The following is a 576,716-nucleotide window of genomic DNA, read 5'->3' on the forward strand; positions in this document are numbered from 1 at the left end:
TGACAGAATTGACATTAATGGAGTTATTCTATCAGTATTAATTTTATTTTTAAATCCAAATCATAAGTCAGCACTGCTTTATTTTCTAAGACCTCCGCTTTACGGTGAGGCTGTTATTGAACAGAGAGTTGAACTCTACTGCAAGCTATGTAGTAAACAGGAGCTTCCAGCAGGGGGCAGGGCACTCAAAGACAGAAGTACTGACTCATTGTTTGGGTCTGTAGTTGCCTTTGATGTTACCAGAAGCAAAATCAGCTTGTGAGTAGTTGCAAGTGTACCGCAGACAATAGTGGAAGCTATCATTTATCTGTAGCTTCCGATAAATTTTTGGGTGGTTTAAATTATCGATCGGTTTAGCATTACAAGAGATAACTTTTCAGTTATCGAAGCTAACTTTTTGGTTAGCTGTGCCCACCACTGAGCCAAGGTAACCACGAAATCCCAGCTTCATCCCTTATCCTACTTTCATGCATATGGGACCCTGGTCTGACTTTTTAAAAATTAAGTCAAGGTGACGCTGTCATTCGTGCACACGTCTGAGGGTGGGCAGCAGCACTTCCCGGTTGGTGTCCCAGATGATTTGAGCAACCTCCTTGACCCGCTCTCTGGAATCAGGTTGGCGAGTGTCTGGGTCCGGGAGAGACAGACAGCCGGATGGAAGTCATGACCCAGAAACACTGTCTGATCAAATATTTGACCGTTCGTAATCAGTGGAGACAAAACTCACAGAAACAAACAAGTTAAAGTTCTGAAATTAACTTAATTATTACCATTATTAATAAGGACCTATCCAGATTTTTGAATTAATGTGCAGCTCTCACAATATTATTCTGCCACAGCCAACAATATTTATTTTCTCATTGATAATGAATATTCGGAAGGCATGGTGGCTTAGTGGTTAGCACTGTTGCCTCACAGCAAAAACATCACGGGATCACTTCTCACCCTTTCTGTGTGGAGTTTGCGTGTTCTCCCCGTGTTTGTGGGGGTTTCCTCCCACATCCAAAGACATCCAGGTTAGATGGACTGAAAACTTTAAATTGTCTGTAGGTGTGAATGTGTTTGTTTGTCTGTATGTGACCCTGAGACAGACAGGCGTCCTGTCCAGGGTGAACCCGCCTCACACCCTCTGACTGCTGAGATAGGCTCCGCCCCCGTGTCCCTTAATTGGAGTAATCAGATACAGAAAATGGTTGGATGGATATCAATATTAGTTTTTACTCCAGATTCTGGATCAATATGATCTAGTGTTTCTTGTATACTTATAATCTGACTATTAAACTTACAACACATCAGATCTTTAATGCTTTCTTTAAGGGCTCCTTCACACATACTGCGAATGACGTACAACTCAGGGCGACTCTCGGTGAAACAGCTCAAATGATCAAACCACGAAACATCGCACTGACGGGCAGGCGTGCACAATGCCAGTGCGATGGTTCGTGCACGCGGAAACACACTGCCAGCAGTGGCACGATGTGGTTACCGCTGCTGTGAAGAAAAATTAGGTAATCCCAACCCACCAGGATCTTTTGGAACCTTCTTATTTCTGATTGTAAACCTGTATTACACTTATAAAACACAACTATAGCATATATATTTTGAAAGTACAGGTTGTCCTGAAAAGAGAGACATAAAACTTGATTGTTCGATGCAGGGAGAGCTGTTAACAGCAATAATAAAACCTTTATGCCAGGCGTGTCAACTGTCCCAAAAAATGCCCTCGGACCCCAGAGGGTTAATGTCCCAGTTAGCAACACAATATTAAAGTAGTTATGACTGTAAGTCTCGCTGCACATATGCGCTCATAATTAGTGGTTTCTGATGTTTTTTATTCCTTTTGAAGCGAGGTAACAGGTGCATTTCCAGAAAACGTCTCACTCGGCAAATATCTTTGCCTTTCTGCTTCTGGAGGTGCTCTGTCCCCCCCCCCATCTTTAAGCATTTTTCTTTTGCCTTTCTGCTGACCCCCTAATTACAGCCCTCTTAACCCCCTGCCACTTTAAGCATTTTTTTTTAATGTAGATGTAAATTAATATTCAAAGTTTTCAGCTAGTTGATAGTAGGACTGCACAATATGGCCAAATCAATATGATATACAATATGATAAAGTGAAGCAGTGAAAATTAAACATTCTCAAACAGTAATAATATCACAACATAATGTTAGGATACGGCGCCCTCCAAAAGTATTGGAACACTTGGAATTTCACACATTTTAATTTGTTTATGCCATTTTAAGTACAAGAAATACAAAATTATCTTCCTCAAACTCAAAGCAAATCTCTAAAACTTGATAAAACCTGTAAATAATAATCAGTTTTATTGCCAGTTTTCTTTAGACAAGTCAGGGGATGGAAACACAAACATTTCCAAGTCAATGAATATGACTTGGACTTTATTTACATCAATTCTGAAGAAATACAAAAGTTTCTTTCACCAAAACATCAAATCTAGGCTTTCACCTCAAATGTACTTTTTGGCAAATTGTAGCTGAACTTTCAGGTCTTCTTTTTAAGAAAATCCTCCTCTACACCACTTCATCAGGAAGCTGGATTTTATATTTTTAATTTGTTTATATCAAGTTGTAGAGATTTGCTTTCAGTTTGAGTTAAGGAAGATAATTTTAGAAAAAAATGTATTTGAAATGAAATAAACAAATTAAAGTGTGTGAAATATCAAGTGTTCCAATATTTTTGAGGGTAACTGAGAAACAGTGAGGAGCAGCATCTTACATCTCATATATAGTGCAGCAGATAAGAGAATATTTAGAGTGGAATCCTGCACATGGTAATACAAACATCACATTTAGCACAAATAATCCATAGACAAACTGTTAAAAAAAAAAAACTGATTGGTCACTTGAATTTTCAATAGGCAGCCAGGTATGGGTCAATTGAAGAATTACACAGGGGTCAAAGTTTAAAAATGCTCCAATCATATAGAAAACTACACCACATTATTTGCCTCATCACAAAGATTCCAAAAAAGGTATATTTTGGACAATCTGTGACTGAATGTTATGGATTTAAGAGGTAAAAGCAGTAAGAATGGTGACAAAGTCAGTTTCAGTTTGTACAGGGATCAAAAGTTAAAGCTGCTCCAATTTTGGTAAAAAAAAAAAAATGATGCAAATTACTGGTTGAATAAATCAGGTTTTAAATAGTAACAGTTTGGATCATGTGTCATGCTTAGTTCATGTTACAGGGTAATATGTCACATGTCATAGAATCCAATGGACATTCACCTTATTTAACCTTTACTTTGGAGACCAAGCATTCAGCACTGTAAAAAGTATTCCATTTATTAATCCTATTAACTCAATTATCTGCATCACTTTGTACAAAAATTAGAGCAACTCTTTACCTTTTGACCCCTGTACAAACTGAAATTGACCTTTGTCACCATTCTTGCCGTTTTTACCCCAACACTCCATAACATTTAGTCAGATAGCCCAAAGGATACCTTTTTGGAATCTTTATAAATCAGACAAGCAATGTGATGTAGTTTTCAGTTTGATTGGAGCATTTTTAAATTTTGACCCCTGTGTAATTCTTCAATTGACACCTACCTGGCCGCCTATTGAAAATTCAAGTGGCCAGTTTTTCCAAAAGTGTAATGTCTAAGCTGTATTTGATGCTTGTATCATCATTTGAAGGATTGTTTCAGTTATCTGCTGCACTAATAAGCCAACAGAGGATGAACCAGCTACTGTCTGTTAGCTTAAACATGTGCATATAAGGCAACCTGAATTAAAGGAGAAATGCTGCTTTTAACAACCTGGACCTCATTTCTGGCATAAAATACGGTTGTTTACTCACCACTATAAGTTTGGTGTGATTAGAAGTCCATAGTTCAAATGATGTGTTCAGTTAAAATCTGAGGCAAACATTTTTCTTCTTCTACTAAGGTGGATTAGAACTTTTTGTGGTACACAGCACAAACTACTGGACAGGAGGAACCTAGTAGTCAATGTGACTAATTTCAAAATGCAGCTCTTTCAACCAGATGTGTGGTGCTGTGACATGTCAATCATCTGTGTCCAATCAGATTTCAGGGGAGTCCAGTGAAACCCCGGCCTCCGCTCTAGCTCCACCCATGCCAGGAAGTGTTCAACATTTGACATTTCCTGTTTCACTGTCACTGAAAATTTAATTTTAATTGAGTTCCCACAAGATCCCATGGAATCTTGTCTGTCAATCCAGTAAATGTTTTACTTTTCCTGTTTCACTGGATTAAGAATTTGGCACTTCCTGTTTGGGCCACAGTGTACCATGAGTGAGCTTCACACCGCTCCTATAATTAAAACTTAGCACTTTCGCAGACAGTTTTCATTCTAAGAGTGGGGAATGAATACATTCATTTTTCCAAGTCACTGAATATGCCTTGAACTTGATTTATATCAATCATTAAGAAACACATTTTATTAGCACTGGATGGTAAATCTGTCTGGTGTAGGCAGTTTTCAAAAACTGAATACTCCTGCAAGAAGAAGACAGGTGAGGGAAGCCACCAAACAAATCTGAAGGAGTTATTGGCTTCTGTGGCTGTGAATGAAGAAACTGCACATCACTGAACTTTTTCCTCTGTTAAATAGTAAATGGACAGCATTTATATAGCGCTTTTGCATCTGCATCAGACCCCTAAAGTGCTTTCCACATTAAACGCCTCATTCACCCCAATGTGAGGCTGCTGCCATACAAGGCACCCACTACACAGCGGGACCAACTAGGGGATTAAGGACCTTGCCCAACCTTAGTGATTTTCTGGTAAGGCTAGGAGTAGTAAAGCAGAATTTAAAAAAGTAACACCTAGGACATGTCATCACTTTGCCAGAAGGCACATGGGACAGTCGAAGCTTGAGCTTATCCATTTTCTTATATTAAAATTCTTCTATAAGTCTTCCATTCATCCACTCTCCCAAGGTGTCCACTACACAACAGCAGTCTGGGATCAGACCCCCGACCTGACGCACTGCTTGTTGCAGTTTTTCAGCTCATCTCTTCATGTTTTGTCAAACGTAGAGCCTGATTAAAGCTGAACCTGTGGATCAGGACTTCCTATCAGAACTCTGTGCAGTAGCACACGCGCACCTCACCAGGTTCGGTTCAGAACCGCGGAGCTGTCCGTTCAGCACCACCACACAACCGTTTAAGATGTTTTTTTCCCCCCTTTTTTAAACAAAACACTAACTTTACCGGATTCTGTTCTAAGCAAGCCTCCACTCTCTGAGGCCCTTTAGACTTTTGCTGCCGCCTCTTCAGTTTCTTCCCTCAGCTGAAGTTAATTAAGAGCAGAGACGTTTTATTGGCCTACTTACCATCAATCGCCATGATGTTGTGCTCGGATTCTACCAACGCGCGCACTGAAGAAGGGGGGAAGAAATAATGGTACGGCCCAGTTCCCGCAGTTGGTTGAAGGAGAGGATCGTCTTTAACGTGGGGAGCCAACGAAAGCGCGAAGCTTGTTTCCAGAAGGACCCACGGCACGTGTCTCACTCCTCCTCTTCTCCTGTTGAGAGAGCCGGCTGCCAGCGTGGCTGCGATCGGGAAGCGAACCGGATTTGCAAAGCGTTCCACCGCCACTGACACAAACTGAGCCCCAATATTCATTCGTTCATAAACCCGCTTACTCCAATCAGGTGTCACGGGGGCGTCACCCTTGACAGGCCCAAATATCCACAGCCGAAAAAAAAAAAAAAATTTACGGGATAGCTTTCACAGAGTTATTTGTTTCTTCATATTTTTTATTTCATTCATTTATTTGTTTATTGGTAACCGATTTTTACTAAGTAATTTTCAATGCATTTTCTGGAACAAAACATTAATATAGTTCTTATGAATAATAATTCATAATTTGTGCTCCTCTTATAAACAGTTCTCTCCAAAAAAAAAATGTATCCCTAACCCCCACCCCTTCATTAAAAATGTTCTAAATAATTAAAGATATATATATATATATATACATACATACACACACACACATTTTATTAAACGTATTGGTACGTAATCATGCTAAAACCTGAATGCTTTGTAAGTTTATAGTCCAAAGCATCATTCGACAAAAACAATGGAACAGAACAGAATCCTTTTTATTGTCAGTGCAATAAAATACGATGAAACTGTAGAGCTGCTCCAGAAAGATGCCTCAATGCAAACACATCTGTTCCCTAAAAACGTATCTTGCAACATTTCATTTAAAAGACACACATCTTCATAAACACATCACTTCAGTTGTTGTCTTCTACCAAGCTGCTTGCCTGTTGTCCTGTAGTCCATCCCAGCCTTGTGCAGGTCTCCAGTTTTGTCTCTGGTGTCCTTAGACAGCTCTTTAGTCTTGACTATGGTGGACAGGTTGGAGTGTGATTGATTGAGTGTGTGAACAGGTGTCTTTTATACAGGTAACAAGTTCAAACAGGTGCAATTAATACAGGTAAAGAGTGCAGAATAAGAGGGCTTCTTAAAGAAAAATTAACAGGCCTGTGAGAGACAGAATTCTTGCTGGTTGGTAGGGGATCAAATAGTTATTTTATGCAATAAAATGCAAATTAATTAGTCAAAAATCATACAATGTGATTTTCTGGATTTTCTTTTTTTTAAGATTCTGTCTCACAGTTGAAGTGAACCTACGATAAAAATAACAGACCTCTACATTCTTTGTAGGTGGGAAAACTTTGACAAAAAAAAAAAAAAAATTGACAGCGGATCAAATACTTATTTGCCACACTGTATATATGTACAATGACAGTAAAGGCTGTATTCTATTCTTCAGTGTCAAGTTGTTTTCTGTGCACCATGTGACCAATCTGTGAACCTCTGACATAGACATCCCATACTAGACAGGTATTTTGGTCATGTGACCTGGAGTGCTGAGCTGCCCATCTTGGAAGGTTGAAGCGCTGCAGTGTTAAATGCATGCTCTGCGCTTGTAATCACTGTTGATTCTCTGGCTGACTTTTCTGCCATTATTTACACTTAACACGTGAAAACTTGTACTTAGGTCAATTCAGATACGTAGATTCAGTTTATGAAGATTTATCATAACTGTTGATCCTTTCTCCCTATAAGGCTGCAAATTAGAGTACAAAGTGGGGCTCCTGTCAATAGAAAACTCATGTCATCAGTTAACTCTCTGGCTGATTGCGTTTTTTTCTCTGTGCTTTGACAGCGAAGGATTAGAATTAAATCATGAGCGAAAGAGGCAAAACCGGCGGTAAAGCCAGAGCCAAGGCAAAGACTCTCTGCTCCCATGCTGGATTGCTGTTTCCAGTCAGCTGCGTCTTCCTTTTGTGTGGGGCGTGTGGGTGCCGGTGCCCTCGTTTACCTGGTGGCTGTGCTCAAGTGTCTGGCTGCTGGGATCCTCGAACTGGCCGGCAGCGCTGCTCAGGACAGTGGGAAGACTCGTGTCATTCCCCGTCACCTGCAGCTGGCTGTCCGCAATGACGAGGAGCTCATGAGCGGCATTGCCGGCCATGTTGGGGATCTCGGGCTACCATCCACAGGCCAACGGGCAAACTGAACATCTCAACCAAGAACTGTAAAAAGGTCTCCGTATCCTCGCCTCGCAGCAACCATCCACATGGCCATCACAATTGCCATGGATAGAACTGACACATAATCACCTGTCTTCTGTATCTACTGGTTTCTTTCCATTTCATGTCATTTATGGTCATCAACCCTCTTTGCTTCCACCCACAGATCACAACTCCCCAGGTCCTTCAGCACACAGACTCATTCTCTGCTGCTGATGAACCTGCGAGCGGGCAAAAAGAACTCTACTACGATCCTCACAAGCCTATAAGTCTGCTGCTGACTGGAAGAGGTCCTCTGCACCGCCTTACGTGCCCGGTCAGAAGGTTTGGCTTGTCATCTCCCATTGAAAGGACTGGCCAAGAAAACTGGCTCCCACGTACGTTGACCAATTCCTGGTATCCAAAATTATTAACCCAGTGTCTGTTCGTCTTCATCTCCCAAGGTCTTTGAGCATTCATCCTACCTTCCATAGCAGCCATGTCAAGCTCGGCTTAATCCAGCCCGTTATGCTCTCCAGCCATAAGGTGTGTGGATGGTGGCCCAGTGTTTACTGTGCGTCAGCTCCTGAACTCTCTCCGCTGTGGACGGATCCAGCATTCAGGACTTGACGCACATTAGTGGAAATACCTTGGATTTGGTTCTTGCACATTGTATTGCTGTCATGAATATTGACATCATGCCTCTTGCATCGGTGGTCTCTGATCACTCACTTATTAGGTTTACAGTTTTGCTGCCGTGTTTAGTGGAACAACAACCTTGTCTATTACTGAGGCAACGCAGTAACTCCTCAACTATGACTGAACTTGAGGCTAGACTGCCTGATATTTTAGCTTCAAGTTTGGAGAATGCTCAATCAGTAGACAGTCTTGTGGACAGTTTAAATTCAGAGCTCAAATCTACACTTGACATGATTGCACAACCTATAATAAAACCAGCCACCCCCCACACACACACAAAAAGACAGTCACCTTGGTCCATCGATTACTTGCGTGACCTCAAGAAAAAGGCCCGAGGTTTAGAACGGAAATGGCGTAGTTCCAAATTAGAAGTATTCCACCTTGCGTGGTGTGATGCTATCTTAGACTAGAAGCATGCACTACTGGCTACAAAGTGGACCTATTACTCTGATTTGATCAACAAATACAAGCATAACTCAAAAGTTTTTGTTTGACATGGTAGCAATTTTAAAGAATCTGCTGGCTGAAACTTGCTCATGCTTTGGCTAAAATTAAGTAATTAATTAATTATTTTTTATTTGTATATGACTGAAAATATTGTTTCTTACTAACTCTAGTCTGTTGTATATACTGCAAAAGTGTGTTGTTTGATCCAGTTTTGTGATTTACCTCTGTGTTCTTCCCTATCCACCAGGCCGTTATTGTAAATAAGATTTTTTTTCCTTAAGAACTTACCTGGTTAAATCAAAACTCACTTCTCATTCATGGACAGAGTAACAGATCACTGCTCCTAACGATCACTGCTCCTAACAATCTCTGGCCCTACCATCTGAGACTGCTCTGCCCTACGATTGGATATTGGAAAAGCATGTGACAGTGAACTCATTCCGACTGGACGCTCACATTGCACACGTCATCACACAGCTTCTATGAGGAGTACAAAGATGGTGGATGGCTGAAAGTCCACGGAGTTAAGAAAAACAGCAGCAAAATAAATTTACAACAGAAAACCCTGAATATCCGTAAGCCTTATTTGTACGTCCGTATGACTCTGAAACTCAGAAAAATCCGTATAATTTACGGACAATCCATATAGGTTGACATGTATGCATTTTATGGTTTACCACAGTCCAGCATTAAGGGTCTCCAATTGGTTCAAAATGCTGCTGCCAGACCTTTGACATATAGTAGAAAGTTTGACCACATTCCACCCATTCTGGCGTCTCTTCACTGGCTTCCTGTCTCTCTGAGATCAGATTTTAAGGTTCTGTTACTGGCCTATAAAATTGTTCAGACTAGCGTCTCCCTACCTGGCTGACTTGGTTAAACCCTTCGTACCGTCTCAGGCCTTGCGTTCTAAGGGTGCAGGACTGCTGTGTCTTCCCAGGGTGAATAAAAAGTCTGCGGGTCACAGAGCTTTCTCTTATCGTGCCCCTGTTCTGTGGAATGATCTCCCTGCGCAGATACGGCAGTCAGACTCTGGAGATTTTTAATTCTAGATTGATGACCCATCTTTTTTCCCTGTTTTATTTTTAGTATTTTATGTTATTGTGTTTTTTTTATTCTTTTTACCTTTTTCTGTTTTTATTCTTTTCTTGTGCTTTTTAATCTTTTACTTCATTTTGTTCTGTTTTTCCAAGTTGTGTTGTGTGATGCGCCTTGAGGGTTAGAGTAAATTGGCGCTATATGAATTAATAAATTTGAAATTTGCCTCGACCATGCCGATTGCCTGATGATTTTTGTACTGCTGCTTTTTCTACTCGTGTACCGACCTCTGCTATCCATCCACCCAAGTAAAGCCTTTTTACAAACAGAGCTGTCTGTTCGAGCCGTGTATTTGTGTTCAGCAATTCTTGACCATCCAGACTATGTTTATGTGTTTTGGATCAAAGATGAACACAGTGATAACTGAAAGTTGATACGACAAAAACGTTTGGAGAAATTCAGGATGTTAAGTAACAACAGTGAAGAATGGACGTTGATGTCACCATGAATCAGTCCCTGGTAACCAGACAAACTCTGAACAAAGGAAATATCTCAACCTTACCCATTTTAAAACACGACATCAACTAAATGTGCCAAATAATATATGCAATTATTCACAAAACCTTCTCATTTTAATTTCCTGCACTTTCAGTTAAAATCATTACAGAAACTTTGTACAATTTATTCCCACCCTTGAAAAATGGCAACTGCCTAATTTATAAACACGATCCAATCTGGAGCCCGTGGATCCGTAATGTAATTATTTCATATTACACTTAACGTGCAGACATAAATTTCATACACTGCTCAAGGTCACATCAGGCCGCAGCCTTTGTTCACTACTTTTCTTGATTCGATAAACATTTCTGCACGTCATCAGAAGACCGGCAATGAAAAATCAGGAGGCAATTTTCTGGCACTTATGAACAGGTTATCAGATGAATCACTTTTCTCTGGCTTGTGTAATGCAGCTGTTTCCATAGTAACCACCTACAGTTACATTAAGACACTGATGAAAGTTTAGTGATATAATGAAAATCTAACTATCCATCCATTCATCATGTCTGCAGAAACTGCAGATTCAATCAGAAAGATTGTTTCAACCTCACATCAAACATTTAAAACAAAATGATTTGCAGATTTGCACACTGACAAGCAGCACTTAAAATTAAACTTTAATAACCTCAGCTGGCATTACATTTTCTCCTCATCATATGTGAGGATGTGCAAATATCTCCTGCTTAAAAAAAGGCTTTATAAATGCCCTGACAGCGCCCCCTGCCTTCACACCAGGCACATGTAACACAAAGTGTCTATATGTTGTTCATTTGTTTTTCAGCAGATTTTTGGTAATTTTTGGAGGCGTTGAATCTGAATCTGGTGTTAGTTTTTGCCATCACGTTTTTGAGATATAACAAATACTATTTTGCCAGAAGTAAAAAAAATAAAAAAATAAGCACACCTACACTAAAAAAAAAAAAAAAAAAAAAAAAGACATTGGGTGAACTCAATTCAATTATGTGCAGGATTTCCATCTAATAAATATATGTAGCCCCAACTCAAATAAAGCACATCTATGCAAGATAATTTAATGTAAATTTAGTTGGGACAACATTTATTACATGGAAATCCAATCCAATGAGCCAGTTTTTTTTTTTTTTTTTTAGAGTATATGGAATAATGTTTGCAGTGGAAGGCAGCTACTCCCTTAAGAATACATTTCCAAAATTACTTTTATGTTTGCACCCTTTTTGAGCATTATCGACCACAGTATACAAACACTAAATAAGTGAAATATATTGAATAATACAATCTGGACATTATGCTTATCCAGTGGTAGGCACAGTTCCACTAATCCACTAACTATCAAAGCTAATGTTTTCATTATGGGATTAGCTTTTCAGATAACTTTGAAAACCATCAGCGGACCAATTATCTTCCGATAAATATTGGCCCAATAATTTTTAGACCACTAACATATTATTACAGGCTTAGTGAATAAAGCTTTAACAGTTAATAAACATTTTTGAATTCTGATAAAGATTTTAGAGCCTACCTGTTTTGTAGTAGACGTACAGGTCTATCATCTGCAGATAGAGGAGAGCTGGTTTCAGGAGAAACCGCTCTGTCCTCTGCAATAAGGAGAACTGGTCAGAGAAGAGAAACAAAATGAGAGCGTAAAAAAAGTCATTTCTCTTGACACCCTACTAACTAGCCGGCAATATCACAAAAGGCCTCCAGAGGCATACAGTTTTAACTTATGGTTAAAATTTTAACCAAACAAATTTCGGACAAGTTATTTAAATTAACGTCACATCTGAAGTTTTATAAAGTGAAAATATCAGATATATGTTTTAAAGTACTGCACTAATTTTAAAGGTTTTAGTGTGGACATGGTGTGTCCGCAATGCATTATGGGTACCGTAAAAGTTCACGACAGGAGAAATGCATTTGAGACGCTCTGATCCACACGGACAACAGCATTAAACTCTTTGTATATTGTGTCTAAAACTCTCGTGAATATATTCTCTGGGTTTATAGACATTGTTATTGTGTTTGTTTTATGTAAAAATGACAGAAGAAGCTCAGGTTTCTTCTCCATTATTTTCAATTGGAATCACTGTGAGCTGCAATCACTTCCTGTTTGCTCTTTAACGTCCTGCTTATTGTCCTTTACAACGTTTGTCCTCTTTGTTCCACAGTAATATATATGTCTGAAATTCGGTTTGCACTTATTAAATTCCACGCAGATTAAACATAGCAGACATAGATTATTCATTTGGAATATTTGTTTTAGCAAGTTTTCAAGGTCTCTACTGCCATCTCCTGGCCAGTAGTGTTTATGGCAGTATTTGCCATAAGTATTGAGATATCCCATAGTCCTTTGCATGCCAGAGAGTTACTGCAGCCGCTTGCTGAAGCTGATGAAAAGAAATAAAAATGTACATTTTGGTTGTATAATGTGTTTTCTCTCTGTGCTGTTTAAACTGCAGCAACTCTCTGGTGCACAAAGGATTATGGGTTAGGGTCTGAGCGTCTGGGCGCCAGTAGATGGCAGTGTTCTATGCATTTTGACCCCGGTTACATCAGGCGGTTGTCTAATCACAACTTGACTTTTGCAAATGTTTTTTTTTTAACATATGAAAAAATGGCATGTTTTACAAAAGCACATTTATATGTAAACCAATATACACATCACATTAACGTGTTTGTTTTTACATAGAATGAATGAGTCAAGCAATCAGTGTTAGCGGAGGCTCATTTTACTCATAATCCCTGTATGCATCTGTATGTGTTTGTTACAAAACATCAGTGCATTATTTAAAATTAAAAGATGTGTTATATTTTAACTTTGTACAAATGACAGAATTGTCATTAATGTAATTATTCTTGCCAGATTAATTTGATTTATAAATCAAAACTATAAGTCAAAACTGCTTTATTTTCCAAGACCTCTGCCTCACGGCGGGACTGCTGTCTGCGGTTAAGGAATAAAAGGAAAAGCAAAAGGAGTCTAACTTGGCAGTTAGGCTCCTTTTGCTGTGATAGAGTTGAGCTTAACGCCTCTCAACTGCTTCACTGCTGCAAAATGCGTAGTAAACAGGAGCTACCAGCAGGGGACACAGCGCACAAAGACAGAAGTGATGATTGTTTGGGTTTGTGATTGTTATGTTAAAACAAAATTTTAGAAAGTTATCGGTTAGCTCTACCTTCCGATAAATTTTTGGGTGGTTTGCCGGTTTAGCTTTATAAAAGCTAACTTTTCAGTTAGCTGATTAGCTGTTATCGAAGCTAGGTTTTTGGTTAGCTGTGCACACGACTATGGTTATCACTGAAAAGTTATTTTTTGTTAGTTTTGTGTCTTACAGAATAAAATTAGCAGCTTTAAACCAAAAGCATGCAAAAAATACAGAAGTAGGACTGACTATACAGAGAAAGTCCATCTGCATCACGCACCTAATGTGCTATATCCCCTTCTTCTTCATCATCATAAGTGGACGAAGACGTGGAAGAAGTAAACTGGTCCTCATCGATGTTTGGGAGCTCGGTGAAAATGGGTTTTTTCATTTCCTCGCTGGGGGAATAGGTCATACAGCAGATGGTACGCTGGGGTTCTGTTTGTTCTTATTAAATCCCTCAACGTTTAGAGAAGTAGCCGTCATCTAAGTGGTTTCTCGGTTCTCTCCAAATCATTGGCCCACCAAATTTGAGCTCAGCGTCCTGTCCTTGAGACCAGGATCTCAGTGTTTCAACACAAGTGGTGCAAACTTGGTGAGGCGCCCAGTTTTTGTGCTGGTCACCGAGCGATACTCTGAAATAAGCAAAGTACACTTTGATAAAAGTACTGATGCTACATCTTTGAGGTGGTAAAGTGAAGCAACCACAAACAGAACAAAAAATATCTGGGTCACTGCAACGCTTCCTTGGCTTGGAAGTCGTAGAGATGTTAACTACCTCAGCGTGAAGAAGAATCAGGACAAAGTCTGAACCTGTCACACAGTAACAAGCTAATGCCGTTACAAACGTATGGTTCAAAATGACATTTCTTCACTCTTGTCTGGAAACAGCTATTTTTCTAACTTCGTGGGTACTTCTCATATCAAGCATTTAAGCAAAAGCTGCCATCTCACACACCTTTTCAGCGCCATAAATGATATCACAGCTCTTTGTTAACATCTGATGAACCTGGTTTAAAAACTGTGCTTTTGAAGCTGCTTTAGTGCTTTTGATTAGTGGCGTCAAACTCACAACTGAATGAGTAACATTTGTGTAATCCGTCAATACAAAACATGCAGACAGCAAAAAGACATGATGTGATCGAGGAAATATGAGCTCAGATCCAGATTCAGCACCCCAAAGTGACCCTAAATCAGTTCTCAAAGTCCATGCAAGAAATCTTTTTTCCTGCTGAGATCAAACATATATATGTGTATGCATATACAACCCCTGGCAAAAATTATGGAATCGCCGGCCTCGGAGGATGTTCATTCAGTTGTTTAATTTTGTAGAAAAAAACAGATCACAGACATGACACAAAACTAAAGTAATTTCAAATGGCAACTTTGTGGCTTTAAGAAACACTATAAGAAATCAGTAAAAATAATTGTGGCAGTCAGTAACGGTTACTTTTTTAGACCAAGCAGAGGGGGGAAAAAAATATGGACTCACTCAATTCTGAGGAATAAATTATGGAATCACCCTGTAAATTTTCATCCCCAAAACTAACACCTGCATCAAATCAGATCTGCTCGTTAGTCTGCATCTAAAAAGGAGTGATCACACCTTGGAGAGCTGTTGCACCAAGTGGACTGACATGAATCATGGCTCCAACATGAGAGATGTCAATTGAAACAAAGGAGAGGATTATCAAACTCTTAAAAGAGGATAAATCATCACTCAATGTTGCAAAAGATGTTGGTTGTTCAGTCAGCTGTGTCTAAACTCTGGACCAAATACAAACAACATGGGAAGGTTGTTAAAGGCAAACATACTGGTAGACCAAGGAAGACATCAAAGCGTCAAGACAGAAAACTTAAAGCAATATGTCTCAAAAATCGAAAATGCACAACAAAACAAATGAGGAACGAATGGGAGGAAACTGGAGTCAACGTCTGTGACCGAACTGTAAGAAACCGCCTAAAGGAAATGGGATTTACATACAGAAAAGCTAAACGAAAGGCATCATTAACACCTAAACAGAAAAAAACAAGGTTACAATGGGCTAAGGAAAAGCAATCGTGGACTGTGGATGACTGGATGAAAGTCATATTCAGTGATGAATCTTGAATCTGCATTGAGCAAGGTGATGATGCTGGAACTTTTGTTTGGTGCCGTTCCAATGAGATTTGTAAAGATGACTGCCTGAAGAGAACATGTAAATTTCCACAGTCATTGATGATATGGGGCTGCATGTCAGGTAAAGGCACTGGGGAGATGGCTGTCATTACATCATCAATAAATGCACAAGTTTACGTTGATATTTTGGACACTTTTCTTATCCCATCAATTGAAAGGATGTTTGGGGATGATATCATTTTTCAAGATGATAATGCATCTTGCCATAGAGCAAAAACTATGAAAACATTCCTTGCAAAGACACATAGGGTCAATGTCATGGCCTGCAAATAGTCCGGATCTTAATCCAATTGAAAATCTTTGGTGGAAGTTGAAGAAAATGGTCCATGACAAGACTCCAACCTGCAAAGCTGATCTGGCAACAGCAATCAGAGAAAGTTGGAGCCAGACTGATGACGAGTACTGTTTGTCACTCATTAAGTCCATGCCTCAGAGACTGCAAGCTGTTATAAAAGCCAGAGGTGGTGCAACAAAATACTAGTGATGTGTTGGAGTGTTCTTTTGTTTTTCATGATTCCATAATTTGTTCCTCAGAATTGAGTGATTCCATATTTTTTTCCCTCTGCTTGGTCTAAAAAAGTAACCGTTACTGACTGCCACAATTATTTTTCCTGATTTCTTATAGTGTTTCTTAAAGCCACAAAGTTGCCAACTGAAATGACTTTAGTTTTGTGTCATGTCTGTGATCTGCTTTTTTTCTACAAAATTAAACAACTGAATGAACATCCTCCGAGGCCGGTGATTCCATAATTTTTGCCAGGGGTTATATATATATATATATATATATATATATATATATATATATAAAATAAACTTTATTGATGTCACAGAGGAGAAATTCATGTTACATCAGATGGGTGTAGAGGAAAATGTTCATCAAACAGTGTGTGCAAGGATAAGCAATAATAATAATACTTGTAACAGTACAAGACATAAGAAATGAGGCAGAAATAGAATTATATATATATATATACACACACACATATACATATGCATATATATAAACATGATTGGGATTGAAAGAGATAGGAGCAATATGCATATATATATAAACATGATTGGGATTGAAAGAGATAGGAGCATCTTCTTACAATATGTAGAGTTTAGATGTGATAAGGTGACATTAGTGCAGGGATTTGTAAACGAGTTGTTATTGCACATGATATGTGGACATATTATTGTATGTGGTTATTTCACAGTGTTATTGTACAGTCTGACAGCAGCAGGGAGGAATGACCCGCGGTATCGTTCCTTCTTGCACTGAGGGTGCCTCAGTCTGTCACTGAACGAGCTGGTTAGGTCCACTACAGTCAGGTGCAGAGGGTGAGGCGAGTTGTTCATGATGGATTTGAACTTGGCTAACACTTTCCTCTCAGCCACCTCCTCCAGAGAGTCCAGAGGACAGCCCAGGCCAGAGCTGGACTTCCTGACCAGCTTGTTCAGTCTTTCTCTCCCACTCTGTGCCCTGGGGGGCCCCGGTGCTGCACCTTACCGCCTCAGACTGACAGCCGCGTAGCCACACATACTGCGGGCGGCCGGTGAGGTAGTCGATGGTCCAGGCAGCGAGGTGTCCATCCACACCTGCGTCCTCCAGCTTCCCCCGCAGCAGTACCGGTCTGATAGTGTTAAAAGCGCTGGAGAAATCAAAGAACATGACTCTCACAGCGCTCCCGCCGGTCTCCATGTGGGTGAGCACTCATTGCAGTAGGTAGATGACAGCGTCATCTACCCCGATGTTGGGCTTGTGTGGTGTGGAGGAGCCAAAATGGTTGAAGTAGCTGTTTAGCTCCTCAGCAAACCGAGAATCTCCCTCTGTAGTCCTGCTGGCACCCTGCCCAAATCCGGAGGCGGTCTTAAGGCATCTCCACACGTCTCTGACGTTGTTCCAGGCCAGCTGCTCCTACATCTTCTCTCCATACACCTTCTTGGCTGCACAGATCTTCCACTGGAGCTCCTGTTGGACTCTACACTGCTCCTCTCTGTCTCCCGAGTTGAAGGCCCTCTTTTTCTGGTTCATCAGGACCATCAATAAAGTATATCTAATGTAACTCACCTCTGGTACGTCGCGATCCACAGCGTGGTGCAGCCAGCTGGTCAAGTCCCTTTCACCCGCCGCGCTGTGTGCTGGCATCGATCAGATGACAAATACGTACATAATCCACCTCTGGCATAAATAAATCCCATGTGAAGCACCGAAGCGTAAAATGTGATTGGCCGGTTGACCCAGGGAGCATTGTGGGTACTGTAGTTCAGGTTCACTTTGGACGTTAGTGTTTCCGTCCCTTGTCCCTTGGAAATCTGCTGCAAAACCCATCACACATCACGCAAAAAGAATTATTTAAATATCTAAAGGACACTGGATTACTTCATCACATCTAAACAAATGACTATGGCTGCCAGGAGTTAAGGTTTTGTAAATCTCAGCGATCAGTCACCAGCCCAGTAGGTGGTGGTAAAAGCACCTTAAACTGGTGTCGTCCGCCACTGAATCCAAAAGAAGAATAAGTGTTGTTGTCCGCTCTACACAAAAACAAAACAAACTTATTTTAAGATTATTTTATTTCTTTGTGGCTGACTGCATCGCCAAGACTCGGTGGGAGAGGAGCTCTCATGGTGCAGCTGTGTACAGAGGAATGTTTTTTCACGGTTTAGACCATTTTGGATCAACTCAGGACAATCATTTTTTCACATTAATCCCACTGAAACTAACAGGTAAGAATTTGTATTTACGTGTATTTTACTCTGCCAATCAATGCATTAATGGACGTATTTCAGTTGTTTAAGCCACAGAGTTCAAAGCATGTGAAAAAGCAGCATCTTTTAGTTTGTAAATGATGGTGTATCTAATACTGAGAAACTGTGACTTCTAAAACTGTTTTACTGCTTTTGAAAGATGATGACAGTGTTTGGGATTTTATTTCTTTATTCATTCATTTTTCATGTGTTCTTGTGTGTTTGTGATCCTTGAATTTACCCAGCAGTCCCTGCGGCACTTAAAGTGAAACTGGTTTATCAGAAGCCGGCAGTGTAATCTGATGAGGCCGCGTCCGAATCAGTACTAATAGTTATTGATTATCTGTAATAAAGATTTTTTTTTTTAGCAGTTTATCGTCATAAAAGATAACTTTTCAGTTATCTGATTAATGGTTATCGAAGCTAAGTTTTTGGTTAGCTGTGCCCACCAATATCTGGAACACAGGTGAACTGCAGTCTGACGCACAGATACGCACACCGGCCGGGTTGTACAGGAGCGTATTTTCTGACTGTTTAAAAAAAAATGTGACATCTTGAATGGATGCTGTGAATTGAAAACCCACACTTTAAAGGGACCACATGTGGGAGGGCTGGAGGTTTGGGCCAAAGCTATGCCTAAACGTGCACCAACGTCGCTTCACATGGCGTTACATGCACAATATGTGGCAACACGAGCCATTTGAGGCTGGACGGGGCTGAAATGACAGGTCAGTCGTGGCTCATTAGAGACTGATACCTGGCACATGTGAGGTAATTAGAGGCACATCGAGGCTTCTTCGTAGCGGACACATGATAGATTTATATGTGGATCATTATTCAAATAATCACTGACAAATCCATACGTGTCTCATTATTCATGGCTTTATTATTTGGTGGGACAGAGGCTTTATGCATCACATCTTATTGCATTCTGCATAATAACTAATGATTATTTCTATTACTGAACGTTTCATCCATCCATTATTATTATTTAAATCAATAATTTAAGCAGAATGCCAAAAAATGAGAGGGGGAAATATTTTTGCTGTGAGCCGAGCAATTATTTATTTACAATTAATTATTTATTTATAACCCCAATTCCAATGAAGTTGGGACGTTGTGTAAAATGTAAATACAAACAGAATACAATGATTTGCAAATCCTCTTCAACTTATATTCAGTTGAATACACCACAAAGACGAGATATTTAATGTTCAAACTGATAAACTTTATTGTTTTTGTGCAAATATTTGCTCATTTTGAAATGGATGCCTGCAACACGTTCCAAAAGAGTTGGGACAGGGGCAACAAAAGACTGGGAAAGTTGATGAATGCTCAAAGAACACCTAATTGGAAACAGGTGAGTGTCATGATTGGGTATTAAAGGAGCATCCTCAAAAGGCTCAGCCATTCACAAGCAAAGATGTGGTGAGGATCACCACTTTGTGAACAACTGTGTGAAAAAATATTCCATCAATTTAAGAACAATGTTTCTCAATGTTCAATTGCAAAGAATTTAGGGATTCCATCATCTACAGTCCAAAATATAATCAGAAGATTCAGAGAATCTGGAGAACTTTCTACATGTAAGCGGCAAGGCCGACAAACAACACTGAATGCCCGTGACCTTCGATCCCTCAGGTGGCACTGCATTAAAAACCGACATCATTGTGTAAAGGATCTTACAGCATGGGCTCAGGAACACTTCAGAAAACCATTGTCCGTTAACACAGTTCGTCGCTACTTCTATAAGTGCAAGTTAAAACTCTACCATGCAAAGTGAAAGCCAAACATCAACAACATCCAGAAACACCGCCGCCTTCTCTGGGCCTGAGCTCATTTGAAAAGGACAGATGCAAAGTGGAAACGTGTGCTGTGGTCTGATGAGTCCACATTTCAAATTGCTTTTGGAAATCATGGACGTCGTGTCCTCTGGACAAAAGAGGAAGAAGACCATCCAGATTGTTACCAGAGCAAAGTTCAAAACTCAGCATCTGTGATGGTATGGGGGTGTGTTAGTGCCCATGCCATGGACAACTTACACATGTGATGGCACCATCAATGCTGAAAGGTACATCCAGGTCAGTGGTGGGCACAGATAACCAAAAAATTAACTTCGATAACAGATAATCAGATAACTGAAAAGTTATCTTTGATAAAGATAAACCGATAAACCACACAAAAATGTATCGGAAGTTACAGATAACCGATAAATTCCAGTATTGTCTCTGGTACATTTGCAACTACTAACAAGCTGAATTTGAGTTTTAACACCACGATCACTTTTGGAAGCATCAAAAGCGACAAAAGACCCAAACAATGAGCCAATACTTCTATGTTTGAACATGCTGCCCCCTGCTGGAAGCTACACGGCTACAGCACAGAAGCACCCTGAGAGCAGCCACAAAGCCAGCTCTCTACCAATTACAACGCTCCGGTCAGGCGGAGGTCTTGAAAAATAGTCATACTGACTTATAGTTTGGAGTGAATAATGATAGAATAACTCCATTAATGTCAATTCTGTCATTTGTACATAGTTAAAATATAACATATCTTTTAATGTTGAATAATGCACTAATTCTGAGGTTTTGTAACAAACACAGACAGATCGCAAAGGATTCTGGGTAAAAGTGCCTCTGCTAAACACTGATTGGTTCAGTCATTCATTATGTAAACCAACACGTTAATGTGACGTGCGTCGTGTGTTGTTTACAGATGAATGTGCTTTTGTAAAATATTCCATTTTTTATTTGTAAAAACAGGCATTTTTATGGAGCCCTGGAAGTGTCATTGCAAAATGTTTTGCATGTGCACATTTTGTTAGTGCCGTGCGCACGTTTTATGATGTGCGCACGTTTTACGATGTTATAAAACGTGCACTCAATATTCTCTTGGCACATAAATGTTGGCTTTACACTGCGAGTTTTGGCCCTTTTTCAGATGATTTTTCATTCGTGCGAGAATTTTTTGGACAGAGTTTCAGGTTAATTGCGCGTCCTGCATCGTGTAGTGTACATGAAGTAACAAGCTGCATTCAACATCTCACGACCATCTCCTGATCGCCGATCATATGGTCGAATGAAAATCAAACCTGGTTGATATTATTCTGTATCCTGCTGCTGAAGAGCTACAAGCGTCCAACCGCTCGCACTGTGCCTGTGCAAACACTGCAGAGCTGTCTTGTAATTTTTTTTTGTTATTGTTTTGTTTTTAAACTTAATTTGTAAAAAAAAAAAAAAAAAAAAGTCATTTGCAAAGCCAAAAAGTTGATTTGACAACCATCTGATATAACCGGGGTCAAAATAAATAGAACACTGCCATCTACTGGTGCCCAGACACTTAGTACTTAGGACGAATACTGCCATGAACACTACTGGCCAGTAGATGGCAGTAGAGGCCTTGAAAACTTGCCAAAACAAAATTCCAGATAATCCGTGTCTGCTACATTTAAAATGTGTGGAATTTAACAAACGCAAATACAATAACGTCTGTAAATCCAGAGAATATATTCACGACAGTTTTAGGCACTAGAGTTTAATGCTGTTGTCCGTGGAGCCTGAACAGTGTCTGAAATGCATTTGTCCTGTCGTGAACGTACTGAGATTACCCTATCCTACCCATAATGCACTGCTGGGCACAGCATGTGCTCACAAAACCTTAAAAATTAGCACATTACTTTAAAACTAAAACATATATGTGATATTTTCAATTTATAAAACTTCAGACATAACAGTAATTTTAAATAACTTGTCCAAAATTAGTTTGGTTAAAATTTGAACCATAAGTTAAAAATGCATGCCTCTGGATGACTTGGGTGATATTGCCAGTGTATCAGTATGGTGTTCAAGAAAATATATATATATATTTTTTTGTGACCAGTTCACCTTTGCCTGCAGAGGATAGAGTGGTTTCTTCTGAAAGCAGCTCTCTTCTGTTTGCAAAGGGTGGAACTATACATCTCTTAGGAAACTTTTAACAGGTAGGTCTCAAGTGAAAATTGAAAAAAGTGAAATTTTAAAAATGTTTGCCGCTGTTCAGCTTGGTTTACTACGTTATCGGTCTAAAAGTTATCGGACCACAATTTATTGGAAGATAATTAGTCCGATAACGGTTTTAAAGTTATCTAAAAAGATAATCCAATAATGAAAACATTATCTTCGATAATGATCTGTTATCGGATTATCGGAAGTGTGCCCACCACTGATCCAGGTTTTGGATGAGTGGTGGGCACACAGCTTGGATGGCAGCAACACATGCTGCCATCCAAGCTGTGTGCCCAAAAGCAGCGTCTTTTTCAAGGATGTCCCTGCTTATTTCAGCAAGACAATGCCAAGCCACATTCTGCACGTGTTACAACAGCGTGGCTTCGTAGTAAAAGAGTGCAGGTACTAGACTGGCCTGCCTGCAGTCCAGACCTGTCCAGACCTGTGGCACATTATGAAGCACAAAATACGACAACGGAGACCCCGGACTGTTGAACAACTGAAGTCGTACATCAAGAAAAAATGGGAAAGAATTCCACCTACAAAGCTTCAACAATTAGTGTCCTCAGTTCCCAAACGCTTATTGAGTGTTGTTAGAAGGAAAGGTGATGTAACACAGTGGTAAACATACCACTGTCCCAGCTTTTTTGAAACATGTTGCAGGCATCCATTTCAACATGAGCAAATATTTGCACAAAACAATAAATTTTATCAGTTTGAACATTAAATATCTTGTCTTTGTGGTGTATTCAATTGAATATAGGTTGAAGAGGATTTGAAAATCATTGGATTCTGTTTTTATTTACATTTTACACAACGTCCCAACTTCACTGGAATTGGGGGGTGTAGAAATTGTGTTTACACACACAAATTCCTTACACAGAATTACAAAAAAATAAAAATTTAAATTTTTTTTTAAAGTAGTTTACATTTTAATATCTTCATTTTTTTTGTTTAAGTACATAGTATGGTCCCACTCCAAACAGTGTTCAATCAACTCATAAATCAAGTTGATCGACTGTAGTGTTCAATCAACTCTGTCATAAATGAAGTTGATCGACTGTACATTTATATTATGATAAAGCTGATCTGACGCTCTTTGGAGTGGGACCATATGCACTCAGCAGAGTCAATGTAACTGTGCAAAAATTTATGGTGTTCCATTCCTCTTTTCATCCCTGTATTATTCACCAAATTATTGCCCGCCCCCACCAGACCTATTGTCTTCATGCACACGTGAATGCAGTAGATCAAGTTTGTAGTTTGTGTCTGAGGCAACTCAGCTGCTCCGAGTCGATACTGCTGCCACCACACACAATCACCAGCAGAGAGCGCAAATCTTCTGGGAGACGACCTGCAGAGGAAAGTCTGAGTTAGGGTTAGGGAAAGTCAAAGTTTGAGTCTCTTTAAACTGTGCACCATCAGCATGCACACAAGAGTGTCTCACGCTGGAAAGGACAATCATTTATTGAGTCAGTTGTTCTTCACCCACAGTGTGGACTGTATGTAAAGACCATCCTCAAAAACTGGCGGGCAGAGCAGGAGGAAAAACGGGCAACCACAAAAACATTTGTGCACACTGGCAGCAGGAGGAATGCCGACAGGGAGCTGTATATGAGAACTAGAGAGCGCACTCCCAATGCTGCACACTAAACGAAAACGTCCCTTCATGGACAGCGACATGACGTCTCCTTATTGGGCAAAATATTGATGAAGTACCCGGATGTTAATGCATTTTCAATGGAGATTCGCGACTGAACACACTCAGAAAAATGCTCGCAAAATACATGTTAAAATGTCATTTTGACCTGGATATCGAGCCAGTAAAATTAAATTACATTAAATTATGTCAGGAAAGTATTAAACTTACTCTGACACACACACATTCCTAAATATTAGTGTTGAAAGTTACACAGATCTGCGCTGTTCAAGCTGCTGAGCTGAGGCGTCCTGCAGCAGCTGCTGCTGTGTTCAGTGCAGCGCGGCTCCTAAAACCATTACAATACATTTCCATTTATATATATATATATATAAATATATAAAAAAACATTTTTTTTATTATTTTTTTTTTTTACACAATTATCCTTTATTGACCGAGTTTCATTCATGAAGTCAGTGCTGTGGGTACACATCTCTATGTGAGGGTGTGACTGTGAGTGGCACAGCACGGGTCATTATCTCATTATTTTAAGGTGCAAATTTAAAAAAAATCCCCAGTCTTTTCAAACAATTTTAATCAAATCAATTTTATTTATATAGCGCCAAATCACAACAACAGTTGCCCCAAGGCGCTTTATATTGCAAGGCAAAAGCCATACAATAATTACAGAAAAACCCCAACGGTCAAAACGACCCCCTGTGAGCAAGCACTTGGCGACAGTGGGAAGGAAAAACTCCCTTTTAACAGGAAGAAACTAACTAATAATCACTAACGACAAGTATTTTAACTAGACATTGGTCTAGCAGTGGAAAATATCAACTAGACATAAGTGACCACCTGTTTCTTGAACTTCTATGCATGCAAATCACTAACTTGCCCGGAATTAAAATGGCGATCATGCCTCGTCGGCACATGGCTCAGTGCTACTGTGCTCTCTAGTTCTTATATACAGCTCCATGAACGCCGATCAGTTACCTTCATCTTGTAATCTGCGTACGACTGCACTGTAGATGGCTGCTAAAGAAGCCCCACATGCCAACTCCACCAGCACACGCTCCTCATCTATGACATCACAAACACACACACAGTTTGTTATAATACATTAAAGATCTGATCAATATCTGAAAAAGTTAAGAGACAATTTCCACTTTTATGCCGTTTGTTACCATAAAGTCAGATAACTGGGAACAAGCTGCAGTTTCTCATCAAAATGTTCTGCCATTTTCATTTTATTGTTGTTCTATGGAGTAATTTCTGTTGCCACATGCGGCACATGATGTAAATTTTAGAAGATGTGAGCACAGCCTTAATGAGCGTATACGTCCCCTTCCTGCACCTTCACACTGCGTCTCTCATGAAATTTAACTCACACACATGAAACTGTTTCCGTGCAGGTGTTAAGATGTCCACCTGCACATACTAACCCAGGAATGTTTGGACGGCATGCAAAGCCTGCTGGTCGGTGACCAGTTCAGATATGATGGTCAGCTCTCCGCTCTGGCTGTATTCAAAAGCTTTCTGGCAAACTGTCTTGGCTCCGAGACATGTGGCCGCGCTGTGGAAGGCACACAAAATAAAAAGATGATCAGGACATGACTGTAGAAAACAAAAATATTGTTTATGAGAAGTAGGTTTTAATAAAAAATTCTAATAAACAGTTTATATAAATGTTCTAAAAATGATATCACCATTCACTCATAAATTAAGAGATTTATATGAGTGAAACAACGGCGCCAAAGGCTCACTCATGGTACAGAAAGGTCCAAACCTAAAATGACAAATTCTGAGTACACAGTGAAACAGGAAATGTCAAATGTTGAACACTTCCTGGAGCGACAGCAGGAGATTAACCTTTTTTCCAGTATATTATTTTTCCTGTGGTATGTTTATCCTCTGTAAGATTTTTTTGTCTCAAAAAAAAAAAAAAAAAAAAAAAAGACAACAGAGGAGATCTCGCACAAATTCAGTGGACAGTCAACACTGAAACAAGAAATTAATTGGCATGCTAAATGGTGAGTTGACAGTGAAACTGGGAACACTAAAGTGAGAGGCAGCGTGCACCTTGACAGCTCTTGAGGTCAGTCAATGACTATGTTGCAAATAAATGTAAATTTTTACATTTTTTACATGTAAAAATATTTGGATCTTTGAAAATAAGTAAGCTGAAGGGTTTTAGCCATGCTAATGCTCCCCAGAAACATTTACTGGAAAAAAAAGTCTGAAGGACCTAAATGAGATAGCGAGATGGTGAGGACCTTCCAGGCATGTGAGACGCAAAGAAAGGAAATGCTTAAAATGCTTGGGGGGGGATTTAAGAGGGCCCAAGTTGTATCAAGAGACCTATCTATCTAGACCAGGGGTGGGCAACGAGGGCCGAGACACTGCAGGTTTTCCTTGCAACCAATCACCTCAGCAGGTGGGTTGCTGATGAGCTTCTCCCTTGAACATAACCACCTGGTTGTCAATGAAATCACCTGCTGAAACACCTGAACATTAATGAAATCACCTGCTGAGGTGACTGGTAGCAAGGAAAACCTGCAGTGCTTCGGCCCTTCATGGCACATGATTGCCCACCCCTGATCTAGACCTAGATAGATGTGTGTCTCTCTCTCTCTCTCTCTCTATATATATATATATATTACACACACTGACTTTGTGTACTTCCAAAAAAAAAAAAAAAAAATCCAGCTTTTCATCCTAACAGCTCTTCGTGCCTCCAGATGGCTTACAGCGAAGTGGATTTTTGTTGTTAGAAGAATTAGCACAGTCAATTCGCTCCTTCATAATCATCCTCCGTCAGCAAAACAAACTCTGCTATGTTTAGCTAAATAACGCCCTCCCCCCCACCACCGGGACTGCAGTAGTCAAGGCGTGCAATAGCACATCTCATATAGCACCAAAATTGCACACTAAAACAGAACTATTGCACAGTCACTGAAACACAACAGCAAATGGTATGAATAATCCATGTCACGTGACATACAACCCACCAATCAAATGAAAAGGATCCACCCAGCCATTATATAAAGCAAGAAAGATAGACAGATAGCCACCCAGGCAGACAACTGATCCATTCCCACACCACTAAAAATAAGTTTTTGTTTTATTTTTAATCTGTTCTATGACATTGTGATGGAAAATTTCTGTCATTTGCTGATATTTTGTATACTAAATTTAACAAACTAATTGAAAAATCAGACGACTAAATAATAAAACTATCTGCAGCTCTGCAATTGTGCAATGACTTCATACAGTAGTGTTCAGAATAATAGTAGTGCTTTGTGACTAAAGATTAATCCAGGTTTTGAGTATATTTCTTGTTACATGGGAAACAAGGTACCAGTAGATTCTCACAAATCCAACAAGACCAAGCATTCATGATATGCACACTCTTAAGGCTATGAAATTGGGCTATTAGTAAAAAAAAAAGTAGAAAAGGGGGTATTCACAATAATAGTAGCATCTGCTGTTGACGCTACAAACTCAAAACTATTATGTTCAAACTGCTTTTTTAGCAATCCTGTGAATCACTAAACTAGTATTTAGTTGTATAACCACAGTTTTTCATGATTTCTTCACATCTGCGAAGCATTAATTTTGTTGGTTTGGAACCAAGATTTTGCTCGTTTACTAGTGTGCTTGGGGTCATTGTCATGTTGAAACACCCATTTCAAGGGCATGTCCTCTTCAGCATAAGGCAACATGACCTCTTCAAGTATTTTGACATATCTAAACTGATCCATGATACCTGGTATGCAATATATAGGCCCAACACCATAGCAGGAGAAACATGCCCATATCATGATGCTTGCACCACCATGCTTCACTGTCTTCACTGTGAACTGTGGCTTGAATTCAGAGTTTGGGGGTCATCTCACAAACTGTCTGCGGCCCTTGGACCCAAAAAGAACAATTTTACTCTCATCAGTCCACAAAATATTCCTCCATTTCTCTTTACGCCAGTTGATGTGTTCTTTGGCAAATTGTAACCTCTTCTGCACGTCTTTTATTTAACAGAAGGACTTTGCGGGGGATTCTTGCAAATAAATTAGCTTCACACAGGCGTCTTCTAACTGTCACAGCACTTACAGGTAACTCCAGACTGTCTTTGATCATCCTGTGGCTGATCAATGAATGAGCCTTTGCCATTCTGGTTATTCTTCTATGCATTTTGATGGTTGTTTTCCGTTTTCTTCCACGCGTCTCTGGTTTTTTAGTCCATTTTAAAGCATTGGAGATCATTGTAGATGAACAGCCTGTAATTTTTTGCACCTGCATATAAGTTTTCCCCTCTCCAATCAACTTTTTAATCAAACTACGCTCTTCTTCTGAACAATGTCTTGAACATCCCATTTTCCTCAGGCTTTCAAAGAGAAAAGCATGTTCAACAGGTGCTGGCTTCATCCTTAAATAGGGGACACCTGATTCACACCTGTTTGTTCCACAAAATTGACAAACTCACTGACTAAATGCCACAGTACTATTATTGTGAACACCCCCTTTTGGTGGTGCAAGCATCATGATATGGGCATGTTTCTCCTGCTATGGTGTTGGGCCTATATATTGCATACCAGGTATCATGGATCAGTTTAGATATGTCAAAATACTTGAAGAGGTCATGTTGCCTTATGCTGAAGAGGACATGCCCTTGAAATAGGTGTTTCAACATGACAATGACCCCAAGCACACTAGTAAACGAGCAAAATCTTGGTTCCAAACCAACAAAATTAATGCTTCGCAGATGTGAAGAAATCATGAAAAACTGTGGTTATACAACTAAATACTAGTTTAGTGATTCACAGGATTGCTAAAAAAGCAGTTTGAACATAATAGTTTTGAGTTTGTAGCGTCAACAGCAGATGCTACTATTATTGTGAATACCCCCTTTTCTACTTTTTTTTTTACTAATAGCCCAATTTCATAGCCTTAAGAGTGTGCATATCATGAATGCTTGGTCTTGTTGGATTTGTGAGAATCTACTGGTACCTTGTTTCCCATGTAACAATAAGAAATATACTCAAAACCTGGATTAATCTTTTTAGTCACAAAGCACTACTATTATTCTGAACACTACTGTATTTATTGAGAATTAAAGATCAGGGCTCATTTAGAACAAAAATCTCAGGATCTCTGTTTAATTCTGAAGTGCTAAATTGAATGCACATCTTCATTTGATCATTGAATAGTCAGAAAGACATTTCAGAAAATGTATAAAACATAGAAAACATTTAATGGTGTCTTGAAAAAATAAGATATTACTATGTTTTCTAGTTTTTATACAAGTCTTTGGAAGTTATCTCCAAGGAACAATGTCTGTGCAGGTGTGATGGTGCAGATCTTTCATTTTAAGATATTTCTGTCATTTGTTCAGAGATAATCTGTCTTTCAGATTCGAGTGACTACAGAGATGACGAATGTGCAACATCAAGCTGATGAAACTTTCTTAGTATCACCCACAATCCAAAGTGACCAGAATGCACTGTGTCACAGTCACCCCAAGACCAAGTGTTTTGAGTTGTCTGTATTCTAACCAGGATGTCTGAAAAAATCTTTTCTGCTATATATAAATGCAGTCCATTTACTCATCACAGCTGAATTACTGGCATGTTTATTCTTATTATTATTATCACGGTTATGTTGTTATATCAAATCACCCATTTGGGATTTTTGATGAGTAAAATTATCTCTGAAGACTTTTAGATATTTCATCTGAATGCATTTGTAAATTTTAGAAACTCTAATAAAACATTAAACCCGCTCGTGAGCCTGGAATCTTTAGCTGGTCATTATCTTCTTAGCTATTATGATTTGTGACATCTAATGAGCCATAACTCCAGCTTCTCATGTATCTACTTGTATTTTGACTAATATCTATTTTATGTTTTAAAAAAATCCTAAAATATATTTAAATGTGAGTCATTTTTTTTTTAAATTACAAATCAGAACTAGACAAACCAGAGCTTCAGATTCTCCATAAAACCTAATGCTCTTATTTGCTTGAGGAATTACATTAATTATACTTTTAACTTGTCAAAATGTACACTCTTTAATTTTGTAGTTGTTCATGAATAATGTGAATTGTATCAGTTTGAGGCCATGATATCTGAACCCTGCTGCAAAAACAACGGTATAAAAAAACTCCTTTAACTCCTGACCTGGTGATGTCATCCAAGGTGACCAACCTTCCCGCCTTCACTGCAGCATTGAAACAGTTGGCTCCAACCGTTTCCATGGCGATGATGGGTACATCCGCCCAGCCCACTTCCTTCAGGCCCTGGATGACCCCACACAGGAGACCTCCTCCTCCCACTGAGACCACAACAGCTCCAGGCTTCACAGTGGGACCCAGAGAAGTCGCGACCTCTCTGATCATACTGGCATGACCCTGCCTGGTTGTGTGCAGGGATACAGGAAAGGTCTAAATACAATTCTAGAAATACTGGATTATGTAAGACATGCATGGACAACTGTGTGCCATGAAGGATCAACAGTGTGCTGGTTTTCATTTTGCAGGGGAAAAAAACACATCTGAACGTACTGTTTGTTACAAGTCCAGATTTGGTGAAGGCATGAGATCAAATAAATGCTAATCTCATTAATTCTGCTGTTACAGGAAAATTACTACTGTATTGTTCTGAATATAAGAATATGTACTTTTCTTGGATATATATCTGAAAAGTGTGATTGTCAAATATTCAGGGGCAAGCTTTCTACTTATAGATATTCAAAACAGCAGGTGGTGCCAAATCACTTGAAATGGGTGTGCTTCCCAGAAATTATGTGATCGACCCCTCAAACTAGCTGAATGATGAGGAAATACAGAAATCATCCTGGAAAGAGAGTGCCTCAAACGTTGGGTAAGTTAAGAAAGTGAGGAAAAGTCATGATGCAGTCGTCAAACAACTTTCAAGCAGCCATGAAATACAGTGTGTGGAAGTAAAGCTAAAGGATGGCGAACCTAAGAAAAAGTCAGAAAAAAAAAAATACCATGGCCCTAAAAACATCAGTGTGTCAGTAAGTGGTTGAAGAAGGAAATGAGGGGATGCCCATAAAATGTTTTTTTTTTTTTTTTTTTTATTTGAGCTGTTCTGAAATAAAAACATTTAAAAAAATTTTTAAACCATTTGGGCTTCAGAATGTCTTTTTCCAAAAATATGCCTTGAAATAGGGGGTTGACTGACAATCCGCATCTTATCGGAACAATCAAGTATATCTCCAATATCTCTGGTTCATTAACAGTGTGTGGTTGAGTATATGTGTTGGATCAGCATTCACATTTAGTGCAAGAAGACATGAAGCCTGCTCTAAACAGGATACTTGTGCTTATTAGGACATAAAAGCGTGTGCACAGTATTTGTACCAGAGCAGAGGATGGTCAAAAGGAGGAACGTAGGTGAGGCCTTCGGTTTCTGCAAGTCTGAGAGCTTCTGCATTTGCGTCGTCCCAAACCTACACCAGGACAAGAAAAACAAGGCAACGCTCAAGACTTTTTCTTCGTGCTCAGGAGAAGTGTCAGTCTTAAAGGATACGTTTTGATTTGATTTACTTTATTTACTTTACTTTATTAGAACCCAGGTCTGGATACTAGTAGACCAGCTCCTTAGTCCACTCAGCTACTTGCTCTATGGAGACACTGTACCTCACATAAAAATGAGGAACTGTTTTTGAGTCATCTGAGTCATTTACAATGCTCTATATCCTTCATAATTAAAGAAAAAAAAACTGTAATGGGCCTGTCACACCTTGACGATTTAGCCAGCATACGCCAACAGGACCGTTTCCACCATTAGGGTCGGTATGGCACGGTATGGTACGGGTTGGAAAGGTCAGGTTGGCTTGGTTTGCGTTTCCACCGTCAGAACTGTTTTGTCTGGTAGGCGGAGCACATAGATGTTGACATGCACGTCATCAAAAGTGCGTACGCTTTCACAGGGCCTCCACTGCATACGTAGGCCAAACGGAGCAACATTAACATTTTTGAATTTTATTTCTGTCTTGTCATGGGACTGATTATCATCATGTGCAGAATGCTGACGAGTCGACTGATCAATCAATCATCAATCAACATTTATTTATAAAGCGCTTTACAGCACCGACTGGTGTCCAAAGTGCTTAACATTAAAAACACAAATTTACAAAAATAAAACACATATAAAATAAAATTTTAAAACAACACATAAAAGAACATAAAAATAACAGAACATGTCACCTCCCCACTAAGTGTTAAAAGCCAGTTTAAATAAATAAGTCTTTAACTTAGATTTAAAAAGCGCTAGGTCAGGAATAGTACGTAACTCAAGAGGTAGCTCATTCCACAGTCTGGGGCCAGCTACCACGAAAGCATGATCACTCCAGCGTTTATATCTTGACCTGGGAACATCTAAGTAAAGCTGGCCAGACGCCCTTAATGTCCTACTGTAGGTGCGCAAAGTTAAAATTTCAGACAAGGGAGGTGCAAGGCCATAAATAGCTTTAAAAACAAACATTAAAATTTTAAAATCAATTCTAAAACGAACTGGAAGCCAGTGGAGTGAGTACAGGACGGGTGTAATATGCTCACGTCTAAAAGTGTTTGTTAAAAGACGAGCAGCAGCATTCTGCACCAACTGGAGACGTGCAAGAGACGACTGATTAATGTCCGAATAAAGTGCATTACAATAATCAAGTCTGGAGCTGATGAAAGCATGAATGGCTGTCTCAAGATCACATCTACTGAGAAAGTGCTTTATTTTAGCCAAAAGGCGAAGTTGGAAAAAACTAGCTTTGACAACAGAATTTATCTGTTGATCGAACCTCAAACAGCTGTCAAATATCACTCCCAAATTCTTGACAGCTGGTTTTACAGAGTTAGTCAAAGCACCAAAATTTGGTGTTACCACATTTGGTATGCCAGAGCGCTCAAACACCATGATCTCAGTTTTACGATCATTCAGGTAAAGTAAGTTTTGGGACAGCCACTGCTTTACATCACAAATACAATTAAATAATGATGACACAGCATCACTCCCATTAGTCCTCACTGATGTATCACAGACTAATGTCTGTGATAAACACTGACATGAATGAATGAAGCACTGTGAGTCTTTCAACTTAAGTTAATTGTCTTGTTGTGGGACAAAGTGCCAGTATTCTCTGGTTCAGGCTGAGAAACACACCAGCATCAGACTTCTTTTAAAACGCTATGTTTCTTCAGCCACGACAAGGAACAAAAGTATTTTCAGACATCGCTTTCCAAAATCAGGATGCTTTATGTGGGTAAGTTTTGGTCAGACTGTGACGATGAATCAGACTGAAAAGAAAACATCAGATTAAGACTTTATATTTACTCTGTGTGTGAAAGGTTTTAATATTTGAATGAAGTCTGACTTCTGTCTGACCCTTGTCGAGAAGAAGGGTCAGACAGAAGTCAGACTACCAGAGCAAGAATTTTAGCTGAGGAAACTTCTGCGATTTGAAGCGAAACGTCCTCGCGTCAAGCAACCCAGTCCAGTCGAAGATTCAAGCTTCTCTACTATGGAAACCACCTGGACAACTGAGAGCCTACACAGAAAGATTACCTATAACTTATGGCCCACGTATGAGACATATGCTGGCATGCGTCAAATATTATGCATGTCCAAAATTTTCGACAAACTTGCCGTATTACGCTGTATACCAGCGTGCTTCAACGTGCTCTTAATGCGTGGTGGGCACAGTTCCGCTAATCCGCTAACTGCTAATTATTAAAGATAATGTTTTCATTACAACTCCCCCTCGAACGCCACGTTACCGTGGTGGTGGAGTTTTCGTACCCAGATGATCCTAGGAGCTATGTTGTTGGGGGCTTTGTGCCCCTGGTAGGGTCTCCCAAGGCAAACAGGTCCTAAGTGACGGTCAAACTAAGGGATGTTCAGAAGCTCCCATGACCAGTACAAAATCAAGGACCGAGATATCGCCCGGTATGGCGGAGCCGGGGCCCCACCCTGGAGCCAGGCCTGGGGCTGGGGCTTGAGCGTGAGCACCTGGTGGTCGGGCCTTAGCCTACAGGGTCCGGCCGGGCTCAGCCCAGAAGAGCGACATGGGCCCGCCATCCTGTGGGTTCACCACCTGCAGAGTGGGCCATGGGGATCAGGTGCAGAGAGGATTGGGTGGCAGTCGAGGGCGGGTGGCCCAGCGGCCCGGTCCGTGCTCACAGCCCCTGGCTGTTGGGACGTGAAATGTCACCTCGCTGGGGTAGAAGGAGTCTGAGCTTGTGCGGGAGGTTGAGAGATACCGACTAGAGATAGTCGGGCTCACCTCCATGCACAGCTTGGTCTCTGGTACCCAACCCCTGGAGAGAGGCTGGACGCTCCACTTTTCTGGTGTTACCCACGGGGAGAGGCGGAGAGCTAGGGTAGCATTGCTTATTACTCCCCAGCTCAGTCGCCATGTGTTGGAGTTCACTCCGGTGAACGAGAGTGTGGCGTCCCTACGCCTTCGGGTCGGGGACAGGTCTCTCACTGTTGTCTCGGCCTATGGGCCGAGCAGCAGTGCAGAATACCTGACCTTCTTGGAGTCCCTGGGAGGGGTACTAGATAGTACGACGACTGGGGACTCCATTGTTCTCCTGGGGGATTGCAACGCCCATGTGGGCGACAACAGTGAGACCTGGAGGGGGGTGATCGGGAAGCACGGCCTCCCTGATCTGAACCCGAGTGGTGTTCAGTTGTTGGACTTCTGTGCTAGTCACAGTTTGGCCATCATGAACACCATGTTCAAGCACAAGGGTGTCCATAAGTTCACGTGGCACCAGGACGCCCTGAGCCGGAGGTCAATGATCGGCTTTGTAGTCGTATTATCTGACCTTTGGCCACGTGTCTCGGACACTCGGGTGAAGAGAGGGGCTGAGCTGTCGACGATCACCACCTGGTGGTGAGTTGGATCCACTGGGAGGGGAGGAAGCCGGTCAGACCTGGCAGGCCCAAACGTATTGTGAGGGTCTGCTGGGAACAACTGGTGGAACCCTGTGTCAGTGAGGCCTTCAACTCCCACCTCCAGGAGAGCTTCTCCCAGATCCCGAGGGAGGTTGGAGACATGGAGTCCGAGTGGACCATGTCCTCCACCTCCATTGTTGATGCGGCCGCTCGAAGCTGTGGTCACAAGGTCTCTGGTGCCTGTCGTGGCGGCAATCCCCGAACCCGGTGGTGGACGCCAGAAGTAAGGGATGCCATCAAGCTGAAGGAGTTCTACTTTTCTCTGTTGGTAAGTGGGACCCCGGAGGCAGCTGACAGGTACTGGCAGGCCAAGCATGCTGCAGCCCGTGTGGTCGAAGAGGCAAAAACTTGGGTCTGGGAGGAATTCGGGGAGGCCATGGAGGAGGACTATCGGTCGGCCTCAAAGAAATTCTGGCAAACCGTCCGACGCCTCAGGAAACAGAAGCAGCTCTCCACCGGCACTGTCTACGGTGCGGGTGGAGAGCTGTTGACCCTGACTGGGTCCCTTTGCTAAGAAATATCTGGTCCCTGTACGACCGCAGCGGGAACTTGGTTCACATTGCCGGTAGTAAGTCAAACCTGTTTCCAGTGCACGTTGGCCTCCACCAGGGCTATCCTTTGTCACTGGTTCTGCTCATTATCTTTATGGACAGAATTGCTAGGCGCAGCCAGGGTATAGAGAGGGTCTGGTTTGGGAACCACAGAATCTCATCTCTGCTGTTTGCAGACGATGTGGTTCTTTTGGCTTTGTCAAATCAGGACCTTCATTGTGCACTGGGGCGGTTTGCAGCCGAGTGTGAAGCATCCGGGATGAAAATCAGCACATCCAAATCCGAGGCCATGGTTCTTGACCGGAAAAAGATGCTTTGCCCTCTTCAGGTCGGTGAAGTGTCCTTGCCTCAAGTGGAGGAGTTTTAGTATCTCGAGGTCTTGTTCACGAGAGAAGGAAGGATGGAGCGTGAGATCGACAGATGGATCGGTGCAGCGTCTGCAGTGATGCGGTCGCTGTATCGGACCGTTGTGATGAGCATGCTGAGTAGGGGGGCAAAGCTCTCGATTTACCGACTGATCTACGTTCCGACCCTCACCTATGGTCATGAGATTTGGCTCATGACCGAAAGAACGAGATTGCGAGTACAAGCGGCCAAGATGAGTTTTCCTCCGCAGGGTGGCTGGGCGCTCCCTTGGAGATAGGGTGAGGAGCTTGGTCACTCGGGAGGAGCTCAGAGTCGAGCCGCTGCTCCTCCACGTCAAAAGGAGCCAGCTGAGGTGGCCTGGGCATCTTTTCTGGATGCCCCCTGGACGCCTCACTGGAGAGGTGTTACGGGCATGTCCCATCAGGAGGAGGCCCCGGGAAAGACCCAGGACACGCTGGAGGGACTACGTCTCTCGGCTGGCTCGGGAACGCCTTGGGGTTCCCCCGGAGTAGCTGGGGGAGGTGTGTGTGGATCGGGAGGTCTGGGTGGCTTTGCTTGAGCTGCTGCCCCCGCGACCCGACTCCGGATAAAGCGGAAGAAAATTCATTATCGGATTAGCTTTTCATAACTAACTTTGAAAACCATTATCGGACTAATTATCTTCCGATAAGTTTTGGTCCGATAATTTTTAGACCGCTAATGTATTTTTGCAGACGTGGTAAACAAAGCTGAATAGTTACAAATATTTATGAAATCTAAAATAAGTCGAGTACCTACCTGTTAAATGTTTTGTAGTAGATGCGCAGTTCTATCCTTCATAAACATAAGAGAGCTGGTTCTAAAAGAAACCGCTCTATCCTCTGCAGGCAAAGGAGAACTGGTCCCAGAAAAGAAAAATGCTCATTTCTTTTGACCCCATACTGATATGCTGGCAATATCACCCAAGTAATCCAGAGGAATACAGTTTTAACTTATGGTTAAAATTTTAACCAAACTAAGTTCGTACAAGTCACGTCTGAAGTTTTATAGAGTAAAAATATCAGATATATGTTTTAGTTTTAAAGTAATGCACTAATTTTGAAGGTTTTAGTGTGGACATGCTGTGCCCAGCAGTGCATTATGGGTAATGTCAGTACATTGACGACAGAAGAAATGCATTTGAGACGCTCTGATCAGGCACCACACGGACAACCGCATTAAACTCTTTGTACATTGTGCCTAAAACGCTCGTGAATATATTCTCTGGGTTTATAGATGTTGTTATTGTGTTTGTTTTATGTAAAAATGCCAGAAGAAGCTCAGGCTGCTTCTGCATTATTTTCAGTTGGAATCATTGCAATCGATTCCTGTTTGCTATTTAGTGTCCTGCTAATGTCAAACACTGTCTGTCGTCTTTGTTTCAGAGTAATACATCTAAGATGTCTGAAATTCAGTTTACGTTTAATAAATTCCACTTAAACGTAGCAGACATGGATTATCTGGAATTTTGTTTTGGCAAGTTTCATGGTCTCTACTGCCACACACACACGAACAGATTTCACACACCAACATTCCCAGCTCAGACAAGAAATCTCACAAAATCTCTCGAGATTAAACCTGACTTCAGAGTAAACAAACGGAGATACTTTGGACTATTTAAAACAGAGGGGAAAAAAACAATACAAAAAGAAAAATGCGTTCTTTAAAGGAGTGGAGACAGGGCGACCCCCGGACTTAAGTCAGAACAGCTGTTTTGATTTTTATTTCTGCTCCATGTGCCTGTCACATCACTTTCTGATTGGCTACACATCACATTCAGCAGGCTGTGTGCTCATTTGTGGTCGGAGGACACAACACACGCTGTGATATCGGGCCAAGACAATCCAACATGCTGAATATCCCTGATTTGTGATCGGAGTGCCCCTGACGTCCTTCCAAGCAGATCAGAGTGCTCTTAACACACCACACACGGCAGGAATATCTGATAAGATCATCTTTAGCATCATCATGATTGTCGGGGCGTCCTTAAGATTGTCAGAAGGGGAAGACTGGGTCCAATATCGGCCTAATTATCCTGCCATGTGCAGGCTTTAAGTACTGAACATCTGGGCACCAGTAGATCATGGCAGTGTTCTATTTATTTTGACACAGGTTATATCAGATGGTTATCTCATTGCAACTTGGCTTTTTTTGAAAATGCCTTTTTTTTAACAAATAAAAAAATGGGATATTTTACAAAAGCGATTTATCTGTAAACACCAACATATGACACACCTCACATTAATGTGTTGGTTTACATAGAATGAATCAACCAATCAGTGTTAGCGGAGGCACATTTTACCCATAATCCCTTTGCCGTCTGTCTGTGTTTGTTACAAAACTTCAGAATTAGTGCATTATTCAACATTAAAAGATATATATTTTAACTTTGTACAAAGGACAGAACTGACATTAATGGAGTTATTCTATCAGTATTCATTTTATTTATACACCAAACCATAATTCAACACTGCTTTATTTTCCAAGACCTCCAGCTCATGGCAATGCTGTTATTGAGTAGAGTTGAGCTCTGCTGCTCCTCTCAACTGCGTCTCTGCTGGAAGCTATCTAGTAAACAGGAGCTTCCAGCAGGGGGCAGGGCGCTCAAAGACAGAAGTGCTGACTCATTGTTTGGGTCTGTGGTCACCTTTGATGCTACCAGAAGCGATCATGGTGTTAAAACTCAAAATCCGCTTGTTAGTAGTTGCAAGTGTACTGGAGACAATACTGGAATTTATCGGTTATCGGTAGCTTCCGATAAATTTTTGGTTGGTTTATCAGTTTAGCTTTATAAAAGATAACTTTTCAGTTAGCTCATTATCTGTTAACAAAGGTAATTTTTTTTTGGTTAGCTGTGCCCACCACTGCTCTTAACTTACACAAAACTTACCCATAACTTACTAGATTTAAATACGTCAGCATATGTAAGCTAAATTGTCAAGGTGTGACAGAACCATAAAGTTCTAATCCTACCCTGAATCAGAAAAGGTTAGGCTATGGAAAAAGAAGACAAAAGAAAAAAAAAAAAACAGCAGTGATGCTTACATTTACTCTGACTTCTATTCTCCCAACAATTTGTAATTTGGGGTTGCAGAACAACAGAACCCATGAAAAGGTTTGGTAAAGTTTGTGTAAATGTAGCTTGCACCTTTCCTGTAATCTTCACATTTGCACCTTGATCCCGGAGTTTTTGGAACACCAGCTGGGGGGAAGATGATGGAATTACGATGGTGGCAGGAACACCCATTTTTCTGGCTACATACGCTGTAGCCATACCTGCATTACCACCTACACAAAGCCATATAAAATACCATAATATCATATTGCTTTAACTTCATATATAAAATATAGAATGCAGACAAATTAATAAGTAGCTACATGTAAATTTCACAAGATTGTAGAAACATGGAAAGGTTTTATTCCTGTGTTATACTGTACACTTGAAAGTTGTAGTCCCTTCCTTTTTAACCATTTAAGTCATAAAAAGAGGTTCCTTGGCACCAATATAATTTTGTTCTTTAGCCTTTACGAGGTCTGTCCAAAAAGTATCGTACCTTTTTATTTTTTTCAAAAACTATATGGATTTGAATCACGTGTGATTACATCAGCCAAGCTTGAACCTTCATGCGCATGCGGGAGTTTTTCCATGCCTGTCGGTTGCGTCATTTGCCTGTGGGCAGGCTTTGAGTGAGCACTGGTCCACCCCTCTCGTCGGATTTCTTTTGTCTGAGAACTTGCTGAGAGACTGCCGCTTTGCTCCATGAAATTTTTTTCAGAAACTGTTAGAGACAGGCAGTTGGAAACCATTCGATAGATTCAGTTGGATATCAGTGAAGATTCTGTCGGTGTCACGTGGATTATGGACTGTTAAAACCTTTTTTAAAGACGGCCCACAGCGGCCATTCGACAGGCTGGATCGACCAGATCATTTCTAAACTGAATGCTGTGTTGATCCGGGACATCATGTGACTACCACAGAAATGGCAACAGAGCTGAACATAGCACTTTTGCGGCACATTCCACTGTTACAGGAGATTTTGTAATGAAAGACGTGCGGAGGATTTCGCGTGTCGGCATGAAGCAGCTCAGGATGCGCAGCAAAAAAAACACCTCCGTCTTGGAAGTCTCACAGGACATGTTGGGGCATGTCCAGCTGTTACACACTTTCTCGGATAGTCACTCGACTGAAAGCCATCGAAAGCCGTCTGAATCTTCTGAATGGTTTCCAACACAGAGATTTTTTTTTTTTTTTTTGCTGCGCGTCCTGAGCTGCTTCGTGCCGACGCGCGAAATCCTCCGCACGTGTTTCATTACAAAATCTCCTGTAACAGTGGAATGTGCCGCAAAAGTGTTATGTCCAGCTCTGTTGCCATTTCTGTGGTAGTCACATGATGTCCCGGATCAACACAGCGTTCAGTTTAGAAATGATGTGGTCGATCCAGCCTGTCGAATGGCCGCTCGGCACGCCGCGCGCCCCCCGCCGCTGTGGGCCGTCTTTAAAAAGGTTTTAACAGTCCATAATCCGCGTGACGCCGACAATCTTCACCGAAATCCATCTGAATCTTTCGAATGGTTTCCAACTGCCTGTCTCTAACAGTTTCTGAAAAAAATTTCATGGAGCAAAGCGGCAGTCTCTCAGCAAGTTCTAAGACAAAAGAAATCCGACGGGAGGGGTGGACCAGTGCTCACTCAAAGCCTGCCCACAGGCGAATGATGCAACCGACAGGCGTGGAAAAACTCACGCATGCACACGAAGGTTCAAGCTTGGCTGATGCAATCACGTGATTCAAATCCATATAGTTCTTGAAACAAATAAAAAGGTCCGTTACTTTTTGGACAGACCTCGTAGATAAAGGATTCACAATATTGTATTGCCAATACGATCAAAATTGACCTTTTCTGGTTGCCATAACACACGCTGGGAAACTCAGTTTCCTAGAACGCTATTCAAAGGTCAAGTGGCACTGCTACGCTACATATGCTACTGTTAACACCATGGAGTTGAAGAAATGTGGTAGATCTTCAATTGTGACTCAACGTGACAAAAAGCAACAAAGGACCCCAGCTTGACCGATATATCAGTTGTCTGATATTGGCCAATATGAGCCTGTTTTTTTACTTTGACTACTGGAAATGTAGTTTGTGCAGCAGAGGACATTCTGATGGCACCATTTACAATGCTGTCAAGCATAGCTGGGATTTCATCACTCCTTGGTCACATTAGCAACAACAGACAGGGCAAAGTGAGCAGCTGCCATTCATGTGCAATCAGAGTCGGCGTTTAACAGCAACAAGAGACAAGTGGTCACTATGCTGCCAAATAGGCGGGGCCAAAATAGATGAAAAGTCTGTTTGATGCATAATAAATAATTTCCTTTGGATAAATAAAGTTAATCTTATCTTATGAAGTTTATGTTTACAACTTTATAAACCTCAATTACATTTCTTTGTCATAAGAGTCTAAAAACAACATATTAGGAATCATTGAAAATTTTTAAGTACCGTACACCCAGAAAGTATTCACAGCACTTCACTTTATCCACATTTTGTTATATTACCTTAGCCCTAGCCTTATTCCAAAATTGAGGAAATTCTTTTTTCCCCTCAAAATTCTACTCACAACACTTCATAATGACATGATTTTTGGGGGGAATTTTTGCAAATTTATTCAAAATAAAAAAACTAAGAAATCATATCTGTATAAGTATTTACACCCTTTGTTCAATACTTTGTTGATGCACCTTTGGCTGCAATTCCAACCTCAAGTGTTCTTGAATCTGATGCCACAAGCTTGGTGCACCTATCTTTGGACAGTTTGGTCCAATCCTCTTTCCAGCACCTCTCAAGCTCCATCAGGTTGGATGGGAAGCATCAGTGCACAGACATTTTTAGATCTCTCCAGAGATGTTCAATCGGACTGCCTTAATTTAATTTAATTAGCTTATAATGCGCCAAATCACAGCAAAAGCCGTCTCAAGGCGCCTTACATAAAACAGGTCAACATAAAATTGAATAAATAATTAAAAATGAATAAAAAATTCAAATACATAAATAAAAACAGAAGTAAAAGAATAAAACAAATAAAAATAAAAACTATCCATAAGAAAGAGAATAAAAATAGGCTGTTCAAATTCAGCCAGAAGGCTGAATTTGAACAATATATAATCCGTATGGCTTGTAGACTCCCTCAAATGTCATAAAACTGTCAATCTCTATAAGGAACGTTTTAAAAGAGAATTAATGTTGAATAATCCCTTAAAAAAAAAAAAAAAACAGCTGACATGCGGGTTAAAACGGCTGTTACATTGTGTTAACCTGCATGTCAGCTGTTTATTGCCGCTTAATGGACGTGGAATGTCCCAGTGATGACAGATACATATATTTATTAGATTTTTCAGTTATATACAACACTTAATAGGGTTTTTCACAGGCTGCGTTTCTGACTCGTGGCCGTGCAGGTGCACAAAACCTTCTCACAGCTGCTCCTTTTACCATGACTGCACCAAAATGAACATTTATCACTTAAAAACGAGTTGTCAGAACACATCACACTTGTGTAAACTTCGGAATTAATCTGTGCCTCCGTTCTTAATGTTAGCAGCTACATTCCATTCAAGTGCACGCTGTGATGCTTTAAGTTGCAACGGCACCTGTCGGAAACACCCGAGTACTCAGGAATAATTAATACACAGAGCCCAAATACGCATGCAGTCACAAAGTTCTTCTGAAAAACTGCAGCGATCTGAATTCGGTTGGATGAATATGGGTGTGTGTGTGTGGAGACAATTCACCTCGTTCACAACGTGACAGAACTTAACGATGCGCTGTTACGCGCAATAGCGTGCAACAACACGGAACACTATTCTTGACCGTGCGTAATGGTTCCTGATAATTCTCCAGCAACACGTGCCATTAATCGTAACGTGTGGTAACAGGTTGCAGCAGTTCCTGAGGACACCTGACACCTGAGAATTGTGTTGTTGCGCGCTATTGCGCGTAACAGTGCATCATTAAGTTCTGTCACGTTGTGAACGAGATGAATTGTCTCCACTCACACACCCATATTCATCCAACCGAATTCAGATCGCTCCAGTTTTTCAGAAAAACTTTGTGACTGCATGCGTAGTTGGGCTCTGTGCCACTCCATGGCACAGAGACGAGGAGGAGGACAGCGGCAGATGTGTGGCTTCATGTGGGTCTTGTCTCGCGCATTTTCCCAAACATCAGGCACATGCAGCAGGTGGAACACCTTCAGGAGCGCGCTGAAGAGCACTGAAATTAGACTTTTAGTCGACTTGGTGTCAGCAATCAAATTGAATGTGGTGCAGCAGGGTTTAATTGTGCGAGCGCTTCTTCCTCCTCCGGACTGGAGGAGGTGCAGAGATGTCTGGCTGCACGTGAGTCTCCTCTCGCTCCTCTGGCTCAGACTCATTCTCCTGCTCATCGGTTACAACAGCAGGTGGAACACCTGCAGGAGCGTCCTGAGGAGCTTCAGCAGGAACGGTGGCGCAACACTTGGAGCTGAGTTTAATTGTGCGCACGTGACAGAAAACTGATTTGTTAACAAGTTGTGTCAAAACTTGACAGTTTCCGTGTCACTTCGTAATAAAGCGTGACAGTTTGGGCTCCAAGAACCATCACAGGAACCACTACGAACGTTGTCACGTTCTACTAAGGATCACTACTCATCAAGACAGATCAATATGCTCAGTTGTGACCTCCACGACGTGGAGGTTTCTCGGCGGGGAGGTGGAGTTGCAGTCCGGCCTTTATGGTGACGGTGTGGAGTAGTGGATGAGTGACAGCTGGTACTGATGATGAGTGACAGCTGTCACTCCTGGTCGCTCCGACGCCCTCTCGTGCTTGAAGCCCGCACTTCAAGCAGGGCGCCATCTTGTGGCGGTGGGCCAGCAGTACCTCCTCTTCAGCAGCCCACACAACACATGCTCCACGAATATCAAGAACATCACGCACCAACACGCACTATTAAGAAACCTATTCAGATGGGTTAAGTCACATTAAGAATGTCAGGAATGTGTCACAAATGACAGAAAAATGACATTCGTGACTTGTTGTCATTATGTGTAAACGTAGCATTAACACCCTCCCAAAGTGAGTCATGCTGCATGATCTGCCTTTTGCTTGGTGGACTTGACGAATCCCAGGAACTCCAGCTCTGACACTGCTTGAATAAATCGAGCATGCTTTAGTTCGTCCACCTTGCCATAATTGCTGGACTCGGGATCCTTGCCCTCTGCTGCACTGACAAGCGCAACCCTCAACCTATCAAATCGCTTGAACACAACACGCCATATCCGTTTGTTTTAAAATTAATTACTTTAGTTAATTAATTTGGTTTATTTGTTAAATACGTGATATTATTGAATAACTAATATTTTGCTATATTTTCCAGTATTTCTTTTTCTTTTTTCTTTTTATTTTTGATAACTCTCACATCTGAGGGGGCGGGGTTGATGATGTGAGGGGGGGTCGCCCCCAAACACCCCCTCGTGGCACCGGGTCTGAGTCTAGCTTCAAGTCCAGTCGTAGTTGAGGAGTTAATGTGTCACTGCAATGATAAATAAGGTCCCTCCAAAGATTTTCTGTTGAGTTCAGGTCTGGAGACTGGCCAGGCCACTCCAGGACCTTGAAATGCTTCTTACGGAGCCCCTCCTTAGTTGTCCTGGCTGTGTGTTTTGGGTCATTGTCATGCTGGAAGACCCAGCCATGACCCATCTTTAATGCTCTTACTGAGGGAAGGAGATTGTTTGCCAAAATTTCACCATACATGACCCCATCATCCTCCCTTCAATATGGTGCAGTTGTGCTGTCCCCTTTGCAGAAAAGCACCCCAAAAATGATGTTTCTACCCCCATGCTTCACAGCTGGGATGGTGTTCTTGGGGTTGTTCTCATCCTCCAAACACAGTGAGTGGAGTTGATACCAAAAAACTCTATTTTGGTCTCATCTGACCACATGATCTTCTCCCATGCCTCCTCTGGATCATCCAGATGGTCACTGGTGAACTTCAAACAGGTCTGGACATGCACTGGCTTGAGCAGGGGGACCTTGCTGCCCTGCAGGATTTTAAACCATGACAGCATCATGTGTTACTAATGTAATCTTTGTGACTGTGGTCCCAGCTCTCTTCAGGTCATTGACCAGGTCCTCCTGTGTAGTTCTGAGCTTTCTCAGAATCATCCTTACCCCACAAAGTGAGATCTTGCATGGAATCCTAGACCGAGGGAGATTGAAAGTCATCTTCTGTTCCTTCCACTTTCTAATAAATAATCATAACAGCTGTTGTCTTCTACCAAGCTGCTTGCCTGTTGTCCTGTAGTCCATCCCAGCCTTGTGCAGGTCTACAGTTTTGTCCCTGGTGTCCTTAGACAGCTCTTTGGTCTTGGCTATGGTGGACAGATTGGAGTGTGATTGATTGAGTGTGTGAACAGGTGTCTTTTATACAGGTAACAAGTTCAAACAGGTGCAATTAATACAGGTAAAGAGTGCAGAATAAGAGGGCTTCTTAAAGAAAAATTAACAGGTCTGTGTGAGCCAGAATTCTTGCTGGTTGGTAGGTGTTCAAATACTTATTTTATGCAATAAAATGCAAATTAAAATTTATTTAAAAATCAGACAGTGATTTTCTGATTTTTTTTTTTTTTTTTTTTTTTTTGATTCTGTCTCACAGTTGAAGTGAACCTATGATAAAAATTACAGACCTCTACATTCTTTGTAGGTGGGAAAACCTGCAAAATCAACAGTGGATCAAATCCTTATTTGCCTCACTGTATGTACATGTCATTTCTTAGTTTTTTTTTTTTTTAATAAATCTGCAGAAATTTCAAAATAAAAACCAAACTTTTTTCACATTATTATGGGGTACGGTGCATAGAATTTTCAGAGAAAAAAAATTATTTGATCTATTTTGGGATAAGGCTGTAACATAAAATGTGATACATGTGAAGTGCTAAGACAATACTGGCACAGATATGCTGTGTCAGATGTCTACACTAACATCACAGCAGATAAACTGAACTCAATATATCTGCCATGAAATCCCCCCCAAAATAAAATTATTACTGCCAATTTTATTGTTGATAAAAGAATTTTTCCAATATATCACAGAGATACAGGCACTTTATGATTATATTTCAACACAAAGAAAATGATCAGTTTTGTCAGTAAATTCGAAAGGACCACACCTTTAACATACAGACATCAAAACAGAACAAACAAACAAACAGAAACACTTACCTGAAGCAGAGATGATGCCTTTGGATCCTTTGGCAAGCTGTACAGGAGATCAAAGAAACAGAAAACTGCACATTAATGGCTTGTTGCCAGGTCTGGAATGTACAGTATGAGCGAGTATTTACACACAGTAACGTACTATTTCTGACATAATTGGGGTTTTTTTCCCTGTTGTGTGTGCATTTGTGTGGGTGTGTTTAAGTGTGTGGGTTTGTGTGCTCCCGGTCCTGGTTCCTTGTCTGTGTCTTGTGTTCTGTGTTCGTTCTCCTCGTTTTGGTTCATGTTGGGGTCTGGTTTCTCTTGTTCTCCCTAAGTCTTTGTCTTGGATCTGTCTGTGGTGTCTGTCTCCCTTCCTCTGTCTAGGGTTCATAGTCAGGTTCCCCTGTCCCGGTGCTGCAGACCAAACGCCCCCCCCCCCCCCCCCCACAAAAAAATCGGTCCACCCTACCTTCACTGCGCATGCATCATTTGGAACCACAGCAGTTGTCTGAGTCTGACTCTCTTCACCCAAAGCAGTCAAAGGGAATAATGTGATTATTAACCATCAGATGACAAAGGAAAACCTCTTAAATCATTCTAAAGTCAGTTTGAAGCAGAAACATTTCACTACTGGCGCTCCAAAATGACATGGATGCAGCAGCACATCAGAGTCAGACTCAGACGTGCTGTTGCTGCGGCGCTCTGATTGGTCCACTGTCTTTTATGATGAAATAATGCTGAATTTATATGGAAATGATTATTGTAAAAAGCTTCAGATATCTGTCGCTGAGACAGATGATGACTGGAGGCAGTTTGTTTGCTCTGAAATGACGCATGGGCAGTGAAGGCAGGACGGACTGATTTTTAGGGTGGACCGTTTGGTCGTCAACACCAGTCTGGCAGTTGTGTGTGTGGCCCCAGGTGTGTGTTTGATACATTCGTTCCCGTCTCATTCAGTCAGCTGTGTGCATCTTCCTGGTGTGTGGCTGCTCTCTTCTTTCCTCTGTTTCCTTCTGTCCTCCGTGTCCGTGTGTCCCTGCCCTTGAGTTCCCACATGATGTCCCTCTTGTGATCTTGTTTTTTTTTTTTTTTTTTTGCTTCCATTTTGCTCTTTGTCCACTTATGTTCCATGTGATTATTGTACATGTGTGCCAGTATTAGTTCCCGTTATTGTGGTTTTCTGTTATATTATTTCCTGAGAGTAGTCTGATTTTGCACAGGTTTATTTCCACATTAGTTTCTGTAGATTTGCACTTGCATTATTTGTTACGTCTTATGTTGTATTTTTTTTTTTTTTTCCATTTTACTTTATTTTCTATTTTACTCTTGAGTTTGGTTTTTGTTTTCAGTTACCTCAGTAGTAGTTTTTTGGTACGGGCAAACCGGCAGCCCCCCAGGACAGCATTTATGAGGGGGCAGCAGCCATGGCACCATGGGCACGAGCACTTAAAAAAAAAAAAATCATCTGCACCGCAAAGTGGTTTTCTTGTCACTGTGTGTGGAATTGACAAATTGGCACCCCTGCAGTGTGACACCTTTGCGAGCCTTCTTGCTATGATGCTTGATAACATACTCTCATGCACGCCACAAGCTCAGCCAGTGGACGCTCTCGTTATGGCCGAACAACGATATACAGTTTCTGTATACTCTGTGCGAGTACGCACCTGTGGCCAACGTGCTTTATGAATTCCTGCTGAAAAAGTAGTTCCCAGATAATTGTGATATATTCCTATGAGACAATGAGTATATCTTATCAAAGTCAATTTTAAAAATTATCACTAATGAAATTATAAAGATAACTAAAGTTTTAAGAGTGGCCGTAATAAATATTTAAGAAACTTAAAGTTTTGGAGTAACTTCACCTGTTATCGCTCAAGCACATTGGCTACATTTACATGCCGTTAATATTCGGGATAAGGTCAATATTCTGTCAATATTCATTACTCCTGTATACATGGTCATTGGTATCATTTGGAATATCTCCATCTAAACAGCGACGCACGTCTTCCACCAGTGCTTGATTTGGTCTGGCGTTCATGCAAATCCTGCTTTGCGTATCTTTTCGGCTACCTTCTTGGAAATGTCGCTATCTCAGTACTTTCTACCATCAATAAAAGACACTATATTAATGTCTTTCACGATACCAATGAAGTACTCGGTTTCTTCCTCGCTCCAAAAGTGTGGTGCTGTGCTGCCGCGTCTGGATTTCCCCATGCTTGTTTACATCTGCTTCTGTGGTGTCCGGTGGGTTGCGTGCGCCGCATACAAGTAGGTGCCGTACTCAAAAGACCAAGATTCCTTGTGGATAGGACATGCACAGAACACAAAATAATGTTCCTTTCTATGGGGATATCCCGATGCGCGTTTATATGACCTAATATTCAGGTTAGAAAAGGAGTAACCCAGGGGTCATAATCGGGTATTTAAGAACCGGAATATGAGCATATTCTGGGTTTTGCGGGTGTTTACATGGCCGTGCGCAAATGGGTTATTGCTAATATTCCGGTTATGAAAGGGTTATTGGCTGCATGTAAACGTAGTGATTGTAAACACTGACACGATGAAGTTTGATGCGGAAGAGTTCAGAAATATCCCTCCCTACTATAGAGGGGGTATGGACGGACTGTCTTGGATGAGACATCTCTTCAACATTCACAGAGGTGTCAAGTAACGAAGTACAAATACTTCGTTACTGTACTTAAGTACTTTTTAGGTATCTATACTTTACTCCATTACTTATTTTTCTGCCTACTTCTGACTTCTACTCATTACATTTTCACACAAGTATCTGTACTTTCTATTCCTTACATTTTTAAAACAAACAGCCTTGTTACTTTTGGCTTCAGTTTAATGTTTATATATATATTTCACGTCATGTGCGCCTGTAATCAACTTTTCTGCAGCACGGCTTTGCTGTGAACTGTGAACCAATCGAAGCAGTAGTTCGCAGATTGAAGCAATGCTACGACCATTGCTTCGTTTATTCTTTCTTTCTTTCGCTTAATTTTCCCCCGCTAAAACCCTAAAGAGCATACTTATGTAGTATTATTTACCTTTTCTATGTTAAACTGACCTGTTATGGTCTTCTGAAACAGTTGATGGATGTATTTTATAACTTAAAAACGGGAGCGATGCTAACGCGTTAGCATATCTATGGCATTTTCAATGTTAAAACTTAGCATTATGCAGTTGCAGCTGTCACGTTCGAGTGCATTTGTTTTCAAATTGTAATATTTCTTAAATTTATTTTTGTTTATATATTAATAATCTAATGATTATTATATACAATTCTAGAGAAAGAGGCAAAAAGAACCTGAATAGAAACAACAGAAAATGTAAAAGCAACTAACAATGAACATACGTAAATAAATACATACATAAATAAATGAGTGTTTCTTGTGAACACCTAGTGATTCTTATACCTCCACTTCATCCCTGTCTTATTTAATGAGTTTGTTTCGGTCAAACCATATTTTCATTGTGTTAATTTCTTCAGTGATTTCCTCCAGAACTATCTGCCAAACTAGAAAACTGCTACATCCTAGTAAGAGCAGAATACTACTGGAATGAATTTGAATAAGGAAAGTTGTGTTTTTTTTTGGGGGGGGGGGGGGGGGGGGGGGGGTTCCCCCTTCACTAAATGGATGCTGCACTCACTGCAGTTTATTGTCTGGAATAGTCCCAGATTGCATTTCAGAGCTTCTAGAATTGAAACATTTTTGTGCAGGTGGTGTTGGGGGTAATTTTGGGTTTTGGGTCTTGGGCCACATGTGTTTTTTTTTTTTAAAGGTTACTTTATACTTTTATACTTTAAGTAGGTTTTGGGGCACATACTTTTTCACTTTTACTTGAGTAAAGAGGTCAAGTTGATACTTCAACTTTTACCAGAGTGTTTTTAAACTGCAGTATCTATACTTCTACTTAAGTAACAAATGTGTGTACTTTTGACACCACTGAACATTCAACAGAGAGCGTGTGTCAACTACAGGGGCATCACACTACTCAGCCTCCCTGTTAAAGTCTACTCCAGGGTGCTGGAAAAGAGGGTTCAGCCGATAGTCAAACCTCTGATTGAAGAAGAACAATGCCTGTTCCGTCCTGGTTGTGGAACAACAGACCAGCTCTTCACTCTCACAAGGATCCTGGAGGGCGCCTGGGAGTATGCCCATCCAGTCTACAGGTGTTTTGTGGACTTGGAGAAGGCGTATGATCAGGTACCCAGGGAGATACTGTGGGACGTGCTGTGGGAGTTTGGAGTGAGGGGTCCCTTCTCAGGGCCATCCAAACTCTGTACTCACAAAGCGAGAGCTGTGTTTGGGTGCTCAGCAGTAAGTCGGACTCGTTTCAGGTGGGGGTTGGCCTCCGCCAGGGCTGCGCCTTGTCACCAATCCTGTTTGTGATATTCATGGACAGGATATCGACGTGTAGTCGGGGGAGGAGGGTTTCCAGTTTGGTGGGCTCAGGGTCTCATCACTGCTTTTTGCAGATGATGTGGTCCTGTTGGCTTCATCGGCCTGTGACCTCCAAAACTCACTGGATCGGTTTAGCGCTGAGTGTGAAGTGGCTGGGATGAGGATCAGCACCTCCAAATCTGAGGCCATGGTTCTCAGCAGGAAACCGATGGATTGCCTACTCCGGGTAGGGAATGAGGTCTTGCCCCAAGTGAAGGAGTTCAAGTACCTCGGGGTCTTGTTCACGATTGAGGGGACAGTGGAGCCTGAGATTGGCCAGAGAATCGGTGCAGCAGGGGCAGTGTTGCATTTGCTCTACTGTATTGTTGTGACAAAAAGGGACCTGAGCCAAAAGGTGAAGCTCTCGATCTACTGGTCAATCTTGATTCCTACTCTCACCTGTGGTCATGAGGGTTAGGTCATGACCGAAAGAACTAGACTGTGGGTACAAGTGGCCAAAATGGGCTTCCTCAGGAGGGTGGTTGGTGTCTCCCTTAGAGATAGGGTGAGAAGTTCGGTCAACCATGGGGAGCTTGGAGGACAGCCACTGCTCCTTCACGTTGAAAGGAGCCAGCTGAGGTGGTTCGGGCATCTGGTAAGGATGCCCCCTGGGCGCCTCCCTAGGGAGGTGTTCCAGGCACGCCCAGTTGGGAGGAGACTCCAGGGAACACCCAGGACTAGGTGGAGAGAGTACATCTCCACACTGGCCTGGAAACGCCTCGGGATCCACCAGTCAGAGTTTCAATGTGGCCCGGGAAAGGGAAGTCTGGGGTCCCCTGCTGGAGCTGTTGCCCCCGCGACCCGAACCCGGAAAAGCGGGTGAAGATGAGATGAGTTCAGAAATATACGACTGGAATGTTTTTATTACCATTTACAGTTGGCGATGAAAGACTTGGGTGTTAACTTTGTGTTAAAGTCAGAACAAGAAACTGCACTGAAAGAGATCAATCTGGGAAGAGACACATTCGGCATGTTGCCCACAGGTAGGTATTTGCTTTGATTTAATTTTCACCAGGAAAATCTTAATGATTTCACCACTCATAATCATATACGCTGATCTGAGCAGTGTGGCGAAAGTAGTCCAGTGAGCTATCCAACAATGCCAAAATAGCAGCAATGTCACTCCAATGAGAGTGCCACGCTGAGCAGTGTGGCTTGATAAGTTTGTATGTTTATACAACAATAATTCAGTCTTAACTCAATAAACATGAGATCTAATTTCACCATAAAATTGTACTCAAAATGGTCAGAGAAACTGTTAGGCTTTTTAAAATTATTATTTTACACACGCTAAATGGCATAAACTGGACTTTGTCAGAGGGATGCACTAATACCACAACTACTACTAGTAACAATAATCATAATAATTGTAAATTATTTATGAGACATTGTGAGGTAAACTGGCTGAAGCTGAGTTACAGGTATAACCCCAATTCCAATGAAGTTGGGACGTTGTGTAAAATGTAAATAAAAACAGAATTCAATTATTTTCAAATCCTCTTCAACCTATATTCAACTGAATACACCACAAAGACAAGATATTTAATGTTCAAACTGATAAACTTTATTATTTTTGTGCAAATATTTGATCATTTTGAAATGGATGCCTGCAACACGTTTCAAAAAAGTTGGGACAGTGGTATGTTTACCACTGTGTTACATCACCTTTCCTTCTAACAACACTCAATAAGCATTTGGGAACTGAGGACACTAATTGTTGAAGCTTTGTAGGTGGAATTCTTTCCCATTCTTGCTTTATGTACGACTTCAGTTGTTCAACGGTCCGGGGTCTCCATTGTCGTATTTTGCGCTTCATAATGCGCCAGACATTTTCAATGGGCGACAGGTCTGGACTGCAGGCAGGCCAGTCTAGTACCCGCACTCTTTTACTACGAAGCCACGCTGTTGTAACACATGCAGAATGTGGCTTGGCATTGTCTTGATAAAATAAGCAGGGACGTCCCTGAAAAAGACGTTGCTTGGATGGCATGTGTTGCTCCAAAACCTGGATGTACCTTTCAGCATTGACTCAAATATTGAAGTGTGTAAAATTAACACATGCTTCAATATAAGACTGACTCATACTCGCAACAAAACTGTTACAAGTTCAGTTATTATTTATATCCAGATATCCAGTGGTGGGCACAGTTCCGCTAATCTGCTAACCGCTAATTATCAAAGCTAATGTTTTCATTATCGGATTAGCTTTTCAGATAATTTTGAAAAGCATCATCGGACCAATTATCTTCTGATTAAATTTTGGTCTGATAATTTTAGATCGCTAATATGTCTTTGCAGGTGAAGTGAATAAAGCATGAACAGTTAAAAACTTTTGTGAAGTCTGATATCAAAGATTTTAGCGCTTACCTGTTCAAAGTTTTGTAGCAGAAAAACCGCTCTATCCTCTGTAAACAGAGGAGAGCTGGTTTTAGGAGAAGCCACTCTATCCTCTGCAGTCAGAGGAGATCTGGTCTCAAGATAATGGCTCCTGACACCATACTGACTCACCGGCAATATCATCCAAGTCATCCAGAGGCATACGGTTTTAACTTATGGTTAAAACAGTACAGTAGCAGTACAGTCACAACAGGAGAAATGCATTTGAGACGCTCTGATTAGGCTCCACACGGACAACAGCATTAAACTCTTTATATATTGTGCCTGTAACTCTCATGAATATATTCTCTGGGTTTATAGATATTGTTACTTGTTACTGTTTGTTTTAAATGTCAGAAGAAGCTCAAGTTGCTTCTCCAATATTTTCCTGTTTGCTCTACGGTCTCTACTGCTATCTACTGACCAGTAGTGTTCATGGCAGTATTCACCCTAAGTACTGAGATATCGCATAAATTCTAATTCTTTGCGCGCCTGAGAGTTGTTGGAGCCTCTTGCTGCAGCTAAAGAAATAAAAATATACATTTTGGTTGTATAATGTTAATTTACAATTATCACTGTGGATTCTGTTGTTTAAACCGCAGAACTCTGGCACAAAAAAAAAACTGTACACAAAGGATTATGGGTAAGGGTCTGGGCACCAGTAGATGGCAGCGTTCTATGAATTTTGACCCCAGTTACATCAGACGATTGTCAAATCACAACTTGACTTAGTTTTGGCTTCGGCAAATGTTTTTTTTTTTTTTTTTTTTTTTTTTTGCATATAAATAAAATGGCATATTTTACAAAAGCACATTTAAATACCAACACAAACGTCACATCACATTAACGCGTTGGTTTTTACATAGAATGAATGAGTCAACCAATCAGTGTTAGCAAAGGCACATTTTACCCATAATCCCTTTGGCATCTGTCTGTTTGTTACAAAACTTCAGAATTAGTGCATTATTTAAAATTAAAAGATATGTGTTATATTTTAACTTTGTATAAATGAAAGAATTGACATTAATTATCCATATTAATTTTATTTCGCAATCAAAACCATAAGTCAGCACTGCTTTATTTTCCAAGACCTCCGCCTCACAGCAATACTGCTATTGAGTAGAGAGTTGAGCTTGGGTTCTCGGAGGGCGTCTCGCCTGGGGAGTAATTAAATGTAGAATGTAGAACTGCGACTGAGTCACCTTCAATTTCATTTAATTTTCAATTTATTTTCATTTATATCGCAAAAAAAACTCCTTCTCATGATTTGAGGAAGAAACCTCAAGCAGACCAGACTCAAAGGGGTGACCCTCTGCTAGGGCCATGCGACAGACACAAATTACAAAACAATTTACAAAAACGAATATACAGGAAATTTTGCTGGTGCATAGGACCTTAAGTTACTCACATGCTTTCTTGCTTCCTTGTTTTTCCTGAGTGTTTCGCACCTGTCACTGATTAAGCCCTGGTCCCACCAAATAATGAAGGATAAATAATGAACCACGTAGCATGTTTTTTTTTTGGTACGAGTCCAGTTATTCAACAATCGTGGGAGAATAGTGGCTCTGAGAGGCTTTTAGAGGCAGAATATTCGGCTAATGAGGGTAATCTCTGAGCGTGGCGCTAATTTAAAGAAGTTCAAAATTGAGCAACAACAGCGTGTGTGACAGTTTGTGTGCGAGGCACTACAAGGACAAACTGGGATTTTAGAGGCATGTTTGTAGTGAGGACGAAGCTGTTAAAAGCCCATTATCCGAGCACCTGGCGGCTACGAGGACAGGACAGGCTATTTTGGACAGACTATTTTGGCTCAGCCCTCTTGCACACTACAATCCCACCTGCTTTGTGCGCTGGGCGCTGTATATTAAATAATAATTTTGTAGCAGATTTTGTAGCGGATTAAATATGTTTATGATAGATTTAACATCTTATAATGGATCAGATGAGCTCCTTGCTCCTGTGTGCGCTGACGCAATGACTCGCACTCAAGACAACCATTTACACAGAACACAAGCTTGCAAAAGAGCGATTTGTAAGAGTAAGTTTAATATTTAGTCAGAGTAAGTAATATAAAGTCAGAGTAAGTTTAATATTTTCCTGACATGATTTAATGTTAATTAATTTTACTGGCTGTTAACACCCCCCCCCCCCCCACCCCAAACGTGAATCACAACAAAATCGTGAATTATCCACAAACCCTTAGTTGCAAAACGTGAATACTGAAAAAATATCTCCCAAACGTGAATGTGGGTCTCACAAAATGTGAATATCATTCATTTTATATATATTCAGTTTAAGCAATTTATGCAAAACATTTATTTTAGTGAATGAGTGAACTGTATTGCTCATTTTATGACTTATTTTAATGATAAAAAAAAAAAATCACTAAAATAAAGTTTTTGCACATTTGTCCAAACTGAGTGCTATAGTATAACTAGCAGGAGACCACTGTTCAGTGAATTTGGCAACAGCACACCTGAATTTACTGAATATTTTTCAGGTGTCTTGTGTTTGTACTTTGTAGACGGCCCCTACACTTCCGTTTCTCCACCGCCTGCTCATTCAGATCAATATTATTTTTCTAGCTCAGAGGACGGCTCATATGGATAAAAATAAGGTTGTACTTCGTTGTCTATCTTCCTGGGGTTAGAAACTAGTGTTGCTTGTTTTTGTACAACGTTTCTCTTCAGATTATTGAGTCGTTTACCGGATGGGGAGGTTTCTGTCCTCTGTGAGTTTGACAGGTGGACGGTCTCAGTCAAACTCCTCACCTGAGACTGTCCCCGGAGCAGGACACCCCCAGCGGGACCGGGCATGTCACACTATCAAGAGCTGCTCGGATCACCTCCTCAGGCTGTAGTAACCCTTGCAAAAAAAAAAAAAAAAAATCACTTTTGCGGTGATCGGGTTTGCGATCAAGATTTCCTGTAGTAACTGAGTCTTAAACTGAAATCCATAAACTATTTAAACTGAAAAAAACATATATATTATGAATGAGATTCACGTTTTGTGAGACCCACATTCACATTTTGGTAGATATTTTTTCAGTATTCATGTTTTGCAATTAACGTTTTGCGGATAATTCACGATTTGCAGCCGATTCACGTATTTTACGAGTGTTTTTCTGAGTGTGTTCAGTCGAAAATCCCCATTGAAAATCCATTAACATCCAGGAACTTGGTCAATATTTTGCGCGGTTAGGAGGCGTCATGTTGCTGTCCATGAAGGGATGTTGGCATTTAGTGGGCAGCAATGGGAGTGTGGACTCTAGTAGTCATATATAACCTCTTTGTTGGTGCCTCTGGTGGGGAATCTCAGAACGAGGCTCATCTTCCCCCCAACCAGTGATGTCACCTGCCTGACCTGCATAAGTGGTGGCAGCCGGTCGATGTCAAAGTCTCTCAGACTGCGACTAAAACAAGGTTTTCTGTAGATGTTTTATGGTCTTTAGTGTTTCTTGAACTAACAAAAGAGTGCATTTTTTTGTGTTTATCCATGCTATATATAATCTGTGGGCGTGTCTGTTCCCATTTAAAAGTTGGATGACGGTGTCAAAATGACTGTAAAACCGCAATAAAGCCAGCAAGAAGAAGCACGGAGGCGACTGTCCAGGAACCTGTGGTGCGGTTCTAGCTGGTGTACGGATGTGTTTTGTGTTGCGTTTTTTTTTGGGGGGGGGATCCAGCAACCTTTTTTTTTTCCAGAGAGATAGATGCACACGCAGAACTGCTGCATTTAATGACTCTGGAACACAGGTGAACTGCAGCCTGACGCAGGGATGCACATCCCGGCCGAACTGTACAGGAGCGTCTTTTAAATGTGACACCATCTTGAGTGGATGCTGTGAATTGAAAACCCACACTTTAAAAGGGACCAAGGTGGAGGTTTGGATCAAACTCATGCCTAAACGTGCACCACCGTCACATTACATGGCGCTACATGGATCATATGAGGCGACACGAGCCATTAGAAACTGGACGGGGCTCAAATGACAGGTAGGTCGTGGTTCATTAGAGGCTGATACCTGGCACATGTGAGGTACAGAGAGGCACATAGAGGTGCCTTAGTAGCGGATACGTGATAGATTTATACGTGGTTCATTCTTCGAATAATCGCTGACACACCCATGGATGGCTCATTATTCGGTGGGACTGAGGCTTTAGTTCCTTTGTTATTTAAACTCACTAGTTCATGTTTCTTTGCCGATTTATTCTGTCTAGTCCTTGTGGCTCCTCTGTATGATTCTGGGTCAGCCGTTACCTCCTTCCTGTGTGATTCCTGTCTGTGATTATCTCCGCACATAATTTTGTTTTTGGACTCTGTTCCCTCAACCCTGTGCATTTTTTCACTGTTTGGATTTTGTCCTGGGGAAGCCGTTAATGTAAATAAATCACCTTGGTTTTGGCACATAATCCCTGTCCTGATGTCTGCATCTTGGGTTTCTACTTTGACTAATTGTGACCCAACCATAACATTTTCAGCAGAAACCAGGATGAGGTTTGAGTACCTGCTGACAAAGGTGTCCGATGCCCCGGATCTTGAAAGAACCAGTGGGCTGTGAGTTCTCCATCTTCAGGTAGACGGTGGTTCCGACCCGTTTGGACATGCTGGTACTTTCCAGTAGTGGAGTGCTCAGGTGGAAATGCTCTGCCATGCTGCGTCAAGCTCAATGAACGTCACATGACAAGTTTGACAAGTAAAAAGCCAAATTATCACCAAGTAAACTTGAAACCAAATCATAAATTTCACTGGAAGTAATTAGTAAAATATTCAGTTACAATGAGCCAAATGAAACTGAATATATTAGCACTGCTATTAAAACAAAACATGCATTTTAATATTTTGCATTAACTTCCAGGAAACAAGAATACACTGAACAAAAATATAAATCCAACACTTTTGTTTTTGCTCCCATTTTTCATGAGCTGAACTCAAAGGATATAAAATATTTTCTATATATCTACAACCCCTGGCAAAAATTATGGAATCACCGGCCTCAGAGGATGTTCATTCAGTTGTTTAATTTTGTAGAAAAAAGCAGATCACAGACATGACACAAAACTAAAGTCATTTCAAATGGCAACTTTCTGGCTTTAAGAAACACTATAAGAAATCAAGAAAAAAAGATTGTGGCAGTCAGTAACGGTTACTTTTTTAGACCAAGCAGAGGAAAAAAATATGGAATCACTCAATTCTGAGGAAAAAATTATGGAATCACCCTGTAAATTTTCGTCCCCCAAATTAACACCTGCATCAAATCAGATCTGCTCATTGACACTGACCCTATGCCATGACATTGACCCTATGTCTTTTTGCAAGGAATGTTTTTGCAGTTTTTGCTCTATGGCAAGATGCATTATCATCTTGAAAAATGATTTCATCATCCCCAAACATCCTTTCAAATTGTCCAAAATATCAACATAAACTTGTGCATTTATTGATGATGTAATGACAGCCATCTCCCCAGTGCCTTTACCTGACATGCAGCCCCATATCATCAATGACTGTGGAAATTTACATGTTCTCTTCAGGCAGTCATCTTTATAAATCTCATTGGAAAGGCACCAAACAAAAGTTCCAGCATCATCACCTTGCCCAATGCAGATTCGAGATTCATCACTGAATATGACTTTCATCCAGTCATCCACAGTCCACAATTGCTTTTCCTTAGCCCATTGTAACCTTGTTGTGACTGTCTAGCGTTGGGACCAGGAGGCAGAGCTGTGGTCTTATACACCTCTCTGCAGCTTCTCTCCCCCTGCCATCCCCTCATTACCCCATCCCCGTAGAGACGGTGCCTGCTCCCAGACCACCAATAACCAGCAAAAATCTATTTAAGCATAAAAATTCAAAAAGAAAAAATAATATAGCACCTTCAATTGCACCACAGACTAAAACAGTTAAATGTGGTCTATTAAACATTAGGTCTCTCTCTTCTAAGTCCCTGTTGGTAAATGATATAATAATTGATCAACGTATTGATTTATTCTGCCTAACAGAAACCTGGTTACAGCAGGATGAATATGTTAGTTTAAATGAGTCAACACCCCCGAGTCACACTAACTGTCTGAATGCTCGTAGCACGGGCCGGGGCGGAGGATTAGCAGCAATCTTCCATTCCAGCTTATTAATTAATCAAAACCTAGACAGAGCTTTAATTCATTTGAAAGCTTGTCTCTTAGTCTTGTCCATCCAAATTGGAAGTCCCAAAAAACAGTTTTATTTGTTATTATCTATCGTCCACCTGGTCGTTACTGTGAGTTTCTCTGTGAATTTTCAGACCTTTTGTCTGACTTAGTGCTTAGCTCAGATAAGATAATTATAGTGGGCGATTTTAACATCCACACAGATGCTGAGAATGACAGCCTCAACACTGCATTTAATCTATTATTAGACTCTATCGGCTTTGCTCAAAAAGTAAATGAGTCCACCCACCACTTTAATCATATTTTAGATCTTGTTCTGACTTATGGTATGGAAATAGAAGACTTAACAGTATTCCCTGAAAACTCCCTTCTGTCTGATCATTTTTTAATAACATTTTACATTTACCCTGATGGACTACCCTGCAGTGGGGAATAAGTTTCATTACACTAGAAGTCTTTCAGAAAGCGCTGTAACTAGGTTTAAGGATATGATTCCTTCTTTATGTTCTCTAATGTCATATACCAACACAGAGCAGAGTAGCTACCTAAACTCTGTAAGGGAGTTAGAGTATCTCGTCAATAGTTTTACATCCTCATTGAAGACAACTTTGGATGCTGTAGCTCCTCTGAAAAAGAGAGCTTTAAATCAGAAGTGTCTGACTCCGTGGTATAACTCACAAACTCGTAGCTTAAAGCAGATAACCCGTAAGTTGGAGAGGAAATGGCGTCTCACTAATTTAGAAGATCTTCACTTAGCCTGGAAAAAGAGTTTGTTGCTCTATAAAAAAGCCCTCCGTAAAGCTAGGACATCTTTCTACTCATCACTAATTGAAGAAAATAAGAACAACCCCAGGTTTCTTTTCAGCACTGTAGCCAGGCTGACAAAGAGTCAGAGCTCTATTGAGCTGAGTATTCCATTAACTTTAACTAGTAATGACTTCATGACTTTCTTTGCTAACAAAATTTTGACTATTAGAGAAAAAATTACTCATAACCATCCCAAAGATGTATCGTTATCTTTGGCTGCTTTCAGTGATGCCGGTATTTGGTTAGACTCTTTCTCTCCGATTGTTCTGTCTGAGTTATTTTCATTAGTTACTTCATCCAAACCATCAACATGTTTACTAGACCCCATTCCTGCCAGGCTGCTCAAGGAAGTCCTACCATTATTTAATGCTTCAATCTTAAATATGATCAATCTATCTTTGTTAGTTGGTTATGTACCACAGGCCTTTAAGGTGGCAGTAATTAAACCATTACTTAAAAAGCCATCACTTGACCCAGCTATCTTAGCTAATTATAGGCCAATCTCCAACCTTCCTTTTCTCTCAAAGATTCTTGAGAGGGTAGTTGTAAAACAGCTAACTGATCACCTGCAGAGGAATGGTCTATTTGAAGAGTTTCAGTCAGGTTTTAGAATTCATCATAGTACAGAAACAGCATTAGTGAAGGTTACAAATGATCTTCTTATGGCTTCGGACAGTGGACTTATCTCTGTGCTTGTTCTGTTGGACCTCAGTGCTGCTTTTGATACTGTTGACCATAAAATTTTATTACAGAGATTAGAGCATGTCATAGGTATTAAAGGCACTGCGCTGCGGTGGTTTGAATCATATTTGTCTAATAGATTACAGTTTGTTCATGTAAATGGGGAATCTTCTTCACAGACTAAAGTTAATTATGGAGTTCCACAAGGTTCTGTGCTAGGACCAATTTTATTCACTTTATACATGCTTCCCTTAGGCAGTATTATTAGACGGTATTGCTTAAATTTTCATTGTTACGCAGATGATACCCAGCTTTATCTATCCATGAAGCCAGAGGATACACACCAATTAGCTAAACTGCAGGATTGTCTTACAGACATAAAGACATGGATGACCTCTAATTTCCTGCTTTTAAACTCAGATAAAACTGAAGTTATTGTACTTGGCCCCACAAATCTTAGAAGCATGGTGTCTAACCAGATCGTTACTCTGGATGGCATTTCCCTGATCTCTAGTAATACTGTGAGAAATCTTGGAGTCATTTTTGATCAGGATATGTCATTCAAAGCGCATATTAAACAAATATGTAGGACTGCCTTTTTGCATTTACGCAATATCTCTAAAATCAGAAAGGTCTTGTCTCAGAGTGATGCTGAAAAACTAATTCATGCATTTATTTCCTCTAGGCTGGACTATTGTAATTCATTATTATCAGGTTGTCCTAAAAGTTCCCTAAAAAGCCTTCAGTTGGTTCAGAATGCTGCAGCTAGAGTACTGATGGGGACTAGCAGGAGAGAGCATATCTCACCCGTGTTGGCCTCTCTTCATTGGCTTCCTGTTAATTCTAGAATAGAATTTAAAATTCTTCTTCTTACTTATAAGGTTTTGAATAATCAGGTCCCATCTTATCTTAGGGACCTCGTAGTACCATATTACCCCATTAGAGCGCTTCGCTCTCAGACTGCGGGCTTACTTGTAGTTCCTAGGGTTTGTAAGAGTAGAATGGGAGGCAGAGCCTTCAGCTTTCAGGCTCCTCTCCTGTGGAACCAGCTCCCAATTCAGATCAGGGAGACAGATACCCTCTCTACTTTTAAGATTAGGCTTAAAACTTTCCTTTTCGCTAAGGCTTATAGATAGGGCTGGATCGGGTGACCCTGGACCATCCCTTGGTTATGTTGCTTTAGACGTAGACTGTGGGGGGGTTCCCATGATGCACTGTTTCTTTCTCTTTCTGCTCCGTATGCATCACTCTGCATTTAATCATTAGTGATCGATCTCTGCCCCCCTTCTCGGCATGTCTTTTTCCTGGTTCTTTCCCTCAGCCCCAACCAGTCTCACCAGAAGACTGCCCCTCCCTGAGCCTGGTTCTGCTGGAGGTTTCTTCCTGTTAAAAGGGAGTTTTTCCTTCCCACTGTGGCCAAGTGCTTGCTCATAGGGGGTCGTTTTGACCGTTGGGGTTTTTCATAATTATTGTATGGCCTTGCCTTACAATATGGAGCGCCTTGGGGCAACTGTTTGTTGTGATTTGGCGCTATATAAGAAAAAAGTTGATTGATTGATTGTTTAGGTGTTAATGATGCCTTTCGTTTAGCTTTTCTGTATGTAAATCCCATTTCCTTTAGGCGGTTTCTTACAGTTCTGTCACAGACGTTGACTCCAGTTTCCTCCCATTCGTTCCTCATTTGTTTTGTTGTACATTTTTCGATTTTTGAGACATATTGCTTTAAGTTTTCTGTCTTGATGCTTTGTCTTCCTTGGTCTACCAGTATGTTTGCCTTTAACAACCTTCCCATGTTGTTTGTATTTGGTCCAGAGTTTAGACACAGCTGACTGTGAACAACCAACATCTTTTGCAACATTGCGTGATGATTTACTCTCTTTTAAGAGTTTGATAATCCTCTCCTTTGTTTCAATTGACATCTCTCGTGTTGGAGCCATGATTCATGTCGGTCCACTTGGTGCAACAGCTCTCCAAGGTGTGTTCACTCCTTTTTAGATGCAGACTAACGAGCAGATCTGATTTGATGCAGGTGTTAGTTTTGGGGATGAAAATTTACAGGGTGATTCCATAATTTTTTCCTCAGAATTGAGTGATTCCATATTTTTTTCCTCTGCTTGGTCTAAAAAAGTAACCGTTACTGACTGCCACAATCTTTTTTTCTTGATTTCTTATAGTGTTTCTTAAAGCCAGAAAGTTGCCATTTGAAATGACTTTAGTTTTGTGTCATGTCTGTGATCTGCTTTTTTTCTACAAAATTAAACAACTGAATGAACATCCTCCGAGGCCGGTGATTCCATAATTTTTGCCAGGGGTTGTATATACACAAAAGACTTAATTCTCTCAAATATCCATCCATCCATTTTCTTCCGCTTTATCCAGAGTCGGGTCGCGGGGGCAGCAGCTCAAGCAAAGCCGCCCAGACCTCCCGATCCACACACACCTCCCCCAGCTCCTCCAGGGGAACCCCAAGGCGTTCCCAAGCCAGCCGAGAGATGTAATCCGTCCAGCGTGTCTTCCCCGGGGCCTCCTCCCAATGGGACGTGCCGGGAACACCTCTCCAGCGAGTCGTTCAGGGGGCATCCGAAAAAGATGCCCGAGCCACCTCAACTGACTCCTTTGTGAACAATGTTTGAGAGAAACAGGTCTTTTGTGTTTATAGAAAATGTTTTAGAACTTTGAATTCATGACAAATGGGAGCAAAAATTTGGAAACGCTCCGTTTCCAAATAAAATGAATTTAAAAGGGTAAAAAGCATAGTAACATATTATGTCAGTATGCTAGCCATACGAAAGGGAAAATAAGTGCATCTTAAGTCTGGACTTGAAAGTCTCCACAGAATCTGACCCGTTTTATTGACGCAGGGAGATCATTCCACAGAACAGGGGCACAATAAGAGAAAGCTCTGTAACCCACAGACTTCTTATTCACCCTATCAATCAATCAATCAACATTTATTTATAAAGCGCTTTACAGCACCGACTGGTGTCCAAAGTGCTTAACATTAAAAACACAAATTTACAAAAATAAAACACATATAAAATAAAATTTTAAAACAACACATAAAAATAACAGAACATGTCACTTCCCCACTAAGTGTTAAAAGCCAGTTTAAATAAATAAGTCTTTAACTTAGATTTAAAAAGTGCTAGGTCAGGAATAGTACGTAACTCAAGAGGTAGCTCATTCCACAGTTTGGGGCCAGCTACCACAAAAGCATGATCACCCCAGCGTTTATATCTTGACCTCGGAACATCTAAGTAAAGCTGGCCAGACGCCCTTAATGTCCTACTGTAGGTGCGCAAAGTTAAAATTTCAGACAAGTAGGGAGGTGCAAGGCCATAAATAGCTTTAAAAACAAACATTAAAATTTAAAATCAATTCTAAAACGAACTGGAAGCCAGTGGAGTGAGTACAGGACGGGTGTAATATGCTCACGTCTAAAAGTGTTTGTTAAAAGACGAGCAGCAGCATTCTGCACCAATTGGAGACGTGCAAGAGACGACTGATTAATGCCCGAATAAAGTGCATTACAATAATCAATTCTGGAGCTGATGAAAGCATGAATGGCTGTCTAGGGACACAAAGTAGTCCTGCACCCTGAGAACACAGAGCCCGGGCCGGTACGTAGGGTTTAATTAGGTCAGCTAAGTAGGGAGGTGCCAGTCCATGAACAATTTTATAGGTTAGCAGCAGAACCTTAAAATCTGATCTCACTGGGACAGGAAGCCAGTGAACTGACGCCAAAATGGGTGTAATGTGGTCAAACTTTCTGCTTCGTGTCAAAAGTCTGGCAGCAGCATTTTTGAACCAATTGGAGAGCCCTAATGCTGGACTGTGGTAAACCAGAAAATAGAACATTGCAGTAGTCCAATCTAGAAGAGATAAATGCATGAATCAGGGTCTCAGCATCAGCCCAAGACAGGATGGGACAAATCTTCACTATATTTCGCAAGTGGAAGAAAGCAGTCCTTGTAATATTTCTAATGTGGAGGTCAAAGGACAACGTAGGATCAAAAATGACCCCAAGCATCCTCACTTTGTCACATGAGGCTAGGCTAAACGTTAGCTGGTCAAATTGATGCTGATGTCTCACTGGACCAAGAACCACCATTTCAGTCTTGTCAGAATTTAAAAGCAGGAAGTTGCTCGACATCCAGCTTCTCACTGATGGAAGGCAATCTTCTAAGGATTTTATGTGGATGAGATTACCATCAGTTATCGGCATGTATAACTGAGTATCATCCGCATAGCAATGAAAGGTAATCCCAAAATGCAATATGTGCCCAAGGGGTGCTATATAAAGGGAGAAGAGAAGGGGGCCTAAGATGGATCCCTGTGGAACCCCAAATTTCATGTCACTTAGGTCAGAGGTAGTGTTACTGTACAAAACACAGTGAGAACGATTCGTCAGGTATGACATCAACCATGCAAGGGCACTCCCAGTAATCCTAGAATGATTCTCCAGCCTATCAAATAGAATATGATGATCCACAGTATCAAATGCAGCACTGAGATCTAACAGCACCAGAACCGTACAGACAGTTGCGCAGTTCCGGATCACCTTTTTTTAAAGTCCCGCTATACGGAGCCATAATGCAACTGAATGTCCGTTAATTGTGTATTGTTGTTTTGGGTATTTGGGTGTTATTTAGCTGAAAAAGTCTGTATGGAGTAGCCCTTCTACTTAAAGTGTGAATATGTGTGGTGCAAATATTTGCCGGAAATGGATCACTTTGCCAGTTCTGGATCACGACACTCTGTGTCACTTTGGGGTCATTCCTGGCATCTGGCTGGAGCCCTTCTAATGCAGAATGATACACACTGTGCCTGAGAATGTGTTTTGAACACAAATGATATAAATTATACTTATTAAATGAGAATTTACTTAGTTTCGAAAAGCGCCCTTATACGTTTTTACGAGCAAAAAATGAAGTGTGGAGGTGAGATTTCTCCCGAATTAAAAGTAAAAGCCCCACATTCATGCCCATTCGTGATGTTGAGATGACCCCCAAAGTCCACATGACTCACAAGTACAGACACGAGGCTGCTGCTTCAGTGATCCACAACTAGCAAATTTTCACATCAGAGATAAATGCGTGCAGCAATTAAACAGCAAGACATAACATACTGACATTTTCTACCCAAGTAAGTAAGTATTTTCCCACTCTAGAACCAAAAACACCGAACGGCTAACTCACCTTTGCTACTTAATAGAGATCGTTACTTCAAACTTGCAGGAATGAGTGAGTCAGAAAAAGCGTGCACACCACCGAGACCGGATGTTTTGATTCCTCTGCTGATCACAAGGATGGCTGGATCCAGTCGAGCTTGTGGTCGTTTGTAGACAAAACATCAGTCTTTCCATTGGTACGAAGTATTAGTTTATTCGCGCTGATTACGAGAAACGGCGGCGCAAAAACTACAGCAGTGATCCGGAACTGGGCCACATTAGTGAGAGCCGTCTCTGTGGATTGTTCAAAATTTAATTAAACTTGTGGAATAACTGTATTTAACACAAGGAAAAGCAACAGACTGTATGCAAAATGCGTGTTTTTATAGTATGTGCTGTAAAAATCAAGTTTCCGGACATTTTTGTACATGACAACGTCAACTATGGAAATATGACGGAAGCACACATTTTAACTTACGTTCGGATAAAATGTCCCGTTGAACAAACCCCTCACTATCAAATAAAAAAGTGATACATTTATCAAGAAACAATCGAACATTTACAAATTTCATGAAAGCTAGCTACAGAATATCCTCTAAGCTAGCTGGCTTAGCGGATATGTCAAGTTACGAACACCTTCGACAGCAAGACTTTCAAAATAATTACACGTACTATCAATTAATCGGGTAGATCATGTATATAATATATATAATTTTTGATTACTCACTTGATATAAGCACGAGAAAGCGCTCAGAAATGTAAATGTTTTACCAAAGTATAAGTTACAGTCATAAATATACATATACATATTTTTTCCCTCATAGTGAAACCTCAGTGTAAGAGCTTAAAATAAAATACAGTTAACTAGGTGCATTAAAAAAATATATTAAGACTTTGTAGCATTTCTTTTTGTCAAACATGTTGACCTTGATTATTTTACCTTTTCCCTCTGAAGGTCACGTGGATGAATGGCAAAACACATTTAAGACGAGCTGCTAATAAATTGTAGATAGCTGTTTGATTGGCAACTAATGGATTTATTTTCGTTGCCTTTACATTAAATGGGACTGAGCTGCTGTTTGAGACGTCACTTTACATTTGTGTATTCTTGGAGATCAGCTCGTGTGTAAACTGATACACACCCAGTGAGCCAATTGTGATGTTCTGCACAGATTTCAAATAGAAATAAAAGCCATCAGAGGGATCTGCATGCTGAGATATGTCCATATCTGACAGTTCATATTACCAATCAATCACAAATATTTTGCTGATCAATATAAACTTTAGAATATCTCTGAGCCTACTGGTTGTGGAGCTCGCAGAAAATGCTTTCTTAGTGCTTTTGCCGACCTTGACCTTTGTCTGATCCTCTCGAGTTATCTGCACAAGTAACAGACCCACCACGTTTGGGGAAATCCATTTTTGTTCATTGACTTGTTCACATTAAAACAAACACAAGACCGATTACAATATCCTGTTTCTTCACTTTGCTGGGGCACATCGAAAATACTCAGGAATTGGACCTAGAACAAATCACAATTTTTATACTGTGCATGGGCGTGGTCCATAAGCAGAGGAATTGTCAAAATTTCCAAATTTTCATGTATTTCACAAAAACTAAACCATAATCCTCATACATTTAAGATAAAATAATTTGTTAGTTTGCTAAGTAACTGGGACGTCATATGTCGAACCTCTTCTGACACTGGAAGTGCACAGCGATCCAGAAATGGTCAGTTTAATGGGTTCAGAAAAAATGAAAAATCCCAGCGTAATCCTTTTAAAGGGACCCAATTCAGGCTTACATTTTGCTTATAATGTCATTTTTAGTTAAACATGTGCAACTGTAAGAAAAATACAACAAAATGATTTTACACAATGTAACTGCTTTAAATGTCTGAGCAAATCCTAAAAATGGTCAATTTACAGTCATATGAAGCAGGAAGTAGTCATTTCACATAATTTTTTTAAAACATTGACACATTGGATTGTTGACCCCTCTGGTTTGGGCTGAAATTTTTTTGTGAGATGGGCATGGTACCCAAACTGTTCCATGGTTGACCTCTTATGACCAAAGTTACAGCACCCCCTATTTTTGGGCCCCCTGGGGCAATTACAAAAAAGTTATTCCCCACCCTCTAATTCATAACCTTGAGGGTGTCCCAGTTCTTAGTTTCTTGATATGGAGTCTACAGGGATGGTAGAATACAATATTATTTTACTGGGACACCCTCAAAGCTGGCCAGTAGGGGGCGCTCAAAACGCCCCAAGCTGAAAAAGGCCTAAAGTAGGCCTACCATTACTTTGAAACCTTGATGGTATCCCACAAATTTGATTGCAGATATTGTTCATTTGGGAGGGGTCTGATAGGTTTGTATTGTTATTTCAGTGGGACACCCTCAAAGATGGGAGGAAAAGGGGTCCAAAAGGGTCTCAACTCAAAAAAGGGTAACAAAGGGGTCCTTTAAGGACCCGATTTCTCAAAACTTTGAGGGTGAATTCATAAAGAAGTTACAGTATTTGAAAGGCAAAGACCTAAATGTTAAAACAAAACAAGAAAACAACTGGGATCTACTGTCATTTAATTTCATTTCTTTAGCACAATGAAAATCAGAATTAGAAAGAGAATAAAAAATGTACATACATACATATATATGTGTGTGTGTGTGTGTATATATATATATATATATATGTGTGTGTGTGTGTGTGTGTGTGTATACACGTACATACACACATACATATATAAACATGAAATTATAATGATAAAAAGAAATACAATATGAACATACTGTGCAGGGGAGAGGTAGAAGCCAAAGAGGCTTATCAAAGACCCACTCCCCCCCAAAATAAATAAATAAATAAATATCACAATAAACAAAATAATTGTATCAATTCATGAAGTATAAAACGTTTGAATCAGGTAAAACCAGGTTATAAATACTCATACAGGAGCTCTGCTTTTAATCCACTTTTATATCTGTATAAGGTGATTGGTGGATTTAGAAGATGTACTGTATTATTCCAAGATTTAACACCATGATATCTAATGTGACGCTGATAACGAGTTGTTCTATGCAAAAATAAATGCAAATATGAGGTCTGCCTTGTCGGATAATTTGTTGTGTGCTGCCAGAAGAGGAGGTACTGCTGGCCCACCACCAGAAGGCGCCCTGCCTGAAGTGCGGGCTTCAGGCACGAGAGGGCGCTGCCGCCTCAGGAACAAGCCGTGGTGACCCATGACAGCTGTCACTAATCAACACATCTGGTATAAAAGCAGGAAGACACCTCCACCAAACTGCCGAGATATCATCTTCATCTGGAGGTAATATCCTCAGCCTTTTGTAAATCTGTTTATTGTGAGTGTTTGCAGGAGAACCGGTCGTTTTTGAGGAGGCTGTGCGAGACGGCGCTCCTTTTCAGCTGAGACCGCTGCAACGCGCTGAGTGAGAGGTGGAGGTGGCATTCCCACCATTGTTACTGGGTGTTCACACACCCACCCTTTGACTGTCTTTTGCTTTCTGCCAGCAGTACCAGATCCGACACGCCGGGAAGGTGGCCACCTGGGGACTTCGGGACTTGGCGGCTCCAGTATTCCTCGGGTTCAGGTGGCGGTGGAAATCGTGTGGTTCCGGTTCGTTTCCAGACGGGCGTCTCCTATCGTCGAGCCTGCCCACACGACACCTTTTATTAATTGACTGTTGCACATTCTGATTCTGCTGTGTTTGGTTGTGACATTCACACCAGTAAAGTGTTGTAATTTGACTCCTTCCATTGTCCGTTCATTTACGCCCCCTGTTGTGGGTCCGTGTCACTACACTTTCCCAACAAAATTATGAATTTGATGGTTATGCACAAAATAATATTTAATAAAAAAGGCCAACTAATATCATGAAGAGCTCTGAAGACAAATATACAGGTCAGGAAAATATTTATATAATAGATATTTAAGAGCTGCAATTTAAAAAACAAAGGTGCACTTAGAGCGCTAGGTTTAAAAAAAGTAGGTATTCAAACAAATTTTTTCTGTAAGAGAAAAAATTTGTTTATATAAGTTGCAAAGGTGCTTCCCCATACAATATTGCAATAAGTTAAATAAGGGTAAACTAAACTGTAATATAATGTTAAGACATTTATAATGTACTAAATATCTTATTTTGCTTTTGATTCCTATTGACTTATGTTATTTTTTACAAACATGTTTAATATGTTCTTTCCAACACAATTTGTCATCCACCCATAAACCCCCCCCCAAAACACATGTACATAGAAGAGACCCTTGATAGTTCTGCGTTGTCTATGTAAATTTTAATTTGATCATGATTACATTTTTTATTGCCAGCAAATAACATAAAATTAGACTTTATATTTAACAATAATTCATTAACTTTGAACCACATTGAATAATTCAAGAGATCATTATTTAAACTTTTGACCAAACCATCTATATCTTTGCAGGAAATAAAAAGGTTAGCATCATCAGCAAACAACAATGGGAATGTTGCAGTAGAAACAAGATGCAAAATCATTGATATATTATGAATAAAAGCGGTCCCAAAATCGAACCTTGAGGAACTCCACAGTCTGTAGAATTAATTTCAGATTCCAAATTCAGAAGAACATACTGTTTTCTCTCTAAGAAATAATTACTAAGCCATTAATGGACAGTTGCTTTAAATCCATATTTATTTACTTTAGAAAGCAAAATTTCATGATTTACTGTATCAAACGCTTTAGAAAGGTCTAAAAACACACCAATTCCAAATTCACTGTTGTCTAAAGCTGCATGAATTCTATCCATCAGTTCAATCAGGGCCAGCTATGCTGAATGATTTTTCTGAAATCCATATTGATAGTTATATAAAATTGAATTCTTAAGCAAATGATCATTTAATCTTTTATAAACAAGTTTCTCCAAAATCTTTGAAAAACATGGCAAAACTGAAATAGGACGATAATTTGAAAAAGATGCTGGGTCATCTTTTTCAAACAACGGTATGATTTTAGCAATCTTAAATCAGAAGGTACAATGCCCATTTTCAAGGACAATGAAAAGATATGTCTAAGTGGTTCAGAAATTTCATGTATGACGCATTTTATAATTGATGTAATTATTCCATCATGGCCAGCTGCAGATGGACGTAGTCCAGCGATGATCTCCCAAACCTCATTGGAATTTGTGGGTTCATATTCACTCACAGAAGGAAATGAACCTTTGATGTAATCAAACGGATTTATATTTGTGGAATCAATTTTCTTTGCAAGAGAAACACCAACATTTGAAAAGAAATTATTAAACTTTCAAGCAATGTCAAAGGGATCAGAGAAACATCTAGAGCCATCTGAGAACATTGATGGATATTTTGATGAACATGTTTTCTTTTTAAGTAGTTCATTGATTATTTTCCAGGTCCCTTTAATATTATTTATTGATTTATGGAAATTATCACTGAAGTATTTCCTCTTTGCAGCCCTAAGAAGAGTAGTGTATTTATTTTTATAGGATTTATAGGTATATAAATTTAACAGTGAAGGAGATGATAAATATTTTTATACAACTTGTTTTTTCTGAATAGGGAATTTTGTAGTCCCCTAGAAAACTATGGGTTTCGCTTTTTGGATGTATCACCAGATAATTTAATGATTGGAAATGATTTTTCATAAACTTCATTGAACATTTGCATAAACACTTGATATGCTAAATGGGATCTGTTTCCATATATATATTTTCAAAGGAAATATTTTCCATTAGTCTCTTGAATTTAATTTTATTAGTAATATTAAAATTTCTATAATAAGTAGTTGATTTCTTATTCAGGATATAAGTTTTCCAATTCCACAATTTGAAATATTGGGAAGTGATCTGAAATACCCATAAACAATATTCCAGATTTCATTACATAATTTAAATGATTAAATAAGATATTATCTATTAATGTAGCAGAATGTTCTGTAACTGTTGTCGGTTTGGTAATTGAGGGAAAGAAGTAATTTGCATGAAGATTATTTAAAAAATCATTAGTCGCACAATGTGTTTCCTTATTGAACAAATTTATACTGAAGTCACCAAGAATTTGACAGATCTTATCCTCTCTGTTAATTAGTTCCAGAATATTTGAAAAACACTGGTTGAAGTTCACAACATCTGTATTTGGTGGCCTGTAAATACAACCAATGATAAGATTTTTTGTTCTACTATCAGACAATATTTCTGTGAAAACTGAATCAAAATCTAAATCAGATTCACTTGAGTTCATAAGATCAGATCGCCCATTAAAATCCAGATTTTTATGTACAAATATTGAAACTCCTCCTCCAGATCTTTGTTGTCTAACAAAGTGAATAAAGTTATAAAGTGGTAATTCATACAAGCCAGTGTCTTTGCACTGCTCAGTCAGCCATGTTTCTGTAAGGGCGATTACAGAAAACTCATGATTCAAAGAGGATATAAAAGTGTCAAATTCTCTCGTCATAATAATCACATGAATTAGGGTTATTTACATTAGAGAAAAAGTTCATATCAGGATCGCTTGTAATCTATGAGTTACATCATCTCGATCAAGTTCAAATGGGTTGAATAATAAAGTCTCGTTTACAGCAAAACCATCATAAATATCAAGATGTCTTTCAAACTCCTCGTCATTAAGTGAAGAGAATGGGAACATTAAGCAACAACTTTCACAGAACCATGTACAATCTATTTTCTTAATTCTGTCAGAAAAAAGTGCACATTTAGGATGAAATACGTTTTTACAAAAAGAACAACCAATAAGCTGCAAACCTAATTGCTTCTGACAGTTTGTGCATTTGTTATCACTATTCGTGGAGTTGATGGACAATGAGTCCCAAAATCATGTAGAACTACTAAAATGGAAAAACAAACAAACGAAACAAACAGGAAAAAAGTAAATAAAATAAAAAATACATGCCAAACCTTTGTTGGCTGTGTTGGTCGGTGGGGGACAAGTTTGTCAAATCTTAAATATGCAATATCACCTCGTTGCCTCTTTCATTGCTGGAATCAGCTCCTTGTGTTTTTTTAGTGTTAAAAAAAAAAGTGCAGTTTTATTTGTTACAAAAAGAAAAGGAAAATCGATACTTAATTTGAAAGGTGCAATATTTTTTTCTCAGGCCTGTTGCAACTTGACACATTTAGAGGCTGCTGAACAGTTTATATTAAAGAAAATCTGCATGTCTTCTTATGGAAGAGTAAAATCAGCATTATTGTAAGAAAATGGTTACTGCACAAAATACTATAGACTTATAGAAATATTTTTAAGCTTACGTGTAAACAGGCTGCTGTCAATGCAGACTTCTGGTGACCTTTGAACTTCATTAACTGCTGCAAAGGCTTGGAAAAAAAAAACGAACTTGGTGCTTGTGCAGAAAGTCAGATCCCCTGTGAGGATAACTTCTTTATTCGTATTTTACATTTAATGTATAGTTGCATATACACAAAGTAATGTTTTGCATCTTCATCCTGCTTCAGCACATTAAAAATAACTTCCGTTCAAAGCCCTCCTGAACACTAGGTGGCAGCGGTGAGTTCAGCACTGACAAAAGAAACAAGCGTCTCCTGTTTATTTTAAATGCAAACAAACCAAAACAAGTTATGTCCATATAAAAAAATATATATACTTTTTTTGTGTAGCCCCTTTTCCACATTCAAAAATCCTCAGAAATCTACTTTCACCCTATCAGACATGTTTATTAAAACATGCAAATACAACGGCAAATATTTAAAGCATTTTGAGATGTTAAAAAAAATCATGGTAGCTTTTCTGTAATATAGTTTCATTATTATTATTATTGGTGGTTTGGAGTTTGGTACCAGTATGAAGTGAATTTCATATCAATCCTCTTATAAATTGGCTGTTTCACTTGTTCTCCCCTCATTATTTCAGTTATAAATGACCATGTCAGAGATCTGAAGTTGTTTCTCATGTTGAATCTGGAATCAACTGCTTTTAACAGTTAATTCAAAGTTCTATTATTAGCCACATAGATAGTGAATAATCCCCTCATTATTTTGAAAATCAGAAATAAACCCAACAGAGACTAGAAACACAATAGGCGTGGCCAAATCAACTATTGGTAGGTTCTTTAAAAGAATGAAGACGACAGAACAAGTGTGGTGGTGGATGATTCTTGGTGAAGGGAGGGGAAAAAAAAGGCATGAGCCAGATCAAGAACACCCTTCATAAATTTAACTCTGCCCCTGTGCTCACATTAGCTTCAAGTGACAGAAGCAAAGTGAAGGCTTTCCGTTCTTTTTCAATCAGTGGCCATGTTCTAGCAGCAACAGATGCTCTGCTGGCGGCTACACAGGGACAGACAGGAAGTCCATTTTATGGACATGCTGAGTGACACGTGAATAAGCAGTGTGATGGCAGCTGGGTGTTTGGGCGAACAAAATGATCGAAGATGGCGGAATATGGTCCGAAACAGCTCGAAATCTAAAAATGCTGTTATTGTAACCAGATAACACCTCTGAAGTGATGGACAACACAACTTACAGTGGGGAAAAAAAGTATTTGAACACCCTGTGATTTTGCAAGTTCTCCCACTTAGAAATCATGTAGGGGTCTGAAATTTTCATCTTAGGTGCATGTCCACTGTGAAAGACATAATCTTAAAAAAAATAAAAATCCAGAAATCACAATGTATGATTTTTTTAATAATTTATTTGTATGTTACTGCTGCAAATAAGTATTTGAACACCTACCAATCAGCAAGAATTCTGGCTCACACAAGCCTGTTAATTTTTCTTTAAGAAGCCCTTATTCTGCACTCTTTACCTGTATTAATTGCACCTGTTTGAACTTGTTACCTGTATAAAAGACACCTGTTCACACACTCAATCAATCACACTCCAACCTGTCCACCATAGCCAAGACCAAAGAGCTGTCTAAGGACACCAGGGACAAAACTGTAGACCTGCACAAGGCTGGGATGGACTACAGGACAACAGGCAAGCAGCTTGGTAGAAGACAACAACTGTTATGATTATTTATTAGAAAGTGGAAGAAACACAAGATGACTGTCAATCTCCTTCGGTCTGGGATTCCATGCAAGATCTCACTTTGTGGAGTAAGGATGATTCTGAGAAAGCTCAGAACTACACAGGAGGACCTGGTCAATGACCTGAAGAGAGCTGGGACCACAGTCACAAAGATTACATTAGCAACACATGACGCTGTCATGGTTTAAAATCCTGCAGGGCAGCAAGGTCCCCCTGCTCAAGCCAGCACATGTCCGGGCCTGTTTGAAGTTCACCAGTGACCATCTGGATGATCCAGAGGAGGCATGGGAGAAGGTTGTGTTGTCAGATGAGACCAGAATATTTTTGGAATCAACTCCACTTACCATGTTTAGAGGATGAGAACAACCCCAAGAAAACCATCCCAACCATGAAGCATGGGAGTGGAAACATCATACTCTGGGGGTGCTCTTCTGCAAAGGGGACAGGATGACTGCACTGTATTGAAGGGAGGATGGATGGGGTCATGTATTGCAAGATTTTGGCAAACAACCTCCTTCCCTCAGTAAGAGCACTGAAGATGGGTCATGGCTGGGTCTTCAGCATGACAATGACCCCAAACACACAGCCAGGGCAACTAAGGAGGGGCTCCGTAAGAAGTATTTCAAGGTCCTGGAGTGGCCTGGCCAGTCTCCAGACCTGAACTCAATAGAAAATCTTTGGAGGGAGCTGAAACTCCAAACCTGAAAGAGCTAGAGAAGATCTGTATGGAGGAGTGGACCAAAATCCCTGCTGCAGTGTGTGAAAACCTGGTGAAAAACTACAGGAAACGTTTGACCTCTGTAATTGCAAACAAAGGCTACAGTACCAAATATTAACATTAATTTATTTAAAAAAATCATACATTGTGATTTCCAGATTTTTTTTTTTGATTATGTCTCTCACTGTGGACATGCACCTAAGATGAAAATTTCAGACCCCTCCATGATTTCTAAGTGGGAGAACTTGCAAAATCGCAGGCTGTTCAAATACTTATTTTCCTCACTGTATGGAGATGTGAGCGTGTACGCCCTGAGAACGCCCAACAAGCAACAAAGCCAGCTGCTTGTCACCCTCATTTGTAGCTAATGTGACCATAGGATTACATTGGTTCCTTGAGCAGCTCTCACACCTGACGATTATGTGCCCGAACAGGTGGACTTACAACTCAACAAAGCTCACCTGATTTTGCCAAGCCGCTGTCACCTCGTCACGTTTGGCAGGGAGTGCATTTGCGGACGTGCACGCTGTGACACAGACTAGCACTTCAGAAAAAGTCATGTTTTTCTAGAAATCAGTCAAATTCCCAAATACATCGGTCCAACCGAGACAAAACTCAGGAGAGCCGAGGGTGAGCCTGGCACAACTTGGCATAACACAAGGCCAACCTGAACTCAACTTGTCAAGCTGAGGTAGCTAGGACTTCCAGAAAACCAGTACAAGTTTAACCAACCTTTCTCATTTTGTGCCACCCAAATTCACAAGCTGTCCCATTCCCACACGGGAGGGCTCAGCACCAACCTCGTCCAGGTGTCAGACCTGCCGTAGCATTCTTAAGAGGATTCCTACAACATTTAAACATGTCTAGAGACTGATGTGGCATCATGGAGCCATACTGAGCACAAAGTTGAAACTTAAAAGTTTAAACATGGATAGGACTTCTTAACCATTTCCTCAGCTGTTCTTCACGTGCACATAAACCTTCCAGCATCTCCAAAATCTTTCTTGACCGGTGTCGCAGACCGAACGGTCCCCGCCTAAAAATTGGTCCACCCCGCCTTCACTGTGCATGCAGCATTTCGGACCACAGCAGCTCTGAGCCTGACTCTCTAAGTTTGACTCTCTGAGTGTGACTCTTGATCAAAACGATCAAAGGGAATAATGTGATTATTAATCAACAGATGACAAACGAAAACCTCTTAAATCATTCGAAAGTCAATTTGAATCAGAAAACGAGGCGATAATTGGTGAGTCATTTCTTGGTGCTCTGAAATGATGTAGATGCTGCAGCACGTTGTGCTGCCATGGCGCTCTGATCGCTTCCTCCATATTTTATGATGAAATAATGCTTAATTCATGTGGAAATGATTATTGTACAAAAGCTTCAGATATGTCGCTCAGACAAATGTTGACTGGAGGCAGTTTGAAGCAGAAACGAGGAGACGCTCAAAAGTGACTCATGCGCAGTGAAGGCAGGGCGGATCAATTTTTAGGAAGGACCACTCTGTCTGCGACACCGGTATTCCTAACCACCACGCCCTCTACAGCCACAGTACCCACAAACTCCAACTTGCTTTTCCACTTCCCAACTTCAGCTCTGTGAAGCTGACCCCCCGTCCACGTAAAAAATCCAAGCAAACACACTGAGTGGTTAGTGCTTCGTTTGTGCAGATTTGTGCTGGTAAAATTTTCATTTGTGCTGCTATGGTTTTTGAGATATTAAAGATTATTTTTTAGGTCATTCAAAGGTCACCATCCCCCCAGCTTGCTCCAAAATGAACCAAACTAGTCTACTTGTTTAGTGTTTCGTTTGTGCTGATTTGTGCTATTAAAATTTTTGTTTGTGCTGCTATGGTTTTTGAGATATTAAAGTTTTTTTTTTTTTTAAGGTCAAGAGGTCACCATCCCCCCAGCTTGCTCCAAAATGAACCAGACTGGTCTACTTTTTTAGTGCTTCGTTTGTGCTGGTTTGTGCCATCTTATAGCTGCGCATTAACATGTCTCACATGGGTGACGCAGGGGCGCTATGAGCTCAGTGAAGCTTTTCAAAATTGAACAGGTGATACTTTCACTTGCAAATGTGTAAAAGACTGAAGTAAGTGTGTGTAGCTTGCTGGAGACTGATATGCTTGTGTCTCCAGGAAGATTATATGGGCCAGAATTAATTTTTTGTGTGGATACAATGAATTATTTTACGAAAAATAAAATGAAAATCACGCTCCTTTCAGGAATCACTGCTGAGTTTGAAACAACAAGAGAAGCTGTGTAATTTCCGACGGTACATGAACGCAGCAGCGTACTCGCCTGCTGTGCTTGTCCCCGCCATCTTCACGCAAAAAATAAAACTCTTAATATCTCAGAAACTAAAGCAGCACAAACGAAAATTTTAACGGCACAAACGAGGCACTAAAAAACAGACCAGTCTGGTTCATTTTGGAGCAAGCTGGGGGATGATGACGTCATCACTCAAAAATAAAACTCTTAATATCTCAGAAATTAAAGCAGCACAAACGAAAATTTTAACAGCACAAACCAGCACAAATGAAGTACTAAAAAGTAGACCAGTCTGGTTCATTTTGGAGCAAGCTGGGGGGATGGTGACCTCTTGACCTTAAAAAAAACAAAACTTTATCTCAGAAACTAAAGCAGCACAAACGGAAATTTTAACAGCACAAACAAACACTAAGCAAGTAGACCAGTTTGGTTCATTTTGGAGCAAGCTGGGGGGATGGTGACCTTTGAATGACCTAAAAAATAATCTTTAATATCTCAAAAACCATAGCAGCACAAACAAAAATTTTACCAGCACAAATCTGCACAAACGAAGCACTAACCACTCAGTGTGTTTGCTTGGATTTTTTACGTGGACGGGGGGTCAGGTTCACAGAGCTCCCAACTTCCTCTCTTTAGTTACACGTTCACATTTCCCGTTTTCTCGTCTTCGGCTTCAGTAAAGGGAAAGTCGACACAGGACTCAGTGTGAAATTAGAAAATAAACTGTGCTCAGGGCCACAGCGTCAGCGTGTGGCACTGTTGGCGCACTGTGGGTGATATTTTTACACGTACCAAAATAAAATAACATTCAAAGATGAAGATTAGATTGGCAACTGAAAGTAAATGTTTCACAGCAGCTGTTGTTTGATTGTTCGGAGCTGAAAACATCAAGCTGCATCCAAATGACAGGACATCTCTTTAAAAAAAAAAATCCTAGGAATTTGTTGACTACAACTGCTAAAATATTGTTTCGGGATACTTTACTTCCCTCTGCAAAAAGTCGGTGGATATACATTGTTATTTTTCAGATGGTCGTGTGATTCCAGTGTCAGTTCGTCTCTTCATCTGCTTCACTCAGTCGCTCCTCTCCTCTCCTGGATGCCGACGACATGGTTTGTTCTTTCTCCGCTAACGGTGACACTCTTCAACTCTGTGCATGCACTGTCTGGGATCGTGCACGTGAGTGTGTGGATCTGGGCGTCAAGCCAGCGAGCGTTGTCTGGGTTTGATCCTGCGATACAGCTGCAGAGACACAAACACACTGTGTTCACGTCATTCTCAAGACACATGAACTGGAGAGAGTCCAGACCGGGAAAAAGTAGGCCAGATTATCTCAGCTATCTGGAATAAAATGCTCAGAAGGGACTGTGGCGACTCGAAAGCTGCTAGCAGAGCGCTGACTTTGGCAAACAGCTGTCACTCAAAGCAACCACGCCCCTAATTACTCATAACTTGACAATTTAGAATGGATTAAACAGATGAGTTATTTAAAATAAATCAAATAAAATCACCACCAGGACAGTTTTTATGAAGGGAAAACTAGCTATCAAGACTAAACGCCTTTTTTGTACCAAGCTGTACATGTTTATTTATGCTGTAAAGTTGGACAATTTAACATGGGTCTCTACAGTGTGTCTTACTTTTGGACACAGCCTCAAGCGGCCATTCAAGCAACTGGAAGATGTACCAGTTACGCCCTAATAAAGAATACACTGGTGAAATGGAACTGCTGAGATAGACTCCAACAACCCGCCAGTGGAGTAAGCGGTTGAAGATGACTGAGTGAGTGAGTGAGCAAGCGGTGTGATAAAAGCCACCAGGAGCCGCTGTGCAATAGTAGTCAGCAAAACTCACTCCCCAATAGCTAAAAGGAGCCTGGCCACAGTGGCTGAGCCCAGGTTTGAGCCATCTGCTTAGAGCGTTCCCCTTTCATGCCAAAGGTCGTGAGTTCGTCTCCCGAGGGGAACAAGTGGGAGGAATCAACACAATAAAGACGTCAGTGGTACACTGGCAAGTCTTGCCGAAAGGTCTTTTTGGTCTTCAGGATGATGAGCGGCTCATCATATTCTCATCACTCACTCATATTCAACCCCTTATCCGGGATTGGGTCGCAGGGGCAACAGCTCCAGCAGGGGACCCCAGACTTCCCTTTCCCGCTTAACATTGACCAACTCTCACTGGGGGATCCCAAGGCGTTCCCAGGCCAGTGTGGAGATATAATCTCTCCACCTAGTCCTGGGTCTTCCCCGGGGTCTCCTCCCAGATGGATGTGCCTGGAACACCTCCCTAGGGAGACACATGTAGACTGAATGGGCATACTTCCAGGCCCCCTCCAGGATCCTTGTGAGAGTGAAGAGCTGGTCGGTTGTTTCACAGCCAGGATGGAACCTGCATTGTTCCTCTTCAATCAGAGGTTCGACTACTGGCCAAACCCTCCTTTCCAGCACCCTGGAGTAGACTTTATCAGGGAGGCTGAGTTGTCTGATGCCCCTGTAATTGGCGCACACTCTCTGGTCCTCCTTTTTAAATATGGGGACCACCACCTCAGTTTGCCACTCCTTTGACACTGTCCCAGACCTAAAAACAATGTAGAAGAGACATCTCATCCAAGACAGTCCCTCCACACCCAGAGCCTTCAGCATTTCTAGACGGATCTCATCAACCCCCAGGGCCTTGCCACTGCGGAGTTGTATGACTGCCTCAGGGACTTCGACCAGGGAAATTGATGAAAATCCTCCATTATCCTCCAGCTCTGCCCCTACTATAGAGGGCGCTTCGGTCTGATGCAGGAGTTCCTCAAAGTGTTCCTTCCAGCGCCGGATTACATCTTCAGTTAGGTCAATGGAGTCCCATCCTTACTGTAGACAGCTTGGGTGGTTCCCCGTTTTCCCCTCCTGAGGTGCCTCACACTCCTCCAGAAGCACCTTGGTGCTGACCGAAAGTCCTTCTCCATAGTTACTCCAAACTCCTCCCGCACCCACTACTTTGCCTCCCCCACAGCAGAGGCTGCTGCCCTTCGGGTCTGTCAGTACCTTGCCTTCCGAGATAATATATCCCGGAAGGCCTCCTTCTTCAGTCAGATGGCTTGCCTGGCCACTGGAGTCCACCACAGTGTTCGAGGTTTGTTGCCCCAAGACCTTCAGGCCACAGCTGCCCGCTGCAGCTTCAGGAATGGAAACTTTGAACATTGCCCATTCTAGTTCAATGCCCCCAACCTCCACAGAGATGCTAGAAAAGCTCTGCCAGAGGTGTGAGTTGAAGATCTGTCAGACAGCGGGCTCCTCCAGACGTTCCCAGTTCACCCGCACTATCCGTTTGGGCTTACCAGGTCTGTCCAAAGTCCTCCCCCACCCTCTGATCCAACTCATCACCAGATGGTGATCAGTTGACAGCTCTGCCCCTCTCTTCACCTGAGTGTCCAGAACATGCAGCCTCAGATCAGATGATATGATCACAAAATAGATAACGATCTTCAGCCGAGGGTGCTCTGGTACCATGTACACTTATGAGCATCCTTATGTTCGAACATGGTGTTCGCTATGGACAGTCCATGACTAGCAAAGAAGTCCAATAACAAATGACCATTTGGGTTTAGATTTGGGAGGCCATTCCTCCCAATCATGCCTCTCCAGGTGTCTCTGTCATTATCCATGTATGTGGTGAAGTCTCCCAGTAGAACAAAGGAGAACCCCACCGGAGCTTATAGGAGCATATAGGACTCCATTCAGGGACTCCAAGAAGGCAGAATACACCAAACTGCTGTTCGGTGCACACGCACAAACAACAGTGAGAGTCCGCCCCAATACCACCCGCCACCCGAAGGCGCAGGGAGGCGACCCTCTCATCTTCCGGGGTAAACTCCAAAGTAGCGGCGCTCAGCCGGGGACTCGTTTTACTCTACATTAACCTTGTGTGATGCTGCCAGATAGGGTGGCTCTTTTAAGGCACTTTTCTACTTCACAAAAGTAGCACTACCTCTGCTCTACTCGGCTCAACTCTACTCATTTTTTTTTTGCTTTTCCAGTAGGGTTAGCACCTGGTACCGGGTGCTTTTTTAGTACCTGCTCAGGGTCGGTTCCAAGCGAACCGAGCCGATAATAAAACATGACGTCAACAGGCTGCCGGTCACTGACTAGTCAGAGAACGTCGTCACTGGATGGGTCATGAGCGCGCCGTCCTACACAAGAATCAAACCCGCCATTTTTAAATAGTCACAGCGGTGTTACAGATACAGGGTTTTTCCATTCGTTTCACGGCGAGTTTTTTTTTTTTTTTACTCGCACTGGTCCATGGATGAGTTGCGGACGTTTGTGTTTGGTGGCGGAGGAGAGAATACAGAGAGGTGGATGAAGCGATCCGAAATGAGAAAATTTCACAGCCTTTAGCCGCTCACGGGTACCGGACATTACAGCAATGCAGAGAACAGTTGAAAAAGCTTAAAAGTGATTACAGGACCACAACGACCGGAGTAGGTCGGACCGTAAGGGCTGGAAACGGTTCGACCGAAGGAACGCTGTTTACGGACACCGACTAACAAGCACCCGGAGGCAGGATGGCCGCGACTCGGCCACAACTTTGTTGGAAGCGACGGGTGGTAATTGTTTTTTGTGACTTTGTCTGTAGTCTGCTTGAAAGCACCGTTTAACGTTACTTATCCCATTGGTGGGAAGCACACTTTAACAAGCGAAGATTTTGAATCTAAACTTGTGTTAAAGTAACATTGTTGTCTCTTGTATGCAGACACAGTGAGCTAGCTGATTGGTAACTAGCGAGCTAGCTAACTCTGTACTCCGCTTTAAAGTATTAACTTCTGATAGAAAAACACCTCAAGTCAGCAAGACAACAAACGTTTACATCTAATTTTGTGCCATTACTGTATTTTTTTAACATGTCGTGATTTTGTTTTTGTTGAAGAATCCATTTCCATAAGCGAGGAGGGTTCGACCATCAACGTCCAGCACCACACAGCAACGTGTCATCACTGGTAAGAATAATGTCTCACATCATGTAGCTTTTAGCTCCAAAATGTATTTCCCAAATACGATGTGTGTATATATATATATATATATATATATATATATATATATATATATATATATATATATATATATATACCAAGGTCCAGCAAAATCAAAGTTTCAGTTATCTCAGTTGCTTTGCATAAAAGTCATGTTCTTTCGAATTATGCTCCAAATGGTCTGATTTGTTGGAGCATAATTTTGAAAAAACATAACTTTTATGCAAAGTGACCAAGATAACTGAAACTCTGGAGAATGATCATACAGAAACTGAAAGGGTTTTTTTTTTTTTTTTTTTTTTATTTATTTATTACAATTCTTGCTTTTTTTAGGGGGGGAGGGGGGGGGGGTCACTCTGTATGTACGTGTGTGTATATATAATTTTTTAAAACTTGCTTTTGTTAATCACTTCCCTTTTCTACCTTCATTATTGTCCAGGCCATCCTGAGTGATGTTGAGGTTGAAGCTGAACTGGGTTCAGTGTGATCGACACATCTGACTGATCCTCGTGGAAGCTGCATTTAATCGGGCAATCCTTGACGTGCTGGGTGAGTATATCCATGCAATGCATGACCGGGGCGTGTATCCTGCGCTCCCACCCCAGGACTATAGACACATGGAACTTTTGTATAGTTTGTGTTGCAGATTTAATTTTTTTTTTGGTATTTGCTCTTCTTTTAGTTGCAGTAAACAATTTGACTTATGTGATTGTATCATAATTTCAACAGTAGAGTCAACAGTAAAAAAAAACAACATTTTGTCATTGACGTTTTGGTACGATGATAGTTCATTTCCAAGAATTTTTAATTTGGGATTTGCTACTCCAGAAGACACTGCACATTACACCTGGCTAAATCTTTACAAAGATGCTGGAATAACCATGTCTCAACTGAGATTTTACCAAATGGTATTTAACATAAACTAAAAGGTTTAGTCACTTCAGTGAAGGCACCATTACATCAAGGAATTCTGCCTATACAAGGTTTAGGGTTTGATGTGATGTAACATTTTACCACAAACTATTGTACTGTGGTGTATAATTCTGCTGGATGACTGATACCAAACCAGAAGTAATTTACTCAGATATTTTGAACAACCAGTTTTACTGTCTGTTTACTTCCATTTACATTTATGACCCCATTAAATGTAAAACTTATTTTACTACTGGATTTTGCTTAAACGGCTTTTCAATTTTACATTGCCTCTCATCTCAGGGTGCTGACGCTGCAGAAGGGTAGACAGACAAAGGAACATCACACGAGATACAGCCACACAGTTATTCACATCAGCGCAAGTGACATTAGGTGAAGCACTCTAGGTCACAAAAATGGACATAGAGAGGACTTGTGACCTTGCCAGAAAGATGTCTGCACCAATTAATAGTCTCTGGTCCGCTCCCCTTCCGGGGTAATAATGAGGCATTAAATTGGTGGCTGGTGCAATTTTGTAGACAGCAAGGCTTTAGTTTTATTGATAATTGGCCTTCGTTTTGGGACTGCAGTGGCTTGCTGATGCCGGACAGCCTTCACCCTACTGGGTAGGTGCCGCCATCTTGTCTGTGAACATAGCTAGATGTGGGTGTGGAATCCATTAGTTTATCGAGGAAATTTGTGCAGAAAATCCAGTATGGTGATAGTGCAGTTTATGTGGCAGGAAGTGAAATTTGTCAAATTGAGACTGTGGCCTGTTTCCGCAGATGTGTACATAAAATGCATAGAGGGATATGCCTTGCAAACTTAATACCCATTACTACACTGGATGATGATGGAATTGAGGATGGCCCGCTGGCTGTTCCCGCTATATCAAATATTTTGTGTCTGCTACCGACAACCCACGTGGGACTTCTTAAACCTTGAGCTACTTCCAGGCATCTTGTATGCTACTCTGGAACCACCCCTAAATCCCAACAGTCCAATTGTCAACCCCACTGAGGTCCTTAGTCTGGTTCTCATTAACATAACAAACTCAATATGGCTCACCACTTAGATATGATTGGTTATCTGAAACCTGGCTTAAACCCACTGCTGTCCTCCCTTTAAATGAGGCCTGCCCATCGGCATACACATTTAGTCATGTCCTTTGTGATATGAAGCAAGGCGGGGCTGTTGCTCTAATTTCTAAATCTGGGTTTAGTTTACAAGCCGTTGGGGGTAAAAAATGTAATTCATCTGAATAGCTGATTCTCCGCTCTGCCCAAGATGCTATGTATAGCCAAGGTCACAAGAATAAAAATGAACTGTGCTTTGTCATTGTATATAGGCCCCCTGGCCCATACTCTGAATTCTTAGATGAATTTGGTGAGTTTATCTCGAACTTGGCAACCCGTGCAGATAACATTCTGATTATTAGTGACTTCAACATTCATAAAGATAAGCCTTCTGACCCCCTCTACAAATCATTTATGAACATTATGGATGTATTAGGATTCCAGCAATGCATTTGGGGCTTGACATACATTAGTGGAAATACCCTGGATTTGGTCTTCATGTGCAGTGTTGCTGTCACAAATATCAACATTATGCCTCTTGCGTCACTGGTCTCTGATCACTCGCTTATTAAGTTTACAATTTCGTTGCCGTGTTAACTGGAACAAGAACCTTATTTATCATTGCCGTGACAGATCAACTCTTCAACTGCGGTTGAACTCAGACTGCCTGATATCTTAGCGTCACTTTTGGAAAATGATCATTCAGTTGGCAGTCTTGTGGACAGTTTAAATTCAGCGCTCAAAACTACACTTGACATGATTGCGCCACCTATAATACCACCCCCCCCCCCCCCCCAAAAAAAAAAAAAAACAAGACAGTCACTTTGGTCCAATGATTACTTGCATGGCCTCAAGCGTAACGGTAGAGGTCTAGAACGAAAATGGCGCAGTTCAAAATTAGATGTATTCCACCTTGCGTGGTGTGATGCTATCTTAGACTATAAGCATGCACTGCTGACTACAAAGCGGACCTATTACTCTGATTTGATCAACAAAAACAAGCACAACTCAAAGTTCTGGATCGACACGGTAGCAACACTTATTCATGGACAACCACCTGTAAGTCGCTTTCCTTTCATAGCACAAGATTTCTTGGATTACTTTGAGAAGAAAATAGATGACATCAGGTTAAACTTATCCCAGCATGCCTTAACCCAGCCACCACACCCTACTATTACTGAGGTATTACCTAGATTTACAGAATCTGAGAGTATTTCACCGAGCGTGCTGACAAAATATTTAACATCTGCCAAAAGGACAACCTGCTTATTTGATGCTACACCAACAAAATGGTTTTGTTGTGAAAGTGTAGTGACACGGACCCACAACAGGGGGCGCAAATGAACGGTCAATAGATGAGCCAAAAAGTAACAATTTAATGTTGTGAAGGTGCACAACGAATACACAATCTCAGAATCTGATAACAGTCAATCCACAAAGGTGACGTGTGGGCAGGCTCGAGGATAGAAGACGTCTGTCCTGAGAAGAGCCGGAACCACACGATTTCCGCCGCCACCGAACCTGGTGAATACTGGAGCTGCCAAGTCCCGAATTCCCAGGTGATCACCGTCCCCGACTGTCGGATCTGGTACTGCTGGCGAAGAACAAAGACAGTCAAGTGTGGGTGTGTGTACACCCCGTAACAACAACGGTGGGAATGCCACCTCCACCTCTAACACACACTCGTGCAGCGTCTGTTTAACCACTTATCTGACGGACGTAGGATGAAACAGTCGCGACCCACGCCGGTCCTCTGGTTGACGGCTGCAGAACAATAGCTCTTAGAATCAATTAATACAGGCAGAGACAGTTACCTCCATAGAAGTACGATATCTCGGCAACGAGGTGGAGATGACGTCTGGTCTTTATGGAGTGAGATGCTGTAGAGTAGATGGGTGACAGCTGTCAAGAGATAATGAGTGACAGCTGTCACCCCCGGCTGTGTCCGTGGCAGCAGTGCCCTCTCGTGCCTGAAGCCCGCACTTCAGGCAGGGCGCCCACTGGTGGTGGGCCAGCAGTACCTCCTCATCTGGCGGCCCACACAACAGGAACCCCCCTCAACGGGCGCCTCCTGGCGCCCGACCAGGCTTGTTCAGGTGACGGTGGTAGAAGTCGGCCACGAGGGCCGGATCCAGGATGAAGCTCCTCTTCACCCAGGAGCGTTCTTCGGGTCCATACCCCTCCCAGTCCACAAAATACTGGAACCCCCGGCCCATCCGACGGACGTCCAGGAGCCGGCGCACCGTCCAAGCCGGCTCCCCGTCGATGATCCGAGCAGGAGGCGGCGCCGGTCCGGGAGCACAGAGGGGTGAGGTGTGGTGAGGTTTGATCCTTGAAACATGAAAGACCGGGTGGATCCGCAGTGAAGCCGGGAGTTGGAGCTTCACTGCGGCAGGACTGAGGACTTTGAGGATCTTGTATGGTCCGATATATCTGTCCTTGAGTTTCGGGGAGTCCACCTGGAGGGGGATGTCCTTCGTGGATAGCCACACCTCCTGCCCGGGCTGGTAAGCAGGGGCCGGGGATCGCCGGCGGTCTGCATGGGTCTTCGCCCTCGTCCGGGCCTTCAACAAGGCAGAACGGGCGGAGTGCCACACCCGACGGCACTTCCGCAGGTGGGCCTGGACCGAGGGCACACCGACCTCTCCCTCCACCACGGGAAACAACGGGGGCTGATACCCCAAACACACCTCAAATGGGGAGAGGCCGGTGGCAGAGGACACCTGGCTGTCATGCGCATACTCGATCCAGGCCAGATGTTTACTCCAGGCCGTCGGGTGTGCGGACGTCACACAGCGCAGGGCTTGCTCCAATTCCTGATTGGCCCGTTCTGCCTGTCCATTGGTCTGCGGGTGATACCCGGACGAGAGGCTCACAGTAGCCCCCAGTTCCCGGCAGAAGCTCCTCCAGACGTGTGAGGAGAACTGGGGACCACGATCAGAGACGATGTCGGTGGGTATCCCATGCAGACGGACGACGTGGTGGACCAGGAGGTCTGCTGTCTCCTGGGCTGTTGGGAGCTTCGGGAGGGCCACGAAGTGGGCCGCCTTGGAGAATCGGTCCACTATCGTGAAGATGGTGGTGTTGCCCTGGGACGGCGGGAGGCCCGTGACGAAATCCAGGCCGATGTGGGACCAGGGGCGATGAGGCACAGGTAGCGGCTGGAGAAGTCCTTGGGACCTTTTATGGTCTGCAGGCCTGGATGTACTCCCGGACGTCGGCCTCCATAGACGCCCACCAGAAGCGCTGCCGGACAACTGCCACGGTCCTTCGCACCCCTGGATGACAGGAGAGCTTGGAACCGTAACAGAAGTCCAAGGCTGCAGCTCTGGCCTCTGGTGGGACGTACAAACGGTTCTTCGGACCAGTTCCGGGGTCCGGGCTCCGTGCCAGGGCCTCCCGGACGATCTTCTCCACGTCCCAGGTGAGGGTGGCCACGATAGTGGACTCAGGCAGGATGGGCTTCGGTGGATCCGACAGTGCAGTTTTGACCTCCTCTTCGTGTACCCGGGACAAGGCATCCGACCTCTGGTTCTTGGTCCCGGGGCGATAGGTGATCCGGAAGTCAAAACGCCCAAAAAACAGTGACCAGCGGGCTTGCCTGGGGTTCAGCCGCTTGGCGGTCCTGATATACTCCAGGTTCCAATGGTCAGTGAAAACCGTGAACGGCACAGACGCTCCCTCCAACAGGTGTCTCCACTCCTCAAGAGCCTCTTTCACCGCAAGGAGTTCTCGATTGCCGGGGTCAACCTGCGTGAAAAGTAGGCACACGGGTGAAGAACCTTATCAGTCTCTCCGCTCTGGGATAGCATGGCTCCTATCCCTGAGTCAGAGGCGTCCACTTCAACCACGAACTGGCGGCTAGGGTCGGGCTGCACCAAAACTGGCGCAGTAGAGAACCGTCGTTTCAACTCCTTGAACGCGGCTTCGCACCGATCCGACCAGGTGAAGGGGACTTTTGGAGAGGTCAGGGCTGTCAGGGGGCTAACTACCTGACTGTAGCCCTTAATGAACCTCCTATAGAAATTAGCGAAGATGAGCCAAAAAGTAACAATTTAATGTTGTGAAGGTGCACAACGAATACACAGACAATCTCAGAATCTGATAACAGTCAATCCACAAAGGTGACGTGTGGGCAGGCTCGAGGATAGAAGACGTCTGTCCTGAGAAGAGCCGGAACCACACGATTTCCGCCGCCACCGAACCTGGTGAATACTGGAGCCGCCAAGTCCCGAATTCCCAGGTGATCACCGTCCCCGACTGTCGGATCTGGTACTGCTGGCGAAGAACAAAGACAGTCAAGTGTGGGTGTGTGTACACCCCGTAACAACAACGGTGGGAATGCCACCTCCACCTCTAACACACACTCGTGCAGCGTCTGTTTAACCACTTATCTGACGGACGTAGGACGAAACAGTCGCGACCCACGCCGGTCCTCTGGTTGACAGCTGCAAAACAATAGCTCTTAGAATCAATTAATACAGGCAGAGACAGTTACCTCCATAGAAGTACGATATCTCGGCAACGAGGTGGAGATGACGTCTGGTCTTTATGGAGTGAGATGCTGTAGAGTAGATGGGTGACAGCTGTCAAGAGATAATGAGTGACAGCTGTCACCCCCGGGTGTGTCCGTGGCGGCAGCGCCCTCTCGTGCCTGAAGCCCGCACTTCAGACAGGGCGACCACTGGTGGTGGGCCAGCAGTACCTCCTCTTCTGGCGGCCCACACAACAGGTTTACGACCTATGACCTATCCTTGGGCCGACTGTGCTGTAAATTACTAATATGTCATTAACTTCGGGATCTGTTCCTAAATGTTTCAGTGATTTTTCTGCAGTGATTAAACCATTACTTAAGAAACCTAATCTTGACCCTAGTGTATTGAAAAACTATCGGCCGATATCAAATCTATCATTTTGCTCTAAAATTCTGGAAAAAGTGGTGTCACGGCAGCTTGTAGACTATCTTACTGAGAATAATCTCTTTGAGCCGCTGCAGTCTGCTTTTAGAAAATATCATTACACAGAAACGGCTCTCACAAAAGTAGTGAATGATCTTCTGCTTACAATGGATTCGGACACCACTACGGTTCTGTTGCTGTTAGATCTCAGTGCTGCATTTGATACAGTGGATCATCATATTCTACTTGATAGGCTGGAAAATCATTTTGGGATTACTGGGAGTGCCCTTGCATGGCTGACGTCATACTTGACCAGTTGTTCTCACTGTGTTTTGTACAGTAACACTACCTCTAACCTTAGTGACATGAAATTTGGGGTTCCTCAGGGGTCTGTCTTAGGCCCCCTGCTTTTCTCCCTTTATATAGCACCCCTTGGGCACATATTGCGGCATTTTGGGATTACCTTTCACTGCTATGCAGATGATACTCAGTTATATATGCCGATAACTGCTGGTAATCTCGTTCACATAAAATCCTTAGAAGATTGCCTTGCATCAGTGAGAAGTTGGATGTCTAGTAACTTCCTACTTTTAAACTCTGAAAAGACTGAAATGATGGTTCTTGGTCCAGTGAGACATCGGCATCAATTTGACCAGTTAACACTCAGCCTAGGCTCGTGTGTCATACATCACACTGACAAAGTGAGGAACCCTGGGGTAATTTTTGATCCTTCATTGTCCTTTGGTCTCCATATTAGAAATATTACTAGGACTGCTATCTTCCACCTGCAAAATGTAGCAAAGATTCGTCCCATCCTGTCTATGGCTGATGCTGAGACCCTGATCCATGCGTTCATCTCTTCAAGATTGGACTACTGCAATGTTCTATTTTCTGGTTTACTGCAGTCTGGCATTAGGGGTTTCCAATTGGTTCAGAATGCTGCAGCCAGACTTTTGACACGAAGCAGAAAGTTTGACCACATTACACCCATTATGGCGTCTCTTCACTGGCTTCCTGTCCCAGTGAGATCAGATTTTAAGGTTCTGCTACTAACCTATAAAATTATTCATGGACTGGCACCTCCGTACCTAGCTGACCTAATTAAACCTTACGTACCGGCCCGTGCTTTACATTCTCAGGGTGCAAGACTACTTTGTGTCCCTAAGGTAAATAAGAAGTCTGCGGTTCACAGAGCTTTCTCTTATCGTGCCCCTCTTCTGTGGAATGATCTCCCTGCGTCAATAAAACAATCAGATTCTGTGTAGACTTTCAAGTCCAGACTTAAGACACACTTATTTTCCCTTTCATATGGCTAGCATTCTGGTGCAGTTTTGTTTTACGCTTTTTACTCTTTTAATTCATGTTATTAGTAATTGAAGTGGGCCGCGGCCTCAACTTCACCTAAATTCTGGGTCTTTTAGTGAAGCTTAGGGCTAGCAGCTGGCGATCACCTTAGTATTTCTTCTGTTTTTCTTGTTGATTAATGCTGGCAAATTATATAGTATTTTTTGTCTTTCTGATGCCTGATTCTGTTTTTTCTCTTTAAGGTGCAGCTCCATCCAGAGATGGGAGTTGTGTTTGTGTTGGTGATCCTCCTGTCCTGTGCACCAACAGCAATTCTTGTATATTCGTCCGTGAATTGTTCTGTGAATTATTTCTGTAATTTATGTTTGTAGCATGGCCCAAGCAGAGGGTCACCCCTTTGAGTCTGGTCTGCTTGAGGTTTCTTCCTCAGAGGGAGTTTTTCCTTACCACTGTTGCTCTGGGGGTTGGTAAGGTTAGACCTTATCTGTGTGAAGCGCCTTGAGGCAACTCTGTTGTGATTTGGCGCTATATAAAGGAAATAAATTAAATTAAATTAAATGGTTCTTGGTCCAGTGAGACATTGGCATCAATCTGACCAGTTAATGCTTAGCCTAGGCTCGTGTGTCATACATCACATTGACAACGTTAGGAACCTTGGGGTAATTTTGGATCCTACATTGTCCTTTGACCACCACATTAGAGATATTACGAGGACTGCTTTGTTCCACCTGTGAAATACCGCAAAGATTTGTCCCATCCTGTCTATGGCTGATGCTGAGACACTGATTCATGCATTTGTCTCTTCTAGATTGGACTACTGAAATGTTTTATTTCCTGGTTTACCGTAGTCCAGCATTAGGGGTCTCGGTAACACTTTATATTAACTGCATGCAGCATTTATAAAGTGTAAGTAAATGCTTAAGTAACTACTTGTCAAACAAAGCATTCTTTTTTATTAGCTACTCATTAGTAAGAACATAAATAGATGGATTAATAATTATTCATAACAAAATATGTAATGTCTTTATAAAACATTTATACATATTTTTTTAATTCTCTATAAACCATTTAAGAAAAGTTGATCATTAATTGTTCATCATTTACAAATGTAAAATCAGACTATTTATTAGTGATAAAAATACTTTACAAATATTTTTAGTATTTACATTTTTTCCTCACAAATTAAGCCTTTACTAAGCATTAATAAACCATTACCTGATGCTCAATGTATCAGTTATAACATTGTAAAAGATTGCATTAACTACTTATCCTTAATTCTCAACATATGTATCATTTTTTAATAATGTACAAAGCTCAAGTCTCTTTCCCCATCACTATAAGTATGCAGTTTTAAAGACTTTATGTACGAATTTGTTTTAGAACTCATTTGTATATGCTTATATATTTGAATCACAATCTCAGTTGACCAATTCACTTTTATATGTCCATTTATAAATGACACACTGAGGAAGACCTAGTCGAAACGCGTCTGTGCTCCTGATCCTTTTGCCTTGCTTGAGTCATTAAAACTTTTATTAAGAAGGACACTTGAGTGTTGCTGGCTTTATTTTTATATTGGCATTTATAAATGCTTATCAATGCATGAATAAACTTAAAAATACTATTAGAAAGCCTTTACAAGCTGTTAGTAAAGTATTTGGTGTGAGCTCAAATAAAGTGAAGGTTAAATTTGTTTTATAACTCATTTGTATATGCTTAATATATATTTTAATCACAATCTCAAACAGCTGACCAATTCACTTTTATATGTCCATAAATGCATTAGTAAACTTAAAAATACTATTATAAAGCCTTTATAACCTGTTAGTAAAGTATTTCATGTGAGCTTAACTAAAGTGAAGGTTAAATTTGCATTATAACTCATTTGTAGATGCTATTTCTATGTGTTACACAGAGTCACCAACAGTTGAACAATTCACTTACGAGGTCTGTTAGAAAAGTATTGGACCTTTTTATTTTTTTCAAAATATGAATATCGATTTGAATCACGTGTGATTGCATCAGCCAAGCTTGAACCTTCATGCGCATGCGTGTTTTTTCACGCCTGTCGGTTGCGTCATTCGCCTGTGAGCAGGCTTTGAGTGAGCACTGGTCCACCCCTCTCGTCGTTAAGGAAATGGCGGAATGATTTGGAGCTTTGCTGTATCAATTTTTTCCTGAAACTGTGAGAGACCTCCAGGTGGACACCATTCGGAAAATTAATATGGCTTTCAGGGACGATTTTATGGGGATTACACAGATTAAGGAGTGCTCCAGCCGGTTTAAAGACCGCCCACAGCGTCTGAGAGCGCGGCGCGCTCCGAGTGCCGATCGACAGGCTGACACCCCGCTGAAACAACCAGATCATTTCCAACGTGAAGGCTTTGTTGATCCAGGACATCGTCTGACTTTCACAAAAAGGTAGAAGGCGTGGACATCAGCACTTTTTCGGCACATTCCACTGTTACAGGAGTTTTTTTTCATGGAAAAAGAAGCGGATGAATGCGCTACCGTGCCGCTCATGGCGCGGGACAAAATCACCTCCGTGTTGGTCTCTCAAGACGACTTTCAGGTGGCTTTCAGACGGCTTCCCGTTGCTTTTCAGTCATGTGAATATCCGAGAAATTGATTATGAGCTGGACATGCCCCAACTTGTCCTGTGAGGCTTCATCACGGCGTTGCTTTGCGCCATGCGGCTCTGCCCCAACGCGCAGGATTCCTCCGCACGTCTGTCTCAATGTGCCGAAAAAGTGCTGATGTCCACGTCTTCCGCAATTCCTGTGCTAGTCAGACAACATACCGGATCAAGACAGCGTCCAGTTTAGAAATGAACGGCACATTCCACTGTTACAGGAGTTTTTGTCATGGAAAGAGGAGCGGAGGAATCCCACGCGTCACGGCGGAGCCGCATGGTGCAAAGCAACGCCGTGATGAAGCCTCACAGGACATGTTGGGGCATGTCCAGCTCATGCTCAATTTCTCGGATATTCACCCGGCTGAAAAGCAACCGAAAGCCGTCTGAAAGCCACCTGAAAGCCGTCCTGAGAGACCAACACGGAGGTGGTTTTGTCCCGCGCCATGAGCGGCACGGTGGCGCCTTCATCCGCTTTTTTTTCCATGAAAAAAACTCCTGTAACAGTGGAATGTGCCGAAAAAGTGCTGATGTCCACGCCTTCTGCCTTTCTGTGAAAGTCAGACGAGGTCCCGGATCAACAAAGCCTTCACGTTGGAAATGATCTGGTTGTTTCAGCGGGGTGTCAGCCTGTTGATCGGCGCTCAGAGCGCACCGCGCTCTCAGACACTGTGGGCGGTCTTTAAACCGGCTGGAGCACTCCTTAATCTGTGTAATCCCCATAAAATCGTCCCTGAAAGCCATATTAATTTTCCAAATGGTGTCCACCTGGAGGTCTCTCACAGTTTCAGGAAAAAATTGATGCAGCAAAGCTCCAAATCATTCCGCCATTTCCTTAACGACGAGAGGGGTGGACCAGTGCTCACTCAAAACCTGCTCACAGGCGAATGGCGCAACCGACAGGCGTGAAAAAACTCACGCATGCGCACGAAGGTTCAAGCTTGGCTGATGCAATCACACGTGATTCAAATCCATATGGTTTTTGAAAAAAATAAAAAGGTCTGATACTTTTCTAACAGACCTCGTATATATATCCATTCATAAATATCAACGCATATTTTGTTTTGAGGAATTGGCACAGCGGTATTAGACAAGGAGTGCAGGTTCATTCGTCACGAAATGTTAAAGTGTTCGGTTCGGAGGTGGTGTCGATTTGTGAGTAATTGCGCCACCATTAGTTGCTAACCGATAGCTAAACATGAGTTCAGAACATGTCACCATTAGCCGCTAAGCAATATCAGCTAATCGGCTAACTGGTATTAAAAAACTAACAAGGTTTTACTTCCGACGATATAAATTCATATTGATCAAGTGGATAGCCTCTCAGACAAAAACAAAGTGTACGCTTGATGATTTTCAACCTCAGAATACGTTAAGCAATTAAAGTTTGTACAACAATGGTTAGCCAATGCAGCTTTAGCCTAGCTTTTTCCAACACTTACGCGCATAGCTGATTAACCATAGTTTTTGGTGAAGTGTCCGCTGGAAGTGTGTGTGACAATGCCAGGGATTAAGCAACATTAGTCCATATGATTTGAAAAACGGTTAAAAACAGTCTTTTATTTTAATCTTTCCCCTCGGACGTTCGTCGACAATGAGAACAGAAACACAAAGTGTCGTATGACGTCTCCCTCACCATTTTAATGTGTTCAACAATTGTGTGAGCTACTGCCATCTGTCGGCAATATAGTATCTCCACTTGGTGCTTAAGATGCACTTATTTTCCCTTTTGTATGGCTAGCATACTGGCATAGTGTGTTAATATGCTTTTTACTCTTTTAAATTAATTTTATTAGTAAACGGAGTGTGCTGTGGCTTCAACTTCATCTAAAGTTTGGGTCTTTTGTGAAGCTTGGGGCTAGTGGCCGGCAATCACCTTAGTATTTCTTCTGTTTTTCTTGTTGTTTAATGTTGACAAATTATACTGTATTTGTTGTCTTTCTGATGCCTGATTCTGTTTTTTTCTCTGTTTAAGGTGCAGCTCCATCCAGAGATGGGTGTAGTATTTGTGCTGGAGACCCTCCTGTCCGGTGCACCAACAGCATTTCCTGTATATTGATTTTGTGAATTGTTTTGTAATTTGGGTCTGTATCATGGTCCAAGCAGAGGGTCACCCCTTCAAGTCTGGTCTGCTTGAGGTTTCTTCCTCAGAGGGAGTTTTTAATTACCACTGTCGCCTGTGTTCTTGCTCTGGGGGTTGCTAAGGTTAAACCTTACTTGTGTGAAGCGCCTTGAGGCAACTTTGTTGTGATTTGGCGCTATATAAATGAAAATAAATTGAAATTGAAAATTCTCTCACCCCCAGCAGGTTTCGGGGTACGTAACCCTCACGGTCGTTAAGCCGCACCCACCACCACTCCGTCTCAGTGTCGTCACGGCGGCGCACCACAGCGAGGGCATCGCCCTCGCTGAAAGACATTTCATCAGGCTGCTGGGAAGTGTAGTCCCACAGAGCATAGACCAAGCCTTTGTTCATCACCCCCAACTTTTCCTGCACACCTGGATGCAACAAAAACACTCAGTATTAGAAAATGATTTGAAACAATTTAAGATGTGTAAAAAAATAAAATTGACATAAATGCTATGTGAAAGTCCTGTTTCAGATTTATCTTTTCTTCTCTCAGAGCTCTATTGTGCCGAGTATCCCTTTAACTTTAACTAGTAATGACTTCATGACTTTCTTTGCAAATAAAATTTTAACTATTAGAGAAAAAAATTATTCATAACCATCCCAAAGACATATCTTATGTTCGACTGCTGCAACATTGCGCGGTGATCGGGGACAGTGCCTCTGGATTGGCAGACCGGGGTGGTGGTCCCTCTGTTTAAGAAGGGGGACCGGAGGGTGTGTTCCAACTATACAGGGATCACACTCCTCAGCCTCCCCGGTAAGGTCTATTCCAGAGTACTGGAGAGGAGAATTCAACTGATGGTCGAACCTCGGATTCAGGAGGAGCAGTGTGGTTTTCGTCCTGGTTGCGGCACACTGGACCAGCTCTACACGCTCCATCGGGTGCTCGAGGGTTCATGGGAGTTTGCCCAACCAGTCCACATGTGTTTTGTGGATCTGGAGAAGGCGTTCAACCATGTCCCTCGGGGCACCCTGTGGGGAGTGCTCCGGGAGTACGGGGTCTGGGGTCCTTTGCTAAGGGCTATCCGGTCCATGTACGACCGCAGCAGGAGCTTGGTTGGCATTGCCAGTAGTAAGTGCACGTTGGCCTCCGCCAGGGCTGCCCTTTGTCACCGGTTCTGTTCATTATTTTTATGGACAGAATTTCTAGGCGCAGCCAGGGTGTAGAGGGGGTCTGGTTTGGGAACCACAGAATCTCGTCTCTGCTGTTTGCGGACGATGTGGTTCTCTTGGCTTCGTCAAATCAGGACCTTCAGCGTGCACTGGGGCGGTTTGCAGCCAAGTGTGAAGCGTCCGGGATGAAAATCAGCACCTCCAAATCCGAGGCCATGGTTCTCGACTGGAAAAAGGTGCTTTGCCCTCTTCAGGTTGGTGGAGTGTCCTTGCCTCAAGTGGAGGAGTTTAAGTATCTCGGGGTCTTGTTCACGAGTGAGGGACGGATGGAGCGTGAGATCGATAGACGGATCGGTGCAGCATCTGCAGTGATGCAGTCGCTGTATCAGACTGTCGTGGTGAAGAGAGAGCTGAGTAGGGGGGCAAAGCTCTCAATTTACCGATCGATCTACATTCCGATCCTCACCTATGGTCATGAGATTTGGCTCATGACCGAAAGAACGAGATCGTGAGTACAAGCGGCCGAGATGAGTTTCCTCCGCAGGGTGGCTGGGCGCTCCCTTAGAGATAGGGTGAGGAGCTCGGTCACTTGGGAGGAGCTCGGAGTCGAGCCGCTGCTCCTCCACGTCGAAAAGAGTCAGGTGAAGTGGCTCGGGCATCTTTTCCGGGTGCCCCCTGGGCACCTCGCTGGGGAGGTGTTCCGGGCGCGTCTCGCTGGGAGGAGGCCCCAGGGGGGACCCGGGACACGCTGGAGGGACTGCATCTCTCGGCTGGCTTGGGAATGCCTTGGGGTTGCCCCGGAGGAGCTGGGGGAGGTGTGTGTGGATCGGGAGGTCTGGGCGGCTTTGCTTGAGCTGCTGCCCCCACGACCCAACTCCGGATAAAGCGGAAGAAAATAGATGGATGGATGGATGGATGGATGCTTTCACTAATGCTGGTATTTGGTTAGACTCTTTCTCTCCCATTGTTCTGTCTGAGTTACTTTCATTAGTCACTTCCTCCAAAACATCAACATGTCTATTAGACCCCATTCCTAACAGGCTGCTCAAGGAAGCCCTACCGTTAATTAATGCTTCGATCTTAAATATGATCAATCTATCTTTGTTAGTTGGCTATGTACCACAGGCTTTTAAGGTGGCAGTAATTAAACCATTACTTAAAAAGCCATCACTTGACCCAGCTATCTTAGCTAATTATAGGCCAATCTCCAACCTTCCTTTTCTCTCCAAAATTCTTGAAAGGTTAGTTGTAAAACAGCTAACTGATCATCTTCAGAGGAATGGTCTATTTGACGAGTTCAGTCAGGTTTCAGATTTCATCATAGTACAGAAACAGCATTACTGAAGGTTACAAATGATCTTCTTATGGCCTCAGACAGTGGACTCATCTCTTTGCTCGTCCTGTTAGACCTCAGTGCAGCTTTTGATACTGGTGACCATAAAATTTTATTACAGAGATTAGAGCATGCCATAGGTATTAAAAGCACTGCGCTGCAGTGGTTTGAATCATATTTATCTAATAGATTACAATTTGTTCATGTAAATGGTTAGTCTTCTTCGCGGACTAAGGTTAATTATAGAGTTCCACAAGGTTCTGTGCTAGGACCAATTTTATTCACTTTATACAACCCCTGGCAAAAATTATGGAATCACCGGCCTCGGAGGATGTTCATTCAGTTGTTTAATTTTGTAGAAAAAAAGCAGACCACAGACATGACACAAAACTAAAGTCATTTCAAATGGCAACTTTCTGGCTTTAAGAAACACTATAAGAAATCAAGAAAAAAAATTGTGGCAGTCAGTAACGGTTACTTTTTTAGACCAAGCAGAGGGGAAAAAAAATATGGAATCACTCAATTCTGAGGAAAAAATTATGGAATCATGAAAAACAAAAGACACATCACTAGTATTTTGTTGCACCACCTCTGGCTTTTATAACAGCTTGCAGTCTCTGAGGCATGGACTTAATGAGTGACAAACAGTACTCTTCATCAATCTGGCTCCAACTTTCTCTGATTGCTGTTGCCAGATCAGCTTTGCAGGTTGGAGCCTTGTCATGGACCATTTTCTTCAACTTCCACCAAAGATTTTCAATTGGATTAAGATCCGGACTATTTGCAGGCCATGACATTGACCCTATGTGTCTTTTTGTAAGGAATGTTTTCAGTTTTTGCTCTATGGCAAGATGCATTATCATCTTGAAAAATGATTTCATCATCCCCAAACATCCTTTCAAATGATGGGATAAGAAAAGTGTCCAAAATATCAACGTAAAGTTGTGCATTTATTGATGATGTAATGACAGCCATCTCCCCAGTGCCTTTACCTGACATGCAGCCCCATATCATCAATGACTGTGGAAATTTACATGTTCTCTTCAGGCAGTCATCTTTATAAATCTCATTGGAACGGCACCAAACAAAAGTTCCAGCATCATCACCTTGCCCACTGCAGATTCGAGATTCATCACTGAATATGACTTTCATCCAGTCATCCACAGTCCACGATTGCTTTTCCTTAGCCCATTGTAAGCTTGTTTTTTTCTGTTTAGGTGTTAATGATGGCTTTCGTTTAGCTTTTCTGTATGTAAATCCCATTTCCTTTAGGCGGTTTCTTACAGTTCGGTCACAGACATTGACTCCAGTTTCCACCCATTCGTTCCTCATTTGTTTTGTTGTGCATTTTCGATTTTTGAGACATATTGCTTTAAGTTTTCTGTCTTGACGCTTTGATGTCTTCCTTGATCTACCAGTATGTTTGCCTTTAACAACCTTCCCATGTTGTTTGTATTTGGTCCAGAGTTTAGACACAGTTGACTGTGAACAACCAACATCTTTTGCAACATTGCGTGATGATTTACCCTCTTTTAAGAGTTTGATAATCCTCTCCTTTGTTTCAGTTGACATCTCTCGTGTTGGAGCCATGATTCATGTCAGTCCACTTGGTGCAACAGCTCTCCAAGGTGTGATCACTCCTTTTTAGATGCAGACTAATGAGCAGATCTGATTTGATGCAGGTGTTAGTTTTGGGGATGAAAATTTACAGGGTGATTCCATAATTTTTTCCTCAGAATTGAGTGATTCCATATTTTTTTCCCTCTGCTTGGTCTAAAAAAGTAACCATTACTGACTGCCACAATTTGTTTTCCTGATTTCTTATAGTGTTTCTTAAAGCCAGAAAGTTGCCATTTCAAATGACTTTAGTTTTGTGTCATGTCTGTGATCTGCTTTTTTTCTACAAAATTAAACAACTGAATGAACATCCTCCGAGGCCGGTGATTCCATAATTATTGCCAGGAGTTGTAGAATAGAAAGCCTTTATTGTCATTATACACAGCATACATAGTATACACAGTACAACGAAATTAAAAAGCTTCTCCTTGAAAAGTGCACTCAGCACAATGTGTAAATAAAAGACTAAAAAAAAAAAAAAAATGAGACACAAAGGCAGACAGACAGATGAAAATGGTGTAATATGTCAATTCAGTGTAAATTTGAATTTAACATGGTGATAGCTTTGGGAAAGAAACTGTCCCTAAGTCTGTTTGTTCTGGCCAGTATGGACCTGTAGCACCTGCCAGAAGGCAACAGAGAGGTGGAAGCTGGGGTGAGTATTGTCCTTTATAATGTTCCTAGCCCTGCTAAGACAGCGAGAGTTGTAAATGGTGGATATGGAAGGTAAAGGACAACCACTGATTTTCTGTGCAGTGTTGGTCACCCTCTGAAGCCTCTTCCTGTCAGCCTCTGTGCAGCTGGAGTGCCACACTGACACAGCATAGGTCAGCAGGCTCTCGATGGTGGAACAATAGGTCACCAGCAGGCGTGTGTGTAGTTGCTCCTTCCTGATCACCCTCAGGAAGTGTAGCCGCTGCTGCGTCGTCTTGACCAGTGCTGAGGTGTTGACTGACCAGGAGAGGTCTGCAGAGATGTGAACCCCAAGGAATTTGAAATACTCCACTCGCTCCACACTTTTGCCGTTAATGTACAGGGGGGCAAGGGCGGCACTGTTCCGCCAGAAGTCCAAGATGAGTTCCTTAGTCTTGCCGATATTCAGTGCCAGGTTGTTAGATGCACTCCACTCACAAGGTCTCAGGACCTCATCTCTGTAAGTCGCTTCATTTCCCCCTGTTATCCGCCCCACCACTGTTGTGTCATCAGCAAATTTCACAATGATGTTTTCTGCGTGGGCAGAAATGCAGTCGGACGTGTAGAGTGAGTAGAGAAGTGGGCTCAGCACACAGCCCTGGGGGAAGCTGGTACTGAGAGTACGGACAGAGGAGAAGTAAGGACCCAGTTTCACCTGCTGGGGCCAGTTAACCAGAAAGTCTTTAATTCAGGAGCAGGTGGATAGTGGGAGCCCCAGGTTGACTAGCTTGGGGATCAGAATGTCCGGTATTATTGTACTGAAAGCTGAGCTGTAATCATTGAAAAGCATCCTGACGTAGCTCCCCTGTTTCTCCAAGTGACACAGTGCTGAGAGGAGGGCAGTGGTTATTGCATCTTCTGTGGATCTGTTAGTCCGGTATGCAAACTGATGTGGGTCCAGGGTAGGGGGGAGACAGGCTTTGATGTGTTTCAGAACCAGTTTCTCAAAGCACTTGGTGATGACTTGGGTGAGTGCTACCGGGCGGAAATCACTGAGGCTGGTTGTGGGTGATTTTTTGGGGACTGGGATGATAACGGCAGATTTTAGGCAGGCTGGGATGATGGCTTGTTTAAGTGACAGGTTGAAAATGAAGACCTGTGCTAGCTGGTCAGCACATGCCTTCAGCTCCTTCCCTGGTACTCCATCCGGGCCTGTAGCCTTCCTGGGGTTAACAGCCCGGAGCACCCATCTCGCGTCCTCAGTCGCAAGAGTGAATGGAGGGAAACTGGAGAGGATTGTGATGGGGGTTGAGGTGGTGTGGCTGAGTGCTGTGCCTGGGACTCAAAGTGGGCATAGAAGCTGTTCAGCTCCTCTGCCAGCGCCACATCCGAGTCCCCAGGTGTCGGGGAAATTTGGTTTGCGTTTGTGAAGATCCACGCAAATTAAGTGTGGCAGACACTGATTATTTGGAATATTTGTTTTAGTGAGTTTTTGTCTCTTATTAACGTGATGGAAAGCATAAAAATTTACATTCTGGTTGTATAGTGTCCATTTGCAATGGGCGTCATGGGGATTCTCTATGTTGTTTAGACTATAGCAACTTTCTGGCACGCAAGGGATTATGGGATATCTCAAAGGGGCAAATTAAAAAACAATATCCATTCAGACAGGAAGCTATGGATGGAAAACCCTCCTGTTTTAAAGCCAAAATTCTCAGTGAAAAAGATTTGTCCTGCTGGACAACCCACTGAATGGTGTTTTGTTCAGGACTACTTACAGACGTTAACCGTGGTGACCCTTCTTATCGTTTTCCACTTCTGTCACCCCTGTGGCAGACCTTTCCTCACTTTCATCTTTTGTGACTCCCACTGATGTCTCTCTTTGGTGCAAAGCTGGTACTGAGACGGTAGACAGGATGTGGTACGGTCCACATCGCCCTTCTGAGCCTTCTAAACCGTCCTTACTGCATGCCCTTTTCTGCACATATGCTATTTTGTCACATGGTGGAGACCATGTGACAAAAAGGATGGATGGTGTGTGGTGGATATTTAAAAATTAAAAATGTTCAACACCTCATGATGGATTTCATTGAATTAACTCCAGCTGAGGGGAAGAAACATCGCCTTGTGATCGTGGATATGTTTTCCAAATGGGTCAAAGCATTTCCAACAAAATATGCTTCTGTAAAAACTCATATTGGCAAAAGCTTTACTGACGGACATTGTTTCCAGATGAGGAGTGCCACAAAAATTGCTGTGGAAAGGGAAACTGGCACATTGAAAAATAAAATTCAAAAATTCACAGCCACTAGTTTTTTTTCTGTGTGCAGGTCTCGTCTGAAGGAAGCCCTTCCATTATCAGTGTTGGAACAATCGTCACCGGATAGGCCCCTAACTGTTGTGTGGGCCGCTGAAGAGGAGGTACTGCTGGCCCACCACCACCAGATGGCGCCCTGCTTGGAGTGCGGGCTTCAAGCACGAGAGGGCGCCGGAGCCACTGGGAGTGACAGCTGTCACTTATCTGCACCAGCTGTCACTCATCCAACTCATCACCATCACTATAAAGGCCGGACTGCAACTCCACCTCCTTGCCGAGAAATCAGCTACCACTCAAGGTAATTTTCTCTGCGGTAATTTCCTGTGACTAAACGTTGTTCTGTGTGCAGCCGTTTTCCTGTGGCTACAGTCTGAAGCTGGATTGGCAGAAAGTGTGAGCGCGACGTCTTCGCCTCTCACTCCTTCCAGGGAAGTGACTGACAGGAGCTGCACGGGTTACTCTGTTTCTGGAGGTGGAGGTTCTCCCTCCCGGAGGAACTGAGCAAGGAAGGATTACTGGGTGTGTCTTCACACACCCACCATTAACTGTTTCTGTTTCTGCCAGTAGTACCAGGTCTGACAGCTGGAGACGGTGGCCACCTTGGACTCGGGACTTGGCGGCTCCGGTGTTCTTCAGATCCGCTGGCGGTGGAAGCCGTGTGGGATCCAGCTCTTCTCTGGACAGACGTCTTCTATCCTCGAGCCTGCCCACACTATCACCTCCTGATCACCGATCGTATGGTCAGATGAAAATCAAACCTGTCTGATATTATTCTGGTCGGCCGTCGTGAGGGTATCCTGCTGCTGAAGAGCTACAAGCATCCAACCACTCACACTGTGCATGTGCAAACATCGCAGAGTTGTCTTGTAATGTTTTTTTTTTGTTGTTTGTTTTGTTTTTAAACTTTGATGTCTCCCATTGAGAGTTTTTGTAAATTAAGTTTGAAAAAAGCTGACGTTTTGCTTCTGGAAACACGAGTCGACGTGTGGTTTTTGAACGTACAATGTGTGTGAGAACATAAATCGGGTGCTCTGAACTTTTACACCTTGCGGTTCTGTGGTACAGTTTGAGGTGGAACTGAGTACAGTGATTAAAAATATCATACAGTGTCTGCCCAGCTTCAGGACGAATACTGCCATGAACTGGCATGAACACTACTGGCCAGTAGATGGCAGTACAGACCATGAAAACGTGCCAAAACAAAATTCCAGATAATTCGTGTCTGCTACATTTAAGATGCGCGGAATTTAACAAACGCAAATACAATAACAATGTCTATAAACCCACAGAATATATTCACGAGAGTTTTAGGCACTAGAGTTTAATGCTTTAATGGAGCCTGAACAGAGTGTCTGAAATGCATTTGTCCTGTCGTGAACATACTGAGATTACCCTATCCTACCCATAATGCACTGCTGGGCACAGCATGTGCTCACTAAAACCTTAAAAAATTAGCACATTACTTTAAAACTAAAACATGTATCTGATATTTTCACTTTATAAAACTTCAGACATGACAGTAATTTTAAATAACTTGTCCGAAATTAGTTTGGTTAAAATTTGAACCATAAGTTAAAAATGTATTCCTCTGGATGACTTGGGTGATATTGCCAGCGTATCAGTATGGTGTTAAAGGAAATATTTATTTATTTATTTATTTATTTTTTTGTGACTGGTTCTCCTTTGCCTGCAGAGGATAGAACAGTTTCTCATAGAAGCAACTCTCTTCTGTTTGCAGAGGGTTTTTCATCACATTAATAAGAGGCTGCATACATGAGACCCTGAAAACTTGCAACAACTCTCTAGTGTGCAAAGGATTATGGGATTCTCAATACGGAAAATAATGCCATGAACACTACCATCTCGTGGCCAAACTTGCTAAAACAAATATTCCAAATAATCTGTGTCTGCTACATTTAATCTGCGTGGAATTTAATAAACGCAAACCAAATTTCAGACATCTTATACTGATTTATACTGATCTGTCAGTTTAGTTCCGTGCTGGAGTGAAACTCAGTGGCTCTCGGTGCGTTTTACCATCGAGATACACTGTGTATGTGGGAGTGGTATTTGCTCTTCAGTTCCAGATTTAAGTAATTATTTGTTTGAATTTCATTATATTTCTGTTGTTGGGACCTCAGTGTGGCCTTCAACTATTCAGAGGGTTTGGTGTGTGTTGGTGTTTACAAATAAGTGTGCTTTTGTAAAATATGCCATTTTTTTCAATTGTAAAGAAAAAAAGGCATTTGCAAAACCCAAAAGTTTGTTTTTTAAATTGTGATTAGACAACCATCTGATATAACCGGGGACAAAATGCATAGAACACTGCAATCTACTGGCTCCCAGATGCTCAGTTTACCCATAATCCCTTTGGGCATCTCTGTTAATGTTACTTCAGAATTAGTGCATTCATTAAAATTAAAAGATATGTGTTATATTTTAACTTTGTACAAATGACAGAGTTGACATTAATGGAGTTATTCTATCCGGATTAATTTGATTTATAAATCAAAAGCATAAGTCAAATATGCTTTCCTTTTCAAGACCTCTGCCTCACGGTGGGACTGCTGTATGCTGTTAAGGGTAATGACTTGTTTTATTTTTTTCTTGTGGCAGCCTAGCGACCAGACCCCTTCTGCTGGGGTAGAGTTGAGGTCAGCTCCTCTTGGCTGCTTTACTGCTGCAAAATAAGTAGCAAACAGGAGCCTCCAGCAGTGGGTAGGGCATCATTGTTTATGTTTGTGATCGCCTTTGATTCTATCGGAAGCAATCGCGGTGTTGATACTCAAAAATGGCTTGTTAGTAGCTGGCAATGTACTGGAGACAATACTGAAAGTTATCAGTTATCGTTTAGCTGTAGCTTCCGATAATTTTTTGGGTGGGTTATCAGTTTAGCTTTATAAAATAAAACTTTTCAATTAGCTGATTAGCTGCTATCAAAGCTAACTTTTTGGTTAGCTGTGCCCACCACTGCCTGTTTGCCAGTTATTTCTCCCTTTTGCATAAGCAAAATTCAATTAAAAAAAAATATGGAAAAAAATATGTGAAAATAGGAAGAGCCATATCTGTGTGTGGATGAGGTGATGTGTACAATGGTTTATGTCTACATTATTACAGTACATTAGATTGTGTTTATCCAAAAATGGGTTTCTGATTCAACTCAAAATCTAGTTTAAGTAGAGTTGCATGAAAAAAAGTAATTCATAATTCTGTTTACATTGAACATTTCGGTTGTGTTGAGATTTCAACTGTCTATCAATGTGTGTGTATGTGCGTTCACGCGCACGTGTACCGTAGAGAAACTGGGAACACTGTGTGTAGCCCTCTTCCATTTCTTCACATTTGTCTGCCGCCGTTTCGACATCACTGATCGTTGTGGCAAAAATGGCTGCTCCAGATTCCACCAACATCTTACAGAGGTGGACACTGTTACAAGAAGCTGCACAGTGCAGTGGAGTCCTGCCAACAGAAGGAAATGTAAAGTGCAAGTGTATTATTGTTATTATTAAAGAATGCAGTACTGTTTTCAGTGTGTAGTGTATTACAGTTATTACTAAAGAAACCATTACTCACTCACTCACTCATCTTCACCCGCTTATCCAGGATTGGGTCGCGGGGGCAACAGCTGCAGCAGGGGACCACAGACTTTCCCATGCCACATTGACCACCTCTGACTGGGGGATCCCGAGGCGTTCTCAGGCCAGTGTGGAGCTATAATCTCTCCACCTAGTCCTGGGTCTCCCCCGGAGTCTCCTCCCAGGTGGACGTGCCTGGAACACCACCCAAGGGAAGCACCCAGGGGCATCCTTACCAGATGCGTGAACCACCTCAGCTGGCTTCTTTTAATGTGAAGGAGCAGCGACTCTACTCCAAGCTACCCACGGCTGACCGAGCTTCTCACCTTATCTCTAAGGGAGACACCAGCCACCCTCCTAAGGAAGCCCATTTCGACCGCTTGTACCCGCGATCTAGTTCTTTCAGTCATGACCCAACTCTCATGACCATAGGTGACAGTAGAAACGAAGACTGACCAATAGATCAAGAGCTTTGCCTTTTGGCTCAGTTCCCTTTTCATCACAACGGTATGGTGGAACGAATGTAACACTGCCTCTACTGCACCAATTCTCCAGCCAATCTCACGTTCCATTGTCCCCTCACTCGTGAACAAGACCCCAAGGTACTTGAACTACTTCACTTGGGGCAAGACCTCATTCCCTACCTGGAGTAGGCAATCCATCGGTTTCCTGCTGAGAACCATGGCCTCAGATTTAGAGGTGCTGATCCTCATCCCACCCGCGTCACACTCGGCTGCGAACCAATCCGGTGAGTGTTGGAGGTCACAGGTCGATGAAGCCTACAGGACCACATCATCTGCAAAAAGCAGTGATGAGACCCTGAGCACACCAAACTGAAAACCCTCCTCCCCCGACTACGCCTCAATATCTTGTTCATGAAAATCACAAACAGGATTGGTGACGCAGCCCTGGCGGAGGCAAACCCCCACCGGAAATGAGTCTGACTTACTGCCGAGCAATCAAACACAGCTCTCACTTTGTGACTACAGAGATCGGATGGTCCTGAGAAGGGACCCCTCACTCCATACTCCAACAGCACCTCCCACAATATCTCCTGGGGTACTTCTCCAAGTCCACAAAACACATGTAGACTGGATGGGCATACTCCCAGGCCCCCTCCAGGATCCATGTGAGAGTGAAGAGCTAGTCAGTTGTTGACCAAAAGTCCTTCTCCGTGGTTGCTCCAAACTCCTCCCACACCCACTGCTTTGCCTCCCCCACAGCAGAGGCTACTGCCCTTCAGGCCTGTCAGTATCTTGCAACTGCCTCCGGAGTCCTCTGAGATAACATATCTCGGGACGACTCCTTCTTCAGTCAGACGGCTTCCCTGACCACCAGTGTCCACCACAGTGCTCAGGGGCTCCCGCCCCTTGAAGCACCTAAGACCTTCAGGCCACAGGTCCCCGGTGCAGCTTCAGCAATGGAAGCTTTGAACATTGCCCATTCTGGTTCAATGACCCCAACCTCCACAGGGATGCTAGATAAGCTCCACCAGAGGTGTGAGTTGAAGATCTGTCAGACAGTGGGCTCCTCCAGACATTCCCAGTTCACCCGCACTATCCGTTTGGGCGTACCAGGTCTGTCCAAAGTCCTCCCCACCCTCTGATCCAACTCACCACCAGATGGTGATCAGTTGATAGCTCTGCCCCCCTCTTCACCCGAGTGTCCAGAACATGTGGCCTCAGATCAGACAATACAATCACAAAATCGATTATCGATCTTCGGCCTAGTGTGCTCTGGTACCATGTACACTTATGGGGGGAGGTGATGGTCTTGTGGTTAAAGCGTTGGGCTTGTGACCAGAAGATCCTTGGTTCAAATCCTAGCCTGACCGGAAAATCACTAAGGGCCCTTGGGCAAGGTCCTTAATCCCCTAGTTGCTCCCGGTGTGTCGTGAGTCCCTTATATGGCAGCACCCTCACATCAGGGTGACTGTGAGGCATTACTTGTAAAGATGCAGATGCAAGTGTAAAAGCACTATATAAATGCAGTCCATTTACTTATAAGCAACCTTATGTTCAAACATGGTGTACGTTATGGACAGTCCATGACTAGCACAGAAGTCCAATAACAAATGTCCATTCGGGTTTAGATCAGGGTGTCCAGGTGTCTCAGTCATTGCCCAAGTGTGCGTTGAACATGTGGGCAGAACAATGGAGTCCCTGCCCGGAGCCACATACAGTACTCCATTCAGGGACTCTGAGAAGGCCAAATACTCCAAACTGCTGTTCGGTACATACGCACAAACAACAGTCACAGTTTTCCCCTTGACACCCGAAGGCACAGGGAGGCAACCCTCTCATCTACCGGGGTAAACTTGTAGCGGCACTCGGCCGGGGACTCGTGAGTATCCCCACACCTGCCAAGCGACTCACACCCTGGGCAACTCCAGAGAAAATAAGTGTTAAAGATTTTGTATATATGTTATCACTGTTAAACGTTTGTACATTTGTCTTCTTTCTCATGAGAACGGTGTTGTGCTGTTTTGCACTTCACCCTGAGAACGTACGTGTTATTCAACCTTGTTTTAGCTTTGTCTTCTTCCTCATGAGAACGGAGATGTGCTGTTTTGCACCTGTCTTAATGCAATCCTGAGAATTCAATTTTGTTTTAGCACTCTGGGGTCAATCTGAGCTGGGAATGAAGGACTGGATGTACTTATTGTTATAACATAACTTTGTTTTCGCAGCCTCTAACGACTGGGAGCAAGAGAACGTTTTGACTATTGTGATGTGGTGTTTAGTGTGAAGGAGTGTGGAAGACAGGACACTTCAGGCAGATGCAGAACAGCTGATACCTGCAACAGACGAACGAGATGTGCTGACCTGAAGTGTTCTTCCTTACAGCTGCACTTGACGTATGCGTTTATGTTATGGGAAGAAACTTGTCTTGCGTCATTACCCCCACCCTTAGGACAAGTTTCTTGTTTATGTGATGAGGGCGTCTCTTAATAAAAAGAGCGGAAAAGCAGGCCAGACTTTAGTGTAGCCTTGGTGTACAGCCTGGCCGCACTCCGCGCGTAATATTTGATTTTCTGTCTCACTGGTGTTTCTTGACTCTGTTTGTCTTGTTAAAGGTTTTAAAAAATGTTTGGAGGAGAAAATACCCAACATTGACTGGGGGCTCGTCCGGGATCTCAACAACACCGGAGGTGTCCGGCGGAGGTCGTCAAGTCCAGACGTAAATCCTTGGCCAAGGTCTGATCGATCGATTGATCGTGTCTGCAATTGTCGACCACCGTTGGCATCGTCTGGTTGACGAGATTTTCCCGAAGAAGACAGACAGGAAGTCGAGTCAGTGAGTAAAATTTCTTTGTAAACAGTACTGAGTGAGTGGTGATCAGATCACATAAACAGTTAAATTCCGCAAGCGATGATACAGAATCGTCTGTTAATGCAAAGCAGTTAAACTCTGTAAGGAGGGTGCGGACTCCTCTGTTTATATACGCGTACCGGTAGGGGATAAAAGTGATCACATAAAACAGTTAAACTCCGTAAGCGATGATACAGAATCGTCTGTTAATGAAACGCAGTTAAACTCTGTAAGGAGGGCGGACTCCTCTACGGTTGCGAGGGACGCAAGTAGTTAAATTCCGGAAGGAGGATACGGACTCCTCTGTTTTAATACGTAAAGGAAATCCCGGGTAGAAATATGTGCACTGTAAAAAGGTAGTTAAATTTGGCAGGGACGGCGGAGTCCCCTAAGGCAGGACATTAGTTAAATTTCACGGGAGGGCGAGCTCCCCTGACATAAGAATACGCGTACGATTATTAGGAGTGTTTCTATGTGTAAATAGTGTTTTGCGCAAGTGTAAATAACTGTGTGAAAGTGTAATACTTTGGACAACGTTAGTGACAACCGTGTGTGTGGAAGCAGAGGCAAGTGATTCCGCTTCCTACGGGGAGGTGAAAGGAATCAACCACACGACGGCTAATTAATTGTCACGTCCAAAGAAAGTGTGAAAACTTCAGATTTAGAACACCCTAGGTGTGCCCCCGTCTGAAGTCCAAATTATAACAAGGGATAATAAAAATGGGGGGTAAGACGTCTAAAAATAAGGAAAATTTATCAACTGACGACTGGAAAGTTATGGAGGCAAAAAATCCAAAAGCAACAAAGAAATTGGAGACCTGGATAAATAAACATGACTTTGACGGACGACTGAACCTGATCAGCATACAAAAGCTGAAGAAGGAGTTAGAACGGGAACATAAAGGTGATGAGAAAAAGATGCAGAAAGTAGGGGCAGATTTAGTGGCATTTTGGGAGGAGGAAGCAGAGAACAGACAGAAAGGAGCAGAGAAGCGACGATTAGAGAAAGCAAGAAAAAAGAAAGCTGTAGGTAAGGCAGAAGAAGATGTGATAATTCAGCACAGAGAGCCAGAACAGCCTCAACAATCACCGCCGGCTGGATCGTCGGTGGCAAAGAGACCTTTATCTCCTCTACCAGAGGATGACGATGTACCGCCACCACAGTATGATTGGCAGTAAAACCTAAGGTAAAAAGAGAAAAACCAGAAAAACCACAAACACGCAGTCAAGCAAAAGTGCCTACAGCCCCTCCCATGGTGGAACATAGTGATCAGGGAGGTGCCTATCCTATGATAGAAGTACCAAATCCTCGTGCAGAAACAGCAGGACAGCTACCAACCATGCTCGTTATCGGACATGGAATGCTGATGATATCAAAGCAGCAGTCGACATGATACCATCGCCACATGTCGATATTGAGGGATTTATGCAGGATATAGAAAACATTAGAACATCTTACCACCTTAATGGACCTGAAGTCCAACAGGTGTGGATGAAAGCATGTGGCCCTAAATGGAGTCAGGTACGCGGAGACTGGAATCCTGCAGATCAACAAGGCGTACCACTGACACATGATGATCTAGTCTTGAAAACAAGAGTGGAAGCTATGATTACACGTGCAAAAGGAGTGTTAGGACCAAAGATAAATTATACTGAAATTACCAGGACAACTCAGAAAGAAGGAGAGCCATGGACAGAGTTTAGGTGCAGATTTGAGAATGTGTTTAGGGTCCATAGTGGCATATTGCCAGAAACACCTGTGTATGAACAACAATTGAAAAACGCTCTGATCCAACATTCCAATAAGGATATAAAAGCTTGGATACAGAAACATTGGATTGGATTGCCTACAGGCACATTGGAAGACACACATACACACTGCTGTCATGCAGAAGAAGTCTTAAAGCAGAAAAAGACAAGAAACAGCGACAAAGGAGTGTATGTAGCACATGGAGATGACGAAATATATTACCAGCAGGGTAACTTAAGACAGCAGAAGCAGTGCAAACGCCCCAAAAAGCCATGGCAAAATAGACAAGGTGGACAGCCACAACGTCAAGGACCATGGCAACCACAACAGCAGCCCAGACAGGGAGGGCCACCACGTGGTCCCCTGATTTGTTGGAACTGTGGAAGAGAGGGACATATGTATAGAAATTGTCCGAATCCACCTACTGAGGGAGCAGCAGGAGGAATTCCACAACGGAATAATCCTCCTCAGCCACAGTATCCACAATGACTAGAATCCATAATCCATGATTCCACATCATATAGGCAGTCTGATTGCGATATGGATCTGTGTGCCTTGCTGGGAAATCCGGTACCAAAACCAGAAGTGACTTTGTTGGTAAATGGACGACCAGTGACATTCCTTTGTGATACAGGAGCATGTAGAACCACATGTAATGACAACATACCTGTCCATCAATTAAGCAACGAACTCTTTAGGGTTCGCTCTGCAAATGGACAAACATCAGACGTCCCTATCACCAAACCCATAACGTTGACAGATCCATTTGGCCTGACGTGTACTATGTCAGTGTTAAGCATGCCACAATGTCCAGTTAACCTCCTAGGACGAGACGGATTGACTGCATTGGGCTTGTCCATAATTGTGGAACAAGGGAAATTAGTTGTTGAACGCACAGGAGGCGTTAACATAGTAAGAGAAGAAAGCGCTGACCCCACATTCCACTATTACTATACATTTGACATCTCAGAAGAAGATGCTGCAGGATGGGGTAAAGATGTCGTCTTGCAAGCGACAGCCCTACTAAAAAATCCTGAACAACAGATGTCACCACCTGACCTGCATGTCACAATGTGGCATAAAGATCCTCCAGGTCCGGATGGTGACTATGAAACTAAATTGAAAAATGTTTCACCTGTGAAACTGACAATGACCGATTTGATTCATGATGGCAACTCAATAGCCGTCATAACAGTAACAGGCGCCACTGAAGATGTATCAAAATTGAAATTCACAGGTATGCCATTACATATGTCACTTTGTAAGCCATATTTGACAGAATGGCAAGAATTGGGACTGACAGTCATAACAGCTTTGTCAGCCTCTGATTGGAGCAGAGTTGGACCACGAACGGAGTTCAGTCCATCAACTAAATTGTATAAAGTGCCAGTTAATGTCTCATTGGTGCTGACAGCTGGAACACACATTGATGTGTCCACTTCACAATCCTGAGTGTTTCAGTTGAGTCCTGAAGAAGATGATCTTCTCTCTTCAGTACCGTCAGGATTGTGGACAACAGGTCCTTCAGACGTAGGACTGATTAAAAATGCACAACCTGTAGTTATAAGGCCAAAAACAGAATACAGACCATGTGTAAGACAGTATCCATTGAAACCTGATGCAATTGAAGGAATCAGGCCAGTAATAGAGGATTTATTAACAGCAGGAGTAATAGTGCCATGTCCAGATTCACCATGTAACACACCCATATTTCCTGTGAAAAAGGCTCCGCCCTCAGTGGGGTGGAGAATGATTCAAGATCTGCAGGCAGTAAATGCTGCTGTGATTAAAAGAGCACCATGTGTCCCAGATCCACACACCTTGTTAAATTCGCTGAGACCAAATTCTAATAGTTTCTCAGTAATTGACATAAGTAATGCATTTTTCTCTGTGCCAGTACACCCAGATAGTCAATTCTGGTTTGCTTTTACCTTTAAAGGGCAACGATATACATTCACCAGATTACCGCAGGGTTACGCAGAGAGTCCAACTATTTATTCTCAAGTCATGTCAGCATGTTTAGCCAATTTCGTTCCACCGGCAGATAGCCAACTATTAGTGTATGTTGATGACATTTTGATTGCCTCTGACACACGAGAAAACTGCATAACTGACACAGTAGCATTATTATGTTTCTTATTTGACAATGGCCACAGAGTGAGTAGAAACAAAGTTCAGTTGTGTAGGGATAAAGTAAAATATTTAGGACATGAGTTATCAGCCACAGGGCGCACGATCCTGTCTGATAGGAAGGAAGCAATTTTGCACGCTCCAAAACCACAAACCAAAAAGCAGATGATGTCATTTCTTGGATTAACAAATTACTGCAGGGCATGGATTCCTTGCTATGCAGAGTTGACTAGTCCACTTTCTGATTTGATGTACAAAGATGATATTTCAATGTCAACCGTGTTGGAATGGAACAAAGATGCTGAGGAAGCCTTTGTAAAAGTAAAACAAACATTAGTGTCATCCACAGTTTTGGCACTACCAGATTATAGTAAACCATTTACTCAAACAGTTGATTGTAAGAATAAGTTCATGACTAGTGTTTTGGTTCAAGTGTATGGCTCAAAATTGAGGCCAGTTGCCTACTACTCATCTAAATTGGATGCAGTAGCAAGTGCTTTACCACCATGCGTACAGGCTGTTGTTGCGGCCTCTATGGCTGTTCAAAGTAGCAGTAATGTTGTTCTATTCCATCAGTTGACATTGAAAGTTCCACATGCAGTCTCTGCACTTTTGTTGCAGACAAACATGAGCCTTTTGTCCCCAGCAAGACATCTTTCGTGCATGTCCTTGCTATTATCACAGCCACACCTTACGATAGAGCGCTGTACAACATTGAATCCCTCCACATTGATACCTTTACCTGAGGATGGTGAGCCGCACAATTGTCTTGATGTAGCAACAGTTTGTACAAAAGCACGCCCAGACCTCCGGGACACACCCATCCCAAACAGTACAATCGTGTATGTGGATGGTTCTTCCACCAAAAATGCTTATGGACAAACACAATCTGGATATGCTGTCGTCACAAATTCAGAAGTATTAGATTCTGCTTCATTGCCATCATCATTTTCAGCACAAGCAGCTGAATTAGTTGCTTTAACTGCAGCTTGCTATCTGTTTCAAGGTACGGCCGTATCAATTTATACAGACAGCCAGTACGCTTTCAGCACAGTGCATGTGTTTGCAAAACTGTGGGAAGAGCGTGGAATGGTGACATCATCTGGAAAGCCAGTGACTCATGCCACTCTCCTAACTGCCCTACTGCAAGCTGTGAAGTTGCCTCAACAAATTGCTATATGCAAATGTGCGGCTCACACTAAAGGCTCTGACAGTGTTTCAAAAGGAAATGATTTTGCTGACAGAGTAGCAAAAGAGGCAGCAGCAGCTTCTTCTATTTTTGTTATACAGGAAACAACTCCAGATTTGTATATAGGTCGTACACTGCTTGCTGATATGCAACAGCAGGCAACAGACAGAGAAAAACAAATGTGGATAGCTAAAGGCGCTACGTATGCAAATGACTTGTACGTATGACCACAAAAGAAACCCATATTGCCAAAAAATATGTTTACATGGGCAGCTATTATGAGCCATGGCGTGACGCATGTCTCATCAGGGGGTATGATATCGCAATTGCAATCTATTTTTTGTCTTTATGGGTTCGATGCATATGCAAAACAGCATTGTAGAGCATGCATGATATGTGCAAAACACAACTCACAAGGCAATTTGAGACCCCAAAGAGGTAAATTTCCAACACCACAATATCCCTTTCAAGTGATTCATATGGATTATATACAGCTGAGTAAACATGAAGGGAAGGAATTTTGTTTAGTCATAATTGATGCCTTCTCAAAATGGGTAGAATTGTTCCCTACAAAACATGCAGATTCACTTACAGTGGCTAAAGCATTATGCAAAGACATCATCCCACGATTTGGAATACCAGAAACAGTCTATTCAGATAACGGAGCGCATTTTGTTAATGCAATAGTGCAATACGTAGGAGAAGCACTACAGGTTAATCTCAAAAATCATTGTGCTTATCATCCACAAAGCGCCGGATTAGTGGAAAGGATGAATGGAACAGTAAAAAACAGACTTAGAAAGACAATGGAGGAAACAGGCAGACCATGGACACATTGTGTAGATTTGGTAAAAATGTATATAAACATAACTAGTACCATGGGGTTGACACCGTATGAAACATTGTTTGGCAGAAAATATCGATTGCCATATTATGGACAAATTTGGGATGTACCTGAGGAAGCCAATTTGGCGGATTACATGAGAAAAATGTTAGAAGGACAACGAGGGAGAGTTCCAAACACTGATGATCCCATTTCTCCACAGGAGGACCCTAAAGTGGTACCTGGAGACTGGGTGTTGATAAGAAGCATCAAGAGAAAACACTGGCATTCACCTAAATGGGAAGGGCCCTATCAAGTACTACTCACAACACCCACAGCTTTGAAAATTGGGGAAAGAAGTACATGGATTCATTTAACTCACTGTAAGAAAGTCATTTCTGCAGACACAGACAAACAGTAAGAACAGTAGGACAAGACTAGTAATAGTGTGTGAGCTTGGTGTTAAGATCCAGGTTAGACACGAAAGCTAGCAGAAGACATTAAGAAGCCACTGTTCTGAACATAGGTGTGCTGTAGTGTGCAGAAATGGCGAAAGAAAAAGATAAAAAGAAAGGGGGTTTCTGGACCCCACGGACAGTCCTTGTTATGCTACTTTTCTTTTTTGAATTGGTATTATTATTAAAAGCCATGAGCACGGGACATGATAATACGGATCACATCCACAGATTGCAGAGACCAAAAAGAAGTAACAAAGACCCCAGTCCGATAATCAATGCCACAGTACATAGCTGTGATGGGAATAATGCATACCGTCTCAAAATGTATCAAACAGATGATAAGCTGTCTATAGTGGTGAATACCACAGAAAAAGGAACCATATTCCCACCTGATATAGAGGGAGACTGTTGGTTGTTCCTCCTTTGGGTATACAAACAAGGAAAAGATCCGTATTTCCATTTCTTCCTCTGTGAAACAGATAGAGTACAGCAACCAATATTGACCGACTTAAGTACGTCAAAGGGGGGTGTCTGTACAAGGCACAAAAGACATGAAGGCAGATGACTGGTTCCTAGTAACTACAGGAATTAGTGGACAAAATAACAATTGGCTTTTAATGGCAGAACAAGCAGGACTAGCAGCAAAGAAGGACTGTGTTGTGTGTATGGGACCCAGACCTATATTACAGGTAATACCGGCAGCATTACCCAAAGACTGTCTACTGACTGCTATGACACAGACATACATTGCGGCAAACAACAAATGTTCTAAGTGGGACAAGATCTATCCAGTGACCAAATTGACTAAGATTAAACCTTTATTCTCAAGCAAAGTTGGGCATGCTAACCATACATGTGTACACTTGACAGGGACAAGTAAGACTTTGGGTAGCTTAAACCACACCGCCTGGTGTAAGAATGTGGTCCATAGTACTCCCACATTCAAACCTGTCGGGAGGAGTGACGTATGGTGGTGGTGTGGGGATAACAGAATCTTTGACAGACTGCCACGAAATGTGTCAGGTTATTGTGCATTAATATCATTATTGTTACCAGTTGAAGCCATACCCATGACCCCTGAAGACGTTACGACATATGCAGCCTCTCTTATTCCTGAAGATTGGCAGAAAGACGTAGCCAGACATAGAGTGAAAAGAGATTGGAAAGGAGTGGGAAATCCAACATATATTGACGCAATAGGAGTCCCCAGGGGAGTGCCTGACGAGTATAAACTGGTTAATCAAATAGCAGCTGGATTCGAATCTTCCATCTGTTGGTGGTGCTCCATTAATAAAAACGTGGACAGAATAAACTACATCCACTACAATGTACAGAAATTAGGAAATTGGACTGAGGAAGGATTTAAGGCTGTCCATTCACAGTTAGAAGCCACGTCCCTTATGGCCTTCCAGAATCGCATTGCTCTGGATATGTTGTTGGCAGAGAAAGGAGGTGTTTGTGCCATGTTCGGAGAACAATGCTGCACATTCATTCCCAACAACACAGCTGTAGACGGCAGTCTCACTCAAGCCATTGACGGGCTGAGAACGTTGAACAGGAAGATGAAAGAGCACAGTGGAGTAAACACCGAAGGCTGGGATTGGTGGCTGGAAGGGATGGGAAAATGGAGGTCTTTGATTTCTTCACTATTAGTGTCTATAGCAGTATTTGCTGCAATTCTAACATTGTGTGGATGTTGTTGTATTCCATGTCTCCGAGGCCTTGTAAATAGAATGATAACCACAGCAATAAGTCCAGGACCAGGAGGGGGTCCAGCATCATATCCACTTCTGGGGACAGATGACGACAAGGAGGACGATGGCTCTCCTGACCTGTACCCAGACCAATGGAAGTATGATGACCCAGACACCGATGATGGTGACAATGATGACATCACCTCTGGGGTGTAAGCCTATAGAGAAAACATACCATGATGAACCTCTTAGTGAAAATCTCAAAAAGAAGTGCTAAGCTGAGTGATGCCTACTGTATGTTTAACAGGCGATAAACAGGAGGGGAATGTTAAAGATTTTGTATATATGTTATCACTGTTAAACGTTTGTACATTTGTCTTCTTTCTCATGAGAACGGTGTTGTGCTGTTTTGCACTTCACCCTGAGAACGTACGTGTTATTCAACCTTGTTTTAGCTTTGTCTTCTTCCTCATGAGAACGGAGATGTGCTGTTTTGCACCTGTCTTAATGCAATCCTGAGAATTCAATTTTGTTTTAGCACTCTGGGGTCAATCTGAGCTGGGAATGAAGGACTGGATGTACTTATTGTTATAACATAACTTTGTTTTCGCAGCCTCTAACGACTGGGAGCAAGAGAACGTTTTGACTATTGTGATGTGGTGTTTAGTGTGAAGGAGTGTGGAAGACAGGACACTTCAGGCAGATGCAGAACAGCTGATACCTGCAACAGACGAACGAGATGTGCTGACCTGAAGTGTTCTTCCTTACAGCTGCACTTGACGTATGCGTTTATGTTATGGGAAGAAACTTGTCTTGCGTCATTACCCCCACCCTTAGGACAAGTTTCTTGTTTATGTGATGAGGGCGTCTCTTAATAAAAAGAGCGGAAAAGCAGGCCAGACTTTAGTGTAGCCTTGGTGTACAGCCTGGCCGCACTCCGCGCGTAATATTTGATTTTCTGTCTCACTGGTGTTTCTTGACTCTGTTTGTCTTGTTAAAGGTTTTAAAAAATGTTTGGAGGAGAAAATACCCAACAATAAGGTCCAACCCCTATCAAGGAGAATGGTTCTGGAGGCGAAGCTGTGCATGGAGGCGAGGCCCACCAGATCTAAATGGTATCGCTCCACCTCCCACACAGGCTCCAGCTCTTCCCCCCACAGCGAGATGACGTTCCACACCCCCAGAGCTAGCCCCTGCCATCCAGGTCTGGTACGCAGAGGCCCTCGACTTTCATTGCCATCCATGGGACAGCGCACCTGACACCAGCAGTTCCCCCTGTGGGTGGTGAGCTCACAGGGTGGAGATGGAAAGTCCACGTTCCATTTTCAGGCTGTGTCCGGCTGGGCTCCGTGGCAAGCCCAGCGACCAGGCACTCGCTGATGGACCCTCCATCCAGGCTTGGGTCCAGATGGGGGGCCCCGGGCTTCATCTCACAATGCCTTTGCCTCATTCTGTCATGGTGTCTTGTGAACCATTCTTAGTCTGGCCTCTCGCCTGAGACCAATTTGCCTCCCAGGAGCACAAAGGCTCCAGACAACACAGCTCTCAGGTTCATAGCGGCACACAAACCTCCCCCACGATAAGGTGATGGTTCCCAGAGAGGCAATCCATTATCATTATTATTAAACAATGCATTACTGTTATTATTAAGGGCCCCTTCACACATAGTATGATTAAATACAAATCAGGGCGAATCATGGCGGAACAGCTCATATGAGCGAATCACAAAAACATCAAGCCGACGGGCAGGTGTGCATGATCCCACTGCGATGGTATCGTGCACGCGACGGTGTCTTGCGAGCAGGACCACAATGCGAGCAGCTGGGTGGTGCACCACATTGCGCCGGTGATGTTGAGGAAAATAAAATAAAAACCAACTGTATAATTAGTGAATATCACTGGGTTGATATAAATAATAAATAAAAGGGGACACAATACAGAACCCTGCCATTAAATAACCCTGGTTAAAATAAAAAAATAAATGCCACTCAAATATTCAAACTCGTAAGCTCTCATTACCAGACAGTAACTTTACCACTGCGCTACAATCACTGTCTTATAACAGGAGCGTGAAATGACTAAAATCAACAAGCAGATAAATGTATTTTTTTTTAAAAAGAGAAAAAAGCACTGAGATAACTGACAAAACACCGTTTGTTATGGCGTATTTCTGCTGATACGTGACTTTGTCGCACTGTTGGCTTGATTACAGCAAGCACAAACGCGCGTGTCCGTCAAAACACGGGACGTGTTCTGCAGCTGTGACATCCAGGACCAGAGATGTCTCAACAACTGTTGGCAGCCAGCCACGCCCCCTGCCCTGTCAGTGCACAGACCAAGATGTCACTCTGTGATCAGATGAGAGGTGCGTCACCTGTGGTGGGGGGGGGGGGACAAATTTTACATCCAGCTCAACAGTGATTGTCATTTTCTAAGTGCCAAACGAGCGGTGTTAGATGTTCCTGCGTGTCACCTGGAATTTGGACGACACCTGCCGCAAGAGGGAGTGAATGGGCTCTTAAAGGACACACTCTGTCTTTCACCCGCTTATGTGCACAAATAGTTGTAGCAACAGCTGTACGAGGTATTGGAAGCAGCTACGATTTTACATGTATTGCATACGATTCCTGCTTCATGCGCAATTCATGCGCATTCGACCACATTTGTACTATGTGTGAAGGGGCCCTAAACAATGCATTACAGTTATTATTAAACAATGCATGGCTGTTATTATTAAACAATGCATTACCATTAATTATTAAACAATGTGTGACTGTTATTATTAAACAATGCATTACCGTTATTATTAAACAATGCATTACCATTAATTATTAAACAATGTGTGACTGTTATTATTAAACAATACATGACTGTTATTATTAAACATTGCATTACCATTATTATTAAACAATGTATTACTGTTCTTATTAAACAATGCATTACCATTATTACTATACAATGTATTACTGTTATTAAACAATGCATTACTGTTATTATTCAAAAATGCAATGTATTAATGTAATAATGTATTATTAAACAATGCATTACCGTTTCCAGTGTGTAATGTATTACAGTTATTACTAAACAATCCATTACTGTTATTAAACAATGTATCACCCTGTTCAGTGTGTAGTGTATTACTGTTACTAATCAGTGTATTGCTGGTACTATTAAACAATGTATTACTCATAATCAAACAATGCATTGCTGTTATTATTAAACAATGCATTACTGTTTTCAGTGTGTAATGAATAACAGTTATTACTAAACAATTCATTACTGTTATTATTAAACAATATATTACCGTTTTCAGTGTGTAGTGTATTATTGTTACTAAACAGTGTGTTACTGGTACTATTAAACAATACATTACTGTCATTATTAAATAATACATTGCTGTTTTCAGTGTATAGTGTATTACTGTTATTATTAAACAATGCATTACCGTTATTATGAAACAACTAGTGTGTTGCCTGTGGGGATCCATGGGTACACAGGTGATGTTTTTCAAGGGTGGTAATAAATTAAGCAATGAGTTGGAATGGTGTGTGAGTCCAAAATGTTTGTAGTAACTTAGACCTCAACAGTTTTTAGAAGACAAACTCAACCCTTTTATTTCCTGTTAATTATGTAGCTTTTAATGTTAATTTACTTTCTTAATGTATTTGTAAGTTGTTTAGTTTCTTGTTGTCATGCACACATTATTATTGTTATTATTATTTATTTGTTTAATTATTCATTTTTTTTACTTCAATTTTGTCATTTTATTTTTACATGGACCACAACAGAAATAAGTGTTTTCAGATTCTTGTGTCATCCATATATTTTTAATGTATTTACAATTACATGCATTTACTCTTACGTTTTTAATATAAAGATGATTTGCTGCCCCCTGCTGGAAAGACATGTGAGTCCAAAATGTAATTAGCAACGTTACCTAATATTCATAGCTTCTCCAAAACTATTAGTCGTATCAGCATTTGGTTTTGGCGCCATTCACCCTTGACCCAAAATACAGTACATAAACATGCCAAACGGCAAATGTCAGCTCTCCATGGTTTTGCTGTGATCGAAGCCACACACACACACACACACACACACACACACACACACACACACACACACACAGAGGCCACTCGGCTATTGTATTTTAAATGTCTTACTGTTTTCAGTGTGTAGTATATTACTGTTTTTTGTAAGTAGTTCATTGTGTTGGTGTGTATTACTGACCATCCATCGCTGTCTGCTGCATTGACATTTACTCCAAAGTCCAGCAGGAACTTAACAATGTGGTGGTGACCAGCACACACTGCATTATGAAGAGGAGTGATGCCTTCATCATTGGGCATACTTGGGTTTTCCACCTAGGAAGAAAGATGAGAAGGATGAGAAGGTAAGAATCAAAACAAAGGGCTCAGATTTTTATACTGTGGTGTAAAAACAGTGACAACCAGGTAGAATTTTGGACATGACAGACTTGTAAAGCACCTTTGGGCAACTTGTGTTGTGATTTGGTGGTATATAAATAAATTGATCTTATGATATCACACAGAAGTTATATCTTGATTTTTGTGTTAAATGATCCAACATACGCAATTCCCACCTGTGGCCTTTTTGTGTGGAGTTTGCATGTTCTCCCGTGTATGTGTGGGTTCCCTCCGGGTGCTCCGGTGTCGCAGACTAAACGGTCCCCCCTAAAAATCGGTTCGCCCTGCCTTCACTGCACATGCGTCATTTTGGACCACAGCAGCACGTCTGAGATGAACTCTCTCCAGCAGGGTTGTAGCCACGGTGGGCGGCCCCGCCTCGCACTACAAATTTCTGCCCGGCTCTTGGGTTCAAATTGCACAGAATTTCTGAAAAATTAACTGAAATGTTGCTGAAAATGTACTAATTCGATCGTATTTCAAGCTTATAGCATCATAGTTTTGCAATTTTAAACCAATAATTAAAGTAATAAGAAATATATTTCTCATTTTCTTTGCATCAAATCGCAAACAGCAGAGATGAGAGAGTCAGCGCGTTCTGTGGCCACAGAGCTGTGAACGGGAGCTGCTGAAAACAGCGTCTCTGCTCTGAGCTGAAGAAAAAAAAAAATAACCCCACCATGAAAGTCCTCCAGAGGTCTTTCAGTATCCGTATCTGAAGATACATTCAGAAATGTACAACCCCAATTCCAATGAAGTTGGGAAGTTTTGTAAAATGTAAATAAAACAGAATCCAATGATTTTCAAATCCTCTTCAACCTATATTATACACCACAAAGACAATGTTCAAACTGATAAACTTTATTGTTTTTGTGCAAATATTTGCTCATTTGAAATGGATGCCTGCAACACGTTTCAAAAAAGCTGGGACAAGGCAACAAAAGACTGGGAAAGTTGATGAATGCTCAAAGAACACCTGTTTGGAACATTCCACAGGTGAACAGGTTAATTGGAAACAGGTGAGTGTCATGACTGGGTATAAAAAGAGCATCCCCAAAAGGCTCAGCCGTTCACAAGCAAAGATGGGGCGAGGATCACCACTTTGTGAACAACTGCGTGAAAAAACAGTTTAAGAACAATGTTTTTCAACTAGGGTGAGGAGCTCGGTCACTCGGGAGGAGCTCAGAGTCGAGCCACTGCTCCTCCATGTCAAAAGGAGTCAGTTGAGGTGGCTCGGGCATCTTTTCTGGATGCCCCCTGGACGCCTCGCTGGAGAGGTGTTCCAGGCACGTCCCATTGGGAGGAGGCCCCGGGGAAGACCCAGGACACAATGGAGGGACTACATCTCTCGGCTGGCTAGGGAACGCCTTGGGGTTCCCCCGGAGGAGCTGGAGGAGGTGTGTGTGGATCGGGAGGTCTGGGCGGCTTTGCTTGAGCTGCTGCCCCCGTGACCCGACTCCAGATAAAGCGGAAGAAAATGGATGCATGATGGAAGGATGGATGTTTTTCAACGTTCAATTGCAAGGAATTTAGGGATTCCATCATCCGCAAAGTTCAAAAGCCAGCATCTGTGATGGTATGGGGGTGTGTTAGTGCCCATGGCATGGACAACTTACACATCTGTGATGGCACCATCAATGCTGAAAAGTACATCTAGGTTTTGGAGTAACACATGCTGCCATCCAAACAACGTCTTTTTCAGCGACATCCCTGCTTATTTCAGCAAGACAATGCCAAGCTACATTCTGCACGTGTTACAACAGCGTAGCTTCGTAGTAAAAGAGTGCAGGTACTAGACTGGCCTGCCTGCAGTCCAGACCTGTCATTTGTTGTTCATTCGGCTGCTCCTGGTTTTTGCTTGGGGTCACCACAGCGTATACAGCCAGATCCACATTGGTAATTGGCACAAGTTTTACGCCGGATGCCCTTTCTGACTGCAACTCCAGTTTTACCTGGAGAAACACACACAGCCACTGATGTTCCAAAGAGGTCTCCCATACAAGTACTAACCAGATTCTGCTCTGCTTAGCTTCTGAGATCTGACGGGATCAGACTGACACAGAGCAGAATGTGTGGCACATTATGAAGCCCAAAATACAACAACGGAGACCCCGGACTGTTGAACAACTGAAGTCATACATCAAGCAAGAATGGGAAAGAATTCCACCTACAAAGCTTCAACAATTAGTGTCCTCAGTTCCCAAACGCTTATTAAGTGTTGTTAGAAGGAAAGGTGATGTAACACAGTGGTAAACATACCACTGTCCCAGCTTTTTTGGAAAAAGGTTGCAGGCATCCATTTCAAAATGAACAAATATTTGCACAAAAACAATAAAGTTTATCAGTTTGAACATTAAATATCTTGTCTTTGTGGTGTATTCAAATGAATATAGGTTGAAGAGGATTTGCAAATCACTGTATTCTGTTTTTATTTACATTTTACACAATGTCCCTACTTCATTGGAATTGGGGTTGTAGATTATTTCACAGTTAAAAGCCTTTGTGTTCCAAAAAGCTTTGAGTTTGAAAAACTGCAGACGAGAGAGAGAGAGAGAGAGAGAGGAGGAGGAGGAGGAGGGGCGGAGAGAAGGAGGGGCACGGCATTGGTGAAAGAGGAAAATGAAAAACTGACTCGAAATTTTTCATTTAAAAGAGCAGGTTTGACAATTAGGTGTTACACTCAACAAAAATATAAACACAACACTTTTGGTTTTGCTCCCATTTTGTATGAGATCAACTCAAAGATCTAAAACTTTTTCCACATACACAATATCACCATTTCCCTCAAATATTGTTCACAAACCAGTCTAAATCTGTGATAGTGAGTACTTCTCCTTTGCTGAGATAATCCATCCCACCTCACAGGTGTGCCATATCAAGATGCTGATTAGACACCATGATTAGTGCACAGGTGTGCCTTAGACTGTCCACAATAAATGGCCACTCTGAAAGGTGCAATTTTATCACACAGCACAATGCTCACTATCACAGATTTAGACTGGTTTGTGAACAATATTTGAGGGAAATGGTGATATTGTGTATGTGGAAAAAGTTTTAGATCTTTGAGTTCATCTCATACAAAATGGGAGCAAAACCAAAAGTGTTGCGTTTATATTTTTGTTGAGTGTATATTGCTTAAAAAGAAAAAGTAATGCAATCCCAGTGAAACTGTTGAAAAAATAAACAAAACTTGTCAGGACGATAGAAAAACTGGCTGCTTCATTGGATTAAAAACTACTGTGTGTCATTTTTGAAGACGAGTAAATGCTAATGTCCAATAAATATGAATGTGTTTTTAACATTTTCAATGTTATTTAATTTATTAACTTAGACTTTGACAGAAACATGCAAAAAAGAACTTTGATCTTACATATATTACAACATAAATTGAATTTCTTTTGTTTATTATTCTTGCGTTCAATGCATCTAAAACCACCCAAAATTAGTTTAAATAAGGCTTGCCAAGAATGTTTTAATGGTATAAAACCATATAGGTTCGGGGGCCGTGGATCTTGATGCTGCTGTGCTCTGATTGGTCCGCTGTCTTTTATGATGAAATAATGCTGAATTTATGTAGAAATGATTGTTGTACAAAAGCTTCAGATATCTGTGGCTGAGATAGTTGATGACTGGAGGCAGTTTGAAGCAGAAACGAGGAGATAATCTCTGAACGTAGGCTAATGATGAATGCGCGGTGAAGGTAGGTGGACCGATTTTGGGGGGAAACCATTTGGTCGGTGACACCGGCTTCCTCCCACATCCAAAGACATGCAGCTTCAACGTTAAATTGTCTGTAGGTGTGAACGTGTCTATTTGTCTGTATGTGACTCTGTGACAGACTGGGGTCCTGTCCAGGGTGAACCTGCCTCAGCCCTGTGACTACTGGGATAGGCTCCACCCCCCCACGACCCTTAATTGTATTAAGCAGTTGAAGATGAGTGAGTGAGTGACCCAACATTCAAAATCATTTCCTGTCTAGTATGGGATTGTAATCACAGCAGCTCAATAATCTTGTGCTTTACCTCGTAGATAATTCTCTGCACCAGATCAAACTCTCCCTCCAGCGATGCATCTAGCAGGAGAGCCAGAGGGTTAAACTTGACTCGCAGGCCGTGACCGGTGCGCTCTGACGACGGCTTCTTCAGGTTGGTTTGTTTAGCCTACAGCAGTACAGCCAGAGACACGAGCGGACAACACCACTAAGGAAGGATTTTGTTTTTTAAACCATATCTACAACATCAATTTTAAGGGAAAACAAATATGGAGTCAGAGGAGAAGAGAGGGAACAAAAAGAAAACACCCCCCCCCCCCCTCCCCAGGTGCAGAGGTTATCCGGGAAACGCCCAGCATAACCAACCTGCACCACTCCAGCAACGCCGACTCTACGGCTCACCCGGCTGGAGTCAGAGGAGAAGAGGGCACAACAAAAAACAAAACAACAACAACAAAAAAAAAACAACCCAATTACCCCCCCATGACCCCCCAGGGGACCGTCCCATCAAATCCTGGGAGGTGAAACTGAAAGAAATAAAAAGAAAGACTAACAGACTAACATACAGTTGCTTGTTTTTTGGCAGAACTGCAGGGTCACGACCCCAGACACTAAATAGTGAAAAACAAAAAAAATCCCACACAAAAACCAACTCAAAAAACACCCACACAAAATAAACAAGTGATTTATACCGTCAAGCTCAAACAAATGGAACACACCTGTTCCAACTTAAGAGCTTGACGGTAATGTGACTCAGTCACCAACAGAGGGAGCCAGAGTGCTAAAAATAAAAAAACCCCTTTGGTGACAGAGAAAACAAACAAGCTGCTTTTCGGTGCGCAGCTGTGAGCAACACACAACCAAAAATGTGATTCAACTAAATAACACCGGAGCTGACACAACAGACGCAGTAGCTATCATTACCCGGGGAAACGGGGCTACGACTGTAACACAGGAAGCACCGCGACCTGTGCCACAGAGCTCCGCCGTGCGCGTTCACCCATTACAGACACACTCCTGCAGCTCCCGTTCAAACCTCTTATCCGGTCGAAGTGCGACGCGAAGCCGTCGCCAGTCACACTCCACCACGACCCACGGATAAGGCACAAACACAGGAACACGGCTGCAAGAGAGCACGAATCAGTATTCAGTAATGGGTCTCAAACGCGCACCATCCGGGCGGAGAGCACCCGCAACTGATCCGGATAACTTCTGAACGTCTGCTGCCGCCTTCCCGGCGCGTTACCGTCTCTGCTACCGCTGGGTCCGTGATGTTTGGCCAGAGACTACTGTTATGTGTCGGACGCAGCTCGGAGAACCGACCAGCGTTTGAAAGACCCAGTATGAAATAAGCAGAGCACGGTACAAAGGCTAACTGAATTTAATACATAACAGTGATACATAAAGAACAAAGTGCGGTCTGGCGTGGTGCGCTCCCAGCAGCGCTAACGGTCCGGAGCCAGAAGCTGTTCGGACCCAAGGACCCCGCCGACACCCCCCAGGTGGCCGCAACAAACCGAGTCTGTGAAAGAAGGAACCATTATGTGAGTCCACACTCTACACACAGAGAGAACACTTAAAGGTGTACAAACAGCAAACACTTCCTGGCTTGATTACTAATCAGCTTCCCAACCTGCAGGCATGGAACATCCAGTTCACAAAACTCCACTGCAGTGGAAGCCGATACATGACTAACATACAGCTCAATATAAAAAGGTGTGAGGGACACCACATTTACTGACTGTATAAATGTTAGTCACAAAATCTAACGTACCTCAGGAAGTGTGCTGATGAGCGTGAGACCTCACCCCCTCCTCTTTCACAGACCGTGCATCAAACCTGGACGTTCTCTGCATCCACTGATGATGAGATGGCTCCCGAGACGACGATCTCACCCGTCTGGTCACAAGGTCGAGTCTCTGGCAAATACACACTGCATACTCCAGTCTTAAATGCCACCATGTTCCAATCCATATAGATGCACCTCAGCTGTGAGTCCTGACGAGCCGCAGGTGATCAGGGTGAGGTCCTGATAACCTCAGCAACACAGCCACTCAGTCCCACATGCAAGCCACCTGGAAGGAGAAACAAAGGACAGAAACAAAAAGGCAGCCAGGCCCCCCCAGCCATATAACAGTTCCAACTATAGGGGGATCACACTCCTCAGCCTCCCCAGTAAGGTCTATTCCAGAGTACTGGAGAGGAGAATTCAACTGACAGTCAAACCTCGGATTCAGGAGGAGCAGTGTGGTTTTCGTCCTGGTCGTGGCACACTGGACCAGCTCTATACCCTCCATCGGGTGCTCAAGGGTTCATGGGAGTTTGCCCAACCAGTCCACATGTGCTTTGTGGATCTGGAGAAGGCGTTCGACTGTGTCCCTCGAGGCACCCTGTGGGGGGTGCTCCGGGAGTACGGGGTCTGGGGTCCTTTGCTAAGGACTATCCAGGTATAGAGGGGGTCCAGTTTGGGAACCAGAGAATTTTGTCTCTGCTGTTTGCGGACATTGTGGTTCTGTTGGCTTCGTCAAATCAGGACCTTCAGCGTGCACTGGAGCAGTTTGCAGCCGAGTGTGAAGTGGCCGGGATGAAAATCAGCACCTCCAAATCCAAGGCCATGGTTCTCGACCGGAAAAAGGTGCTTTGCCCTCTTTGGGTCGGTGGAGTGTCCTTGCCTCAAGTGGAGAAGTTTAAGTATCTCGGGGTCTTGTTCACAAGAGAGGGATGGATGGAGCGTGAGATCGACAGATGGATCGGTGCAGCGTCTGCAGTGATGCGGTCGCTGTATCGGACCATCGTGGTGAAGAGAGAGCTGAGCAGGGGGGCAAAGGTCTCGATTTACCGATCAATCTACGTTCCGATCCTCACCTATGGTCATGAGATTTGGCTCATGACCGAAAGAACAAGATCGCGAGTATAAGCGGATGAGATAAGTTTCCTCCGCAGGGTGGCTGGGCGCTCCCTTAGAGATAGGGTGAGGAGCTCAGTCACTCGGGAGGAGCTCGGAGTCGAGCCACTGCTCCTCCACGTCAAAAGGAGCCAGCTGAGGTGGCTCGGGCATCTTTTTCGGATTGGATGCCCCCTGGATGCCTCGCTGGAGAGGTGTTCCAGGCATGTCCCATCGGGAGGGGCCCCGGGGAAGACCCAGGACACACTGGAGGGACTACGTCTCGCAGCTGGCCTGGGAACGCCTCGGGGTTCCCCTGGAGGAGCTGGGGGAGGTGTGTGTGGATCAGGAGGTCTGGGCAGCTTTGCTTGAGCTGCTGCCCCCACGACCCAACTCCGGATGAAGCGGAAGAAAATGGATGGATGGATGGATGAACAATAACATACTGATGAAACAAAACAAATACTGAAAAAGAATTTATCAACTTTATTGCACAAGTATTAGAACAGGAATAATGTTAAGTGTAGCAAAACGTAAATGATTTGGAACCCCCCCACAAAACATTTTATATTGAATGAGCTGCTAATGTTAAATTACTTTAAATGTACTTTAAATGTAGTAAAAGCAATAGCGCTTTGGCACCACAAGGGGGCGCTATGTGGTAATGAGGAAAGGTGTGGAAGGCAAGAGCAAGAGTATAAAAGGACGTGATGTAAGCAGAGGATGGGGAATGCATCACTGATCTGTATATATTACTGGATCGCTCATTGGTCCACACATTCCGTACAATCCGCTGAAGCAAACTGGCGGCCATCTTACCACTCCATCTTACACTAACTTATGCAGACAGCTTATTAGAATGTCAACAATTTCAAGTAATAACTGAGCTTATTCTCTCATTTACTTATTTTTGGTCTTTGGATTATATATATATATATATATATATATATACATATATATATATATATATATATATATATATATATATATATATATGTGTGTGTGTGTGTGTGTGTATTGGTACCATATCATGAACAAAAGTGGATGGATAAAAAAAGTCTGATGGATAATACAGAAATAGTGGATTTTTTTTTTTTAAATAGTTGCACTAAAAGAATAAAACACCACTTAACTAGTTACAGGACAGTTAGTTTTCTCTGCAGTGACAACATGTATTCCACAAAGCTCTGTGAGCTTCAGCCTAATATAAGTTATAAAGCTCGTAGAAACAACACCAAAAGCTCCAAAACCTAATAAATGTCTTAAAATAGTTCATCCAACACAAAACAACATGTGGCTACACATGTCGAGTTAATAAGCCACTTATTATTATTATTATTATTATTATTATTATTATTATCTTTGCCTATATGCTGGATTAAGGGATAGAACTCTTCAAATTATTGTTCATTACGTTCCATTTCAATCAAATTCACAGGTGAAATGTTCATCCACAGACTTTGAACTGGCGATCTGCACAGTTTATAGCCGCACATGAAGGTATTTTTTAACTAAATTACAATGAATAAAGTTGCGTGCGCCTCATTAAAGATCAACAGAAAAGAGAGTTCAGGAGCGGGACATCGGAGTGGTAATATGGCGGCCAGTTTGCTTAAAAAATATTGACCAAGGAGCCACATATAGAGGTAATAGGTAACGGAAAAAGGTAATATATAGAAATGAATGGGAATGAAGGAGGAATGCAGATGCCACTGCCTATGCCTGGTGTCAGCCGAATAAACCTGCTTTAAGACAACAGGACAAAGCGATCGTCTTCTTGGTTGTTGGCTCTCACTGCGGTATTGTATCACTTCCTGTTCCGAAGCACAGCGGTGTTTTGCTGTATCTGTTAGCTGTTTAATCTGCGCAGTTAGATTGATCAAGTTACCTAGATAACGATTTGTTTCACAGTGTAATCTTCACGTGCCTTAACTAAAGCACTCCCTCTGCTGAATCACCTCTAAATTATTTACACATTATTCACTTTGTGTGTTTTTAGGAATCCGCTAGCTTAGCGCAGCTACTAGCTCTTAGCCAATTTAGCATGGCGGCTTCTCCTGTCTCTCCTGCACTTTTCTGCTCTGGGTGTGAAATGTTTAGTTATTCCTCGGCCTCCTTTAGCAGTAATGGTACTTGTAATAAGTGTAGCTTATTTGTAGCTTTGGAGGCCAGGCTGGGCGAATTGGAGACTCAGCTCCGCACCGTGGAAAATTCTACAGCTAGCCAGGCCCCTGTAGTCAGTGCGGACCAAGGTAGCTTAGCCGCCGTTAGTTTCCCTCTGGCAGATCCCGAGCAGCCGGGAAAGCAGGCCGACTGGGTGACTGTGAGGAGGAAGCGTAGTTCTAAACAGAAACCCAGTGTACACCGCCAACCCGTTCACATTTCTAACCATTTTTCCCCACTCGACGACACACCCGCCGAGGATCAAACTCTGGTTATTGGCGACTCTGTTTTGAGAAATGTGAAGTTAGTGACACCAGCAACCATAGTCAATTGTCTTCCGGGAGCCAGAGCAGGCGACATTGAAGGAAATTTGAAACTGCTGGCTAAGGCTAAGCGTAAATTTGGTAAGATTGTAATTCACGTCGGCAGTAATGACACCCGGTTACGCCAATCGGAGGACACTAAAATTAACATTGAATCGGTGTGTAACTTTGCAAAAACAATGTCTCTGTAGTTTTCTCTGGGCCCCTCCCCAATCAGACTGGGAGTGACATGTTTAGCCGCATGTTCTCCTTGAATTGCTGGCTGTCTGAGTGGTGTCCAAAAAATGAGGTGGGCTTCATAGATAATTGGCAAAGCTTCTGGGGAAAACCTGGTCTTGTTAGGAGAGACGGCATCCATCCTACTTTGGATGGAGCAGCTCTCATTTCTAGAAATCTGGCCAATTTTCTTAAATCCTCCAAACCGTGACTATCCAGGGTTGGGACCAGGAAGCAGAGTTGCAGTCTTACACACCTCTCTGCAGCTTCTCTCCCCCTGCCATCCCCTCATTACCCCATCCCTGTAGAGACGGTGCCTGCTCCCAGACCACCAATAACCACCAAAAATCTATTTAAGCATAAAATTCAAAAAGAAAAACTAATATAGCACCTTCAACTGCACCACAGACTAAAACAGTTAAATGTGGTCTATTAAACATTAGGTCTCTCTCTTCTAAGTCCCTGTTAATAAATGATATAATAATTGATCAACATATTGATTTATTCTGCCTTACAGAAACCTGGTTACAGCAGGATGAATATGTTAGTTTAAATGAGTCAACACCCCCGAGTCACACTAAATGTCAGAACGCTCGTAGCACGGGCCGAGGTGGAGGATTAGCAGCAATCTTCCATTCCAGCTTATTAATTAATCAAAAACCCAGACAGAGCTTTAATTCATTTGAAAGCTTGACTGTTAGTCTTGTCCATCCAAATTGGAAGTCCCAAAAACCAGTTTTATTTGTTATTATCTATTATCCACCTGGTCGTTACTGTGAGTTTCTCTGTGAATTTTCAGACCTTTTGTCTAACTTAGTGCTTAGCTCAGATAAGATAATTATAGTGGGCGATTTTAACATCCACACAGATGCTGAGAATGACAGCCTTAACACTGCATTTAATCTATTATTAGACTCAATTGGCTTTGCTCAAAATGTAAATGAGTCCACCCACCACTTTAATCATATCTTAGATCTTGTTCTGACTTATGGTATGGAAATTGAAGACTTAACAGTATTCCCTGAAAACTCCCTTCTGTCTGATCATTTCTTAATAACATTTACATTTAAATCCCAATTCAGATCAGGGAGACAGATACCCTCTCTACTTTTAAGATTAGGCTTAAAAGTTTCCTTTTTGCTAAAGCTTATAGTTAGGGCTGGATCAGGTGACCCTGAACCATCCCTTAATTATGCTGCTATAGACTTAGACTGCTGGGGGGTTCCCATGATGCACTGTTTCTTTCTCTTTTTGCTCTGTATGCACCACTCTGCATTTAATCATTAGTGATTGATCTCTGCTCCCCTCCACAGCATGTCTTTTTCCTGGTTCTCTCCCTCAGCCCCAACCAGTCCCAGCAGAAGACTGCCCCTCCCTGAGCCTGGTTCTGCTGGAGGTTTCTTCCTGTTAAAAGGGAGTTTTTCCTTCCCACTGTCGCCAAGTGCTTGCTCACGGGGGTCGTTTTGACCATTGGGGTTTTTATGTAATTATTGTATGGCCTTGCCTTACAATATAAAGCACCCTGGGGCAACTGTTTGTTGTGATTTGGCGCTATATAAATAAAATTGATTGATTGATTGAAGACAACAAGCTGAGTCTCTTTTAGGACAAGTGTAACATAAACATAATGGTACTTTTGTCAGTTTAAAATTTTCAAATGAACAAAATTATCTCCACTGTGCATCACAGACTCCAATATAGAATCAATGATGGCTCAACTGTCCACTTTGTACTTTAAAAATTACCCAACTTAAAGAGGCATTTGAAGTAACTGTGAAACTTTATGGAAAGTTTTTAATGAAAAATTCATGTGAATTACATGAAACTTGTTCCAAAGTTTGTATCAGATCTGTAAATGAAGACATTACATACTGCAAAAGAATCCTCCAAAACAGCACAGACAGGAATATGAATGGTAAATGTCTTTTTAAAGTTTTAAACTTTTTTTTAAAAACATGCAAAAAAAAAAAGGTTTCTTATTTAAGAAAATGATTACATAAAATTTATGGGTGGATCGGAAAGTGACAAAACAACAAAAGCTGAAAAATTTCTGAAAAGTTTCAATCTTTGCCGTGTCTTTTTTTAATTACACTTACTCACACTTACTCAATTCTCAAAAATTTTAGAAAAACTATATACAGTACGGTTAGATCAATACATTGAAAAGTTCAAGATATTAAACGATAACCAGTATGGCTTCAGAAAAAATAAATCAACTTTAGCTTTAATTGATTTAGTGGAAGAAATAACAAATAATATTGATAAAAAGAAACATACAATGGCGATCTTCATTGACTTAAAAAAGGCGTTTGATACTATTAACCACAACATATTATTACGTAAATTGGAAAAAATTGGCATAAGAGGTACTGCACTAAATTGGCTCCAATCTTATTTAAACAACAGGCAACAATATGTACAAATAGGAGAATATAAATCTTTGTTCAAACAGATACATTGTGGAGTTCCACAAGGGTCCGTTTTAGGACCTAAACTTTTTTTAATTTACATTAATGACTTGCAACTCATCTCTGAAAAACTGAAATCTATCCTCTTTGCTGATGACACAACGATAGTATGTTCTGGGGAAAACCTGGAACAACTTGTGATCGAAATGCAAATAGAAATTATTAAATTAAAAAATTGGTTTGATGGTAATAAATTGTCACTTAATATTTCAAAGACAAAACTAATGCTCTTTGGAAACCGAGAAATGAAAACAAAAGTAAATCTTAAAATTGGCATGGTTCCTACTGAAAGGGTTAACCAATATAGATTTTTTAGGAATAATAATCGATCACAAGATGTGCTGGAAACCCCACATTGCTAGCATACAATCCAAAATGGCCAGAAGTATTTCCATAATGGGGAAAGCCAAGCATTTCTTAAATCAGGATTTCTTATATATTATTTATTGCACATTAATACTACCATATATTAGCTATGGCATTGAGGTATGGGGTAATACATATAAAAGTAATGTAGACACACTTTTTAAGCTACAGAAAAGGGCAATAAGAATCATCCATAATGCAGGCTTCAGAGATCATACGAGTACACTGTTTTTACAATCCAAAATCTTAAAATTTAGAGATCTTGCACAATTTAAAACTCTACAAATAATTTTCAAAGTGAAACAAAACCTACTACCAGATAACCTCCAAAAATTGTTTAGTGAAAGAGAGGGAGGTTACAATTTAAGAAGGAAATATAATAAAAAAAAACAGTGTGCTCGTACAACAATGAAACAAATGTGCTTTACGAGACATGGGGTGGATTTATGGAATAACCTAACTGAGGACATCAAAGTGTGTACTACATTACATCAATTCAAAAGAAATTTAAAACTTAAAATATTAAAAAAATATGAAACTGAATAACATAATTTTCAGTATATATACAGGTGTGCATGTTTGTGGATCTAAACTATTATCGGGTCATATCGAATGTATGGGAAACATGCATGCACATGTGGACACAGGTTGCCCATGGGTGCATGTGTGTGGATAAAAAAACTTATATTATTATGTCATGTTGAATACAGGGAAACGTGCATGCACGCATGGACACGGGTTGCCCATGTCTGCATGTAAGTGGATAAAATTGTTATATTATTAAGTCATATTGAATACAGGGAAACGTGCATGCATGCGTGGGCGCGGGTTGCCCATGGACAACCGAAAAACCAAAGCACAGCTGAAAATAAAACATGTGAAAGGGGGTAGAAAATATAAGTTTTACTTCATCCTACTCCCTTTGAGTAATGTACGGACTCTAAAAGATGAATGTGCGCAATAGATAAATGTTTTTAACTTGCTCAAATAAAATAAAATAAAATACACTTTCCCATACTGTCATTCCCATCATCTGGAAATCTGCCTATGTTCTCCCTCTACTGAAAGGAGGGGCCCCCTCAATTCTTAATAATTATCGGCCAGTATATACGAGGTCTCTTAGATAATAAACCGACCCTTTTATTTTTTTTTTAACTATATGGATTTGAATGACATGCGATTACACCAATCATGCTTGAACCCTTGTGCGCATGCGTGAGTTTTTTCACGCGTGTCGGTGACGTCATTTCCCTGTGGGCAGGCCTTGAGTGAGATGTGGTCCCGCCCTCTCGGCTGAATTCCTTTGTTTCACACGCTGCTCGAGACGGCGCGCGTTGCTTTATCAAAATTTTTTCTGGACCTGTGAGGAATATCCGAGTGGACACTATTCGAGAAATTAAGATGGTTTTCTGTGAAAAGTTTAACGGCTGATGAGAGATTATGGGGTGTTTCTGTCGGTGTAAGGACTTCCCACGGAGCGGGACGTCCTGCAGCGCTTCCAGGCGCTGTCGTCGGCCTGTTTCGAGCTTAAAACATCCTAATTTAAGGCTTAATTCACCCAGGACATCGTGAGAGAACAGAGAAGATTCAGAAGAGGCCGGCATGAGGAATTTATGCGGACATTCCACTGTTTAAGGACATTTTTTTAATGAAAGACGTACGGGCAAATTCGCCGAGTCGTTTCCGTGACGACTCGGCAAATCTGTGTGCGCCGCAACAGGAAAAACACCTCCGTGTTGAAAACCATTTGTAGAATTCAGGCGGCTTTTAATGGCTTTCAACAAGTGAGTAACTGAGAAATTGTTTAACAGCTTGGGCATGTTCCAACTTGCCCGTTAAGATTTCCAACGGAGGTGTTTTTCCTGCCGCGACCCCCCGCGGTCGGGTCCAGCCCAACATGCGACTCTGCCCGCACGTTCTTTCATTACAAAATGACCGTTAACAATGGAATGTCCGAATAAACTCCTCATGCCGACTTCTTCCGAAAGTTCTCTGTTCTCTGACGACTAACTGCGTCAACAGAGCCTGAAATGTGGAAGTTTTCAACTTGAAACGGCGAGACGCTGCCGCCTTGAAGTGCAGATCGCCGTCAGGCGCCGTGGACCGTCCTTAAAGCGACACTACCAGACCAAAATCTCTCATCAGCTGTTAAAATTTTTACCGAAAACCAGCTGAATTTATTGAATGGTGTCCACTCAGTTGTGCCTTACAGTTTTGAAAAAAATTTTATCAAACAAAGCAACAGTCTCTGAGCCATTCCTAAACAATGAAAAAAATCGACGAGCGGGTGGACGACTCCTCACTCAAAGCCTGCCCACAGGCGAATGACGTAACCGACAGGCGTGAAAAAACTCTCGCATGCCCACGAGGGTTCAAGCATGTCTGATGTAATCACACGTGATTCAAATCCATATGGTTTTTGAAAAAATAATAAGGTCGGATACTTTTCTAATAGACCTCGTAAATGATGTATTGTAGCCAAAATCCTTGAAAAGTTTGTCAGTGAACAACTCCAAGAATTTATAGATACAAACGGAATTATAATAAAATAACAGCTGCTATTAAGGTTGTGAATGACTTTATTAAGGCACAGGACTGCAGGAAAGATTGTGCAGCACTTGTTATTGATTTGTCAAAAGCCTTTGACACAGTAGACCACGTCACCTTGACAGAAAGACTTATAATATTGGCTTATCTGAGCACGCTACAGGCTGGCTTTCCAATTACTTATAAGCTAGATCTCAAAGTGTCTGTGTGCCGAGTCTTCCCCCCTGTGTCAAAGGGCGTGCCCCAAGGTTCCATTCTGTGGCCACTGTTGTTTTCGAGATATGTAAATCTTTGTGACAATTTATCGAATGATGCTTACCATTTCTATGCAGATGATACAGTCAGCTATTGTTCCTCCTCCTCAGTAACTAAAACTCAGGAACACCTGCAGTCTGCCTTTGATGTTGTTCAGACCCACTTAACTCAAACTAGTGTTAAATGCAGGAAAATATAAATGAATGTAGTTGTTAAATGGCAAAGAACGATCATCTAATCTTCCTAAGATCTCAACCATTCAAGGGGGTTGAAATTGAAATAGTCACCTCGTACAGGTACTTAGGTACCATCATTGACCAGAATCTGTCTTCCAAAACACCACACACTGAAAACCTCGTCTCCACGCTGAAAGTCAAATTAGGTCTCTTCTTTAGGTACAGATCCAATGCCTCAATCAAAACAAGACCATACTTGATATCAGCAGCTTTTGGATGCTGGTGATTTCTTGTTTTTGATCAGTGTTTTCAGACGTTAGCTGCTGTGTACTACTGAGCTCTGTGTTTGATTCCTGGTTGTGGAAATCGACACGTCACTGTGTTTTGTACCCCCAACCTCATCTATGCCGTCCCCCACCCCAACACACACACACACACACACACACACACACACACACACACACACACACACACACACACACATAATTTCTGTGTCCTTGCACTATTCTTCTTCAAGCTTCAACACTTATTCAGTAAGTAATATTGTGCTTCATATGAATTTGAGAAAGCGTGAAATTAGTTTGAGGTTATCCTTACAAAACACATGAAGGAATGTTACCTGAAGGTACCCTGACACTTGCATGCACATCGTCGTGACGCTGCCACCCGCTGTGTTCCCAGCTGAATGCTGCGCTTTGTGCCACTGGACGCTGCGTATATAAAATAATTATTTCATAGCAGATTAATAATTTTCTCTCAGAGTTTGTCTTTTGAAAATGCCTGTAATCGCTTCCAGAATCACAGATGACCATTTCATCTGCCGCTTTATATTCTCTCTCTCCTGCGCTGCATGAGGTGAAGAACGTATTTGGAACCGTCTAAAAAGGAAATTATTTGTAATGTTCATATTGTCATGGCTTTGTAAAACAGCTGAATGTTCATTCCTTCTTATGAGGAGCTGTAAAAGTATGTTTATTATATATTTAACATCTTGTTATAACCGTTCAGAGGAGCTGCATTTTGGTGTGGTGCGCTGACACAATCACTCGCACTCACGCAGTGTTTTTTAATTGTTTGTGCAATGGTCACGTGAAGTTCACATAACTAATGTGTGATGGAGATTTTGAACATTTCAAAATTTTCTTTGCACACTTGCAGGAAGCCGCGCACAGTTTACAAAGAGTCTGAGACGGGTGCATGCAAGTGTGTGGATCAAAGTTATGGAAGTGTCAGGGCACCTTTACTCTATCGCCAACTCCTACCAAGTTAGATAGTATACAAATAATGAATGTTTATGAGTTCAATGGTACGAATATTTAATTCAGTGAAACCAGTTTGTTCCAGCAGTTTGTTCCAGTTTGTTCCAGCAGTTTGTTCCAGCTTTCACTGAATTAAATATTTGTACCATTGAAAGAATATAAAAACATTCATTATTTGTTTTATATAACAGCTAAAATAGATCATTGTCATTTGATATTTTATTCATTTATAAACAACAGAAAAGGGATTTACATTTTGGTATTCCACTGTAACGTGTAGTCCAGTGATGCTGTGCACTGACTTTGGACTTCCATTAATAAAAATTAAAAAAAAAGACTTTGTGTAGTTCCTCAGTTCAGCCAAAAATCACATTAGCGTTTCATGTTAGCAGCTCTTCATGCATCCAGGCGGCTGACAGGGGAGTGGATCTTGTGTGTGTGTGTGTGTGTGTTTGTAGCAGCGTCAGTTAACTCAATCAAAGCATCATGTCGCTGTCCCGTGGGCGCAGTTTCGCAACTGGCTCAGTCCAGCTGTACCTCCTCAGTGCAGCAAAAAAAAAAAAAGTCATGTTAGAAATGAGTCCAGGTTTTCTTTCTCTTCCTGCTCACAGGCAGCACAGTGGATTTGTTTTGTGTGTGTGTGTGTGTGTGTGTGTGTCTGTCTGTATCTTACAAGAATTAGCAGTGTCAGTTAGCTCAAATTATGTCTCAGGAGAGTCGTGTCTTCTGCGCGCGCGCGCACACACACACGCAACCTGGTCGGCGCTTGTGCGTGCGTGAACAACAAAAATAAGACTGTATACATCCTCAGTGCAGCAAAAAATAAATAAATGAATAATAATAATATAATAAAATAAATAAATAAATCACGTCAGAAATGAGTCCAGCTTTTGTTCTCTCTTCCTGCTAACAACCTCCAGGCAGCACAGTGGATTGGTTTTGTGTGTGCGTTCACACACGTGTGGGGGCGCACATACTTGTGCGCGAGCATGTGTGTTTGCGAAGTGCGCGCGCACGAGTATGCGTGCACATGCGCGCACACGAGCATGTGTGCACAAGTGTGTGCACGAGGACGTGCGCACGTGTGTATGCGTGATCACATGTGCGCGTGCACATGAGAGTGCAATGGTACCAAACGTATGGAACCAAATTTGCACTCTAAATGGAACCAAGCTGCACTCTGAATGCAATGCAACACAAATGGGATGAATTAATCCATGTCATGTGACATACAAAGCACCAATCAAATGACAAGAATCCACTCAGCAGTTATATAATTAATGATAATAACTTTGAGCAGTGTGTAGTTAATCACAATGTCAACCATGTCTTAACAAACGTACACCTTGTCTGTTAAAACTCTGTCAGAGTAAGTCCACCTCTTTGTACATCCCACCTTCAAACACAGCCTCATACAACCAGCCATCAAAAACCTACTGAAGCTCCCACTTTTCTATAGGAATACAAACTTCCCACAGGCACTGCACAAATATATATAAAATTGAAAGCCAGCATCAATTTGAAAAACTGTGAATTGATTTAAATAGCTAATCATCACATTTAATAGGTTTTAATGTAAACTGAAAAATACTAAAACTCAAACAGACTCTTGTTGGACTGCTTTGAAATTCATGACCATCTTTTTTGTTGAAATTTACAAAGAAAGAAAAAAAAAACTGGTGGCAAACAAGAAAGTATTCTTTATCTTAGAGTTTTTAGTTTGCTTGTTCATAGTCACTGACTATGTAATTCTTTGAAAAACTTTCTCAGACAAAATCTTTATATGAGTTTTTTTAACAATGGTGCAGGGAAAAAGTTTTATGATGCCTTGTATAATGACAAAAAAAATAATTAATGAACCCTAATATTGTGTGAGGTCGGCTTACCTTAGGCAGGGATGTGGTAGGCGGTGAAGGAGAATGGGAATTGTGGGCAGGACTGGAACCTTGGTGGGTGTTACTGTTCTGATCCTCTGGTCTTTCAGGTGCAGGGGATGGACTGGGATGTGGTGATGGATGCATATTATTGCTAGTTTCTTTGGTTGCCGATGTCTCATTGGGTGTTTCTATGGCAACAGATGGTGGGGACAACTGGTGGGAACTAGAATTCAGATTCTGTTCTTCACTTTCCACGGCTGCCTTCTTGACAAACTTGTCAGCTGTTTCTATGTTCCCATTGGCCGAGTGGATACTGTCCATGTCACCCAAAAGACAATCAGGCTGGTAGAAAGTATTACCTGGAGCAAAAAGTAAACTGTCGACTTAAGACATTACTTAACAAGATAGCACTAGCAATTCTGTGCCATCCCGCTTCCTTGCCTGCTTTGCATCACCTCAAATTTCCTGTTAAACACGGTTTACAGACTTCCTGAGTCTGATTCTGGATGTTCTAGGTCTCTTACCTGAGCCTCCTTCAATGCCTCCAGCCAGCGTATTGAACCTGTTGACCACAACATAAATTAGCTTTAGACTAACTGTGCTAAACATAAGCTATAAAACCAAATTAGTCATATAAACATTGGCTTGTGTTTGTGGTGGAGCACAGACCTCTGGTACAGTAGTTTCTGGATGTTGGGCCCCTGTGGGCCCTCAGGTTCAGTGATGGAGCTCCGTTTCTTCAGAGGTCGTGGAGCATTGCTGAGGCGTCGGCGCAGAACCTCGAGGTCAGTGTCACTCTGGTAACGTAGCTGAGAGTGGGCTGCTGCGGAAATAAAAACACTTTCAATTTTAATTTATAAAGTTTACAACTACCAATTTGCACATTTTAACTATTAACTGCTGCTTTCTGGATACAGTTTGTGACTTTTTTATTTTGGACCAAATTTTGACTTTAAAAAATTATAGTAGTGGGAATGAGTGAGCTAATCAGTTAACTTACAAACTGTTGCTAACACTTAGTTTACTCATTGCTTTGTTTCTCCATTTCTTATTTTTTTGTTCATTATTTCTTCTTAATGCTGCCATCTGTTTTGGAGTTAATAGTTTGTTTATTCTGTAAAATGTCAGAAAAAAGAATTATGAATGAACTCTTTGCATTCCTGGGGAGAACATGCAAACTCCACACAGAAAGGACCAATGATCAATATGTAAGTGACTGGGCAAAAACCAAGATCAAGGAATTTGATTTTCAACCCGACTTGTATGGAAATAGTGAGTGCTGCGGCGTGGCGGGTTGGGTTTAACCTCTGGTACCTACCAACAGGGGTGAGCTTAGTGGGGCTGAGAGGACGAGGAATGCTGTCCACACTCGGTGGAGGGAGAATCTGTCCATCGCAGCCATCGCCTTTTCCTGCTCCCAGTATTTCTTTATCTGGAGCATCCCCTCCTCTTGCTGCTCCCCCCTGAGGGAAAGGTACAGGAGATGGAGAGGCGGAGGAAGAAGGGAGGATCGGTTTTCCGTAGACTAGGGAAAGAGAGGGAAAATGCTTGGTTGTCATTCGTGCACATTTGTTTCATCATTATACGTAACATGATATCCCCAATACTGTCTGCTTCTGAGTCAGGCTTCTAAAATTATGATGAGCCAAAGCTCATCATCTACGATACAGACTTCATCCCACAGTTAAGCCGCGTTCACCCCGGGCGTGACACGAGCGACAGGGGCGACAGGTTGCCATTTAATCCCTATGGAAGGACGCGTTGTGGTGCAAAGCCATGCAGTGTGACGCGAATGAAGCGATTTTGAGCAATTGGCACGTTTGCGGCCTGATATGTCGCGTCGCTCTCCTCCCCAAATTGAAAAATCTGAACTTTTTCGTCTTGTTGCGCCCGGTGTGAAGGCGGTATTAGACATACAAAATAAATCTCACATTTCAACATCTAAATCAACGTTTTATGAGACAAGAATTGTACTATTCTTAATAAAGCTGTAACTTTAGGAGGAAACATAAACATATGGCATTAAAGAATATATATTTAACTCATAACAGGTGGAGAGCAATGGAGAATCTGGATGAAGTCTACTTAAATATAAGTTTCACAAATAAGGAATGATTTTTCAGTTGTGTCTTCTGTTGTAGGGTGAAGATAATCATATCAAAAAACTGTACAAGAAACTGAAGAAATGACAATTGTCACAACACTTTACTGTCTTTGTACAAGTATAGAACAACACTTGTTCCTAAATACAGGAGCGGCTCCCCAAATTAGGAACAGACCCTAAATACGGAGCAGACCCTAAATAAGGAGCAGACCCTAAATAAGGGGCAGGCCCTAAATAAGGAGGTGACCCTAAATAAGGAACAGACCCTAAATAAGGACTCGACACAAAAAGTGGAGGAAGTGATCCCACAACTTTCTGGCTGTGAGGCACCAGCGTTAATCACTAAGTCCTGCATCCTGGTCTTGCGTGGACTCTTTTTTTGGCGGTAGGTCCACCTGCGTGCTGGTCTGGTTTTAAGGCAATAATTGCGCTCTCAGTTTCCCCTACCAAATCATCTGTTGCTACCGCACTTCTCCCTACTGAAGTGAAAGGATGCTCACTTTTGTTTTTTTATGTGAATCAACTTTATGTGCATTACTAGCAGCTGGGAAGTAGTGCTGTGGAACCGCAGAAGGCTCGGGAAGGAAGACATGAGTGTCACCCAGATACCATCAGGGTAGGCCTGGGATCCAGCAGTAACCAGCTACATCACAGCTATCAGCACAGTTGTCAAACGTGAGCTGTAATTTGTACTGTTTTCATTGCTGACTTGCTAAGCTAGCTAGCCCGCCATGATTCTTTACACTGTAGCAGCGTCTGTTGTTCATCATGCCAACAAAAAAGGCAATAAGTGGAGAAGATCTGGAGGAGACAAGACCATCATTGAACTTTATGTTGGAGGAACTCAGCGGTGTGGTTAACCCTCTGGAGTGTTGGCTATTTTGGGGTGTTTTTGACTACTTTTGGTTTAACCTTCACCTCACCTGTGTGACTTTACAGTTTTTCTTTCATTTTGACATACTGCATTAAAACAGTGACCCTAAATTCACCACAAAACCTAAAATTCAAATCTGAAAATTATGTTTAATGAACCATTTTTATAACTAAGAACGCAAATATAAATTGTAAATTTCAAAAATGTATGTAAAAATGTAGCATAAACAAAGTTATATACAACAATTCACAATAAATGTAAGAAGTGCTTCAGGCGTTTTTTGTGGCTATTTACATGCAATAAGATGCAATAAGATGCCACACAAATTATATTTGTGCCACTCAGGAAAACAATTCCTGTCCAATGCTCATCAGAAGCTCCAAGAATTTGTACAGATATTCCACCTCAATGTCCATGTATTTTACCCTAATTCCTTGTTTTTGTAGTGTTTTTATTGGTGTTGGTACAGACTGTCCCCACTGTGTTAGTGGCCAAAAAAAAAACGTGTTTTGGACTTTGGGGGGTCTCTACCTGAACTCCTGTGTTCTCTGCACCTGGAGCCTGCTTTATGTTCCAGGAGTAAGTGCTGGAGCAGAGTTCTGCAGCAGTGAGTCCTTGAGAAGATGGAAAGAGAAGCGCGCAGTCTGATCCACTGGGCAGATCTGTACGCACAGATCGGTGGATCCACCTGCTCTGGTTCATCCAGACCAGAACAATAAAGTCCAATTCATCATCAGACTGATCACGCTCTGGTTCAGACTCTGATGACACGCTCCGTGATTCAATCGTCTTCATGCAGTTCAACAACAACAACAAAAAAGACTTGATGCGCTGTTCCAGATGCCTGATTATTTTGACGCAATAAATAAATAAAACTATAAAACACTCCACCACACACAGTAAAACACAGTCAGAGCACAGCAAATATCACAAGTTTCAAAACTAACTGCTGTCTGTTTTTCACTCTTCATGAAACCACACTTTTCTTCTATCAGCAAGCAAATTATGTGGATTGGGGATCATTGTTTATTAGATAATATATTTTACTCCAGTCATAAAATAAAATTTGCATGTTTTTTTTTTTTACTTGTTTGCTGTCACAGACAGAGAGACTCGGAAGAAAAGTCCTGTTTGCAAAACGCACACACACAAACACACACACACAGAGGACAGGCACGTGTGGTCTGTTTGTTGTCTTCAAACCCATGTGGAGTTGGTGATTGTGATTGGTTAGCTCCTGAGTTTTCCACCAGTGGTAACACCCCTCTCTCCTGCTGCAGTTGAGGGATTCATATTTCATTCCAGCCCTCTTACTCCTCCAGCTGAATGAGGAAATGAGTCGTTTTTGCTGCGGGTGTCTGCAAAACGCGCAACGAATATGAAAATATTACACCCCCCCCCCCCCAAAAAAAAATCACCTAAATTATTAATCATAATTCAAGTTATACTTGGCCTTTTAACAACATTTAAAAAGTGGTGTGGAGGTTGAATTCCACACATTCAACACACATTCAAACAGACACTTAGAATGGAGCAGATTGTGTGCTACATCCGCTTAATTAGGTCATGTGACTTTTATGTGGTGGCACGTCAATCGACTCAGGAGGGTTAGACAACAGACTGAATTACTTGTTTTATTGAAGGAGGCTTGTGAACTTAGAAAAATTATGCAGGAGAAAGACCTCAAAATCAGACTTCTAGAAAAATGAGAGGATGAAGTGGAACAGTATACCAGGATGGAAGATGTTATTGTAACAGGACTGAATACCAAACATCAGTCATACACGAGGGCCGCAGCTGGGGCTCGCGGCACAAGTGTTGAGGAAGCCATGCCGGGAGAAATCCACTCCCTGGAGCAGCAGATCATCCAGTTATTTTCCTTGAATGACATCCACATCACATTGCAGATTGTCATCCACTTCCAAGGAAAGACAACAAGTCTAAACTGGTCATTATTATCCAGTTCACAATGGTAAGAGAGCTTTGTGACATGGAAAACTTTAAGTGACCGTTTCCTCAGGTGGAAAATGTTCTCAAATGACTTGTTTTTTTCTTATTTTTATCGTCATGGGATAAATTCTGAGTAATCACTCTTCAGGCTTATATCGCGCAATTAGACTTCATTCAGCTGCATTTTTCTGCCTGTGAATTATAACTGTTATATGAAGTTAATTGATTTTATTCCATTTACCTCTGCACAGGAGACTTTGGACTACACTGACCATCAAACTCATGACAATGAATATAATATTAACCCAGATTACTTTTTCCTAAACAATATTTTTCATCATTGCAAATACTTCACGGAGGAACAATTTAAGGATTACTCTATGATAAATGGGATTTTTCAATTACAAATTTTAATAATCGGCATCTGCCTATGAACATTCCAAAAATTCAGGACTGTTTAAAAAATTCCAATAAACATTTTTCAGCTATTGCAATTTCTGAGACAGTTAAAAAAAATGACCAAGAGGATGATGTCCAGTTTGAGGGATATGATTTTTTTTTTCTACAAACAGTAAATAGGGCGGGGGCATTGCACTTTATGTTAAAACAGTTCAACAATGTGAAACTATTAAAAATATCTCCTTTTATATAGAAAATATTATGGAATGTATCACAGCAGAGATTAAATGTTAAAAACCTAAAAATATAATTATAAGTTATATTTATAGAGTTCCTGATTCCAACATTAATAGTTTAATTAATAGGACAAATTTATAGAAATGTATAACACCATCAAAAGAAACACGCTTTTATTTGTTTGTGGAGATTTCAATATAGATTTTTTTAAATCCATATAGTCAATCACAAATAAGAGAATTCATTAACTCTGTGTTTTGTTTGGGACTATATGTTGTGAAAGTGTTGGAACACGGACCCACAACAGGGGGCGCAATGAACGGACAATGGAGAAAGTAAATAACAAGATTTACTACTGAACAAGCAAGAGTAATACAACAAACACAATTTAGGGTCGAATCCGCTGGTGTCGTGTGGGCAGGCTCGAAGGTAGGAGACGTCCGTCTCAGTCGAACCGGAACCACCCAGATCTCCTCTGCCACCGAACCCTGGAAATACTGGAACCGCCAAGTCCCGACTTCCCAGGTGGCCACTGCCTCCGCTCGTCGGATCCGGTACTGCTGGCAGGAGAGAGCAACAACACACAGGAGTGGATGAACGCACCCAGTTACAGAGAGGGGAGAAGCCGCCTCCACCTCTTGACAAAGTTCAGCAGGAAGGTGAGTACTTATCCAAGGAATAAGGTTCTTAGTAGTCACCAGTCCTGAAAAACGGTTTTGACAGTCTTAATTAATAATGCAAAGTATACCTGCAGAGAATACTACCTTGGTCTTAGGTGATATCTCGGCACTGAGGTGGAGACGCCGTCCTCCTGATATACCTCGGTGCTGAGTGGAAACAGCTGTGTTTGGTGATGGGTGACAGCTGTCACCCAGATTACTCCCATGATGCGGCAGCGCCCTCTGGTGCCTGGAGCCCGCACTCCAGGCAGGGCGCCCTCTGGTGGTGGTGGGCCAGCAGTACCTCCTCTTCAGCGGCCCACACAACACTATATTCAACAATTACACATCCAAGCAGGATAACTACAAAAACAGCGACACTTGTTGATAACATATTAACAAATGTTACTGAAGGGAACTTAACTGGTGGGTTAGTTATAACGGATGTCAGTGATCATTTACCTGTTTCTGCTGTCTTTGAATTATCTGTTGATAAAAAGGATTTTAATGACACTTGCAATTTAGTAAGGAAAATACCTGATGTTACTATTGAGAATCTTTGAAGACATTTATTGCATCAAAACTGGTATGACATTTATGTTGAGGATATCGACAAATCATATGAATTATTTATTTATATTATTTCCAAATTATGCGACAGACACTGCCCACTTGTGGCTAATGTGGGTAACAAAAGGTATGTTGACAAACCTTGGATAACAAAGGGGCTAAAGAATGTGTGTAAAAAGAAAAATCTATTACATAAGCAATTTTTAAAATTTAGAACTAAGGATGCTGAAAGTAAATATAACAAATATAAAAATAAATTAACTAGTATTCTGAGATCTTGCAAGAAACACTATTACAGTGAATTATTGGAAAAATAAGAACAATATTAAATGCACTTGGAAGAAAAAAGTTGTTAAAGATTATCCATCTTAGGGCCCTGTCCCACTGGGGAGAGGATTAATTGCGCATGAATTGAGTATACAAATTGCGGGCGTTCGTTGTCGTCCGCAACACAAATGGCCAAAAATGATAAATGTCCCAGTATGAATTACGGAGTTAATCACGGCAGTATTACGGCTGTATTATGAATGCATCGCGCACATGTTGCGCGTGCACGGCATCTGCATTGCGGTCATAAAAGAAGCACACTCGGGCCGTCGGCATCACTATTCACACCAACAATTGCGAGGGTTAACTGTTCATGTGTTTGGGGAGCGGGAGGGGGGAAGCCGCTCGGGATGTGAGACGGTTTTTTTTTTGTTTGTTTGTTTTTGTTTTTTTGAGTGAGTTGTGGATAAACAGCAACTCTTCCTTTTGTTGGTGTTAAATAAAAGTCCTGGATTGCAGCAGCTACGTCGTTGTGGATTTACACTGACTGGCAGGTATGTCGCTTTCTGACACATATAGTACTTTGGGTTTACGTGACGTGTTTGTTATGCATTCACAGATTGTCCACAAATCAGCTGCAAAGCAGATGTAATAACAAAGCTTTAGTCGTGGCCAAATTGTATGCATTCGCTACAACATATTTTAGTTTGTGATGTGGACATGATAGGCACAATATATATCCGTTTTACACACTGTCCCAGTCCGCCGTCAAGCAGCAAATCCCCGTCAGTTGCGGATATCAGCGGTTAACGGCAGAGTGAGTATGTATTGTGTATGAATTGAGTATATATGGAGTATGTAAGGCGAATATTATCCGCATCCAGAATTTTGAACAGCTCAAAAATCCTGGCTGCAGACATGCGTGCCTCTGCGGATGATCACGGACGTGTTTGGATGACGGCCGACTCATACGGGCATGTTACACGGATATTGCGGATGTTTGGTGAATATGGGCCAATTTTGTGCGCAATCCATACACAAATCCTCCTAAACGCCAGTGGGACAGGGCCCTTATTTTCATACAACTAATGACATAATCATTAAGGAAAAACTTATATCAGATGTTTTCTGGGGGACGATAACAATGCAGTCAATATAATTTTGAATTCAATGTTTATTCAAGAAACTTATGAAAAAGAAATAATTGACATAGTTCATAAATTAAAATGTAAAAAAAAATCAACTGACAGTTATAATTTTGACATGTGTTTGATAAGGAAGATCACTGATTGTATCATTAAACCCTTATCTTATATTTGTAATTGGTCACTAATGACTGGGAAATTTCCAGAAAAAGAAAATAGCCAAAGTGATATCAATGTTCAAATCTGGTAATAAACATGTTTTTCAAACTACAGGACAATTTCATTGTTACCACAATTCTTTAAACATTTGGAAAAGGTATTTGCAAAGAGACTAAATGATTTTATACCAAATACTTTGTGAACAAGCAATATGGATTCAGGAAAAACAAAGCACCTCATTAGCCTTAATAGACTTCAATGAACAAATAGCAAATGCAATTGGAATAAGTAATATCCAGTAATTTTTTTTTTTTTTTTTTTTTACAAAAAGCATTTGATACCATAGACCACACTTTATTATTACATAAATTACAGAAGTATGGTATTAGGGGACTGGATCACCAGCTATTTACACAACAGGTATCAGTGTGTTCAGTCCTTGGTCCATTGCTGTTTCTCTTAAACGTCAATGATAATACCTTTGGTTTCTAAGTCTCTGAATTCTACTTTGTTTGCTGATGATACAACTGTGTTCTGTAGTGGGGATCATTTGGGTCAGCTTTGGAACATGATGGAGAAGGAATTACATTTAAACAATGGTTTGATTCAAACAAACTATCACATCATCTTGGTAAAACAAAGTGTATTATATTTGGAAATAAGCCCAGGAATTCAGGTAGAAGCTTAACAATAGATGACGCTGAAATTGAAACTGTAAATTGTAAAACTAAATTTCTTGCAGCTATTATTGATGATAAATTAAATTCTGCTTGTTTAGCTTTTGTTGTGAGGATTAAAATGTACTGAGGCACAAGGAGGTCAGGTGTATACAAGCTTTTGCTTCTATGGAAATGGTTCCACATGAACGTGGACTTTGCTGACTTGGTCTTCGGAGTGAGATTGCATCAGAATTTTGGCTCTCTGTTGGGACTGTTTACACAGAGACTGCTACCTGCTGCTTTGGACTTGAACTAACAGTCTTTTTCAAGACTTTTTTACCTTTTTACTTTTTTTTTTAACTTTTTTGCTCTGCTCCAGCGCCTAAGGAAGACCTCTAACGGTCGAAACATCGCGACGGAGCACTTTTATCAGCTAACTTTCATTAGCGTTGGCAAGCTAACTAGCTTGCTAACGCTTTCGTTTTTATTTTTTTATTTTTTTTATTTTTATTTTATTTTAGCACCGTTGTTGTGCGTTCGCTGTTGTCGTGCGTTGCCTGTGCTGCTTCATGGCCTGTTTGGTGCCTTGATTGGGGCACTCCTTCTGCTGAATCACCTCTGGATTATTTGCACATTATTCACTTTGTGTGTTTTTGGGAATCCGCTAGCTTAGCGCAGCTACTAGCTCTTAGCCGGTTTAGCATGGCGGCTTCTCCTGTCTCTCCCGTACTTTTCTGCTCTGGGTGTGAAATGTTTAGTTATTCCTCGGCCTCCTTTAGCAGTAATGGCACTTGTAATAAGTGCAGCTTATTCGTAGCTTTGGAGGCCAGGCTGGGCGAATTGGAGGCTCGGCTCCGCACCATGGAAAATTCTACAGCTAGCCAGGCCCCTGCAGTCGGTGCGGACCAAGGTAGCTTAGCCGCCGTTGGTTCCCCCCTGGCAGATCCCGTGCAGTCGGGAAAGCAGGCTGACTGGGTGACTGTGAGGAGGAAGCGTAGCCCTAAACAGAAGCCCCGTGTACACCGTCAACCCGTTCACATCTCTAACCGTTTTTCGCCACTCGACGATACACTCGCCGAGGATCAAACTCTGGTTATTGGCGACTCTGTTTTGAGAAATGTGAAGTTAGCGACACCAGCAACCATAGTCAATTGTCTTCCGGGGGCCAGAGCAGGCGACATCGAAGGACATTTGAAATTGCTGGCTAAGGCTAAGCGTAAATTTGGTAAGATTGTAATTCACGTCGGCAGCAATGACACCCGGTTACGCCAATCGGAGGTCATTAAAAGAGACGGCATCCATCCCACTTTAGAGGGAGCAGCTCTCATTTCTAGAAATCTGGCCAATTTTTTTGGATCCTCCAAACTGTGACTGTCTAGCGTTGGGACCAGGAGGCAGAGCTGTGGTCTTATACACCTCTCTGCAGCTTCTCTCCCCCTGCCATCCCCTCAATACCCCATCCCCGTAGAGACGGTGCCTGCTCCCAGACCACCAATAACCAGCAAAAATCTATTTAAGCATAAAAATTCAAAAAGAAAAAATAATATAGCACCTTCAATTGCACCACAGACTAAAACAGTTAAATGTGGTCTATTAAACATTAGGTCTCTCTCTTCTAAGTCCCTGTTGGTAAATGATATAATAATTGATCAACGTATTGATTTATTCTGCCTAACAGAAACCTGGTTACAGCAGGATGAATATGTTAGTTTAAATGAGTCAACACCCCCGAGTCACACTAACTGTCAGAATGCTCGTAGCACGGGCCGGGGCGGAGGATTAGCAGCAATCTTCCATTCCAGCTTATTAATTAATCAAAAACCTAGACAGAGCTTTAATTCATTTGAAAGCTTGTCTCTTAGTCTTGTCCATCCAAATTGGAAGTCCCAAAAACCAGTTTTATTTGTTATTATCTATCGTCCACCTGGTCGTTACTGTGAGTTTCTCTGTGAATTTTCAGACCTTTTGTCTGACTTAGTGCTTAGCTCAGATAAGATAATTATAGTGGGCGATTTTAACATCCACACAGATGCTGAGAATGACAGCCTCAACACTGCATTTAATCTATTATTAGACTCTATCGGCTTTGCTCAAAAAGTAAATGAGTCCACCCACCACTTTAATCATATTTTAGATCTTGTTCTGACTTATGGTATGGAAATAGAAGACTTAACAGTATTCCCTGAAAACTCCCTTCTGTCTGATCATTTTTTAATAACATTTACATTTACCCTGATGGACTACCCTGCAGTGGGGAATAAGTTTCATTACACTAGAAGTCTTTCAGAAAGCGCTGTAACTAGGTTTAAGGATATGATTCCTTCTTTATGTTCTCTAATGTCATATACCAACACAGAGCAGAGTAGCTACCTAAACTCTGTAAGGGAGTTAGAGTATCTCGTCAATAGTTTTACATCCTCATTGAAGACAACTTTGGATGCTGTAGCTCCTCTGAAAAAGAGAGCTTTAAATCAGAAGTGTCTGACTCCGTGGTATAACTCACAAACTCGTAGCTTAAAGCAGATAACCCGTAAGTTGGAGAGGAAATGGCGTCTCACTAATTTAGAAGATCTTCACTTAGCCTGGAAAAACAGTTTGTTGCTCTATAAAAAAGCCCTCCGTAAAGCTAGGACATCTTTCTACTCATCACTAATTGAAGAAAATAAGAACAACCCCAGGTTTCTTTTCAGCACTGTAGCCAGGCTGACAAAGAGTCAGAGCTCTATTGAGCTGAGTATTCCATTAACTTTAACTAGTAATGACTTCATGACTTTCTTTGCTAACAAAATTTTGACTATTAGAGAAAAAATTACTCATAACCATCCCAAAGATGTATCGTTATCTTTGGCTGCTTTCAGTGATGCCGGTATTTGGTTAGACTCTTTCTCTCCGATTGTTCTGTCTGAGTTATTTTCATTAGTTACTTCATCCAAACCATCAACATGTTTATTAGACCCCATTCCTGCCAGGCTGCTCAAGGAAGTCCTACCATTATTTAATGTTTCAATCTTAAATATGATCAATCTATCTTTGTTAGTTGGTTATGTACCACAGGCCTTTAAGGTGGCAGTAATTAAACCATTACTTAAAAAGCCATCACTTGACCCAGCTATCTTAGCTAATTATAGGCCAATCTCCAACCTTCCTTTTCTCTCAAAGATTCTTGAGAGGGTAGTTGTAAAACAGCTAACTGATCACCTGCAGAGGAATGGTCTATTTGAAGAGTTTCAGTCAGGTTTTAGAATTCATCATAGTACAGAAACAGCATTAGTGAAGGTTACAAATGATCTTCTTATGGCTTCGGACAGTGGACTTATCTCTGTGCTTGTTCTGTTGGACCTCAGTGCTGCTTTTGATACTGTTGACCATAAAATTTTATTACAGAGATTAGAGCATGTCATAGGTATTAAAGGCACTGCGCTGCGGTGGTTTGAATCATATTTGTCTAATAGATTACAGTTTGTTCATGTAAATGGGGAATCTTCTTCACAGACTAAAGTTAATTATGGAGTTCCACAAGGTTCTGTGCTAGGACCAATTTTATTCACTTTATACATGCTTCCCTTAGGCAGTATTATTAGACGGTATTGCTTAAATTTTCATTGTTACGCAGATGATACCCAGCTTTATCTATCCATGAAGCCAGAGGATACACACCAATTAGCTAAACTGCAGGATTGTCTTACAGACATAAAGACATGGATGACCTCTAATTTCCTGCTTTTAAACTCAGATAAAACTGAAGTTATTGTACTTGGCCCCACAAATCTTAGAAGCATGGTGTCTAACCAGATCGTTACTCTGGATGGCATTTCCCTGATCTCTAGTAATACTGTGAGAAATCTTGGAGTCATTTTTGATCAGGATATGTCATTCAAAGCGCATATTAAACAAATATGTAGGACTGCCTTTTTGCATTTACGCAATATCTCTAAAATCAGAAAGGTCTTGTCTCAGAGTGATGCTGAAAAACTAATTCATGCATTTATTTCCTCTAGGCTGGACTATTGTAATTCATTATTATCAGGTTGTCCTAAAAGTTCCCTAAAAAGCCTTCAGTTGGTTCAGAATGCTGCAGCTAGAGTACTGACGGGGACTAGCAGGAGAGAGCATATCTCACCCGTGTTGGCCTCTCTTCATTGGCTTCCTGTTAATTCTAGAATAGAATTTAAAATTCTTCTTCTTAATTATAAGGTTTTGAATAATCAGGTCCCATCTTATCTTAGGGACCTCGTAGTACCATATTACCCCATTAGAGCGCTTTGCTCTCAGACTGCGGGCTTACTTGTAGTTCCTAGGGTTTGTAAGAGTAGAATGGGAGGCAGAGCCTTCAGCTTTCAGGCTCCTCTTCTGTGGAACCAGCTCCCAATTCAGATCAGGGAGACAGATACCCTCTCTACTTTTAAGATTAGGCTTAAAACTTTCCTTTTCGCTAAGGCTTATAGTTAGGGCTGGATCGGGTGACCCTGGACCATCCCTTGGTTATGTTGCTTTAGACGTAGACTGTGGGGGGGTTCCCATGATGCACTGTTTCTTTCTCTTTTTGCTCTGTATGCATCACTCTGCATTTAATCATTAGTGATCGATCTCTGCCCCCCTTCTCGGCATGTCTTTTTCCTGGTTCTTTCCCTCAGCCCCAACCAGTCTCAGCAGAAGACTGCCCCTCCCTGAGCCTGGTTCTGCTGGAGGTTTCTTCCTGTTAAAAGGGAGTTTTTCCTTCCCACTGTGGCCAAGTGCTTGCTCATAGGGGGTCGTTTTGACCGTTGGGGTTTTTCATAATTATTGTATGGCCTTGCCTTACAATATGGAGCGCCTTGGGGCAACTGTTTGTTGTGATTTGGCGCTATATAAGAAAAAAGTTGATTGATTGATTGATTGATACCTACACCCTTTTGTTACTTAGGTTAACTAAGAAATCAGTTTTGTTTTATTTTGTACTTTTGTCTCTCTTTTTTTCTTTGTAACGAAAACTAAGACACCGTGCTGTGTAATTTACTCTGTAATTTCGAATTTAACAACAACAATAAAAGAAAACAGTAACATTCACACCATCAATAACAGGTTTGTTGATAATTATAACCATGTTACTATGGATAAATGAAAAATTGAGGATTTAACTTAATCACCTGCTTTGACGGCCGCTCTGTTGCTGAGGGATCCATAGTTTTTGGCCTGAGGCTGTTGGAGGTACATGCTGTAGATGGAGCTACTGTTCATGGTGGCGGGGCCCTTCCTGGGGGACTGGGGTCTGGAGGGACAGTCTGGGACGTAAGGACGTACGGCCACTGCTGGCGGAGGATCTGCTCGCTCTGTCTGCGGGGACAGGGGCTGGGAGGTGGAGCCTGAGCCTAACGAAGACAGAGAGGAGAAAATAAACACAGAGAAAACTTGAACTCAGCCAAAACCACAGCAGAGTCCTCCAACGAGGATCAGGAGAATACTGCAGCTCACATCAAATACTTGATTTTCAATTAAATATAAAATCAAGATTTTATTACTTGTTTCAACAGGAGTTAAACAGAATTGACCCTAAATACATTTCACAATCATATTATTATTATTATTATTTTTAGGGAAAAGGGTGGAAATATTGGTTGTTATAAAAGAAAGTTTCATCAATTTTCATCTACATATAAATATGATGTTCATTCGAGTGTTTCTGAAGCTGCAGAGCCATCTGCTGATGACTAGTCTAAACTACACCTGAGTGCAGACCAGAGAGGCTACTTCTTTTGTATTTATCACTTTTTTTTACACTAAATAGGATAAGAGTAAAGTAAGTCCCTTTGGCTGCTCCCTTGTTTTTCCACTTGGAGTCACTACAGCAGATCCAAGGTGGACCTGCATGTTAATTTTGGCACAAGGTTTACGCCGGATGCCCTTCCTGACTCAACTCCACATTACATGGAGAATGTGGCAGGGGTGGGGTTTGAACTGGGAACCTTCCACAATGAAACCAAGCGCACTAACCACTTGGCCACCACAAACAGGATGAGTAAAGAAACCGGTAAAATAAACTAGACTTTATTCACATTTAAGAAGCTGAAATCAGAGTCTTTGGGTATTAAAAAAAGACAACGCAATTAATTCATTATCAAAATAGGTGATTAGTTTAATAGTCAATTAATAACTGGTTAATCATTGCAGATCTACTGAATCATGAAGTGTTAAAGATAAACACAAATTTGTGGTTTAAAAATCTACAGTCGCAAGTGACTGTCAAGAATCTTGGCCTCAACTTTAATCTAAAGTCTGGATCCGTTAGTGAAGCTTAGGGTTAGTCGCCGGCGATCACCTTAGTATTTCTTCTGCTTTCCTGTTGCTTAATGCTGATGAATTTATACCTTAAGTGTAGTTTTTATAGCCGACTGATTCTATTTGCTTTTTATCTCTGTCTGAGATGCGGCTGGATTGGATGATTTCTGTGGAGGACGCGGGACGGACTCTGCTGTAGGAACAGATCCAATGAGTGGCCCCCCTCCTGACGGTGGACTAGACACCTGCATGGACTCTCATCAACTGCTGTTGGGTTGTGTTCTGTACTGTAAACCATTTTGGTTAAATAGCCCAAGCAGAGGGTCACCCCTTTGAGTCTGGTCTGCTTGAGGTTTCTTCCTCAAATCATCAGAGGGAGTTTTTTCTTACCACTATCGCCTGTGTTCTTGCTTTGTGGGTTAGTAAGGTTAGACCTTACTTGTGTGAAGCGCCTTGAGGCAACTTTGTTGTGATTTGCCGCTGTATAAACTAAACAAATTGAATAAATTGAATTTAGGAATCTGAACCATATATATATTTATTTTTAAATTACCTTGAGTAGACATTGGAGGAACTGAGATTCGTTGCTGTATTTGCTGTGAAGAGGATGATGATGAAGGTGAGCAAGAGGTGGCACTGGACCGTGGCCAGCCCAGAGTACCAGGAGCAGACCGGGGCAGGGAGCTAGTTGCGCAGTAATGCCCTGCTAACTGATGGGTGGCACTGGGATACGTACCGTAACCGGAGGGGAGCTGCTGACAGAGAGAGATGGAGAAGTAGAGGACAAACACAATTTCAAAACCTGCATCTTATTTCTTATTTCCTGTTTTCTTTTCTTGTAAGTCAGACAGAACATCGGTCTGTTACAGGGTATCTGCAGGTTTGGGTAAACAAAACCCAACTCTTTTTTTAAATCAGTTTTAAAAATGCCACTTAGAGTGTACCCACATGAGGCACACAGGACCATGTCCAAGGGCCTTACACCCCCAAAGTCCAATCTGCTTGACTTGTGTGAGTGCTCTGGGTCGGAGCCGGTCTGCTGGTGCCACAACCCATACCTATATTTAATCTTCCCATCCAATGACTTACTTGAACAGTGCCACATCAGCAGCTTTAATGATGATGAGAGGATTTACAAGAATAAAACAATCACATGTATAATCTAGAAGCCATACCTGTTCTGAAGTGGTGTTCCTCCATGCGGACACATTCTTACTTATGTTAGGCCAAGATGCTTCATTGGCTAAAGAGAGAGAGGGTGAGAAATAGTGAGAGAGAGCATTAAAATGGAAAAGACATTTAGAAACTGCAAGAACCAAATCAACAGAGAGAAGACATTGACAACCCGATATATTTACAAATACATATTTGTAAAAACCAACACACAAGTTACAAATCAGAAATTTGTGTTTGTGGATCACAAAGCACGTGTACAAATCAAGGGATATTTGTAAATAAGCCTCTGTGCATTTGCAAATATTAGTGAAACAAATTTGACTCCATAGAGTGAGACGTTCTCCGAAAATACACCTGTTGACTAGTTCAGAGAGAGCAATAAAAACATCAGAGGCCACAAATTATGCGCGCATGTGTGCGGAGAGACTTAATCATGAACACGTTGATGTTGTGTTGCTAACTGGGACGTAAAAAAATGTGCGACATGTCCTTTAAACTCAGGAAAAATTTTACTGTATGTATGTATGTATGTGAACAATGACAATAAAGGCTCTATTATTTTTATAATTATTATTATTAAAAACTTGAATATTTTGTTTTTCTTAAATAACCACACCTGCCCTCAAGCTCCATTTGCTATCAGGATTTTTTAGTAAAACATATTACGCAGTTCAGGACTTGTTTGTTTTCATCTGTTTTCACTCATAATGTTCTGAACTAAGGCTCATGAAACTTTAAGGAACTGATGGTACAGAACAAATATTTTCAAGAATAAAAGTGTAATGCACACTTTTGGATTTTTGTACATTTTATTTCTGATTTCAAGTATGTTTATCCCACAAGACTGATTTTTAAACTGTGGTTTGTTCTGAATCTTTGTGGTTGAGTCCATCTTGAGTTGACATCAACATGTTCAACAAAATGACTCAACAGTTATTTTGTTGAACAATCAAGATTTCTCATCAACCAAAAAAAAAAAAAAAAAAAAGACATTTTCAATGGAACCCTGACACAAAAACAAACATTTCATCTTTTAAATTTGTACAGTGTATTTTTGTTTATTTAATTTGTTTTACAACCCCAATGCCAATGAAGTTGGGACACTGTTTAACCCTCTGGGGTCCGAGGGCATTTTTTGGACAGTTCACGCGCCTGGCATAAATGTATTATTATTGCTGTTAACAGCTCTCCCTGCATCCCACAATCAAGTTTTATGTCTCTTCTTTTCAGGACAACCTGTGCTTTCAGAATATATATGTTTTTGTTGTGTTTTATAAGTGTAATAAAGGTTTACAATCAAAAATAGGCAAGGAAAAAATAAAGCGAAAAATAATTTTCCACACACATTTATTCAAAACACACAGCAAACTATAATAAACAACTGTTTTGACACTTTATAAAGGTAATTTGAGGTCTTGTGTGAAAGAATGAACAACAAAAAGGTTCAAACAATAAACACAAATGCACATTTTGAACAATATATTCAAAATGGTCTATGCGTTTTGTTGTCCACTGATATGATAAACAAGTGCTTTATGCAGAGAAAGCAACAGAGTTATCCAGTAAGATTCACATGCAAACTAGTGGAGCAATCCTGATAGTTACACACTCTTTGTTTCAGCACATGAGATTGTCATCAGAGACTCTCCGTCTGCTTTCACTGATCGCTGTGCGTAATGGCGCAGGGCACACTGAGTATGTACTAATAGTATGTACTCATTGAAGCACCCAGGAGGCTATTCAAACGGGCCAACTAGTAACATATCACTCCAGAAAATGATCTTTGGCTTTTCACGTGAGGCAAATCTGCCCTACGATTGGATTTTGGAAAACCATGTGACGGTGAACCAATTCCGATTGGACACTTACATTGCGCACGTCATCACACAGCTTCTATGAGGAGTACAAAGATGGCTGATGGCTGGCTCGAAAGTCCACAGAGTTAACGTTTCAGCAAAAAAAGTAAGTTTCTATCTCATATCATTAAAAAGTTATTTATAATTTAGTAAAGCTTGGTCTTAGCCGTCGTATACGATGGCGTCGGCCCCAGAGGGTTAAAATATAAATAAAAACAGAATATAATGATTTGCAAATCCTCTTCAACCTATATTCAATTGAATACACCACAAAGACAAGATATTTAATGTTCAAACTGATAAACTTTATTGTTTTTGTGCAAATATTTGCTCATTTTGAAATGGATGCCTGCAACACGTTTCAAAAAAGCTGGGACAGTGGTATGTTTCCCACTGTGTTACATCACCTTTCCTTCTAACAACACTCAATAAAGTGTTTGTGAACTGAGAACACTAATTGTTGAAGCTTTGTAGGTGGAATTGTTTCCCATTCTTGCTTGATATACGACTTCAGTTGTTCAACAGTCCGGGGTCTCTGTTGTTGTATTTTGCGCTTCATAATGCGCCACACATTTTCAATAGCTGACAGGTCTGGACTGCAGGCAGGCCAGTCTAGTACCCACACTCTTTTACTATGAAGACACGCTGTTGTAACACCTGCAGAATGTGTCTTGGCATTGTCTTGCTGAAATAAGCAGGGACATCCCTGAAAAAGACATTGCTTGGATGGCAGCATGTGTTGCTCCAAAACCTGGATGTACCTTTCAGCATTGATGGTGCCATCACAGATGTGTAAGTTGCCCATACCATGGGCACTAACACACCCCCATACCATCACAGATGCTGACTTTTGAACTTTGCACTGGTAACAATCTGGTGATGGTCTTTTTCCTTTTTTGTCCAGAGGACACGACATCCATGATTTCCAAAAACAATTTCAAATGTGGACTCATCAGACCACAGCACTTTTCCACTTTGTGTCTGTCCATTTCAAATGAGCTCAGGCCCAGAGAAGGCGGCGGTGTTTCTGGATGTTGTTGATGTATGGCTTTCACTTTGCATGGTAGAGTTTTAACTTGCACTTGTAGATGTAGCGACGAACTGTGTTAACTGACAATGGTTTTCTGAAGTGTTCCTGAGCCCACGCTGTAAGATCCTTTACACAATGATGTCAGTTTTAATGCAGTACCGCCTGAGGGATTGAAGGTCACGGGCATTCAATATTGGTTTTTGGCCTTGCAGCTTACGTGTAGAAAGTTCTCGAGATTCTCTGAATCTTCTGATTATATTATGAACTGTAGATGATGGAATCCCTAAATTCCTTGCAATTGAACATTGAGAAACATTGTTCTTAAACTGTTGGACTATTTTTTTCACACAGTTGTTCACAAAGTGGTGATCCTCGCCCCACAGCTGAGACTTTTGGGGATGCTCCTTTTATACCCAATCATGACACTCACCTGTTTCTAATTAGGTGTTCTTTGAGCATTCATCAACTTTCCCAGCCTTTTGTTGCCCTGTCCCGGCTTTTTTGAACCGTGCTGCAGGCACCCATTTCAAAATTTGCAAATATTTGCACAAAAACAATAAAGTTTATCAGTTTGAACATTAAATATCTTGTCTTTGTGGTGTACTCAATTGATTCAATTCAATGGAACTGGGGTTGCATTTATTTTAGCTATAAAGCAGCTCTTAACTGAGCTATATAGCAACCAAACAAACACCAAATTGCCTTCATTCAGTGAGATCAATGCCATAACAGAACAATACATCAAGAAGAATCATTTTTCAATGCAGCTGACTTAAGTTATAAGTCTCCAAAAACTACCACTGAAAAGGTGAGCAGCGAAATAAATGCAACCCATCATTGTTTTGGTTTAGATTTTTTTCAGTCATTGAGATCATCCATCCATTTTCCATACCCGCTTACTCCAATTAAGGGTCACGGGGGGCTGGAGCCTGTCCGAACAGTGGTGGAACGTAAGGCAGGGTTCACCCTGGACAGGAGGTCGGTTTGTCACAGGGCAGTTTAGATCATGTTGTTTTCAGTTTTAGATTAAAGAACATAACTGCATAAAAAAGTGTTTTTTTCCTCATTTATTTTATTTACTGTTAAAACAAAGCCTAAAAAACATTTACAGCCACCATGTTCTACATTATAGTACATGATCTGTATTTTAGTAGCCGTGTCTGTAAAGGATGCCACACACTGTGTAACCAATATCATTGAAATGATGTAGCATATGCAGCAAAACGTAAGTCAACAAGTTATTTTTATACTGACGTGACAAGCCTGCCTTTTAACCATTATGCCTCAACAAAGCCCAAACTGCAATTAAGCAAGCCAAGCACCACCCTACAAATCCAGACATGCAATTACAGTACAGTCACCACTCAGAATGTTTGTTTACCATCTTTTATGGAGACAATTACAGTCACATATTTGAGTTTTGGATACTGTTCTATTTCTGCATGAAGAATTACGGTGCATCCTTTCATAATATGGAAGGAAAAAAAAACTTTTTCTGCAGCTGCACTTGTTAGATTTTTCAACACAACGAAACCCAAACAACAGAAGTTGTTGTCTTGGAAGTTTAAACCTAATCTGAATGGATATCTGGGTGCAAAAAGGAGACACCCTCAATTTCAATTTATTTTCATTTATATAGCACAAAATCACAACAGAGATGCCTCAAGGTGCTTCACACAAGTAAGGTCTAACCTTACTAACCGCCAGAGCAGCAGTGGTAAGAAAAAACTCCCTCTGAGGAAGAAACCTCAGGCAGACCAGACTCAAAGGGGTGACCCTCTGCTTGGGCCATGATACAGACACAAATTACAGAACAGTTCACAAGACAAATATACAGGAAAAGCTGTTGGTGTACAGGACAGGAGGGTCTCCAGCACAAATACCACACCATCTCTGGATGGAGCTGCACCTTAAAGAGAGAGAGAGAGAAAAAAAAAAACAGGATCGAGCATCAGAAAGACAACAAATACAGTATAATTTGTCAGCATTAAGCAACAAGAAAAACAGAAGAAATACTAAGGTGATCGCTGGCCACTAGCCCTAAGCTTCACTAAAAGACCCAGAATTTAGTTAAAGTTGAGGCCGCAGCACGCTCCGTTTACTAATAAAATGAATTAAAAGAGTAAAAAGCGCAGAACTATACTATGCCAGTATGCTAGTCATACAAAAGGGAAAATAAGTGCGTCTTAAGTCTGGACTTGAAAGTCTCCACAGAATCTGACTGTTTTATTGATGCAGGGAGATCATTCCACAGAACAGGGGCACGATAAGAGAAAGCTCTGTGACCCGCAGACTTCTAGTCTATAGACTAGTAGCAGCACCTTAAAATCTAATCTCACTGGGACAGGAAGCCAGTGAAGAGACGCCAAAATAGGTGTAATGTGGTCAAAATTTCTGCTTCATGTCAAAAGTCTGGCAGCAGCATTTTGAAACAATTGGAGAGTCCTGCTAGACTGTGGTAAACCAGAAACTAAAACATTGCAGTCACACACTGCAGATTTGAAACATTTAGGAACAGATCCACAAGTTAAAGAAAGATGAATCATTTCCAGCACAGTCGGCCCAAAAATGGGCCACAAGTCCTTAAACAGTTTTGTTGGTATAGGATCAAATAAACAGGTTGTGCTTTTTTGTTGACGTTACGAGTTTCATCAGCATGCCTAGTGAGATAGTATCAAATTCTGTAAATCTAGGTAATACCTCAGTAATGGTGCCCACCTCAATAGCAGAGTGTAGTGGCTGGGTTAAGGCATGCTGGGATATGTTTAACCTAATGTCTTCTATTTTCTTCTCAAAGTAATTCAGGAAATCTTGTGCTGTAAAAGGATAGCAAACTACAGGTGGCTGTCCATGAATAAGTGTTGCCACCATGTCGAACAAGAACTTTGAGTTATGCTTGTTTTTGTTGATCAAATCAGAGTAATAGGTCCACTTTGTAGCCAATAATGCATGCTTAAAGTCTAAGATAGCATCACACCACGCAAGGTGGAATACTTCTAATTTTGAACCACGCCATTTCCATTCTAGACCTCTAGCCTTATGCTTGAGGTCATGCAGATAATCACTGAACCAAGGTGACTGTGTTTTGGGCAGGCGCAATTTTAACAAAGGTGGCGCAATCATGTCGAGTGTAGTTTTGAGCACTGAGTTTAAACAATCCACAAGACTGTCTACTGATTGGATATTTGCCAAATGTGAAGCTAAGATATCAGGCAGTCTAGCTTCGAGTTCAGTCTTAGTTGAGGAGTTGATGCATTGCCGTAGTGATATATAAGGTTGTTACACTAAACACGGCAGCGAACCTGTAAACTTAATAAGTGAGTGATCAGAGACCACTGATGTAAGAGGCACGATGTCAATATTCGTGACAGCAATACCACGTGTGAGAACCAGATCCAGGGTATTTCCACTAATGTGCGTCGAGTCCCGAATGCATTGCCGAAATCCTAATGCATCCACAGTTTCCATAAATTATTTGCAGAGGGGATCAGAAGGCTTATTTATATGAATGTTATAGTAACCAATGATCAGAATGTTATCTGCACTAGTTGACAAGTTAGAGATGAATGTACCAAATTCATCTAAGAATTCAGAATATGGGCCAGGAGGCCTATATACAGTGACAAAGTAATACGGCTGATTTTTATTCTTCTGACCTTGGCAATGCATAATATTCTGAGCAGAGTGGAGAATCAGATGCTCACACAAGTTATATTTGTGACCCCCAACAGCTAATAAGCTAAACCTAGATTTATAAATAAGAGCAACACCCCCACCTTGCTTCACATCACGAGGTCTGTGACTAAATGTATATGCTGGTGGGTAGGCCTAATTTAAGGAGAGAACAGCTGTAGGTTTAAGCCAAGTTTCACATAACCCAATCATATCTAAGTGATGATCAATAATTAGATCATAACCAACAATGATTTTGAGGATAGTGATCTTATGTTAATGAGACCCAGTCTAAGGACCTCAGTGGAGTTGACAGTTGAACAGTTTGGGTTTAGGGGTGGTTCCAGAGTAGCATATATAGGATGCCTATAAGTAGATTTAGGTTTGAGACACTCCATGCGCGCTGTAGGTAGCAGACACAAAATCTCTGATATTGTTGGAACAACCACCGGGCCATCCTCAATTTCAATATCATCCAATGTAGTAATGGGTATTAAGTTTGCAAATCATATCCCTCTATGATTTTTATGGACATGTCTACGGAAACAGGCCACAGTCTCAACTTGTTGACTTTCCCTCCCTGGCATATAAACTGCACTATCACCATAGTGGATTTTCTGCACTAATTTCCCCACTAAGCTAATAGATTCCACATCCACATTAGTCATAAGCCTTGCAGGGTCTCTAATCACCTGCTTTGTGGCCTGTTGTAAATCCCTAACGTTACCCTCCCTGTAGAGCTCCATGTTCGCAGACAAGATGGCGGCACCTTCCACAGTAGGGTGGAGGCCGTCCGGTATCAGCAAGCCACGGCGGCCCCAGAATGAAGGCCAGTTATCAATAAAGCTAAAGCCTTCCTGTCTACAAAATTTCACCAGCCACCTATTTAATGATGTCAGCCTGCTAAATGCCTCATCATTACCCCGGGAGGAGAGGGGACCAGAGACTATTAATCGATGCCGACACATCTTTCTGGCAAGGTCACAAGTCCTCTCTATATCCATTTTTGTGACTTCTGAGTGGTTCATCCTGACGTCATTGGTGCCGACATGAATAACTATGTGAATATATCTCATGTCATGTTCCTTAGTCTGTCGTCCCTTCTGCAGCGTCAGCACCCTAAGATGGGATGCAATGTCGGGAGCTCTGGCCCCAGGAATACATTTAATGTCAGTTGACGTCTGTAACCTGACCTTGTGGGTGATAGAATCTCCTATCACTAAAGTCCAGCGTTTCGGCCTGGAGACAGGAGTGGAAGTCACTTGTGGGGTCAGAGAATTCACATCAGGCAAATCCAAGGGGGAGAACCGATTCACAGTTTGCAGTGGCGAGTGTGATTGGGGTACCACAACAAGGGCACCAAGCCCTACGGGGCTTCCTCCGCCTAGCCATAGTCCGAAAGTTGTCCTCCACAGCCGGTGTTTCTAGGCTGATGCTAATGGGCTCGCTAGCCGGCCCAATACTAACCTCATCTGGAGTGCCCGTAACATCTAACTCCACTGAGCTAAGAAGCTGTTTTCATTTATGAACACAGCTCTCTAAAAGAGCCACCCTATCTTCCAACATCACGCAGGATTTACAGAGGGTGTAAAGTAGGTAAAGTAGTGTACTTTGTGCACTAGGAAATTCAAGAGAATTAGTGGAGCAGATAACTGTAACAATTGTTCATTTCTGGAAAGAAGCACCAAAGTTGGCACAAATACTCCTTAGACATTACTCTTTTGAAAAAAAACTGAGTAGCCACTTGAATTTTCAGTAGGCGGCCAGGTTGGGGTCAATTGAAGAATTACACAGGGGTCAAAATTTAAAAATGCTCCAATCATATTGAAAGCTATACCACATTATTTGTCTGATCACAACGATACCAAAAAGGTATAGTTTGGACTATCTATGACTGAATCTTATGGAGTTATGGGGTATAAACAACAAGAATGGTGACAAATTCAATTTCAGTTTGTACAGGGGTCAAAAGTTAAAGTTGCTCCAATTTTGGTAAAAAGTGGTGCAAATTATTGGTTGAACTAATAGGATTAATAAATGAAATAGTTTTGACTGTGTTGAATGCTTGGTCTGCAAGGTAAAGTTGAGCAATGTTGACGTCCACTGGATTCTATGACATGTGACATATGTTACCCTGTAACATGATAACTAAGCATGCCACATAGTGCAAACTATTCCTTTTTAAAACCCTATTAACTCAACCAATAATTTGCATCACATTTTACAATATTTAGAGCAACTTTAACATCTGACCCCTGTACAAACTAATGCTGACCTTTTGTTATGTGGGCCGTTGAAGAGGAGGTACTGCTGGCCCACCACCACCAGAGGGCGCCCTGCTTGGAGTGCGGGCTCCAAGCACGAGAGGGCGCCAGACCCAGAAGAAGTGACAGCTGTCATTCATCCTCTGCACCAGCTGTCACTCGTTCATCATCATCATCACCACCATAAAAGCTGGATTGCAACTCCACCTCCTCGCCGAGAAATCGCAACTACTGAAGAGGTCATTTCTCTGCTGACTGACACTTTGTGTGTAATAACCTGAACTTCTGTTGCAGCCGTTTTCCTGGAGTGTTGCCTTGTCTGGGGAATTGGCGTTTGGTGTGACAGCGACGGCTTTGCCTCACACCCCAATCCAGATAAGTGGTTAACCAGGAGCTGCACGAGTGTGTGATTGGAGGTGGAGGTGCTCCCTCCTCACTGTGTATGGACTGTGGATTACTGAGTGTGCGGACTCACACTCATTCATCTTATCTCTGCTTTCTGCCAGCAGTACCAGGGTCGACAGCCGAAGAAAGAGGCCACCTGGGGACTCGGCAGCTCCGGTGTTCTTCAGACCGTTGGTGGTGGAAGCCGTGTGGCTTCTCTCTCGTCGGGGGTCTTCTATCTTCGAGCCTGCCCACACGTCACCTGGTGTCAATTGACTGTGCAGATTTCTGTGAATTTAGTTGTGTATTGTCACAACATTAAATTGTTACTTTTTGGCTTATTCATTGTCCGTTCATTTGCGCCCCCTGTTGTGGGTCCGTGCTACGACACCTTCCCAACACCTTTGTTACCATTCTTGCTGTTATTACCCCATAACACCATAACATTCAGTCACAGATAGTCCAAACTATACCTTTTTGGTATCGTTGTGATCAGACAAATAATGTGGTATAGCTTTCGATATGATTGAAACACTTTTAAATTTTGACCCCTGTGTAATTCTTCAATTGACCCCTACCTGGCTGCCTAGTGAAAATTCAAGTGGCTACTCAGTTTTTTCAAAAGAGTAATGTCTAAGGAGTATTTGTGCCAACTTTGGTGCTTCTTTCCAGATTTGAAGGATTCCTCTGTAAATATTCTGTTATCTGCTGCACTATATAGTCAATAATGAATAAGCTAATCACTCCTAAGGCTCACACAGGATTCAGACAGAAGTAAATACATGAATTAAAATTCACAGCAGTTACACTTAAAAAGTAGCAGAAGTTAAAAAAAAAAATCATTTAATTAAACAGTCAGATTCCCCTGGTCCGCACCAGTTCTAAGTCAGCTGCTAGGGTTCAGCTCCATCCTTTGCTTCTGCAAAGATGATGTTACTTACAATAACAATCATATTTATCCTTGACTATTCAACCTATTTGTTGACGTGCCTTTGGGCAAATCACTAGAGCTCCAACTGGCATCCTTGGAGCTAATATTACTCACACATACACAGATGTGCCAGTGAAACAGGAAACAACTTCAGCCAACACAGCCGCATTTACTGCTTGCTTGGTCGCGCACCTGATAATGTTACAAACAGTGAGGACGGTTGTGCTAATGATGAAACTGGCCAGGCAAGGAAGTAGAGGTGAACATTCACGAGAAAGTGCAAAAGTTAGTCCACTAATTAAGACACATAACAACTCTGAAGGAGCTTCGGTCACTGACTGGAGAAACACCTTGTAATGTCGCTCTAATCTCTGACGCTCCTTCAGAGTTGTGACAGTTGTCTTTGTTTGTCAGTAGATTGCCTTTCTATAGCACATCCATCTGATGCAGACACAAAGTGGTTTCCAATGATCAGTGTGTGCACACAGAATGAACATCAGTGCAAAAGTGAACAGTTTTTACCTTATCACATACAATGCTGCAAATGATTGGGCATAGTGTGAACTTGCCCTTCCTATCTCTTGCATTAATTCATCTAATGCACTTGGGTTATGAAAACTCTTCACACTTACATAGAAATGGCGGCAACAGGTGCTATTCCAGATGTCACAGCACTCAACACTTCTACTGACTGGTAGTACTTTGTATTACGTTTTCTCATTTATCCATGTGTAACAAGTTGCAATAAGAAAGAACTTGACACACTCCAGTTTTAACAGGGTGACAGGTGCAGACAGAAACCTGGTTTATAGTTAAAATTTCCCTACACGTAAACAGCACGGTGTTGGCAAACACGACACAAATCTACCATGTGGTATGGACCCATTTGAAGAAAAAAAAAAAGAAATGCCACAAATGATTGAAGCAGCTCTTTTTCTATGGCACCACTATAATTTTATTCCTTTGCCTTTAAATAATGGATTCATAATATGAAATTGTCAATATGATCAACATTTGTGCTGTTGAAAGAAGTTAATAATTAATTCCCCTGAAGGGAAAAAATTCAAGCATAAATTACATTATGTAGTCACCATAGTGACATCAAAAATCACGTGGGGGCTTCCCTCGACTTCCGCAAGGGGTGCTGGGAAGCACAGAGTGACACCCAATCAGAGTAGGAAAAGGCAGCGTGATCTCAGCTGGCTGCTCGCTCAAACAAAATAAACCAAGATGGCGGAAAACACTCCACAATAGCTTATTTCTATATAAATCTAATATGTTTCTTATGTATTTTGTAAAAGTCAGTGAGCAATAAACATTCCTAAATCTAAAAATGCTGTTTCTAAAACCAGATAGCTCCTTTAAAGTGACTGAGAAGACATCTTATGGATGTCAGTGTACATGCCAGGGGAACGCACATCATGCAAGGTCAAAGGTAATTTCTTAACCTCTTGCATGTGCACGTGTGTTCCTCCTGCAGATGGCATTAAAAGAAATATTAAATATTCATTATGGAATTCCCACCAGATAAATATGTTCTCTTCATTAAAGTGAACTGTAATTTTGGGAAAAGTTACAAAAATAAATGTACATTATAATACTTGGACTGTTTTGTCAGTTGAGTTTGTCAGTTTTGGTGATTTTCAAAGGGCGTACAACTTTAAAGAAGAAGATGATTTCAATTAGGAGCACATGCTGGGTCTTGGAGATTGAGTAAAATGAATAAATCATGCTCTCAAAGTGAAAGACCATGCTTTTGAATAAATAGAGGGACTAATCTTCATACTACTAGGCACTCAACTTACTTGCACTTTGTGGGACGAGCAGAACCACAGCAGGAAGGATGACTAGACTAGGGTACAGCTAGCACACGTTTAGTGCTGCACTAATATTTTGGCCTGTGCAGCAGTGACAAGAAGCAGTTTTACTCTTGCTTGTGCCTCGTACAAATAAACCAACAAAACAATTAGCCGTAAGCTTCTGCTTGCTCGTGTGATGTTTGCATGACAAATAAATAATGTGCCAATTCCATTCATTTTGCTTCTTGTTGCATGATGCAGTAACACCACGTTTCAAAACTAAATTCAGCTGATGTGACTGTTGTTTTTCTCTTCATGATGCATTTTAGATGTGACTGATACTCCAGTGGGACATATATTCCAGAAAATGCTGTAATTAGTACTTTTTTCTGTTGCCTCTGACAGACTCACAGTTGTTACTGTCCCCCCCCTGCAGCGTGCGAAGTGTCCCACGTGTCTCAAGAGGCTGTGAAAGGACAACATCTAAATCTGACTCTTTCCACTGGCTGGGAGGCTTCCTGACTCTGCCCCCATCTTCCTCTGCTTGGCCACACCCACAATAACAACAACCACAAGAATAACAACAAAACAGTGTGAATGTGTCAACACAACAACAAGAGCATCATCAGCAATGAGGCACCACGACGACATCACGCCAGCACAAGCACAACAAGCACCACCGCCAACAACACAGCAATCACAAAATCAATAGTTACGATCAACAACAGATAAGGGGGAAGAAAAAAGGAGGAAAACAAAATAGAAAGGAGGTTAGAGCTCAGAAAGAAGCGTTAGACATGAGTAAAATGAAATTATCAAAGTCATTTAAATTCTACCCACCTGAGAGGGAGCGGGTGTGGCTGTGTTTGGACGGAGGGTCAGATGGCAGAGGGAGCCCCGCCTCCTGTCGGCGCTGGTCTGAAACCTGAATGTAAGGGCAGACCGCTGCGACCCGACCCGAAACTCCACTGCCAGGGTGAGCAGAGGACTGAGGCGGGGACAAGCTGACACCGTTCATTCGGCTCAACTGGAAGAAGAGGCAAATTTTAAGCAACCAAGCAGCTGAAAGATCACCTGGACTCTTCCTGAATGTCAAAGTGTGATGTTGTACTTCTGCTCTCTTTTTGTGCAGCCGCTCTCGCAGATCTCCAATGCGCTGGTCCATCACCGTCACCTGGGCGTTCCTCTTGTTCAGCAGCTCCTTGTTCTGGGCCAACTTGCTGCTCTGCTCCAGGTTGTGTCGGTTCCGAGCCTGACGTAGAGACATGAGAAGTACTCCAGTTTCTTAGTAAGGTGTTGGTCCACCCCAGAAGAGCTTCTGGGGTTTCTGAAAGTCTACTGGATGGATTACAGACCACAACAACAGTGAAGCTTAACAAAGATAAGACCTTGTTATGACTGAGATGCTGCCGATTCTGGAAACATGAACAGATTTAAAGAATATTTGCAAGTTGGCACAGTGTCGGCCCGTGGACGAGGTTTGCGCTCCGCTGAGTGCTGCTCTTTGAGTTTCTGTTCTCAGAAGCAGCTGAAAATGGAATTGGCTCCTGCAGAATTCACACATTTACCTGCAGCTCCTGGTACAGTTTTCTGAGTTCCAGTGCAGCAGGACCTGAGAGGGCCGATCCTTTCTGTCCAGCAGTGACACCCAAGCTTCCCACGGGTCTGGTTGTCGCCCCCTGCTGTGAAGTGACAGAATGCAGCAGAAGATGCCCTCTCCTCAAATCTTCCAACTGCTGGGTCAACTGGAAAAGTAATTTAAGAAAAACTGAAAAATAGCTCACATGACGCAAAATGCAGTTAGTAACAATTTGCTGAAATCAGTTACTATGAAAACATAACTGAACACAATTCTTAAAGCGTGGGCAATGACCTCCTGGTGGGCCTTGAAGGTCCTGAGAGGTTGTGAAAAATATTTTCAAATGAAGTATAAACGTACAAAAATATTCAGGATTATTTTTAAAATGTAATCAGAAGAACAAATCCAGGGGATTTACAATACATTTTATTCTTCATTAAGGCTTTCTTTTCAGAAATTCAAAAAGGAAGAAAAAATATGCAATTATACTGAGGGGTGTGTGTGTGTGTGTGTGTGTGTCCGTCTTACAACAATTTTGGTGACTCAATTAATTTACAGACAAAATCTTTAAAAAGTCATATACATTCAAGACACGAGTCCTTTGATCCAAATGAAAGAGGTCAGGATGGAAATACGAGACAAAAGTAGAAGAAATGTCATAGAAATGTTACACACCGAAGACTATGCACAAAGCTACGATAGCCATGTTAATCCACAAGATGACACTGGAAGACCAAAAGGTAATGACAAATCCAAAGTCAATTTGGAAATGAGCTTGCAATAAATATTACACTTCTGGACTAGATTTTAGACATGAAAATAAGAAACACCTGGATGTCAACAGAGAAGATATCAGGAACACAAATCAAAACATTTGAGACACTGAAAGGCACAATGGTGCAGTGGAAGCTAAGCCAGAGACAATGGAGCTATATTTTAAGCATGTTAAAAACCCAGGCTCAAAATGAAAGAAAGCTTGTCGATCAAGAAGCAAGGGTGAGGAGGAAGAATTTAAGGATCTTTAATGTACCGGAAAATGAAGAACAAGGCAATTCAATGATTGCTTTTGTGGAAAAGCTTCTCAGAGAAAAAGTAAACATTCCTGACTCCCTTGAACTAAATATTGAGCGGGCGCATAGAGCTCTAGCACCGAAACCAGCAGGAGTAGAAACACCAGATCGATTGTGTTGTAGTTCCTGCTGTACCGAACAAAGGAAGAAAGGCCTGGGTAATGCTGCGTTTACACATAACGACGACAAGTCACGAATGCCATGAAGTACACATTTTTGGCCGCTGATCACGAAGGTGATGATTCGGGGCAGAGGCGTCAGGTGTTCTCAGGAACTGCTGCAACCTGTTACCACACATTATGATTAATGGCACATGTTGCTGGAGAATTATCAGGAATCATTACGCACGGTCAAGAATATTGTTCCGTGTTGTTGCGCGCTATTGCGCATAACAGCGCATTAAGTTCTGTCTTCACACACACACCCATATTCACCCAGATCGCTCCAGTTTTTCAGAAGAACTTTGTGCCTGCATGCGTAGTTGGGCTCTGTACCATGGAGTGGTGCAGAGAGGAGGAGGAGGAGACGGACAGAGCCAAATGCGGCTCTCGTCTCACGTGTTTTCCCAAACATCAGGCACATGCAGCAGGTGGAACACCTGCAGGAGCGCGCTGAAGAGCACTGAAATGAGACTTTTAGCCGACTTGGTGTCAGCAATCAAACTGAATGCGGTGCAGCAGGGTTTAATTGTGCGTGCACGTCTTCCTCCGCCGGACTGGAGGAGGTGCAGAGATGTCTGGCTGCATGTGAGTCTCCTCTCGCTCCTCTGGTTCCTCTGGCTCAGACTCGTTCTCCCCGCTCATCGGTTACAACAGCAGGTGGAACACCTGCAGGAGTGTCCTGAGGAGCTTCAGCAGGAACTGTGGAATGACACTTGACTGACTACACGTCACTGTTCCTCTTCAGCATACTGCATCAAACTGAACGCTGTGGAGCCGAGTTTAATTGTGTGCACATGACAGAAAACTGATCCGTCGTGGTGCACAGTGAAATGTGACGCCGCGTTACAAGTCGTGTCAAAACTTGACAGTTTCCGTGTCACTTCGTAATAACACATGACAATTTGGGCTCCAAGAACCATCACAGGAACCACTACAAACGTTGTCACGTTCTATTAAGGATCACTACTCATCAAGATGGATCAACACGCTCAGTTGCGACCTCCACGACGTGAGACGAAATGAGGGTGGTGTGTGACATTCGTGGAAGATTTTTGACAGGCAAAAACATGCTCCATGAATATCAAGAACATCACGCACCAACACGCACTATTAAGAAACCTATTCAGATGCATTAAGTCACGTTAAGAATGTCAGGAATGTGTCACGAATGACAAAAAATGACATTGGTAACGCGTCTTGCTTATGTGTAAAGAAAGGCCTGGGTAAAGAAAGGCCTGGGTAAAGAAAGGACTGGGTAAAGGAGGAGATCCACGTGAACACTCAGAGGATCTACTTCGACCACGATTACCCAACCGCTATTCTGAGCTGTTGCAAGGACAATGAAGCGAAACGAGTACTTAGGGAGAAGAAGATCTGGTTTCGGACCTCGTGCCCATCCAAGCTCCGCTTCTGTTATGAAGATGAGACTCATATCTACCAAACAGCACATGAGGCTACGAAAGATATGTGTGACTGAGGCTTCACGGTGCGTGTGGTGCCGCCCCGGCAGGACCTGATCGAGCTGCTGGACGTGGAGCTGTGGTGCATCGTGGGGAGGAGAGAGACTGACCTCCATGTGTTGTCTACCGGACAAGCTACGGCCATATCCAAACTCCAGGCTTTCAGAAGACTACCCCCACAATGAAGAAAAAACTCCAAAATTATTATTTTTTCTGCCTTTCTGTTTCCCTTTTAGTTAAGAACCTAATCAAGGGCAAAAAATCAATATGGACGTTTATTCTAAGTTGGAGGGTTAGGGTTAGGGCCCTATTCGTATTCCTAGCTGAAAAGGACTTCCCTCCAAATTTTGGCCATATCATTGGTCAGGTAAAGGATCATTTGTATACCTTTACAGTGGAACCCACAGTTTTGCAATGTAAACAGTTTCTCATGTTAAGTTGTTGGAATTTTTGCAAAATGTTATATTTGACCAGAGAGTTTGGTAGCATAAATGTATTTCTAACCAATTCTGTTATGCAAGTAAATGCTGTCTGAAAAGTTAAAAGTAGCGTCCTTCAATGTTAATGGCATATTAAATCCAATTAAACAAACAAAAGATATTAACAAAAAGGGAAAAGTAGATATAATCTATCTACAAAAAACACATTTAAATAACTTTGAACATCAAAAGCTGACTAAATATGGTGATACGAAACTATATTACTCTTTTTATAATGGTAAACATAAAAGAGGGGTGGCTATCTTGATGCCAAGTAAAGTGGTATTTGAACAGAGTTATGAACATAAAGATAGAGAGAGCCGTTTTATATTGGTCAAGGGTTCTGTAAATGGAAGCATGTATATGTTCATCAATGTATATGCCCCACCAGGAAGCAATACGGTGTTTTTTTTTTTACGAATATTATGGACTTAACTGCAAACTGCTCTGAGGGAACCCTCATCTGTGGTGGAGATTTTAATCTTCACCAACAACCTTGATACCTCAAATTTAAAAAAGTAGCAATAATTCTGCAAATTATTAAACAATAAAGGACTAACAGACATACGGAGGGAAATGTATCCAAGTGCAAGACAGTATACCCACTTCTCTAATTCTCATTTGGTATCCACCATACACTTTCAATTGCAACAGACCAAAAATTGTGGAAGTAGATATAGGCAAGTGATCATGCACCTGCATATTTGACAATAGACATGTGTGAAAAACAAAGAAATACACCATGGAGATTTAATGTTAGCCTCCTTAATGACCCCAATTTAAAAAGACAATGTCAGAAGAGGTTCTGAGATATATTAAAGAAAATTATGATGTTGAAACTTCTCCCCCCATCCTCTGGGACGCAGCCAAGGTGGTCCTGCAAGGCAAAACAATTGCCGTAGACTCTGGAATGATTTTCTTTGTAATTGTAAACCAAATTATGCATTAACTCAGAAAAGTTAAACTACATGAAATTCATGAAGACTGAAAAGACTGTTAAAGCATTTCAAAACCCACAGCTAAAGCTTGTAGATTATTTTGAAAATCAGGGTAAAATATCAATAACATATCTTACAGTAAAAAAAAGTCACATATTGTGCGTAAATTCCTGTAAATCCAGTGTCTTTTTTCCCATGAAAAAAGTCTACATTAATAAAAACTCATTTACATTCTTGTGTAAATTCATGTAAATCCATTCAAAGCCACAATGTCTTTTTTCCAATGAAAGAAAGTCTAGATTAATAATAAAAAGTCACATAATCTTATCTAAAATCCTGTTTGAACAGCACAATGTTTATTTTCCAGGGAGAGAGAAATTCTTACCGTGTTTCTCCCGTTTATCTTTCAGGTGTGTTCATGAAGCCAGTGACAATTCCACGGATTCTTGTCCTTGTCAAACATTTTCAAACCGTCTTTCTTGCCATCGTCGCTCTGTCTGATGTCGGTCCGTGACACAGACATGCTGCAAAATTATTCTTTTAAAAACTTGAGATCTCTAAAAGTTTGCAATGTCCACATACTATGTTTAGCTTAAGTGTCTTGCAAGAGACATACAGCATCGCTGCAGCAACCACAGTCCCGCTTTATGACAACTGTCACAACAGCTACGCTTTGAGTGCCATTTTTCCTCCGCGAAGTTCCGCGGATCCGAGGACACAGATTTGTATCTGTAACACACAGAACAGCGTAATAAAACTTGCACGATGTCATACAAAAGCTTTGCGATAGGCATTTTAAAAACTCAGTGATGATCACAATTACATAGTACAACACTAACACCCCCCCCCCGCCCCCCACTCCTCTGCATGATGAAATCCGCAGAATTCCTCGGATCTGCAGAGTTTTCACAGCCCTGTATATTCCACTTAATTTTAAAATTATGTTTATGGGTCAAAAAACTCAAGCAATGGAAACAATAGATGGATATCTCTGGAAAACACTTTTGGTTGCAGGTAAAAAAGCTATTACAAGGAAGTGGAACGTACACAGAAAACCAACTGTTCAGGATTGGGCCCACATAGTGGCGGACATTCATAACATGGAAAAGATTACCTTCTCAGTGAATTTAAAGATTGATCTATTTGTTAAACACTGGAACAAGTGAGAAAAATATGCCAACCAACATATGGCTGAGATTTTATAGAATATATTTCCAGTCTTCAACTGGTAAGACTGCTACATCTTGACAAGGATGCCTCACCACCCTCATAATTTATTTATTTGATGTTACACAATGCTACACTTGTTACTGTTCACTCTCTAGGTGTTCATTCTTCTGTTTTTTTTGTGTGTTTATATATATATATATATATATATGTGTGTGTGTGTGCGCGCATGCGTGTGTGCATGTGTGTGTGTGGGGATACAAAAAATGGGAGACACAAAAAGAAATGTCTTTAAATTTGTATTTACAGGTGCTGATCATACGAGGTCTGTTAGAAAAGTATCGGACCTTTTTATTTTTTTCAAAAACCTGATGGATTTGAATCACGTGTGCTTGCATGAGCCAACCTTGAACCTTTGTGCGCATGCGTGAGTTTTTTCATGCCTGTTGATTGCGTCATTTGCTTGTAAGCCTTTGTGTGAGGATGGGTGGAGTCTCTCGTCATTTTTTCTTTGCAAGGAAATGGCGGAACGACTGGAGCAGCGCGACTGCATCAAATTTTGCCAGAAACTGGGTGACAGCCAGGTGGAAACCATTCGGAAGATTCAGACGGCTTTCGGTGTGACTATCCGAGAAATTGTGGAAGAGGTGGACATGTCACAACATGTCCTGTGAGAGTTCAACACGAAGGCGCTTTTGCTGCGCCATCAGCTTCGTGCCAAAGCCATCGGCATAAATTTCGCTGCAACTCTTTTCATGGCCAAATCTTCTGTCACAGTGGAATGTGCCGAAAAAGTGCTGATGTCCACCTCTTCCGCAATTTCTCGGACAGTCACACGACGGTCCCGCATCACCACAGCGTTCACTTTGGAAATGATCTGGTCATTTCAGCATGTTGATGGCCGACCGGAGCGTGGCTCACTCTCCACCGTTGTGCGGACGTCTTTAAACTGGTTGTACCGCTCCTTAATCTGTGTGATGCCCAGAGGATCGTCACCGAAAGCCGTCTGAATAATCCGAATGGTTCCCACCTGGCTGTCGCCCAGTTTCTGGCGAAATTTGATGCAGTCACGCTGCTCCAGTCATTCCGCCATTTCCTTGCAAAGAAAAAACGACGAGAGCACAACACACGTCCTCACACAAAGGCTGCTTACAAGCAAATGACGCAATCGACAGGCGTGAAAAAATTCACGCATGCAAACGAAGGTTCAAGGTTGGCTCATGCAAGCACACGTGATTCAAATCCATCAGGTTTTTGCAAAAAATAAAAAGGTTGGATACTTTTCTAACAGACCTCGTATAATTAGAATATCATGAAGAAGTTGATTTATTTCAGTAATTCGATTCAAAAAGTGAAACTTGTATATTATATTCATTCATTCCACACAGACTTATATTTCATGTGTTTATTTCTTTTAATTTTAATGATTATAACTGACAATTAATGAAAACTCCAAATTCAGTATCTCATAAAATTAGAATATTGTGAAAAGGTTAAATGGTAAATGCACTGCATTTATATAGCACTTTTCCATCTGCATCAGATGCTCAAAGTGCTTTACACATCAATGACTACGTTTACATTCCATAAATATTCGGGTTAAGGTCAATATTCCGGTTTCTGAATCATTAGGAATAACCCGTTTACATGCTTAAGCAGACAGAGTTACTCCTGTATACATGGTCATTGGTATCATTTGGAATATCCCCATCTAAACAGCGACGCACGTCTTCCACCGGTGCTTGATTTGGTCTGGCGTTCGTGTAATCCTGCTTCATGTAAAACCCCTCACTACACACTTTATACACTTTTTTCAAACAGGCATTAACATGTTCTCACTTTTCTCTCCTGTGTAAACACTCTCTTTTTTCTTCTGGGTGAGAAGATTATAAACAGACACACGCAGAACACAATGCGCATGCTCTCTCTTCGCTCACTGCCTCCGGGGGTACGGATGTGGGACCCGCAAAGAATCCAAGTCATGGCCACGGAGCTCTGCGGCTGCGGTATACCGAGACCCTGCGGCGCTGTGGATTTTTTCCGCAAGAAATCTATCCTTGCGGGCTGCCTCCGCATCAAAACAGTGAGCGTAGTCTCTGGACCTGTTGCCGCAGTTGGTGCAGCTCCACACAGCAGAGAGGGGGGCGGTGTGAGTGGCCCGCTGCGTCGTTTACCAAGCCTGCAGACTCAGTAAGCGCATTGGAGGCAGTGAGAGCAATCGCAGTGATGCCGACCAGTGCTGCGACCGGCCCACCTGATAAGGATGCAGAACACAATGCGCTGTTTATCTCTGCTTCTGTGGTGTCCGGGGCTGCGCGCGCCGCATACAAGCAGTTGCTGTACTCAAAATACCAAGACTCCTTGCGGATAGGACATGCGCAGAACACAAAATAATGTTCCTTTCTATGGGGATATCCCGATGCACGTTTATATGACCTGATATTCAGGTTAGAAAAGGAGTAACCCAGGGGTCTTATTCGGGTTTTTAAAAACCGGAATATGAGCTTATTCGGGTTTTTGTGGGTGTTTACATGGCCGTGTGCAACCGGGTTATTGCTAATATTCCAGTTATGAAAGGGTAATTGGCTGCATGTAAACATAGTCAATGCCTCACATTCACCCCGATGTCAGGCTGCTGTCATACAAGGTTCTCACTACACACCGGGAACAACTAGGGGATTAAGGACCTTGCCCAAGGGCCTTTAGTGATTTTCTGGTCAGGCTGGGAACTGAACTGAGGATCCTCTGGTCTGAAGCCCAACGCTTAACCACTAGACCACTTCATGCTTCCTGCTGGTGACCAACTTTATGGAGATGCAGATTTAATTTTCCAACAGGACTTGGCACCTGCACACAGTGCCAAAGCTACCAATACTTGGTTTAAGTAACATGGTGCCCCTGTTCTTAATCGGCCAGCAAACTCGCCTGACCTTTAACCCCACAGAAAATCTACGGGGTATTGTGAAGAGGAAGATGTGACACGCCAGACCCAACAGAGCTGAAGGCCACTAATTCAGACAGATGGAGCCCCAACTAAGTATTGAGTGCTGTACATGCTCATACTTTTCAGTTGGCCAGCATTTCTAAAAATCCTTTTTTGTATTGGTCTTAAGTAATATTCAAATTTTCTGAGATAGTAAATTTGGGATTTTCATTAGTTGTTAGTTATAATCATCAAAATAAAAAAATAAACATTTGAAATATATCAGTTTGTGTGTAATGAATGAAGCATCAAACGCTTCGTGGGCGAAGTGGGAAGGTCCGTTGAACCGCGACCTCCACCTGCCCACGAGCTGCCGTGATCGAGCCACAATACAAACACAATTGATAGGTTGACATCACGCTGCTGTAAAGGGGCCGATACCCGATACTGATATTGGCATCGGTGCATCCCTATTTAAAACACTTTTTACAATGGTACTGGACTCATTATAGAACAAATAAGAAATGTTATTGTCTCTTGTCTCTCAATAAAAACATAATAAAAAATAAAGTTCTGTCGAATCTAAAAATATAATTTTATTCATTTTTAAGAATAAAGAAGTATTTTTATCGTACATATCAAATGAGAAATAGTTTTAAACAGCTACACATTTATCGTTAAATTATTGAGAAAAGATGTTTAAAATTAGAAATATTGCGAGACATAATGGTGATGATACGATACCTGATCGACTCTGATGACAGCAGACTGCAGCTCTGCCTGCTTCTCCTGGAAGAGACTGTTGACATGGTTGATCTCTGAAGCTACAGACAGAAAACCAGAGAGAAAGAGGAATTAAAGAGAAAACACAAAAGAAGAAACAGGAATTAAAGAGTGAACTATAGCAAGTGAAACCAGCACATTGCTCTGTGCATCTAATTAAGACCACTTACAAGCAGCTGAGATTATGTTGACTCAGGAAGATGAAACTGATTTAAACATTTCTTCACATTACTTTAAAGGAGAACTACGTACATTTGGTCAGCTTTTTCTGTTTCATCTGTGTTTTTTTGTTTTGTTTTGCCGCATTCTTCTCTACAGAGCTCCCCCTACAGCTCGGGAGTACATATGTCACAAAACTGTTGTAAAAAACTCACTGCCAGCCCTGTACTGAGGAAGGACAGAGGCTCTCATTTACACAACACCGGGTCAGTGTCTCTGAAGTTGCAAGGATGGTTTTCTGCTACGAGACCCCTCGTGGGAGACAAAGATAGAGAGCCCTCATTCTCCCCAAAGCCAAAGTCATTTAACCATTAGAATTACTCCAAATTAAGGTCCAAAAGTTACTTAGTTCCCTTTAAAATGTCATTACAATGCTGATCAGTGACAGAGTTAAATAATCTAAGTGCTGTGTTAGTTTTACACGCAGTCATAAACTGCAGTAATAATTCCTAATTATTTTCAGTGCGGTGTGTTTATTCCTACACAGGTTGCCGTTGATCAACTTGCTGTAGTCCACTTGACCTCTCATGGCTCGGATTTTCTTCAGCTTGGCTTCCTGAGTCTCCACTCGCTCCTTTAGTCGCTGCAGCTTCTCAGCTTCAGACTAAACAAAAGAGCAGAGAATATAATTTTTTTTGAATGAGATGAAAATAATCCTTTGTTCAGTTTATTGCCATACCTGTGTCTGTCCCTGGTTAGAGCTGCCTCCCTGCTGAAGATACTTGAGTCTCTGCTCCTACAGGAAAATAACAATTTTTAAAATGATTCTATTTATTTAGGATTCATAAAATAAATTTTTAGTGTGATCGATCTGATGACCACAGAAACAATCTTGACTCACCACCTCAGTTTGAAACACTAATTGCTAAGAGTTTATTTTAATCCAGTTGGAAAACCTGGCGTGGTATCTAGAAAGTTCTGAGGGTGCAGAAGTAGAAGTAGTGTGTGAGTCAAGAAGACCAGTTGGTTGCGTGAAAGCGGTTAATAAACATTTAGTTCAAGTGCAACTCATCGACTTCCTTTGCCCCTTTCACACCAGACCAACATAGAATTGCATAATGCTGCATACTGACTATGCTGATCTTATGCAGCCCTACGTGGCAATACGCTGAGGGAAGTAAAGGGGTCCACGAAATGGAGGCAACAAATTTAACATGTTTATTTTTATTTTTTTTTTCACAGACTGCACAGAGCACCAGAAAAAGTGCTCTATGCAGTCTGCACAACACCCCGCTACTGTACACCAAGCCTCCATAACTGTACACAACCCTACGACAGCAAAAAATCCTTTGAGGTTTTTTATTTATCAGAACATACCTGCATTGCTAGATTTTATTCATTCTGCTGGACTCTGCTGACAGGGAAGCTTCAAAACCACAGAAGAAGAAGAGGTGGGCCAAGCTTCCATGTCCACTAATAGAAGAAGTGAGCCATCAGTGTTCACACGCAATAATCTACCAGCTTTGAACTCCTCATGGATGGATCGGCAGCGAGAGGACATGTCCATGTCCACTATAATTCCTCACGGACAGATCGCCAGCGAGAGGACATGAAATTTCAGTAAGGTATATCTTATATATTATATTTGAATTCTAAGGTGGAACTATGCCAGTATATAAAGGTATATCTAAATATCTATGTTATATGGCTGGGGGGGCCTGGCTGCCGGTTTGTTTGTCTTTTGGTTTCCTCCCAGGTGGCGTGCGTTTGGGACTGAGTGGCTGTGTTGCTGAGGCTGTCAGGACCTCACCCTGATCACCTGCGACTCGTCAGGACTCACAGCTGTAGTGCATCTGGATGGATTGGAACATGTTGGCATTTAAGACTGGAGTGCACAGTGTGTATTTGCCAGAGACTCGACCTTGTGACCAGACGGGTGAGATCGTCGTCTCGGGAGCCATCTCATCAGCAGCGGATGCTGAGAACGTCCAGGTTTGATGCACAGTCTGTGAAAGAGGAGGGGGTGAGGTCTCACGCTCGTCAGCACACTTCCTGAGGTACGTTAGATTTTGTGACTAACAGTTATACTGTTGTGAAAGTGTAGGAACACGGACCCACAACAGGGGGCGCAATGAATGGACAATGGAGGAAGTAAAAAACAAGATTTACTACTGAAACAAGCACGAGTAGTATAACAAACACAATGTTTAGGGTCGAATCCGCTGGTGTCGTGTGGGCAGGCTCGAAGATAGGAGACGTCCGTCTCAGTCGAACCGGAACCACCCAGATCTCCACTGCCACCGAACCCCGGAAATACTGGAACCGCCAAGTCCCGAATTCCCAGGTGGCCACTGCCTCCGCTCGTCGGATCCGGTACTGCTGGCAGGAGAGAGCAAGAACACACAGGAGTGGATGACCGCACCCAGTACAGAGAGGGGAGAAGCCGCCTCCACCTCTTGGCAAAGATCAGCAGGAAGGTGAGTACTTATCCAAAGAAGGAGGGTCTCAGTAGTCACCAGTCCTGAAAGGTTTAACAAGTTTATCAATCACAGAATATGCTGCAGAGAATGTTACCTTGGTCTTAGGCGATATCTCGGCACTGAGGTGGAGACGCCGTCCTCCTGATATACCTCGGTGCTGAGTAGAAACAGCTGTGTTTGGTGATGGGTGACAGCTGTCACCCAGATTACTCCCATGATGCGGTAGCGCCCTCTGGTGCCTGGAGCCCGCACTCCAGGCAGGGCGCCCTCTGGTGGTGGTGGGCCAGCAGTACCTCCTCTTCAGCGGCCCACACAACAGGACCCCCCCCTCAACGGGCGCCTCCTGGCGCACGACCGGGCTTGTCCGGATGGCGTCGGTAGAAGTCGGCCAGGAGGGCCGGGTCCAGGATGAAGCCCTTCTTCACCCAGGAGCGCTCCTCGGGGCCGTACCCCTCCCAGTCCACCAGATACTGAAAACCCCGGCCCATCCGACGGACGTCAAGGAGCCGGCGGACAGTCCAAGCCGGTGCTCCGTCGATGATCCGGGCAGGAGGCGGTGCCGGACCCGGGGTGCAGAGGGATGAGGTGTGAAGAGGCTTGATCCGGGAAACATGGAAAACTGGATGGATCCGCAGTGAGGCCGGAAGCTGGAGCCTCACTGCGGCGGGGTTGATGACCTTGAGGATTTTATACGGTCCGATGTATCGTTCTTGCAGTTTAGGTGAGTCAACCTGTAGGGGAATGTCCTTGGTGGATAACCAGACCTCCTGCCCAGGACGATACTTGGGGGCCGGGGCTCGTCGCCGGTCTGCATGTTTCTTCGCCCTCGTCCGGGCCTGCAACAAGGCAGAGCGGGCGGCCCGCCACACCCGACGGCACTTCCGTAGGTGGGCCTGGACCGAGGGCACACCGACCTCTCCCTCAACCACCGGAAACAAGGGGGGCTGATACCCCAAGCACACCTCAAACGGGGAGAGGCCGGTGGCTGATGACACTTGACTGTTGTGGGCGTACTCGATCCAGGCCAGGTGGGTACTCCAGGCCGTCGGGTGCGCGGCTGTCACACAGCGAAGTGTCTGCTCCAGTTCTTGATTCGCCCGCTCTGCCTGCCCGTTGGTCTGGGGATGGTACCCAGACGAGAGGCTGACCGTGGCCCCCAGTTCCCGGCAGAAGCTCCTCCAGACATGCGAGGTGAACTGGGGACCGCGATCGGAGACGATGTCTGATGGTATGCCATGCAGACGGACGACGTGGTGGACCAGGAGGTCCGCTGTCTCCTGGGCCGTAGGGAGCTTCGGGAGGGCCACGAAGTGGGCCGCCTTGGAGAAACGGTCCACTATCGTGAAGATAAGTGTTTCCCTGGGACGGCGGGAGACCCGTGACGAAATCCAGGCCGATGTGGGACCAGGGGCGATGAGGCACAGGCAATGGCTGTAGTTGCCCTGAGGTCTTTCTATGATCGGCCTTGCCCCTGGCGCAGGTGGTACAGGCCTGGACGTAGTCCCGGACGTCGGTCTCCAGGGATGCCCACCAGAAGCGTTGCCGGACGACTGCCACGGTCCTTCGCACCCCTGGGTGACAGGAGAGCTTAGAACCGTGACAGAAGACAGGACTGCGGCCCTAGCTTCTGGTGGGACGTACAGTCTGTTCTTTGGTCCGTTTCCGGGGTCCGGGACATGGGTCAGGGCCTCCCGGACGGTCTTCTCCACGTCCCAGGTGAGGGCGGCCACGATAGCAGACTCCGGGATGATGGGATCCGGGGGATCCGACGGTTCCGTTTTGACCTCATCTTCGTGCACCCGGGACAATGCATCCGATCTCTGATTCTTGGTCCCGGGGCGGTAGGTAATCCGGAAGTCAAAACGGCCAAAGAACAGTGACCAGCGGGCTTGCCTGGGGTTCAGACGCTTGGCGGTTCTGATGTACTCCAGGTTCCGATGGTCAGTGAAAACCGTGAATGGCACGGCTGTTCCCTCCAACAGATGTCTCCACTCTTCGAGGGCCTCTTTCACAGCAAGGAGTTCCCGATTGCCGACGTCATAATTCCGTTCAGCGGGGGTCAACCTGCGAGAAAAATAGGCACACGGGTGAAGGACCTTATCGGTCTTCCCGCTCTGGGAGAGCACCGCTCCTATCCCTGAGTCCGAGGCATCCACTTCAACCACTAACTGGCGGCTAGGATCGGGCTGCACCAGAACTGGTGCAGACGAGAAGCGCCGTTTCAACTCCTTGAACGCGGCCTCGCACCGGTCCGACCAGGTGAAGGGAACTTTTGGAGAGGTCAGGGCTGTCAGGGGGCTAACTACCTGACTGTAGCCCTTGATGAACCTCCTATAGAAATTAGCAAAACCGAGGAACTGTTGCAGCTTCCTACGGCTTGTTGGTTGGGGCCAATCTCTCACCGCCGCAACCTTGGCCGGGTCCGGGGCGACGGAGTTGGAGGAGATGATAAACCCCAGGAAGGACAAAGAAGTGCGGTGGAACTCACACTTCTCGCCCTTCACAAACAGACGGTTCTCCAACAACCGCTGCAGAACCTGACGGACATGCCGGACATGAGTCTCAGGATCCGGGGAAAAGATGAGTATATCGTCTAGATATACGAAGACGAACCGGTGCAGGAAGTCCCGCAAGACATCGTTTACCAACGCTTGAAAAGTCGCGGGAGCATTAGTGAGACCGAACGCCATGACCAGGTACTCAAAATGACCTAAGGGGGTGTTAAATGCCGTCTTCCATTCGTCTCCCTTCCGAATCCGAACCAAATGATACGCATTTCTAAGATCCAGCTTGGTGAAGATTTTGGCTCCATGCAAGGGAGTGAACACTGAATCCAACAAGGGCAACGGGTATCGGTTGCGAACCGTGATCTCGTTCAACCCCCTGTAATCAATGCATGGACGAAGCCCGCCATCTTTTTTACCCACAAAAAAGAAACCTGCGCCCATCGGTGAGGTGGAATTCCGGATCAATCCGGCAGCTAATGAGTCCCGGATATAGGTCTCCATTGATTCGCGTTCCGGCCGTGAGAGGTTGTACAGCCTACTGGACGGGAACTCACTGCCTGGAACCAAATCAATGGCACAATCGTACGGACGGTGGGGAGGAAGCGTGAGAGCCAGATCCTTGCTGAACACGTCAGCGAGGTCATGATACTCTGCTGGCACCGCCTTCAGATTGGGCGGGACTCGGACCTCCTCCTTAGCTTGGGAGCCGGGAGGAACCGAGGAACCGAGACACTCCCGATGGCAGGTTTCGCTCCACTGAACCACTACCCCGGACGGCCAATCAATCCGGGGATTGTGCTTAAGCATCCATGGAAACCCTGAGTCACAAAGAACTCGATCACCTCCCGGTGGTTACCTGACACCACCAGAGTTACTGGAGGTGTCTTGTGCGTGATTGGTGGGAGTAGGGAGCCATCTAGTGCCCGAACCTGCACAGGCGAGGTAAGAGCCACCAGAGGGAGCCCTATCTCCCTGGCCCATCTACTGTCAAGCAGATTCCCCTCAGAGCCCGTGTCCACCAGTGCTGGGGCCTTCAGGGTTGAGTCCTCGAACAGGATCGTGACTGGGAGTCGTGTAGCAATGTGGGTGTGTCCCACGTGAATGTTTTGGCCCACCCCTGGCCCAGTCTCTAGGGGCGGGCGTTGGAGTTTAACCGCTCGGGGCAGTCGTTTGCCATATGCTCACTCGAGCCACAAACATAACAAGCTCCGTGGGCCCGCCTCCTTTGTGCTCCAGGTGCCCTAAATGTTGCCCTGCTCGTGTCCATAGCTTCGTCAGCAGGGGGAGCCATAGGCGCACGGAGCGCAGGAACAGAGGAGCGTGGGGAGGGCGGAGCTCGATCGGACCCGGAAGGGAGAGGGACGACGCGTGCCTGGCCACGCCCTTCGCCTCGTTCCCAACGGCGTTCTTCTAACCGGTTGTCGAGTCGTATGACTAGATCGATAAGCCCATCTAAATCCCGCGGTTCGTCCTTAGCCACCAGGTGCTCTTTTAGGACCAGTGACAGTCCGTTTATAAAGGCAGCGCGGAGGGCAGTGCTATTCCAGCCGGATCTCGCCGCCGCGATGCGGAAGGCGACTGCATAGGCAGCTGCGCTCCGGCGTCCCTGTCGAATGGACAGTAGTGCGGTTGAAGCGGACTCTCCTCTGTTGGGATGATCGAACACCGTTCTGAGCTCCCGTACAAACCCATCGTAAGTATGAAGGAGCCGTGAGTTCTGCTCCCAGAGCGCTGTAGCCCAAGCGCGTGCCTCCCCACGAAGCAGATTTATCACATAAGCTACTCTGCTAGCGTCAGTCGCGTACATCACGGGACGCTGAGCGAAGACGAGCGAACACTGCATAAGAAAGTCCGCGCACGTCTCCACACAGCCTCCGCACGGTTCTGGAGGGCTTATGTATGCTTCTGGGGACGGAGGAAGGGACCGTTGAACGACCAGTGGAACGTCACTTTCACGCGCAGGGTCCTCGGGAGGGAGAGCCGCAGCGGCGCCCGAAGGGCGTGCCTCCACTTGTGCGGCGAGAGCCTCCACCCTGCGGTTTAGGAGAACGTGCTGCTCGGTCATTAAATCGATCCGAGAGGTGAAAGCGGTGAGGATCCGCTGCAACTCACCGATTACCCCTCCCGAAGCCTCCGCTGCGCCTTGGTCTTCCATTGGCCGTTCAACAGCCGGTTGACGCCCCTCGGGATCCATGACGCTGGCCGAGATATCCTGTTGTGAAAGTGTAGGAACACGGACCCACAACAGGGGGCGCAATGAATGGACAATGGAGGAAGTAAAAAACAAGATTTACTACTGAAACAAGCACGAGTAGTATAACAAACACAATGTTTAGGGTCGAATCCGCTGGTGTCGTGTGGGCAGGCTCGAAGATAGGAGACGTCCGTCTCAGTCGAACCGGAACCACCCAGATCTCCACTGCCACCGAACCCCGGAAATACTGGAACCGCCAAGTCCCGAATTCCCAGGTGGCCACTGCCTCCGCTCGTCGGATCCGGTACTGCTGGCAGGAGAGAGCAAGAACACACAGGAGTGGATGACCGCACCCAGTACAGAGAGGGGAGAAGCCGCCTCCACCTCTTGGCAAAGATCAGCAGGAAGGTGAGTACTTATCCAAAGAAGGAGGGTCTCAGTAGTCACCAGTCCTGAAAGGTTTAACAAGTTTATCAATCACAGAATATGCTGCAGAGAATGTTACCTTGGTCTTAGGCGATATCTCGGCACTGAGGTGGAGACGCCGTCCTCCTGATATACCTCGGTGCTGAGTAGAAACAGCTGTGTTTGGTGATGGGTGACAGCTGTCACCCAGATTACTCCCATGATGCGGTAGCGCCCTCTGGTGCCTGGAGCCCGCACTCCAGGCAGGGCGCCCTCTGGTGGTGGTGGGCCAGCAGTACCTCCTCTTCAGCGGCCCACACAACATATACAGTCAGTAAATGTGGTGTCCCTCACACCTTATTGTATTGAGCTGTTTGTTAGTCATGTATCAGCTTCCACTGCAGTGGAGTTTTGTGAACTGGATGTTCCATGCCTGCAGGTTAGGAAGCTGATCAGTAATCAAGCCAGGAAGTGTTTGCTGTTTGTACACCTTTAAGTGTTCTGTGTGTAGAGTGTGGACTCACATAATGGTTCCTTCTTTCACAGACTCGGTTGTTGCGGCCACCTGGGGGGTGTCGGCGGGGTCCTTGGGTCCGAAACAGCTTCTGGCTCCGGACCGTTAGCGCTGCTGGGAGCGCACCACGCCAGACCGCACCTTTTTGTTATTTTATCACTGTTATGTATTAAATTCAGTTAGCCTTTGTACCGTGCTCTGCTTATTTCATACTGGGTCCTTCAAACGCTGGTCGGTTCTCCGAGCTGCGTCCGACACATAACAATCTAAAAAGGAAGAGTAAAATAGGAGAGTAGAAAAGAGAAGAGTAGAGCCACTTAGGTGCCTGGTCTTGACAACCAGGGATCCACTATAATTCCTCATGGACAGATTGCCAGCGAGAGAACATGTCCACGTTCACTATAATTCCTCACGGACAGATCGGCAGCGAGAGAACATGTCCACGTCCACTATAATTCCTCATGGACAGATCGCCAGCGAGAGGACATGAAAATTCAGTAAGGTATATCTTATATATTATATTCGAATTCTAGGGTGGAACTATGCCAGTATATAAAGGTTTATCTAAATATCTAAAAAGGAAGAGTAAAATAGGAGAGTAGAAAAGAGAAGAGTATAGCCACTTAGGTGCCTGGTCTTGAGAACCAGGGATCCACTATAATTCCTCACGGACAGATCGCCAGCGAGAGAACATGTCCACGTCCACTATAATTCCTCACGGATGGATCGGCAGCAAGAGAACATGTCCACGTCTACTATAATTCCTCACGGACGGATCGGCAGCGAGAGAACATGTCCACGTCCACTATAATTCCTCATGGATGGATTGTCAGCGAAAGGACATGTCCACGTCCACTATAACTCCTCACAGATGGATCTAGCATGTGATCGCCAGCTGCAGCTCTGCCTTCACAATCTCACGATTGTGGCACATTTAATAAAGTCCATTAACTCCTGGAACTAAAGTATTCTGACTTTTTCCAATGTATCAAATCCACCTGTGTGTCCAGGCAGTTTGTAAAAACAACATTATGTAGCCAAACTTCTCCCCCCGTGCACATTCCTGCCAAGCGCAACTTACACAGCCATTCCTGCATACTAGATACGCAGCACAGTGCCCGGTATGAAAGGGGCTGGAGCGGACCCGGCGCAATCAGATAACTCTTGGATGTGATAGTTATCAAAAAATAAAAATAAAAAAGAAAGAAAAAGAAATACTGGAAAATATAGCAAAATATTAGTTATTCAATAATATCATGTATTTAACAAACAAACCAAATTAATTAACTAAAGTAATTAATTTCAAAACAAACGGATATGGCATGTGTCTGTGTTCAAGCGATTTGATAGTTTGAGGGTGGCGCTTGTCAGTACGGCAGAGGGCAAGGATCCTGAGTCCAGCGATTATGGCAAGGTGGACGAATTAAAGCATGCTCGATTTATTCAAGCAGTGTCAGAGCTCGATTTCCTGGGATTCGTCAAGTCCAGTTAGTGTGAGAACTCTTTCTCAACATTAAAGAGTGTTCAGTGATCACAGACGCAGCATGCTGCATGAACGAAAGGCGAACGTAGGCTGGGCATACACTGTACGATATTTTCAATCATTGTACTTGGCTCCAGCTCAAACTGTGCGACACAACCGCAGGGTTTAAAAGTTCAGAGCGCACAATTAATGTTCTCACACTGTACGGCCCGATCCTCTGATGCGATCTGACTACTCACATTGTACGTTCAAAAACCACACGTCGGAAACTTTTTTTTCCTAAAAAAAATTTATTTAATGCCTATCAGCGCGCACAGTGAGTGAAATCAGGTGGGGGGAGACTGAATGTATATGCGCGCGCGCACACACAGCAGACAGCAACATGATCCATGAGAGGACAGTAAAAAAAGAAAACAAACATTCATAACAGGTGTTGCTACTTACACTGTTGTATAAATAAACTATATTTCATACGGAGTCATACAGCTTTGCAAGGTGCAGCAACTTACTCCCTCATCTGTCGTAAATCCTGCTGTTGTCTGCTGTGTGCGCGCCACACATATACGTTCAGTCTCCCACCGCCTGATTCCACTCACTGTGACACTGTGACTCTGATTGGCATGAACTTTAATATGATATTAGGTTATTGCGAGGGAACACACACAAAAAAAACATAAGACTTTACATGAGAGAACTGTTTGCTCTCTCTGGTGTTTTCTCATCGACAGTGCGCGAGGTAATCAGCGAGTAGACGCAGCGCGGAACCCTCATGAGCCACGACGGCCGTTAATAAGGCTGGCATCTGAAAATGACCTAACCAGGAAATTCAACGGAGAGTGGCGAGATGTCCTTCTCAGAAGATTCAACGTGGCATCCAACCGAAGGCTTCAACTCTTCTGAGGTAGGCTAGCATCCAGTTTCCACACAGAATTTTATGTTAAGATATGGACTTTTATAGTAAGATAAAAGTTATGTATTGTTGTAAATATATCTACATGAAAGGTTCATCTCTGACCCGTTGTGTGACTGTCATGCCCAACTGCGCTGTGTTTGCGCTTGTGATGGAGGGCTATTTATCTATTATTCAGTGGCTATTTATACTATTTATCTGTGGTAAAAAACTGTGTCAAAATCAGTGAAGTGGTTTTGACGTAATCCTGCTAGACAAATAAATAAATAAACGCTGATGATTTAATTACGTCCTTGGTGGACGTACTCATGGATACATATGATAGTCTATTTCTACATGTAAATGAGAACAGTGCCCTCATCTGATTGTTGCTGAACGCTGTGCACTCCCTTGCTTCATGACGCTGGATGTGTTTTTATTGTTTTGTTTTCCATAAATGCTGACCCGTGATCCTGTCGTCCTACCCACATTCCTGTCTTTCACACCGACTCTAACGCCGATAACCTCAAGTATTTGTTTGTGTGCGCACACGAGTTACCTTGGTGACCAACATCTGCTGCTGAGCCTCTATTTGTTGCTGCTGTCTTGTGGCCATTTCCTGGAGCTCAGAGAGGGTCAGCTCCACACTGGGGACCTAAACCCACACAAATAAGAAAACTGAGAATGACGGTCACGTCCAGCTTTCCCTCCACACTATTCACGGACCGCAGACTTATAACACTTACTATGGGTACAATTCTTTCATTTCATTCTTCTTTGATACGATTTTAAAGCACATGAAGGTCATGATCTGCCAACTATTTTTGTGTAATACAGCTTAAAATAACTCCACTAAACTCCTGAGAAACGACTTTTCTTCTCCTGCTGTCTGACTGAAAAAAAATGCACAAGGAAATAAAGTTGCTTTCAAGCCCCACTTACAGCCACTTTAAGTGAGCTGCTCAACTTTTAACCTGGTCTGTGATCCAGCAAACGGAGCAATCTGCACTTGTGAGAGTGCAAAGAAACCTGCAACAAATGTTTCTAAACCCTCCACTTTTAAAACACAAGCGAAATTACGACCGCAGCTGCTGAAGCGTCTGAACGTGCACCAACATTGCTTTTTTTTTTTTTGCAAGTAATGGCGTACATTTCTTGGGTGCTTTTCCATCTGATGCAGATGTTTAAAGCACTTTACAATTCACACACACACACACACACCAGCATCAGGGTGCTACCACGTTAAAATGCTCCGCTGCACACTGAGAGAAACTGGTGATTAAGAACCTTCCCCAATGAACCTCTGACAGGGAATCAAACCAAAGATCCTCTGGTGCTGAGCCCATGTCCGTAACCTGCAGGATCTCTTTTCATTCCCAAATGGCAGGAACAACAATATAAACTTAGAGACACATCAATGGTATTCCACGGCCTTCGATGAATTCTGAAATCGAGCAGCGACAGTAGACCAAAGCTGGACTTTGTGTACACACGTGCACAAATCATTTCCCACATTGGGTTACAGCGCCTCAACATGTTACGGAAATGTTATCGGAGGAGCAGCCGGCAGTGCTGGCAGCGTGACAAAGTTAGAGTTGGTTTAAGGTTAAATAGGCAGAATTTTATCTGCTCAGGTTATTACAGCACTGTGACATCACAAATCAACCCCCAGGAGTTTGAGTTTGTTCTACAGGACAAACATTCTGCTTGTACTGTCGGCCTGTGGGGGGGGGGGGGGGCAGATAACGGACAGAAATATCAGCCTCAGCCACTTCCTGCTATTGTGCACAGGCTACAGCGGTGAGAGAGCTACCAACCTGCCCGGCCCAGGCTACAGTGAAATTGCTAATAGTTAACCTGCAAGTGCTTCTTCAAAAATGCCACCTAACAGTGCAAAATCTGAGGAGGATTTTATGACCTCCGCTCAAGTCTGGGATCTTTTGGATCAACAAATGTCTCATTTAAGGAGGTACTGCAACAACAGGAAGGTACCTATAAAGGTTTTATCCAGATAATAATGGACTCCTTCAACAAAAGGCTAGATGGTATCATTAAAGATCTGTGTGACCTTAAAGTAAGCCTTCAATATACTCAGAAAGAGGTTGATGATGTGAAATTAATTTCTGATGATCTGTCACGTAAGTGTAAAGAAATAAGAAAAGACATGTCTGTTCTTGATTCCACATACAACAATGTGGTTAGCAAATTTGATTACCTGGAGAACCAGTCTCGACGGAATAATTTGGTGTTTGATGGAATTCAGGAGTCTGACCATAAGAAATGGTCTGACTCTGAGGACAAGATAAGAAAGATCATCTCTGAAAAATTTAAACTGGACCCAAGGCATACTGAAATGAGTGTGTGCATCGTAGTGAGGACACTAATTGTTGAAGCTCTGTAGGTGGAATTCTTTCCCATTCTTGCTTGATGTAGGACTTCAGTTGTTCAACAGTCCGGGGTCTCCGTTGTCGTATTTTGCGCTTCATAATGCGCCACATAATGCGTTCAGACCTGTCGACATGGTCTGAACTGCAGGCAGGCCAGTCTAGTACCCGCACTCTTTTACTACGAAGCCACGCTGTTGTAACACATGCAGAATGTGGCTTGGCATTATCTTGCTGAAATAAGCAGGGACGTCCCTGAAAAAGACGTTGCTTGGATGGCAGCATGTGTTGCTCCAAAACCTGGATGTACCTTTCAGCATTGATGGTGCCATCACAGATGTGTAAGTTGTCCATGCCATGGGCACTAACACACCCCCATACCATCACAGATGCTGGCTTTTGAAATTTGCGCTGGTAACAATCTGGATGGCCTTTTTCCTCTTTTGTCCAGAGGACATGACGTCCATGATTTCCAAAAACAATTTGAAATGTGGACTCATCAGAGCACAGCACACTTTTCCACTTTGCGTCTGTCCATTTCAAATGAGCTCGGGCCCAGAGAAGGCGGCGGTGTTTCTCGACGTTGTTGATGTTTGGCTTTCACTTTGCATGGTAGAGTTTTAACTTGCACTTGTAGATGTAGCGACGAACTGTGTTAACTGACAATGGTTTTCTGAAGTGTTCCTGAGCCCACGCGGTAAGATCCTTTACACAATGATGTCAGTTTTTAATGCAGTGCCGCCTGAGGGATCGAAGGTCACGGGCATTCAATGTTGGTTTTCGGCCTTGACGCTTCCGTGTAAAAAGTTCTCCAGATTCTCTGAATCTTCTGATTATATTATGGACTGCAGATGATGGAATCCCTAAATTCCTTGCAACTGAACATTGAGAAACATTGTTCTTAAACTGTTGAACAATTTTTTCACGTAGTTGTTCACAAAGTGGTGACCCTCACCCCATCTTTGCTTGTGAACAGCTGAGCCTTTTATACCCAATCATGACACTCACCTGTTTCCAATTAACCTGTTCACCTGTGGAATGTTCCAAACAGGTGTTCTTTGAGCATTCATTAACTTTCCCTGTCTACTTGTATTGTTGCCACTGTCCCAGCTTTTTTGAAATGTGTTGCAGGCATCCATTTCAAAATGGGCAAATATTTGCACAAAAACAATAAAGTTGATCAGTTTGAACATTAAATATCTTGTCTTTGTGGTGTACTCAATTAAATATAGGGTGAAGAGGATTTGCAAATCATTGTATTCTGTTTTTAATTTACATTTCACACAATGTCCCAACTTCATTGGAACCGGGGTTGTAAATGCTGCATAAATGGCTGACATAGCTGTATATGTGATTTTTAAGATGGCCACCATGGCAGCCACATTTGAAATTGGATCGGAATGCCTCAAACAAACTTTGGAGTTGTCATGGGTAGAAACATGGACATCAAGCTTCAGCTTCATTGTTCCAGCAGTTTCAGAGAAGATACACACGTCGACACACGGGCGGCCCTTCGGACCAGGTGAGGTAAAAATCATGACTCCACCAAGGTTATTTTGGGGATTATAAATTACATAAAATTAAAAAACAAATACTTTGTATCTTATGTTGCCCGCCATGTAAAACTAGAATACAATAAATCAGCATTTGATAAATAATAGGGATAGACCGATCATTGGTGAGCCTGTAATCAGTTTATCTCTAATCAATAACTTTGATGCTCTAACTTAACGGCCTAGGCATATGTGTGCGCTGAAGGTGCATTGTTGTGTATAATTTAATGATTGATAGTTACTGTGTAGCTGAGACGTCTCTACTGTATTTCTGTGGCCTCCATATAATACCCATATGTGAAACATGTCAGTTTTTCATTTTCTCTCTTTGAGGAGAATAAAATCAACATAGTACAACTGAAAATATTTACGGCAATTTGACATAAACGTACTCCACATTTTATTCACTGTAATGTCTCATGTCCGCCTGCTCTCCTCTCCACCAGCTTCACCTGACATTTGTTACGTTTGCCTGATTTCTTTGAAAGTTGTTTCACCAAACCAAAGCACACTTGCATGAACTGCTGATATGGATGTACAGACAGAGTGGCCAGCCACGTCTGAGCACACACAGCACAGCAAGCCGCCTCCCAGCTGCAGACCAGAGACTCACTGACTGCTACAAATGACAGCGTGTCACATTGAAAAGACCGAGACCACAGCCAGGACAGGTATATAAATAATTACTACACTACCTACACACACAATTACAAAACAAACAGCTAAAAACAAATGATCACATAGCACAGAGACAGAGTGACACGTTGGTGTGTGCGCTGGACAGACAGACTAACCCTAACCGCCGACTGCAGCAGCTGTTGAGATCTCTGGTTCTGGACGGAACACGTACCATGTTTGGACGGACATGACCTAACAACTGTACCCTGTGGCACGCGTATGTCTGCTTACTGTCCTCACGTGGACATACATAAAAACATATATCGCTGTTGTGACGGGCTGCAGGAAGCGTGCTCACGGCGCGCAAATTGACAGACTATCCCAGGTGAAACAGACCATCAGATCATAGCATGCAGCAGGCAAACTGAATGTCACATCACCCACGTGAGATCTGTTCCACATGATGTGGTGTCTGTCCTGCAGCGCAACGTCCACAGGACACGCGTGTGGAGCCGGACATGCCGGGTTCAGCAGATGTGAACATGATAAGAGCGCACTGCTTTATTCATGTTATTACATGACTGTACATCTGTGACCATGGGTCATCTACAGAGGAACAGACGGTTCATAAGTGTACTGTTCGCTCGATAAGAGGGATTCAAGAAAAATGCAGTGTTTTTTATGGTGTGTGTGGGGTTTTTTTTTAAAATAAGTTTATCTCCTTGTTGATTTCAGGCATTTTACACACCTTTTATAGGACAACAAAGTTGGTAAAGTTTCTGTCTGGCTATCAGAGCTTTTGTAAATTGCAGGTTCAAATCCTGTGGGTGGCATGTATTTTTATTTTTTGCCAAGCAGCTGCATGATGTCATTCCACATGCTCCAGCTGCTCGCACTGTGTTCCCTGTTGCGATGATTTCGTGCACCCTTGTGCACGAAACCGTCGCAGCGGGATCGTTCATGCCTGCAAAACCACGTGTCCCTCCCGATGTCGGCTCGATGGTTTTGTGGTTTGCTCATACGAGCTGTTTCGCCGTGATTCACCCTGATTTGTACTACATGTGAAGAGGCCCTAAGAATGTGACAACTAAAAAAAAATAAAATAAAAACTAGTTTAAAATATTTGAACAGAGTACATGTGACCAACATCCAAAACAGGATCTGATCCAAATGATGTTTCCAAATTATCCAAGTTATCAAATATAAAAATGTCCTTTGTTTAAAGACTGTATCAGTTAAAACTGTGTCCAGACCACAGCCAGCTTTTGGTACATGTATATACACACACACACACACACACACACACACAAATAGGAGGAAAGACTTGTACACATCTGAAAAACCCCAAGAAGACGTTTGCCGGACCACATTTAAAATTATATGAAAAGAAGAATCTGTATCATGTTTGGAGTCACAGGTTTCTCTTCAAACAGCTGCTTGTGTTCATTTTTCTTCCAGTATTTCCAGCATGTCTAATAAAATCAATTCATACATTTTTGAGTGATTGTGCTGACAAACAGACAAAAACAAAACCATTTTGTCTGGAAAGGCATTCATTGAGGCCATTCATTTGACAGATTCCAACAATCAAACAGCAGGGCCTGTTGAAAACCAGGATTTATTAGTTATCTATAGATCTGAATGAATGAGTCACTCACACGTCACTCACACGTGCATCAACACATACAGCAACACTAACGGGTCTGAAGATATCAGCAGTTGAATGAAGGACGGAAGAAAAATCAGTCAACTTTATAACAAGATATTAACCTGCTGACTGTTCTCCATCTATCAGAGTACAAGACGAGAAGGACTTGTTGGTCTTATGGTTGGAAACAACACAGTATTCCGTGGTGCTACACAAAACAAAAGGTGGATGAATTCGATTTTTTTTAATTAATTAGGATTTTAAAATTATGTTTGAAATTTAAGAAGAAAAAGAATCACACATTGTCAGAGCCCAAAGTAATGTCTTCACTCTACTGAAACACAACCAAACGTATTCAAGCTGCAAGTCCGAGGAAGTTGATTAATGTGCAGTTTGAAGAATGTTCAAAATTTACATTTAAGAGTTGAGAGTCAGTCAATCATTATTTTATGTATATAAAACCTCAGTGTCAGTGGATGGAACTGGGAACTTATGAACACTGTTGTAATTCTTTCAGCTGCGCCCATTAGGGGGCGCCACAGCAGATCAATCGTTTCCATCTCACCCTGTCCTCTGTATCTTCCTCTGTCTCACCAACCACCTGCATGTCCTCCCTCAGCACATCCATAAACCTCCTCTTTGGCCTCCCTCTTCTCCTCCTGCCTGGTGACTCCATCCTCAGCATCCTTCTCTCTATATACTCTGGGTCTCTCCTCTGCACATGTCCAAACCATCTCAATCTCACCTCTTTGACTTTGTCTCCAAACTGTCCCATCTGACCTGTCCCTCTGACATGTTCATTCCTAATCCTGTCAATCCTCATCACTCCCAAAGAGAATCTCAACATCTTCAGCTCCGCCTCCTGTCTTTTTGTTAGTGCCACCGTCTCTAATCCATCTAACATATCTGGTCTCACTACTGTCTTCTTGACTTTCCCCTTCACTCTTGCTGATATTCATCACAATTTACTCTTTCTCCACCCACTCCACCCTGCCTGCACTCTCTTCACCTCTCTACCACACTGAGCAAACATTGCATCTGTAGTGCTTTCTCAGCATGAAACCATATTGCTACTCACAGATCTCCACCTGTTTTCTATGCCGAACTGCTACTACTTTTTCCCATAACTCAGGGGTGCCGAATATCGAACGTGATCAAACAGTCGATCACAAAGACAGTGTGGGTTGATCACACGGCATAAAGAAAGAGATGTTAGCCAATCATCCATCCACCAGTCATCCATCCTCACAATGGCATTTGCGACTTGATTGATGTACGTATATCTCATCTTTTCTAATATACGTGCACAAGATCACGATTTTCCATGCAGGTCAAAGTTTGTGCGGTAAACTGTACGTGCTAAAGCGGAGTGAGCTAATTATCTGGTAACCGTTCAAGCTTATTTCTTCTAAAAAGAAAGGCTATAAAAATGACATTCTGATTATTGGTGACTTCAACAATCATATAAGTAAAACTTCTGATCCCCTCTGCAAATCATTTATGAAGTTATGGATGTATTAGGATTCTGGCAATACATTCAGGATTCGACACACATTAGTGGAAACACCCTGGATTTGGTTCTCGCAAGTGGTATTGCTGTCACGAATATTGACATCATGCCCTTTGGTGGGTGCCATCACTGAGGTATTACCAATATTTACAGAATTTGATAGTATTTCACCAGGCGTGCTGACGAAATTCGTAACATCTACTAAAAGCACAACCTGCTTATTTGACGCCATGCCAACAATTTCAATTTATTTTCATTTATATAGTATCAAACAACAAGGTTGCCTCAAGGCGCTTCACACAAGTAAGGTCTAACCTTATCCCAGAGCAACAGTGGTAAGGAAAAACTCCCTCTGAGGAAGAGACCTCAAGCAGACCAGACTCAAAGCGGTGACCCTCTGCTTGGGCCATGATACAGACATGAATTACGAAACCATTCACAAAACAAATATACAGGAAATGTTGCCGGCACACAGGACGGTTTCCGGAACAGATACCACACCCATCTCTCGCTGCAGCTCAAACAGAGAGAAAAGAAAAAAGCAGAATCAAGCATCAGAAAGTCAAATACAGTGTAATCTGTCAGCATTAAGCAACAAGAAAAACTGAAGAAATACTAAGGTGATCGCCTGCCACTAGCCCTAAGCTTCACTAAAAGACTCAGACTTTAGATAATGTTGAGGCCGCGGCCCGCTCCGTTTCCTAATAAAATGAATTTAGTAAGTCCCTTCGGCTGCTCCCTTGTTTTTGCACTCGGGGTCGCCACAGCAAATCCAAGGTGAATCTGCATGTTGAATTGGCACAGGTTTTATGCCGGATGCCCTTCCTGACGCAACTCCACATTACATGGAGAAATGTGGCAGGGGTGGGATTTGAACCCGGAACCTTCTGAACTGAAACCAAGTGCATTAACCACTTGGTCACCACCCCTGATTCCTAATACAATCAATTTAAAAGAGTAAAAAGCATAGTAACATACTATGCCAGTATGCTAGACATACAAAAGGGAAAATAAGTGCATCTTAAGTCTGGACTTGAAAGTCTCCACAGAATCTGACTGTTTTATTGACGCAGAGAGATCATTCCACAGAACAGGGGCACGATAAGAGAAAGCTCTGTGACCCGCAGACTTCTTATTCACCCTCAGGACACAAAGTAGTCCTGCACTCTGAGAACACAGAGCCCAGGCCGGTACGTAGGGTTTAATTAGGTCAGCTAGGTAGGGAGGTGCCAGTCCGTGAATAAATTTATAGGCTAGTAGCAGAACCTTAAAATCTGATCTCACTGGGACAGGAAGCCAGTGAAGAGATGCCAAAATGGGTGTAATGTGGTCAAACTTTCTGCTTCCTGTCAAAATTCTGGCAGCACATTCGTCCCATCCTGTCTATGTCTGATGCTGAGACCCTGATTCATGTCTTTATCTCTTCTAGATTAGACTACTGCAATGTTCTATTTTATGGTTTACCGCAGTCCAGCATTAGGGCTCTCCAACTGGTTCAAAATGCTGTAGCCAGACTTTTGACAGAAAGCAGAAAGTTTGACCACATTACACCCATTTTGGTGTCTCTTCACTGGCTTCCTGTCCCAGTGAGATCACATTTTAAGGTTCTGCTACTAGCCTAAATGGTTCTGCTCCTGGCCTCAACATTATCTACTTTAGGGGAGGAGATGGTCTTGTGGTCAAGCGTTGGGCTTGAGACCAAAGGATCCTCTGTTCAAATCCCAGTCTGACCGGAAAATCACTAAGGGCCCTTGGGCAAGGTGCTTAATCCCCTAGTCACTCCCGGTGTGTCGTGAGCACCTTGCATGGCAGCAGCCTGATATTGGGGTGAATGTGAGGCATTATTGTGTAAAGTGCTTTGAGTGTCTGATGCAGATGGAAAAGCGCTGTGTAAATGCCATCCATTTACCATTCACTTTATCTAAATTCTGGGTCTTAATTCTGAAGCTTAGGGCTAGTGGCCGGCGATCACCTTAGTATTTCCTGTTTTTTCTTGTTGCTTAATGCTGACAAATTATACTGTATTTGTTGTCTTTCTGATGCCTGATTGTTTTTTTCCTCTCTCTGTTTGAGGTGCAGCTCCATCCAGAGATGGGAGTGGGTGTTTTCTGCTGGCCTCCCGTCCTGTGCACCGACTTGGACTCCCAAAATTTCCTGTATATTATTTGTGTCTGTATCACGGCCCAAGCAGAGGGTCACCCCTTTGAGTCTGGTCTGCTTGAGGTTTCTTTCTCAGAGGGAGTTTTTTTTCTTACCACTGTCGTCTGTGTTCTTGCTCCGGGGGTTGGTAAGTTTAGATGGTAAGTGTGTGAAGCGCCTTGAGGCAACTTTGTTGTGATTTGCGCTATATAAATGAAAAAGTGAAATTGGGAGCTCGACCAAGTAAGAAAGCAAAAACATACCACTTCCATCTGGAATGGGAGGAGGATTTTTTTCACAACGTCCTATTTGAAATGCATTTGTCTGATATGAGTGGCACTTTTGGACTGTTCATACAAGCTATGACAGTTTTCCCCCCAAAAAGTGAGCTAAGAAAGAGGAAGGTGAAGGAACTGAACTCACAGTTGCCAGTACAGCAGCCATTTTTCTCACACCTGACCTCAAAAGCAAAGGCAGCCACCGAAGTATCCTTCTGGGTGAGTCACTTCATCAATAAGCACCAAAGGTCCTTCCAAGATGGAGCGATGATAAAAGAAGCATTTGTTGAAGCAACCCTGACTAGTTGTTTTGGGACTTTAAATGTAAAGTAAGTCCCTTCAGAGATAGGTCTGCATGCTGAACTGGCAGACGTTTGACACCAGATGCCCTTCTTGACACAACTCCACATTACATGGAGGAATGTGGCAGGGGTGGGGTTTGAACCGGGAACCTTCTGCACTGAAATCAAGCACACTAACCACTTGGTCAACTGGAAATATTATCTTCAATCAAAGCTCTCCAGCAATCACAAAGTCACGGCTGAGGATTTGGAAGGACATCACAGACTGAGTGTTTTTCACTGCAACTGGACAAATCTACAGACGTGAGTGATGCAACCCAGCTGTGCATGTTTATTTGGATGGCGTTTACAGATATGAATGCAAAAGAGGAGCTGTCAACAGTCCTGCTGTGAAAGAAGACACACGGGGAGAGGACAATTTTTTGAAGAACTTTATTGAGAAAATCCAGCTCCCAGTATGCATATTGGAATCAATCACCACAGACAGCACAACTGCAATGACTGGTCACGTGAACGGATTTATGGCAAAGTGCAGAGAGGACCACGCTTTCCCAGACTTCCTTAATTACACTGCATAATACACCAGCACACATCATGCACAAAAATGGTAAACATGAAAGAGATAATGGATGCTGCAATGAAGATCGCCGGTTCTATTTGAGCTAGATCTCTTCAAAGACGGCTGACTGCGGCCATGCTGAGTTGTTGCTACACGCAGATGTGAGTTGACTTAGTGGAGGAAATTCCTGCAGAAATTCTGCGAGCTCTGTCTGGAGATCGAAGAGTTTCAACTTGCTCATAAACATGCTGAATACAAACAACTAAATGATGATTAGTGGCTACTTGACTGAGCATTTTTACCGATCTGACCAACATGTTGAGTGAGCTCAATAAAAACTGCAAGGAAAATACAAAACCGCAACCAATATGATCAGCTCCGTTCGTGCTTTCAGACAAAAAAATAAGCAAACAAAAATGGCTGCACAAGCAAAATTAAGGTCAGTTGTGCAGAATTCCTTTAATCAAAGAAAGCCAAAAACTGAACAAATTTGTTGAACATTCCTTACAGTGTTTTAACTTTATTTTCTGTGCAGGTGCGACTCCCCTGAAAATCATCCTAATTATTCAAGAACGAGTCACTTTCCAAATACAGCTAGGAAAGTTATACCATATGTGTGAGAGTCACAAAATACTGTGTTCACCCACTGGAGAGCCCATGGTCTGAAGAGGGGGTGGGCCGATGCACGAACATGGCCAATATTACGTCCAGCAGAATCACCAGTTCAATAAAATGTCTGATTTCATCATAAATCACAAATAACTCACCCGTTTTTTTGTGTGTGTCCTTTTCTCATTTGATAAATATGTTCTGTGTCATTTATTTTAATTTCAGGTGAGCATTTAACCAACTTTCTTCATAAAAGGGGGTGGGCTGATGCTCGGCCCCGGGCCCTCTGACAGGTGAATATGACATATGACAAAAGAAAAAAAAACATACTGACATGTCAGGTTTCCCCATTATCGTGCAGCCCTCATCTGCATTCTCACAGATTCCACTGCGTGGCAGAAGAATACGCTTCAAAAAGTACTGCTTTAGATATTAACTCGTCTTTGGAGCGCTGTGTCATTATAGTAGTATTTTTTTCTGCTTTAGTTGCCAATAAAACTGTGCAGCCACCAGTGATTTTCTCTTGCAGCGTTTTTTGGCCACATGCATCTTTGTGATGGTGACATGGATCAGCAAACGGAAAGTGAACATTTCCACACACACGGTGGTCAGAAGGAGCTGCTGCATTAATCTGACATGAACATGCAGTTTGGACCAGAGCAGCGGTTTTACCTGCAGGCTGTCCCATGTGATCCTGCAGGAGCGGACTTTAATTTTGCTGCATTGCCCTTCAATTGTAAATTCCTGAACCAAATCCACCTCATTCCACTCCATCCTCAGAGTCGTTTATCGAACCAGAGTGAAAAATGTGCCAGATGCGTGAAATGAGAGCGATCCTTATCCCAACTTTTGTCCGCTCGGTGAGCTGATGTGATTTACGACACTCTCTTCTTCCTCTCTCTCTCCCCCCAATACTGGTGTGTTCTCACGTCATCACTGATGTGACTCTGCATTTAAATTCCAACACCTAACAAACCTACAAACTGGGGCAAATTAATCACCATGAAGATCATTTTACATCCCTCCTCTCCCTCTGTGCCTCCATCTCTCTTTTTATACCTTGCTCCGTCTTTCCTAATAACTTCCCTCTGCATGTCTGCATTCCTTCATGTCTTTTTCTACCCTCATCATCCTTCCTTTTTGCTGCAGTGATGTGCCCTCTCCCCCAACACGCTGCGCTTTCTCCTACGCTGCAATAAGATTTGTTCTCAGTCCTCCCTGTGTCTTGCTGCTGATGGCAGGCGGCGTGTGACGAGGCTGCCAGATTAGAACTGCTGTGGCTGCCAGATTAGAACTGCTGTGGCAGAATTCGCGGCGATCCCATGCCAGACGTGGCCCACATGTACACACACAAACAGATGTGTGCAGGAGTAACAGCTGGCTGCTGCTGCGTCATGTTTTACTGCTGTCGCTCCCGAAGGCATACACATGCAGGCCATCACGCCCACACGCGAGTGACATGTGACTTTACTGCTGCGTCACATGCTGCTGTTCTGGCTTCTGTGTAGGCGAGCTGCTAAAAATGGTTCTGATAGTGATATCTGAGGTGTGCATAAGGCTTCTGTCAGAGTTGAAATTGTTTAAAACGGGCACCACCAAGCATGTTAGAGTTATGGGGAAATGAACATTACAGTTTTTAAAGTTCTTGTGTTTATGGCATGCAAAGTACTGAGCACACAAATCAACAACAAAAAAAACTCATAACAAAACAACTCGACAATGAACCTGTGTGACTAAAAGGGTGAGGGCAAAAGTAAAGCTTATAAATACCCACCGCTGATACAACAAAAAGAAGAATGCATACACACATATATGCACACAAACACAATTTCATAAATACATACAGTATACACATACATAGCTACATATACACACATGACGGCAAATACCAAAAAAAGTGTGCAAAATTAGTCAGTGAAATCCAATTTACAAAACACAACCAGACTAACAATAGCACACAACACACAAGCCCGAAAGCAAAAACAAAATCAATAAACCGATTTTTTCAAACTATAACAAGCAATTTTATTACTCTTGTAAAGCCTTTTAAAGCCAACTAAAGCACTATAATATTCAGGACAGTTATTCCATGTTAGCACCTTTAACAGAAACAGTGACTTTTTACAGTAGTTCGGATCCTTACTTTCTCAAAAAAAATCCCTCTCAAATTATAACTGGAATTCCTCAGTTTAAACAGATCCTGAACATGTTGTGGCAACAGTTTATTTTTAACTTTATACATCATTTCTATTGTGATATCATCAACCAAGTCCTAGATTTTTAGAATATGTAAACAGACAAAAAATGGATTTGTTGACTCACCATATGATTTGTTACAGATAATTCTTTATCTTTCTTCAAGCATATGCATATTAATATTGTACATCTCAGTTTCCTCAGTTATTTTCCTTTTGAAATTTGTAATTTCAGTCAATTTTATCAACTTAAGAATTGAAAACTACAAAAGCCGGCAAATGATGTCACTCATAAGTAACCCCCCCTCTAAATTCCCCACAGTAACATTTGTCAATATATTATCAATAAATGTTGATGTGTTCACAGCTATCCTAGCTGGATGGGTTAGGGTTACTGGATACATTCCCATACAAAATACAGAATTTATAAATTCAGTTGTAAGCATTTGATCATGAGGATTTAAGAAGTCTATGTTGAAGTCTCCACAAACAAATAAAAGCTTATTACTTTTAATATGAGCGAAGCGCTGCAGCGCAAAGTTCCCTCATAGTACGAGGCATCCTAAACAGGAAGTGCCAATTTTCAAATCCACAGTAAAACAGGAAATGTTCAAATGTCAAACACTTCCTGGATTGACAGACGAGATCCCATGGAATTTCGCAGGAACTCAGTGGCAAGCTCACACTCAAACAGGAAGTGCCAAATTCTCAGTAACAGTAAAACAGGAAATGCTGAACACTTCCTGGCATGGGTGGAGCTAGAGCGGAGGCCGGGGTTTCACAGGACTCCCCTGAAATCTGATTGGACACAGATGATTGACATGTCACAGCACTACAAGTCTGGCTGAAAGTGCTGCATTTTCAAATCAGTGAGTCACATTGACTGCTAGGTTCCTCCTGTCCAGTAGTTGGTGCTGTGTACCACAAAAAATTCTAATCCACCTTAGCAGAAGAAGAAAAATATTTGCTCCAGATATGAACTGAACATGTCGTTTGAACTATGGACTTCTAATCACACCAAACTTATATTGGTGAGTAAACGACCATATTTTATGACAGAAATGAGGTCCAGGTTGTTAAAAGCAGCATTTCTCCTTTAATTTGGGTTGTCTTATATACACATGTTTAAGCTAATAGACAGCAGCTGGTTCATCCTCTGTTGGCTTATTAGTGCAGCAGATAACTGAAACAATCTGACCCCTGTAAAAAACTGAAACTGACCTTTGTCACCATTCTTCCTGCTTTTACCCCATAACTCCAGAACTTTCAAATCAAATCAATTTTATTTATATAGCGCCAAATCACAAACAGTTGCCCCAAGGTGCTTTATATTGTAAGGCAAAGCAATACAATAATTACGGAAAAACCCCAACGGTCAAAACGACCCCCTGTGAGCAAGCACTTGGCGACAGTGGGAAGGAAAAACTCCCTTTTAACAGGAAGAAACCTCCAGCAGAACCAGGCTCAGGGAGGGGCAGTCTTCTGCTGGAACTGGTTGGGGCTGAGGGAGAGAACCAGGAAAAAGACATGCTGTGGAGGGGAGCAGAGATCAATCACTAATGATTAAATGCAGAGTGGTGCATACAGAGCAAAAAGAGAAAGAAACACTCAGTGCATCATGGGAAACCCCCCAGCAGTCTAAGTCTATAGCAGCATAACTAAGGGATGGTTCAGGCTCACCTGATCCAGCCCTAACTATAAGCTTTAGCAAAAAGGAAAGTTTTAAGCCTAATCTTAAAAGTAGAGAGGGTGTCTGTCTCCCTGATCCAAATTGGGAGCTGGTTCCACAGGAGAGGAGCCTGAAAGCTGAAGGCTCTGCCTCCCATTCTACTCTTACAAACCCTAGGAACTACAAGTAAGCCTGCAGTCTGAGAGCGAAGCGCTCTATTGGGGTGATATGGTACTATGAGGTCCCTAAGATAAGATGGGACCTGATTATTCAAAACCTTATAAGTAAGAAGAAGAATTTTAAATTCTATTCTAGAATTAACAGGAAGTCAATGAAGAGAGGCCAATATGGGTGAGATATGCTCTCTCCTAGTCCCTGTCAGTACTCTAGCTGCAGCATTTTGAATTAACTGAAGGCTTTTCAGGGAACTTTTAGGACAACCTGATAATAATGAATTACAATAGTCCAGCCTAGAGGAAATAAATGCGTGAATTAGTTTTTCAGCATCACTCTGAGACAAGACCTTTCTAATTTTAGAGATACTGCGCAAATGCAAAAAAGCAGTCCTACATATTTGTTTAATATGCGCTTTGAATGACATATCCTGATCAAAAATGACTCCAAGAATTCTCGCAGTATTACTAGAGGTCAGGGTAATGCCATCCAGAGTAAGGATCTGGTTAGACACCATGTTTCTAAGATTTGTGGGGCCAAGTACAATAACTTCAGTTTTATCTGAGTTTAAATGCAGGAAATTATAGGTCATCCATGTCTTTATGTCTGTAAGACAATCCTGCAGTTTAGCTAATTGGTGTGTGTCCTCTGGCTTCATGGATAGATAAAGCTGAGTATCATCTGCGTAACAATGAAAATTTAAGCAATGCTGTCTAATAATACTGCCTAAGGGAAGCATGTATAAAGTGAATAAAATTGGTCCTAGCACAGAACCTTGTGGAACTCCATAATTAACCTTAGTCTGTGAAGAAGATTCCCCATTTACATGAACAAATTGTAATCTATTAGATAAATATGATTCAAACCACCGCAGCGTAGTGCCTTTAATACCTATGGCATGCTCTAATCTCTGTAATAAAATTTTATGGTCAACAGTATCAAAAGCAGCACTGAGGTCTAACAGAACAAGCACAGAGATGAGTCCACTGTCTGAGGCCATAAGAAGATCATTTGTAACCTTCACTAATGCCGTTTCTGTACTATGATGAATTCTAAACCCTGACTGAAACTCTTCAAATAGACCATTCCTCTGCAGATGATCAGTTAGCTGTTTTACAACTACCCTTTCAAGAATTTTTGAGAGAAAAGGAAGGTTGGAGATTGGCCTATAATTAGCTAAGATAGCTGGGTCAAGTGATGGCTTTTTAAGTAATGGTTTAATTACTGCCAGCTTAAAAGCCTGTGGTACATAGCCAACTAATAAAGACAGATTGATCATATTTAAGATCGAAGCATTAATTAATGGTAGGGCTTCCTTGAGCAGCCTGGTAGGAATGGGGTCTAATAGACATGTTGATGGTTTGGAGGAAGTAACTAATGAAAATAACTCAGACAGAACAATCGGAGAGAAAGAGTCTAACCAAATACCGGCATCACTGAAAGCAGCCAAAGAGAACGATATGTCTTTGGGATGGTTATGAGTAATTTTTTCTCTAATAGTTAAAATTTTATTAGCAAAGAAAGTCATGAAGTCATTACTAGTTAAAGTTAAAGGAATACTCAGCTCAATAGAGCTCTGACTCTGTCAGCCTGGCTACAGTGCTGAAAAGAAACCTGGGGTTGTTATTTTCTTCAATTAGTGATGAGTAGTAAGATGTCCTAGCTTTATGGAGGGCTTTTTTATAGAGCAACAGACTCTTTTTCCAGGCTAAGTGAAGATCTCCTAAATTAGTGAGACGCCATTTCCTACAGCATCCAAAGTTGTCCTCAATGAGGATATAAAACTATTGACGAGATAATCTCTCTCACTCACAGAGTTTAGGTAGCTACTCTGCCCTATGTTGGTATATGGCATTGGAGAACATAAAGAAGGAATCATATCCTTAAACCTAGTTACAGCGCTTTCTGAAAGACTTCTACTTTAATGAAACTTATTCCCCACTGCTGGGTAGTCCATCAGAGTAAATGTAAATGTTATTAAGAAATGATCAGACAGAAGGGGGTTTTCAGGGAATACTGTTAAGTCTTCAATATCCATACCATAAGTCAGAACAAGATCTAAGGTATGATTAAAGTGGTGGGTGGACTCATTTATATTTTGAGCAAAGCCAATCGAGTCTAACAATAGATTAAATGCAGTGTTGAGGCTGTCATTCTCAGCATCTGTGTGGATGTTAAAAGAGGGTAAATCATCACGCAATGTTGCAAAAGATGTTGGTTGTTCACAGTCAGCTGTGTCTAAACTCTGGACCAAATACAAACAACATGGGAAGGTTGTTAAAGGCAAGCATACTGGTAGACCAAGGAAGACATCAAAGAGTCAAGACAGAAAACTTAAAGCAATATGTCTCAAAAATCGAAAATGCACAACAAAACAAATGAGGAACGAATGGGAGGAAACTGGAGTCAACGTCTGTGACCGAACTGTAAGAAACTGCCTAAAGGAAATGGGATTTACATACAGAAAAGCTCAACGAAAGCCATCATTAACACCTAAACAGAAAAAAAACAAGGTTACAATGGGCTAAGGAAAAGCAATCGTGGACTGTGGATGACTGGATGAAAGTCATATTCAGTGATGAATCTCGAATCTGCATTGGGCAAGGTGATGATGCTGGAACTTTTGTTTGGTACTGTTCCAATGAGATTTATAAAGATGACTGCATGAAGAGAACATGTAAATTTCCACAGTCATTGATGATATGGGGATGCATGTCAGGTAAAGGCACTGGGGAGATGGCTGTCATTACATCATCAATAAATGCACAAGTTTACATTGATATTTTGGACACTTTTCTTATCCCATCAATTGAAAGGATGTTTGGGGATGATGAAATCATTTTTCAAGATGATAATGCATCTTGCCATAGAGCAAAAACTGTGAAAAAATTCCCTGCAAAAAGACACATAGGGTCAATGTCATGGCCTGCAAATAGTCTGGATCTTAATCCAATTGAAAATCTTTGGTGGAAGTTGAATAAAATGGTCCATGACAAGGCTCCAACCTGCAAAGCTGATCTGGCAACAGCAATCAGAGAAAGTTGGAGCCAGATTGATGAAGAGTACTGTTTGTCACTCATTAAGTCCATGCCTCAGAGACTGCGAGCTGTTATAAAAGCCAGAGGTGGTGCAACAAAATACTAGTGATGTGTTGGAGCGTTCTTTTGTTTTTCATGATTCCATAATTTTTTCCTCAGAATTGAGTGATTCCATATTTTTTTTCCCCTGCTTGGTCTAAAAAAGTAACCGTTACTGACTGCCACAATTTTTTTTTTCCTGATTTCTTATAGTGTTTCTTAAAGCCAGAAAGTTGCCATTTGAAATGACTTTAGTTTGTGTCATGTCTGTGATCTGCTTTTTTTTATACAAAATTAAACAACTGAATGAACATCCTCCGAGGCCGGTGATTCCATAATTTTTGCCAGGGGTTGTATATGATTGGAGCATCTTTTAATTTAGACCAGGGGTTGTGCAACTTGTTCCAGAAAGGGCCAAGAGGGTGCAGGTTTTCTTTGCAGCCACTGTCTCCACTAGGTGATTTCACTGATTAACTGATTCCACCTGCTCAAAGTGATATTCATCAGTGAAATCACCTGCACCCTCTTGGCCCTTTCTGGAACAAGTTGCCCACCCCTGATTTTGACCCCTGTGCAATTCTTCAATTGACCCCTACCTGGCTGCCTATTGAAAATTCAAGTGGCCAATCAGTTTGATTTATTTTTTAAAGAGTTCATGTCTATGGATTATTTGCGCTGAATTTGATGTTTGTATCACCATTTGTAGGATTTCACTCTAAATATTCTCTTATCTGCTGCACTATATATGAGATGTAAGATGCTGCTCCTCACTGATCCTCAATTGCCCTCAAAAGTAATGGAACACTTGGTATTTCACACATTTTAATTTGTTTACGATGTCTGTCCAAAAAGTATCGTACCTTTTGATTTTTTGTAAAAACCTTATGGATTTGAATCACGTGTGATTGCATCAGCTAAGCTTGAACCTTCGTGCGCATGCGTGAGTTTTTTTACGCCTGTCAGTTGCGTCATTCACCTGTGAGCAGGCTTTGAGTGAGCAGTGGTCCACCCCTCTCGTCGGATTTTTATTGCGAATAAATGTCTAAACAATTTGGAGCTTTGCTGCATCAAATTTTTCCAGAAACTGTGAGAGACCTCCAAGTGGACACCATTCAGAAAATTTAGATGGCTTTCAGCGACGATTTTATGGGGATTACACAGATTAAGGAGTGCTCCAGCCGGTTTAAAGACTGCCCACAGCGTCTGAGAGCGCGGCGCGCTTCCGGTTGCTTTTCAGTCGTGTGAGCATCCGAGAAATTGTGCATGAGCTGGACATGCCCCAACATGTCCTGTGAGGCTTCATCATGGCGTTGCTTTGCGCCATGCGGCTCCGCCGCGACGCACGGAGTTCCTCTGCTCCTCTTTCCATGACAAAAACTCCTGTAACAGTGGAATGTGCCGTTCATTTCTAAACTGGACGCTGTCTTGATCCGGTATGTATATGAGTTGGTTTTGTCCCGTGCCATGAGCGGCACGGTGGCGCAATCATCCGCTTCTCTTTCCATGAAAAAAACGCCTGTAACAGTAGAATGTGCCAAAAAAGCGCAGATGTCCACGCCTTCTGCCTTTTTTGTGAAAGTTAGACGACGTCCCGGATCAACAAAGCCTTCATGTTGGAAATGATCTGGTTGTTAGAGCGGGGTTTGAGCCTGTCGATCGGCGCTTGGAGCGCGCCGCGCTCTCAGACGCTGTGGGTGGTCTTTAAACCGGCTGGAGCACTCCTTAATCTGTGTAATCCCCATAAAATTGTCGCTGAAAGCCATCTAAATTTTCCGAATTGTGTCCAGCTGGAGGTCTCTCAGTTTCTGGAAAAATTTGATGCAGCAAAGCTCCAAATCATTCAGACATTTATTTGCAATAAAAATCCAACGAGAGGGGTGGACCACTGCTCACACAAAGCCTGCTCACAGGCGAATGACGCAACCGACAGGCGTGAAAAAATTCACGCATGCGCACGAAGGTTCAAGCTTGGCTGATGCAATCACACGTGATTCAAATCTGTATGGTTTTTGCAAAAAATAAAAAGGTCCGATACTTTTTGGACAGACCTCGTATTCCATTTCAAATACATTTTTTTCTAAAATTATCTTCCTTAACTCAAACTGAAAGCAAATCTCTACAACTTGATATAAATGAATTAAAAATCTAAAATCCAGCTTCCTGATGAAGTAGTGTAGAGGAGGATTTTCTTAAAAAGAAGACCTGAAAGTTCAGCTACAATTTGACAGAAAGTACATTTCAGATGAAAGACGAGATTTGATGTTTTGGTCAAAGAAACTTTTGTATTTCTTCATAATTGATGTAAAGAAAGTCCAAGACATATTGTTCATGTTTCCATCTCCTGACTTGTCTAAACAAAACTGGCAATAAAAGTGATTATTATTTACAGGTTTTATCAAGTTTTAGAGATTTGCTTTCAGATAATTTTAGAAATTTTATTTTTTGTATTTCTAGTATTTAAAATGGCATAAACAAATTAAAATGTGTGAAATTCCAAGTGTTCCAATACTTTTGGAGGGCACAGTATCCTAACCTTATGATGAGTGCAAAATGAGTGTGGTATTATTACTGTTTTGTTTAAGGTTTAATTTTCACTGTTGCTGCACTTTGTGTCAAATCATAGTCATATCGTATATCATATTGATAGGAAAATTCAGTAAGGTATATCTTCTATTATATATTCCAAGTCTAAGATGGAACTCTACTAGTGTTTACTAAGGTACACATAAATATCTTAAAAAGAGAGTATTTCCACTTAGGTGCCTGGTCTTGAGAACCAGGGATGGTAGGTTGAAAAGCTTTTTGATCCCATGGGAACTCTCCCTACCCACCTAAACGGCTCAAGAATATGGACAGCATGTATATAAGTGACACTTACATGACAATTTATATGACAATATTGAGATACGATAATTTGTCCATATTGTACAGCCCTACTGTCAACTAGCTGAAAACTCTGAATATTAATTTACATCTAAATAAAAAAAAAAAAAGCTTAAAGTGGCAGGAGGTTAAGAGGGCTGTAATTAGGGGGGTCAGCTGGAAAGAAAAAAGAAAAATGCTTAAAAAGGTGGAGAGTATGGGGGCAGAGCCGCCCCCCCCCCAGAAGCTGAAAGGTTTTAGTCATGCTCATGCTCCCAAGAACAATTTTACTGAAAAAGTTTGAAGCATCTAAAGGACATGGTTAGATAGCGAGGAGCTTTTCCAGGCATGTGAGAGGCAAAGAAAGAGAAATGCTTAAAAAGGCGGGGGGCTGGGGGAGCGTAGCCCCCCCAGCTGCTGAAAGGTTTTTGCCATGCTAATGCTCCTTTGAAGCATTTACTCAAAATAAAATCTGAAGGACCTAAATGAGATGGTGAGATGCTGACGAGCTTCGCTCATTCATGTCCGTGACATATGCATATTAATATTGTACATCTCAGTCAGCTTCCCTATCTTCTAGCTTCCACCCGGCCCCAAGAAAAGTGTCACTCGTAGCTTCCACCTATCACAGTTGGTTTTCACACCCAGCACCCACGCTGACCCAGCACCCACGCTGACCCAGCACCCACGCTGACCCAGCACCCACGCTGACCCAGCACCCACGCTGACCCAGCACCCACGCTGACCCAGCACCCACGCTGTGTAAATAGAGGGTAGAGTGGGTGTGTTGGACTAAAATTAGGTATTTAGGTGCAGTATTACTTGGTAACAAAACAATTGTGTCTCTACAGAAGAAGAAGAAGTAAGTCCAATATAGGACGTGAGGCCCGCTGGTGGTGGTGCTTAACTCCAGATTCCACAGTGTGAAGTGGACCCTGCCACCTGTCTGCGCACTAAAGGCTTGATTTCTGCTCACTGCAGAGTTTCCCACGATCCATCGCTGCTTCAATGTGACAAATGTAGTTTTTCTAACATTCGATCATACAAATATTCAACAAAGAAATCTGCGTTAAACATATTATTGTCCATCTTTCCCAAATTCTTTGTTGCTTCAAAGTTTCACAGTATAATCCAAAGCACATGGTGATATTTGACTTTCTCCAAGCATCACTATTATGTTTCCCAGCTGTGTGTTTGTCTTCACAGTTATGTAAATACACACACACACACACACACACACACACACACACACACACACACACACACACACACACACACACACACACACACACACACACACACACACACACACACACACACACACACACACACACACACACACACACACACAAACAGTCAGCTCATGGAAACTGTCCATAAGTTCTCAAAAGACACTAGTATGGAATTTGGACTGAATAAATGCTCAAAATGCACAATGACAAAAGGTAAAAAGACAAAAAACGAAAACATACAATTGGATGAAGGGAGCTACATTGAAGATCTGGCTGCAGACTCCACATACAAACAAATACTTGGGAATTGAACAAAGTAATACAACTGAGCACAAGAAAATGAGAACAAAAACAACACAAGAATACCTAAACCGCTTAAAAAAGATCTGCAAAACACAGTTGACACCAAAAAACAAGATCACAGCCATAAACCAGTTTGCAATACCAGTGGTGACCTATGGGCTTGGCATAGTGGACTGGCCACAATGTGAGCTTAATAAGTTGGACACAAAAACCAGGAAGATGCTCACCCCCCACAAAGTCACATACAGAAATCAGTGCATGGACAGAATATATCTCCCTCACAGAGAAGGCGGTATGGGTCTCACTGAAATCAACCAGGCCTACAGAGCATCGATAATAAGTATTGGACAGTACTTAAAGAGCTCTGAAGAAGAAATCGTAAAAAAGGTCGCACAACACCACGAGACCTTAACCGAATGGACCTCAATCACTAAACTGGCAAAAAATTTGAGTTTTCATTAAAAAAAAACAACAACTGCAATGTGGTAAAATGTATTCATAAATATGAAAGAACAGGCTCTCAATAATTATTAACTATCACATACTGTATTTTTTTCTCAAGATGTGTTTTTGCATAAGTTTGAAAAAACAACAGATCATAAGTTTAGGATAAATTACTTATCGTGAATTTAATTTTCGAAGTGCCATTAATAACAACACTCATACTGAACATACTTTCACTTGCATAGACTGATTTTGGAGATCAAGCAATAATTGCAGATGGGCTTTCTGAGGTCCCAGATAGCTTTTCTGATTTCCTTTTCTAACTTTCAGAATTTAGTAAATTAGCATATGGTCCATTGATACTTATGTGTAGACACTAGTCCAGTGAAGAGGCAACTATTTTTGGTTTCAAATCTGGGCAAATGCAGTCCCACAAAATTCTGAATGTGACAAACAAGAAACAGGTGTAAAATGCTGCTAAAAATACAAAGTTGCAGAAACAAAGATACTATTCTGACATAATTTTGCACATAAGACTGGCATAGCATGTTTCAAGTACATGTTCATGTTTCAAATGGTAAATGGACTGCATTTATATAGCGCTTTTCCATCTGTATCAGACGCTCAAAGCGCTTTACAATAATGCCTCACATTCACCCCGATGTCAGGGTGCTGACATACAAGGCGCTCACTACACACCGGGAGCAATAGGGGATTAAAGACCTTGCCCAAGGGCCCTTAGTGATTTTCCAGTCAGGCAGGGATTTGAACCCAGGATCTTCTGGTCTCAAGCCCAACACCTTAACCACTAGACCATCACCTCCCCCAAGCATGTTTCAAGTAGTAGGGGGGGACATGTCCCCCTTATCCCCCACCAAATTGCGCCCATGTTCCAAAGGAACACAAAAAGAGCAACAAAGTGAGATTTAAAGAAGAACATAACACGTGTTTGAGTGTGACCCCCCCCTCACGTCATCCAAACTAAGACTCCCCAGAACAAAATTAAAGGTGCAACCAGTGGTGGGCACAGCAAACCAAAAAAAATTAGCTTCGACAACAGATAATCAGCTAACTGAAAAGTTATCTTTTATAAAGCTAAACCGATAAACCACCCAAAAATTTATCGTAAGCTACAGATAACCGATAAATTCCAGCATTGTCTCTGGTACACTTGCAACTACTAACAAGCTGATTTTGAGTTTTAACACCACGATCGCTTCTGGTAGGGTCAAAGACGACCACAGGCCCAAACAATGAGTCAGCACTTCTGTCTTTGAGCGTCCTGCCCCCTGCTGGAAGCTCCTGTTTACTACATAAGTTTCAGCAGAGAAGCAGCTGAGAGGAGCCACAAACAACTCTCTACCCAATCACAACGCTGCAGTCAGGCGGAGGTCTTGGAAAATAAAGCAGTGCTGACTTATGGTTTGGATTTAAAAATAAAATTAATACTGATAGAATAACTCCATTAATGTCAATTCTGTCATTTGTACAAAGTTAAAATATAACATCTATCTTTTAATGTTGAATAATGCACTAATTCTGAAGTTTTGTAACAAACAGACAGACGCCAAAGGGATTATGGGTAAAATGTGCCTCCGCTAACACTCATTAGTTGACTCATTCCTTCTATGTAAAGCAACACGTTAATGTGAGGTGTGGCATGTGTTGGTGTTTACAGATAAATGTGCTTTTGTAAAACATGCCATTTTTTTATTTGTAAAAAAAAAAAAAAAAAGGAAAAAAAAAGCCAAGGTGTAATTAAATAACCATCTGATATAACCAGTGTCAAAATAAATAGAACACTGCCATGAACTATTGGTGCCCAGACGTTCAGTACTTATGCTGGGTTTACACTGCAAGTTTTGGCCCTTTTTCAGCCAATTTTTCACTCGTTAGAATTTTTTGGATTGCGCAAAGTTTCAGCTTAATCGCGCGTCATGCATAGTGTAGTATACATGGAGTAACAAGCTGCGTTTAATCTCTCACAACCACCTCCTGATCGGCAATCGTATGGTCAGATGAAAATCAAACCTGTTTGATATTCTGGTCGGCCGTTGTGAGGGTATCACACTGCTGAAGCGCTACAAGCGTCCAACCTCTCGCACTGTGCCTGTGCAAACACCGATGCGGAATTGGAGAGAGCAAACAGTGATCATCTCTTTGAGAGAGCAGCTTCTGTTTCTTTTCCCCCCTTTCTTCAACTCATGTAAAGTCTTGTATTTTTTTTTATTTTTTTTAATTTGATGTCTCCCATCGAGAGGTAATGTAAAAATAACAAATATCAGAATCAGAAGAAGTTTATTGCCATTGCCAGTGAACAGGATTCACAGACTAGGAATTTGCTTCGGTACAATGGTGCAACATTAAGAAGAGATAAAATGCTAAGATAAGATCAAATATAAGATTAAAAAAAAGAAATATGAAATATGAAAGGCTGTGTGCAACAGAAAAACAGAAACAGAAATAACAGTGCAGTGGGAGGAGTGCAATTAAAAACCAAAGTACACTGTCTAAGTGACCCGTGATAAAATGATAAAGTGACAGAGTTAAGCTTAAGGTGACTGAGTTATGAGGAGTTCATGAGTCTAATGGCAGAGGGGAAGAAACTGTTCTTATGGCCAAAACGACCCCCTATGAGCAAGCACTTGGCCACAGTGGGAAGGAAAAACTCCCTTTTAACAGGAAGAAACCTCCAGCAGAACCAGGCTCAGGGAGGAGCAGTCTTCTGCTGAGACTGGTTGGGGCTGAGGGAAAGAACCAGGAAAAAGACATGCCGAGAAGGGGGGCAGAGATCGATCACTAATGATTAAATGCAGAGTGATGCATACGGAGCAAAAAAGAAAGAAACAGTGCATCATGGGAACCCCCCACAGTCTACGTCTAAAGCAACATAACCAAGGGATGGTCCAGGGTCACCCGATCCAGCCCTAACTATAAGCCTTAGCGAAAAGGAAAGTTTTAAGCCTAATCTTAAAAGTAGAGAGGGTATCCGTCTCCCTGATCTGAATTGGGAGCTGGTTCCACAGGAGAGGAGCCTGAAAGCTGAAGGCTCTGCCTCCCATTCTACTCTTACAAACCCTAGGAACCACAAGTAAGCCCGCAGTCTGAGAGCGAAGCGCTCTAATGGGGTAATATGGTACTACGAGGTCCCTAAGATAAGATGGGACCTGATTATTCAAAACCTTATAAGTAAGAAGAAGAATTTTAAATTCTATTCTAGAATTAACAGGAAGCCAATGAAGAGAGGCCAACACGGGTGAGATATGCTCTCTCCTGCTAGTCCCCGTCAGTACTCTAGCTGCAGCATTCTGAACCAACTGAAGGCTTTTTAGGGAACTTTTAGGACAACCTGATAATAATGAATTACAATAGTCCAGCCTAGAGGAAATAAATGCATGAATTAGTTTTTCAGCATCACTCTGAGACAAGACCTTTCTGATTTTAGAGATATTGCGTAAATGCAAAAAGGCAGTCCTACATATTTGTTTAATATGCGCTTTGAATGACATATCCTGATCAAAAATAACTCCAAGATTTCTCACAGTATTACTAGAGATCAGGGAAATGCCATCCAGAGTAACGATCTGGTTAGACACCATGCTTCTAAGATTTGTGGGGCCAAGTACAATAACTTCAGTTTTATCTGAGTTTAAAAGCAGGAAATTAGAGGTCATCCATGTCTTTATGTCTGTAAGACAATCCTGCAGTTTAGCTAATTGGTGTGTATCCTCTGGCTTCATGGATAGATAAAGCTGGGTATCATCTGCGTAACAATGAAAATTTAAGCAATACCGTCTAATAATACTGCCCAAGGGAAGCATGTATAAAGTGAATAAAATTGGTCCTAGCACAGAACCTTGTGGAACTCCATAATTAACTTTAGTCTGTGAAGAAGATTCCCCATTTACATGAACAAACTGTAATCTATTAGACAAATATGATTCAAACCACCGCAGCGCAGTGCCTTTAATACCTATGACATGCTCTAATCTCTGTAATAAAATTTTATGGTCAACAGTATCAAAAGCAGCACTGAGGTCCAACAGAACAAGCACAGAGATAAGTCCACTGTCCGAAGCCATAAGAAGATCATTTGTAACCTTCACTAATGCTGTTTCTGTACTATGATGAATTCTAAAACCTGACTGAAACTCTTCAAATAGACCATTCCTCTGCAGGTGATCAGTTAGCTGTTTTACAACTACCCTCTCAAGAATCTTTGAGAGAAAAGGAAGGTTGGAGATTGGCCTATAATTAGCTAGGATAGCTGGGTCAAGTGATGGCTTTTTAAGTAATGGTTTAATTACTGCCACCTTAAAGGCCTGTGGTACATAACCAACTAACAAAGATAGATTGATCATATTTAAGATTGAAGCATTAAATAATGGTAGGACTTCCTTGAGCAGCCTGGCAGGAATGGGGTCTAATAAGCATGTTGATGGTTTGGATGAAGTAACTAATGAAAATAACTCAGACAGAACAATCGGAGAGAAAGAGTCTAACCAAATACCGGCATCACTGAAAGCAGCCAAAGATAACGATACATCTTTGGGATGGTTATGAGTAATTTTTTCTCTAATAGTCAAAATTTTGTTAGCAAAGAAAGTCATGAAGTCATCACTAGTTAAAGTTAATGGAATACTCAGCTCAATAGAGCTCTGACTCTGTCAGCCTGGCTACAGTGCTGAAAAGAAACCTGGGGTTGTTCTTATTTTCTTCAATTAGTGATGAGTAGAAAGATGTCCTAGCTTCACGGAGGGCTTTCTTATAGAGCAACAAACTCTTTTTCCAGGCTAAGTGAAGATCTTCTAAATTAGTGAGACGCCATTTCCTCTCCAACTTACGGGTTATCTGCTTTAAGCTACGAGTTTGTGAGTTATACCACGGAGTCAGACACTTCTGATTTAAAGCTCTCTTTTTCAGAGGAGCTACAGCATCCAAAGTTGTCTTCAATGAGGATGTAAAACTACTGACGAGATACTCTAGCTCCCTTACAGAGTTTAGGTAGCTACTCTGCTCTGTGTTGGTATATGACATTAGAGAACATAAAGAAGGAATCATATCCTTAAACCTAGTTACAGCGCTTTCTGAAAGACTTCTAGTGTAATGAAACTTATTCCCCACTGCAGGGTAGTCCATCAGGGTAAATGTAAATGTTATTAAAAAATGATCAGACAGAAGGGAGTTTTCAGGGAATACTGTTAAGTCTTCTATTTCCATACCATAAGTCAGAACAAGATCTAAAATATGATTAAAGTGGTGGGTGGACTCATTTACTTTTTGAGCAAAGCCGATAGAGTCCAATAATAGATTAAATGCAGTGTTGAGGCTGTCATTCTCAGCATCTGTGTGGATGTTAAAATCGCCCACTATAATTATCTTATCTGAGCTAAGCACTAAGTCAGACAAAAGGTCTGAAAATTCACAGAGAAACTCACAGTAACGACCAGGTGGACGATAGATAATAACAAATAAAACTGGTTTTTGGGACTTCCAATTTGGATGGACAAGACTAAGAGACAAGCTTTCAAATGAATTAAAGCTCTGTCTAGGTTTTTGATTAATTAATAAGCTGGAATGGAAGATTGCTGCTAATCCTCCGCCCCGGCCCGTGCTACGAGCATTCTGACAGTTAGTGTGACTCGGGGGTGTTGACTCATTTAAACTAACATATTCATCCTGCTGTAACCAAGTTTCTGTTAGGCAGAATAAATCAATACGTTGATCAATTATTATATCATTTACCAACAGGGACTTAGAAGAAAGAGACCTAATGTTTAATAGACCACATTTAACTGTTTTAGTCTGTGGTGCAATTGAAGGTGCTATATTATTTTTTCTTTTTGAATTTTTATGCTTAAATAGATTTTTGCTAGTTATTGGTGGTCTGGGAGCAGGCACCGTCTCTACGGGGATGGGGTAATAAGGGGATGGCAGGGGGAGAGAAGCTGCAGAGAGGTGTATAAGACCACAGCTCTGCCTCCTGGTCCCAACGCTAGACAGTCACAGTTTGGAGGATCCAAAAAAATTGGCCAGATTTCTAGAAATGAGAGCTGCTCCCTCTAAAGTGGGATGGATGCCGTCTCTCCTAACAAGACCAGGTTTTCCCCAGAAGCTTTGCCAATTATCAATGAAGCCCACCTCATTTTTTGGACACCACTCAGACAGCCAGCAATTCAAGGAGAACATGCGGCTAAACATGTCACTCCCAGTCTGATTGGGGAGGGGCCCAGAGAAAACAACAGAGTCCGACATTGTTTTTGCAAAGTTACACACCAATTTAATGTTAATTTTAGTGACCTCCGATTGGCGTAACCGAGTGTCATTACTGCCGACGTGAATTACAATCTTACCAAATTTACGCTTAGCCTTAGCCAGCAATTTCAAATGTCCTTCGATGTCGCCTGCTCTGGCCCCCGGAAGACAACTGACAATGGTTGCTGGTGTCGCTAACTTCACATTTCTCAAAACAGAGTCGCCAATAACCAGAGTTTGATCCTCGGCGGGTGTGTCGTCGAGTGGGGAAAAACGGTTAGAGATGTGAACGGGTTGACGGTGTACACGGGGCTTCTGTTTAGGGCTACGCTTCCTCCTCACAGTCACCCAGTCAGCCTGCTTTCCCGACTGCACGGGATCTGCCAGGGGGGAACTAACGGCGGCTAAGCTACCTTGGTCCGCACCGACTACAGGGGCCTGGCTAGCTGTAGAATTTTCCACGGTGCAGAGCCGAGCCTCCACTTCGCCCAGCCTGGCCTCCAAAGCTACGAATAAGCTGCACTTATTACAAGTACCGTTACTGCTAAAGGAGGCCGAGGAATAACTAAACATTTCACACCCAGAGCAGAAAAGTGCGGGAGAGACAGGAGAAGGCGCCATGCTAAATCGGCTAAGAGCTAGTAGCTATGCTAAGCTAGCGGATTCCCAAAAACACACAAAGTAAATAATGTGCAAATAATCCAAAGGTGATTCAGCAGAAGGAGTGCCCCAATCAAGGCACCAAACAGGCCATGAAGCAGCACAGGCAACGCACGACAACGGTGCTAAAATAAAAATAAAAAAATAAAAAAAAATAAATAATAAAAACGAAAGCGTTAGCAAGCTAGTTAGCCTGCCAACGCTAATAAAAGTTAGCTGATAAAAGTAATAATAAAACATTTACCCCAAGCGAGTGAACTGTCGGCGAGTGAATGCCCTCGGACCCCAGAGGGTTAACAGGTAGGTACTCAACTGAGTTTAGATTTCATAAATGTTTGTAACTATTCAGCTTTTTTACCACATCTGCAAAAATACATTAGCAGTCTAAAAATTATCACACTAAAATTTATTGGAAGATAGTCGGATAATGGTTTTCAGTTATCTGAAAAGCTAATCCGATAATGAAAACATCTTCGATAATTAGCGGTTAGCGGAACTGTGCCCACCACTGGGTGTACACATCAGGCTGCATTTTTCCTCCACTTCTAAGCATTTCTCACTCAGTTCTCAGCAGCTGTCAGCAGTTATGCGATTATACAAGATTTTAAAGATGCAGTTTGTTTAATATTGAACTTCTTTTACCTTTCACAGTTAATCTGACCTTTTCAGACACACACACCCTTCCCTTTAAACTAAATCATCCTTTCAAATTGTCTGAAAGGAAGCAAACTGAAAGCTTAAATGCTGCCACAAAGACGTCATGGTACCAGAACCACAAGACAATAAGACAGCAGAGGAATCCAAACCCAGCTCATTGGTCGTCCAATTCCTCAGTCCACTGACCTACCTGCTCTTAAAACATAAACCAGTACGTTAAAAATTAAATAAAACTAAAGTTTATTTCTCCGATTTCATCATCTTCTATGTGGAAATGGAGCCTTGATCACTGACAACCACACCCACTCGTAATTCTCCATCTACAGAAAGTATTCACAATGCTTCACTCATTCCACATATGACGATTCCTGAACGAAGGGGAAAAAAAGTCACAAATCCTTGAGAAAAGGAGGACAAATGAGCTTTAACTTTTCCCATCACCGAATAGCCTGTGAATCAAGAGCGCAAAAGGAACGAAAGAGGAACAAAACGAAACCGAAGCTCATGCTGATCTCCGCGCACTAAATGAAATGCGCCTGGAGCCACTGCTGATGCAGTGTGTGTCTGCATCTCTGCGTTCCAGGACTCGGCGCTGGGACAGACACCTGAGTCCTGGAGAAGCTGCAAACAGAAGCTGTGGAGATCTGTGCGCACGTCGATGGATCCACCTGCTCTGGTTGCTCATCCAGAACAGAAGAGGGATCATCTCCATCATCAGAATCCTCACTGTCTGGTTCAGACTGATGATGCATTGTGCACTCCGTGTTGCTCCAATTTAAAAAAAAAAACTGAAGCGCTTTGCTTGCAACTGTCTATGTTTGCTTTTAATGTATGTGTTCTGTTGTGTGTAGCCCTTGCTGCACTCCTGCCTTTGTGGTTTTTTTTTTTTTTTGCATTGTCGAAATGCACTCTGTTCTCAAAACGATAAAGCAAATGGCACTCAGGTTTAAAGATGTACAGCGGGACACACTGCTTCCTTGTCAGGGTTGGGAACATCAGATCGCAAAGTTCAGAGTCCTTCTGTGTGCCCCCCCCCCCAAAAAAAGTATTGTCACAAACAAACTTAAAACTTCCTGTCTTGTTTCAGCAGAGAGAGAGAGAGAGAGAGAGAGAGAGAGAGAGAGAGCGCTGTTTATGATCATCCATCAAAGCCGTTCGCATGGGAATGTCTACTGCTGCTGGAAACTTTTCAGACTGATGCGGAAAGTCATGTTTCTGTAAACTGATGCCTGGTTTGCACAAACCGAGGCGCAGTTCATGCTGAACTGTTTCACACCGGGCCTGCTTCAAGTTGCATTAGCTGCGTATCTAATAAAACAGGAATGTCTGTGTCAGTTGTGCGCAGCGGGGGGGCAGAAGCTTGAGGAGGTGAGAGTGCAGAGAAGCTGCAGCCAGACTGTAATGAGCAGGTGTGTGCTCTGATTTCTGTTACAGTTTATCATTCTTCCTGTGACCGCGGAGCTGCAGCTGCGAACCGTCCATGAGTGGACGTGGAGATGTCCTCCGTGAGGGGTTATACTGGATGCGGACATGTCCTGTCACTGGCAATCTGTCTGTGAGCAGAACGGACTTTATTTAACACAATTGTGAGAGAATGAGCTGCAATGAGCGTTTTTTTTCTTTTAATTGTGCACATGTGCTCTTTGAGTGGTATTGTTTTACTGCATTGTGTACATAGTATAGATCACCGCAGACGACAAAAAAATTATTACATGAGGAGGTGATCCTTGATCGCCGCATATCAAAACGTGATCAGCGATGAAAGCCCCCCCGCGAACAAATATGCAGTAATCAAGGATCACTTCCTCAAAACTTTTGAACTGTGAGACTGAAAGGGCCAGCAGGCTCTTCTGTCTGCACGGGCTGGAGGACAGCAAGTCCATCAGAGTTCACGGACAGAATGCTGCAGCTCCGGCCGGACTTTTTGTGCAGCAACTCTCTCCTCATGTGCGCGCAGCGCTGGAACACCACCATGATAATGGACTGCCGTGCGCTGTCGGGGAAGGCCGACAAATTCTTCCTGGCCGGCCAGCACCATGGCATGACTGCGGCAGCACTCGCCACATCACACGCAGCGGAAGAAGCCCCACACCACACACCAGCTCTGCCGCGGAGCTGGTGCACACAGCAGCGCTACATACAGTACAGCAGCGCTCACAAACCGGCTCCTGTACTGTATGAAAACATTCAGCTGGTTGAATGAAGTCAAACACTAACTTAAATACAGCAAATGAAATACGGACAATTTGAGGTTTTGTGCAAGAAAATTGTCATCCAACGCAAGATGGCTAATCGTGTTTTATGTGAAAGGGAGATTAGATGGCTCATGTTGGTCAACTAAATGACTAACTTTAGGAAAGTGGGCCCAGGTGTTAAGTGTATTAAGTCATATTTTGGGGGATTGCGTTTTGGTATGGGTATGTTATGAACCATTTATTTTCTCAGTAATCAAGCATTAATGGGACATAATGGTTCAAGCTACTGTTGGGCAGTGTGTCTCATGAAAATTCAGTAAGGTATATCTTATATATTATATTCCAATTCTAAGATGGAACTATGCCAGTATACAAAGGTATATCTAAATATCTAAAAAGGAAGAGTAAAATAGGAGAGCAGAAAAGAGTAGAGTAGAGCCACTTAGGAGCCTGGTCTTGAGAACCAGGGATGGTAGGTTAAAAATCTTTTTTATCCCATGGGAACTCTCCCTACCCACCCAAGCAGCTCAAGAAAAAGGTATACAGTGGTCCCTCGCTATAACGCGGTACACCTTTCGCGGCCTCGCAGTTTCGTGGATTTTTTTTGTGCAATTATGCATACTTTTTTTTTTTTTTTAACAGCACATTGTGTTCTGCGTCCTTATCAGGCAGGCCGGTCGCGGCACCAGTCGGCATCACCGCGACTGCTCTCACTGCCTCCAATGCGCTTTCTGCAGGCTTGGTAAACGCAGCAGCGGGCCACTCACACCGCCCACCTGTCTGCTGTGCGGAGCTGCGCCAAATCTGGCAACTGGTCCAGAGACTACGCTCGCTGTTTTGATGCAGATGTTTACCGCAGCTGCAGAGCTCCGTGGCCACAGCGAGAGGACTTGGATTCTTTGCGGGTCTCGCATCCATACCTCCGGAGGCAGTGAGCGAAGGGAGAGTTCTGCGTGTGTCTGTTTATAATATTCTCGCCCAGAAGAAAAAAAGAGAGTGTTTACACAGGGGAGAAAAGTGAGAAAATGTTAATGCCTGTTTGAGAAAAGTGTATAAAGTGTGTAGTGAGGAGTTTTACAGCCTTAAAACATCTATAATAATTGCAAAAAATAGTGCTGACTACGTCGCGGATTTCGCAGGTTATTTTTAGAACGTAACTCCCGCGAAAAAACGAGGGACCACTGTATATAATAAGTAATAAGACATAAGAAGGATAAGACATCACAGGAGAAGATTGTAGTAAAGGTAATTAGTATGTAGACTAGTAGTGAAATCAAATATAGTTAGTAGGCTAAGCTGTAGAAGCAGAAGCTTTGAGTGTACTGGTATCTATCTAAAGTAACTGTTAGCATACTATAGGAAAATAAAAAGTATAATTATTATTATTATGGAAACCTAAGAACGTAGGTACTATATGTTGATGTCTTTAGAGGAACACATAAAGTGATGAATCATTAAAAATCAACACCATGTAAAATAGAATTGTAAATGGTAAAAATAAGCTAGTTATGGTAGAAAAGCTAAATTAGCCATGAATAAGCCACAAAAACGTAATTAGTGTATAAAGTATAATAGCGTAGTTAAACCTACAGTAACAGTATTAACAAATACATATAAAATAAATGTGGACAAAAGTATGAATTAATGTGGGTTATCAAACAGAAAAGAACCAACTATTTTGTAAGGTACGATGAATGTTGCTAAGGCTGGCTAGATAAGCTAACATTAGCTGTTAGGTATAACTAATTGCACCCCACTCCTCCCATATTAAATATAATAATATCAAAAAGGGGGGAACAAGAAAAAAGTAAAGCGTGTAGAAATGTATATATGGAGACATAAGTACATATATTTGCAGAAAAGAGAAAAACGGCGGCCATGTCCATGTTCTCGGTCTATTTGATAACTTCATATCTCCTCTGGGACGTCATGGCGTGTACTGTTCTTTTGCTTACCACAGAACACAGACAAAACACAGTTTTACTTTCACACATACCGGTTCAGATGCACAACACGAGCAGTCACTGCATATAAATGTCAAATGTAACATTTTTTCAATCAATCACACAACTTTACTGATCCACATACAGGGCAATGGCCCGCCCATCTGGAAAAGGGAGGGCGGAAGCGGCAGGAACAGCGCCGTGTGAGCAGCTTGCAAGCTGTTGTAGCGACTCTGTGTGCAGTGAAGGCATTATCTTTGAATACAACATCTAAATTCAAGTCCGTCTCCTGTCAGTCTTCTGAGTTCGCACCCCACATTAAACTACTGGCAAAATCGGGGAGAGCCCCTCTACACTACCCATAGCTGATAAAAGTGTTACCGGCATCAGCAAACAATATTTAATAAAATACTGAACAGAAAAAAAGTGCTATTAGAAGTTACCGGAGACACTCCCTACGAAGGTCAGTGTGTGCACCTAAATGTAAATAAACTTTTTAAAACGACTGACTATACAGTTAGCCGCTTACCTCGCTGACCTCAACCCCGGCAATCGCCACTGTCCATGGAAAGGGCTGGGACTTACAGAACAAGCCCCTTACTGGGGTAAACTTAAAGCAACAATATATTTGCAAATCTTAATTGGACACTTTACAAAAGATGTGTGTTTATAAATGAAAGTGAGCAGGAGTCAGAGATTTGAATAGTGGTCAGGATGGTGTGAACATTGGCACGTACACAGACATACTGCACAGCTCCCAGAAACTACCTGGTCTATCATAAGCGTGTTTTGTGTGCACATATAACATGTCCCACTTTCATTTGCACACTTAAAAAAAAAACAAAAAAAAAAACATTAAACACACATCACATGCACACAGATAGATGCAGTTTGAATCATGAAAGAACATCTTATGATCCTGATGAAATAAAGCAAGAAAAATGTATCTACATTCCAAAATAACATTCACATTTGTTTCTTGGTTGGTGAGAGAAAGTAGAAAACTACACAGCGAGAAGAAAACGAAAATTAAAGTCACTCCCAGAAATAAGAAAACTACACAGCAAGAAGAAAACGAAAATTAAAGTCACTCCAGAACTCACCAACGTCCTCCTGCCTCGCCTTTGTTTCTAACTTGAAGAAATAGTGTTGAACTAAACAGAGAGACCTCAAGATGAATGTGAAGGAGTGACGGAGGTGAGAGGGAGAGGAAGAGGAAGAGGAGGAGGAGGAGGAGGAGCTGTTTGGCTCCCTAACAATCCTCTTAGCCTGGTTATGTCATGGGACCAAGCTAATCCTACCTTCACTGACTGACCAACACACACGTCCACCAGACAAGTGGCTGACTAACCAAGAGACACACCAACACGGATACACACAAACACACAGGTGGGGTGACCGCGCTCTAAAGCCAGCATCAACACACAGCTTCAACAACACCGACGAAAACAGCCATCAGTGAGCAATAAAAAGCTGCTGGGGTGATGTCAGCTGCTTCTTTTACTGTGTGACTCCTTAGTTTGTAGCAGCATAAACCACGATAAGTACAGGTGTGGGTCATTAGGTTTCTGACGGTTTTACCGCTCCGTGCATGAACACAGAATGTGTGACACATCTGTTACATGGTCTTTCATGTTTGCTGTCTTTGTGAGGAACAGTTTTGCATGATGTCCTCTCATGAGAGGGGATCATGCCTTGTGAGAACATTGTGGTTTGCCCTCACTTCTTCTAAAGACTGTTTAAGACTTGATACATATTTTAAATCAAGCGTTAGCATTAGTTTTGGGTCACAGTTTGAGCGCCGACATGCCATCCGTCAGACTGTGTCGATCTGGGAGGCTCATGTGTCTGTGTGAGTCTTGTGTGTGTTCCTACCGTGTCTTTCATACTGTCATTCAATTCTCGGCTCCATTTCTGCTCCAAAAGCTGCTGACTGCCTGCAAATTAATTAACAATGAAACTGAATCAAAACCGAGATCTCAAAATATAACATCAAGCTTGATAAAATGATATAAACCAAACTCTTGTTCCTCATAATTTGATACTTTGCACTGTTAAAATTCTTAGAAATTTATTCTGGTATTGGTTAAAGGTTACCAGAATCAATCACAATGATACAAACCTACATCTACTGCACATATTACTTTTTCAACAGAGAAGCTGTTACAAGGTACAGGCCACTAAGCTTTTTTTAAAAAAGATTTAAGGCATGAAAAGACATTTCTTTGGCAGCACTATAATCTTATTCATTAGCTTTTAAATAGGGAATTCATAATATGACATTGTCAATATGATCAAAATTTGATTTGGTCAGAAAAAAAATTAATAAAAAGTTCCCTGAAGGGTAAATTTTCAAATGAACAGACGGACTTGAACTACTTGTGACAGCGGTTGAAGAGACCAGTACAGTCTATTATAGTGACATCATACATCATGTGGGGGCTTCCCAGACTTGCAGAGGGATGCTGCAAGTCTGGTCTCTCTCTGGCTGCTAATCCAACATGGCAGAAAACGCTTGGAAACCGGGATGTTTCTGGATAAATCTAGCATGTTTCTCATATATTATGGAAACATTAGTGAAAAATAAACACGTATAAATCTAAAAATGCTGTTTTTGTAACCTGATAACAACCCTGAGGTAACCTACAGACATCTCACAGATATCAGCGTGCACGCTACGTGCACATGTATCACCGGTGGTCAAAGGTAACAAAACCTCATGCAAACGCACACACACGCCCTCCTATACAAAACTTTGGCAGTTTAGTGAAATTTGGGTGGCCCTACAGCTGTAATTTTTACTGATAATCAAACATGGATCCAGAATGTTGAATATCAGTTTCTGCAACAATCAGATCACACACACACACACGTGTACTGTATTTTCTGGAGTATATATCTGTGTATATGTCTGTTTAAAAAAAAAAAAAAAAAAAAAAAAAAAAAGCATTGTGAGAAGGAAAAATCCCAGACAGCAGTCGCACCTTTTTTATGCATTGTTAGTGCTTTAATTTGGGGGTTTTGTGCATTGTTCTTTTTATTATTGTTATTTATTCTTTAATTATTGGAATTGAACTTGCTTAGTGCTTTGAGTGCTGGAAAGACAGGATTAGGAAAGAGCACAGAGCGACAGCTCAGGTTGGGACGGTTTGGAGACAAAGTCAGAGAGGTTAGACTGAGATCGTTTAAACATGTGCAGAGGAGGGACTTAGGGTATATAGGGAGAAGGATGCTGAGGATGGAGCCACCAGGCAGGAGGAGAAGACGGAGAACAAAGAGGAGGTTTATGGATGTGCTGAGGGAGGACATGCAGGTGGTTGGTGAGACAGAGGAAGATACAGAGGACAGGGTGAGACAGAAATGATGGATCTGCTGTGGCGCCCCCTAATGGGAGCAGCCACCAGAAGAACTAGACAAAGAAGAAGAAAAAAATAAGTGTGATTTTTCTGTATATAAGTCGCACCAGAGTATAAGTCGCAGGACCTCCCGGACTAGTAAAAAAATAAACATGACTTATATCCTAGAAAATATGGTATGTGCTGGACCTGCTGTGATGTAACCAGGTTTTCAGAAGCCCCATGTTTGTGCTCAAGTTATACTGGGAGCGTGCAACAGTCGCATTTACAAGTCCAGTGTGTTACGCCATCAAACTGGACACTAGATCATATATGTGGGCAACTGTCGACATCTTCTGGGATACATGCCCGTGACAATAAAAAAGGGTATTAAGACATAGAACACCAGCGTAATGGAGATGTAAATGCAGATTAATGGATTATCGTTAGCTGTGGAAGGTCTGGATTCACTTATGACCAATTAAAGTCACAGTAAATTCTCAGTAACAAATTGCTCTGCAGGACCAATAACATGGTGACGGAAAGCAACTGTGTCGATTCTTCACTCAAGTGAAAGTGCTGCCTGGCACAATATTCCACAGACGGTGTTCAGTGAATCTGACAGGAGGTAATTCATTAAAGTAAAGAGTTGTGCTGCTTCTTGGAGAGCAAGCCTGCAGACATTGAAGTGAAAGGTGCCAGCAAACTGCTGGGGAACTTCGGCTACAGCGGGAGACCATCAAGAAGCCCATCACAAGTTTTGCTTGTCTTAGTTTGATGTGGGGGAGGGACCAGTGGATCAGTAACCTGCAATAACTGCACCTGACCTTACATGAACGAGACAAAAATGAACAAGAGCAATCCAAGATTTCTGACATCCACCAATCTGGATCCAACGTCGTGGACCGAGCGATCACCCCCTAAAAAACAAAAGAATCGGTCCACCCTGTCTTCACTGCACATGCATCATTTTGACAATTCAGTCGCGAAATGAGGCAATTATCGCTTCATTTCTATGGATCAACTCCAAAATTTAATGTAGTCTTCACTGGGCTAATCTACAGTTGTATGCAAAAGTTTGGGCACCCCTAATAATTTTCATGATTTCCTTTATAAATCATTGGTTGTCTGGATCAGAAATTTCAGTTAAATATATCATATAGCAGACAAACACCGTGATATTTGAGAAGTGAAACGAAGTTTATAGGATTTACAGAAAGTGTGCAATAATTATTTAAACAAAATTGGGCAGGTGCATAAATTTGGGCACCCTTGTCATTTTACTGATTTGAATACATTTAGCACTAATTATTGGAACACAAAATGGATTTGGTAAGCTCACTGACCCTTAACCTCCTTACACAGGTGAATCCAATCATCCATCCATTTTCTTCCGCTTTATCCGGTGAATCCAATCATGAGAAATGGTATTTAAGGTGGCCATTTGCAAATGTTTCCCCTCTTTGCATCTCTTCTAATGAGTGGCAACATGGGAGCCTCTAAACAACTCTCAAATGACCAGAAAACAAAAATTGTTCAACATCATGGTTTAGGGGAAGGACACAAAAAGCTATCTCAGAGATTTCAGCTGTCAGTTTCCACTGTGAGGAACATAGTGAGGAAATGGAAGACCACAGGCACAGTACTAGTTAAGGCCTGAAGTGGCAGGCCAAGAAAAATCTCAGATAAGCTGAAGTGAAGGATGGTGAGAACAGTGATAGTCAACCCACAGACCTGCTCCAAAGACCTACAACATGATCTTTCTGCAGATAGTGTCTCTGTGCATCATTCAACTATACAGCGCACTTTGCACAAAGAGATGCTGTATGATGCTGTAATGCAGAGGAAGCCTTTTGTGCGTACACGCCACAAACAGAGTCACTTGAGGTATGCTAAAGCACATTTGGACAAGCAAGCTTCATTTTGGAATAAGGTGCTGTGGACTGATGAAACTAAAATTTAGTTATTTGGACAAAAGAACACAGCATTCCAAAAAAAAAAAAAAAAAACACTTGCTGCCTACAGTAAAATTTATAGGTGGTTCCATCATGCTGTGGGGCTGTGTGGCCAGTGCAGGTACTGGGAATCTTGTTAAAGTTGAGGGTTACATGGATTCCAGTCAATATCAGCAGATTCTTGAGAACAATGTTCATGAATCAGTGACAAAGTTGAAGTTGCGCCGGGGCTGGATCTTTCAGCAAGACAACGACCCTAAACACTGCTCAAAATCTACTAAGGCATTCATGCAGAGGAACAAGTACAACGTTCTGGAATGGCCATCTCAGTCCCCAGACATGAATATTATTGAAAATCTGTGGTGTGATTTTAGGCTGTCCATGCTCGGAAACCAACAAACCTGAGATGTTTTGTAAAGAAAAATGGTACAAAATACCTTCAACCAGAATCCAGACTCTCACTGGAAGCTATAGGAAGCGTTGAGAGGCTGTTATTTCTGCAAAAGGAGGATCTACCTAATATTGATGTATTTTTTCTGTTGGGGTGCCCAAATTTATGCACCTGCCTAATTTTGTTTAAAGAATTATTAAGCACTTTCTGTAAATCCTATAAACTTCATTTCACTTCTCAAATATCAGTGTGTTTGTCTGCTATATGATATATTTAACTGAAATTGCTGATCCAAACAACCGATGATTTATAAAGGAAAATCATGAAGATCATCAGGGGGGCCCAAACTTTTACACACAACTGTATCTGTGGTGAAAATTTTGTCACAATGTGTGCAGTAGTTTTGAAGTAATCCTGCTAACAGATGGACAAATAAATAAACACTGATGATTTTACTATGTCCTTGGCCGAGGTAATAAGCTCACACCCACAACTTTGTAAATTATTTACTAAATGACAAGATGAGTATTCCACAGAGCGCCGTCGCTTCCCGTTTTATCCCGAAAAGCAAATCAGGGCATGTCTTGAAGCATCATAGTAACTGCTTGAGTCATCTTTGTCAATCGTGAACAAACTTGCTATACGCAGTAGTTACGGTCATCTTTGGCACCAGATTTGAAATTGGGATCCAATTTTCTTTCAACTGTTCAAAAATTTTCTCCCAATTCTCAAAATCGTTTATAGTACGTGATAACTGCAGGTATTCATAGTCTTAACAGCTTCTTTCATGTCCGATCTTCATTAAATGGCCTACGGCCTATGTCAGGCCCTGCTCCATCAAGGTAAAAATTTGAAGCTGAAGCAGTGTTTGTTGCGGTTTTTGTTCAAAGGTGAACAGCTCGATCATGTCTGCCCGAGGGCGCAGCTCCTTTCTTTTCCATTTTAGGGGCAGGTTGCCAGGTCTGCACTTTAGAAACCAGCCAGTTAGGAGGCAAGCCAGATTAAGTCATTTCATCCTGTTCTTGCACTGTTTTGGATTGTGGGCAATCGCAGTAGAACAGTCCCCTTGGAATAGTGACACGGGGTTAGTCGGTCTTCTTAAAGCAACGAGTGAGGCATCTGGAACAGATTGGCACGAACATAAACAAAGCTGCAGGAAGTCACCATGTCACCACACAGACGCTGCCCATTTGAGAAGGTGACCAATTCAAATCTGATTTGAAAATTTCAGACAAGATTTTAAGCAGTGGTCCTATTTTCCTCCACTGTTATGACCCTCCCTTACAGGTTTACTCTGGACCCATGTTACATAACTAATCATCTTGGCTGAATAGCTAATTACTGACCCAGCCGCTGACCTTATGTCTACACCTCACACTCACTACTCACCCTGAATTTAAATGTTTTTTTTTTTTTTGTGGGAGCTTCAATATTAATAATTGCAAATGTTGAAAAAGATAAAATATTTTAGAAATGCTATAAATAACACTGTACTTTTTTAATTAACTTATACTGAAACGTTTCAAACATCTGGTGGAAAACAAAAACAACAGAAGAAATCAGTCACAGTATAGAAATGAATGCACACAGGAATCGTTTATTTACATATTTCTGTTATACCTCGTGTCCAGGAGGGGCAGTGTCTGAGGTAGAAGCTGACCTCTGGCCTTCTGGCTCCCCACTGCTGGAGGAGATCCAACAACAACACCTCCTGAGGGAGAACCCGCTCTGACAGAAGACACCGTGAAGAAATATTAGCGAAGATCAAACAATATAAATAAAAATTGTCACCTTGAGAGTGACGGGTATCTTGCCAAAAGATGAGAGAACAAGAGAGGTGACCATGAGGAACGACCACCATGAAGATGGACTGACAGGCAAGGCCAATCACTATATTCATGCCAAATCTGGAGGCAAAAAAAAAAAAAAAAAAGCACAAATTGCAACCAGCAAAACTTTATGATTTTAGTGTTTGACCATTCTGTGACCTTGACCTTGCACCTTTTGTGTGCTGAAAGGCATCTCCACAGTACTGCTATATGTGAACTTTCACAGTCTGCAATGATGATTTGCACTCTTTTTCATACCCTTAAAAATCTAAATTTTATAATAATAAATAAATAAATAAATAGTTTGACCGATGATCGAACCTCAGATTCAGGAGGAGCAGTGTGGTTTTCGTCCTGGTCGCGGCACACTGGACCAGCTCTACACGCTCCATCGGGTGCTCGTGGATTCATGGGAGTTCGCCCAACCAGTCCACATGTGTTTTGTGGAGCTGGAGAAGGTGTTCAACCGTGTCCCTCGGGGCACCCTGTGGGGAGTGCTCCGGGAGTACGGGGTCCGGGGTCCTTTGCTAAGGGCTATCCGGTCCCTGTACGACCGCAGCAGGAGCTTGGTTCGCATTGCCAGTAGTAAGTCAAACCTGTTTCCAGTGCACGTTGGCCTCCGCCAGGGCTGCCCTTTGTCACCGGTTCTGTTCATTATTTTTATGGACAGAATTTCTAGGCACAGCCAGGGTGTAGAGGGGGTCTGGTTTGGGAACCACAGAATCTCGTCTCTGCCGTTTGCGGACAATGTGGTTCTGTTGGCTTTGTCAAATCAGGACCTTCAGCGTGCACTGGGGCGGCTTGCAGCCGAGTGTGAAGTGTCCGGGATGAAAATCAGCACCTCCAAATCCGAGGCCATGGTTCTCAACCGGAAAAAGGTGCTTTGCCCTTTTCAGGTCGGCGGAGTGTCCTTGCCTCAAGTGGAGGAGTTTAAGTATCTCGGGGTATTGTTCACGAGTGAGGGACAGATGGAGCGTGAGATCGATAGACAGGTCGGTGCAGCATCTGCAGTGATGCGGTCGCTGTATCGGACCATCGTGGTGAAGAGAGAGCTGAGTAGGGGGGCAAAGCTCTCGATTTACCGATCGATCTATGTTCCGATCCTCACCTATGGTCATGAGATTTGGCTCATGACCGAAAGAATGAGATCGCGAGTACACGAGGCCGAGATGAGTTTCCTCCGCAGGGTGGCTGGGCGCTCTCTTAGAGATAGGGTGAGGAGCTCGGTCACTCGGGAGGAGCTCGGAGTCGAGCCGCTGCTCCTCCACGTCGAAAGGAATCAGTTGAGGTGGCTCAGGCATCTTTTTCGGATGCACCCTGGACGCCTCGCTGGAGAGGTGTTCCGGGCACGTCTCATTGGGAGGAGTCCCAGGACACGCTGGAGGGACTACATCTCTCAGCTAGCTTTGGAACGCCTTGGGGTTCCCCCGGAGGAGGTGTGTGTGGATTGGGAGGTGTGGGCGGCTTTGCTTGAGCTGCTGCCCCCGTGACCCGACTCCGGATAAAGCAGAAGAAAATGGATGGATGGATGGATGGATAATAATCTTTAATTAACCAGATAAAATCCCATTGAGATCAAGACCTGTGTTGCAAGGGTGACATGGACAACAAAGGCAGCAGCACATGTCATACTGGACAGGTTAACATCATCAAGAGAACGCTCATAATAACAAATAAAATATAATCATCTTGGTCACTGTGAGTTGTAATGATGTGTGGACAAAAAAAACATTAGAAAGAAAAGACACAGGCAGCGTGAAAAAGAATTCCATTCGTGATCTCTTAGAACGGAAGGTATTCAGAGAACTTAACCTGGACAGTTTCAGTTCAGAATGGAGGCATTCTAATCAGTGGGAGCAGAAAAACTGAATACTTTCTTTCCCGTTTCAGTGTGGACACGAGGTACACACAGGGCTTAATTTGAGGGGGAGCAAGCCGGAGCGCGCTCCGGAACCTCTGACGTTGGCTCCGCTAGCTATTTATACTGGATCTGTGATCCGCCACCTCTCTTGACTAACAAAATAGAAAAAAAAAAAATCACAGCGATTGCTCTCACTGCCAATCACACCTCCGCCCTCCTGTCTGCTGTGCGGAATTGCGGCAAGTCTGGCAACAGGTCCAGAGGCTACGCTCGCTGTTTTGATCCTGATGTTGACCGTACCGACAGAGCTCCGTGACCACCGAGAGAGGACTTGGATTCTTTGCGGGTCCCGCATCCATACCCCCGGAGGCAGTGAGTGAAGGGAGAGCACGCGCATTGTGTTCTGCGTGTGTCTGTTCATAATCTTCTCGCACAGAAGAAAAAAGAGAGTGTTTACACAAGAGAGAAAAGTGAGAAAATGTTAATGCCTGTTTGAGAAAAGTGTGTAGTGAGGCGTTTTAGGGACGCGCCTCCTTCGCCCGGTGTGTCGCTCTGCTTGGGTGGACTTTCGCTGCGAAAATTCGCCCCAGTGCGTCATCAAATAGGAGGAGCTTCCATTCCGCTCGGCGTCAAGTCATCATGACCTTTCACACGGAGCGAGTTGTTGTGAAAAGCTCCCAATTCAGAGAGTATCATTATTTGCTGCAGGAGCTGCGTCTGGATGACGACCGCTTTCAGCAGTCCTTCCGCCTCTGCAGGACCCAGTTTGAGGACCAACTGTCCCGTTCACACGCGCACATGTAAGCAATAAAAAAAAAAAAAAAAACTCTGCTGCTTGCTGCAGCTCGCTCCTCCCCCCAAAAACTCTGTCATAATTGTGTTTAGAAACCAGTCACCATTTGTTTTATTATACATCTGTGTAGTTAATATGTAAAATATTCTCCACACAGACGATTCGCTCGCGCACGTAAAAAAAAAAAAGTAAAAGAAAGAACGAAACTCCGCGGCTTGCTGTGAGGCTGCTCCTCGCTCTTTCCCAAAAAAAACTCTGTCATAATTGTGTTCAGAAACCAGTCACCATTTGTTTTATTATACATGTATAGTTAAGTAAAATAATCTCCATGGATGATTCCCTCGCGTGTACACGAAAAAAAAAAAGAAAAAGAAACTCCCCCTGCTGTGATGCTGCTGCTCGCTCCAAAAACTCTGTCATGATTGTGAAATAAAGGACAAAAGAGACATAAGTCCTGCTCACAGGCTGCTACCAGAGACAGGACATGTTCACATCTTCAGTCAAACTCCAGACATCTCCATGTCACTACATATTCAGTCCCTGATTGGTCATCGCAGTGCAACGAGATGAAAAGTTCAGCTTTTTCAACTTGGGGAGGAGGGCAACACGACGTGACGCAACGCAATATCGAGCTACAAACGCGCAAAATGCTCAAAATCGCTTCACTTGCGTTGCGCTGTGCGGTTTGGCGCCAAAACGCGTCATTACATAGGGATTACATGGCAACCTGTGGCTGCAGTCGCTCGCGTCGCGCCCGGTGTGAACGCGGAGAACGTAACTCCCGCGATAAACGAGGGACCACTGAGGAATTTGTACTCTATCCGGATTTGGTGTGACTAGTCCGGCCTACAATACATGCCCAGTTTATTTTCGGTGTGGCGCACAGCGTTGTTCGCAAGCCCCCCCCTTCTTTTTTTTTCTGCACCGGAGCCACCCATCCTCTGCGCTCCGGGACCTCCCACTTTACAAATTAAGCACTGGGTACACGGAAACTTACATGTCACTCAAGCGTAGAGTGTAACAGTTTTCAGATCTCTGAAGTAAACTAGATAGTAGGTCGGAACCAGACCAATAACAGTCTTGTAAATGAGCATCATCCAATGTGTATATCTCCTGACAGTCAAAGAGGGCACACCAGCTTTGGCAGACAACTCAGTGGTGTGTGAGGCGGCTACAAACACTGATGAATCTCAAGGCGCAGTGATACAGCAGCATCAGGGACTGTAGACAACTGGGTGAAGCGCACATGTATACAACATTGCTGTAATCCAGTAAGGGCTGGAAGGTAGCAGAAATTAGGAGCTTCTGGGCACTTAACGGGAAACATGACTTATTTCTAAAAAGAAAGCTGAGCTTCACCCTTAATTTGGAGATCAAATGTTTAAGATGGATATTAAAAGAAAGCTCTGTGTCAATAGTTCATTCCAAATACTAGCTCGAGAATATTACCTTGAGCAGTTTTAATTGATCGTATGTTCTGGCACTGCACTGTGTCAAAAGCAGACTGCAAAAATGAAAATACCTGAGTCGTTGAGTTTGAACAATAGATTACAGTGTCGTCAGCATAAAGATGGTAGAAGGCATTTGATAGGTTTGCACACAGTTCAGTACAAGCAGGGGTGGTGGCCAAGTGGTTAATGCACTTGGTTTCAGTGCAGAAGGTTCCAGGTTCAAATCCCACCTGCCACTTTTCTCCATGTAATGTGGAGTTGCTTCAGGAAGGGCATCCGGAGTAAAACCTATGCCAATTCAACATGCAGATCCACCTTGGATTTGCTGTGCCGACCCCGAGTGCAAACAAGGGAGCAGCCGAAGAGACTTACTTTGCACACAGTTCAGAACCTCAAGTAGTTAGTGTGCCTTGATAGAGTGGTGACATGATGGTGGTACCACGGTCACGTGACCCGTGGTACCATCTTGGGTTCAAAATAGCGTTCGCTGTTAATGTGTCTGCATGTAAATCCAGCTATTTATCTATTCACTGAAAATGCCGGGTTGCTGTGCATTTGGATGTACAAATAGACACAACAAGGGCTTCAAGATGTACAGATTCCCTTCAGATCCAAACAGAAAAAAAATTGGGGAAAATAAAGTCAGCTGTGTGGGATAGAAGCCGACATCATCAGCAAAGTTTTGAGAGGTAGATTTATTGTTCAGTCCCATGTACAGTAAAACTCACCTAAACGCTAAAGCACTAGACCGGACAGGCTTGACATGACTGATATGAAAAGTGGGGTGGATACGCATTGACTGAGGGAGGCGGAGACGGACGGAAACAGGATTAATGACATTGGAAACCAGAAAGGGACCAACAAACCAGGGAGCCAGTTTCTTAGGACCCCCCCAAGTGGCGCGGACGACCTCCTGCGATCCGCTGCAGTTTTATAAATCGTGGATGAGCGTAATAAAGTGTGCCTAGCCTGCTCCCAGGTTTGTTGGCAATGGAGGATGAGACTGAGGGCCGAGGAAACAGACAAGTTACTACTGACAAAGGGAAAAACTGAAGCCTGGTGACTGAATACAACATGGAAAGGGGAGTAACCTGAGGACACTGAGGGCAAACTATTGTGAGCGAATTCAATCTAGGGGAGTTGTGTAGACCATGATGCAGGGTGCTGTGAACCATGATGCCGGGTGCTGTGAAGCGAGGATTCGGAGACCTTTTTCTAATTCTTGATTAAATCGTTCTGTCTGCCCAATGGCCTGTGGATGGTAGCCCGAGGTTAGACTTGACGTGACCCTGAGGAGACGGCAGAACTCACTCCAAAAATGGGACACAAACTGTGGACCTTGGTCAGACACAACATCCTATGGCAACCAATGTAACTTGAATACATAAGACAGCATAAACTCTGCCGTCTCTTTAGCAGATGGGAGGCGTGGCAAAGGAATAAAATGTACCATCTTAGACAGGCGATCGACAACAGTTAAAATCAGTGTGTCCCTTGGAAGGTGGAAGACGGGTAAAGTCTATGGAAATGTGCGACCATGGACGAGTAGGAACAGGTAGTGGTAACATGGCGCCCGCAGGCAAGCGGTTGGTTGATTTATGCATCGCGCACACTTGACAGGCACTGACATATTCCTCCACATCCTTATTAAGCCCCAACCACCAAAATCACTTGTACCACAGATATTGTTTTTTGAACCCCAGATAGCAGAATAGACAGCTTTCATGGCACCATTGAATCACATCCCCCCTGAGCATTTTGGGAACGTAAAGGTGGTCTGGCGGGCAACCAGCGGGAACAGGTTCATTATTTAAGGTGGATTTGACCCTTTACTCAATATCCCAAGTCAGCGCGGACACAAAGCAGGATATGGGTAGGATGGAGCCTGGATCTGTGGGTGTATCACCGGGTCGCCCTGTCGGGATAAGGCATCTGGTTTTCTGTTCTTTGAGCCTGGTCTATAGGACAGCGTGAAGCTGAAATGGCTGAAGAATATCGCCCACCTAGCCTGGCGGGAATTAAGGCGTTTGGCCAAACATAGGTACTCGAGATTATTGTGGTCAGTACAGACTATGAATGGTATCTGTGCCCCCTCCAACTAGTGCCGCGACTCCTCCGAGGCCACTTTTACCACCAACAGCTCGCAGTCGCCGATGCCATAGCTCCGTTCCACTGTAGACAGTTTCTTAGACGGCGACAGTTTCAAGACGACAAGAAGGCGCATGGGTGCAACCTACCATCTGAGGGATTTCTCTGGGAGAGGACTGCTCCAACCCTGACATTAGAGGCATCAACTTCCACCACGGACTGCCGAGCAGGGTCAGGGAGGAGTAGCACGGGGCTGAGGCAAAGTGATGTTTTAGGGCTCTGAACCCCTCCTCACATTCCGGGGTCCAGTTGAAAAGGCGGAGGGATGAGATGACAGCATGCAGTGGCGCTGCAACTGTACTGAAATTTCAGATGAATTTGCGGTAAAAGTTTGCAAACCCTAAAAACCGTTGTACTTCTTTACATGACACGGGAATGGCCCAGTAATGCACTGCCACAACCTTCTCTGGATCCATCTTTATTTCTCCCTTAGAAATAAAGCCCAAAAAGGAAACCGTGGACTTGTGGAATTTACATTTCTTTGCTTTCACGAAGAGCTCATTTTGCAGGAGGGTTTGTAAAACTGTACGTACATGGATGTATGTGTGTGTAGCCAAAACCGGCAAAAAGATGAGGATGTCATCCAGATATACAAAGACGAATGTATTCAGGTATTCTCGTAGCACATCGTTCACTAAATTTTGGAAAACTGCTGGTGCATTTGTGAGACCAAGTCAAACTTGGAAAAAAAACGTGGCTCCCTCCAACAACTCAAATGCAGAGGAAATGAACGGCAGTGGATAACGGTTCTTTATTGTGACATCATTCAGGCCACGGTAATCAATACAGGGACAGAGTGTCTTATCCTTCTTTTCAACAAAGAAGACCCCGCCCCTGCAGGTGAGGACGAAGGTCGAATTAAACCTGCTGCCATGGACTCCTGGATGTATTCGTTCATCGCGTGGCATTCAGGTGCCGACAGAGAAGAGTTTTCCCCGCTGCGGGGTCGCCCCGGGGAGAAGCTCAATGACAGTCATATTCGCGATGAGGAGGTAACAACTTGGCTCTAGCTTTACTAAATACGGCAGCTACGTCATGGTAACACTCTGGTACCCCAGCGAGATCCGGATTCAAACCCTGCGGCATGCGTTCAGGTCTTGATAAACGTGTAATTACAGGCTGGACTCCAGGACGTGATTTCACCCTTGACCCAATCAAAATTCAGACCATGTCGTTGTAGCCAGGGGTGCCCCAAAATTATCGAATGAGTCATACTGTCCAATACATGGAAACTGTTTGATTCGGAATGTGTATGGGAAACCAATGTTTCTGTGAAGGCTCTCAGTTGTTCAGGTGGTTTCCATAGTGGAGAAGCTCTTCGACTGGACTGGGTTGCTTGACGTGATGACGTTTCGCTTCAAATTGCAGAAGCTTCCTCAGGTAAAATTCTTGCTCTGGTAGTCTGACTTCTGTCTTGATTCTTGTCGAGAAGAACAAACAGAAGCCACAAAAGCTGGAGTTTTAAACCTAACCAGACCTCTCCTACTGAGAGGCAGACTGCTATTGGCTAGTGACTAAACAATTGCTTTAATTACCAATTCATTGAATTAACTTCCTTGTCCTCAAACATGTGGTTAGTGTCTTTAAGGAGGAGATGAACTGCAGACTGAGGTCCACCGGTGCCCTCTCTGCGGTGCTGGTATAGCCTTTTGTGTAACGGCTGCTTAGTCTTACCTATGTAGTGTTCGTTACAGTTTTCCTGACATCTGATAGAGTACACTACATTGCTCTGTTTGTAACTAGGGATCCGGTCCTTAGGGTGAACTAATTTCTGTCTCAAGGTGTTAACAGGTTTAAAGTAAACTGGGATTTTGTGCTGTCTGAAGATCCTCTGTAGTTTTTCCCCTACTCCTGCTAAATAAGGGAGAGACACTCTTCTTCTTGTCTCTGTCTCCTGTCTGTCTGGTCTCTTTGTTCTCTGGGACTTCTGCACTTTATCCAGGGAACATCGTGGGTACCCACATGTTGTGAGGGCTTTCCGGACAAGTTGTTGTTCTTTAGCCCTTCCCTCTGTAGTTGTGGGCACCTGTAGGGCTGTGTTGAAGAGTCCTGACCACCCCGAGCTTGTGTTCAAAGGGGTGGTTTGAGCCAAAGAGCAGATATTGGTCAGTGTGAGTGGGTTTTCTGTAAACCCCTGTCTTGCGCTGCCTGTTCTCTCCAATTGTAACATCACAGTCCAAGAAGGCTAAGTGGTTGTTTCTGGCATCCTCACATGTGAACTTGATATTGGAGTCCACTGAGTTGATGTACTCTGTAAAGTCCTCAACTTCCTGTTGCTTGATTTTAACCCATGTGTCATCGACATAGCTGAACCAGTGACTGGGAGAGATGCCCGTGAACGATCAAGGTCAAGGCTCTCTTCTCCACTAGCTCTATGTACAGATTGGCCACAACGGGGGATACTCAAGACCCCATCGCACAACCATGGCTCTGCGTGTAGTAATTCCCCCTAAACAGGAAATATGTGGTGTTACGACAGATCTCCAATACTTGGCAGATGTGGTCTGGTGTGAGTTTGGTCCTTTAAAGTAGAGACGCATCCTCCAGCAGTCTCTGCCTCACAGCTGAGATGGCCTCAGCGGTGGGGATGCACGTGAAGAACAATGTCACATCAAATGACACCATAGTTTCATCTGCCTCCAGCTCCACTTGAGGTGCTTGGCCACACTGAAAGTGATGGAATCTGTGCAACATACAATAGGCCTGAGTGGCACGTCCTGTTTGTGGATTTTGGGCAGTCCATAGATGCATGGAGTGGCGTCCCCAGGGTACAGTCTGTAGTATGCCTGCCTGTCGATGAGTCCCTCTTTCTCCAGGTTTTGGAGGTAGTTAATGATTTTCTTCTTATAGCCACTTGTGGGGTCTCTCTTCAGACACTCGTATGTATTGGAGTCAATGAGCAAGTTGTTGATCTTGGCCTCGTAGTCCGATGTGTTTAGGACCACCGTGCATCTTCCTTTATCCGCTGGCAGGATAAGGATGCTTTGGTCCTTCTGCAGTGCTGACAAAGCTTTCCGTTCTTCTCCTGTGATGTTGGACGGAGGAGGCTTAGCACTGTTCAGCACTGCTGTGACTTAGTTGGAGGTCCAGAGCTTCTGACTCTGACAAACGGTTATGTTTAATGGCTGACTCTACTGCAGTGATGTAATCTACTGTCGGTATATGTTTTGGGGTCACTGAGAAATTTAGTCCTTTAGTGAGCACTTTGTATGTGAAACAGTTGAAACCCAGCCTTAACCCGGGGAGGGGGTCTGAGACACACTTTGTCTCCTGTTTACAATGGTACTCAGGTCAAAGCAGTTTCAGTCTTTTGTTCATGGTAATGAGTCATTCACATCATCAGGAGAGCTGTCAGGAGAGCTGTCAGGAGAGCTATCAGGAGAGCTATCAGGAGAGGCGTCAGTCCCATTGTTAGGAGGGACAGCTACCCTGTCATTAGGAGGGTACTAACTAGAGCATAATAGGTGCTAACTAAAGCAATTGTTTAGTCACTAGCTAATAGCAGTCTGCCTCTCAGTAGGAGGGGTCTGGTTAGGTTTAAAACTCCAGCTTTTGTGGCTTCTGTTTGTTCTTCTCTACAACAGTCAAGACAGAAGTCAGACTACCACAGCAAGAATTTTACCTGAGGAAGCTTCTGCGATTTGAAGCAAAACGTCCTCGCGTCAAGCAACCCAGTCCAGTCGAAGATTCAAGCTTCTCTACTATAGGAAACCAGTAATTTAACAGACTGTGTGCGATGACTAATTTGGCCCAGGACTTGGCCGTCCACAGCACGAACCACCAGAAGGTGCTAGATCTTATACAGTTTCAGGTGAAGGTACCTGGTGAGAGAAGAAAGAATCAAGTTGGTATCAGAACCAGAATCAATAAAAGCCGAAACGGTAATGGAAGTGTGATCAGACATTAATTTGACTGGGATTAAATTTTGTGTCGAAACAGGGGAGATGGAATTAAGACTCACCTGCAATTCCACTCTTGACCGCACGGTGGCACCCCTGGCCTGACAATTGGCTATCATGTGTCCAGCTTGTCCATAGTAAAAGCAGAGGCCACCCACAGGGCGGCGCTGTTGCCTGGCTGGGGTCAGGCGCATGCGTCCGAGCTACATCGGTTCCTCTGTGCTGTGCTTAGATGGCTCAGGCCGGGCATGAGTGGAGGAGGCGGAGTAGCCAGGAGGCATGTTGGACTAGTAGTCTGGACGATGACTCCCACAGCGAGGATGGTCCTGCAGGCACCGGTCCGTGCGGATGGCGACCGTGATCACTTCGTCCAAATTTTCTGTCAAGTCTATGGCGACGACCTGATCCTGAATTTCTGCTGACAGGCCCTGAAAGAACATGTTGAGGAGTGCGGCCATGTTCCATTCACTCTTCACTGTCAAGATGTGGAAGTCGATGGCATAATCTGTGACCTGGTGGCTGCCCTGCTTCAACTTCATGAAGCAGGGCCGTATGTTGGAATACATGCTCAAGAGCCCTTGTGAATGTCGGGAGTGTATCACAGGAGGGTAACTGTCATCCCTACTCAGCCATGGCCCAGGCAGCTGCTCGACCGGACAGGTGGGTGATGATGTATGCTACTTTAGATCTGTCAGACGGGAAACATGGATGCCATTAATTCGAAATGTAACTCGCACTGGGTGATAAAGTGTCTGACGTCTCCGGAGTCGCCTGAAAAGCATATAGGACATGACAACTGATTGGAGATGGCAGGCGCTAGTACAGAAGGCAGCAAGGCAGCTGGCAGCCCCGGTGGTGTGCCAGGATTACCGGTGGCCGTGTCCGACGTAGCCTGAGGATCAAGTCTGGAGAGCAGTTGACTCATCTGAGCACTTAATGAAGTCATAAAAGTCTCTTGGCATGTGACGAGTTTGCTAAACCCGGAGCTTAGTTTGTCGAGTTTGTCTTCCTGCTGTGCGAGCTGCTGGCTGTGGTGGCGTACCACCAGCTGAAAAGGAACTGAGCCCGCTGTCTCCATCGTTGGACAGGTTGTTCTGACATCAGATCACTGTCCTCAAAATCACTGTTTATTAATGATCTAATTATGGATCATCACTTAGATATGATTGGGTTATGTGAAACCTGGCTTAAATCTACCACTGTCCTTCCCTTAAATGAGGCCTGCCCACCGGAGTACACATTTAGTCACGTCCCTCGTGATGTGAAGCAAGGCGGGGGTGTTGCTCTGACAGACAGACAGACAGACAGATAGCTTTTTATTATCACTGTCATTATAACGAGATTTCTGCACTCACATTCCACATACAACAGCAATTGATCTACAATTATTACTTGTTTACCGTAATAATGGCACACATCAGAATTAGGACAACACATATACATTTGACATTGTTTATGTGCACTAAACTTGAAACAGTCCGTTTCCCAATTGAGGCGATGTGAGTGTGTTTGTAGCCACTGCAACTGTCAAGTCGCGCCGCCTGACCAGCTTGGGAAGATGGAGGCCTGCCGCAGGGAGGGAGGGGCAGGAAAGAGGTGAGAGGAGAAAACTGGAGCATGCTTCGGTCCATGTGTAAATCTGTCAGTTTATTGTCCTTGTGGGTTGAGATAAGAATGGAGCCGAATAATCTCACCAGAGCCTGGATAAATTCCTCTGGAGGTAATCAGTCAGCAATTGACCTTGATGCTAGATAGCCTGTAGTGTTGCAGCCGAGCAGTGAAAAACACTTTACAGTTCACTCGCACAGCCACACCCCAATTATGAATTAAGAATATTCCCAATTATGAATTAAGAATATTCACCGGCCTCCGAAACCTTCAGCTTCAACTGCAAGGCACGCATCAGCTCCAAGGTGTCATCCAATTTGCGTCTGAGTTCAAGAGTCAATGCAGTCTGAGAATGCACTGCCTTGCCAACCTCGTTAATCATGACAGACAAGTGAGGGCCCGTGGTTCTTGATGCCGCCGTCTTGCCGGTAGATCAGGGCAGCACATAAGCCATAAAGTACCAGCCATGCTACCATGAGACCAAAAATGAATAAATCCTCGACATCCTCAACGGAGAAAGGTGCCAAGCATGCCACACGCCAGGAACTCCAGGAGTCGAGGACATAGCCCGCAGGATACGTTCCATCTGGGCAGGTAGGATCCCCCGGTCCTGACATTCTTGTAGAAAAAATGGTGTCAATAGCGTTCAGAGACCAGCTGATCAATTCCATAAATCTAGGCTTAGCTTATCTGCGGTTGGGGTCACAAATATAATTCATTTGAGGATCTGACTCTCCGCTCTGCCAGTGATGCTACATATTACCAAGGTCAGAAGAACGGAAATCAGTCAAGTTATTTTGTCACTGTTTATAGGTCCCTGGCCTGTACTCTGAATTCTTAGATTAATTTGGTGGATTCATCTCTAACTTGCCAACTAGTGCAGATAACATTCTGATTTATTGGTGACTGTTAACTCCTATAATGAATGTTAAATTCATATTAATAAGCCCTATAATCCTCTCTGCAAATCATTTATGGAAATTGTGGATGCATTCAAATTTCAGCAATGCATTCAGGACTCGACGCATATTAGTGGAAATACCCTGGATTTGGTTCTTGTACGTGGTATTGCTGTCAGGAATATTGACATCATGCCTGTTGCATCAGTGGTCTCTGATCACACACTTATTAGGTTCACAGTTTAGCTGCCGCGTTTAGTGGAACTACAACCTTTTCTATTACTGCGACATCACAGTAACTCCTCAACTATGACTCAAAGCTAGACTGCCTGGTATTTTAGATTCACGTTTGGAGAATGCCCAATCAGTACACAATCTTGCGGATAGTTTAAACTCAGTGCTCAAAACTGCACTTGACAAGATTGCGCCACCTCTATTAAAGCCACACCCCCACCAAAACACAGTCACCTTGGTTCAATGGTGACTTGCGTGACCTCAGGCAGAAGGCTAGAGGTTTAGAACGGAAATAGCGTAGCTCCAAATTAGAAGTATTCCACCTTGCATGACGTGATGCTATCTTAGACTATAAGCATGCATTATTGGCTACAAAGCAGACCTATTACTCTGATTTGATCAACAAAAACAAGCATAACTCAAAGTTCTTGTTTGACACGGTGGCAGCACGTATTCATGGACAACCACCTGTAAGTCACTCTCCCTTTACAGCACATTTCTTGGATTACTTCAAGAAGAAAATAGAAGACATTCGGTTAAATATAACCCAGCATGCCTTAACCCAGCCACTACACCCTGCTATCGAGCTGGGCGCCATTACCGAGGTATTACCGAGATTTACAGAATTTGATAGTATCTCACTAAGCATGCTGACAAAACTCGTAATGTCAACAAAAAGCACAACCTGTTTATTTGATCCTATACCAACAAAACTGTTTAAGGACCTGTGGTCCACTCTTGATCTGACTGTGCTGGAAATTATTAATCTTTCTTTAACTTCTGGATCTGTTCCTAAATGTTTCAAATCTGCAGTGATTAAACCATTACTTAAAGAAACCTAATCTTGACCCTAGTGTATTGAAAAACTATCGGCCGATATCAAATCTATCATTTTGCTCTAAAATTCTGGAAAAATTGTTTCACAGCAGCTTGTGGACTATCTTACTGAGAATAATCTTTGAGCCACTGCAGTCCTGCTTTTAGTATTTATCATTCCACAGAGACGGCGCTCATTAAAGTGGTAAAGTGGTAAATGATCTTCTGCTTGCAAAGGATTTGGACACCACTACAGTTCTGGTGCTGTTAGATCTCAGTGCTGCATTTGATACCGTGGATCCAGTGGATCATCATATTCTACTTGATAGGCTGGAAAATCACTTAGGGATTACTGCGAGTGCCCTTGCATGGTTGACGTCATACCTGACCAGTCGTTCTCACTGTGTTTTGTACCAGAACACTACCTCTAACCTTAGTGACATGAAATGTGGGGTTCCACAGGGATCCATCTTAGGCCCCCGCTTTTTTCCATTTATGTAGCACCCCTTGGGCACAATCTGAGGCATTTTAGGATTACCTTTCACTGATATGCTGACGATACTCAGTTATACATGCCGATAACTGCTGGTAATATCATTCACATAAAATCCTTAGAAGATTCCCTTGCATCAGTGAGAAGCTGGATGTCTAGTAACGTCCTATTTTTAAACTCTGATAAGACTGAAATGATGGTTCTTGGTCCAGTGAGACATCGGCATCAATTTGACCAGTTAACGCTTAGCCGAGGCTCATGTGTCATACATCACACTGAGAAAGTGAAGAACCTTGGGGTAATTTTTGATCCTACGTTGTCCTTTGACCTCCATATTAGAGATATTATGAGGACTGCTTTCTTCCACCTGTGAAATATAGCGAAGATTCGTCCCATCCTGTCTATGTCTGATGCTGAGACCCTGATCCATGTGTTTATCTCTTCTAGATTGGACTACTGCAATGTTCTATTTTCTGATTTACTGCAGTCCAATATTAGGGCTCTCCAATTGGTTCAAAATGCTGCAGCCAGACCTTTGACAGGCCCGGGCTCTGCATTCTCAGGGTGCAGGACTTTGTGTCCCTAGGGTGAATAAGAAGTCTGTGGGTCATAGAGCTTTCTCTTATCGTGCCCCTGTTCTGTGGAATGATCTCCCTGAATCAATAAAACAGTCAGGTTCTGTTCAGACTTTCAAGTCCAGACTTAAGACACACTTCTTGTCCCTTTCATATGGCTAGCATACTGGTACAGTTTTGTTTTACGCTTTTTACTCTTCTAATTCATTGTATTAGGAAACGGAGCATGCAGTGGCCTCAACTTTACATAAATTCTGGGTGTGTGTGTGAGAGGTGTGTTTATGAGTGTGTGTGTGTGAGGTGTGTTTATGAGAGTGTGTGTGAGAGAGAGAGGTGTGTTTATTAAAAAAATCTGTGAATTTACCAGTAATTTATTTAAATGTGTGTACTGGTTCTGATCACATGGAACTGATGTGCACAGAATATAATTTCAGCAACATTTGTCTGTGTTCCACTACTCCTCCCAGGTCCTTTGCCCGATTTCCACCAAATGTGGTATGTGGATGAAGGTGTGTCCCAAACTGCCCTGAAAGCATTTGTTTTGTAAAAACTCATGGCCATTGGAGACAATGGTTAAGATTTCAAATTTTCACTCTGATGTCTACCAAAGTTATCAGATATATGCAAATGCATCCCAGAATTGCCTACACAAGACACAATTAGGTCAGCCAATCGACTAGCAACTAAGAGTGTCAGGAAGGTAGATCTCGAGGACCAAACTTGGTAACTGGAGTCAAAGGTCAAAATTTAGGTTTTCACTACAATTTGCACCAGACCTGATACACATATGGAGGTGTGGTCCAGAAGTGCTTCAGTGAGGTCAAATTTACCAACAGTCTATCGCTGTCTTTTTACTGTTATACTTTTAGGTCTTATGGACTGATATTATTTAACAGATCTGGCTCCAATGTGGCACACATTGCAGTTGGATGAAGGTCAAGGTCACTGGGGTCACATGTCAGACTGCTTTTGCCCTTACTGCCTTCATGCCCATTGGTCTATTTTCAAGTACGTTCATAGAACTTTCTTCTGAGTGATAATTTTGTTTGCTGTATATCTGGAAAGTCACACTTTTGGGGCGGGGGGGATCAAACAGCTCCTTCATGAGTAGTGAGTGAGTGCTACTGCTTCTTTAATGCAAGGAGGGTAACAGTTTCACAGAGCATGACTTGCAAACACTAAATGTGTCCACACAGGACTCGGTACACATGAGCCCAGAGTGACAGGGGGTAGAAAATCTCAGAGCACAGAGGGAGTGCTGCACTGATTTCAACTCTATAGGCTTTTGTCAAATATGCATTTATGAGTGGATGAATTGGCTGGTCAGCAGCTGAACTCACCATATCCATTCCATACTTCAGCCAGGTGACACTCGCCCTCGCCTGCCTCTTTGCAGTATTCCACCACATCAATTACTCTGGTTGCTGGGGTGACTGGCACCTCAGTCAGCATCTGCTGGTTGCTGTTCAGGTAAACAGTCAGGATCACCTGTAACCACGAACAGAGGCACCTTAAACATGATCAAACAGATCTACTTATATTCAGAAGATTCTCTCTCTCTCGCTCTCTCTCTCTCTCACACTCAGCTGGAGCATATTCCATAAGTCATTGGGCAAGAAGTTGGGACACCTTGAAGAGGCCACCACTCTACTGCAAGGCCAAAGTAAAAATAACAATAAAGACATACCTAATATAAGGAGCCAGACAGAAGTTCAGGGAAACAAACTTAGTGCTTCATTTGTTGTTGTTTTTTGTCCTCAAAGTAGGACAGAATTCGAGAGTGAAACATGTCTATCCATATAATATATATTACATTTTAAAGGTGATCTATGAAATAAAATGTCAGCAATGTGTTATTAAATTTGCAGTTCCCACAAATAAAGGTTAAAATATATAGCACAGAGAGGAAAAAAAAGCTTCCAATCTCGCCATCAGTGAAAATGTGAAGTCATGTGAGAGCGTCGACAGTTCAAAGATAAATTTAGGATAATCTGGGATAGGACACGCACAGAGAAGCAGATACACTCTTTAATGTCAGAGTTTATTTTTTTCCTTACTCTCTCTCAACGTGCTGTCCACTGCAGAATGTACTCACACTTTACACAGCATACACACACAAATCCACAGCGCTCCGTACACGTGTCCCACATCATGTCAAGCCATCTCTGGTTGCATACAGATGAGCTAAAGCTCGGATTAACATTAGGAATTTACAGCAGGCCACGGAGCAGGTGATTAGAGACCCTGCAAGGCTTATGACAAATGTGGGTGTGGAATCCATTAGCTTAGCGGGGAAATTAGTGCAGAAAATCCACTATGGTGATAGTGCAGTTTATATGCCGGGGGGGAAATTCAACAAGTTGAGACTGTGGCCTGCTTCCGTACACGTGTCCATAAAAATCATAGAGGGATAGGCTTTGCAAACTTAATACCCATTACTATATTGGATGATGTTGAAATTGAGGATGGCCCAGTGGTTGTTCCAGCAATAGCAAAGATTTTGTGTCTGCTACCTACAGCGTGCGTGGAGTGTCTTAAACCTAAACCTACTTCTAGGCATCTTATATATGCTACTCTGGAACCACCCCTAAACCCAAACAGTTCAACAGTCAACCCCACTGAAGTCCTTAGACTGCGTCTCATTAATAAAAGATCACTGTCCTCAAAATCATTGTTGATCGATGATCTAATTATTGATCATCACTTAGATATGACTAGGTTATGTGAAACCTGGCTTAAACCTACAGCTGTCCTCCCCTTAAATGAGGCCTGCCCACCAGCATATACATTTAGTCACGTCCCTCATGATGCCAAGTAAGGCGGGGGTGTTGCTCTTATTTATAAATCTAGGTTTAGCTTATTAGCTGTTGGGGGTCACAAATATAACTTGTTTGAGCATCTGATTCTCCACTCTGCTCAGGATATTACGCATTGCCAAGGTCAGAAGAATAAAAATCAGCCATATTACTTTGTCACTGTATATAGGCCTCCTGGTGTTGTGTGTTGGGGGGTTTGGCTGGACATTTTGGTGTTGTTTTCTTTTCTTTGCTCTCCAGGTGGTATGCAAACTGGTTTTTTGTCTGTGGAGAAGGTGCTGGCAGAAGAGTCCTTCACCCTCATCAGCATTATTGGCTGCACTTGTGGAGGATGTTCATGTGCAGGCCTAATGACTCGCAGCACCTGTGGATGATGCTCACGTGCAGACTTAAAGACTTTCAGCTGAAGCAGATAATGAGATGGCGTTCTGCATTTAAGCCATGAGTGATTCAAGCAGAATTGCCGGGAACTCGACCTTCTGACGTTCGTTTGTAAGACGCTGAGGGCCGCGCCTGGGTTTGACACATCGTGCCTGTGAAGGAGGACGGGTGAGGGACACATGCTGTCAGCACACATCAGAGGTGATGATTGTCTGAATAAGTGTTAACAGTAATTTGGTATTTTGTTACGCAGTATATTTGAACATTGATGAGAATTGTGCAGCTCGCTTCTCACTGCCGTGGCGTACGGAATGATGATCCTCCACCTGTTGTGAGAAGCTGCTCATTTATATAAAGCTTAAATTCAGACCTGAATGTGTTGCTGATAGTGTGTGCCTTTGAAGGATATTTGTTGTAGCTGTTGACTTACCTCACCTTTTCCATCCTTCACAGAGTTAGTTTGTCGTATCCACCTGGGGGGCGTTCGGCGGTGAGTCTGGGTCCAGAAGCGTCGGGCTTCGATCCATTTGGGCGCTGGAGAGCGCGCCGTCCTTCACCTCGCCAGACAAACCGCACATTTATGTTGTACACAGTTATTGCACAGAAGGGAAATAAATTTGTTTTATTTTTGGAACCGCTTTCTGGTTATTTTAGCGCTGGGTTCAGTCAGACACTGGTCGCGCTCCTCAACTCGCGTCCGCACATAACACCTGGCCCATATTCTGAGTTCTTAGATGAATTTAGTGCATTCATCTCTAACTTGTCAATGAGTGTAGATAACATTCTGATCATTGGTGACTTTAACATTCATATAAATAAGCCTTCTGATCCCCTCTGCAAATCATTTATGGAAGTTGTGGATGCATTAGGATTTCGGCAATGCATTCGGGATTCGACGCACATTAGTGGAAATACCCCGGATCTGGTTCTCACACGTGGTATTGCTGTCACAAATATTGCCATCATGCCTCTTACATCAGTGGTCTCTAGTAGAGAAGCTTGAATCTTCGACTGGACTGGGTTGCTTGACGCGAGGACGTTTCGCTTCAAATCGCAGAAGCTTCCCCAGCTGAAATTCTTGCTCTGGTAGTCTGACTTCTGTCTTGACATTTGTAGAGAAGAATAAACAGAAGTCACAAAAGCTGGAGTTTTAAACCTAACCAGACCCCTCCTACCAAGAGGCAGACTGCTATTGGCTAGTGACTAAACAATAGCTCTAATTAGCACCTATTGTGCTCTAGTTAGCACCCTCCTTCCACCTTAAAGACACTAACAACACGTTTGAGGACAAGGAAGTTAAAATCTTAGCCAGAAAGAAGAAATGGTTTGAGAGAGGGGTCAAGGAGGCATTCTATGTGAAACAGTTGAAACCCAGCCTTAACTGGGGAGGGGGTCTGAGACACGCTTTGTCCCCTGTTTACAATGGGGTACTCAGGTCAAAGCAGTTTCGGTCTTTTGTTCATGGTAATAAGTCATTCACATCATCAGGAGAGTCGTCAAGGGAGCCCTCAGGAGAGGCGTCCGTTCCATCATTAGGAGGGACACCTGCCCTGTCATTAGGAGGGTGCTAACTAGAGCACAATAGGTGCTAATTACAGCTATTGTTTAGTCACTAGCCTATAGCAGTCTGCCTCTTGGTAGGAGGGATCTGGTTAGGTTCAAAACTCCAGCTTTTGTGGCTTCTGTTTATTCTTCTCTACAAGAGTCAAGACAGAAGTCAGACTACCAGAGCAAGAATTTTAGCTGAGGAAGCTTCTGCGATTTGAAGCAAAACGTCCTCGCATCAAGCAACCCAGTCCAGTCGAAGATTCAAGCTTCTCTACTATGGAAACCACCTGGACAACTGAGAGCCTTCACAGAAATAACCCCTGGTGTTAATCAGCAAATCAGAAACTTCTGTGCATGGAAAGCACCAGAACAAGGTTGTGGCCAGAGAGAGGGAAACCACTATCACCAAGAACCAAGAAAGAGACAAGATAAACAGAGACAGACCGAACTGAGAGCCTACACAGAAACATCAGTGGTCTCTGATCACTCACTTATTAAGTTTACAGTTTCGCTGCCACGTTTGGTGGAACAACAACCTTATATATCACTACGGCGATGTATCAATTCCTTAACTAAGACTGAACTCGAAGTTCGACTGCCTGATGTCTTCGTTTCACATGTGACAAATACCCAATCAGTAGACCGACTTGAGGATAGTTTAAACTCAGTGCTCAAAACTACACTCGACATGATTGTGCCACCTGTGTTAAAACCGCGCTCCCCCAAAACACAGTCACCTTGGTTCAATGATTACCTGCGTGACCTCAAGCATAAGGCTAGAGGTCTAGAACGGAAATGGCGTAGTTCAAAATTAGAAGTATTCCACCTTGCGTGGCGTGATGCTATCTTAGACTATAAGCATGCATTACTGGCTACAAAAGGGACCTATTACTCTGATTTGATCAACAAAAACATGCATAACTCAAAGTTCTTGTTCAACAAGGTGGCAACACTTATTCATCGACAACCACCTGTAGTTCGCTCACCTTTTACAGCACAAGATTTCCTGGATTACTTTGAGAAGAAAACAGAAGTCATTAGGTTAAACATATCCCAGCATGCCTTAACCCAGCCACAACACCCTGCTATTGAGGTGGGCGCCATTACTGAGGTATTATCCAGAGTGCTTCAAACACTCGTGAGCTGCAGAGTTCAGTGGTTGTAGCTTAGCATGGCAGCCAGCACCGTCTTTGCTGAAGGCAAATATTTGGGCGCATTTTGGATTTTATTTGTTGCATAAGAAGGAGCTTGACATGACTTATGTAGTGTGCAGAATCTGCAAAATAAAAGTCAAGTACTTCAAAAACACTTCAAATCCACAAGCCCACATGCTACGCCATCACCCGGAGCTAAAAGAGGGGAGCAGCGGTCTCTGCCGAGTACTGACCAGCGCTTCGCTAAACTGCCAGCCAACTCTGAACGAGCAAAGCAGATAAGTAAATTTACATCTAGAATCACTTGATTAACCTTGTAAAGCTGCATTTTCTTAAACAAAAACATTTTTTAAGTAAAAAAATCGATTCTGAATCGAATCGTCACCCCAAGAATCGGAACCGAATTGAATCGTGAGTTGTTGAACGATTCACATCCTTAGTGAGAGGGATGTGTTTGTGTGTGTGTGAGAGAGAGAGAGAGAGGTGCGTTTATAAGTGTGTGTGTGTGAGAGGTGCGTGTGTGTGTGAGAGAGGTGTGTTTATGAGTGCGAGTGTGTGAGGTGTAACGGCTCCAGCTGGTGCAATCCTCTGTGATGCAGGTAGATCAGAGCCATTTTCAGCAGAAATCTTGCACAGAAAATGATTAATCCGCCACAAAATAATTATTTTATCTATGCAGCTTCCAGCGCAGAGCGCGTGGCTACAGGTGGACAAAAGCGAGTGAAGGGTGTGTGGACTCTAGTATTCATTATTAACCTCTTTGGTCCTGACCTACCCCCCACCCCCACAAATCAATAACACGAAGGCCAAATCTCAATTCTCTTTTGTACCTCTTCCCCTTCCTCCCCTTGGCCCTACCCTACCTCTACCCCTTTAAAACAAGGGGTAAGGTGAAGGGGTATGCCTCTAGCCCTATGAATTGAGACACCCCTCCACCTTAGGGGGGGAAAAAAAAAACCTGCCCGTGTCAAACTGCCGTCTTCACTGTTTGTTAACATGACAACCGAAGTGCAACTTTTTGCAGTAGCCCGTTTGCTCTTTTTATTTTCTTGCCTTTCTGTGTAAATGTACACATAGAAGTCGCAGATTTCTTCGACATCGCAATCATGTCGGAGAATTTTGTGGTATTAATAATTAATTAATTTGTAATTTATAATAATAAGCAGTAGTGTTAATAATTAATTATCAATTAATTAATGTTAATAATACTGATAGTCATTAATAATAGTAATTAATATTGTTAATTGAATAATCATCAATTCAGTGATTAGTAATTAATGGATTAATTAATTAGTAATTAAAATAAATCACTTGAAATATCAGTCTGTGTGGAATGAATGTATACATTATACAAGTTTCACTTTTTGAATGGATTGACTGAAATAAATCAACTTTTTCATGATATTCTAATTATATGACCAGCACCTGTATGTATGTTATGGGCTGCATCTAGTTCTGTTAACCATATATTTCTTTTTCAAATTCTCCCTTTTTTGCATCCAGCACTATTTCCTTTAGAAATGTCCTTGACAAATAATATCAGTCTGTTAGGACGTCAGGTTATGTGTTACACATATACATGTGTGTGTAGATATTTTCCAACTTACTTCCATCGATGAAACTTCCCATTTTCTGCCTCATTTTCTTATTAGGAGACGAGTGTGTTCAGGGCTCCCTGTTTGTTTACTAAATACACAAACACGTTACAGACCTTGAAATCCAACAGCAGGGGTCGCTATTATCCAAAGATTTATGAACATACAAATTAACGTGCTTATCCTTTATCATGATTTTATCCATTGTGAGATATAAAAGTGTCTTATCGTAGCGTTCATGTGTACAGTAGTGTTCAGAATAATAGTAGTGCTATGTGACTAAAAAGATTAATCCAGGTTTTGAGTATACAAGGTCTGTTAGAAAAGTAACCGACCTTATTATTTTTTTCAAAAACTATATAGATTTGAATCACGTGTGATTGCGTCAGACAAGCTTGAACCCTCGTGCGCATGCGCGAGTTTTTTCACGCCTGTCGGTTGCGTCATTCACCTGTGGGCAGGCTTTGAGTGAGCACTGGTCCACCCCTCCCGTCGGAATTGCTTTGTCTGAGAACTTGCTGAGAGACTGGCGCTTTGCTTGATCAAAATTTTTTCAGAAACTGTAAGGCACATCCAAGTGGACACCATTTGAAAACACCTAAGCCTTACCGGACAAGTTTGAACATGCCCAGCTGTTAAACAATTTCTCGGATACTCACTCGACTGAAAGCCATCGAAAACCGCCTGAATCTTACGAATGGTTATCAACACGGAGGTGTTTTTCTGTGGCGCCATGCGATGAGCGGCTGCGTGCCGACGCGCGAATCCGTCCGCACGTCTTTCATTACAAAATCTCCTTTAACAGTGGAATGTCCGGATAAACTGCAGATCCCGACCTCTTCTGAAACTTCTCTGCTCTCTCACGATGTCCTGGGTCAACAGAGGCTTAAATTTGGACGTTTTCAGCTCGAAACAGGCTGACGATGGCAGCTCGGGGCGCAGCGCACCCTCCGGTGTCGTAACACTCCTTAATCTCTCATCAGCCGTTAAAATTTTCACCGAAAACCGTCTGAATTTCTCAAATGGTGTCCACTTGGATGTGCCTTACAGTTTCTGAAAAACGTTTGATCAAGCAAAGCGCCAGTCTCTCAGCAAGTTCTCAGACAAAGCAATTCCGACGGGAGGGGTGGACCAATGCTCACTCAAAGCCTGCCCACAGGTGAATGACGCAACCGACAGGCGTGAAAAAACTCACGCATGTGCACGAGGGTTCAAGCTTGTCTGATGTAATCGCACATGAGTCAAATCCATATAGTTTTTGAAAAAAATAAAAAGGTCGGTTTCTTTTCTAATAGACCTCATATTTCTTATTGTTACATGGGAAACAAGGTACCAGTAGATTCTCACAAATCCAACAAGACCAAGCATTCATGATATGCACACTCTTAAGGCTATGAAATTGGGCTATTAGTAAAAAAAGTAGAAAAGGGGGTGTTCACAATAATAGTAGCATCTGCTGTTGACACTACAAACTCAAAACTATTATGTTCAAACTGCTTTTTTAGCAATCCTGTGAATCACTAAACTAGTGTTTAGTTGTATAACCACAGTTTTTCATGATTTCTTCACATCTGCGAGGCATTAATTTTGTTGGTTTGGAACCAAGATTTTGCTGGTTTACTAGTGTGCTTGGGGTCATTGTCTTGTTGAAACACCCATTTCAAGGGCATGTCCTCTTCAGCATAAGGCAACATGACCGCTTCAAATATTTTGACATATCCAAACTGATCCATGATACCTGGTATGCGATATATAGGCCCAACACCATAGTAGGAGAAACATGCCCATATCATGATGCTTGCACCACCATGCTTCACTGTCTTCACTGTGAACTGTGGCTTGAATTCAGAGTTTGGGGGTCGTCTCACAAACTGTCTGCGACCCTTGGACACAAAAAGAACAATTTTACTCTCATCAGTCCACAAAATATTCCTCCATTTCTCTTTAGGCCAGTTGATGTGTTCTTTGGCAAATTGTAACCTCTTCTGCACATCTTATTTAACAGAGGGACTTTGTGGGGGATTCTTGCAAATAAATTAGCTTCACACAGGCGTCTTCTGTCACAGCACTTACAGGTAAGTAACTCCAGACTGTGTTTGATCAGCTCCAGGATGATCAATGGGTGAGCCTTTGCCATTCTGGTTATTCTTCTATCCATTTTGATGGTTGTTTTCCATTTTCTTCCACGCGTCTCTGGTTTTTTTGTCCATTTTAAAGCATTGGAGATCATTGTAGATGAACAGCCTATAATATTTTGCACCTGCGTATAAGTTTTCCCCTCTCTAATCAACTTTTTAATCAAACTACGCTGTTCTTCTGAACAATGTCTTGAATGTCCCATTGTCCTCAGGCTTTCAAAGAGAAAAGCATGTTCAACAGGTGCTGGCTTCATCCTGAAATAGGGGACACCTGATTCACACCTGTTTGTTCCACAAAACTGACAAACTCACTGAGTGAATGCCACACTGCTATTATTGTGAACACCCCCTTTTCTACTTTTTTTTTTTTTTTTTTTACTAATAGCCCAATTTCATAGCCTTAAGAGTGTGCATATCATGAATGCTTGGTCTTGTTGGATTTGTGAGAATCTACTGCATCTACTGGTACCTTGTTTCCCATGTAACAATAAGAAATATACTCAAAACCTGGATTAATCTTTTTAGTCACATAGCACTACTATTATTCTGAACACTACTGTATGTGCATTATAATGCCTCAGCACATGAGCGAAGTTATGATATTCTTCAGGACGACAATATACGCAACATGCATCCAGCAGCATACACGTTGCTGTCATAGACAACTGTCTGTAAAGTTTTTTGGCACGTTATAACTTTCCAAACAGCGTAATTTGTAATGAAAGCTGCTTCATTTGTGCGGCTCTTTCGGCGCCATGTTTATTTCTTTGGAGACAGCGGTAAGCTCCTCCTACCCCTCTAAACGGAGTGTGTATCCAGATTCACTCTGTTTAGAGGGGTTTGAAGCCCTCCACCTTGCTCAAAAAGAGAACTGAGACACCCCTCTGTCTCTCGTGCCTGCGCAAAACAGAGGAGAAGGGGTAAGGGGAAGGGCAGAGGGGTAGAATTGAGATTCAGCCAAAGTGTTGGGGGGGTGTCACCCAAGTACACCTTATGCTAAGTTTGAAAGAAACTGGTCAACTGGTTCTTGAGGTATCATACTAACAACTGAAAACAGATGGAAGGACATGATCGCATGAATCTCCCTCCCCTCCACCCCCACATTTCATAATAAAAACATTCTATGTGCTTTTTGCCATATTGTAGCTCAGGAAAATATCAGATTATCTACAAGATACAAGTTTTAACCAGTGACAGTAGTTGTTCTTGTTCTGACCTTTGACCCTGATATCCCCTTGCTGTATTTCACTAATAGAACAGCAAAACTGCTGCACTAATGAGGTAAACAAAACAAAATATGGGGGAGGCGTGCAATGTACAGGATGGTCCACCAAACCAGAAAAGTCTTTCCTCAGTATGAACTTCAACCACAAGCAGACCTGTAGTTCCTAAAATGCCTCTGGTGCTGAACAGAGGGGCTCTGGCTATTTTGGGCATTTGTCATGGAGATAGAAGCGTGTGACGGGAAAGATTCCAGACCAGCTTTCACCCTGTCTCAGTCAGTTTCATCACAACAGATTTCATGAGTTCATTCAGTGTATTGGAGAAGGTCCATTTTACTGCAGAACAGCAGGATGGAGTCGGGGGAAAGAAAACACATCGAGGTTTCCGATTGCAGTCTCATATTACAATAGATTTAAAGAAAAAAATCTGTTCTTTTTCTCGATATACTGAATTTAAATTTGGTTACATAAATCTAAATAATGCAACAATTGCAGCCACTATAACCAGTGATAATTATGACCACCACAGAGAGGCGATGATCTGGACTGAACTGTGAATTTTAGACAAAATGGGGTAAATTGACAAGACAAAGACAAGACGAGATTTATATTCAAGACAGAGAATATTATGTTGACTGTCTACAGAGCAACCATTGAGTCTGTGTTAAGGTACGGTATTACCAGCCGGTTTGGCAAGTTAACGGTTAAATCAAAAACTCAAATACTAAATCTGACAAAAATAGATGTTCCTTCTGGAAAATTGCAGCTGAACTTTCAGGTCTTCTTTTTAATAAACTCCTCCTCTGCTACACTTCATCATGAAGCTGTGTAACTGGGGATACAAAATGCAAAGCTTGCACTGTGCACAATTTCTCCAATCATAGCCACCGACGCCTGTAACTTCTTCTGGGTTGTCTGGGTGGCTTGGTGGCTTTCCTCACTCCTCCAGTTTTTGTGAACTGTCTACTCCACACAGATTTGCCATAGAGTGCCATACTGTTTGTATTTCTTCATAACATATGACATATTCAGTGACTTAGAAATGTTCATGTATCCATCCCCTGACTTGTCTGAGGAAAACTGGCAATAAAACTGATTATTTACAGGTATTATACCAAAGGGGCTGATTACTTATGCAGCCTATCACCTTGGCTTTTATATTTTAATTAATTTATATCAAGTTGTAGAGCTTTGTTTTCAGTTTGAGTCTAAGGAAGATAATTTTAGAAATTTTTATATTGAGAAGCCTGATTTACTTTTTGTATCTGAAATGCCATAAACAAAGTAAAATGCATGAAATACCAAGAAACGGTTTAATGAGTGAACAAGGAGATTACGCTGAACTCGTCCTGTCAGCTGGCGGAATTTATTCTTTTTAATTATTAGTGTAAGTCAGTCAGAGAATTTCAGTCCTGAATGTGGATTTTTTTTTTGTTCTCCCATTGAACAGACCCTGGCCTGTGGTCCTCGAGTCATTAAACCCACCACCGGAAGATGGACGGCTATTTGTTTGTCTGCACTAATATCTCAATAACCTGGTAGATTTCGACCAGTTTTTCCAGGCGAGCTGCCTTCCACTCGAGGATGATCTCATTAACCTTTGAGGTTTAGGGAGAGAAGGGACAATTTTTGTCCCAGATGAGAGATACTTTATAAGTAGGGTTGGGTATCAAAAACAGGTTCCTCTTTAAGAATCATTAAGAAATGGCTCGATCCACTGACATTAATAGCCTTTTTATTTAACAATTTCCTTATCAGTCCTTCAGTTGACATTACGCCGGAGCGCCCGTTATTTTTGAGGGTGTTTATTGGCAAAATGTTCACTTCTCTACGTTGATTGCGGACCCGCTGCAGAGTGGATCTGATTGAAGCTTGAACCAACAAAGCAGCACTTCGACTCACTGCTTCATTGGTTCTCTGCTTCACTTTTTTTTTTCAGAAATGGAAGGCCTGCAATTCCTTCCTTAACTCTCTCAAAGCCATTTAAACATGTCAATGGTAAGTCACTTCAAAGCGAACAGTCTTTTTAAATCAAATGACACCCACAGACAAACTACAACCGACCTAAACTGTTTTTTCTCCCAAAATGAGACGTCCTCCATTTCTTATGAATTACATCCTGATGTGCAGCCGGCTGAAGAGCTCAGCTCAGACTCTATGGAGTTACATTTGTGCCATTAATATCTGAAAGGAAATGCTTTTGACAAAAACTACAGATTTTGTTTATTTCTGTTTCTGTCCAGAGATCAAGGATCCAGTGACCAATTTCATAAATAAAATGATGTTGGCAGAAAACTTGTGAAGCCTACTCTTAGGAGTGGACTCATCTCTGTGCTTGTTCTGTTAGACCTCAGTGCTGCTTTGATACTGTTGACCATAAAATTTTATTACAGAGATTAGAGCATGCCATAGGTATTAAAGGCACTGCACTGCGGTGGTTTGAATCATATTTATCTAATAGATTATTATTATTATTAATTATGGAGTTCCACAAGGTTCTGTGCTAGGACCAATTTTATTCACTTTATACATGCTTCCCTTAGGCAGTATTATTAGACGGCATTGCTTAAATTTTCATTGTTACACAGATGATACCCAGCTTTATCTATCCATGAACCCAGAGGACACACACCAATTAGCTAAACTGCAGGATTGTCTTACAGACATAAAGACATGGTTGACCTCTAATTTCCTGCTTTTAAACTCAGATAAAACTGAAGTTATTGTACTTGGCCCCACAAATCTTAGAAACATGGTGTCTAACCAGATCCTTACTCTGGATGGCATTACCCTGACCTCTAGTAATACTGTGAGAAATCTTGGAGTCATTTTTGATCAGGATATGTCATTCAAAGCGCATATTAAACAAATATGTAGGACTGCTTTTTTGCATTTACGCAATATCTCTAAAATTAGAAAGGTCTTGTCTCAGAGTGATGCTGAAAAAGTAATTCATGCATTTATTTCCTCTAGGCTGGACTATTGTAATTCATTATTATCAGGTTGTCCTAAAAGTTCCCTGAACCATCCCTTAGTTATGCTGCTATAGACTTAGACTGCTGGCGGGTTCCCATGATGCACTGAGTGTTTCTTTCTCTTTTTGCTCTGTATGCACCACTCTGCATTTAATCATTAGTGATTGATCTCTGCTCCCCTCCACAGCATGTCTTTTTCCTGGTTCTCTCACTCAGCCCCAACCAGTCCCAGCAGAAGACTGCCCCTCCCTGAGCCTGGTTCTGCTGGAGGTTTCTTCCTGTTAAAAGGGAGTTTTTCCTTCCCACTGTCGCCAAGTGCTTGCTCACAGGGGGTCGTTTTGACCGTTGGGGTTTTTACATAATTATTGTATGGCCTTGCCTTACAATATAAAGCGCCTTGGGGCAACTGTTGTGATTTGGCGCTATATAAATAAAATTGATTGATTGATTAGCACACAGAAAATTCACCAGGTATTGATAAGGAAATCGATAAAGAATCGGATGGAAAAGCGGAATCGATAGCGATAAAATCTTATCAATACCCATCCCTATTTATAAGGCTTATAAATCCTGAATTAGAGGTGACAGAACCCCAGTTACTACTAGATACTATGGAGAGGAAGAATAAATTCCTTCAGCTGACAGGATGGTTTTCTTTCACCAAAACATCAAATCTAGGCTCTTCTGGCAAATTGCAGCTGAACTTTCAGGTCTTCTTTTTAATAAATAAAGTTCAAGACATATTCAGTGACTTGAAAATGTTCATGTATCCATCCCCTGACTTGTCTGAGGAAAACTGGCAATAAAACTGATTATTTACAGGACTTATATCAAAGAGGCTGATTACTTATGCAACACATCATCTTTGCTTTTATATTTTTAATTAATTTATATCAAACTGTAGAGATTTGCTTTTAGTTTGGGTTAAAGAAAGATAATTTTAGATTTTTTTTATATTGAGAAGCCTGATTTACTTTTTGTATTTGAAATGCCATAAACAAATTAAAATGTGTGAAATACCAAGGGGCTGAATACTTTTGCAAGCCACTGTATGTACATGTGATTTCTTAGTTTTTTTATGAAGTTGAAAAAATGAAAAAAAAAAAAAACCCTTTTCATGTTGTCATTATGGGGTGTTGTGAGTCGAATTTTGATGGGGGGGAGAATAAATTTACTCCATTTTGGAATAAGGCTGTAACATAACAAAATGTGGAAAGAGTGAAGCATTGTGAATACTTTCTGGATGTACTGTAGAGGCATCTGACTGTGCAGAGCTCTAAAAGTCACTACTATTTTTTTTTTTTTGTTATTTTAAATTGACACACATACAACTATACATCAGAATGATTTCTCAGCACTGTGCAACATAATATTTTAAACTGCAGTCTGAACTGAATGGGGAGTCAGTGCAAAGAGGACAGAACGTGTTGGGCTTCAGTTCGGTTGTTTTTGGAGTTCTTTGCATGTGATTTTCCATCCCCGTGGCCTTCCTGCCGTGCTTTACCCTCCTGTTGTCTGTAGGTGCGTGTGTGAGAGAATGTGTGTGATATGTGCGTGCGGTGGAGCCCACTCTGCCTCCCCACTCCCGTATCCTGTGTGTGCATGTGTGGGTCTGTTCCTTCGGAGTCTGTGTGTGAGAGAGATTGCATGTCTGTGAGTGTGATGAGACTCCATCCTTCCTTGTCACGTATGGTTGCCATGGTTTCCGCTCAACCGTGCACAGCACCTGTCTGTTCCCCCCTCGTGACCCGGCTTATGGTTGCCCTGGGTTTTGGGTTTCATTTTTGTTCTTCCTTAGTTCGGTATGTTTTATGTTCCCATGATTGCTCCTGGTCTGCTGGGCGTGGCATTTTGACAGCTGTCTTCTGAGGGCCCCGCCCCTCGTGCAGAGAGTGCATCTATTACAGACAGTATTTTATGATGTCACAATCACATTATAACAAGTATATTATTAATGTCTTTAAATGAAAATCTATCCAAAAATTTAAAGATACATACAGAACCTTTATTATTTAACAAACATAACAGTGCATGACTGTTTCATTGCTCCATGCAAGTGCTATGTTCAAAATTGGCCAGCAGATGTCACCACATTTAACTGTATCAAATGCTTCTAAACACTGAACCATTTCGACACAATTGCTTCACATTGATCTAGTGTTTCAAAATGCTACAGTTTCTCAGTCACTAATAAGTAGGGTTGGGTATCGAAAACCAGTTCCAGTTTAAGAATCATTAAGAAATTTGTAAATTGAGTCTTAACAGCTCCACTAATGGATATTTGCAAACTAGGGATGAAATGAATAGTCAAGTAACAAACAATTCAGTTACAAAAAATGATTGAGGCAAATTCTGTGCCTCGAAGCTTTGTTTAACATTGCACTACATATGCCACGCCTGTGTGTGGTGCTACAACGTCCCCAGGAAAAAAAAAAAAAAAACATAGGAAGACTAGAGCATAACAGCTAATCAAATTAGCAATGATAGCTACACCTTTCCAATGCGACACACGAGTAAAAAATAGCCTTTTAAGAGAAAGACGGTCCACACTGATCATCTGAAATAGATCTACTGCACATTTAAAGTGAAGCAGTGTGTTTGTCTATTTTTAAAAAACACATGGTCCGCTCTACGTGGGGAGGGACTATTCGCCCGGCGGCTGTCTCTCTCTGTCCGGTGTGAGGGGAGCCACTCACACAGCTACAGCTCCGTCCTCGGCTACACTGACAAACACTATGAAAGATCCTCAGCAAAAGTCCACTCTTTCAACTGTGCTTTGCTCAGACTCACACTGAGTGTTTCACTTTTTAATTTTCGCTTTTTTTGGCAACACAGAATGCTTCATAAAAACTGTAAACAAATGACCAAGTAAATGACTTAAATAAAATTAAAAAAAACTGACGAGGCTTTATTCAGATTTTTTAATCAACAGGCTGTACAGTTGATTTATCAGTGCAGCTTTTGTGGAAACACTGCACTCCACAGCTGTTTTTCAAACGCTCTGTTATTTGCCAACTATCCACAGAAAACAAGGAATTTGACTTTGGTTGTACGGCATGTATAAATATACACTGAACACAGAATAAAACACAGTAATAACAAGTGCAAATGAAATGTGCAATAAGAGAGAGAGAAAATGAGGATGTCCTGTCCGCAGACTGAAGATTTCACAGACCGCCTGGGCTTATGGTTCGGCAAAGTTCCAAAAGTCTTAACAATGTGAAAAAATAAATAATTACCCGGGAAAACAGAGAGAGAGGGAACACCCTAAACTTAAAAATCTGCATGATGGCAAAGCGACATTGTGCCATTGCTTAGGGAGAGCCCTGCCACTACTGACACTGTTTAAAAACACAAAAGTACTTTTTATCCAATTACTCAATCAATAAAATAGTCGATAGAATAGTCGATTCCAAAAATATTCGATAGCTGCAGCCCTACTCACAATGTCCAGTCCCGCGGCTAACTGATGCCTCCTTTTCTGTCAATGTTCCTGGGATCTAAATCACTAGTTTTGTCTCTTTCTATTGTCTTTCTGTAGATTTTGACTCATTTTGTTCGGCTTGGCACAATTACAAAGCAAGGTTTTTTATTTATTTTTCTGTATTGCCACTTTCCAGCTTGTGGTTTCAACATCATTTTCTTTTCAAGCAGCAGTTTCTACATTTATCGTGCCATCATTTTCCCGAGTGAGTTGTTAGTCTTCTACATTTAAATGGTAAATGGACTGCATTTATATAGCGCTTTTCCATCTGCATCAGACGCTCAAAGCGCTTTACAGTTATGTCTCACATTCACCCCGATGTCAGGGTGCTGCCATACAAGGTGCTCACTACACACCGGGAGCAATAGCGGACTAAAGACCTTGCCCAAGGGCCCTTGGTGATTTTCCAGTCAGGCGGGGATTTGAACCAAGGATCTTCTGGTCTCAAGCCCAACACCTTAACTACTAGACCATCACCTCCATTTAGCTACAGACAACACAAATTTTGTTTCCACATGCAAATATGAGACTAGCAGAGATGACATTGTATCACGGCTACAGCCTCCACATGCAACGTCAAACTTTGGTCAGGTGTGTTGGTTCCCCAGATTACTGCAGCCACCAAACTGCGAAAACATGTTGGGTCATGGATGGCATCCCCCCAGGGCAGGCAAATGATCCATCCTGACTTCTCGAATGCCACCACAATGCACCCACAAATCGTGTGCCCTTGTCCTCAGACTCCAAATCTATCAGCACAGGAGTACCTCAGGGTTGTGCGAGATCCCATGTCTTATTTAATGTATATACAAATGAATGCAGCAGTCGTCTCCCCGGTAGCCTCATTTTTAAGTTTTCTGATGACACGCCCATCCTCAGCCTTTTGCACAAGGACAAAGATCCCTCAACTTATTTTTCTAAGGTTGAGCATTTTGTTCAGTGATGTGATGCCAATCACCTGGTTATAAATGTAAATAAAACGCAGGAGATGGTTCTAGATCCTCAGTCTGTCAGGGACCAGACTCCAGTTCTAGTTCATGACAAAAAATCCGTTAGGTAAGCTCTTATAGATATGTAGGTTTTCACTTAGTTGGGAAATCCATATTGATAATTTGTGTGCACGTTTACAGCAAAGACTGTATTTTTTAACTCGGCTCAGGGTGTTTGGTGTTGACCAGGAAGTCATGTTTTTATTTTATCGGGCGGTGTTGGAGAGCATCATTAGATACGGGATGGCAGCATGGGATGGAAACTTATCAGTTCAGTTAAAATCAAAGCTTTCTCATCTGGTGTAGACTGCCATGAAGGTTATGGGGAGGACTGGAACCCTTCCCCTTCAGCCCAACTATGAGCAGTCTGCCTATAGGCAAGCACAGAAAATACTCTGTGATCCGACCCACACCTTCAGGAGTCTGAACTTTTACCATCTAGGAGATGATACAGAGTCCCCTAGTGCAAACTGAACACCTACAAGAACTCTTTTGTTCCAACCTCAGTTAGACTCCTGAATACTACAGAACTTGTTCGGGAGCAGCATTAAGGGCTTTGTGCACAGATATGTGTATGTACAATTTTATGCAAAAGTTTGGGCCCCCCTGATGATTTTTAGTATTTTCCTTTGTAAATCATTGGTTGTTTGGATCAGCAATTTCATTTAATTTTCATACACATATACATACACGTGAGTATGTTAACTTATTACCTGTTTTAATCTGGTACATTATGCTGTTTTAAGTGTATATTGTATTATGGGTGGCATGCAATATACTGATCAATTTTCCATAGGCATGCTTGCAGTGTGCTGTTTGTTTTTGTATTTGTTGATTTTTGAGACAGAAATGTTTACAGAGCATTTGGAGACCAAAACAAATTTCCCCTTGGGGACAATAAAGTGTATCATATTGGATCATATCGTATCCTCCTCCAGCTGCCGGGGTCCTCAACACTGAGGCACCAGTGAACTGGTTCATACCGACAACATACACCACATGGACAGAGTGTCATACCTCATGTTCCCTTACAACACCAGTGAAACTCCTCATCTGAGTCTCCCTCCGTAACTGTTCATTTCACACCAAGTCATTCCAGTGGTACCCAAGGATCCCAACAAAAGACCCTGTACCAAAAACAGAAAGTCATCACCTTAGTTCACTAGTCAGCATGTAAATCTCACAACCAACCAGTAAGACAGGAAGGACCAAGACCCTTAAGACTTGAGCCTCCATTCTCCTGCACAGCTACTGCCATCTGCAAACACCTCTATCCAAGGACTTCATGAGTCCACAAGCTCTTTACAGGCATGTCTCAATCTCAAAGCCCGAGAACACAACTGCCAAGATAAGTGAGTCTCTCTGCAGGTTCGACACTTTGACCGCTAAACTGATACAGGGGATTACAGGAAGTCATTGACAGCCTGGATCTCAGTCTCCATCCAGGACAATTACAAACCCAGACACTCAGACTTATGCAAGCTTTTACAATGGCTGGAATGCCAGCTCATCATCAACCATTCTTGGGAGATGACCCTCATGTGCATATTTCTGAGCGAGAGACTTGAAACAGGAAGGAAATTCAGGGTGGGATCAAAACTCAGTCTTTCTTTCCTTGTCTGCAGTAAACAAGTCTCTATATCTTCCTTCCATTGTCCAGAGAAGACAGCGACCTAACCCTGGCACAAAGACCGGCAGTGTTTTCAATAACAGAGTTAACGGACACACACACACACACACACACACACAAAAGACAGGATGCAAACAGGAATACTAATTACCTCTGCCAGCTTTATTATTTATTCCTATTTTAACAAAAACTCTGCATTAAAAGTGCCTCAGTCACTCTCATTGTTCTGTTCTGGATTTATCTACACCACCAACACTGGATGGAGGTTCCAGTTTTATGCCTGTTTGTCTTCCGTTATCAGTCAGAAACCAAGTGACAAAAAGCAACGACAAACTGCACACAGCAGAGAAAACCAACGTTCCGTGAAAATGATCTGAAAAAGAATTCAGAAACTAAAAATGTTGAAAGGAAAAAACCTGACAACACTTGAAGTGCGTGAACTAAATACTTCCTCCTGACATTTGATCACATCTAATTTATCTTGTGAAAAGTCTCTTCTAACATGGAATTTTTTTTCCAAGGTAAAATTTTGTGGAAATGGAAACTCGTGTTGGCGGAGGTTTGCGTTCTACTTCTTACCGATTTCAAACATTCACGTGGAAGTTGGGAGTTGATCAAATTATTTCAGAAACTGTAAAGCTCCACTGAATAACACTGATTGTTTCCTTCCTTACCATAAAATAACACATACAAAATAAATAAAAAAAACAAGAGCTGCTTCAGACTATCAAGTGTCTATTTAAACAGAACAAACACGCGCTTCTGAATTTCAATTTTTAAAAATACAATCCAGCTTTGTGAATGGTGATAAATAAGCGGTAAGAAATTTAAATACTTTCTGCAAAGACTAAACACCCATATTCCAGAAGCAGATAGTATTTTTCTTATTTGTTGCAACTAAAGACGGGTTTTGGAGATTTATTTTTTGTGGCATTTTATTTTGATTCACTTTCTTTTGAAAGTGGGGGAGAAAAAATCTATATCCAATCCAAGTCACATTTTCATTGCTAATATTTCAGATCTTTCAGGAACATGCAGCATTTTTGCTTCAACACTCATAACTGAGTAAACCGCACAGCGCCACACCCGGATTCCTCCAAAGACTGTGCATACATTCACCCTGTGGAAAATCTCAGATGTGTCTGACAAGAGAGATGTCAGTAACATTGAGAAATGCACTGAGACGCTCTGATCAGGCTGCAGTTTAACTGCTGCACACGGACAACAGCATTAACAACGCAACATAAAACTCTTTGTATACTGCATCCAAACCTCTTACGAACATATTCTCTGGGTTTATAGACATTGTTATTGTGTTTACTTTATGTAAACATGTGAGAAGCTCAGGTTGTTTCTCCGTTATTTTCAATGGGAGCCGCGATCACTTCCAGTTCATATTGTTCTGGGACAAAGTGAAGTTTGCTCTTTAACGTCCTGCTTATTCTCCATTACAGAACTGTTTGTTCCAGAGTAACATATAAGATGTCTTAAATTTGCTTTGCATTCATGAAGTTCCACACAGGTTGAAGGTAGCAGACACGGAATATTTGTTTTAGCAAGTGTTGAGGGTCTCATGCAGCAGTCTTTTATAGATGTTATAATTATAAAAGGCATATAACAATTTAGATTTTGGTCGTATGTTTGCAATTGCTGTCATGTGGTTTCTCCATGTTGTGTGATTGCAGCGCATCTCTGGCACGCAAGGGAGAATGGGATATCTCAACAGATGCACTTTTGTGACATGATGCATTATGGGTAACAACAAAACACAGAATGGAATCCCCTAAAATGAACACTTTTCCAGCAAAAAAAATTAACTGTAATTGAGTGATTTATCACAGAAGGTCATTTATAATGCAATTTTAACATGAAGTAAATTTCATACATGTCAACCTATACGGATTGTCCGTAAATTATACAGACTTTTTTGAGTTTCAGAGTCATACGGATATACAAATAAAGTCTTATGGATATTCAGGGTTTGGTCTGCAGCGGGTCTGTAATCAACTGTTTCTGCAGCTCGACTCCACTTTAATGTGTGAGCCACTGAAGCAATGCTTCGAACCACTGGCTCGTTGGTTCTTTGATTCGCTGCTCTTCAGAAGGGGTAAGTCCACTTCTTAACTCCTCTCAAAGCCATTAAAATATCGTGTCACTTTTGTGTGGATTAAAGTCACTAACTGGGACTCTTGTCATGTTGTAGTCAAGAAACGAGAATCGTCCTCCATTCCACTGACACAAAATTGCCGCTTTAAATAAAATGACACCTCTTTCCAAACAGCGGCATGTGCAGCACAGCCAGCTGTAAGAGCTCAGCTCAGAAATATGGAAAGACATTCATGCCAAAATGTCTGAAAGGAAATGCTTTTGACAAAAACTACAGATTTTGTTTATTTCTGTTTATGTCCAGAGATCAAGGATCCACCATGTAGAGTTTATTATGCCAAAAGTTTAAGGATCCAATGACCAATTTCATATTTATTTACTTTAAGACTCAATAAAATGTTGTTCAATTAAATTTCAATTTAATCAACTTATAAAGCGCCAAATCACAACAAAAGCCGTCTCAAGGCATCTCACATAGAACAATTCAACATAAAAAATTTAAATAAATAAATAAAATTTTAAAAATTCAAATACATAATTAAAAACAGAAGTAAAAGAATAAAACAGATAAAAAAATAAAAACTATTCATAAGAAAGAGAATAAAAAATAGGCTTTAAGGCTTGACTTAAAAATGTCCACGGACTTACTGCCTCACGGTCCCAGGAAGACCGTTCCATAGAGCGGGTGCACGATAAGAAAAAAGCTCTTTGACCCGCTGACATAGAAAACCTGTAAAGCCTACTTTTAGTACACACACACAAAAAAAAAAAAATAAAAATAAAAATCACAAGAGGTATCGATAAGAAATGGAATCGATAAGCGGAATCGATAATGGTATCGATATATTGCAGTACAAAAGGCTGCAATATATGGTATGGTAGTCGAGGATCATTGACATGCCCGTCTGCAACATCGGCACTGGCGAGGCGATTTTCGATACACTTGAAGTTCTGAGGTATGTTTTATTATGTTCATTATATTTGATTTATTTTTCATGATTTTATTAATGTATTTCCACTAGTGACACACAGTTCTTGTTTCTGTAAAAAATAACTAAAGTTTGACACATTCAGTTCTATAAAATTAAGCTTGACACATGAATACTAGATCTCTATTGTTTGAAATTCAACTGTGGAGGAAATACCGATAATGATCCTGACTTTGTCATTGTGGCAACTCATAATATGTGGACAAAAACCCAGTTACGTGATACCGCTATGCGGTTGTGTGTACTGTAATAAAACTGATTTTGATGCGATTTGGAGGTTATAAGGATTTTGTGCTGATTTTATGCATTTTCTTGCTTGGTTATACAGGTGGACCCTCAAAGGGGTTGACATGTATGTTTGTCTATGATGACAAACATACTGAACATCACAGACATATTGTCTATGATGTTCTTAATAACATTTACATTTACTCTGATGGACTACCCAGCAGTGGGGAATAAGTTTCATTACACTAGAAGTCTTTCAGAAAGCGCTGTAACTAGGTTTAAGGATATGATTCCTTCTTTATGTTCTCTAATGCCATATACCAACACAGTGCAGAGTAGCTGCCTAAACTCTGTAAGTGAGATAGAGTATCTCGTCAATAGTTTTACATCCTCATTGAAGACAACTTTGGATGCTGTAGCTCCTCTAAAAAAGAGAGCTTTAAATCAGAAGTGCCTGACTCCGTGGTATAACTCACAAACTCGTAGCTTAAAGCAGATAACCCATAAGTTGGAGAGGAAATGGCGTCTCACTAATTTAGAAGATCTTCACTTAGCCTGGAAAAAGAGTCTGTTGCTCTATAAAAAAAAAGCCCTCCGTAAAGCTAGGACATCTTTCTACTCATCACTAATTGAAGAAAATAAGAACAACCCCAGGTTTCTTTTCAGCACTGTAGCCAGGCTGACAAAGAGTCAGAGCTCTATTGAGCTGAGTATTCCATTAACTTTAACTAGTAATAACTTCATGACTTTCTTTGCTAACAAAATTTTAACTATTAGAGAAAAAATTACTCATAACCATCCCAAAGACGTATCGTTATCTTTGGCTGCTTTCAGTGATGCCGGTATTTGGTTAGACTCTTTCTCCCCGATTGTTCTGTCTGAGTTATTTTCATTAGTTACTTCATCCAAACCATCAACATGTTTATTAGACCCCATTCCTACCAGGCTGCTCAAGGAAGCCCTACCATTATTTAATGCTTCGATCTTAAATATGATCAATCTATCTTTGTTAGTTGGCTATGTACCACAGGCTTTTAAGGTGGCAGTAATTAAACCATTACTTAAAAAGCCATCACTTGACCCAGCTATCTTAGCTAATTATAGGCCAATCTCCAACCTTCCTTTTCTCTCAAAAATTCTTGAAAGGGTAGTTGTAAAACAGCTAACTGATCATCTGCAGAGGAATGGTCTATTTGAAGAGTTTCAGTCAGGTTTTAGAATTCATCATAGTACAGAAACAGCATTAGTGAAGGTTACAAATGATCTTCTTATGGCCTCGGACAGTGGACTCATCTCTGTGCTTGTTCTGTTAGACCTCAGTGCTGCTTTTGATACTGTTGACCATAAAATTTTATTACAGAGATTAGAGCATGCCATAGGTATTAAATGCACTGTGCTGCGGTGGTTTGAATCATATTTGTCTAATAGATTACAATTTGTTCATGTAAATGGGGAATCTTCTTCACAGACTAAAGTTAATTATGGAGTTCCACAAGGTTCTGTGCTAGGACCAATTTTATTCACTTTATACATGCTTCCCTTAGGCAGTATTATTAGACGGTATTGCTTAAATTTTCATTGTTACGCAGATGATACCCAGCTTTATCTATCCATGAAGCCAGAGGACACACACCAATTAGCTAAACTGCAGGATTGTCTTACAGACATAAAGACATGGATGACCTCTAATTTCCTGCTTTTAAACTCAGATAAAACTGAAGTTATTGTACTTGGCCCCACAAATCTTAGAAACATGGTGTCTAACCAGATCCTTACTCTGGATGGCATTACCCTGACCTCTAGTAATACTGTGAGAAATCTTGGAGTCATTTTTGATCAGGATATGTCATTCAAAGCGCATATTAAACAAATATGTAGGACTGCTTTTTTGCATTTACGCAATATCTCTAAAATCAGAAAGGTCTTGTCTCAGAGTGATGCTGAAAAACTAATTCATGCATTTATTTCCTCTAGGCTGGACTATTGTAATTCATTATTATCAGGTTGTCCTAAAAGTTCCCTGAAAAGCCTTCAGTTAATTCAAAATGCTGCAGCTAGAGTACTGACGGGGACTAGAAGGAGAGAGCATATCTCACCCATATTGGCCTCTCTTCATTGGCTTCCTGTTAATTCTAGAATAGAATTTAAAATTCTTCTTCTTACTTATAAGGTTTTGAATAATCAGGTCCCATCTTATCTTAGGGACCTCATAGTACCATATCACCCCAATAGAGCGCTTCGCTCTCAGACTGCAGGCTTACTTGTAGTTCCTAGGGTTTGTAAGAGTAGAATGGGAGGCAGAGCCTTCAGCTTTCAGGCTCCTCTCCTGTGGAACCAGCTCCCAATTCAGATCAGGGAGACAGACACCCTCTCTACTTTTAAGATTAGGCTTAAAACTTTCTTTTTTGCTAAAGCTTATAGTTAGGGCTGGATCAGGTGACCCTGAACCATCCCTTAGTTATGCTGCTATAGACGTAGACTGCTGGGGGGTTCCCATGATGCACTGTTTCTTTCTCTTTTTGCTCTGTATGCACCACTCTGCATTTAATCATTAGTGATCGATCTCTGCTCCCCTCCACAGCATGTCTTTTTCCTGGTTCTCTCCCTCAGCCCCAACCAGTCCCAGCAGAAGACTGCCCCTCCCTGAGCCTGGTTCTGCTGGAGGTTTCTTCCTGTTAAAAGGGAGTTTTTCCTTCCCACTGTAGCCAAGTGCTTGCTCACAGGGGGTCGTTTTGACCGTTGGGGTTTTACATAATTATTGTATGGCCTTGCCTTACAATATAAAGCGCCTTGGGGCAACTGTTTGTTGTGATTTGGCGCTATATAAAAAAATTGATTGATTGATGAGAATCGTCCCTGTTTTAAAGCTCTGGTTGGTCGAGGCCCCTCGAGGCCCCCCTCTAGAAACGCCACTGGAAGCTTTTTCGAAAATAGCTCACAAATCAAAGTTTTCCTGCTTCCGTTTTCTTCTGTCCATCATTAGGCGAACATAAAACTTTAATGTCGCTTTAAAACATTGAGAAAAATGGATTTTACATGCTAAAAAGCTAAATTAAGCGCTTAGTCACTGGGGAAAAAAACCCTTAAAGTTGAGTTATATGGATTATTTCCCACAGCTATAATTATTAAACTGTTTGTTATGAAGCAACATTTAGTTTAAGGTTTGAAAACTCACCGGTAACATTGTGGCTCCGTTAGTTTGTCCCGCAGCGGTTTTCTTCTTCTTCCAGGTCGACCTCCGGACATCAAACGGCCTCTTTTATTCCAGATGTGCAAAAAGCGGAACAAAACACCAACTAAAGACAAACAACGACATGACGCTAAAAACCACCCAAACTTCATTTATTTAAACTTTTGCTTTAAGTCATCCTGTCGCCACACACACAAACTCTCCTCCTGCTACTCCTCGTCACCTCCCGAAGCTCCTCGTCTCCTCCTCCTAAGTATCCTTAAACGCAGTAAAAACAAAAAAAAGAAAGAAAGAAAAAAAATCACAATTAATGATGATTTGCGGACGAGCGCCCCCTCGCGGCCATTTAGGAATCAACACGTTTTCGATTCTATGAAAAAGTATAATAAAGTATAATTATGAAGAGAAAACATTACAGAACTGAATGGAACAGAACAGAAGATGTTTATTGTCATTAAATTTCTGCTGTGAAAGTCTGGTGACACTACAAAAAAAAAAAAAAAAAGACAGCAGCTTCACAGGACAAGCCCTTTATTAAAGGACCAAAAATAAATCAAATAAAAAGCTGTTTAATAAGGTGCTTAACACTTAGTGAGCTACAATACTGTAAGAAACAGACTATTATTTATTCTAATTCTAATCTAATAACGTTTTTTCCGCAAATCTGATTGGTTAATCATGTGAGATTTCAGACCTTATAATATCGGGGTAACAGTGGAAAAATATTTGACAGTTTCACATTTGGATGTACAGGTGCTGGTCATATAATTAGAATATCATGAAAAAGTTGATTTATTTCAGTAATTCCATTCAAAAAGTATAACTTGTACGTATATTGTTTTCATTCATTACACACAAACTGATATATTTCAAATGCTTATTTCTTTTAATTTTGATGATTATAATTGACAATGAATGAAAACCCCAGATTCAGTATCTCAGAAAATTAGAATATTAGTGAAGACCAATACAAAAAAAGGATTTTTAAAAATGTTGGCCAACTGAAAAGTATGAACATGAACAGTATGCGCATGTACAGCACTCAATACGCAGTTGGGGCTCCTTTTGCCAGAATTACTGCAGCAATGCGGCGTAGCATGGAGTCGATCAGTCTGTGGCACTGCTCAGGTGGTGTGAAAGCCCAGGTTGCTCTGATAGTGGCCTTCAGCTCTTCTGCATTGTTGGGTCTGGCTAATCGCATCTTCCTCTTCACAATACCCTGTAGATTTTCTGTGGGGTTAAAGGTCAGGCGAGTTTTCTGATTAAGAACAGGGATACCATGGTCCTTAAACCAGGTACTGGTAGCTTTGGCACTGTGTGCAGGTGCCAAGTCCTGTTGGAAAATTAAATCTGCATCTCCAGCGCAACCAACCAGCTCTTTACTCTCACAAGGATCCTGGAGGGGGCCTGGGAGTATGCCCACCCAGTCTACATGTGTTTTGTGTACTTGGAGAAGGCTTATGATCAGGTACCCCGGGAGATACTATGGGAGGTGCTGCGGGAATATGGAGTGAGGGGGTGTCCCTTCTCAGGGTCATCCAATCCTTGAACTTGCAAAGTGAGAGCCGTGTTCGGGTGCTTGGCAGTTATTCGGACTGCTTTCCGGTGGAGGTTGGCCTCCGCCAGGGCTGCGCCTTATCACCAATAGTTTGTGATATTCATCGACAGGATATTGAGGCGTAGTGGGGGGAGGAGCGTTTCCAGTTTGGTGGGCTCGGGGTCTCATCACTGCTTTTTGTTGGAACACGTGCAGAATGTGGCTTGGCATTGTCTTGCTGAAATAATCAGGGACGTCCCTGAAAAAGACATTGCTTGGATGGCAGCATCCAGCAAAACCTGGATGTACCTTTCAGCATTGATGGTGCCATCACAGATGTGTAAGATGTCCATGCCATGGGCACTAACACACCCCCATACCATCACAGATGCTGGCTTTTGAACTTTGCACTAGTAACAATCTGGATGGTCTTTTTCCTCTTTTGTCCAGACGACAGGACGTCCATGATTTCCAAAAACAATTTGAAATGTGGACTCATCAGACCACAGCACACTTTTCCACTTTGCATCTGTCCATTTCTAATGAGCTCGGGCCCAGAGAAGGCGGCGGTGTTTCTGGATGTTGATGTATGGCTTTCACTTTGCATGGTAGAGTTTTAACTTGCACTTGTAGATGTAGCGACAAACTGTGTTAACTGACAATGGTTTTCTGAAGTGTTCCTGAGCCCACGCGGTAAGATCCTTTACACAATGATGTCAGTTTTTAATGCAGTGCCACCTGAGGGATCAAAGGTCATGGGCATTCAATGTTGATTTTCAGTCTTGCTGCTTACGTGTAGAAAGTTCTCCAGATTCTCTGAATCTTCTGATTATAGACCATAGATGATGGAATCCCTAAACCCTTTGCAATTGAAGGTTGAGAAACATTGTTCTTAAACTGTTGGACAATTTTTTCACGCAGTTGTTCACAAAGTGGTGATCCTCACCCCACGGCTGAGCCTTTTGCGGATGCTCCTTTTATACCCAATCATGAGACTCACCTGTTTCCAATTAACCTGTTCACCTGTGAAATGTTCCAAACAGGTGTTCTTTGAGCATTCATCAACTTTCCCAGTCTCTTGTTGCCCCGTCCCGTTTTTGAAATGTGTTGCAGGTATCCATTTCAAAATGAGCAAATATTTGCACAAAAACAATAAAGTTTATCAGTTTGAACATGAAATATCTTGTCTTTGTGGTGTATTCAATTGAATATAGGTTGAAGAGGATTTGAAAATCATTGTATTCTGTTTTTATTTACATTTTACACAGCATCCCAACTTCATTGGAATTGGGGTTGTAGGTTATAGTTGCGCGATAAATATTGCCCAACTGGTTTTGGTTGTTAACAGTCCTTGTGCACACTTGCATGCCGTCACACTAGAGCACGAATGAGCCAGAATGCTGTATGAATGAGGATTCAAACAACAGTCATACAAATTTGAACTGTACTCAAACACCTCATACAGCATTCTTACAGCAGATGGCACATTTGTGCAGCCAGAGCACATGCACTCTACATTTGTGTTGTGCTCGTGTTGGAAAACATTCGAACGGTGGTTGAGTTGCACTCAAAGGCATTCTGTCTACTGTACGAATGGGCATTCAAACATCAACATTCGTGCATACTGAGCTGCATTCATGCTGCTTTCGAATTCCTTGTAGAACATTCATATGGCACTTAACAAAAGAGGGGAAAAAAAAAAGAAAAAAAAAAAGACCAAATTCATACAGCCAGTGCAAATGTAGAGAACATGCACACCACCATCAAGCTGAATTCAAACTGTGGAAAATTCGAATGGCAGTCGTACTGCAGTCTGACTGCATACAGAACATTCTAATCATGTTCCAGGGAACCTTAAAATGAATCAGGCATGCCAAATCCTGCTGGTACATCCCAACAGTGGCACTGATGAGCCTGACTCCCACCGGTGCATCCTGTTTGGGGCAAGCAAAGGAAACATTGTAGTGTTATCATGGCTGCCTAACAGCCGTGATAACATGACAGTATAGATACATCCCTTGACACATGAGGTGACCTGACAATGGATCTGTAATATCATGCACATTATGGGTGTACGAGGTCTGTCCATAAAGTATCGTACCTTTTTATTTTTTTCAAAAACTATATGGATTTCATTCATATGTTTTTACGTCAGACATGCTTGAACCCTCGTGCACATGCGTGAGTTTTTCCACGCCTGTCAGTGACGTCATTCGCCTGTGAGCACGCCTTGTGGAAGGAGTGGTCCCGCCCCCTCGTCGGATTTTCATTGTCTGGAAATGGCGGAATGAAAAGGACTTTTTTTTCCCATCAGAATTTTTTCAGAAGCTGTTAGAGACTGGCACCTGGAAACCATTCGAAAAATTTATCTGGCTTTCAGTGAAAATCTTATGGGCTTCACAGAGAATAAGGACTTTAACTACAGGTATAAGGACCCCTTTAAGGACGGTCGGTGCGCCGCGCTGCGAGCTGCGGCACAAACCACTGGATCATTTCTAAGCTGATGGCTCTGTGGATACGAGACCGTCGTGTGGTTATCACAAGACCTGGACATCAGCCATTTTCCGGCAGATTTCACTTTTAACAAGAGATTTTGTCATGGAAAGCCGCGCGGAGGCTTCGCGCGTCACGACCGATTCGCTGATGAAGCGAGACAAAGGAACACCTCTGTTTCGGAGTGTTAGAGGACAAGTTGGGACATGTCCAGCTCTCCACAAGTTCTTTTATACTCACTCGACTGGTAAGCACTGAAAGCTGAGATAGGCATGTCCCAACTTGTCCTCTAATCCTCTCCTTTGTTTCAACTGACATCTCTCATGTTGAAGCCATGATTCATGTCAGTCCACTTGGTGCAACAGCTCTCCAAGGTGTGTTCACTCCTTTTTAGACGCAGACTAACGAGCAGATCTGATTTGATGCAGGTGTTAGTTTTGGGGATGAAAATTTACAGGGTGATTCCATAATTTATTCCTCAGAATTGAGTGAGTCCATATTTTTTTTTCCCTCTGATTGGTCTAAAAAAGTAACTGTTACTGATTGCCACAATTATTTTTCCTGATTTCTTATAGTGTTCCTTAAAGCCAGAAAGTTGCCATTTGAAATGACTTTAGTTTTGTGTCATGTCTGTGATCTGCTTTTTTCTACAAAATTAAACAACTGAATGAACATCCACCGAGGCCGGTGATTCCATAATTATTGCCAGGGGTTGTACATATCATCACAGTAACACATATGAAGGACTGACGTCACAACTGTTTTTCAGCCGTTTTTCCGACTCTTTGTTGAGGAATAATTGTGGAATCACTCATTTGCATTTCTGAACTAAACACCAGAAAACAAATGAGCGCTCAATATTACCCACTGACAAATGCTGCTTTGGTACAAGTGCTTGCTACATTCTGAAAACATTTCAAGGTTTGCGACAGCTGATTTCAGAATGCAGACGCCAACTCATAAAACTGGCAGAGTCAAGATTTGTTAATGAAGGGCCATAACTCTTAAAATGGGCCCAACTTGAACGATATGATAATATGCATATTACCTACCTATAACAAGGACTTGTACCAAGTTTCACTAAATTCTTCCTAAAAATATGAAAGGACTTGATTTTAGAAGGCTTTTAGCCGTTTTGGGATGGTCAGACAGAAAGACAGATAGATGGAAATCTCCACGACATAATCCCCCTTCGGGCCTTCAGGGGATAAAACATCTACATTTAAAACAGCGCTCAAAGCAGAAACAGTTCTGCCCTTTTGGTTTTAAATTTTGTTGTACATTTTCTGTCACTGTGACAGAACAGTAACAAATCACAAAGAAAAGAAATGTTAATTAACAAAGGTAAGGCCAAAGGACCATCAGCACAAAGTGAAGTGACAGCAGATTAAAGAGAAGCGATCACAGAGAATGATGGAAGTGATTTTCAGGAGATGATGCTGGAACTTTTATCTGGTGTCATTCTGATGGAACAGAGATCAGAATCATTATCATGTACAGTAGTGTTCAGAATAATAGTAGTGCTATGTGACTAAAAAGATTAATCCAGATTTTGAGTATATTTCTTATTGTTACATGGGAAACAAGGTACCAGTAGATTCAGTAGATTCTCGTAATTGTTCTTCCATGCTCCATATAAAGCTGTGATTCCACATTCACACAGCCAGAATCTCTCAGGTTCGACTCCACAGCGCCCTCTATATCCAACACAATCACTGCAGACATTTGGTTAAACATTTTCTGCATGGCTAGGCATATTTCACAGGACATAAATTCAGTGTTGACTTTATACATTAAAAAATAATAATTGTAAAATTGAAATGTGTAGCTTGTAGAAGTGATCAGTGTCATTGATAAATGACATCATCATAAACTGATGGTGTGACTTATGACACAAAATAAAAAAATATAGAGGGGAAAAAACGTCCAACAGGTACAGTACTTAAACACTTTAATATCCAAGAAGAGACAAGAGAGGTTTTTTTTTTTATTTGTTTTTGTTTTCTTTCCAGGCGGGCATACGTTACACAAAAACATGATCTACCTATAAAAAAAAATGATCTCACTAAGAAAAACAGCATCTTAAAAACACAGAAGCTGACAAGATAAATAAACAGGTACAAAGAGACCGACAGAACTCATACCCATTGCGCTTCTCAGCGGCAGCCATGTTGGCCTCGTGGGCCAGTGTTTCACGGAGGACTTGCACGTGATGTCATTACATCCTGCACACTTTTTTTTATTTTTTTTTTTTAAGTTGCCATTTATTCTTTTATTATTGGAGTTTATTTTGTTTAGTGCTTTGATTCCTGGGAAGGTTCGACATAAATAGTTATTATAATTACTAATTATTAATAACAAATGTGTTATTTTTCAATGTATAAGTGGCACTGGAGTTTAAGTCGCAGGGCCTCCAAAACTAGTAAAATACAGTACTTTATAAAACCTGTATTTAAACATAAGTAGGTGCCCCTTCACACATAGTGTAAATAAGTACAACTCAGGGCAACCCCTATCAGAACAGCTCGTATGAGCGCACCACGAAACATCGCACCGACAGGCAGGTGTGCACAATGCTGCTGTGAAGAAAAAAGTAGAAAAAATTTCAAATGCACGCAAACGGTTTCATGCACGTGGGAACACAGTGTAAGCAGCATACACATTGCAATGCTGTTGTGAAAAATAAATAAATAAATAAAAAATGTACATGGACGTATTTAAATAAATAAATAAATAATGGACATGGACGTATTAAAAAAATAAAGAAATCACACACCATATAAAAACACTGCATTGTATTGAACTCTTCTTATCAAGCGGGCAATACAAATTCACCCTATGTGTGAATGGACCCTAAATTTTGTGTGTGTTGGTAGTGAGGATCCAAAGGGACTACACCATTCAGATCCAAGTTTTATATATACAACCCCTGGCAAAAATTATGGAATCACCGGACTCGGAGGATGTTCATTCAGTTGTTTAATTTTGTGGGAAAAAAAGCAGATCACAGACATGACACAAAACTAAAGTCATTTCAAATGGCAACTTTCTGGCTTTAAGAAACATTATAAGAAATCAAGAAAAAAAATTGTGGCAGTCAGTAACGGTTACTTTTTTAGACCAAGCAGAGGGAAAAAAATATGGACTCACTCAATTCTGAGGAATAAATTATGGAATCACCCTGTAAATTTTCATCCCCAAAACTAACACCTACATCAAATCAGATCTGCTCGTTAGTCTGCATCTAAAAAGGAGTGATCACACCTTGGAGAGCTGTTGCACCAAGTGGACTGACATGAATCATGGCTCCAACACGAGAGATGTCAATTGAAACAAAGGACAGGATTATCAAACTCTTAAAAGAGGGTAAATCATCACGCAATGTTGCATAAGATGTTGGTTGTTCACAGTCAGCTGTGTCTAAACTCTGGATCAAATAAAAACAACATGGGACGGTTGTTAAAGGCAAACATACTGGTAGACCAAGGAAGACATCAAAGCCTCAAGACAGAAAACCTAAAGCAATATGTCTCAAAAATCGAAAATGCACAACAAAACAAATGAGGAACGAATGGGAGGAAACTGGAGTCCAGGTCTGTGACCGAACTGTAAGAAACCGCCTAAAGGAAATGCGATTTACATACAGAAAAGCTAAATGAAAGCCATCATTAACACCTAAACAGAAAAAAACAAGGTTACAATGGGCTAAGGAAAAGCAATCATGGACTGTGGATGACTGGATGAAAGTCATATTCAGTGATGAATCTCGAATCTGCATTGGGCAAGGTGATGATGCTGGAACTTTTGTTTGGTGCCGTTCCAATGAGATTTATAAAGATGACTGCCTGAAGAGAACATGTAAATTTCCACAGTCATTGATGATATGGGTATGCATGTCAGGTAAAGGCACTGAGGAGATGGCTGTCATTACATCATCAATAAATGCACAAGTTTACGTTGATATTTTGGACACTTTTCTTATCCCATTAATTGAAAGGATGTTTGGGGATGATGAATTCATTTTTCAAGATAATAATGCATCTTGCCATAGAGCAAAAACTGTGAAAACATTCCTTGCAAAAAGACACATAGGGTCAATGTCATGGCCTGCAAATAGTCCAGATCTTAATCCAATTGAAAATCTTTGGTGGAAGTTGAAGAAAATGGTCCATGACAAGGCTCCAACCTGCAAAGCTGATCTGGCAACAGCAATCAGAGAAAGTTGGAGCCAGATTGATGAAGAGTACTGTTTGTCACTCATTAAGTCCATGCCTCAGAGACTGCAAGCTGTTATAAAAGCCAGAGGTGGTGCAACAAAATACTAGTGATGTGTTGGAGCGTTCTTTTGTTTTTCATGATTCCATAATTTATTCCTCAGAATTGAGTGATTCCATATTTTTTTCCCTCTGCTTGGTCTAAAAAAGTAACTGTTACTGACTGCCACAATTTTTTTTCCTGATTTCTTATAGTGTCTCTTAAAGCCAGAAAGTTGCCATTTGAAACGCCTTTAGTTTTGTGTCATGTCTGTGATCTGCTTTTTTTCTACAAAATTAAACAAGTGAATGAACATCCTCTGAGGCCGGTGATTCCCTAGTTTTTGCCAGGGGTTGTATATCAATTATCAGCCTGGCTGATTATCGGCACTGATAACTGCCCATGCCCAACTTTAAAGTTTACTTGGGCAAAGTGAGATGGTTTGCTGCCGTTTATCAGGTAAACTCAACATGTTAGACTTCACAGCGTGTTCAACCTCACCACAGAAGACTGTGGTAAAAAGAAAACTATATGCTCAGCTTTCATGGTCCTATTTATCAGTATCTGATCAACACACCATTAAAAAGATCAGATTTTTTTATTTATCTATGTTGTTTCTTGATATTACGGTGTAACAAAGCTTTTAAATTCTTGTTGGTTTTGTGGTTAAAGTAAATCTTGGTCTGTATGTGTCCCTGTGACAGACTGGCATCCTGTCCTCACACCCTGTGACTGCTGGGACAGGCTCCACCCCCCATGACCCTTGCTTGGAGTAAGTAGTTGAAGAAGAGTGAGTGAGTGAATGAATCATTCAATAATGATGACACTTCTGAATATTCAGACTCAGAAGATTAATGTTAATTTGGTCATTATGACATCAGTGCAAATCCTCCGTGAGAATGTTTCACAATATTTGGGAGATTGTCCCATTATTCAATTTACCTGTTTAATGTTAATCTCAGTGCTAAAACATTTACATTTATTACATTTATCGTCTCCCCAAAACCATGTGCAATATTATACCATGTCATTAAAAACAATGTGGATTTACCTGTTAGCATGTAGCCTGCTATCATCAGAGAGCATTGTGTGTTATCGACACGACTCGTACTTAACATCATCTTAAATGTTATGTTCAGATACATGCTATGCTAAAATGTTAGCAGAACAGAATCATATTGTGTATATTACCACTTCAACATACACCATTTTGAGCCGTATAAGATCAGGGAACTGAAGTAGTAACCGTGTCTGTGCTCCAACATGGAATAGCTAACAGGAAAATCCACCAAAATCTGTGTGTTCATGTTTAGATACATTCAACAAGTGATCGTTTACATGCTTGAACAGCAGAGCAGAATCCCACTCTTGGAAGAAGAAAATAAAAAAAACAATTTATTACAATTTCATCATACGAGTGAAAAAAGGATGTCATCATATTGAGGAGATTCTACAGGATTAAAACTTCTACATGTGAGGGTTAAAGATTTCATGCTGCTGCGGCTTCACTGGGACTTACATAAGCACCTTTAACAACATGGGTACCTTTTGGGATTCAGAAGTCCTGAAGTACTCACTTCATTTGCTCCATTGCCACAAAAGTAGAAAAGCAGAGCCCAGGAGCCTCATGTACAACAGCTGCTTACGCACAGAAACGTGGCGCCCGTCCGTCTCCACGCCAACGTACAGATGTATGAAAAGTGTAATGAGCATGGAAATGTGCGGTGCGTCACACAAAAATCCTGGCTGGCGTACGCGCATTTTTACAGCTATTGTTCCTCTGCAGACACATAGAGGTGATGCTGGGAACCGTTAATAGTGTGAAAACAGAGTGATGAGGAACATCAGAGACACACTGATGAACAATTAACACACCCATGTTGCAGTTGTATGGGTGGATATAAAAACATGCGCAAAGTGATGTGTAAAATGGCACTAACAGTGGCTGCGTTAGTGTTGTTAGAGGACCTTACAAATGGTGCAATCCGACGTGAGCGAGTATTCAGGGAACACGAGGATTTACTTGCAAATGATGATAATTGGCTCAAACTGATTTCGATTATCAAGGCCACTGTTAGTGGAGTGGCGCACAGAACTGCGGCCGGTCCAGAGCGCAATACGGTGAGGAGCAGGAAACAGGGGCATTCCAGCGGGAGCTACCCAATCAGTCAGCAGTGCACCGGTCAACCTTGAGCCGAGCCGAGCTGTGTGGAACGCAATCATCCAAATGTCATCCAGATGCATCACATTGGTAAATGGACTGCATTTATATAGCGCTTTTCCATCTGCATCAGACACTCAAAGCGCTTTACAATAATACCTCACATTCACCCCGATGTCAGGGTGCTGCCATACAAGGTGCTCACTACACACCAGGATTTCTTGACGATACCCGAAAAGAACCAGTTTCAGATACCCATCCCTAGTGTTCACGACCTCGCGCACATACACACAGTCCCTTTTCATGTTTATCCCATTTGAAAGGGAACCAAATAAACTATCCCTGCATGTCTCCACATCATTTTCATCATCTGTAGCTCACACTCGAGATAATTTATTTTCTGTGTTCATGTTGACTGATCTGACAGAGGGGAATCCCAGCTCCCAGGGCCTATTTTTGTGCTTACACCAGTTTCTGGGTTTTGGCGTACACCATGATTCAGTAGGAAATCCAAGCAAGTCTTTGTACATGAGGCCCCTGACTTTTGAAAGACTCCAGTTTTAACAGTGTGACATATTAAAATGACATTTTTAAATCAGAACTTTGTTTGGTAGAAGATATTTTAAAATAATCAATTATGCAATTTATATTCCCAAGTAACAAGATCAATATAACAAAAAAATGACAAAAGAGAAAAATTTGGATTTTTTTTTATTATTATTATTATCACATCACTTCTGCGATGTTGCACCTTTATGACATCACAGCACAGTATCAAACATTTGCAACCATTGCGACATTTTCCCCAGACGGCAGATTTCACACCCGTGACTCTCACTATGTAGTTTCATTCAGCATACTCTACAGTTGCATCAAACAAATGGATTTTTGTTCATTCTTTGAAACATTTTTAATTTTTATGTGCCACATTTTTACCTGTAAAACATAGTTTCTGTTGCTGCCAAGTGAAAAATCTGTCTGAACCACAGTGAGGACTGATGGGAGTAAAACCAGCGAGCCTTTGAATACACGTAACGCCAAATACATATTCAAGATTTTTAGCTGAGAGTAATATAAATTTTCAACGAGTTTAGTGTATCAGCAGTAAATCAACATTAAAATGTTGGTTACTGACAATGAAAAATTAAATTTACCGTCTACCCTAAACACAGAACTGATTTTGCCATCTGATGTTGAACAGCAAAAGGTGCTGAAGACATTAATAGCATGTTTTAAATCTGCTTCTGTAAGAGGACATTAACATAGGAAGCATTAATCACTGTGTTCTCAGTTTATTATTATTATTATTAGCCAAACAGCTCATTTCAGAATGTCTGTATGTCTGTGTGATTTCCTCTTGACGTGCATTTTACTACATATTAAACAATGTAATGTTATAGGGAAAAAAGCAAGACAATCAGTGTTGCCAAAACTGACATCTACTCCAGAGTTTCAGTTTTTATGCAAATTCAGAAATTAATACACTGGATACAATTTTTTGAAATTTGATTTTAGATTTTTGACAAACATATGTGTGGAATGAAATGGTTTCCAACAGATTACACGATCTTTAAACCAGTCAAAAATGTGATGACTTTCTCGTGACCATTTCCCATTTAACGCGGTGTTGCTGATTCTTACTGTACACAGCAGCTCTGTCCGTTGGCATCCTTTGACCGCAGACACAGTTTAGGTTTGTAGTTTTCCAGGAAGAGTAGCTGCTTGGAATTGAACGCTCCGCGACGTTTCCTAACAGTGTGTGACCAGAATGCCGGGTTAAGGGGACTGCTTCAGTAAAGTGGAGTGGAATCAGGGTTCAGTACTTACAGCCTTATGAAGTGCACGGCATCTTCATACTCCATCCCGCACTCGATTAGAGCAAGTGCCACCAACACAGGAGCTCTGAGGACCAACAACAACAAGACAATGACTCCTGGATACTGCCAAAGACTGAACAATACTTAACACCAATTACATCTCATCAGAGGATTTCAGGAAGAAGCAGGAGTGGCTCTGGTGGTGACAGAGTGGCCACCAGACCTCAGCTATGGAAAGTAAAGCAGCATACAAACATGACCATTTGAAGCACCATGTCACGTTTAGAACGCAGTCACTACAAAAACAAATTAGAACAGAGAATAAGAAGCCATCACCTATGATGCATAACTAACTTAGCAGACCGAGTGAAAATGTGAGTATATAAATAAGTCAAGATATGTACAAGCCATTTAAAAAACAAATACACATTTGAGCTAAGGTGCAGAGAAATCAGACTGCACATATTGGACATAGGATTTCAGTTATTGCATATCAGCGTTTAATGTTCTCACAGTCCAGGGAAAGAAACTGTTTGTCATCCTGAAGGTTGGGGCTCTAATGGACCTGTAGGGCTGAAACAATTGGTCGAGTAACTCAATTAATTCGAATACAAAAAATATTTGCGGCAAATTCTGTGCCTTGAAGCTTTGTTTAATGTTGTAGTACATATGCCAAGCCTGTGCATGGCACTGTAACATCCCCAGAAAAAAAAAAACAGAAGAAGACTGTGAAGAAGCGCATGCCCATAAACCATGTAAGCGCTAATCAATTTAGCACAAAAGCTACCGCTTTCCAATGCGGCACACAAAGTAAAATACAGCCTTTTAGGAAAAAGACGGTCCACGATGATCATCTGAAACAGCTTACTGAAGCAGTGTGTTTGTCTGTTTTTAAAAAAAACACCGTTTCGTCCGCTGGCTGCTCTCTGCCCGGTGTGAGGGCAGTGCTGAGAGCCTGTCACACCGGGCGAGTCACAGCTCCGTCCCTGGGCACACAGACAAACAGTTTCTGAAAGAAGATCCTCTCAGCAAAAGTCCACTCTTTCTTCTGTGTTTTGCTCAGACTCTCACTGAGTGTTTCGCTTTTTAATTTTTGCTTTTTTGGGCAACACACAACACTTCACAAACACGGCAGCTTAAATAAAATAGTAATAAAAACTTAAAAACTGACTGCAAGGCTTACATGTTCAACCTCCACCTGAAATACATTTGTTGAATCGCAGAGAAAGAGGGATTTAAAAAAAAAAAAAAAAAAAATCACACAGGGACCCGGTCCACCAACCTTAAAAAAACAACAACAAAAAAAAGGTTACATTTTACAAGTTGGGGAAAACAAAAAACAGAAAGCCACATCGCCATTTCAGCAAAATGTCAAGACTTTGGCTTAGCTCCTGACACCAGGAAAGATCCAAAAGTTGTAAAGATGTGAAAAAATACATAATTGCCAAGGAAAACAAAAAGGGTACACTAAATTTGACAATCTGTGTGATGGTACAGCGACATTGTGCCATTGGTTGGGAAGTGTCCTGGATAGTTGATGTTTAAAAACGCAAACGTACTTTTTATCCGATTCCTCGATTAATCGCTAGAATAATCGATAGAACACTTGATTACTAAAATAATCGATAGCTGCAGCCCTACTCTCCTGTCTGAGGGGAGCAGGTTGAAAAGGTGATGTGCTGGGTGGGGGGGTCTGGGAGGACAGATCTGGATGGGCTGAGACAGCGGGAAGTAGCTATCGCCTCAAGATAGGGCAGCCAGTGATTTTTCTGGGCAGTGTTTCTCACCGCAGAGCCTTTCTGTCCACGGCTGTACTTCCGCTGAAACACGCTGTGACGCAGTGTATCATAATCACACTTTCAATGGTGTGAAAGTTGGATGCTATTTGCACATTTACACTGCCATCCAGTAGATGGCGGTGTTCTATGCATTTTGGGTCAAAATGTCATACAGTCGCCATTCGGTGCACTGTATCAGTCAGACTTAAAACAGAATTTTCGGTTTTGCAGATGCCTTTTTTTAACAAATGAAAAAAAAAAATACATATTTACAAATACAGATTAATTTGTAAAAACCAACGCACACATTAACTAGTGTGTTATTTTTTTTTTTTTTTTACAACCAACCAGTGATTAGGAGGCTCAATTTCCCATAACGCCTTTGGGCATCTGTGAGTTTTAATGACCAAAGAATCAGAATTGGTGCGTTACTTTAAAACTAAAAGTTATTTGTGATATTTTCACTTTGTAAAAATGACAAAAGAAAGGTCCAAGCTGCTTAGCTTTTCATGACTTCTGCCTCACATGAGGGGCTATGTATGCTGTCAATGAAAATGTCTCTTCCTTCCAGCAGTGGGCAGGCGCACAAAGACAGGAACGCTGACTCAGTGTTTGTGTTGGGTTTCTGATCGCCTTTGATTCTACTCAAAAGCATCAGCGGTGCTCTAACTCAAAACTAGCTTGTCAGTAGCTGACAGTGCACCAGAGTGAATATAGAAAGTTAGCAGTTATCAGTTAGCTGTAGCTTCCGCAAATTTTTATTTTTTATTTTAATCAGTTTATTGTTATAAAAGCAAACTTTTCAGTTAGTGGACTAGCGGTTATCGAAGCTAACTTCTTGGTTAGCTGTGCCCACCACTGAGGTAACATGATGGAAATGGCATCCTCAATGGAGCGACTGCTCCTGTAGGGGAAGTGGTAGGGATCCGGGTCCGGTGGCTGTCCTCTGGTTTACCTGGCGTAGTCCTCTCCTCATGTCATGTTGTTGAAGAGTCGTGAGATGCTGCTGTAAGCAGGTGGGGGCATTGGTTGTCTGCAGGACTCAAAGCGTGCAAAGAAGCTATGTAGTTCCTCTGCCAGTGAGACAGTAGCACTGATGGTGGGGGTGTTGGCGAAGCTTTGGATTCCCCGCTACACCTGCCGCAGACTGTTGTCCATCAGGTGTCTCTCTCTGTTCTTCTTGTATGCATCCTTCGCAGCCCTCATGCCTCTCTTTAGATCTACTCTGGCCCCAGAGTACAGCTCTTTGTTCCCTGATCTGAAACCGCTGCCGTGGGCTCTGATGAGAAGCCACACGTCACTCGTCATCTAGGGACTCTCAGTGATAAGTCAGTGGTCTCAAAATAGTTCTGCAACTGACAGACAGCATGTTCTGGCCAGGTGTTGATGTATTTTATGAGGGGTTAGGATCTCTTCATAAAGGGGACGTAGGCTGGAACGAGTGGAGTGCGAGGTGGTCTGATAGTCCTACATGAGGCTGAGGGGCCGCGCTGTACGCCTGTTTGATGTTGCAGTGCACGTGGCCTCGTATGTTTTCCTTCTCGGTGGCACATTTAACAAACTGATAGAATTTGGGAAAAACTGACTTTAGGCAGGTTTGATTAAAATCACAGGCTATTACATGCGCACCATCTGGATGTGCCTTCTGTAGTTTGGTTATAGTGTTATGGAGGTGTGCCAGAGCTATGATGGCGTTAGCATCCGGGGCTACGTAAACAGCTGCAATGGTTAACACTGTTAGTTTTATTTGGTAGAGCAAAAGGGCTTCACAGAACAGTGAGAGCTTCAAGGTGGGGGAGCAGTGACTGTCTATAACACGCTGTGTGTACACCATTAATCAGAATGTAATAGTTTACCATCTCTGAGCATCGCCTAGGGGATACTGCATAAGAAAACAAAGTTGGTTTTTGACCTGAGTTGGTAGAGCCAAGCTCATCAGAATGTAACAAGGTCATTCTCCTTTTATGTCCTTGTACTTTAAAGATGTACAGGATGGTGGCATTTATTGCTTTTGAGTTAATGTGTTAAAACGGGAGGGGATGGACTTATTGATCCATCGATCTACACCGATCAGCTGTAACATCGTGACCACCTGCCTAATATTGTGTAGGTCCACCTTTTGTCACAAAACAGCCCTGAAGACTTCTGAACCACATCATAGACCTTTAAAAAGGTGCCCTGTGGTATCTGTCACCAAGATGCTACCAGCAAATCCTTTAAATCCTGTAAATAGTGAGGCTGGCTGAGAGTTGTTTGTCCAGCATAATCCACAGTCATGAGTTCATTGGTTTTTCTTCTATGGAGCACTTTCAGTAGGTACTGACCACTGCAGAACAGGAAAATCCCACAAGACCTGCAGTTCAGGAGTTGCTCTGGCTCACTCATCCAGCCATAACAATCTGGCCCTTGTCAAAGACACTCAAATGTTTGTGTCGCCCCATTTTTCTCCACTTCCAACATCAATTGGACAAAATGTTAACTTGCCGCCAAGTATGTCTTGCCAAAAAGTGTTTAGTCAGTCCCTGATTGTACAAGTTCTCTTACTTAGAAAGATGAGAGCGGTCTGTAATTTTCATCATAGGTACACTTCAACTACAAGAGACAAAATGAGAAAAAAAAATCCAGGAAATAACATTGTAGGATTTTTAAATAATTTATTTGTAAATTATGGTGGAAAATAAGTATTTGGTCAATAACAAAAGTTCAACTCAATACGTGGTAACATAAGCTTTGTTGGCAATGACAGAGGTCAAACGTTTCCTGTAAGTCTTCACCAGGTTTGCACACACTGTAGCTGGTATTTTGGTCCATTCCTCCATGCAGATCTCCTCTAGAGCAGTGATGTTTTGGGGCTGTCGCTGGGCAACATGAACTTTCAACTCCCTCAACAAATTTTCTATGGGGTTGAGGTATGGAGACTGGCTTGGCCACTCCAGGACCTTGAAATGCTTTTAAGGGAGCCATTCCTTCGCTCCCCAAGCGGTGTGTTTGGGATCATTGTCTTGCTGGAAGACCCAGCCACATTACATCTTCAATGCTCTCACTGATGGAAGGAGATTCACTCTTCCCAGCCTGGTGCACATCTACAATGTTCTTCCTGGTGTCCCTCGACAGCTCTTTGGTCTTGGCCATAGCTGAGTTTGGAGTCTGACTGTTTGAGGCTGTGGACAGGTGGCTTTCATACAGATAACGAGTTCCAACAGGTGCCATTAATACAGGTAACAGGTGGAGGACAGAAGAGCTTCCCAAAGAAGTTACAGGTCTGTGAGAGCCAGAAATCTTGCTTGTTTGTGGGTGACCAAACACTTATTTTCCACCATAATTTACAATTACATTCTTTAAAAATCCTATAATGTGATTTCCTGGATTTTTTTTTTTCTCATTTTGTCTCTCATAGCTGAAGTGTACCAATGATGAAAATTACAGACCTCTCTCATCTTTCTAAGTAGGAGAACATGCACAATCAGGGACTGACTAAATACTTTTTTACCCCACTGTACTATTCTAATGAGATCATCAGTGTTGTTCACTTTACCTGTCAGTGGACACAGAGTTACGGCTGACTGTGTTTCTCTTCATTCACTCACTGGATGTTCACAGTGTTCAAACTGAAACTTATAACTCTGGCATGATAAAAATTTCTTGGACTCCACCGTTACACCTGTCTATTTATGCTACCTCCCATCTCCTTGAGGCTTCCTCACAGCTGCTGAGCTACTTATTATCCAGATATCATGATGTCTCCAGGTCAAAATGATCCACTAACCGTCCAAGTCCAGCAACACAGTGAACAGCCACACAGCAGCTGGGCTCATCCCGAAACTTTGTCTGCAGCAGGTTCAGCCAGTCATCCACCACCTGATCCGGAGGTGCAGAGCCATCGTCGAATGGCCAGTCCTGGTGGAAAGATGCACCTCATTTACACTCCATTTTTGAAGCCTAACTGAAGTAGAGCATTCATGATTTTCACACTGAAGTCAACTGAAATTTAAATGTCCATGTGTTAAAAAAAAACAAAAAACCTACAACAGAAAATACTGATTAGATTGAGTAGTACCTCAAAATAAATGCACACACAACACTGTGCAAAGGTTTCAGGTAGGCTACAAGGCTGACTATAATATCTTTTCTTTTTTTTTTTTTACAGGTTTCTTATCCCCACACCCAATAAGGTGATCAACATGAAATCCAATCCATTTTTCTTTGTATAATTATATATATACACACACTCAACAAAAATATAAACGCAACACTTTTGGTTTTGCTCCCATTTTGTATGAGATGAACTCAAAGATCTAAAACTTTTTCCACATACACAATATCACCATTTCCCTCAAATATTGTTCACAAACCAGTCTAAATCTGTGATAGTGAGCACTTCTTTGCTGAGATAATCCATCCCACCTCACAGGTGTGCCATATCAAGATGCTGATTAGACACCATGATTAGTGCACAGGTGTGCCTTAGACTGCCCACAATAAAAGGCCACTCTGAAAGGTGCAGTTTTATCACAAAGCACAATGCCACAGATGTCGCAAGATTTGAGGGAGCGTGCAATTGGCATGCTGACAGCAGGAATGTCAACCAGAGCTGTTGCTCGTGTATTGAATGTTCATTTCTCTACCATAAGCCATCTCCAAAGGCGTTTCAGAGAATTTGGCAGTACATCCAACCAGCCTCACAACCGCAGACCACGTGTAACCACACCAGCCCAGGACCTCCACATCCAGCATGTTCACCTCCAAGATCGTCTGAGACCAGTCACTCGGACAGCTGCTGAAACAATCGGTTTGCATAACCAAAGAATTTCTGCACAAACTGTCAGAAACCGTCTCAGGGAAGCTCATCTGCATGCTCGTCGTCCTCATCGGGGTCTCGACTTGAGTGGGCAAATGCTCACATTCGCTGGCGTTTGGCACGTTGGAGAGGTGTTCTCTTCAACTTTATGCAAAGGAGATGTGTTGCACTGCATGAGGCAAATGGTGGTCACACCAGATACTGACTGGTATCCCCCCCCAATAAAACAAAACTGCACCTTTCAGAGTGGCCTTTTATTGTGGACAGTCTAAGGCACACCTGTGCACTAATCATGGTGTCTAATCAGCATCTTGATATGGCACACCTGTGAGGTGGGATGGATTATCTCAGCAAAGGAGAAGTGCTCACTATCACAGATTTAGACTGGTTTGTGAACAATATTAGAGGGAAATGGTGATATTGTGTATGTGGAAAAAGTTTTAGATCTTTGAGTTCATCTCATACAAAATGGGAGCAAAACCAAAAGTGTTGCGTTTATATTTTTGTTGAGTGTATACACACACACACACACACACACACACACACACACAGGCAAATGAGTATTTGCTCCACTGTCGATTTTGCAAGTTTATCCACCTACAAAGAATGGAGAGGTCTGTAATTTTTATCATAGGTACACTTCAACAAGCTGCATTTCTGACGTGCAGGTGCACTAATCCTTCTCACAGCTGCTGCTTTTACCGTGACTGCATCAAAATGAACAGTTATCACGTAAAACAAGCCGTCATAACACGACATCACACTTAAACATTGGAATTAATCTGTGCCTCCGTCCTTAACGTTAGCAGCTACATTCCATTGAAGCGCACCCTGGGATGCTTGTAATCAATCACGCAAAACACTCTGGCATAAATTTAAAAATGCATAAATATGCAAAAGTGTGCAAATTAATTCTCACATTCCTAGAAAATAGTTGTCAATCAAAATGGGATTCAGCTTTTCAAATGACTGTCTTATCATTGTGCAGAGACTGAGCATGCAGGCCCGCCCACAGCTCCATTCACCCCCAGAGACACTGAGTGTCCGGGGGCGGGACACAATCATGGCATTTATCCAATGTTGAGTTTCAAGGCAATGACAAAAACTTCTGTGCAGTCCCACTGAAGTGAATGGACGCCCCACTTTTACGGGCAAACGCACTGACAACAGACCGTGTTTCTGAAAAGTTAACAAAACAAAGTCTGTCGATTTGTGATCTGCTATATCTTGTCTGTGGCAATATGAGTGTCCATGCGGCACCGCCGCGACGCGCGAAGCCTCCGCTCCTCTTTCCATGACAAAAACTCCTGTAACAGTGGAATGTGCCGTTCATTTCCAAACGGGACGCTGTGCTTTATCCGGGATGTCATCTGGCTAGCACAGGAATTGTGAAAAGACGTGGACATCAGCACTTTTTCGGCACATTGAGACAGACATGCGGAGGAATTCGTGTCGAGGCGGTGCCGCATGGCGCAAAGCAACGCCGTGATAAAGCCTCACAGGACATGTTCTGGCATGTCCAGGCACATCCACAATTTCTCGGATAATCACTCAATGGAAAAACAACCGGCAGCTGTCTGAACGCCATCTCAAAGCCGTCCTGTGAGACCAAAACGGAGGTGGTTTTGTCTCGCTCCAGTAGCGAATCCATCGTGATGCGCAAAGCCTCCGCTCGGCTTTCCATAAAAAAATCTCTTGTTGAAAGTGAAATCTGCCAGAAAATGGCTGATGTCCAGCTCTTGTGATAACCAGAGAAATTGCACACGATGGTCACGGATCCATACAGCCATCCGTTTAGAAATGAAATGGTCGCTCAGCCTGTCGATGGCAGCTTCGGAGCGCGGCGCACCACCAGTCGCTCTGGGCCGTCCTTAAAGCGACAGTAACACTCCATAATCTCTTTGAAGCCCATAAAAGTTTCACCAAAAACCATCTGAATTTCTCGAATGGTGTCCACTTTGATGTCCCTCACAGTTTCTGAAAAAATTTTGATCAAACAAAGCGGCAGTCTCTGAGCCATTTCTAAACAATGAAAAAAACGACGAGAGGGGTGGACCACTCCTCACTCAAAGCCTGCTCACAGGCGAATGACGCAACCGACAGGCGTGAAAAAACTCACGCATGCGCACGAAGGTTCAAGCTTGGCTGACGCAATCACACGTGATTCAAATCCATGTTTTTTTTTTTTAAATAATAAGGTCGGATACTTTTCTAATAGACCTCGTAGTTCAGCATTCAACACCATCCTCCCCCACAGCCTCGTGAGGAACCTGCTGAACCTCGGTCTACCTCATTCCACATGTCTTTAGATTAAGGACTTTCTGTCAGATGGCTCACAGAGTCAGGATTGGCCCCCACACATCCACAGCTCTCACACTCAGCACCGTTGCTGCAGACCGAACGGTCCTCCCCTAAAAATCGGTCCGCCTTTTGCATCTGCACGTGTCATTTCGGACCACAGCAGCACATCTGAGACAGAGTCTCTTCACCCAAAGCAATCAAATACAACCCCTGGCAAAAATTATGGAATCACTGGTCTGGGAGGATGTTCATTCAGTTGTTTAATTTTGTAGAAAAAAAGCAGATCACAGACATGACACAAAACTAAAGTAATTTCAAATGGCAACTTTCTGGCTTTAAGAAACACTATAAGAAATCAAGAAAAAAAGATTGTGGCAGTCAGTAACGGTTACTTTTTTAGACCAAGCAGAGGAAAAAAATATGGAATCACTCAATTCTGAGGAAAAAATTATGGAATCACCCTGTAAATTTTCATCCCCAAAACTAACACCTGCATCATATCAGATCTGCTCGTTAGTCTGCATCTAAAAAGGAGTGAACACACCTTAGAGCTGTTGCACCAAGTGGACTGACATGAATCATGGCTCCAACATGAGAGATGTCAATTGAAACAAAGGAGAGGATTATCAAACACTTAAAAGAGAGTAAATCATCATGCAATGTTGCAAAAAATGTTGGTTGTTCACAGTCAGCTATGTCTAAACTCTGGACCAAATACAAACAACATGGGAAGGTTGTTAAAGGCAAACATACTGGTAGACCAAGGAAGACATCAACGCGTCAAGACAGAAAACTTAAAGCAATATGTCTCAAAAATCAAAAAATGTACAACAAAACAAATGAGGAACGAATGGGAGGAAACTGGAGTCAACGTCTGTGACCGAACTGTAAGAAACCACCTAAAGGAAATGGGATTTACATACAGAAAAGCTAAACGAAAGCCATCATTAACACCTAAACAGAAAAAAACAAGGTTACAATGGGCTAAGGAAAAGCATTTGTGGACTGTGGATGACTGGATGAAAGTCATATTCAGTGATGAATCTCGAATCTGCATTGGGCAAGGTGATGATGCTGGAACTTCTGTTTGGTGCCTTTCCAATGAGATTTATAAAGATGACTGCCTGAAGAGAACATGTAAATTTCCACAGTCATTGATGATATGGGGCTACATGTCAGGTAAAAGCACTGGGGAGATGGCTGTCATTCCATCATCAATAAATGCACAAGTTTATGTTGATATTTTGGACAATTGAAAGGACGTTTGGGGATGATGAAATCATTTTTCAAGATGATAATGCATCTTGCCATAGAGCAAAAACTGCAAAAACATTCCTTGCAAAAAGACACATAGGGTCAATGTCATGGCATAGGGTAAATGTCAATGAGCAGATCTGATTTGATGCAGGTGTTAATTTGGGGGATGAAAATTTACAGGGTGATTCCATAATTTTTTCCTCAGAATTGAGTGATTCCATATTTTTTTCCTCTGCTTGGTCTAAAAAAGTAACCGTTACTGACTGCCACAATCTTTTTTTCTTGATTTCTTATAATGTTTCTTAAAGCCAGAAAGTTGCCATTTGAAATGACTTTAGTTTTGTGTCATGTCTGTGATCTGCTTTTTTTCTACAAAATTAAACAACTGAATGAACATCCTCCGAGGCCGGTGATTCCATAATTTTTGCCAGGGGTTGTAGATTGTGATTATTAACCATCAGATGATGAAGGTAAAACCTGTTAAATCATTCTCAAGTCAGTTTTAAGCAGAAATGAGGTGAAATTCTGTGACACTTTGAAATGTCCGATGCGCAGTGAACGCATCAGCTCGCCGCTCGTTTAACCATGGCGCTCTGATCACTTCCGCCGCCTTTTATGATGAAATAATGCTGAATTTTTGTGGAAATGATTGTTGTACAAAAGCTTCAGATATCTGTCGTTGAGACTGATGATGACTGGAGGCAGTTTGAAGCAGAAATGCAGTGATAATCAGTGAACTGCGTCTTCAGGGGGACTGATTTTTAGGGGGACCATCTGGTCTGTGACACTGGTTCCCCTCAAGGCTGCGTGCTGAGTCCGCTGCTCTCCACCCTCTACACCTCTGACTGCACCTCATCCACACCAGCAACACCTTCATTAAGTATGCGGATGACACCACAGTGTTCGGCTGTATCACTGGAGGAGATGAGTCCACCTACCAGGAGGAGGTGGAACAGCTGACAGTGTGGTGTAGAGAAAATAACCTGCTCCTGAACACAGACCTTTAAAGTCTGTGTGTGGTTTACTCAGATTTATATTTACACTGAAAGGTTGCACCTGACCTTTTGTTGCACTTTGTGACAATGACAATAAAGAATCTGTATCTGCACACCGCTGCTGTTTCATAAAAATCAGAGAGAATGTGTATCACAAGACTAAAAGCTAGAGGTCCAAATGCGATAGATTAAAAAACTAAAACAAAAATACTCTTGAACAGCATTCAAAGAGTGCATACCCCCATCAGCAAACCAAATCTCTTACATTTTCTTCTATTTGCTCATTAACTGATATCAGAAATAAAAGATGGTTCAGTCTATTTGTTGTTGTTGTTCATTTGGCTGCTCCCGGTTTTGTTCGGGGTCGCCACAGCGGATACAACCAAATCTGCATTGGCAATTGGCACAAATTTTAGGCCGGATGCCCTTCCTGACGCAACTCCAGTTTTACCTGGAGAAACACACACAGCCACTGGTGTTCCAAAGAGGTCTCCCATCCAACTACTAACCAGATCCTGCTCTGCTTAGCTTCTGAGATCTGACGGGATCAGACTGACACAAAGCAGAATGGCAAATATTCCCATCTCTTACCAACACCTGTATGCCTTCTTGTTCCACCGGAGTCTTGTCATATGTCGCAGCACACACTCTCACCAGGGTGTTTACGCCATAAGCTTTTAGATCCTATACATAAAAAAAACAAAACAAAAAAAAACACACACACACACAGAAATTATTATTTTTTTTTTTTATTTAATGCTACAAATGCATATGAGTACATTATGATTGGGTGTGCACAAAACTGGTGCTTGCTTGTACTAAAAATAAAGGATTACAGCAGAAAAGAGGAAGGAAGCGATGATGACAGATTGTAAGAAGTGTTTTCCTCCATCTTTAGTACCCACGAGCACCACTTATGTCTAAGGCTGATTACGGCCACAATTATTGCTTTTGAGAAATTACTCCGACTAAGAATTTCTCTTAGGAACAGACACAATTTCACTTTGAACATTTTTTATTTCAAATAAGAAGAAGAACAGAACACTCTACCTCTATAAATCTTCCCAGTTGTGCATTCGTGGGGTTATGCGTGATGAGGAACCTCAGACAGTCATAGGTGATCTCCACTGGTGCCGGTCGGTTCATTTTTAGACCAAGAACAAATAATCAGCAAGATATTCAGAAGTGGAGTAACAAATTAGTAGTTGTCAAATAAAAAGTTCTTTGTTTGAATGAGCAGGAAACTTACTTATCAAAATAAATAAATAAGCTATGTAGGATTCCAATGCAACAAATTACACACTAACACTTTTAGATCATTAAATTACTTTGGTGACAGATTTCTTGGGAAATTCTGGTTGGGGTGTGGGGGCTCTCCTTGGCAATGATGAAGAAAATTAAAGTTGGCTTGGCTACAAAAAATAAATATATATATACACACACCAATATCTTTAAATGATGTTGGTGGAAAAAAAGTTACAGGAAATGTCCAGCAAATAGAAAGACAGAAAAAGATCTGTCCTTTTCCTTCAAGTCTCTTATCCCATTCAAAATTTGCTCAAATCAGAGAAGGAGAATGACAGGCCAAGAACAGTGAGGAAATAGAAACTCGCAGGAGGAAACCTCCCGACTCCCGCAGACAGGTGACAGACAGAAGGTTGGCTTGTCTTCTTATGGGTTGAACAGGATGGCAGTAAGGACCTTCTGAGGATACAGAAACACAATAACGCTTTACTGCATAGTTTTTCTGCCACCCCCGAATGAATGTGGTGTCTTTCTGTTTCACACCTGTGTCTATGAGCGGCAGTGTTTAGGCTGAGTTGGCGTTTCCTGTTCACTTGTCCACAATAAGCAGCAGGTGCTGGGCTTGGCAAAACTCCCCTCCAAGCCTCGCATACGCCATACAGCCTGAGACAGACAGCGTGGATAAAATGCACTGACGTAAACAGTGGCAGGAGGCAACAGAGACAGCTGGCTGAATACTCACTGCGGTGTGAGCTGAGGAGATAGTTCATTGAGCGTACACAGGAAAATGTGACAGCTCTGAGATGTAGACACACCATTGATGATGATGCTTTCCAGGGTCCTTGGTGACAACGGCCCACTCACTGGCTGCCAACCTGCTGCATGAAAGCATATACCTTAATACTTCTCTGCTACCTACCTGTAAGTGTTGAGCCAATACTAGTAAATAAGCCCTGATTAGACATTCATGCAGGAAAAAACATTCACAGAGTGCCTCATGTGCTGCAGTCTCCTAGACAGCAGGTGGCACCAGAGACACCATATTCTGACATTAGGCCTACTAGCACGGCTAATTAGCATGCAGACATATGGCGCAGCAGCGTGCACTTCATCACTTAGCCACAGTGGCCATGTTTACACCAAATGCAGTCGACTAGCCCCTTTACTGCTTCCAGTTCAACTGCCAACTAACCAACATATAATTTGGTCGGTCAAAAGGTTAAAAAAAAAAAAATAGAACGATCAAGATCAATCCAACTATTGAAAGCTACTAATTTAATGGGGACAGTTTTTTTTTCTGAGTCTATTCAAATAGTCAGATAACAAATGCTGCCCAATGGTAGAATAATAATAATAATAATAATAATAATAATAATAATAGTAATAAATACATTTTATTTGTACAGCACAGAAGAGTGTAAACTTTCAGTTTTTAATCACAACTTTATATTTTAGAACTTTAATTCCCTATAACTTGAATATGAAAAAGAGTGCACTTCACACAGTATAAAACACAGTGCACAAGTCTGAAAAGCATTTATCGCCAGCCTGACCTTGATTTCAATATCATCAGGATTCCTAATATCATGTTGAACGGAGCTAATGAAGCAGTGACGGTGGTCCTTTCAAACTCGGGCTTCTTTGTATCTCTTCAAACAATATGGGCTGAACTACTAAACTGTGACCCTTTAAAACTGTGTTCAAATGAAGACCTGAAATGTAGGTTAAGTTATATTTATATCCGCTTGAAAATTAAACCATTTTTTATTTTTTTATATTTTTTAAGGTTTGTGGACTGGGTCCCTGTGTGATTTTTGGTTTTTTTTATCCCTCTTTCTCTGTGATTCAGCAGATGCATTTCAGCTGGAGGTTGAACATGTAAGCCTCGCAGTCAGTTTTTTTTAATTACTACAACCCCTGGCAAAGATTATGGAATCACCGGCCTCGGAGGATGTTCATTCAGTTGTTTAATTTTGTAGAAAAAAAGCAGATCACAGACATGACACAAAACTAAAGTCATTTCAAATGGCAAATTTCTGGCTTTAAGAAACACTATAAGAAATCAAGAAAAAAATATTCTTGCAGTCAGTACCATTACTTTTTTAGACCAAGCAGAGGAAAAAAATATGGAATCACTCAATTCTGAGGAAAAAATTATAGAAACACCCTGTAAATTTTCATCCCCAAAACTAACACCTGCATCATATCAGATCTGCTCGTTAGTCTGCATCTAAAAAGGAGTGAACACACCTTGGAGAGCTGTTGCACCAAGTGGACTGACATGAATCATGGCTCCAACACGAGAGATGTCAATTGAAACAAAGGAGAGGATTATCAAACTCTTAAAAGAGAGTAAATCATCACGCAATGTTGCAAAAGATGTTGGTTGTTCACAGTCAGCTGTGTCTAAACTCTGGACCAAATACAAACAACATGGGAAGGTTGTTAAAGGCAAACATACTGGTAGACCAAGGAAGACATCAAAGCGTCAAGACAGAAAACTTAAAGCAATATGTCTCAAAAATCGAAAAATGTACAACAAAACAAATGAGGAACGAATGGGAGGAAACTGGAGTCAACGTCTGTGACCGAACTGTAAGAAACCGCCTAAAGCAAATTGGATTTACATACAGAAATGCTAAACGAAAGGCATCATTAACACCTAAACAGAAAAAAACAAGATTACAATGGGCTAAGGAAAAGCAATTGTGGACTGTGGATGACTGGATGAAAGTCATATTCAGTGATGAATCTCGAATCTGCATTGGGCAAGGTGATGATGCTGGAACTTTTCTTTGGTGCCTTTCCAATGAGATTTATAAAGATGACTGCCTGAAGAGAACATGTAAATTTCCACAGTCATTGATGATATGGGGCTGCATGTCAGGTAAAGGCACTGGGGAGATGGCTGTCATTACATCATCAATAAATGCACAAGTTTATGTTGATATTTTGGACAATTGAAAGGATGTTTGGGGATGATGAAATCATTTTTCAAGATGATAATGCATCTTGCCATAGAGCAAAAACTGCAAAAACATTCCTTGCAAAAAGACACATAGGGTCAATGTCATGGCATAGGGTCAATGTCAATGAGCAGATCTGATTTGATGCAGGTGTTAATTTGGGGTATGAAAATTTACAGGGTGATTCCATAATTTTTTCCTCTGCTTGGTCTAAAAAAGTAACCGTTACTGACTGCCACAATCTTTTTTTCTTGATTTCTTATAGTGTTTCTTAAGCTAGAAAGTTGCCATTTGAAATGACTTTAGTTTTGTGTCATGTCTGTGATCTGCTTTTTTTCTACAAAATTAAACAACTGAATGAACATCCTCTGAGGCTGGTGATTCCATAATTTTTGCCAGGGGTTGTATTTTATTTAAGTTACCGTGTTTGTGAAGGGTTGTGTGTTGCCCAAAAAAAGCAAAAATTAAAAAGTGAAACACTCAGCGAGAGTCTGAGCAAAACACAGAGGAAAGAGTGGACTTCTGCTGAGAGGATCTTTCAGAAACTGTCTGTCAGTGTGTCCGGGGACGGAGCTGCGACTTGCCTGGTGTGAGGGTGGCGCTGAGCCCCTCACACCGGGCAGAGAGAGACAGCAGCCGGCCGCCAGGTCAATAGTCACTCCCCATGTAGAGCAGACCGTGTTTTTTAAAAATAGACAAGCTCACTGCTTCACTTTAAATGCACAGTCAGTCTATTTCAGATGATCAGCGTGGACCCTCTTTCTCTTAAAAAGGCTTTATTTTACTCTGTGTGTCACATTGGAAAGCTGTAGCTTTCAGCGCTAAATTGATTAGCTGTTACGCGGCCTCTGCACATGCTCTAGTCTACTTTTGTTTTGTTTCTGGAGACGTTACATCGCCACCCACAGGACTGGTATATGTACTACAATGTTAAACAGAGCTTCGGGGCACAGAATTCGTCTCGAACATTTTTTGTAATCAAAATACTAGACTAATCGTTTCAGCCCTAATGTACTGTTCAAGAGTCATTGAAATGTTTGACTGGCTTCAATAAAGAATTTTAACATAGCCTTACATCACTGCCTTTGAATTATTTTTCTTTAGAAAGATATTGTCATATTTTCAAGCCTGGATAAAATGGTAACAGTTGCTATTTCTTCCAGAATACAGTGAGGTGAACTTCACTCCTATAATGGGACCCTTTAAGGAAGATTGAGGTTTGCATTTTGCTTTTTTCAATTTCCCTCCCAAATCTTCCTTCAAAATTCTCATTTATAATCGAGTCTTCCATGATTATCGACAACAGTTCTTTTTTAATTTCTACAAACAAATATAAATTATTTTAAGATTTTAATTTGTGTAGGCCTAATTGAAATTCAAAATGCTCCCGCCCTGATTTTTTTTAATATATTTTATATTTCATCATAAACAAACACTCAATCCCACCCAGCAATGTTTAGTTATGTTTTATCAGTTTATTCAAAGCAAGAGATAGACATTTCCTCTGAGAAAATCCAATTAGGTGACATTTTACAGTGAACACAAAATAATGTCCTTCCCAAGGAAAAAAGGTTTAGTTATACATTTTTCACAACAAAATAATGAAATTAAATATAAAATTATAATATAATATAATATAATATAATTCTCCCCACTTCCCAACATTTTGAAAAAACATTTTAAACAACATCAATAGTCCAGGGGTCTCCCTAAGCAAGGGCACAATGTCACTGCGCCAAAGTGTTAGCATTTTGCTGAAATGGCAATGGGATGTGGCTGATGTAAAATTGAACCATTTTTAAGTTTTGTTTTTTTGTTTTTATTTTTTTAATTAAGGATGATGGACTGGGTCCCTGCGTGATTTTTTTATCCCTCTTTCTCTGCATTTCAGCAGATGCATTTCAGCTGGAGGTTGAACATGCAAGACCCGCAGTCAGTTTTTTTTACTATTATTTTAAGTTACCGTGTGAAGTGTTGTGTGTTACCCAAAAAAGCAAAAATTAAAAAGTCAAACACTCAGTGTGAGTCTGAGGGAAACACAGAAGAAAGAGTGGTCTTCTGCTGTTTGTCAATGTAGCCGGGGACAGAGCTGTGACTCGCCCGGTCTGACAGTCCCTCACACTGGGCAGAGAGAGACAGCAGCTGGCCACCGGGTCAATAGTTCCTCCCCACATAGAGCAGACCGTGTGTTTTTTAAAAATAGACAAACACACTGCTTCAGGGGAGGTGATGGTCTAGTGGTTAAGGTGTTGGGCTTGAGTCCAGAAGATCATGGGTTCAAATCCCCGCCTGACTGGACAATTACTAAGGGCCCTTGGGCAAGGCCTTTAATCCCCTATTGCTCCTGGTGTGCCGTGAGCGCCTTGTATGGCAGCACCCTGACATCGGGGTGAATGTGAGGCATAATTGTAAAGCGCTTTGAGCGTCTGATGCAGATGGAAAAGTGCTATATAAATGCAGTCCATTTACCATTTCACTTTAAATGCACAGTAAGTCTATTTCAGATGATCAGCGTGGACCATCTTTCTCTTAAAAGGCTTTATTTTACTCTATGTGTCACGTTGGAAAGCAGTAGCTATCGTTGCAAATTTGATTAGCTGTTATGCTCCAGTCTTCTACTGTTTTTTTTTTCCTGCGGACATTGCAGCGCCACACACAGGCTTGGCATATGTACTACAACATTAAACAAAGCTTTGAGGCACAGAATTTGCCTCAAACATTTTTTGTAATCGAATTATTCGAGTTACTCGACTAATCGTTTCAGCCCTAGTGCTGTGGTCTGATGAGTCCACATTTCAAATTGTTTTTGCAAATCATGGACGTCGTGTCCTCTGGACAAAAGAGGAAAAAGACCATCCAGATTGTTACCAGTGCAAAGTTCAAAAGCCAGCATCTGTGATGGTATGGGGGTGTGTTAGTGCCCATGGCATGGACAACTTACACATCTGTGATGGCACCATCAATGCTGAAATGTACATCCAGGTTTTGGAGCAACACATGCTGCCATCCAAGCAACGTCTTTTTCAGGGACGTCCCTGCTTATTTCAGCAAGACAATGCCAAGCCACACTGCAGTGTTACAACAGCATGGCTTCATAATAAAAGAGTGCAGGTACTAGACTGGCCTGCCTGCAGTCCAGACCTGTTGCCCATTGAAAATGCGTGGTGCATTATGAAGCGCAAAATACGACAACGGAGACCCCGGACTGTTGAACAACTGAAGTCGTACATCAAGCAAGAATGGGAAAGAATTCCACCTACAAAGCTTCAACAATTAGTGTCCTCAGTTCCCAAACACTTATTGAGTGTTGTAAGAAGGAAAGGTGATGTAACACAGTAGTAAACATACCACTGTCCCAGCTTTTATGAAACATGTTGCAGGCATCCATTTCAAAATGAGCAAATGTTTGCACAAAAACAATAAGTTTATCAGTTTGAACATTAAATATCTTGTCTTTGTGGTGTATTGAATTGAATACAGGTTGAAGTGGATTTGAAAATCATTGGATTCTGTTTTTATTTACATTTTATACAACGTCCCAACTTCAGTGGAATTGTGGCTGTAAAAACTACAACAACACTGAGCAAAGATTAGTCAAGGCCAAACTATACAGGACGTTTTTCACAATTATGGCAGTCTACATGGTGGTAATAATAATAATAGAGCACCGCGCAAGGCTTGCTCTATGGTAGACGGATGCACAAACCGGAAATGGCACAAAAAATCTCTGTAGTGGGGAAAAAGCCACAAACCACTGTCGTAAAAAGCTGTAAAAAGCCACAAATGGCTTTGAATTGTAAATATCTGTATTTCCTTTTAATTGTTTTTCTGTCACAATGAATCTACTTTGGTATGTTGTGTGGTCTTATTCTGTTTTTATGTTACTGGGACTACGGATGGAAATTCGCACCTTGCTATAAGCCGGCATATTTACATGTAACTATGTCCATTAATATGCATTGCCCCATTTCAAAATAAACAACAAACCGGCGGTAGACAAACACAGACTTTATAAAGAAGAGTAGATGCCACATTGGTTGCTGAGGTGCAAGAAATGCGACACCATCTTGGAGCGGTCATCGTAGTGATTCTATCACAAGGTACAGTGAAGGTTTGATTTTATAATCTTATTTTCTTTTTAATCTTTCTAACATAACGTGTGAAATACCAAGTGTTCCAATACTTTTGGAGGGCACAGTATCCTAACCTTATGATGAGTGAAAAATTAGTGTGGTATTACTACCGTTTTGTTTAAGAATGTTTAATTTTCACTGTTGCTGCACTTTGTGTCAAATCATAGTCATATCGTTTATCATATTGATATGAAAATTCAGTAAGGTATATCTTCTATTATACATTCTAAATCTAAGGTGGAACTCTTCTAGTGTTTACTAAGGTACACCGAAATATCTAAAAAAAATAAATAAATAAATAGTAGAGCCACTTAAGCCCCTTTCACACCGGGGGTGATCCCGGTTGCGCCGTGCATCATTATGACGACGCCGCGTGGAAGCAACTCAGTGCTGAGACGATGCAGCTCGGCGCCAAAACAGCGCAAGGGGCGCCAAGGAGGAAACAAATCAGGCGCCGAAAAATTAAACCTGTTTAATTTTTTTGGCGTCCTGTGCTCAACGCAGAAAGGAAGTGGTTCCAGTGCAAGTCGGGGCAAAAAGGCATAATTTGGGGCAAATAGGCGTTACCCGGCATGACTCAAAGCCAATTTATGATTCCTGCTGTGTTCCATTGTTCCCGCAGTATGAATCACACAGGATTGTTTTTATACCGTGTACTTAATGCAGTAAAAACTACATGCTGAAGAAAAAAAAAGGGAGAATGATTGCCAGAAATATCCAGTAAAAAGTCCAGACATCTCTAGTACATTCATGGACGTTCGTTCATGCGCGCACATGTGAACAATTAAAAGAAAAAAAATGTCTGGCTGCAGGCATTGGTTCCTTGTTCTCTGCTCAAACTCTCAGATCACAGTTACAAAAAGGAAAAAAAGGACATAAGTCCTGAGACAGGACATGTCAACATCAAGTAGAACTCCAGACATCTCAATATTTGCTTGACGGTTCGGCGCGCGCATCTCGCGGTCAAGGGAGGAAAGAAAAGAAAAAAAAATGTCTGCAGGCAGTTAGTTCCTTTCTCTCCAGACTCTCTCATCGCAGTTAAAAAAGGACATAAGTCCAGGACATGTCAACATCAAGTAGAACTCCAGACATCTCCACTTCTGGGGGGGGAGCACCCCCCCAGAAGTGCAAAGGATTTAGTCATGCTCATGCTCCCAAGAACCATTTTACTGAAACAACTCTGAAGGCCCTAAAGGACATGGTTAGATGGTGAGGAGCTTTTCCAGGTATGTGAGAGGCAAATAAAGAAAAATGCTTAAAGGTTTTGGCCATGCTAATGCTCCCCTGAAGCATTTACTCAAAATAAAGTCTGAAGAATCAAAATAACATTGTGAGACGCTGATGAGCTTCGCTCGTTTATGTCCGCGACATATGCCTATTATTATTAATAATAATGATGATGATGATGACATATAAGGTTGTCCTGTGACCGTTAGCTTGTGCCTTCAGTCCAGCTAGTGTTAGCCAATGTTATTTTAAGGAGGGCTCATAAACACAATGAAACACAGACTTCATAACTTAGACGTCTGATATGCTGATAAAATACCAGGGAACAAAATATAAAATAAATCGACAAAGCCTTCTGTCATTAGCTAAAAGCTTCGTCATCTAGTTATGAAAAAGCAGGTCAACCCACAGATTTACCTGCAAACAAAACAGCATGCTAATGTTAGCATCTCCCAGACCGGTTAAACGAAAACGCAAAAAATTAAATAATATTCAATTCAAAGTACTGACGCATATAATATTACATACACAGCCAAAACAACTACATGGAGACAAAATCTAACTACTTACAAGACGCAGTGGTTTCACTAAAATCCAGAAGCCTCTAAAGAAGAGTCTGCGAAGGAGACATGGCAGCAAAACGCGTAAAGTTAACTGGAATAAACACTTCTACATCCGTAGGGCTTCCAAAATAAAATCCTTGTTACGTTTCCAAAGTTCGTTTGATTTTATTGTCAGCGCTTCCGATTTAGCCAGATGCTGTCGCAGAACGAAATGTCGATGTAATGCACTGCAGGAATAGATTTTATCTGATCTTTATCATCCCGAGAAAGTGCCTGTGCTAAGGCTATTAAAGACAACGTAAAGAAAATACGAAAACTAAAAATATGCTGAACAAATGCTGTTTTCGGGCTGAAACAAATTATTTATTTATTTATTCATTTGCGATAAACTTACAATTTGCTCAGCAAAAGCACTCGAAAATTCCAGTGTTCTCTGGGTGACTGGTCCAGTAAGGACGAGCGACAACAGGCTCAAAACCACAATAACCTTTTGAACATATGTACAAGGTTTTATTTTCTATAATTATTATTATTATTATTATTATTATTATTATTATTATTTTAAAAAAATAAATCTATGCATTATTTTGTGAAAAATTGATGAAAAAACTGTTTTACAGCACTAACAAAGGAAGAGAGTAAATTTCCTGGAACCCCTCACAACCCCCAGTGAGCTTTTGTTTGTTTTCATGCTGACAGACAGCAGTCGTGGATGTGTGGCACTCAAGTATCAGGTACCCCAGAATTTAGATTTTTTTTTTTTTTTTCTTGCTCACTGTTTGAAAAGAAAAAGAAAAAAAAAACCTCTTAGCATTTCTATGCCCCCGCCAAAAAGGGAGATTTATTTCTGTATCATCAAAGCCACAACCCCGTAATAAGTTACAAATGTCTTTTTAAGTGTTCTCTGAATACAATATATATACAATTTGCAAAGTAAAACTGCAGCGGGCACTGGTATAAAGTGTAGTGTTAAAGCTGAAATGTCGTTAATTTGCTCATTCAGCAATTTTGCAGATTTTCAAAAAATTTTTCTAAACCTGTGAGACACATCGAAGTGGACATGGTTCGAAAAATTAAGCTGGTTTTCGGTGAAAATTTTAACAGCTGATGAGAGATTTTGAGGTGATACTGTCGGACCCGTCCGCACGTCTTTCATTAAAAAAATCTCCTTTAACAGTGGACTATCCGGATAAAATGCTGAAACCGACTTCTTCTGAAACTTCTCTGATCTCTCACGACGTCCTGGATCAATAGAGCCTGAAATGTGGAGGTTTTCAGCTTGAAACAGGCTGACGACAGCGCCTGGGACCGTTGCGCGACGTCCCGTTCCGTGGGAAGTCCTTAAAGCGACAGTATCACCTCAAAATCTCTCATCAGCCATTAAAATTTTCACCGAAAACCAGCTTAATTTTTCGAACCGTGTCCACTTCGATGTGTCTCACAGGTTTAGAAAAAATTTTTGATCAAACAAAGCGCCAGTCTCTCAGCAACTTCTCAGACAAAGGAATTCCGACGAGGGGCTGGACGACTCCTCCCACAAGGAGTGCTCACAGGCGAATGACGTCACCGACAGGCGTGGAAAAACTCACGCATGTGCACGAGGGTTTAAGCATGTCTGACGTAAAAACATATGAATGAAATCCATATAGTTTTTGAAAAAAATAAAAAAGACCTATACTTTATTGACAGACCTCGTATATATATATATATATATATATATATATATATATGTATATGTATGTGTGTGTGTGTGTGTGTGTGTGTGTGTTTCCTCTTCAAGAGGCTTTTTTTTTTAACGGAGGCGATTTACACTCCAGAAAATACAGCTACTTCTTTGCTGTACTGCTTTTGCCTTTTTGCTGCCCATAACCTAGTAAGTGTTTGCCTCATTCCCTTGGATATTTCCTTATTCATTTTACTTTTCATGACTATATATATATATGACTATATATATATATATATATATATATATATATATATATATATATATATATATATATATATATATATATACGAGGTCTCTTAGATAATAAACTGACCCTTTTATTATTTTTTTTAACTATATGGATTTGAATGACATGCGATTACACCAATCATGCTTGAACCCTCGTGCGCATGCGTGAGTTTTTTCACGCGTGTCGGTGACGTCATTTCCCTGTGGGCAGGCCTTGAGTAAGATGTGGTCCCGCCCTCTCGGCTGAATTCCTTTGTTTCACACGCTGCTCGAGACGACGCGCGTTGCTTTATCAAAATTTTTTCTGGACCTGTGAGGAATATCCGAGTGGACACTATTCGAGAAATTAAGCTGGTTTTCTGTGAAAAGTTTAACGGCTGATGAGAGATTATGGGGTGTTTCTGTCGGTGTAAGGACTTCCCACGGAGCAGGACGTCCTGCAGCGCTTCCAGGCGCTGTCGTCGGCCTGTTTCGAGCTGAAAACATCCTAATTTAAGGCTTAATTCACCCAGGACATCGTGAGAGAACAGAGAAGTTTCAGAAGAGGCCGGCATGAGGAATTTATGCGGACATTCCACTGTTTAAGGACATTTTTTTAATGAAAGACGTACGCGCAAATTCGCCGAGTCGTTTCCGTGACGACTCGGCGAATCTGTGTGCGCCGCGACAGGAAAAACACCTCCGTGTTGAAAACCATTTGTAGAATTCAGGCGGCTTTTAATGGCTTTCAACAAGTGAGTAACTGAGAAATTATTTAACAGCTTGGGCATGTTCCAACTTGCCCGTTAAGATTTCCAACGGAGGTGTTTTACCTGCCGCGACCCCCCGCGGTCGGGTCCAGCCCGACATGCGACTCTGCCCGCACGTTCTTTCATTACAAAATGACCGTTAACAATGGAATGTCCGAATAAACTCCTCATGCCGACTTCTTCTGAAAGTTCTCTGTTCTCTGACGACTTCCTGGGTCAACAGAGCCTGAAATGTGGAAGTTTTCAACTTGAAACGGCGAGACGCTGCCGCCTCGAAGCGCAGATCGCCGTCAGACGCAGTGGACCGTCCTTAAAGCGACACTACCAGACCAAAATCTCTCATCAGCCGTTAAAATTTTTACCGAAAACCAGCTGAATTTATTGAATGGTGTCCACTCAGTTGTGCCTTACAGTTTTGAAAAAAATTTTATCAAACAAAGCAACAGTCTCTGAGCCATTCCTAAACAATGAAAAAAATCGACGAGCGGGTGGACGACTCCTCACTCAAAGACTGCCCACAGGCGAATGACGTAACCGACAGGCATGAAAAAACTCTCGCATGCCCACGAGGGTTCAAGCATGTCTGATGTAATCACACGTGATTCAAATCCATATGGTTTTTGAAAAAAATAATAAGGTCGGATACTTTTCTAATAGACCTCGTGTATATATATATATATACATATACATATATACATATACACATATACATATATATATATACATATACATATATACACATATACATATATATATATATACATATACACATATACATATATATACATATACATATACACATATACATATATATATATATATATATACATATACACATATACATATACATATATATATATATATATATATACATATATATATATATATATATATATATATATATATATATATATACAGGTCCTCATGCTCCTGTTACCACTGGGACCACTTTGAACTTTACCTTCCACATCTGCTCCAGTTGCTTCTTCAGTCCTCAGTACTTCTCAGTTTTCTCGTGCTCCTTCTTTCTGATGTTGCTGTCAGCTGGGATTGACACATCAATCACAACTGCGGTTTTCTTTCTCTTGTCAACCACCACAATGTCTGGTTGGTTGGCCAGTAGCTGCTTGTTTGTCTGGAATATGAAGTCCCACAGGACCTTAACCCTGTTGTTGTCAACCACCTTTGGTGGCATCTCCCATCTTGACTTGGGGACTTCTAAGCTGTATGCTGCACAGATGTTCCTGTACACGATTCCCGACACTTGCTTGTGTCTCTCAGTGTGTGCTGTCCCAGCATGCATCTTGCATCCTGCTACTATCTGCTGGACTGTGTCTGGGGCATATTTGCACAGCCTGTGACTTGGGTCCTGTTGGCTGTGGTGCACTCCTGCCGTTATGGATCTGCTTTTTTTGGGCTTGTTCTTGTGCTGCTGTGATCAAATAATAGAATAGAATAGAATACAAAAAATGAATGTTTATGAGTTCAATGGAACGAATATTTCATGAGGTAAAAGCTGGAACAAACCATTCAACGAGGCAAAGCTGAGTTGAATGGTTTGTTCCAGCTTTTACCGAATTAAATATTCGAACCATTCAAAGAATGTAAAAACATTCAATGATTTGTTTTATATAACAGCTAAAATAGATCCTTGTCATTTGATATTATATTATTAATTTATAAACAATAGAAAAGGGACTTACATATTGGTGCATCACTGCACTGACTTTGTGTACTTCCCAAAAAAGAAAAAAAAAACCTGCTGCTTGGACATCAACAATCCAACGCGAACTTTAAAATAGGAGTCCAAAAATAAGCGAAAAAAAAAAATCCCATCAGAAATTAGTCCAGCTTTTCATTCTAACTTCCTCCTAACAGCTCTTCATGCCTCCAGACGGCTTACAGCACAGTGAATTTGTTTTGTGTGCGTGTGTGTTCGGAGAATTAGCACCATCAATTAGCTCCTCCAAATCGTCGTCCGTGGGCGGGCTTCACAAATGTATGGAACCAAATTTGCACGCTAAATGGAACCAAATTGCACTCTAAATGCAATCCAACACAAATGGGACGAATAACGTATGTCACGACATACAAAGCACCAATCAAATGACAAGGATCCACTCAGCAATTATATAAATTAGAATATAACAGAGCCTTTATTGTCACTGTACATATACACAAACAATGAAATTTGTACTCTGCACTTAATCATCCTAATTACAGTTAGACACAATCCAACCACTAGGAGTAGTGAGCAGCCGCAGTCCAGCACCTGGGTAGCTTCTGTGCTGTCTTTTAGACTGGTCTTTTCTAGGCACTGGTAGGTCTTCTTGATGGCAGCCACTTCCTCTATCTGTTGATTGTACATCCCATGGAGAGGCTTGTCCTTCCATAGTATCTCATCCTGATGTTTCTTATCACTGTCTGTCTTCAGATGCCTGAGGCACTCTTGTAGTAGCTGATCTCAGGGGGCCATCTTTCTGATGTGTTCATGTATGCTCCTCATCTCATCCTGGATTGTGGCTCTAACACTCACTAATTCTTGCCCTCCCTCCTTGCGTTGCTCATAGAACCTCAGGGTGCTGGACTTTGGGTGTAAACCTAAAGTTCAGCACCCTGAGTCAAGTATCCAAAGTCTTAGCCTCTGTTTCTCTGGTGTCTCTCTTCAGCCGTGTAGCCAGAGCTATGACCCTTTCTTTGGAAGTTTCCAGGACCTCAGTTATGGACATCTTGTTGTACAACCCAAATTCCAATGAAGTTGGGACATTGTGTGAAATGTAAATAAAAACAGAATTCAATGATTTGCAAATCCTCTTCAACCTATATTCAATTGAATACACCACAAAGACAAGATATTTAATGCTCAAACTGATAAACTTTATTGTTTTTGTGCAAATATTTGCTCATTTTGAAATGGTTGCCTGCAACACATTTCAAAAAAGTTGGGACAGGGGCATCAAAAGATTGGGAAAGTTGATGAATGTTCAAAGAACACCTCTTTGGAACATTCCACAGGTGAACAGGTGACTGTCACGACTGGGTATAAAAGGAGCATCCCCAAAAGGCTCAGCCGTTCACAAGCAAAGATGGGGTGAGGATCATCACTTTGTGAACAACTGCATGAAAAAATAGTCCAACAGTTTAAGAACAATGTTTCTCAACATTCAATTGCAAGGAATTTAGGGATTCCATCATCTACAGTCCATAATATAATCAGAAGATTCAGAAAATCTGGAGAACTTTCTATAGGTAAGCAGCAAGGCCGAAAACCAACATTGAATGCCCATAACCTTCGATCACTCAGGCGGCACTGCATTAAAAACAGACATCATTGTGTAAAGGATCTTCAGAAAACTTCAGAAAACCATTGTCAGTTAACACAGTTCGTCGCTACATCTACAAGTGCAAGTTAAAACTCTACCATCCAAAGCGAAAGCCAAACATCAACAACATCCAGAAACACCACCGCCTTCTCTGGGCCCGAGCTCATTTGAAATGGACAGACACAAAGTGGAAAAGTGTGCTGTGGTCCGATGAGTCCACATTTCAGATTGTTTTTGGAAATCATGGACGTCGTGTCCTCTGGACAAAAGAGGAAAAAGACCATCCAGATTGTTAGCGCAAAGTTCAAAAGCCAGCATCTGTGATGGTATGGGGGTGTGTTAGTGCCCATGGCATGGACAACGTACACATCTGTGATGGCACCATCAATGCTGAAAGGTACATCCAGGTTTTGGAGCAACACATGCTGCCATCCAAGCAATGTCTTTTTCATGGACGTCCCTGCTTATTTCAGCAAGACAATGCCAAGCCACATTCTGCACGTGTTACAACAGCGTGGCTTCGTAGTGAAAGAGTGCGGGTACTAGACTGGCCTGCCTGCAGTCCAGACCTGTTGCCCATTGAAAATGTGTGGTGCATTATGAAGCGCAAAATACGACAACGGAGACCCCGGACTGTTGAACAACTGAAGTCGTACATCAAGCAAGAATGGAAAAGAATTCCACCTACAAAGATTCAACAATTAGTGTCCTCAGTTCCCAAATGCTTATTGAGTGTTGTAAGAAGGAAAGGTGATGTGACACAGTGGTAAACATACCACTGTCCCAGCTTTTTTGAAACATGTTGCAGGCATCCATTTCAAAATGAGCAAATATATGCACAAAAAGAATAAAGTTTATCAGTTTGAACATTAAATATCTTGTCTTTGTGGTGTATTCAATTGAATATAAGTTGAAGAGGATTTGAAAATCATTGTATTCTGTTTTTATTTACATTTTACACAACGTCCCAACTTCATTGGAATTGGGGTTGTACTACTTTCCCATCCAGAACCTGTGTCTCATGATGCCTTTCTGTACCTCTGTTTGTTGGCTCACATGCTTCTGGGTTTTCTGGATTTGGGCCTCCAATCTTCTTCTCCCTGGAGGGCTCTCCCATTGGGGGTTACTCTTGATCTTATACCCAAGTGTGTCAAGGATTACTGTGGCAGTGGCGTATAGGAGCTCATTGCTTTCTGTAATGCTGGCAGTGGGGATGGTGAGGAGAGCTGTGTTATTGTTTGCAAGCATCTCTCCTGACAGGACTTTGTCAGTGGCCGGGGGAGTCATACTCTTGGTCATGTTGTCTTCTGGTTTAGTCTGGCCACAGTCTTCATCCTTGGCTCAGTAGATGCATCTGTCATAGGAGGTATTTGGGTACCAGCCGCTTCCTTAACACTACCCTCTGCTACCAGGCTCTGCTCCTTGCATTCACACTGCTCAGTACTATTAATGTTAGAACACTGACCTACCAGGTGCTTCTTGGTCTGTGTTCCCATTGGGTCTGCTGTCATAGTAGCATTTCATCAGTTCCATGTTGTCAGTCCTTGTCCATGTAGGTCTTGTTCTAGTAGCCATTTCCCATCTGTGCGGTGCGTCCTGGTTCCTCAACAACTGGACCTTGTTAACCCGGGTGACATTTGAGATGGTATGGCTTTATTTACTTGTCTCTCACTCATGATTTCGAGGTAGGCTGGGGGAGTGGCATGGGGGGGCGGGGTCTAGCCTGGGGACCCTTACTGGTTGTGTGTCCTGACTGGGTTTCAACCCCTATCAGGACTGGGTTTCAAACCTGTTCTTCCAAATGCAGCAATACATACATATATACACACACATACATATATATATATATATATATATATATATATATATATATATATATATATATATATATATATATATTATATGAATGAGCAATCAATACCAGTGAGGAAAATACCTGATATTTTTTCTTGAAATTGTGAATAACTCATACTTATTGTTCGTTTCAGGCCTGTTGGACCTAGGTCACAGCAAGGTGTGGTGTTTCTCTTTTTGTCTGTGTCTCTATCCGTCTGTCTCCTGAACACACACATACATGTATACCACCTGTAACAGACGTGTTCCTGCACAATAGCCCATACGTATGTGTGTGTGTGTTTCTTCATTATGGAGAAAGTGGTGTTGGAGTTGCACGACTTACAGAGAGCAGAGTGTGTCTGTATCTTGCTCACTGACAAGACACGACACGTAAACTGTGTGTGTGTGTGTGTGTGTGTGTGTGTGTGTGTGTGTGTGTGTGTGTGTGTGCGTGCGATGACGTCGTAGCTGCTGAATCTGGTTTGGCAGGATTTCTGAGGAAAGAAACAGAGAGAGGACAAGCAGACAGAGAGGAAAGCAAAGTGGATCTTTAGGTTTTTACCTTCGTCTGTTGATCTTCTCTAGTCAGCGTTGACTCGTTATTTTCAGTATCGGCACCAGGTAAGGTCACTTTACGACTTTCTGTTCTTTATTTCCACTGGATCAGTCAAAAGGTGACAACTGAGGAGGAAATCAGAGCTCCACAGGCTGTAACTGTGACGTTTTTATCTTATTTATCCTTAAAGAAGGAAAAAAGTTATTTATACCAAGAAATAGTTTAATTTCTTGTTGTTTCTAATTTAACAGAGTCAGAATTCGAGTGTGGCGAGTTATTGAGCAATTCTGACTGAGCAAACACCCCATTCCCAAAGAATACCAGAGAGAGACACTCAAACTCAAATCCTAACTTCTTCTTTAGATATAAATCCTCAAACAGTGTTGTGTGGGCCGCTGAAGAGGAGGTACTGCTGGCACACTATCACCAGATGGCACCCTGCTTGGAGTGCGGGCTTCAAGCACGAGAGGGCGTCGGAGCCGCTGGGAGTGACAGCTGTCACTTATCAGCACCAGCTGTCACTCGTTCAACTCATCACCATATAAGCCGGACTGCAACTCCACCTCCTCGCCGAGAAATCAGCTACCGTTCCAGGCAACCTTCTCTGCTGTGGTTTTCTGAGACTGAATATTGTTCTGTGTGCAGCCGTTTTCCTGTGGATACAGTCTGAAGCTGGATTGGCGGATAGTGTGACTTGCGACGTCTTCGCCTCTCACTCCTTCCAGGGAGAGTGACAGGAGCTGCACGGCTGATTCTGTGTCTGGAGGTTCTCCCTCCCAGAGGAACTAAGCTGTACACGATTGCTGGGTGTGTATTCACACACCCACCATTAACTGTTTCTGTTTTCTGCCAGCAGTACCGGGTCTGACTGCTGAAGACAGTGGCCACCTGGGGTGCAGGGCTTGGCGGCTCCGGTGTTCTTCAGATCCGTTGGTGGTGGAAACTGTGTGGGATCCGGCTCTTCTCTCACCAGACGTCTTCTATCTTCGAGCCTGCCCACACGTCACCTTGTGTATAATTGACAATCCACATTATTGTTATTGTCTGTATTTCGTTGTGCGATTCACAAGATTAAATTGTTACTTTTGGCTTATCCATTGTCCGTTCATTAATGCCTCCTGTTGTGGGTCCGTGTCACGACACCTTCCCAACAAACAGAGCCTTCTTCAAATTTTCTTTTGTTTTCGACATTTGCCGAGCTTCACTCATTTTATTTCATTTTGTTAGCTTAGTGAGATGTCTTTGTTTTTAAAGAGTAATGTTAACTGGAAAGTAAAAGAAAATGTCAAATTCTGTTTAACTTTTTGTTATTTTCCTGAAAAAAACAGGATAACCAGAGAAAAACAAGCGGGGGGGACACCACAATCAACAAAATGACAAAGGAGCTTGTTTAAGAGCATGTATATGTTGAGATGTGTCTGCTTCACCTGTGCACATACACAATCCTTTCTGCGGGGTTGTGTGGATATGTGACTATTATTTGAGTTTTATAACGTAATTGCTGTGAAACAAGAGTTTATTTCTCTGATTTTTTTTTTTCTATGCATAAACACTCTCACTTTCACGGACTGCATTCACTGGATCTTTCACAGCTAAATTCATACTTATTTCTGTGGGGTTTGTGCGTGACAGCGGTGTTTGTGTTTTACATGGTGGCTCCTATTTGGGGACTCGTAAGGTAACACTTTACAGCTCCGATTTCGGGCCCGTCCACACAGGGACGAGTTCAGGCAAAGCCCTAAATGTTTCGTATCATATCGGCATTTTGTCCACAAGGAAGCAGCATTTTCAGATCCCAATAATGCTACCGATTGGAAACGGGTCCCAGAGTGGGTAAATCTCAAAACGCCACCTTTTCATTTTCGTGTATACAACAAATACGCAACTTTTGTGAAACAATGATGTCGTCATCTTCCTCTTCTGTGGTTGTATACAGCAGGCAAGCTTTGCGGCTTCACGTCTTCTTCTGTTTTTTTTCTGGGAGCATTACAGTGCCACATACAGGCCTGGCATATGTACTAGTGTGTTTTCAGTGGTTCTGTGTGTACGCAAATATTCCTTGAAACAGTGACCTATTTACGGAACAGTTTTTGAAAACTATGAAAGTTTGTTTCCATGTGGACAAGACATAAGTAGATTTCTGTGCGGAAAAATCTCTCTCTTTCTGCGACACCCACACCTGCTCCTAATCCATGATCAATCCAGCACCCACTAACCATCCAGCAGATGGCAGACTTGTGGCTGGGATGTTACATAGGCAAAACAAAATAGCTGTTTGGGTTGATCTGGTGCATCAAAGTACACATTTAATGAATTTGTCCTCATTATATTCCCTTATAAACTGTTGTGGTATAATAATGGTGTAATTTATAGTTTTTAGGGGTTTTAATGTTAATAATCTGGAGAGGAGACCTATCCATTCATGAATCCACCTATCAATTCACAAACTGAATTTTACAGGGTACGCATGCCTATGTGTTTCCAAAGCCTATCCGGTTGTTAAGCTCTGATGTAACGCATCACGTGATAAATCTGTTTCTGGCTCCAAAGACCTGCAAGATTACATTTAAAGTTACGTCTGTATGATCCTTTCAAGGAACTACAGTTTAAGTTTAGTTTGTGTTTACAGTGTGCACAAACCTCCGACGCTCCTTTCTCCACCTCCGTTAACCGCATTCGTCTATTTCTAAGGTAAGAACACTTAATAAAACTTTTTTCTTTTACTTTATATATTTTATTATGCACAGGTAAAATATCCGTCTGTTTGTTAATAAAAAAATGTATTTTTTCATAATTTAGAGTGATTTGGGGATGTTTTACAAGGCTGGAAAGGATTAAAATTATTTTAGTTATTTTCAATGGGGGGAACTGGTTTGAAATATGAGCAGACTGGCTTACGAGCTTGGTCACGGAACAAATTAAACTCTTAAATCAAGGTTCCACTGTACTACTGAAATGTAATTTTTTTTATGCTTTTCATCACGTTAATAAGAGACTGCATCCATAAGACCCTGAAAACATGCTAAAACAATTATAACGAATAATCCGTGTCTGCCATGTTTAACCTGCATGGAATTTAATAAACGCAACTGAATTTCAGACATCTTATATATATTACCCTGGAACAAAGAGGACAAACAGTGTTGTAAAGGACAATAAACAGGACGTTAATGTTATGTGTCGACGCGGGTTGAGGAGCGGACCTGCGTCTGACGGAACCCAGCGCTAAAATAACCAGAAAGCGGTTCCAATAACAAAACAATTTATTCTTTCCACCCTCTGGTGCATAACAAAGTGAATGAACTAAAGATGCGTCAGTCTGGTGGAGTGAAGGCTGGCACGCTCTCCAGCGCCTAAAAGGATTGAACCCCGGCGCTTCTGGACTCACTTTTACCGCCAAACACCCCCCAGGTGGACACGCCAATCGACTCTCTGCGAAGGATAGAAAAGGTGAGGTAAGTCAGCAATTACAAGCAATATCCTTCAAAAGGCATACACTATCAGCAACACATTCAGGTCTGTATTTAAGCTTTATGTAAATGAGCAGCTTCTCACAACAGGTGGAGGATCAGTTGTCCGCACGCCACAGCAGTGAGAAGCGAGCTGCACTATTCTCATCACAATTCAAATATACTGCGTAACAAAATACCAAGTTACTATCAACAAGTAGTCAAACAATTAATCACCTCTGATGTGTGCTGACAGCATGTGTCCCTCACCCTTCCTGCTTCACAGGCACGATGTGTCAAACCCAGGCGCGGTCCTCAGCATCTCACAAACGAACATCACAAGGTCGAGTTCCCGGCAATTCTGCTTGAATCACACATGGCTTCAATGCAGAACGCCATCTAATTATCTGCTTCAGCTGAAAGTCTTTAAGGTTGCATGTGAGCACCATCCACAGGTGCTGCACATAACGATGATGAGGGTGAAGGACTCTTCTGCCAGCACCTTCTCCACAGACAAATCAGTTTTCATACCACCTGGAGAGCAAAGAAAAGAAAAGATCACCAAAATGTCCAGCCACACCCCCCCAACACACAACAGTACCCCCCCTTTAACGGGAAGCCTCCCGGCGACCGAACAGACCAGGCCCGAGAACAGCACCTCCCTCCGGGGTCCTCGTCAGGAAGCAGACAGCACAACGCTCCCAAGGTCCACCACAAACAGCAGGACAGGGCACCGCAGCTGGAAGGCCGGCTGGCATCAACAAAAACCCCAAAACAGTCCCCAGTACAATCCAACACACAAGAAAAAACATAAAACCCACCCAAAACCTCCCCAGGGGACCGTCCCATCCAACCCCGGGAAGAAAAGAAAAACTCCCAAACGCAAAAACCCAACACAGCCCCACAAACACAATACAAACATAAATGCATAAAAGAAAAATAACAAACAACCCCCCCAGAATGACCTGCAGAGCCCAACCCCCCCCCCCCAGAAGGCCTTTACCGCCAGTTCCAGGAGGAATAGCCAGAACCGGAATCCCACAAAGGTCCCCAGGTACACATGGAGCAAACGGCACCCCCCAGAGGACCGTACCATCAAACCCCAGGAAGCACCCTCCCCACAACCCCGGAACCCCAGACCCGGCCACACCTGGCTAGTCGGCCCCACAAGCCAATTCCCCCCCAGAGGACCGTCCCATCAACCCTGGAGGTGGAACCCGGAAGGAAACAAAACAAAATCAAAGTCCAACCCCCGGAGGACTACCTTAAACAACCCCGGGGGCAAATAAAACAACCGTTAAACCCTGTTACCTTCCCCGGCACCCCGAAAGACCCCAGGTCCCTCCCAGAGCCCCTCGGCGGCTCAATTTTGGCGAACGGCACAAAACATTAAGCCGGGGAAGGGAACAGGAAAAACTAACCCAGCCCCAACCCCAAGGCGCAGCGGAAAACCGGAAATACGTCCGGTGCCCCAACTCGACCATACCCCAGCCTCTCGAGAGGGGTGGAACTACCGAAATGGCGAACGGCAACAGATCAGCCCACCCCTCCGACTGAGGTATGTTCCCGCTGCACCACACCCCGGCAACACCAATGACGAACGGTACAAAGGCTCACCGAGGCTGGAGTGGAACCGGGCCCTAACCAAACCAAGAAAAACGCCCCTAACAACCCCCCCCCCCCCAGGTGCAGAGGTCTTCTGAGAACGCTCAGCATGACCAACCTGCACCACCCCACAACCCACAAGACAAACGGTCTTGGGGCAACTGAGGTTGGGGTTAGTGATGTAGGGAAATAAAAAACAACAAAACAAAATGACCCCAAAACCCAAACAGAAAATACCTAAATACACATAAAAAAATAACGATCAAGTGAGCCCAGACGGGCTTCTAACCGCCTAACGTTCACTCCACCAGACACGACTCTGACTCCCCAAACAAATTATAACCCCTATTCAAAGAAACAAAACATTAGCCCCTACAAGTTTTTTTTTTGTGTGTGTGTGTGTGTGTTATTTCGCCTGTCCCAGAACACCTGGAGATACGTCACCATTATTTTTCTTGACGCTTATATGTCGGGGCAATACAGTGGTCTCTGCTCGTCCGAGCTGCATGGGCTCGTCTGCAAGAGGAGTCAGAGGTCCCGTCGGAGGAGCCTCAGTGGGGCGAAGAAGAGGCGGCCCAGATCTGTGTCGGGGAAAGCCCCGAGACGAAAAAACCCGCTCTGATGGCCGCCCTCTCTCGTGTCCACGATCCTTCATCTGATCATCTAGACGAATCACCAACGATATTAGCTCATCTAAATCGTTTGGCTCGTCACGGACTGCCAGCTCGTCTTTTAATGACTCATTTAACCCATCAACAAACACTCCTTGTAAAGCTGCGGCGTTCCAACCTGACTGAGCAGAAAAAATCCGGAAGTCCACGGAATACTCCGCCGCACTCTGCCTCCCCTGCCTGAGATTCAGCAACCGTTGGGCAACGGTATTCGTTTTCACCGGATGGTCAAAAACCAGTCGGAACTCCTGGGAGAAATCCTTAAAGGATCCTAACAATGGCGAGTTGTTACTCCACAACGCTGTGACCCAAGCTAAGGTGTCACCTCGGAGCAAATTTGTCACATATGAAACACGGCTCCCATCAGAAGAGAAGGAAGCCGGTCGCTGAGCAAAAACCAGAGAACATTGCATCAAAAACGAAGCACAAGCTTCAACGTCTCCCGCATAAGGCTCCGGATGACAAATAATCGGTTCGGACGCCGAATCTCTGGGTGACGGAGTTATCTGCACCGGTATCGATGGTGCCGCAGCTGGAGCAGCAGGAAGCGGAACGGCTTGCGCTGCAAGCTCCGTAACACGGGCGTCTGTTTGTTTAATTTGGTTTGCGAGATGCTGTAATTGCTCCCATATTTTCTCCAAGTGTTCTTGAACTCTTTCGGCGAAAGGAACCGCCTCTGCCGCTGGGTCCATTTTGGAATGGCCGGGAACTACTGTTATGTGTCGACGCGGGTTGAGGAGCGGACCTGCGTCTGACGGAACCCAGCGCTAAAATAACCAGAAAGCGGAAACCAATAACAAACCACCTGAAGAGCAAAGAAAAGAAAAGAACACCAAAATGTCCAGCCACACCCCCCCAACACACAACAGTTAAAGAGCAAACTTCACTTTCCCCCCGAACGACATGAACAGGAAACGATCACAGCTCGCACTCCCACTGAAAATAACAAAGAAACGACCGCAGCTTCTGGAATTTTTACATAAAACAAGCGCAATAATAACATCTATAAACCCAGTTAATATATCCAGGAGAGTTTTAGGCACAATATACAAAGAGTTTTATGTTGCGATGTTAATGCTGTTGTCCGTGTGCAGCGGTTTAAGTGCAGCGTGATCAGTGTCTCAGTGCAGTTCTCAATGTTAATGACAGCGCGCCTTTTTTGTTTGGACTCGGAAGTTGAAATTCACATGATGCGTTACATCGCACTTAACAACCGGATGACAATGGATGGCTGATTTTATTACCTCCACCAATGAGGTTGTGTTTTCACCAGCGTTTCTTTGTTTCTATTAGCAAAATAGCTCAAAACGTAATAATTGGATTTCAAAGAAATTTGGTGAGTGGATAGATAATGTTCGGGGAAATAAGAGGGGTGATCCATTTTGGGGTGATCTGCAATATATTCTGAAACTGAGATCCAGACCAATGTTTGGCAGATCGCACCATTTAACTTGAAAAGTTGTGAGAGAATGTTGATGAAATTTAGTGAGCATGTGGATAATGTCCTAGAAAATGAGGGATTCTACTTTGAATTTGATCTGGAATATATTTTGGATCCAGAAGATGCTTTCAGTAATATGTGGCCCCAGTGGAGGTATGTTACATCTGGTGCAAAATCAAGACTGTTGTTTTTTTGTTTTTAAACATCTGTGGTCTTTTACCCTTTGATGATTCTATTGATCCAAACATTTACACCAGTGATGGTTTTAAGAAACAGAGATAAGTGATGGTCTTGTGGTTAAGTGTTGGGCTTGAGACCAGAAGATCCTCGTCTCAAATCCCAGCCTGACTGGAAAATCACTAAGGGCCCTTGGGTAAGGTTCTTAATCCCCTATTTGCTCCCGGTGTGTAGTGAGCACCTTGTACGGCAGCACCCTCACATCGAGGTGAATGTGAGGCATTATTGTAAAGTGCTTTGAGTATCTGATGCAAATGGAAAAGCGCTATATAAATGCAGTCCATTTACCATTTACATTTAATGTAATCTAACTTCCACAATAACCAACTCATATCGCAGGATGAAACAGAGTGAATCCAGAGTGTAAAGTGTTAACACCGAAACGTGCTCGTGTTTGGTCAAATCTAAATATTTTTCCTCTTTTCTAAACACTGAGTGTCGCTCGGTGGCCTCACACAGAAACAACTCAGATCACAGCCAGAAAACCACGACGAAAGGCACCGGATGGGGTGTGCACAAAAGACTGTGCATGTGCACACACTGATTGTGCACAAAATCCTGCGCTGCAGAAGTGTCAGAGTAATTCTATATATGAGAGCGGAAGGAGTGAAACCAAAAAGAGAGATTACAAAAGAGACTGTGTCTTTTTCAGATGTAGTGACATCATAATGCTGTTTCTTATGCCATGATAAATGATTCATTAATAGAAACAAAATCTGAAATCCTTCTGCAGCCCTGCTGGAGATCGCCAGTACAAATGCTTTTTTGTTTGTTTGTTTTATGAATGAAATTTTGATTATATCTTTATATATCTTGACCTTTGACCAATCTAGTCCTGAAAATCTTCACCTTTCAGAGTTATGACCAAACACAGACACACCCACGCGTCACACACGCTGGTCTACCGGAAACAATGACCCAGTTGCACAACAGTTATCTCTCTTCTTCAATATTAAGTGCGAGTAGTTGCTTTGAGTTGTTCCAACTTAGCAATTTCACCAAGGCCACCACTCAATGAACATAAGATAAGATAAAACTTTATTGTCCATAAAATGTAAAATCGAAATACATAAACTGCCGAAGCCCCAAGACATGGAAAACACATCAAACATTCATCATAAAACACTCAGCATAAAATAATTTTAAAACTAGTGTGTGGTCTGCAACAACGTGTTCGTTTGGTCTCCCTCTGATTTAAAAGTGCGATGGAGTGTGGCAGTAACGATGCACTTTCCCAGAAGGAAGAAGCTCATATTCACGGTTCCGAACATGGGCTGAGTCTGTGGAGATTTTATTTGCAAGTCGTAAGGCTTGTTTCCTGCACAGCTCTGTGAATTTGTTCTCCACCAAGTGGCCAACAGTTTTGGAGCAGATGTCGAGGAGCCTCAGTATCATGTTCTTCAACTGCACTGAGAGGCCACAGAACCACACAGAGCTGCCATACAGCAACACACTCTGAATGGTAGCTGTTTAGAATTGGTCCAGAATAACTGGACTGGCTCCAAAGGTTCGTAGTCTCCTTAAAAAGTATGTTCTCCACTGCAGCTTGTTGCACAGATAGTCTGTCATTACTCCAGGAGAGGGCGCTGTCCACATACACTCCTAAATATTTGAAAGAATCAGACTTTAACTTTAAAATCTCCTTTAACAGTGGAATATCCGGATAAAATGCTGAAACCGACTTCTTCTGAAACTTCTCTGTTCTCTCACGACGTCCTGGATCAATAAAGCCTGAAATGTGGAGGTTTTAAGCTTGAAACAGGCTGATGACTCTGCCTGAGAGCGCTGCGCGACGTCTCGCACCGTGAAAAGTCCTTAAAGCGACAGAATCACCTCAAAATCTCTCATCAGCTGTTAAAATTTTCACTGAAGACCAGCTTAATTTTTCGAACCGTGTCCACTTCGATGTGTCTCACAGGTTTAGAAAAAATTTTGATCAAACAAAGCGCCAGTCTCTCAGCAACTTCTCAGACAAAGGAATTCCGACGAGGGGCTGGACGACTCCTCCCACAAGGAGTGCTCACAGGCGAATGACGTCACCGACAGGCGTGGAAAAACTCACGCATGCGCAAGAGGGTTCAAGCATGTCTGACGTAAAAACATATGAATGAAATCCATAGTTTTTGAAAAAAATAAAAAGGACCTATACTTTACGGACAGCCCTCGTATATATATATATATATATATATATATATGTGTGTTGTGTACTTGTTACACTATAAAATTAAACGGTGAGGCATATTTCTGGGTGAACACTTTGTATGTAACCTTTATTCTGCCGCTCAGGTACTACACAGAAAAACAGACCCAACAAATCAAATACCGATGCGCTCCCTTAGGGTGAACTAATCGATCAATGATGATCCCAGATCATTCTAACAATATACTACATCCTCCCTTTTTAAGCATGAGGGTCATCTTTAACTTTAACATCACAACAAGAAATAACTCCTGCATTAGGCATTTGAAATGATATCCTTGTACTGTAAAAAACAACCTTTGAATCACATCATATAAGTGACGTCTTAAAAATGTTTTTTCTTTTCTCTTCTTCTGTCTCCGTCCCCCTTGTTTTTTTTTTTTTTAACTTCAGTCGCTCAGTTGATTATAAAGATGTGGAAGTAAATATTAACTCATTGAACTGAAACACGTAAATGTAAACAAAGTCAGAACTTGACAATTCTGTAAGGTGGCCATAAGCATTATGTGAACTCATAGTCCCTGAACCTTGTAGGCATCTTTACAAGTCTCCCACTTCTGGTGCTGTAGGTGGGAGCAGCTGGAGTGGGATTGTTTGGTTCACAGGCAGGAGTGCGCTGGTCTTGCAGGGCCTGTGATGCACTGTCCTCTCTCTGTGAAGCAATGGGTCGCTCCAGCATGTCATCGTCGTTTTCTCTGTGTAGACTGGGGTGGATTCTCCTCAGATGACGTCGGTTTCTCCGGAATGTGACACCACTGGGAGTCTGTACGTTGTATGCACGTGGTTCCAATCTTTTGCTTAAGACAGTAGCTGGTTCCCTGCCACGACGTGTTGCCATGTGAACTGTGGTACCAGGAGCAAACTCTGGCAGAGTCTTTGTGTTGCGGTTGTAGTAGTGCTCCTGCCTGGCTTGTAGGTGTTTCAGCCTGGAGTGAAATCCATGCGGGACAGCTGGTTGCAGGACAGCTGTGGAGCTTGGCAAGGTGCTTCGCAGTACTCTTCCCATCAGGACTTGTGCTGGTGAAAACTCTGTGCCAGTCACTGGAGTGTTTCGTAGTGACAGGAGAGCTAAGTGCGGGTCTGTGCCAGTCTGTGTTGCCTTTATAAGTGCATGCTTTACTGTCTTTACCATTCTCTCTGCAAGGCCGTTTGATTGTGGATATCCAGGGCTGGAGTGGACAAGCTTTATGCCCCATGACGACGCAAACTGTCTCATTTCAGAGCTAGCGAAAGGAACATGATCGCTTACCAGCTCTTTTGGGATTCCATGTCTGGCGAAGACAGCCTTTATCTTGCGTATGACTGCGTAGGCGGTTTTGTCAGGTAAGTGGAGCACCTCTGGGTATTTTGACATGTAATCCACCATCAGGAGGTATGACTGTCCGTGTAGCTCAAAGATGTCAGCCCCAATTTTCAGCCATGGCAGCTCAGGTACCACGTGTGGAATCAGAGGTTCTTTGTGATTCTGTGGCTGGAGTTGTTGGCATGGGCTGCAGCTTTCCACCATGTGTTCAATGTCTTGCGTCATACCTGGCCAGTACATCACTTTTCTTGCCTGTGCTTTCATCCGCTGTATCCCCTGGTGTGCGAGGTGCAGTCTGTCAAGCATCAGTTGCTTCACACTCTGTGGAATCACAACCCTGTCACCAGTCATCAGTATGCCATCCCTGATGCTGATGGAGTTTCGCATAGGCCAGTACTGGTGTAGATTGATGGAAACACTGCTCCGTCGTCTCGGCCAGCCTTTGTTGTGTAGCTCCATCACCTGTTGCAGTACGTTGTCTGTTGCGGTGGCCCCCTTGAGCTTTGCGAGAGTGTCTGCATCGAGTGCATCTGTGGCTTCCATTGCATGCACTACTCTCTCCTCGAACAGATCCTCTTTCGCGTCATCCTTGCAGTCAGTGACAACAGCACGGGACAGGGTATCAGCAACGTGCATGTCCTTGCCTGCAGTGTATGTTATTCTCAGGTCATACCGTTGGAGCTGCAATAGCATGCGCTGAAGTCGTGCTGGTGCCTTGCTCAGATGCTTTTTGAAAATGACTTCTAGTGGCTTATGGTCTGATTGTACAGTCACTGTGTTGCCATAGACATACTGATGAAAACGCTTGGTTGCGAAAACTATTGCCAGCAGCTCTTTCTCTATCTGAGCATAATTCTTTTCCGACTCTGTGAGTGCTCGTGAAGCATAAGACAGTGGCCTCCCTTCCTGCAGCAGACAGGCTCCCAGTCCGTCTTTTGATGCGTCGCACTGTATGGTGAGTGGCTTGCTCTGGTCAAAGAACTGGAGTATTGGGGCCTGCATGAGGGCGGTCTTGAGCTTGCCTAGTGCAGCAGTGTGTTCATGGCTCCAGTGCCAGGCAGCATCTTTTCGCAGCAGCTCTCTGAGTGGGCTTGTGATCATGGCTTCGTTTGGGATATATTGGCAGAGATACCTTGTCATTCCCAGTAGCCTCTGTAGTCCTTTCTTGTCTTCAGGCTGTGGCATGTTTCTGATGGCTAACACCTTGGACTCGTCCGGCTTCACGCCCTTTGAGGTGACAACATGTCCCATGTATCTGACCGAGTCCACCTTGTATTGAATTTTCTCTTTGTTGAATTTGATATTGTTTCTCTGTGCCATGTCCATGACTTTCTGCAGAATTGCATCATGCTCTTCCTCAGACGCAGCGGCGATGATCATGTCATCTGCAATTATGTGCACTCCTTCGATGTTGCCGAATGTCTCACAGTTTTTCTGTTGGAAAACCTCGCTGGCGGACTTAATGCCAAAGGGAAGTCTCTTAAAGTGAAACCTGCCCCACGGTGTGCTGAATGTGCAGAGCATCGAGGAGGGCTTGTCCAGTCTCACTTGCCAGTATCCATCTTTTTCATCTAAGATGGAGAAGATGGTTTTCCCTGACAGCCTGTGGAGTACTTCTTCTGGGGTGGGTATTGAGAAGTGCTGTCTCTTGATCGCCTCATTCAGGTCACGAGGGTCCAAGCACACCCTGAGCGACCCGTTTTTCTTCTCTGTAATGACAAGGCTATTTACCCATTCTGTGGGCTCTGTCACAGGTGCAATGACATCTCTTTCAACGAGTTCTTCCAGCGTGGTTTTCAGCCTGTCCATGACAGTGATGGGGATTTTCCTGCAGCCATGCACTACTGGGGTCACATGTGGGTCTGTGTGAATGTGATGCACCCCAGGAAACTGTCCCAGACCACTGAAGACGGAGGGGTAGGCGTCCACTAACTCCTCTTTTGTGGCTGGTGCCTTGACTGCAATGGTCTCCATTCTTTTCACCAGCTTCAGCTGTTCACATGCGTCTCTGCCTAATATTGGAGTGGAGGAGTGCTTGGTGATGAAGAACTGAAGATCTGACTTCACCCTGGCCACATCACAGGTAAGACTCACGGTACCTTCTGGCTTCAGACGTGTTCCTCCATAAGCCACGAGAGCTATGCGGGTGGGCTGCAGCTGATGAGGACCCGGAATCTTCTGCAAAATGCTCAGAGGGAGTACATTTGCGTCTGCCCCAGTGTCCAATTTGAACTTGACCTCTGTATTTTGTATTTTGGCTGTTGTGTACCACGCATTATCGTGCTGACTGTTTTTGGGTCCAGCACAGGACATAGTCCCTATGAACAGAGATTCGACCTCAAGATCATGCACGCCTCGGGCAGTGGCTCGTCTATCTTGTGTTGACGTGCACATCTTCGCGTAGTGGTTCCTCTTGTTGCAGTTGTGGCATATGATGCCAAACGCTGGACATTGACGAGGTTTATGCGCCCCGTCGCACTTTCTGCATGTGTTTACATCTGCTGCTTGTGCCTTTGTTTTTTCTTGTGGTCTCGGCTTACTTTTCATGCCCGCTCTCCCCTTCTCCGAGCTAGCTGACACCTTGTGAAGAGCCTCCACTGACGCCTCTGGCTGGGCTGATTGCATGGCACGCATCTGTGATTTAGCGACTTCTGCTGCTCTGCAGATATCAACTGCTTTATCTAAAGTCAAGTCCGTTTCTCTCAATAGTCGCTCTTTCACACGAACATCAGGCACAGTAAACACAAGCTTATCTCTTATCATGTCATTCTCGGTCATTCCAAACTCACAGTTTTTACATTTCTGGTGAAGTTCCGTCACAAAGTGGTCAACATTGACTCCTTCTGGCATGGGTAGTGACCAAAACTGATGGCGCTCGAACACAATGTTCTTCTTTGGAGTGCAGTATTTTCTGAAGGCATCCAGTATATCTTTGAGTGTAGGTTCACCAGGTTGACCATCCACTTCCTGTTTCAACATCGAGGGTGTTGTAGATCTCCAACGCATCCTCACCGACCGTGTGTAGCATGATGGCAATCTTCACCGGTTCATCCTTCTCGTCCGCACTTGTGGCCGTCATGTACAGCTGGAAACGTTGCTCCCATCGGCGCCAATTCTCGCTAAGGTTGCCTGTTAGCACTAGCGGTGCAGGTGGCTTGAACTGGTCCATGCTAACGTTGACGTTCGGTCACTCGATACAAACGTAAAACTTAACTTTCTTCTTACCACAGCGGAGTAACAACGAAAACTAATGGTGTCTCATGTCTCATGTGGCTGAAGAAAGAAAAACCTTTTCTGACACCATGTTGTGTACTTGTTACACTATAAAATTAAACGGTGAGGCATATTTCTGGGTGAACACTTTGTATGTAACCTTTATTCTGCCGCTCAGGTACTACACAGAAAAACAGACCCAACAAATCAAATACCGATGCGCTCCCTTAGGGTGAACTAATCGATCAATGATGATCCCAGATCATTCTAACAATATACTACAATGTGTGTGTGTGTGTGTGTGTAATGTAATTCTTACATTATATATGCTCTCAAGTTGTTGTTATAGATGGGCTGATTTTGTGTCTGTGGATCTTTTTTTTTTATTATTATTTTATCATGTCATGTGATCCACACGAGTGTGTGTAACGTGCGGGTGTATATAATTAAAGCTGCCACCTCCTTGTGGTGGCTTCTTTTTCATTGGTCAAAGAGAAACCTTTGGTTCGTTGTTTTGTTTTGTTTTTTTGTTTTTTTTTCCTCGCCATCACTGTTTTAACCATGGACGCACACGCAGAACTGCATTTAATGACTCTGTAAGTTAACATAGGTGACCTGCAGCCTGACGCACGACGTGCACACCGGCCGGACTGTGCATGAGTGTGTTTTTTGGACTGCGTTTAAAAAGTTCCTCAACTTCAGAGCGAGTCCTGCTGCTGCACTCAGTCCATACAGACCAGACAGCAGAAGATCGCAGACAGACGTCAACGTCTGCAGCAGCAGAGTGATAACAGCAATCACGTGACCACTGATAAAGTAATTGTACGCCTCCAAAAACTCGAAATCCTTCATGGTCGTCATCTCCAAGATTTAATTTCTCACAATATCGCTTTTGATCTTCGGGATCAAGAGTTGACACGTCATCTGAAGTCATCTTCCCGTGTGTTTTCTCATCGCATCTGCTTGGGAGTATGGAGTTTTCTGCCCACCGTCTGTGTGCGCATGCGCGGGAAAGACGGAAGTAAACAACAGCGATTCCTTCTATGCAAATGTTATTTTAAAGATTGGCCAGCAGATGTCGCCATATGTAATTGTATCAAACCTTAAAAACACTGAACCATTGCTTTATATTGATTCAGTGTTTCAAAAAGCTTCGTTTTCACCATCACTAATTTTCATGAATGAAATACATCAGCAACCGCTAATTATTACCACATATGCCCACATGGAGTTATAATCATGAATACTTTGATGTTGTGTTGCGAACCGGGACGTTAATTAACGTGCGACGACTTTTAAACGCTTGCTGAAGATCGAAGCAGAGAGTAACTCACTGAGATCTTCTCACATGTTGTCTAATCCAGTGTGCTTCTCTGTGCGCCTTTAAATCAAACTGATTTATAGCGCACGCAAAACACTGACATAAATTTAAAAATGCATGAATACGCAAAAACGTGCAAACTAATTCTCATTCCTATAGCTGTCAATCAAAACGGGATTCAACCTTTCAACTGATCATCCAATCATAGTGCAGGACACCAGCGTCCAGGCCCGCCCACAGCTCCATTCACCCGCAGAGACGCTCAGCGTCCTGGGGTGGGACAAAGTCGTGGCTTTATCAAATGACCGTTACGTTTCGTGGCAATGAAAAAATGAACAGACGCTCGGCTTCACCGGAAAAACACGCAGACCGAATGAGAAAAAAGATTTATGAGAAGTTAACTAAACAGAGTCTGTCGATCAGTGATACGCAGCTGATTCTGAACGAACTCGTCTTCAAGGTGAACGTGTTCGAATGCAGTTGTAGTCAGTGAAATGATAAACTGTACTTGACCTGCAGTCTCATGCACTCGAATCATAACTCGAACCTCTCCCCCACATTTCTTTGAAATCATGCCTTGTTTCATGCCTTTTTTGACATCCTGCTTGAAAACATGAACATTTGAGCTGAAACCATTAACTCTGCGAAAGAGGAAAAAATCTGAGGTTTAATATTAGAAAGTAGCAAATAAACACACAGTGAAATAACATCGACACCTTTGAACAAAACAAAACAAAACGAATCAAATGAAACAATCACTGTGACGACAAAAACATGTGCGCAACGTCAGTGGAGATATGTTCAACACAAAATAACTGTACGTTTTGTTTACAAGAACAAAGTTATTATATTTGTGAAGCATGCGCACATACACACAGAGAGTCTGTACTGTGAAAAGACACACTGAGAAACACACTTTAAAGTGTAAAACATTTTAATTCTGTTCAGTGTAAAAACATACAAATGTCAAAAGCCGTTTTTTCAGGTTTTGTCACATAAAGTCTTAGCAAAGTACCCGAAACTAATTATAAATACAACAAATTAAAGATCAGAAAAATTAACACCTTTAGGAAATCCTTAGAATCCTTTTGAACATTTACATTTTTACAGCATTATCAAACAAAATGAAGAAGATTCAAAGATAAACACAGAACAAGTTTTAATCACAGAATCTTTATTTTACATTCATTCATTCATCTTCAACCACTTATCCAGGTTTGGGTCACGGGGGCAACAGCTCCAGCAGGGGACCTCAGACTTCCCTTTCCTGTGCCACATTGACCACCTCTGACTGACTTATCCCGAGGTGTTCCCAGGCCAGTGTGGAGATATAATCTCTCCACCTAGTCCTGGGTCTTTTCCCAGATGGACGTGCCTGAAACACCTCCGTAGGGTGGCGTCCAGGGGGCATCCTTACCAGATGCCCGAACCACTTCAGCTGGCTCCTTTCAACGTGAAGGAGCAGCAGCTCTACTCCGAGCTCCCACGGATGACCGAACTTCTCACCTTATCTCTAAGGGAGACACCAGCCACCCTCCTGAGGAAGCCCATTTCGGCCTCTTGTGCCCGCGATCTAGTTCTTTCGGTCATGACCCAACACTCATGACCATAGGTGAGAGTAGGAATCAAGATTGATCGAGAGCTTTGCCTTTTGGCTCAGCTCCCTTTTCATCACAACAGTACGGTAAAGCGAATGCAACACCGCCCCTGCTGCACTGATTCTCCGGCCAATCTCACGCTCCATTGTCCCCTCACTCGTGAGCAAGACCCAGAGGTACTTGAACTCCTTCTCTTGGGGCAAGACCTCATTCCCTACCTGGAGTAGACAATCCATCAGTTTCCTGCTGAGAACCATGGCCTCAGATTTAGAGGTGCGGATCCTCATCCCAGCCGCTTCACACTCGGCTGTGAACCGATCCAGTGAGTGTTGGAGGTCACCGGCTGATGAAGCCAACAGGATCACATCATCTGCAAAAAGCAGTGATGAGACCCTGAGCCCACCAAACTGGAAACCCTCCTCCCCCCAACTACACTTTGATATCTGGTCCATGAATATCACTGGAGGAGGCCAAACGCCACTGGAAACGAGGCTGACTTATTGCCGAGCACTCGAACACAGCTCTCACTTTGTGAGTACAGCGTTTGGATGGCCCTGAGAAGGGACCCCCTCACTCCAAACTCCCACAGCACCTCCCACAGTATCTCCCAGGGTACCTGATCATACGCCTTCTCCAAGTCCACAAAACACATGTAGACTGGATGGGCATACTCCCAGGCCCCCTTCAGGATCATTGTAAGAGTGAAGAGCTGGTTGGTTGTTCCACGACCAGGATGGAACCCGCATTGTTCCTCTTCAATCAGAGGTTCGACTATCAGCCGAACCCTCCTTTACAGCACCCTGGAGTAGACGTTACCAGGGAGGCTGAGTAGTCTGATGCCCCTGTAGTTGGCACACACTCTCTGGTCCCCCTTTTTAAATATGTGGACCACCACCCCAGTTTGTCACTCCTTAGGCACTGTCCCAGACCTCAACACAGTGTTGAGGTCAACAGAGTCCCATCCTTACTGTAGACAGCTTGGATGGTTCCCTGTTTTCCCTTCCTGAGGTGCCTCACGGTCCTCTAGAAGCACCTTGGTGCTGACCAAAAGTCCTTCTCCATGGTTGCACCGAACTCCACCCACACCCGCTGCTTTGCCTCCCCCCGCAGCAGAGGCTGCCACCCTTCAGGCCTGTCGGTATATTGCAACTGCCTCCGGAGTCCTCAGAGATAACATATCCCAAAAAAAGTACTTCTTTAGTCAGACAGCTTCCCTGACCACTGATGTCCACCATGGTGTTCAAGGCTTGCTGCCCTTTGACGCACCTCAGACCTTCAGGCCACAGCTCTCCGCTGCAGCTTCATCAATGGAAGTTTTGAATATTGCCCATTCTGGTTCAATGCCCCCAACCTCCACAGGGATGCTAGAAAAGCTCTGCCGGAGGTGTGAAATGAAGATCTGCCAGACAGTGGGCTCCTCCAGATGTTCTCAATTCACCTCACTATCTGTTTGGGCTTACCAGGTCTGTCCAAAGTCCTCCCCATCATCTGATCCAACTCACCAACCGATGGTGATCAGTGTTCGCTATGGACGGTCTGTGACTTGCACAGAAGTCCAATAACAACTGACCATTTGGGTTGAGATCAGGGAGCCCGTTTCTCCCAATTACACCTCTCCAGGTGTCTCTGTCATTGCCACATGTGCGTTGAAGTCCCCCAGCAGAACAATGCAGTCCCCCACCGTAGCCCCATACAGGACTCCATTCAGGGACTCCAAGAAGGCTGAATACTCCAAACTGCTGTTCTGTGCAGCTGCACAAACAGTCAGAGTTTTCACTCCCCATTTTGTGATTATCAGTCCCCATTTCATCCATTTCGTATTTTAGTCTGGCCCATAAGTTCCTACGCCTATCAAGGAGAGTGGTTCCGGAGCCAAGCCTGTGCGTGGAGGTGAGGCCCACCAGTCAGATCTAACTGGTATTGCTCTACCTCCCTTACAAGCACTGGTTTCTTTCCCCACACCCAGGTGACGTTCCACGTCCCCAGAGCCCGGATCTGGTCCATTGAGGTCTCCGAACCCAGCGGTTCTCCCTGCAGGTGGTGAGCCCACAGGGTGGAGGTGGAAAGTCCACATTGCCTTTTCAGGCTATGCCCGGCTGGCCTCCGTGGCAAGACTGGCCACCAGGCGCTCCTTGACGGGTCCTCCATCCAGGCCTGGCTCCAGACGGGGGCGCTGGGCTTCCTCCGGCCTGAATTACATCTCCTCTGCCACATTTTTCCATGGAGTCATTGTGAAAACTTTATTTCAACCTTTATTTAAAAGATGTTTCAGCGTTTTCACTCATGTACCTCAAAATATACCAACTCACTGATTCTTTATCAGCTCACTTTTATGAGTTGAACAATCAATATATGTAAAGCCAATTTAGTGTTGCAATTAGAACTTTGTCATAAAGAATCCACAAAGAATAATTATGAATGCTAAAATAGTGTAAAAATAATAAACAGAAATTCTACATTATGTTGTGTGTTGGGGGGTGTGGCTGGATGTTTTGGTGTTCTTTTCTTTTCTTTGCTCTTCAGGTGGCATGGAAACTGATTTGTCTGTGGAGAAGGTGCTGGCTGAAGAATCCTCACCCTCATCAACATCATGTGAAGCACCTGTGACTGGTGCTCACATGCAACCTTAAAGACTTTCAGCTGAAGCAGATAATTGGATGGCGTTCTGCTTTTAAGGCATGTGTGATTCAAGCAGAACTGCCGGGAACTCTACCTTGTGATGTTCATTTGTGAGACGCTGAGGACCGCACCTGGGTTTGACACATGGAGCCGTGAAGCAAGGAAGGGTGAGGACACATGCTGTCAGCACACATTAAAGGTAATTAAGTATTTGACTAATTGTTGATAGTAACTTGGTGTTTTGTTACACAGTGTACTTGAATTGTGATGAGAATTGTGCAGTTTGCTTCTCACTGCTGTGGCGTGCAGGATAAGTGATCCTCCACTTGTTGTGAGAAGCTGCTCATTTGCATAAAGATAAAAAGTACAGACCTGAATGTGTTGCTGATAGCGTGTGTCTTTTGAAAGACGTTGTAACTGCTGACTTACCTCACATCTTCTTTGCTTCACAGAGAGTCAGTTTGTCGTGTCCACCTGGGGGGTGTTTGTCTGGTGGTAGTGGGTCCAGGAGCGCCGGACTTCTCTCCTTGCGGGCGCTGGAGAGCGTGCCAGCAGTCACTCCTCCAGGACGTTGGTTTTGGTTTTGTACATTTTATTTAGGCACAGGTGAAAAATAAATTGTTTTTGTTGTTGGAACCGCTTTCTGGTTATTTTTAGCGCTGGGGTCTGTCTGACGCAGGTTCGCTCCTCAATCCGCGTCGACACATAACACATTACTTGAATTGAAATGATTGAAGCTTGTAGTTTGAGTTAATACACAACAAATGATGAGTTGATATTCGTAAATTTGCCAGAATTTGTCAAATGTCAGAAATTAAAAAAGAGAAATTTTAAAAATCTGTTTAAAGCCTAAACCTAAGCCTAAATATATTTAATTAACTATGATATAAAACAGAAACAGTGAACAAATCCTCACAATGGAGTCGATGGAACAAATCAGGTGTTTGTTTTTTTTTGTTTTGTATAAATTGACTGATCTTTAGCAAAATTGTTTATATTCTTTATAGATAGTTAGTGAGTCAGTCAGTTCTACCAAGGCATCAAACTGAACATCTTGCAATTTGAGTCTCTTGTGATATTTTCTACCATATTTTTTTCATTGGTCTGAACATTCATATCCTGCATGGGTTTTTTGTTGTTTGCTTTTTTTAAAGCTTAACATATCATAATTTCACCGTTATACAGATTTGTACACCCACAATTTGTGGTTTTGACGTCAGATTAGAAGACCCAATGTTCTCACCAAATTTGTCAGAAATCATTTTTTTTTTTTTTTTTTTTTTGTCATATAAGTCCTGGTCAGGTGAAATACTGCAGCCAGTGAGTGAAAACTTCACACATTGTCAGTTTCTCAGAATGCAAAAAGATGGAGAAGCACACCCTGCTGTTTCTGGGCCAGGCTTAAATCCTCTCCGTCGCACCTCCTATCAAATGATAAAAATGTAAAAATAAGCAACATGCCATCATCTTGCTCTTTCAGGTCATTTTTAAAATGGTGGATTGAGTGGTCGTGCCCCTGCTCACCTTGCATAATGTGTTTAGCCTTACGTGCCGTCCTGTGTTCCGGTCGACTGTCTGTTGCCATAAGAAATCATTTACTTATCACACTGTACATACTGTGCAGTAAAACCCCTCTTAAGGTCAGACAGCCTGATTCTATCAATTATTTGTCATCTAAACTTAAAGAAACGCCTCCTTTCTGCCACTCAGAATGAAGAAGTATAAGTCAGTCCGAGGGTCCTTGACGACCACGTGGTGCCTGTTTCCATAGGATGAGAGTCTATGACTACATACACTCAACAAAAATATAAACGCAACACTTTTGGTTTTGCTCCCATTTTGTATGAGATGAACTCAAAGATCTAAAACTTTTTCCACATACACAATATCACCATTTCCCTCAAATATTGTTCACAAACCAGTCTAAATCTGTGATAGTGAGCACTTCTCCTTTGCTGAGATAATCCATCCCACCTCACAGGTGTGCCATACCAAGATGCTGATTAGACACCATGATTAGTGCACAGGTGTGCCTTAGACTGCCCACAATAAAAGGCCACTCTGAAAGGTGCAGTTTTATCACACAGCACAATGCCACAGATGTCGCAAGATCTGAGGGAGCGTGCAGTTGGCATGCTGACAGCAGGAATGTCAACCAGAGCTGTTGCTTGTGTATTAAATGTTCATTTCTCTACCATAAGCCGTCTCCAAAGGCGTTTCAGAGAATTTGGCAGTACATCCAACCAGCCTCACAACCGCAGACCACGTGTAACCACACCAGCCCAGGACCTGCACATCCAGCATGTTCACCTCCAAGATCGTCTGAGACCAGCCACTCGGACAGCTGCTGAAACAATCGGTTTGCATAACCAAAGAATTTCTGCACAAACTGTCAGAAACCGTCTCAGGGAAGCTCATCTGCATGATCGTCATCCTCATCGGGGTCTCGACCTGACTCCAGTTCGTCGTTGTAACCGACTTGAGTGGGCAAATGCTCACATTCGCTGGCGTTTGGCACGTTGGAGAGGTGTTCTCTTCACGGATGAATCCCGGTTCACACTGTTCAGGGCAGATGGCAGACAGCGTGTGTGGCGTTGTGTGGGTGAGCGGTTTTCTGATGTCAATGTTGTGGATGGAGTGGCCCATGGTGGCGGTGGGGTTATGGTATGGGCAGGCATCTGTTATGGACGAAGAACACAGGTGCATTTTATTGATGGCATTTTGAATGCACAGAGATACTGTGACGAGATCCTGAGGCCCATTGTTGTGCCATACATCCAAGAACATCACCTTATGTTGCAGCAGGATAATGCACGGCCCCATGTTGCAAGGATCTGTACACAATTCTTGGAAGCTGAAAATGTCCCAGTTCTTGCATGGCCAGCATACTCACCGGACATGTCACCCATTGAGCATGTTTGGGATGCTCTGGACCGGCGTATACGACAGCGTGTACCAGTTCCTGCCAATATCCAGCAACTTCGCACAGCCATTGAAGAGGAGTGGACCAACATTCCACAGGCCACAAGTGACAACCTGATCAACTCTATGCAAAGGAGATGTGTTGCACTGCATGAGGCAAATGGTGGTCACACCAGATACTGACTGGTATCCCCCCCCCCCAATAAAACAAAACTGCACCTTTCAGAGTGGCCTTTTATTGTGGACAGTCTAAGGCACACCTGTGCACTAATCATGGTGTCTAATCAGCATCTTGATATGGCACACCTGTGAGGTGGGATGGATTATCTCAGCAAAGGAGAAGTGCTCACTATCACAGATTTAGACTGGTTTGTGAACAATATTTGAGGGAAATGGTGATATTGTGTATGTGGAAAAAGTTTTAGATCTTTGAGTTCATCTCATATAAAATAGGAGCAAAACCAAAAGTGTTGCGTTTATATTTTTGTTGAGTGTATTACATACAACTAAATTTATTCTCTGCATTTAACTTATTAATTTAACTAATTACAGTTAGACGCAGGAGCTGTCAAGTTTGTACACGTTTGACAAATCGTTATGAGGTCATGCAAGCCCAAGCAAGTGCAGCATCCAGTGCCTGGAATATCACCGTACCCACTGGGATCCGTTTGCTAAGGCGTGGCACTGGAGCACAAGACTCAGTTTTAATGTTTTCTCTTGCAGGGTGTACTTGTTTGCGTCAGCCAGGTCCGTGCAGCGGCAACAGGGATGAACTGGTCAGGACTGGAGAACCTGCTGAGTGGAGTCAATAAGTACTCCACGGCCTTCGGGAGGATTTGGCTGTCCATGGTGTTTGTGTTTCGAGTCATGGTGTTTTTGGTGGCAGCGCAGAGGGTTTGGGGTGAAGACAGCAAAGACTTTGTGTGCAATACCCGACAGGTAAGGCAGAAGAAGTGGTAGGCTGTCGGTCATATTCTACCCGGTACCATAGTGACGCTGGGATATCTGTGCTTTGCTTTCAGCCTGGCTGTGAAAATGTGTGCTATGACAAGATCTTCCCCATCTCCCACATCCGCCTCTGGGCACTGCAGCTGATTTTTGTCACCTGTCCGTCTCTAATGGTGGTAGCTCATGTTAAATTCCGCGAAGGGAAAGACAGGAAGTATGTGGAATTGCACCACAGCTCTCACCTGTACGCCAACCCCGGCAAGAAGAGAGGCGGGCTATGGTGGACCTACCTGTTCAGTTTGGTCTTTAAAGCTGGATTTGATACATTGTTTCTCTACATACTCTATCGGCTATATCATGGATATGACCTGCCCAGGTAATGCAGAGAAACGTTAATACTCAAATGTACTTAAAGTTCGCTAAAGCTAACAAACTAGGTCACCTAAATTGGGGTGATTTATTAATACGTATTTTCATAGACCAATGGCTCTAATCATGGGTGGCTTTGGGGCAGGTATTAAAAACCTTGACCAATATAGGGTCAATAACTGTGGCACTGTCAGTGTAGCTAAAGTTACCTGGCTATCAACAGTGGTGTCAAAAGTACACACATTTGTTACTTAAGTAGAAGTATAGATACTGCAGTTTAAAAACACTCTGGTAAAAGTTGAAGTATCAACTTGACCTCTTTACTCAAGTAAAAGTGAAAAAGTATGTGCTCCAAAACCTACTTAAAGTATAAAAGTATAAAGTAACCTTTAAAAAAAAAAAACTGATTCGTTCTACATGTGGCCCAAGACCCAAAACCCAAAATTACCCCCCAACACCACCTGCACGAAAATGTTTCAATTCTAGAAGCTCTGAAATGCAATCTGGGACTATTCCAGACAATAAACTGCAGTGAGTGCAGCATCCATTTAGTGAAGAAAAAAAAAAAAAACAATTTTCCTTATTCAAATTCATTCCAGTAGTATTCTGCTCTTACAGCAGTTTTCTAGTTTGGCAGAAAGTTCTGGAGGAAATCACTGAAGAAATTAACAAACTGAAAATATGATTTGACCGAAACAAACTGTCATTAAATAAGACAGGGATGGAGTGGAGGTGTAAGAGTCACTAGGTGTTCACAGGAAACATTTATTTATGTATGTATGTATTTATATATGTATGTTCATTGTTAGTTGCTTTTATATTTTCTGTTGTGTTTCTATTCAGGTTCGTTTTGCCTCTTTCTCTAAAATTGTATATAATAATCATTAGATTATTAATATATAAACAAAAATAAATTTAAGAAATAGTACAATTTGAAAACAAATGCACCCGAACGTGATGAGAGCTGCAATTGCTTAATGCTAACTTTTAACATTGAAAATGCCATAGACATGCTAACGCGTTAGCATCGCTCCCGTTTTATGTTATAAAATACATCTATCAACTGTTTCAGAAGACCATAACAGGTCGGTTTAACATAGAAAAGGTAAATAATACTCACAGAAGTATGCTCTTTAGGGTTTTAGCAGGGGAAAATTAAGCGAAAGAAAGAATAAACGAAGCAATAGGTCGAAGCATTGCTTCAATCTGCGAACCACTGCTTGGATTGGTTCACGGTTCAAAGCAAAGCCGTGCTGCAGAAAAGTTGATTACAGGCGCACATGACGTGAAATATATATATATATATACACATTAAACTGAAGCCAAGAGTAACGAGGCTGTTTGTTTTAAAAATGTAAGGAATAGAAAGTACAGATACTTGTGTGAAAATGTAATGAGTAGAAGTCAGAAGTAGGCAGAAAAATAAGTAAAGGAGTAAAGTACAGATACCTAAAAAGTGTACTTAAGTATAGTAACGAAGTATTTGTACTTCGTTACTTGACACCTCTGGCTATCAATACACGCTAATTTGTGTCAACTGTGCTAACATACAAATTAAATAATACTACACCACTAAACTAGTCACCAAACATACTGGAGCACCAACTTTTTATATGGTCCATTAGTACCATTAACCCACAGCAAGCCATATTATCTCAGATATTGGTATTAAAATGCTCAGAAAGGAGCTAACAGCTTGCTGGTAGCTCACACCCACACCTAGCTGTCACTCAACTTGACCATGCCCCTAGTCAGGACTTGATAACATTTAAACTGAAAACGTTATAGTTGCACAGGAAATGCAGCACAAAACCATTTTGTTCCAATCTACAAACATTTAGTTGAATTCAGCTTTATTTATCCCACGAGGGGAATTTATTCAGAGTACCTCATCAAAACATTTATTTCTGCTGTAACACTGGACATTTAAACATGAGGTTCTACGGATATTAACTTGCTTTCGGAGGCAGCCTCAAGCGGCTATTTGAGGAGTTGCAGGTTTTGGCATTTCCACGTTGGACTCATTTTTCAACGGCGGGGGTTGTCGTCTCTTGTGTATTAGATCTGCTCTGAGTGCTAATTTACACGTCACATTACATTCTTAATAAATTCTGTGGTGGTTTTTGTTTGTGAGTTCACTCAGCGTCGTTCCCGTTGGTAGCACACAAACTCTCTCCACCGTCTCTGCAATATCAATGTCGACACAGGAAGTGTCTCTCGTGAGCGGCTGCAGTCTTCTGTGAAAAAAAAAAGCTAATTTTTTCTGACTTTGTTGTTGCACTAAAAGTGCCAACCTTTGCTAAGTATGTTGCTCACATTGTTTTATTCCTATTCTGACCATATAATGGACTTTTGGAACTTCCTTAATGGCTGCCCCATTCACAGTCATTCATTCTTTTGAAACTATTTTTTTAAGTCTATCTTGCAAACAAAGCACTTGTACCAGATGAGTGAAGGATTCAGAAGCTTGACTGCTAACAGTCTTATGATACTAGAACTCTTGGTGAAATCCTGTTGTGCCTGCACTAATTCTGTTGTGCCTGCACTAATTCTGTTGTACCTGCACTAATTCTGTTGTGCCTGCACTAATGGTAAATCTCCACCAGATGGAGATACTGTATCATTTCAAGAACGTTGCACATGACGATGGCCAAGCTGTTGCTCATAGTAGTAGACAACTGGGGTTGTAAGATCAAGTTTCTGTATTGTAGCTTTATGGGGCGAAAGCATAAAAATTGTAAATTGTAAATATTGTCTTTGTGGTGCATTTTGTTGTGTATCTTAGTGCCTCTATTCCATCTTCTCAGGCTGTCCAAATGCTCGGTGTCTCCGTGCCCCAACACCGTCGACTGCTTCATCAGTCATCCGACGGAGAAAAAGATCTTCATGGTGTTCATGGTTGTGTCCAGCGCACTGTGCATCGTCATGTGCCTCTGTGAAATACTTTATCTCATCGGCAAGCGCATCACGAAACTGCTAAAGGTTGAACACGAAAACCAGAGGGTCCTATTTGCCAAGCAGCATGAGCTCAACAACCTCGCCCCCCCCAGATCCCAGTATCGGCGGGTGGACTCGACGCTGACAGACAGCCAGCTGAGTTTAAACAAACGAGAGAAAGCCAGAGAAGCCGGCGAGTGTACGACACTGTAGCACGTCTATGGTGTGGATGCTCACTCAGTCCGAGCGGGGATCTGGGTACAGGTACCAGAAGTGAACTGCTATTGGATGGATAAGCTGTTTCTAGGTTTTAGATAAGGAGTACTAGTATTTCAAATTTTGGAGACTACATTTTTAAAGTTCTGTGCCACTGACTGTCTTATGGCTGCCTAAAGGAGTAAACTGGGACCTGATGGAATCCAATCCATGACATGGTGGGACTGACCACATATCAACACTGTGTTGTGTTCATATTTTTCTCCTGAATGTCTTTGTATCTCACGTGCTGTTACTGATTGTGCGACTGAGTAAAACCTGTCCGACGCCTCGTGCATTTCTTCAGTTACACAACAGACTTTGTTGACGTCATCGACTGCGTCTGTGGCCAATGTGGAAGACAAACGAAGACACTCCAGTGGTGTAAATATGGTAAAGAGTGTCTACTCTGAGACGTTATCAGGTGTAGGTTGCAAAATATGTCTGTAAATCAGTGCAGAGAAAAAGTTTGAATCTTGACCTCGAGAAGTGATTCCGGCATCGACACAGCAACATGGACAAAAACATTGTACCGCGGAAAACAGATGTTTACTGGTTTCAGCGAGAATACGGTGGACGAGTGACGTCACTCAGTTCTTTTTTTTAGGTTTGTGCAACAATTCTTTCTTTTTTTCACTGCACTTGTTGCAGCATTAAGAACAAAGTGGATGTTGATTTTTCACTGACTGTGAAAGACGAACAGTGAGAGCAAAGACACCCAGTTTGATATCAGATAAACTCGCCGGACACCACAGAGAGAAAACAACAACAACAAAAGAATTGTTGGACCAACTTAAAGAACTTCATTACAGATATTTAGGTTTGTCCAAATTATGCTTCCAGTGTGGTGTAAGTATTACTCAAGCTGATTTGGAAGAACTTGTGTTTTGAGGTTGGTCCAACGACTCTTTTTCAGTGCCGCCTTTAATCCAGTGCAGATTATTAAACATCCTGTCACTTTGTTCTCTGGTGTACATATGCAGTCGTGTGAGTTTTTTGGTCATTTGTGTTGTATTGTGATGTACATGGACATAGTGAACCTGGCTGTGTCTGTTGGTGTAAAATAATTGAAGATGAATATTGTTTTTTATGTTTAAAGGGTGTTCTTTCTTTAACAATTTGAACCTAAACTCACACAAATAATTCAAGAGCTTTTCTGTTTTTCCAACTGATCTAAAGTATTTTAACTGTTTACTATAATTGTGCACCTTTTATATGTTTTTGTTTCCATTAGTGATGTAAATAAACCTTCAAGCACGACTTAGTTTGAGTTAGAATTAGTTTGCTTGTTAGGTGTTCTATTTTTATTGCCCAGTTAATGAAATAAAAATCTTAACAATATGCAAAAAAAAAAAAAAAAAACATTCATCTGGATCATTGGCAAGAAAATACAAATTTGACCAACAATTTGAACTGCTGAAACTGTAAAATTAAATTTGCACTTGCTTGTAGCGAGGCCGCTCGCTGACTGGGACTAAATAAAAAAAAAAAAAAAAAAAAAAAAAAAAAAAAAAAAAAAAAAAAAAAAAAAAAAAAAGAGGAAAACCAAAATAATTTCCTTCATTTGGTTTATTTAAATTAACACGGTGGGCACAAATATTACTTTGGATCAACTTAATTAATTTGATTGTCAACAACTGAAGCACTTTTTTGAGTTGATCCAACAATTGTGTTTTTCAGTGTTACTTTGTCAGCAGTCAAAATTTGATTGCAGGGGAAAGGTTTTACCATTTGACCGTAACCTTTAAAAAGCAGAGTTTTTTTTAACCCCAATTTAATGACAACCTCCAAACATATTAGGTTTACAATTACAACAGTTTAAGTCTGAAGCATTTATTGTGTGTCCCAGTCATTTGTCACCATAACATCATATTTGCTTGTAAAAAAAATTATTTAAAAAAGTGTCAATTGTACAGTTTTTTTAATATCACTGTGTTCATTTTATATGCAGGTTTTGAATTTATAAATGTCAATGTAGGCTGGATTTTGCTGCAAATGTGTCTTTACATTTAATAATGCTTAAAGTGTATGATTTACTTTGGTAAGATTTCATGAAGCCAGGCTTCATTACAAGTGGGGTTTTTTTTTCCAGACTGTAAAACATTGTGATTTTTTTTCTTTTTGAGTTGAATAATATTCATCCACTTTGAAAAAATGCAGTTTCATTTAATGTCAAAGAAAACATGCAATTTATCTTCAAGTAAATTCAAATTGGTTTTATAGTTTTGATATATATATAATAAAAATGCAGAACTACAATTTAATAATTGGAAATTTTAATTAAAAAGCAAATTTGTCAGCAAGACTTTTGATACACTGAGAAATAATATCTTATTAAATCAGAAAAAAACACCTAAATGGCAAAATATATTTTGTGTGTTCTCCCCATGTTTGTGTGGGTTCCCTCCGGCTTCCTCCCACATCCAAACACATGCAGGTTAGATGGACTGCAAACTTTAAACTGTCTGTAGGTGTGAACGTGTTTGTATGTGGACCTAAGACAGACTGGTGTCCTGTCCAGGGTGAACCCGCCTCACACCCCGTGACTGCTGGGATAGGCTCCAGCCCGCCACGTGACCCTTGGCTGGAGTAAGCGGGTAGAGAAAATAAATTGATGTTCTGGCCCTATTTATTATCCTATTTATTCACAGAATTAATATTTGTCTTTGACAAAGGGTTTGTGTTCCTGAATCATAATGCTAAAAACAAAGTTTAGAAAACTTAAAAATGTAAGGAAAGTGACTGCACAGACTTTTCTTTTAAATTAACAGTAACATAGTGTCAATTTGTCATTAAGAACAAATCATTGAGGGTTGAATCTTATATTGATCATTTTTGCTGTTTATAATAACACAACTATAATCATTCATTAAATCAGATGCTAAAATATTTTTTAAATTACTCTGGCTCCCTCTGGTGGAAACCAGAGACCATTTCAAGAAGGTGCGGCTTGTACATAAACAGAAACTCCAGATGACTTGTTGACCCGTGAAAACAGAAGCCGCCAGATGCCATGTTGTCCTCCTTTGACCATGTGACAGATGATGTGTGTAAGTGGACTACAACCTGTGCATATTTTTAGAGTGCCACACGCAAATCTACAATTTGGATCATCCACAACTTCAGTACTGAAATAAAAGGTCAAACCAAAAAGTGCTGGTCTTCAGGGGGAAAGTGAACCTGCACTGTTTTTATAAGCTGTGTGGTTCAGTGTTTCACTGAGGACAAAAACAATTTTAGTGGGTGCAGTAATGTTTTAGAACGCACTAACTGGCTATAGGGCGGCACGGTGGAAGAGTGGTTAACACTTGCCTTGCAGTGATAAGGTCACAGGTTCGATTCCAACCTGTGGCCTTTTTGTGTGGAGTTGGCGTGTTCTCCCTGTGTTTGTGTGGGTTCCCTCCGGGTGCCAGAGCCCTCAAGTCTCAGTCATTTGGAGTGAGACTCGCGCTTAAAAGTGGCCCTGTCGGGTCTCATGCATTCAGCATGATACTCAACATGTTGTCTCATGTGAATGCATGACATTCTGAAACATTTCACCGCTATGACCCTGCAAGACAAGTTTCGACAGAAAATAACTTCTTGAACCTATATCTCAACTTGAGAGCTTTGGGGTGCTCCGGCTTCCTTCCTTCCAAAGACACGCAGGTTTAAATTGTCCGTGAATGTGTTTGTCTGTATGTGGACCTGACACAGACTGGCGTCCTGTCCGCTTCACGCCCCGTGACTGCTGTGATAGACTCCACCCCCCGCAAGCCTTAATTGAACTAAGTGGTTGAAGATGAGTGAGTGAGTAACTGGCTACACAACGTGACTGCATGGGACTAGCTAAAACGCTGACCGTAAAGTGCATCTTATCACCACCGACCAGGCAAAAATGGAGCTGGATGTGTGAGGAGGCGCAGGGAAACATAGCCACGTTCACTTTACTAAACTTTTTAAAACGGTCAGTCAGATAGTTAGCTGCTTAGCTTAGCCTCCTAGCCATCCAGCGGCACTGCTGTCCATAGAATAATCAGTGAGAAACCTGATGAACACATAATTACAGAACATAAAGATGATCTTTGTCGCGTCAGTTGTTCTCAAAGGATTCTGGGTAATACTTGGATCTTGTTGGTCAACCTGACTGACAGTCATCAATGAATTCAAATCAATTAATTTAAAACAGGAAACTTGAACACTGCCAAAAGTGAATTTATTTTCAAATTTATCAACTTAATATAAATTAGATCTTTACAATAAAATGTCATATTCAAACATAAATTTTGTGATTATCCAAAATAAGCAAAAAGCAACAAAAACAAATACGGTGCCCTCCAAAAGTATCGGGCCGCTATTTCTGACATTTACTCTTTTATTACTGGAGTTCATTTTGTTTTCATTCCTGTCAAAGTCCTGTATAAATAATTATTACAATTACTATATTAATAATGAATGCATGATTTTTCAGTATATAAGTGCCACCAGAATATCAGTTGCAGGACCTCCCAAACTAGTCACAAAAAAGTGACATATACTCCAGAAAATACAGTAATTAGGTATTGATTCTTGTTGATTTTGTCATGTTTGTGTGATGAAATTTTAATCACAAGGCAGATTGTGAATATGTTAAGATGTTCTGACCTCATCAGGATGATTACAGTAAAATTTATACTCAGAAATAAATGAGTTTAATGACTTCTTTTGGTCTACTTTGGTAATAAATATGTGAAAAAAATGAGATTGCAAACAATGAAGAAAAACATGTTTTTGTGTTTGTGTGAACAGTTTTGGCAAAGACTTGTTTCAAAGTGCCGTGTTCTTCTTGTCGGGCGTGTCCTTCGGCGATGCAGCTAGGTGGCGCTGTTGATCGTGCTCCTCCTGGTATCCCTGCCTCATGAGGATGCTCACATACTGGAACATGGTCTATGTGACAAGAACACACACTGAAGTGGGTCAGAACCCATTACACATACAAACCCAATTCCAGTGAAGTTGGGACGTTGTGTAAAATGTAAATAAAAACAGAATTCAATGATTTTCAAATCCTCTTCAACCTATATTCAATTGAATACACCACAAAGACAAGATATTTAATGTTCAAACTGATAAACTTTATTGTTTTTGTGCAAATATTTGCTCATTTTGAAATGGATGTCTGCAACATGTTTCAAAAAAGCTGGGACAGTGGTATGTTTACCACTGTGTTACATCACCTTTCCTTCTAACAACACTCAATAAGCGTTTGGGAACTGAGGACACTAATTGTTGAAGCTTTGGAGGTGGAATTCTTTCCCATTCTTGCTTGATGTACAACTTCAGTTGTTCAACAGTCCGGGGTCTCCGTTGGCATATTTTGCGCTTCATAATGTGCCACACATTTTCAATGGGTGACAGGTCTGGACTGCAGGCAGTCCAGTCTAGTACCCGCACTCTTTCACTACGAAGCCACACTGTTGTAACATGTGCATAATGTGGCTTGGCATTGTCTTGCTGAAATAAGCAGGGACGTCCCTGAAAAAGACGTTGCTTGGATGGCAGCATGTGTTGCTCCAAAATCTGGCTGTACCTTTCAGCAGTGATGGTGCCATCACAGATGTGTAAGTTGCCCATGCCATGGGCACTAACGCACCCCCATACCATCACAGATGCTGACTTTTGAACTTTGCTCTGGTAACAAAGAGAAGGCAGCGGTGTTTCTGGATGTTGTTGATGTATGACTTTCACTTTGCATGGTAGAGTTTTAACTTGCACTTGTAGATGTAGTGACGAACTGTGTTAACTGACAATGGTTTTCTGAAGTGTTCCTGAGCCCACGCGGTAAGATCCTTTACACAATGATGTTTGTTTTTAATGGAGTGCCGCCTGAGGGATCGAAGGTCACGGGCATTCAGTGTTGGTTTTCAGCCTTGCCGCTTACATGTACAAAGTGAATCTTCTGATTATATTATGGACTGTAGATGATGGAATCCCTAAATTCCTTGCAACCTTTTAGTGAAGAAAAGACGTACGTTCAGTGGGAGTATTTTTAAAGATACACCCAGACAAATTAGTGACAACAGGGAAAATTGGGTAAAGGATCTCTTCAACAGGGTTCTTACACAGACAGAAAAGGATGTGCTCGCTAAAGGACTAAATTTCTCAGTGACCCCTAAACATATTCCGACAGTAGATTACATCACTGCAGTAGAGTCAGCCATTAAACATAACAGTTTGTCAGAGTCAGAAGCTGGGGACCTCCGACTAAGAGTCACAGCAGTGCTGAACAGTGCTAAGCCTCCTCCGTCAACATCACAGGAGAAGAACGGAAAGCTCTGTCAGCACTGCAAAAGGACCAAAGCATCCTTATCCTGCCAGCGGATAAAGGCAGATGCACGGTGGTCCTGAACACATCGGATTACGAGGCCAAGATCAACAACTTGCTCAGTGACTCCAACACATACGAACGTCTGAAGAGAGACCCCACGCGCGGCAATAAGAAGAAAATCATTAGCTACCTCCAAAACCTGGAGAAAGAGGGACTCATCGACAGGCAGACATACTACAGACTGTACCCTGGGGACGCCACTCCGTGCATCTATGGACTGCCCAAAATCCACAAACAGGACGTGCCGCTCAGGCCTATTGTATGTAGCACAGATTCCTTCATGTACAATTTGGCCAAGTACCTCAAGTGGATTTTGGCTCCTCTAGTGGGTAACTCAGACCACCATGTGGAGAACACACAAGATTTTGTGAACAAGATCAAGGACCTACAGCTGAAGGCAGATGAAACTATGGTGTCATTTGATGTGACATCGTTGTTCACCTGCATCCCCACTGCTGAGGCCGTCTCAGCTGTGAGGCAGAGACTGCTGGAGGATGTGTCTCTACTTGAAAGGACCAAACTCACACCAGACCACATCTGCCAACTCTTGGAGATCTGTCTCAACACCACGTATTTCCTGTTTAGGGGGAATTACTACAGGCAGATTCATGGTTGTGCGATGGGGTCTCCGGTATCCCCCATTGTGGCCAATCTGTACATGGAGCGAGTGGAGAAGACAGCCTTGATGTCTTTCACGGGCATCTCTCCCAGTCACTGGTTCAGATATGTTGATGACACATGGGTCAAAATCAAGCAACAGCAAGTTGAGGACTTTACAGAAGACATCAACTCGGTGGACGCCAATATCAAGTTCACACGTGAGGATGCCAGAAACAACCACTTAGCCTTCCTGGACTGTGATGTTACGATTGGAGAGAACAGGCAGCTCCAGACAGGGGTTTACAGAAAACCCACTCACACTGACCAATATCTGCTCTTTGGCTCAAACCACCCCCTTGAACACAAGCTCGGGGTGATCAGGACGCTTCAACACAGAGCCCTACAGGTGCCCACAACTGCAGAGGGAAGGGCTAAAGAACAACAACGTGTCCGGAAAGCCCTCACAGTATGTGGGTACCCATGATGGTCCCTGGACAAAGTGCAGAAGTCCCAGAGAACAAAGAGACCAGATAGACAGGAGACGGAGACAAGAAGAAGAGGAGTGTCTCTCCCTTATTTAGCAGGAGTAGGGGAAAAACTACAGAGGATCTTCAGACAGCACAAAATCCCAGTTTACTTTAAACCGGTTAACACCTTGAGACAGAAATTAGTTCACCCTAAGGACATGATCCCTAGTTACAAACAGAGCAATGTAGTGTATTCTATCAGATGTCAGGAAAACTGTAACCAACACTACATAGGTGAAACGAAGCAACCTTTACACAAAAGGCTATACCAGCACCGCAGAGAGGGAGCCAGTGGACCTCAGTCTGCAGTTCACCTCCACCTTAAAGACACTAACCACACGTTTGAGGACAAGGAAGTTAAAATATTAGCCAGAGAGAAGAAATGGTTTGAGAGAGGGGTCAAGGAGGCATTCTTTGTGAAACGTTTGAAACCCAGCCTTAACCGGGGAGGGGGTCTGAGACACACTTTATCCCCTGTTTACAATGGGGTACTCAGGTCAAAGGAGTTTCAGTCTTTTGTTCATGGTAATGAGTCATTCACGTCATCAAGGGAGCCATCAGAAAGGCATCCATCCCATCATTAGAGGGACAGCTGTCCTGCCATTAGGTGTGCTAACTACAGCACAATAGTTGCTAAATAGAGCTATTGTTTAGTCACTAGCCTATAGCAGTCTGCCTCTCAGTAGGAGGGGTCTGGTTAGGTTTAAAACTCCAGCTTTTGTTGGCTTCTGTTTTATTCTTCTCTACAAGAGTCAGACAGAAGTCAGACTTCCAGAGCAAGAATTTTAGCTGAGGAAGCTTCTGTGATTTGAAGCGAAACGTCCTCGCGTCAAGCAACCCAGTCCAGTCGAAGATTCAAGCTTCTCTACTATGGAAACCACCTGGACAACTGAGAGCCTACACAGAAACTCTTACTCTTTTGCCCTGAAATGGGAGCTGAAGCTTTTGTCAGAATCTATAAAACGTCCAGAAAGGACTCTGAAGGAATGTTTTTTGATAAAATATCACAGAATGTTACATGCTGTTGGAAATCTTTCAGAACTGGACCTGAACCATATCAGAGTTCTACTGCTGTGCAAGACTTCCAGAAGTACTGTTCACATTTATTTATGCATTTCAGAAAAATTAACTCTTAATTCTAACCCTGATGTGAAACTTAATCTTAAATGGTTTAAAATAATTTGCAGGATTAGTTGGGAGACACCAGATGGAGAGTCTTGTTCTACCACCAGAAGCCCAAAATTCAGTCAGTTTTGGAAGTGCAACAAATTTCAAGTATGTCCCAGTTCACATTCTGCTCGGACATTATTTCCCAAGTTCTCCGATTGTTTTATTAAATATTTATTTATATTTCTACATTTTATTGTTAGCCATGGTTAAAAAAAGGACTTCCAGTGAGGAGCATTTTTTCTTGGTTTGTCCTCAGATTCTACTCTTATTAAGTACAACAAAACTTTCCATTTGTCTAATTTTGTAGATGATCAAATAACAGCATGGAATGACATAATTCCTGTTTTTGCTACAGCCGGATGGGTGGAACAGCTGATTTCATATGACAAACCCAAAGATTCATCACAAAGACAGAGAAAGAAAAATTGGCCTTTTGTTTGGAAGAAGGGTTAAACAGAAAAATCATCAGGGCGTCCAGGGCAGAAACTCTGAGACGAGTCCGGAAACAAAACACAAGGCTGGAGTGAAAAGTAGAGCCAAAAATAAAAGTCCTGAACAGTGGCAGTTCTACACTGAATTACTCCCTGCCCACCCACCCCTCGACCCCAAAAAAATCCAAAACACAAAAATTTGCACAAACAGCCATTTTTAAAATCAATTTATTATTATTATTAATATTTTAGGAGTGCCAATGAAATTGCAATTGAAACTGACATCAAAAGGCTGCATATCAGTGATGCTTTGAAATGACAGAGGTGCAGTGAATGCATCAGGAGAAGGTCGTGTAGCCGCAGCGCTCTGATCACTTCCTCCTTTTATGATGAAATAATGAATTTATGTGGAAATGATTGTTGTAAAAAAACTTCAGATATCTATGGTTGAGACAGATGATGACTGGAGGCGGTTTGAAGCAGAAACGAGGTGATAATCAGTGAACCACAGCTGATGACACGTGCAGTGAAGACATGCGGGACCGATTTTTAGGAGGGGGACCGTTCAGTCAGCGACCCCGGGTCAGAGCACAGTGTAAACAAACCTGATGTAATGACAACATCAAGGGACAAAACAAGACAACATCAGCAGACAACAAGACAACATCAGGGGACAAAACAAGACAACATCAAGGGACAAAACAAGACAACATCAAGGGACAAAACAAGACAACATCAGGGGACAAAACAAGACAACATCAGCAGACAACAAGACAGCATCAAGGGACAAAAAAAGACAACATCAGCGGACAACAAGACAACATCAGGAGATAACAAGACAACATCAGTAGACAACAAGACAGCATCAAGGGACAAAACAAGACAACATCAGGGGACAACAAGACAAAATCAAGGGACAAAACAAGACAACATCAAGGGTCAACAAGACAACACCAGTAGACAACAAGACAACATCAAGGGACAAAACCAGACAACATCAGGGGACAACAAGACAGCATCAAGGGACAAAACAAGACAACATCAGTAGACAACAAGACAGCATCAAGGGACAAAACAAGACAGCATCAGGGACAACAAGACAACATCAAGGGACAAAACAAGACAACATCAAGGACAAAACAAGACAACATCAAGGGACAAAACAAGACAACATCAGCGGACAACAAAACAACATCAGTGGACAAAACAAGACAACATCAGCGGACAACAAAACAACATCAAGGGACAAAAAAAGACAACATCAGCGGACAACAAGACAACATCAAGGGACAAAACAAGACAGCATCAAGGGACAAAACAAGACAGCATCAGGGGACAACAAGACAACATCAAGGGACAAAACAAGACAACATCAAGGGACAACAAGACAACATCAAGGGACAAAACAAGACAACATCAGTGGACAACAAAACGACATCAGTGGACAAAACAAGACAACATCAGTGGACGACAAAACAACATCAAGGGACAAAAAAAGACAACATCAGCGGACAACAAGACAACATCAAGGGTCAACAAGACAACATCAGCAGACAACAAGACAACATCAAGGGACAAAACCAGACAACATCAGCAGACAACAAGACAGCATCAAGGGACAAAACAAGACAACATCAGCGGACAAAACAAGACAGCATCAGCGGACAAAACAAGACAGCATCAGGGGACAAAACAAGACAACGTCAAGGGACAAAACAAGACAACATCAAGGGACAACACAACAACATGAAGGGACAAAACAAGACAACATCAGCGAACAACAAGACAACATCAGTGGACAACAAGTCAACATCAGCAGACAACAAGACAACATCAAGGGACAAAACAAGACAACATCAAGGGACAAAACAAGACAACATCAGGGGACAAAACAAGACAACATCAGGGGACAAAACAAGACAACATCAGTAGACAACAAGACAGCATCAAGGGACAAAACAAGACAACATCAGGGGACAACAAGACAAAATCAAGGGACAAAACAAGACAACATCAAGGGTCAACAAGACAACACCAGTAGACAACAAGACAGCATCAAGGGACAAAACCAGACAACATCAGCAGACAACAAGACAGCATCAAGGGACAAAACAAGACAACATCAGCGGACAACAAGACAACATCAGGGGACAACAAAACAACATCAAGGGACAAAACAAGACAACATCAGGGGACAACAAGACAACATCAAGGGACAACAAGACAACATCAGCGGACAAAAAAAGACAACATCAGCGGACAACAAGACAACATCAGTAGACAACAAGACAGCATCAGGGGACAAAACCAGACAACATCAGGGGACAACAAGACAACATCAAGGGTCAACAAGACAACACCAGTAGACAACAAGACAACATCAGTGGACAAAACCAGACAACATCAGCAGACAACAAGACAGCATCAAGGGACAAAACAAGGCAACATCAGTGGACAAAACAAGACAACATCAGTAGACAACAAGACAACATCAGTAGACAACAAGACAGCATCAAGGGAAAAAACAAGACAACATCAGTGGACAAAACAAGGCAACATCAGTGGACAAAACAGGACAACATCAGTGGACAAAACAGGACAACATCAGTGGACAAAACAGGACAACATCAGTGGACAACAAAACAACATCAGGGGACAACAAAACAACATCAAGGGACAAAACAAGACAACATCAAGTGACAACAAGACAATATCAGCAGACAACAAGACAGCATCAATGGACAAAACAAGACAACATCAGGGGACAACAAGACAACATCAGGGGACAAAACAAGACAACATCAGGGGACAACAAGACAGCATCAAGGGACAAAACAAGACAACGTCAGGGGACAACAAGACAACACCAAGGGACAAAACAAGACATCAGGGAACAACAAGACAGCATCAATAGACAACAAGACAGCATCAAGGGACAAAACAAGACAACATCAGGTGACAACAAGGCAACATTAAGGGACAAAACAAGACAACATCAAGTGACAAACAATGACAACATCAAGTGACAAAACAAGACACCATCAAGTGACAACAAGACAGCATCAAGGGACAAACAAGACAACATCAGGGGACAACAAGACACATCAAAGGACAAAACAAGACATCAGGGGACAACAAGACAGCATCAGTAGACACAAGACAGCATCAAGGGACAAAACAAGACAACATCAGGGGACAACAAGACAACATCAAGGGACAAAACAAGACAACATCAGGGGACAACAAGACAGCATCAAGGGACAAAACAAGACAACATCAAGGGACAAAACAAGACAACATCAGGGGACAACAAGACAGCATCAAGGGACAAAACAAGACAACATCAGGGGACAACAAGACAACATCAAAGGACAAAACAAGACATCAGGGGACAACAAGACAGCATCAGTAGACAACAAGACAGCATCAAGGGACAAAACAAGACAACATCAGGGGACAACAAGACAACACCAAGGGACAAAACAAGACAACATCAGGGGACAACAAGACAGCATCAAGGGACAAAACAAGACAACATCAAGGGACAAAACAAGACAACACCAAGGGACAAAACAAGACAACATCAGCGGACAACAAGACAACATCAAGGGACAACTAAACAACATCAACGGCCATCAAGACAACATCAGGGGACAACAAGGCAACATCAAGGGACAAAAGAAGACAACATCAGCGGACAACAAGACAACATCAAGGGACAACAAGGAAACATCAAGGGACAAACAAAGACAACATCAGCGGACAACAAGACAACATCAAGGGACAAAACAAGGCAACATCAGCGGACAACAAGACAACATCAGCGCACAACAAGCCAACATCAACAGACAACAAGCCAACATCAACGGACAACAAGCCAACATCACAGGACAACAAGACAACATCGGAGCACAAGACAACATCAGGAGACAACACAAGACAACATCAAGGGACAACACAAGACAACATCAGGGGACAACACAAGACAACATCAGGGGACAACACAAGACAGCACCAGGGGACAACACAAGACAGCATCAGGGGACAACACAAGACAGCATCAGGGGACAACAAGACAACATCAGCAGACAACAAGACAGCATCAAGGGACAAAACAAGACAACATCAGCGGACAAGAAGGCAACATCAGCGGACAACTAGACAACATCAAGGGACAACTAGACAACATCAGAGCACAACAAGACAACATCAGAGCACAACAAGACAACATCAGCGGACAACAAGGCAACATCAGCGGACAGAACAAGACAACATCAGCGGACAACAAGTCAACATCAGCAGACAACATCAAGGGACAAAACAAGGCAACATCAAGGGACAAAACAAGGCAACATCAGCGGACAACAAGGCAACATCAACGGACAACTAGACAACATCAAGGGACAACTAAACAACATCAACGGCCATCAAGACAACATCAGGGGACAACAAGGCAACATCAAGGGACAAAAGAAGACAACAAGACAACATCAAGGGACAACAAGGCAACATCAAGGGACAAAACAAGACAACATCAGCGGACAACAAGACAACATCAAGGGACAAAACAAGACAACATCAACGGACAACAAGGCAACATCAGCGGACAACAAGACAACATCAACGCACAACTAGACAACATCAACGGACAACAAGACAACATCGGAGCACAAGACAACATCAGGAGACAACACAAGACAGCACAAGACAGCATCAGGGGACAACAAGACAACATCAGCAGACAACAAGACAGCATCAAGGGACAAAACAAAACAACACAAGACAACACCAAGTGACAAAACAAGACAACATCAGCAGACAACAAGACAGCATCAAGGGACAAAACAAAACAACACAAGACAACACCAAGTGACAAAACAAGGCAACATCAGGGGACAACAAGGCAACATCAAGGGACAAAACAAGGCAACATCAAGGGACAAAACAAGACAACATCAGCGGACAACAAGGCAACATCAGCGGACAACTAGACAACATCAGCGGACAACAAGACAACATCAAGGGACAAAACAAGACAACATCAAGGGACAAAACAAGACAACATCAGCGGACAACAAGGCAACATCAAGGGACAACAAGACAACATCAAGGGACAACAAGACAACATCAGCGGACAACAAGACAACATCAGAGCACAACAAGACAACATCAGCGGACAACAAGGCAACATCAAGGGACAGAACAAGACAACATCAGCGGACAACAAGTCAACATCAGCAGACAACATCAAGGGACAAAACAAGACAACATCAGGGGACAACAAGGCACCACCAGCGGACAACAAGACAACATCAGGGGACAACAAGGCACCAAAGGACAACTAGACAACATCAACGGACAACAAAACAACATCAAGGGACAAAACATGACAACATCAGCGGACAAGAAGGCAACATCAGCGGACAACTAGACAACATCAAGGGACAACTAGACAACATCAGAGCACAACAAGACAGCATCAGAGCACAACAAGACAACATCAGCGGACAACAAGGCAACATCAAGGGACAGAACAAGACAACATCAGCGGACAACAAGACAACATCAAGGGACAAAACAAGACAACATCAGGGGACAACAAGGCAACATCAGCGGACAACTAGACAACATCAGGGGACAACAAGACAACATCATAGGACAACAAGACAACATCGGTGCACAAGACAACATCAAGGGACAAAACAAGGCAACATCAGGGGACAACAAGGCAACATCAGCGGACAAAACAAGACAACATCAGCGGACAAAACAAGACAACATCAGCGGACAACAAGGCAACATCAACGGACAACTAGACAACATCAAGGGACAACTAGACAACATCAACGAACAACAAGACAACATCAGCAGACAACAAGACAACATCAAGGGACAAAACAAGACAACATCAGCGGACAACTAGACAACATCAAGGGACAGAACAAGACAACATCAGCGGACAACAAGACAACATCAGCGGACAACAAGTCAACATCAGCAGACAACAAGACAACATCAAGGGACAAAACAAGACAACATCAGGGGACAACAAGGCAACACCAGCGGACAACAAGACAACATCAGGGGACAACAAGGCACCATCAAAGGACAACTAGACAACATCAACGGACAACAAAACAACATCAAGGGACAAAACAAGACAACATCAGCGGACAAGAAGGCAACATCAGCGGACAACTAGACAACATCAAGGGACAACTAGACAACATCAGAGCACAACAAGGCAACACCAGCGGACAACAAGACAACATGGTACCATCAAAAGACAACTAGACAACATCAACGGACAACAAGACAACATCGGTGCACAAAACAAGACAACATCAGCGGACAAGAAGGCAACATCAGTGGACAACATCAAGGGACAACTAGACAACATCAGAGCACAACAAGACAACATCAGAGCACAACAAGACAACATCAGCGGACAACAAGACAACATCAGGGGACAACAAGGCACCATCAAAGGACAACTAGACAACATCAACGGACAACAAAACAACATCAAGGGACAAAACAAGACAACATCAGCGGACAAGAAGGCAACATCAGCGGACAACTAGACAACATCAAGGGACAACTAGACAACATCAGAGCACAACAAGACACATCAGAGCACAACAAGACATCAGCGGACAACAAGGCAACATCAAGGGACAGAACAAGACAACATCAGCGGACAACAAGTCAACATCAGCAGACAACAAGACAACATCAACGGACAAAACAAGACAACATCAGGGGACAACAAGGCAACACCAGCGGACAACAAGACAACATGGCACCATCAAAAGACAACTAGATAACATCAACAGACAACAAGACAACATCGGTGCACAAAACAAGACAACATCAGCGGACAAGAAGGCAACATCAGCGGACAACATCAAGGGACAACTAGACAACATCAGAGCACAACAAGACAACATCAGAGCACAACAAGACAACATCAGCGGACAACAAGTCAACATCAAGGGACAGAACAAGACAACATCAGCGGACAACAAGTCAACATCAGCAGACAACAAGACAACATCAAGGGACAAAACAAGACAAAATCAGGGGACAACAAGGCAACACCAGCGGACAACAAGACAACATCAGGGGACAACAAGGCACCATCAGCGGACAACCAGACAACATCAGCGGACAAAACCAGACAACACCAGGGGACAAAACAAGACAACACCAAGGGACAACAAGACAACACCAGTAGACAACAAGACAACATCAAGGGACAAAACCAGACAACATTGGGGGACAACAAGACAACATCAAGGGACAAAACAAGACAACATCAGGGGACAACACAAGACAACATCAGGGGACAACACAAGACAACATCAAGGGACAACACAAGACAACATCAGGGGACAACACAAGACAGCATCAGGGGACAACACAAGACAGCATCAGGGGACAACAAGACAACAAGACAGCATCAAGGGACAAAACAAGACAACACCAAGGGACAAAACAAGACAACATCAGGGGACAACAAGGCAACATCAAGGGACAAATCAAGACAACATCAGCGGACAACAAGGCAACATCAATGGACAACTAGACAACATCAAGGGACAACTAGACAACATCAAGGGACAAAACAAGACAACATCAAGGGACAAAACAAGACAACATCAGCGGACAAGAAGGCAACATCAGCGGACAACTAGACAACATCAAGGGACAACTAGACAACATCAGAGCACAACAAGACAACATCAAGGGACAAAACAAGACAACATCAAGGGACAAAACAAGACAACATCAGGGGACAACAAGGCACCATCAGGGGACAACAAGGCACCATCAAAGGACAACAAGACAACATCAGCGGACAACAAGGCAACATCAAGGGACAGAACAAGACAACATCAGCGGACAACAAGGCAACACCAGCGGACAACAAGACAACATCAGGGGACAACAAGGCACCATCAGCGGACAACTAGACAACATCAGCGGACAAAACCAGACAACACCAGGGGACAAAACAAGACAACATCAAGGGACAACAAGACAACACCAGTAGACAACAAGACAACATCAAGGGACAAAACCAGACAACATCGGGGGACAACAAGACAACATCAAGGGACAACAAGACAACATCAGGGGACAAAACAAGACAACATCAGGGGACAAAACAAGACAACATCAGGGGACAATACAAGACAACATCAAGGGACAAAACAAGACAACATCAGGGGACAACACAAGACAGCATCAGGGGACAACACAAGACAGCATCAGGGGACAACACAAGACAGCATCAAGGGACAAAACAAGACAACACCAAGGGACAAAACAAGACAACATCAAGTGACAAAACAAGACAACATCAGGGGACAACAAGGCAACATCAAGGGACAAAACAAGACAACATCAGGGGACAACAAGGCAACATCAAGGGACAAATCAAGACAACATCAGCGGACAACAAGGCAACATCAACGGACAACTAGACAACATCAAGGGACAACTAGACAACATCAGCGGACAACAAGACAACATCAAGGGACAAAACAAGACAACATCAAGGGACAAAACAAGGCAACATCAGCGGACAAGAAGGCAACATCAGCGGACAACTAGACAACATCATAGGACAACAAGACAACATCGGTGCACAAGACAACATCAAGGGACAACAAGGCAACACCAGCGGACAACAAGACAACATCAGGGGACAACTAGACAACATCAAGTGACAAAACAAGACAACATCAGCAGACAAGACAGCATCAAGGGACAAAACAAGACAACATCAGGGGACAAAACAAGACAACATCAGCGGACAACAAGACAACATCAGTAGACAACAAGACAACATCAGGGGACAAAACAAGACAACACCAGGGGACAAAACAAGACAACATCAAATGACAAAACAAGGCAACATCAAGGGACAAAACAAGGCAACATCAGGGGACAACAAGGCAACATCAAGGGACAAAACAAGACAACATCAAGGGACAAACCAAGACAACATCAGGGGACAACAAGACAACATCAGGGGACAAAACAAGACAACATCAGCGGACAACAAGGCAACATCAGCGGACAACAAGGCAACATCAGCGGACAACAAGGCAACATCAAGCGACAAAACAAGACAACATCAGGGGACAAAACAAGACAACATCAGGGGACAACAAAGCAACATCAGCGGACAACTGTTGTGTGGGCCGCTGAAGAGGAGGTACTGCTGGCCCACCACCACCAGATGGCGCCCTGCTTGAAGTGCGGGCTTCAAGCACAGGGCGTCATAGCAACCGGGAGTGACAGCTGTTACTCGTCATCAGCATCAGCTGTCACTCATCCACATCATCACCACCACCTTAAAGGCCGGACTGCAACTCCACCTCCCCGCCGAAAAATCAACTACCAATCAGGTAATTTTCTCTGCTGAACAAAAACCTTGTGTAATAGTCTGAACTTCTTTTGCAGCCGTTTTCCTGTGGTGATTCCCTTATCTGTGGGATTGGCGTTTGGTGTGATCAGCGATGGCTTCGCTTCACACCCCAACCAGATAAGTGGTTAGACAGGAGCTGCACGAGTGTGTGATTGGAGGTGGAGGTTTTCCCTCCTTACTGAATACAGACTGTGGGATTACTGAGTGTGCGACCTCACACTCATCAGGACTGTCTCTGTTCTCTGCCAGCAGTACCGGGTCTGACTGCTGAAGACAGCGGCCACGTGGGGCGCAGGGCTTGGCGGCTCCGGTGTTCTTCAGCTCCGTTGGCAGTGGAAGCTGTGTGGGATCCGGCTCTTCTCTCGCCAGGCGTCTTCTATCGTCGAGCCTGCCCACACGTCACCTGGTGTATGATTGACAGTCACTATATTGTTATTGTCTGTACGTCGTTGTGCGATTCACAACATTAAATTGTTACTTTTGGCTTATCCATTGTCCGTTCATTTACGCCCCCTGTTGTGGGTCCGTGTCACGACACTTTCACAACAACAACAAGACAACATCAAGGGACAAAACAAGACAACATCAGGGGACAAAACAAGACAACAACAGGGGACTTGGGGACAGTTCATGTATAACGTTAATAATAAACTCTTAATAATAAATTCTTGCCTCAACATGTCCAGGAAGTGTTTAAAATGAGGGAGTCCTGTTATCACCTGAGAGGAACATTAGTATCTGACAGCTTAAAGATTTGAACTACTGTAAAAAGTCACTGCGTCTCCATCAAAAATGTTAAAATCTAGAATAACTGTTCTGACAATATTAAATTATCTGGTACTTTGGCTGGCTTGAAAAGACTTTAGAAAAATAATATAATTACTTACGATAAATTAGGTTAACTGACTTTGTTCCTGTTCTTGTGTTTTATCTGTGCGTTATACTGCTGTATGTTCTGCTGTGTTCAGATATTATATTTTTATTTTTGATTAATCTATATTGTCTCTGCTTGTCTTTCTTGTCTTTTCTTTCTTTTTTGGTATTTGTTGTTATGAGTGTACATAGCAACTGGTGGGGGGATTTATAAGCCTTTGCTTCAGTCGACACCCTTTCGACCGCACAAAACTGAGAAATTGTTTGAGTTTTTGTTTTCTTTTGTATTTTGAGAGATTCTTTTGTTAAGAATATGTGTGTGCATGCCGAAGAAAAATTCATTATTAATTCAGAAGAAGAACATGTCATCATGAACTCCCTGAATCAACGCCATCCACATCCTTGCTAGCCATTGTTTACATGCGCTGTGAGACGTTGGAACTCTGCTGGCGCCGTGGTGCATTCAAGAAGCACAGGGGGCTGCCAGGGGGATTATGGGAAACATTTAAGTACTGCATATAGAGATTTAGACCATCACTTTAAACATTCAGCCACAACAACCGCTGACCTTGAACACGGGGATGAACCAGGGCACTTCAAACACCACCACGTGGTTTCACCTCTGACCTGAAACACTGTTTGTGCATGCTGGTCTGGGCTTAAAACCAGAACATGTACATTCCTGGAAGGATTCAAACCTCCACACGGAGAATCCTATGGATTTCTTATGCATCATGTAAATCATTGAGCCCAAACCAAACACTACCCGTCCCTCACCGTCTCAGTGTCCTCTGGAAGTCTCAGGGATAATGACTTAGCATGAAGTCTGACGGACGTGACGGTTTTCACACTGTGAACTTACCTTCCAGGCCTCCTCCAGCTCAGATGTCCATCTGTCCTTCAGGATGGGCTGCACAGCACACAGAAATTCTGCACCTACATACTACCAGAAAAAAATACATTTTACATGCACCATTTTTGTTTGGAGTGTGTTTAGGTGCTTAAACAAACACAAACATAAAAAGCTGCTCTTTGTTGGACCTACACTGTAGTACTTCGGTGAGGCGTTGTAATGATAATGGCTTCTTCCCAGCTCCAGAGCCAGAGCATCCAGCCTGTCCCGCTGGTCCAGTCGAGCCACACTCTTCTCGATAAAAGACATCACGCTGAAGGAAAGAGGGGGAGATGACTAACAAGTCCAAAATAAAATAATCCATGTACAGAACAGACTGATCCTGGGGGACGATACTGACGTCTCAAAGTAAAGCAGGTACTGGAGTCTAGGACCTGGTCTGCACGTAGAGCCAGAAAATACGAAAAGAGTTTGAAATGTAGTCATTTACAGACACACACGGTCATTTCTCAATTGTTAGTAAAATCTGGTTTCAGGCACAGACACAGAGAGAAACATTTTTCTGTATTCAGAGGTTTGTTATCAGGTACAAAAATGGACCTTGAGATACAAACTGTGGACCTTTGTTTAATTTTAAAGGCAAAAAAATCAAAGGAACACTGTACCCATTTAAGTCCATCCTCGTACCTAACCGTCTTAGTGTGGACCTGGAGAACTCAGTCCTGCACTCGAAGGCAACATTCACACTCTGACACATGTTTCACACCCACACAGATGCAGGTGTGGCAGGTGATGACTGGATGAGGGATCAGGTTTTCTTGTGTCTCTCTGTGGATGTTAAACTGCCAAAGGGACGTTTATCCACCTGAAGACGAGGCTCTAATGTCAAAGCAGCCGGTGCAGCTTCACATCCTCAGGTGATAATTGGCCTTTAGTGCTGATTTTGGAAAAAAAGAGGCCTGATGCACTGTGAGAAAAAAAACAAAAACAAATGAGTAGCTGTGAAAAATGCTTCAGGCTCCACCTGGAGCAGAACAGTGAGAAAATATGGCGCACTGTTCGTCAGCAGGATCGCTTGAAATAAGCCAGAAAAAGACAAAACGGCGCCACATATTTCTTCTGACAGTCAGCACAGACTATTACAGTTACTTCTGTCACGTCCCTGAACGCCTCGTCTAGAAGAGTACACAGAATACATACTTCTGTCACGTCCCTGAACGCCTCGTCTACTGTTGCTCTATTCAACCACACAAACAAAACATTTTTGTCTCATCTCTTTGCTCTGCCGTCCCACACTTCTTTTTCTTTCTTTTTTTTTTTTTTTTTACAAAGCCACGCCCAGACTTATCTTTTTTTCTATTCCAGCTGAAATCAAATGAGGTTTGGTCAAAATTGTGGTGTCTAAATTGATCTTGCCGTAGACTGACCGTAGGCCGTGAGCTCTGAGTTCGCGACTGCTCCGTAGCTTCTCCAGGTCCTCCACATCTCGAAACAGGAAGAAGACGTCCTTGCATTCAGGATGGGTCTCAAACAACCTGTTGCCCAGACAACAACAGCACAAGCATCACCACATGCACCTCAAAACGAATGGTCATCCCCACAAGAAGCCCGCCAGGTCTGTAAACGAGGGGGAAAAGTGCTAAAGTAATAATTCAATCATAATCCATCCACAACACATTTTCTTAAACAAATATTGTACCAAATATTTTTATGATTAATTAAGCTTTCATTCTAAAACTCTATGGTTTGCTGAGAAAACTTATCTATGTTTCTTTATTTAGGCTCATGTTTAGTGTTACAACAGAAGTTCAGCTGGTTGTGACAAAGAAATGCTGTAAAATCTACATCTCCATAAATATATCAGAGGAAGTCATCATGATAACAGTTTGTTTCTAGTTCAACCTTAAAGACACTAATTTGTGCACTAAAATAGTTTTTCTGAGGTGCTGAAACACTAAACTTGATTCCCTGAGGATGCGGCCTGAACTCATTTCTTCAATCACGTAAGTCTTTTTGACAAACCTTGAAACAGTTTTCACCTCGTTGGACACAATCTGCAGATCTTCTGCTCTTTCTGTAAACCTCTAAATACGTTCTCTCTCACTGAACTCAGCGTGACAAAACACAGCTGTCATCTTTTACACACAACAACACGGACAGGAACGCACCGAGAGACAGAGGACGGGGACGAGGACGACCCAGAAGGGGAGGTGATGGTCTAGTAGGGGAGGTGATGGTCTAATGTTAAGGTGCTGGGCTTGAGTCCAGAAGATCATGGGTTCAAATCCCCGCCTGACTGGAAAATCACTCAGGGCCTTGAGATTAAAGGCCTTGAGCAACAGATTAAAGGCCTTGAGCAAGGCCTTTAATCTGCTATTGCTCCCGGTGTGTAGTGAGCACCTTGTATGGCAGCACCCTGACATCGGGGTGAATGTGAGGCATAATTGTAAAGTGCTTTGAGCGTCTGATGCAGATGGAAAAGCACTATATAAATGCAGTCCATGTATCAGTACTGATGATATTCAGCAGCCCTGCGTCCTGCCCGTGTCACAGGTTGGACCGTGTGGGCGTCACTGGGTCGTCCCGGTAGCTGAGTGGGTCACTTCATACGGGTTTTCTCTCCTACCTCACAGCCCCTTTCTGAGCCCAGTAGAGGAGTTTGTGTCTGCGTGGCGGTGGAAGGTCTGTGACCGACATCAGGGCGACTTCACGGAACCGGCCCGTGAAGTGTGTGGTCTGGGCCCGGTTCAGCACACCGCACGGGTTTATTCTTTGACTGGCAAAGGGACACGGTGGACCGGACTGCACGCACACTGTTGTGAAAGTGTAGGAACACGGACCCACAACAGAGGGCGTAAAAGAACGGGCAATGGATAAGCCAAACAGTAACAATTTAATGTTGTAAATTGTGCACAACGGAATACAGACAACAACAAGTTTGGAACTACAGTCAATTACACGTTGGGTGACGTGTGGGCAGGGTTGAGGATAGGAGACGCCCGTCCAGAACCGAGCCGGATCCCACACGGCCCTCACCGCCAACGAATCTGAAGAACACCGGAGCCGCCAAGTCCTGAGTCCCCAGGTGGTCACCGTCTCCAGCTGTCAGACCTGGCACTGCTGGCAGAGAACAGAAACAGCACAGGTGAGTGTGAGTACGCACACTCAGTAATCCCACAGTCTGTGTTCTTTTGGGAGGGAGCACCTCCACCTCCAGTCACACACTCGTGCAGCTCCTGTCTAACCACTTATCTGGTTGGGGTGTGAAGCGAAGCCGTCGCTGATCACACCAAACGCCAATCCCACAGATAAGGCAACACCACAGGAAAACGGCTGCAAAGAAGTTCAGACTATTAGTTAGCGTTAAGTGTAGCAGAGAAATTACCTCCAAGGTAGCTGATTTCTCGGCGGGGAGGTGGAGTTGCAGTCCGGCCTTTAAGGTGGTGGTGATGTGGATGAGTGACAGCTGGTGCTGATGACGAGTAACAGCTGTCACTCCCGGTTGCTATGACGCCCTCTCGTGCTTGAAGCCCGCACTTCAAGCAGGGCGCCATCTGGTGGTGGTGGGCCAGCAGTACCTCCTCTTCAGCGGCCCACACAACACACACAGACATGATGAGGGAGAATGAATGTCAGTGAGTTTGTGCTGTGGTCTTATTGCTGAATGGAGACATCACACTGACTACCATCATGTTGAGCTCAGTCCGTGTCCACGTCCCTACCTGCCTGGACGCTGTGTCCTCAGGTAGCTGATGGTGGTGTATTTATTCTTTCTTTCTGCGGTTCTGATCTCAACACGCTCTTGGGTTTTGATCACACGTTAACTCGATTTGAGGTGACAGCTTGATTTTGATAGGACTCTGAGGTATTAGTTTGAATTTTTGGATTCTTGATTCAGGTTTTGAGAAAATGTGTTTCAGCAATTAGAAAAAAAAAAAACTGTAATTAGGACATGAGCTGCTTATTAACCTCAAAGGCAACAAACATAAACATCATCATCAATAGTAGCAGCTATTAGCTAGCTGCTAATGCTATGTACTAGATGGATAGATAGATCAACTTTATTGATCTCACAGAGGAGAAATTCACATGTTACGTCAGCTCTTAAGAAAACACACAGGGTGGGTGCAAGTAGAGGAAAATGTTCATCAAGCAGCGTGTGCAAGGATAAGCAATAATAATAATACTTGTAACAGTACAAGACATAAGAAATGAGGTAGAAATAGAATATGTATGTGTGTGTATATATCTATATAGATATAGATATACATACACATACTAATGCAAATTTATAAAATATTGTGCCACAGTAAAGTACAAATCAGATGTGTCGAGTGTACATAGTGAAGTCATTCCCTTCACTTTCTTCGGGGGACTAATTTTACTTAGTCGCTGGTCGAGTTTCTCGTCTGGGTGTGTGGTCGCTTTGTTAATTAGCATGTAGCCGACTCAAAAATAAGCCCCAGTCTGTGAACAAGTAGTTTAAGTGGTGACATCATACTGCTGCCTACTTCATGATTTTACAAAGTATTTAACCTGATATTTGCTCATCAGTTTCAGCTGCACCTGGTTCATTGGAGCACATTTACAGAATTCACATTACTAATAATAAACAAGAATACGGAAAACTCACTCATTTTCTCTACCCGCTTACTCCAACTGAGGGTCGCGGAGCCTGTCCCAGCAGCCACAGGGCGGGAGGCGGGCTCAGCCTGTCACAGCTCACATACAGACACATTCATACCTGCAGGCAATTTAAAGTGTCCAGTCCGTCTAACCTCAGACTCAGACTTACTTTTATTGCCACTCAACCCTTACAGGCAGAACAAAATGCAGTTTCTCCAGGTCTTGGTGTAGTTAACTGGGACAATTTTTAATTTTTTTTTAACCTAACCTATTGTATAAACTTTTGCAATGTACAATATGTGCACCCCTGTGGCCATAGAATATATATACCAGGGGCGCACAAAGTGGGGCCTGCGGGCCAACTGGGTCGTTTTGATTGGCCCGCCGGGCCTCAGCTGATAATTCTTTGCACAAGTGCTGACATAATAACTCTTGCTCAGCTGCTAAGCCAACCTGTGTCCCTCCCTACAAAGTGAATGCATTATATAGGGCTGCATGGACAGTTTCTTCTCAGTCATGGTGCACAGTTCATACCAAACTGGAAGGTCTTTAAAATACATTATTTTAACACATTGGGTATGTCACACTGTTGTGTGTTCTATTTCTATTTTCAAATATTGTTTTTAAAAATTTTATATTACAAAATATATATTTTACTTATTTGGGAAGATTTCCCATGAACCTTTGCGCTGGCAGCATCAATTTTGCGGTCTTAAACCAGTGGACATGGAGCACCAAAGGAAGTGGCATATGGACAAGAGGCATTATAAACAAACATGGGAGGAAAAATATTTTTTCACAGACATTAATTGTAGGCCGGTTTGTCTCATTTGTAATCAGTCTGTGGCTGTACAAAAGGAGTACAACATACATCACCATTACGAGACAAAACATGCAGCTTTTTCAACGTACCAAGGAGATGCACGTAAGAAGAAGGCTAGTGACTTATTAGTAAAACTGCATTCACAACAAAGTGCCCTAGCACGGCTGTCCTCTGTCCAGGACAGCGTGACCCGGGCCAGCTATGAAATCTCAGCCCTTATTGCCAAGACTGGAAGATCATTTTCAACAGGCAAGTTTGTCAAAGACTGTCTGTCCACAGCGGCATTACTTGTGTGTCCATCCCAGGCAAGGCTCTTCTCTCAAATCAGCCTCTCCCGCAACACGGTGACACGCCGTATTGAAGACATGAGCCGGGACATTAAGGAACAACTTAAAGCCAAAACACACGGATTTTCAGTTTTTTCACTGGCGTGTGATGAGAGCACGGATATTTCTGATTCAGCACAGCTTTTAGTTTTTATCTGAGGAGTGAGTGACAGCATGGAAATCTCTCAAGAGCTGGCTGGAATAGAGATGTTGCATGGGACGACTAAAAGCGAGGACTTGTTTGCGGCTGCTGAACGAGTATTGGACAAGTACAGTTTGAGCTGGGACAAAATGGTTGGGATCACAACAGATGGTGCCGCTGCAATGATTGACAAAAAAGCAGGTCTTGCCACACTGGTGTCTCAAAAGGTTGCCGAATGTGGAGGTAAGCTGACCCAATACCACTGTATCCTGCACCAAGAACAGCTGTGTGCCAAATCAATCGGGCTTGGAGACGTTGTGCGCGACGTCATTAAAATCATAAACTGCATATGCTTAAAAGCTCTTTCACACCGTCAGTTCAGAGCTCTTTTGGACAAGGTTGATGCTCAATACAGAGATGTGTTGTACCACCAAGACGTTCGCTGGCTTAGCAGAGGGAAAGTGCTCAAAAGATTTTTTTGAGCTGCGCCATCTCATCACAGACTTTCTGATGACCAAGGACAGTAACATCCAAGTTCCTACAGAAGACAGTTGGATTTGTGATGTGGCTTTCATGGTGGACATTATGGACCTGCTTACCTCATTGAATGTTCAGCTTCAAGGCAAGGAGCAGATTATCAGCGAGCTTTATGATCACGTCAAGGCCTTTCAAATGAAGCTGGGGCTACTCTCTCGACATCTGTCAGCAGGTAAGACATAAGATCAAAAATCATATGCTGTATACATGTATATAATGGTCTGTATTTATACTTGATGTAAGTACGTGCAGGTCATGTCTGTGCGCCATTGTACATCTGAGTTCTCCGTGGTGTGGGAGACGCTTAGTATAGATGCGTGTTTTACTTGAAATGCACTGTTGCATTTACTGTTGTGAGCTTATGTGGCAGTTGTGCTGATAATTGTAGTGAAAACTTAGGCTGTTTATTTGTTTCCAGGAAACATGACTCACTTCCCTAGTCTGAGAGAAGTAAACCTGGTTGAGGAGAAGCTGCGTGAATATGCAGGACTTGTCAGCAACCTGAACAAGGAGTTTGATGCGCGGTTTATGGACTTCAGAAAAAGTGCTGGAGATATGGAATTGTTCTCACAACCCTTCAGTGTTAGCCCAGACTCTGTCCCAGACCACCTTCAGATGGAGTTAATTGACTTTCAGTGTGATACTGAGCTAAAAAATAAATTCATGTCACTGAGTCTTAAGGATTTCTACACACAGATCTCACTACAAAACTACCCACACATTAAGAAACATGCACAGGTGATGCTTTGCATCTAAGATAAAAATTTCAGACCCCTCCATGATTTCTAAGTGGGACAACTTGCAAAATCGCAGGGTGTTCAAATACTTATTTTCCTCACTGTACAAGGCACAGGGTCAGCAGCAGCGTTAGAGTATTAAGAAGGTGACAATGTGCATGTAGTGCAATCTTCACAGTTTGGTGGTGGATGTTGAACTGTTCAACAGTCTGACAGCATTCGGGTAGAAGCTGTTTTTCAGTCTGGATGTTTTTGCCCAGATGCTGCACAGCCTCTTTCTAGAGGGAAGGGGTGTGAACAGAATGTGCGCAGGGTGGGTGGAGTCTCAGAGGATGCAGGTGGCTTTGTCTTTACATCTGGAGATGTAGATGTCCCCAATGGGTGGTAAGCTGCATCCGATGGTCCTCTGTGCAGACTTCACCACCTGCTGCAGCGCTTTCTTCTCTGCCACCGTGCAGCCACCATACCACACGGAGAGGCAGCAGGACAGGACACTCTCCACTGCACAGCTGTAGAAGGCCCTGAGGACCTCGGTGTTCAGTCCAGTCCTTCCCAATTTCCTCAAAAAATAGAGATGTTGATGGGCTTTCTTGATGACAGCCATGGTGTTGGTGTGCCAGGTGAGACTGCTGGAGAGGTGGACTCCAAGATACCTGATGGAGGAGACGATCTCCACCCCTGTTCTGTTGATGTATCTGACCTGCGGAAGTCAACAACTATCTCCTTGGTCTTCTGGGTGTTGAGGATGAAGTTGTTGTCTCCACACCACTGTGTCAGGTTCTCCACTTCTCGCCTGTACGCTGTCTCGTCCCCTTGGCTAATGAGCCCGATCACTGCTGTATCGTCTGCAATCTTAACAACAAGATTATTCTTGTGCTGGGCTCTGCAGTCGAAGGTCATCAATGTGTACAGCAGTGGACTGAGCACACAACCCTGGGGTGAGCCAGTGTTCAGGATGATGGTGGAGGATGAGGTGGTGTTGATCCTGACACTTTATGGCCTCCCAGTCAGGAAGTCCAGGATCTAGTTGCACAGTGCTGAGGGGGCTCCTAGTTCAGCCAGCTTGGAAACCAGTTTCTGCAGGATGATGGTGTTGAACGCAGAAGTGAAGTCCAGGAACAGCAGCTTCACATAGGAGTCCTTGTTCTCTGTGTGGGGAGTCCTTGTTCTCTGTGTGGGAGAGGGCCTGTTGCTCCACGGTGGAGATGGCATCAGCTGTGGACCGGTTTTGCCTGTACGCGTACTGGTGCTCATCTACAGTCACATCGATGGTCTGCTTCAGGTGCCTCATCACCAGCTTCTCAAAGCACTTTGTGGTGATGGGGGTGAGTGCAACTGGCCTGTAGTCGTTGAGACAGGATGGTGCAGAGGTCTTTGGCACAGGGATGATCCTTGATGTCTTGAGGTATGGCGGAACTCTGGCTTGGGACAGAGAGGTGTTGAATATATCTTCGAGAACCTCAGACAGCTGGTGTGCACAGTCTTTAAGGACCCTCCCTCGTATTCCGTCATGGCCCGGGGCCTTTCGGGGCTGATCCTCTGCAGCACGTTCCTCACCTCAGCTGTAGTGATGTTGCTGACTGGGGGGTCTTTGGGGGAGGGAGGGACTCGGGAGGGGGTGGTGGTGTTGGACGCCTCAAAACGCGCATAGAAGGCATTCAGAGTGTCCGGGAGCGCTGGGTCTGCAGAGCACTGTGCTACATTGTTTTTGTAGCCTGTCATGCATTTGATGCCCCTCCACATGCTCCGTGGGACATTGGATTGGAGGTGGCCTTGAACCTTGAGGGCATATGTGGACTTAGCTCTTTTTATTTCCGCTGACAGGTTCCTTCTGGCTGTTCTGAGTGCTGCTGCATCGCTGTCTTTGAATGCAGCATCACAAATTTTCAGCAGGGAGCGCACCTTTCCGGTCATCCAGGGTTTCTGGTTTGGCCTGATGGTGATGAACTTGGAGATGGTCACATTGTCTATGCAGCTCCAGATGTAGCAGTGCACAGTCGATGAGTATTCCTCCAGGTCCACATTGCTCCCTGTTGTTGCAACCGCTCTGAACATTTGCCAGTCGGTGGTCTCAAAGCAGTCTTGAAGCATGGACACAGCACCAGTTGGCCACACAGAGATGGTCTTTGTGATGGTGTCCCTGCTTTTCGACACTGGACTGTAAGCAGGAAGCATGAGGAGTGAGATGTGGTCTGAGGCGCCGAGATGGAGGCAGGGGGGCTGCTCTGTAAGCTCCACGTATATTTGTATACAGTTTGTCCAGCCTGTAACCTGCGTTTGGATGTGGGAGGAAGCTGCAGCACCTAGAGGGAACCCACTCAGACACAGGGAGAACAGAAAGGCCACAGGTGGGAATCGATCCCATGACCTTCTCGCTGTGAGGCAACAGTGCTAACCACTAATCCATCTATTTTTCTCACTGTGCCCTAAATGAGTTTTTCTGCCACTAAATGTCACTCTAGCTATTTTTTGAAAACACATTTTCCCTTCTTGGCCACTCCTCCCCAAACCTCAGCACCTCACACAAGGAACAGAATTTGGAGCCTTTTACATACGAGGTCTGTCCAAAAAGTATCGGACCTTTTTATTTTTTGCAAAAACCTTGAACCTTCGTGCGCATGCGTGAGTTTTTTCACGCCTGTCGGTTGCGTCTTTCGCCTGTGAGCAGGCTTTATGTGAGCACTGGTCCATCCCTCTCGTCGTTTTTTTTATTGCGAATAAATGTCTGAACGATTTGGAGCTTGCTGCATCAATTTTTTTCCAGAAACTGTGAGAGACCTCCAGGTGGACACCGTTCGGAAAATTAATATGGCTTTCAGGGACGATTTTATGGGGATTACACAGATTAAGGAGTGATCCAGACGGTTTAAAGACAGCCCACAACTGCTGAGAGCGTGAGCTTATATAACCCCAGGTGATAATCAGCAAATCAGAAATAGGTGTGCACAGAAAGTAACAGAACAAGGGCGTGGCCAGAGAGAGGGAAACACCCATCACCAAGAACCAAGAGACAGACAAGAGAAGCACAGACAGGCAGACCCAAGCAGAAAAATCCAGCAAGAGAATAAACAAAAAAAAAACAATGAAATATGAAAAATAACAAACAGACCAAAAGAAAGAAAAACATAAAACAAACAAAACTCAAACCCTGACAGATCCATAATCACAGACAAGGTTCCTCTTGACAAGTGGGAATTCTCTTTTGTGTAATGCTGCAACAGATAACTCACAAGTCTAAGAACAAAAAGTTGTGTTACTTCAGCAGAAGCTCCTTTGAACCAGTGCTCATGATCAGCAATCAGCTTCACCACTGTCACCTGACGGTGAACAAAAATCACAAAACCACAGTGTCCAAATACTTATGGTCCTTAGGGTATGACGTGAAAGCAGTAGAGGGGTCATTGTCCACGCAGCTGAAAGCTGTGGTTGTGCTGACAGAGGACCTTTGTGAAGGCTGAAGGATGAAATCATCTCCCGGCCTCAAAAGAAACGTTCGATACCACGGCGTCAAGACGGCGGGTCGGCAGAACCTCGTCCAAAACCGGAGCTTTTATAGACACGTTACACTGCATAAAATAAATCAACCCATTTATAGGGGAAAGTGGGGACATTTTTAACTTTAATTGGAAAGGTTTGATAATTTAATGGAAGTAAAAGTTAGTCAGACACAGGTGTCGGATACTGTATCATGAAGAAGAGAGTCTTTGACTCCCCTCGGATGGAACACCAGTCCATCACAGGTCGCTTCCCCCAGCCACAGTCCTGGAATTAGCCCTGTCTGAGAGTTGAGTTCATGATCATATCTTAGCTAAAGTTTGCGCAAATGTGATAATCCGCCACAGGGTGTGACATTTAGCACTTTGACACACTCGTCCGGACGAGGTTTAAGATCGAACTCAGTGCCCCAATCATTCAACAGAATCGTGCTCAGAACCAGAACCATACCCAGACCCGCGACATCAAAAACACACAAACATGGACACTGAAATGATGAAGTGGCATCAAGCCTTTTTTTTTTTTAAGGGGCCATGTTACATATTTTTAAAGCTCATGCTCTTGACACATTTAGGTAAAATATCTTTTAAAAAAAAGCAATTTTTTTTCATGTCTGTAAACACATCTTGTTCCTTTAAATGTAAAAAGTTGGGTGCGCACACTTTCCCCTGTCTCCCCGACTGACTGCGAGCGTGAATCATTTTCCACAACAACATTGATTTGATATGCTAGTTCTGTACGGTAAATGGACTGCATTTATAGCGCTTTTCCATCTGCATCAGACGCTCAAAGTACTTTACAATAATGCCTCACATTCACCCAGATGTCAGGGTGCTGCCATACAAGGTGCTCACTACACACTGGGAGCAACTAGGGGATTAAAGACCTTGCCCAAGGGTCCTTAGTGATTTAGACCATCACATCCTTCTTTTCTTCTTCTTTGTCTTTCGGCTGTTCCCGTTAGGGGTCGCCACAGCAGATCAATTGTTTCCATCTCACCCTGTCCTCTGTATCTTCCTCTGTCACACCAACCACCTGCATGTCCTCTCTCAGCACATCCATGAACCTCCTCTTTGGTCTCCCTCTTCTCCTCCTGCCTGGTGGCTCCATCCTCAGCATCCTTCTCCCTATATACCCTGGGTCCCTCCTCTGCACATGTCCAAACCATCTCAATCTTGCCTCTCTGACTTTGTCTCCAAATCATCCCACCTGAGCTGTCCCTCTGATATGTTAATTCCTAATCTTGTCCATTCTTGTCACTCCCAAAGAGAATCTCAACATCTTCAGCTCTGCCACCTCCAGCTCTGCCTCCTGTCTTTTTGTTAGTGCCACTGTCTCTAAACCATACAACATAGCTGGTCTCAAACTTTCCCCTTCACTCTTGCTGATATTCTTCGGTCACAAATCACTCCTGCCACCTTTCTCCACCCACTCCACCCTGCCTGCACTCTCTTCTTCACCTCTCTACCACACTCTCCATTACTTTGAACAGTTGACCCCAAATATTTAAACTCATCTACTTTCACCACTTTTACTCCTTGTAACTGCACTATTCCACTGGGCTCCCTCTCATTCACACACATGTACTCAGTCTTGCTTCTACTGACTTTCATTCCCCTTCTCTCCAAAGCATATCTCCACTTCTCCAGACTAGACTCAACTTGCTCTCTACTCTCACTACAGATCAGAATGTCATCTGCAAACATCATAGTCCATGGGGACTCCTGTCTGATCTCATCCATCAACTTGTCCATCACCACTGCAAACAAGAAAGGACTCAGAGCTGATCCTTGGTGTAATCCCACCTCCACCTTGAATGAGTCTGTCATTCCGACTGCGCATCTCACCGCTGTCACACGTCTTGTACATGTCCTGCACTACCCTAACATACTTCTCTGCCACTCCAGACTTCCTCATACAATGCCACAACTCTTCTCTTGGCACCCTATTATAAGCTTTTTCTAAGTCCACAAACACACAATGTAACTCTTTCTGTCCTTCTCTGTACTTTTCCAACAGTATTCTCAGAGCAAACATTGCATCTGTAGTGCTCTTTCTTGGCATGAAACCATATTGCTGCTCACAGATCTTCACCTGTTTTCTAAGCCTAGCTTCTACTACTCTTTCCCATAACTTCATGCTGTGGCTGATCAGCTTTATGCCTCTGTAGTTACTGCAGCTCTGCACATCACCTTGTTCTTGAAAATAGGAACCAGCACACTTCGTCTCCACTCCTCAGGCATCCTCTCACTTTCCAAGATTTTATTAAACAATGTGGTTAGAAACTCTACTGTCATCTCATCACATCCCAACAGTAAAATAGCTTGTGGGACGTCTGGGGCTCCATAGCACTCAGGCTGAACAGCGCCACCTTTCCTCGCACAAAAAGAAAGTTGCACATAAAGAAAATTTTATTTTACACATCCATTTCAATGTGAATTACATTTTCCATTATTAATGTTGTTTTTATATATTAGATTTTTAGTTAACGGAAACCCTTGTTACAACCAACCCCAGCCTCCCCTAAACTAGCAACCTACAGCCTAGAAGACAAAATCCCTTTAAAAGGCTTTTGACGCTCTCACCTGACGAACATAATAATTCCAACTTTAGCGATGTCCTCTCTGATAACGTTCCAAGATTCTTTGATGATGTCAATCTGATGGTCGCTAGGTGGCGCAGCAGCATCTTCTCTGTTTCTCTCTCCAAAGTCCGCTTTTGCTTCCAGACCCGAAATTGCGCAGCCCATTCTGACCCAAATATATATATAAATATATCTGTTTATACTTTTCCACCAAATAGCAAATCAAAAAAGTATAACCGAGTATCAGGATAAAAATAAGTGTGTCGGAGAAAACCGCCGCTTCTGTCCGACTCCGGCGAATCTGTGGCTGCTTCGCCATCAAGCTAGCGGCAATTAAATTCCAACGTCCGGACATCGTTTCAATATAAAATGCACGTTATCGTTAAGCAGCAATAAGACGTCAATTTTGAAGGGTCGCCTTCTTTACTTTCAGAAATAGTCTTGATTTTTTTATATAAATTTGATGGTTAAAATCGGAGCGCGTTTAAGAATCTGGAGCACAAAAACCAGTCAAAATAAAATAAATCAATTAATAACACTAGACGCAAATCATTCTACAAAGACATTTCCAGCCTGTTTATTTTTCATAAAGAATAAGATTTAATAGCTTTTTGGGCCAAAACAGAATTTGTATGATCATTAGAAACAGCAAGAATAAAGTACCGGTAAATATATAAACCATTAGCAGGTATTTAAATAATCACTTTGATATGTTATTTCGCAGGTCTAGATATAAATACCAGGAATTAAAATCTTAAATTCTAAACTGATTTTGGATATTCAACTTTTAATCTGAGATTAAAAGTGGTGAGATCCGAACCCACCACCACCCGCTCCACATTTATAAACCACAAATTAAACTCATCATTCATGGCCAGCTGGGGTTTTTTTTTAATTGAAAAATGACAATCTTCAAGTATGAAACACACACACACATATATATACATATATATATATTCCCCCAAAAGTCAATGTGGCTGAAATCTTCCCAAAACGGTTTAATAAATAATAAAGAAAATGTACATCAGGTAAAGAAAACTAAAGCTCCAGTGATGTGTGAAAACAGGTTTTGAAGCAGCTACAGTAGATGTGGAGGTTTTGTGACTGCCGGTCAAACCTGCACAGTTCATTGATTCCTTTTGGAGGGTTCATATTGTCCTGTCAGTCTTCAGGTGTCTGCAAACAGAGTCGAATGAAAACAGGCCCAAAATTCGGGCCCAGTATATAAACAGGACTATAAAAGACACCTGGTATTTCTACATACACAGTTAATGTACAAATACTGCAGCACACAATCTAGTATTTGCTGACCACCAATGTTGCTTTTATCTTACATTTTTGTTAAGACAAATCAAATCAACCCACATCCACCATGTGGGGAAAGAAACAAAATAAAAATCATAAAATCAGTCAAAAAGGACACACGGGACTTTTCACAGGAACTTTTTCACAAACATTTCTTACTAATCCAGTTCCTAAACCACATGAGATCTTAATCCAGAGGAGCATTCTCCAGTGACACAAGAACGAGTGGGCGGAGCCTGGAAATCAAAGCCATTACGGATTCATCAAACAATCAATCGTCAGGAATTCTTTTAATGCCGTGTTTTGACTGGTTAGAGACAGTGTAGACCAGTTTAAACCAGTCTGTCATCCTTGGTGGAAAAAGGATGAGACTGATTCAAACACTATGGATCACAGATGGGTTTGAAACAGAAACTGCATGTTTTTGGTGTTTTGTTTTTTAAACTGGTTTTAACAGCCCCAAACCAACAGTAAAATGGCATGTTGGGAGAGGTGACTCTTCAGTGGTTCGACTCTTCACCTGCTACCTGGTTACATTTGGAAAAACTGGGTTTCACTGGGTGTTGAACACAGCGGAATGTGTTTGGGTCGTGAACTAATTGGTCAAAGCAATTTGCAGACGGCTTTAACAACTGGGTGCAACCCAGCAACAAGTTGCTGAAAACATAAAAAAGTACCTAAAGTGTCTGTTCAAAAAGAACATTTGAATTTGAAACTGAAGTGTTGCACAACACGAAGCACCGCAGAATTAAAAAAGCAAACTCGTGGAAGCGGCTCTGATTGATGAATTATCACGGCGTCAGTGACACTAAATTTACATTCTTTTCACAGTACTTCAAGTGCAGCCTGGAATCTTTGTGCAGGGAGCCCATAGTACAAACTGTCAACTGTTGGGAGGAAAGTTCATAATCTGGGCAAAAATGACATGTTGCAAAGGACCCAATATGTGGTTCATGTCCAGAACTTGTTCATGCAATTCTTAACACTGAACACACATCACAAACCCAGGCTTAAGTTCTGGAACTTGTCCCGCAAATTCTTCACTAGATTAGTCTTGGAGATCTTCCCTGAACTCTCCTGAAGAAGGTCGTCCACATCAGTTTTCCCAGTTTCTCGTGTTATTGCAGAACCCTGACCAGCTTTGTGAAAGGTTCTTAAAGGTTTCTCAAAGTTCTGGACTTCGTGGAGAGGAAGGATATGATCCAGTGAGCTCCATCTGCATAACGGGGGCTGAAGCTGACGATGGGACTGGGGTTTGGGCCAGTCATCAACTGTGAGAGCCTTACCCTTAAACAGTGTTCCTAGACTGAGCTTCAGGACTGGCCATCATGGTGCTGTAAGAGTTCGGGGAGGTGTTGCAGCTACGGGAGCACCCACTGGCTTCCAAGCTGCTGCAGCTCAGGTGCCCCAACATTCCACCTGGGACTGTGTAACTTTGGGTAACTTGTAAAGGGTGGGAGGTCCCAGTCTCCAGTCTCAACGAAGTGTATTTGGAGCGCAGCTCCTGCACATCAGGCCACTGGAAGGTCTCTGACTCTGGGCTTTGTGGGCAGGGAAATGAGCCATGGGAGCTGGTTCCAGAGGTGGGGGTGTGGACTACACTTGGGGAACGCAGTTCAGGAATGATTGCTTCTTTACAGCTGTTCAAGTGCAAAGTCAAGTTCAGTTTACCTGCATGCACATAAAAAAATGAAATAAAGTGCTGGTCAATAAGGTACACTGCACAGGCTTGAAAGTGCAAATGCTCCTCTGAGTCATAAGTCAGCAGTGTCTGACCATCTCTAGGATGGCTGACCTTGACCTCAGAGCAAGGTCATCACTAAACTATCACATGCTTTTGATGACCTGGTTTTCATTTCCTCTTTTCACACATCACTTACCATTGTTCCTCTGATCTTTGTGGCCTAAAGGGATGTTCTTGGTGTCTCGGTTCCTCTGCCACATCATTGGTGGCCTGTTGTTTTTAATGCGCTGACTGTACTGTCGTGCGAGGTGGAAGACCTTGTTCTTAATCTTTCCCGTGCCTTGCAGGATTTGGTCCTGATCCATACTAGTTCCAGTGTTACTGGTAACTTGGTTGTCCTCTTGGGCAGTGGGGTTTTTGCATGGATCAAAGTCCTGATCAGATTTCTCCTCTGATGAGGGAAAACTTGTGCCCGGAGATAAGACAGAGGACCCGTCTGCAGCTGTACTTATGTCACACTCTTCTAAAACATGAACCAACTTCTCTGAGCTCACATCATCTCTCTGCGACAGCTCAAGCACTGAGTGAACATCCTCATCTACTGTCTGGTGGACCTGAATCTCCTCAAAACTTGTATTTACATCCATGTCTTGCCAAACCTTGAGCATTTCTGATGAAGGTCTAAACTCTTCATCAGAAGTAGATGCATCAGTGACACTCTGAGATCTAAGTCTGGGTTCCGTTGGTCCCTGTGATTCAATCACAGGTTGAGTTTCAGTGGTGTGACTCTTTTCTAACCCAGGAAGGTCAAAGACAGACCAAGAAGTGGGTCGATTTCGAGAAGGGCTTCTCCTTTGCACCTGCAACAGCACTTCCTGGGGAATGCTGTTAATTTGTCGGCTCAGATGTCTCACCAAACCTGCTGGAATATAGGACAGACTTTCCCTGCGCTTGATACTGAAAGTAGCATCTTGGTCCTCAGCATGTTCATAGTATCTTCTGATCTTGTGAATAAGGAGGCGGTCCTGTTTAGAGAGAGTGGACCTGCGTTCTTCTTCAGTGAAGGGATTTTGTTCAGGATCAGGTATCAGAGTTGAGTGGTCTGGTTCCACTAGTGGCGGTGACGAATCACTTGAGAACTCTTGAGTCTTTTCGTCCTGGTCCAAGCAGTCTGACAGGTAACTGACCGTGTCATTTTCTACTAGGGATGAGGGGCGTGCCAGTGAACTCAGATCATCCGAAACCAGACTCCTCCATCCAGACGGACTGCTTGTGAAGTGCTCAGCAATCTCACTTAGAACAGAGGACGGTAGGTTGCTCTTATGGTCCGACAGCACCTCCTCATCCTCCTCCAAGAACATCCTGTTTGTTAGTTCACTCGTCTCCTCTGCTTGGAGACTGGAAGAGTCACTCTCTCCTTTCCCTTCTCCAGTTTCATGGAATGATGCACCATCAGTTTCTGAGGTGACAGATTCTTGGAGCTGGGAGGCAGTAAAGCAGGACTCCGTCAGCTGGCAGTAATTCACCTCCAGCTGATGGCTCTGGTTTGTAGGAAGGCCAAGATCTTCAGGGCACAGCTCCTCCTCACTGACCTGAAATACAATGTGAGTCACGTTACATTGTTTCATTATACTTTGGTGCAATGTGTAAATTTCTCTAAAGCACGGCTTCCAGTAATCATGCACAATATCTTGGAACAAATTCAGCTTTGGTGAACTTCAGCAAACAGGTTGATGGTTCATGTTCATGTTCAGTCACATTCCACTCTGATACTTCTGATCTTTGAGGTGAAGGAAGTCAACGATGCCCAAACACAATGGTAACGTCCAAAATTGAACCAGTTTATCCTGGACTCGCCCACAAGCTTTCCACCATGTTTAATCCACACTGTCTGACTTAAACACTTATGACCTTGATCTTGAGATTTCAAGGTCACACAACATCAAAGGTAACATGACCAACAGAAAGGTGATACCTGACTTCATATTCATGTATATATGGTATATCTTTAACCAAATGGTCCAAGCAGCCATTCTAAATGATGTTGACCTTTCAAGGTCACCCAAAGACAAAGTCATATCACCAACAGAAAATTCATGTACGACTTCCTATTAGTATTTAATAGTTGCCATAAGTGTATCTACAAGTGGCACAAATACTCATTCTGAGTTTGTAGTGAGCATATTAACTGAAACAGTCCTTCAAATGGTGATACAAGCACGAAATTCAGCACAAATACTCCTCAGACATGAGCTCTTTTGAAAAAGCAGATGGGCCACTTGACTTTTCAGCAGGTGGGCAGGTCAGGAGTCAATGAAGATACACAGGGGTCAAAAGTTAGGGTTTGGGTAAAAAGTGATGAAAATTGTTGGTTGAGCTAATAGAATTAATGAATGGAATAGTTTTGAGTGTGTTGAATGTTTGGTCTGCAAAGTAAAGGTTAAACAAGGTCAACGTCCATTGGAGACTGTCAGGCCGGGTGGGAGCCCAGCGCCCAAAGAGGGTGGACCCACAATACAAACTCCCAGACCAGACTTTGGAGTAAAAGTAGTTGTGTTTATTCCAGGCTGAGGTTTGGTACAGAGGTTGTCAGATAGCGGAGCAGAGGTACAGACAGGGTAAAGCAAAAATGCAGTCATATCCAGGCAAGGGTCTGAGGCACGAGCAAACACTGACATAAGGGCTGAGCCAAAAGGTGGGGTCAGGAAACACAGAGCAAGATTTGGGTACACTGCCAGAGAAATCAGGACTGAATACAAAAGGCTGGAATGTGTGCTAGAAGCAACGACAAACTGGCAAAGGTGTGGTGGCTGGGAGGAGATTAAATAAGCAGGTGCACAATGTGCATGTGAGAAGGATCTAGAAAGGGGCATGGAAGAGGGCAGGGGCAGGGGTGGGATTTGAACCCAGAACCTTCCGAACTGAAACCAAGCGCATTAACCACTTGGCCACCACCCCTGCTTGCAGCCTTATTCAAAAACGGATATTAATTTTTTTCCCTCAAAATCCTACTCACAATACCCCATAATGATAATGTGAAAAAAACAGATATTTGCAAAGTTATTAAAAAAACAACAACAATAAAACTATGAAATAACATGTACTTAAGTATTCACAGTCTTTGCCATGAAGCTCAAAATTGAGCTCAGTTGCCTCCTGTTTCCACTGATCATCCTTGAGATGTTTCTACAGATTAATTGGAGTCCACCTGGGGTCAATTCAGTTGATTGGACATGATTTGGAAAGACACACACCTGTCTACATATAAGGTCCCACAGTTGACAGTCAGAGCACAAACCAAGCATGAAGTCAAAGGAATTGTCTGTAGACCTCAGAGACAGGATTGTCTGGAGGCACAAATCTGGGGAAGGGTACAGAAACATTTCTGCTGCTTTGAAGGTCCCAATGAGCACAGTGACCTCCATCATCTGTAAATGGAAGAAGCTCAGATCCACTGGGACTCTTTCTAGAGCTGGATGCCCGTCTAAACTGAGCAATCGGGGAGGAGGACCTTAGTCAGGGAGGTGACCAAGAACCTGATGGCCACTCTGTCAGAGCTCCAGCATTCCTCTGTGGAGAGAGGAGAATCTTCCAGAAGGACAACCATCTCTGCAGCAATCCACCAATCAGGCCTCTTTGGAAGATTGTCCAGATGGAAGCCACTCCTTAGTAAAAGGCACATGGCAGCCCACCTGGAGTTTGACAAAAGGCACCTGAAGGACTCTCAGACCAGGAGAAACAAAATTCTCTGGTCTGATGAGACAAAGATTGAACTCTTTGGTGTCATGTTTGGAGAAAACAGGCACCATCCCTACAGTGAAGCATGGTGGTGGCAGCATCATGCTGTGGGAATGTTTTTCAGCAGCAGGAACTGGGAGACTAGTCAGGATTGAGGGAAAGATGAATGCAGCAATGTACAGAGACATCCTGGATGAAAACCTGCTCCAGAGCACTCTGGACCTCAGACTGGGGCGACAGTTCATCTTTCAGCAGGACAATGATCCTAAGCACACAGCCAAGATATCAAAGGAGTGGCTTCAGGACAACTCTGTGAATGTCCTTGAGTGGCCCAGCCAGAGCGCAGGCCTGAATCTGACTGAACATCTCTGGAGAGATCTGAAAATGTCTGTGCACTGACGCTTCCCATCCAACCTGATGGAGCTTGAGAGGTGCTGCAAAGAGGAATGGACAAAACTGCACAAAGATAGGTGCACCAAGCTTGTGACATCAGATTCAAGAAGACTTGAGGCTGGAAATGCTGCCAAAGGTACATCAACAAAGTATTGAACAAAGACTGTGAATACTTATGTATATCAGGGCTGTGAAATAAAAATTGTGAAATCCGAGGAAAATTTGCAAGGGGTCTGGGGGGCGCAGCCCCTTAGGGCCCACGGAGCCCCAGAAACCAAATAAATTTTGTATCTAACCATGTATCTAACTGAAGTAATCTTCTGTTTCAATAATAACATAAGATTTATAGCTTAGCCTACTAGCCATAGTTTTACAACAAGTCTACAGACTAGGTAGATGTAGACTACAATCTTCTCCTGTATGAACAATTAGGTTTTAGAAGCTAACTCCTATAATATTATGTAGTAACTATATTTCTTGTATATGTTGTTTAATGCCCTGATTGTGTAAATGTAACTTATATACATGCTGTCCATATTCTTGAGCTGCTTAGGTGGGTAGGGAGAGTTCCCATGGGATAAAAAAAAAAAGCTTTTAAACCTACCATCTCTGGTTCTCAATACCAGGCACCGAAGCGGCTTCTTTTAAAGATATTTAAGTGTACTTTAATATACACTAGTAGGGTTTCACCTTAGATTTGGAATGTATAATAGAAGATATACCTTACTGAATTTTCATGAGACATTTTCAGCATCTCGTGGTGGGTTTGCAGGGCAGGCTGTGGCACAGCAGTGCACCGTGGCCACCCACGGTAGTCTGCCACCTGCTGTCTCTTGCCCTGCTTTTAATGCAACACTTTATCTTTGCACACTAAGGGGGTCGTACACAGCAAGGGAGATTAATTGTAACAACTATGGTGGGGTTGGTAGGTAGGGTGAGTGTGGCACGTGGGGTTGGCCCGGGGGGCTGTGGATGTCTGGGGCTCTGGGGTAGGGGGTCTGCCTCGCCGGTTATGCCGTGGTACCCTGGCCCTGCTCTGGGCCTGTGGGGCCCGCGGTCCCCCGGCCCGTTGTGTGGGTGGGTTGTGGCGGTGGGGCGCGAGTGTTGGCACTGGTGGGCTGGCGGCTACTGGGGGGGTCGTGGTCTCCATGGGATGGATCTCGCTCGAGCGGTCTCCTGGTCATGGGCTTTGGTTGCTGTGGTGGGATCTGGGGTGGGGGGTAGGTTGGGCGGTGGGGGAGGGGCTTGGGGGGCACTGCTGGCTGCGCTGGGGGGCCTGGCTGTCGGGGGCCCCCTCACCTCTTGTCTGGGGGCTGGGCCCCGCCCTAGTGTGGCTCAGTGGCCCCTACCTTGTGCTTTGGATTCAGTTGCGATCGCTCCACTTTGTGACAGGTATTTAAAAAAAAAAATCAGTGACGATCACGATTCCAGAGTAACACTAACATCTCCCCCACCCCATAAAATTTCTTAGTTTTTTTATTGTTTAATAAATCTGCAAAAATTAATAATAAAAAAAAGTTTTTTCATGTTGTCTTTATGGGGTGTTGTGAGTAGAATTTTGAAGGGAAAAAAAAAAAAAAAAAATTTACTCGATTTTGGAATAAGGCTGTAACATAAAATGTGAAGTGCTGTGAATGTTTTCTGGATGCACTGTACAAACAGTCCCTGTAATTATACGTGGCAATCTGTCATTTTGCTCTAACATTCTGGAAAAAATGGTTTCACGGCAGCTCGTGGACTATCTTACTGAGAATAATCTCTTTGAGCCACTGCAGTCTGCTTTCAGAAAATATCATTCCACAGAGACGGCTCTCACTAAAGTGGTGAATGATCTTCTGCTTACAATGGATTCGGACACCACTACGGTTCTGTTGCTGTTAGATCTCAGTGCTGAGTTTGATACCGTGGATCATCATATTCTACTCAATAGGCTGGAAAATCATTTGGGGATTACTGGGCGTGCCCTTGCATGGCTGACGTCGTACTTGACCAGTCGTTCTCACTGTGTTTTGTACAATAACACTACCTCTAACCTTAGTGACATGAAATCTGGGGTTCCACAAGATAGATAGATAGATAGATAGATAAGAACTTTTTTGATCCCGAGCGAAATTACATTTGGCCCGCTGCTCACAAAACATCAGTCACACAACAAATAAATTACTAAAATACAATAACATTACATTAAAAACAGTCTGTCAATTGTAAAACATATAAAGTAATACAAAAAAAGACACAGGACTCTCTTGCTAGGTCAGAATATTGTGCAATCTAATGGCACAAGGCACAAAGGACTTCCTCAGTCTGTCTGTGGAGCAGCACTGGGACAGCAGTCTGCTGCTGAACGTGCTCCTCCTCTCTCTGAAGGCCTCGTGTAGAGGGTGTGAGGCATTGTTCATATTTGCTGTGAACCGGGACAGAGTCCTCTGCTCAACCACCTCTTCCAGTGTCCGTCACAGGCTCCCTGCTTTTCTCCCTTCATATAGCACCCCTTGGGCACATATTGTGATGTTTTGGGATTACCTTTTACTGCTATGCTGATGATACTCAGTTATACATGCTGATAACTGCTGGTAATTTCATTTCTATAAAAAACATAAAAGCCTAGAAGATTGCCTTGCATCAGTGAAAAGCTGGATGTCTAGAAACTTCCTACTTTTAAACTCTGAAAAGACTGAAATGATGGTTCTTGGTCCAGTGAGACATCGGCATCAATTTGACCAGTTAACGCTTAACCTAGGCTCGTGTGTCATACATCACACTGACAAAGTGAGGAACCTTGGGATAATTTTTGATCCTACATTGTCCTTTGATCTCCACTTTAGAAATATTACGAGGACTGCTTTCTTCCAGCTGTGAAATATAGCAAAAATTCGTCCCATCCTGTCTATGGCTGATGCTGAGACCCCGATTCATGTGTTTATCTCTTCTGGATTAGACTACTGCAATGTTCTATTTTCTGGTTTACCGCAATCAAGCATTAGGGCTCTCCAATTGGTTCAAAATGCTGCAACCAGACTTTTGACAGGAAGCAGGAAGTTTGACCACATTACATCCATTTTGGTGTCTCTTCACTGGCTTCCTGTCCCTGTGAGATCAGATTTTAAGGTTCTGCTACTAGCCTATAAAATTATTCACGGACTGGCACCTCCCTACTTAGCTGACCTAATTAAACCTTACGTACCGGCCCGGGCTCTGTGTTCTCAGGGTGCAGGACTACTTTGTGTCTCTAGGGTGAATAAGAAGTCTGCGGATCACAGAGCTTTCTCTTATTGTGCCCCTGTTCTGTGGAATGATCTCCCTGCGTCAATAAAACAGTCAGATTCTGTGGAGACTTTCAAGTCCATACTTAAGACGCACTTATTTTCCCTTTTGTATGTCTAGCATACTGGTATAGTTACGTTACTATGCTTTTTACTCTTTTAATTCATTTTATTAGTAAACAGAGTGGGCCGCGGCCTCAACTTTACCTAAATTCTGGGTCTTTTAGTGAAGCATAGGGCTAGTGGCCGGCGATCACCTTAGTATTAGTCTGTCACCTTAGTCTGTTTTTCTTGTTGTTTAATGCCGACAAGTTATTCTGTATTTGTTGTCTTTCTGGTGCCTCATTGTTTTTTTTTCTCTCTGTTTAAGGTGCAGCTCCATCCAGAGATGGGTGTGGTGTCTGTTTCTGAAACCCTCCTGTCCTGTGCACCAGCAACATGTCCTGTGTAATTGTTTAGTGAATTGTTCTGTAATTTGTGTCTGTATCATGGCCCAAGCAGATGGTCACCCCTTTCAGTCTGGTCTGCTTGAGGTTTCTTCCTCAGAGGGAGTTTTTTTCTTACCACTGTCGTCTGTGTTATTGCTCTGGGGGTTAGTAAGGTTAGACCTTACTTGTGTGAAGCGCCTTGAGGCAACTTTGTTGTGATTTGGCGCCACATAAATGAAAATCAATAAATAAAATAAAAACAAACATATGTCAGGGGGACATGGATGCATGAACATTTCCAAGTAATAAGTCATTAAGGAACACAAACACGATGGTGCTGTGCAGTAAATCTGTCAGCAGGAGGCAGTTCCCAAAAAACGAGTGATTATGCAAATAATCCATGTACATTCTGTGCAGCTTAAAGCAGTGAAGAGGAGATAAGGTGAAGAAAGAACAACAAACTTCATAAACAACAAATAACCATGACAGTCAGGCAGGACGGTCCTTGGATCCTCAAACCCGCACGCTGTTTGCTGCCGTCAGAACAGCTGAGGTGGTGTTTTCCATTACAGGACTTGAATGAACAGAAACGAGCAGCTGCTGGGTTGAAACACGGCAGAAAATGTGTTTGCAGTGCACACAGCAATCCAGACGACACAGGGATGCAGACAGAGTCTGGACGATTGGGGCCATAAGTATTTGGACTGCTTGTCACCGCACACTCGAGGTAAAAGTGAATAATGACAATGATATCCAAATCAGGTCAAGTTTTCTCTTTTTATTTGCTTTTCTTATTTATATGACTTTTTTAATGCTTGAAATCATGTTTTAATTTACCTTTTCATTGGCGTGTATTTATTTATTTAATTATTTGTCTGTCTGTCAGCAGGATTACGTCACCACAGATAGATATTAAGTCATGGAGATGATCCAGATCCAGATTGTGGATCAGGATCTCACTTTGTAGACTATTAAGGATCACGTCAAAACTACTTCACGGATACAACATCATGATGTAAAACCAAGATCGGGAAGACAGTATTTTGTTTCCGTTTGTGAATTAAATATCAGATTGCATCACCTTGATCAGTCAGACTGACCGGGATCCAAGTAAAGTCCAGCTCTGACATGAATCACGCTTCTTTTATTTTGAGTCCTTGTCAACCCTTGGCGGACATCAGAAATCTCCGATTGCTCTTGTATTTACCATTTATCGGTTCATGTAGCAAAACAACAAAGGGATAACAGGAAACAGCTCAGCAAGAAGGCCAATTCCTTCTGTCCCTGAAAATGGGACACCACAAAAAACTCTTCAATACAAATTCACCGTCAATGTCATGTGGGACCATGTGAATGTTTGGGTCTTGTTCTGCTTTGTGTTCAGGTTACTGCACACTCTTGTCTTGTGTCTGGGGTTTGGGCCTGGGTGTGTTTCCTGAATGTTCCAAAAAACTGCTTATTTAGGGTTTGCTCCTTATCTGGGGTCCGTTCCTTATTTAGGGTCCGCTCCTTATTTGGGGCCCGTTCTTATTTAGGGTCCGCTCCTTATTTAGGGTCCGTTCCTTATTTAGGGTCCGCTCCTTATTTAGGGTCCGTTCCTTATTTAGGGTAAGTAAGTCCGTTCGGCTGCTCCCTTGTTTGCACTCGGGGTTGCCACAGCAAATCCAAGGTGGATCTGCATGTTGAATTGGCACAGGTTTTAGGCCGGATGCCCTTCCTGATGCCACTCCAATTGGGATTTGAACCCGGAACCTTCTGAACTGAAACCAAGTGCATTAACCAGTTGGCCACCACCCCTGCCCATTCCTTATTTAGGGTCTGCTCCTTATTTGGGGTCTGCTCCTTATTTGGGGTCCGCTCCTTATTTAGGGTCTGCTCTTTTCTCTGCCCCTGACCAAGGCAGCATCTCTACATCTGGAGTTGGTCCCCGGGTGCCGGACTGTGGCTGCACATTGCCCCTAGTGTTTAGATTGTTTCTAACTGTAATTAGGATGGTTAAATGCAGAGGACACATTTTGTTGTATGTATATGTGTGCAATGACAAAGTTTCTATTCTATACACACCTGTTCCTAATTTCTCCCTCACCACCTATTATTTAAGCCCTTTGTTTTCCCTCTTGTCTTCACCAGTTTGTCGCACCTTGTGTCATTGCTACCAGCCTTCTCACAGTTCTTGCCTTTTGTTATTGCTACGTCGTGTTTTTTAACCTTTGGCTGTTTTTCGACTTCGAGTTTGTGTGGTGATTTGGATACAGCTGCTCCGATCTCAGCCAGCTTATGAAGTAAATCCTTCTTCTCCTCCCATGACTGTGTGAGTCCTGCATTTGTGTCCACCCTTATTGTGTCCAGGTTCATGACAGTCAAGTGGATTTGGACATAATGACCCTCAAAAATGACACTAAAATACACACACTAGTTTGGGCACTATGACATTCAATACTCGGTCATAGTCACTCATCATCAAACTTGACGTAGACCTTCCAGGGATGCATCCCTGCTGCAAATTTGGTAAACTTGTTGAAAATCTATGAAGTGATACAGCGAGTACAGCGTTTTGGACAGACAGATGCAGCTGGACTAGACCAGGGCTTGGCAAGTAAATTTGACCTCTGGTCAGTTTTTTTTTCTGTGCAGTTGAAAAGTGGGCCAAAACAACTGATGACTTTTTCTACTAAATTATTTTCTTCTAAACGAAACTGTCCAATCTTGTACAAAAATTAGAGTGAAAATTAGAGCTCTAATTTCTACTAAATTAATTTTGTAGAAATTAGAGCTCTTGGCGAAATTCTGATATACCTGCATTCATGATAAATGTCCACCAGGTGGAGATATAGCTCTATTTCAAGAACCCTGAGTACAGGCTGCTGTGGAGCATGACAAAGAACCCATTTCTTTTAATGTGTGTGTGTGTGTGTGTGTGCGTGTGTATTCACACAAATATTCTGAGGTATAAATAATACCTGTGGTGTCGATGTTTCTGTCATGTTTTCTACCTGGCTCAGTATTTCACTCTCTTCTTTTGATGTCATTTCAGTAGAATCTCTGATCTGATCATCCTTAAAGAGTTAAAAAACAAAACAAAAACAATTTTTTTATTCTTCAGTCACAGCAAACAAATATTTCATATTCAAGTCACCCCCCCAAAAATACACAGCAATGACAATAATAATAATAATAATTATGTTCTTCTTCTTTGTCTTTCGGCTGTTCCCATTAGGGGTCGCCACAGCAGATCAATTGTTTCCATCTCACCCTGTCCTCTGTATCTTCCTCTGTCACAACAACCACCTGCATGTCCTCTCTCAGCACATCCATGAACCTCCTCTTTGGTCTCCCTCTTCTCCTCCTGCCTGGTGGCTCCATCCTCAGCATCCTTCTCCCTATATACCCTGGGTCCCTCCTCTGCACATGTCCAAACCATCTCAATCTCGCCTCTCTGACTTTGTCTCCAAACCGTCCCACCTGAGCTGTCCCTCTGATATGTTCATTCCTAATCTTGTCCATTCTTGTCACTCCCAAAGAGAATCTCAACATCTTCAGCTCTGCCACCTCCAGCTCTGCCTCCTGTCTTTTTGTTAGTGCCACTGTCTCTAAACCATACAACATAGCTGGTCTCACTACTGTTTTGTAAACTTTCCCCTTCACCCTTGCTGATATTCTTCAGTCACAAATCACTCCTGCCACCTTTCTCCACCCACTCCACCCTGCCTGCACTCTCTTCTTCACCTCTCTACCACACTCTCCATTACTTTGAACAGTTGACCCCAAATATTTAAACTCATCTACTTTCACCACTTCTACTCCTTGTAACTGCACTATTCCACTGGGCTCCCTCTCATTCACACACATGTACTCAGTCTTGCTTCTACTGACTTTCATTCCCCTTCTCTCCAAAGAATATCTCCACTTCTCCAGACTAGACTCAACTTGCTCTCTACTCTCACTATAGATCACAATGTCATCTGCAAACATCATAGTCCATGGGGACTCCTGTCTGATCTCATCCGTCAACCTGTCCATCACCACTGCAAACAAGAAAGGACTCAGAGCTGATCCTTGGTGTAATCCCACCTCCACCTTGAATGAGTCTGTCATTCCGACTGCGCATCTCACCGCTGTCACACTATTCTTGTACATGTCCTGCACTACCCTAACATACTTCTCTGCCACTCCAGACTTCCTCATACAATACCACAACTCTTCTCTTGGCACCCTATCATAAGCTTTTTCTAAGTCCACAAACACACAATGTAACTCTTTCTGTCCTTCTCTGTACTTTTCCAACAGTATTCTCAGAGCAAACATTGCATCTGGAGTGCTCTTTCTTGGCAATGAAACCATATTGCTACTCACAGATCTTCACCTGTTTTCTAAGCCTAGCTTCTACTACTCTTTCCCATAACTTCATGCTGTGGCTGATCAGCTTTACGCCTCTGTAGTTACTGCAGCTCTGCACATCACCCTTGTTCTTGAAAATAGGAACCAGCACACTTCGTCTCCACTCCTCAGGCATGCTCTCACTTTCCAAGATTTTATTAAACAATCTGGTTAGAAACTCTACTGCCATCTCTCCTAGACATTTCCATGCCTCCACTGCAATGTCATCTTCATCCTCTTCATAGCAGCCCTCACTTCTTCCTTGCTAATCTCTTGTACTTCCTGATTTACTCTCACCACATCATCCAGCCTTTTCTCTCGCTCATTTTCTTTATTCATCAACTCTGCAAAATATTCCCTCCACCTTCTCAGCACACACTCCCCACTTGTCAGCACATTACCATGTGCATCTTTTACCACCCTAACCTGCTGCACATCCTTTCCAGCTCTGTCCCTTTGTCTGGCCAATTGGTACAAGTCCTTTTCTCCTTCATTACTATTCAACGTCTTGTACAGCTCGCAATATGCCTTTTCCTTTGCTTTTGCCACTTCTCTTTTCGCCTTACGCCGCATCTCCTTGTACTCCTGTCTAATTTCTTCATCTCTCCGACTATCCCAAAACTTTTTTGCCAACCTCTTTCTCCTTATGCTTTCCTGGACCTCTTCATTCCACCACCAAGTCTCCTTGTCCTCCTTCCACTGTCCAGATGTCATACCCAGTACTGTCCTAGCTGTCTCCCTCGCCACATCTGCAGTACTTTTCCAGTTGTCCAAAATTGCTTCCCCTCCAACCAGTGCTTCTCTCACCTGCTCGCTAAATTTCACACAACAGTCTTCCTCCTTCAGCTTCCACCATCTGATCCTTTGTTGAGCTCTCACTCTCTTCTTCTTCTTTACCTCTAAAGTCATCCTACAAACAACCATCCTGTGCTGTCTAGTGACACTCTCTCCTGCTACCACCTTACAGTCTGTGATTTCTTTTAGCTTGCATCTCCTATAAAGAATGTAGTCCACCTGTGTGCACCTTCCTCCACTCTTATGTTACCCTGTGCTCCTCCCTTTTCTTAAAGTAGGTATTCACCACAGCCATTTCCATCCTTTTTGCAAAATCAACTACCATCTGTCCTTCCCCATTCCTATCCTTGATACCATATCTACCCATTACTTCCTCATCACCTCTGTTCCCTTCACCAACATGCCCATTGAAGTCCGCTCCTATCACCACTCTTTCATGCTTGGGCACACCCTCCACCACCTCATCTAACACACTCCAGAAATCTTCTTTCTCCTTCATCACACAACCAACCTGTGGGGCAAATGCACTGATGATATTCATCATCACCCCTTCAATTTCCAACTTCACACTCATCACCCTGTCAGACACTCGCTTAACCTCCAACACACTTTTACCATACTCTTCCTTTAAAATGACCCCAACACCATTTCTCTTCCTGTCCTCACCATGGTACAACAACTTGTACCCACTGCCAATGCTCCTGCTCTTACTTCCCTTCCACTTGGTCTCTTGCACACACAATATGTCTACCTTTCTCCTCTCCATCATATCAGCCAGCTCTTTCCCTTTACCAGTCATACTACCAACATTCTAAGTCCCCACTCTCATTTCCACCCTTCTAGTTTTCTTCTTCTCCCGCTGTTCGTGGCAACTTTTTCCTCCTCTTCTTCGTCGTCTTCGCCCAGCAGTAGCCCAATTTCCACCGGCACCCTGTTGGGCAATAGCACCGGTGGTGGACGTTGTTAACCCGGGCCGCGACCGATCCGGTATGGGAATTCGATTCTGAGTCTGCATAGTTCAGTTGGCTTGTTTTACGCCGGATGCCCTTCCTGACGCAACCCTCCTCATTTATCCGGGCTTGGGACCGGCACTCAGAATGTACTGGCTGCACACCCCATGTGGCTGAGTTGTAATAATAATAATAATAATTATTATTATTATTCCCCTTGAAATCTATTCAGTCTCAGAGTCATTGCTGTTAATTAACCTTAACAAAGACAGAAATTCTGAAAATGCAGAGTGGAAATATGACGAGGAAATATAACTCTTCCTATTCTAGTCACAGTTTACGTAATTAGGTGGCTACATTAACCTTTGAAGTCAAACAACAGTTACTGCTGCCGATGCAAATGCTGAATTATTTTAACAGCATGAAGAAAAGGACTTATGGGTCTCAAAGTGCTGACCCGGGGGCCGGATCAAGCCAGTAATGCACCATGAAGAAGGGCTCCATTTTGGTGACCTCTCATGTACGATCTAATGCTTCATTTCAGCCGTATCCAGCTCCACTCTGGTATTAACATAGAGTATAATGTGAGTCCAAAGTAACGCACAGGACATGAAGAGTTTGTATTTATTCCTTAACAGACCCTGAGGCCCATCGATCCGGGGCCCTTCCTTGGATACCAGCGTGTGAAGCAGGGGAGAGACTCCGGTTCCCAGTGGATGGGACGCCAGTCCATCACAGGTTACTTCTCCAGTTACAGCTGGATGGACTGAGACAATTAGGGCTGCCACGATTAGTCGACTCGTCACGATTATATCGACTATCAAAATTGTTGGTGACTAATTTAATAATCAACGTAATTTTTTTTTTTTTTTACAACCCCATTCCAATGAAGTTGGGACGTTGTGTGAATTGTAAATAAAAACAGAACACAATGATTTTCACATCCTCTTCAACCTATATTCAATTAAATACACCACAAAGACAAGATATTTAATATTCAAACTGATTGACTTTTTTGTTTTTCTACAAATATTTGCTCATTTTGAAATGGATGCCTGCAACACGTTTCAAAAAAGCTGGAAACAGATGAGTGTCATGAGTGGGTAACAAGTGTGAACAACTGCTTGAAAAAAAATAGTCCAACAGTTTAAGAACAATGTTACTCAATGTTCAATTGCAAGGAATTTGGGGATTCCATCATTTACAGTCCATAATATAATCAGAAGATTCAGAGAATCTGGAGAACTTTCTACCCGTAAGCGGCAAGGCCGAAAACCAACATTGAATGCCTGTGACCTTCGATCTCTCAGGCAGCACTGCATTAAAAACCGACATCATTGTGTAAAGGATCGTACCACGTGGGCTCAGGAACACTTCAGAAAACCATTGTCAGTTAACACAGTTCATCGCTACATCTACAAGTGCAAGTTAAAACTCTACCATGCAAAGTGAAAGTCATACATCAACAACATCCAGAAACACTGCCGCCTTCTCTGGGCCTGAGCTCATTTGAAATGGACAGACGCAAAGTGGAAAATTGTGCTGTGGTCTGATGAGTCCACATTTCAAATTGTTTTTGGAAATCATGGATGTCGTGTCCTCTGGACAAAAGAGGAAAAAGACCATCCAGATTGTTACCAGAGCAAAGTTCAAAAGCCAGCATCTGTGATGGTATGGGGGTGTGTTAGTGCCCATGGCATGGGCAACTTACACATCTGTGATGGCACCATCAATGCTGAAAGGTACATCCAGGTTTTGGAGCAACACATGCTGCCATCCAAGCAACGTCTTTTTCAGTGACGTCCCTGCTTATTTCAGCAAGACAATGCCAAGCCACATTCTGCACGTGTTACAACAGCGTGGCTTCATAGTAAAAGAGTGCGGGTACTACACTGGCCTGCCTGCAGTCCAGACCTGTCGCCCATTGAAAATGTGTGGCGCATTATGAAGCGCAAAATACGACAACGGAGACCCCAGACTGTTGAACAACTGAAGTCTTACATCAAGCAAGAATGGGAAAGAATTCCACCTACAGAGCTTCAACAATTAGTGTCCTCAGTTCCCAAACGCTTATTGAGTGTTGTTAGAAGGAAAGGTGATGTGACACAGTGGGAAACATACCACTGTCCCAGCTTTTTTGAAACATGTTGCAGACATCCATTTCAAAATGAGCAAATATTTGCACAAAGACAAAGTTTATCAGTTTGAACATTAAATATCTTGCCTTTGTGGTGGATTCAATTGAATATAGGTTGAAGAGGATTTGAAAATCATTGGATTCTGTTTTTATTTACATTTTACATCAACGTCCCAACTTCACTGGAATTGGAGTTGTACACTTTGTTTTTCTCTCAAAACTGCTGCTGTACCTTCTGCTGCCTTTCTGTCCTTGACACACACGCACAGTCGTGGTAATCCGGGTCGGCTGTGAAAACACTGGCTAGCCGGCAACAGAGCTCAAATGTTTGGGAGCATTTTAACCAAATGAAAGAGAAAAACATGCACTGAAAAAGCTGCAGGGTAGAACTTGCCTTCCACAGCAGTAAAACAGAGATGAGCATCTGAGAAGGAAACACGTTGTGGCTGATTCTGATGTAGCAACTAGCAAGAGTCGTCTCGGTAAGCTACTTGGCCACTAACATTAACATGTATAGTGAGCTACTTACTCAGCTGTTAATGTTAACATTAATGATGGCGATTTCATTAGCCTTAGCACACATATGTTGTGTTTGCTGTAACGTTATAACAGCGATGTCATGTTTGAATAGGAAATGTGATAACATTAATGTTTTATAACCCTATGTTACAGTGCTTAAAAAAAAATTGTTCCTCTTCAATGGACAACTTTGTTCCCAAGTAAAAGTTGAATGAACTATCATCTTAGTTGTCTTTATTTTAGTTATCACACACCTTAAACACTTCAAGCTTGACGCTAATGATGGTTATATAAGAGCAGCTGCACGCTCATGCATTAAGCCGTAATTTACGTATGATCCAATTAGTCGACTAATCGCAAAAATAACAAGTGTCTTGTCGATTATCAAAATAATGGTTGGTGGCAGCCCTAGAGACATAACAGATGAAGTGTCTTGTCCAAAAGACACCATCAGGTATCCTGAACCACACACCTGGAATCAAACCAAAGTCTATATACAGTGAGGAAAATAAGTATTTGAACACCCTGCGATTTTGCAAGTTCTCCCACTTAGAAATTATGGAGGGGTCTGAAATTTTCATCTTAGGTGCATGTCCACTGTGAAAGACATAATCTAAAAAAAAAAAAAAATACAGAAATCACAATGTATGATTTTTTTAATAATTTATTTGTATGTTACTGCTGTAAATAAGTATTTGAACACCTGTGAAAATCAATGTTAATATTTGGTACAGTAGCCTTTGTTTGCAGTTACAGAGGTCAAACGTTTCCTGTAGTTTTTCACCAGGTTTGCACACACTGCAGCAGGGATTTTGCTCCACTCCTCCATATAGATCTTCTCTAGATCTTTCAGGTTTGGAGTTTCAGCTCCCTCCAAAGATTTTCTATTGAGTTCAGGTCTGGAGACTGGCCAGGCCACTCCAGGACCTTGAAATGCTTCTTATGGAGCCCCTCCTTAGTTGCCCTGGCTGTGTGTTTGGGGTCAATGTCATGCTGGAAGACCCAGCCATGACCCATCTTCAATGCTCTTACAGAGGGAAGGAGGTTGTTTGAAAAAATCTCACAATACATGACCCCATCCATCCTCCCTTCAATACAGTGCAGTCGTCCTGTCCCCTTTGCAGAAGAGCACCCCCGGAGTATGATGTTTTCACCCCCATGCTTCATGGTTGGGATGGTTTTCTTGGGGTTGTTCTCATCCTCTAAACATGGTAAGTGGAGTTGATTCCAAAAAGCTCTATTCTGTTCTCATCTGACCACATGACCTTCTCCCATGCCTCCTCTGGTTCATCCAGATGGTCACTGGTGAACTTCAAACGGGCCTGGACATGTACTGGCTTGAGCAGGGGGAACTTGCTGCCCTGCAGGATTTTAAACCATGACAGCATCATGTGTTACTAATGTAATCTTTGTGACTGTGGTCCCAGCTCTCTTCAGGTCATTGACCAGGTCCTCCTGTGTACGGTAGTTCTGAGCTTTCTCAGAATCATCCTTACCCCACAAAGTCAGATCTTGCATGGAATCCCAGACCGAGAGAGATTGACAGTCATCTTGTGTTTCTTCCACTTTATAATAAATAATCATAACAGTTGTTGTCTTCTACCAAGCTGCTTGCCTGTTGACCTGTAGTCCACCCCAGCCTTCTGCAGGACTACAGTTTTGTCCCTGGTGTCCTTAGACAGCTCTTTGGTCTTGGCTGTGGTGGACAGGTTGGAGTGTGATTGATTGAGTGTGTGAACAGGTGTCTTTTATACAGGTAACAAGTTCAAACAGGTGTAATTAATACAGGTAAAGAGTGCAGAATAAGAGGGCTTCTTAAAGAAAAATTAACAGGTCTGTGTGAGCCAGAATTCTTGCTGATTGGCAGGTGTTCAAATACTTATTTGCAGCAGTAACATACATAATAAATTATTTTAAAAAAATCATACATTTTGATTTCCGGATTTTTTTTTATTTAGATTATGTCTCTCACAGTGGACATGCACCTAAGATGAAAATTTCAGACCCCTCCATGATTTCTAAGTGGGAGAAACTGCAAAACCGCAGGGTGTTCAAATACTTATTTTCCTGACTGTATGTGCAGCGAGTCAGTCACTGTGACATTTCACTTGTGAGTAAAATAACTTCAGTTGTACGGCCCAAACTTGGCATATTACACATAATGATCCCCAATAAGACTCTTGATTTTAGAGCAAAAGTTCCAGATCATCATAAAAACGTTTTGAGTGCAGTAACTTCTTTCCTGAATGCCTGATTGTCACCAAACGTGGTATCTGTAGAATACATGGTGACCCCAAGAAACACATTGATTTTGGAGTCCAAAGGTTAAATGTCAAAATCACTGAACTGTACTGAGTAAAAACAGAAGATGTCTCTCATCAATGTTAAGTTTGTCAGTGTTGGTGCCGTGGTTTGGTGTCGACTCGACTATGTGCTTGTTTTTTGTTTGTTACAGATTAGATTCCACTGAATGAACAAAAAGAGATTCACAAATTTAAAAATAAACACAAAAAGACAACATTTTGATGTTTGCAGTGAAAATATCTAAGTTGTTGAGTGATTGACTTATTTCTGGAGTGACACTGAGGTGTGTTGGAGCTGAGATGCTGGAGAGACGGCCATGAGGAGCTTCTGGACTCATGAGCTGACTGGAAATGTTTGACTATAATCTTTTCAGAAGAACTGTTACATTTTTACTGAGAGGATTTGCAGGCACCCCGGGAAACAAGAGTTTAAGAACCCCGTTGGTGCTCAAACTACTGAAACTTTATTAAACAGAAGAATGCAGGTAGCGAGCTTCAATCACCAAAGCAAAGACGAGCACCTTGAAGTCGGTGTGGCAGCATGTCAGTCGATTCTGTTGATAGTCCAAGAGCTCAAAAATAGCCAAAAGATCAACATTTGCCAGAAGAAGTTGAAATTTTCAGCATAGGCCAAGAAAAATGTGGAGAATCAAACACTGAATGTTCCTGAAAATCCCCCTGTGGCTTTTTCAAATCCAAGATGGTGTCCAAAATAGCTGCCATTTCTGATTTTACTGTTTTTTTTTTTTAATTGAACAAATCTCCTGTAAAAGTTAGGAACCCGATTTAAGTGTCCAAATACGAGTGTATATGTTTTAGAGCATGAGAAACTCTTTACATGCAGGACCTGACTTTTTCATGCTTTAAAACTGGTGTGTCCAACCAGTCGATCGTGATCGACCGGTTGCTCACGGGCTGAGTTCTAGTCGATCGCATGAAATAAAAAAGAAAGAAAGAAAGAAAGAAAGAAAGAAAAAAACTCACTGGACTCTAAAGGATTTAGTGCTGCTATAACAGACTGATGCAGCAGGTGGCAGCAATGCACCAACAAGGATGCCGGCTGCCGTTTAACGCCAGAATAGACTACGAGTTCTTCTTCTATGGTGGATAAGAGAAATTCAAATTTTCATCCTGTATTATTTCTTCATTTATTCAAATGGCAAATTCAAATTCTATTGATTATTTATTTATTTTTTTTCCATTTATTCAAATGGCAAATTCATTCCCCCTCTAGCTGCCACCTTATCGTGGTGGGGGAGTTTGTGTACCCGGATGATCCTAGGAGCTATGTTGTCGGGGGCTTTGTGCCCCTTGTAGGGTCTCCCAAGGCAAACAGGTCCTAGGTGACGGGTCAGACTAAGGGCAGTTCAGAACCTCCATGACCAGTAAAAAAAATCAAGGACCGAGACGTCGCCCGGTATGGCGGAGCCGGGGCCCCACCCGGGAGCCAGGCCTGGGGTTGGGGCTTGTGCGCGAGCGCCTGGTGGTCGGGCTTTAGGCCATGGGGCCCGGCCAGGCTCAGCTCGAAAGAGCGATGTGGGCCTGCCCTCCTGTGGGTTCACCACCTGCAGAGGGGGCCATGGGGGTCGGGTGCAGAGAGGATTGGGTGGCGGTACCCAACTGGCTCTGGTACCCAACTCCTGGAGAGGGGCTGGACGCTTCATTTTTCTGGCGTTGCCCATGGGGAGAGGCGGAGAGCTGGGGTCGCATTGCTTATTGCTGCCCAGCTCAGTCGCCATGTGTTGGAGTTCACTTCAGTAAACGAGAGGGTCGCGTCCCTACGCCTTCGAGTCGGGGACAGGTCTCTCACCGTTGTCTCGGCTTACGGGCCGAGCGGCAGTGCAGAGTACCCGACCTTCTTGGAGTCCCTGGGAGGGGTACTAGATAGCGCTCCGACTGGGGACTCCATTGTTCTCCTGGGGGATTTCAACGCCCACGTGGGCGGCGACAGTGAGACCTGGAGGGGAGTGATCGGGAAGCATGGCCTCCCCGATCTGAACCCAAGTGGTGTTCAGTTGTTGGACTTCTGTGCTAGTCACGGTTTGTCCATCACGAACACCATGTTTGAGCACAAGGGTGTCCATAAGTGCACGTGGCACCAGGACACCCTGAGCCGGAGGTCGATGATCGACTTTGTAGTCGTATCATCTGACCTTTTGCCACGTGTCTCGGACACTCAAGTGAAGAGAGGGGCAGAGCTGTCGACTGATCACCACCTGGTGGTGAGTTGGATCCGCTGGGAGGGGAGGAAGCCGGTCAGACCTGGCAGGCACAAACGTATCGTGAGGGTCTGCTGGGAATGACTGTCGGAACCCTCTGTCAGCAAGTTCTTCAACTCCCACCTCCAGGAGAGCTTCTCCCAGATCCCGGGGGAGGTTGGAGACATGGAGTCCGAGTGGACCATGTTCTCCACCTCCACTGTCGATGCGGCCGCTCGTAGCTGTGGTCGCAAGGTCTCTGGTGCCTGTCGCGGTGGCAATCCCCGAACCCGGTGGTGGACGACGGAAGTAAGGGATGCCGTCAAGCTGAAAAAGGAGTCCTATTTATCTTTGTTGGTAGGTGGGACCCCGGAGGCAGCTGACAGGTACCGGCAGGCCAAGCGTGCCGCAGCCCGTGCGGTCGCAGAGGCAAAAACTCGGGTCTGGGAGGAGTTCGGGGAGGCCATGGAGGAGGACTATTGGTCGGCCTCGAAGAGATTCTGGCAAACCGTCAGACGCCTCGGGAGGCGGAAGCAGCTCTCCACCAGCACTGTTTAAGGTGCAGGTGGGGAGCTGTTGGCCCTGACTGGGGATGTTGTCGGATGGTGGAAGGAATACTTTGAGGATCTCCTCAATCCCATCGTCACGTCTTCCGAAGAGGAAGCAGAGACTGGGGACTCAGAGGCGGACTTATCCATTACCCAGGCCGAAGTCACCGAGGTGGTTAGAAAGCTCCTTGGTGGCAAGGCTCCTGAGGTGGATGAAGTCCGTCCTGAGTACCTTAAGTCTCTGGATGTTGTGGGACTGTCTTGGCTGACACGCCTCTGCAACATCGCGAGGCAATTGGGGACAGTGCCTCTGGATTGGCAGACAGGGGTGGTGGTCCCTCTGTTTAAGAAGGGGGACCGGAGGGTGTATTCCAACTACAGGGGGTTCACACTGCTCAGCCTCCCCGGTAAGGTCTATTCCAGGGTACTGGAGAGGAGAATTCGACCGATGGCCGAACCTCGGATTCAAAAGGAGCAGTGTGGTTTTCGTCCTGGTCGCGGCACAATGGACCAGCTCTTCATGCTCGATCAAGTGCTCGAGGGTTCATGGGAGTTCGCCCAACCAGTCCACATGTGTTTTGTGGATCTGGAGAAGGCATTCGACCGTGTCCCTCGGGGCACCCTGTGGGGGGTGCTTCGGGAGTACGGGGTCCTTTGCTAAGGGCTATCCGGTCCCTGTACGACCGCAGCAGGAGCTTGGTTCGCATTGCCAGTAGTAAGTCAAACCTGTTTCCAGTGCACGTTGGCCTCCGCCAGGGCTGCCCTTTGTCACCGGTTCTGTTCATTATTTTTATGGACAGAATTTCTAGGCACAGCCAGGGTGTAGAGAGGGTCTGGTTTGGGAACCACAGAATCTCGTTTCTGCTGTTTGCGGACGATGTGGTTCTGTTGGCTTCATCAAATCAGGACCTTCAGCGTGCACTGGGGCGGTTTGCAGCCGAGTGTGAAGCGTCCGGGATGAAGATCCGCACCTCCAAATCCGAGGCCATAGTTCTCGACTGGAAAAAGGTGCTTTGCCCTCTTCAGGTCAGTGGAGTGTCCTTACCTCAAGTGGAGGAGTTTTAAGTATCTCGGGGTCTTGTTCACGAGTGAGGGACAGATGGAGCGTGAGATCGATAGACAGATCGGTGCAGCGTCTGCAGTGATGCGGTTGCTGTATCGGACCGTCGTGGTGAAGAGAGAGCTGAGTAGGGCGGCAGAGCTCTCGATTTACCGATCGATCTACGTTCCGATCCTCACCTATGGTCATGAGATTTGGCTCATGACAGAAAGAACGAGATCGTGAGTACAAGTGGCCGAGATGAGTTTCCTCCGCAGGGTGGCTGGGCGCTCCCTTAGAGATAGGGTGAGGAGCTCGGTCACTCGGGAGGAGCTCGGAGTCGAGCCGCTGCTCCTCCACGTCGAAAGGAGTCAGTTGAGGTGGCTCGGGCATCTTTTCCGGATGCCCCCTGGACGCCTCGCTGGAGAGGTGTTCCGGGCACGTCCCATTGGGAGGAGGCTCCGGGAAAGACCCAGGACACGTTGGAGGGACTACATCTCTCTGCTGGCTTGGGAACGCCTTGGGGTTCCCCTGGAGGAGCTGGGGGATGTGTGTGTGGATCGGGAGGTCTGGGCGGCTTTGCTTGAGCTGCTGCCCCCGTGACCCGACTCCGGATAAAGCAGAAGAAAATGGATGGATGGATGGAAATGGCAAATTCATCTGTCTTATCTGTAATGTAAATGTGGCTTTACTGGAGAAGGGAATTTGGAGCAGAATTTCAGACAGTTCACAAGAAATACGGTGCTATTCTAATGCTAACCCGGCTAAATCCCCTCTGCTCACTCGAAAAGTCCAAGAATTAAAAAGGCGGCAAGCAGCACAATGATTCATGATCCATAAATATGAAGAGTTATGAATGTGGCCAACAAAATTACGGTGTTCTGTTCGGGCCAGGAGTCTGAGGACACATTTATTCTGTTCTGCTGCTGCGTTCATGTACTGTTGGAAATTACAGCCTGTTTGCTTGGATTATTTTTATGTGGGTGGGTGGGGTCTGCTTCACTGGTCTCAGGCACCTTATTTAGGCCAGAATTAATCTTTTGTGTGGATACAATGAATTATTTTAACAAAAATAAAACAAAAACCACACATCTGCCACAAGCAACTGCTGAGTCTTCTACCTGAAATTAAAGAATTTCTGAAACGTTCAAATCATGCAGAACATGCACAGCTTTTCGATTTGAAAGCATATTACATGTGCTATCAAGCAGGTTGCAACGTTGTGCAGGTACTGCAGAACTTTCCACACATGGACACAGAACTTAAGCACCAGGACACAGAGTGGGCGGAGCCTGAGAGTGCACGTTATGATGATCACGTGCAGAGCATCTTGTCAGAATTTGACAGGTGCTTCACTGACTTTGCATCCAAAGAGCCTGTTGTCAGTTTTCTCTGTTTTCCATTTGGGCAAAATATAGATGTGGACTGTATATCCTCCAAAGTGACATCACTCTTCAACCTGGATCCTCACACTGAAAAATGACACTGAGCTCAAATCCAGAGCAACACCTGACATGAACGTCCAAATCTGGACTCTAATGCAAACAGAGTGTCTGAGTGCCTGATTACAGCTGCTCTCAGCTCCTACTGTCCCGACTATGAGAGACCAGCTTCCTCCTCTCGGGGCCAGAAGTCACACTAAGGTAGGGAACAACTTTTCCAACTTGAGGCCAGTCCGAGGCCTACTTGTGCTTATTCTTTTCCACCATGCACATTTACTTCAATGATGCATTATTATTGTTAAAACTTGCCAGAAAATTGTGTTATTATATTGGTGCACAATATACTGCAGCTACGCTGTGGCGTTCCATATGGCTCTGTAGATCTTGATACACTGTCAACTTTAAAAGTAGATCTCGGTTCAAAAAAGGTTGGGCACCCCTGCTGTAAAACATGTGCTCAGATATTTAAATCAGGTGTCTCACATTTCTATTTATCAAGTTGTTGTTGGCTGATTAACTCATACAGCAACAGCTCCACTAGATGGCAGCATACAACAGAAAGATTTCCCCTCCAGCTCCATTAATTACAGGTGGAAAGCTGTGGAAGATATTTGCATCCAGGAACGTTCACAAGCAAAATGTTGATCACAAAATGTTGGCCCACAAAAAATTAATCCACTTATTCAGACTGGGAGCAGCTGGAGATGAAGGACCTCACCCAAATGGAAAAGCGCGGCACAGATTTGTGTCTGTGTGCAATATTCTCAGGTAAAATGAGATGATCTGGGTTATTTCTGTTACATATGTCACAGAGGTGTTAAACAAGCTGTGACATAAATTGATCTAAAATCAGGAGAACATCTGTGAAAACACTCAGAGAATTGTGGGACTTTGGAGATTTTATGTAAAAGGTGATTTTGCCTAATATGACCCCTTTAATAATGATCTTATTGGCTCCAAGACCACTTCCTTTTTAAATCTGTCCATTAAACATTAAAGTCTGGGTGAAAAGCAACATGAATCAAACATTTTTGAACTTCACTCTGTGAAGCTGTTAATTAACCATCGTTAAAGGAACAAACTTCCACATATCAGACAAAACAATGACAGTTATTAAAGTACAAGGAAAAGTATTTAACATGTACTTTACCTCCATGTCTCGTTCAGCAGGAGCAAACATCAACGAGGCTGTTTTAACCACGTTAACTGACCCGTGCGCTGTGGCTGCGCTGATCACGTGATTTATGTGATAATTCTTCTGATCTGGTGTTGTTTAAAACGTGCAAAAAGGTGTCCAAAGGCACCAACATCTAACCCAGTTATTATTCTGAAAAACACTATCTACAGACCAAGTCAGTGACATCGAAAGGAGCAAAGTGCGATCATCGCAATTTTAAAAAATGAACACATTGTTTAAAATAAAATAAATGGTGCGAGATTCTTCAGCATGTTGTTTATGCTGTGGTACGTTTATCCTCCGTAAGGTTTTTGTGCAACTTTTTGTTTCTCAATTAAAAAAAAGTAAACAGAGGAGATCTTGCACAAATTCAGAGGACAGTCGACACTGAAACAGGAATCTTTCCAGAAGCAAACATATGTAAAAATAAGTTAAATGGCAGCCATCTTGGATTTCCCTTTTTTTCTAAATAATAAAACTCTTGGACTATAAGGAATGAAGAGATGAAAGAAAGACGAGCACACGGCAAACCATAACATGTAAGAGGTTTCACTCTCCACAGCTACCTTTCAGTATCTAAAAATACATTTCTGAGGAGTCACATTTCCATTTTGTAATTTACAAACTGACATCTCCAAATCTGTTTTGACTCACTGGATTCTGATAACATCACAGGAGCCTGGATAAGTTCTCACATATCCTGAATGATTGTAATCTCTGATAATTTGCTCTAATTAGATTTCTTAATTGTGTTACTCATTTTCAGTACATTCTGGATTGTTTGTGAATGTTGCGGGAAAAAACCATTATGGACGTGAAAGTGCCAATAATCAATGAAACCCACAGACAACTCGACATCGTTCATAATGACGAGCTGTGTGAATACACAACATTTTACATGTGGAATCTGATCAGAATCAGTGAAGGTTTTAATTTAAAACTCTTTTTCAGATGTCCACAATTTTCTCAAAAGGATTCTCAAAATAAATTCTAACTATTAAGAACTAAAATTCCACTTCCAGCCTAAAAACATATCTTTAATTTATTTTAAATGAGTTTATGAAGTTTTGCTTTTCTTTTTTTTTTCTACAGTTGCATTTGGAGTTCGTTTTAGAATTTCAAAAAGACATTAAAATTTCTTAAACTGTGAGGAATTTGATGTCAAACTGTAACCATGCTAAATCAAACTAATTTTATTTCAAATTAGACAAACATTTCAAAGAATAATTTAATCATCCTTGTCCAAGCTCAGGTTGCTGATGAAGATGCAGACCCTCGGCGAGAGTCCAAACAGCCGATCTGTGTCGGTTTACAGCACGGAGTGATTCCACTCCAGCTCCACACGGAGAAACCTGCTCATTGCTCTTGCTATTTCCATCAGAACCTACTCTGGTTCCGGACAGGATCAGGCGTGTTCAGAGTGAGCATGTTATCTGTGAACCTTGACTGGTCAAACTGCAGGTACAGATTTCTTCATTTCAACTGGTTATAAAACACAAGTGAATCATTTGGATATCAATAATGTACCAATAACCTGATAAATGTTACTGCGGTTTGCCGTATCCAGCGTGGGAGAAAAGTGGCAGAGAGTTTTGTGGTAAGCCAGTGACAGGAGAAAGGTCGTGAGTGTCAGAAACCCTCACCGTTGTGAAGTGAGTAGAAAGCAAAGCTCTGGCTCTATAGTGCCAGCAGGAGATGGCTGCCAGCACAGAGCTGGCAAAGTCGGCTACCTGGTCGTCTCCCATCAGTACATCCTCCTTGAAACTCTCCCCTTCCTCCAGCCCTCCCTCACTGGGTGAAGAATCCAGCTTAGGGTCTCTGTCACACAGGCTTAGCTGCTGCTGAGAGTCGATTCCAGAGCCGAGATTCTCCAAATGTGACCTCTGACCCAGGAGCTCAACTGGACTGGAGGTCAGCACGGTGACACTGGAGGTCGGCTGCAGCTCACATTTTTCCCTCAGCAGCGTTCCCTCGCTGTCGGCATGCTGTACGAGTCACACATGATTGTTCTTACAAAAGAAGCATTCGCATCGAAAACGGTACCAGTGAACTGAAACTACAAGTGAAATGAGCAATTACTTTCAAATCAATTCAATTGATTTATAAAGCCCCAAATCACAACATAAGTCACCTCAAGGTACTTCACGGTGGGGGAGCACAAGGTGAGGCGCATGCTGGGGGGGGTGTCAACCCACGAACGGGCCCCGACGTCGTCTTTGGACGGGTGCTGACAGACTGTGCAGACCAGCTTGCTGTGATTTTCACCAAAATCTTCAACCGGTCCCTGACACAGTCTGTGGTCCTGTCATACCTGAAGACCTCCACCATCACCCCCCGACCCAAGAAACCCCATAACCAGCCTCAGTGACGACCTGCCTGCTGCACTCACACCGGTGGTGATGAAGTGTTTTGTAAAATTTGTTTGATGTCATACCATGTCATTCTGAACCCCCACTTCAGACCCAAACCAATTCACTTACAAGGTCAACAGAGGATGCTGTGACCTCTGCCCTCCACACCACGCTGACCCACCTGGACCAACAGGGTAACTATGCCCCTCTTCTCTACGTGGATTATAGTTCAGCATTCAACACCATCCTTCCCCACGGCCTCATGAGGAACCTGCTGAACCTCGGTCTACCTCATTCCACGTCTTTGGATTAAGGACTTTCTGTCAGATGGCTCACAGAGAGTAAGGATTGGCCCCCACATATCCACAGCTCTCACACTCAGCACTGGTTTCCCTCAAGGCTGTGTACTGAGCCCGCTGCTCTTCACCCTCTACACTTCTGACTGCAACACCCGTCCACACCAGCAACACCATCAAGTATGCGGATGACACCACAGTGGTCGGCTGTGTCACTGGAGGAGATGAGTCCACCTACCAGGACGAGGTGGACCAGCTGACGGTGTGGTGTAGAGAAAATAACCTGCTCCTGAACACATCCAAAACCAAGGAGCCAATCATAGACTTCAGGAGAAACCAAACAGACATTCAGTTTATTATTACTGGGGGGACTTGTGTTGGAAGGGTCAGGGAGTCCACAAAGAGGAGAAACTGACCTGGGACAGGAACACCACAAACTTGGTAAAGAAGGCACAGCAAAGACTCCACTTCCTGAGAATCCTCAGGAAAAATAATATCAACCAGAGATGTTTGATGTCTTTTTCCCGCTCTGCCATGGAGAGCATCCTCACATACGGTCTCTGGGGGCAAACAGGAAAGAGCTCCAGAGGAGATCACTGGGTGCCCTCTACCCACACGGGGGGACCTTCACAGCTCTGACTGTCTCAGGAGAGCCAACACCATCCTAAAGGACTCGTCCCACCCTAGATGCTCTCTGTTTGAGCTGCTGCCATCAGACAGACAGTACAGGACCATTAAAGCAAGAACAAATAGACTGAAAAACAGTTTCTACTGCTCTTAGAGCTTTGAATGGAACCAAACAGCCAGGTCACATGACACACTTGAGTGTAATATTTGTTTTTGTGCAATAGCCATAGTTTTGTACATACTTTTCTCTTTTTATATTGTAATCCCTTTTTTGCTACTACGTTCTATTTTTCTTCTTTTTAATTGTGCTCTGGACAACACCTCTTTCATTCTGTTAAATGTTATGTTTATTTTTTTCTTCACAGACCTTTAAAGTCTGCATGTGGTTTATTCAGGTTTATATTTGGAATGAAAGGCTGCACTGGACCTTTTGCTGTACTTGTTGCAATGACAATAAAGAACCTGTATCTGTAAAGTCAAACCTCATCAACCCTTTTCATTCACAAACAGCAAATATCTGTCTCAAAACCAATTCATAGTTCCTTAAAACACTTTACGTGACCCAAATGTTGGTAGAAAACACTTTAATTTAGGCTTATTTCAAATTAAATGGACAATAAATACACTTTAAGACAGTTTAATGTTGGTTTAGAGGCTTTAACAAATTAAAGAGCTTTTTAAAACTGGCTTAATAAATCAATCTGGCCTTGATGAAAAAGGTATAAATTGTTAAAATCAGATAACACCAAGTATCTGGTTAAAAACCAATTTATAGTGGTGTACGAATTTGGTAAAAAAAAAAAAAAAAAAAAAAAGAAAAAAAGAAAAAAAAAAAAGAAAATTAGAATATTTCTAATTAATCTACACTCAACAAAAATATAAACGCAACACTTTTGGTTTTGCTCCCATTTTGTATGAGATGAACTCATAGATCTAAAACTTTTTCCACATACACAATATCACCATTTCCCTCAAATATTGTTCACAAACCAGTCTAAATCTGTGATAGTGAGCACTTCTCCTTTGTTGAGAAAATCCATCCCACCTCACAGGTGTACCATACCAAGATGCTGATTAGACACCATGATTAGTGCACAGGTGTGCCTTAGACTGCCCACAATAAAAGGCCACTCTGAAAGGTGCAGTTTTATCACACAGCACAATGCCAAAGATGTCGCAAGATTTGAGGGGGCATGCAATTGGCATGCTGACAGCAGGAATGTCAACCAGAGCTGTTGCTCGTGTATTGAATGTTCATTTCTCTACCATAAGCCATCTCCAAAGGCGTTTCAGAGAATTTGGCAGTACATCCAACCAGCCTCACAACCGCAGACCACGTGTAACCACACCAGCCCAGGACCTCCACATCCAGCATGTTCACCTCCAAGATCGTCTGAGACCAGCCACTCGGACAGCTACTGAAACAATTGGTTTGCATAACCAAAGAATTTCTGCACAAACTGTCAAAAACCGTCTCAGGGAAGCTCATCTGCATGCTCATCGTCCTCATCGGGGTCTCGACCTGACTCCAGTTCGACGTCGTAACCGACTTGAGTGGGCAAATGCTCACATTCGCTGGCGTTTGGCACGTTGGAGAGGTGTTCTCTTCACGGATGAATCCCGGTTCACACTGTTCAGGGCAGATGGCAGACAGCGTGTGTGGCGTTGTGTGGGTGAGCGGTTTTCTGATGTCAATGTTGTGGATCGAGTGGCCCATGGTGGTATGGTGTTATGGTATGGGCAGGAGTCTGTTATGGACGAAGAACACAGGTGCATTTTATTGATGGCATTTTGAATGCACAGAGATACCATGACGAGATCCTGAGGCCCATTGTTGTGCCATACATCCAAGAACATCACCTCATGTTGCAGCAGGATAATGCACGGCCCCATGTTGCAAGGATCTGTACACAATTCTTGGAAGCTGAAAATGTCCCAGTTCTTGCATGGCCGGCATACTCACCGGACATGTCACCCATTGAGCATGTTTGGGATGCTCTGGACCGGCATGTACGACAGCGTGTACCAGTTGCTGCCAATATCCAGCAACTTCGCACAGCCATTGAAGAGGAGTGGACCAACATTCCACAGGCCACAACTGACAACCTGATCAACTCTATGCGAAGGAGATGTGTTGCACTGCATGAGGCAAATGGTGGTCACACCAGATACTGACTGGTATCCCCCCCAATAAAACAAAACTGCACCTTTCAGAGTGGCCTTTTATTGTGGGCAGTCTAAGGCACACCTGTGCACTAATCATGGTGTCTAATCAGCATCTTGATATGGCACACCTGTGAGGTGGGATGGATTATCTCAGCAAAGGAGAAGTGCTCACTATCACAGATTTAGACTGGTTTGTGAACAATATTTGAGGGAAATGGTGATATTGTGTATGTGGAAAAAGTTTTAGATCTTTGAGTTCATCTCATACAAAATGGGGGCAAAACCAAAAGTGTTGCGTTTATATTTTTGTTGAGTGTACATTAAATCCACTTTAAAACAGTTTAACCTTGGTTTAGAGGCCATAACAAATTAAAGAGATTTTTTTAAATATGTATAAATCACTATCTTTGGTGTAAAAGGAAGTCTGAAATTTTAAAATCAGCTCAGAAACAGCAACTATCTGGTTTAAGAAAAAAAAAAAAAATCAATTTACAACATCTGAAAAGCATTTCAATGACCCTTTAATGATAAAACTTTTAAATTACGATTGTTACAATTCCTCCACAATAAATCGAGTTTAAGACAAGGTAATGTTGGTTTAGAGCTGATGAAAAATTTCATGGCGTTTTAAAATTGGTGTCACAGACGGAACGGTCCGCCCCTAAAATTAGGTCCGTCTCTTACATCTGCGCATGTGTCATTTCAGACCACAGCAGCTCGTCTGAGACAGAGTCCCTTCACCCAAAGTGATGAAATGGATTGTGATTATGAACCATCAAATCATAAAGGTAAAACCTCTTAAATCATTCTAAAGTCAGTTTTGAGCAGAAACAAGGTGAAATTCCATGACCCTTTGAAATATCCAATGCGCGGTGAACGCATCAGCTAGCAGCTCGATTGCTTCCACCGTCTTTTATGTGAAATAATGCTGAATTTATGTGTAAATGATTGAGATATCTGGTGTCTTTTTCTCGCTCTGCATGGACAGCATCCAGACATCGTACAAAAGCTTCAGATATCTGTCGCTGAGACAGATGATGACTGGAGGCAGTTTGAAGCAGAAACGATGTTGCGTCATGGGGGGGGGGGGTTTAGGGGGACCGTTCGGTCGCCGACACTGGTTTAAAATGTATACAATAAATTGTTCCAGCCTTCCAGTAAAAATTTAATTTTTAAGTGTTTCAATTGGTACAAAGTAATGACTTGCAGTATATCCAGAAAGTATTCACAGTGCTTCACTTTTTTCACATTTTGTTATGTTACAGCCTTATTCCAAAATGGAGTAAATTCATTTTTTTCCCTCAAAATTCTACCCACATAATGACAACATGAAAAAGTTTTTAAAGTTTTTGCAAATTAAAAAAAATAAATAATAAGAAGAAAAAAATGGCAGGGGTGGTGGACAAGTGGTGAATGTGCTTGGTTTCCGTGCGGAAAGTTCCTGGGTCAAACACCACATTTCTGCATGTAATGTGGAGTTGTGTCAGAATGGGTATCCAGTGTAAAACCTGTGCCAAATCCACATGCAGACCCATCTCAGATTTGTTGTGGCGAGCCCGAGTGCAAACAAGGGAGCAGCCAAAAGGACATATCAAAAATAATAAAACTAAGAAATCACGTGTCCATAAGTATTTACAGCCTTTGTTCAATACTTTGTTGATGCACCTTTGGCAGCAATTCCAGCTTCAAGTCTTCTTGAATATGATGCCACAAGCTTGGTGCACCTATCTTTGGGCAGCTTGGTCCATTCCTCTTTGCAGCACCTCTCAAGCTCCATCAGGTTGGATGGGGAGCGTCGGTGCACAGAGATGTTCAGTCGAATTCAGGTCTGGGCTCTGGCTGGGCCACTCAAGGACATTCACAGAGTTGTCCTGAAGACACTCCGTTGATATCTTGGCTGTGTGCTTAGGGTCAATGTCCTGCTGAAAGATGAACTGTCGCCCCAGTCTGAGGTCAAGAGCGCTCTGGAGCAGGTTTTCATCCAGGATGTCTCTGTACATTGCTGCATTCATCTTTCCCTCAATCCTGACTAGTCTCCCAGTTCCTGCTGCTGAAAAACATCCCCACAGCATGATGCTGCTGCCACCATGCTTCACTGTAGGGATGGTGCCTGGTTTCCTCCAAACATGACACCAAAGAGTTCAATCTTTGTTTCATCAATCCAGAGAATTTTGTTTCTCCTGGTCTGAGAGTCCTTCAGGTGCCTTTTGTCAAACTCCAGGTGGGCTGCCATGTGTCTTTTACTAAGAAGTGGCTTCTGTCTGGCCACTCTACCATACAGGCCTGATTGGTGGACTGCTGCAGAGATGGTTGTCCTCCTGGAAGGTTCTCGTCTCTCCACAGAGGAATACTGGAGCTCTGGTAGCGTGACCATCGGGTTTTTGGTCACCTCCCTGATTAAGGTCCTTCTCCCCCAATTGCTCAATTTAGATGGGCGGCCAGCTCTAGGAAGAGTCCTGGTGGATCTGAACTTCTTCCATTTACAGATGATGGAGGCCACTGTGCTCATTGGGACCTTCAAATCAGCAGAAATGTTTCTGTACCCTTCCCCAGATTTGTGCCTCCAGACAATCCTGTCTCTGAAATCTACAGACAATTCTTTTGTCTTCATGCTTGGTTTGTGCTCTGAGAGAGTTATTTACATTGATTATTAAGATTCTACTGTCTGATAGACAATTTGTGAATGTTTAATCAGCGCCTCTATTTTGTCATGTGATAATTTCACAAGGACACAATGGAAACAAGCATTTGTTTTATCATGTTATCAGTATATCATTGGTATTTTCACCTCTGTATGTTAGTAATGATTTTACAAAATAAACTCAATCAATAATAAATAATATTTTATTTACCTTTTAACGGTGTCAGCAGGAGGGCGTGCGTGTGTGCATACAGGATTTTTTGAAAAGCGCAGAAGTTAGCTTAGCATGCATGCTGACGTCTGTGAGGGGTTATCATCTTACAAAAACAGCATTTTCAGTTTTAGAAGTGTTTATTTCTTGCTAGCTTTTACACAATATATGATAAATGTGTCATATTTACACAGAAACAAAGCAGTTTTGGCGCGCCAGAGAGACCAGCCACTAATGTCATGGTGCCGCTCTACTGTGACTGGCTGTCACCCCCCCTCCAAAATGGCTTTGGATGATTGATTCATAGCATTAAAACACAAAACAGAATGTGACTTTTTAACCTCTTAAAATAGGTCAAAGTTAGTCATCTCTGAACTTGTCCAAAGTCTGTGTCCCAATAATGTTCCCTGCGAATTTGAAGACTCTGGCAGTAACAGGACTGGACTTATGCTGAGCACAGACAGACGGATGGATGGACGCAAAGTCTTCACAATACCTGATGGCCATATTTTGATGGCCTCGGGTAAAAATGTGGAAAAAGTGCAGTGCTGTTAATACTTTCTGGATGCCCTATAATATAAGCAACAAGTTGGTCGTCATCATGTCCCAAGGTTCTTGAAATGGAGCAATATCTCCACCTGGTGGATTTTTATCATTAATGCAGCTACAATAGAATTTTGCCAAGAGCTCGAGTTATTACTATTATTATAAAGCCATTCATCTAATCAAATAATTGTTTCATAAAGCTGCTTAAAGCGAGACATGCTTCAAAAATAAAACTCAAAATAAAAATTTGTCAAATTCCTGAAATGATTCGCATGAACTTGACTCTATTATAGAGTTTGTATGTTTTTGAACTTCTGGATTATTGATTGAAATGTGAACAAACTAGATTACAGTAAAGTACGGTGACACCCCCCCCCACACACACAAAAAGCCTCATTATGTCAGAACCAACAGCACGTGAATACATGGGCGTTTCCAGGCCCACCTGTTCAATACAGATACTGCAGTATTTGGCAACAATGGGTTGGGTGAACTAAAATGATAACTGGCCGGGGTGGTGAGTAGTTATGATCATCTCAGCCTTTCACATGACTTATTACACTTAAACAGTTGAGGCAAAGACAGCGAGCACTGATCTCTGTGTGCTCGTGAAAAATATATAAAACACTTAAGATTGTTGGGTGTCAGACTCTTACCTTCAAAACGGCTGAATGAGGAGAGAGAAAGAAGATGGGGAGACAAAAACAAAAGCGACAGTCAGTAAATCTTCACAGGTCAAAGCCTGGATGATAAAATGAGGTGCATCTTCTCCAACCACAACATTTGCGTTGAGTCTGGTCCAGACTTAAGGGAGCGTTCGTGATTCAATAAAAAACAATTAGAAACGTCTTCCTTTCAGACGTGATGTAATTATCAGGGATATGATGACCTGCTCACTCACTGAGATGGGAAGACTGACATGAAAATTGTTTCTTCATAACATTTGTTTGAAAATTGATCTGGGGACAAACACAAACAAAGGTTTTCTCCTGACGAACGAGAACAGATGAGAGCAGGAAGCCGCGCACATCTGAGGAGCGCGTGCACAACAACGCTTTGTGCCCCCGTGTGATGAATGCACGCAGAGCAGTGGTGAGCGACCCGTGTGTCTTTTGATCCATTTTCCTCCCGTCTTTAAGGAAGAACAAAAGGATGAGATTAAAAAAAAACCCGGTCCGTATTGGACAAACCAAGTATCCTCAGTCAAAGGTCGGCTACCGAAATGTAAACAACCCCTCGATTAGCACGACACCTGCACAAATGCCCCAACGTGGAAGTTTGCTCAACATTCATCATAAATGTCTCCAAGCCCATTTGTTTGTCTGCACACATCAGTGGTTCCCAACCCTGGTCCAATCAAGAACAGACACCTGAATTAATCCAGGTCCAGATTCCAATTCTGCTGGTCTCTTAAGACCAGCGGTGAAGGTCTGGAGGCCAATTTTATTGAAGCCTTGGCCTTAGCATCTCTATGTTATGACTCCATCTTGGCCTCGGCATCATTCGGCCTTGGAGAAGAAGGCAGCTTGTTTTAAACCTGTATTTCACACAGTTTACTTCTCACCAAACAAACTAAAAATGCCCGTCACCGTAACTTTACACATACAAGTGTCTTTGTGCACAATGCTTGAATGCATTGTTTTCTCGTCACCACAGTACTACACACACACACACACACACACACACACACACACACACACACACACACACACACACACACACACACACACACAAGCTATGCTCTGTCTAAAAGTACTAATGTGTAAAAATCTTTCCAAACAGCCTCGTCACTTCTCAAGCATTATTATATTCCTTTGTCCGGCTAACGTATTATGTCTGTGATCCCAATGTACTGCGTCATTAAAGTACGATAAAAATGATGTAAGGCCGTTGCAGTTAAATTAATTTTCTTTGAGAATGGTCTCTGAACTCTGAGGTACCAGCACCCAACCCCCTGCATGTCCCTCATATCAACCCAGGTGAGTGTGGAGGAAAAACTGCTGTTTTCCTCATGTCTGCAGGAGCAGAGCGTACCGGGCCACGATCAGCCCTTGCTTGCTTGCCTTTGTTGTTTCTCCAGTTTCACGACTAAAGCCCTGGTCCCACTGAATAATAATGAGCCACGTATGGATTTGTCAGAAATTTCAGTGATTATTGGAATAATGAGCCACATATATGAACATTGCGCAAACAATTAAAAAACACTGCACGAGTGCGAGTGATTGCATCAGTGCACACAGGGCATCACAGCGCAGGTCATCTGACTGATTATAATGAGATGTTAAATCTATTAGAAACATACTTTTACAGCTACTCATAAGAAGGAATGAACATGCAACTGGTTTTACCGAGCCATTACAATGTAAACATTACAAATAATTACCTTTTAGACTGTTCCAAATATCTTCGCCACCTCATGGAGTGCACGAGAGAGAGAGAGAGAGAGAGAAAGAGAGAAAAGGTTCCAGCTGAAATGGTCCAATTAGAGGTGTTTTCTGACAGAAAATGATTCATCCGCTATGAAATAATTATTTTATATATGCAGCGTCCAGCGCACAAAGCACTTCAGTTTGCGTACCAGCCTGGCATCGGAGTGGATGACGCTGTCATCTACTTCCAACATAGAGCTCTCGCTCACCTGGAAAAGCCTGGGAGCACTGTGAGAATTATGTTTTATGTTTTTTTGATATTTTCCAGTGCTTTCAATACCATACAACTGGTGCTTCTGAGGGACAAGCTGGAGATCACAGGCGTGGACCCCCGCCTCTCATCTTGGGTCTTAGACTACCTCACAGAACGACAGCAGTATGTGAAGGCTAGGGACTGCGTCTCTGACATGGTCATCTGCAGCACGGGGGCTCTGCAAGGAACCACCTTGGCTCCCTTTCTCTTCACCCTCTACACTGCAGACATCATGTACGACTCTCTCAACTGTCACCTGCAAAAGTTCTCTGATGACTTTGCAATCATCAGCCTCATCACTGACGAGGATGACAGAGAGCACAGTGGGGTGACCCAGGACTTTGTGGATGGACATCAGTGGAACCTCCTCCACATCAATGCAGGGAAAACCAAATAGCTGCTGGTGGACTTCCACAGGCACAGGCGCTCTCCACCGACACTGGTGAAGATCCAGGGAAAGGATACAGAGATAGTGGACTCTTACAAGTACCAAGGTGTTCACCTAAAGAATAAACTGCACTGGTCAAACAACACCACTGCACCACTCAGGTCCTTTGGACTGCAGGGGGCGCCCCCGAGGACCTTCTTTGACTGTGTGGTGGCATCAGCCGTTTTCTACGGAGTGGTCTGCTGGAGCAGCAGGATTACAAGTGCTGAGAGGAGACTTGACAAAGTGATGAGGAAGGCCAGCTATGTCCTGGGAAGTCCCCTGGACTCGGTGCAGGAGGTGGGCGAAAGGAGGATGATGGATAAGCTGTCAGCCCTGCTGGAGAATGCCTCCCATCCCATAAGTGACACCCTGACTGCACTGAAAAGCTCTTTCAGCGGTGGGCTGCTCCAGCCAAAGTGCATAATGGAGCGACACTGCAGGTCCTTCCTTCCTGCTGCTGTAAGACTCCACAACCAGCACTGTTCGCAGGAGACCACTCAGATCACTCACATCATTAATCTCAGTACAGTGACAAATTTTCAGCCATGTGCAATAATACTACACATTCTGTGCAATAATACTTGTACACTCATGTGCCGTATTATGAAACAGTTTTTCTGCTTGTATACACTATAATCTATTCTATTGTTTATATTGTTATTCTGCACAGAACCTGACTTCAGTATTTTGGTAATTATTTTTCTTTTACCTTATTTTTGCATACTTGCACTGTTCTGTGACTGCCCTTGTGCTGCTGGAACATCGGAAATTTTCCCGTCGTGGGACTATTAAAGGATTATCTTATCTTAAATTAATTTTCTATGAGAACTCTGAGCTACTTCACTCATTTTGTTGCATTTGATAGGTCTCATCACTAAAATGTGATTTTGACCGTGGACTTTGAAGATGTTGGCAGCAACACTGACTGCTGAACCAACCAAAACCAGTTTCTATCAGTCTTTATTTTTACAGTTATGCAGTCACTGTGAACAAACACTCATTCAATGGTGCTCCTTTTAGTTGGGAGGTCGGTGAAAATAGTTTTTATGTGCCTTTGTATAATATTCTGCCTCTGGTTGTTGCGACTCTGACCTGGTCTTGGCATTGGGGGAGGTGGACTCAATGACAAGAATTTGTTTCAGTTCAATTCAATTCATTTCATTTATGTGGCATCAAATCACAACAAAGTTGCCTCAAGCTGCTTCACACAAGTAAGGTCTAACCTTACCAACCCCCAGAGCAAGAACACAGGGGACAGTGGTAAGAAAAAAAACTCCCTCTGATGATTTGAGGAAGAAACCTCAAGCAGACCAGACTCAGAGGGGCGACCCTCTGCTTAGGAGGACCTGTGATAATTAAGCTCCACATCAAGTAAAGATGTCAAGTCAGTCTGACACATCTCACCAGAGACAGATGCCCACATGTCAAAAAATGGTCAATTACATAAATATCTAAATTCTACTTCACAGGTTGGAGCCTGGATCCATCTGATGTGACAGATGACCACAAGATCCTCACAGTCTTAAAAGAAATAAAAAATTCTAACAGCCCGACAGTCAGTCAGTCAGTCTCTCTCTCACACACACGGGGGTAGACTAACCTTTTGTGTTTCTCATGATTTGTTTTACAGGCTCTACAAGGACAATAAAAAGACAAATGGACAAAGTTGCAGGTGGTAGATAAACAGTGTTCATGTAAAAAAAAAAAAACAGTTTTGATTGCTGTAAACAGTTTTATGTGTATGAGACGAAGTTGTAATTGTTCACCTGATTTCCTTCGGTCATTTCGTCTTCTAATATTAAAGTCTTGACTGTTGCAGGAGCTGCTTTTCTTCAGCTTCTCCGGACCGTAGTGGTACTTTCTCGGATCTAGATTGTCACAGGACACAATATCTTTAGAACTACAATTACAAAAGTTATTTTCTCCACAGTCTAATGCTAAAGCTAACACTATGACACTAAATTAGAAAATTAAAAATAGGGTTTATTTTATCATGATCACCAAAATGATTGAAATGGATTCAGAATGAACTATAATGGCATTACGAGCACAAAAATTCACAATGAATCACAGACCATCTGAGTGCGTTTCCTGTCTGTGGTTTTCAGTCTGCAGCTCACTGGTGGGTTATGTGTTTAACTCAAAGTAGACTTTGGACTAACAGAAAACTGGTTAGAAATATTATCATTATTATTATTTTTAATTGTCGTGTATTTATTGTTGGAAATTGCTCATTTCCAAGGTAGAATATGGCAAAAAACAAACCAAGTAACTAAGATAAGATCAATTTTATTTATCCCAAATGAAATTATTTTGCCAGAATACAGAAACAGTAAACAATGTTTTTTTTTTTTTTTTTTTTTTTTTTTTTTACAATAATTGCAACAAATTTATGTGAATGACTGGAAGACATTTGCACAAGATGTTCGACAATATTGCACATAACTCTGAATAACGGTTCATCATGTATTCATCCTGCAGAAGGGGAGGAGTTATACATTCTGACTGCCACAGAGGTAGGAAGGACCTCCTGTGGCAGATCTGAGCCTCCTGAGGAAGTGCAGCTGGCTCTGACCTTTCTTATACTCAGCATCTGTGTTTACAGTCCAGTCCAGTTTGTTGTCTATGTGGACACCCAGGTCATCAAACGCGACACCAGTGGTTTGATTTTTGCCTCAGAAAGACGTTTGAACCCTGAAACCCTAACTGCTCATGGTGCAGCACTGCCTAGTGTGAGTCCTGGGTCTGGATACATAAGGAAAAGTTCAATAATGGACCAAAATCATAAAATAAGCAAGAGTAATTGGAGATTTCTGATGTACATCAATCTGGATCCAGATCACCTCCAACATTTAATGGATGCCCTAATATCTATCTGTGGCGCAAATAAGGTGAGAATCTGTGAAGTAGTTTTGAAGTAATCCTTAAAAGCCTATAAAAAGGTGGAACTTGATCCAGAATCCGGATCACCTCCAAAATTTAATGGATTCTTCCATGGCCTAATATGTATCTGGGTCATTTCATGAAAAGGGGTCACCATTACACAAGCCAATATTATTGGTCAGTAAAAATAGAACAGCCCTACATGCAGGGAAAACATATAAAATGATTGTTTCTACATATATTGAATATATTATAACTATGATGACAGAGGGCATAATTATCTTGGAATCTTTCTTTTTTGAGTTTTTATCTGAAAAGGGGGACAGGGACACCAAATCCCACCAAATTTGTGGCAAAGAGCACCTAAGTATTATTTTGATCAAAATAAACAGAAATCACTTCAACTAAATTTATCTGAACTTACTTCTGATTTCATGGGCACACGGTAAAATTAATTTCCCCCCATAGATCAGTGTCTTAATCTCTCGGTACGGCTGCAGAAAGCATGCCAAAAATGTGGTGTTGAATGTAACCCGTAGTGTTCCAGTCTGTTACATTTAAAACTCATGTTCCTAAACTGCTAATTTATTCATTAAATAAAACTCCAGTTGTGCCGTTTGAAAGCACCACTCTTGAGAGCCTTAAACCCAAGGGAAAACTGAAATTAGCTGAACAATAAAGTAACAAAGTTATTCACTTGATGTTTGTTTCACGCTGTCCAAATATAACTGCCAAAACAGCACCACTCTGGGGATTTCATGCGAGTCCAACCAAAAAAAAAGTATAACATGACTTATCTCAAGAGTGGATTTTATGTATTCCCCATGGTCCGTATATTCATATCTTACAGTCGATATCACCTTACTAAGAAATTTAAAAATTGACCCTCATGTCACATACTGGTGACCCCTTTTCATGAAATGACCTATCTGTGGTGCAAATTTGGTGAGAATCCATGAAGTAGTTTTGACATAATTCTTAAAAGCCTATATAAAGTGAAACTTGATCCAGAATCCAGTGTCCGAGACCAAACGGTCCCCCTAAAAACCAGCTCCAACTTTTAATGGATTCTTCCATGGCCTAATATCTATCTATGGTGAAACCTTTGTCAAAATCTGTGCAGTAGTTTTGATGCAATCCTGCTAACAGGCAGACAAATAAATAAATATTCGCCAATGATTGATGAAAGACCAGAAGCGCCTCAGTTCAAATCCCCATCAGATCTGAAACTCTCTAAGGGCCCTTGAGTAAGGTCCTTGATCCACAAGTTGCTTCCCTTGTGCAGTTGAGCGCCCTGCATGGCAGCATGCTGACATCAGTCTGTCTGCATGTGTGTGTATATATACTGTATATATACACGTGTGTGTCTGCGTGTGTCTTTATTTGTGCATGTGTGTATATGTGTGTGTGTCTGTGGACATATATATGTGCGTGTGCATTTATATGTCTGCATGTGTGTGTGTGTATATATATATATATATTAATATGTCCACAAATCATGTGCAATAACAACGCATTTACAAATCCCAGCACGTCACCTTATCACATTTAAATCCCACTAAGATGCTCCTGTCTTTTTCAATTCCAATCATATTTATGTATGCATATGTACTTATATATGTACGTATATATATATATATATATATATATATATATATATATATATATATAGTGAGGAAAATAAGTATTTGAACACCCTGTGATTTTGCAAGTTCTCCCACTTAGAAATCATGGAGAGGTGCATCATCTTAGGTGCATGTCCACTGTGAGAGACAAAATAAAAAAATAAATAAAAAAAAAATCCGGAAATCACAATGTATGATTTTTTAATAATTAATTTGTATGTTACTGCTGCAAATAAGTATTTGAACACCTGTGAAAATCAATGTTAATATTTGGTACAGTAGCCTTTGTTTGCAATTACAGAGGTCCAACGTTTCAGGTAGTTACACATTGCAGCAGGGATTTTGGTCCACTCCTCCATACAGATCTTCTCTAGATCTTTCAGGTTTGGAGTTTCAGCTCCCTCCAAAAATTTTCTATTGAGTTCAGATCTGGAGACTGGCCAGGCCAGTCCAGGACCTTGAAATGCTTCTTACGGAGCCCCTCCTTAGTTGCCCTGGCTGTGTGTTTGGGGTCACTGTCATGCTGGAAGACCCAGCCATGACCCATCTTCAATGCTCTTACTGAGGGAAGGAGGTTGTTTGACAAAATCTCGCAATACATGACCCCATCATCCTCCCTTCAATACGGTGCAGTCGTCCTGTCCCCTTTACAGAAGAACACCCCCAGAGTATGATGTTTCCACCCCCATGCTTCACGGTCGGGATGGTTTTCTTGGGGTTGTTCTCATCCTCGAAACATGGTAAGTGGAGTTGATTCCAAAAAGCTCTATTCTGGTCTCATATGACCTCATGACCTTCTCCCATGCCTCCTCTGGATCATCTAGATGGTCACTGGTGAACTTCAAATGGGCCTAGACATGTGCTGGCTTGAGCAGGGGGACCTTGCTGCCCTGCAGGTTTTTAAACCATGACATCATGTGTTACTAATGTAATCTTTGAGACTGTGGTCCCAGCTCTCTTCAGGTCATTGACTAGGTCCTCCTGTGTAGTTCTGAGCTTTCTCAGAATCATCCTTACCCCACAAAGTGAGATCTTGCATGGAATCCCAGACCGAGGGAGATTGACAGTCATCTTGTGTTTCTTCCACTTTCTAATAAATAATCATAACGGTTGCCGTCTTCTACCAAGCTGCTTGCCTGTTGTCCTGTAGTCCATCCCAGCCTTGTGCAGGTCTACAGTTTTGTCCCTGGTGTCCTTAGACAGCTCTTTTGTCTTGGCTATGGTGGACAGGTTGGAGTGTGATTGATTGAGTGTGTGAACAGGTGTCTTTTATACAGGTAACAAGTTCAAACAGGTGTAATTAATACAGGTAAAGAGTGCAGAATAAGAGGGCTTCTTAAAGAAAAATTAACAGGTCTGTGTGAGCCAGAATTCTTGCTGGTTGGTAGGTGTTCAAATACTTATTTTTCTCACTGTATATATATATATATATATATATATATATATATATATATATATATATATATATATATATATATATATATATACGTAAATTCCTTGCAACTGAATGTTGAGAAACATTGTTCTTAAACTGTTGGACTGTTTTTTCACGCAGTTGTTCTCAAAGTGGTGATCCTCACCCCATCTTTGCTTGTGAATAGCTGAGCCTTTCAGGGATGCTCCTTTTATACCTAATCATGACACTCACAATTAGTGTCCTCAGTTCCCAAACGCTTATTGAGTGCTGTTAGAAGGAAAGGTGTTGTAACACAGTGGTAAACATACCATTGTCCCAGCTTTTTTGAAACGTGTTGCAGGCATACATTTCAAAATGAGCAAATATTTGCACAAAAACAATAAAATTTATCAGTCTGAACATTAAATATCTTGTCTTTGTGGTGTATTCAATTGAAAATAGGATGAAGAGGATTTGCAAATCACTGAATTCTGTTTTTATTTCTATTTTACACAATGTCCCAACTTCATTGGAATTGGGGTTGTGTGTGTGTATATATATATATATATATATATATATATGTGTGTGTGTGTGTGTGTGTGTGTCTGTATTTATGTGTCTACAAATACAGACACGCTCACACACACACACACACACACACACACACACACACAGGTAAGTAATGTGTATATATGGGGTGAGCGTTTATAAGCTTTGCTTCTGCTCACCCCCTTTTTGGTCACACATGTCACTCTGGAATTGTCTAGTATATCAGTTTTGTTATTGACGGGTTATGTGCCAAATAAATAAGTTCAAGTTCAAGTACGCTCAACAAAAATATAAACGCAACACTTTTGGTTTTGCTCCCATTTTCCACCTGTGAGGTGGGATGGATTATCTCAGCAAAGGAGAAGTGCTATCACAGATTTAGACTGGTTTGTGAACAATATTTGAGGGAAATGGTGATATTGTGTATGTGGAAAAAGTTTTAGATCTTTGAGTTCATCTCATACAAAATGGGAGCAAAACCAAAAGTGTTGCGTTTATATTTTTGTTGAGTGTTCATATATATATATATATATATATATATATATATATATATGTGTGTGTGTGTGTGTGTGTGTGTGCGCGCGCGTCTGCATGCGTGTATATGTGTGTGCACGTGTGTCTGCATATGTGTATATATATGTGTGTGCACGTGTGTCTGCATATGTGTGTGTGCGTCTGCATGTGTGTATGTATGTCTGCATATGTGTATATGTGTGCGTGCGTCTGCATGTGTGTATGTATGTCTGCATATGTGTATATGTGTGCGTGTCTGCATATGTGTATATATATGTGTGTGCACGTGTGTCTGCATATGTGTGTGTGCGTCTGCATGTGTGTATGTATGTCTGCATATGTGTATATGTGTGCGTGCCTCTGCATGTGTGTATGTATGTCTGCATATGTGTATATGTGTGCGTGTCTGCATATGTGTATGTATGTCTGCATATGTGTATATGTGTGCGTGTCTGCATATGTGTATATGTGTGGGTGCATGTGTGTCTGCATGTGTGTGTATGTGCGTGTGTCTGCGTGTGTGTGTGTGTGTGTGTGTGTGTGAGAGAGACAAAGTGAGGCCTCAGTGTAAAGCGTTTGTCATCGTCTGCTTCAGACGTGCATTCAGCGTTATAGAAACACACTCCAGTTACCTGAAGGAAACTCTTCCTCCCTCTGCTGAATCACACGATGTGTTTTCAAGAAAAGTCTAAATTATTTGACAAAGACGTCCTACCTGTTTTTTTCATTTCTGTCCTTTTTCAGCTGATGTTTGAGACAAAATCTTCTTTTGGCTAAAATTTGAAGTAGTTGACGTGTCCTTTTTCGTACGTATTCCTCAATACTTTCACAGAAATGTCAATCTTTTTTTTTGTAACTGTCAGAATCACCACATGCGTGGTGTTAGTGCGACAGGTCGAACACTCACAGGCAGAATTCTCCAGCATGGCTTCTTTTGCCTTGAAAAAGAAAAAGGCGTGTTTTAACACGAAGCGACTGATCGCTGTTGATTATTGAGCATATGAGAGACGATGTGCTTCACCTTCTGTGGGACTTTGGTGTGGTGATTCTCCAGAATCAGCCTCTTAATGTGGTGACACCACAGAACCTTCTCGTCCACACACTTGGCCTGCAGGAGCAAAGGTATGGTTTAAAAAACCTTATTAAGAGCCCCTTCACACATAACACCATTGAAGCCAACTTGTTCACAATTGAGGAATTGCATTCCATTTGTGAAAAATCGGAGCCGCCTCAAACGTCTCATACACCTGCCACTACAACCATTCATGCACACAAGCGGCCAGAAGACAGCAAATGCCCCACGTGTGCTCATTAGATCCCCCTCTCGACAGGTGTCGGCCAAATTCCAGGTGTCGCACACAAACATCCAACACCGCTTGCTACACACTTAGAAAAGGCGGGGCTATTCGCGCTCCTGGTATGATAGTTGACAGCAGGCGATCACATTCAACCTGTCTATGAAAAGTGTCTAAGTGCAACACAAGTGTGGCATCACCTAGCGACTGTACCGACTCAAAAATGGCATGTGGAGTGTGTCGTCCCCCCCTGCCCCCAAAATCAATTGGCTTGTGGAGTGTACCCCCCCCAACACACACACACCATGAATCTGTGGCTGAAGGTCCCGGAGTACGGTCGCCTTGCTCATGTGCTTTGCTGTGGACACACAGCGCCTGTCAGCTGGATGTGACCGTGCATGCAAGGTGTCAGATTAAAAACACGGACATCAGACAGATGCAGGACAAACACATAATAATACATACATAAAATTAAAATCACAGAACAATGCAACAGAGAATGTTTTTGTTTTGTGAGCTGATGAGGTGGGCATGTCCTGTGTAGCGCAAGCCTCGATTCACACTAATTAAATAAATACATTAATGCTGTCTCAACAAAAACCTGAGTTTTGAACTGCAGACAGAGACTGTGCTCACTCTCAGTTGAGAAATTCCTAAGTCATCTGGTGATCTTCAGATAAGCTTGCAGACATCCTCCCATGGGCCAACACTAGGCTTCACAGCAGAAAACAAAATGGTAAATCGAAGTTCTTCAAAAGGAGCCCTTGCCTGGTTTATCGGTGAAATTCCGGTCATCATGAATTACATGACATTATAATGGCTTCACGTCAGAGTTTGAGCTTCTCCAGGCCAGAAGAACCCACTTTTATGGCTTCACACCAAGGACAGAACTTCTCACTGCCAGAGGACCTTCCCCTCATAACGTGGTCATAAAACTTTGTCTTGACAATCAGTTTTTATCTTGAGGTCTAAATCAAAGGAAAGGACCTTTTGTTTTAAATAAAAGGAAAGAGATCAGCATTGTTATTCATATATATCTAAAGACTTCTAATGTTGGTTGTATTGATTAATCAAACAAAATGCTTTGCAAATAATCATTCCATTTTACTGACACGTGTTCCTCCTGATGTGTGTTTAAGTGTGATTTTTCTGCATTATCAATATGTTGATGTTGAAGTATTCTGTTTATCCAAAGGATGTGTCTGACTATTAATAATGTGTATCCATTCGAGTGTCTCAGACCAGATAATATGTCAAAACAGTTAATGTGTTTAAATAATTGAATCATTTGTGTCTGCACTGTGACCACATGAAGTTTTCTGTGAGATTACACACCCTAAATGGGCGGAGTTTGGTGACGTCAGTCCCCCTTTTAAAGTTAGAACAGAGTGCTGGCTTTTCCAGCTTCCTCTTCTCTCTTCCTTTCTTAAACGCTTAATTTTTATTTTTGGGTCAACAAGGCCCCATGCTAAGCTATGCTAAGATAGCTAAAGCTACCATGTGGGTTCATTCATTCATCCTTTATTCTTCAAAAGCTTAAAGTTTTAACCTGACACTTTAAAGTGCATCAAGTCTTTTGAATTTTTAAGAGAACTTCCGAGCTGACCTTTTCAAAATAATAGCAAAATTACAGGAAAGCCACTTTTCCCTTTTTGAAATTGTCCAACATTTTTAAAGCTTTAACTTTTTCCTAAATTCACAAAGACTTTTAATCTGGCTTCAACAAACTTTTTAAAAGCTACCAGAAACCATTTTCAACAAACACCTTCCACCTCTGGGTTCCTGCAAGCTCAAAACGGTGCTGTCGGTAAAGCCAGCCACAAGCCTTTGGGATCGCCTGGGGAGACCGCTGAGTTAACCCCTTGACCCAAGTGAGCACGACGGACGGACGGATCCCTCCGAACCACCTCTTCAACAAGTCAGCTAAGTGACCCAGTTAAAGGTTCCAGGAAAAGGGTTTGCTGTCAATGGATACAAAGTGGCTTCCTTTTAAGCATATTCATATGTTTGTTTAAGATTTTTCTTAATTGGCTTCAAATTTCATCTCTAAATTGTAATCAGATTTATTTATTTAAAGTCTTTAAGCTCTCTCCCTCTCTTCCAACGTGTCATTAGTGAGAATATTGTTTCCATGAATGAACTTATTTAATCACTGTCCACAAAAATGCCAGTAAACTGTTCATTTCTTGTATACTTGTAAATAAATTGTAAATATGTCTGCTGTGGTTCATTTTGTGTTCAGAAGGAATCCTTTGGTTAATCGTATTGTAGAATTCAGACTTTCAGATCAGAGACTGATTAACCCTCTGGGGTTGATGCCGTGGTATACGATGGCTAAGACCAAGCTTTACTAAATTATAAATACCTTTTTAATGATATGAGATAGAAACTTACTTTTTTTTTTGCTGAAAAGTTAACTCCACAGATTTTCAAGCCAGCCATTGGCCATCTTTGTACTCCTCATAGAAGCTGTGTGATGACGTGCGCAATGTGAGTGTCCAATCGGAATTGGTTCACCGTCAAATGTTTTTCAAAAATCCAATTGTAGGGCAGATTGACCTCACGTGAAAAGCCAAAGATCATTTTCGGGAGTGATATGTTACTAGTTGGCCTGTTTGAATAGCCCCCTGGGTGCTCCAGTGAGTACATAATATAAGCACATACTCAGTGTGCCCTGCGCCATCACGCACAGCAATCAGTGAAAGCAGGAGCAGACAGAGAGCCTCTGATAACAATCTCACGTGCTCAAACAAAGAGTGTGTAACTATCAGGATTGCTCCACTAGTTTGCATGTGAATGATAACTCTGTTGCTTTCTCTGCGTAAAGCACTGTTTACCATATCAATGAACAACAAAACGCATAGACCATTTTGTATATATTGTTCAAAATGTGCATTTGTGTTTATTGTTTGAACCTTTTTGTTGTACAGGCTTTCACACAAGACCTTAAATTACCTTTATAAAGTGTCAAAACAGTTGTTTATTATAGTTTTTCACTTTATTTTTTCCTTGCCTATTTTTGATTGTAAACCTTTATTACACTTATAAAACACAACAAAAACATATATATTCTGAAAGCACAGGCTGTCCTGAAAAAAGAGACATAAAACTTGATTTTGGGATGCAGGGAGAGCTGTTAACAGCAATAATAAAACATTTATGCCAGGTGAGTGAACTGTCCAAAAATGCCCTCGAACCCCAGAGGGTTAATTAAATTGAGACTGATTAATTAATGAATGTTTAAATGAAAGTACCTATGCTTCAAATAGGTGGTGCCCTGAGAAATAATTAAATAATAAGTATTAAACCCTAAATTGTTTATTATTTTGGTGACTCATCAGATGGAATCTAGTCCAATCTAATTCAATTTGGGAGTTTAACTGCTTATTCACTACATTCTTATGGTGCTCCGGTGTGAGCCGATCTAGAATTGACCAATTTGGTTACATCTTTATGGCTCCCGTGTGAGGTACCATTCATTCCAAATAATTAAATTAATGTAAATTTGTTACATTATATTGGTCCCCCGTTGCAAGGCCTGTAAATTTGCTACACCCGCTGCGATGTGCTTGTACAGCTCGGGAACACCTCTACTGGCTTGTAGGATATGACCTGGCATATCTTTGCCATGAGGCGCAGATGGCAGCATGCCGTCTTCACGTGGAAATAAATTAAAACACGTATTGCTTCAGCTGACCGCTGCACCAGCGCACCGCAATGCTGGTGAATATCGTTCCATGCAGGAAATCGCCTTGCGTTTTGTCAGTTATTACGGCGCTTTTATCACCGTAATTAAAGACTTACTCTTCGTCTACATTGTCTAATTTCTCTTTTGTTAAAAAAAAAAAAGACGTTTATCTCCTTGTTGATTTTAGGCATTTTACGCTCCTTGTTATCCATCTTATTCTGAGTCCCCATGAGGCTTTGCGTGAATTATGGGTGACTTCCGTTTTGAACCGGAACTGGCGTTAACATGTAAACAAACAACAAAAAAAATAGAAACCAGCTGTTTATTTTTTATTTATTCCACAGCAGCGCGATGTGGTTCCATACGTACCAGCTGGTTTTTATTTTTTGTTTTTATTCCACAGCAGTGCACGATGTGGTTCCATATGTCCCAGCTGGTTTGTATTTTTTCTTTATTCCGCAGCAGCGCGCCATGTGGTTCCATACGTACCAGCTGGTTTTTATTTTTTATTTATTCCACAGCAGCGCCCCATGTATATCCATATGTACCAGCTGGTTTGTATTTTTTTATTTATTCCGTGTCAGCGCGCCATGTGGTTCCATACGTACCAGCTGATTTGTATTTTTTTTTTATTCCGCAGCAGCACGCCATGTGGTTCCATACATACCAGCTGGTTTGTATTTTTTCTTTATTCTGCAGCAGCGCGCCATATGGTTCCATACGTACCAGCTGGTTTGTATTTTTAATTTTTTCCGCAGCAGCGCACAATGTGGTTCCATACGTACCAGTTGGTTTTTATTTTTTCCGCAGCAGCGCGCGATGTGGTTCCATACGTACCAGTTGGTTTTATTTTTTCCGCAGCAGCGCGCGATGTGGTTCCATACGTATCAGCTGGTTTGTGGTTTTTATTTTTTCCACACCAGCACGCGATGTAGTTCCATTCGTACGTTGGTTTTTATTTTTCCGCAGCAGAGCACAATGTGGTTCCATACGTATCAGCTGGTTTGTGGTTTTTATTTTTTCCACATCACCGCGTGATGTGGTTCCATACGTTTCAGCTGGTTTGTAGTTTTTATTTTTTCCACACCAGCACGCGATGTGGTTCCATACGTACCAGCTGGTTTTTATTTTTTATTATTCCACAGCAGCGCGCCATGTATATCCATACGTACCAGTTGGTTTGTATTTTTTTATTTATTCCTCAGCAGCGCGCCATGTGATTCCATACGTACCAGCTGGTTTGTATTTTTTCTTTATTCCGCAGCAGCGCGCCATATGGTTCCATACGTACCAGCTGGTTTGTATTTTTAATTTTTTCCGCAGCAGCGCAAAATGTGGTTCCATACGTACCAGTTGGTTTTTATTTTTTACGCAGCAGCGTGCGACGTGGATCCATACGTTTCAGCTGGTTTGTGGTTTTTATTTTTTCCACACCAGCCGTGCAATGTGGTTCCATACGTACGCTGGTTTTTATTTTTTCCGCAGCAGCGCGCGATGTGGTTCCATACGTACCAGCTGGTTTTTATTTTTTCCGCAGCAGCGCGCGATGTGGTTCCATACGTATCAGCTGGTTTGTGGTTTTTATTTTTTCCACACCAGCACGCGATGTGGTTCCATACATACGTTGGTTTTTATTTTTTCGGCAGCAGCGCGTGATGTGGTTCCATACGTATCAGCTGGTTTGTGGTTTTTATTTTTTCCACATCAGCGCGTGATGTGGTTCCATACGTATCAGCTGGTTTGTGGTTTTTATTTTTTCCACATCAGCACGCGATGTGGTTCCATACATACGTTGGTTTTTATTTTTTCGGCAGCAGTGCGTGATGTGGTTCCATACGTATCAGCTGGTTTGTGGTTTTTATTTTTTCCACATCAGGGCGTGATGTGGTTCCATACGTATCAGCTGGCTTGTGGTTTTTATTTTTTCCACATCAGCGTGCGATGTGGTTCCACACGTACCAGTTGGTTTTTATTTTTTCCGCAGCAGAACGCGATGTGGTTCCATACGTATCAGCTGGTTTGTGGTTTTTATTTTTTCCACACCAGCACGCGATGTGGTTCCATACATACGTTGGTTTTTATTTTTTCAGCAGCAGCGCGTGATGTGGTTCCATACGTATCAGCTGGCTTGTGGTTTTTATTTTTTCCACATCAGCGTGCGATGTGGTTCCACACGTACCAGTTAGTTTTTATTTTTTCCACATCAGCGTGCGATGTGGTTCCACACGTACCAGTTGGTTTTTATTTTTTCCACATCAGCGTGCGATGTGGTTCCACACGTACCAGTTAGTTTTTATTTTTTCCACATCAGCGTGCGATGTGGTTCCACACGTACCAGTTGTTTTTTATTTTTTCCACATCAGCGTGCGATGTGGTTCCACACGTACCAGTTGTTTTTTATTTTTTCCACATCAGTGTGCAATGTGGTTCCATACGCATCAGCTGGTTTGTGGTTTTTATTTTTTCCACATCAGCGTGTAATGTGGTTCCACACATACCAGCTACTCGCACTGTGTTCTGTCACTGGTGTGTCATGCACGCCTGTGCGACCTTTGCGTCCCACGACAGCAAGTAGAATGTTTTGCGGTTCCCCATTTCGTGTTTGGTTCATGGATTTTCTTCCGGTTTCTGCATCTTTCGTGTTATGTGTCAAGGGGACCTAAAGTTCTTCTACAATAAAAAATTAACAACCAAATTTCATAAAACTTAGTGAAATGTCAGAACACCTTAAATCATTTTCTTCATGTAGCAGGATAAGAAGTTTGAATAGTAACTGATTCTACCAAAGCTTGTTAAAAAAAAAAATTATTAGCTGTGGTTCTATTATACAGTGAATCTCTGTGTCACTGACCGAACCCCCCCCGTCTTCACTGTACATGCGTCATCAGCCACGGTTCACAGATCATCACCACGTTTCTGCTTCAAACTGCCTCCAGTCATCTGTCTCAGCCACAGATATCTGAAGCTTTTCTACAACAATCATTTCCACATACAGTAGTGTTCAGAATAATAGTAGTGCTATGTGACTCAAAAGATTAATCCAGGTTTTGAGTATATTTCTTATTGTTACATGGGAAACAAGGTACCAGTAGATGAAGTAGATTCTCACAAATCCAACAAGACCAAGCATTCATGATATGCACACTCTTAAGGCTATGAAATTGGGCCATTAGTAAAAAAAAAAAAAAAAAGTAGAAAAGGGGATGTTCACAATAATAGTAGTGTGGCATTCAGTCAGTGAGTTCGTCAATTTTGTGGAACAAACAGGTGTGAATCAGGTGTCCCCTATTTAAGGATGAAGCCAGCACCTGTTGAACATGCTTTTCTCTTTGAAAGCCTGAGGAAAATGGGACGTTCAAGACATTGTTCAGAAGAACAGCGTAGTTTGATTATAAAGTTGATTGGAGAGGGGAAAACTTATACGCAGGTGCAAAAAATTATAGGCTGTTCATCTACAATGATCTCCAATGCTTTAAAATGGACAAAAAAAAAACCAGAGAAGCGTGGAAGAAAACGGAAAACAACCATCAAAATGGATAGAAGAATAACCAGAATGGCAAAGACTCACCCATTGATCAGCTCCAGGATGATCAAAGACAGTCTGGAGTTACCTGTAAGTGTTGTGACAGAAGACGCCTATGTGAAGCTAATTTATTTGCAAGAATCCCCCGCAATGTCCCTCTGTTAAATAAAAGACATGCAGAAGAGGTTACAATATGCCAAAGAACACATCAACTGGCCTAAAGAGAAATGGAGGAATATTTTGTGGACTGATGAGAGTAAAATTGTTCTTTTTGGGTCCAAGGGCTGCAGACAGTTTGTGAGACGACCCCCAAACTCTGAATTCAAGCCACAGTTTACAGTGAAGACAGTGAAGCATGGTGGTGCAAGCATCATGATATGGGCATGTTTCTCCTACTATGGTGTTGGGCCTATATATCGCATACCAGGTATCATGGATCAGTTTGGATATGTCAAAATACTTGAAGAGGTCATGTTGCCTTACGCTGAAGAGGACATGCCCTTGAAATGGCTGTTTCAACAAGACAAGACCCCAAGCACACTAGTAAACCAGCAAAATCTTGGTTCCAAACCAACAAAATTAATGCCTCACAGATGTGAAGAAATCATGAAAAGCTTTGGTTATACAACTAAATACTAGTTTAGTGATTCACAGGATTGCTAAAAAAGCAGTTTGAACATAACAGTTTTGAGTTTGTTGCGTCAACAGCAGATGCTACTATTATTATGAACACCCCCTTTTCTACTTTTTTTTTTTTTTACTAATAGCCCAATTTCATAACCTTAAGAGTGTGCATATCATGAATGCTTGGTCTTGTTGGATTTGTGAGAATCTACTGAATCTACTGGTACCTTGTTTCCCATGTAACAATAATAAATATACTCAAAACCTGGATTTATCTTTTTAGTCACATAGCACTACTATTATTCTGAATACTACGGTAAATTCAACATTATTTCATCATAAAAGAAGGAGGAAGCTATCAGAGCGCCACAGTAACTCGAGCTGCTAGCTGAGTTTCATCTTATTTCTGTTTCAAACTGACTTTAGAATGATTTAAGAGGTTTTACTTTGTCATCATATGGTTAATAATCACATTAATCCATTTGATCACTTTGGGTGAAGAGATTCAGAGGAGCTGATGCAGTCCAAAATGACGCATGCGCAGTGGAGGCAGGCGGACCGATTTTTAGGAGGGGGGTACCGTTCGGTCTGTGACACCGGAAAGTAAATAAGATGAGTTCTTAGTATTATTATTCTAATTATTATTATTTGTGAACAGCTAAAACCAGACAAGCTGATTGTTTTTTATTAACTGCCATAAGAATAGCAGGTTACCAGAGTAACATGTACCTGGACCGTATGTGGCTGCTTGGGATGTCTGAAGTGGATGACGCTGAAGAGCAGTGGGTCTTTGGCGCTGTCGAGCAGCATGAGGGTGGAACACTACAATCAGAACCAGTGTTATCAGGCAGTGGACCACAAACCCAACTCAGCAACTCACATGTTCACGAAAATCAATGACAAGTATTTAAAAGACATACAGAGATGTGGATCTTGTAGACGTAGTGTTCCGCTCTTTTCTTTGTAATGAGGAGCATCCTTTCGAAGAGGAAGAGCGTCCGGGTGTTCTTAGCCCGCAGGACATGAAAGGTGCCCTCCAGGACCAGCTCTCCATAGGTGGTGAGGTCAGAACCCTTCCAGTTGATCAGAAGAGATTGGATCTCCTGCAGATACACAATGATGTCAATGATAGGCCGGCACAGGGGCCACAGTGGTTAGCACTGGTGCTTCACAGCAAGAAGGTTGTGGGATCGCTTCCCGTCATTTCTGTGTGGAGTTTGCGTGCTCTTCCCGTGTCTGTGTGGGTTTCCTTCCACAATCAGAAACATGCTTATTTAGGGTTCGCTCCTTATTTAGGGTCCGGCTCCTTATTTACAGTCTGCTCCTTTTTCTGCTCCTGAGCAAGGCAGCATCTCTACATCTGGAGTTGGTCCCCGGGTGTGGCTGCACACTGCCCCTAGTGGTTGGATTGTGTCTAACTGTAATTGGGATGGTAAAATGCAGAGGACACGTTTTGTTGCATGTATGTACAATGACATTCAAGGATTTATTCTATTCAAAGCACATAAACCCTTAATGTTCCTTTAATGTACAGGAAAACCCACATGGGTCCACTGCTGAACAGCTACCTGATAGATCCAATGTGGGTGGTGACTGGTGTGGTGGAAAGCTATAACAGCATAGAGACGTGGCAAGATATGTTGAAAGCAAATGTGAAATAAGTGGATTAAATAAGACAGAAGGAAGACTGATGGTGAATATCTCCACCGACCTGCACTCTGACAGCGTGTTCGTGTTTCCTCTTCATGTCGTTGATGTACCACGCCACTCCCATCATGGTGTCTATGGCCTCCTGAACCACCTCATAGCCCTCCTCGTCCGGGTCAAAGTGGTTTGCGATCTCCTGTTGAAGATCAGGCACACAATGACATGAGGAGGGAAACTTAACGATAACCTTTCTGTTGGTTAACAGACTCTTTGACGAATGTCTGCAGAGCTACATGGAGTTTGGGGCTTAAGACTTCGGAGTTAAGAAGACAGCTTCTGAGATGAATAAGACAATGTACAGTACCAGTCAAATGTTTGGACACGTTCCCGTTCAACTGAATGGGAAAGTGTGTCCAAATGTTTGACTGGTGACACACACAATCCATGTAAACTTTTCAAATGTTTTACAGTTTTTGATTTTTCTCCTTAAAATACAAAAAAAAAAAAAAAAAAAGTTTAGCATCTATGAACATGCCCATGTGCATATGAATAGTACTGGTTCCATATAGTCGTCATACAACCAACAGAACACAGTAAATGTCCACATCAAAAGTTACAATGTGATGTTTTAGGCCCACAAATTGGCAGCGTTCCGACTGACTAAATGGCTAAACATTGATGACATCACAATATCATATATAAAGGAAATCCCGTGAGCAGATAATGAGCGATAGCTCTGTGAGTCAGGAACACACCACTGTAGTATCATGGAAGAATATTCAAGAGAAAAGGATTTCTGGCATGTTCATTACTGCTAACCTGTCAATGGTACAGTGGCCACCAAAGCTCCCTGAGGTGATGCAGTGATGCAGCAAGGTGAGTGTTTACTCTAATTTCATTTAATGTTTTTATTTCACTTTTTTGTGTATTTCATACTTATGTCACGTGTCTCTAAAAGAGAGAAAGTGAGAGATATTGTAACATTTTGGTTGCTCCTCCTGCTATTTTTTTCTTTGCCTACAGTACACCATCATATTAATATTGCACTTTAGTGCAGCTGACTGGTAACAATGTGTGTCAGCAGGCCGAGTGTACATGTGTTCTGAACCTGCTTGTGTAAGGCGCGCCCGAGTGTTGTGCTCTGGAATAGACAGCAATGGACTTTAGTTGTGGTTTTTGCTGGTTTAAGGTGCTTATACTTTCTGCTGATGGAAAATAGCAACACGCCAGGTTTTTGCCCAACTCAATCTCATTTGTAGACCAACATGCCCGCATGAGTGCAAGTGACAACAGAGTGCATAAAAAGGTAAAGAAGAAAAAGTACCACACGTCAGACACCTGTGAGACACAATAAGACACTGAGCTCACATAATATTGCACAAACAAGAACGCAGTTATTGGACACATTACTTAATTACATTTAAAAAGTTAGAAAGACGGTTCAAGCGTGCTGTATCGTCTACTGGGACAGTGCTGACTGTCCCAGTAGACGACAGGCACAAACTAGTGCTCAGCCTGGCACCATGTGCCAAGCTGAGCACTAGTTTGTGCCGGACAGAGGATAGATCCCTTCAAAAAACAAAACAAAACATTATGAAGCTCATTTGTGTGGAAGTATGAAGAAACTGAGGATGTTGTGTACCTGAAGCAGAAGGTGGTACTTCAGGATCCTCTGGACCGGTTTGAGTAGGTAAGAGCCCAAAGGCAGGGAGCGCTTCAGAGCGGCCTGTCGCTCCCTGAAGAACTTAGCCAAGGGTTTACTCCTCATGCAGTTGGTCAGCGTGGCCACGGAGCTGGACAAGAACATTGGTCAATATTTATGGATCAAGAAAATCAATCAATCAATACCCGCTCAAGTCTTTTACACGTGGTACTCACTTTGGATAGTTGGTGCAGTACTGCGTGTAGATTTCAAAGTACTCACTCTGGGGGCGGGGAGACAGACAGATCAGTGATAATCTCCTCTTAAATGATAAACATTGATCAGTAAGAACCAGATGGATCTGCTGACCTTCTCCACGAAGCATCGGGCGACAGACACGGGATCATTCCCACACAGGTCCAAAGCCTGGAGCAGCTCACTGGGAGAACATCAGGAGAACGTATAAACTCTTTCATCTTGATTTACACCAGGCACTACTGCTGTAACGAGGTTTGGGTGAGTACTGGTCATCGCCTACATTCAGCCTGCCGGGTGTTTATCACATGGTTTTCCATCTGATAAAAACCATATATAACGGATTTTCGCTCCCATCAGACAAAACATCCTGTCCGATCATAATGTATTTTCATTAAAAACCCCTCACATGTACCAGACAGAGCAGTCTGGACGTGCCCAGTAACAGAGGTATGAAATGAATTTCAGCACTGACACTCGCCGATTCAAGGAAAGTGGGTACCATTCCTTGATTAAAAGACCGGGCGTTTATTATTTTTGAAACCGTGCCCAGCAGGGCTGCGAACCCTCACCTCCCCGTAGCCTGATGTGCACCTGCTAAACGACAGAGACCGCAAGGGCTGTGATTTGTCACTTTTATGTTTTCTCTCATTCCTCTCCTATCATATTTTAATAGTATTTGCAGTGCGCATGCTGATTACATTTTGATCATGGATCAAATACGTTTGGCAGAAAAGTCCACAAATACGACCAACTGCACAACACAGAGTCAGAAAAAGATGCTCAAAATGACCCACAATTCATAGAGGAGATTGTACGGACCATATCGTTGGTTTGGAGGTTGAAGACTGCATAAAGAAGTGCAGCTCATTGAGGAACAAATTAATCCAGAAAAAGCCGCTGTTCCTGCGGCAAATTGTGTAAAGACGCAACGGAGAACTTTAATGGCTACCACTCCGCAGTGGACTTAGAAAAAAACAGATTGTGTTCATTTTATACATATAACAGATTCTGTCCATTTCATACAACAACAGAATTCGATTACACAGTAACAGACAAAATCCGTGGTCCACCTGAATCCATGACATGTGAGTTTTACTGTATTTCCATTTCAGATATGCATGACCTCACAAATGGCATCATGAGACTCTTCAAATCTGTGGAATTCAGTTTAGACTCATCAAAGAACTGTTACAGGACACAGCGCATTCTGCTGTGGATGGATTAGCGACGACAGTAAAGGTTAGCACAGACGTCACTGAGGAAATCATAAGAAAATGTAATGGAAAAAAAAAAATCAAATTACTCTCAATCAGCCTCAGATGTGAGCTTCACTCCACAGATAACAGATCAATAAGTCTTTGCACTCTCATCATGTCTCACTACATTCAATTAAATTAGCATCTGGCTAATAATTAGCATCAACATAGCATTGCTAGGAGCGTGGCATTATTACACTCCAATTTGAAAAATCTTAAACTGTATTTTGGCTTGTTCAAATGATACTTAACACTATCTGGTAATAAATAAATGAATAAATTCTGAGCATTCACAAAGAAAAATGACAATATCTCCAAAGTAATTTATGCTGAGTCATGACTACTTTCCAGGCAGCTAAAATTTCTTCATACATGTCTTTAACTGTAACTCACCAGTATCTCCAGTTTCATTTTGAAGAGTTTTTATTCCACTTTCAAACTACATTGACATATTAATAAGTTAGTTTATGTTGCAGAGATATTGAACACATTACAGCCGTACGTGTGGAATTGGAATCATGACTCGTCAGAGCTGCAGTAAAGGCATTTTGAATTAGAATTTCAACTCGTCATCATTTAAATGCAGAAAACTGCAATTCCCATTTGAGATGATTCAAAATTGAAGTAGATATTTCTAATTACATTCTCCAGATAAATCAATGGGGCATTATGAAAAATCAGCAACAAAGTTTAAAAGAGAAATAATTTTTAATTGTAAAAATGAAATGTGGGCTATTGATAATGTGAAACATATACAAATCAAACAGCTGTTGTGACGGGTCACCACTAGAGGGCAGCATACACTACTACAGAATGCAAGACAAACCGGTTCAAAACCCACATCCCTGCCACATTTCTCCATGTCATGTGGAGTTATGACAGGAAGGGCATCCGGCGTAAAACCCGTGCCAATCCAATGTGCAGATCCACCTCGGATCTGCTGTGGCAGGCCCGAGTGCAAACAAGGGAGCAGCCAAAGGGTCTTTTTTTTGAGGATGGGTGTGTGCGCCCCTCTTTGCCTTTTGCATTCACTGTTCTTGGAAGCACTGTAACGTGCAGATTTTTAATGTAATGTCATGAGACTGAAACGTGCAAACATAAACATGCAGCTCTTTGGAGGCTGCGCACCAGAGATGTTTGCACAGCTTCATGTTACAGTGAGAAGGTGCCAAGAGCCCGAGTGTCGCACTCCACATATTTGGACATGCATGTTTCAGGTCAGGAGAGAAAGCAATCTAAAGAATTCAAAGTCACTTATCATTTAATCAACATGCCCAAAAGACTAAAAGTGCACTGGGCAAACAGAAACAGAGCAAAGTGTGAGGACACCAAACGTGACGAGGCTCCAGTCACACATTTAGCTTTTTAAATTTCACTCACAGCAGCATTTTACACGTTTGTCTAATTTGTAATTGCTTAAAAATAAATTCTAACACTGTGGTTTACATGTGGTAATTAAAAAATATTTAAAATCTGGCAAAGACACATAAACAGATACATAAATATGTGGTGTTGCTTTAACCTTTTTACTGACAAACTGACAAATTTAGTTTCTCCTGAAATCCCAGCATTATAATGCCATCTTATTTTTGAAACATCTTGTAAAATTGAAGCTCATTTTAATGAAGAGAATACATTTACCGGGGGGGTCCATAGCAAAATATTTTATTTTCTTTTAATGCTGCCTACAGGAGGACATCCGTATGCGTGTGCGCATGCACGCATGAGCTTTTGGAAAGACGGGAAGTGACCTTGATGTGACGCCGATGTCCGTGATATGTATGTAAATGACTTCAGAGGTTTTATCAGGTTACAAAAAAACAGGGTTTGTAGTTTTAGAAGTGTTCATTTCTCTCTAGCTTTTACATCATATATGACAACTATCTTACATTTACACATAAATGCTGTGGTTTCAGAACATTTTCTGCAATGTTGGAGGAGGTGTGAGAGAGAGAGATGAGCCAGCGTACGTCACTGTGCCTCTCTACTCTGATTGGCTGCCATCGTGTGCTTCCCATAATGCTTTGTGGAAGTCTGGGGAAGCCACCACGTGATCTATGATGTCACCGTCTCACCCACCGCTGCTGTTAATTTAAGGTTGGCTGTTCTTTTGAAAATTTATCCTTCTGGGGAACTTTTTATTCATTTTTTTTCTAGAAAACGTGGACTTTGATCGTATTAATGTCATATTATGAATCTCTTATTTAAAGGCTAATACCGTATTTTCCGGACTATAAGTCGCACTTTTTTACGTTTTGGCCGGGGGTGCGACCTATACTCCGGTGCGACTTATAAATGAAAAATATACCGGTAGGATCTCAATTAATTTACTGTAACAAAACAGTTTTACGTGACAGAGTCGATCTATGTTTTAAAATGGCCACCGGAAAAGGAAATGCAATGCATCATGGGCACTGTAGTATGACGGCCATCCTATAGTTCACGCTGGTCGGGATAACCAATCAGAGAACAGAACTTTGGATGCGTATTCCTCACCTCACCCACAGCGTGTGAAGCTGACGAACACGGTGCTTGCTGTTATTCCGGCTTGGCGAACAAAACAGCTTCAACCCTTGGATATCAATGTGAGCAGAGTGTTTAAGTTGACGCTGAGAGCTGCGTGGGAGCATTGGGTGAGCGACGGCGGAGGATTAGCGTGTGCACTTGGAAGGAGCTGGCGTCGATGATTGTGAAAAGCGTTTGAAGCAGACGAACATGGTGTTTATTCCGGGACGGCTAACAAGACAGCTTCAACCCTTGGATATCAGTGTGAGCAGAGTTGACGCTGAGAGCTGCATGGGAGCACTGAGCGACGGCGGAAGATTAGCGTCTGCACTTGGAAGGAGCTGGATCGACACCGCTGGGTGGTCATGAGCTGCGCAGGTAGGTGCTGCATGGTTCGGCTCGCAATGTGGTCCGCAAAATACAAACATATCCGTAGGTAAAATGCAGCTCACGAGAGGGCACTCGAGGCTTGTGTGACTGTTCCTGCGACTTCTGACTACCATAGAAAAATAAAAATTTTAACGTTACTGATAACATAACAAGACAACGGAGAAGGCCCGAAAAAATGCCACCAAAAGAAAATCATACTCTGCAGATTACAAGTTGCGACTGGTGAAATATGCATCCGAAAACGGTAGCCGTCACAATATTATCATCTGAACTTTTCATGTTAACATACCTGTATGTCCATGGGACTTATAGTCCAGTGGACCTTATTTATGGTTTATTTTTCTTTATAATGGATAAAGTGGCTGGTGCGACTTATACTCCGGTGCGACTTATTTATGGTTTGTTTTTCTTTATAATGGATAAAGTGGCTGGTGCGACTTATACTCCGGTGCGACTTATAGTCCGGAAAATACGGTAAATAAAATTATAGTGGTGCCAGTGAAAACTGTTTTTATGTCTTAAATCTTAAAAGCTCAGTGGCCCTATACTTTTAATTATGGGGTTAGAACCCCCAGCACCCCTGAACCTCAGGCCATGGACTTGGGCTTGTCTAAAGGTGATGCTCCATAAAGTGATGCTTTGGCTGTGTTATATTCAAGGACATGTCGCACCAAAATTGTAACAATTTAGGTTTAGGCTGTTAGTGACCATCCGATGATCCACCAGGATTACTTTGTGCACTTCTGTGACCGCTTTCGCAACAAATAGCTACAGAGACGTTGGAAAATGAAGTACTTGGGTGTGTCCAACAAGTGACGTCACAAGTAGAAGCGTCCCAGCGTGCAGTTCAACGGAATGTAACTGATAACGTTAAAAACGGGGCACAGATTAATTCCAAAGTTGACATAAGTATAATGTTGTGTTATGATGACTTGTTTTTAAGTGATAACTGTTCATTTTGATGGAGCCACGGTAAAATCTGCAGCTGCATGAAGGTTTCTGTGCACCTGCACAGCCATGAATCATAAACGCAGCCTGTCAGTAACCGTCTCTGCTCCAGGTTCAGCTTCGTGCACAATTAATTATGAGTGTTGTTATCAATAAAAAAAAAAAAAAAAATACATCTGCTGCAGGGAAAAAAACCAGTGTCTAGTCAGCTGCACAGCACGTGCACGCACACACACACACACGCACGCACACAGCGAGCTTCGCAGCACACATACACAACTCTAAATTTACACTCACAGCAAAAAAAAAAAAAAAAAAAACGAAAGAAAGAAAGAAAGAAAAAGGAATCTAGCCAGAAACACAAAAGGGGAACACGTCACACTCACCATCGTGTTGTGGATTAATTTCCAAATGTAAACTTCATGCCATCAAAGAAACACGCATGCGTGCATGAGATCACCTGCTGCAGCTTTGCCCCTCTCTTGATCGTGGCACGTAAAATAACGTCCATGATGTCCTGGAAATAATGTATTCTGACTTTTTCCAATGTAACAAATCCATCTCCGTGTCCAGGCAGTCTGTTAAAAACAGTGTCAGATGTCTCGCATCCACGTCCACAGCTTCAGTAACAAACAGCGCGTCTCCACACTTTAGGCTCCAAAATCCGACACTGAAAAAGTTAAGAGTTTTGGGGTGAAGCGTGTCATCTCCTCTCTATAAATCTGAGCCATCACGTTCAAATAGCAGCTCAGAAGCTTCGTTTTTGGACAGAGCAGGTTCGTTTCCCTCTGTCTGTCAGTCATTGGGATGTTTCTGTTTTGCTTATAAGTGCGTCACACACAGAAAAATGCCGAGGATTGCAGAGTTTTCTGGAAATGAACCCACTAATGCTCAGAGTGAGACGAATAAAATACATCAGAGATCACTAATTATTAGCACGTGTGTGCAGAGACACTTACAATTACGAGTACTTTTACGTTGTCTTACTAACTGGGACGTTAAAACAAAAACGTGAGACGTCCTTTAAGAGTGAATAGTCATGCAGTGACTTTGAGCTTTATATTTTATGTCATTTTATTTCATTCAGTTGGTTGACAAATTTGTTTTAGAATCTGATATTTGAAGTATATTTTTAATACCGCATCACAATGCCTGAATTATAGGAATGTCACGTGAAACCACAAAACAATTAGAAAACACAAACGCAGGAGAAAATTATAGCCTGCTTGATTTAGATACGTGTCTCCATATAACTCTCTTTCCAGAACCAAGTAACATGACACAGAAATACACACACACGCTAATGTACGAATACAAGCAACAGGTTCGTCGTCGTCAGTGGCTCACAGCAGCCTGGTGGACATTTACCATGAATGCAGGTACAACAGAATTGAGGATCTTTTCTCTACAAGACCATCTGCAGGATCATGTTCCCTACAAGACCATCTGCAAGATCATGTTCCCTACAAGACCTTCTGCAGGATCATGTTCCCTACAAGACCTTCTGCAGGATCATGTTCCCTACAAGACCATCTGCCTGAGTATCTGCAGGATCTTTTCTCTACAAGACCATCTGCAGGATCATGCTCCCTACAAGACCATCTGCAAGATCATGTTCCCTACAAGACCTTCTGCAGGAGCATGTTCCCTACAAGACCATCTGCAGGAGCATGTTCCCTACAAGACCATCTGCCTGAGTATCTGCAGGATCTTTTCTCTACAAGACCATCTGCAGGATCATGCTCCCTACAAGACCATCTGCAAGACCATGTTCCCTACAAGACCTTCTGCAGGATCCTGTTCCCTACAAGACCTTCTGCAAGATCAAGTTCCCTACAAGACCATCTGCAAGATTTTATTTACTGCAAGATCATGTTACTGCAGGATAATTTTACCTACAGGAATAATGCAGGATCATAGTAAATGCAGGATAATCTACATCACAGTTTAAAACGCCAAGCTACGTGCACACTTGGCTGCAGTTGTCTCAGGCACTGCTGAGGACTATAAAAATGCCAGATATGACGTGAGCAGAGCCATCAGAGATGCCAACAGACTGAGGTTGGAGGGTCAGTACTCTACCTCTGATCCTCGACGCATGTGGGAAGGACTCAAACACATCACAAACTTCCATCAGAGGAGCAGCACAGTCACATCCATCCAAGCCACACTGCCAGATGAGCTGAACGAGTTCTACGCTCACTTTGAGGCCAAAGATACTGATCAGCAGGAAAGGATGTTGGGCAAGAAGAGCAGACAGGACTCATCACTCATGGTGACATCAGCAAACATGCACAGAGTTCTGAGAAAAACAAATCCACGGACAGCAGCCGGCCCAGATAACATCCACGGCCGCACACTCAGGGTTTGCTCATCAGAGATACCTAATGTGTTTGCTGACATATTCAATCTGTCCCTTGCACAAACCTCTGTACCCACCTGTTTTAAGTCCACCACCACAGTGCCTGTCCCCAACAGAAGCACTGTCACCTGCTTACAACCCCAACTCCAATGAAGTTGGGACATTGTGTGAAATGAAAATAAAAACAGAATACAATGATTTGCAAATCCTCTTCATCCTATTTTGAATTGAATACACCACAAAGACAAGATATTTAATGTTCAAACTGATAAACTGTTTTGTTTTTGTGCAAATATTTGCTCATTTTGAAATGGATGCCTGCAAAACATTTCAAAAAATGTGAGACAGGGACAACAAAAGACTGGGAAAGTTGATGAATGTTCAAAGAACACATGTTTCGAACATTCTACAGGTGAACACCTAATTGGAAACAGGTGAGTGTCATGATTGGGTATAAAAGGAACATCCCCAAAATTCTCAGCCTTTCACAAGCAAAGATGGGGTGAGGAGCACCACTTTGTGAACAACTGTGTGAAAAAAAATAGTCCAACAGTTTAAAAACAATGTTTCTCAATGTTCAATTACAAAAAATGTAGGGATTCCATCATCTACAGTCCATAATATAATCAGAAGATTCAGAGAATCTGGAGAACTTTCAAGCAGTAAACAGCAAGGCTGAAAACCAACACTGAATGCCCGTGATCTTTGATCCCTCAGGCAGCACTGCATTAAAAACTGACATCATTGTGTAAAGGATCTTACCGCGTGTGCTCAGGAACACTTCAGAAAACCATTGTCAGTTAACACAGTTCGTCGCTACACCTACAAGTGCAAGTTAAAACTCTACCATGCAAAGTGAAAGCCATACATCAACAACATCCAGAAACGCCGCTACCTTCTCTGGGCCCGAGCTCATTTGAAATGGACAGACGCAAAGTGGAAAATTGTGCTGTGGTCTGATGACTCCACATTTCACATTGTTTTTGGAAATCATGGACGTCGTGTCCTCCAAACAAAAGAGGAAAAAGACCATCCAGATTGTTACCAGCACAAAGTTCAAAAGCCAGCATCTGTGATGGTATGGGGGTGTGTTAGTGCCCTTGGTATGGGCAACTTAGACATCTGTGATGGCACCATCAATGCTGAAAGGTACATCCAGGTTTTGGAGCAACACATGCTGCCATCAAAGCAACGTCTTTTTCAGGGACGTCCCTGCTTATTTCAGCAAGACAATGCCAAGCCACATTCTGCACGTGTTACAACAGCGTGGCTTCGTAGTGATAGAGTGCAGGTACTAGACTGGCTTGCCTGCAGTCCAGACCTGTCGCCCATTGAAAATGTGTGGCGCATTATGAAGTGCAAAATACGACAACGGAGACCCCGGACTGTTGAACAACTGAAGTCGTACATCAAGCAAGAATGGGAAAGAATTCCACCTACAAAGCTTCAACAATTAGTGTCCTCAGTTCCCAAACACTTATTGAGTGTTGTTAGAAGGAAAGGTGATGTAACACAGTGGTAAACATACCACTGTCCCAGTTTTTTTGAAACGTGTTGCAGGCATCCATTTCAAAATGAGCAAATATTTGCACAAAAACAATAAAGTTTATCAGTTTGAACATTAAATATCTTGTCTTTGTGGTGTATTTAATCGAATATGGGTTGAAGAGGATTTGAAAATCATTGGATTCTGTTTTTATTTACATTGAGGTTGTAAATGACTATCATCTTGCCGCGCTCACTCCAAACATAATGAAATGCTTTGAAAAAATAGTCATGACCCAAATTAAAAAGACCATTGCGGACACCATAGAACCTTACAGTTTGCATATCGTTAGTACCGATCCACTGATGATAGAATAGAATGCTTTTTATTGTCATTATACACAAGGTACAATGAAATTAAAAGACAACTCCCGTAGTGCAAAGGTGTAAAAGTAAATATAAAAAATATTTAAAAAATGTATAATATATATGCAGTTAACACCAGTATCCACACAGCCCTCAAGCACTTAGAGGGCTGTTCATCGCATACAACTCAGCATTCAACAGTCGTTCCCCACAAACTCAGAGATAAGCTCCTCCCACTCAGACTGACACCCTCCCTCTGTAACTGGGTGCTGAATTTTCTAACAGGCAGACCCCAGTTAGTTAGAGTTGATAACCGTACATTCAGCATAAGAACTGTGAACACGGGGACACCCCAGGGCTGTGTGCCAAGCCCCCTGCTCTACACACTCTTCACGTATGGCTGTGGAGCCTCCCAGAACAACAGCAGCATCATTAAATTTGCAGATGACCCTACAGTCATTGGTCTGTTCACTGGTGGGGCGAGACAGCATACAGAAGAGACGTGGCAGATCTGGTAGCTTGGTCTTGTGACAGTAATCTCTACCTCAATGCAGACAAGACCAAAGAGATGGTTATTGGGCCAAGGAGTGGGGAGCAGCTGTAGACTTACATATATGAAAGCTCAAGTGAGGTCTGCCTATACAGCTAATGCAATGCTGCCGTGCCTACATGGGGGCGTGGCAGCCATTACCAATGAGGGAAAAAAGGAAACCAAGGTACCTGGATGTGCAACACAGCATGTGTGTTGAGTGAATGTGGAGGCCAGAAAGCTAGAAAGAAAACAAAAAGAACAAAGAAATAAAAACAAAAACCCAAGACAGACACAGCTGTTTGCCCTCTTTGGTAATGACACAGCATGCTCCTTGCCAGTGTAACAGCATATCTTCCCCCCCTGAATATCCCCCCCCCCCCGAAAGGCAGCATTCCTACAGGGCAGCACTGATTAAACACAAACCTTCAGGATAGAGCAACCTTTAAACTCTATATTTCATGGATGTTTTGGTCCCAGATGAAGCACAGTTTGACTGACGGTGAACGATATTGGTATTCTTTCTGCATGTATCTATACCTGTCTACAATAGTAATAGTTCCTATTCTGAAGTATCTTTAAATTCCCCCTGGTGGGGGGTAAGATATCCTAGGACAGTCAAGGGCAAGACCATATCCCTGTGACACTTTCAATATTGTTTTCCACGTTGTCAGCCATGTATGAATCTGGGTAGGATGAAATAGGTGATAATTTTGCTTTGCAGGGGTGGGAGAGGGATATCCAGGTCAGGATACCTTACTCTCTCCCTACCCAATCATAAGTGAGAAGGTTAAATAATACATGAGCAGGGAAGAAATTACAGATGTAAACTCAGAGAATTTACACAAAAAAAGGGGTCAGACTCTTCAGAATGGAGGATGGAATGTGTGATAAAACTGCAGCAAACTTGCTATGCAGCGGGTGGGGGGGAAGATATCCAGGGAGGAGTGTAAGATATCCTAGGACAAAATATACTGTGACACCAGCACACAGCCAGGTGTGAGTCCTCAGTCTAGCTTTCATATATGTAACTCGATGGGAGCTGCACACACCACTATATATTGATGAAACAGAGGTGGACAGAATAAAAACCTTTAAATTCCTCAGCACCCACATCAGTGATGATTTCACCTGGTCTTACAACCCCGACAGATCATCAAGAAGTCCCAACAGAGACTGGACTTTCTGAAAAGACTGAGAAAATTTGGTCTGTCAGCCAAAATTCTCAGCAACTTCTACAGGTGTACGATTAAGAGTGTCCTCACCACTGCCACCGTAGTCTGGTTCGGGAACTGCACAGTCCAAGACAGGAAGGCTCTCCAGCATGTGGTTAAGAGCACACAGTACTGTGGGGCAGCCTTCCTCTCACTGAAGGATATTTACCAACCCGGAGTCCTATGTAGGACACACAACCTGATCAGGGACAGTACACACCCGCAACACTCACTTTTCACACTGCAACCATCACACAGACACTACAGGAGTCTGACGTTCAGGACTACTAGGCTGGGGAACAGCTTCTACCCACAGGCCATTAGGCTTCTCCATTTCAATTCAATTTCAATTTATTTTCATTTATATAGCACCAAATCACAACAAAGTTGCCTCAAGTAAGGTCTAACCTTACTAACCCCCAGAGCAAGAACACAGGCGACAGTGGTAAAGAAAAACTCCGTGATGATTTGAGGAAGAAACCTCAAGCAGACCAGACTGAAAGGGGTGACCCTCTGCTTGGGCCATGATACAAACACAATCGACAATACAAGAAATATTGGGAGATTTCAGGACCTTTAAATATAATTTAAAGGTCAAGATTAGGTTTCTTAAGTAATGGTTTAATCACTGCAGATTTGAAACATTTAGGAACAGATCCAGAAGTTAAAGAAAGATTAATAATTTCCAGCACAATCGGCCCAAGAGTGGACCACTGGTCCTCAAACAGTTTTGTTGGTATAGGATCAAATAAACAGGTTGTGCTTTTTGTTGATGTTACGAGTTTTGTCAGCATGCCTAGTGAGATACTATCAAATTCTGTAAATCTAGGTAATACCTCAGTAATGGCGCCCACCTCAATAGCAGGGTGTAGTGGCTGGGTTAAGGCATGTTGGGATATGTTTAACCTAATGTCTTCTATTTTCTTCTCAAAGTAATCCAGTAAATCTTGTGCTGTAAAAGGAGAGCGAACTACAGTTGGTTGTCCATGAATAAGTGTTCTCAGTTACTCTCTGACACACTGACCCCTCCACCAACTGACTGACTGTTATTTCTCTGTCACTCTTCTCCTCATCATCATTACTATCATCTTCTAAATATTTATTATAACAGCTCTGTTTGCTATTTATGCACCTTACGACTCCTGCACAGCAGGAACGCTGCTTAAAACTACACAATACTGCACAAGATTGCCAATACTGCATAAAGTGTACATCTGCACGTCTTCTAAACAGTATATATATATATAATACATTCTTCAGTCTAACAATGAGTTTTTTATCATCTGATGTGAACTTTCTACATACAAATATTCTAGGGAGAACGAACAGAGAAAGAATGTCACTGTGTGATGTATAACTGCCTGTTTTTACTGTGCACATGACAATAAAAAAAACTCAACTTAAGGATCATGTTACCTGCAAGAGCATTTTAATATTTTACCATTTTCATAAAGCAACAGAACAGGATTTTAAAATATGCAAATGACAAATTTCCCTTTTATAATATTTATTTGACATAATGGGAGGTAATGGTCTAGTGGTTAATGCGTTGGGCTTGAGACCAGAGGATCCTTGGTTCAAATCCCAGCCTGACTGAAAAAAATCACTAACGGCCCTTGGGCAAGGTCCTTAATCCCCTCGTTGCTCTCGGTGTGTTGTTTGCGCCTTGTATGGCAGCAGCCTGACATTAGTGTGAATGTGAGGCATTATTGTAAAGCGCTTTGAGCATCTGATGCAGATGGAAAAGCGCTATATAAATGCAGTCAGTTTATAAGTGGGAAAACAGTAGTAAATTTCAGACATGGGCCCAATTAGATTATGATTATTACTATTATTGATTTATTTTTTATTCACTGTCCTCAGCGTGAGGACTCTGTGACTCACCTGTTAAACTCATAGATGTCCTCAATGTTTCCAAACAGGGCGCACACCTGCTCCGGTTGCATTGGAAGGTTTCCCGTATCGATGATGTGAGCCAAATAGTCCTGGACAAACAAACAAGAAGAATTTTAACATTTTTGAGTGGAAGCTCAAAGACGCATCTTCACATTCTCACCAGCAGAGGGCGGCTGTTGAAAGAAAGATTCTGAGTGATCAGAGGTTTGTGAAGCTGAGAGCTGCACTGGTGGAGGTTCAGTTTGAAGCATGGATGTACAACCCCCGGCAAAAATTATGGAGTCACCGGCCTCGGAGGATGTTCATTCAGTTGTCTAATTTTGTAGAAAAAAAGCAGATCACAGACATGACACAAAACTAAAGTAATTTCAAATGGCAACTTTCTGGCTTTAAGAAACACTATAAGAAATCAGGAAAAAAAAAACTGTGGCAGTCAGTAACGGTTATATTTTAGACCAAGCAGAGGGAAAAAAATATGGACTCACTCAATTCTGAGGAATAAATTATGGAATCACCCTGTAAATTTTCATCCCCAAAACTAACACCTGCATCAAATCATATCTGCTAGTTAGTCTGCATCTAAAAAGGAGTGATCACACCTTGGAGAGCTGTTGCATCAAGTGGACTGACATGAATCATGGCTCCAACACGAGAGATGTCAATTGAAACAAAGGAGAGGATTATCAAACTCTTAAAAGAGGGTAAATCATCACACAATGTTGCAAAAGATGTTGGTTGTTCACAGTCAGCTGTGTCTAAACTCTGGACCAAATACAAACAACATGGGAAGGTTGTTAAAGGCAAACATACTGGTAAACCAAGGAAGACATCAAAGCGTCAAGACAGAAAACTTAAAGCAATATGACTCAAAAATCGAAAATGCACAACATAACAAATGAGGAACGAATGGGAGGAAACTGGAGTCAACATCTGTGACCGAACTGTAAGAAACCGCCTAAAGGAAATGGGATTTACATACAGAAAAGCTAAACAAAAGCCATCATTAACACCTAAACAGAAAAAAACAAGGTTACAATGGGCTAAGGAAAAGCAATCGTGGACTGTGGATGACTGGATGAAAGTCATATTCAGTGATGAATCTCGAATCTGCATTGGGCAAGGTGATGATGCTGGAACTTTTATTTGGTGCCGTTCCAATGAGATTTATAAAGATGACTGCCTGAAGAGAACATGGAAATTTCCACAGTCATTGATGATATGGGGCTGCATGTCAGGTAAAGGCACTGGGGAGATGGCTGTCATTACACCATCAATAAATGCACAAGTTTACATTGATATTTTGGACACTTTTCTTATCCCATCAATTGAAAGGATGTTTGGGGATGATGAAATCATTTTTCAAGATGATAATGCATCTTGCCATAGAGCGAAAACTGTGAAAACATTCCTTGCAAAAAGACACATAGGAGCACAGCACAGCAATCAGAGAAAGTTGGAGCCAGATTGATGAAGAGTACTGTTTGTCACTCATTAAGTCCATGCCTCAGAGACTGCAAGCTGTTATAAAAGCCAGAGGTGGTGCAACAAAATACTAGTGATGTGTTGGAGCGTTCTTTTGTTTTTCATGATTCCATAATTTTTTCCTCAGAATTGAGTGAGTCCATATTTTTTTCCCTCTGCTTGGTCTAAAAAAGTAACCGTTACTGACTGCCACAATTTTTTTTCCTGATTTCTTATAGTGTTTCTTAAAGCCAGAAAGTTGCCATTTGAAATGACTTTGGTTTTGTGTCATGTCTGTGATCTGCCTTTTTTTCTACAAAATTAAACAACTGAATGAACATCCTCCGAGGCCGGTGATTCCATAATTTTTGCCAGGGGTTGTAGTCAGCTGTCAAACTGACAGAAGGTAAAAGGATGAAGTTTGTAAGATGATGCACCCCCTCCATTCGGATCGGTGCCTTTTTCAACCGTGTAAAAAGTGTTTGATGAAGCACACCACCAAAAGTTTCTCTGTCGACCACAATCCCTTATCTGGCTTTATAGAGACCATGATCTTCATTACAATCATAATACGAGCATTTCTTTGTTTGACTGTCTGCTCCCCTACTCCTCCCAGGTCCTTTGGTCATTACCGACCAAACATAGGATGTGCATGAAGGTCAAACATCAAAATGCCGTCAAAGTGTTCCTTTTGGTGAAGCTCAAGGTCATTTGGTTCGAGGACTTTCATTTTCTTTTTTTGATCAAATATTTTATTAAATTATATTATCTTTGAGGCAGAAAGAAAAAACATTGTAATAAGTCAAATCTATTACAATAGCCAATGGTAAATATGTATGTATCATCAATTATCAAAATATATACATACATAAAACAAAACAAAACAATACAACACAACCCCCCCCCACCCCCCCCACCCCAAAAAAAAAATCAAATATTACCTTGCAACAGAGTTGAAGATAAAAGAAGAAAGAGGTACCAGGGAGCTCATACCAGCTTGAAAGATCCTGAAAAGGCCGCAGACCAGTAGTGTTATATCACCTCAGGTATGATATGAATGCCTCTCTTTTCCCTCTGAGGAAAAAAGATGGGCCGATGTCCTATCAGCAGTTTATTATTTTTAAACAGCGGGGTGTTACAGTGCCACTCGCATCTCACAGCACAAGATTTCTGAACATCACGCCATATCTCAATAACATGCGTGATCAGGGGGCCAAACCGCAACTGGCACTGCTTGTTGTGTGTTGGGGGGGTTTGGCTGGACATTTTGGTGTTTTTTTCTTTTCTTTGCTCTCCAGGTGGTATGCAAACTGATTTATTGCCTGTGGAGAAGGTGCTGGCAGAAGAGTCCTTCACCCTCATCAACATGGTGTGCAGCACCTGTGGATGGTGCTCACGTGCAACCTTAAAGACTTTCAGCTGAAGCAGATAATGAGATGGCGTTCTGCATTTAAGTCATGTGTGATTCAAGCAGAATTGCCGGGAACTCGACCTTGTGGTGTTCGTTTGTGAGACGCTGAGGACCGCGCCTGGGTTTGACACATCGTGCTTGTGAAGGAGGAAGGGTGAGGGACACATGCTGTCAGCACACATCAGAGGTGATTGATTATCTGAATAATTGTTAACAGTAACTTGGTATTTTGTTACGCAGTATATTTGAACTTTGATGAGAGTTGTGCAGCTCGCTTCTCACTGCCGTGGTATGCGGACTGACGATCCTCCACCTGTTGTGAGAAGCTGCTCATTTACATAAAGCTTAAATTCAGACCTGAATGTGTTGCTGATAGTGTGTGCCTTTTGAAGGATATTAGTTGTAGCTGCTGACTTACCTCACCTTTTCTAGCCTTCGCAGAGTCGGTTTGTCGTGTCCACCTGGGGGGTGTTTGGCGGTGAACGTGGGTCCAGAAGCGCCGGGCTTCGATCCTTTTGGGCGCTGGAAAGCGTGCCGTCCTTCACTCCGCCAGACCGGCGCAGTTTTTGTTTGTACACTTTGTTATGCACCAAAGGGGGAAAATAAATTGTTTTGTTATTGGAACCGCTTTCTGGTTGTTTTAGCGCTGGGTTCCGTCAGACGCAGGTCCGCTCCTCAACCCGCGTCGACACATAACACTGCTTAACAGAAATGTTAGCATAGACAATATCTTGGAGCCTATGGGGAGACACGAGTGCCTCCTCCAAAGACCGCCAAGAGACTTTCGCCTTTGGGTCAAACTAAGTCATTAGAGGTCATAGTGAAAATGCATAAAAATATAATTTAAAATTTGGAAAAGCCAAACGGCCAGGCTTTTTAATCCTCTGAGCAGTGGACATCTTTAACCTTGACCGCTTATTGTTCCAGATAAATCTGTATGTTGTTGATTGAAGTTTTTGCCAATAACCAACAGGGGGAGACACAGGGAGCATTGAACTGATAAAATTAACCCTTGATAATATCAGAATCAGAATCAGAAGAAGTTAATTGCCATTGCCAGTGAACAGGATTCACAGACTAGGAATTTGCTTCGGTACAATGGTGCAACATTAAGAAGAGATAAAATGCTAAGATAAAATATAACATATGTGTCAAAATAAGATAAAAAAAAAAAAAAGAAAGAAATATGAAATATGAAAGGCTGTGTGCAACAGAAAAACAGAGAAACAGAAAAAAACAGTGCAGTGGGAGGAGTGTAATTAAAAACCAAAGTACATTGTCTAAAGTGACCCGTGATAAAATGATAAAGTGACAGAGTTAAGCTTAAGGTGACTGAGTTATGAGGTGTTCATGAGTCTAACGGCAGAGGGGAAGAAACTGTTCTTATGGCGGGAGGTTCTGGTCCGGATGGACCGTAGCCTCCTGCCCGAGGGGAGTGGTTTGAATAGACCGTGTGCAGGGTGAGAAGGGTCAGCTGTGATCCGACCTGCTCGGCCCAGAGTCCTGGAGACGTGCAGGTTGTGGAGAGATGGAAGGCTACAGCCGATCACCTTCTCAGCAGAGGCCACAATGCGCTGCAGTCTGTGTCTGTTCCTCACTGTGGCCCCGGCGTACCACACCGTGATGGAGGAGCAGAGGATGGACTCGATGATGGCCGTGTAGAACTGCACCATCAGCTGGACAGGCAGCTTGGCCTTCTTCAGCTGCCGCAGGAAGTACATCATCTGCTGGGCCTTCTTGATGAGGGAGCTGATGGTTGACTCCCACTTGAGGTCCTGGATGATGGTGGTGCCGAGGAAGTGGTGACAGACCACAGTGGTGATGGGGCTGTTGGTGAGGGCGAGGGAGGGCGGGGGGGGGGCTGTGGCATTCCTGAAGTCCACGATCATCTCCACTGTTTTCTGGGCGTTGAGCTCCAAGTTGTTGCTGCTGCACCAGGTCACCAGCTGGTCCACCTCCCTCCTGTAGGCAGACTCATCCCCATCCGAAATGAGTCCGATGAGGGTGGTGTCATCCGCAAACTTGATGAGCTTTACAGAGTCGTGGCTAGAGGTGCAGCAGTTAGTGTAGAGGGAGAAGAGCAGAGGGGAAAGGGCACAGCCCTGTGGAGATCCTGTGCTGAGAGCCCGAGTGTTCGAGACATTTTTTCCCAGCCTCATACGCTAACTCCGGTCCGTCAGGAAGTCTGTGATCCACCTGCAGGTGGAGTTGGGCACGTGGAGCAGAGAAAGCTTGTCCTGGAGCAAAGCTGGAAGGATGGTGTTGAATGCAGAGCTGAAGTCCACAAACAGGATCCTAGCGTAGGTTCCTGGGGAGTCCAGGTGCTGCAGGAGGGAGTGCAGGGCCAGGTTTATGGCGTCATCTACAGACCTGTTGGCTCTGTAGGCAAACTACAGGGGGTCCAGGAGGGGGTCGGTGATGGAATTCAGGTGGGATAAAACCAGGCGTTCGAAGGTCTTCATGACTACAGACGTGAGAGCCACAGGCCTGTAGTCATTAAGTCCAGTGACGCGTGGTTTCTTGGGGACTGGAACTATGATTGAGGACTTGAAACAGACTGGAACATGGCATGACTCCAGGGAGGTGTTGAAGATCCCCGTGAAGACTGGGGCCAGCTCATCAGTGCAGTGTCTCAGGGTGGCAGGAGAGACACAGTCTGGGCCCGGGGCCTTATGTGGATTCAGCCTTTTGAAATGTCTACTCACGTCCTCCTCTTGGACCGAGACGGCAACAGGGGGAGTGGGGAGGGCAGCAGTGAGAGGGGGGAGGTCCAGAGTGTTTGAATATCCAGTTGTGTGGGGGGTGGGGAGGTGTGAGTCCTTGTCTTCAAAGCGTGAATAGAAGACGTTCAGGTCATTGGCCAGCTTGAGGTCGTCAATAGAAGGAGGTGCTTTGGGCTTGTAGTTGGTGATCTCTTTCAACCCCCTCCACACAGAGGCCGAGTCATTGGCAGAAAACCTTTGCTGCAGACGTGAACTGTACATGGATTTAGCCTTTGCCACCTCCTTGCTAAATCTGTACTTTGCACCTCTATAGCTGTCTCTGTCTCCTTCTCTGAAAGCCACCTCTTTCTGCTGACGGAGCTGCTGGAGTTTAGGTGTGAACCAGGGCTTGTCTTCTTCTCTTCCAAGATGGCGCCACGTGAAGGCGCCCTGGTATTCTGGTGCTCCCTGTTTTGTCTGTTTTTGTGCGTGAATCGTGTGTCATCGTGTCCCTACACCCGCGAGGAGCTTCTAAACATCAAATCATCAACACCCACGGACATTACACCAGTTGTTTTAGTGCCTGCAGCTGAACTGGTTCACTTTTTGGCCAAAAAAGTGAGACGACGGCGGAGAGGAAAACGAGCTGGAGCTCTCGTGCGCCTCAGACGAAGGGGCACGCGCACGCCCCTACCTGGGATATTTCTCTCCAACGTCCGCTCACTCCACAACAAGATGGATGAGCTGGCACTGCTGATGAAGAAGAATAGAGATTTCTCCTCATCTCGTGTACTGTGCTTCACGGAGACGTGGTTAAATGTACAGACACCGGACTGCGCACTCCAACTAGAGGGATTCCGACTCCTCCGCGCAGACAGAGACCGAGCACTCTGGTGGAAAAACAAGAGGTGGAGGACTCTGCTTCTATATCAACAACGCCTGGTGCTCCGATGTGACTGTGATCTCCCAACACTGCTGTCCCTCTCTGGAATATCTCCTCATAAACTGCAGACCGTTCTACTCTCCACGTGAGTTTAACTCCTTCATGCTTTGCTCTGTGTATATTCCACCTAGCGCGGACGTGCATGAGGCCGAGCGCGCGCTCGCGGATCAGATTATGAGCGTGGAGAGAGACTTTCCGGACTCTCTTGTTATAATTCTCGGTGATTTTAACAAAGGGAATCTCAGTCAGGAATTACCAAAATACAAACAGTTTGTTAAATGCCCGACCAGAGAAGGGAGCACGTTAGATCATTGTTACACAACAGTGAGCAGCGCCTACCGTGCGGTGGGCCGTGCAGCTTTGGGACTCTCAGATCACGTGATGGTCCACTTGATCCCCCATGTACAGACAGAGGATGTACTTCCTGCAGCAGCTGAAGAAGGCCAAGCTGCCTGTCCAGCTGATGGTGCAGTTCTACACGGCCATCATCGAGTCCATCCTCTGCTCCTCCATCACGGTGTGGTACACCAGGGCCACAGCCAGGGACAGACACAGACTGCAGCGCATTGTGGCCTCTGCTGAGAAGGCGATCGGCTGTAGTCTTCCATCTCTCCACGACCTGCACGTCTCCAGGACTCTGGGCCGAGCAGGTCGGATCACAGCTGACCCTTCTCACCCTGCACACGGTCTATTCAAACAGGAGGCTACGGTCCATCCGGACCAGAACCTCCCGCCATAAGAACAGTTTCTTCCCCTCTGCCGTTAGACTCATGAACACCTCATAACTCAGTCACCTTAAGCTTAACTCTGTCACTTTATCATTTTATCACGGGTCACTTTAGACAATGTACTTTGGTTTTTAATTACACTCCTCCCACTGCACTGTTTTTTCTGTTTCTCTGTTTTTCTGTTGCACACAGCCTTTCATATTTCATATTTCTTTTTTTTTTTATATTTTATCTTATTTTGACACATATGTTATATTTTATCTTAGCATTTTATCTCTTCTTAATGTTGCACCATTGTACCGAAGCAAATTCCTAGTCTGTGAATCCTGTTCACTGGCAATGGCAATAAACTTCTTCTGATTCTGATTGTCATTGTTATATCTCACCCTGGTACGCTGTGGGATGATGCTGTCTTCACAGAAATTAATATATGACATCACAGTGTCCGTGTAGTCATCTAGACTGTCTGTTGAAGCCTCAAACATATCCCAATCCGTGGTGGCCAAGCACGTGCGTAGCTCCTCTACAGCTTCATTGCTCCACACTTTAGACGTCCCCACAACAGGTTTGGAGAGTTTAAGTCTCTGTCTGTACATGGGGATCAAGTGGACCATCACGTGATCTGAGAGTCCCAAAGCTGCACGGGCCACCGTGCGGTAGGCGCCGCTCATATATTCATTTTAATGATTGAAGACCGGGCCTGTAGTGAGTTAGGTAAACCAGACCATCTGTTGAGGTCCTGAAGAACACTTTCATACAATTTAGAGTAATTATACTTTATAATCTGGTAAATAGTGGGAAATATTTCAACACCAAGATATTTGAAATGCTCAATCATGGTGATGTTAGCAGGGAGGGTAGCTGCTCTAGCAACATCATTAAGAGGCAGATAGGCAGATTTCGACCAGTTGACTCTAAAGCCGGAAAGATTCCCAAAGTCCTCCACAGCTCTTAAAAGGTGTGGGACTGAAACAGAAGGATTTTGCAGAAAAAGGAGCACATCATCTGCATATAAATTCAAGTGGTGAGCTGTACTACTAATAAAAATAGGGGAAATAGTTTGAGATTGTCTAATAAGCGTCCATGAAAATAATTTTATTAACTACACAGATGTATAATAAAACAAATGGTGACTGGTTTATAACACAATGATGACAGAGTTTGAGGGCAGAGAGAGAAAGGAACCGCAGCCAGTTTTTTTCCTTTGTTTACATGTGCGCACGCGAACACAACAAATAGAGCACAGCAACTCGCTCCATGTGTGAGAGTCATAAAACGCAGGGAAGACAAAGACAGCACACTGGAAATTGTTTTTTTTTTCCTTATTTATTCCTTTATTGGTTCATTCTACTGGTGCTTATAGTTGATAAAACTTGGATAAAGTTACTTGCACCAGTGCAAGTGCAGTATAAAATTATGTGTACCGCTCGAATAATACGTGCACAAACTAGCACATGCACGTACTATTTCGAGCGCTATACCACATTAAGTGTTTGATCACAAAAATTCCAAAAAGGTATAGTTTGGACTATCTATAACTGAATGTTCTGGAGTTATGGGGTAAAAACAGCAAGCACGGCAACAAAGGTTACTTTCAGTTTGTACAGGGGTCCAAAGTTAAATTTGCTCCAATTATGGTAAAACATGATGCAAATTATTGGTTGAGTTAGTAGGATTTTAAAAAGGAATAGTTTGCACCATGTGCCATGCTTAGTTATCATTTTACATGCTAACATATGGCACATGTCATAGAATCCAATGGACATCGACATTGTTTGATCTTTACTTTGGGGACCAAATATTCAACACAGTCAGAACTATTCCATTTGTTAATCCTAGTAGTTCAAGCAATAATTTGCACCATGTTTTACCAAAACTGGAGCAACTTTAACTTTTGACCTTTGTACAAACTGAAAGTGACCTTTGTCACCATTCTTGCTGTTTTTAACCCCATAACTCCAGAACATTCAGTTATAGATAGTCCAAACTATACCTTTTTGGAATCATTGTCATCAGATACAGTGAGGAAAATAAGTATTTGAACACCCTGTGATTTTGCAAGTTCTCCCACTTAGAAATCATGTAGGGGTCTGAAATTTTCATCTTAGGTGCATGTCCACTGTGAGAGACATAATCTAAAAAAAAAAATCCGGAAATCACAACGTATAATTTTTAAATAATTTATTTGTATGTTACTGCTGCAAATAAGTATTTGAACACCTACCAACCAGCAAGAATTCTGTCTCTCACAGACCTGTTAATTTTTCTTTAAGAAGCCCTCTTATTCTGCACTCTTTACCTGTATTATTTGCACCTGTCTGAACTTGTTACCTGTATAAAAGACACCTGTTCACACACTCAATCAATCACACTCCAATCTGTCCACCAGAGCCAAGACCAAAGAGCTGTCTAAGGACACCAGGGACAAAACTGTAGACCTGCACAAGGCTGGGATGGACTACAGGACAACAGGCAAGCAGCTTGGTAGAAGACAACAGCTGTTATGATTATTTATTAGAAAGTGGAAGGAACAGAAGATGACTGTAAATCTCCCTCGGTCTGGGATTCCATGCAAGATCTCACTTTGTGGGGTAAGGATGATTCTGAGAAAGCTCAGAACTACACAGGTGGACCTGGTCAATGACCTGAAGAGAGCTGGGACCACAGTCACAAAGATTACATTAGTAACACATGATGCTGTCATGGTCTAAAGTCCTGCAGGGCAGCAAGGTCCCCCTGCTCAAGCCAGCACATGTCCAGGCCCGTTTGAAGTTCACCAGTGACCATCTGGATGATCCAGAGGAGGCATGGGAGAAGGCCATGTGGTCAGATGAGACCAGAATAGAGCTTTTTGGAATCAACCCCACTTACCATGTTTAGAGGATGAGAACAACCCCAAGAAAACCATCCCAACCGTGAAGCATGGGGGTGGAAACATCATACTCCGGGGGTGCTCTTCTGCAAAGGGGACAGGATGACTGCACCGTATTGAAGGGAGGATGATGGGGTCATGTATTGCGAGATTTTGGCAAACAACCTCCTTCCCTCAGTAAGAGCATTGAAGATGGGTCATGGCTGGGTCTTCCAGCATGACAATGACCCCTAACACACAGCCAGGGCAACTAAGGAGGGGCTCCGTAAGAAGCATTTCAAGGTCCTGGAGTGGCCTGGCCAGTCTCCAGACCTGAACTCAATAGAAAATATTTGGAGGGAGCTGAAACTCCAAACCTGAAAGATCTAGAGAAGATCTGTAGTGGACCAAAATCCCTGCTGCAGTGTGTGCAAACCTGGTGAAAAACTACAGGAAACGTTTGCCCTCTGTAACTGCAAACAAAGGCTACTGTACTAAATATTAACATTGATTTTCACAGGTGTTCAAATACTTATTTGCAGCAGTAACATACAAATAAATAATTAAAAAAAACAAAAATCATACATTGTGATTTCCAGATTTTTTTTTTTTTTTTTTTTAGATTATGTCTCTCACAGTGGACATGCACCTAAGATGAAAATTTCAGACCCCTCCATGATTTCTAAGTGGGAGAACTTGTAAATGTGTTCAAATACTTATTTTCCTCACTGTATATAATTCTAGGCGCAGCCAGAGTGTAGAGGGGGTCTGGTTTGGGAACCACAGAATCTCATCTCTGCTGTTTGCGGACCATGTGGTTCTGTTGGCTTCGTCAAATCAGGACCTTCAGCGTGCACTGGGGCGGTTTGCAGCCAAGTGTGAAGCATCCGGGATTTTCAAATCTTCACCTCCAAATCTGAGGCCATGGTTCTCGACCGGAAAAAGGTGCTTTGCCCTCTTCAGGTCGATGGAGTGTCCTTGCCTCAAGTGGAGGAGTTTAAGTATCTCGGGGTCTTGTTCACAAGTGAGGGACGGATGGAGCGTGAGATCGATAGACGCATCGGTGCAGCGTCTGCAGTGATGCGGTCACTGTATCGGACCATCGTGGTGAAGAGAGAGCTGAGTAGGGGGGCAAAGCTCTCGATTTACCGATCGATCTACGTTCCGATCCTCACCTATGGTCATGAGATTTGGCTCATGACCGAAAGAACGAGATCGCGAGTACAAGTGGCCGAGATGAGTTTCCTCCGCAGGGTGGCTGGGCGCTCCCTTAGAGATAGGGTGAGGAGCTCGGTCACTCTTGAGGAGCTCGGAGTCGAGCCGCTGCTCCTCCACGTCGAAAGGAGTCAGTTGAGGTGGCTCGGGCATGTTTTCCGGATGCCCCCTGGACGCCTCGCTGGAGAGGTGTTCCGGGCACGTCCCACTGGGAAGAGGCCCCAGGGAAGACCCAGGACACGCTGGAGGGACTACATCTCTCGGCTGGCTTGGGAATGCCATGGGTTCCACCGGAGGAGCAGGGAGAGGTGTGTGTGGATCGGGAGGTCTGGGCGGCTTTGCTTGAGCTGCTGCCCCAGCGACCCGACTTCGGATGAAGCGGAAGAAAATGGATGGATGGATGGATGTATATAATGTGGTATCACTTTTAATAATGTGTTCATGACTGTGAATTTTGCTTCCTTTTGCCGGCAAAATAAAAAGTGTTGCTTTGAGACTTTGATCCTTTTCTGACTTTTCTGGACACCTTTAAGATGATCTTTTTCAACAACTGAGCACAGCTGAAACAGGGGAGATATGGGACCACGGACCAGCAACACAGCGGTCACGAACACGTCACATTCTTCCTCATCAGATGCAGCAGGGTTCAGGATCACTGACCCCGTTTCATAGGCAGATGCAACACATCCTGTCTTTGAAGATTCTGGCACGCCGTCTTCTGTCTGGCACAAGATGTGACTGGACTGCGAGGACGTCTTTACACTTAATGCATTTGTGATGTTTCGTTCCGGACACAGTAATGAGTTGCAGCGTTTCTTGCTGGAGTTTTGTCAGGTCTAACTGAAGCTACGGTGCCAATGCCACCGCCGTGGCAGCCATGGCGTCTTGACAACAAGGTAGGTGGGGCACCATGTGTGAGCCAGTTGGACACAGACCATCACAAACTACGGAGTCTGGCTTTTTGCTTGTAGATCTTGTAAAAAAGTGGAAACCCACTCATAGAATATTACACACCAACAGATTTAACCCAAATCAACTCATGAGTTTCCTCATAAACTATCAAACGTGGAAAAAAAGCCTTGTCAAAAAAAAAAAAAAAAAAAATCAGAACGTGAGTAGCAGAACTCTCAAATCTGCTGTGAAGACACGAACGTTCATGTGGTGGAGACTGATGAAGCAGTGGTGAGTTTTCAGGACACAAACAGAAGATCTGATCAGTGACACACATTTTTCTGCAGGATGTTTTCCCCCCATGAATAACATGCATTATTTCACATGTTCGGGTCCAGGTGTAACATTTATCCACACCAAAAACATCCAGAAGGATTTTATTCGCACAGCACAGGTGGCAACATTTGGGTCACTGAGCTGTCACTCAAAAACTCCTTAGCCAATAGGGAAGCACTCCTGAAACAAAGCCGACCACGCGAGAGGTTTGTATCACAACCACAAACAGAAATCAGCCGACACAAACGAGCAAAATGGCAACATAACAGTAAAGGACCCCCCCCTCTCCAAACAATCTAATAACCTGTGAAGACATTTCCAACTTAGACCACCAGGGGTCGCACAGTCACAGTCTGTTAGATGCAGTGAGGAATACAGACAACAAAGAACTTTGATTCTGTGTGTTACGGTTTGCGAGTTATCAACAAAAAATGTCAAAATGGTAATTATAGGTGGTGTGTGAGGCCCCTTTACACAAGATGAAAGGCGGTTGTGAGTCTGTTGTGTGGTTTAAAATGCGCCCACTCCACAAAGGTGATGTCAAAACACCTTTGTGTGTAACTGCCTCAGCGCCCCCTTGTGCATGTTGTTGTCTCATGTGAACTTTGTGTGCTACAGATGGCATCACATTTCCACAGAGATCTGCCACGTTTCTTTGACATATGTTGGATTTTGAGCAATCTGCCATCATATTTCTTCATTGTTCATGTGCACTGAGAGAGAGAGAGAGCGCAAAACGAGCTGAATATGAAATGGTTAATTTTTCACACTTGTCAGTTTGGAGTCAGCTTGTGTGTGTGTGTGTTTTCCCGTCATTCACAGGCGGAAACAGATAAATCTGCAGAAAAATGACATCACTGGATGATTAACACCGTTCACTGGATGTTTTATGGCTGGAAAACAACTGATATTCAAGAAAAATAAAAACAGATTTTTTTTTAACCACTACAAGGACTGATTTATAGTCCGGAAATTACGGAAACTTTAAAACAAACAGTCATTTCCAGTGACCGCAAAACAACAATTTGCAGCTAAGTCTACATAATTCTCTGATCCACTCACCTCCACGATGCTCCGCAGATCCCTGACGTACATGCGCTCCGTCTCAATAATCTCCATGACAACACGGTCCACATACGTAAGCTTTGGGTTGGTCACCATGGTGCCTGCGATGACCGGAGAAGATGGAAAATAAAATGTCTCTTCACTATGCTTCCTGCTGGAGGTGGTGTTGTTGTTATTCCACTGCTGTTGGACCTCACTAGGTTCCAGCTGTTCCTGCCAACAACCACTGGATCCCAAGCCGGCGGGGCTCTGCTCCCTGGCTTGGGATCCGGTGCTTTCGGCTGGACAGAGCTCCAAGTCGATGTCGTCCTCGCTGGGTGTGGGTGGGGGGTTGGAGGAAGGAAGGGCCACCATGCTCCCAAAGAGGCTGCGGCTATCAGGAGATGAACTGGAGGACAGGGTGGACACCAGGCTCACCGGACGTTCACTCTCACCATCCTGTGGCTCCACGTGTGTTCGGCTGAGACACTCGGAGTCTGAGTCCATGTTCATCTGGACATGTTCACTGGTGGAAAGGGGCGAGCACAACTGAGGACATTCTGCTGAAGACAATGAAGACAAGCATCACGATACAAGACAAGAAAAAGAAATTAAACTACAAACTGCAGACTTTAAACAGCAAAACTTTACAATTTTGATCCCTTACATCTTCCCACTCACACCAGTACCATCCAGGCAAAGTCCTGAACATCAAACCCCAACAAATCAGAGGTTCACTGTCATGTTCAAAGACACAGCAGCCAATAAACCTCCTCAAAGGCTGCTGCCTTCGAGTCTTTCTGCGGGTCAAACTCGTGTCTTCAATGTTAACTCGGTGCAGACTTTAATAAGACAAAAGAAGTGGCTGAAACGTGTTTCCTTGCAGGATGGTGAGATTCATGGACAGGACAGGGTCCAGACCGGGTCTGGCAATCCGTCTCGAGCTGAATTCAGGTCAATAGGTTGTTTTTCAGATTAAAAACAGATTATGTTCTAAGTCACCTCTCACAGGTGAGTTGAGCCGGATTTGATGAGGCTAGAATTCAGCGAGCTTGAGGATGGTGACGTCACACTTCCTGACAGCATCGTCTCCACTGTGGTGGCTGCAACGGCAAGAAGAGCAAACAACCTTCTTTCTTTGAGGCTCCTTCTCGACGAGAAGGACATCCACATCCAATCACACACACACGATTTGAGTTTGGACGTGTGTGTGTGTGTGTAGGATGAGCCACATTTGAAAAACAGGTCTGAATGCTATCTGGCTAGAAAGCAATCCCCATTGAATCCAGCAAGAACTGGACTGCCAACTCCGGTCTCAATGAAGTCTAACACAAAGTCTGATCTCCTCCAACTGTGTAGCCAGATGTCTTCAATACTTGAGCTCTGAGGACACTCCTGAGGTCGTCCTCCTCCTCTTACTACTACGACTGTGAAATGAGCAGTTTAGTGAGAAAATCCAGATAAGACCACTTTCAAGTATTGTGAGGTCGCCTTCAGCTGTGATCTAGCATTCAGGATATAAGGACAGACCACGACAGGGACCCAAAGGAGATGTGTGAGGTGGTGCACCAGCACACACCCAAAGCTGGCTCAATTCAGACATCAAAATGATTGGTGGGAAACCAAATGGTTATTGGTCCTCTTCCAAAGCACCAATAACAGCAGGACACTACAATGCATTTAGATTTATGGTCTAACATCACTGGGCAGCAAAGTGGGATAAGGTGTTGGGCTACCAACATGTAGACCTGAGTTTGATTCCTGGTTTTCAAAAAGTGGTCTAACCTTTTAGACTACTAAACTTACTTAGTTGACTATGGTTAGTTGCCCAACATATCCATCTAATCATCATTTCATATCAACGACTAAACTTGTAGATTATCCGCCTTACGTTAGTTAGCGATTTTCACAGGCATAACGGCCTCGCGAGCATTGTTGCTAAGAAATGCCTCAGATGTTTTGTTTGCTTCTGGGTTGGTTGTTGTCATGAACTATCCAGTCTTTGTTTTCGTTAACTGGCTTTATTAACAGTTACGGACACACGAACTGCAGAATGACATGCTTAGTTCTTAGCCTAGCAGTTCTTCTTCTACAACCCCTGGCAAAAAATTATGGAATCACCGGCCTCGGAGGATGTTCATCCAGTTGTTTAATTTTGTAGAAAAAAGCAGATCACAGACATGACAAAACTAAAGTCATTTCAAATGGCAACTTTCTGGCTTTAAGAAACACTATAAGAAATCAGGAAAAAAAATTGTGGCAGTCAGTAACGGTTACTTTTTAGACAAAGCAGAGGGAAAAAATATTGAATCACTCAATTCTGAGGAAGAAATTATGGAATCATGAAAAACAAAAGAACGCTCCAACACATCACTAGTATTTTGTTGCACCACCTCTGGCTTTTATAACAGCTTGCAGTCTCTGAGGCATGGACTTAATGAGTGACAAACAGTACTCTTCATCAATCTGGCTCCAACTTTCTCTGATTGCTGTTGCCAGATCAGCTTTGCAGGTTGGAGCCTTGTCATGGACCATTTATTCAACTTCCACCAAAGATTTTCAATTGGATTAAGATCCGGACTATTTGCAGGCCATGACATTGACCCTATGTGTCTTTTGCAAGGAATGTTTTCAGTTTTTGCTCTATGGCAAGATGCATTATCATCTTGAAAAATGATTTCATCATCCCCAAACATCCTTTCAATTGATGGGATAAGAAAAGTGTCCAAAATATCAACGGAAATTTGTGCATTTATTGATGATGTAATGACAGCCATCTCCCCAGTGCCTTTACCTGATATGCAGCCCCATATCATCAATGACTGTGGAAATTTCCATGTTCTCTTCAGGCAGTCATCTTTAGAAATCTCATTGGAACGGCACCAAATAAAAGTTCCAGCATCATCACCTTGCCCAATGCAGATTCGAGATTCATCACTGAATATGACTGTCATCCAGTCATCCACAGTCCACAACTGCTTTTCCTTAGCCCATTGTAACCTTGTTTTTTTTCTGTTTAGGTGTTAATGATGGCTTTCGTTTAGCTTTTCTGTATGTAAATCCCATTTCCTTTAGGCGGTTTCTTACAGTTCGGTCACAGACGTTGACTCCAGTTTCCTCCCATTTGTTCGTTTGTTTTGTTGTGCATTTTCGATTTTTGAGACATATTGCTTTAAATTTTCTGTCGACGCTTTGATGTCTTCCTTGGTCTACCAGTATGTTTGCCTTTAACAACCTTCCCATGTTTGTATTTGGTCCAGAGTTTAGACACAGCTGACTGTGAACAACCAACATCTTTTGCAACATTGCGTGATGATTTGCCTTCTTTTAAGAGTTTGATAATCCTCTCCTTTGTTTCAACTGACATCTCTCATGTTGGAGCCATGATTCATGTCAGTCCACTTGGTGCAACAGCTCTCCAAGGTGTGATCACTCCTTTTTAGATGCAGACTAACGAGCAGATCCGATTTGATGCAGGTGTTAGTTTTGGGGATGAAAATTTACAGGGTGATTCCATAATTTTTTCCTCAGAACTGAGTGATTCCATATTTTTTTCCCTCTGCTTGGTCTAAAAAAGTAACCGTTACTGACTGCCAGAATTTTTTTTCTTGATTTCTTATAGTGTTTCTTAAAGCCAGAAAGTTGCCATTTGAAATTACTTTAGTTTTGTGTCATGTCTGTGATCTGCTTTTTTTCTACAAAATTAAACAATTGAATGAACATCCTCCGAGGCCGGTGATTCCATAATTTTTGCCAGGGGTTGTACACTCCCGTCAAGCCTTTTAGTGCACACAACGCTACTCACATAACAGCTGTCTGCTACAACCACGGCCCAAAGAGGAGGAAGCTCTGCTTTTGGAGGAATACCAGTGACGTAGGGCTGCTCTTGAGCGTTCCATCAAGTGGTGGTGCATGAAAGCTGACATTTTTTGAGGCAAGACACTGAAGTTTTGTTGACTAAAATAAGATTTGCCTCCTCTGTAGCAGGCTAAAAACATTGGTCAGGTAACGCAAAACTTTAGCCGACTAAGTGCTTTGAGCAACAACTGACAAAAAATGAGTCAACTAAGCGAATTGAGTTGACTAAACAAGATTAGACTGCTTCATGAAACCGGGCCGAAGTCCAACTGGCCTCAGCTGGGGGAGTGAACTGCATTTGGTGTTATGCCTAGGGGCCGTCGTAGAGTCTCATCCACTTCACATTATGAAATCTGGAGATAAACAGCGGCATGATGTGGTTCAAGGTAAGTACAGGAATGACTGTCTCACATCAGATAATTCACATTCAAATCCATTCAATAGACAACTGTTCAGATATTAAGCTGGGGTCTCCGGGTTCCTCCTCCCGATCTGGAACAAAAAGAAGCACGTACAGTAAGGTGCCTCAGGCAAATCATTACCGACACGGTGTAATTACAACGCTGCAAACTGTGTGGAAAAGCCAGACATTTCCTCCTGTTCTCCCGTCTGCTGGGGCTAAAGCTTGGAAAAATAGACTGAAGGAAAACTGATGAGAAAAAAATGGGGAAGGGGGACCAGGAGTTTTTGTTTATGTATCTTTACTGGGCTACATTTGGATTTGAAATAAATAAATCCATATTCAGTTTCACATCCTTGCTGGCTTGATGGGGAACTTTCCCCAGAAACTTTTCCAAAACATATGAAGTCACCGTGGTATAGGATCGGGGCCGTCAACGGCCACGGTGCAGAGTGTTCCATTTCCTTAAATATTTGGAGGACAAAGAGGTCAAGTGATTTTTGGCAAGCATGAAGAAACTTAGTTCTGACGAGTAATTTAATTTCAGATTAATAAAGAGATCAGAGTGAAGCACAAACTGTCATTCGAGAAAACGTCGAAAGTACGTAAGCGATATTCCCACTTGTGATGGAAATCATAATATTATGTCGAGAGCCAGGTTTAAGTTATGAACATGAAGTAGCTCCTGCTAATTTAAGTTGGTATTTTCACTGCACTAAAATGCACTTAGAACATCTGTTTGGTATTTGTGCACAAAGGTAGACGTTTTATTTAAAGTAGGTGAGATTCGCCATGTGCAGGGAGCCACTAAAGCAATTCTAAGGAAGAGTAAGTTTACCATCCATACGGACGTGGACGCGTCCTTTAGACAACAAACAGCATAATTCAGTTCATAGTGAAAATCAGTGACTTTGACCTTCACTCAGATGGCCACGGCTCAGTGCTCACGCTCGGCTACAAGCGTCAGAACTACGACTCTCCACTGCTCATGTTTTATTTTGTAAAATCTAAATCATCTTATGTAAAATACTTTATCCTGCCTTCATTTATTTATTTATTTGTTTGTTATGGCTTCAAGCCAAACATAAAAAATTGGGTTGCTTGAACCTGGGAACTCTCGCACCCTAAGCGAGAACCATGTCCCTCGATGTTCAATTTCACGACATAACAAGAGCAGCAACTAAATATATTTAGTTATATGTAGCTTCTTTAGACATTATGAATGTAAGTGAAAAGAGAGATGTGCAAATTATTATTTACATTTCATCATGATCCTTTTGGGGGGCAAAGTACACTTCATTTTTAACAATCACATCATGTGATACACATTATGACAGTAATAGCATGTGAATCATTTCTGTTTATTCGCTGTTTTAACGTTTCCCATAATCCCCCAGCACTTCCCAGAATGCACCAGTGCCAGCGGAGTTCCAGCGTTTCAAAGCCATGTAAAAACAATGGCTAGTGACGCTGTGGATGGCATCAATTCAGTGAGTTCACGAGCAGTTATGATGATGATGATAATGATGACACATTCTCTCAAGTTGAGAAGGTTATCTGGAGGAGGCGCAGCACCTGTGATGGACTTCCGCCATGCCCTGATGTTGTCTTGCTGTCCAAACTTCACAAGTTGTGTTTACATTGTGCCCTAAACCGGAACTCTGCTGAAACAGACCTCTCGTGTAAATCAGAGACCACGAGATTCACAAATGCGAAACAGCGAATTGTCATATTTTCTGGACTGTGATTCACTTTTTTTTTTTTAAACTATGTAGTTTAGGAGGTCCTGTTGCATTCAAAGTGATTTATATGTGAAAAAATACTGCATCAGAGATTAGATAGAACTTTATTAATCCCTTGGGAAGACTCCCTCAGGAAAATTGAGGTTCCAGCAGAATTGTATAGCAGCACACAGGGTAAGAAGCACACACAGTATCAAAAGTGAAATTAAAAAGCAACTTGCAAATATAAAGACACAAATATAAATACCACAAATACTGCTTGTTACTGGTGTACTGGCTACTACTGTTCCTCTTCTTCCCGTCCTCTGTCTTCCTGTTATTCCTCCTCCCCCCAAGTGAGGAGATGTACATCAGGAGTTATCATCTATGGGCACAAAGTAGCACCATCTACAAGTGTGACAAGCTGCCCCTGTATGGTGAATGAGGTACTGTGATTTGCTCTCTGAAGAAGAACAACAATAAGCAGCAGCAGCAGTTCCGAATAAGAAAAACGTCCATCTTAGAGAATGAATAATTTATACATTAAAAAAAACAGAGTTTTCAAAGGTTTAATTACACCACACATTTACCTCAGCTATGATATTTTGATTAGTGGCCACAAGAAAGAGTTCTTTCTGTCTCACACAATAACAGTAATTCACTCATTAGCTTCTGATCATTAATGCAGTGTTTGTATTAGAAATAAATGATGTGCAGATAAAGTTTGTTTTGCTTCTTGTTGCATGAAGCGGAAACAGCATATTTTGAATTCAACTTATGGACTGGTGCAACTTATACGTGTTATTTCCTCTTCATGAGGCATTTTTTGGCAGATGTTCCTAATACTTCTAATGTGTAGAATGCAGTATTTTTCCTGTAGTCTGTAAGACTCAACAGAATTTGAGGTCTATATGTCATGTTGCCACTAATCGTCTGGTTAATATTATTCATTTGTCTGCCCTGCTGCATTTGCGTCCATCAAAATAACAGGCGAGTCTGGACACTCCCACCGAGCTGTTCCATCTATGATGTAACGCCCATCGTAGGAGTCATTCCTTTAAAACAGGGCCCTTTGTGTTCTGTCTGGAATAAATAGTGTTTATGCTGATGATATGCCAGGTTTTTTTTTTTTTAGATGACAGATTTATGAAGTCTGTTACTTGTTTTAAATGTTGAGCGGCTGGCAGCTGGATGTAGATTCAAACGATGTACACACAAAGAACACTTCCCACGAGTCAGTGCTGGGCTTCTCTCACTGCTCTACTCGGTCAACAATCCAAAGCGAGCCGTTCCAACTGCTCTGTTCCCACACAAAACCTCACAGAGACGGGGAGCTGCCAAACACGGCCGACCTCGGCAAAAAGAGTGGAGCTGGTGGATAATTGAAGGAGCTGACGGAGCTTTTCCTTCCACTGCAGCACCATGAATCAGACACAGAACTGTGTATCTGCTTCCTTTGCCACTTCTGTCTTTGCTAGTGGTTTTGAGTAATGCAGAGTCCGGAATCTGAAACACTCCTTCCTCTTTCTATTCCTCCCACCCAGAATCCTTCTATAATGAAGCTGCTGTGCTGCAGGCTGCAGTTGGTGCCAAGCCAAAAAGAGGCAGCAGGGACGGCACAACGAGGGCAACCCAAAGTCAACACCAGACTGCTACAGTCTGCAGACTTCCCCAGATAATATCACACTGCTTTGGCCTTTAGCCCTTTGTGCAAAACACATCCAACCCAAAGACAACTGAGCAGGCTTTAATTTCAAGCTCTGACTGACCTACAGCTGGTACCTGCACACCAGAGCACAGCAAACACATGCAAATGGCCCGCTGAAAGTACAGGTCGAATGACAAGACCAGGACCGGGTTCATTCTGCACAGCTGTGACCTGCAGGGACGTCTCCATGCTGCACTGCATCAGGGGAAGAACGTTAATACGTGCCGTCGCTTTTCAGCTCTTTTCTCTGCGCTGAATTATAAGCAGCCAGCGTAAAAGCCGAGCATCCAGTCTTACTCTGCGCCACTGAGCTGCCAGCGTCTGCAAACATTTATCGTTGATCCGTGCAGATCACGCCGGCAGGGCCATTCCCATTACGCTGCCAGGCTGTTGTCACAATTACAGAACTGAAGGGTGTGATTTCAAATTTTGTTTGAATTTTAAATGTCATAAACTAATCAAACCAGAGCTTTCTGACTACTTTTAAGCACAATTTGTTGCCATAAATTTGTATGTGTAATATGTGTGGACAGCAGTGCATTTTAAAACTGAACCATCTGTTTCAAACAGGAACGCCAAGCGGCTAAAGCAGCTCTGAACCAGAACCGATGAGGCACCAACGGTCCCGCCTGCTGGAGACAAATGTCCAGTAAAACCACTCAGGAAATACAAGACCTAAAATCTAATTACCGGGAGCCACTGATCCGTGCGTTCACCTCGAGGTGTGCAGTTTGAACAGTCAATGAAAAAGAGAGAGTTCTGTGTTTTATTGCAATCTGTAATTATTGGAGTTATGTGCAACTTGCAAATACTATGAAGCTGATTCTCATCCTGATGATGAATCTTTCCTCAAAAATACACAGTCTTTTGTTCAATTCTCAGAACATTCCCTGCAAAATACAGTGATGAAATGAATAGCTGAATGAATACCCTAACCCTAACTTAACCTGTCCATGCTCTGAGCCTTCTGTGTTTTTATTCACGTCATGTCAGGTTTTCTTGGTCATGCTTTGGTTTTTATTGGTTTTGTTTTATTTACTCTCTGTGCATCATTTGCTTGCCACATACATAGTTCTGCTTTATTGTTTGCTGTCACATGTTTATTCTCTGTGTTGTCTTGCCATTTTGTATCTTTATTACTTTTCATTGTGTTATCATTAGTTAAATTCCTTGTTTATTTTCTTCTTTTCTCTTGTGGTATTTTCTGTTGACTCACTTTTCAGTTAGTATGTTCATGCTTAGTTTCTTTTCATATTAGTATTTTGTTCTGCCTTCAGTTTGTGGTTTATCTGTGTTCTTATTTCTCTCCATCATATCTGACTGTGTGTTCACTCCACAGATTCCTTCACTCTTGCTCTTGCACCTGCCCATTTCCTCTTTGTCTCCATCTGTTTCTTTCCCTCGCTCTCGCTCTTGCACCTGCTCTTTTCCTCTTTGTCTCCATCTGTTTCTTTCCTTCGCTCTGGCACCTGCCCGTTTCCTCTTTGTCTCCATCTGTTTCTTTCATTCACTCTCGCTCTTGCACCTGTCCGTTTCCTCTTTGTCTCCATCTGTTTCATTTCTTCACTCTTGCTCTTGCACCTGTCCGTTTCCTCTTTGTCTCCATCTGTTTCATTTCTTCACTCTTGCTCTTGCACCTGTCCGTTTCCTCTTTGTCTCCATCTGTTTCATTTCTTCACTCTCGCTCTTGCACCTGCCCGTTTCCTCTTTGTCTCCATCTGTTTCTTTCCTTTACTCTCGCTCTTGCACCTGCCCGTTTCCTCTTTGTCTCCATCTGTTTCTTTCCTTTACTCTCGCTCTTGCACCGGACCGTTTCCTCTTTGTTTCCATCTGTTTCTTTCCTTCACTCTCACAGCTGCCCGTTTCCTCTTTGTCTCCATCTGTTTCATTCTTTCACTCTTGCTCTTGCACCTGCCCATTTCCTCTTCGTCTCCAGGTTTCATTGCTACAGTCACACTCTTGCACCTGCCCGTTTCATCTCTGATCACTCCCTCCTCTTGGATTCACCTTACCATGACCACTTCTTGAACATTCTTCCACATGTGCACCTAATTAACCTGCCAGTATTTAAGCCCTCACAGTCCCTCACTTCCCTGCCAGTTTGTCGAACTTGCTTCACATCCTCGCGTTGTTGTTGTTTCATCCTGTTAGCCTTGTTTTTTTACCTTGCTTGTTTTCTCTGACCTCCGCCAGGCCGTGATCCTGATCCCTGCCTGTTTGCTGATCTATGAATCTGCCTCTCGTCAAACTGTACTGCCGCCCTGCTGACTGCCACACCGTGTACCGTACCCTTGCCTGTGACCTTGATAAAGCCATTTTCTCTTTGTCCATTTGCCTGCAAGTCTGCATTGTGTGTCCCACCTCCTCCTGTGCCACATCACACTCAGCCATGATAGGTCTGGTGGCCACAGCTGCTTGTTTGTACATTTATTTATTTATTCATTCATTCCTCTATTTATTTCTATGCTAATAAAGTGGCCAGTCGTAACTTCATTCAATGCGCAACAGCTGAACGAGGTGGGATCTAATTCCTTTTTCCTGGCCGTAATGTTTTATTTGCTCGAGCTGTCAGATCTAACAAGTTTTCAAGTTGGCCGGTGACATCCCGCAGTGGCTCTGCCCCTGCACTCCGTTACAAGTCGCTAATAGAAAGTTAGCATAGCTTCTGTCTGGTTCACTCAGGTGACCACTCCTGCTTTAGACTGAGGTTAAGACGGCCCACCACTTAGCATACATACAGAAATACATCAATAAAATCAATGTTGAAAATAATTCCATTGATTAATTTAACTGTTCATCTTTTCATGGTTTGATTGATAATTATAAATTTTTCATCCTCACTTGAGGATTTAGGAATTTACAAAGTGTAGTTGAGGTTTCAGACAGAACTGTGGAAAAAGTTATCAGCATCAACCCGACCGTCTTTTACTCCTCAAAGTGTCTTCACGTACCTGTGAGACAGCAGCCACGAGAAGATGCACGACCGACACAGCTGTCAAAGTCCAAGGGGATCAATCAGTCAGATCTTTGAAGCTCGTTTTGAGCTCCGTGGGGACGGACAAGTTTGAACGATGGCGATAGTGAACCCACTTCCTGCAGGACACGCCCACCGATACTCGCCGTCATCATTTGTAACCTGCAGATCTCTGACTCCAATCCAGTCTCAAAAAGACCAAAACAGAGACAAATCCGGATCACCTCCAAAATTGTATCACTTATTTCACCAAAAATAAAGTAACTATCTGCTCACCAAGTTTCACTGAACTCCGTTCACGACATTTTGAGTTCTTCTGCCAACACATAGACAAACAAATGTTGCTTGGTGGAGGTAAAAACAATGGAGTCCAGGTGGAGACAGACGAGGATGATGGAACAAGAACCAGAGTCTGGGAGGAAGTTTGCTGCAACTTCCTCTCTGTTGTTGGCTGTTTTCATTTTCTAACCAAATCATGAGCAAAGAAACAGGAACAGAAAAGTCTGATCTATCAGGAAGCTGCAGGATGAAGCTGATAAGACAATCAGTGAAGCACGTTTCTGTGACACGCGCATGAGACACCAAACACGCCCAAACCTGCTGCGGCACAAACACATCCAGCCCTGTTTGAGTCACAGTGACTCAGGTATCAAACTGAGGTGAGTTTCAACACATCGGAACATGAATCACAGCCACAGTCGGCGCCGTCAGCGCGCTTGCAGAGCAGCACGTGGGGACGTTCTGTGCACCTTCAGCTCATTCTGAGCGATGCCTGGCACTAGGCGAGCAGCTGCACAACCTCAGCTCATATCGAAGCTCTTCACCCTCAGGACACAAATTCTTTTCAGACGTGCCAGGAGGTTCACGCCCAGATCTGCTTGCTGGCTGGACCATCAGCGAGATGACTCAAAAAGTGATGAAACAACTTTCACAAAACTTAGTGAAAAGACGGAGTTAAATCCAGAACACAACCTGTGCATTTCTCATGCAGACCACAAATAAAGGGATGGAGTCAGGAAGTCTTGACCTCTGCACATGTGGTGCTCAGGTCGACCTTGAAACCTGAGCTTGACTTTTAATCCATTTTCAAAGGCACACTTGCTGTAAAATACAGCAAATGAACAGATGGTGGGCGGCACAGTAGAACAGTGGTTAGCACTGCTGCCTCACAGCAAGAAGGCTGTGGGATCACTTCCAGCCTAGTCCTGTTCTGTGTGAAGTTTGCATGTTCTCCCACATCCAAAGACATGCAGGTGAGGTGAATTGGACACTTTAAAGAAGCTTTTGCTTCTGGCTACACAGGCTCACTGTTAAATTGTCCTATTTGTGAGATTTTTGTAATTGTTGAGTCTGTGTGCCGAATAAATTCATTCATTCACATCCTTCTGTCAAACCTTTGTATCTTTGTATTCCCTGCAACAACCCAAAGATGTCCAGCAGGTGGCAGACAGGTATACGGTTAAGCAAAACAAAGTTGATTTCACTATCGGTATACTGGTGTATCAAACTTAACCGAAATTTAATTACTTTGTGCTCGTTATCATTCATCACTCATCGTTGTCTCAATTTGTAGACTTTTGAGGAACTGACAGTATAACAATGACCTCATATTAATTTTTCTTACAAATTTCAATATCAATGCTAGTGAAGTGGTAATGCTATGACTGTTTTACAGTACAACCAGAAAGTATTCACAGCACTTCACCACTTTATCCACATTTTATTGTTAAATCCTTATCCCAAAATGGATGAAATTCATTTTTTTCCTCAATATGCCATAATGACAATGTGAAAAAAAGTTTCTGTGGAGATTTTTGCAAATTTATTAAATAAAAAACACCAACAACAACAACAACAACAACAAAAAAATAATAGTAAATCACATGTACATAAGTATTCACAGCCTTCAAGCACATCATACTCTCACAAGCGCCACTAGCTTAGCTTGTGGCAAGCTAAAAGTGGACGCTCTCATTTTGGCTGAACAACTAACCACTTTCTGGGTATTCTGTGTTAGTACATGCCTGCATTAATTATTATTATTTTTAATAAATTTTCAAAAAATCCCCCCCCCCCAAAAAAAAACCCAAACCTTTTTTCATGTCATTATGGGGTGTTGTGTATAGAATTTTAAGGGGAAAAAAACTATTTACTCCATTTTGGAATAAGGCTGTAACATAAGAAAATGTGGAAAAAGTGAAGCGTGGTCAATACTTTCTGGACGCACTGCATGCATATAACATTATTCTTACTACTATTTCATCCATCCATCCATTTTTCATACCTGCTTTAGTCCCATTTAGGGTCACAGGGGGCAGGGGTGGGGGGTGGAGCCTATCCCAGCAGTCACCGGGTGTTGTGAGGTGGGGTTCAGGATGCCAGTCTGTCACAGGGACAATATTTCATAGAGTACAGTGGTATTTTAAAAACATTTATTCTGCAAAAGTGCCATAAAAAGAACAGAAATACAGAACCTTTTCTCATATGAAAAACAGTTTCATGGGAAAAAAAATAAAATAAAAATCAAGCCACACAAAGTGAAAACCAATACTGAGCAGATTTGTTTTTCCTTTTTCTTCCCGCCTGTTCGATAGCGGAGATTTGCGATGAAGACATTCTGTTTTCTTCCTCATACTCCACAACGTGTTTCAATTTGAGGTGACACACTGGAGGGATTATATTTCCCAGCTGGTTTGGGAACGCCTCAGGATCCCCCGGGAATAATTAGCCAAGGATAGGGAAGTAAGTGGCAAAAAATGAATGAATGAATAATAGAAAAGCTTAAAATCACTGTTGCCAGACAGTTTGTACAATATTGTTTTCTGTTCACTGTGTGACTTCTTAAATCTGAACCATCTACATAAAACAGTCGTTCCACTGGTCTTTCTGACCAAATTCTCTTGGTTGTGCACATCACTTTCTGCCATATTGTAACCAGGGCTGATTCAAGGCATTTGGGGGCCTCAAGCAAAATCGACTTGGAGGCCCCCACCGCCACATCTCCCCAAAGCCTACACAAACCACAGCACAGACACACCTTTTAAGCTCACACTTCATATCAGTAAATTATTTTTTTGGACAGAGCATCTGAACATTTGCAAACACCCACCACCATCCCGTAATAACCAACATATGAAGAGAGTGCAAATTGTGTAGTAAGAACAAAATCCAAAATACTTCAAAAATGTGCACAGTAACTAAATTAAATATACTTTTAAAATGTTCTTAAAAATAAGTTATTCACAAAAGTAATATTTAAATGTGAAGAGGCATAAGGTGTTTAGGGGGAGATGTGGTATCGTAGATATTATGTTTGTATGTCTCCATGAGTCCTTGGATGTTATGCTCATAAGAGTCCAGCAAAGGGCGATGTGAGTCCAACGAAGTTGTCTCAGCGTGGTTCAGTTGATTACTTTTTGGGAAACTCAGTTCCCAAGTGAACATTAAACATTTATGAAGATGCGACACTGGCAGGTAGTGAACATACACATCCTATTTTGTTGACACATACGCCTGATTTATCCAGTGAAAATTATCACTTACCACTGTCCTGATTCATCTTTTCTTCCTTTCTCTTCTTTATTTTCTGGCTTTATTTCCTGACAGATTACTCCGCTTTCATGACTGCTGAAGTTTTATATCTTGCCAGTGTCCCGAGTCCAGTTGAAATAAACTAGTACCCGTTGAGGTCAGCTCCACTGCGCAACTGCGCTGCGCGTGCACATCTCTCTCTACCCCGGACTTTACACCTCACCCGTTGAGTCGAGCTATGTCACGTGGTCAGCTACTGTGAGTGGGACCCCCTTAAGAGGGATTCCAAAAACAGTGTTGCTGCACTTTCCTGCACTGACTCACAGAATTTAAAGGGGCGCTCACAGTTTGTTGTTGCATAAAATCAGCGGCGGGCACAGCTAACTGAAAAGTTAGCTTCAATAACCATCAATCCACTAACTGGAAAGTTAACTTTTACAACGCTAAACCTATAAACCCCTGAAAAATTTAGTGGAAGTTACCGCTAACTGCTAACTTTTAGCACTGAGTTGGTCGCGGCCACATCAGAGTACACTGTGAGCTACTGATAAGCCAGTTTCAAGTTTAAGTGTTGCAGGTACTGCTGGGTAAATTCAAAGGTCAACTCACTAAAGGAACGAACGAAAAATACATAAATAAAAAATAAAACCCCAAACACGGTCAGCAACTTTATCAAAAGCAGTAAATCACAGTATTAATAGTCACAGTTTATCTCTGTATTATATGTATAAACACAGGAATGGCTCACCCATGTTGCGTTCAACACAACTAGTAAAATCTACACCTCATCCGTCGCATTGAGCTTCCCCACCAAAGTATCTTTTCACTTTAAAAAAATAAAGACTTACATGTATGCGCCGTCTTTTAAGCAGACACATGAATTGTCGATTTACGCTACGGCAGCTCATCTCGACAGAACACCGGCCTGATTGTTGCAGACAGACAGGAACTAACATGGATGATTTTAGGGTTTACAAATGTTTCTGACTGTTAAACTTTACTCACTTTACCAGCAAAAAAAATGTTAGCAGGCTAAAAGTTAGCAAAACTAAATTTAGCAGAAGCTAATTGGTCTGCTGATGGTTTTCAAAGTTAGCTGAAAAGCTAATCCGCTAACAAAAAAGTTAGCTGCACCGATTAGCAGTTAGCGGATTAGCGCAACAGTACCCACCACTGCATAAAATTCAAAACCAGTTGTTGCCTGTAGCCACCAGGCCGGGTCAGGGCCCCAGACCGGGTCAGTTTGTTTGCTTGTCTTGTTGCAACGGGCCCAATTGTAAGTACCTGAGGGATTAGTAATAACTAGTACTAAATTGTCTTAATGATCGGAATATTTATCAAATCAATTTCATTTATATAGCGCCAAATCACAACAAACAGTTGGCCCAAGGCGCTTCATATTGCAAGGCAAAGCCATACAATAATTACAGAAAAACCCCAACTGTCAAAACGACCCCCTGTGAGCAAGCACTTGGCGACAGTGGGAAGGAAAAACTCCCTTTTAACAGGAAGAAACCTCCAGTAGAACCAGGCTCAGGGAGGGGCAGTCTTCTGCTGGGACTGGTTGGGGCTGAGGGAGAGAACCAGGAAAAAGACATGCTGTGGAGGGAAGCAGAGATCAATCACTAATGATTAAATGCAGAGTGGTGCATACAGAGCAAAAAGAGAAAGTGTGTGCATCATGGTTCCCATCATTATCACTGAACCATCATTTACCAAAACAGATATCTGATAACTGACTGGCGCCTGCTACAAGATGATCCCATTTATTGTTTTTGAGTTGTCGTGTGAAGAGGATTCGTTCACTCACTGAATTCTACCCAGTAAAAGTTGAGTTGATAACGACGATAATCAGCAGGTCCGGCGTCGAGTCTCAGTGTCCGACTGAAAAAACCGCTAAATAGATGGAACAAGGTGCAAAATCTTAAGTCATTGGTACATTCAGGAATAACAAAAGCTTCAAACTGGGTCCGGAGGCCGTTAATGTGATATTTTGTGCGGCCCCCACTTTCTTTGGGGATTAAGCAGGAATCTCGTTTAGCACCGCATCTTAAGACTTTCCGCTCCTCAACATGCTTTCTGAACTTTCTTTTCAACGCCCCTCCTTAAACCCGAGCGCTCGCCGACCTCCTGGTGGCTGCTGGGAGGTTCAGCTCCTATCCGCCTGACACAGAGAACAGCTTCTCCTCAGGAAGGCAGGAGGAGCAAGGAGGCGCAAAGGAGGCCCAGTGTCGCCGACCGAACAGTCCCCCCTAAAAATCAGTTCCCCCTGCCTTCACTGTGCATGTGTCATTAGCCGCGGTTCACAGATTATCACCTCGTTTCTGCTTCAAACTGCCTCCAGTCATCATCTGTCTCAGTGACATATCTGAAGCTTTTGTACAACAATCATTTCCACATAAATTCAGCATTATTTCATCATAAAAGAAGGAGGAAGCAATTAGAGTGCCACGGCTACATGAGCTGCTAGCCGATGCGTTCACTGCGCATCGCTTATTTCAAAGCATCAGAGTTTCGCCTCGTTTCTGCTTCAAACTGACTTCAGAATGATTTAAGAAGTTTTACTTTGTCATCTGATGGTTAATAATCACATTAATCCATTTGATCGCTTTGGGTGAAGAGACTCAGACGAGCTGCTAAGCTCTGAAGTGACACATGTGCAGTCGAGGCAGGGGGACCCATTTTTAGGGGGGACCGTTCGGTCTGCGACACCGTTCTCATCACAGGTCATTACCAAAGAGCACGAGTTAGAGCCAAGGCCGGGAGGGACCTCCTTCAAGGAGGATGTTTTAGGCTTTAAATATCTCTTTAGTTTGAAACTAAAAGAGCCCCCTCACCACCACCACCAAAAAAAAACAGGCTGTAAATTCCACCAGACGCCAGTAGACATGTTCACAGGGGGATCAATAACAAAGATGGATGGATCATAGAGACTGCTGCATAGTGGGTGGGACTTCCTGAAGAAGTGCCCGCCCACTCTGAGGCTGGAAGCTTCAAGTGTTTTTCTTATTTTCAAAAACTACTAAACAGCAATGAGTTCTTCTATAATCAGGGTTGGACTATAACAAACATCATGGCTCAAAATTTCATTTACACTTTTTAAAAAAAGGGCGGCGGGGGGGTGATGAAATTATTTCTGGGTAATATCACTATCAGCCAGATGTGAAAGAAAACACGACATCCTTGTCAGAGATTTAAAAACTAAATAAATAAAATATCTGCTTTGGCTTCTACCTGCATTTGGCCAAACAGGCAGCTTTCAAAGTTGTGAATAATTAACCTGAAGGTGGGCAAATAAAGGCTGTGTATATATATATATATACACACACACACACACACACACACACACACACACTCTCAAGGTCAGATCTCTGAGCTGTGACATTTGATAGAATTGTGCTGATGAAAAGTGAAACAGTTTGTGCTTTGTGTCGTCCTGAAACGCCGCTCGCTCACAGTGACTCACCAGACGCTCGTTAGTTATTAACGTGAGAGAAAGAACATCACTTAGTTATTAGACTTCATCATTAAAAACACACACACCTGGAATAACACTCAGGAAGAACAACAATAAGGAGTTTTTGAGTGCTGACGGAGGAGGAAACGTTTTCTAAAGCTCAGGTTTAATCGGGTAAACCTTGGCTGTGCTTTGACCCGGTTCTTAAGGGGTCAGGCCGTGCCAGCTGACTTCAGTGCACAAGTATGTGATGATCCACTCAGAGAGGACTCCAACATCCCGAGGACAACAGAGGAGACCTGGGGACGGAGGACAGAGACCGACAGTCCCTTTGCAGAGTCGACACAGGGCCACTGTGGGACGTGTGGGAGGGGCCATCAAACCGCTGGCCACACCCACTGTCATACAAAAGCAGATAAGCGCACATGTATCCACCAGGTTTGGGTCAATCCAAGTCTTTTAACACTGAGTTCTTGTCTTTGCACAATCCAGTACCTTCACATTTTTTTTCCCCTTTTCTTTTTTAAACATTCACATTTCAAAATATTTTATTTTCCTGTCTTGTAAACTCAGGTATAAAACATATTAAAAACATTCATCCATTTTCTGTACCTGCTTACATGGGCTGGAGTCTATCCCAGCAGTCAAGAGTGCGTGAGGCGGGTTCACCCTGGACAGGACATCAGTCTGTCACAGGGTCACATACAGACAAACGCATTCACACCTACAGACAGTTTAAAGTTTCCAGTCCATCTAACCTGCGCGTCTTTGGATGTGGGAGGAAGCCGGAGCACCCGAAGGGAACCCACACAAACACAGGGAGAACACACAAACTCCACACAGAAAGGACACAGGTGGGAATCGAACCCATGACCTTCTTGCTATGAGGCAACAGTGCTAACCACTAAATCACCTCACTGCCATATATTACGTAAGTATCGATTTTCCTAAGGTTCAGACACATTGGATTGTTGACCCCGTGGTTTGGGCTGAAATTTTTTTGGGAGATGGGTATGGTACTCAAACCATTCCATGGTTGACCTCTTATGACCAAAGTTACAGCACCCCCTATTTTGGGCCCCTGGGGCAATTACAAAAAAGTTACAAGTCCCCCCCATTCATAACTTTGAGTGTGTCCCAGTTCTTCATTTCTTGATATGGAGTCTACAGGGAGAGTACAAAACAATAATATTGTTATTTTACTGGGACACCCTCAAAGTTGGCCAATAGGGGCTGCTCAAAATGCTCCAAACTGAAAAAGGACTAAAGTAGGCCTACCATTATTTTGAAACTTTGATGGTATCCCACAAATTTTATTGCAGATATTGTTCATTTGGGAGGGGGTCTGATAGGTTTGTATTGTTATTTCAGTGGGACACCCTCAAAGGTGGGAGAAAAAGGGTCCAAAAAGGGTCTCAAAGGAGGTACAAAGGGGTCCTTAAAGGACCCGATTTCTCAAAACTTTGAGGGTGAATTCATAAAGAAGTTTCAGTATTTGAAAGACAAAGACCTAAATGTTAAAACAAAACAAGAAAACAACTGGGATGTACTGTTATGTGCAATTTTGGCTTTTTTGTTACTAAAAGCACATAACAAATGAAATGGTGAACAGGTGTGTTTTGGGATGGTCCAACACAACCAGTCACGGTGTTTATTAGTTGTGCAATTTCCCCAAACATATGTTTTTGAAAGTGGGAGTTTTTTTTTTTTTTTTTTTTTTTTTTTTTAAGCAACTTGAACAAAGTTGCAGTAAAAAAACTTTTTAAATGTTTTCCGATGTGCAATCCAGTAATTATCGTCAATATCAGACCAATACAAACCAAACCATGGGCCCAGTGCACCCAAGCGACACTTCAGTCAAAGAAGAAATCTGATGGTTTGCTTTGGTACTAAATTTTTGTTATGTATTGTGTCTGATCTTGAACATGAAAAACTGTTTTCTGAAACAGAATGACATAATCCATGTTTTCAATGATATAACAGGTTTGTCTCTGGTTTAGTACCAGCAGCTCAGAGTACAACACTGTACCGCTGAGCACACATGCAACGCTGAACAGCAGGAAGCTAATAAAGCAAGTGGTGAATTCAAATCAGTTTGCGAGAGATCAACAAAATCAAAGCGGAGAGCCTGAACATGAAGCCATCACATAAAAACCTCATGATATGGTGTGAACGCGAGGCTGCATCCTTCACATTACAATAGAACATCGAGCACACGTTAGGAGAAACCTCAGAGAAGAGCAGCCGAGTTCTTGCAGGATCACCTGAGGTCGTCTATAATCAACGATTCAGGCAACTGAGCACCGAAAGTTGCAGAGCCCAAGTTCCATTAAGAGCGATGCAGCCATCCATCTCTCTGTCCACAAGCCCACCGGTCTGGAAAATCTGCAGCGAGCAGACATGATCCACCCGACCTCCAGAACCCCGTTAAAGCGTTACATGCTGCATGCACAGCCACATTCCTGCCTGATAAGTAGGTCAAAGGGAATCTCAGCTATGAGGGAGCAGCTTCAGGATAGTCAATACTCAATACCAGACGACGCCACAGAATAATAAACAGGGGTTAAGAGTTCAGAGACTGACCTTGGTTCACCCTGGGTGCATGCAAAACAAGAGCCATCGGACATTTCTGACATCAAATCACCTCCAAAATTTAACAGAGTCTTCTGTGGCCTAATAGCTATCTGCAGTGAAAATTTCCTCAAAATCGTGCAGTAATTTTATTGTAATCCTGCTAACAGACAGACAAATAAATAAACAAACACTGATGATTTTATTACGTCTTTGATACTGCCATGATTTGCCCATCTGTCTTTAGTGAATGCACTGCCGGCCCACTTTATTTTTTCATTATTGGAGTTTATAAAAAGTTATTATTATTGACAAATGTGTGATTTTTTTGGTATGCAAGTCACACTGATGGTAAAGTGCAGGACCTTCAAAACGAGGTATTTTTGTTTGTTTGTTTTTTCTTTTTTAAATTGTGACTTATACGCCAGAAAATGCAGTGATTCTTGACTCCAGGCAGTTGGTGAACATGTTAGCTTTTCCTGGCACAGTCACAACAACGCCACACCAGCTAGTTTAGCTAGCTCTCTAGCATGTCGGCCAACTCCCTGCCAACCTCACTGATGATCAAACAATTCAAAGCTCAGTGTGTTCAATTAACCGCTTCTACAAAGGGGTTCAAATGGAAGCAAATAATAAATACAAATGCCACCACTAGGTGGCACTTTATGTCCACTGGGGCAACGTAGCTTCCAGCGCCACTTCATTTTAATGACTCAACAGCTGATTCATACATTTATTGTCCAAAATTATATCCCAGAAAGAAGCCTCAAGGGCCCTTCACACCGCACGCTTTATACACTTCAGGCAACGCCTCCCAACGCACCGTGACGAGTCACGTCACATCTGATGTGTCAAGGGGGCAGAGATTTTCACTCTGATTTTTTTTCCCAAAAAAGATGAGCGATCACCATGTTGGATTTGCATCAGAAAAACCATGAAAAAGCTTTAAAAAACAGCAGAACAATTCTCCCATTACTCTGCTGGGAGAAGCTTTTTTGAACTACTTTTCGGAGTGACGCCAAGCCGAGGGAGGACTGACGACTTGGTGGGATATCGATCAAACCGCGACAGCAGGCCGACTCGCACAGAGCAGTCGGGGTTCAGGCCTCATCCACGGGCAGAGCGACGCAGGCAGCCGCGGAGATGGAACAGACCCACGCAGTCCCAAATTACTCACTTTGGGATATAGAAAAAGCAACGGAGCTTACGTCTGTAAATTGTCTGAGCTGAGAATAATTTCAAAATAAATTGTGACGTGCACTTCTGAAGGTTTAATGTTCGACTAACGTTAGCTTAGCCTTTTAGCTGCAGAATCACAGTCCAACTGAGAGAAGGTTTTAACTTGTAAATAATTATTTTCTTTAACCAAATAAAGTTGCAGCATTTTTGTTAATTCTGAGATCAGAAAAACTCAACTTGAAATAACTTTTTTCGTGTTTTATTTGTATTATTTTTAGTATAGTATTTTTATAGTGTTTCTTTATATTTTAAGATATCTTTTTATTTGTCCCACAATCAGGAATATTTGCTGTGCAGATGCATTTCAAAAACTTAAAGTGATGAGCTGAACACCAAAACCTGAAGTCCAGTCAGAAGAAAACATCTCTGCTCTTTAAAATGAGAGAAAAAGTGTCTTTAAATATTCCACTAGAGGTCAAAACTGCAGAGGAAACTTTGGTTAAATGTCCTGTGAGTCCAGCAAACCAACACCTCCTTCAGCAAACTTCCTCCTCCTTCTCTGAGCAAACCATGACTGGCCTCATGACGACAGACGACACACACATAAGCCGGCCCGGTACATGAACACATATAAAAAGCACACACAAGGTAAAATGTTGAAATGACTAAATTAAAAAATGGTTTCATGAGGTTTATGTCGCATTAACAATCACATTGCAGTCATTGTTAAATTATCTCCTGTTGCATTTATATTTATTCACAGTGTCTGTTTTTCTGGTTGAAATGAGATATGAATAATCTACCAGACTATGTACACATTTCCATGCTATTTTATTTGTCTAAAAATAAATGTCCAGGGTTCCTGATGTTAAACAAGAAATAATCTAATATGAAATCACAGGTAAGTTATGGTTTTAATTTCCAGATGAAGAAAGGTTTCTAAAGAATCTTTTTTTTTTTTTTTTAACTATAAGTGTTATAATTTTTTTTACAGTAATCAGAAATTAATTTTGAGGTAAAAATTTTTTGGCAAGGATTTGTCATCAGAAAACTGCTGTGTATAAATGAGCAGTCCTAGGACACATTTCTGTTTTGTACAGATCAGTGGTTTCTGCAGTCTTCTGTGTTTTGGCCTGACAAATCGTTTCTATTGGACAGCGCGAAGCTACATCACAGCTCAGAGCAGCGAAAGTTGGATTGGGTTGAACTTTGACTGCGGCAGCCTGTCAACAAGCGGTAATGTGCACTCCCGGCAGAAGTGTCCCTTTAGCTTGGCTTTTGACACGACATATCTAAAAAGTGACGCGTCTCGATTTGTGGCGCCTCCACCGCAGATGATGCCTCCAGTGTGAAAGGCCCATTACAGCGCAGCGGTCTGCTGCAGACGCTAAACCAGGTGTTCAAACTCCACCACATGCTGGCATGTGCCATCAAAAGGTTTCCACAGCAACAAGTGCAAACCAGGTTATGGAATACATCAGTACACATTCAAGAACTTCGGTGAGAAGATGATCTTTGATGCAGTGAGGGAGACGTGGCTCGTAGTTACACAATGCTTTTGCCCCAAACAGACGGTTAAAAGTCGTTTCTACATCCTTCGTTCAAGAAATGTGACATAAAACAAAAGAAAGGACCAAAACTCCTGTTTGAGAAACCTGGACCAGTGAATTCTGAACAAATGAAACAAATGTTGATCAGATTTGTTCAGATTAGTTCTGTGGTGCCTGGTAATGTTTTGTTTGAAGCCTTCACTCTTTCAACTTTAACATGTTCCCAGAGAAGGTCTCCACTGTTCTTGGCTGTTCTGTGGCCTGTAGCTACAAAATAAGCTCCAACTACATTGATCCATTCTAGGACGGTCTTTTGAGGAAACAGAGGCTTCGTTTTTTTGTTTGTTTGCATCTTTAGCCAGCAGCTGCTCGACACAGAGGAAGACGGGAAGCTCTGACACATCGATCGCGTTCAGTCACAGTAGGAGCAGCAGAGAGGAGGCGGGCAGAGCGGCCAAACACAAAGCCGTCCTCCGTGTCCGCGCTGCAACCACTGAAGATCACAAACATGAAAATAACACGTCATTTCAGCAGCCTGTCATGTGTAAAGGTCAGCACCACGGGCATGGACTCACCGAGCCCTCACCGTGTTTCAGGTGTGTGAGAATGGAGGAGGCTGACCGCCACACTTTGCCTCTCAAATCCTCTTCCAGCAGTTTTACATTTCCATCTTGAATGCTTTGTACTTCTCTGTGTACTTAGTGTTGAAGAGCACTTACCTTCCCCCATCAGGCCGCGGACAGAGAGCAGAACTGGACCCCTCTGGCATGACACTTTGGTCTCTGGAGTGGATCACAAACAAGATAATTAGACCATTTGTGACAACAGCAGCAAAAAACTGCAGCCAAACGTCTCCAAAGGAACATCTCAATTGGTTGATTGTTATAACAGCTGTGGAAACAAATGGACCTGTACAAGAAGACGTCTGTGACAGGTCCATCTGGCCACTGCTGATCCTGGATAGGATAGCGTGAAGCTGATGACAAAAATCTACAACTTCCCCTAGACAGGAGCCAAGTCCATTCCAGGGGGCTTCCCCAGTTAAGGAGAGTATCCAATAAAAACTGGGTGGGCTGGGACAATGCAGACAAAGCCTGAAGCACACAGCTGGAACCAAATCCTGGTCTAGATATCCGGAGTCCAACTCCTATTACTTAGTGCAACCTGGACATTAAAAGCCTAAAAGTTAGCCTCACCCAGAATTTAGGTCTAGACATGGATCTGACTGATCTTTGAAGAAGAAAAAAGGCATGACAATGTCATATCTTGTCACCCCATATGAAGTCCAAAATGTCAACAATCATCTTTTCTCCAAAATGGAAAGAACTGTACAAAATTAAATAAATGACTAAATAAAATTCCAGAACAAACAGTGGTGGTGGCCAAGTGGTTAGTGCACTTGGTTTCCGTGCGGCAGGTTCCCGGTTCAAATCTCACCCCTGCCACATTTCTCCATGTAATGTGGAGCTGCATCAGGAAGGGCATCCGATGTAAAACTTGTGCTAATTCAACATGCAGATCCACCTCGGATTTGCTGTGGTGACCCTGAGTGCAAACAAGGGAGCGACTGAAGGGACTTACTTTTTAATAAATGAAATTCTAGTATGTGGGACAACTTCCTTTACTGTGAAATACCTTGAGGCAGCATTGTTGTGACTTGGAGCTAATAAATAAAGTAAATTAAAAAAATCTTCATGCCAATCAAAATGAATCAGTGTAGGTTTTATTCTCCAAGTATCCACAGAATACAAGAAATCCGACTTAGGTTTGCACTGCACTTTCTGTATGGCATGTAGAAATATACACTAAACACTGAATAATTCACAGGAATAAAATGTGCAATAAGAGAAAAAAGAAACAGACTGGCAGGTTAAGTTCTTCATGAGTTTGACAGCCTGTGGAAAGAAACTGTTCCTGTGTCTGGTTGTTCTGACGTACAGAGCTCTGTAACGTCCACCAGAGGGGAGGAGTTTAAACAGGGTGTGTCCAGGGTGGGAGGGGTCTGCAGAGATGCTATCAGCTGGCTTCTTGGTCCTGGACTGGTATAAGTCCTGGATGGAAGGCAGGCTGGCTCTGATGATTTTTCTGCAGACCTGACAATTGGTTGAAGTCTGTGGCTGTCATGTTTGGAGGCAGAGGGAAACCAAACAGAGATGGAGATGCACAGGACAGACTGGATGATGGATGTGTAGAAGATGATGAGCAGTTCCTGGGGCAGGTGATTTCCTGAGTTGTCTTAGGAAGTACATCCTCTGCTGTGCCTTTTCCTGATGGAGTCTATGTGGGAGATCACTTCAGGTCCCGGGAGATGGTGGGTTCCTCCTGAAGTCTACCATCTCCATAGCCTTGAGCAGGTTCAGGTCCAGGTTATTCTGACCGCAGAGGGACAGCACCACCCAAAGGGCGCCAGTGCTGACTGTCGTGTGCTGGATGTGATGCTCCCCAGCCTTACCTGCTGTGTCCTGGCTGTCAGGAAGTTGGAGATCCACTGACAGGTGGGAGCTGGCACAGACAGGTTGGAGAGTTTTTCATGGAAAATGTCAGGGATAATGGTGCTGAACGCTGAGCTGAAGACCACAGACAGGATCCTCCCATACCTCTCTGCCAAGTCCAGGGGTCCAGCAGGGGTCCTGTGATGTCTTTCAGGTGGCTTAACACCAGCCATTCAAAAGACTTCATGACTACAGATGTCAGGGCGACAGGCCTGTAGTCATTTAGTCCCGTTGTGGAGGGTTTCTTTGGGGCTTGGATAATAGTGGAGCATTTGAGGCAGGAGGAGACCTCACACAGCTCCAGAGATCTGTTGAAAATCCTGGTGAAGATAGGAGCCAACTGATCAGCACATGCTCTCAAACATGAGAGAGAGACAACATCAGGTCCTAAAGCCTTCTTGATCTTTTGTCTGTGAAACTGATGGCATACTTCCTCTTCACACAGATCGTTAGTGCAAGTGGAGTTGCAGAGGAGAGGAGGAAAAAGGTGAACAGGGGGCAGGTGGCCCATTGTTATGGGGTGGGTGAGTGGTGTAAGAGTCGATCCCAAAAACCAGGTGAAATATGGGCATGACCCTTTCAAACCTGGAATAAAACATGTTCAACTCCTCAGCCAGTCGGGGTTCTCCACAGGGTGGGTGGATGGTCTTCTGTAGTTGGTGGCTATGCTTGAAGACCTCTCCACACTGTTGCAGGATGATGCGCTGAGAATTGTTTTTTCAGCCTGTCAGAGTAGCTCCTCTTTGCTGCTCTGGCCTCCTTTGTCAGCGTGTTCTTGGCCTTCTTGTACAGGAGCCTGTCTCCACTTCTGTAGGCCCTCCTCCTGGGCCTGGTGGAGCTGCTTCAGTTTACCAGTAAACCAAGGTTGTTGTTGCTGTATGTGCAGAAGGTTTTGTTCTGCACATACAGGTCCTTGCAAAAACTGATGTAAGATGTCACAGTGTCACAAAGTCCGTGAATGACTGTGGATGCCGCTTTAAAGATGCTCCAGTCTGTGCAGTCAAAACAGGTCTGTAGTTCCTGCCTCGACTCATCCGACCACTTCTTCACCCATCTTCGCTACAGGCTTTGCAGATTTAATTTTCTGCCTGTATAGTGGGGACAAGGTGGATCAGAGCAGTGATCAGAGAGTTCCAGAGCAACACGGGACAGAGCGGTAGATGTCCTTCATTGTCGTGTAGCAGTAATCAAGAATGTTTGCCGTCTCTGGTGGGACATGCGATGTGCTGTCTGCATTTACGGAGTTCATGGCTAATATTAAACGAACGAATGACACTCCTCCCACTATTTTATACAGAAATGGGTCTTCAAAACCTCCCTTCCTCGAACTCCACAGACACACCCCTGGCTATGGCCCTGTACAGTGTCTGTTCATAGGAGGAAAAAAAAACCAACACTGACTGGACGCATGTTTTCATGCGTAACACTGTAACGCTAGCCGATTGGCTACGTCATCAATATACAGATGCAGTGAGTCACATCAAAAGTAAGACTTGACATGTACTTGAAGTGAAACAGAGCATAAATAGTTTTTGAAAAGCAACTGCAACAATGCTGCCAAGCAAAGCACTGAACAGCGCAGTGGCTACTTTAAACAAGCGTCTCGTTATCAGCGCAAAAGTCCAGTGAAATTCCAGGTTCAGCCCCGATGGGTTGTACTTTTCGCAACCCCTCTTGTGAGACTGCGGTTGTTTTTTTAATGATGCGACACGTCACCTCAGAGCAGCTGTTCTTCTCAGGATCTCACAGACCATGAACATGGAGGACTCTGGCTGAGGACGTATCCGCTGCGATCCCGTGAGCCTCCGGCCTTTTAAACGGCCATTCTTGGGCCAGCCTCATCAGAGCAGCAGGAGTTCTTCAGGGATTAGGTCTGGCATTGTTCCTTGACCATTTGCTGGTCACTGCACAGAGTTGATGGTCGAGGCCAAACTGAGTAAATGCTGGGAGATTTGCCAATTATGATGTGCAAGAACACAGATGAGAAGCTGCAGAGCTGAAAGTGAACATTAGGGAGAAAAAAAATCTGTAACTTTCAAATGGGTGGTGATATATCATGTTTCATTATGCCACTTGAAGTTTTTTTTTTAGGGGAAGATATACTGTCCAAACGGACACAATTAGCATTTTTATCCAAAATCCCTTCGGGAGAAAAAAATAATGGCCCTTTTTAGGGTAGGGTTAAAGGGGCCAAAACAGTGATGTTTCATACCGATTGTTGATCTGATATTTTGGAACTTACCTCAAGAAGAACACTGATGGAAAACTAAAAGCTGACATTATTATGACAGAACAACACGTGCAAGTAACGATTTAAAGGGTCTGAAAACGATTTTCACAAATGACGGCACTGTGCCAATGATGCCATATTTGTGAACACCATTTGTGCACGTGTGCATTCTGCACATTAAATATACAGGAGCTATCAAACCGTGCCTTTCAAATCTAGTCACTAATCTCTACATACATATGTGGATTCGAAATACAAACTATGAAGAGCCAAAGGTGTAAAGGTTTGGTTCCTGCACACACCAGCTACAGGAGATTACGCTGAGGAGCAGCAGAAGAAAAATCACCTGCTGGCACACCGGTTGTTGGCACTTCAGAATCAGGACAGCCAAGCAAAAACATCTTGCCACAATCTAGAGTCAGATTGCAGAATGTGGTTGCTCACTTGTTACGTTCAAAGTAGGGCTGAAATGATTAGTTGAGTAACTGAATAATTTGATTACAAAAATGTTCGAGGCAAATTCTGTGCCTCGAAGCTTCATTTAACATTGCAGTAATATGCCAGGCCTGTGTTGTAGCGCCGTAACGCCCCCAGAAAAAAAAAAAAAAAAAAACAATCGATAGAATTATTTAGTAATCGAGTATTCTATCGATTATTCTGGCATTTTGAGTGAATTTTGAGGGCAATTGTGGGTGTAATTTTATGATTTTCACTGGTTTGAAGGTTCTCATTTCTACAGTTTTCAGGCAATACGAGACCTTATTGATGAGATACAGTGAATGATTGATTGGTAAGACAGGTCCCATCTTTTCTCTTCTTTATAGTCAGTACTTCACGAAACACCCGAATATTTACAGATGTCAGCTCAACCTTTATTTAGAACGCACTTTGAACAGCCACAACCAAAAACAAGTCTGTACATGATGGTCCACAGAAACAACAAAGCAACCCAACAACAATAAATAATAAGCAAAGCAACTCAAACAGACCAAGTTTCATATTAAAAGTGTTAAAAGCCAGTGAATAAAGTGGGTTTGAAGATTGGCTTTAAAAACAGAGAGTGAAGAGGGCCTAATGTGCAAAGGGCAAAATCATTCAATTTTTGGAGCTGCAACTGAAAATGTTCGATCCCCAGTTCAGTGAAGACGACCAGCATCAGTTCAAAATGAACATCTGCTCAAACAATGTTTAATCAGGAGTTCAACTCAAACTTGCCCAACGTTCTCCTAAACGTGAGTGCATCCATCCAACTCAAGGCTTGGTTCAAGCTAAATAAACTCAAAGAATGGTTTCTTGATACCTTTGTTGACCCTTCTTGGATGTGACCCTTGTCATTCCTCTCGATTATTTTGGCCATACTCCAGGTCAAAATTGTATCTTCATCATGCACAAATAGTTGGTGAAAACAGCTCAGAAATATAATGATGGCACTTCCTGGAAATCCAGGATGGTTCTTTATTAGAGGTCTCCTGAATGGCTGAAATGGCGCTGTACTTGGAAAAAGGAACCAATGAAATTGCATGCTTTATACTTGTAAGCTAGTAACAATAATCTAGTTCCCATTCATATGTAAATGGATTTTACCAGAATAAAATGTGTGAGAGGGCACCAGAAAACTGTATTTATATAACAACTCTGTATTTATACAGTGGCTCAGGAGAGAGACCGACACGGCGAAAAACACAGACAAAGCCAGCAAGCTATCCCCCCCGCCAAAAAATAAAAAAACAAATAAAAATCAACTTTAAAAAAAAAAAAAAAAAAAAAAAATCAATGAATCAATTTTTTTTTTCTTTTAAACACACACTGATCTCAAAAACGGCCCAGCTGAAGGTGATATAGTCAGATATCCACAAATCTGCAGAACATTCTCATGACTGTGGCTCCATTAAGCCGATCTCAAACATCTCTCACTGTCAGGTTGAAGATCCAGAGAGATGAACTGAGATCAGTCAGTTCCATGTTTTGAGTCTGGGTTTGAACTTAAACTGTTTAAAAACGTCTGATAATCTGGTTTTGCCAGTGTGCTCCTAGAAAAACTGTCATGTTTGGAGACGCCGCAATCTACACACCTCCCTGTTCTAACTGCACCTACTGAGCCATGTCAGATGTTTTACAGTTCAGCCAGCTGCTGACAGACTGTAGATCAGGACAAGTTGAAAATGTACAGTATTCTGGCTTCCCAAGGACCAGGACTGGGAAACACAAATGGTTCTTAAAATCTCAACACCTCAGAATGGAATTCAACAATCGTAACTCCTGAACTCTGACCTCCTGTCTGCTGACACATGGCAATTCCGAATCCTTGTCTTTCTGGGGAGGAGGCGTGGCCAAGTTAAAATACTTAAGAAAACACTTGGTACAGGTGGACATTCATGCCAAGTAGACCGCCGGTGTTTCTACGAGTGTCTGGTTCCCACAGGGGATGACCGCGTTGCCCGCAGCAGGAACCTCCCTGTACACAAATCTAAAAGTGCCACATAATTGAAGACAGATGCTCCAAAAGCAATTAAGGAGAAAGTCCTGCAATGGATCATTTCTTCAGAAGACTTGATAAACTTCATCGTTGTGGAATCACCAGGACTGGACGGATCCAGCTGGTCCAATCCTGCAAAGAGGCTTCTTTGAAAAGACAACAAACACACGACGCAGCAGCCAAAATGAAGCACTCGAGCAAAATAAAGCGTTACAACCCACATGTGCAAAATGCCTCACTTTGACAAAGTACACCAGACCAACAAACACGGCGGCATCTGCAAGAATCAGTCACTGTTCTGAAGCCATTTGGGAAAGATTTTTCTGAGGTCCTGGAGATTCCACTGAGCTTTCTTAAGAATCCAGACTCCACAAGATATGGTGCACAGTCCCTTGTAAAGTTCTATTACTAGATCATATCCCCATCGACAAAAACCCCAGAAGAAGAGCTTCTTAGAAAACATAGTTCGCTATGTTCCATGCAAAAAGTCTGATTTGATTTTTTATTCGTATAAAATGTAACATGTGTAAGATAATACGTATAAAATGTATTAAATAAAACATGGATACATTGTGGCCCAACAATGTAAACAAAAACTAAAAATCATAAAAACGTGATCATGTGATATTTTTCTCTGAATACTTTTCATGATATTTTTATATGTAATATTAGCATTTTAGCTCAATATCTTCCAGGTCATGTGATCAGTCGAATTAAAATCAGTGTGGGATCATAGTACTCCATGGCTGCATGAGATAACCTTTTGTTTTTACATTGAAATCTATTCATATTCTTTATATGTAAATATTAGGATTTAGCTTAACAGCTTGTCAATTTTAGTCGACGGTATCTAGCTATTACCCGCCCGCTGTGCGTAAACAAATGACGTCATAGCACGCGCGCAGCCCAAAGAAACTGTCCGCCAGGGTGAAAAAAAAAAAAAAAAAAACTGTCCGCAAAGGAAAAGATTAAAAGGCGAGAAGTGTGTTTTGGTTCCAATATGGATATTCCGGGTGATTTTCTCATGAATAGGTCGACAGTGAACAGCAGCTAAAGCAGCCAGCTTGATGAGGACGTACTGCCGAATTTCAACAGCAGCGCGCCAGGCGGCAGAAGTTAACTGAACCAACTTTTTATGGACGCGTTACGTGTTGTGTATCTCAGTAAAAAGTGATAATAACGCAAATGACATGCTGTTGTCGTGCGGTATGCATTTTCTGATTCCCTCCGTTCAGTGCCAGTGGCCCAAAATGACAGCTGGGCGAATAGCTGTCATTTTGGGCCACTGGGCGTGAATGTCGGGCCTCTGAAAATGCATACCGCCCTCCAAAAGCATGTTATTGTATTAATATAACATGAATAAACAACAGTATAACATAAAGAAACAAGCGAAGTCCTTTGCTGAAATGTAAAATTGTGTAAACATATAGACAGTGTAACAGTGTAGCAACTGAGAGAATCGTCATCGTGCCGCCGGAACTCAACGTGCCTTTTTGTAATTACGGTGGGTTACAGAGGCGCTCCAAACACAGAGGAACGTATCTCCCGACGGTCTGACGGACCACATTAATGACCCTTTTTAAACTGGGTCAGCGCAGGGTCCGTCAAATACTGAAGTTGACCAGTTTTTGTGCACTGACAGACTGCATGGAAAACAACCATCCATCACAAGCAACTGTTCATTTCATCCAATATGCACAAACACGACTCAAACCCAAGTGCTGGATGGTGTCGGGTTTCAGACTCTGTGATCTGAACGGATCCAACACGTTGTCAACCTGTGCTCATTAAACGAACCCCTCAATGCAACACATGTCCTTCAGTACGTTCTGCTTTGTTCAGAACGAGAAGCTAAAAATAGTCCAGAGGAATCCTGCGGAACTTCGTCCGACCAGGCGTTGTGCATTCCCGGCCCGTGTCGACAAAGCCCCAGAGAACCCTAAACTATGACATCAGCCTCTAGACGGGTGATTCTTAGACTACGGGCACTTATTATGTCCTTTGATCATATTGTATGAAAAACAGAAAAAAAGGGGAAATTTCACACTTTTATAGTTATCTTTACAATGAAAGTGTGTTAAGAAATTTGTTCTAGTAGTCTATGATGACTTTTCACCTTTTTTCAGCATCATTATATGCAAATTTTGCCGTTTGTGCTTGTCCCACACCCAGACTTTTGATCTTCAATGATAAAAATGAATGGTAAAGAAACGTTTTTTCTAATGTTTTAAAATATCTCTGAATAAAATATAAGTAAAATAATCAAAACATAATTGGGGTATTCAATGTCATACAACTGTTGTGATTTTTTTAAACAAAATGTAGTTGTCCCACACTATTGCCGTAATTTCCACCACAACACTGTAATGTCCCTTTAAACAGTTTGTATGAAAGATTGTTTGGGTAGTTTCTATGGAGATAAACAGTGACATCAGAGCACATGTATATAGCGCCAAATCACAACAAACAGTTGCCCCAAGGCGCTTTATATTGTAAGGCAATGGTGTGGTGGAAATTACATTTACAAGGCAAATAGTGCCCGTAGTTAAAGAATCACCCAGACATGTTTTCAAACGGGTGTGAAAAAAGGGCCTGCGGTTTCATGAAGACACCGTCACTCCACACGACCGTTTATGATGAGAAAACTCAAACCTGTGGTGGTGGGCAGTGACCCAAGGTCCTGCTGGCTGACAGACACAGTTACTCCGTGTTTATCTTGCTTGACCTCCCTCTTACCCCGTGAAGTCTGGCATAAAACATCGGCTGACAGTCTTTCTCTGAGCGCCGTCTTTCCCACATTAATCGCACTGGACGCGAGAGACGAACAGCTTTTCATTCACTGCTGCCAACAAGAAAGTCTGACCGACTCAATCAAATCCACATCTTCAGACCAGCAGATCAAACCAGCTCACTGCCCGCGAGGAGCGACCGCTGGTTCCATTTATAATATGGGTATCTGATATTTTTCAAGGGTGGGAATAAACGATCCCCCACACATTTTAAAAGTGTTTTCTTTTTTCAACTGTCTGATGTGAACTTTCTACAAGTAAATTTTCATTGGAGAATGAACAGAGTAAGAACGTCATTGTGTTTTTACTGTGAACATGATGATAAAAGAAACTCTGAACTCTTAAATTATGCAAAGTTTCTATTATGATTTTAACTGAAAGTGCAGGAAATTAACATGAGAAAGTTTTGTGAATAATTGTATTTATTTTTGGCACATTTAGTTGATATCATGTTTTAAAACTGGTAAGGTTAAGATGTTTCCTTTGTTCAGAGTTTGTCTGGTTAATAGCGACTGATTCATGGTGACATCAACATCCATTCTTCACTGTCGGTCCCTAACACCCCCAATTTCTCCAAAAACGTTTGTCCGATCAACATTCTGTTTTGGCGCCGTTCATCAACCCAAAACACAAACATACCAAACGGCAAATATCAGCTCTCCCCAGTTTCTCCATGATCAAAGTCTCTCTCTCTCTCTCTCTCACACACACACACACACACACACACACACACACACACACACACACACACTCTCTCTCTCTCTTGGTGATTAGAACACAGATGACCTCTGCCAGGGTTTTGATTGATATTTGGGTGCTTGTCTGTCAGCAGAAGAACTCAAAAACTCGTGAGAAGATTTTAATGAAACCCGGTGAGCAGACCGAGAATGTTCCGGGAAATTCTGGAGGTAATCCAGAATACATTTTGGAACATTTTGGTATAATACTTGTAAATAATCAATTTCAAATAACAGACTGGTTCTTCAGGTTGGAATGTGAAATCACTTCAAATTTTCAGTAGTTGCTTTTCAACACTGGAAGTGTGACGTTTACAGCCTGTTCTTACAGAAACTACAATATTACACATTTGTGGGCAAATTGACCAAAAAATAACAAAAATCCATACCCTGGTTTATTGCAAACGTCTGGTGGTGTAACTTTTTTCACATTCATGTGAAAAACACAGAGATGTCCATGACTTATCTCATCATCACTCTGCTCCATTTTGCCTTTTTTTTTTGGTTGTTTTTTGTGCGGGCCTGGCTGAGCTCAGGGCCGCCTCTGTCCTGGGGCGAGGTCAGCACGCTGCAAAACAGACATGGGCACAAAGTGGGCAGAGCCGCTTAAACCTGCGCCACTTTGAGATTCAAAATGTTTGGAGCGAGGTGGGACTCCCTGCAGAGTCAGAGGCTTCATGCTGGGCTCCAGGTGTCTTGGTACAGGTTTGGCACAACTTGGTGCCCAATATTGTTCCCAAGCACGGAAAGAATTACCCCACAATACCAAGAGTTGAGAATGGAGTGTGTACTGAGTTACATCAGGACAGGCCGAACCATCCTGAGCAGACAGAGTGCACAGATCCATAAAAAAAAAAACATTTTTCCTGACTTTTGCAGAGTGGTGAACCCACTCAAGAGGACTTGGTGCTGAATGCCAGTAACAGCTGCTTGGGGAAATTTTCTGAGGTAGGTGTAGCGGTAAGTACACTTGCTGCTTCTGCATTGTGATTGACTCCTCCCACTTCCTCCCCCCAGGACACAAACTCACCATCTCCAGCATGGGAGGCAGACGCTCTGACTGGTCGGCTAAAACCCAGGCTCTGGCCTGAGTATCCTTTGACCATCAGGGGAGCAAGACCTATTGAGTACCACATGCACAGCGCCTCTTGCTGGCCTCTGTCACAGAGGCAGAGGTAATTTTGCTCATATGGCACAAAACTGTCAGACTTTGCCAACCTCCACCAGGACAGTAAGAGCCAACCATCCTCACCTCCATCAACTGCATCTCTCCACAGTATTTTCTGAAAACCTGCCAATCATTTTAACAGACTTCAGACAGTGGAAGTTACTTAACCTTTGGCTCCCAAAAAAGAGCATCACAGCTTCCCAGAGTCAAAGTTTTTGTCTTTGCGTCTCATTTTCCAACCAACAGTCCGAAGATATGAATCAGAGTGACAGAAAAGGAGTGAAAAGCAGGAAATCTGCATATTTCAGTCAAAGTGACCTTGTAATCTGAAATCAAGCAGAAGAGTTATTGTCTGAAAGGTCAAGTGAGGTCAAAGGAGCAAAAGATGGGAGTTTTCCCAGTAACGGATGGATTCAGTGACATTCTTCCACAGCAGCTGGTGGGTTGAATAAGAAAGGAGTTTGCGCTGAAAAAGCTAATCACAAAACAAAGAACGTCAGTGTGGTGCCGCACAGGGGAGTGCCACGCATTGCAGGGAACGAGGAAACAGCGTCAATGCTATAAAAAAAAAAAAAAAAAAAAAAAAAAAACACAACCTAAATATCATTCCCTAAAACTCCCAACAGCTGACCAAAGTTCACTCAACAGAGTCAAAGACAAACATGGCTTATCTGAGTGAAACTACAGTCTGACACAGGAACCGGCAGGAGTGTTACTCTGTGACCGGTTTAATGGAGACACAGCTGCAGTGAATATCAGGATGCCTGTGCACCCGCCTGCATCATCGGGGGGTGCCCTCAGTGCTCCTAGGTACAGATGAGAGGGATGACCTGCTTTCCAGGAAATGCGGGTTACCACCCAGGTGGCTGGTGGTCTTATTGCCACGGGTGCACGCCCCACGCCTGCATGGGGAATAGCTTCCCGTCGACTCTGGTGCCTCAATGTTGGCGCTCAGGTGCATTCCCTGCTCTTACCCCAGAGGGCGGCATCACAATGGGAACTGGCCCACGCTTTCTGTTGGATTTGGGAACCTGTCTGTTGCCAGGGTTGGAGGTCTGTAGAGTGCCCGTGTCTGCGGCGCAGGGTGCTGACCCTATGACCACCCGTCTATCACTGCATACACATGAAATAAAGCAATAATATTAAGGCAAACAACCCAAGTCGACCTACGGTTAGCCAACACCAACAGGAAGTGGTAGTCAACTACATTGTCCTTTTCAGTGTAAGATAAATTGCAAGTTTAGGTGAGAAGTGTTTTGGATTTCCAGTTTCATTAGCAGTTTAAATAAAAAAATTAACATCAGTACCCTTGACAGTTTATTCTGATGGGAGGAGCCAGAAGCATTTAATGTTTATGGAATGAGTAACTGAAAGTGTCTGCATGAAAGCACGTTAGCATGCTAACCTCTTAGCAACGTCTCAGGTGTGGGTCAAACAAATTAACTTCCTTCCTATGTGGAGTTAAATGTTCTGTCTGTGTCTGTGAGGGGTTTGTTAGTGAACTTTGATTTCCTGCCACCAACCTCAATTCAATCAATAATCAAGATCTTTATTGTCATTATGCAGGCATAACGAAATTTTGCACACTCCCAGCAAGGCACATAATAAATAAATCAGCACACACATAAATAAAACACTTAAATAATAACGGAAGAAAATAGAATAAAAGGTAAAGAAACACACTTAAACAAAATTAGCGCTGCAGTCACGGTAAATAAATAAATGAATAATTAAATAAATCATTTATAATAGAAGTCTGAAACAACAGCAAAACTGATCGCTGTAAGGCCGCATCCAGCCCTCGGGCCGCCAGTTTGACACACGTGTTTCCGTTTAAGGTCAAAAACCAGCTGGGGAAAAGTTTAAACTAATTACAGCAAAAGAGGGAAGAAAAACAAACTGCTCAAACTCCGTCAGAGAAAAACTTCACTGTGGAGCCCAAACACGGGGAGAACATTTCTGCACAGGACGGATTTTCTGATCACTTTGTTCAAACTGTTAGGGTTCGAAAAAAAAAAAAAAAAGATCTCTGAAAGCCGTGAAAAACTCCAAAAAGAAGTCACAGCCGTCGCGCGCCTACCTGCTGCTCTTCCCGCGTTCCCGCGTGTTCAGGGTTCACGGTAATCCGGTGTTTTCTTCATGTCACATCATCAACCTGACGATCCGGTCACCGACTGCAACTGACCGCAGCGTCCGTGAAGGAATCCAGCAACGACTGCTGCGTTCACAGACCGTGGGAGAACACAGCAGTCCGGCACGTGAACGCACCAACAGAGACAGAATTAAAATTTAACTTTACAAACACTATGACAAAACAAAGGGCTGTGGCAGCGTTTTCATTTTCACCAAAAATAACACTTTAAAAGGTGGTTTTGCGAGATGCACGCGTTCAAACACCAGCTACAATCAATTTACAATCATGAAACAGAAACATTAAAAAGTTATATTAAAAGGGCCGTAACTCGTCAAAATCGACCATTTTCTTGATAAATTAATGATTAATTTGTCAGAAAAATCCTCGACGGGTGTCTGTCTCCAATCGAGTTAATCAACTAATCATACTTTTAATTGCCCAAAAAATTTAATAAAACTGGATTAACAGTTCAGCTCCTTTCTGAAATGACAGCATCTTTTAAAAAATATTTTTCAACAAGTTGAATGAAACAAGATTTCATTTAAAATAAATAAAATGCCTTCATGCCTTCCTCCATTCAGTTGTAGATATTTGCTACAATTTTTGTACAACTTTATTTAATTACTTTTGTAAAGTACACTATCAGACGTGGATTAAAATACATCTTTTAACACCAACTAAAAATTTTAAGCACACTTTATTCAAAAACAAACAAACGCTATATAAAAAATTTACCAGGTGAGTTTCCTGAACGCATCAGACGACCGCGTGCCGGTGCGTTTGGGTGATGTCAGGTTTTTGTGTATTTTGCAGACCCCCGTCTCTCTCCAGGGCAGCAAAGGTTTTTCAAGAAACACTTCATATATTAGTTTGTGAACCAACCAAAGAAACTGTGACGTCATCGCTGACATTTACGAGTAGATTCAGTAGATTCTCGCAAATCCAACAAGACCAAGCATTCATGATATGCACACTCTTAAGGCTATGAAATTGGGCTATTAGTAAAAAAAAAAGTAGAAAAGGGGGTGTTCACAATAATAGTAGTGTGACATTCAGTCAGTGAGTTTGTCAGTTTTGTGGAACAAACAGGTGTGAATCAGGTGTCCCCTATTTAAGGATGAAGCCAGCACCTGTTGAACATGCTTTTCTCTTTGAAAGCCTGAGGAAAATGGGACGTTCAAGACATTGTTCAGAAGAACAGCGTAGTTTGATTAAAAAGTTGATTGGAGAGGGGGAAACTTATATGCAGGTGCAAAAAAATTATAGGCTGTTCATCTACAATGATCTCCAATGCTTTAAAATGGACAAAAAAAAAAAAAAAAAACAGAGATGCATGGAAGAAAACAGAAAACAACCATCAAAATGGATAGAAGAATAACCAGAATGGCAAAGGCTCACCCAGTGATCAGCTCCTGGATGATCAAAGACTGGAGTTACCTGTAAGTGCTGTGACAGAAGACGCCTGTGTGAAGCTAATTTATTTGCAAGAATCCCCTGCAAAGTCCCTCTGTTAAATAAAAGACATGTGCAGAAGAGGTTACAATTTGCCAAAGAACACATCAACTGGCCTAAAGAGAAATGGAGGAATATTTTTTGGACTGATGAGAGTAAAATTGTTCTATTTGGGTCCAAGGGCTGCAGACAGTTTGTGAGACGACCCCCAAACTCTGAATTCAAGCCACAGTTCACAGTGAAGACAGTGAAGCATGGTGGTGCAAGCATCATGATATGGGCATGTTTCTCCTACTATGGTGTTGGGCCTATATATCGCATACCAGGTATCATGGATCAGTTTGGATATGTCAGAATACTTGAAGAGGTCATGTTGCCTTATGCTGAAGAGGACATGCCCTTGAAATTGGTGTTTCAACAAGACAATGACCCCAAGCACACTAGTAAACAAGCAAAATCTTGGTTCCAAACCAGCAAAATTAATGTTAATCTTGGAGTGGAATAACAGCTGAAAGGTGCCACAAGTTGGTTGACTCCATGCCTCACAGATGTGAAGAAATCATGAAAAACTGTGGTTATATAACTAAATACTAGTTTAGTGATTCACAGGAAAAGCAGTTTGAACATAATAGTTTTGAGTTTGTAGCGTCAACAGCAGATGCTACTATTATTGTGAACACCCCCTTTTCTAGTTTTTTTTTTTGTTTTTTTTTTACTAATAGCCCAATTTCATAGCCTTAAGAGTGTGCATATCACGAATGCTTGGTCTTGTTGGATTTGTGAGAATCTACTGAATCTACTGGTACCTTGTTTCCCATGTAACAATAAGAAATATACTCAAAACCTGGATTAATCTTTTTAGTCACATAGCACTACTATTATTCTGAACACTACTGTATAAGGGCGAGATCAAAGGACACAGGAGCTTACAATGGACACTTTGAATGAATTATGGCGGATGGGAGTTCTACAAAACGCAACTCAGCCACATGAGGTGTGCAGCCAGTACATTCTGAGTGCGAGTCCCAAGCCCGTATAAATTAGGAAGGGCATCTAGTGGCCAAAATATCCATGCAGACTAAAAATTGAATTTTCATACCGGATCAGTTGAGGTCCAGGTTAACAAAGACCGCCACTGGTGCTGTTACCCAACAGGGTACCGGAGGAAATTGGGCTTCTGCTTGACAAAGAAGATGAAGAGAAAGAAAGAACATGTCCAGAGACTCTGGGAGAAGAGGAAAACTAGAAGGGTGGAAGTGAGAGTCGGACTTTGAATGTTGGTAGTCAGACAGGTAAAGGGAGAGAACTGGCTGATATGATGGAGAGGAGAAAGATAGACATACTGTGAGTGCAAGAGACCAAGTGGAAGTGAAGTAAGAGCAGGAGCATGAGCGGTGGGTTCAAGTTGTTGTATCATGATGTAGTGAGAAAGAGAAATGGTGTTGGGGTCATTTTAAAGGAAGAGTATGTTCAGAATGTGTTGGAAGTCTGAGAGAGTGACGAGTGTGAAGTTGGAAATTGAAGGGGTGATGATAAATATCATCAGTGCATATGCCCCACAGGTAGGTTGTGAGATGAAAGAGAAAGAAGATTTCTGGAGTGTGTTAGATGAGGTGAAGGAGAGTGAACCAAAGCATGAAAGAGCAGGAGTGAAAGTAAGCCAGAACGCAGCACAGCTACAAGCTCAGCACAGAGCAAGTTTAGATACACTCAAGGAGTTATTTTCTGCCAAATCTTGTGTTGCAGGTCATAGTGGTGAAATGGTGGCGAATGTCATGCATTGGCATGAAAGTGTGACAAGCTGAATGTTGAGTCTCAAGCTGAATGCGTGAGACCTGACAGGACCGCTGTAAAGTGTGAGTCTCACTCCAAAATAGTGAGACGAGAGACAGCTCTAGCAGCGGTACACCGTACCGAGAAGAGATATCCAGTCCTCTACAGCCGGTATGCGGGGGTACGCCTCAGAAGAGCAAGTTTCAACCCTGCACACAGAGCGAGCCCTTTCAAATTTCAAGCGAATTTCTCCAAAATAAATATAAATTTCATGAACACATAAAAATCAGCAACAGAATGTGCCGTCTGTGACGTGTTCAAAAAGTAGATCTTAGTGTGCTGGATAAGCGGTATGATTTGTGTGTTCAAATAAAAAGCATCAGCAGGACCTGAGAAGCAATCAAAAAGTCTGCACAAGCATTACTCTGTGCCACCAACAGGTGGCAGAAAAAAGAACAAATTGTTGCATTGTTTAGAGTGATGATGTTCTGGTGTTATTTCCCAAAAAATGTTTGCACTTTACCTGAAATGAAATGTTTTGCCATAAATTACATGTCTAACATCATAATCATGCACTCAAGGACGTGCACAAAATATAAGAATGTAAATGTAAATAAATGTAAATTAAAAACAGAATACAATGATTTGCAAATCCTCTTCAACCTATATTCAATTGAATAGACCACAAAGACAAGATATTTAATGTTCAAACTGATAAACTTTATTGTTTTTGTGCAAATATTTGCTCATTTTGAAATGGATGCCTACAACACGTTTTAAAAAAGCTGGGACAGTGGTATGTTTACCACTGTGTTACATCACCTTTCCTTAGTAGAGAAGCTATAAATAATAATAATAATAGTAATAAACTAAACTAAAATAATAATAAACTAATAAAATAAATAAATAAATAAAATAATAATAAACAGAAGCCACAAAAGCTGGAGCTTCTGTTTATTCTTCTCTACAAGAGTCAAGACAGAAGTCAGACTACCAGAGCAAGAATTTTAGCTGAGGAAGCTTCTGCAATTTGAAGCGAAACGCCCTCGCGTCAAGCAACCCAGTCCAGTCGAAGATTCAAGCTTCTCTACTATGGAAACCACCTGGACAACTGAGAGCCTACACACAAAATCACCTTTCCTTCTAACAACACTCAATAAGCGTTTGGGAACTGAAGACACTAATTGTTGAAGCTTTGTAGGTGGAATTCTTTCCCATTCTTTCTTGATGTACGACTTCAGTTGTTCAACAGTCCAGGGTCTCCGTTGTCGTATTTTGCGCTTCATAATGCGCCACACATTTTCAATGGGCGACAGGTCTGGACTGCAGGCAGGCCAGTCTAGTACCCGCACTCTTTTACTACGAAGCCACGCTGTTGGAACATGTGCAGAATGTGGCTTGGCATTGTCTTGCTGAAATAAGCAGGGACGTCCCTGAAAAAGACGTTGCTTGGATGGCAGCATGTGTTGCTCCAAAACCTGGATGTACTTTTCAGCATTGATGGTGCCATCACAGATGTGTAAGTTGCCCATGCCATGGGCACTAACACACCCCCATACCATCACAGATGCTGGATTTTCAACTTTGTGCTGGTAACAATCTGGATGGTCTTTTTCCTCTTTTGTCCGGAGGACACCACGTCCATGATTTCCAAAACAATTTGAAATGTGCACTCGTCAGACCACAGCACACTTTTCCACTTTGCGTCTGTCCTTTTCAAATGAGCTCTGGCCCAAAGAAGGCAGCGGTGTTTCTGGATGTTGTTGATGTATGACTTTCACTTTGCATGGTAGAGTTTTAACTTGCACTTGTAGATGTATCGACAAACTGTGTTAACTGACAGTTTTCTGAAGTGTTCCTGAGCCCACACGGTAAGATCCTTAACACAATGATGTCGGTTTTTAATGCAGTAGCGCCTGAGGGATCAAAGGTCACGGGCATTCAATGTTGATTTTCGGCCTTGCTGCTTAAGGGATTTGAACCGAGGATCAAATCCTAGCCTGACCGGAAAATCACTAAAGGCCCTTGGGCAAGGTCCTTAATCCCCTAGTTCAGGGGTGGGCAACTTGTTCCAGAAAGGGCCAAAAGGGTGCAGGTTTTCTTTGCAGCCACCAACTCCACCAGGTGATTTCACTGATTAACTGATTCCACCTGCTCAAAGTGATATTAATCAGTGAACTCACCTGCTGGAGTCAGTGGCTGCAAAGAAAACCTGCACCCTCTTGGCCCTTTCTGGAACAAGTTGCCCACCCCTGCAGTTGCTCGCGGTGTGTAGTGGGCTCCTTGCATGGCAGCAGCCTCACATCAGGGTGAATGTGAGGCACTGATGTGTAAAGTGCTTTGGGTGTCTGATGCAGATGGAAAAGCGCTATATAAATGCAGTCCATTTATCTTTGCTTGTGAACAGCTGAGACTTTTGGGGATGCTCCTTTTATACCCAATCATGACACTCACCTGTTTCCAATTAGGTGTTCTTTGAGCATTCTTCAACTTTCCCAATCCTTTTTTTGCCCCGTCCCAACTTTTTTTGAAATGTGTTGCAGGCATCCATTTCAAAATGACCAAATATTTGTACAAAAACAATAAAGTTTATCAGTTTGAACATTAAATATCTTGTCTTTGTGGTATATTCAATTGAATATAGGTTGAAGAGGATTTGCAAATCATTGTATTCTGTTTTTATTTACACAATGTCACAACTTCACTGGAATTGGGGTTGTGTAAAAATTAATAAAAAAAATATTCAGTGATTTAAAATGCAAAAACAAGAGGTGTATCTCATGCAGCCAGTGGAGTACTATGATTCCACAATCGGATTTAACCGGAGCAAATATCTGTTGAATATCCAACTTAAAACTAAATTCACTGCGGTCAAACCTCCAGCTCTCCCACATGTGGTCCCTTTAAAGTGTGGGTTTTCAATTCACAGAAACACGCTCTCATTCTGCGTTCCTTTTCGTGGCTTCACTGACGTTATTTCTTCAGTGGCTTTAAACACACAGCCACGTTGACACTGTGATCCAACTTTTAACTTTGTGTTCATCCATTATTGTCTGCAAAATCACTCTTTTGCGTTGCGCCTAAATGCTCGTTGCATGAGTCATTGTGTCAGTGTGCACACACAGCAGAGCTCAATGTGATCCATTAACAAGATATTAAATCTATCATAGACATACTTTTACAGCTAGGAATGAACATGCAACTGTTTTACCAAGCTATAAAAACATTACAAATAGTTACCATTAAGCTGTTCCAAAATACGTTCCTCATGGAGCAGGAAAGAGAGGAAAAAAGTGTCCAGATGAAACAGCCTTCTGTGATTCCAGAAGCAATTAGAGGTGTTTTCAACATCAAAAGTTTGCCATAAAATGACTAATCCACTACAAAATAATTATTTTATATCCAGCATCCAGCGCACAGAGCAGATGGAATTGTTAGTGCAGTGGCCGAGGCTAAAAAAACGCCTCTAATTAAGGAGATACCCCAAACGGAGGTATAACAAGTTGAAAGTGGTATCACTTTGACTGTGAGGATGTCTAGTTTCTGAAAAATGATGATGTAGTTGCAGCTTCTGTGTACAACATGTCAAGTTAACCCCTTATTTGCTGAAAACTGAAAAAAAAATGCAATTTCCAGTTTTTCTTTCATTTCTTGAAATATGCAACCTGAATTCCAGCCAAACATCATTATATGGATTTATTTGACATAAGAGACTAGTGATATAAATCAAGGTATTTGAAGAACTTTGGAACACTTTATGACCAAAAATATACCCAAAATATTGAAAATTTTAGCGTATTTTACGGAAACATAAGATAACCTTCTCATCTGGTGAGCCAAACAATGCTACAACTTGGGTAAATGGGTGTCATTCTAATTGTCTAAATGGATACAGTTTAAAAAACTGCTATTGTAGGTGCCACGAATGTGCACAACTTGTCAATTAACCCTTTATTTGTGGAAAGGTAAAAAGCCCTTTTTTCAGTTTTTGTCATATTTCTTGAAATGTACAACCCATTATCCAACCAAACTTCATTATATGGATTTATTTTATGAAAGAGACCTTCCATGATACAAATCAAGGTATTTTAAGTACTTTGGAACTATTTATGACCAAAAATATACCCAAAATATTGAAAATTTCAGGGAAGTTTACGGAAGTTTGGGATAATTTTCTCACAAACTGCATGAAGAACTCATCAACAGTCATCTTTACAGGGACAAGAAGGATGTCAAAAACATAACCGAGTACTTACAAAGTCAATGGCATGATCCATTCAACCTTGATGATGTTCCAGAATGCCTCCTCAACATCACTACAGGTCAAGTTGCTACCGCAAAAGTTGAGAATTTGCTAAGGAACGTCCCAGAGATGGGGAAGACTGTCGCTGACTGATTCATTAAGAAACGACTCAGACAGAAGCCCTCAAAAAGCTTTTGGGATCCACTGAAGAAGACAACTGTGTTGACATTTGCAGGCATGAAGAAAGCCTTACCAAATGACAAGGATCGGAAGCTGATCATAGACACAGAGGTCTTGTTCTGGAGACTGCTTGAAGTTGCCCGAAGTCGTGATGTCGATCTCAAGAATGTCCTACATCATGAACTGGATGCAGTTCCGCCAGTGCTCTTCCACAATGACTGTTCTGAAATCTTTCACTGGGTCTGAGTTCAGTGACCATCATCTTCGATTGATATGATAATGCATCTGTCATCAAATCTACAGAAAGAGAACGGTGTGGTACAAATTCAGCACAAGCATACCAGATCAGTGGAAACTGAGAGGTTCCCAACTACAGAAAGCTTGTGAGGGCATCCCGCAACAAGGCAAGCCTTGCAAAATACATCTGTAACTACATCATCGAACATGGAGCTGAGTGCCTTCCATATGATACATTTGTTGTTCTTGCTGGGGATGTTCGTGAAACAACTTGTCAAGTCCATTTCCAAATTTGCTGTTTCAAACGTGGAAAGTCTGCAACCAGGAGGAAGCAGACACTCGTATGATCCTTCATGCTTGTAATCTGTCTCAGCAGCATGGTAGGTTTATTGTTCACTGTGATGATACAGAAGTCTTAGTCTTGATAGTCCACTGTGGCCCGGGCTCTGCGTTCTCAGGGTGCAGGACTACTTTGTGTCCCTAGGGTGAATAAGAACTCTGCAGGTCACAGAGTTTTCTCTTATCGTGTCCCTGTTCTGTGGAATGATCTCCCTCCATCAATAAAACAGTGATATTCTGTGGAGACTTTCAAGTCCAGACTTAAGATGCACTTATTTTCTCTTTCGTATGACTAACATACTGTTGTAGTATGTTACTATGCTTTTTGCTCTTTTAATTTATTTTATTAGTGAACGTTGCATGCCGCGGCCTCAACTTTATCTAAATTTTACGTCTTTTAGTGAAGCTTAGGGCTAGTGGCCAGCAATCACCTTAGTATTTTTTCTGTTTTCTTGTTGTTTAATGCTAACAAATTATACTGTATTTGTTGTCTGTCTCATGCTTGATTCTATTTTTTTCTCTCTGTTTAAGGTGCAACTCCATCCAGAGATGGGTGTGGTATTTGTGCTGGAGACCCTAGGTGTTGGGCCTGAGTCCAGAAGATCATGGGTTCAAATCCCCACCTGACTGGAAAATCACTAAGGGCCCTTGGCAAGGCCTTTAATCCCCTATTGCTCCCGGTGTGTAGTGAGCGCCTTGTATGGCAGCACCCTGACATCGGGGTGAATGTGAGGCATAATTGTAAAGCGCTTTGAGCATCTGATGCAGATGGAAAAGCGCTATATAAATGCAGTCCATTTACCATTTACCCTCCTGTCCTGTGCACCAACAGCTTTTCCTGTATATTTGTTTGGTGAATTGTTTCTGTAATTTGTGTCTATATCATGGCCCAAGCAGAGGGTCACCCCTTTGAGTCTGGTCTGCTTGAGGTTTCTTCCTCAAAGGGAGTTTTTCCTTACCACTGTTGCTCTGGGGGTTAGTAAGGTTAGACCTTACTTGTGTAAAGCGCTTTGAGGCAACTCTGTTGTGATTTTGAGCTATATAAATGAAAATAAATTGAAATTGAAAAAAATTCTCCTATGTACCAGTTCCACTGTGTTCCCTGGAAGGTGGCTTTCAAAAGGCACCCACATCCTCCTGAAGATCTCTTCATTCCTCTGGACCTCTGGACTTCATCCACTGAAAAAGAATAGATCTTCTTGCCAGCAGGAGAAGCTTTTTTGTGAGGTTTCAACTGTATGTTAAAGGACATGTTGCACTGAAATCAGAACCATTTAGATTTAGGCCGTTAGTGACCATCCGATGATCCACCAGGATTACTTTGTGCACTTCCATGACCGATTTCAAAGTATACGGCATTCGCTATGGAGATGTCCAAAAACAAAATACTCGTGAGTACTCAAGTGATGTCACAACTACAAGCGTCCCAGCGTGCGCTGCAACGGAATGTAGCTGATAACGTTAAGAATGGAGACACAGATTAATTCCAAAGTTGACATAAGTGTGATGTTGTGTTATCATGACTTGTTTTTAAGTGATAACTTCATTTTGATGGAGTCACAGTAAAATCTGCGGCTCCATGAAGGTTTCTGTGCACCTGCATGGCCACGATTCATAAACGCAGCCTGTCAGTAACCGTCTCTGCTCCAGGTTCAGCTTCGTGCACAATTAATTCTGAGTGTTGTTATCAATAAAATAAAAAAAATACATCTGCTGTAGGTGAAAAACCAGTGTCTAGTCAGCTGCACAGCAGGTGCACACACACACACACACACACACACACACACACACACACACACACACACACACACACACACACACACACACACACACACACACACACACACACACAGGGTGAGCTTCGCAGCACACATACACAGCTCCAAATTTACACTCTCTCACAGTAAGAAAAAAAGAAAGAAACAGAAATCTAGCCAAAAAAAAAAACTCAAAAGGGGAACATGCCACACTCACCATCATGTTGTGGATTAATTTCCAAATGTAAACTTCATGCCATCAAAGAAACATGCATGCGTGCATGAGATCACCTGCTGCAGCTTTGCCCCTCTCTTGATCATGGCACGTAAAATAACGTCCATGATGTCCTGGAAATAATGTATTCTGACTTTTTCCAATGTAACTGTTATGTGTCGGACGCGGGCGGAGAACCGACCCAGCGTTTGAAGGACCCAGTATACAATAAGCAGAGCACGGTTCAAAGGATAACAGAATTTAATAAACATAACAGTGAGTGATGATAAACAACTAAACAGTCCGCGGTCTGGTGAGGTGAAAACACGGTGCCCTCTCAGCAGCGCAAACGGTCCGGAGCCACAGCAGTTCGGACCCAGGGACCCCGCCGACACCCCCCAGGTGGCCGCGACAAACCGAGTCTGTGAAGAAAGAAAACATGAGGTGAGTCCAACTCCACACAGAGAGACACAACTCAAAGGTGCACGCAATCAGCAAACACTTCCTGGCTTAAATCTATACATCAGCTTCTTACCCTGCAGGCACGGAACAACTCAGTTCAAATCTCCACTGCAGCAGAAGCTGATTAGACAATTAGCATAACGTCACAGCTCACTAACACAAGGTGTGAGGGACACCAAATCCACTGTCATTACTTCATAAAAGTCATCAAAACCTAATTACCTCAGGAAGTGTGCTGAAGAGCGTGAGACCTCACCCAATCCTCCTTCACAGACTGTGGCGTCAAACCTGGAGCGGTCTCTGCATCCGTGATGGTGAGATTGTTCTCCTGACGTCGATCTCACACGTCTGCTCACAAGGTCGAGTCTCTGGCCATCACACACTGTGCATTCAAGGTTTAAATGCAGCAATCTCTGATTAAGACAAAATACACCACAGCTGTGAGTCCTGATGACCTGCACGTGATAACAACCCTCAGGTGTTCAGGGTGAGGTCCTGATGCTCAGCCACTCAGTCCTGAATGCATACCACCTGGTGGGAGAGACAGAAAACAAAAACCAAGCCAGCCAAACACCCCAGCCCACAACAGTAACAAATCCATCTCTGTGTCCAGGCAGTCTGTTAAAAACAGTGTCACATGTCTCGCATCCACGTCTCCAGCTTCAGTAACAAACAGCGCGTCTCCTCACTTTAGGCTCAAAAATCCGACACTCTGAAAAAGTTAAGAGTTTCGGGGTGAAGCTTGTCATCTCCTCTCTGTAAATCTGAGCCATCACATTAGAACAGCAGCACAGAAGCTTCATTTTTGGACGGAGCAGGTTCGTTTCCCTCTGTCTGTCAGTCATAGGGATGTTTCTGCTTTGCTTATAAGTGCGTCACACACAGAAAAATGCCGAGGATTGCAGAGTGAAATGTTTTCTGGAAATGAACCCGCTAACGCTCAAAGTGAGAGGAATAAAATACATCAGAGATTACTAATTATTAGCACGTGTGTGCAGAGACACTTACAATCATGAGTACTTTTATGTTGTCTTACTTACTGGGACGTTAAAACAAAAACATGAGACATGTCCTTTTAGAGTGAATAGTCATGCAGTGACTTTGAGCTTTATATTTTATGTCATTTTATTTCATTCAGTTGGTTGACAAATTTGTTTTAGAATGAGTGATCTGAGAGACTTAACAAAAACAGTTTAGGACACAGTTATATAACCTTATCAAAGATAGAGTTCAGTTATCGTGATATTTTTTTCCCAAAAACTTAATATCAGAGGGCACTGAAATGTATACACAGTGGTATGTAAAAGTTTGGGCCCCCTGATAATTTCCATGATTTTCCTTTATAAATCATTGGTTGTCTGGATCAGCAATTTCATTTAAATATATCATATAGCAGACAAACACAGTGATATTTGAGAAGTGAAATGAAGTTTATAGGTTTTACAGAAAGTGTGCAATATTTCTTTAAACAAAATTAGGCAGGTGCATAAATTTGGGCACCCCAACAGAAAAAATACACCAATATTTAGTAGATCCTCCTTTTGCTGAAATAACAGCCTCTAAACACTTCCTATAGCTTCCAATGAGAGTCTGGATTCTGGTTGAAGGTATTTTGGACCATTCTTCTTTACAAAACATCTCAGGTTTGTTGGTTTCCAAGCATGGACAGCCCGCTTAAAATCACACCACAGATTTTCAATAATATTCAGGTCTGGGGACTGAGATGGCTATTCAAGAACGTTGTACTTGTTCCTCTGCATGAATGCCTTAGTAGATTTTGAGCAGTGTTTAGGGTCGTTGTCTTGTTGAAAGATCCAGCCCCGGCGCAAATTCAACTTTGTCACTGATTCATGAACATTGTTCTCAAGAATCTGCTGATATTGACTGGAATCCATGTGACCCTCAACTTTAACAAGATTCCCAGTACCTGCACTGGCCACACAGCCCCACAGCATGATGGAACCACCTCCAAATTTTACTAGAGGCAGCAAGTGTTTTTCTTGGAATGCTGTGGTCTTTTTCAGCCATGCATACCACCCCTTGGTATGTCCAAATACAGTGGGGTAAAAAAGTATTTAGTCAATCCCTTATTGTGCAAGTTCTCCTACTTAGAAAGATGAGAGAGGTCTGTAATTTTTATCATAGGTACACTTCATTTATGAGAGACAAACTGACAAAAAAACAAAATCCAGGAAATCACATTGTAGGATTTTTAAAGAATATATTTGTAAATTATGGTGGAAAATAAGTATTTGGTCACCCACAAACAAGCAAGATTTCTGGCTCTCACAGACCTGTAACTTCTTCTTTAAGAAGTTCTTCTCTCCTCCACCTGTTACCTGTATTAATGGCACCTGTTTGAACTTATCTGTATAAAAGATACCTGTCCACAGCCTCAAACAGTCAGACTCCAAACTCAACCATGGCCAAGACCAAAGAGCTGTTGAAGGACACCATGAAGAACATTGTAGATGTGCACCAGGCTAGGAAGAGTGAATTTACAATAGTCAAGCAGGTTGGTGTGAATAAATCAACTGTGGGAGCAATTGTAAGAAAATGGAAGACATACAAGACCAATGATAATTTCCCTCGATCTGGGGCTCCACGCAAGATGTCATCCCGTGGGGTCAAAATGATCATGAGAACGGTGAACAAAAATCCCAGAACTACACGGAGGCACTTGATGAATGACCTGCAGAGAGCTGGAACCAAAGTAACAAAAGCTACACACTATGCATAGAGGGACTCAAATCCTGCAGTGCCAGGTGTGTCCCCCTGCTTAAGACAGTACATGTCCAGGCCTGTCCGAAGTTTGCCAGAGAGCATATGGATGATACAGAAGAGGATTGGGAGAATATCATGTGGTCAGATGAAACCAAAATAGAACTTTTTGGTAAAAACTCAACTCGTCGTGTTTGGAGGAGGAAGAATTGTTGTGTGGGCCGCTGAAGAGGAGGTACTGCTGGCCCACCACCACCAGAGGGCGCCCTGCCTGGAGTGCGGGCTCCAGGCACCAGAGGGCGCTGCCGCATCATGGGAGTAATCTGGGTGACAGCTGTCACCCATCACCAAACACAGCTGTTTCCACTCAGCACCGAGGTATATCAGGAGGACGGCGTCTCCACCTCAGTGCCGAGATATCACCTAAGACCAAGGTAGTATTCTCTGCAGGTATACTTTGCATTATTAACTAAGACTGTCAAAACCGTTTTTTCAGGACTGGTGACTACTAAGAACCTTATTCCTTGGATAAGTACTCACCTTCCTGCTGAACTTTGTCAAGAGGTGGAGGCGGCTTCTCCCCTCTCTGTAACTGGGTGCGTTCATCCACTCCTGTGTGTTGTTGCTCTCTCCTGCCAGCAGTACCGGATCCGACGAGCGGAGGCAGTGGCCACCTGGGAAGTCGGGACTTGGCGGTTCCAGTATTTCCAGGGTTCGGTGGCAGAGGAGATCTGGGTGGTTCCGGTTCGACTGAGACGGACGTCTCCTACCTTCGAGCCTGCCCACACGACACCAGCGGATTCGACCCTAAATTGTGTTTGTTGTATTACTCTTGCTTGTTCAGTAGTAAATCTTATTTACTTTCTCCATTGTCCGTTCATTGCGCCCCCTGTTGTGGGTCCGTGTTCCAACACTTTCACAACAAGAATGCTGAGTTGCATTCCAAGAACACCATATCTACTGTGAAGCATGGGGGTGGAAACATCATGCTTTGGGGCTGTTTTTCTTCAAAGGGGACAGGACCACTGATCCGTGTTAAGGGAAGAATGAACGTGGCCATGTATCATGATATTTTAAGCCAAAACCTCCTTCCATCAGTGAGAGCATTGAAGGTGCAACGTGGCTGGGTCTTCCAGCATGACAATGATCCCAAACATACCATTCCGGCAATGAAGGAGTGGCTCCGTACAAAGCATTTCAAGGTCCTGGAGTGGCCTAGCCAGTCTCCAGACCTCAACCCCATAGAAAATTTGTTGAGGGACTTGAAAGTCTGTGTTGCCCAGCGACAGCCCCAAAACATCACTGCTCTAGACGAGATCTGCATGGAGGAATGGACCAAAATACCAGCTACAGTGTGTGCAAACCTGGTGAAGACATTTGACCTCTGTCATTGCCAACAAAGATTATGTTACAAAGTACTGAGTTCAACTTTTGTTATTGACCAAATACTTACTTTCTACCATAATTTACAAATAAATTCTTTAAAAATCCTACAATGTGATTTCCTGGATTTTTTTTTTCTCATTTTGTCTCTCATAGTTGAAGTGTACCTATGATGAAAATTACAGACCTCTCTCATCTTTCTAAGTAGGAGAACTTGCACAATCAGGGACTGACTAAATACTTTTTTACCCCACTGTAACTCAATTTTAGTTTCATCAGTCCACGACGCCTGATTTCAAAATGAAGCTGGCTTGTCCAAATGTGCTTTAGTATACCTCAAGCAACTCTGTTTGTGGTGTGTACTCAGAAAAGGCTTCCTCTGCATTACAGAATCATACAGCATCTCTTAGTGCAAAGTTAAGATTAGGCTTAAAACTTTCCTTTTTGCTAAAGCTTATAGTTAGGGCTGGATCAGGTGCTACAGACGTAGACTGCTGGGGGGTTCCCATGATGCACTGTTTCTTTCTCTTTTTGCTCTGTATGCACCACTCTGCATTTAATCATTAGTGATCGATCTCTGCTCCCCTCCACAGCATGTCTTTTTCCTGGTTCTCTCCCTCAGCCCCAACCAGTCCCAGCAGAAGACTGCCCCTCCCTGAGCCTGGTTCTGCTGGAGGTTTCTTCCTGTTAAAAGGGAGTTTTTCCTTCCCACTGTAGCCAAGTGCTTGCTCACAGGGGGTCGTTTTGACCGTTGGGGTTTTACATAATTATTGTATGGCCTTGCCTTACAATATAAAGCACCTTGGGGCAACTGTTTGTTGTGATTTGGCGCTATATAAAAAAATTGATTGATTGATTGATTGATTGAAAGTGCACTGTATACTTGAACGATGCACAGAGACACTATCTGCAGCAAGATCATGTTGTAGGTCTTTGGAGCAGGTCTGTGGGTTGACGATGACTGTTCTCACAATCCTTCGTTTCAGCTTATCTGAGATTTTTCTTGGCCTGCCACTTTGGGCCTTAACTAGTACTGTGCCTGTGGTCTTCCATTTCCTCACTATGTTCCTCACAGTGGAAAATGACAGCTGAAATCTCTGAGATAGCTTTTTGTATCCTTCCCCTAAACCATGATGTTGAACAATCTTTGTTTTCAGGTCATTTGAGAGTTGTTTAGAGGCTCCCATGTTGCCACTCATTAGAAGAGATGCAAAGAGGGGAAACATTTGCAAATGGCCACCTTAAATACCCTATCTCATGATTGGATTCACCAGTGTAAGGAGGTCAAGGGTCAATGAGCTTACCAAACCAATTTTCTTCCTCTTTGTCTTTCGGCTGTTCCTGTTAGGGGTCGCCACAGCAGATCAATGGTTTCCATCTCACCCTGTCCTCTGTGTCTTCCTCTGTCTCTCCAACCACCTGCATGTCCTCCCTCAGCATATCCATAAACCTCCTCTTTGGCCTCCTTCTTCTCCTCCTGCCTGGTGGCTCCATCCTCAGCATCCTTCTCCCTATATACCCTGGGTCCCTCCTCTGCACATGTCCAAACCATCTCAATCTCACCTCTCTGACTTTGTCTCCAAACCGTCCCACCTGAGCTGTCCCTCTGATATGTTCATTCCTAATCTTGTCCATTCTTGTCACTCCCAAAGAGAATCTCAACATCTTCAGCTCCGCCACCTCCAGCTCTGCCTCCTGTCTTTTTGTTAGTGCCACCGTCTCTAAACCATACAACATAGCTGGTCTCACTACTGTCTTGTAAACTTTCCCCTTCACTCTTGCTGATATTCTTCGGTCACAAATCACTCCTGCCACCTTTCTCCACCCACTACACCCTGCCTGCACTCTCTTCTTCAGCTCTTTACTACACTCTCCATTACTTTGAACAGTTGACCCCAAATATTTAAACTCATCTACTTTCACCACTTCTACTCCTTGTAACTGCACTATTCCACTGGACTCCTTCCCATTCACACACATGTACTCAGTCTTGCTCCTACTGACTTTCATTTCCCTTCTCTCCAAAGCATATCTCCACCTCTCCAGACTAGACTCAACTTGCTCTCTACTCTCACTAGAGATCACAATGTCATCTGCAGACATCATAGTCCATGAGGACTCCTGTCTGATCTCATCCATCAACCTGTCCATCACCACTGAGAACAAGAAAGGACTCAGAGCTGATCCTTGGTGTAATCCCACCTCCACCCTGAATGAGTCTGTCATTCCGACTGCGCATCTCACTGCTGTCACACTTCTTGTACATGTCCTGCACTACCCTAACATACTTCTCTGCCACTCCAGACTTCCTCATACAATACCACAACTTTTCTCTTGGCACCCTATCGTAAGCTTTTTCTAAGTCCACAAATACACAGTGTAACTCTTTCTGTCCTTCTCTGTACTTCAACAGTATTCTCAGACCAAACATTGCATCTGTAGTGCTCTTTCTTGGCATGAAACCATATTGCTACTCACAGATCTTCACCTGTTTTCTAAGCCTAGCTTCTACTACTCTTTCCCATAACTTCATGCTGTGGCTGATCAACTTTATGCCTCTGTAGTTACTGCAGCTCTGCACATCACCCTTGTTCTTGAAAATAAGAACCAGCACACTTCGTCTCCACTCCTCAGGCATCCTCTCACTTTCCAAGATTTTATTAAACAATCTGGTTAGAAACTCTACTGCCATCTCTCCTAGACATTTCCATGCCTCCACTGGAATGTCATCTGGACCAACTACCTTTCCACTCTTCATCCTCTTCATAACAGCCCTCACTTTTTCCTTACTAATCTCTTGTACTTCCTGATTTACTCTCACCACATCATCCAGCCGTTTCTTTCGCTCATTTTCTTTATCAGCTCTTCAAAATATTCCCTCCACCTTCTCAGCACACTCTCCGCACTTGTCAGCACATTACCATGTGCATCTTTTACCACCCTAACCTTCTGCACATCCTTTCCAGCTCTGTCCCTTTGTCTTGCTAAATGGTACAAGTCCTTTTCTCCTTCCTTACTATTCAACTTCTTGTAGAGCTCACAATATGCCTTTTCCTTCACTTTTGCCACTTCTCTTTTCGCCTTACGCTGCATCTCCTTGTACTCCTGTCTACGTTCTTCATCTCTCTGACTATCCCAAAACATTTTTGCCAACCTCTTTCTCCTTATGCTTTCCTGGACCTCTTCATTCCACCACCAAGTCTCCTTGTCTTCCTTCCACTGTCCAGATGTCATACCCAGTACTGTCCTAGCTGTCTCCCTCACCACATCTGCAGTACTTTTCCAGTTGTCCAAAATTGCTTCCCCTCCAACCAGTGCTTCTCTCACCTGCTCACTAAATTTCACACAACAGTCTTCCTCCTTCAGCTTCCACCATCTGATCCTTTGTTGAGCTCTCACTCTCTTCTTCTTCTTTACCTCTAAAGTCATCCTACAAAAAACCATCCTATGCTGTCTAGTGACACTCTCTCCTGCCACCACCTTACAGTCTGTGATTTCTTTTAGCTTGCATCTCCTATAAAGAATGTAGTCCACCTGTGTGCACCTTCCTCCACTCTTATATGTTACCCTGTGCTCCTCCCTTTTCTTAAAGTAGGTAATCACCACAGCCATTTCCATCCTTTTTGCAAAATCAACTACCATCTGTCCTTCCCCATTCCTATCCTTGATACCATATCTACCCATTACTTCCTCATCACCTCTGTTCCCTTCACCAACATGCCCATTGAAGTCCACTCCTATCACCACTCTTTCATGCTTGGGCACACTCTCCACCACCTCATCTAACACACTCCAGAAATCTTCTTTCTCCTTCATCTCACAACCTACCTGTGGGGCATATGCACTGATGATATTCATCATCACCCCTTCAATTTCCAACTTCACACTCATCGCCCTGTCAGACACTCACTTAACCTCCAACACACTTTTAACATACTCTTCCTTTAAAATGACCCCAACACCATTTCTCTTCCTGTCCTCACCATGGTACGACAACTTGTACCCACCACCGATGCTCCTGCTCTTACTTCCCTTCCACTTGGTCTCTTGCACACACAATATGTCTACCTTTCTCCGCTCCATCATATCAGCCAGCTCTCTCCCTTTAACAGTCATACTACCAACATTCAAAGTCCCCACTCTCATTTCCACTCTTCTAGTTTTCTTCTTCTCCCGCTGTTTGTGGAAACATTCTCCTCCTCTTCTTTGTCGTCGTCTTCGCCCAGCAGTAGCCCAATTTCCACCGACACCTTGTTGGGCAACAGCACCAGTGGTGGACGTTGTTAACCCGGGCTGCGACCGATCCGGTATGGAAATTTGATTCTTAGTCTGCATAGTTGGGTTGGCTTTTTTTATGCCGGATGCCCTTCCTGACGCAACCCTCCTCATTTATCCGGGCTTGGGACCGGCACTCATAATGTACTGGCTGCACACCCCATGTGGCTGAGTTCTTACCAAACCAATTTTGTGTTCCAATAATTCATGCTAAATATATTCAAATCAATAAAATGACAAGGGTGCCTAAATTTATGCACCTGCCCAATTTTGTTTAAAGAATTATTGCACACTTTCTGTAAATCCTATGAACTTCATTTCACTTCTCAAATATCAGTGTGTTTGTCTGCTATATGATATATTTAACTGAAATTTCTGATCCAGACAACCAATGATTTATAAAGGAAAATCATGAAAATTATCAGGGGTGCCAAAACTTTTGCATATAACTGTATATGTTCCTGCCTCCTTTTTCCACAGAGAGCGGAGATCCCTGGGCAGAGGGTACTCAGGGGGAGCAGTGTGCGTTTTAATCTAAGGAGGATCCTGTACTGACTCTTCGTCAACCTGTTACACAGAAAAGCTTTTGCCTCAGTTACATCAGACCACGTCCACTCCTCAAAAGATGGTCTTTAATATCTTTAATTTGAAGCAAGTGCACGAAGCACACAAGTAAAAGAATATTTTGAGTAGCACAGTTCCTGCAAGAATCTAATCTAAGGTTCACCTCTGTGAAAGAGTGGTGATAGGAGCGGACTTCAATGGGCATGTTGGTGAAGGGAACAGAGGTGATGAGGAAGTAATGGGTAGATATGATATCAAGGACAGGAATGGGGACGGACAGATGGTAGTTGATTTTGCAAAAAGGATGGAAATGGCTGTGGTGAACACCTACTTTAAGAAAAGGGAGGAGCACAGGGTGACATATAAGAGTGGAGGAAGGTGCACACACGTGGACTACATTCTTTATAGGAGATGCAAGCTAAAAGAAATCAGAGACTGTAAGGTGGTGGCAGGAGAGAGTGTCGTTAGACAGCATAGGATGGTTGTTTGTAGGATGACGTTAGAGGTAAAGAAGAAGAAGAGAGTGAGAGCTCAAGAAAGGATCAGATGGTGAACACTGAAGGAGGAAGACTGTTGGGTAAAATTCACTGAGCAGATGAGAGAGACACTGGATGGAGGGGAAGACGTTTTGGACAAGTGGAAAAGTACTGCAAATGTGGTGAAGGAGACAGACAGGAAGGTACTGGGTGAGACATCTGGACAATGGAAGGAAGACAAGGAGACTTGGTGGTGAAATGAATATGTCCAGGAAAGTATAAGGAGAAAGAGGTTGGCGAAAAAGTTTTGGGACAGTTGGACAGATGAAGAAAGTAGACAGGAGTACAAGGAGATGTGGCGTAAGGTGAAAAGTGAAGTGGCAAAAGCGAAGGAAAAGGCATATTGCAAGCTGCACAAGAAGTTGCAGAGTAAGGAAGGAGAAAAGGACTTGTACCGATTAGCCAAACAAAGGGACAGAGCTGGAAAGGATGTGCAGCAGGTTAGAGTTGTAAAAGAGCCAGATGGTAATGTGCTGACAAGTGAGGAGTGTGTGCTGAGAAGGTGGAGGGAATATTTTGAGGAGCTGATGAATGAAGACAATAAGTTTGGGTCAACTGTCCGAAGTAATGGAGAGTGTGGTAGAGAGGTGAAGAAGAGAGTGCAGGCAGGGTGGAGTGGGTGGAGAAAGGTGGCAAAAGAATATCAGCAAGAGTGAAGGAGAAAGTCTACAAGACAGTAGTGAGACCAGCTATGTTGGACGGCTTAGAGATGGTGGCACTAACAAAAAGACAGGAGGCAGAGCTGAGGATGTTGAGATTCTCTTTGGGAGTGACGAGAATGGACAGGATTAGGAATGAACATATCAGAGGGACAGGTCGGGTGTGAAGGTTTAGAGACAAAGTGAGGTGAGATGGTTTGGACATGTGCAGAGGAGGGACCCAGGGTATATAGGGAGAAGGATACTGAGGATGGAGCCACCAGGCAGGAGGAGAGGGAGGCCAAAGAGGAGGATTATGGATGTGCTGAGGGAGGACATGCAGGTGGTTGGTGAGGCAGAGGAAGATACAGAGGACAGGGTGAGATGGAAACCATTGATCTGCTGCGACGCCCCCTAATAGGAGAAGCTGAAAGAAGAAGAGAGTTTTACAAAATGTCATTCTGCTCTGCATCACATGTGAATATGTTTCCATCAGCTGCACAATATGATCCAGAATGAGACACAACACGGCGAAAAGCAGCGCTATAAAAACGTTCATTTATATGAAGTGGTTCGGATGAGGAAATGCTCCCCTCTGCTGGTAATAAAGAGTACTGCTTCAAGAGGCTGCTTGTCGATCAATGAAAGTTACATTTTTATATGTAATTTGGGGGTCGTGATCCACCGGGGTTTGTGCCAAAACTTAAGATTTCATTTAACCCTCTCAGGCTCACATTAATTTTTAGTAACAGGAAAAATCTGATATTTAGCTGATGCAAATCTGCAGCGCCTGTCTTGAGAGGGTTTATATATATATATATATATATATATATATATATATATATATATATATATATATATATATATATATATATATATATATATATATATATATATATATATATATATATATATATATATATATATATATATATATATATGTGTGTGTGTGTGTGTGTGTGTGTGTGTGTGTGTGTAGGCTGTGGTTCTGTTGGATAAAAACAGCCGTGAAGACGTTAATGTTTCATCCACCAACAGGGGAGATCGGGCCATTTGTTACATTTTATTTAAAAGCACCATTTTTAACAAACAAGTTCTACCAACAGCTTAAAACGGCGCGCGCGAGCATACACACACACACACACACACACACACACACACACACACACACACACACACACACACACACACACACACACACACACACACACACACACACATACCCAAAAATGAGAATATTGTGAAAAAGTTAAATTTTTTTGTTTGGTATTTTAGAGAGTGAAAATTTTACATATTCTAGTTTAATACAGAGAAGCTAATATGTTTTAATTTTTGTTTTTATTTGGACAATTACAGCCTACAACTGAAAAAAATAGAAAAATATTCATAACTCTTTTTAAAAGTCACTATTTACACAGAATAAATATGAATCCTTGTATGAATAAGAAGCCTTCAAATGAATACTTAGTGCACTTGGTTTCAGTGTAGAAGGTTCCTGTTTCAAATCCCAACCCTCCCACATTTTTAGATGCAATGTGGAGTTGCGTCAGGAAGGGCATCCGGCATAACATTTGTGCCAATTCAACATGCAGATTTGTTGTGGTGACCCAGAGAGAGAAGAAAGAAACAAAACAAAACAAAACAAAACAAGGGAGCAGCTTTCTTTAATATGAATCCCTCAAATCTGGTTCAATCCACACAACCACAATCATCTTCTTGGGAATGACTGCTGAAGTGACAGTGGTCCAGAAGACACTCACGGACACTGTCCACAGGGAACTTGAATGAATAAATTAATTTATTTGGCACACACAGGTCCAGAACAACAACAAAAAACTTACAATGGGGAGAAATAAAATAGTCCAACAATGCATCCATGTGCCCAAAAAGGGTGCAGGCAGAAGCAAAAGCTTGTAAACGGCTACTCCTTTAACCAAAAATAAAAATTATACATATACCCATCAGAACTGCTCCAAAGTATACACTGATCCATGAATTAAAAAAAAACACCAACAGCAGTGCAGAAAACAGAATCAGAACACAATCCATCACAACAACAGAATCAATAAACCTAATTTAACGTGTCATAGCAAGTAATCAAATCATTTTTAAAACCAACCAACCACCCAGTGATTTTATATTATCGGGGCAGTTATTCCAAATATTTACAACTTTAACAGAAATACAATTACTTTTTATGGTGGTTTGAATCTTTGATTTCTGAAATAATAATGTTCCTCATAAATTATAACTGGAGTCCCTCATTTTAAAAAGGTCCTGGACGTGTTGTGGCAGAAGTCTTTTGTATTATGATGTAATCAATCAAGTCCCAAATTTTCAAAATATGCAAACAGACAAACAAAGGATCTGTTGGCTCACGATAAGGTTTCTTACTCATAATTCTTATAGCTTTCTTCTGAAGTAAGAATGTGGGATTTGTGTTAGATTTGTCGGTGGTATTTAAAGTGAAATAAACCCACACACCATATAGAAACACCTCATTTATCAAGCGGGCAATACAAATTTGTTCCATCTGTTCCTCTGTAGATGACCCATGGTCACAGACATACAGTCATGAAGGGGCTGTTAAATAACCCTGGTTAAATAAAAAGAGAAAAAAACACCATGGGATTCAAACCCACACACTCTGATTACCAGATGGAAACTTTCCCACTGCACTACAATCATTGTCTTATATTAGGAGCATGAAATATGTAAAATCAACAAGCAGATAAACGTATTTTCTAAAAAAAAAACCAAAAAAAAAAAAAACCAAAGCGCTGTGATACAGCGTATTTCTGCTGACACGTAACTGAAAATGGCTTATTTGTCACACTGTTGGCTTGTCCTGGTCGTGTGGCGCACCGCTCACAGCCTGTAGTAGGTCTTGATTAAAAAAATAATCATACTACTACTATCCAGACAACCAATGCAGAAACCGTGGTCCTAAGTGTTGCAGTTGCTGTTACCACGGCCTGTTTGGTGGTCTCAGAGAAGCCGTGAGTTGGCGGACTTCGATGCTGCCACGGGGCTGAACTGGGGCCTCCAACACAGCCACGGGCCTGGGTTGTCGCCTCTGAGGAGCCGCGGGCCTGTATGGGTCTGCGACGCTGCTGTGGGCCTGGACGGTGGACTCCTGTTGCTCTTACCATGAGTGACTTAAGCTTCATGTTGGTACAATGGGTGAAATGTTTAGTGGTTTTAATGTCTTCAGCCGCTGTCTTTTTTTTTTTTTTTTTTTTTGGTCAAATTAAAAGAACCTGCTTACAACAGCTGTGTGGGTGTGCAACTTCAATCAGGAACAAACAGAGCATGGCTGACATTTGCTGTTTAGCATGCTTATGTATTTTGGGTCAAGGATGAAGGGTGCCAAAATGGAACAGATTGGACTCAGTTTTGGAGAAGCTTTGAACACTAGCTAATGCTGCTAATTATATTTTGGACTCACACACCTTTCCAGAAGGGGGCAGTAAATCATCTTTATATTAAAAGCGTGTGTGATTTTATTTAGCGAGTTCAATGTATACTCAACAAAAATATAAACGCAACACTTTTGGTTTTGCTCCCATTTTGTATGAGATGAACTCAAAGATCTAAAACTTTTTCCACATACACAATATCACCATTTCCCTCAAATATTGTTCACAAACCAGTCGAAATCTGTGATAGTGAGCACTTCTCCTTTGCTGAGATAATCCATCCCACCTCACAGGTGTGCCATACCAAGATGCTGATTAGACACCATGATTAGTGCACAGGTGTGCCTTAGACTGCCCACAATAAAAGGCCACTCTGAAAGGTGCAGTTTTGTTTTATTGGGGGGGGATACCAGTCAGTATCTGGTGTGACCACCATTTGCCTCATGCAGTGCAACACATCTCCTTCGCATCATCCGTGAAGAGAACACCTCTCCAACGTGCCAAACGCCAGCGAATGTGAGCATTTGCCCACTCAAGTCGGTTACGACGACAAACTGGAGTCAGGTCGAGACCCCGATGAGGACGACGAGCATGCAGATGAGCTTCTTTGAGACGGTTTCTGACAGTTTGTGCAGAAATTCTTTGGTTATGCAAACCGATTGTTTCAGCAGCTGTCCGAGTGGCTGGTCTCAGACGATCTTGGAGGTGAACATGCTGGATGTGGAGGTCCTGGGCTGGTGTGGTTACACGTGGTCTGCGGTTGTGAGGCTGGTTGGATGTACTGCCAAATTCTCTGAAACGACTTTGGAGACGGCTTATGGTAGAGACATGAACATTCAATACACGAGCAACAGCTCTGGTTGACATTCCTGCTGTCAGCATGCCAACTGCACGCTCCCTCAAATCTTGCGACATCTGTGGCATTGTGCTGTGTGATAAAACTGCACCTTTCAGAGTGGCCTTTTATTGTGGGCAGTCTAAGGCACACCTGTGCACTAATCATGGTGTCTAATCAGCATCTTGGTATGGCACACCTGTGAGGTGGGATGGATTATCTCAGCAAAGGAGAAGTGCTCACTATCACAGATTTCGACTGGTTTGTGAACAATATTTGAGGGAAATGGTGATATTGTGTATGTGGAAAAAGTTTTAGATCTTTGAGTTCATCTCATACAAAATGTGTATGAGATGTATGAGATATAAAATGTGCATACAAAACCAAAAGTGTTGCGTTTATATTTTTGTTGAGTGTAAGTACATTATATAATTGTAAATATGTTAAAAATAGAAACCATACCAACTTTATTTATAAAGGAGCTTAAGACAGCCAGGGCAGACACAAAGCACTGTACACTCAAGACATGAGACAACTTACTATACAATAAAATGAAAAAAGGAACTAGTAAGATGCAACTTAAAACATTATCAAACTAAGCCTTGTTTGAGTCAAAAGCCAAGGAATAAAAATAGGTTTTTAAACGAACTTTAAAAATGGCCAATGAGGGTGCCTCCCTAACACTCAGAGGCAAGCTGTTCCACAGTTTGGGAGCAACGACAGAGAAAGCCCTGTCCACTCTGAGCTTTCGCTTCAACCTGGGCACGAGCAGGAATAGGTGGTCAGCCGACCTGAGAGACTGATTAGGTGCATAAGACCGAAGAAGCCCAGAGAGGTACGACAGAGCTAGACCATGGAGAGACTTAAAAAAAACTAACATAAGAATTTTAAAATGGACCCTAAAATGAAACAGCAACCAGTGAAGTGCGGCCAGAACAAGGGCCATATGCTCCCTCCTCCGCACCCATCAGAAGCCACGCCGCAGCATTCTGGACCAACTGCAGAGGGGAGAAGTGTCTGATTTACTCCCGCATAAAGCGAATTACAGTAATCCAGACGAGATGATACAAAAGCGTGCATGCCCATCTCGAACTGTTGCCTGGAAAGAAAAGGTTTCAATGTTGTCAAAATGCTGCAAGTGATAAAAACCAGATTTCACCATTGCTACAATTTGACTGTCCAATTTAAGATCACGATCCATCTTAAAACCAAGATCAAGAATAACTGGTTTAAAATAGGCCTCCAGGGGTCCCAAAACAACAGAGGAGGACTCACAAAGCGTACTAGGTCCAAAAACTGCCACCTCTGTTTTCTTTTCATTAAAACTTCCCTTCATCTTCTAAACACGCCAGGAGCTGTTTTAAAGACTGGCCATCCCTCTGTGCTGCTGGCAATTAAATCTGGCAAGCAGTGCAAGAAGATTGTATGTCCTCTTAAAATAGTCCCCAGAGGCAGTAAATATGAAGAAAACAACAGAGGCCCCAAAATAGAGCCCTGTGGGATCCCGTATGCCAAAGGGACTACAAAAGAAATCAAAGCCATCAACATACACAGAAAATGACCTGTCAGATAGGACCGGAACCATTCAAGCACGGTACCACCAATGCCCATCAAGTGATGTAGCCGGGATAATAAAATAATGTGGTCAACCGTGTCAAAGGCAGCCGTTAGATCCAGCAAAACCACAATAAGTTACCCGCGTCACATGAAAGAAAAATGTTGCTAAAAACCTTAAGTAACGCAGACTCTGTGCTATGAAGTGGCTTAAAACCAGACTGAAATTCTTCCAAAAACCCATTTTCATTCAAAAAATTGCTTAGTTGATACTAAACAATTTTTTCCTAAAACTTTAGACAACAAAGGCAGTTTAGAAATGGGCCAGTAATTGGCCAGAACAGAGTGATTGAGACTGGGTTTTTTTCAACAAAGGCTGGACCACTGCAAGCTTGAATTTTGCTGGAACCACCCCAGAAGACAAACTACGGTTTAAAATTGCCAGCACCGGCTGCCCAATGCACCACAAAATTTCTTAAAAAAAAATAGTGGGGAGACTGGACCATAAAAAGGTTCACAGGTTCAAACTGAGTAAAAGTGACAGGACAAGAAACCAAAGCCTCAGGGTCAGATGTAGGAACTAAGATAGAAGCCCTAATATTATCCACTTTTTCCGCAAAACCAAACAAACAACAACAAAAACAGGCAAACTTGTTGCACCTATCAGGGGAGGCATCCAAACATACATTCTGTGCAATATCTTGTACAGTCAATGATCTTAAAAACACATGGGTTGTGACCATGACAGGAAATAATATTCACAAGACATTCCCTTCTTGCCTCCTTCACTGTGGTCCGACAAAAGTGCCAACTGTTTGACAAAGTTCAAAAAGAGACCTGTAGTCTGTCCTTTTTCCACCTCCGCTTGGTGACATCACGAGTTCTGTCATTTAATCACGGATCAGAATTAGCCGTGGGTCACCGAGTCTTAAATGGAGCCACCGCATCCAAAATGGTTTGACATGATAAATACAACCAGGAGACAAGCTCTTCTATGTCACAGACAGAAGCTTCAGAAGAAGGGCATACAGTAGTGTTCAGAATAAGAGTAGTGTTATGTGACTAAAAAGATTAATCCAGGTTTTGAGTATATTTCTTATTGTTACATGGGAAACAAGGTACCAGTAGAGTCTCACAAATCCAACAAGACCAAGCATTCATGATATGCACACTATGCTATGAAACTACACTGACACTAGGCTATGAAATTGGGCTATTAGTAAAAAAAAAAAGAAAAAAAAAGTAGAAAAGGGGGTGTTCACAATAATAGTAGCATCTGCTGTTGACGCTACAAACTCAAAATTATTATGTTCAAACTGCTTTTTTAGCAATCCTGTGAATCACTAAACTAGTATTTAGTTGTATAACCACAGTTTTTCATGATTTCTTCACATCTGCGAGGCATTAATTTTGTTGGTTTGGAACCAAGATTTTGCTGGTTTACTAGTGTGCTTGGGGTCATTGTCTTGTTGAAACACCCATTTCAAGGGCATATCCTCTTCAGCATAAGGCAACATGACCTCTTCAAGTATTCTGACATATTCAAACTGATCCATGATACCTGGTATGCGATATATAGGCCCAACACCATAGTAGGAGAAACATGCCCATATCATGATGCTTGCACCACCATGCTTCACTGTCTTCACTGTGGCTTGAATTCAGAGTTTGGGGGTCGTCTCACAAACTGTCTGTGGCCCTTGGACCCAAAAAGAACAATTTTACTCTCATCAGTCCGCAAAATATTCCTCCATTTCTCTTTAGGCCAGTTGATGTGTTCTTCAGCAAATTGTAACCTCTTCTGCACATCTTTTATTTAACAGAGGGACTTTGCGGGGGATTCTTGCAAATAAATTAGCTTCACACAGACGTTTTCTGTCACAGCACTTACAGGTAACTCCAGACTGTCTTTGATCATCCTGGAGCTGATCAATGGTTGAGCCTTTGTCATTGTGGTTATTCTTCTATCCATTTGGATGGTTATTTTCTGTTTTCTTCCACGCGTCTGTTTTTTTTTTGTCCATTTTAAAGCATTGGAGATCATTGTAGATGAACAGCCTATAATTTTTTGCACCTGCGTATAAGTTTTACCCTCTCCAATCAACTTTTTAATCAAACTACACTGTTCTTCTGAATAATGTCTTGAACGCCCCATTTTCCTCAGGCTTTCAAAGAGAAAAGCATGTTCAACAGGTGCTGGCTTCATCCTTAAATAGGGGACACCTGATTCACACCTGTTTGTTCCACAAAACTGACGAACTCACTGACTGAATGCCACACTACTATTACTGTGAACACCCCCTTTTCTACTTTTTTTTTTTTTTTTTTTACTAATAGCCCAATTTCATAGCCTTAAGAGTGTGCATATCATGAATGCTTGCTCTTGTTGGATTTGTGAGAATCTACTGAATCTACTGGTACCTTGTTTCCCATGTAACACTAAGAAATACTCAAAACCTGGATTAATCTTTTTAGTCACATAGCACCACTATTATTCTGAACACTACTGTAACTGCTGAAAAGCAGCAGAAAACTGAGCAGCAGTAGGAGTTCATAACCAACAACACCGAGCGCAGGCACAGGGCTGGGCTGCATCCTGCCCCAAATCAACAGAAAATAAAACAGCAGAGTGAGCCGAGAATCCAACGTCACTCATTTCCAAGTCAGTTACAAACAGACCGCAGGAAAGGACCAGATCCAGCGTGTGGCCACAATAGTGTGTGGGACCAACTACAGACTGAACCAACTTAAAAGGAACATGCAGGAAGATGACAAGAAAATGAAAACAGTTTTCCATTATGGAATAAATGAATTTTTCCTCTCAAAATTCAACAACTCATAATGACAACATGAACAAAGTTTTTTTTTAAGCTTTGCATATACATATAAATTAAGAAACCACATGCCCATAAGTATTCACAGCCTTTGTTCAATACTTTGTTGATGGACCTTTGGCAGCAATTACAGCTTCAAGTCTTCTTGAATGATGCCACAAGCTTGGTGCACCTATCTTTGGACAGTTTGGTCCATTCCTCTTTGCAGCACCTCTCAAGCTCCATCAGGTTGGATGGGGAGCGTCAGTGCACAGACATTTTCAGATCTCGCCAGAGATGTTCAGTCGGATTCAGGTCTGGACTCTGGCTGACCTGAATCTGATTCTCGTCTCTCCACAGAGGAATGCTGGAGCTCTGACAGAGTGACCATCGGGTTCTTGGTCACTTCCCTGACTAAGGTCCTTCTCCCCTGATCCCTCAGTTTAGATGGGCGGCCAGCTCTAGTAAGAGACCTGGTGGATCTGAACTTCTTCCATTTACACATGACTGTGCTCATTGGGGCCTTCAAAGCAGCAGAAATGTTTCTGCACCCTTCCCCAGATTTGTGCCTCCAGACAATCCTGTCTCAGAGGTCAACAGACAATTCCTTTGACTTCATGCTTGGTTTGTGCTCTGACTGTCAACTGTGGGACCTTATATGTAGACAGGTGTGTCTTTCCAAATCATCTCCAATCAACTGAAATGACCCCAAGTGGACTCCAATTAAGTTGTAGAGACATCTCAAGGATCAGTGGAAACAGGAGGCACCTGAGCTCAATTTAGAGCTTCATTGCAAAGACTGAATACTTATGGACATGTGATTTCTTAGTTTATTATTTTTAATAAATTTGCCAAAATCTTAAAAAAAAAAAAAAAAAAAAAAAAAAAAAAACTTTTTCATGTCATTATGGGGTATTGTGTGTAAAATTGAGTTTCAGCGATTTCAGAATAAGGCTGTAAAATAAAATGTGAATAAAGTGAAGTGCTGTGAATACTTTCTGGAGTGTTTGTGCGTATTTCTATCTCACATCCCAGGAAAAAAATACTATCCAATTTGAGACAATGTACCAAGTCAAAGTTCTGCAGTTTTATTTTATAACATTTTCCAAATAATCAGTTGTCTAAAAGATCTCTGAAGACAGTTTGGCTCCAGAATACTGAAACAAAAATATTACAGAGGGTGGTATTTAGGTCATACTATAATATGTACTGCACAGGGTAGGAAAAAAAGAAAAAGAAAAAAAAAATCACTTAAGTACATTTTGAGGTACTGTACTACATTCTTTATTTCAAATAAAAATGCCACAGAAGTGACAGAAAAAGCACATCCATTTAAAATTATGGAAACAAAAAAAGTTACATATTATGCTTGTTAAAACATTTCAAAATTCCACAAAACCTTCCTAAAGTAAAATATTTCTAAGCTTATGTACAGGTGAGTACGTAACAATGGGAGATAAAATATGAGGAGTAAGAACTCTTCCAAACTAATGAAATTCTTTCCCATTTTACAAAACAATCTATCTTACAATAAAAAAAACATCACATTAATAATTAAGAAACTGTACCATGTGCGCACTTCCGCCTAAAAAAACCCAAACAAAAACCGACCCGGCACTCAGAAAACGGGATCTCACTCTGAGTGTGTTCATTTTTCACAATCTGGCAGCCGGGGTCACGAGCAACCAGGACAGGGGTCAGAGGTCAGATGGGTTTGGTGGTGTTGTTGTAGACCAGATGCTCGCGGTCGTCCAGTGCGGCGACCGGGATATTACTGACGGGCACGCGGTGGTGCTGTGGAGACTTTTTCTTGCCCTTGTAGAAGCAGTAAGCCAGGATGCCCAGCAGGATCAGGATGGCCAAACCCAGAATGGCAGCGATGGCCACCACACCTGGAAACACACCCACAAGTTTACACACACACACACTCCAGCACAGCTCGTCCCCGTCTGAAACAAGGCCTCGAGGAGTACCGATGAGAACCAGAATCCCTCAATACAGATCGCTTCATGCAGTGTGAGCTCAAACTCTACAGCCTTTAGGGGCGCTGTCACTTACTAGAATTGAACCCTTTACTTCCACTTAAATTATAGAACTCAAAGTTAAAACTTTTTAATTCTCAAAATCATCCAACCCCAGTTCCAGTGAAGTTGGGATGTTGTGTAAAATGTAAATAAAAACAGAATCCAATGATTTTCACATCCTCTTCAACCTATATTCAATTGAATACACCACAAAGACAAGATATTTAATGTTCAAACTGATAAACTTTACTGTTTTTGTGCAAATATTTGTTCATTTTGAAATGGATGCCTGCAACACGTTTCAAATAAGCTGGGACAGTGGTATGTTTACCACTGTGTTACATCACCTTTCCTTCTAACAACACTCAATAAGTGTTTGGGAACTGAGGACACTAATTGTTGAAGCTTTGTAGGTGGAATTCTTTCCCATTCTTGCTTGATGTACGACTTCAGTTGTTCTGCAGTCCGGGGTCTCCGTTGTCGTATTTTGCGCTTCATAATGCGCCACACATTTTCAATGGATGACAGGCCTGGACTGCAGGCAGGCCAGTCTAGTACCTGCACTCTTTTACTACGAAGTCATGCTGTTGTAACACGTGCAGAATGTGGCTTGGCATTGTCTTGATGAAATAAGCAGGGACATCCCTGAAAAAGACGTTGCTTGGATGGCAGCATGTGTTGCTCCAAAACCTGGATGTACCTTTCAGCAATGACCCCTCGCTCTCACTGCCTCCGATGCGTTTACCAAGTCTGCGGGCTCGGCAAGCGCCACAGCGGGCCGCTCACCCCACCCCCGTCTGCTGTGGGGAGCTGCTGCCAACTCCAGCAACAGGTCCAGAGACTACGCTCGCTGTTTTGAATATAGATTGAAGAGGATTTGAAAGTCATTGGATTCTGTTTTTATTTACATTTCACACAAGATCACAATTTCATTGGAATTGGGGTTGTAATAAAGGAAAAATTTTGTATTAAAGTGAAGTTTTTAACATTTCAGAAAAAATAAATTTGCATCATGTTAACACAATCTCAGATTAAATAATGATCACTGGTCAACAAATTATTTTTTTTCTTGTATGGACTTTGAGAACTGATTTCGGGTCACTTTGGGGTGCTGAATCTGAACTCAGATTTCCTCAATCACATCACGTCTTTTTGCTATCTGCATGTTTTGTATTGACGGATTACACAAATGTTACTCATTCAGTTGTGAGTTTGACGCCACTAATCAAAAGCACTAAAGCAGCTTCAAAAGCACAGTTTTTAAACCAGGTTCGTCAGATGTGAACAAAGAGCTGTGATATCGTTTATGGCGCTGAAAAGGTGTGTGAGATGGCAGCTTTTGCTTAAATGCTTGATATGAGACGTACCCACGAAGTTAGAAAAACAGCTGTTTCCAGACAAGAGTGAAGAAATGTCATTTTGAACCATACGTTTGTAACGGCGTTAGCTTGTTAATGTGTGACAGGCTCAGACTTTGTCCTGATTCTTCTTCACGCTGAGGTAGGTAACATCTCTACGACTTCCAAGCCAAGGAAGCGTTGCAGTGACACATATTTTCTGTTCTGTCTGTGGCTGCTTCACTTTACCACCTCAAAGATGTAGCATCAGTACTTTTATCAAAGAGTGTACTTTGTTTATTTCAGAGTACCGCTCGGTGACCAGCACAAAAATTGGGCGCCTCATCAAGTTTGCACCACTTGTGTTGAAACACTGAGATCCTGGTCTCAAGGACAGGATGCTGAGCTCAGATTTGGTGGGCTGATCATTTGGAGAGAACCGAGAAACCACTTTGATGATGGCTACTTCTCTAAACGCTGAGGGATTTAATAAGAACAAACAGCACGTGCAGAACCCCAGAGTACCATCTGCTGTATGACCAGTTCCCCCAGCGAGGAAATGAAAAAACCCATTTTCACCGAGCTCCCAAACATCGATGAGGACCAGTTTACTTCTTCCACGTCTTCATCCACTTATGATGATAAAGAAGAGGATATAGCACATGAGGTGCAGGATGCAGATGGACTTTCTCTGTATAGTCAGTCCTACTACTGATCGTTTTAAAGTGACAGTGTTACCTTTTCATATTTATTTATTTTTTGCATACTTTTGGTTTAAAGCTGCACATTTAAGTTCTGTGAGAAAGACACAAAACTACAAAAAAATGAGCTTTTCAGTTGTGCCTTAGCTGTGATGAGCGTAATGCTCCAGATTGTATTTTTTTCAATATATTTCACTTATTTGGTGTTCGTATATGGTGGTCATTAATGCCCAAAAAGGGTGCAAACATAAAAGTAGTTTTGGATTTTTTTTTTGGGGGGGGGGGGGGGGGGGGGGGGTGCGCAAGTTGGCAAGTGAAGCTCAAAGGTTAAAAATATTTTGACAAAGTGTCACGTGATTATGGATCAAATTCAACCATTTCAAATTAAAAGCTGACAGTCTTTGCAGAAAGACAAAAGTTGCACATGAGTATCACACATGCACACCAAGTGGAAAAATAACTACACACCTGTGTGGCTGTCAGCCAGTTGGCGCTCAAACTCTTCCTTTCTTGCAAATATGTCGTTCTCTGGAAACAAATAGAAGAAAAGTTATTTATAGTTAAACAGAAAAAATGGCATTCAGCAGAAATCTGTGGGATTTTTTCCATGCAGGTTATGGACTATGTTTGCAGATGACATTCTGATCTGTAGTGAGAACAGAGAGCAGGGTGAGTCTAGTCTGGAGAGGTGGAGATACGCTTTGGAGAGAAGGGGAATGAAAGTCAGTAGAAGCAAGACTGACTCCATGTGTGTGAATGGGAGGGAACCCAGTGGAATAGTGCAGTTACAAGGAGTAGAAGTGGTGAAAGTAGATGAGTTTAAATACTTGGGGTCAACTGTTCAAAGTAATGGAGAGTGTGGTAGAGAGGTGAAGAAGAGAGTGCAGGCAGGGTGGAGTGGGTGGAGAAAGGTGGCAGGAGGGACTTGTGACCGAAGAATATCAGCAAGAGTGAAGAGGAAAGTTTACAAGACAGTAGTGAGACCAGCTATGTTGGACGGCTTAGAGACGGTGGCACTAACAAAAAGACAGGAGGTGGAGCTGAAGATGTTGAGATTCTCTTTGGGAGTGACGAGAATGAACAGGATTAGGAATGAACATATGAGAGGGACAGCTCAGGTGGGACGGTTTAGAGACAAAGTCAGAAAGGCAAGACTGAGATGGTTTGGACATGTGCAGAGGAGGGACCCAGGGTATATAGGGAGAAGGATGCTGAGGATGGAGCCACCAGGCAGGAGAAGAGGGAGGCCAAAGAGGAGGATTATGGATGTGCTGAGGGAGGACATGCAGGTGGTTGATGAGACAGAGGAAGATACAGAGGACAGGGTGAGATGGAAACCATTGATCTGCTGTGGCGACCCCTAATGGGAGCAGCTGAAAGAAGAAGAAAACGTAGATTCAAACGTACAAACAGGAAGTGCTGATTGTCCTATGGGATCCATTTATGAAGGTCCTTGTCAGCTGTGACATCATTTAGTTCTTTGCTGAAGTACTCTTACTTCAAAAATGTTTGAAAAACAAACATATTTGGAGGTTTTACCAGGATTCTGCTGCAAAACATCCTGAGAATGTAATAATTTCAAGTTTATATTGAAACAGCACTTTATTCACACCGCACACTGACAAAGGTTCATTACTGATTTATTATCATTTTTTATATATATTTTTATTATATAAATTCAGCATTTTAAACTTAAAACAAAATTAGAATTTAGAACAGTGCTTGTCATCCTGTTTCAAACCTGTCTCAATTCTGGAAACTGGACGTTTACTGGTCAGCATGCAAATCAAAAACAGGAACCAGGTACAGATGACAACAGGCAACATTTCCTGTATATTTGTTTAGTGAATTGTTTTGTAATTTGTGTCTGTATCATGGCCCAAGCAGAGGGTCGCCTCTCTGAGTCTGGTCTGCTTGAGGGTTCTTCCTCAAATCACCAGAGGGAGTTTTTTCTTCCCACTGTCACCTGTGTTCTTGCTCTGGGGGTTGGTAAGGTTAGACCTTACTGTGTGAAGCACCTTGAGGCAACTTTGCTGTGATTTGGTGCTATATAAATGAAATAAATTGAAATGACAGAAGGACTCACCTGTGACTCCACTGCAGGTGGTCAAACAGGAATCTTTCGTTTCAAATCGGTTGTCAGTTCCTTTGCAGCCCCCGTAGTTGAAGCGGAAGCAGTCCTGATGGACAGGGTTGTAGTACCACTTAGTGAAAGTGTCTCTGCAGCTTCCGGTGCTTGGAGGTTCTGTGCAGCGCACTGTGGGCCACAAAACACACGTCACACTTTACTGGCATTACTGCACACTGGCTGTAGAGGGCACTGTTCCAGACACTGTTCTCCCAGCAGAAGACTTATTTACTGTTGAATCAAAATGAATGACGTCTCTGAGATCAAGCTTCTCAAACACCTCAATAAGAGCAAAATATCCAAATTACTCCATATTTACATGGTCACCTGTCCCTTGTGCTCAGAAGAATCCCGTGGAACGCTCCAGTCATTTTTGAGTCATATGGAATTCTTTATTCATTTATATGAATTCATTTTATTTTTGTTCTTGAAGTTACATTCATAATTTACCATGTTTTTGGGCAAAAAATTCCATGTTGACCCTTTTTGGACCCATCTTTGTACAGTCCATTTCCATCATCTTTATGCCCCAAAGGGCCGACACCCGGGCGGGGGCTGACACCCGGGCTACAACAGTAATCAAAATACATCATCATTCCTCTAAATTTTCACCTAAAATATTCATTCATTAATTAATTTTTTTTTATGTCACAGGATGAGTCAAAAATTTATCTTGAGTATCTTTGCTTCCAGTCTGACATGAAAAGTCCAAACTTCACTGAACACTGAATAGTTAAGCTACATTCAGTGGCAACTGGGAACTCTGCATTTCCCCACCTCCAACCTGGAAAACCAAACACCCTCCTCTAACTCCAGAAGAGTTCCATCAGTCTGCAAACGTTAACACATTAAGCTCTTATTTTTCAAAAAAATACGATGTTTCAGTATCGCTACAAGCTATCCATCATGTCACTGCCAAATAATCAAATTAGAGAGTCTTGACGAGGCTCCACTCACCTTTTTGTTCATTAACTGGAATCTTCAGCAGAACCTGAAATTCGTCATCCACTGAAAAACAAAACCCATTCAAGTTTGTGAAACTTTCCAAAGAAATATTTTTTGCCTCACATTAAGATGGCGTGAAAGTGAAGCATGCACGTTGGCTGCTCACAGTCAACGCAGTTCTTCTCGTCCGATCCGTCGCTGCACTGTACGTCTTTGTCACATTCCAGACCTTGATCCAGGCAGCAGCCGTTTTCACAGGTGAACTGTTTTGGAGTGCACGTAACGCCACATTTCTCCACTGTGACATAAACGGAAAAGACGATCACTAGTTGCCACAAAGCTTCAAGCCACAATATGCCAGGGGTGCCAACACTTTTTTCGCTTGCAAGCTACTTTCAAAATGATCTACTTACATTACAAACACTAAACATACACCAGCTCATCAATTAAACTTAGTGCAGAACTGTCGTAAAACCTAGTCCCAGAGTAAAACTGATAAACATTTCAGTTCTTAAATTTATTATAATAATAAAAACAAGAGCAATCAGAGATTTCTGACGTCCATCAATCCGGATCCAGATCCCCTCCAAAATTCAGTGGAGTCTTCCACGGCCCAATATCTATCTGTGGTGCAAATGTTTTCAAAATCTGTGCAGCAGTTTTGAAGTAATCCTGCTAACAGACAGACAAATAATTAAATGCCAATGATTTTATTACATCCTTAGCAGACATAATAATAATAATAATAAGTAGTAGTAGTAGGAGCAGCTGTCTGAGTAACTTCACGGTAGGGGAGCACGAGGTGAGGCGCATGCTAAGGGGGGGTTGACCCACAAATGGGCTCCGACACCGTGTCCGGACGGGTGCTGACAGACTGTGCAGACCAGCTTGCTGGGATTTTCACCAAAATCTTCATCCGGTCCCTGACACAGTCTGCAGTCCTGTCATACCTGAAGACCTCCACCATCGCCCCCCAACCCAAGAAACCCCGATAACCAGCCTCAGTGACGACCAGCCTGCTGCACTCACACCGGTGGTGATGAAGTGTTTTGTAAAACTTGTTAGATGTCACACCATGTCATTCTGAACCCCGACTTCAGACCCAAACCAATTCACTTACAAGGTCAACAGAGGATGCCGTGACCTCTGTCCTCCACACCATGCTGACCCACCTAGACCAACAGGGTAACTATGCCCCTCTTCCCTACGTGGATTATAGTTCAGCATGCAACACCATCCGCCCCCGCAACCTCATGAAGAACCTGCTGAACCTCAGTCTACCTCATTCCGCGTCTTTGGATTAAGGACTTTCTGTCAGATGGCTCACAGAGAGTCAGGATTGGCCCCCACATATCCACAGCTCTCACACTCAGCACCGGTGCCCCTCAAGGCTGCGTGCTGAGCCCGCTGCTCTTCACCCTCTACACCTCTGACTGCACCCCGTCAGGTTATTTTCCCTGTACAGAAAATAACCTGCTCCCATGGGTGCAAGCCACTGAAAATGTTTTGATTGAACATTTTCTGTAAGTGGACGGCTGAGCGCTGCAGGCTCAAGGCCCTCTCTGGAAAATTTTGAAAGGAATGGTGCAATTTGGTGCATTCTAAGAGGACTATGCTTGGTTTTTCTTGGTTTAAAACACAGTGGGATTTGACTCATACTGGAACAAAATATGGCTCAAATCAAAGAATTTTTTTCCAGCTTTAGTTTGACTTCAGAAAACATGTTTAGAAGAGACGATGCTGAAAGATTGTGGGTCCATATGTGGGCACCTGAGCTCAACTCAAAAACACAAAACATAAATATCCGTTTCTGTGTCAAGGTCAAAGGTCAGTGGCTAAAGGTTATGGTTCCATCTCAACGACCTTTCTGAGATGCCTCAGCAGATGACGACGTTTATTTCTCCTAAATTTGACCATCGACTTTAAAATGTGGTCCTGCAGATTTTTGTCACATTTTTGGGTTTTGTGAAGTTCACCTTTAAATGTCAATTTGAAATCAAGATCCCCCCCAAAATAAATAAATAGAATGACTTCACGCACCTTTAGGCACAGGAACAGAGATAGTTCTCCCACTTTTTTCATCCTTTTCTGAAAACAAACAAACAAACAAACAAAAAAACACACAAACATAAAAACAGATGTTTCTTCCAGTTTCGAGAGTGCAGGAAATTTTTAAAATCCAAATCTAAGTGAAGCTCATTTTTAAATGGGTTGCATTTTGAACGGACGATACCTGATCCATGGCAGGCGGTGGAACACTCCTGGAGACTGAGGTAGTTGTTGAGATTTTCCCTGCAGCCTCCAAAGATGAACTGCTCACATTTCTCTGAGATGGCGTTGTAGTGCCAACGCGGGAACGCACCGCGACATGGGCCGATCTTCTTTGGAGCCATGCAGTGGTCTAAAGGCACACAAAGTCTGGTTATTATAAGACACTGCAACATGTTAGGAGAGCTGAACTGAAGACACGCGTCAGCGGGGCTTCAGCAGGACTTCACCAGTTTTAGAGAATTTATGAAACATGAAGCTTGGCTCAAACCACAGATTTCCAGCTGTGGTAAGAGTGACAGAGCACCTGCCATAAAGAAAATCTTTTTCTTTTAATTTGGAAAACTCCATTGCAGCCATTCTAATTTTGCACATCCACAACATAAAATCATAATCATAACAACGCATATTTTCTTCACAAACCAGAAGCTAAAAACACAATTAGAAAAAGCATGTCGGACATAAACATACTCCATAAATATCTAAACAGCATCTGAGGAAACACACAGATTGAAGGCTAACCAGCTAACGACCGGACTGTCTGTTAGCAAGTTCCTGCTCTGGTGTTCTGTTGGGACACCGGCCGTCAGCTTGGAGGTGATCTGATATGAGTCACTGCTCAGCTTGGCTCCAGAGCTCTGAAATGAGCAGAGGAGGTGAAGGCTTTTTTTTTTTTTTTTGGAGGTGAACGTTACTTTCACTGTGACTATGAGTTCTGTCTACGAGTCATCAGCAGCTTTCATATTCAGGTGTTCACGTGTTTTATATATGTGTGTGTGTATATATATATATATATATATATATATCTCAATAAAATAAATTATTAACCTCACTTGCTCAGTCTGTACAGGAACATCAGACCTCTGTTTTTCGCACAGACCTCGCTGGCGCACGGTCCGTACTTACACCTCGGTCTGATACTTCCCCATACAGACCTCGCAGTCGGTTAATAATCCCTTATTATTGGGTTGTGTAGCAGTAGAAATTCATCCTGTAACTGTGGATAATTTAACCAAGAAGTGATGCAATAGTGAAAGATAAAGGGACCAGAACTAGAGCCCTGGGGTACACCATACTAGATTTCACAGCTCAAAATCCTGATATTTTGAACTGTGTTTCTTCATTACTCCCAGAAAATCTCTTTTTCCCCAACTCCACATGCTCAGTGATTCTGGACTCTGTTGCCCCTTTTCACAGCAAATCTACTAAATCAAGAACTGACTCCTGGTTAAATGTCACAAACTGTGCCCTCAGGCAATTCTGCAGACAAAAGAGGGGAAAAAAAAAGAGGAAAAAGGACAAAGTACAGGTGTCTCTGGGAATTCCATCGACCAGTATGATTACTAGAAAACTGAAGGAGGCAAAATCTGAATACAGATCATTATTTTTATTTGGGTGATGCACTGCTAAACGAAGAGGTGGTTTTTTTTTTTTTTTTTTTTTTGCTGCCCGAGTCGACACCTGTTACAGACCATTTGATCTGCCTCTGAATATCAGTCCTCTCAGACTGAAAAACCACAGCTCTGCCAGACTCTCATGACAAATCAGTATTTTTCCCAAAACTGAGCTTTGTGTGTTCCAGCTGTGCACAGCACATTATACTGTTTACGTCATACAGAACTGTGGTAAGTGCGGCCTGTTGTCCTGCTGAAAGATGAACCGTTGCTCCAGTCTGAGGTCAAGAGTGCTATGGAGCCGGTTGTTAAACTGGGTGGCTGGGTATCCATTTAAATTTCAAGAATCGATTTGATTCTGATTCTTAAGATTCAGAATTGTTTATTTCGATTTGATATGGATTTGGGGTGGTGTTATTAAAACTGTTTTTGAGGTGTTATCTAATTATCTAGTTATGCAACATATTAATACTAATATTATATTGACATTTGACAGCAAATTAATGAAGTATCGATGGCATGGACCAACCCCCCACCCAGAATGTTAGGGGAGTTTTTTTGTATTTTACAAACATACTGAAGGGCAGAATTACTGAACAGATCCAGGGCAGCCAAAAGAGGGAACCAGAGGTACCTGGTTCATTGGCCCTGACACGGGTACATTTCTACAGGCGAACCTGTTTTGACCTGATGCCTCGTTTCTTTTGGATTTAAAGTAAGGCTGTAACAAAGATTAAAACAAACAAACAAAAACTATGGCTTTACTTCAAAATGTGACTGTCAAAATGCAGGCAACAGTGTTTCAGAGAGTTATAATTTTAAACATTTTCCCGGGGCAAACGATCCCGGTCTCCCTTACAGTGCTGGCTGTGCAGCATGCAGCAGCAGAATGTTTCCCACGGCCGCGCAGATCGACACAGTCAGTCTGCACGGCTGTTCAGTCAGTCTTTTCCCACAGCCATGCAGCAGGTGCTGGTGGAAAAGACTGACTGAAAAGACAGTCCACAACAGAGAACCTTCACACGCTGTCCCACAGAAAATGCACCTTACGAGAAAAAAACAAAACACTACTGTGTGAATTAAAAAGCAGCCGATTCTCTTTTCTTCCCACAACAGACAAGAGCCCCGGTCATCATGATTGACATCTTTAAATAGCTTTGACAGAGGTTCATGAATAAATTGTGGACCTGCTTCGAAATCAGAACCACCTGGTCCACAAAATCAATGTAGAGAAATGATCATTTTCACACCATCAGAAACAACTGCAGCGTCATTTCTTCAGCGACACTGTTCCAACACTGGCGTGAAGTACAAAGTATATCTCTCTTTCGATGTATGAATCGATCTGTGTATTTAAAATGAGAATCGATTAAAAATCGGCGAATCGATCTTTTCAACCAGGCACTAACTGTTAACCCCTGAAACGTGAATCTGCTGAAAATTGCAAATTATCCTCAAACCATTAAATACAAAATGTGAATACTGGAAAAATATCTCCTGAAACGTGAACGCACGTCTCACAAAACACAGATTTCTTCATGATTAGGTGTCCAGTATATGGTTGGCTGAGGAGCCAAAGCTACACTTTCAATTTGAATTTGTTTCATTTATATAGTGCCAAATCACAACAGAGTTGCCTCAAGGCGTTTCACACAAGTAAGGTCAAACCTTACCAATCTGCAGAGCAAGAACACCTACGACAGTGCGAAGAAAAAACTCCCTCTGATGATTTGAGGAGGAAACCTCAAGCAGACCAGACTCAGAGGAGTGACCCTCTGCTTAGGACATTCTAACAGTTACAAGGCTTTTACAAAGTCTTACAGAGCTGAAGAAACAGGAAATCAAAGCAACATAACATAATAACAAAAGAATTTGTAGATAAGATGTCCAAGCAGGCAGTTATGCCACAGGCAGGGGTCATCCAGCAGTCTTCATGCCGTCAGTGGGCCTGTTCCCGCAGAACATCCATTTCAGTTTGTCAGTCCGGCATCCTGTCTTCACTTGCCGTCCCAATAGCCATACCTCGGACAGAGAGAGAAAGAGCAGAATCAGTCTCCTGGAAAAACTGCACCTACGGCAGTGGTGGGCACAGTTCCGCTAATCCACTAACTGCTAATTAGCAGAGCTAACTTTTTTGTTCACAGATTATCTTTTCAGATAACTTTGAAAACCATCTGCGGACCAATTAGCTTCCACTAAATTCAGTTCCGCTAACATTTTTTTGCTGGCATAGTGAGTAAAGTAAAATCATATGTTAGTTCCTGTCCGTTGCGTATTTTGCAATAGTCAATTCTGTGAGCTCAGCCCTCCCCCAGCAGAAGGGGGCGAGCCGGCTGCTACAAAGTGTCAAAGCTGTGGTCACAACCCGCCGTACTTGCACGTGCGTGCAGTCTACTTGCAAAAACGTGGGCTAAATTTGGAGATCCGTACTTCGTAAGTACTGCCTCAATACGAATTTAGGAGCACGCAGACACGCCGTAGAGGTTTTAGTGCATGCAGAACTTTCGCCGCGGTCAGGCTGCGGATTCACCAGCAGTACAGATGACGCCCGTTGTGAGTACTGCCTCAGTACGGATTCAAAGCAGCACATTTTCATTCAATTACTATTGAATTAACCAAATCCGTACGTAGGCAGTACGGATTTGGAAGCCGACAGACTTGCATGCACAACGCAGCTTCTCACTTGAACTTTATTTCCAAATGTGAGCAACACACACTTCACAGCTTCAGTCTGTTAACTAGCTGTAACTTTTCGAGGCAAGTAAAAACTCGTACAACTGACCACTGCAGGCTGGACATGCTCATGCATCGCAGACGCCGAAAAACACCTGCCGCTCCGGTCCCGCTCATAAAAAAAGAAAAGCGACCCCCCCCCCCCCCAACACACACACACACACTGCATTATTGTCATCTCTCTTTATCGTTATGCTCCTAGAGACGTGTGTTGAACCTACTCCCTCCCACCCTCTTGCTACTGCCTCCGTACGTTTTCACAAGAACGTAGTGGCCGTGGCATCCGCAGAAAACGTACGGTGAAAAAAAATGCACGGTGGGTTGTGACCGGGGCTTTACTTTCCACATGCAACGACAGACGCGTGACAGGAGACATGAAAAGCAAGGTACTTTTCACTCATGGTTTAATTTATAAACAAAACTAATTCCTAACAGTTTATCAACATTAACGGCAACTCTCATTTTTACAAAGTGAAAATATTGTACATATCTTTTAAAATAATGCGCTAATTCTGAAGGTTTGAGCGTTAACAGACACTCACCAAAAGGCATTATGGGGTCTAAAGTATATTTTGTTTTAAATTATATTTTCGACCCTGAACAGATAGCAAATTAAATATAGATTTATAAATTAGAGCCACACCCCCGCCTTGCTTCATATCACAAGGGACATGACTAAATGTGTACACTTGTGGGCAGGCCTCATTTAAGGGGAGGACAGCAGTAGGATCAAGTCACGTTTCACATAAACCAATCATATCTAAGTGGTGATCCATAATTAGATAATTTATCAGCAGTGATTTTGAGGACAGTGACGTTATGTTAATGAGATCCGATCATAATCCCAATCCATCAGAGGCATTCAGACATAATCCCATCTGTGGGATAATGACTGAACACCTCTCACTTCCACTGTGCCACGGGGGTTCACGTCACACCTCGACTCACAAGTGTTAAACTCCTTCACAGTCCCTATTAGTGGGGATCCCCTGTGGCGCAATAAAAGAGAGAGGGGTTCAGTCATAATCCTACAAATCCTGCTAGGGGATCCTGCCCCCCGCCTCACCGGCTGTAGTGACTCCCCCCACAAAAAGATATTTTTGTGGAGACAGGCTTTGCGATCAAGATTTCCTTAAGAAACTGACCTATACACTACTTAAACTGAACGAAAATCATGAATGACATTCACATTTTGTGACTTACATTTTGCAAGACCTGCGTTCACATTTTGTGGGATATTTGCTCACGGTTTGCGTCAAAAATATTAATGGTTCACAGATACTCACTGTTCGCGTGAATTTTTGTTAATGGCTTACAGATAATTCACGATTTGCAGCAGATTCACGTTTTCATCCAGGATGTCTCTGTACATTGCTGTATTCATCTTTTCTTCAATCCTGACTAGTCTCCCAGTTCCTGCCGCTGAAAAACATTCCCACTGCATGATGCTGCCACCACCATGCTTCACCTCAAGTACACATTTGGGAAGGCAGTCAGGGAGGATAAAGGTGCCCTGACACTTGCAAGGCTTTGAGCTGTGCATTTCGTCATGGCGAACCCACCTGCTGTGTTCTCAGATGGATGCCGCGCTTTGTATGCTGGATGCTGCGTATATAAAATAATTACTTTGTCATGGATTAATCATTTTCTCTCAGAATTGGCTGTTGAAAACACCTCTAATCACTTCTGGAATCACAGAGGACCATTTCACCTGCAGCTTTTTTCCCTCTCTTTCCTGCGCTTCATGAGGTGGAGAAAGTATTTGGAACAGTCTAAAAAGGTAATTATTTGTAATGTTTATATTGTAATGGCTTGGTAAAACAGTTGCATGTTCACTCCTTCTTATGAGAAGCTGTAAAAGTACGTGTATTTAGGAATTAACCGTGCTGCGTCTGATGATTTGTGGACGTTCATGCTGGTTATACAGCCGCAAATTGAGCTTTACCGGCGACGCCTTAGGGGAGCCGGTAAAAAGGAGTTTTAAACGACTGACCATATAACAGCATGAACGTCTGCAAATCAGACAAGGGGGTTATTCCCATTCGAATCCAATTCCATCGTTTGCACGGTTTATTTTTCTGTAGGTAATTCGGTCTGCGAGGCTTACGCTGAGGCAGCGTCACTCCAACAGTGGTCAGGGCGCGGACTGAAAATCCGCGTCACGCGACCTTCCCTCACTCTCAGCTAACAGCGTTAACAGCTAGCAGCACGCACTGCTTGTGTTCTGTAGAGATGCACATCTCGTCGCATAAACTGACAATTCCGCGTCCCGACAATATGCGTCGTTGCATCCTCCGCACAATTGCGCAATTGTGCAGAAGACAGGAATGATATTCAACAGGAATAATCACATCTCATCAGAACACCGGTCAGGATGCTGAGTAACACATCCACATGTGAAACGGTAGAATATTTTGCAACTGTAACCACAATATTATACAGTCTGAAATCTCGCCATCCATGTTGAAGAACTGTGCAGACTAAAGCCTCAGTCCCACCGAGTGAAGAAGGAGCCACGCACCCGTTTTTTTTTTTTTGTTTCGTGAGCTATCGTGGCATTATAGTGGCTCAGAGAGGCATTATCTTCAGTTAACAAGGCTCCTCTCTGAGCGTGGTGCTAATTTCAAGATGTTCAAAATTTAGCAACAACAGCATGGCGCAGTTTGTGTTTGAGTTACTGCGACAGCTTACAGGCATTTGCGTGGTGCTTACGAGTCTGCAAAAAGTCCATTATCTGTGCGCCTGGCACCTTCGCAGGACCTGAGAGGCTATTTTTGGAGCGGCTCCTCCTCTTGCGCACACAATTGCACCTGCTCTGTGTGCTGGACTATATTTTGTAGTAGATTAATCATTTTCTGCCAAACCTTGGATGTTGAAAACACTTTAATCACTTCTGGCATCACAGAGGACTGTTTCATCTGGACACTTTTTCCTCTCTTTCCTGCTCCATGTGGGATGTATTTTGAACAGCTTAAGGTAATTATTTTTAATGTTTTTTTATAGCTTGATAAAACAGTTCCTAGCTTTAAAAGTATGTCTGTATGTAAAAGTATGTTAATTTAATATCTTCTTAATGGATCACATGAGCTCCGCTGTGTGCGCACTGAGGCAGGACCTGAGAGGCTATCCTATGCGCACCAAATCATCAGGCTTCAAACGAGCATTTAGGCAGAACGCCAGCTCACAAAAGAGTGATATTTCAGTCAATATTGGACAAACACAAAGTTAAAATTTGGGTGACTGCGTGAAAGTGGATGTGTGTTTAAAGCCATGGAAGATAACTCCAGTGGAGCAGCTAAGAGCAGGAGCTGTGCGGCAACACAGGTTGAGAGTGTGCAAGAGACCTATTTTGAAGACATAACACAAAGTTAAAAGTTGTATCATGGTGACTTGTAAGCTGCGGAAGAAATATATATATATATATATATATATATATATATATATATATATATATATATATATATATATATATATATATATATATATATATATATATAAAAAATAGAAAATGATCCACAGGTGTATATAATAAAACAGCCACCTCATTCTGTATGCAGAACAGCACGGCGCGCAAAAGAGCACTTTTGCAGAAATAAACAGATGAACACAGTCAAAAGTGGATTCACGTTGTAAAAATGATTGTTTAAAGCCAGGGAAAAAAATAAAGCCAGCAAGCCACAGATGGAAAGGAAGCCACTAGAAAGAGCAGAGAGGCGGCTGTCCATGAAAGGACAACAGCAGCGCGCGCGCAAAAGAGCGATTTTGCAGAAATAAATGGACAAAGTTTTGTCTGTTTAAAGTCGCAAAAAAAAAAAAAAAAGCCAGAGAGCCGCGGAGCCAGCGAGGAGCACAGAGACGGCTCTCCAGGAACCCGTGGTTCGGGTCTAGCTGGTCTGGTGCATTACAGGTGGACAGCAGCCTGGCGCACAGCGCACAACTGCGGAACTGTGATGGAGTGTCTATTTTTGGACTGCGTTTAAATAAAAAAAAAGAAGGGACATCTTTAAATGCTGCTGTGAATTGAAAACCCACACTTTAAAGGGACCAGGTGTGGGAGGGCTGGAGGTTTGGACTAAACTCATGCCTAAACGTGTGCCAACATGGCGTTATCATGGCACTACGTGGCTTAGTGTGGCTGATGCGAGCCATTCGAGGCTGTAATGACAGGTCGGTTGTGGCTCACTAGAGGCTGCTATGCGGCACATGCGGGGTACAGAGAGGCACATAGTGGCACCTTCATAGTGGATACGTGATAGATCAAAACGTGGGTCATTCTTCAAATAATCACCCCACACCCATGCGTGGCTCCTTCCTCAGCCTTCATTATTCAGTGGGACCGAGGCTTAACTTTCCCCGCTCTTCACAGACATCTTCAACACCTCATTGGAGACATGTCAGGTGCCAGCATGCTTCAAGGCCTCCACCATCATTTCCATCCCCAAAAAACAAAGAACTTCAGGTCTTAATGAATGCGGACCCATTGCCCTGACCTCTGTGGTGATGAAGACCTTTGAGCGTCTTCTCTTCACACCTCAAGACCATCTCTGACCCCCCGATCCCCTGCAGTTCGCCTACAGAGCCAACAGGTCACTGTCAACACATCCGTCCACCTCATCCTCCAGTATCTGGACTCCCCATGAACCAATGTTAAGATTCTGTTTGTGGACTGCAGCTTTGCTTCCAACACAATCATGCCAGCCCTGCTGCAGGATGATCTCTCTCAGCTTGGCGTGCTGACTCCAGGTGCAGGTGGATCATCATCAGGCAAATAATTTCCATGAATGAAAAGTCATCTTAAATAGGGGGTGGCTGATTACGTCACAGGATGTTGTCATAGAAAAAACATAACCTTTTTAATCTACACAATTATTGTGTCGAGAACAGGGTCAATAAAATCAATAACTCTTCAAAAAAACGGCAATACAGGCCATTCACAATGTCGCTATCAAGACCAGACTTACTCTTCTTAAAGTCAAAATGATTCAAATTAACAGACGCAGTAAAATTCCAAACAGCCGATCTAGTACATAGAAAAAAAAAAAACAAAAAACATTTTAATCAATTAAGAGTGAAAAACACCAAAAAAAAAAAAACAAAAAGGAGATTTTTCATCCCTGCAAGTGGGAGCTGAACGTCAGCTCTCTCACCAAGAGAGCACAACAGAGGATGTTCTTTCTGTAGCAGCTGAGGAAGTTCAACCTGCCAAAAACAATGATGGTGAACCTCTGCACTGCCATCACTGAGTTCATCATCTCCTCCATCACCATCTGGTACGCTGCCGCCACTGCTAAGGACAGGACCAGACTGCAGCATATCATCCACACAGCAGATGAGATCAACTGCAGTCTGCCATCCCTACAGGACCTGTGCACCTCCAGGGCCCTGAGGCAAGCAGGGAAGACAGTGGTCTCAAACACCTGTGTTCAGTGACCTCATGACTACATAAGCTCTTCCCAGGCATCTCTAGATCTCAAAGGCAGTCGACCCACAGACACGAAAGTCACTGCTGAAATAAATAAATCAATGCCTCTACAATTTCAACACTTTGGCCTCATGCAGATAAAGCCGGGTTCACATGGCAGGATAATTAGGCCGATATCGGACCCGATCTTCCCCTTCCGACAATCTTAAGGACGCCCCGACAATCGTGATGTCAAAGATAATCTTATCAGATATTCCTGCCGTGTGTAGTGTGTTAAGAGCGCTCTGATCTGCTCGGAAGGATGTCAGGAGCGCTCCGATCACAAATCGGGGATATTCAACATGTTGGATTTTTTTTGGCCCGATATCGCAGCGTGTTGTGTCCTCTGACCACAAACGAGTACGCAGCCTGCTGAATGTGACATGCAGCCAATCAGAAAGCGAGGTGGTGGACGCACGGAGCGGAAAATAAAATCAAAACCGCTGTTCTGACTTACCAGAAAGTCCGGTGGTCGCGCTGTCTCCACTCCTTTAAAGAACGCCTTTTCTTTTTGTATCGTTTTTTCCTCTGTTTTAAATACTCCACAAAGTACCTCTGTTTGTTTACTCTGAAGTCACGTTTAATCTCGAGAGATTTTGCGAGATTTCCTGTCTGAACTGTAAATGTTCATGTGTGAAATCTGTTCATGTGTGGTGTTGTTGTTCTTACTGTGTGGCTGAACACCACATACTGTATGACCAAACCTGTTAAATCCATGATTTTTTAATCTTCATGTGTGTGGTCTCTCAGGTTTTGGAAACCTAAAGATAATTTTAAAATCCTGTCGTGTGAACCAGGCTTAAGCGTCTGATGGCCAAGTTCTAGAAGTCACTTAAAGCCTGGACAATTACAAACCCAGATTCCAAATTTTTCATTCAGCTTCTCAGGCACTGCAATCAGTCTCTTTAATATCCAAAGCCTCAGTCTGGTGGACACCAAGGCCACCGCTGCTTGTGACCAGTAATACTTTTAAGATACTCCTCTCCACACAACTGTCACAAAATGTAATGTCCTTGATTATCTCATCAGAAGTCCATTAAGATAATCAAGAGGTCAGCTTTGATGTGCAGATCTGAGGCAGAGTTTGAAGTCAAACATGAGGATTAGCCACTCCCAATCCGAGACCACGGTCCGCTGTCGAGAAAGGGTGGGTCACCCTGTCTGGGTCAGGGGAGAGTTAATGCCCTGAGTGGCGGACTTCCATGTATCTCAGGAGTCTTGCTCATGAGTGAGGGTAAGATGGAGCATAAGCTTGATAGACTGATTGGGCCTGAGATTGAGATCCTGCAGACACTGTACCAGGTCATTGTGCTGAAGAAAGAGTTGAGCCAGAAGGCGAGACTTTGGATTTGTGCTCCTATCCTCAAATACGGTAATGAGTCAAAGAACAAGATCACAGAAATCAGATTCCTCAGATAATTATCTGGGTTTTCACTCAGGAACACAGTGAGAAGCTTGAATGTCTGGGAGCAACCAAGCAGAGCCGCTGTTCCTTCACAACCAAAGGAACGCATTTGGGTGGTTTTGGGATCTGGTGAGGATTCCCCCTGGTGGTCTTCCTAGGGAGGTCCTCCTGGCACACCCAACTGGGAGGAGGCACTGGGGAAGACACTGGACATGCTGTATGGTTTATATCTCCAGCTGGCTTGGGAACACCTTTGGACCCAGGAGAAGAATTTGAGGAATTTGGAGGTGGATAGAGAAGTGTGGGATGAGTTGTTTTGTTGAAAATGATTTAATGAATTGTCTTCCTGGGGTTTTTCTTAATGACTGAAATCAGCAGATACACTGTTTAAAACATGCAGGAAATTTTGAAACAAACTTTGAAGTTGGTTTAATTTTACAACATGTTGAATTCAGACAATTTGTAAAATGCTCTTTAAATTTGAACACAAATGTCAATTTCTGACCGAGGTCACTGTCAGCGGCAGTTTTTGGGTAGAATTGTGGTTTATTTTCGCTATGCAAGACACGGGTATCTGCACAGCTGACGGTCAGCCACTTCAGTGCGTTTCATGTCCTGAAGGGGGCATCGCCTCTCGATCTGTACAGTGTCCATCTTTGTTTGTCTGTGGTTCAGACAGACATTATGTCCTGTCAGTTTTAAAGGATGCAGACAAAAAAGGTGTTACATCAACAATCGGGTATGAATGAGCCTTTAACGCAGCTCCTTTTACATTTTTACTGTTTTGTCTCGCTTGACGGAAAACTGTCGCAGATCAAGTTCACACAAAACCTCAAACTGAGTCACGTCTTAAAACTGATCTGGTTTAATATGTCAATGTCATTTCTTTAAAGGAGGAATTCACTGGAAAGAGACACACAACCACATGAACGCGCTTTCAGTCGAGTCACAAACGACATCAAAAACAACGTGACAGCAACTTGTCTGAGTTCCGTCTCACCTCTGCTCGGGTTTCTCCGTCTAACTTGTGTGGAGACGGACGGACAGTCAGACGTCGGATGGACACACACCGAGTGTTCAGAACAAAAGGCTGAACTCCAACAGGATTGTCGTCTGTCTGCGGCTAAATAAAACAACATTTACGCTTAAAGAAAATGCTAAAAAATAAGTTGCTCACTACTGCACAGTATACAGATACTACTGTACACGTACACACACACATGGTAAATAATACCTTGACTACACTGATGGTTGATGTGAAGCTTAAATTTGTTCTACGTTTTTTTTCATGTTGTTCAGTACTTTGATTTTTCTTCAATTAGTCAGGAGCCAGTCGTCAGTTTTGACCTGACTGGTACCACTGAAGGGGACAAAACACTAAGAATTCAGCCTCAGTGTACCACAGCCTACACAAAAATGTATGATAACCATCACAGGGTGGTAGCTGTAGCCAGCGAGGGGTCAATGAAGAATTACACAGAGGTCAAAATGCTCCAATCATGTTGACAACTATATCACATTATTTGTCTGATCATAACAATTCCAAAAAGGTACAGTTTGGAACATCTGTGACAGAACGTTCTGGAGTTAGGGGTAAAAACAGCAAAAATGGTGACAAAGGTCAGTTTGTTTGTACAGGGGTCAAAAGTTAAAGTTGCTCCAATTTCAGTAAAAAAAAAAAAAAAAAAAAAAAAAAAAAAAAATGATGCAAGCTGATGTGGAATCACGTAATCCAGTGAAGCACTGGTCAAACTGTTACTAAGTAACTGACCAAGCTGGTGTTTAACTGTCACTGACCAGCAGGCGCCTCTCAAAATGAATCAACAATTTATATTATATACATTTGGATCATTCTGGACACTTTGTGTATTAATCAGGATCAGGAGCTGGTGGTGTCTCGTTTATGTAACTGGAGCAGGAACCAGACGGACGGGTTTGGGGGCAGTCGGCGGGGGGGGGGGGGGGGGGTTAGAACACAACAAACCTTGAATCTGCTGGCGGAACTCAAAGTCACAGCGTTATTGAAAGTCAACCTGTTAATTTCATGTCACAGTTGAACCGTGTTCTCAGTATGGTGAAATCTTTTCTCCGTTCTGACTCGAGCTGAACGCGGTTCTTGCGTCACGGCGTCTGTCTGCTCGCCTTCACATCGTGATGTCACTCAGTTCACAGAATTCAGCCCAACGTGTCTCGACACGTTTCAACACAACTATCTGCAAACACACACCAGAACCACTTCCACACGTGGGGACGTCCTCACACGGCAGCACACTGCACCAGAGCAGGTGAATAAGTGAATAAAGCTCACACCTTCACAAACAGCTCTACTGGCCGGAGCAGTGACTCGATTCATGACATCTGGAGTCTCTCAGGGCACCATGCTGTCTGTCACAGACACACACGCCATCCTGCTCCGGGTTTAGTTTGTGAAGTGTTTTTTTTTTTTTTTTAAATCAATGTAACCTTAGTTCCAATCATGTTTTCACACACAGGATGAACACATGAATCCCAGGTGGTGTCAAAGATAAAACCGTCTTCATGATGCTGGAATAATAATTTGTGTGGATTAACTCATTGATCTCGCTTAACTCTGTCAACATGAAAAGCATCTGTTCAAAATAAAAATAAATTCAACGTGTGGAAAAGAAGCAGCATAAAGATGAAGGTGATTAATCCTGCTGTTAATGCTGTGGACAAATTACTAATCTGACAGTACAAATTAACTGAAAAACAACAGTAATTTCATTGCACAAATTAGTCCATTAAGGGCATGCTTTAGTCATCTTAAACTCTACATTTTACTGACTGGAGGCCATGAATTAAATCATTCAGAGAACAAATTTAACCTGAAAGAATGAGAATATGAATTAGTAATCTGAGGGCACAACAGGGCAATCGAAAGTCACTTTTTTATTAATCTACAAGTATAATTAAAAGGTGTGGATTAAAATATTAGACCACAAATTAAACAATTTGAAGAATGACCTTTGGGATAAAAAAGAGTCATTTTTTTTCTTCTTATTTGTGGCAGTTAATCAATCCTGTTTGGAATCAGCCCATTTTATTTTTAAAATTCATCAATGAAATTCCTCCACAAGCCCAATTACCTCAACATTAATCACAAAACAGACATGTTGAGGCTCCAAACCACAGAATCCAGATACTCACCCTCTGACTCTTCAGGGGTGAGAACCAAGACTGTGACCTGGGTCGAGTCTGACTGACCGCTGGTGTCGGTGACAGTGAGCTGGAACTTATACACACCGGAGGTCAGGTTGGACACAATGACCTGGTCAGAGAAAGTGGTTTCCTGAAAGACAAAGGGAGGAAGATATGATCACCACAGATCTGCCAGTAAGAACGAACAAAAGAACCTTGTGGACAGTTGAATCCACCTGAACATCTGGTCAGCTTCCATATGCTAACCTGCCAGTTAGCAAGATCAGTCTGTATAAAAACACCACTTCATTATACTGCAGAAACGTTGGCACAGGTGCCCTCTGCAACACGGGCAGGGAGGGGGATCCAAACACATATGGCTCGCGTCAGCCAGAGTGCGACAGACCAAGACGGCATCTGATTCTTCACTCACCTCAATAACAGTAAACGTGTTTCCAGAAACCATCTGCCACTGGTAGGACACGACCCCATGGTCATCTTTACTCTCGATGCCCGTCAGCGTCACGCTGTCCAGAGGTTGAACCACTTGGTCCTGTCCACCGTTGGCCACCGGAGGATGGTCGGCTACATCTGGAGCAATGAGACCGTGGTTGGACACGTCCACATGGTTTGTGTTGTTAACTAGTGCGAGAACAATCACTCCAACAGAAAAAAATAAAATCTGACTGGCTATGAAGTAACTTTCACATTAAGCCATAGTTTAGTCATGGAAAAGGTTCAAGTGTGATTCCGTTGTGTGAACCATAGCACGTATGTCAAAAGAGATTCTGCCTCCCGAGGACGCTGCATGTGTGTGTGAAATCCCCACTCTTTTTATATTTGTTGTGTTTTTCTCTCGACAGACGGTGTTAAACAAACCCTGTTAAGTTACGAATTTCACATGATGACTCGCAACTTACCATAAACATGATTTTAGTCTGATTGTACCTCAAACATGAACTGACAAAAAGGGAGCTGCAGATCTCCTTCTGGTGGACCAACTATGAAATGATGCCCATGCTACAGCTGACCTTTCATCTATCAGCTTCTTTTTGTTTTTATTTACTGACCGTTATAAATGCAAACACTGATTCATCTGCAAATAACTGATGTCAGGCAATTACACGGGCTTGCTGATCGAAGGACAGACAAGTAGCATGACCAGGAATCAAACCCTGATGAGTTGACTCATCCCACTGAGCTACCTCTCCTACTACCATTTACCAAAGAGATGCATTTCTAAGATAAAAACACACAAATCTATCAACAGGTTTCGTCAGTAAGTCATTTTGAAATGCTGAGGAGCAGCAGGAACTGATGGACTGCAAACTACAAACAGGAAACACAGTCATGGTGGTCAGAGGCAGAGCGACACGGACTCGCTCAACGTGTCCCTCAACCTGTTCCACATAAACCCCATTAACTGAGGAAAAAACCTCCTACGGACCGGGACGTCAGCTGGATCGTGACCAAGCAGGACCCCAAGTCTCTCTCACTCACACACACACACACGTCAAAGTGGACCGCCCACGTTCAGGTGAAAGAGGACAGACAGACACGTGTGAGATGTTTCAGTCATCACAAAGAACCTACACAGTTGAGACAAACTAAGTACTGAAGGAGACGTCCCGAGAACAAGTGTTTGGTTTGACAACAACACACATCCAAACTAAAGCTGCACCGCTGCCCAAGTGTTGGTGCACTTGAGCATTCACACATTTGAACTCTGTAATGAGATAAAACCACACACACACACACTTCAGGGCCCTCATTTATCAACCCTTCATAGGCAGATTGGTACATATTATTCCTTATCACACATCTGTTTATGTATCACGCCCGATGAATCTGTATCAGCCCGAGTCCATATAAGATATTTATCACACATTACAACAAAAATAAAGAACAAGAACCATATAATCATTGTCAACTCCATTTACTCACTACACCAACAATGTTCATCCAACACTTGTGCTCATAAGAAACTGCATAACACAGGAGGTCTGAACAATATAATCATTAAAATAGTTAAAGAATAATCACACACATGAATGATGTAGAATGAATAAAGCAGGTAAATCATGTAAATATATAAATTCTAGAATGTTATCGTCTCTTACCAGCTCTAGTCTCTTGTGTACACCGGAAAATGTGCAGTCTCTTACCAGCTCTAGTCTCTTGTGTACACCGGAAAATGTGCAGTCTCTTACCAGCTCTAGTCTCTTGTGTACACCGGAAAATGTGCAGTCTCTTACCAGCTCTAGTCTCTTGTGTACACCGGAAAATGTGCAGTCTCTTACCAGCTCTAGTCTCTTGTGTACACCGGAAAATGTGCAGTCTCTTACCAGCTCTAGTCTGTTGTGTACACCGGAAAATGTGCAGTCTCCTACCAACTCTAGTCTGTTGTATACACCGTAAAATGTGCAGTCTCTTACTAACTCATCTGTTGTATACACTGTAAAATGTGTTGTGTCTAACTCTAGTCTGTTGTATACACTGAAATGTGCTGTTTGATCCACAATTGTGATTTACCTGTGTTTTCTCTATCCACCAGGTCGTTGTTGTAAATAAGAATTTTTTTTTTCTTAATAACTTACCTGGTTTAAAAAAACAAACAAACAAAAAAAAAACAACAACAACAACAAACTCTGTTAAGTCCTGAGTGTTGTCTTCACTGATGTCTCACTAACTTCAGTACGAGACTCAAGTTGTAGAATTCTTCCTGCTCAGGAGACAAACTCTCACACCTTGATCTGACGTCTTGGTTGAATGAAATGATCTGGATCCTGTATTAGGATCCTGCACGTATCACCAGGGTAACACAAAATGGGGGCTCCTGATTGGATGAAAAGCGGGGCGATACAAAGCCTGGTGTTTTCAATGTCTTTTTTTTTTTGTATCGCCCTGATTTTATTGATACAGTTTCCAGGGCAGTAAAATTGATAATAAAAGTGTTTGATTTATCAGCCCTATTTTTTCTTTTATCTCATGAGGGCTGGTTTATGAGTATAGGGCAGATTTTTTGTTGCATTTCTACCCTGAGTGTGGAGTTGACCAACATTTAAGAACATGTGCACATACAGCAACTAGTGGCAGAACAGGGAAACTGCAACTAGAAAACATGGCTGCAATCACAGCACCCAAAATCATCCACATCCAAATTAGTAAGTGCACAATTAGTAATCTGTCCAGTTAGGAACAGACATGGAGCCTCATTGGTGCCAGAAGACACGAGCGTGAACCAAACAGCAGCTTCTGACTTCAACAACACACCTCTTTTCATGAATAACGACGCTTCTCTGCTGCCTTTTTTTTTTTTTTTTTTTTTTTTTTTTTAAATAGTGGATTGGGCAACTTTTGCCTGTCGCATCACCAGTTCTAAATTCAAATTTATTAATTTATATAGCACCGATTCACGATGAGATCGCCTCAAGGTGCTTCACACAGCACAATAAAAAAAAAAAAACAACAGAGAACACTGAATTAAAAATTTAAAAACATAATAAAAAGCAAAACCATAAAAGAACACAAGAATAAAAACACATCATAACACAATAACACTAATGATAAAAGAAGGAAAATAAATGAGTAAAGATGATTTAAACGTCTCCGACAGTGTCCGGCTGTCGTATGTGTGCCGGAAGCTCGTTCCACAGAGCTGGGACTCGATAAGCGAAAGCTCTGTGACCCACAAACTTTTTATTCACTCTAGGAACACACAAAGTCCTGCACCCTGAGAACGCAGGGCCCAAGCTGAAAATCCAGGAAAAAAAAAAAAATATTATATATATATATATATATATATATATATGGAAATCACAATGTATGATTTTTTTAAAATAATTTATTTGTATGTTACTGCTGCAAATAAGTATTTGAACACCTGTGAAAATCAATGTTAATATTTGGTACTGTAGCCTTTGTTTGCAATTACAGAGGTCAAACATTTTCTGTAGTTTTTCACCAGGTTTTCACACACTGCAGCAGTGATTTTGGTCCACTCCTCCATACAGATCTTCTCCAAATCTTTCAGGTTTGGAGTTTCAGCTCCCTCCAAAGATTTTCTATTGAGCTCAGGTCTGGAGACTGGCCAGGTCACTCCAGGACTTTGAAATGCTTCTTACGGAGCCCCTCCTTAGTTGCCCTGGCTGTGTGTTTGGGGTCACTGTCATGCTGGAAGACCCAGCCATGACCCATCTTCAATGCTCTTACTGAGGGAAGGAGGTTGTTTGACAAAATCTCGCAATACATGACCCCATCCATCCTCCCTTCAATACGGTGCAGTCACCCTGTCCCCTTTGCAGACGAGCACCCCCAGAGTATGATGTTTCCACCCCCATGCTTCACGGTTGGGATGGTTTTCTTGGGGTTGATTCCAAAAAGCTCTACTCTGGTCTCATATGACCACATGACCTTCTCCCATGCCTCCTCTGGATCATCTAGATGGTCACTGGTGAACTTCATATGGGCCTGGACATGTGCTGGCTTGAGCAGGGGGACCTTGCTGCCCTGCAAGATTTTAAACCATGACAGCATCATGTGTTACTAATGTAATCTTTGTGACTGTGGTCCCAGCTCTCTTCAGGTCATTGACTAGGTCCTCCTGTGTAGTTCTGAGCTTTCTCAGAATCATCCTTACCCCACAGAGTGAGATCTTGGATGGAATCTCAGACCGAGGGAGATTGACAGTCATCTTGTGTTTCTTCCACTTTCTAATATATAATCATAACAGTTGTCTTGTTGTCCAGGCTACTTGCCTGTTGTCCTATTGTCCATCCCAGCCTTGTGCAGGTCTACAGTTTTGTCCCTGGTGTCCTTAGACAGCTCTTTGGTCTTGGCTATGGTGGACAGGTTGGAGTGTGATCGATTGAGTGTGTGAACAGGTGTCTTTTATACAGGTAAAAAGTTCAAACAGGTGCAATTAATACAGGTAAAGAGTGCAGAATAAGAGGGCTTCTTAAAGAAGAAATAAAAGGTCTGTGTGAGCCAGAGTTCTTGCTGGTTGGTAGGTGTTCAAATACTTATTTGCAGCAGTAACATACAATTATAAAAAAAAAAAAAAAAAAAAAAAAAAAAATCATACATTGTGATTTCCGATTTTTTTTTTTTTGTTGTTGTTTGTTTAGATTATGTCTCTCACAGTGGACATGCACCCAAGATGAAAATTTCAGACCCTTCCATGATTTCTAAGTGGGAGAACTTGCAAAATTCATACATGCGCACGAAGGTTCAAGGTTGGCTCATGCAAGCACACGTGATTCAAATCCATCAGGTTTTTGCAAAAAATAAAAAGGTCCGATACTTTTCTAACAGACCTCGTATATGTTTCTTTTATTTCTGTTTAGCACTCTTCTTGTTGTTAAGTCCATCTACTCTGAACCTTAACTACAGTCCTGTTGTGAATCGCTAGCGGTTAGCATTCATTAGCAGTTAGCTTTCGCTAGCTAGGTTGACTCCCCCAACCGTTACCTTTATAGCTGTTTTTTTTTTTTAACCTGTTTAATACTTCTGTTAGTTTTTCAGTGTAACTGTTGCGAATGTTAGGTCATTATTTTACTCTTGTGTACATCTTAGGAGCGGCTTGCATTTTCACTAGCAGTTATCTTGCGTTAGCTAGTTCGCCCCCCCCCGTTTTTTTTTAGTACTTCTGTTACACTAAAAAAAAAAAAACTAACTTGTGAATTTTAGCTTAGTACTTTACTCTTGTGTTAATCTTAGGAGTGGTTTACTTGTAGGAGGTTTTTTTATTTTTACGGTTTCTTTTTACTGTTACTGTTCCTACAAGTCTAATACCTCTGCTACTTTTTCAGTGTAACTGCTGTGAATTTTAATTCATTTATTTACATCTGTCTGAATCCTGTGTGAGCCTTAGGAGAGGTTAGCTTATCCATTATTGGTTAACTTGTGCTTGCTTGGCTATACTCTTGAATTTCTTAGTGCACAAAGTACAATACTTTACCTACTTTACACCCTCTGTAAATCCTGCGTGATGTTGGAAGATAGGGTGGCTCTCTTAGAGAGCTGTGTCTGTAAGTTAGAGCAGCTTCTTAGCTCAGTGAAGTTAGATGTTACGGGCACTCCAGATGAGGTTAGTGTTGGGCCGGCTAACGAGCCCACTAGCATTAGCCTAGAAACGCCGGCTATGGAGGATGGCTTTCAGACTGTGGCCAGGCGGAGGATGCCCCGTAGGGCTTGGTGCCCGGTTGTGGTAACCCGATCACACTCGCCACTGTGAACTGTGAATCGGTTCCCCCCCTTGGATTTGCCTGATGTGAATTCTCTCAGCCCACGAGTGACTTCCACTCCTGTCTCCAGGCCGAAACACCGGACTTTAGTGATAGGAGATTCTATCACCCACAAGGTCAGGTTACAGACGCCGGCTGACGTTAAATGTATTCCTGGGGACAGAGCTCCCGACACCGCATCCCATCTTAGGGTGCTGACGCTGCAGAAGGGAAGACAGACTAAGGAACATGACATGAGATATAGTCACATAGTTATTCACGTCGGCACCAATGATATCAGGATGAAGCACTCAGAGATTACAAAAATGGACACAGAGACGACTTGTGACCTTGCCAGGTGTCAGCATCGATTTATAGTCTCTGGTCCCCTCCCCTCCCAGGGTACTGATGAGGCGTTTAGCAGGCTGACATCGTTAAATAGGTGGCTGGTGTAATTTTGTATTGTAATTTGTGTCTGTCGCATGGCCCAAGCAGAGGGTCGCCCCTTTGAGTCTGGTCTGCTTGAGGTTTCTTCCTCAAATCATCACGGAGTTTTTTCTTACCACTGTCACCTGTGTTCTTGCTCTGGGGGTTGGTAAGGTTAGACCTTACTTGTGTGAGGCACACTGATATAGCACCTTGGTGCTATATAAATGAAAATAAATTGAAATTGACAGAATATCATTTTGAGAAGTAAGTTCTGAGAAACCAGTCACAGCTTTCTGTTGCTTTTGTTTTTGGAACACAGACAAATAACCAAGATCTTCTGAACTTCAAATAACTTTCTTCATATTTGACATAGAACAAATATTTCAATGCCATTTTTTTGAAGGTCTCTTTAAGCTCCTTCCAACCACAGCAATTCTGTTATAATGACAGACTTTCATTTTTTTAAATAAATGACGTAATAGCGCGTGCGCAGCCCAAGAATTGTCCGCAGAGGAAAAGATGAAAAGACGAGAATTGTGTTTTGGTCCCAATACGGATATTCCGGATGATTTTCTCATGGATAGTACGACAATGAACAGCAGCCAAAGCAGCCAGCTTGATAAGGACGCACTGCTGAATTTGGAGAGCAGCGCGCGCCAGCCGACACAACAAAAGTTAAAGTAAGCCAACTTTTTATGTACACATTACGTGTTGTATATCTCAGTAAAAAGTGACAATAACGCAAATAACATACTGTTGTCGTGCGGTATGCATTTTCAAGAGGCCCGACGTCCATGCCCAGTCGCCCAAAATGACAGCTATTCGCCGGAGTTAGACGCATGTTATTGTATTAATATTACTGATTTTGCTTATCGACGCCCGATTCATTTTCCCTGTGGGGGTGGCCACAGATTATTTGTTCTGTCGTTTTGCTGCTGAATGCAGTTTAGCATCATGACATCTACTGGAAACAGACAGCGTGAGTCACATAATCCTGACAGAGAGACCAGATGTGAACTTAGTGCTGGATTCCCACCAGAATGAAGATTTCGAAACAATAACTGAGAACATGTCGCCCTGTGGTGAAGCAGTGGCCTGACAGTTTGGGGGGGGGGGGGGGGGGGGGGGGGGGGGGGACTCACCTGGGGAGAGGTCCACCTCCAGGTACTTCTCGAACACCGAGTCCAGGATGGAGCTGATGTATCCGTTCTTCTGGACGAAGCGGCACACGTACTTCTGCTTGTAGAGGCAGTCAAAGAGGACGCAGGACTGGACCAGACCCTCCTCGGACCCCCCCTGCATGAAGGCCACGTTACACTGCGGGTTCTTGCAGCAGGCCAGGACGCAGTCTTTGGACCGGTCCAGTTTGGGCGAGGAGATGAACGTGGCTCCGTCCTTCACGGAGTCGTCCACATCCAGAACAAAGTCAGTCCTCCCTTTTTTGAATTTGGCCAAACACGTCTCACCAAAGGTCTGCGCGTGTGAGCAACCCAGAACTAGAACCAGAACCAGAACCGGAACCAGGACCCGGACCGCCGAGGCCCCTGAACGTCCTGTGCGGAGCCCGATCATTCTAAACGTCCTGTAAATCCCCGGAACCACAGAAATTAGATCTATATTTCAAATAAAACTCAGCTCGTTTAGGCCACAAACCGTCAAAAAGACAAAAACTGACACCCCGCCTCAGAAAACCGAACCGAAACGGTGTGGTGTCGAAACGCTGTTCAGACGGCAGCAGGTTACCTGATCCAGGTGGTGATTAAAAAAGAATGTTATGCAAACGGCAACATCGTTCAGGTGAGTCACCTGAGAGAAACAGGAAGTGAAATTCCACTCCGGACGCCACGCCCTGATCTCTCAGAGCGCGCGCGCGCACACAGGGACAAACAGCTTCACTTTGATCAAAGTCGCCTCCGGTGTCGGGGAGACCGGGGTCGGGTATTACACCGCCAGTAAAAGATGCTTGCTGTGGCAATTATTTATTTTTATTAACTATTTTTATTTCTGGACTTTATTTTTTTTTAAATATATTTCTATTTATGCACAATGTATGCTTAGTATCTCCCACTGAACACTTTTTATCCAAAATATAGTTTTATTTCTAACAGGTTAACACGTTTATTTTTTAATACGTTATGTGACACACGATGTGGTGTTGACATGTAGAAATTGTCACTCTTTCTTTCACATGGCTGAATTTCTATACAACTAACAGAATTTGATTGATTGAGTTAGAATTTAAAAGATAAAACTGTACAATATTATTTATTTATTTATTTAATGAAAAATAAAATACTGGCAGTGGCACATGAAATAAAATGGTGAACTTTGGTGTTTTTTTTATCCAATTGAAAGTACAATATAGATAAAATATTTGATATAGAGAAAATATTCTTGTCTTATAGTTATTACTCCTCCTACTGCATAATGTAAAGAGATTCATACTGTTCATTTATTGCTGACTGATTAAACTGAACTCCAGCGACATTCAGTGACTTTAACATAACACATAATAATGAACAGAGATATCATAGAAATATCACTGCAATATTGTATTTTAATGACCTTCACATAAGCAGACAACCGCAACCAATGTGACAACAAGTCGGTACTGAAACATGTGTCAGAGTTCTCCTGAGTGTTGGTTGGATTTGTTCTTACCCAAGAACAAATCCTGGATAGGAAAACATTCATGAATGCTACAACCATGTAAAAATTCTCAAAGCAGGGTTTAGGAACAAATTTGTTCTTAAGAAGGGTTCGTGAATGAGGCCCAATGTGTTCAGATCAGACACACAGCAAAGAAAAAGATATCCACCAAAGAGCATCGGTTAGACACACGACGTCAGCTACCTGAGGACACAGCGTCCAGGCAGGTAGGGACGTGGACACGGACTGAGCTCAACATGATGGTAGTCAGTGTGATGTCTCCATTCAGCAATAAGACCACAGCACAAACTCACTGACATTCATTCTCCATCATCATGTCTGTGTGCGTGCGGTCCGGTCCAACATGTCCCTTTGCCAGTCAAAGGGGGACAAACCTGTGCGGTGTGCCGAACCGGGCCCGGACCACACTTCACGGGCCGGTTCCGTGAAGTCACCCTGATGTCAGTCACAGACCTTCCACCGCTACGCAGACACAAACTCCGCTACTGGGCTCAGAAAGGGGCTGTGAGGTGGAGAGAAAACCCGTATGAAGTGACCCACTCAGCTACCAGGACGACCCAGTGACGCCCACACGGTCCAACCTGTGACACGGGCAGGACGCAGGGCTGCTGAATATCATCAGTACTGACGGTTCTGGGTCGTCCTCGTCCCCGTCCTCTGTCTCTCGGTGCGTTCCTGTCCGTGTTGTTGTGTGTAAAAGCTGACAGCTGTGTTCTGTCACGCTGAGTTCAGTGAGCGAGAACGTGTTTAGAGGTTTACAGGAAGAGCAGAAGATCTGCAGATTGTGTCCAACGAGGTGAAAACTGCTTCAAGGTTTGTCAAAAATACTTACGTGATTGAAGAAACGAGTTCAGGCCGCTGAGGATTTGCTTCAGGGAATCAAGTTTAGTGTTTCAGCACCTCAGAAAAACTGTCAAGAACTAAAAAGTGTGTGTTGGCAGTGAACCAGTGAGGATCCGGAGCAGCACGGCGGGAACATACGTTGTCCCAAATGACAACATGCCCGAGTTTCTGTGGACCGTCAGTCTGATCTGGTGGAATGAGTGCGTTGTGTCGGGTGTCTATCAGATGGGAGCGGTGTTGTAGGGGGCAAAGGTCACAAAGCCGTGGTGGCTCATCGCTGCACACAGGGACTTCAACGACACGCTGGCCGATGATGTTCATTCCCCTCCTCCTCCTTCTTCTTTTTGTGAGGTTGAATCCAGCCTCACCAATGAACTGCTGCTCCACTGCAGCCGCCAACTCAAGGACTCTCTGAAACACACATGATCGGATCAGACACAGACATGGAGCACTCACCACTCCATCATTATGATGACAGGACTGACAGATGTATCATTTACACCAAGCTGAGAGTCTGCAGCGGCTGTGGCACTGTGTCGGACTCACTGACACTTTGTGGACTGTGTTCAAATGGCGCCTGTAGAGCTGCTTCATCCTCACATGATTTCTGTGTGACAGCTGTTTGTCCATGTGTGTGTCAGTGTGCGCAGTTGGCCAATTAACTTCAGAATTTTGATTGACAGTGAGAACAAGAGATTTTCTTCATGAAAATTGTGCCAAATGCAGAGAATTTTGTGTTGTGTTTAGAAAAAAAGTGCATTTAAAAAAACTGCAGTTTGAGTGTGAAGCAGGAACGGTGCTGGTAGCTGATCCGAGGTGGGGTCATTGTGTCTCAAGTACCAGGATTTGTGTGTAAACAATCATGGAAAAACTAAAATCACACCTACTAAGTTGACATTTGGTACCAGCTTTAATCCACATGGTGGCAGCAGAACTGCAGCTCAGGTGGAGAGAGGATTCAACTGGAAAACTGGAATTTAGTTCATTCTTCAATTGTGTGATGAGATCATGAAAAGATTAGAAGAATGTCTAGAAAGATGGCTGGAGGAGGTTTGAACTGAATTATATTTACAACCAAGCAGCTTTAACAAATAATGACTCTGATCATGACAGAAGGTCAAAAATATGTCTGTCTGTGTGTGTGTGTGTGTATATATATATATATATATATATATATATATATATGTGTGTGTGACTTTCTGTGTACGAACAGGGCAGATATCTGAAATACAAGTTGCTGTGTTGTATAGTAAAAGCACCAAATTTTGCACAGACATTGTTTGCTATATTAAACAATAAATATCAAGTCCTGCTCAGTTGTTCCTCTGGGAATAAGTAGCAAAGTCCAAGATGGCCGACACACCATTTGGGAATATCTTCAAAATATTCAGACTGAACAACTTCATATGTCACACAAACACATATGAAGTGTTGTTTTCTCACAAGCTGAATGCATTCCAACCACAATTACATTGATTAAAAAGCACTACAAAGTGTGTAATTGCCAATTTAATGGTTAAATCCAAGAAGTACAGCCATTCTGCTTGATATGTGCCATTTTTTTTTAACAATTTTTATATTTTTAATGTGCCTAACAGTATCTAATCATGCCATCAAGGGAAAAAAAAATGCAAATGAATATGAGCGAAGCATCGCGCAGCGGCACAATGCTCACTCGTGGCACAGGGCATCCTAAACAGGAAGTGTCAATTTTCAAATCCACAGTAAAACAGGAAATGTTCAAATGTTAAACACTTCCTGGATTGACAGACGAGATCCCATGAAATCTTGCGGGAACTCAGTGGCAAAATCACACTCAAAGAGGATGTGCCGAATTCTCAGTCACAGTGAAACAGGGAATGTCCAATGTTGAACACTTCCTGGCATGGGTGGAGCCAGAGCGGAGGCCGGGGTTTCAATGGATTCCCCTGAAATCTGATTGGACACAGATGATTGACATGTCACAGCACCACACGTCCGGTTGAAAGACTTGCATTTTTAAATCAGTGAGTCACATTGACTGCTAGGTTCCTCCTGTCCAGTAGTTGGTGCTGTGTACCACAAAACGGTCTAATCCACCTTAGAAGAAGAAGAGGAAAAAAAAAAAAACATGTTTGCTGAACACGTCATTTGAACTTTGGACTTCTAATGACACCAAACTTATATTGGTGAGTAAACGACCGTATTTTATGCCAGAAATTAGGTCCAGGTTATTAAAAATAGCATTTCTCCTTTAATTCGGGTTGTCTTATATACACATGTTTAAGCTAACAGACAGCAGCTGGTTCATGCTCTGTTGGCTTATTAGTGCAGCAGATAACTGAAACAATCCTTCAAATGATGATACAAGCATCAAATTCAGCACAAATACAGCTGGAGCAAAATTAATGGAGTAACTTTAACTTTTGACCCCTGTACAAAATGAAACTGACCTTTGTCACCATTCTTGCAGCTTTTACCTCATAACTCCAGAACATTCAGTAACAGATTGTCCAAACTATACCTTTTTGGAATCTTTATGATCAGGCAAATAATGTGGTGTAGTTTTCTATATGATTGGAGCATCTTTTAATTTAGACCAGGGGTGGGCAACTTGTTCCGGAAAGGGCCAAGAGGGTGCAGGTTTTCATTACAGCCACTGATTCCACCAGGTGATTTCACTGATTAATATCATTTTGAGCAGATGGAATCAGTGAAATGGGTGAAATCACCTGGTGGAGTCAGTGGCTGCAAAGAAAACCTGCACCTTCCTGGCCATTTCTGGAAGAAGTTGCCCACCCCTGATTTAGACCCCTGTGTAATTCTTCAATTGGGTGCCTCTTGAAAATTCAAGTGGCCAATCAGTTTTTTTTAAAGATTTCATGTGTCTATGGATTATTTGTGCTAAATGTGATGTTTGTATCACCATTTGCAGGATTCCACTCTAAATATTCTCTTATCTGCTGTACTATATATGAGATGTAAGATGCTGCTCCTCACTGTTTCTCAGTTGCCCTCAAAAGTATTGGAACACTTGGTATTTCACACATTTTAATTTGTTTATTCCATTTCAAATACATTTTTTTCTAAAATTATCTTCCTTAACTCAAACTTAAAGCAAATCTCTACAACTTGCTATAAATGAATTAAAAATCTAAAATCCAGCTTCCTGATGAAGTGGTGTAGAGGAGGATTTTCTTAAAAAGAAGACCTGAAAGTTCAGCTACAATCTGACAGAAAGTACATTTCAGATGAAAGACTAGATTTGATGTTTTGGTGAAAGAAACTTTTGTATTTCTTCATAATTGATGTAAATAAAGTCCAAGACATATTGTTCATGTTTCCATCTCCTGACTTGTCTAAAGAAAACTGGCAATAACTGATTATTATTTACAGGTTTATATCAAGTCTTAGAGATTTGTTTTCAGTTTGAGTTTGAGGAAGATAATTTTAGAAATTTTAATTCTTTATTTTTTGCATTTCTTGTATTTAAAATGGCATGAACAAATTAAAATGTGCGAAATTCCAAGTGTTCCAAAACTTTTGGAGGGCACAGTATCCTAACCTTATGATGAGTGCAAAATGAGTGTGGTATTATTACTGTTTTGTTTAAGAAGGTTTAATTTTCACTGTTGCTGCACTTTGTGCCAAATCATAGTCGTATCGTATATCATATTGATATGAAAATTCAGTAAGGTATATCTTCTATTATACATTCCAAATCTAAGGTGGAACTCTACTAGTGTTTACTAAGGTACACATAAATATCTAAAAAAAAAAAAAAAAAAAAAGTAGAGCCACTTAGGTGCCTGGTCTTGAGAACCAGGGATGGTAGGTTGAAAAGCTTTTTGATCCCATGGGAACTCTCCCTACCCACCTAAGCGGCTCAAGAATATAGATAGCATGTATATAAGTGACAATTTATATGACAATATTGAGATACGATAATTTCTCCATATTGTACAGCCCTACTGTCAACTAGCTGACAACTTTGAATATTAATTTACAGTGGCAGGAGGTTAAGAGGGCTGTAATTAGGGGGGGTCAGCTGAAAAGCAAAAAAGAAAAATACTTAAAAAGGTGGAGAGTATGGGGGCAGAGCCCCCCCCCCCCAGAAGCTGAAAGGCAAAATAAGGAAAATGCTTAAAAGGGGGGGGCTTTACATACACAATATTTCTTAATAGCAAAATTTGGTGCTTTTACCATAAAACACACAATCATAGTGATATTTTACATGTCTGCCCTGCACTTTACTTGAAAATTTAACAAGTGGTTTAGTCCTGATCCAGTTCTGGATCTCAAACATTTTAAACTATTTTTTTTTAAATATGGAGGAACAGGATGACTGTTGGTATTTTCAGTCTGACAGTGTATTTGGTCAACAAGTCTGGACCCAGTTTATTGGACTCTGACATTGGGAGATTGAACACATTTATAAAATTTGGCCTCGGTCTGTCATATTTGTGTGAATGAATATTGTGGCTCAGGTCAGACCTGGGTCCCACCTGGACAGGACTGACCCTGTCCATTTTCCATGCCCACCTGCTCTATTCAGACCCGTTTCCCTGCTCTTGATTGGCTTAGAATATCTGTTAATAGCTGTGGGTGGAGCTTGGACAGAACATGTTGGACAGGTGAGCTCCAGGAGCAGAGCTGGAGACCCCTGATCCAAACCTCATATACAGTAGTGTTCAGAATAATAGTAGTGCGATGTGACTAAAAATATTAATCCAGGTTTTGAGTATATTTCTTATTGTTACATGGGAAACAAGGTACCAGTAGATTCAGTAGATTCTCACAAATCCAACAAGACCAAGCATTCATGAAATGCACACTCTTAAGGCTATGAAATTGGGCTATTAGTAAAAAAAAAAGTAGAAAAGGGGGTGTTCACAATAATAGTAGTGTGGCATTCAGTCAGTGAGTTTGTCAATTTTTTGGAACAAACAGGTGTGAATCAGGTGTCGCCTATTTAAGAATGAAGCCAGCACCTGTTGAACATGCTTTTCTCTTTGAAAGCCTGAGGAAAATGGGACGTTCAAGACATTGTTCAGAAGAACAGCGTACGAGTAGTTTGATTAAAAAGGGTAGAGGGAGAGGGTAAAACTTATACGCAGGTGCAAAAAATTATAGGCTGTTCATCTACAATGATCTCCAATGCTTTAAAATGGACAAAAAAAAAAACAGAGATGCGTGGAAGAAAACGGAAAACAACCATCAAAATGGATAGAAGAATAACCAGAATGGCAAAGGCTCACCCACTGATCAGCTCCAGGATGATCAAAGACAGTCTGGAGTTACCTGTAAGTGCTGTGACAGTTAGAAGACGCCTGTGTGAAGCTAATTTATTTGCAAGAATCCCCCATAAAGTCCCTCTGTTAAATAAAAGACGTGCAGAAGAGGTTACAATTTGCCAAAGAACACATCAACTGGCCTGAAGAGAAATGGAGGAATATTTTGTGGACTGATGAGAGTAAAATTGTTCTTTTTGGGTCCAAGGGCCGCGGATAGTTTGTGAGATGACCCCCAAACTCTGAATTCAAGCCACAGTTCACAGTGAAGACAGTGAAGCATGGTGGTGCAAGCATCATGATATGGGCATGTTTCTCCTACTATGGTGTTGGGCCTATATATCGCATATCAGGTATCATGGATCAGTTTGGATAAGTCAAAATACTTGAAGAGGTCATGCTGCCTTATGCTGAAGAGGACATGCCCTTGAAATGGGTGTTTCAACAAGACAATGACCCCAAGCACACTAGTAAACCAGCAAAATCTTGGTTCCAAACCAACAACATTAATGCCTCGCAGATGTGAAGAAATCATGAAAAACTGTGGTTATACAACTAAATACTAGTTTAGTGATTCACAGGATTACTAAAAAAGCAGTTTGAACATAATAGTTTTGAGTTTGTAGCGTCAACAGCAGATGCTACTATTATTGTGAACACCCCCTTTTCTACTTTTTTTTACTAATAGCCCAATTTCATAGCCTTAAGAGTGTGCATATCATGAATGCTTGGTCTTGTTGGGTTTGTGAGAATCTACTGAATCTACTGGTACCTTGTTTCCCATGTAACAATAAGAAATGTACTCATAACTTGGATTAATCTTTTTAGTAACATAGCACTACTATTATTCTGAACACTACTGTATAGCTTTCCAGTACAAAGTCGTATTTCTGCAGCTGTTATTCTAATCAACCTGCTGGTGTGTTTCTATAACGTGGAACTGATCTGAGGGGTAAAAGTTCAGCTCTTTTACATTTTCTTGACAAAGATGTGGTGTGAACTGAATTCAAAATAAATAAAAATGTCAAATGATGCAAAAAGAAGGACTTTCATAAATTCTTTTTCATCCACCAACAATGAGTCGACCTTTCAGCCGGTCAGACGTGTGAAAGTTCAAACAGGCCCCAGTCCAGGACCTTTTTTTAGCAAATGGTTCTGGTCCAAAGCACTATAAGATGAATTTGTTTGCCTGGAAAGCTGAGCAGCTAAAGATGCTCAATAATTCAGTATTTGTAACAGACGGTACATCAGCAGGTGAACACGTGCAGCGAAGGCTGATTGATGGCGCCGACCAAAAGACAAAAAAACTGAACCCCCTTATTCATATCATAACTAGATCCACGGAAAAACTTTGGCCTGTTCTCTCCCCTGTAATCATTTGGTACTGGAGGTACTAAAATGAATATTTGAACTTGGATTAATTGCTTCAGAATGTTACTAAATTATATATTTATTGTATCAACCAGTTTTAGCTTTAAGAGTCTGCCAATGAAAATCAAGAATGCAGTCAGCAAGAAGAAACAACCCAAATGGGAAGTTTCTGTGTAGGCTCTCAGTTGTCCAGGTGGTTTCCACAGTAGAAAAGCTTGAATCTTCGACTGGACTGGGTTGCTTGACGCAAGGATGTTTCTTCAAATCGCAGAAGCTTCCTCAGCTACAATTCTTGCTCTGGTAGTCTGACGTCTGTCTTGACTCTTGTAGAGAAGAATAACAGAAGCCACAAAAGCTGGAGTTTTAAGATATGTCGATGACACATGGGTTAAAGTCAAGCAACAGGAAGTGGAGGCCTTTACAGAGCACATGAACTCGGTGGACTCCAATATCAAGTTCACATGTGAGGATGCCAGAAACAACCATTTAGCCTTCTTGGACTGTGATGTTACGATTGGAGAGAACAGGCAGCTCCAGACAGGGATTTACAGAAAACCCACTCACACTGACCAATATCTGCTCTTTGGCTCAAACCACCCCCTTGAACACAAGCTTGGGGTGATCCGGACTCTTCAACACAGAGCCCTACAGGTGCCCACAACTACAGAGGGAAGGGTTAAAGAACAACAACTTGTCTGGAAAGCCCTCACGGTATGTGGGTACCCACGATGGTCCCTGGATAAAGTGCAGAAGTCCCAAAGAACAAAGAGACCAGATAGACAGGAGACAGAGACAAAAAGAAGAGTGTCTCTCCCTTATTTAGCAGGAGTAGAGGAAAAACTACAGAGGATCTTCAGACAGTACAAAATCCCAGTTTACTTTAAACCTGTTAACACCTTGAGACAGAAATTAGTTCACCCTAAGGACAGGATCCCTAGTTACAAACAGAGCAATGCAGTGTATTCTATCAGATGTCAGGAAAACTGTAATGAACACTACATAGGTGAGACTAAGCAACCTTTACACAAAAGGCTATACCAGCACCGCAGAGAGGGCGCCAGTGGACCTCAGTCTGCAGTTCTTCTCCACCTTAAAGACACTAACCACACGTTTGAGGACAAGGAAGTTAAAATCTTAGCCAGAGAAAAGAAATGGTTTGAGAGGGGAGTGAAGGAAGCTTTGTATGTGAAACAGTTGAAACCCAGCCTTACCCGGGGAGGGGGTCTGAGACACCCTTTGTCCCCTGTTTACAATGGGGTACTCAGGTCAGGCAGTTTCAGTCTTTTGTTCATGGGAATAAGTCATTCACGTCATCAGGAAAGTCAGCAGGAGAGCCGTCAGGAGAGGCTTCAGTCCCATCGTTAGGAGGGACAGCTGCCCTGTCATTTGGAGGGTGCTAACTTGAGCACAATAGGTGCTAATTAAAGCAATTGTTTAGTCACTAGCCAATAGCAGTCTGCCTCTCGGTAGGAGGGATCTGGTTAGGTTTAAAACTCCAGCTTTTGTGGCTTCTGTTATTCTTCTCTACAAGAGTCAAGACAGAAGTCAGACTACCAGAGCAAGAATTTTAGCTGAGGAAGCTTCTGTGATTTGAAGCAAAACATCCTCGCATCAAGCAACACAGTCCAGTCGAAGATTCAAGCTTCTCTACAACCCAAATGGGAACAAATTCCTCCAGAGGATGTGTCTGACTTTGTGGTGAGGATGTAGACACAATTCTTGATGGGCCAACCACAAATGGATGATGAGTTGAAATGGGAGACACCATCACTGGCAAGTCCAGAGGGATTGAGTCCAATCTTAAGAGGCGTGTCAATCAGACCTGCCAACCTTCAGGCTTTCGTGATTGATGGTCTCAGTGGTTCTCAACTACCAAACTTGGAATCTTACCTTGGACTAATCCCCTGGCAGGTCAATTCTGGCACTGTGTCAAAATGGTTGAGATAGGATCCTGGAAGAGGACTCAGAGGCTAGCCCTGACATAGCTCTCAATCAACAAGGGTATGATTGAACCCTGGAATAAAGCCAGACAGAAGGAGCTCTGATCATAGCTCTCAACCAACAGGGTTCAGACTGAACATCCAACAGGCAGGTTGGTCCGTCCATTGGCTCTCAGACAGCAGAGGTGGAATCAGAGGCTGGGCTGTGACCTGGGCAAGGAAGATCTTGGCCAACAGGGGTGGATTCCTGCACAGGAACAATCACATAGGTGGAGTTTTGAACTGAAATATATGAGTAGGCTGACCTGAGCTGTAGTTCTGGGTGGCTCCATCAGGCAAACAGGTGGCGGGTTGCACAGATGATAGGTAGGTTGACCTCAGCTGCAGGGCTCAAACATGGGCTGGATGGGGTGGAAAGGGACGGACAGGAAATGTGACACTACAAGATGGGTTATGCACTGTAATAAGTCTGCAGTTATATGAGTGGACACACCAACACATCCATACGTCTACAGATCTCGACAGTCTGCAAGACATGACAGCATATGTTGGGTTGGAAACATACTCCTGCTCGGTTGCTGTCTCAGCCTTTTCCCACAGTTTAAAGCTGTAATTGACCTCTGGTCTGCCACCTGCTATGAGAGAGAGAGCAAAAAGCAAACACGCACCCACTGATGTGCATGTGCACACACACTCAGGCATATCTCATTACCATCCTCCTGATAGTGCAGCCAGTGGGTGTTACAGAAGGAGGAGGGAACGAGCGAGAGACAGTAAGCTGAGAGAGAGAGAGAGAGAGAGAGAAGACGAGGACAGGCAGAGGAACCAGAGCCAGCAGCAGAAAGAAAGAAAGAAAGAAAGAAAGGAAGAAAGAGAGAGATCACCGACAATCGACAAACAGGAGATACGTGTGGGAACAGCAAGAGAACGGGTCTGTGTGCGTGCCAGCTCAGCGTGTGCGTTTGCACGGTTCTCCTGAGGCCGTGGCAGCCATGGCGTCAGAGCCCAGCACCCAGTCCAGGGTGATGTTTCAGACAACAGACAAATCAGATGAGCCGGCGAACCGCAAGCTGGGAAAACTGACAGTCAAATACAACCGCAAGGACCTGCAAAGGAGGCTGGACATCGAGGAATGGATCGATGGTCAACTGCACCTGCTGTTTGACTGTGAGGTAGGGCCGTGCATGCACACATGCACACCCAGCTTTAAGTGCCTGAAGCGAGGGTGGCATACAGCAAGCTGGTTTAATATCTGCCCAAATGACAGGATTCACATGTTCGATATCCACTCGCTCAAAATTTGAATTTAACATTTGTAGAGTGTTTTGACAGTCTGGTAAAAGACATTGGCAATTTTGTTGGGTCTGTCTGAAATGATAGCCTAAGCTGAAATTCACATTCCTGGTATCTTTATTGGGGTTGAGACTTGTCACAGTGTCAATACAGTTTAAGATATCTTAAAGGTCTTTTTGGATATCAAGAACGCTAAACTGAAATTGTCTATTTGCAGACGATATTATGATATTGAACCACACTCGGTACCATCTCCTCTCACAATTAAAAACAATTTTGTGTGGTGATCACCAGGGTGTTATTTCCAGCATTCTCATAGGTGACTGTTAGAACGTGCTTTGTCACTGAGCCATGTTTTTGTTGACCCAACTTTTTCTTTACCTTCTTAGTACAATTTTCTGAATGTCAGTATGTCCGCTGATGCATCCAAAGGTCATTCATGGCTAAGAATGGGTTTTACTGACACCAGTGTTGACTGGAACCACCCACTGTTTGGTACACTCAAAAAAACAACAACATGGCTGTTAGTTATATGAACCTAAATCTAACATTTAACTTCTAAGATCTAAAATCAAGTTTTATAGGTGAACACATTCAAATCAGGTAGTTTTAAAATAACAAGCAACAACTTAAAATTTAACTTACTCAGTGACCATAATAAAATTATGGAAAGGATTTCCACCAAAGTAAAATGTGTGATTATCACCTCGTTTCTGCTTTTGGACTGACAATGTCTTAAATTTCACTTGTAAGACACTCACGTGTTGCTTCCCGAGTGCCCTCTAGTTTAGTATGTTACTTTTTTCTAAGTAGGACAGTCAGAGTCACGTCTTTTAGTTCGACACGATGCTGTTTTTAAAATGAACCTCCTTCCATGTGGAAATGTAGGAATTATGTCTGAATAAATCAAATTCCTGCAAACCAGGACACGGGGACACCAATGTTTGGACACACTGTCTCATTTACTTGAATGGGACAGTGTGTCCAAGCCTTTGACTGGCACTGCATCTCCACCATTGATAAAATCACAAGTTCTCTTCTCCACAGTTTCCTTCAGGATGGTTCTGGAAGGAGGCGGCTTCACTGTCACGTCAACTCGAAGCATCAGGGAGTTCTCAGAAAATTTAAACAGGAATAAAACATCTTGTATCCTGGTTCCTTTTGGGCTGATCCACTTCAGGATGTAGCCGCGTCTATTCCAGGTTGTCACCATGTTTCATTAAAAAAACACCTGATTAATCATTAGCGAAGCAGAGTGACTCAGGCTGCCTTGGTTTGTGATCGTCTTGGATCGAGAGTAAGATCCAGACTTTCAATGACAACCTGGACCCGGCCTCCAGAAATACCACATCTGTATGTGGTCAAAGTGTCAAACTTGTAGATGTTCACTGATCTGTGCAGTGACATCCAGGTCTGTCAGTCATCTGTCTTTGAGATCAGAAGAGCCTCTGGAGTCCTGAGGTCACTGGACGGAGGTGTTCGGTGATGGTGACACCTTTATCGCAGAACAAATGTCCAAGTCTCGAGGGTCCCGGAGCTTCTTGTGTGTGGTTGTGAGACTTTGAGGTGAGGACTGTGCGTCCTCGCTGGGTCAGAGGAACACTTCCTCAGGGAAATTCAGACGAGCGGCATTAGTGAGGGCACATCAGCTACCCGATTCTGGACATCGCTGGTCTGCTCTACGATCCAGCAGGCAAGTGTCTCAACACTGAGGACACCAGAGGCTGGAGAAGGACAAGGACACGTCCACAGTCCACCTGACTCTAGCAGACAGAGGTCACTTTGGAGAGATGAGAGTGGACCGGTTGTGTGACTGAGTGAATGCCACCTGGAACACAAAGCAGTTCCATAGTCCAGTTTTTTGGACATTTAGTAAACTGTACATTTATTGAAAGCTTATGAAACGAGGAATCCCTCTCAAAAAACAAAATAACAATGTTTCCATGTTTTTAAATGGTTGTCATGGCTGTCATCTTGGATTTACAAAACTGGTGACCTTAAGAAACTAACGTTTCATTTTCTGGACTTCTGGTTATTTGTGGGGCGACTTTGTGTTATGCAGTTAACAAATAACAGATCCATTCTCTGTTTAAGGCTTCATAACCTTTATTAGACATGTTTTGTTTTGTTTTTAAATAAATGACAGCTAGAAATATCGGGATCTAATCTGTAAACACCCACATGGATCATTTTCCACACCAACATCATCTACGTGCCATAAAAATTCATTTATAATTTGTATCTCCAGATCTTTGCCCTCAAGAATTCTTACTGAGTCACTTTAATCATGATCCCAAATTACCCTGAAGTCCAGAAAGTGAAAAGTTAATAAAAAAAAATAAATAAATAATAATAAAAAAAAATCCAAGATGGCAGCCACAACAACGTTTTGGATTTTTTTGGGGGGGAATTTGTCATGTCATAAGCTTCTAGAGAGGCATAGTTTGCCAAATCAACAACAATGTAATGAATGTATGAATCATTACATAAGGAACCAGAGAACTGGCAACTTGAGGGAGGTCTTGAGAGCCAACCTGTCCCGTGGCATCAGGAAGGCAAAAAAGGACTACACACAAAAGATAATGTCCCACTTCAAAGATAGCAAGGACGCACAGAGTCTGTGGCGAGGCATTCAGGCCATCACTTACTACAAGCCAGCACCACAGAAGACCCCACCCCCTCCCCATGACCAGACCCTGTGCCTCTCTGCCGCCAGTGTGAAGAAGACACTGGTGGCCATCAACACCCGCAAAGCAACAGGTCCGGACAACATCCCTGGTCGCGTGCTGAAGGACTGCGCAGAGGAGCTTAAGGATGTCTTCACAGACGTCTTTAACACTTCCCTGAAACAAGCCGTTGTTCCGTCATGCTTCAAAGCTGCCGCCATCATACCTGTGCCAAAACATCAGCTCCATCCTGCTTCAATGACTACCGTCCGGTGGCACTGACACCCATAATCATGAAGCGCTTCGAACGGCTAGTCATGTCACATATCAAATCCATCCTCCCCCACACCCTAGACCCCTCCCAGTTCGCATTCAGAGCCAAGCGATCTACAGAGGACGCAATCTGGACGCAATCCACCTTTACTATTACTTCAGACACGACATTGTAAATACTTGTGCACTTTACTGTCCTTATTGTCGAAATGTCTTGTCATCGCTGAGGGACATCATTCTAAAAATCATTCTAAAGTCAGTTTGAAGCAGAAACGAGGTGATAATCGGTGAACCGCAGCTTACACTTAGAAATGACGATGCTGATGCTCCGAATTGACGCATGCGCAGTGAAGGCAGGGTATATTTTGTAACTGAAGGAACTGATAAAGTTAGATTTGAAACAGCTTCTTGATACACTCACTTGTTCACCACATGGACATGAAGACATGACATTCTGCTTCAGTTAATTTGTGTTGGTCCCTCGCGTGGACTCGGACACGGCTCGTCCACGTGTTTTGGCCGGCGTGATAAATTTTGCAGGAGCTCAGAGGACAGTTGTTCAGTTGTTCTTCCTTGTGGAAGCGTTTCCCATCAGCCCCCAGTGTCCCCACCTGAATTATTTACACACATCTCTAATTCAGACAAGTGCAGCTCGGCTCTGGAGCCTCTGGACAAACACAAATAAATAAGAAGGTGTGAGAGCTGAAACCGTCTCAC

The 576,716-nt window shown here is 42.5% G+C and overlaps 8 protein-coding genes and 1 long non-coding RNA gene across 16 annotated transcripts in view; 3 read left to right on the plus strand and 6 right to left on the minus strand.

The window, feature by feature from the left end:
- Positions 1-23,099: 23,099 nt before the first annotated feature.
- sdsl (serine dehydratase-like) lies at positions 23,100-66,270 on the minus strand. Of its 3 annotated transcripts, XM_034159906.1 has the most exons (10): positions 66,155-66,270; positions 57,380-57,527; positions 52,864-52,901; positions 46,070-46,106; positions 38,961-39,100; positions 31,286-31,374; positions 30,081-30,314; positions 25,350-25,480; positions 24,901-24,987; positions 23,100-23,619 (listed from the first exon to the last, which is right to left on the minus strand). In XM_034159906.1, exons 1-10 carry the CDS (start codon positions 66,233-66,235, stop codon positions 23,516-23,518), a joined length of 1,089 nt encoding a protein of 362 aa, XP_034015797.1. In that variant the 5' UTR covers positions 66,236-66,270; the 3' UTR covers positions 23,100-23,515. The 3 variants fall into 3 exon arrangements, with proteins under 3 accessions (XP_034015797.1, XP_034015798.1, XP_034015799.1); XM_034159907.1 differs by lacking the exon at positions 52,864-52,901; XM_034159908.1 differs by lacking the exon at positions 66,155-66,270 and having other exon boundaries at positions 38,961-39,014; positions 57,380-57,732.
- Positions 66,271-78,085: 11,815 nt separating this feature from the next.
- Positions 78,086-274,349, minus strand: LOC117531694 (apoptosis-stimulating of p53 protein 1-like). Of its 3 annotated transcripts, XM_034194799.1 has the most exons (24): positions 274,119-274,349; positions 249,028-249,175; positions 232,702-232,809; positions 227,276-227,337; positions 190,694-190,789; positions 180,402-180,458; positions 180,206-180,326; positions 179,465-179,544; positions 170,512-170,688; positions 170,055-170,195; positions 169,784-169,970; positions 169,355-169,483; positions 157,007-157,074; positions 156,385-156,586; positions 154,703-154,924; positions 141,872-142,078; positions 141,223-141,376; positions 141,078-141,115; positions 140,563-140,912; positions 126,051-126,188; positions 121,832-121,965; positions 105,963-106,129; positions 95,826-96,025; positions 78,086-78,928 (listed from the first exon to the last, which is right to left on the minus strand). In XM_034194799.1, the coding sequence occupies exons 1-24, from the start codon at positions 274,125-274,127 to the stop codon at positions 78,887-78,889; spliced, it is 3,237 nt and encodes a 1,078-aa protein (XP_034050690.1). In that variant the 5' UTR covers positions 274,128-274,349; the 3' UTR covers positions 78,086-78,886. The 3 variants fall into 3 exon arrangements, with proteins under 3 accessions (XP_034050690.1, XP_034050692.1, XP_034050691.1); XM_034194801.1 differs by lacking the exon at positions 169,355-169,483 and having other exon boundaries at positions 156,385-156,583; XM_034194800.1 differs by lacking the exon at positions 169,355-169,483.
- LOC117531699 lies at positions 265,827-298,390 on the plus strand. The gene is made up of 4 exons (XR_004566704.1): positions 265,827-265,837; positions 271,750-271,751; positions 282,836-283,098; positions 298,381-298,390. It is a non-coding gene; the product is annotated as an uncharacterized LOC117531699 (long non-coding RNA).
- On the minus strand, positions 286,117-316,216 carry ptp4a2a (protein tyrosine phosphatase 4A2a). Of its 4 annotated transcripts, none has more exons than XM_034194803.1 (8): positions 307,666-307,764; positions 299,512-299,647; positions 299,313-299,432; positions 298,575-299,225; positions 298,116-298,208; positions 291,940-292,070; positions 286,406-286,480; positions 286,117-286,327 (listed from the first exon to the last, which is right to left on the minus strand). In XM_034194803.1, the coding sequence occupies exons 4-8, from the start codon at positions 298,668-298,670 to the stop codon at positions 286,216-286,218; spliced, it is 507 nt and encodes a 168-aa protein (XP_034050694.1). In that variant the 5' UTR covers positions 298,671-299,225; positions 299,313-299,432; positions 299,512-299,647; positions 307,666-307,764; the 3' UTR covers positions 286,117-286,215. The 4 variants fall into 4 exon arrangements, with proteins under 4 accessions (XP_034050694.1, XP_034050696.1, XP_034050695.1 ...); XM_034194805.1 differs by having other exon boundaries at positions 298,575-299,228; XM_034194804.1 differs by having other exon boundaries at positions 299,512-299,644; positions 307,666-307,756.
- On the plus strand, positions 316,012-344,609 carry cx28.6 (connexin 28.6). The gene is made up of 4 exons (XM_034194802.1): positions 316,012-316,141; positions 339,379-339,594; positions 339,678-339,979; positions 342,780-344,609. The coding sequence occupies exons 2-4, from the start codon at positions 339,424-339,426 to the stop codon at positions 343,120-343,122; spliced, it is 816 nt and encodes a 271-aa protein (XP_034050693.1). The 5' UTR covers positions 316,012-316,141; positions 339,379-339,423; the 3' UTR covers positions 343,123-344,609.
- Positions 343,856-376,838, minus strand: xgb (x globin). The gene is made up of 5 exons (XM_034194807.1): positions 376,675-376,838; positions 364,831-364,938; positions 363,596-363,716; positions 363,413-363,493; positions 343,856-348,069 (listed from the first exon to the last, which is right to left on the minus strand). Exons 1-5 carry the CDS (start codon positions 376,836-376,838, stop codon positions 347,950-347,952), a joined length of 594 nt encoding a protein of 197 aa, XP_034050698.1. The 3' UTR covers positions 343,856-347,949.
- A 719-nt stretch (positions 376,839-377,557) lies between these two features.
- LOC117532307 (pleckstrin homology domain-containing family G member 3) lies at positions 377,558-463,841 on the minus strand. Its single transcript, XM_034195628.1, is given in 18 exon segments — positions 377,558-379,277; positions 379,279-379,649; positions 379,859-381,254; positions 390,478-390,540; positions 406,613-406,954; positions 414,464-414,474; positions 418,520-418,552; positions 418,686-418,787; positions 424,793-424,823; positions 424,907-424,993; positions 433,745-433,837; positions 433,936-434,118; positions 434,727-434,858; positions 436,305-436,455; positions 436,541-436,587; positions 436,674-436,743; positions 449,502-449,602; positions 463,114-463,841. Coding segments are annotated over 18 exon segments (4,011 nt in total). The 5' UTR covers positions 463,609-463,841; the 3' UTR covers positions 377,558-378,974.
- Positions 463,842-530,725: 66,884 nt separating this feature from the next.
- spint1a (serine peptidase inhibitor, Kunitz type 1 a) lies at positions 530,726-561,497 on the minus strand. The gene is made up of 10 exons (XM_034159319.1): positions 560,816-561,497; positions 553,454-553,611; positions 553,030-553,171; positions 538,834-539,001; positions 538,641-538,688; positions 536,767-536,898; positions 536,613-536,663; positions 535,614-535,784; positions 533,996-534,055; positions 530,726-531,357 (listed from the first exon to the last, which is right to left on the minus strand). The coding sequence occupies exons 1-10, from the start codon at positions 561,243-561,245 to the stop codon at positions 531,170-531,172; spliced, it is 1,548 nt and encodes a 515-aa protein (XP_034015210.1). The 5' UTR covers positions 561,246-561,497; the 3' UTR covers positions 530,726-531,169.
- Positions 561,498-572,723: 11,226 nt separating this feature from the next.
- zgc:162989 (uncharacterized protein LOC100037351 homolog) overlaps positions 572,724-576,716 on the plus strand; it is a 16,932-nt gene continuing 12,939 nt past the window's right edge. Inside the window, exon 1 of the mRNA XM_034195558.1 lies at positions 572,724-572,939. Coding sequence (XP_034051449.1) covers positions 572,760-572,939 — 180 coding nt within the window. The 5' untranslated portion in view covers positions 572,724-572,759. The remainder of the gene's footprint in view (positions 572,940-576,716) is intronic.

Source organism: Thalassophryne amazonica, chromosome 19 (assembly GCF_902500255.1).
Source record: "Thalassophryne amazonica chromosome 19, fThaAma1.1, whole genome shotgun sequence".
Lineage (NCBI taxonomy): Eukaryota > Metazoa > Chordata > Actinopteri > Batrachoidiformes > Batrachoididae > Thalassophryne > Thalassophryne amazonica.

Coding starts and splice junctions, on each gene's coding strand:
- sdsl (XM_034159906.1), bottom strand. CDS start 66,235: ATGTTCGATTGTTTCTTGATAAATGTATCACTTTTTTATTTGATAGTG. Junction 57,528..66,154: donor ACGGGACATTTTATCCGAAC/GTAAGTTAAAAT, acceptor AGCTTGACGCAG/CATGGCAGAGCATTTCCACC. Junction 30,315..31,285: donor TTTGACCATCCTCTGCTCTG/GTACAAATACTG, acceptor GCACACAACCAG/GCAGGGTCATGCCAGTATGA.
- LOC117531694 (XM_034194799.1), bottom strand. Junction 142,079..154,702: donor CAGAGCGGCCGTCAAAGCAG/GTGATTAAGTTA, acceptor CTCTTTCCCTAG/TCTACGGAAAACCGATCCTC. Junction 141,377..141,871: donor CACTAAGCTCACCCCTGTTG/GTAGGTACCAGA, acceptor TTATTTCCGCAG/CAGCCCACTCTCAGCTACGT.
- ptp4a2a (XM_034194806.1), bottom strand. CDS start 298,670: ATGAACCGACCGGCACCAGTGGAGATCACCTATGACTGTCTGAGGTTC. Junction 298,209..298,574: donor AACTGGGAAGATTTATAGAG/GTAGAGTGTTCT, acceptor TTTTATGTATAG/GATCTAAAAGCTTATGGCGT. Junction 286,481..291,939: donor TGTGTTGCTGGACTTGGACG/GTTAGTGGATCA, acceptor GTTGGTCCTCAG/AGCTCCTGTGTTGGTGGCAC.
- cx28.6 (XM_034194802.1), top strand. CDS start 339,424: ATGAACTGGTCAGGACTGGAGAACCTGCTGAGTGGAGTCAATAAGTAC. Junction 339,595..339,677: donor TTGTGTGCAATACCCGACAG/GTAAGGCAGAAG, acceptor CTTTGCTTTCAG/CCTGGCTGTGAAAATGTGTG. Junction 339,980..342,779: donor CATGGATATGACCTGCCCAG/GTAATGCAGAGA, acceptor CCATCTTCTCAG/GCTGTCCAAATGCTCGGTGT.
- xgb (XM_034194807.1), bottom strand. CDS start 376,838: ATGGGCTGCGCAATTTCGGGTCTGGAAGCAAAAGCGGACTTTGGAGAG. Junction 363,494..363,595: donor CCTCACCGAAGTACTACAGT/GTAGGTCCAACA, acceptor TTTTTCTGGTAG/TATGTAGGTGCAGAATTTCT. Junction 348,070..363,412: donor AGCTGGAGGAGGCCTGGAAG/GTAAGTTCACAG, acceptor CTTGTCACATAG/ACCATGTTCCAGTATGTGAG.
- spint1a (XM_034159319.1), bottom strand. CDS start 561,245: ATGATCGGGCTCCGCACAGGACGTTCAGGGGCCTCGGCGGTCCGGGTC. Junction 536,664..536,766: donor CGAGAAGAACTGCGTTGACT/GTGAGCAGCCAA, acceptor TTTGTTTTTCAG/TGGATGACGAATTTCAGGTT. Junction 531,358..533,995: donor ACTGGCTGACAGCCACACAG/GTGTGTAGTTAT, acceptor GTGTGTTTCCAG/GTGTGGTGGCCATCGCTGCC.